The sequence below is a fragment of the Bidens hawaiensis genome, unplaced genomic scaffold (genome assembly GCF_021521415.1).
Source record: "Bidens hawaiensis isolate Kalapana, Puna unplaced genomic scaffold, B.hawaiensis_p1.1 tig00008945_1, whole genome shotgun sequence".
NCBI lineage: Eukaryota > Viridiplantae > Streptophyta > Magnoliopsida > Asterales > Asteraceae > Bidens > Bidens hawaiensis.
Window position 1 is genome coordinate 458,141 of NW_027491649.1, and position 556,676 is coordinate 1,014,816.

The following is a 556,676-nucleotide window of genomic DNA, read 5'->3' on the forward strand; positions in this document are numbered from 1 at the left end:
GCGGGATGCCTTTCTCAACGAACCCTAGACCAAGCAGGAAGCCGGCCTTTTCCCCATCCTCGTGAGAAGCGTTGAGGGCTGCGCTCATAGCATCGTCATACGACGTCTCAGCAAAGACTCGATGCACAACCTACAAAAGAAAATATACAAGTGTTAAAACCTTTTCTATTTACAAAGAAAAGCGTAAAGACAAGAAAAGCTTACCTGAGACAACGCTTCTCGAAGAAGCCATTCCTTGGCAACCAGGGCTTCTTGGAGGGCAGCTTGAGCTTCGTTACGGGCGCGATCGGCTTCACTCTTGTTGAGGTTGGCAAGCAACACTTCTTTAGCCGCAGCCTCTTCGACACCCTTTAGCTTACGCTCAGCATGGTCAAGCACCCCCCTCTGATCCAGGATTTCTTGGAGCTTTTTGGCGTCTTCCATCGCCAAGGCATCATGAGCCTGCTGGAGAGCCTCTAATTTGGCTTTAAGCTCCTCATTCTCCACGCGTAGAGGCTCAGCAACAGCTTCAGCCTTGGTGGCCCTCTCGGTTGCGTTCCTTGCAGTTTCCTTAGCCAGCCGAAGCTGTTCATTAACAGCTTGGGCAGCCTTGGAGCGGGCCTCGAGCCGGGCCTGAACTTCAACCTCGAGGGCCTTGAAGGCCTTCTCTTTCTCCGCAGCCACTGCGGTAAGTTTTTGGTTCTCCTCCCGGACAGCCCGCGCCTGAGCTACTTCTTTAACGCGAGCTGCTTTTAACTTGTCGTTTTCACGACAAAGCAGCTCGACGCGCGGCTGCATCCGGGCCAGGAGAACCCGAAGCTCATTGCTTAGCCTACCCTCCTGGTAGCTAGCCATGGCTTCCCCCAACGCACCACTAGGAGCAGCGTGACGAGCCCACTCCACGCACTCCACAGGGGTGCGAAGGGTTGTTCCTCGGTGAATGTTCCATCGTGGAACATACACTTCATTGGAATCCGACACTGCAAAAAACAAAAAGCAGTTAGGAAAAGATGATAAAAAATATAAAAAAAGGCCAAAAGAACCCTACGCACCTGTAGGGTCAATAACAGGCCGATAGCCGCCGAACCCATCACCTGAACCCAAGGGAAATCCATCCAAGAGGTCAGGCAGATGGGAAGGTGGCAGAGATTGGCGAGAAGCCCCATGCGTACTTGATGGATCGGCCGTCGTTACCGATGGCGGGGGCATGGTAGCAGCAGCCGCGGTCGCAGCCGCAGAATCCGCAGCAATAGTTGTAACACCCCGACCAAAGGCGGATTATACATCGGGGCGCCACATATTGTTTCATTACTCGTGACACTATTGGGTGTCAATATTTAATAAATACATTCATTCGCGTACGCGCAGGGTAAAAGTAGATAACATAAATCATCATAAATCAATATATTATAAATCATAATATTCGAACAGCAATAACTTGTCTTGATACATTTTAATCTAGGTCCAAAATAAAGAAAACTTCCTATGTGTCCACAAGCTCCAAAACAGCTACTGCAACCCTGAACATGTGTTAAAATAAACGTCAAACACTTGCGTGTTGGTGAGAAATCAAGTTTAATACAATACATAGATAACAATAAAATCTGCGCGCAACATGTGTATGTCTGGTTTTCAACAAGGGTGTAATCTGATCGGGACCAACTCTAAGATTCATAAGACTGCCAGTGCTCACAATTGAGCTCACAAACAAGACTAACTGTGCATGTGTAAACAAAAGAGAAAATCATAAACGATAGTTCTCCCGTGTTCATCTAATGGTACCATGAAAACTGCGGAATAGACCGACAAGACGGTTAATGATCCACACATACAAATAAACAGCCAAGTCTACGTCCTCAACACATGGGATACTGCGCGACTAAAGTTCATAAACAAGTTTAAGACTCTAAGTTTGTATGAACACATGAACATCCCAAAACATTAAAAGCAAAAAGGGATTAGGTACGAGATTACTCACATGATAAACGATGCGGTGTAAGATAAAGCAAGAACCAACTTTAAACAAGCACAAGTTAACCTATAAATAAGATTATTGTTTTAATGATTTGTTTTAAGTCTTGATTATAAGTTAGCATAATTAATAAGTAAATTATTATATATAATATATATTACCGGAAAAGCAGGGCAGAACAGGGAGGAAGACGGAGGCAGAGAGGGAGACGGCAGAGAGAGCAAGGAGCAAGAGAACAGGAGAGATTAAGTGTTTTGTGTGTGTAGTGTAATGAAAATATTATTATTATTTATAGGAAAACCCTAGGAGACATAATCCCTAGAAAAGGGGAAAGGATCTTTAACAGGATCAAGCAAAAGATATCAAAAAGCATAAGAATCCAAAAGCAAAAGATATGGAAAGATATGGCAGCTGCAGAGGCAAGATAAAGCTGTCAGGGAACAGTAAAAAAAACATGGGCGGGTAGATAAAGGTACAGGTCAAGCATGGCAAAAGCAGATCTCAAAAGATTATGTCAGTCACTTTATCTGTCAACCAATGGGGTTGGTGCGCATGCTGCGCCGAAAGTAACTTTTCAGACATAAAGCAGATTAGGTCAACAGCTCAAAAGATAAGACAACTCAAAAGCAACGGCTAGCTTAAACAGAAGAAAACTCAAAGGGTTTAACGCGAGAAGGCTGACACAGAAGGTCAAGAGAGCGCGAGCGCGAAGGCAGACAGAACTAACCTTAACGCGTCGCGGAAAGAACTACCATTTCTAAGCGCGCCGCGGGAAGAGTCACATTTCTTAGCGCGCCGCGGGAGGAACTAAAATTCCTAGCGCGCCGCGGGAAGAACTATAATTCTTCGCGCGTCGAGGGATGAACTACGATTCTTAGCGCGCTGCGAGAAGAACTACAAATCCTTAGCGCGTCGCGGGAAGAACTCCCGTCCTTCGCGCACTGCGAGAAGAATTACAATTCTTAACGCGCTGCGAGAAGAGTTCGTCTCGCGTATCGCTGAAACAGGTGGTCTTCACGCAGGATTCCTTGTAAGGGGTCTGGCGCGTGGAGCTGCGCAGACAACCTTAGGCGGGAAGAACCAAAGGACAAGCAAAGAGTTAGAAGAAAAAGAGGGAAACAAGGCGGAAAGAGAGAAGGAGAGGGACGGGACGGCGGAAAGAAAGAGAGAGAGAGGCGGGAAGGAAAAGTATATTATTATTATTAAAAGTAAAATATAAGTATAAATAAATATTAAATCATAAAAGAAAGAGTTCGGGTAAGAGAAACGGGTACCTGGGTCGGGTCGGATCGGGGCAGATGTTACAGTCTCCCCTACTTTAAGAAATTTCGTCCCGAAATTTATCTCGAAGTAGGTTGCGCAGAGAACAGGTGCGGGTACTTGATCTTCATTTGATCTTCCCTTTCCCATGTAAACTCGGCTCCGCGCTTGGACTCCCAACGAACTTTCACGATAGGGATACGACTGCGCTTGGTTTGCTTTACCTCGCGATCCATAATCTCAACAGGCTTCTCAACGAAATGCATAGTTTCATCAACTTGAACTTCATCAAGTGGAATGTGAAGGTTCTCGTCAGCTAAACATTTCTTGAGATTGGATACATGGAACGTTGGATGCACATTACTGAGCGCGGGCGGCAGGTCAAGTCTGTAGGCAACTTTTCCCACACGCGCGAGGATCTTGAATGGACCAACATAACGAGGAGCAAGCTTACCTTTCTTCCCAAAGCGGACAACACCCTTCCAGGGCGACACTTTGAGGAGAACAAGATCACCAACTTGAAATTCGAGAGGCTTTCGTCTGCGATCTGCGTAACTCTTCTGTCGGCTTCTAGCAGTCAGCAGATGATCACGGATCTTGGCGATTTTATCGGTTGTCTCTTGAACAAGTTCGGGTCCTGTGATTTGAGCTTCTCCCACCTCGCTCCAACAAATCGGGGAGCGGCACTTACGACCGTAAAGTGCTTCAAATTGGGCCATACCAATACTGGAATGATAGCTGTTATTATAAGAGAACTCGATCAAAGGCAGGTGCGAATCCCAATTACCTCCAAAATCAAGAACACAAGATCGGAGCATATCCTCAAGAGTTTGAATAGTTCGCTCAGACTGACCGTCAGTCTGAGGATGATATGCCGTACTCATGTCCAAGCGAGTTCCTAGCGCAGATTGGAGAGATTTCCAAAAGCGAGATATAAAACGGCCATCGCGATCGGATATGATGCTCAAAGGAGTACCATGGCGGCAGACAATTTCCTTGACATAAAGCTGCGCGAGTTGCTCAACACGGTAGTTTTCACGAATGGGCAGGAAGTGAGCAGACTTAGTCAAACGATCCACTATTACCCAAATGCTATCATGTTTGCTTGCTGTCAAAGGTAACTTGGTAATAAAGTCCATCGCTACACATTCCCATTTCCACGTAGGAATTTCTGGTTGTTCGAGCAAACCAGATGGGCGTTGGTGTTCAGCTTTTACTTTAGAACAAGTCAGACATTTAGCTACGAACACAGCAATATCCTTTTTCATACCGGGCCACCAATAAATAATGCGCAAATCCTTGTACATCTTATCGGCGCCAGGATGAATAGAATATCGAGATTTGTGTGCTTCACTCAGGATATCAGCGCGAAGATTCTCATCAAAGGGAATCCAGATGCGATTGAGATAGCAGAGAATTCCACTCAGATTAGGGACAAAATGCGCTTCCGCGCCACACGCTAACTCTGCGCGAAGGTTACCATTACTGATGGATGCGCGCTGCGCGTCACGAATACGCGATTCAAGGTTGCTTTGGATCGGCGCAAAGTGAAGATGCGTGCGCGGCAAGATACAGTTAAGTTGGCAGGGTTTTCGGCTGAGCGCATCGGCTACCACATTAGCCTTACCAGGATGATACCGGATCTCACAATCGTAATCGCTGATGAGTTCGTTCCATCGGCGTTGCCTCATGTTAAGTTCCTTTTGATCAAAGATATGCTGAAGGCTTTTATGGTCAGTGTAAAGGATACACTTAGTACCATAAAGGTAGTGTCTCCAGATCTTCAAGGCAAAAACAACTGCACCAAGTTCGAGGTCGTGAGTTGTATAATTCTTTTCATGAACCTTAAGTTGCCTTGATGCGTAAGCGATAACCTTGCCTCGTTGCATAAGAACACAACCGAGACCTTGGTTGGATGCATCGCAATACACGACAAAATCATCATTACCCTCAGGTAGCGCAAGAACAGGAGCTTCACACAACAAACGCTTGAGCGTTAGAAAGGCTTCTTCTTGCTTCGAGCCCCAAATATACGGTTTACCTTTGTGCGTTAGAGCTGTTAAAGGCAAAGCGATCTTTGAGAAGTTCGAAATGAAACGCCGGTAATAACCAGCTAAGCCCAGAAAGGAACGGATCTCAGAAGGAGAGGATGGCGTAATCCAGTTCTTGATTGCTTCAATCTTGGATGGGTCGACATGAATACCCATCTTGTTAACAACATGACCAAGAAACTGTACTTCATCCGACCAAAATTCACACTTGGAGAGCTTGGCAAAGAGCTGCTCAGCTCTAAGCTTTTGCAATACCAATCGGAGATGTTGCTCATGCTCGGCCTTGGTCTTAGAATACACCAGAACATCATCGATAAACACGATCACGAATTTATCCAGGAAGGGCCTACACACCCGATTCATTAGATCCATGAAAACGGCGGGTGCGTTGGTTAAACCGAAGGACATGACCAAGAATTCAAAATGGCCATAACGAGTTCGAAAAGCAGTCTTCGGAACATCTTCATCGCGGATACGCAACTGATGATAACCAGAACGGAGATCGATCTTCGAGAAATAGGAGGCACCTTGGAGTTGATCAAAGAGGTCGTCAATACGCGGTAAGGGATACCGGTTTTTAATGGTGAGTTTGTTCAACTCGCGGTAATCAATACACATGCGAAACGATCCATCTTTCTTTTTAACGAACAACACCGGAGCACCCCAGGGCGAAGAGCTAGGGCGAATGAATCCTTTAGCAGTCAACTCTTGAAGTTGGCTGGCCAATTCTTGCATCTCAGCGGGTGCAAGACGGTAAGGAGATTTAGCTACGGGGGAAGCACCAGGGACAAGATCAACACGAAACTCGACTTCACGAGCGGGAGGGATACCAGGAAGATCATCAGGAAAGACTTCAGGAAAATCACGCACAACAGGGATATCGCGAAGCTTCTTCTCTTCAGCAGGTTTAACCACATGGGCTAGAAATGCAATACACTTCTTCCGCATGAGTCTTTGGGCTTCGGCGCAAGACATAAGTTTAAGACCGCGGGAGGGTTTTTCGCCGTAAATATGAAGATCACCATTTTCTCGAGGTATGCGAATCATCTTCTTGGCGCAAATAACTTCGGCGCGATTATGCGAGAGCCAGTCCATACCAATGATAACATCAAAGCTTCCAAGAGGCATGGGGATGAGGTCAATCAGAAAATCGTTTTCGTTAAGGTTAAGCGTGCAATCTTTAATCACCGAGTTAATTAAAACAGTTTCACCGTTAGCCAATTCAACTGAAAAATCTTCTTTTAAGTTATCGCGCGGTCGCACAAGCTTCTGCTCAAAGGCGCGAGAGATAAAACTTCGATCGGCGCCAGTATCAAAAAGTACAGAAGCATAAAATCCGTTAAGCAAAAATGTACCATTAACTACGTCATTATTCGCTTGCGCTTGGTGCGCGGTTATGTTAAAAGCTCGCCCGCGTGTCACTTGGTTCGAAATCTGGTTCACCGGATTCGCTTGTGTGATTTGCACTTGTAGCCTTGGGCACGCGTTCCGGAAATGACTGGGATCACCGCAGTTAAAGCACGATCTGGGTCGTGGGTTTTAGTAGATTGATTGTGGGTTCTGCGGGTAGACTGGTGGTGTTGGCGCAATTGGATTGGCGGGAAGGACTCTACAGTTTTCAGTAGTGTGACCAGTACGGCCACATCGGTTGCAAAGTCGACACGGGGTTTGGGTTGGGTGGTGAAATCTACAGGTTGGGCAAAAGGGTTGATTTCCTGTGTAAGGTTTCTTAGTTGGCGGGGCAGGGAGTGCGGGATTGGTTAAGGCATAGTTGTGGACTACAGGTGTTGGGTAGGCTGACAGAGGGTTAGGCGCGTAAACTGGGGGTTGGTAAGCGGGTTGCTGGGCAATGGGCGGGTTGGTAAGCGCATAGGCCTTGCGCCTGCGCTTGAGGTTGTTACGGTTTGAGGGTTCTGGTTTGGTTTCTGTTGGTTCAGGGGCAGTCTTGGTGAGTTTGGTCTTCTCAGTTCCCCGCAGGAACAGGGTTCCTGCTCTGACATGGTTGTCGCTGAGCACAGCGGCCAACTCGATGGCGTCAGAGAGGGTAACTGGGTTTCTGGCCCATACAGAATCTTGAATTTCCATGGGGAGACCCCCAAGGAATTTCTCGATTGCTCGGCGTGAAGGGGTAACAAGGTGAGGGACCAGTAAGCTTAGCTCGTGGAAGCGCGTCGCGTACTCGCGCGCTTCGCCACTGTATTGCTTCAAGTTCCAGAATTCTTCCTCCAGGCGCTTAACTTCGTTGGGAGGGCAGAATTCTCGCGTAAGAATTTCCTTGAATTCCTCCCATGTCATGCTAGAAGCAGCCTCTGCGCCACGCGCATGAGCTACTCCATTCCACCATGTAAGCGCTCTGGATTCCAGGACACTGGAAGCATATAGGGTTCGTCTGTCTGAGGGGCATTGGGTGTGGAGGAAAGTGTTTTCTATTTTCTCAAGCCACTGGAGCATCACGGTGGCTCCTTCAAGACCTGTGAACTTTGGAGGGTTACCCGCGTTAAAGGACTTAATGTTATAACCAGAGGTGTTGGTATTGTTTTGGCTCAAAGCTTGGGCTATCGCGGCGGCCATTTCCTGGGAACGTTGCTGTCTACGCATGCGTGAGGCTTCTCTTCTCTGAAATCGGCGAGATAGCGGAGGCATTCTATAAAAGTTTTTAATTTTAGTTAATATCTTGGTTTTTATCGCAAAGTTTTAATCTTATAAAGCTTGGTTTCACGGAGTTAGATGCTATCAAAAGTTAAAGTAAAATAAATGACCCTAATTGCAGACTTAATAAAGGTAACAAATTCGAATCAGAAATCGACAATTCATGTATCACCATGACTTTCCGAATTCCCAATTTAAAATATACGAGTAAACGAGTATTGGAGATTGACGATTCATGTATCACCATGACTTTCCAATCTTCAATATAAAATATACAAGAAAATGAGTATTGGAGGTTGACAATTTATGTATCACCATGACTTTTCAAGTCTCCAACCTCAGAACATAATCGTAAATGGAAATTGAAAATCAACTATTCATGTATCACCATGACTTTTCGGATTTTCAAATCCCACAAACGAATATGTAAGTAAAATCAATAAAAATCGAAATTCAACAAAAATCGAAATATCGCGAAATAAAACATAAAATCATATACTGCGCAAGCGCGAGCATATTCACAAATAACGAGTAATTAACAATAAGCGCGCAAACATGAGATTTCTCTCATGCGCGAGAAGGGACTCTTAGGTATTCTAGGCCGTTACGTCTAACCACCTATCCTAAAGTCAACGAGCTCTGATACCAATCTGTAACACCCCGACCAAAGGCGGATTATACATCGGGGCGCCACATATTGTTTCATTACTCGTGACACTATTGGGTGTCAATATTTAATAAATACATTCATTCGCGTACGCGCAGGGTAAAAGTAGATAACATAAATCATCATAAATCAATATATTATAAATCATAATATTCGAACAGCAATAACTTGTCTTGATACATTTTAATCTAGGTCCAAAATAAAGAAAACTTCCTATGTGTCCACAAGCTCCAAAACAGCTACTGCAACCCTGAACATGTGTTAAAATAAACGTCAAACACTTGCGTGTTGGTGAGAAATCAAGTTTAATACAATACATAGATAACAATAAAATCTGCGCGCAACATGTGTATGTCTGGTTTTCAACAAGGGTGTAATCTGATCGGGACCAACTCTAAGATTCATAAGACTGCCAGTGCTCACAATTGAGCTCACAAACAAGACTAACTGTGCATGTGTAAACAAAAGAGAAAATCATAAACGATAGTTCTCCCGTGTTCATCTAATGGTACCATGAAAACTGCGGAATAGACCGACAAGACGGTTAATGATCCACACATACAAATAAACAGCCAAGTCTACGTCCTCAACACATGGGATACTGCGCGACTAAAGTTCATAAACAAGTTTAAGACTCTAAGTTTGTATGAACACATGAACATCCCAAAACATTAAAAGCAAAAAGGGATTAGGTACGAGATTACTCACATGATAAACGATGCGGTGTAAGATAAAGCAAGAACCAACTTTAAACAAGCACAAGTTAACCTATAAATAAGATTATTGTTTTAATGATTTGTTTTAAGTCTTGATTATAAGTTAGCATAATTAATAAGTAAATTATTATATATAATATATATTACCGGAAAAGCAGGGCAGAACAGGGAGGAAGACGGAGGCAGAGAGGGAGACGGCAGAGAGAGCAAGGAGCAAGAGAACAGGAGAGATTAAGTGTTTTGTGTGTGTAGTGTAATGAAAATATTATTATTATTTATAGGAAAACCCTAGGAGACATAATCCCTAGAAAAGGGGAAAGGATCTTTAACAGGATCAAGCAAAAGATATCAAAAAGCATAAGAATCCAAAAGCAAAAGATATGGAAAGATATGGCAGCTGCAGAGGCAAGATAAAGCTGTCAGGGAACAGTAAAAAAAACATGGGCGGGTAGATAAAGGTACAGGTCAAGCATGGCAAAAGCAGATCTCAAAAGATTATGTCAGTCACTTTATCTGTCAACCAATGGGGTTGGTGCGCATGCTGCGCCGAAAGTAACTTTTCAGACATAAAGCAGATTAGGTCAACAGCTCAAAAGATAAGACAACTCAAAAGCAACGGCTAGCTTAAACAGAAGAAAACTCAAAGGGTTTAACGCGAGAAGGCTGACACAGAAGGTCAAGAGAGCGCGAGCGCGAAGGCAGACAGAACTAACCTTAACGCGTCGCGGAAAGAACTACCATTTCTAAGCGCGCCGCGGGAAGAGTCACATTTCTTAGCGCGCCGCGGGAGGAACTAAAATTCCTAGCGCGCCGCGGGAAGAACTATAATTCTTCGCGCGTCGAGGGATGAACTACGATTCTTAGCGCGCTGCGAGAAGAACTACAAATCCTTAGCGCGTCGCGGGAAGAACTCCCGTCCTTCGCGCACTGCGAGAAGAATTACAATTCTTAACGCGCTGCGAGAAGAGTTCGTCTCGCGTATCGCTGAAACAGGTGGTCTTCACGCAGGATTCCTTGTAAGGGGTCTGGCGCGTGGAGCTGCGCAGACAACCTTAGGCGGGAAGAACCAAAGGACAAGCAAAGAGTTAGAAGAAAAAGAGGGAAACAAGGCGGAAAGAGAGAAGGAGAGGGACGGGACGGCGGAAAGAAAGAGAGAGAGAGGCGGGAAGGAAAAGTATATTATTATTATTAAAAGTAAAATATAAGTATAAATAAATATTAAATCATAAAAGAAAGAGTTCGGGTAAGAGAAACGGGTACCTGGGTCGGGTCGGATCGGGGCAGATGTTACAATAGTAACCGCCGGCTCGGTGAAAGATGCAGTAAAAATAGCACTCACAGCCGGCGGTGACGTCATCTCAGCTAGAACAGTCGGCTCAAAGGAGTGAGCAACTGAACCAGCGGAAGCAGGCGCAGGCGCCTGGGTCGACGCCTCAGGTAGGCTGACCAAGCCTACCGTCATTGGCGGAGAGGTACTCCTCTGCGCTCCACCCTGGAATGCGTCAACATCCACGCCTGCGTAAAGAAGATAAGTGTTAACGATATTAAACTATGAATCTAAAGATAAAGGAAGTTTGTACTTACGGGTTTTCTTGAGCCTAAAGGTACGGAGAGGCGGGGACGAACCCGATGGAGCCGGCCTCTTTGCGCCGGTCACCGTCGTCTTCTTGGGCTCTCCGGAGGTGACAGTCGCAACCTCCGGAGCAGTGGTCTTATCACCACCGGGATTCCCCGCCACCTCTTCGCTCTCGGTCTCCGAATCAGACCGAGGCGTTGGATCAGCAGTGGAGGCCACCTTCTCCTTCCCCTTCCCGCCGGCAGCCTTTTTCTTCCGCACCAACGGAGGACCATCTGCGGATTCCTCATCAGAACATACGATTAGAGGAATTCCAGCAGAGGTTTCAACATTGAGGGGTCGAGGGTCGAATAGCGCCTTACCTGGCCGACGGGCGCTAAGGATCTCATGGCCTAGCGGATAGACCTCCACGAACCGATCCGCCGTTTGTTCTAGGATGGGCAACTCGTTCTCGTCTAGAGCGCGAGTACCCATCCGAGCGGGACCGTCAGCCTCCCGCGGGTTCAGGAGCGACTGCAAGTCGTTCCCCTCTGAAATAAACAGGAAAGAAGTTAGAAGAAATTCAAAATCAACAAAAAGAAACAAAGCATATCGTAAGGAACAGAGTTCGAACCGTATTCGAGGACGATTGGGATCTTATGCGCATCCGCAGCCTTCCACACCCGGCTCATCCCCAGCATCACCATCCGGGACTCCGCAAACCGGTAAACCGGAGATTGGACTCGGGATATCTTCGAAAACCATTCCGCCTCCTCGTAGTTGGAGGCGTGAAGGCTGGGAAGTACTTGCCCGTTCTTAAATTTCATGGCAAGAGGGATGGCGCGAGCGGAGAGGTAGAAGAACTCCCTCTTCCACGAACGAAGACTGCGCTCGGTTGCGCAAATCTTCAAACCCTTGATCCGGGTTATCAACGTGTACCACCCCTGGATGCACCTCCAAGTGTAGAAGGTCATCAGGCGGTCAACATAGGGCTCAATGCCCAAAATCTGGCACACCCACTCGAAGTGGCGAATCTTGGCGATCGCCATGGGGTGCAACTCGGTCAAATGAACACCATGCCTCTCAAGGACACGGTAAACAAACTTTGTCAATGGGAACCTAAGATTCCCATAAACAAAGAATGCAGCATAAACCCCGATCTTGCCTCTGGGGGCATCGTACACCGTCTGATGGGGTTCAGGAAACTCAGGCTCGAGAGACTCGAGCATGAACTTCCTGACGACGTACCGATACAGATCGCCAGGCAGAGCACACTGGCACTCGCCAGCAGTACTCTTGTCGTCAGCTGTAGATTCGAGATCACGAGACATCTTGTAAAAGAAGAAGAAAACGATTTCGGGAGAATGCTTTCCTGAAAAGGTGAGTATTCGCCGGAAATCGCTTAGAAGATGAAGAGAATAGTGAAAGTGTGGATTACAAAGAACCCTCTTCCCCTTTATATACTAATCGCAATTAATGCGATGCATTTAATGCGGAAGAGAGAGAAATCGAAGGTGCAATGAAACTATGACACGTGGCAAAAAGCAAGCTGGCAACAGCTGTTGACAGGACGCGTACCATTAATTTCGCGGCCACGCGCCCGAAAAATCGCGCCCACGCGCCTGAAAAAGCGTCTGGAATGACCATGTACTGTCACGTCACCATAACTTCCTGCACGTCCTGACACAGTCAGAAGAAACCGTCGCACGACGTTTCAGAGGTTTTGACTGTCCTTATCTTTCCACCAACTCTTCGAATTTCAAAATTCAAAATTCAAAAAGATTCAAAAGTAAGCGGGAAAATACCCCTTACCTTGGCAAACAAGTAACCGTAAGACGGATGCGGGTACAGTGTTAAGGCAAAACCCTTCACATACCTAGCACTCGCAGGGAATTGAAGCCAAGAAAACCTTGGCAAACAAGTAACCGTAAGACGGATGCGGGTACAGTGTTAAGGCAAAACCCTTCACATACCTAGCACCCGCAGGGAATTGAAGCCAAGTATACCTCGGCAACCAAGTAACTATAAGACGGGTGCGGGTACAGTGTTAAGGCAAAACCCTTCACATACCTAGCACCCGCAGGGAATTGACGCCAGGAATACCTTGGAAGTAAAGTAACCGTAAGACGAGCGTGGGTACAGTGTTAAGGCAAAACCCTTCACATACCTAGCGCTCCGCTGGGAATTGAAACCAAGAAGGATCTTCTGGGCAATGCTTGCGGAAACGGAAATAACATCCCCGCATAGCGGGAACGTCGAGAACTACGTTGTTTGAAGCTCCAGGATGGAATTGGTGGTTTCAACATAATTGATCACTATGTTCAAAACTACCAAAACCTCATGGAGAATCCACACAAGTGGGACTCAACGCTCCTGACTTGCGAGGAGGTTACAGACCTACCCGCATCATACCCAAAGATGAAGCAGGAAACTCGGGAATTTCTGCAAGTGACAAGGACTTCCGCGGGAAGAATCCCCATGGAAAACCTTAAAAAACCCTTTTCAAAACCCTTTGCTTAAGTCCAAAAGTTCACCTCACTTTATTAAACACTCATGAGAAGAACATTGGACTGGGGGGACTTGAAGAGGTAGGTCCCAGCAGAGCCCAGTTGGACCCGCAAGACTCACCTTGAAGAGGGACGTCTGCGCAGAAACCAACTGGATCCGCAGGACCAACCATGCTCAGAGACGTGACGTCCTTACGCGCAGTACGCAAGCTGTTCCCGCAGGAAATGCCTCCCGATGGTGAAGGACTCCGCCTGTTCCCGCAGCTTCGGATACAAGCCATCAGGGAAGGCCACCCGCGCAGCAAGGCTACACGCACAAGGCACTTAGCTCTCAATCATTCAGTGTCACCTGAAGGAATGAGCAAAGCCGGGAACAATCCCGCACAGTGGCGGGAGGGGGAATACTCCCGCCCAAATAAGCCAGTCCGTACGATACAGGAAGATCTTCTGTACTGTACCTGACGAGGTATGGGCAAAAGATCTGACTAAAGATACGACAGCTTATTGACAACAGTATGGCGAGCAGCATGCTCCTGTACTGTATGTCACTATTAGCCGCTGCCTACTCACTAACTCCTGTCATACCACGTGCATAGCCGGCAGTTGGTGGAAAAGGAATAGTATACAGCAGGCCTGGTCACTATCAGCCGCTGCCTACCCACCAACTACCAGCAGGGCACGTGCGTAGGCCACTGTTGGTTGAACAGGATTACTATTGCAGCCGGCCACACCTCCTTGGAAACCTACCTTCGGCTATAAATACCACAAATGGTATGACCATCTGATCATTATCATATCTTACCATATTATCATCATATTATACCTGATATCTGCTCTAGCAATCTCTTAATATACATTTATATTTAAAGAGCAATCTAGTCTGATTCTCACGCCGGAGGGTGGTCACAAGGAGGAACCCCCCCCCCCTTCTCAGTGACAAGCTCACGGTGTCTGTTTTGCAGGTTATCAGAAGAACCATCTTCTCTGGGTCTAACCCCTCGTGGGAAACATCTATCTAACCCCCAGGTTACTCGTAATCTGCCCGGGGTTCGGTTAGTGTTTCTTCAATTTACTAGGTTAAACGGTGATTTATGTTATAGTTAAAAACTTTTTGTTACTTTAAAGTTGTACCTTATTAATAAACAATTCAAAATGGTTAACGTTGTTAAGGATGTTAACAGGAATTTTTAGTTTTTACATTTTATTATTGTCAAAACACATTTAAATTTATTAAATAATTTTATCAACGATTTGCTTGTGTGAAGAGAGATCCGGTATTTTCTGAATCCTAATCTAAGGATTCACAAAAACAAAGGAGGATTATTTCAACAAAGAAGCGGATATGTAATTATCAAAATAACTGTTGGAGTGGATATTTGAAATTATCCATAAGAAGAATTGTTCGTTTTGTCACACCTTGTATCATTTTGCTTTTATTATGTTGGTGCTTCTTTGGCTTTGCTAACGGTTCTTCGGTTTAACCCTTAGATTCTACCAAAGCAAAATAATATAGAACCAGAACACCATGTTTAATCCGTTAAAAGTAAGTAATTAACTTAAATACTTTCACCAAAAAGTTTCAGAATCAAATTCATTATCCCAAACATTTCAAGCCTAAATGTAAATCCAAAAAACCAAATTAAAGCTACGCATAAAACGAAAACTGAAATTTCGGTTTTGGTTGGAGTCCAAAACATACCCAAGTTGGTATTGCAATTTACATCTTTGTTCATGACACTTAACCCTTAACCTCATAGCAAAGTGACGTCTTTTCGACACACCTTAGTACAATATACCCATGGGCGAAGGTTAGTGAGGGCCGGGGGTGACCCCCCCCCCGGTTTTTTTGCGTAATAGTGTAAATTTACATATTTTCGTCCGAAATTTTTTATGCGTAGTGTAAATTTAGTCGTTTTCGGCCGAAAAATTGAGCCCGGCCCCCTCCTTTTTTGAAATTCTTTATACATTTTGAGTCCTACCCCCCGGTGTCTAAGTCCAAGCTTCGCCAATGAATATACCTATAGTGCAAGCCATTTGGTTCTTATTGATATTTTGGATGGAACTCCGTCATGATATCACCCGTCTCTCCCTCCATCGATTATTCTGGCGTTAAGGGGTTTTAGGCAGTAACCGAACTGTCCGAACATTACTCGAATATGCTCCATGGGTGAGTTTGACTTGACCTGTCTGCCTATACGGGTATAGACCAGAACCGGGTCATATCACCCTACCAAATCCCAATGAGAACAAGTTATTCAAGTGCTTCAAGGTTCATCAAACACATCTTGAAGATATATATATAAAAGAAAGTTTGATCAAACACACCTTAAAAAGAAAAAAAGAAATTTCAGGAAGATTAAGTGAAGACTTTATTATTGAGGATTTTTACATGAAATTGAAGGACTTTTTCTTTAAATGAGCAAATGATATTATAATAAAACAGGGCTTGTGTCTTATACACATGAGCTCTGCCTTTTATTTTCACTTCATGTTAAGGTGACACGTGGTTTCACCACAATTGGGAAATTGACGGTTCCAAATTAGGGTTTCATTGTAATCCTCAACTCCCACGTTTTCACACCCCATCAATCCTTCCAAGCTTCCTTCCTACAGCCTCACTCTAATTTGTCGCTGATCAATCGTCATCTCCCTCGCGTGATTTTGATTTGGAGCCAGAGGTCTCGTGATTGCAGGTAATTAAGGGTTTTTGTGTACAATAATTTGAAATTGATTAGGTTATGGTCGATATAGGTATATATATAGTTACTGTTATTGTGATTTATCTTCGTGATTCAAGTTAGGATCTTAATTTTAGGCATTATCTGTGCAAACAAAAATTAAGGTTCTTAGTGTTCTCCATCAACGCAGTTGGAAGCGCCGGTTGTGGAGATGGAATTACTGGAATAGCAGTAGAGGTGGAAGCGGTTGTGTTTTTTTTTACGAAATTGATAACATCATGAGTGAATCAATTATCGGTTGTGAATTCATAACTGCCACACTACCGGATCGGACGCCAATGATGCCATTAATCGTTAATTTTCTCTTATAGCTTTTTATAATCTCTATCTAAGATTAACAATATCACCACCATCTGAGTTCTGATTATAGCCCACTATGTCATTACTGTTTCACCATTGATTCACCTTCAATTTTTTTATGTATACTTTAGATTAGGGTTCACATCAGAGAAAATAAAAAGGTTGGATTGGGAGTATTGGTACAGAGGAGTTTGTAAAAAAAATTCGATATTCAAGACATGGCTGAAGTTTTGTAAAAAAAAACTGATATTCAAATATGAGTTCTTGCAGCTACTTACTACTTAGAAGCAACAATGGTTTGGCCCTATAGTGGAAACCCTCAAAATCAGGTGTTTGCTATATTATATTTGTTATAATTATGAGTTAAAAATTGTAAATTATTGAGCTATTTTGCAGTTGGCATTGTTGGCAACATATATTGGTGGCGATTTCCTTGCGTTATACCATTTTATAAGAAGTTTAGCTGTCAAAAGAGTTTTTTCCAGATGCCCGAGACAACTATGTTACTCTTTGATAAGGTAAACGGGCTAATATGTTTTAGAGTTGGCAATTTTGACATGTTAACTAATGAACAAGTTGATTTGGGGTATGGTTTGTTTCTAATGGCTCAAAAGTAGCCAAAAGTGTGTTCTATATGCACACAACCTCCTAAATTCGTTTTATTTGAAAGTTAACTATTACAGATTATTTGTTTTCCAATGTTATTTTGCAGAATAAATCTTCCCATTTGAAATCACTTTATGCATATGCCCACGTTGATTTTACAAAGCCATTACAAAGGTGGTCCTCACAAACTATGTCACAAAACATATATTCAATGCCAACAAATTAACTTTGGAAATAGACCAAAGAAGTAAGTTTGGATGCAAATTATAAGAAAACTGTTGGATTTATTTTTTGTTATTTTCATGCAATTATGCATCTACATTTCTGATTAATATTTGTTTTTTAATTAAAATATGTTTATCTAGAGCATTTGTGCCTCAGAGAAGGTGGAGAAGCATTACAAGTCGATATAGTGTTGTATTATCCAGAATGAAGCAATTTAGAGCGATGAATAAGCTCAAGAAACTCGCTTTGAAAGTAAACATTAATATTAATTTATCATGTTGTGATTCTGGTGGTACGAGGTGATTATTATTTAATAGGAATTTTAATAATCTGAATTAATAAAGTTCCTGATGATCTTGAATCAAGGTGTCCCAAGTAGGAAGCAACCACAAAGCTGCACAAATTTTTTGAAAGTTTTCGTACAAGACGAAATCTATTCGACTGTGCAGTTCTAATTGAACAAGCTGGTATTTGTTATAAGTGTTCAGTATTTAATTTTATATTTTTCTCTTCCAATTTGTTTGTTGATTTATTTGTATCTTAATGCATTATTGTAGGTGAAAGTTGTTAGAAAATTTTTCAACATTCAAGTGTTTTAGCTGGCGGTGCCACATTAGCATCTGGATATTGGTTTTAGGGGTGTGCAAACACAAGAAACCGGACCGACCCGGGTTTAACCCGACCCGACCCGAGAACCGAAACCATTTAAAAACTGGAACCGATGATCAGACCGACATATGCACTTCGGGTTTCCTTGATTTCGGTTTCGGTTAGGTCTTCTAACGGGTAAAGACCGAGACCAATAAGTTATTGATGAAGATGAAGGAACTACATGACCAAACTATCAGTACAATAGAGTGACCAAGATCAGATGGTTCAATGCTTGAGTTCCGGCGACTTCATGTTGGGTTCGTAGGCCTTGTTGGCCCGGTTTATTATATGAAGTCAAAAGAGGAGACGGGTGTGGGCGGTCGGGCCCAAGCCCGGCCCGGTTTAGATTTTTTGCATAATAATTTACTAACCCTAGTTCAGTCTTTATATAAACAACATTATGTACTTGTAATATTTGTCACTCAATAAAGATATACCTAGTTGCCACCCGTGGACGTAGGTCAGTTTAGACCGAACCACGTTAAATCCTCGTGTTCGTTTATTGCTTTCGTGTCGTGTTCAGTTTCGTGTGTGCGTTTAATCCTAACAAGTGGTATCTAGAGCTTAGGTTCAGATCACGCGAAGAACACGTTGAACCAGCCGAGTCGCCGCCAAACCATCCAGCCGCCGCCACCCTACTGCGCTAGGGTTCCGCCGCCGCCTACGGTTTTCCGATCGCCGTTAGGGTTTCCGCCGTCGTTTCGCCGCTACTAAACCCAGCCCGCGCGATCTGCGTTTTTTTGTTGGTTCCGTTTGAAAGCTGTAAGCATCGTATTGTTCGATTCCAGGTTGTCTCTTTTGTTTCCGCTAGTGGCGTTTGAACAGAGAAGAAAAGAAGGGTTTGTATTATTATTTTTCTCTTGAGATTCATGCCAGACTAGGAAAAGACAATGAAAAACAATATTATTTTGTTGACAAGTGAGTTCAATGGCCATCAACTTTATCCAGATTGTTTAATTTTTTGAGAGGGCCTAGCACTTTAGACAATAAACAATTATTTGGGTAAAATTCATATATTTTTTGGTTTGCTGTTGGTCCGTGACTTAGGCTGTTGCCCAAGTTCAATATTTTTTGGTTAAGCAAGAACGAGTTAAGACGAGCCAATAACAGTTCAATCAAGATCCTGTTTTAGTTGAAGAACCGTTGTCAATTAGAAGAAGCGTTAAAGAAACCAAAACCAGTGCCAACCGCGTTTGTCAGGTTTATAGTTTCAGTTTAAAGTTTCAGTTTCTGATTTTCAGTTCAATATTCCGCTACGTTAAATAGGTTGATTGTTTAACAGAGTTCAGTAGAACGGTCGTTAAGTTCAGGCTCGTGTTGCTGTGTCTGTCTCTGTTTTTATCCAGTTTTTCGTTTTAGTCATTGTTATGGCAGAAGACGGAAAGTTTTCGATACAGAAGTTTGACGGACAGAAGTTCGGTTGGTGGAAGATGCAGATTGAGGCACTACTTTGTCAGAAAGACTTGGATGTAGTGTTTGAGGATGAAAAACCAGAAAAGATGTCAGAAGCAGATTGGAAGAAGTTAGACAAGAAAGCTAGGGCTTGTATTACATTGTCGTTGTCGGAAGATGTGGCGTTTAACATCATGAAAGAAACCACAGCACGTGGTATGATGGAGGCGCTATCCAATATGTATGAAAAGCCTTCGGCAGCGAATAAAGTCTATCTTATCCGAGAGCTAGTGACAACAAGAATGAAAGAGGGTGGGTCAGTTACAACTCATATCAATAATCTTAATTCGATCTTGTCCCGCTTAGTGTCAGTTGACATTAAGTTTGATGATGAAGTTCAAGGCCTCTTGTTATTATCCTCTTTGCCCGACAGTTGGTCGCAAACAGTGACTGCAGTTTGTAGTTCGTCTACAAATATTACTTTCGATGGGATTCGAGATCTGATTCTGGGAGAAGATTCAAGACGCAGAAGTTCAGGTGAATCATCAGGCAATATGCTAGTCACAGAAGGTAGAGGTAGGGGAAAACAGCGAGGCAGTGGGAGCAGGAAGAGGAGTCAGTCTAAGACTCGTAAGGATATTGAATGTTGGGGTTGTAAAGAGAAAGGACACTTCAGGAATCAGTGTCCGAATGGTAAGAAAGAGGTGAACGTTACAGAAGACGACACAGATGACGGGGTCAGTAGTGATGAGGCTTTGGTTTGTAGTGTTGAGAGTAGCGTTGATGCTTGGGTGATGGATTCTGGTGCATCGTTTCATGCCACTCACTGTAGTGAAACGATGAAGAATCTTAAATTTGGGGATTTTGGAAAGGTTCGACTAGCGAATGATGATATTTTAGAGGTTACGGGTATGGGAGACGTTGATTTGATAACTTCAGCCGGTACTTCTTGGACTTTGAAAGACGTGAGGGTTATTCCAAGTTTGAAGAAACGTTTGATATCAGTTGGGCAGTTGGATGACCAAGGGCACGATGTTAAGTTCGGGAATGGGCAGTGGAAAGTAGTCAAAGGGAATCTCGTGGTTGCTTGTGGCAAGAAAATGGGTTCGTTGTATATGGTCGATATGTCACCGAAAGGAGTGGATCCAGTTTTGGTGAAAGACAAAGTCCGGTTCACAGAATCTCGTGGGCAGAAGAAGGTTCGTTTTGCAAGTAACAAACCCAGAGCCAAAGTGAAGATTCAGGATGAACGAGCTAGGAAGGTTAAATCAGTTGGGGGACATCGTGACAGTGGGAGCACAGGTCGTGTTTCAGTTACAGTTCCAGGTCGACAGTGGATTAAGAAAACCAGTATTCCAGCTGTAAAAGTCTCTCCAATGAATTACTTGCTGAATATGGAGAGTGTTTGTTCTCAGGTTATCTCAGGATCCGGTAGTTCGTTACAGTGGGAGCCGGTAGGGACAGAGAACGGGTCAGGGGCAGTTTCAGCCATGACTGACGTGTTGGAGCTCCGGGGAGCTTCAACGGGCCTTCAGGTTAATTGATGAGAAGGCGGTGGCAACTAGAAGAAGTTTAATGTTCAGATTACAGAAGTACAATCAGGAGTGCAGACGAGAGTACTCAAGGCCTCCGAGTGGGAGATTGTTGGGTTCGTAGGCCTTGTTGGCCCGGTTTATTATATGAAGTCAAAAGAGGAGACGGGTGTGGGCGGTCGGGCCCAAGCCCGGCCCGGTTTAGATTTCTTGCATAATAATTTACTAACCCTAGTTCAGTCTCTATATAAACAACATTATGTACTTGTAATATTTGTCACTCAATAAAGATATACCTAGTTGCCACCCGTGGACGTAGGTCAGTTTAGACCGAACCACGTTAAATCCTCGTGTTCGTTTATTGCTTTCGTGTCGTGTTCAGTTTCGTGTGTGCGTTTAATCCTAACACTTCACGCTTTGCAAATCTTCGTGGAGGTGGTTAAGACGCTTTGTTCTTTTCTCATAAAACACGATGAAAAGACCTTTATTTAGCACATGTCACACATGAATCCACCATGGTCAAACTCGTGTACTCTTTATTGACCACCCTATATCCAGTGTTCATTTTTTTTTATATTTTACTGAGAGTGGGGATGGAAGGATGGTTGATGATGTTCTTCTATGGTGATGGTATAATCCACACTACTAATATATAAAACGTTTTTATTAGACTTATTGGGAGTTAGAGTACAGACATGCACCGATTAGAAGTTTAAACTTTGAAGATACATTAAACTACGTTTCATTCATTTTTCAAGTCCGGCTTCATATTAAACATTAATGATTACATTTTGTCGGTTATCGGGTTTCATTGGCTTTTGAGTAATTGGGACCGATAACCGACCGAAACCGATAATGCAATGAAACTATGGACTGATTTTATATTTGCAATTTAGGATCGGTTCGGTTTCGTGTAAAATCGGTCCGGTTATTCGGGTTTTTTCGGGCCGGCTCTAATCTTGCACACCCCTAATTGGTTTATGATAAAGGAGCTATGAAGGTAATTTTAATCTAATTAACGTAATGGTATATTAAATCTTATATATATATATATATATATATATATATATATAGGATGAGTATCATTACAGAACTGTTAAATTATTTAAGAACTTGAAGAAACCCTTGAAAACTAACGTTTTTTATAAAAAATTTTGTATGTCAATGTTAATTGAGTGTAGTTTTATCATTTTTCTATATCTATATTTACAATTACAATTTTGAAAATTAGTTTTTATACATATCTATGCTTTTTTTTACACCTATGTAAATTTGTTAGTTATAAATTTTACACATATGTAAACTTGTGATTAACATATGTAATCAAAACTTTTTATATAAAATATGATAAAACTACTATTAAATAATGTTAATATATAAAAAAAATTTAAAAATGTTTGGTTGTTAAGGGTTCCTAAGAGTTCTTAACTTTTTTAGAGTTCTTAAATGATACAAACCCTATATATATAAAATATGGTAAAATATGGTAAAATGTTTGATTATTTTACCGGCAATGTGGCCTCATAATGGGCATTATCGTCCCAAACGAGAAAATTTTCAAGATTTTGTTTTGTTTCTTTATACCATGGCCACATGTTCAGTTGTATATATGAGCTTTGCATTATGGACGGAACTATATTTGGCTACTATTTTTAAGTCTCGAATGAAATTAATATGTAATTGCAAATGAAACATTATTATATTTAATTTGTATTTATTTATTTATTATAAATTATGCTTAACTTTAAAATGTTTGATACCTAATCCCGTTTAGTACACGGGTTATAAGCTAATACCAGAATGAAGAAAACCAATTAAAAACTAAAAGGAAAAAATTTGTGTCCGCTGCCAGGACTCAAACCTGGGACTCCTTGGTTAGAGGAGCCGAGTTTATCATGTCAAATGGATTTTGAGATGCTACAGCGGAATTTGTTAATTATGTTCCTTTATAATTCTATTTAACCTCAAAACAACATAATAATTAAGTAGATTAAAGATTATTTATTATCTATATAGATTAAAATCAAGATGTCGATGCTATTGAATCATCAAGTGATACTACTTAAGTATTTAAATGAAATAAATAATAGCAACTAATCAAATCTGATTCATTGGCCGTGGTGAGATGTAGACTGTTGCAAATTTCCTCCCTTTCACCTCAAGTTTGATTCCTACCGTTAGCACTTCTTTTTTGCAGCCATTTGTTTTGAATTTCATTTTTTTAATTTATCACGAACTTGCTCATTAATCATTTGTGATTATGAATTTCCAAAGACGCGTACAAGCATCTTAACAAAAGTTTCACATCGACTCGCCGTCATGTCACTTAACGCACCTTACTATACATGGCATTTCGTGTTTTTGTTTTAGTAATGTAACGAACACAAAGAAAGCCGACTAAATGCCAATTTTGTTTTCTTTTGTTTTAATTCCGGTACCGTTGCAAGAAAGCCAACCAAACTCCAATTTGGTTTTTTTTATTTCAGGTACCATAGCAAAGGTGACGCCGTGACGGAAGCCAACCGAATTCACGTAGACACGGCGCCTCAACACCTGGGATCAACAACGTTCGCGTTTTACCAACGCGCAAGTTTACCGACCGACACCCCCATTCGCCATCTCTATTTTTGTGTGTGTGTGTGTATATATATATATTTCATTTCTTAGCTTTTGTAACATAACGAACGTAATCGAAACTAATGATGAGCAAAATCGGTACTGGTACCGGTGTACCGTCGCTACCGAATCAGTACCAAAGTTTCGAGTTTCGATACCGGTACGGGACCGGTATTTCCCGAATTTTTACTTTCAATACCGGTACCATCCCGGTTCCGTGCCGGTACCACCAAACCGAATATTTTGATACCGGTACCAAGCGTTCGCGATTTTCGGGACCGGAACCGGTCGGTACCGGTACGGTCCCGATCTCATCGCTAATCGAAACCGACCGAAATCATGTCGAGATACAGCCTCAATGCCCAAAACAAACAACGTTTGAGTTTTACCACCGCCCGAGTTTGCCGACCTAATACGTCGTTTTAAATATTTTATTTTTTTAGAGATATTGGTTTTTAATACTCTCAACTTTTACCCATTGGTAGATACCACTCCCAACTTTCGATTTGTTACCAACCACTCCCAACTTTCACTCTATTGGTTTCTGGCACTCCCGAACTTAACGGACCCTAACTCTGTTAATGAAAATGCTGATGTGGACATTTTATGCTTGAGGTGGCATGCCTACAAGGAAATACCCTATTAAAAAAAATTTAAAATTCTTTTGGTAAAAATTAAAAAAAAATTAATATATATAAATGATTAAAAAAATACCTAGCCCCACCTCCCCATCTCTCTTTTGTTACCGCCGTAACCCCTCCCCTACTGCAAGCCGCCACAACATTCTCCGATGAAGGCTGCCGTGAACAACCACCACCATGGCATAAAACCACCACAGATGGAAACCATCACCACCATGGCTGGCCCATCCCATCTTCCCCATCTACCACTGCCGCTGTCTCCACCTCCACCCACCACCATAAGCAAATCGTCGTTCAATAACCCACCCCACCTGAAAACCTTCATAATCTCTCTCTAGATATGTCGTTGAAACCTTGAATAAGGTTACTATCAACGTCGACAGTTCTAACAACAAAGGGTTTTGGTAACAACCCATAATTGCTCTACCATTGTTTGATGGAGCTTGTGGAATTGAAATCAGCCGGTCGTCATGTACACAATAACTCGTGCTCCAGGAATCGAAATCGGCCGGTCAGGTTTTGTTAACTTCTCCGCCGCCATGGATTTCGCCGAAGCTAGGGTTTACTTGGTGGAGAAGGTGCCTACGAGTTTGGTAGCGAGGTGAGGTGGACACGATGAAAAATTGATAGTCTTCTAGCGGCTACCGGAGAGCATGCCCTTCTTGGTGGTATGTGGTGGTAGCTTGCCGCCATTATAGAAGTGGCATGAGGAAGAAGATGGAGACAAAGTGGGGATAGGGTTGGTGATGATGATTATTATTATTTGTTTTTTTTTTTTTTTATTAAAAAGTGTCTGTCAACAAAAACAATGCCACATCAACAAGAACAATGTCACGCCAGCAAAAAAACTAACGGAGTTAGGGTTCGTTAAGTTCGGGAGTGTCCAAAACAAATAGGGTGAAAATTGGGAGTGGTGAGTAACAAATCAAAAGTTGGGAGTGATATCTACCAACGAGTGAAAGTTTGGAGTATTTAAAACCAATATCCCTTTTTTTATATGTGAATCTTTTTATATGTTAATTTGACAAATTATTTTTTTGAATTTTAACGCTCAATTTTACAAACAAGGGCCATACCTTAACGAAGGTAACCAGTACCTAACAAATCCGCATCGACTTACCGTCGTAACGCTTAGGATTTACCAATAACCATATTTTACTAACACTCTGGTTTCAACGCCGGGGTTACCCGCTGTCCCGGCGCAACGCGCCGGGTAAAAAAAACTAGTTTATGTTATAGTTGAAATTTTTTGTTACGCTAAAGTTTTCCCTTATTTATAAACGATTCAAAATAGTTTTAAGTTATAAAGGATATTAACATATGCGTTTAGCTTTTCACACTGATTTATTGTAACGACAAGATTTTATGTTATTCGTATTATTATGAAAACGCATTAAAATTTATAAAAGTGTGGATCTAAAGTACCCATAAGAAAAACTATTCATTTTTTTAACTATGTTGATGCTTATTTGACTATCCTAACGGCTTGCTTGTTTAATCTTAGATCTCAACAAAGTAAAATAACATAAAACTAGATGGCATTTAATGTTTGGAACCAGGATACCACACACATTCAACATAACACACCACATCAATTCATGTAAACTCAATTGTAACTAAGCTTATAAATCATGTTCTATTCTACGGCCGGGTGAGGAAAGAAAATGAAACCGGAAACCAAAATATCTGACAACCTACCCAAACTAATAGCCGACAGTCCGGTTGTGCTTTATTCAGCCAAAAGTTACGGATCGGTTCCAGATATGCATCGTTTCAAAACCGAACCACACCGGAGCAAACTGAAAAGCTGAACCAAAACACACCGGACCCGTTTCTAATAGTTTTTTATTGGGTTTATGATACCCAAAAGAGGGTTGTAAACGAACAAGACATCCAATGAATCGTTCGGCGGGAAGTTCGTTTACGTCCAATAAATGAACGAACATGAACAAGTATTTTTGTTCGTTTAGTTAAATGGACGAACATGAACATAAGTTGTGTTCGTGAACGTTAGGTAACGTGTTCATTTACATTCCTTTAAAAGGCTTGTTTTATATATTTATTATGGTTTATTTGTAATAACCAACTTAACATTTAATATTTTATTATTTTATTATTTATGTTCAGTTCGTTTTATAAATGTTTCTTTTATGTTAATATTTTGGATTATAAACTATTTTCTTTCTTAAATAGTACATGTATGTTTGCATTCGTGAACAAGTTCAATTCTTTAACGAACAAACACAAACAAGATTTTCTGATCAGTTAGCGTTCATGAACAAGTTTAATGCTAAACAAACAAATATGAACAATGCTTCGTTCGATTTGGTTTGGTTCGGTTTTTTACAGCCCTACTCATGATTCATTCCATTCTCTCATTTTTTGAAATGGTAGTGAGTGCAAGAAAAAAAAAGAAACAAAATTTAAAAGAGAAGTAGTATTTAATTGAATAAGAATATGTACGTGGAATGAAATGTTATAGATTTTACAAGACGAATAATTTTTAGTAAAAAATGTGACTTTTAGTCCCCGATAGGACATTCTCATGATAAAGTGGTGTACTCTCTAACTAAGTAGTTGTGAGTTTAATACATCTCAATTATCTTAAAACTATTTACATGTCATGTATAATTTAGCACTAATTTAGCAAGGTTACTCTTAGTGGCGGACTTGGTTTGAATTTGTACAAAACTTAGGGTGTCACTGAGAATAAGTTATTCAAATGTTATAAGTTTCGTCAAACATATCTTGAAGATGTACATAGAAAAGGATAGTTTAGCCAAACACACCTTAAACAGTTAAACATGCTTAAAAAGGGTTTGCCGAACACTAAACCTCAAAATTGTGACATGTGAATAGCAATAAAAACATTTCTAAAAAAATATCCACTGCCAGGACTCGAACCTGGGAATCCTGGTTTACAGGAGCCGGATTATCAAATTTGTGATAGATTGTGCTACAGCGGAATACGTTAAGGCTTAAGCATATGGTGCTCTATATTTATTTAAACTAAAACAAGCCGGCTGTCGTTTACCAACGTTAGTATTATGCAGCAAAAATAACCAAACCATGACAAAGTATACTTCTTTGGTAATGCCATCGGTTCTCTGTTTTAATATTAGATTTTAACAAACTAAAATAACATAAAACCAAAGCACTCCTTCGACACAACAACCCCATTAATTCATGTAAACTTGTAACTAGTCGTCTAGGGGTGATGAAAAAACGATTAGCTGAAATAACCAGCAAACTAATAACCTACTCTACCTAATAACCGAAGTTTCGGTTTTTCTTTTTTTTTATTATTAACCAAAAGCTATGGCTAGGTTCCAGGTATACCTCATATCAAAACTCAATCACACCAAAACGCATTGAATTGGGCACCAAACTTGTTTATAATGTTTGTTACCGGGAATATGGTAGCCAAAAGTAGGTCTGTAAGCGAACCAAACATTCAACAAACCATTCGATGGGAAGTTCGTTCGTTCACGTTCGTCCGTTTAACAAACGGAAATGAACAACAGACTTTGTCCAATTATTTTGTGAGCGAACATGAACAAAAATCTCGTCATTCAATTGCATTCGTGAACACATGTTAATCTGCTCGTTTATGGTCAGTTTATGTTCGCTTGTTTATGTTTGGAAAATTGGTTTTTATTGGTCCCAACTATTTTATTTTTGCCGGCGATGGTCCCAACTTTCATTTTGGCTGGCAACGGTCCCAACTTTCACATACGTTGATTCCACCAGTCCGCGACTAACGGAGTGCGTTAGGTAATTGTTGATGTGTCCGCCCTAGTTGTCAAAATCAGCTGACATGGGCATCCTACGTGGACTGACTGTGTATTATTACTAACATTTTATACTTAAACATTTTACAAACATAAATTCCCAATTATACACCACCCTAAATCCCCAAATTCTCTCAACTCAAGAACCCTAATTGCACCTTCCAGTCGATTGAAAGACGAACAAGCAACAAGCCCTAATCTTTAACAATGGATAATCAAATACGGGTTTCCTTCCACACTAATGGAGCCTTTGATGGTTGGTAAGTTGCTGGAACTAGTCATCGACACGATGCAACAAATCGCTGAATTCGAACCACCACTCACAGGCTTCAAAAGAACCCTGAAGTCGACCGAACCATCATTCGTTGATATTGACAAACTCTCGAATCGTCCTGTTGAAGAGAGGACAATGCTCCGCGGCTTGTTAGACGATGGGATGAAGCTCGTTGAAAAGTGCTCTAGCATTATTCAATTAGGGCTTGGCGATGGGACACTGCTCTGGGCTTTTAGTGTGATTAAGGCTTGAGATTGAAATTGATTCAATTAAGGCTTGACTATAATTTGGGGATTTTGAAGTAATCGAACGTTGGGATAGATTTGGGGATTAAGTATAATACACAGCCGGTCCACGTAGGATGCCCATGTTAGCTGATTTTGACAACTAGGACGGACACATCAGCAATTACCTAACGGAGTTGGTACTCCGTTAGTCGCGGACTGGTAGAATCAACGTATGTGAAAGTTGGGACCGTTGCCAGCCAAAATGATAGTTGGGACCAGCGCCGGCAAAAATAAAATAGTTGTGACCAATAAAAACCAATTTTCCTTTATGTTTTGGTTATATATATTTCTTAGGGACCCCTCTACACTCAAAACACTTACAACCTAAATATAAAACCGAAAACCAACCTGTAACCTCATAAACATATGTAACTATCGCTTTAACAGTTATTCAATCGTTTGTTTTCTGATTCATTGAAGTTGTTTTGTTGTTGGACACCATATTAATTAACATAAACACACTTACTATCGCTCACACAATGAAATGAACTAGTTTTATACCTGTCCAGTGGACAGGTAGTTTAGTGCCATAATGACATAAGTATCTTATCTTGCACTCTAAACGAAAACGATATTTGTTTAATTGAATAAAAAAATGTTTGAATACACACAAAAACAGAAAAGAAGAAAAAACCACAAACCATTGAAAAACAGTAACCATATAACAGTCTGCATTCAGTTACTAAAGTTTTCAATACGCTGCACAAAGTTCCTAAATCAAACATGCCCATTTATTTGAGATGCGCATGAGAAAAATATAGTCTACGCCAAAAAAAAAAAAGCAATCTAAATACTATGCAATGTTAAAATTATCATTCGGAAATATGAAACAGCGTATCCAGCCATAAATGCAATATATACCAGGTGAAGAAAATAAAACAGAGCGAACTGAGATGTGAAAATTTATGATATTATATATGAAATCTGGCATAAACAACATATAAAACAACTCAAAGAGGGCATAAATAATGCCCGTAAATCTCTTTCCCTCAAATTATCATAGTCCAATACAGAATCTTTAAAACTAAATTCCTTGAAAAATCACTAATCAAGAACAGTAATATAACGAGCGGCATACGCGCGCGCGATAAATGAATCAATTGGATTGCTCTACAACAATGCCTCCACCCTGCCCTTTTATATTTATGCCCTGTACACAAAATAAGTGTCAAACAACACATGCTACAAAGTTGAATTCATATTTCCACATTTCTTACAACCTAAAGTTGACTTGACCCGCTTGCCTCTATGAGTATAGACCAAAACCGGGTTGCTCGTATGACCCTACCGAATGCGGAATACCAATGAGAGCAAGTTATTCAAATGCTACAAGTTTCATCAAACACATTTTGAACATGTAAAGAAAGAGTTTGCCAAACACAACAAACACCTTGCAGGATGATTAAGTGAAGAATTATTTGTTGAGGAATTTTACATGAAACTCTAACTCTTTTTTATTTAAATAGTAGTTAAAATAAAGTGTTTCCGCTGCCAGGACTCGAACCTGGGACTCCTGGGTTAGAGGAGCCGAGTTTATCATATGTCATATGGGTTTTGAGATGCTACAGCGGAATTTGTTAATTATGTTGCTTTACAATTCTATTTAACCTCCAAACAACATAATAATTAAGTAGATTAAAGATTATTTAATTATGTTACAGTTGAAACTTTTTGTTACGCTAAAGTTTTCCCTTTAATAAATGATTCAAAACAGTTTTAAGTTACAAAGGATATTAACATATGCGTTTAGCTTTTCACACTGATTTATTGTAACGACAAGATTTTTTGTTATTCGCATTGTTATGAAAAGGCATTAAAATTTATAAAAGTATGGATATAAAGTACCCATAAAAAAACTATTCATTTTTTAACTATGTTGATGCTTATTTGACTATGCTAACGGCTTTTTGTTTAATCTTAGATCTTAACAAAGTAAAATAACATAAAACTAAATGGCATTTAATAATTCATGTAAAATCAATTGTAACTAAGCTTAGATATCATGTACTATTCTACGGCCGGTTGAGGAAAGAAAATGAAACCGGAAACCAAAATAACTAACAACCTACCCAAACTAATAGCTGACACTTCGGTTGTGCTTTATTCAGCCAAAAGTTACGGATCGGTTTCAGACATGCCTCGTTTCAAAACCAAACCACACCAAAGCGAACTGAAAAGCTGAACCAAAACACACGGACCTGTTTATAATAGTTTTTTTATTGGGTTTATGGTACCCAAAACTGGGTTGTAAACGAACAAGACATCCAATGAACCGTTTGGCGGGAAGTTCGTTTACGTCCAATAAATGAACGAACATGAACAAGAATTTTTGTTCGTTTAGTTAAATGGATGAACATGAACATAAGTTGTGTTCGTGAACTTTAGGTAACGTGTTCATTTACATTCCATTAAAAGGCTTGTTTTATTTATTTATTATAGTTTATTTGTAATAACCAACTCAACATTTATTATTTTATTATTTATGTTCAGTTCGTTTCATAAATGTTTCTTTTATGTTAATATTTTGGATTTTAAACTATTTTGTTTCTTAAATAGCACATGTCTGTTTGCATTCGTGAACAAGTTCAATTCTTTAACGAACATACACAAACAAGATTTTCTGACCGGTTAGCGTTCATGAACAAGTTTAATGCTAAACAAACAAATATGAACAATGCTTCGTTCGATTTGGTTTGGTTCGGTTTTTCACAGCCCTACTCATGATTCATTCCATTCTCTCATTTTTTGAAATGGTAGTGAGTGCAAGAAAAAAAAAAGAAACAAAATTTAAAAGATAAGTAGTATTTAATTGAATAAGAATATGTACGTGGAATGAAATGTTATAGATTTTACAAGATGAATAATTTTTAGTAACAAATGTGACTTTTAGTCCCCGATAGGACATTCTGGTGATAAAGTGGTGTACTCTCTAACTAAGTCGTTGTGAGTTTAATACATCTCAATTATCTTAAAACTATTTACATGTCATGTATAATTTAGCAAGGTTACACTTAGTGGCGGACTTGGTTTGAATTTGTACAAAACTTAGGCTGTTACTGAGAACAAGTTATTCAAATGTTATAAGTTTCGTCAAATAGATCTTGAAGATGTATATAAAACAAGCCTTTTAAACGAATTTAAATGAACACGTTACCTAAAGTTCATGAACACAACTCATGTTCATGTTCGTCCATTTAACTAAACGAACAAAAATTCTTGTTCATGTTCGTTCATTTACTGGATGTAAACGAACTTCCCGCCGAACGGTTCATTGGATGTCTGGTTCGCTTATAACCCTGTTTTGGGTACCATAAACCCAATAAAAACTATTATAAACAGGTGCGGTGTGTTTTGGTTCAACTTTTCAATTCACTTTGTTGTAGTTAGGTTTTGAAACGAGGCATATCTGAAACCAATCCGTAACTTTTGGTTGAATAAAGCACAACCAAACTGTCGGCTATTAGTTTGGGTAGGTTGTCAGTTATTTTGGTTTCTGGTTTCATTTTCCATTTTCTCCTCACCCGGCCGTAGAAAAGAACATGACTTATAAGCTTAGTTACAATTGATTTTACATGAATTGATGTGGTGTGTTATGTTGAATGTGTGTGGTATGACTGGTATCCTGGTTCCAAACATTAAATGCCATTTGGTTTTATGTTATTTTACTTTGTTAAAATCAAATATTAAACAAAAAGTCATTAGCATAGTCAAATAAGCAGCAATATAGTTAAAGCGAAATGGTACAAGGTGTGACAACGTGAACAATTTTTCTTATAGACACTTTATATCCACACTTTTATAAATTTTAATGTATTCTCATAACAATGCAAATAAAATAAAATCTAGTCGTTACACAGTGTGAAAAGCTAAACGCATATGTTAATATCTATGATGACTTCTACTTATTAAAATAAAAGATTTTAATTTTTAAATCATCGTTTGAAATCAGTGTGAAAAAGCTAAACTATATCATAAGCCATCGTTTAATCTTCTACTAATTAAAATAAAAGATTTTATTTGAACTATTAGATTAATTATCATGTTTTGAAGTTAAATAGAATTATAACAAAACTTAATTAACAAATTCCGCTGTAGCATCTCAAAGCCCATATGATAAAGATAAACTCGGCACCTCTTACCAAGGTGTCCCAGGTTCGAGCCCTGGCAGCGGATACAAATTTTTTCTTTTTAATTTTTATCTGATTTTCTTCACTCTGGTAAATATCATTTGCTGATTTAAAGAAAAAGTCTGTGAATTTCATGTAAAATTCCTCAATAATTAATTCTTCACTTAAATCCTCCTGCAATTTATATATCTTTAAGGTGTGTTTGGTCAAACTTTCTAAAATACATATTCAAGATGTGTTTGATGAACCTTGAAGCACTTGTTATCAGTGGTATTTTGTAGGGTGATACGAACCCGGTTCTTGTCTATACCCGTATAGGCAGACTGTTCGAGTCAAAGTCACCCATGGAGCATGTTCGAGTTATGTATAACATAAAACCAAAGCACACCTTCGACATAACAACCCCATTAATTCATGTAAACTCGTAATTACTTGTCTAGGGGTGATGAAAAAACGATTAGCTGAAACGTAAACTGAAATAACCAGCAAACTAATAACCTACCCTACCTAATAACTGAAGTTTCGGTTTTTCTTTTTTTCATTTTTTTTATTATTAACCAAAAGCTACGGCTCGGTTTCAGGTATACCTCATTTCAAAACTCAATCGCACCAAAACGCATTGAACCGATGCGCACCAAACTTGTTTATAATGTTTGTTACTGGGAATATGTTAGCCAAAAGTATGTTTGTAAGCGAACCAAACATTCAACAAACCATTCGACGGGAAGTTCGTTCAGCGTTCGTCCGTTTAATAAACGGAAATGAACAACATACTTTGTTCGATTATTTTGTGAACGGACATGAAAAAAAAATCTCGTCATTCAATTGCATTCGTGAACACATGTTAATCTGCTCATTTATGTTCGCTTGTTTATGTTTTGGTTATATATATTTCTTAGGGACCCCACTCAAAACACTTACAACCTAAATATAAAACCGAAAACAAACCTGTAACCAAATTATAGCTACACGAAACCGAATAAACGGAAATCCAACAATTAAAATCAAGAAAACTAAATTTGTACAAAATTATCAATATCCTATGGTAAAAACTGGAAATCAAAAGTAAACAAACGAATCAAATGATAGTGAACCCAATTTGAGAAGGGTGGTTTCTCCAAGTTACGAACTAACAATTTTGATAAATATAGGCATTGACTTGAAATAAAACGAAGAACCTCATCGGTTATCCTGGCTGAAACGTCATCGTGAAACCACCCTGCATCGATTATTCTGGCGCTAAGGAGTTTTAAGCCGGAACCAAAGATAACTTGAATATGCTCCATGAGAGCAAGTTATTCAAATGCTACATAAGAAGGTTTAATCAAACACATCTTGAACATGTAAATAAAGAGTTTGCCAAACACACACAAAAAAAAACCTTGCAGGATGGTTAAGTGAATAATTATTTGTTGAGGAATTTTACATGAAATTCAACTCTTTTTTATTTAAATAGCAGTTAAAAAATAATTAATTATTTGTTGAGGAATTTTCCATGAAATTCAACTCTTTTTTATTTAAATAGCAGTTAAAAAAATTATTCCGCTTGGTTAGAGGAGCCGAGTTTATCATATGTCATATGGGTTTTGAGATGCTACAGCGGAATTTGTTAATTATGTTGCTTTACAATTCTATTTAACCTTAATGCATCTTTTATGTTATAGTTGAAATAAAATCTTTTATTTTCATTTACTAGATTATACGATGCTTTATGTTAACCTTTTGTTGAGTTAAAGTTTTTCCTTATTAATAAACAATTCAAAATGGTTAAAGTTGTCAAGGATGCTAACAAAAATGTTTAGCTTTTTACAAGATTTTATTTTATTTGTATCATTATCAAAACACATTAAAATTTATTAAATATTATTATCAATAATTTGCCTGTGTGGAGGGAGATCCAGTATTTTATAGAATCCTTATCTAAGGATTTACAAAAAAAAATTATTTTAAAAAAGAAGTAGATATGTAATTATCATAATAACTATTAGAGCAGGTATTTGAAATTACTCATAAAAAGAATTGCTTGTTTTGTCACACCTTGTATCGTTTTGCTATAATTATGTTGATGCTTCTTTCGCCTTGTTAACGGTTTTCGGTTTATGTTTAACCCTTAGATTCTAACAAAGTAAAATAACATAGAACCATAACAAACTAAATTCGTTATGAGTAAGTAGTTAACGTAAATGCTTTCACTTAAAAGTTTCAGAATCAAATTCATTATCGTCCAAACATTTCAAGCCTAAATGTAAATCCGAATCAAACTGAAGCTACGCATAAACGAAAACTGAAATTTCGGTTTTGGTTCGGTTTAGGTTGGAGTCCAAAATAGACCCAAGTTTGTACTGCAATTTGCAAAGGAGCAATGGCTGCAAAATGTTGTTTTCTCGTCACTGGCTCCCCTGTAAGTGGTCCACAGTCTCTCTGTTGCTTCTTCTATGAATAAAACTGAAGCTGAATTTGAATATTGTTATTATTATTATTATTATTATTATTATTCAGGGCGTGGGTAAAACCACTTTAATTACAAGGGTTTTGGAGACCCTTAAATCTTCCAACCCCAGTTTAAAGATTCAGGGCTTCTTCACACGTAACTAATTAATAATTGTTTCTCTTTATTCTTTAATAATCATACTATTAATTAGCTTTTTTTTTTTAAATTTTATCTGCTACTATTAAGTTTGGATTATACAGGCGAGATCAGACAAGGAGACGAGCGGGTCGGGTTTGAGGTGGTAACGTTAGATGGTCCTACTGCTCCACTTGCTTCTATTAACAATTCTAGGCAAGAAAGAATTTATATCATTATTATTATTATGTGCATAATTTGTTTAAATTTTGAATATTTCTGCACAGAAATTGGGATTTTTAATGGTTTACACTTTACAGGCATGAAATGATTAAAAAATTGAAGCTTTATAAGGAAACTTTGCTGGAAAGTTGTTAATTGGTTTATCAAGATATATTAGTGGTCTTAAATCTGTTAATAATATTGTTTTTAGTGTTTAAGAACTCGATAGGGCCTAGTCGGGGCGGTGGTGGTATCGACTAGCAATTAATAAGGATTAACCGGATTGGAATTTATTTATAATTTTTCAAATTACGTCTAGTTTTTCAAATTCTTTAAAGATTTTTATCAGTTTTGACCAAAATTTGACAGATCCGGTAGCGCTCCGATCTCTGATAAATCGGGGTTAATTTTGATTTTTATAACACTGATTGATTTGAATTTTGATATATTATTGGTTTTGTTTATGAGTTGCTTTATGAATGGCAGTGCAGAGTCCATTAGATGGCCTACTGTTGGGAGATATAGAGTTGATGTCGCATCGTTTGAGTCTTTGGCGTTGCCTGAGTTACAGGTTCATTCTTCTTGTCAGTCTTATCTAGGTCAAATTTAGTTTCGGAAATGAAAGTAAGATGTTTGACCAGAAAAGTCAAACTGTAATTGTCTTCGGGAACAGGGGAGAATGAGTATGTTTGTATGATTGGCAGGTCAAAGAAGACACTGATCTATTTGTGATTGATGAAGTTGGTAAGATGGAGTTGTTTAGCTCATTGTTCTTCCCTGCGGTGTTACGCGTACTGGAGTCTAACAAACCGTTTCTAGCTACCATCCCCGTTCCAAAGGCTGGTCGGGATATACCTGCAGGTACACTTAACAGTCAGCATTTGAATATTGAAAAGTCAAGCTATGTGTACTTTATTCTTCTATAAGTTTGATATTTTTGCAGTTGCACGGTTGAAGAATCATCCGGGAGCAACTGTTTTTAGTTTAACGAAAAGCAATAGGGATGCCATGAAAGATGAAATATGTTCCCAGTTAGCAGCCAAGCTGGTTTAACCTGTTTACCCCTGACCCGTTCGATTGAGCTTGATTGTTGACATGTAAGAAAATGTATTCGTTTTAGGCTGTTTTTTATTAGTTACATAAGTGTATGCTTGTTTACAACTTTACATAGTTTTTTATTGATATGAAATCAAATTATGGTTGTTTTAAATGTTACTCATTTTACTGGGCAGTTTTTCTTACATGATTATGTATGAAATGCTGTTCTTTAAACTATTATTAAACTTATCAAAATTTACATTTCAAATGAACAATTCGTTTGAATAGTAATATTAAATATACATGTCGATTCAAAATAAATAAATGTGAGAAAAATGCATTTATACAATCACACAACCTGTTGATACAATTAAAATCCATCACCAAAAAGAAAAAAAAAGTATAATATGTGATCTCTGTACACTTTCAACTCCAATACGATTCAACTCGAGTCTGTTAAGATTAAATCTAAAAAAAAACTTTAAAAAGACGACAGAATAATAACATAAAAAACACGAGGATCATGAGGCTCGGCGATCATTTTCAGCAGTTCGCAACATCTCTTTCGCCATTGAAGAGAATGTTTGTGCATTGTCTTGCATTTCTGCTGTTCTTAAGTTGATTCCCTGCCCGAATCACATTAAATTTTTAGTTTTATAAATCATAATTTGACACTTGTTACAGGCAGATGGATATTATCAACTACCTTCAGTTTTCTTATGTTGTCACTTAGCTTGTTTTGTGCCATTTTAGCAGCACTTGTTTCCTGCAATGCCACCAAAAAATATACAGCCAATAAATACATTTCTATACGCATATTCCAAGTGATCTAAATCCATAATTTTTTATGGTTACTTACACCAGTCGAGCTAAATCCATATTTTTTCTTGATTTGATCTACAGAATCACCTTTCTCATCTTGTGGTTCTTCCTTTACTTGCACTTTCTCCTTTTTGACGGCATTCATCTCTTTCAGTTTACCTGTAAATGAAAACATGTATCGTCAAAACGACACTCACTTCTATTACAATCATATATGGTCAACGTCTTAGATAAGCTTAACCTACCTTTAAATGCATTAAATTTACTAGTAAGTTTCTTTTTGTTAAGTGCTGCCATCATGGTTTTTCCTTTATGTTTTTCCTCTGGACCATCTATGTCAATATCATCTATAAAAAAACACGTAAATATGTAAAACTGTTACATTTGAACCGAGAACCAAAATGTTAAAAATTGGTCAAAGGTCAAACCTATATCCAGTTCAACTTCTTCATCTGTTGGGAGGCTTTCTCGGGTTTCACTCTCTAATGGAAAGTTAGCCACTGAAAATAATATTGACAGTTCCTCAAAACTCTCTCTTGCAGACTCTGGTTCTATTTCCGGCTCATGTTTCGGTTTGCTTCCTTTCATCATAGAACCAAATAATCCCTATTGCATACAATATGTACAAACATCAGTACCATATTAATCAGATGGTGGAGTTTTAAAGATAATAAAAATATCACCTTTTTCGTTTCTCTGGGGGTAACATGATCAGATTGTTTCCCTTGAGGAATTATCAGGTCATTGTTATAAACTTGGGTAGCCGAGTCTAAATTCCTAATAGAAATTAAAAAAAAAACATAAGCATGAAAATTAAGATCACCAAATTAAAATTTTTATTATTTGTGCATTACCTGAAGATTTCTCTATGGAGTAAAACTGAAGCAATAAAAACTTCTTGGTCACCATTCACCTGTACCAAAAAAAGTTTTTAAATTCACTAACTTTGACAATTATGATATCTTTGAAGTCAAATTTATACTACCATGATGATGTCACCATTTTGTGAGGCACAAGTTGAACTATCAGGTAAAGAATTCGGTTTTGAAGTTGAAAGCGCAAGGCCTCTGATGGATGTTGCCTTCAAAAGGGATAATTCTGGCAGTGATCTGAAATTCCAGTCGTGAGTTCTAACACAAATACAGAATGTCTTAAAAATATATCTGAACACTAAGAAAACAGGTCACCTTATTTCAATTTTGCCATCAGTGAAAACAAGCACAAGGCCGGTATCAGAACAACATGTTGAAGCATAACAACAAATTGAGGAATTGAACTTCTTTTTGTAACAAACCTTCTTCACACCCTGAACAAAAAGTCGGCCCGTTATATTTAGTGTGTGTGTGTATACACAGTATATATATGAAAAGGTTAATTCTTGTAACCTGAACCACATGTGGAAGTGAATACACGTACACGGCTTTCTCAGAGCATAGCAGCAATAAGTCTTTCGCATTAGATCCTCTGCCAGATGTCCCGTGCTCATCTGCAAAGTGATAATATTTTCATTTCCCGCCAACTAAATAATAATAAAAAGTTAAAATATTATTTTCTACCCAACAATTGGACGAATAAAGCTTTAGATGGCTTTTTAGGATGAACCGCTGCAGTGTTGAGTATATTTCCTGTTTCACTTTCAAGTGCCCAAGCTGATGAATCCTTTGTGGCCACAACTAAAATATTCTTCTCAAATCCATGCAAACTGCACATCCCAAACTGCAGAGAGACGACAGCTGTCGACAGTTCACTTGCTATACGCCTCTCGTATAATAAAGTGGGCCCCGCCATATCGATCACTGAAACCTGAATCAATGATTGCTACTTTAAGTGGAAGTTGGAATGGGTAAAAATAATATGGAAAAATGATATCTTACATATCCTTGATCTGACCCAACAGCAATAAGTTTAGTGTCTTGACTTGTTATTATTGATAGCACTGCTCCATTAACCTTCACAAGTTTAACACTTTGGATAATATTGCTTCCTTTCTTTGAACTTCCTATAATACAAATAATATTATATTATTATGTAATTATCTATAGTTTATGTATGTACTAAACTTAGGTACCAATATAAAAGTAGTTTTACCTTGTAAGGACAAAAAACTGCTCTCTATGGCATATGGCTCGGGCTTAAATTTGAAAATTCTAACCTGTAACACAATATGGTATATACATTAGATCATGCAATTCATATTAAAATGTAACGTGTTATATAAACTTACTGTTCCACTTTGATCTCCAGATATGAGGATCCGTGCTTCCATATCATAGCATAATGCAGTCAGGGGTACACCACTTAAAGAATGGTCATCTTCACTCTGCATTATTAGAAGCAAAAAAAGGATAAGAACAACTGACTGATTAAGATTATTTTAGCGTACAATATGTTAGCATGCAGATGGAATCAGAAGCTACCTGTTGATTAAAGGGTACAATTGGAATCAGAAGTGGCGATGACGCATCCCAAAAGTTTATAGCACCATTACTGTGTCCTGTTATGTATATGTTTTTAAAATTTGAGAAACTACTAAAACTAGCTGGTGAAGATCCATCTTTTTGTTTAGCCTCGAATGCGAAAACCGCAGGAATCTTTTTTGACAGCAATAGGTAATCCTATGAAAACCAAACAATTTGTAAGAATAAAATTTCCTACTTTTATTTCTTTTATAAGAAAAACGTTCATATTATTATTATCATTATTATTATTACCTCGTCAGTAGAAGAAATCATGCATGGATTGTCAGTGATGAACTTTGCTACAGTGATTGCTGAATCAGCATATGGTAGTCTCACCATTACCTCTTTTGGAAGTAAAGGTGGAGACCTAGTTTGTGACTGAATTAAATACTTTTCAATCGACAAATCATCATATAAATAAACATGTCCAGATTTTCCAACCACAAGAAAACAATCATCTTTATGTTTATTCTGTTCGCTATTTGATGAAACAATCTCAAAGTCAACACACGGATCAGATGAAGCGATTCCCAGCTTAGTAGTGCGAGATTCAATCTGGTCATTTATTATAACAACCTGCAAACAGGATCAAACAGTTTCATCATTAAACAAGTTCTTAAAACCAGAATTGACAGAAAAAAGTTTTTCAACTGAATTAACACTAATACCTACCTGTAACGAATTTACAGAAGAGAAGTCAGAAGAACCAAGAACATAAAGTCGACTCGCTTTCCCTTCTGCATAAGCCCATTTTAACTTGGCTATAGGAGTTTTATCTATTTTATACCCAAGATTTAGTTTGAACAAAGGACCACTTTGGGTCCCACTTAACTCCTTGTCAGTTGAAAGTTCAGTTTTTGAGTCTACGGAGTGAGGAACACTCCACATCAGAATTTCTCCATTGTTGTATCCAATAACTACTTTGCTTCCAAAGGGACAAGCCCAACATGCAGCTGTCACTTTTTTGGTGTCATGATTCATTGAGTAAATCAAATTTCCTCCAGTTGTAAACACCGGTTTGTTATCTTGAATTGACCATAACGTAATAAGTCCACTTTTATAAATTATAAGAATCCTGAATTGAGAAGTGACCCGTGAAGTGAGATTCGAGAGGTTTTTAACAGTCATTATTATCGAAAAGGAAAAATAATATTGGGAATTACCTTTTACTTTCAGCTGCTGGTTGAGGCAGAATGTACATAACAGCAGCATCAGTTAGATCTTCTGTTGAATTACCTATATAGGTTGACCACTCAAAAGTGAAAGATAATATAAATGCTCCTATATAGTATACACTAGTATCTTATAATATAAAGTTAAAAGAATGTGACTCACTGTTAGATGCTGCAAAAGGAATTCGGTATTTCATTTGTGTTATATTACATGTCTCTTTGTCAAACTTCAGAACCGAAACATTACCAAACGAGTCTCCAACATACCTATAGATGACATATATCATATAAAAACATTGCAACCATAAAACCTATATATTTACAATCTGTAAAAACATCCTTATGAGTCTGAGAAACACTTACATGTAAAAGGTACGTTGAAGGACTGTAAAAGACGTAATTTCTTCATTATATACATGAACATGAACTAAAGACTTTGTGTCTGTGTCCCAAACCTACATATATACAACATTTTTTAATCCCACATTGAATTATCATGACAATAACTATGATCCAAAGGGTTTACCTCAATATGATTTTTTACATTAATGTTTATAAGAAACTGTTGGTTGTGAATGAACTGCAAAAACTTGCTTGGTACAGCCTCAGGAGATTCCATTACAACTTGAGTGTTATCTTGTCCAAATAACTTAATCCGGCCATCTCTAATGAAAGAAAAATATCATACTAATCAGATATTGGATTAATGAACCACAAAATAGTATTTGACATTAAGGTCAACAGAAGTATACATGGTTGACATGGCAAGAATCTTCTGAATAGGGTCATAAGCAAGCAAATTACATCCTGATGGAGGGCCATAATGGTAAACAAGGCGTGGATTTACTTCATCTGACTTCAAAGCATCTGGATTTCCTCCAGGCTGCAGCGCAAGCATTGATAGTAGTGATTATGAGCCAAAATAAAATAAGTTTTTAGCCATTATTAACACTTAATTTTTTTGTTTTTTTTCTTAGTTTTTTTTTCTTCCTCATAATTGCTTGAACAGTTCTTTTGAGTTATTGGAGATTCAACCGATATCAAACAGCAAATTCAAACATTAATCTAAGGATTTTTCTTCCATTTGATTATCTTTCAAGGTGATGCAAGATTTATGATCTTATTATATATTGATTAATCCAAATTAATCTTATTGTCATATGAAAAGCAGAGGAAAATGAGAATGTAATGAGTCTGTAAGTTTCATGATGCCAGCATGGTGGACTTTTCTTAATCAGCAGCCACGTACTAAGTGGTCCATAAAGTAAACCAACACTAAAATTTACGTTTTGGTCCTGATATTATTATAACTTCACAGGATCTGACACAGTTTACATAAAAGGCTTTTTTTTTTTTCAAACAGTTTAATATTCAATCTACCAAATATTTAACAAATCTGAATTAATACAAAAACCGAAATTTGTATAAATAATATCAAGATTACCATCTGGCAACCAATCAGCCCATCACCATCTACACTTTTTCTATGCTCTGGCTTTTTATAACATTATAATATTATAATAATATAAAGAAAGCCTTGGAGATAACATCAGAGAAAGTTTTTATATTGATTTATCATTAAAAAAAGCAGTGTATGTTTGAAGAAACCCTTTATATGATTGGATAGATTAGTTGAACAAATCAAATTACCATCCTAGAAAAACAAAATTAAAATAATCAACCGATTGTAAGATCCTCCCACGCAACCACAATTATTGTAAAAAAATATTATATAAAATATAAATATAAAATATCCAATGAATAAGTTAAAGTCACTTTCCCCTAACGAACTTTGAGGATCAGGTGATGATTCATACTGGTAACTAATATATATTCCACAAAAAGAAAGAAAAGTAAAAAAAGGAAAAAGACTTTGACTGTTATAGTAATGAAGACACATTTACATAATGATATCATATTACAACCAGATAACAACCTTAAAGGATGGTGAACAAAATTTATTATTTATAACAAATCAAAAAGTCTACCTGTTTATGACTATACTTCATATCATCATAAATTCATAATCATATATAATAATATACCAAATGTGTTAACAATTAATCCTGTTTCAAGTATTTATGCTCCACATTGCGTGTTCTTTCTAAATATTCTGAACTTTAGAACCTAACTGGTAGTCACGAAATTTTGTCGGTATAGGTCCAATTCGTCACAATAAAGAACATAAAAATAAACTTTTATCGAAACATAGATAAAATTAAGCCCGTCACAATGGTATACATTATATTATTAGAATAACGAAAATAGTAAACAGTGTCACTTTATAAACAAAAAAGAAAAGAAAAATTAGGTGGCTTTGATAAAATGATAAAATGTATATTTGTGCTTCGGTTACTTGTATCGAGCAGCACATAAAGATAATAAGAGAGAAACAAAACAAAATATGATTAAAAACTATTTATAATAATAAAATATCAAAAGATGAAGTTAAAAGAAGTAAAAATAATTAAAAAAATATATATATTAAAGCCTGCAATATTAAATGAGCAGGTAAATGAGATTTTAGAATTAATTTAAAATAAATTAAAAAAAAAAGGAATTTGAAATTCCTATGGATGTACTAATGCGAAAATGAAATTAAAATTTAAAAAATTGAATCTGGAGATTGGATATAAGTGAGTTTCAGTTCAGGATCTCTTAACTCACCGGAAATCACTAATCGGCGGTATAATTATTAATTACGAGCTCTGAAAACAATCGCTACAGTTTCGATAATTAATAATTATAGCTTAAATAAAACCTAAAGGAGCAGATATCGAAACGTACCTTCTTCAACGAAGCCTTTTCCACTAGCTTTTTAACAAACATTTTACTCAAATTAAAGCGTAATAATCTTCAATTCAAGTGCTTCAGTACGATCTGGTGATAATTAAGCTCCTTATTTACGATCTGCCGGCGAGAATTGAACGGCGTACGGCGGAGAGAGTGTCTGTGTGCTTAGTGATAACCGCCGTGTAACGGTTGCTTACAGTTTTATTACTACTTTTATTATTTGTTATAAAAAGAGTTTATAATTTGAAAACAAGACAACGCTTGAGATATTCGGTATTTATTTATTAAAATGCTTCACTTTACCCCCATGTAGTAGTAACATAAGCAACAATGACCCTTCAAAGCTGTTAAATTGAGATATGTTGAGATAGTTTTAAAGATATGAGTGATTAAAAGTTGTTTCTATGTATAAAAGATACACACATGCTTAGTTGCGGGTGGTTAATGCCTTAATGGAGCAAAATGGTGTTTCTAGTAACAATTTAATTTGAAATCATAGCTACCATTTATGTTACAGAATGTTAACATCACATTGATTACGAATTTATGATAATAAGTTATAAGGATTGGAATTTAAGTATTTGGTTAAAGTTATCATGAAAAATGGGATAAGTCAAACATTATTTCACATGTGAAGATGAATGGATTATCATGTGAGTTTGAAATGTCGGTCTTTGTTGACTCAATCAGTTGAAGAGTTGAATATTTTGGAACTTAAAATACGTGAACCTTTGTGGTTAATTGAAGAATAAAACATGTGATGTATTAGTTGAATTCAAAGTGTTTTATTGTAATGTAAGAAGTCTAGACACACAAAAACAAATGAAGAAACACACATGCTAATGGTGTATTTATGGTACGATGAGCAAATGGTATGAGACTAGTTAATTGATACTCATCCAACCTGATTACTCGACAATGATATCATATTTGTTTATCTGTGTAACCAAATATTTTAATATGGTATAAAATAGTATAAATTATATTTTTTATGCTGATTTAACTTAAATTATTGAAAATAAAATTGTAACTAACTATTTGATATTTCATGATGTTTTTTTGTTTTGATTTGGATGGGGTGAAGTCAATTCCAAGAGGTTACTTATGTAAGATCATAAACATAAGCCCTAGTTGTGAAGAAACTTGTGAACTTGAAGGGTAAGATAATCGAGTACTAGAATAGTACATGATTTAGTATGAGAAATGATTTTACAATCAGATATCATACTAGGAATCTTGAAACTCATCTCATTTTCGACTTATTGTCATTCGTAATGTATATCTCTACTATTCTCTTTTTTCTATCATCCATTTGCGTAAACTCTACTTGCTATCATTTACTTTCACATGATAAGTGAGCTTCTAGATACTTTCATTTCACTTTATGACAAAGCTTACAATACGCACGTCATTTCATTAGTCATTTTAGTTTACCTGATCCCTCTTCAAATCAGCAAAAACGCAAAGGGAAATAAAACAATTTGCAAACCGAGGTTTGCATGATTATCGTCTAATTAACCTCTCATTAACATAAAGATGTTACTGTGTATGAAATACGACTAAACCAAATGATTGAAGGTTCAAGACTTCAAGACAATGTATGTGTTTGTTGTCTGAAAGAATATTAATCAATTTGTGTTTTAATAAATTTTAAGGTATGTACATTATGTAATATAGTTGTCACATGCTTTTAGACGCACAAAAACACAGCGGGAATAAAGTGTAAATTTGGAAAGATGGGAGTGCCAAGCTTTAAAAAGGTGGTAAGAAACAATTACGTGAATCCACGTGGCAATAATTAAGGATGATCCGGAGATTGTGAGAAAAGGAAATGGATTCGATGGTCTGATATGTTACGACTGTACAAAACGACAAAATACAATCTGAGCAATGATCGCGTGTTTCTCAGGCGTTGGTACTTACCTACACCGTTGGATTTACAAGTGGGGCCTGCTTTTTTTTTAGCCGTAGATCTGGTCTATGTTGCACTTGACTCTCCAAGGGATATTTTCGTCATTTACCAATTTGGTCGGCAAAGATGTTTGTTTCTCCGTTTGAAAATACTTTGGATTCAAATAATAAAATAACCACAATTTTTTTAATAAGGCTGGTTTTAGCAACACTCGAAAATTGTACTTATTATAAAATTGCCATGTTTTAGGTTTAACTGTTTAATTTTTTTTTATTTTTTTAGATAAACGTTGATCCTTTTATATATAACACATCACTTATTATTTTATATAAAGTAAAATAAAGCATCACTTATTATTTTATATATAAAGATATTTCTTGACTTATCTAAAATATACTTTTTATTCACGGATCTAGGATGGAAATGGCAACGCAATACTTAAGTTTTCTATTACAGACATAAAGTTTAGAAAAAAAGAATCACTAATGCATGCATGAGTGAAGCACTATGAAGGATATAGGTGGCTCTGGCCCTCTTGTTTTTTATGTATTTGTGTAAATTTACCTTTTCTTGGTTTAAAATTTATACACGTGATGTAAATTTATTCGTTTTCGTTCAAAAATTCGTGTCTGACCTCCCCTCGTTTATGATGTTTTATATACATTCTGACCCCCCCCCTCCAGCGTTCTCGTCTAAGCTTCACCACAGAATGCATGGTTCATTTAAACACATACAAAGAGAGTTCATCATCAATATGTAGTATTCAATCGATGACTATGATATAAACATAGTATGGGATCGCGAACTGGGATCGTTCACCAAGATCACTCGATATATGTGGTTTGGTTCGTAACACCAATCATGTGAGTGGTGTTATGCAACGTAATAAACTTATTAAAACACCAGGGCATGACTGAAATACTTTGTGAGTTCATTTAGCGTATGCATTGAATTTTGACAATTGAACGTATATCAACATCGTAGCTACATGTATTTACGATACCTACCGAAAACGAGTGAGTGTATTTTAGATCGTTGCATGTTTACAGAGGGTTGCATCTTTCTCACTCATTTTAATGAATTTCAAACCTCAGCAGCTTCGTATTACAACGTTTGTAGATGATTGAATGTGGTTGCCGCCCTCTAAATGCCCTAACAGCTGCATTGTATAAAGAGAGTGCACAAATGGCGGGGAGAAGTGGCAAGACATTGTCTTCAAATTGTGATAACAAATTAAAAACACAATCCAACCACCATACATTCTAATAGAAACTTTTTTTTTCTTTGTTTTTTTTTCCTCTCGTTCAAACCATGTGGTGTTGTAAATGCTCTTCATTTTGTTAAAATTGGTTGCTAAAATGATAAAGTCCTACCAACTTTTAGATCTTAAATGTTTCATCACAATTTAAAACCACGCAATAGCAAGGCAATTGGCGGCACAACTTGTTGTCCACTTACCAACTTTTAGGTTATGATGAAAGAAATATATGACGTAATGTAGTTATTCTATCTTCAACATCAACTAAAATAATAGTTAAAGAGATGATAAAGATCATATGTTAAATAAATATGGCATCTTTATTGGTAATATAGTTATCCCACTTCATCTTTTTTAAAACAACATTTCTTGTTTTATAAAATAACTTTTTATACAAAGTCTGTTGATTAGTCATTAGATGAAAGATAACATGTAAGCGATCAAAATTTGTACCACGTAAAATGACTTTTAATTTAGCATCAAACGATCAAAAGATGATGCACGACTGTTGATTCACATATGGCAGAAAGAATGTGATTCACATAGAAAATCGCATACATTTTAACGAGCATTAAGTAGGATACACAATCAAAAGTAGATACTTAATCGTGGATTCGTCTATCTTATGGTTATAGACTTACATTTTCATTTACATCACTATAAAGGTATAATAGTATGACCCACTCTATAAAATGACTTTGTAAGTAATATTAGTAAGGAGTAAAATGGTTGAGCAAAACATATTTGACCTAAAGACATGTCCATACCTCTAACATTGACTTAACCGATGAGCAGCACGCTCAAGACTTGGTTTGTGTCGACTTAGTCCATGCCAGGACCCAGATGAGCCATGGCTCCAATTTCCAAGCTTAGCAATCTGTTTATGCAAGGCCACAAGGTTCACAAGGGGTGCAGTTGTTGGCCGACCATGAGCACACTAGACAACAACAAACCAAATCACATTTTGGAGAAGGTAAAGCAGTAATATTTTACTTATGGACTTACTTGAAAACACAGTGAAGTCTTCTTAAGCTCTTCAACAATAAGAGAACATTCTGAAGGGAGTAGAGCGTCTCCAAACATGATTGCACCTATTTATGAATTCATTTATTAAAGTAAATAAGAACATGTGGTGTTGCACATACTAATATTCGTAAATTAGAATTATATTTTAAGAACATGTACCCCTGCAAGCTTTGAAATTTAGAACCCGAAGAACAGCTGGTGGTATTACTGAAGATCCATCAGTATCAGCAAGCTGGTAAATTAAGGTAAAATATAAAAACAAAATGCAGAATGAGAAAAATGGACCAAAATATTATACGTCAGAACTCAAAAAATGTCTCAACATAATAAGAACAATATGTGTCAAACCTGTTGAAGAAATTCTAGAAGATCAACATCGGTTAAATTGACACCCAAAATACATGGCACCTGCATGCCAATTAAATTTAAATTATGTGAATAAGGGAGAAATATTAGCAGTAAACTAAGAATTGACTTACAGCAATTAGTGTAGCAGAAGATGGCTGGTTGTTTAAGAAATTCAAATTCCTGTGCAAGAATTTTAGAAATGTGAAAAAGCATTTAAAACTGTCTTACAAAGAAGTAGGTGAAATTTATTACTTTTTAAAGGACACTGAGCTCTGAGCATGAAAGTTGCAGATCCAGCCCCATTTCTGGATCTGTTCAGAGTAGTTGTTCAATAATTGATACCCAATCTCAGGTAAAACCTATGTCAAAGATGTACAAAGTCAACCACACAAAAAAAAGGCGTAACTGAAATAGTTAAGGGAAGTAAACATATATATCATACCAGTTCTTGCTCAGCATCCAGATAGGTGTTTGTCTTTGTTTCTGCAGAAAGCACCTACAGATTTTATGTTCAGTTAGACCATATTACATCATAGCAATCAAAAGCTCAAGAAATACCTTTTACCTTTTCTCTCAAATCTTCAAGCCGTATCCTTTCATCAGCAGCATGCTGCAAACACAACCATACCAGTGGTTAATCAACTCTTTTAAGTCAAATTTATGTTTGACCAAAGAAAGTAAGTGCAAATGAATCTGAAATATGAAAAAGAGTTGATATACTTGGTCAATAACAGCAAGTATTCCACCACCGACAATCGGAATGAATTTCTTGTCAACTTGATAAAGAACTCTACAATCCTCAAGGCATTTCTTACTTGTAGACTTTGGTAACAGAGAATCACCAGACAGATGTAATATCCCAGAAGAAATATCAAGTATTTTCTCCTGATTGCCAACATCATTAGGCATATTCTGTATACTCTGCCAGTAAAACAAATAGAAGCAAATAATAAAACCAAAAAATTTTATGTTAAACCGAGATCATTAGGCTTCTGTATACTCAACTGGAGTCAGCACACAACCATTCCGCCATTTTACTCCAAATTCTAGTCCACCTTGGTTTTCCTTTAAGGTGAAGTCTGATATATGAGAAATTTATTGTGAGATTCGCATCATCATATTTATGCATATAAATTGTGTTTCAATGGGCAATAGAGGTACCTGAATCTGTATTGTATACATCAAGGCAACGGGCCACCTTCACTTTATAATCTGAAATCTCAGCTGTATCAATAACTTTCTTCTTATCATTTGCAGATGAGTTCTGTGTGTTTTTCATGTGGCTAGCTTCTGCACACAAAATAAAGAAAGAGTTAGTTGCTTGAGATCTTGATTCTTGATTCATACCATGTCACATAAAGATAATTTGAGAAATCACCTTGCAAAGTAGGGGCATCATGATATGTCTCATGGTAGGAATTCTTTGATTTGTTATTCATCCAACTATTTAAGGCGATGATTTTTTTCTTCTCTCTGTAAAATGGTGGGGCTGAACAACTTCTTCGCTGCTTATCATGAATTCTACAATGAGCTATTGTTTTCCTTTCCCTTTCATTATAAGATGACGAAGGCTTATGGTGTGATGCAGCTACAGGAGATCTTGCCCAATCTGATTCATACAGGAAATCATACTGCTTTGGGGACAAAATACCATCATTCTGAGAATTGCTAATGTTCTGTTTGCAATCGTCCCAGGAAGAGCTATATCTCATGTAATCAAAGTTAAAGATATCCTTTTCCTCTTCTTCATGTACAAAAAGGTCAAATCCATCATTTCTGCCATGTTCGAAGCATCTTTTATTCAGAATAGTCGTTGAAGGTTCCACATATACTTTTTCACCAAATATAGACCAATCATCTTTAGAAGATTGACGACTTGATTTAGAATATTGAATTGAAGAAACTGGACTGGTCCAATGACTGTTATCCTCTGTTAAGCAGTCTCCACCGGTCAAAAGTGTATCAAATGAGCCTTTTGGTCTGGTGATCCTAGGTGGCGACCAAATAGTTACAGCATCATCCAGCCACGGTTCAGAACTTTGTGTAATATAATCAGTTTCTTCTTCATTATCCACTCTATTATCATCCATGCAAAGCCATTTATTGAACTTATCAGCTTGAAATCTCAAATTATCATCGCCTCTAGTGCTTTTAACAATAGGTAACGTATCATGAGAGGAACTTCTCAAAAAAGGCTTCTTAAGATCACCATCAAGATGAAAAGAAACACGAGATGCTTGTTTCACAAGAAACCCATTGCTTGTACTACAGCCAGTAAGCAGAGAGTTTGGATGCCATTTGGCATCTGAAAGAAGGTCCATGTGTTCCTTGTTCTTCAAGTAAATATCATCTGAAGTAACATAACCATAATCTTCAAACCGTACAGCTTTTTTCCTGGGCATCTCTAATTGTGGTGAAGAAAGAATAATAGAGTCTTGATTGCATTTGGTCAAGCACCTCTTCTTTGGATGAAGGTCCATGTGTTCCTTGTTGTCCAAGTAAAAATCTTCTGAAGTTCCATAACCATTATCTTCGAACTGTACAGTTTTTTTTCTGGGCATCTCTAATTGTGGTGAAGAAAGAATAATAGAGTCTCGATTGCATTTTTTCAAGCACCATTTATTTGGAAGAAGTTCCGTTTGTTTCTTGTTCTCCAGGTAAATATCTTCGGAAGTTGCATAACCATAATCTTCGAACTGTACAGCTTTTATTAGAGATCGTTTAGATGAATATCCACTTAATGGCATATGCTTTGGTTCGTCTCTAGGCATCTCTAATTGTGGTGAAGAAAGAATAACAGAATCTTGATTGCATTTTGTCAAACACCTCTTCTTTGGAAGTCCATCGTTACTCAGGATATCTGATTTACATGATTTTGGCAGCAGAAGAATCCATGTGACTAAGAAAGTATACTCATAACAGTGATATTAAAGAAAGGTAAAGGAAGTGATGTTACCATCTCGGGGTGCAAAAGTATCAGCTCCATTCCATATATCATCTTCTTTAACTGGTACAAACAATGATTATTAATCAAAACTAATGTCTTGAGTCAATGACAACACATACCTTCACTCCAAATGAATGAAACAGCTTTCTTAATGAAATCAAATACAAGATCCCAATCCTGAAACAATGATATAGATGACAAGCCAAAGGTCATAAGCATGTCGTCAAAGCATATGAGCATAAAGTCAAAGATCAGTAGAAATCTGAAGTCAACACCAAAGATTAATAGTTAGCCAAGTCAAAGGTAATAAGCATATCTTACCTTGAATTCAACACAAGTCTTAGCAGGTTCAAAACTTAAATCATAATGAGCTCGTGGGCAAGTTAAATTCAATATGTATGTTGGAGATGTTTGAACCCTGCTTCGCTTTCCACATTGAGACCTGATGTCAGCATTCAACAAATCTGAGCACTCATGCATTGCAGCCAGCTGACTCAACAATTTATGTATCGGGCCTCTTGATATACATCTTGAATTGATATCTTTGTTTAAAGATAAAAAAGAACAAATGTGGTAATATATTATTTATCCATTTATCTACTCATAAGACCATTATATTAAAGCATAGAAGCGATGCAAGAAGTCAAGAACAAGGATACAGAAATATTGGAAGGCCTGCAAGATAGGCAACCTTTAATAGGGAAATAAATGATGACAAAAACATAAGAAAATAATGAATACCTTCAACGAGAAAGTTTCATAAGGGCCAGATATGTATCCAGAAAGCTTTAACTTGCCATCAGATTCATCCAACTTATGTAGAGAATGGGAACTCTCAATTCCAAATCCACTTGTTAGCAGGGGCAAAGGGGAAGATGAAGGATACAAACTAAGAAGCTCATCACCACTGCATGAAGATGATACATAATAACTTATGTGATAAAAAGATTTTAAATAGTTATTGAAGAGCATAAGCTGCAGGTATGAAAGTCAGCACCTCTCAACATTAATCAGTTTGAAGCAGGTTGCCAGGTGGACAAGAGCAATATTCAGTATGCACTCTTTAACAGATTGCAGAACCTTTTTGGGGCTTTCAAAACATTATATCAGCATAAGGAGTAAGCAGTTTCATACAGAAACTAATGATGATTTAAAAGAACTTATGTTTAAGATTAACACAAAGAAAAGAAAAACCTGGATTGTAAATGCCTCCTTTTAACAGGTTGGTTATAGAACAAATCACGAACGACAACTGCAATAACCAACAATATACAAACAAATGGTTAAACCTTCAAAGCAATGAGACATTCTTGTACAAAAACTGAGATTTAACATTACCTGTTGTGCCAACATCTTGTCTATCATCATCAATTCCTAGATACAAGCATTTGCACCCCTTTAAAATAGAAAACAAAACAAAATATATCAGGAAAAGCAAAATGCCATGGAATGTTGATATTGAACATTAAAAGAACTCACACCTTCATGACCTTGCGGTAGCCATTTGGCATTCCATGTGCCTTTGTAAAAACCTCCAACAAAGAAACATCAGAAATTGAGCTTAGCGCTTCCCCACGAAAACCAAAGCTTTCTGGAACAGCATTCATACTAGCCAACTGCTCAAACTTCGAAGTTGCTTCAAGTAACAAAAAAATAACAAAGTCATATGACTTAATAAGCAAACTATAAGAATTATCCGATAACTAACTGTGTGCATTGCCCTATACTCCTATGAAATGATACTATAATAAGAAAAGCGTATTTCAATTACCATATCTTTCTCCCAGCAACACCAGTCCATCCCGTGTAATACCACAACCTGCAAAACCATGTCTTAGAAAAGATAAACGAAAAGAAAACACAGAGATGGAAGTTAGGTCACATATCACTCTTGGGAAATAGGTGAGTTACCGTTGTCTGTAACTTTAACGTAGCTTGTCCCAACGCCCACAGCCACGATCACCTGAGAGACAAATATTAACTTCAAAAATTTGCAACTGTAAAACATAATAACAGTTCATGATTACCTTTGTGGCACCAGCATCAAGACTGTTGAACACCAGTTCTTCTACAACCCTTGTCAAATCAAACAAAATAACACCCGATCGTACTGAACTGCGAACGGATTCCGGCAATACCTTGATGCTCCTCATCAATCAATATCTCCCAATAAAATCATAACAGAACCAAGTCTTCATTACTCTACCATTCTGTCTAAACATAAACCAAAATTCAACATATAATTAAATATTATACCATCAGTAAAAACTTCACTGCATAATTACATTACTACTACTTTTAAATCACAAATTATAAAATCAGTCCTCTTTTGAATCCAATTAACCCTAAAATTAAAACTGAAAAACCTAGATAATTGAAGAATGCAACAAATTCACAACATAATTAATATTTGTTGTTAAAAGATACACTGTATAATTGCATCACCATATACCGGAAAATAAAACCCTAGAATTGATCCTAATTTCAATCACAGTGACGTACGTACGTGCGCATAGATATAGCGAGATGTATAGGCAACTATATATATATATATATAATATATATGTAATGATTGTATAAGTGAAGTGAATAATGAATGAAGTGGAGCAATTAAAAGCTTACCGAATGAATTACAGTGGTGGACGTGAGGTTCAAAGAAGGTGGTTTTAAAACACCTGAAATTTGGCGGTCGCTGATTGTGTATTCCGTTAATACAGTACAGTGCTTCGTAGTGCTAACATGCGCCAGGGTTATACTAGTAAATTTACTCGCACCATAAGGTGGGGTTGTGTTGCATGTAGTTTGAAGCTATACATACTACCCATATGAGTGCCCCGTCCTCTCTTAGGCCATGTGTAACGGAGCGAGAATAAGGGGCGACAAATTGGAGGAACACCGCCCCCAGGCGATATTTGGGCGATTGGGTGGGGAGGGGGGGGGGGGGGGTTGAGAACTTGTTGCATATTTTTGTTGATGTTATATTATTATAGTGTATGTGTGTGATATATACATATATATATATATCTGTGTGTGTGTACGTATATGGATAAATTATCCTTAAGATATGTTCAAGGTTGCAAAGGATTAAGGATCCTTAGTATTATCTGTTTAATAATAATTGTATTTGAGTGGTGTTGTGTTTACTAGATATAACGGCTAAACGACTTAGTCACCCTATTTTAGCGCTACTGGATGACTCCCGCATGTGATCAAAGAGAATGGAACGGCTAGTGGGAAGAGTGGCGTGATTATAGGAAATATTGTTAGTTGTTATTTTTATTTATAACGAGATTATTGTTCAGTTAGGGACACTTATAATCTCGCACACCTTAGCATTTCTGAGAACTCTCTCTAGCACAGAACTCACACTTAGCTTTTATTGTAACACTGATCGTAATCTCCACCTTTGTAACCAGATTTTTACATTAATAAAGTGGTAATAGAAGATTTGTCATCACCCGGGGTTTTTATGCCGGCGATCCGAACCAAATCATGAGCTTTTCCTCGCAACAAATCCTTGTGTTTGTGTTTGCAACTGATTTATCCTTGTTCTTATCAAACTAGCACTAATCCTCAACAAACGAATTTGGTTACATTATCCTTTAAGATTTTTGACCAAAACAATTTGGCGCCCACCGTGGGACAATTGGTGCTATAATCCAGAAAATACCCTATCAATATTCAACCTTTCATACCCATATCACCATCAATGCCTCTCAACAATCTTCTGCTTCATCAATCATGCCTTCCTCAGTTTCACTCCCACCGAGATCCTCACTACCAATGCCCCCCTCCACTTACGGGAGCACCAAGGGCTACTACTGCTGGAAACAAGACGCACCTACCAGTCTTTCAGAGCTCGAGAACCACTGCTGCCACTTCGGTGGTTAATTCTAACAATGATGTTTCTGATATGTTTTCGCAGGTTAAAGCATACATGAAGCAGCAAAATAAGACTAACCAGAGGATCCTTCGGGAGATAGAAGACCTCAAAAGGACTAAGAAGCCATCGGAGGATCAAACTCCACTAATGCCTAGGATGTTGGATTTGACCATTCCGGGATCCTTGGCTCAACTTACTCAAGGATCATCTATCCTTCAACTGGGACCCATGAGTCAGCAGACTCAGGGATCCTCAGTTTTTCGACAAGGATCATCCATGCTTAATCCAGGGTCCGCAGGTCAGCAGGTTCAAGGATCCTCGATCTTTCAGCGAGGATCATCCATCCTTAATCAAGGGTCGATGGGTCAGCATGCTCAAGGATCCTCGATCTTCCAGCAAGGATCATCAATCCTTTAACTAGAATCCTCTGGGTTGTATCATCAAGGATCCTATAACTCCCAGCCTCAAGGATCCTTCTTCCAGAATCAAGGATCCTTATAAGTTCAACATCAACGGTCCTCTGAGTTCCATGAAGGAGATATTATCCCCATGCAGACCATTGCTTCTGGTTGACCAACTCTCGTAGCAAACGCTTCCTACCTCAGCTATTCTTCTGGGATGCCAACATTCACGCAACAAAGACGTAACATCTATAACTCTATACCCTTAGATGCTAATCTTGGTCCTATGCAGGGTGCAGGTATCAACCAGGCTATGGCTAAGGAATTACAGAAGCTTAAGGATATGATATCCAACGTGCCAGGGGTGGTCTGACCAATCCCTGAAATACCAGAAGGGAGCCATAAGTTGTCCAGATTTGCTCCACCTATTTGTGATGCTGAAATCCCAAAACGATTTTAGACCCCCAACATGAAGGTGTATGATGGAACAAATGATCCCGAAGAGCATGTGGCTCAATACAGGGAGATGATGGAGATTAATCCAGTTCCTGAAAAACTCAAGGAGGCTTGTCTATGCAAAGGTTTCGGATCCACATTAATAGGATCTGTACTTAAATGGCTGCTAAGTCTTCCTCCTTATTCTGTTACTTCTTTTTCGCATTTAGAGCATGTTTGGGATTGAGTTTGAAAAGTGCTTATGGCTTTTCAAAAAGCCATTTTGAAAAGCCAGGATTTGGGGCTTTTGGAAAACTACTATTTAACCCTTTCAAAAAGCTAAAGCAGAAGGATTTTTTGTGCATGCTAAACAACATTTAACTTATTGGCTTCTTGAAAAGCCAATAAGGTGTTTTCAAACTCAATTCCAAACATGCCCTTAGTTAACTTATTCAATAGTCAGTTTTATTGTAGTATGAAATTTGAAAAGTTAACTAGTGATTTGTACCGAGTTGTCCAGCCTTATGATGAATCCCTTAGGGATTTCGTTACAAGGTTTGGCAGGGAAGCCCTAGAAATCCCTAATCTTGATATGGCTACGGCTGTTGAAGCATTCAAGATGGGACTTCAAAGGGGCTCCCCTTTTATGACGATCTTGTGATGACTCCGTGCAGGACTTTAGATGAAGTCAGAAACAGGGCGCTCAGATTCATACGACTAGAGGATGACAAGAAGATCCAGGAATGGTTAGGGGCTCAAACGAAACAATAATCTCCCGACAAGAAACAAGGATCCTCGTTTAAAAACAACAACTCGAAACCCTACTCCAAATTCAACAATCAAAATGTCAGAGCTGTCGAAGAAGGAGATGATGACAATGAAGATTACCCGAGCATCTCCGAATATTGCTTCTCAGTGGATACTAATAGTTTAATTTTTTTCCATGAAGGATCTAGGTGAGAAGGCAAGGTAGCCTCGGACAAACGAGAAAACAACATCCTTCAAAGACAAATCCAAATGGTGTGCATTCCATGAGGACTTCAGCCATCAGACTGACGATTGTATTGGTTTAAGGGAGAAAATTGGATACCTCCTAAGTAAGGGTCATTTCAAGGAGCTCTTGGGAAGAAAGAAGTCTAGGATCCTGAAGAGGTCCCACAAAAAGCAACCTCGCCCCCACTAGACGCACAAGTAATCAACTTCATCTCCGGAGGCTCAGATATGTGGTACTTCTTTCTCCTCGGCAAAAAGACACGCCAAAGAGACCAAGTTAGAGAATGGCGAACGACCAGTCATATCCACTACTTTGATGACTGACAAAAGAATCTTCTTTGATGAAGAAGATAAGACAAGCATCCAGGATCCTCACCATGACGGTTTGATTGTAACTTTATTTATTGCTAACCACTATGTGCGCAGGATCCTAGTCGATGGTGGAAGCTCAGTCAACATCATCCAGCATGACGTACTGCGGAAAATGAACATCCCAGACTCGGAAATCTTCCCGAGCGTCGGTGCTAGTGGGTTTCAGCGGTGAAACTAAGAAAACAATGGGGGACATCAAACTCCCAATATACATTGAAGGGTTAAACTCTTACCAAAAATTTTGTGTTATTGATAATCTTTCTTGTTGCAACGTTATTCTTGGCAGGCCTTGGCTACATGGGATGAAGGTTGTAGCCTCTACTTACCATCAGTGCATCAAACTACCGACTCCTTGGGGAGTAGTAAGGATAGATGGTGACCATGTGGAAGCCAAGAATTATTATTCTTCATCTATGAAGCCGACAGCTAAACAGACGATAGCATAGCAACCACAGCAGCATCCTAGGAACGTGCTGGAGGCTCGAGCGTGAGACATAAAAGAAGTATCCTTGGATCTCGAGAATCCAAACGTGAAAGTGTTCCTAGGATAGTATCCCTAATGAGATCGAGGAGGACATAGTATCCTTCCTAAAGCAAAAAAAATCCAAATTTACCTTTAGACATTCAGATATGACAAGTATTTCTAAGGAGGTAATTACTCACAAGTTGGGCCTTGATTATTCTATTAAACCCGTCCATCAAATCGAAGAAAATTCACTTATGAGAGGAACGCGATCATACAAGAAGAAGTTGAAAAACTTCTTAAGACCGGTATGATCAGAGAGGTTAAGCATCCTCGATGGTTGGCTAATGTGGTTGTTTTTTCTAAAAAGAATGGAAAGTGGAGGGTGTGTGTCGATATACTGATTTAAACAAGGCATGCCCCAAGGATCCTTTCCCGTTACCACATATAGACTCCATGGTGGATGCAACGGCAGGACATGAAATGCTTACCTTTATGGATGCTTCCTCTGGATTTCAACAAATTCAGATGGAACCATCTGATCAGGAGGATACAACATTCATGACTCCTAGCGGCATATATTGTTATATTTCTATGCCGTTCGGACTAAGAAATGCAATATAACAATATCCAACCATCGACACATACCCTCCATGGGACATGCCTTGTTTAAATCGGTGAAATCGACACATACCCTCCACTTTTTTTATTTTTTTAAACAACCACAACATTAGCCAACCATCGAGGATACTTAACCTCTCTGATCATACCGGCCTTAAAAAGTTTTTCAACTTCTTCTTGTATGATCGCATTCCTCTCAGGAGCGAATTTTCTTCGCTTCTGATGAATGAGTTTAATAGAAATTATCAAGGCCTAGTTTATGAGTAATTACCTCTTTTGATATACCTGTCATGTCGGAGTGCTTGAAGGCAAATGTGGATTTTCGTTGCTTGAGGAAGGTACTAGATCCTCTTCAATGTTAGTAGGGATACTGGATCCTAAGAAAACTTTTACGTCTGGATCATCGGGGTCCAAGGATACTTCTTTCAGGTCTTGTTCTCGAGCTTCCAGCACGTTCCTAGGATGTTGCTGTACTTGCTATGCTACCGTCTGCTTCGCCGCCGGTTTCATGGATAAGGAGTAGTAGTTATTAGCTTCCACTTGGTCACCATCTATTCTCACTACCCCCCCCCCACGCCAAGGAGGTGATAGTTTTATACACTGGTGATAAGTAGACACTACAACTTTCATTCCGTATATACATGGGCTGCCAAGAATTACATTGCAACAAAACAAGTTATCTATAACACAAATTTTTTTATAAGAGTTCATCCCCTCAATGTATATAGGAAGCCTGATGTCCCCCAGCGTGTTCTTAGTTTCGCCACTGAAACCAACAAGTACTGATGTTCGGGAAACGATTTCTGAGTCTGGGATATTCATCTTCTTCAGTACATCATGTTAATTGATCTTAACCGAGCTTCCTCCATCAACTATAATCATGCACACATAATGATTAGCAATAAATAGAGTTATGATAAACCATCACGATGAGGATCCTGGATGCTTATTCTATCTTCTTCGTCGAAGAAGATTCTCTTGTCATTAGTTAGGGTAGTGGAGATGACAGGTCGCTCTCCGTGTTCCAACTTGGTTTCTTTAGCATGTCTCTTGGCCGAGGAGAAGGAGGTTCCACATATATCAGAACCACCGGAGATGAAGTTGATGACATGTGCATCAGGTGGTCGTGGAGTTGCTTTCTGTGGAACTTCTTCGGGATCTTGGATCATTGATTTCGTTCTCCCTAGAAGTTCTTTGAAGTGACCCTTGCTTAGAAGATACCCAATTTCCCTTCTTAGACCAATGCAGTCATCGGTCAGATGGCCAAAATCTTCATGGAACGCACACCATTTGGACTTATCCTTTCAGGATGTTGCCTTCTTGTTTTTCCAAGGCCATCTTGCTTTCTCTCCAAGATCCTTCATAGCACATATTAAGCCATGAGTATCAACAAAGAAGCAATACTCGGAAATTCTTTGATAATCTTCATCATCATCATCCTCTTCTTCAACCGCACGGACATTTTGGTTGTTGAACTTTAAATACGACTTTGAATTGTTGTTTTTGAATGAGGATCCTTGTTTCTGGTTAGGTGACTCTTGTTTTGTTGGAGCTTCTAATCGTTCTTGGATCCTTTTATCATCCTCCAGTCTTATAAACCTGAGTGCTATGTTCCTTACTTCATCTAATGTAATGCATGGAGTCACAACAAGATCATCATAAAACAGGGAGTCCTTTTGCAACCCCATATTGAATGCCTCAACAGCCGTAGCCATGTCAAGATTCAGGATTTCTAAGGCCTCCCTTCCAAACTTTGTAACAAAATCCTTTAGGGATTCATCACGAAGTTGGACAACTCTATATAAACACTAGTTAATTTCTTGAATTTTCCGCTAGAAGAAAATTGGCTATTGAATAAATTAATTAAGTGTGAAAAGGAAATAACAAAATAGGGAGGAAGACTTAGCAGTCATTTGAGTGCGGATCCTGTTAAATTGGATCCAAAGCCTTTACACAGGCATGCCTCCTTGAGACTTTCAGGAATGGGGTTGATCTCCATCCTCTCCCTGTACTGAGCCACATGCTCTTTTGGATCGGTGGTACCATCGTACACCTTCATATTGGGGGTTTGAAAGCGTTTTGGGATTTTAGCATCACATATTGGTGGAGCGAATCTCGACAGCTTGTGGCTTCCCTCTGGTATTTCAGGATGGGTCGGACCACTCCTGGTACACTGGATATCATATCTTTCAGCTTTTGAAGTTACTTGGCCACGGCATGATTAATACATGTATCCTGCATGGAACCAAAGTTAGTATCTAAGGATATGTGATTATAGGGGTTACCTCGTTGACTAAATGTTGGCATCCCAGAATAGTAGCCAAGATAGGAAGCATCTGCTACGGTCGCTCAAAGGTTAACTGGTTTTTATGGAAAAAAAATAACTTTTTTTTTTTGAAAAATGATTCCCGACCTGTCATTTTTTTGCCACAGTTGTTCGACTGGTTAGGATTAGACCGGTTCGTAACCGGTTACACTGTCGGGTTCAAACCGGTTAACCGGTTTTTGTGTGCACCTCTAGGTATAACTGCAACTTGGGGTACATGAAATAAAGAGAACTTGGATTTTGCTAACACAGATGATATAAGTTGCGATTATTGATAAAGGTTAGTTAAATTTGTGCAATATTATATTATACTTTAGTTAATAATGCACGTTGTATTGGTTTTACTCCTTGGGTTATGTTATATGAACTTATTTTGTAAGAAGAAATCTAATTTTCTTAAATGAATAATGATTCATTACAAAAATTTCATGTAAGGAACACTATTCGTTTTGAGTTGTTATTAGTGATATAAATATTGTTTTCATACCTTTTATTTTGTTAGGAAAATATTGTTCACCCTAAAAACAAGGTGGTGGATAAGTTACTTTTAGAACGATTGACCCGTTATGTAAACCTGTTTTGAGGAATAAAGATCATTAGATTATATTGGTAGTTGAATTGTCTCAACTTTAGCTTCGAGTGAGACTGAAGATCTTCGAAGTCAAGTTGTTGCACTCGATGAGAAACTAAAGCATAACAAGTAAAATCTCAAAGTTCACGGGCACAAAGTTTCCAGATGTTGAGAGCACAATATTCACATGTGTGGGTAAACTCAAAACTTTTTTAATCGATAAACACTTTTGGAATGAAACGAGTTATATTTTAGAGATCGCTAATATCAAAGAATGTGCTCGAGTGAAAAGATAGGTGAAGTTAAAAAAAGCTTATTTCGTCCTATGGGTGAAAAACCGAGCAAAAAGACGAGTAAATAACCTACGTAAATAAGAAAATCCCGTATTCCATATCAATAACTAACTAATCCTTATATTAACTAGCTAGATGCAATCCTCTAAACGGTTCTCTAACATTTGATCAAGCCTTAGAAAATTGTTCTAAAATCTTTTTTTCACCGACGTACGTAAACAATTCTCTTTTTCATCAGTAACTTATTTGAATCAATTGCTTAATCCATCAACAAAACACATTAAGTAATAACTATCTACTTTCTTTTTGGCTGGCAAAACAAGAGGATATATATAACTAAAAAACAGCAATTTATTTTAAATAAAAAAATGAATGTGAGAATAAAGTACGATATTTGAGATTACCTGCATGAACATCGTAGCAGAACTCATTACTGGATCTAGCCCAAACACCATCGGATACATGTACTCCTTTCGTGTTCTGTTAGCAACACGCATGGTTGTGTAATCTGCAACAACCATCGGTTTCTAGCCGACGAGAGACCCATGGAGATGACCAGCTCTCATAGGCTAATAAAAACGATATTTACAATTCAGAATGAAAGATTGTTTAATATATATATAATACTTTTTTGAAACGATAAGAGATCACCATTATAATATGTCTCGTGTCTCATCTCTTTTTAAATTTCAAATTACTAAAAGTTCTGGCTTTACTAGCTATTTATCAGCATGATCTGTTTACTACATTTTTAAAACTCAAATACCAATAATAATAAACTCTCTTGAAAACAAAAAAGGTTTTTTTTACATGTTTCCTAGTCAAATACGTACCATGTTTTTGCTACATGTGTGTATTAAAAGTAAAACATAATAATAATAATAAAGGATGATTACCAAATTAACCATATTGATCAACTGTGAAAGTCATCGTTCGAAAAAAAAACCATATTGATCAAGACAATTAACAAAACAATGTTAACCTTTTGTTTGATTAAATTACGCATGTCGCGCTTTGATTTGTTTGAAATTTTAAAAAGTCATGTCTATTTTGTTAATTATCTTGGTCAAACATGATGAACTTGTTGATTTACCAAAGACCATTGGCAATGTATGCACTTCTTGACACATAGGGTATAACATAGTCTTGTTGCCTCTCCATACTTCTAAATCAAGATTTAAGAACTTATATGTATATTTTCGGATTTGACGATATGATGAAGAAAGAAGTTGACTCTTACAAAATCTCCAATGATGATGGTGTGGACTTTTGTTTTAGCTGTAACTCTAATGATTCTATCTCTAGCATCAATACTCATTTTCTCAATCTCAATATGTTGTGAGAAAGCCTGATTTGATCTAGTCTTAAGATATCTAGTTGATAAGAGACTTGCGGAATCCGCTTTCATATGATTTACACACGTCACATTCAATTGATGCTTGAATTAGCTTGATATGTGTATGGATTATGTGTGAGTGTAGAGATATGTGAACAACATAATGTTGATTAAAATGATCAAATGCCCAAAAGTTAAATTGCATGCGCATAAACAGACCTATTTATAGCCTGGCTATGCGCATACATCCACATGCATGTGCATGACCCGATGCATATGGACTCTTATACGCCCACATTTAGGTATATGGGGTTGTATCATTACAAGCATATCCAAACAACATATGCAGTTGAACTAAAAGCCTAGCGAGCTATACGAGACAAGACACGATGATAAAATGCGTTAACATGCTTTCCTAATCTCAGTGGCGAAGCTTGGACACGAATGTCGGGGGGCGGACTCAAAATGTATTATAAAAATCATAAACGAGGGGGGGGGGCTCAAACTTTTGGCCGAAAACAGGTAAAATTACACTACATATAAGAATTTCCAGGCGGAAAAGAACTAAATTTACACTAACGTGTGAAAAAACAGGGGGCCGGGGCCACCCCTGGCCCTTGATATATATCCTTCGCCCCTGCCTAATCTAAACTTAACAAGTTTCCAGGTTTTGATTTAATATATTTCATTTTGGGTTGACGTGTTTAAAGATATTGATGTGGTTTCAGGTCACTCATTATGTTTTCTTAACCACAATTTTGTCTACTTCTAATACTACACCATCATTCACCGAGACTCGACCCACTGGAGAGGGGCAACATGTTATATACCTGGATAGCGCTAGGTCGAAGGCACTTAGATGGTCATTCTTTATATAATCCTTTTATATTAATGCATCAAACTTTTTAAATATACCGTTTTATATAAAGAATGACCATCCAAGTGTCTTCGACCTAGCGCTATCCAGGTATATAACATGTTGCCCCTCTCCAATAGGCCGAGTCTCCGTGAACGATGGTGTGATATTAGAAATAATTTAACGTAGTTAACCCTTAATTAAAGAAGTACTAAATTATTTATGATTGTTACATGTTAGGGAATTTGCCGGCTCATATTTACCATATAAAAGTTCAAAATCATTGTGTACAGCCCAAATATTGGTTTGGAAGAATACTCTTTTCATTAGAATGTTTTGACATTAGTGTAAAACAACTATTTGTCACCTTCAAAAAGAATATAAAAGCGGTTGCAAAAGTTCTTTTGCGGCCGTCAAAAAGAATGTAACGGGTATTAGGGGCGCGATCCAAATTACCTAAACTACCTAAATGCAACCAACCAATCAATTAAATCAATGGCAAACACCCCATCTTTTTAACCAAAATGCCCAAACCCTTTTTTCATTGTTTTCTTTAATAGAGTATACAGGTAGTACAAGGTGATTTTGGAAACCAATGGGTTGTTGGCGGTTTTGCCAAGAACCTGATGAAGCCGATTCCATTACCCGAGCTACGCCCCGGATACCCTCACAAAGACAGGAATTTGCTTTGTTTTGTTATAATGAAACTATTCATGCAGTACAATATGAAACAAGTCAGCAGCTTTTAGATTATATAGTTTTGTTCAAGATTTAAAAGTTCAATTTTCAGGTCAACAGTGTAAATGTCTGAACCGATCCTGTAATATATGTACTTTTATGCATTAATGAACCACTTTTGGTATTTCAAAATTTTTATTACAAAACATACTATTATGAGAAAATACATTAATAAACCCATTAAGCTGGTAACCCGTAAAAGCGACCGTCAAGTCACTACCCTCTGCCGGTCTTACCGGCCCACCCGTATCAGTTGATCATAAGTTGTTATTTGTTAAGTTTATGGGTATCAATTTATTGTGCAAGATATATTTGCAGCAGGCACTGCTACATTATCATAGCAGTCAAGTGGGCAATGGCAAAGACGGTAAGAAACCCTGATGTAATGAAGGTACAAACCGAAGTTAGAGAAGCCTTCATCGGGATTAAATGGATCACAGAGAGACATTCAAGTTATCTGCATTTGGTAATAAAAGAAACATTACAGTAATAAAAGAAACATTACGGCTTCCTTCTGGTCTCATTAGAAAGAGAATGTAAGATCGATGTTATGATTTACATGTAAACCAAAAAGCTATCAATGGCCATTCTTACGGGTCAATGTGTAACGTGCCAATATAGTCAAAACAAGTAAGAAAATCCCGATAGGGGGTCAACAGAAAACCCCAATAGCTATCAAATATATGTAATATGTAACTATATACGTCTATATTACATCGCAGTTAATTCAAAACACAATCAGATATTATTCAATTTCACAAAAAAAAATGTAAACAAATCACAGGTGGGAAGAAAAGAGATAACAAGCTGCAACAAAAAACAACTTCTAATCACTTCTTTTGCTTACCCGCCTTAAACATCAACCCAAATTCAACCATGTCAGCCATCAAACTAGATTACTTTTGGAGCCAAGGGTGTTGCAAGCACTGCTGTGCGGTAGGTCGTTTCTCTGGATCAAAATCAAGAATTGGATTCAAGAACTCTGCAAATTCACGAGCATCAGTTTCAGCAAACTTGAACTTGTCAATGAGTAAACGACTCAGTGATGAGTGTTTGAGTCTGCGGATCCTTTTAAGGTCACCATGTCTATCAAAGTAATCTTTGGATTGACCCCCACCAATGGCTATCTGTTTAAGTTTGGTAAAAAAGTAAAAGAATAACAAAATAAAAGTATTAATATTTATAGTTTAGATGGGAATTGAAGGAGTTGAATATTTGTCACCTTCTTAGGCATCTTTCCTAGAAGTTCCATCATTAGAGCAAGGTGGTCCTGCATTGATCATGCCACGTAAGCAAATCATTCCAGCCGAAGATATTAAGAGTGGTCCATAAACAACAAACCAGAAGTGTCAGTGTCGATCCATTTACTTATGAACTATGCAGTCGATATCGCCGACATATGAACGATATATCAATTATCAGTCCCTTGGTAAAATATAGGTCCCAATATTATCAGCGGACGATAAATAAATTTTTTTTTGGTAATATTGATATTGACCGGTATTTGACCGACATATCACTGATTTTCCCGATATCAGTTTTATAAGTCTTAATTGTCAATTTCTAGTGTTTAATGTTAGTGGTTACGTCTTAATCAGTTCCTACTTGCTACAATTGTTGGTGTTTTGTAAGTTGCAAAAGGCTAACGTGTTAATGGTAGGAGAGTATACTGAATTGTTAGTGTTAAATTGCTATATATATAAATTCTGTATGATATTAAAATTACCAATACCCCACCGCCATCTCACCGCGATAACTGATATCTCAAATATCGGTCCTTGACCGATATACGATATTTTTCCGCATTAGCTGCATAGCTTCTGAATGGGTCGATTCAGGTTATATTTTTACATAACAGTTCAAACAGATAAAATGGGCCAGGTTATCTTGTCTTTTATCTCTAAGGGTCAAACAGGTCAAATCAAAACAAGTAAGCTAGAAAGAAAACAGGTCAAGTCCAACGGCCGAAAGTCACCCAACATGTGCTTTTATTGCATAAACACTAACTATTTATGAAAAGGTTTACAATTATGAAAAAAATGTAAAAACGCAATACCTCATCTTCGCTGAAACCAGGTCCCGGCTTCGGAGCGAACATCATTTCACCAATAGCGAGTTCAAAAGCAGTGCAAGCAAACGACCACATATCAACCGGGAACGAGTAGCCTGATTGCAGAATAACTTCAGGAGCCCGATACTGTCTCGTTTGAATCTCTTCAGCAATCGGTTTATCAGCCCAACACGCGTTTCCCAAATCCACAATCTTACACCTAAAATCAATACCATCAAGGCATCTTTCAGGCTTCACCTCTTGTGCACAACTGCCCATCACACCCCGTCTTTCAGCTGCAATTTTAGCCACCGCTCTTCTCGCCCGCTGCTTCAGTTTCTTTTCAATCACATTAACCGCCCCTCCACTGCCCAAACTTCCCTCGGGCCGTTCAAGAATGGGGGGTGTTTTCGACCGAATCGGATCTTTCGCTGGATTTATAGTAGACATAAGAAGTATATTCTCAGGTTTTAGATCCGTATGAATTATATGAAGCTCTCTATGTATATAATCAAGTCCGATTAATATGCATCTACACACCTCCTTCACTTTACTCAACTCAAGACCTTTGTAATGGTTATATCTTATGAGATGCAGTATGCTATCACCAAGATACTCAAGAACCATGCACAAATGCTGCCCGTTCGGGCCCCTGTGTTTGAAATGATCCACTAATTGCACAACACATTTCTCATTTTTCGGATCATGCTCCGTTAGAGCCGATAGAATCTCGATCTCGTGGACCGCAGCTTGCACAAACTCAGGTGCACTCTTCTGGATCTTGAGTGCAACATATTTCTACAAATTAACAACCGAAACCTTTATCATATAGGCTCTAAAACTAGAAAGCCATAAAAAGGGTATCAAACGGACTCCGATCGAACTCAAATTTGCGGCATCAGAACCGTCTGGTCGAACTCTACGATATGATATATTAGGTTTTCGGTTTTACATTTTAGAATTTTTGTTCAGATCATTATGTTATATTTTTATTCCTAGATTTAGGAAACCGTGTAAGATAACTTAACCCGATTTGCATTAACAATAATGATAAAACTACAAATCAGAAATAATAATAATAATAATATTATTAAGTTTCCATAGCAGGTAATGATCTACATTTGGTATTATAAATATTAATGACGTAATTAGGTTAGAAACTGCATCGGAATGACAGATCTGGTACAATTAGGTTAAAATAATAACTTACGGATGTTTGTGTATCGTAGGCGAGCCAAACAGTGGAGAATTGGCCCCAGCCGAGCTTCCGTTGAGCGATGAAGCGACCTGCGGCGAAGGAATCACCGACTCTGACGGCGTGGTAGCCTCCTTTGCGGTAGGAATCGAAGTCCTCATCGTCCTCAGATGCAGATGAAGAAGAACAGGACATGATTGATTGAATTTGATCTGTGATTATAATAATTTGAAAATTGGATGTATGAATAATAATATTATTATTGATCGATGAATGAATGAGAAGAAGGAGAAATTTGGGGAAAGTAAAGAGTGGTCTGCCTGGCCTTCAATCCAAATCTTTCTCCACTTTCTCCTCGCTCTTCAAACCCATTCTATTCAAGGTCCTGCCTTTTTCAAGTTTCCTTCTATTTACTTTCTATATTATTCTTACTTACACTAACTCACTATTATTACTACTACTATTATACTACTACCACTTAATTTTATTACCGACAATGGTATTGAATGGAAACTGAAGATTCGGGTCGGATCCCAATTGAGTTTTTGTAATGAATCTTTGCACAATGGGTTTTTCTATAAACAGGACATAGTGGGTTTAGACTACCCAACAAGGTTTGTGATCATGTGCGTATGAGGTCGTCTTTTACTGTTAAGTTATCTATGTAGTCGGGCTTTATTCGTTGATTGTTGTAAATAAGTAGTTAGTTTTATTAATAACATATATGATTTAAAACTTACAACGTGGTTTATTTTATTTTGAGTTGCAATAGTCAATTATTAAGAATTAGGTAACACCTTGCTAGATTGATCAGCAAAATTATTTTAGTTTTTATAAGCAGACTTTATATTTATATTTTCAAGTAGGGTGGAAACTTGTGATTTATTAAAAGAAAAAAATTAGATTGGCTCGATTAAAGAATTAAGGTCAAGCTTCAACTACGCAAGTAGACTACTATGTCTTCCTCTAGAATATTATATTAGATTGACTTGTAAATCATGTGAGATTTTTAGAACTTGTGACATTTCGTATTTTAGTTGTTTGTGTATATGTATTTTACAACATTATATCTATTATAACCTGGTTGAGTTGAGTCAATCCGAACTTAAAAGTTCTGATAAGATAATACTTCTCGAGCTTGATAATAAATGCTCGATCGACATCATGTCAAGTTTAAAGTTTTATAATTGAGTTACCTTAAGCTCGATACCGTGTTAACTAAACTCGTCTCGATCACGTCTCTAAATCTAATATATAAAACTACATATCTCATGTATTATTTATCGTGGGAAATGAGCATACCTTAATGGTTTGATAGTTCACTGTACAGGTAGTTAGAAGTGATCAAACAAGTCTCAACCGTCAGACTTGACTTGGACCCATACCCAATTAATAGTAAATATCGAACCTCATAATTGACCTAATGTTAATAATTGGTTCAAGTTCCAAACGGGCTTCTAGGGTCCTAAAGATTATGTAGCTTGAGATGATATAGTGAAACTATAAATCTTTTTAATTAATTTGATTATTATATATGATAAATATATGTTTATTGTTTTATTAATTAACTAGGTTATTAACCCGTGTACGACACGGGTGGAAATAAAAAAAAAATCATCAATTAAAAACATATATATATAGTTTCAAACGACAACATATTTTTAAATATTCTTTTAGACGGTAACATGATTATAATTGCAAGTCTTATTCAAACATAAACATAATATTGAAAGTCATATACTTAAAAAAAAATTACATTACATAGTAGACTTTTTATAAACAAACTTTAAAACATAATCTTCCTTAACTACTAAATATTTCTTTAATGAAAGAAAAAGACATTCAAACTCGTTTGTCATAATCTATAGCTCCTCGTTCAAGAACCGATTAGTAACCTCTTACCGGCATCTTGCTAAAAGCAATTTTTTATCATCCGATAAGGCGATAACCTTGAACCAAAGGAATTTGCGAATCCAACATTATCTTCAAATAATTACTTATTTCTTTATCTAAACTTGATTTTGAGTCCCTGTATATGAATATTGAAATTGGTTAAATATATATTTTTAAAATTTTTATTTATTAATAATTTATAAAAAAAAAGTAAAGACCAAAAAAAAAATAATAAATGTTGCATACCCAAAACTGCAATATTTTTCCACACATCATACACAGGCCCGATTTCAAGTGAGTAAACCTTCACAAAATTAACACATAAACAATGATAACCAACTAATAAAATCATTAATCTTAAAAAAATGATTAATAACTGAGAGAACCGTGAAACCAAAGTACCAAACTGATTGTCATGGTTCGGTTCGGTTCGGTTCAGTTTTGAGTTTTCAAATTAAAAAAAACGTGACCAACGATTTAACCTAAAAACCGTCAGAACCGGACCATGAAAAACCTTAAGAAGTACGGTCCACTATTAAAGTAAATTACCTTGATGGTTTGATAGTTCACTGTACAAGTAGTTAGGAGTGATCAAACAAGTCTCAACCGTCAAACTTGACTTGGACCCAGACCCAATTAATAGTAAATATCGAACCTCATAATTGACCTAATGTTAATAATTGGTTCAAGTTCCAAACGGGCTTCTAGGGTCCTAAAGATTATGTAGCTTGAGATGATATAGTGAAACTATAAATCTTTTTAATTAATTTGATTATTATATATGATAAATATATGTTTATTGTTTTATTAATTTAATATATGATGATAATAATACATTGATGTGACATCAGCAACAAACATGCTATCATAGGTTATATTCATAATTATTATTTATAACAATATGAAGAAACACCAGTCGATGGATTTCCCATCAGGTACGCGCGGGGCTTCTCGCCAATCTTTGTCACCTTCCCATCTGCCCGACCTTTCGGATGGATTTCCCTTAGGTTCAGGTGATGGGTTCGGTGGCTATCGGCCTGTGATCGACCCTACAGGTGCGTAGGGTTCTTTTGGCCTTTATATTTTTCTTCATCTTTTCCTAACTGCTTTGTTTCTTTTGCAGTGTCGGATTCCAATGAAGTGTATGTTCCGCGATGAAACATCCGCCGAGGAACAACCCTTCGTACCCCTGTGGAGTGCGTGGAATGGGCTCGCCACGCTGCTCCCCATGGTGCGTTGGGGGAAGCCATGGCTAGCTACCAGGAGGGTAGGCTAACCAATGAGCTTCGGGTTCTCCAGGCCCGGATGCAGCCGCGCGTCGAGCTGCTTTGTCGTGAAAACGACAAGTTAAAAGCAGCTCGCGCCAAGGAAGTATCTCAAGCGCGGGCTCTTCGAGAGGAGAACCAACAGTTGGCCGCAGCTGCTGCGGAGAAGGAGAAGGCCTTCAAGGCCCTCGAGGTTGAGGTTCAAGCGCGACTCGAGGCCCGCTCCAAGGCTGCCCAAGCTGTTAACGAACAGCTTCGGCTGGCTAAGGAGATTGCGAGGAACGCAACCGAGAGGGCCACCAAGGCTGAAGCCGTTGCTGAGCCTTTACGCGTGGAGAACGAGGAGCTCAAGGCCAAATTAGAGGCTCTCCAACGTGCTCATGATGCCTTGGCGATGGAAGATGCCAAGAAGCTCCAAGAGATCCTGGACCAGAGGGGCGTGCTTGACCACACCGAGCGGAAGCTTAAGGGCGTTGAAGAGGCTGCTGCAAAGGAAGTGCTACTTGCCAACCTTAACAAAAGCGAAGCCGAACGCGCCCGCACCCAAGCTCAAGCCGCCCTCCAAGAGGCTCTGGTTGCCAAGGAATGGCTTCTTCGAGAAGCGTTGTCTCAGGTATGTTTAGCTTTACGTCTTCACGCTTTCCTTTGTGCATAGAAAAGGTGTTTGATACTTGTATTTTCTTTGTAGGTTGTGCATCGGGTCTTCTCAGAGACTACTTACGATGATGCCATGAGCGCAGCCCTCAACGCTTCTCATGAGGATGGGGAAAAGGCCGGCTTCCTGCTTGGTCTAGGGTTCGTTGAGAAAGGCGTCCCGCCTTCCAACTTCCCTTTGTTCAATGTGGACACCGAAGCTGCATATGACCAAGCGGTGAACCAATATGCCGCCTTCCCGCATCCGGTGGTGGAGAAGGTGAAGGAAGTTGCTGCTGCTGATGATGGACTTGCTATCCTCAAGGCTTTCCTTGAACCGCCACGCTCTACTGATGGGGCGGGTCCAAGTGGAAGTGGTCCTGAAGCTTGATTCTGAAGATCCCTTCCCGCTGCTAGGATAGACTATAGATTTTGTTTTGTAGGCGGGTAGTTACCCGGCCATTCTTGTAATATATCTTTCGTGAAATACAAATCTTTTTGCGGATAAGACTGTTATTTCCTTTGGGTTCATTGCTTTATAAACCTTATATGACTTGCATACTTAGTTTAAATTAGCGATTTCCCAAGTGTTTAGAATAAGTTAACCTTGAATGTGGTTGACAGTAGGTTGAAGTTTTGCTTCCCCCTTTGTGAGTGTGCGGATAGGACCGGCACTTGCACTTGGTAGGATGGCTAAACTTTACCTATGTCTGACCTGCGCGTAGATTTTTCCTTATCCTTTCAGAATGACTTTTAACCGTTCGACGCGCGGTTTGTTAATGAGTTAGTGTTCAGCTTCCGCTACCAGGATTCGTGCGGGTATACCGGCACTTTCACATAGTGGGATGGCTGAACTCTTCCCCTTTAACTGTCCTGCGTGAAGGTCTTGTCATTTTCTGGGTTTATGCGGGTTTTGCCGCCTTCCCCACGCAACGATTCTTCACTTGATGCGGTGAATACCGGCATTAGTGTTCGAATCGACCGTTCAACGCGTGGTTGTTAATAGGTTAGTGTTCAGCTTCCTCTACCAGGATTCATGCGGATATACCGGCACTTTCACATAGTGGGATGGCTGAACCTTTCCCCTTTAACTGACCTGCGTGAAGGTTTGATGCTTTTGGGTTTGTGCGGGTTTTGCCGCCTTCCCTGCGCAACGATTCTTCACTTGATGCGGCGGATACCGGCATCTCCATGTGCAAAGTTCATAAAATAAAAATGTAAAATCATCAGCTTCAATTTGAAGGAGAATCGTTTCCATTAGAAGTGGCTCTAGGCCTTTTCTTTACAAATTTGGAATTGATCTACATAAACTGTGTAATTGAGCTCCCATTAGACGTGGCTTGGATGGGAGCACCATCGAGCCGACATGTATCTTGTTCGGGATCTCGTTGTTTACGCAGTATGTAGTCTCCGTTGAAGCTGCGATTTTATTCGTGCGTTTCCCCAGCTGGGGTTCACGCATCAGCCTGCTCGACGCTCACTTCGCCACAAGGTGCGCGAGTGTCCCATCCTTGACAAATGCTTCGACCAAGTCCTTTACATCTAGGCATTCTTCAGTGTTGTGACCTTTGGTTTTGTGAAAATCACAATACTTTCTCCGGTCAGCATTGTGGCGATGTCGGATAAAAGGAGCCTTTGGCCACGGGAGCTCCTCCGTGGCGAATATCTCGGTCACACTCTTTGTGAGTGGCGTCCACCTGGAGTTCTTCTCAGGTTTCACGTTATCTCTTCCGCCCAACCGATGTTGGAAACCGGACGGGGTGTCAAAGTTTACCCTCGACTGCCTAATGCCCAGCTTCCGCTTTTTGTTTAATCGGGCGGTAAGGACGTTGTTTTCCCTTGTCTTCTGGGTGTAGAGGTTCGTGCTCTGTGGAAGATCTCTACCCAGTTGCCTTTCGGTTTCCGCAAAGCGTTTAGCTGCAGTCATGATGGCATCCCATGTGGATGGCATGCCATCTTTGCCCGTTAGGGTGCGGATGAGTTCCGGGTCGTTTGCGCCCTGGATGAAAGCGGCGCGAACGAGATCTTCGCTAACGTTGCCCAGGCTTAGCTTCTTCGAGTTGAAGCGAGTGATGAAGTCAGGCAAAGATTCTTCCTCCTCTCGGACGCACTTGAGGATTGTCCACTGCTCCTCAGTGTACTTTCTTTGCTGACTAAAGTGTTGGCTGAACTTCTGTTGGAAGTCTGCCCAGTCGTAGATGTGGTGGACCGGCAGACGGTCGAACCACGCTCTAGCTGCCCCGACCAGCGTCATTTGGAACATATAGCACCACGTGGGTTCCGTCCAGTTACTGACGGTCGCCCCCAGCGATGAATCTGTTCAAGTGATCGTCAGGGTCAGAAATACCATCGTACGTGCCTATGTTGGACATTTGTTTGGCACTTCTTGGGGCGATTGCTTCCGCAATGTCCCTTGCGAATTTGGACGTTCCCACCCTTGCCGCAGTTGGCGTGAATGTTTTGGAGAAGTCCCGTGGGCTGTTGCCCACGTTTATTGGACTGAATGCTTCTCCAAAACGCCTTCTCGGTTGGGAATCCGTTTCTTTACGCTTCCCTTTCGCCCTATGGCGAGGGTTCGCGTCTTCCTCGGATTCCTCCGAATCATCGTCGTATTCGAATTCTTCCACTTGTTGGAGTGAACGTAAACGTTCATCCAACTCAGCTTGGAACTCTCTTTGACGTGCTTCGGCCCACGCTTTAACCTCATCGAGTGTTTGGCAGGGGAGCCTCGTCTGTTGATTTTCTAACTGGGTATCGGTGAATCCCAGTGTCTGATTATTTACTTCACTTGCCCCGGCTTGGGTAGCTGGGGTAGTGTTCGTAAAGTTTGTGTACTCGGTATTCCCCCTTATAGCTGGGGTTGTAATTACCGGAATGTCTTGGTTACTCGGTTTCGGGACCGGAGTATCCTTAACCATCTTTCCAGAAATTTTGAAGAAACTGGGGAGAAATAAAGTTCTAGCTTTATGCACGGATGGCGCCAATGAAGAAACACCAGTCGAACCCGGTCAGATTACAATTAACCTGAGGGTTAGATAGACGTTTCCCACGAGGGGTTAATTCCGGCAAGATGGTTCTTCCGATAACCTGCAAAACAGACACCGTGAGCTCGTCACTAAGAAGGGGGGGGGGGGGGTTCCTCCTTGTGACCACCCTCCGGCGTGAGAATCGGTCTATATTACTCTTTGAATATAAAAGTATATTATTAATACTAGAGCAGTTATCAGGTAAATTATACAAGATATTAGATTATGAAATGATAATACCATTTGATGTCTTTTATAGCCGAATGTGGGTTTCCAAGGAGGTTTAGCCGGCCTAGTACTCTGCCAACTGTGGCCTACACACGTGCTCTGCTGGTAATTGGTGGATAGGTAGCGGCTGACAGTGACCAGGCGTGCTGTTCACTTTTCCTTTTCCACCAACTACATGCTAGGCACGTGGTATGGCAGGAGTTGGTGAGCAGGCGGCGGCTATTGGTCACAGTGCTGTGGCGTGTTGTCAGCCATGCTGCTGTCAGTGAGCTGTCGTATCTTTGGTCAGATCTTTTGTCCATACCTCGTCAGGTATCACAAAAGATCCTCCATTATTATACGGACTGGCTCATTTAGGCGGGAGTTTTCCCCCTCCCGCCTTTATGCGGGAATGTTCCCGGCTTTGCTCATTCCTTCTTCAGGTGACTACTGAATTATTACGAGTTTGAGCCTTATGCGTGTAGCCATGCTGCGCGGGTGGCCAGTCCCTAATGGCGGGTACCCGCGCCTGCGGGAACAGGCGGGTTACTTGGAAACCATAGGGAGGCATTTCCTGCGGGACCAGCTTGCGTACCGCATGTGAGGTCGTCACAACTCTGAGCGTGGTGGGTCCTGCGGGTCTGGTAGGTCGCGGCGCAGACGTCCCTATGGTGAAGTCTGCGTGTTCAACTGCGCAGACGTCCGTTTAAGGAGTCTTGCGTGTTCAACTGCGCAGACGTCTCCTTTTAAGGGAGTCTTGCGGGTCCTAACCACCTCTGCTGGGACCTACCTCTTCACAATACCAAATAAAGAGACTTTAGTATTAAAAGAAAAAAGAGAGAATTTTGCAACAAAAAACCATAAATATGTTGCCTTGCCCACAAAGTAGGACATTATTAACCCATTAGTTTGAAAGTCTAAAAAATTAACTCTCTAACTTTAGTTTAAAATTGTAATCCACTTTTAATTTTGTTTGCCCAATTCTAATTTTCGTTAAATAACATAAAACCAAACCAACCTTAAATGCATAACCGATAACTAATCGAATATTTAAGCTATCAGTTTTCAAAACAATCTTAACCAAAAAATTAGGTCAGAGCTTAAAATCAAACCGACCCATGCAGTTATGCGCTTATGTTATCGCCTCAAAAATGAACTGTATAAATACTTTAAACATGGGCTTAAACTGTATAAAGTTTGCCATTGGTTTGTATGATACAACATTTTTAGTTATGGAAATGTCAATCTCAAATCACCTAGTTATCTAAAATTGACACCTATAATATTTCATTTATATTCTATTAATTTGAAGGCGGGTGGGTGAGGGATCGGATGACCCATCATATCTTAAATTTATTTCAAGAAACAACTTTTAGCATCTACATTAAAGTCCATATATAAATAAAGTTTGGATTTATAGGATGAAGAGACTAGGTCGAATGAGGCCCAACAAACAGCCCAAGAAACCTGGCCCAATGGCAGCCCAAGCACTCCAAACAAAGTCCAAGGTCAACCACCGACATGTCCCTATTAACCTGAATATCTCAGAGGTGAAATGGACAGCATCTTGGAGGGAAAAGATTGTCCAGCGGATAATAACCGGCCTCCAACCCCAGTCAAAGGGACCAATGGTCAATAGAGAGAGCCTGAGGTGCAACGGTCATAGAGGAAGATTCCCTTAGAATATTATATATGTGTGCATTCTCTTTGTAACAAACCAGCATGAATATAATAAAATAACTCTCTTTGACTTCACATTGTTCATGGTCATCTCAGTGAGATCTTAAAGAAGAATCTCATGCAACCACACATTTACACTCCCCACTCAAACACTCACTATCAATGATGGTTTCAATTGGGGTTTCTTCATAGGAATTTTGTTCTAACACTTTACCTAGTACCTACACACCACACATTATTATAAGTAGTTAAATAGCGCATCTTCCTAGAGCTCAATATCATATATAATTTTGCTTCAATACGTTTATCAAGTACAACTATTGAGCTTGGCGAAGTGGAGAAAGAGGTTTTTTACGGGATCGTGATTATTGTTTGTTGGAGAATTTGGAAGGCGAGCAACGAGAAAATTTTTGAAGAAAAACCGGTAAAGATAGAAGATATAATCGGAGATATAAAGTACAAAGAGTTTCTTTGGTACAAGTATAAGATAAAAAGTAGACATATAAATTGGATGAAGTGGTATAAATTCTTGTTCATGTAATTCTTTTGTGGTTTTCTTTGATAGCTTCTCTCTGATTATGAAGGTTGCTCTTTAGGTGTTTGGTTTTGTTTATAAAGTTTTGACAAAAAAAAAGTACAACTCTCTCTATTTTATGTCATTTCACTTTATTACCTCTAAAATTATTTGATAACTATAAAATATGTTTATCACGTAGAAGTATCATAAAACTTTACATTTATTTATGTTATATCACATATGTATAATTACTTTTTGAATATTAAACTCGTTTTTTTGGTATGATATAGGTAAGACTCAATCAAACATGCACTCTATTTTGACTCAATTCTTCCATTGTTTTTACCTTTCTTCATCTTAACGTACTCTCTATTTCGAGTTATGTTCTATAAAATGTGAAATTGTATGACATGATTATGGGTATGTTTGGCAAAACTAGCTGGTGGCTGTTAGCTGAAAGCTTATGGCTGAAAGCTGGAAGCTGGTAGCTGTAGTTTTTTAAATATGTTTAGGTGTTTGACAGAGTTGCAAAAGCTTTTAATAAAACTAGTTGGGTGCCCACGTGGTGCGGCGGAAGGGCGCACAACCTAACATCAACCGAATAATCAGTGTCGGTACACGATTCACCTGATGATAGTGCATATATAACCCGAATGTAGACGTGTAATTCATTGAAAGGCAGTAAGCGTGTACTGATGTCGAAAATCAAGAAACAAAGCTGAAATATACAGTAATTTTAAATAGATAATTTTTAAAACCAACCTATTTTTATCTGAATCCCATTCTGAACATGCACTGAAAAAATCTGAAATATGTTCTAACATGGCCCCTTTCGACTCAAAAGCGTACAGACACGAAACGAACTTATTTAACCCTTTTTGTATTAACTTGCTCTGACCCTAATTTGGTCTTACACATGACTATAGCTCACCTGACTCGACTTGTTACCGATCCTAACCGATAATCACGTAATATGTTAGTTTTTTAAAGTTAAAGAAGTATAACAATATCATACTCAAATTAATGAGAATAAAATGCTTTTTTTATGATGTAATTTGTTTAAAAAATTATTAACATGTGAAAAAGTTACGGCCCCTAAAAAAGTCGTTGGGGGTAGTTAGTTATGAATAAGGGTTAAATGTGTAATTATTATATAAATTAACAAAATTTATTAGAAGTTCAAGTACTTTTTCTTAAACGCTAGTAATAGTAGCGTTCAAATATAGAGTTTTTTCTACCAACCTAAAAGCTTGAAGCTACCTAAACAAACAAAGTTTTTTTTATTGAATATGAGTTTTTTCTTATAAGCTTAAAGCTCTTAAAAGCTTCTAAAAGCTATTTGCCAAACATACCCTATATATAGAGATGGACCTAGGGTTTCTATCATTGCGACCAAGAAAACTAAAATGGACCCTTAACTAATTTAATAACACCGGCCCACTATTAATCTTCTAACCAAAAGCCCAACAACCAAGGACTTCAAACCGAACATGTAATACATAGAGTATTCATAGCCCATCAATACACTTGGTGAGTGAATTTTGCAAATTATAGGATGTTATGAGTGAATTAGATATCAAATATTACTGTTCAACTATAAACAACAGGAATACGCGCAAAATGTCCATAACCGTTTTCCTATGCAAGTTCATTTTGGACATACTCACGTGCACCCACGCCATGTATTGCCAATTCAATCATTCTTGTCGAAAAGCAATGGTGGACCCATGGTTGTTTTTCCTACCCGTATCCATCTTCTCGATAGCTAGTGTATAACTTGATATCCAAACTTTTGGGTTGTGTCGTTTCGGGTCATATAAATGTGTTAATTTTTCACTACAACTTGTAAAAATAAGATTACAATGAAATTTTGAGTTAATCATGATCATGAAAAGGTAATATTTACTTTTTAAACTAACTAAAATTTTCCACCTTATTTTTATAATATAACACAAAATAATAACAATAAATGGTGTTGTTTTGTTTCAGGCAGCGGCAGTCTCCAACTCTCCGTCAAAAGACACAGCCAGCGATTAATTACTTTATATGCCCCTAATATGAATGATGTCAACACAATTCATTTAATTCTGTATCGATTTCGAGTCCACGAACCCTAACATGATCCAGTGACACACTCACTATACATCTATACGTTTGCTGTACTGAATGTATATAATTATTTCATTTCCACACGTCTCTTCCTTCGATCTTCCAATTCCTTTGAACAAATTAAATAAATTCGAATTGTACTTCAATAGAGCAGATTTGGATCATGACGGTCGGGTTAGTGGCCCCGAAGCTGTTGCCTTCTTCAAAGCTTCTGGTTTGCCTACGCCCGTTCTCGCTCAGGTTTATTCATATTTTATTTTTGTATCACCTCAATTTAGGCCTTAGTATCTATCTGATGATTGTATTAAAATCATCATCTTATGTAATGAGCTGCAAATTTAACACAACATTTCATATGAAAATTGCACAAGCTTAACAAGTATTATTATTATTATTGTTGTTGTTGTTGTTTAATTTGAAGTGTCATGTTTACATTACAATTGCAAATAAATATTATATATTTGTGATGATGCTGTGTATAGACAGACATTCAGGAATTTGTGGCTCCATATTGCATTCATATAGCTTTGTTTTAATTATTATTAAGTCTATGATGTGATTAGGTTATCCATCAGTTAGCATTAACAAAGACGTTTAGGTTATTATGATTATGAATTTATGATCAGTGATGTAAGTCATTTATCTCATGATGCTTCTCCTTTGACATCAGTTTTATACAGAGCTGCCTTTGTTTAATTTGGAATTCTTAATCAGTCATCATCACTTGCATTCAGGTTTTACACTAAGAACAAGTACCTTTAACAAAAAGCAATAACTACTGTAGATTTTAAACAATTTAGTTGCTCATTAAGTGCCACAGGTGGTGTTCTTGCGCCGTCTGTTTGGCGTTAAACAAGTCATTGCATGGTTCAGCCATTTCTTGATTTAGAGTTTACACATTTTTCACGTTAAACGACTACATCTTAATCATTAACTGCAAGTCGAATGTAACTTATGACAAAAGTTCCATTTTTCTTCTTGAGCACATGTTACTCTTACGTTTAATGTTCTTTGATCTTGTTTAGTTGTTTTTGGCCTTCAGTTTCAGTCACTTAGTTATAATTTTTGTTATGTCGTTCCTTTGTGCATCTCATATAAATATTTCGTTTATATCATTTTAGTTTACAAGATCCAATATCATTCTTAAGTTTCTGTCATGGGGTATCTATCAGCTAGTAAAGTTTGTAATAATTTTCTAATGCTTATGTAACCATTGCAAATAAACACTATTCATCTAATGCTACATATAGTGGGTCCATAGTTTGATACCGCTTTATTTATAACATTAAGATATGAGGTGTTAACGTTAGTCAATACTCAATAGTATCATTCAGTATCCTCAATCTTAACTCTTAAGTGTCAAGGCGGACTTTAAGGAGCTATTTTCGTATTTTATTGATTTCTTTTTATTTGTTTTGATTTATCACCAACCTATATAAAATATTTACCTAATATAAGTGGGATTTACTTAATTTACTCCAATCTCTCTATATAATCATCGACTTTTACGGTTTCTGAAATTCACATAGCCATTGAAGATCAAGGTTAGTACTTTTCAGAAATACATATATTTTTCCATCATCTTTCTTCTAGTTTAATCTGTTGAATACGGTTTGGTTTTTTGGTCAGAAACGTGTTTTTTTTTCAAAGGTTGAAACGGGTTACTGTTTTGACCAGAGAAGTGTCAACACGATTTTCCTAAAGGTTGAAACGGGTTAATGTTTAAACCAGAAACATGTGAAAACGGTTTTTAAGGTTGACCAAGCTGTTGTTATAACCAGAAAGATGCTTTAAACAGCTTGAACAAGCTGCTGCCTTAACCAGAAACATGTTTTAAGGTTGAACAAGCGGCTGTTTTTTAAGTTTGAACAATATGGTTATAAACAGATTAAATTATGTCAATGATCATTTGAGCCTTTTCTATTTGTTACTTTTTGAACTTTTGGTTTTGGATAATTTTGGGGTTTTGAACTTTTGGTATTTGAGCTACGTTATTCAAGTTTTAAGATGCTAATTTATTTTTCTTTTTTTTCATTAAATGTGTTTTTTTTCCGCCTTGCACCCTAGGCCCTCAGCGAGGCTTATTCGTCTTGAGTGCGTCTAGCGCATTTGATTATTCTCGAATGCCTTTTTAATAGTTTTAGTGTGTTAAAATGATAAAAAGATGATTAACAAGCTGTAATTTTTTATTCAGATATGGACATATTCTGATCAAAATCGAACCGGTTACCTTGGTCGGGCTGAGTTTTACAATTCTCTGAAACTTGTTACGGTTGCACAAAGTAAGAGAGATCTGACTCCAGAAATAGTGAAAGCAGCATTATACGGACCCAATTCTGCCCAAATTCCTGCTCCTCAAATCAACCTCACAGCCTTGATGGTTCCTCAGTCAAACTTAAACGCTGGCCCGCCTGCCCTGCAGACACGTGGTGGTGCTCCTGCAGCTTCTCATAGTGTTGGTATGAGTGGACCACATGGTTATCCATCTCAGCAAACTCAAGGCATGAGGCCACCCGTACCTCCACTTCCTAACACCACAATCCAACCTCAGCATGGTGTGAGTCATGGACCGCCAGGTGGACACACAGCGGCAGGCCCTCGCCCTTCAACTTCGAGCCTTTTTAATGAGTGGCTTAATGAGAAGACTGGTGGGCCCGCGCCTAACAACTCTTCTCAAGTTCCTAGTAATGGGCTTTCATCCAAACCAAATGGTCATACTTTTGCTACTACTGAGACCGGAGCTAAAGGTTCTAGCACCCCTGTTTTGACATCTAATGGTAGCCAATCATCCCAAATGAACGTTGGTCAACAACCAACTGATGGTCAAAACCAGAAAATGCAGTCATCTTTGAATTACAATCAGCAAACTCATGTACAGAATATCTCCAGTGCTCCTGTTAGAGCTGAAAATGCTTCTTTTAATCAGTCTTCTGAACCTTGGCCAAAGATGACACAGTCAAATGTCCAAAAGTACACCAAGGTATTTGTGGAAGTAGATACCGACAAAGATGGGAAAATTACTGGTGAACAGGCCCGGACTCTGTTTTTAAGTTGGAAGTTGCCACGAGGTAGGCAATGCTGAATGCATCATTTTCCTCTTTTGCTTTATAGAGTTAAAAGTTTTATTATGCTTATTTTTGGATTTCAGATATCATAATGCGGGTATGGGACTTATCTGATCAAGACAACGACAGCATGCTTTCTTTAAAGGAATTTTGTATTGCTCTCTACCTTATGGAGCGGCACAGGGAAGGTCGTCCTCTTCCTAGGGTGCTGCCAGCTGGCGCTATATTTGAAGGGACACCGTTGCCTCCATCTGGTCAACCACCTGCTGCATATGGTGCTCCAGTTTGGAGACCTGAGCCAGGTAGATTCTTATTCTTGTGACACCCGTCTTGTTTATGCCACGTTAAATGTACTTCTTTCTGCTTAGGTGTTCAACAAGGACATAGGATTATTGCCCAAGGACAGGTCAGCCATGCTGCAGCAAGGCCACCTCGTCCAGTTCCAGTTCCTATAAACGAAGATGTGCAGCCTAAACAAAAACCTAGAGTTCCTGTTTTAGAGAAGCATCTAGTGGACCAACTTAGTACTGAAGAACAGAATTCATTGAATTCAAAGTTCAAGGAGGCAACAGAGGCAGATAAAAAGGTGAAACACATAATTTCAATTTTATTGATTATAAATTACTATGAATTTGCAATGATGTAAAAGTTTAAACAACTGATGTTTGATTTTGGTCTTTGAATCTACACATTTCTGATTGTCTTGACTCCTGATCACTACTTTATCTGGGCCAGGTTGGTGAACTCGAAAAAGATATATTTGAAGCTAAACAGAAGACCGAATTTTACAGGAACAAGATGCAGGAACTTGTAAGTTCTCTATTTCTAAGGTTTCTGGCCTTTTGTGTGAATACATTTGCTTGCTGGGATCAAACAACATGATATTTTCTTTGATGTCAGATTTTGTACAAGAGCCGCTGTGATTCTCGATTGAATGAGTTTATAGAAAGAGTTTCTGCTGATAGAAGAGAGGTATTATATCCCTGAATATAGTAAAAAAGTATCCATTTTTACATGATAGGTGTTTAGAAGAGACTGAGGAGCTTGTTATCCAGGTTGAATCACTGTCAAAGAAATATGAAGATAAATACAAGCAGGCTGGAGATGTAGCTTCTAAATTGACTATTGAGGAGGCCACTTTTCGTGATATTCAGGTTCACTAATCAACTTGTTTAGGGTCAACTTATACTCCATTTTCCCAAAGATAAAGCCTTACTGAGCAATTATACTGTGCTTGAAATATCTAGGAAAAAAAGATGGAACTTTATCGAGCAATTGTCAAGCTAGATCAGGGTGGGAAACCTGATGATATTCAGGTATCTTTTATGCTGACCAATTTTGCTAAGGGTATATAAGTATTATGTTATTCCCTTGGTAACAAATATTTATAATGCCATATAACTTGAATGCTAGGCCCTAGTTGATCGCATTCAAGCGGATCTTGAGGATCAAATAAAAGCCTTAAATGAGCGCTCCAAAATGTATGGATTGCGTGCAAAACCAACATTGCTGGTTGAGCTTCCCTTTGGTATGATCAGTTTTCATCTCCACTGCAACATTGCTGTAAAAGTCTTCCCTTTGTCTGCTTGCATTCATTTGCTCAATTGTTTGTTTTATGTAAAAATGTTTAGGTTGGCAAGTTGGCATTCAAGAAGGAGCAGCTGACTGGGATGAAAATTGGGATAAGTTTGAAGACGAAGGTAAGCAAAACTTTTATATGTTACCCCTTAATATGTGGAAGTTGTATATTTTACATCAAACTTGCAGGATTTACATATGTGAAAGAGCTTACACTTGATGTTCAAAACATTATAGCTCCTCCAAAACAGAAGACCTTACCAGTACAAAACAAGTCTACTTTCCAAGAAACTACAGCTTCATCTCCTTCAAATACCACCCACGAATCCGAGAAACCTCCAGCTGTCGATGAATCAGTAGACCCACATACCAATAACTCTGTAAACACTCCACCTGAAAGCCCATCTAAGATACTCGAAGCCGGTTCACCTGATGCTGTAAAAACCCAAAGGTGAGAGACTTTTACAAATACTTGTAATTTATTAGGGGTAAAAAGGGGTTCAATTATTGAAATTGTATCTAATGGTGCAGTAAATCTGTGTTCTCGGATGAAAAAACTTTTGATGAGCCGGTCAATGCTACATTTGACAATCATTATAATTCAGACTCTGCTTCGGATTTTAGTGCTACAAATCATCAGGTATTTGGTTGATCCTACTTGACATTATTTTATCTTGTCATAATTTAAAACGTGTCTTTTTGCAGGATGTGGGTCAAGAGAGTTCTCACGGAAATATGTTATTTGATTCTTCTGATAGTTGGGGGCTAAACCCGATAAGAACAAAGAACACGATCGTATTTGATTCTGTTCCTAGCACTCCTGCTTATAGTTATGCTGGATCCCCAACTGGAAAGAACAAAGTCGTATTTGATTCTGTTCCAAGCACTCCTGCTTATAGTTATGCTGGATCCCCAACTGGAAACAACTTGTTCAATAACCATGGCCCATTTGCTCCATCTTTTGATTCGGTTCCAAGCACACCTGCTTATAGTAATAGTAATTCTCAACGCCCATTCGTTTCAGTTTTTGCTGATTCGGTTCCCAGCACACCCATGTTTGATGGTCCAGAAGATGTTCATTTAACCACTTATCTACATTTGATTCCTTCGCCAGCAACACTCCCCGTGATTCCTTTTCCAGATTTGATTCATTCCGTAGTACTGCACAAGATTCAGAATCTGAAACCAATCAGGGATTCTTCCCCTCTCGGAATCTTGCAAGATTTGATTCCATGCACAGTAATGCTGAGTCTGATTTTGGACATTCGCTTTTCGAGCCTCGTGAATCCTTTTCAAGGTTTGATTCCATGCGTAACTCAAATGATTCTTCTGATTTCAATCACGGGTTCCTGTCTTTTGATGATGCGGACCCTTTTGGGTCACACGCACCGTTTAAGACTTCATTCGAGAGTGAGACGCCGAGAAAAGATTCAATAGATGGTTGGAAGGCTTTTTAGGTTTGCATATTGGTCATATTTGATGTTAATTGCTTGTGACGACGAGTTTGAGGTCATTATTCTTTCTTTTTATATATAGATTTGCATGTGTATACGTTTGTTTATTCAAGTTTTATGGATTGATATGACTTCGACATGTTGAAAAATATAAGCTCATATTTATGAGCATTAGTTTTTGCAAGTTTTAATCGTATTTCTGCTTTATATCTTGGAAGATTTACATTTGTAGTTTTGTCTTTTGGTGTTTAATACATATTTCTAAATAGTTGGATTTTCTTTTTGTTCATAAACAAACGTTATGACTTTATTAATATGAAATCTTGTTCTCTATGAACTTTAAGATTTTATCTTGCATTCACTTACAAAAGAATTATATCGAGTGAATAGTGAATTGATAAATATACGAAATTGTTATTTAGCCAATATGCATTAACCATATATTCAAATGTTTTTAAAGATATCAAACATTATAAAAAATTTTATAATGAGATGTAAACTTCTAAAGAACTTTTGTATAGATCTCTGATTAACAATTATTCTGAAAATATCATTTTGCCACCCTGGCACACTGCATATAAAGATTTCCAAAAATATCTATTTGGAGTTCTATAAATAATCTAAAAATATCTTAACTTACACATGATGTGATTAATACATTATACACATAATGCTTATAGCAAATTCAACGACTTAAGAAGACCAACGCTAAAAACAAAAGAAAAGGAATCAAAGTTTAGGAAAAGGATATAAGAAATTAAATTTGACAGTATTGACTGGATGTTTGGTATGGGGCATATGTAAGATAAGACCAAGACCAACACTAGAAACAAAAGAAAAAGAAATCAAAATTTAGGAAAATGATATAAGAAACTATATTTGATTGATGGGATTTATTGGATGTTTGGTTCTTAGGGAGAATATGTACGGTATATATAACCACAATGTGAACAAGCCGGTCACACGTAAACCAGTCAGGATTGGATCAGATAGTAAGAAGTTTGAATTCACTCGGAATAAGTGAGCCCGAGTAAGATCGAACACAACCATAGCTCATGTAATAACTAGCTCGAGACCAAACTTCATACATCAAACTTGAGTAGACTTGCGAACCTATTACTTAAATGGATATATTAAATAGTACATGAAATTGTGCAATTATTATAGTTGACAATACAAACAAACAAAACTTAAAATGAAATGAACTTCAAATAACATTTTAATATAGTACAAACTGAATAACATAACAAATACAAACTTTACCTTCATGGCTTCATGCATCATCCATTCCTTTGAAACCAATCATCAATGTAACATGACACAACTTAAGCAATGTCTCAACTGATTCACAATCATGAACCAAAACGGAACCGAAGGTAAAACTACAAGCCATCAATAATCCACAAACACACACCACTTGAATCTGTGCTAGATCATCCATCCATATATCACAAGCAAAACCAACTAAAAAAATCTTGTTTCGGCTGTGAAATGACCACTTTGTCCTTCAAAGTTTCAAGCTTTAGGTGCAAAAATCTCTTGCAAGGAAGTCCATGTGCCGGTCACAGCCAAAATCACACCAAAAACAATATAGGCTCCATCTTTAACCCACCCAAGCACACCCACCTCATATTTATGCACCATCAAGTGAAACAAAGCCGGTAACACAAACCCTAACACAATGCACACACTACTCCCCACCAACGACAAGAAATCCGCAAAATTCGGCACCAAAAGTGCCACCAAACTCACCACCAACACCAGACCCCACCTCACCCACAAACTATACCTCCCTTCACACCACATCCTCTCGAAAACTTCATAAACCGGGTTCATCATCAACGGAAACGTAAAAAACAAATTCAAACAAAGACCCAACTGAACCACGCTGCTCAACCACCCTTGCCCCAAATTAATCGTAATAATATCCTTCGTCTCGTCACCAAATGCAAAGTAACCAAACACACCAAAAGACGCAAACATTAACGCAATAAAAGCAATCGTTATCCCCAACACCTTCCCAAACTTCTCCTTGTCTTCCGTCTCCGACTCCAACGGCAACACCATCCCGATCCCTTCAAACGCGTACACCGCCACACCGACCCCGTAAAAAAACACCGAAAACCCGCCAAACGCTTGCAAGACCGGGCTGGAGTTCAAATAAATCATGGCTTCTTCCACCATAACAATACCCATAGCCCCAATATCCACCACATCAGCAAATATACTCAAAGGAGCTAAATGGGTCAACGTCGGGATCGAATTCAACCCCAATTGAAACGGAAAACACGCCCAAATGTAAAACCCTTTAGCCGAAACCCCCAAAATCTTCGGGTTTGCATTAGGGTTTGAAATTGAAATTGGGTTTAAATTGAATATATTAACCAACGTATTGGACACAAAGATCAAATAGCTTACGCAAAAACCCGCCTGAGAGAGCACAATCATGACGTCAACGGCGGACCGGCCGATCGGGCCGGCGACAGTAAACCCCAGGTCACCAAAAGAGTTGATTTTTGAGAAGCCATTAATGGATTCGAGTTTACGGCGGGTTTTGACAAGCAGCATCATGCAGTGGTTGGTGAAGTAAGCGACGGCGAAGACGGTTAGGGTTCCGGTGAGGTAGCCGGTGCGTTTGAAGGTGTACGGGAGACCCAGAACGCCGGCGCCGACGATGGCGATGAAGACGTTGGCGAAGGTTTTGAATTGGGATGATCGATGAGGGTTTTTGGAATTGAGAAGTGGGGTGGATTCGCGTGGGAGATTGAGTGTGTGTGATGATGAAGTTGCTTCTGAATTGTGGGTGTTGTTGGTTTGATCAAAACCCATGATTGATTGAAGGTTTATGGGGTTTTGATTGAGATCTGCAAAATGAAGAAGATGATGAATAATTGAATGACCTTATAAGCAATAAAAAAGATGTAAGAAATCAAACGAGTCACGCGTTTTATGATATTTTGAAATATTTAAAAGCAGAAATGAGGAAAACAACAAATTGTTATGATTTTTTAATAAGTGGACTGGTTATCGGGAAGTAAGAAGTTACTGAATCTCATTAACTAACAACAGTAAATTATAGAAATCAAAAGCACAACAGAAATAATAGAACGGGCATCAATGTCATTTCTGTTAGCATACATATATATTTACCCTTTTAATCTCCTATTGGTGGATTTTCTGTTTTCATAGTTTGATTGTACTTGTATATTTGTATGTATAAATCGATGTTAGATGATAATGGTTAGTTAGTTCCAAAACTCTACTTTTGCTTTACGTCCTTCTTTATTGTACTACTCATTCTTCACCATAAATAATAAAATTCATTGCATTTACCAAAACAATAACAGAAATTGGGCACATGTTTATGTTTATGTATGAGTTTTGTAGGAACAATACGTGTAGGAAATATGTTACTAATTAAGTGGTTGAGCCATTGAGGGTTCAAGTCTATGTATGAAGAAATGTATAAATTTAAGAGTAGGAATATAGGATGTGCATGTATGAAGATATGTATAAATTTAAGAGTAGGAATATAGAATGTGAGTTAGTTGGCGAAAAAAAAATATAAGCGGTCCTAGGTAATTATAAAGGTACGTTGGACGTACCATTGTATTATGTTAGGTGCACGATTACAATCACATGGTTCATTTATACGCTAAATCTTTCATGTTAAACAATTCATAAGTGGTTTTAATTTTAGATGAATTGTTGATTCAAACATGTTAAAAATGACATATATATACACACATACATACACACCCAAGGAAAATCATACATCGACCGTGGACAAAGAAAAATGTTGAATTCATAAAAAATATCAAACTAAAGTATCACTATCAAGTTTTAGGCGCAATGGGTGTGGGCCACAGGTTTTTGGACGATAATCCAACATGTATTTTTATTAAACTAATGAATATGTCATAAACCCATAAGTATGATTGATACCACAAGTAATTAACTGATAAATACTTAATGGTTTTGGATCTGGTATATGACTAAGTTTTATATACATGTTTGATGTTAGGGATTACCTGAACTCGTCCCGAACTCATCTCATTATCATACCCAGTTCCTTCCTACCATTAAGTTTTATATACATGTTTGATGTTAGTAATACCATGTTGTCGTCCCTAAAAACATATTATAGCTTATGTTATATTATAGTTTATGTTGTCCTTTTAAATTACATATGTTTGTTAGACGATTTCAATATTTTCATTCATGGGATCAATAACCTAGTACACAATGAAACAAGAGTTTCATAACAAATACAATGGTTTTTGAAAACATATGATATGTATACAAATGCACATTTTTCTAACCACCCCAAACATTCAATCCCCATTCATCATTCCTAATAAAATATCATGAACATAAATGCATACAAACATTGTACATATTCATGAATAAACATAATTAACAGCTAAGATTCCCATTATGATATGGTTAAGATACTCACGTGATTAAAGATTTGATTAACTTAAACAAGGACACATATAGTCTTTGATAACTTTCATGCATTGTTAACAACTATTAACATAATCATTACCGAAATCACATTTATGCTGCCAATGTCGGTCAGGATTAGGCTTGTAAACAAACCGAACGTTCGGTGAACTGTTTGACGGAAAGTTCGTTTATTTATTAAACATATGAATATGAACAAGAAAAACTTGTGTTCATTTAATTATACGAGCGAACACAAGTAAGTATTTATTTATTTTTTTGAAAGGACCAACTAAGTAACGTTGGGTACTCCGTACGCGGCCCCTATTGGCTAAAGGTAGCCCGAGCCGGTCACGAATCCGGACAGACGGAGCCCCTAGCGGTCTATCTATTGAGGGATTCCCCGGAAAAAACCTGACCCCCACGCCCGCCAAACGGCACGGCGACGAGGAGCCGGTGAAACCGGGTGAGATCAGAACCCGAACTCAGGCCCCTCATATCTTTCATATAAATTGATTATATTGAGATTTGAACCCCTTATCACTCGCTCACAAAGGAGAGGTAAATTTATTAGTAAGTATTAAAATGAAAAGAAAAAAAGAAAAGGAGCAACAAAAGCCCAGCCCAGTCCAGTCAATCTAACCAAGGTTGCCTCTTCTCTTGGCCGAACAAACCCTTGATCATCCATCCATCCATCCATCCATTAAACACAAGAGTCGAAATGATGTTGAGCACAACAACAACAAGGTGGTTGGCATCATCAATTTACACCAAACCCACTTCAAGTTGGCATTATCCCAGCCACCCAATTCAGGGTAGTATTCGAGGTTTCAGTCTTTTGAGTTTGAATGATCTGAGGGACAACAAGGGTGCGACGAAGCAGAAGACGAGGAAGGGTCGTGGGCCCGGGTCGGGTAAAGGGAAGACTGCGGGTCGTGGGCATAAGGGTCAGAAAGCAAGAGGGACTCATAAGTTCGGCTTTGAAGGCGGCCAGACTCCCTTGAGGCGCAGGATGCCCAAAAGAGGCTTTAAAAACCCCTTTACTCTCCAGTTTCAGGTCAGTTTTAAATTGAAATTGATAGATATTATAGAATTATTACACTATTAAGAATCCCATTTGAACAGTTCATATGTTAACAAAATGAATTTGTTCGTGTTCGTTTATGTTTCTTCGTTAAATGGACAGTTTTAGAACATAAATGAACAAACAGACTTAATAAACACAAACAACAAATATAAACCATTAAGTATCCAGTAATGTCTAACAAACACAGCTAAGTTAGTTGTTGTTTAAAAGTACATGATTCATCTATTAGTTGTTTATAAAACCTGACAGAAGCCCAATTAGGAGCGGGAAATAGATATGGGTTCTTATTTACTTAACATACTTGTTTATTTATAAAAGCTTTAAAACTGCATAGACAAACATAAACGGACGGATGGACATAAATGCACGAACATAACCTAACGGACTTAAATAAATGAACATTCATGAATGTAAATGAGTGAACGGAACATGATGTTCATATCCGTTCGTTTAATAAATAAATGAATCTCCCGCCGAACAGTTCATGAATCATTTACAGGTCTATGCATATGAATGACAATAGTAACTATTTGATAGATGCTGTGAATGAAAACTTGAAAAATATCACTATATGATTTGTTTGAAATAAAATAATTTATTTGATATCACTTTAATACATATAGTCAATGATATAATTTAAACATCATTTATAACATAAAGGTTATATTTTTAAGCAGTTTAGCTGTTTGCATGACTAGTGTCATTGAATCTATAACTTAACTAAAAAGGACAAACTTTTCAAAATAAGAACTTAAAAAGGTCAAAGAAAACTAATATAAGATCAAGAAATACAAAAGGATAAACTTTTCAAAAAAAACTAAAAAGGATAACGAAAACTAATATAAGATCAAGAAATACAAAAGGAAACTATTATAATACCAATCCAGATGCTTCTAGTGGACTAATTTTCAGTATTTATTTGTTTTGCAGCCAGTTGGTTTGGGAAAGATTGCAAGGCTGATCAATGCTGGGAAAATCGACTCTTCCGAGCTAATCACTATGAAAACTTTAAAGGTATTAATCCATTTTTTTTTATCCAATATTACTTTTAAATTAAATTAAGTAGTTATCATTATTTTCTAAATAGGATACAGGGGCAATCGGAAAACAAATAAGAGACGGAGTTAGATTAATGGGCCGCGTTGCTGAACACATACAGTGGCCAATTCATCTCGAGGTATAAATAATAATCCTTTTTCTCATTGTTTTCTAGAAAGGGGGACAAAAATGAGAAGGATGAGAAGGATTTGTAGCCATAAAAAAACCCCTAAAAATAATGAAAAATTAATTAAAAAAATCATAACTCAAATTTTAATAAAAAACGAAAAATGTAAAAACACAAAAATAATTTCACCGTCTTCCTTGTTCTATAAAAAAGAACTCGAAAAAGACGCAATGTTGAGTGAAAAAAGATCGTTGTGTCTTTTTGTTTATCATTGTGTTTTGTGTTAAATTTCGTCATTGATTGTGTCTTTGTTTCTTTACTTTGTGTCTTCTTTTCTTGATATTGTGTTATATTACTCAACATGGTGTTATATTTTGTTCGGCATTCTGTTATATTTTGCGATCTATTGTGTCTTTTTGTTTATCATTGTGTTGTTTGTTCATTTTTGGTATTGTGTCTTTTTTCTTGGCATTGTGTCTTTTTGCCGTTTTTTTAACGGGAATGATGGAGGAAGCATTTTGATTTTTTTCGTTTTTTTAACGGGAATGATGGAGGAAACATTTTGATTTTTTAATTTTTTCGTTTTTTATTTATAGAGTTATGATTTTTTTTATTTTTTTTGAGGCGTTTTTTTTGTGTAGGCACAAATCATTCTCACACTTCTCATTTTTTGTCTCCCTTTGTATTTTAACTTTACCCGTCATTGTTTTATCTCAACTTATAACTTTCATTTAAATTTTAACCGCCATTTTGATAGGTGTCAAGAGTGACGGTTCGTGCAAAAGAAGCGGTTGAAGCCGCCGGTGGGTCCGTGAGAAAAGTATATTACAATGAACTTGGTTTCCGTGCTCTGTTAAAGCCCGAGTGGTTTGAGAAGAAAGGGAGGTTGCTTCCAAAAGCCGCAAGACCGCCACCTAAGCAAATGGACAAAGTGGATAGTATTGGTCGTCTGCCTGCTCCAACTAAGCCTATCCCCTTTTCGCCTGCCACGCCAGCGTCACCGGCTTGAGCTGCACTATTTGGTTTACTTTCGGGTTCTCATGACCCACCCATAAAGTGTCGTTTTCATTGTATTGTTATTCGAATAGCAAAATGTTTTGTTTTTTTTTTTGCTTTTAGATCTCCATGATTGGATAAAGTTGCAGTGAAGGTTGGTTTAACATGTTTTTGTTGGGTTTCAACGGTGGTTCGGAACGAAAACGGATAAACTATTTGACCCGTTTTAGTTAATAATTATTTCGTTTCGATAGATATTAATCAATATTATTATATATGTATTAACAAACTATAAAACGCATCGGATATAATAAATTAAAACGAACCATAAACCGAAACCCGAACCCGGATCCGATTACAAACGATACGAGTACGAACAACGTAAATAAACAACCATAGAAAAGGTAGTCGATATACCTCGGTTACAAGAACCGGGAAGACACCGAAGGATAACGAGAGTAGCTAGAAATGACACACACAATCAAAAGAGATCTCCAATCTAATCCGGCGGCGGCGACTGTCGGCGGCGGTGGCGGATTCCGGCGACCTTAAGATGATGGTTTGATGTAGATCTGGCAGCAAACTAGTCCAACTAAAGCTCAAATACCAACACAGACCCGAACGGCAGCTGCTACTGGAGCAAACAGTGCGTCGGAGACCCGCCGGAAAAACGGGTGTCACCGGAAAAACGTGTATGGGCTTGCGGTGAGGTTCTGGACGTCGCCGGAAGTTGGTATACAGTGGTGGTGGTGTTTCCGGTATAATAAAGGGGCAGTAGGTAATGGTTGGTGGCTAGCGGTGGCCGGAAAATGCTCGCCGGAAAAACCGATGGCCGGAATTGCGGCGCCGGAAAAGCGTGAGCAGCTAGGGTTTTAGGTTTTTAATGTCTTTTAAATATGGAAACATCATTAAGTATATATAGGATATAAATTAGGGTTTAACAATTAAACCCCATTGGGCTTTAAGCCCAATTAATAACCCAAAGCCTTAAACCACTAGATTATCTCCTTAAATGAGTGTGTCGGGCCCAGTTAACGTGAACGCTTAAGTGGGTTAAAATTCGTTACCTCCGGTGTAACTCAGTCCGGGTCTCATTCGGGTCGGTCGCGTTGACTTGACCCGAACCGACCATAAAATCCAACAGTCTCCCACTTGGACGGATTTGGGTCAAGTATCACAACGCTAACGGTTAGAGGCGTTCTAGCTACACATAGCTGCCCCAACCGAATAAGACATTTTAAATCCATAACCAAAGTATCTTGGAATACCTTATTGCAAGATAAGAATTTATAGTAATCGTTGTCATCTATCCTTTTTGTATAAAACATCATTTGAACAATGAGACATGGATCAAATCAATCTCATACAGTGTTCAATTATTTTAGTTCTCGATATAGAGTCAAAGTGGTCCAATCAAACACACAGTTAGTTTGGGTGAGGCCTCACACTTTACCAGTTTGAATCAACGAGGGCGCCAATATGTCTAAATGTTACATTTAAATGTAAGAGTACAGAATCCCATCTTAACTACATACAACTCCCACTGAACTTCAGAATATTCCCAACCAATGCCTTTATGGCTGGCAGTTACGCAACAGCGGTTGACATGATCAAAGAATATTCCTCGGTAAACGAAAGTTCTAATATGTATCTCAGGTCTAAGGATACTAAATGAGCATACCATTATCAAAACATCTTATGATCAAGATCCATGAAGATGATTTGATGCGAGTTACATCCAACGTCATTCATAATGAGGTCTGTGAGTTTGGAAGTCAACTGCTTGAGTCCAAAGTCAGAATAGTCTTAATTCAGAATCGCTCCCACGAGTCTGACCGACTATGGATAATTTAGAATACAATATTCACGGATTAAACGTATTAAAATGAACACAGTTGTATTATTCAACGTTTGCATTTAACCATTAAATCAAAAGTGAACATAAAAGTACAACTGATTAAACGTTCAAAACATCCAAATACTAAATCAAAATAAATCATTAGCAAGTCTAAGCCCGATAGCATCTCTATGCTGATCATGCTTGTCCTGAGTCATCGGCTTAGTGAACGGGTCGGGCTAGATTTTGATCTGTGTCTACTTTGCTTATCACGATGTCACCTCGTTCCAATATTTCCCGAATAAGATGGAACTTCCTTAGAATGTGCTTGGTTCTGTGATGAGACCTTGGCTCTTTGGCTTGAGCAATAGCACCTGTGTTATCACAGAATATCTCGATTGGTTTGTGAATACTCGGAACCACATCGAGATCGGTGATGAACTTCTTCATCCAAGCAGCCTCATTAGCAGCATCAGATGCAGCTATATATTCAGATTCGGTGGTAGAATCCGCTACAACACTCTGCTTGGAGCTCTTCCAATAAATAGCTCCTCCATTGAGAGTGAAAACGAAACCCGACTGTGAGCGAGAATCATCTCGGTCAATCTGGAAGCTAGCATCAGTGTAACACTTTACAGTGAGCTCCCATTTCACTCCCCCAAACACCAAGAACATGTCTTTGGTCCTATTCAAGTACCTTAGAATGTTCTTCACAGCAGTCCAATGGGCAACGCCAGGACTCTGTTGAAAACGGCTGGTCATGCTCAAGGCATACGACACGTCAGGTCTAGTACACAACATAGCATACATGATAGAGCCAACCGCAGAAGCATATGGAATTGCTTGCATACGTTTAGATTCAATGTCCGTTACCGGAGATTGCGATTTGCTCAACACGGTTCCCTTAGTCATTGGAACAACTCCTTTCTTGGAGTTTTCCATTGAGAAGCGTGCCATTACTTTGTCTATGTAAGTACTTTGACTAAACCCTAGAATCCGCTTAGATCTATCTCAATAGATCTTTATTCCCAGAATATAAGCGGCTTCTCCAAGATCTTTCATTGCAAAACAAGATTCCAACCATTGCTTAACTTGTTTAAGCATAGGAATGTCGTTTCCAATTATCAATATATCATCCACATACAATATGAGGAATGATATAGTGCTCCCACTAGCCTTTCTGTAAACACAAGGTTCATCTTCGTTTTTGACAAAACCAAACTCTTTGATTTTCTCGTCAAAGTGAAGATTCCAGCTTCGAGATGCCTGCTTAAGTCCATAAATGGACTTGTTCAATTTGCAAACCTTATTAGGATATTTTGGATCGACAAAACCTTCAGGCTGAACCATATAGACATCTTCAGAAAGATGTCCATTAAGGAAAGCGGTTTTGACATCCATTTGCCATATCTCATAATCATAGTATGCAGCAATGGCAAGCAATATCCTAATTGACTTAGTCATAGCAACGGGCGAAAAGGTTTCATCATAGTCAACACCTTGAGTTTGAGTGAAACCTTTCGCGACTAGCCGTGCTTTGTAGGTTTGCACGTTTCCATGCATGTCGGTTTTCTTCTTGAAAATCCATTTGCTCCCTACTGCCTGACAATCGGGGGGTAGCTCAACCAAGTTCCAAACTTGGTTATCATGCATAGACTGCATCTCAGCATTCATGGCATCTTGCCATTTCTTGGATTCCGGATCCAAGATAGCAGACTTGTAGTTAGTAGGCTCGTCCCCAGACTCGGCTACTAATAAGACTTCGGCACCATCTAGATGACATAAGTATCTAGAATTTGGTACGGGAGTCCTACTACTTATGCGAACGCTTGTGTTCACGTCTGATGTATCAGCAACAACAACCTGTTGATCAGACTCTCCAACTACCTCAGCGGTTGATTGTGGTTCTTGAATTTCTTCAAGATCGACAATATTACTTCTAGTTCCTTGACTAAGAAATTCTTCTTCAAGGAAGTAGCCTTTCCTCCTGACAGAAATCGTATTTGTATCAGGATGAAAGAAGTAATAACCGCTCTTGTAATAATATCCGACGAAAACAACCTTTTCGCCGCGGGGATCAAGTTTGTCATCAGACTCACTTGTGATATAAGCATCACATCCCCATACTCTAAGATAAGACAACTTGGGTTTCTTTCCCTTATGCCATATCTCATATGGAGTCTTGTCTATCTTCTTAGTTGGAGTTAGATTGACAATGCGGGCGGCGGTCATAAGGGCGTAACCCCAAAAGGAGTGAGGCAAGTTGGTTCTACACATCATCGATCGAACCATGTTTAGCAAAGTTCGATTTCTCCTCTCGCTCACGCCATTAAGTTGGGGTGTGCCAGGTGGAGTGAGCTGTGAAACAATTCCATGCTCTTTTAGATAAGTGATGAACTCTGTGCTGAGATACTCTCCACCTCGATCTGATCGAAGTATCTTAATGGTTTTGTCAAGTTGGTTTTCCACTTCGCTTTGAAACTCTTTGAACTTTTCAAAAGTTTCGTGCTTGTGTTTCATAAGATACACATAAGCGTATCGACTATAATCGTCGATAAAAGAAACGAAGTATCTTTCATGGTTTCTAGTCATGGTTCTAAAAGGTCCACATACATCAGTATGTATGAGTCCTAATAGATCACTTGCTCGCTCACTTTTATTAGTGAAGGAGTCTTTGGCGAGTTTGCCAGCCAAGCAAGATTCACAAGTGTTAAAAAGAGTCTGGTCCTGTGTATTCAAGAATACCTTCGGATTGGAGTCTTTTAACTCTTGCCTTGCTTATGTGGCCAAGTCGGAAATGCCATAGAAAAGTATCGTTGACACTAGTCTTGATACGTTTTGAAAGATGATATACGTTATTGTCAGGTTGAACATCAATCTCATAAATACCATTTCGAGGTTTAGCCTCAAAATAAAAGATATCATTTAAGTAAGCAGAAATAGCCATGCCATTAAGAACATACTTAAATCCTTGTTCAAATAACAACGAAACTGAAATGATGTTTCTGGTCAAGCCAGGAGCATACAAACAATTATTTAAAGGAAAAACTAGGCCAGATGGACAAGTAAAATGAAATACTCCAGTTGCCAGAACCGGTACTCTCTTCCCATCTCCAACGATGAGTTCCATGTTGCCTTTATTCAGTTTCCTCCACTTCTCAGGCTCCTGCAAGACATTAACGATGTGGTAACCACATCCGGTATCTAATACCCATGTGTTGCTAGAGACAATGAAAAGTTCAATAACGTATATGGAAATACCTCCAGAAGAGCCTTCACCATTGGCTCTCTTCTTTTTGATCTCAGCAAGATACTTGGGGCAGTTTCTCATCCAGTGCCCCATTTGGTTGCATTTGTAGCACTTGCGCTCCTCAAAGGGCGGCGGCTTTTTCTTTGCAACTAACTTGTTAGTGTTGGTGGCAACATTGGCAGCAACAGTAACTTTCTTCTTGCATTTTCCCTTAAAACCCCGATTCTTTGGTTTTGGCTTCTTGACACCAGCAGATCGAATCATCAAAACTTGATTGGTCCTAGAAGGAATGTTCATCTCAGCCGTCTTGAGTATGTTATGAAGCTCCGGCACTGTCTTCACCCAACCATTCATGTTGAAATTCATTACGAACTAGTCGTATGAGTTGGGGAGAGAGTTGAGAATGAAATCCGATGCCATCTCATCGGGCATGGGATAATCAAGTTTCTTGAGCTGATCGATGTGCCCCTTCATCTTTAGAACATGAGCACTGACGGGAGACCCCTCTGCCATCTTGCAACTGATGAGTTGTTTCATGGTGTCGAAACGTTCTTGACGGGCTTGTTTCTGGAACATGCCCTTGAGTTTTTCAAGCATCTCATAGGCACCAAAGTCTTCCAAGCCTTTAGCAAGCTCAGGAGTCATGGTGGCTAGCATAATACAGGAGACCTCAGCCGAGTCATCCTTATGCTTGTCAAGAACTTTTCGTGCAGCGGCTGTGTTGTTTTCAGGCTCGGTTGGAACAGGTCCATCGAGAACATACAGGCGCTTTGCCATGGTGAGAACAAGTCTTAAGTTGCAGTGCCATTCGATGAAGTTGGTACCATTCAGTTTATCCTTCTCAAGGATAGTCTTAAGGGCGTAGGGTGAAATTTCGTTTGACGACATCTGATTAGTTAAGCAAAAGTAAATTTAATTAGTATTTTCGATGTTGTAGTCCTATTATTAATGACCCAATAACATTAATTAATTAGGAGTATGAGAATCCGGCTTCCAGTTATTAAAGGCAGCTGTAGCACACAACATTAATAAGTGGGTAGGCAGACTGACAACGATTGCCAATTGTGAATAGAGCACAACTCTCGGTTATGAGGCCTATAGAGACAACGATGGTCTGTATAGATACGTTTAGCCTCATCTTTGCCCACTTTAAGTCTCCAGACAGCTTTAGCACGTAACAGGAGAGTAAAGTAATAGTTGTCCTAGTAACGTGACGTGTGAAAGGGCCGGATGTGTCAACGAAGCGCTTTCACCTTGATGGGATAGGCTAGAAAACAAGTGCGGTGCTGTAGCTCCAAACACTCGAAATTTCGCATAAACTAGTAGGATTGGCATAAACTATTGGTTTTAAATTGGGATAAATTTTAAAATTACCAAATAGAGTAAAAGTCAAATTTTACTGTATTTATTACCGCGACGCATAGATGAACCCTTTCATCTCCCAGGACACTTAGTTTTAAATAACCTATTAAAACTAAGTTTGTAGCGATACGACTAACCAATTTTAAGTTATAATAACTTATTAGTTTTGGAAATCAAAACGCTTTTAATTTGCAAAACAAAATCGGTTAATAAAATGTTTATTTTTCAATTTATTTGGTATTAGGTCGGTGATAATATAATCCTATTATAATCAATCCAAGCAACCACAATAGCAAATAACAATAATATGTAAATCCTTATGGCCAAAAGGTGATCGGTCTCGCTAGAGCCAATTAGGGAGACCGATCGGGTCAAGGGGTCACAACACAAACAACCACAAGGATGGACTTCTCCGTGCATCCCGTCGTCTTGTCCGAACTCCCACTAACTCCAAGACGTCCATGAGTAGAGATGATCAAAAAAACCGGTTCCTGGAACCGAACCGGTGGACCCGAACCGGAACCGAACCGGTTCCTACCCGTTGTTTGTAGGAACCGGACCCTATCTGATTCAACCCGATGATCCGTGACCGGTTCTTGCATTTCTGAGTGGGGGCGGGTAGGAACCGGAACCGAACCGGAACCGGTTCCTAACCGGTTCCATCCGGAACCGGTTAGGAACCGGTTCTAGCCGTTGTATCGAGTATAGCCGTTGGAAATCGTTTTTTTGGCCGTTTTTTGACCGTTGGGGTCAAAAATAGCCGTTTTTTGGCTCCCCCAAGCACCCCACTACTAGTATAAATAGGTATTTGGTGTCATGGGTTCATCACAACACTCAAAACGCAAACCCGAACGCAAAAAAATACAAAAAAAAGCTATTACAACGTTTTGAGTTCTCTAATATCTTGTTTTCTCTTTTTTTATATTCATATTTGTTGTTATGGCTGCCTCACAATCATCGGTTGGTCAAGGTTCCAGCGCCGAACCAAGTTTCGTTCGTATTGTACCTCATAATCGTAATCAAGAGATTTGGTGCAATTGGGATTTGGTTGAATTGAGTGACCATTCATTGAAGGCTCGGTGCAAGTTTTGTGGGGTTTATTTAAACCCACTTTCGAATTCAAATTTGAAGAAACACATCGAAAAACCGTATTGCAAGGCGTTGAAAAAGAACGTCGATTCGCAACAAACGCAAATGGATAGTGAAGGCGGAATATTTACATACCAAATTGATCGAGTTCAAGATCGTATGGCGAAGTTTGTGATTCAAGAAGCTTTGCCGTTTAACCACTTCGACAACCCTCGCTTAACCGTCATGATTCGAGATACGCTTCAACCACAATACACTCACGTAAGTCGTCATACTCTTAAACGTTATTGTTTAAAATTGTGGAAAAAGGCCAAAGATGTACTAATTGCATATTTTGAAAATATAAATACGGGAATAAACTTAACTAGTGATGTTTGGTCGGCTCCACATGGTCTACCCGAATCTTATCTTTGTGTCACCGCTCATTGGGTAGACCCGTCATCGTGGGAAATGATGAAACGCACCATTGCTTTCGAACTCTTTGAGTATCCACATACGGGAGATAATTTGTTTGAAATTTTAGATTATGTTATAAAAACTTATAAACTAGAAAATAAAATATTTTCAATGGCATTTGATAACGCGTCGAATAATACATCGGCGGTTGATAAATTAAAATTAAAATATACGCCGATTTGCAATGGTGTATTTTTTCACTCAACGTGTGTTGCACATATCATTAATTTAATCGTGCAAGACGGACTTGCTTCGGATGAGGTTACATCGGTTATAAACGATTTTAGACTAATGATACATGACGTTTTTAAAAGTAAAAAAAGACAAATGGATTATAGAAAATTTTGTAAAGATACGGGAAGAAAAGCTTTGGGAGCTAATTGGGATGTACCTCATCGATGGAATTCCACTTGCATAATGTTTCAAAGTGCTTTGGAACAAAGAGAAACTTTACAAATGTTTCATTCTAGTCTTGCCGAGAATGATTTGGCAATCCCCATTTCAAATGAGAAATGGGAAATTATCAATGACTTATCGACTTTTCTTGAAGTTTTTAAAACATCAACTACGAAACTATCGGGAACGTATTATCCGATAAGTCCATTGGTTCTTTCGGAGTTATTTTTAATGGTTAACAATCTTAAAGAATTTGAATATAGAAGTCCAATGTTTTCAAACATCATATTACCAATGAAGTTTAAATTAAAAAAAATACTTTCTTGAATTGCCACCCGTTTTTACTTGCGCCGCCGCTTTAAACCCAATGTTAAATGTTACGGGGGTTGAATGTGTGATAGACGAAATTTTTTCAGCCTTAGATATGCATGAAGTTGACCCAAACTTTTCAAAAGTGGCAAAAAATTATTTTAACTTGAATTTTAAATTTATGTATGACTTTTATTTAAATAAATATGGGTCAAACATACACATGCCTATGCCGGGGGGTCTTCATCAAGTTCAAGTGCTACTAGAGTACGAGATCACATGATTAGCCTTATGAACACCGTTCGCAACGTAACGGCTAAAAAACAAAGGGGTAACACCCCTTCAAGCGAACTAGGAAGGTATAGTGCAAATGATTACTCTACCGGTTTATCCGAATAGGAATATGGCACTTTTGATGTTTTGGCTTGGTGGAAGGTAAAGGAAACCGAGTTTCCGATTCTTGCCACCATGGCCCGTGATTTACTAACCGTCCAAGCTTCTACAGTAGCTTCGGAATCCGCTTTTTCTCTTAGTGGCAGGGTAATATCGGTGAGAAGAACAAGACTAAATTCGGAGTCGGTGGAGATGTGCATTTGCTTAAAGGATCACTTGGACTCAATCGATCGTATTCAACACGTAACCACTCTCGAAGATGAAACACCACTTGATGTTCGAGTGCACGACGAACAAGAAGGCATTTCTACAAGTAATTCAGAATAAGAAGTCGCCGCTCAATAATTACGACGAACAAGAAGGCTTTTCTAGAAATAATATGTCACAACTTTATATTTATAAGTTTAATGTTTTGTTAGTTTGTTTTTGAAGATTTTAAAACATGTAACCTTTTTTTTTTAACTTCTTAAAGTAAATAAAATGAATTTTATGTTAATTGTTTTTTTTATTTTTCATGTTATACAAATACGAATCGTAGTTTAGAATCCAAATCGCAAACGAAAAACGAAAAAAAAAAAAATTTTACACTGTAACCGGTTGGAACCGGTTACAGTACAGGAACCGGTTTAGGAACCGGTATGAACCGGTTAGATAGGTTAGGGGTCCGAGGGTGGGAGAACCGGTTCGGTTCCCTAACCGGTTCGAGCCTGGAACCGGTTTATAATGGGGTTTTGAATATAGGAACCGGTTAGGAACCGGTTCCGGTTCCTAGTCCCAAACCGTTTTGAACATCTCTATCCATGAGCTCGTCCTCGGTTATCTTCGCGTCTTCTTAATTACAAATTTATAAACTAACAATAATATGTCCTATTACAAATTTGAACCATCTTTATGGCCAAAAGAAAACCGAAACTTAAATAATAACCTTTTTACAACTTTTGAACCAACCATATGGCCAAAACAAGCTCAAACACCAATCACAACCAAACAAACACATAGGTCAGGACCGGATTTACATATTCAAAATAAACGAATTTCGGGTCGTTTTGACTTGGTCAAATAAAATAAATAAAACTTTGACCAACTCAAAATCACCCGAAAATAAATCTAGATCTATAAACTTTAAACGGTTTAAAGTTTAAGATGTAGATCCGGTTTTAAACGAACCGGTATCGACTCGTACGTTGTAACCGCGGCTCTGATACCACTGTTGGGTTTCAACGGTGGTTCGGAACGAAAACGGATAAATTGTTTGACCCGTTTTAGTTAATAATTATTTCGTTTCGATAGATATTAATCAATATTAATATATATGTATTAACGAACTATAAAACGCAGCGGATATAATAAATTAAAACGAACCATAAACCGAAACCCGAACCCGGATCCGATTACAAACGATACGAATACGAACAACGTAAATAAACAACCATAGAAAAGGTAGTCGATATACCTCGGTTACAAGAACCGGGAAGACACCGAAGGATAACGAGAGTAGCTAGAAATGACACACACAATCAAAAGAGATCTCCAATCTAATCCGGCAGCGGCGGCGGCGACTGTCGGCGGCGGTGGCGGATTCCGGCGACCTTAAGATGATGGTTTGATGTAGATCTGGCAGCAAACTAGTCCAACTAAAGCTCAAATACCAACACAGACCCGAACGGCAGCTGCTACTGGAGCAAACAGTGCGTCGGAGACCCGCCGGAAAAACGGGTGTCACTGGAAAAACGTGTATGGGCTTGCGGTGAGGTTCTGGACGTCGCCGGAAGCTGGTATACAGTGGCGGTGGTGTTTCCGGTATAATAAAGGGGCAGTAGGTAATGGTTGGTGGCTAGCTGCGGCCGGAAAATGCTCGCCGGAAAAACCGGTGGCCGGAATTGCAGCGCCGGAAAAACGTGAGCAGCTAGGGTTTTAGGTTTTTAATGTTTTTTAAATATGGAAACATCATTAAGTATTTATAGGATATAAATTAGGGTTTAACAATTAAACCCCATTGGGCTTTAAGCCCAATTAATAACCCAAAGCCTTAAACCACTAGATTATCTCCTTGAATGAGTGTGTCGGGCCCAGTTAACGTGAACGCTTAAGTGGGTTAAAATTCGTTACCTCCGGTGTAACTCAGTCCGGGTCTCATTCGGGTCGGTCGCGTTGACTTGACCCGAACCGACCATAAAATCCAACAGTTTTGTTCATGGGTTAACGTTGATTAGACTTATGCAACATCTTGTTTCTTACAAGTGTTCATAGTTGCGTCGGTTTGGACTTACCACAAATAAAAATGGTAGATACCCATAAATTAATCTGACAGACAAACCTTGGTTAAGTTTTGTAATTTTTTTTTCTTAAATTATATTTTCATATTATTCTTATGTTGTATACATATATAATCAATCTTATTCATCAGTGTAAGTTACACAATACTTTATTCATCAGTGACTGTATCTTGGATTCATGAGATCTTTAATAATACACACGTATAATTTTCTCTTAAGTTCATAAAGTGACAATACCCGAAGAATTTCATTTGGCAGTCGATGAAAGAATTCCGCCTCCAACCGATAATGTTGCTGAATTGTTTGATAAGGTTAATCAAGATTTTTAGTGCCTACCTTAATCTCATCATCATTGAATGTTTATGAAGTTTACTAACTAAATTTTACAGCTTTCTTTGTGCTCTGATTCGCATACCCAAAAGCCAGTTCCTAGGATTGCTGCACCGAATCCATTCCATTTGCACATTGAAGAAAGAGGGGCAGAAAAGGAAAAGAGATTTGTGATGGAGGTTATACATAAGCAGATTGAAGAAGAACGGGAAGGCTAGAATTCCAGAAGCGACCCCATATCCTTATACTACTGATTATCCTGTGGTACGTATCGTTTTACAAGTGCTTGAAATGCTTGAAACGTGCTTGCGACCACTTTTTTGTCAATTTGTTGATGTCGGGTCGACTTGCATACACTTTTTTTTAATTTGTTTTTTATACCAAGTGTTCGAAACCTGCAACATTTTGTTTTTTCAGTTTGTTTAACTTTCTTATAAACAACTTGTGTCTATAGGTTCCTCAGCCAAAACAGATTACAAAGCCCAAACCATTCCAGTTAGAGAGCGTGGCAAGACATGAAGAAGAAGAAGTACAAAGAGAAATGGAAGAAAGGAGGAGGCAAGGATGAGAAAGTTTAAAGCTCAACCAATATTAAAAGAGCAAGTCTAAAAATAATTACATTTATTCTTAAGTCCATTTGCTAACATTTGGTCAAAATTGCAGGGATCCCATTCCAAGAAAGTCCGCATACCTCTAACCGAAGTTCAAGAATTCGATTTGCATGTCCAACACCGAGCGGTGGACAGAGCAGAATTTGACAAAAAGATTAAGGAGAAAGAGAAAATGTATAAAAGATACCGAGATGAGGCAGAATCCGCTAAAATGGTGGAGCATTAAAAATTGAAGCTTTTACTCTTTAAGTTCAAGTAACTGTGCTGTGCTAATTAAATAAAGAAACTGATTCAAATTGGTACTAAATTTATTATGTAGATGGAGGAAGAGAAAGCTTTGAAACAGTTAACAAGGACTTTGGTGCCTAATTTCAACAAACCGTTCTTGCCCCGAGAGTAAGTTTGCTTTGACCATAATTGTTTGGCTTTTGTTTAATGTTTATGTTTGAATAGGTCATCAAAAGGAGTTACAAGACCAAAATCACCAAGATTGAAGATAAATGAAACAAGAAAGATGGTGGTTGCTGCAGCAACTTCAAGTGCAGCATCTAATATGAGGTGATCGTGATGCGGGATTTGCAGAAGTCTTGATTTTTGCTTCATACACATGTACTTAGAGCCGAGGGTCTCTCTGGAAGTCACCTCTTTATTCCTTTGGATAGAGGTACGGTGTGCCTACATCCCACCCTCCCCAGACCCTACTTATAGCTTTGCTGTCGGTGGGATTTTACTGGGCATGATTGATTGATTGATTGATTGATTGATTCTGTAACCTTAGTTCTTTCATGTGGTGTTATGATAAATTGGTTCTAGATTGGTTTTTTTCAACTACTATAAAGTTTGTGTTTTGACTTTGGAAAGTCCAAATTTGCTATATTCTTTGTTATTCTTACAGCCATTTTTTAAAGCTTTTGAAAGTGGTATTGTTCATTCAAAAATGATATTTTTGACTTTTGAAAGTCAAACTATAATTTTAAGGTGGTGATTCAAAATGGTTTTATTCAACTATGTATGCTGACTATGAAAGTCAAACTAGAATAGTTAGAACTTATAAGTTTCCAACATACAACATTATTATTTATTTAAAAGCTACAAGAGTTTTGGAGTACTAGGATAGGAAGTGACAGAAGAGAGAGAGCATAGATCATATAATAATATGCTCCGGTTTAAGTTTGATTTTCTTCTTAAACTCCAATGAGTTGTTCTTCCTTCGCCTTTCATTGTGACCCGCCAAACGCCTCCTGCAAATTCCGATAGCTCGTGAAACCTGAACAACCACAAGGATATAAAAACATGTTCGGTCACAAACAATATAATATAATTATTAGGTGTGTCAATCGCAATGGACAAGACAACGGGCCTCGGGTTGGCTAGTTGAATTGTTGAACATGAACACAACCATATATTTATTCTTGTCAAAAGACATCAATCCTAACCTAAACACAACCCGTTTATTTAAATAAACAGGTTGAGTGGGCTACTGGTCAACCATCAACCTGTTTAGTTAAAGTTTTAAACATGTCGACCCGAAAGTATGACACAACTTTCATATTTTGTAAAATAATCAAGAAGTTATATAATAAAAAATTATACTTTTTCCATGACCACTAGGAACAATCTCATATGTGAAAATTATTAGATACGCCTCTAAGTTAATTAAAAAGTGTACTAATCTTCTTATATAAAAAGAGAGTTCATTACCGGCTATGAACTCTCCCAGTATTATCTATCTATGTTTTTGTCATTATTAGAAAACGTTAAATATAAATCAATTTAAGATACGCTTAAACACAAAATATAATTTCTAGGTGAACACCTATACATTTATTATAAACCACAGGGTATACTTTACCATTTACATCCCATTAGATCTAGTTTTAAAGAATAATAGTTATTAAGGCCATGTGTAGTGGGCGAGAAAAGGGACGAAAAGTGGAGGATTTAGGGCGCGAACACCGCCCCCCCTAGGCGAATTGTGGGGCGAAATGTGGGGGGGGGGGGCGACATTAACTTGTCCGGCAAATTGTTCTTCTTGGTGGGGCTAGCATGTATGGATTGTGTGTGCATATATGTATGTGTGTGTGTGTATATGTATATGTATATGTATATGTGTTGTGTGTGTGTATGTATGTGTATATATGTTGTGTGTGTGTATATATATGTATATGCAAAAGGAATCCTAGAAACAACCCGAATCAACCGAACCACCCATTCCCTCCTTTCGGTCAACACCATGGTTCGCAAAACCAACCGAACGTGAACTTATAATGGAACCCAATTAACCTAAACCAACCGAGCTAACTGTTTCAATTTCCTGACCCGAACCTAAACATGTACGCCAACCGAGCTATATGTTTTTTTATATTTTTAGTTATGTATTTTTTTTAGTTATTTTTTTGGTATTTCTTTTTAATTTTAATGCATTTTTATTTAATTATTTAAATAAATTGGTTTTTATTTGATTAGTTTAATTATAAAAAGAAAATATTAAAAAAAGATACTGTGGGCCCAACTTGTAGCCCTACACCATTACACCCTTAAAACAAATTCGCCCCCTTTGCTGACTGGACGCCACATGTCAAATTCGCCCCCAATTGTAGCTCCTCTACTACACATAGCCTAAACAGTCTGCGAGAAAGATGATATCTTCAAAATATTAATATTATAATCCGATATTAATACTTACATTATTAGTATTAAAGTTTTGCACGTAACAATATAATAAGAAAACAATTTCTTGATTATGCAACTTGTTTAATATAGATGTCTGGTATATGCTCATTTTGTATCCTAAACAAAAAAGTGCATCAATTGTTTATTATTTATTCTTAGGCTGAGGGGTGTGGAGCGTGAGAAAGGGCGCAAGAGGACAGGCGATCGCGCCCCGGGGCGCGAGCACCACACCACCGAGGCGCGAGAGGGGCGCGAGCGCAGAAAAAGAGGCAGGCGCCAGGAGGTTCGCGGGACATGTGTGGCGTTTGGGGCATGGGGAATGGTGAAAAGAGCCGTTGAAAGCTTAAAATTAGCCGTTGGCTGTTAATTTTTTTAAAAAAAAAATTTTTTCTACTCCTATATATTACCCATTTTATACAACACTTTAACACAACTTCAAAAAACACCAAACTTACCCATTTCTTTATACAACACTTCCTATATATTACCCATTTCTTTCAAACTTTTTTAAAAAAACCTTTACAAAATCCTATATAATACCCCTAAATCAACCCATTTTTACCATATCAAACACAACTTCAATCTCCAAACAACCCATCGTCCCATTTTTTTTTTAAAAATAATGTCGTCGTACTCGTCTGATTCCGACTCCTCCGAAGAGGATGATTTGCTTCTTCATGTAGGGGGAGTTTTGACCGCAGCCGTGGTAAATCTCTTGCAAAATCAAGCCCATCAACCCCGACTCCCGAGGGTTAGAGCACCACCTCGTGATCGTGATCGATCGGGTGCTAACGATACTTTGATGAGGCATTATTTTAGCCCTCAACCGGTATACGCGGAGTCGGATTTTCGAACTCGTTTTCGAATGAGCAGGCAATTGTTCACGCGTATAGCGAGTGATTTAGAGGCACGGTATCCCTTTTTCCAACAAAGGGAGGATGCTAGGGGTCTTCCCGGTTTTACCCCTCTTCAAAAATGCACGGCTGCTATCCGTCAACTAGCGTACGGCATCTCGTCGGACGCTTTGGATGAGTATTTACAGATGTCGAAAAGGGTTGCACGTGAATCCCTTCATTTTTTCTGCCAAGGTAAAAAACATTAATTTTACTTTTTATTAAATATTTATTACATTTTTTAATATATATTGTACGTAGGAGTCATATCGACTTACGCTCGGAGATATCTGCGTAAACCTACAACGTATGACATCCAACGCATATATGAGGTGCACGCAGAAAAACATGGTTTTCCTGGGATGCTAGGTAGCATCGATTGTACGCATGTTGGATGGGCTATGTGTCCAACGGCCTGGCGAGGTCAGTTCCACCGTGGTGATCATGAAGGGCCGACCCTCATACTTGAGGCGGCGGTGTCACAGGATCTTTGGTTTTGGCATGCTTTTTTTGGTGTTGCTGGGTCAAATAACGACCTTAATGTTATCGATCAGTCACATTTGATCAACGACCTTATCGACGGGTTTGAACCACCTCAATCTTTTGTTGCAAATGAAGAACTCTTCAAGTACGGGTACTATCTGGTCGATGGTATTTACAACGAATGGGCTGTGTTAGTTCAAGCTTTTACAGATCCAGTCGCCGACAAACGGAAGTATTTTACGAAGAAGCAAGAGTCTGCTAGAAAAGATATTGAAAGAGCTTTTGGAGCTATAAAAAAACAATATTATGTTCTGGCGAACCCGATACGTTATTGGACTCGGGAGAGGATAATGGACGTCGTCTACACGTGTCTTATCCTACACAACATGACGTTAGAAGACGAGGGCAAAGCTATATGCCAAAACTACCAAGGTGACATTCCGCCACAACCGTCCACAATCAGTGATCAACAAAAACTTCATAACATAGCAAATATCAAGAGCCGTGAGATACACGGGGATCTTCGACATGAGTTGGTTGAACATTTGTGGGCGAGACGACCAGAGGATCTTGTATTAGATTAGTTTTATTATTAAATATTATTGTTTGTTTAATTTTTAGTATGTTTTTTTTATTATATGAATTTTCAAAAAAATGTGTATTTTTTTAAATAATTTATGAGCTTTTTTAATAATATGTTTTTTAAATACATTTATAAAACAATAAAAAAAAAACCGCTCGCGCCCCCTCTCGCGCCCCTCCACACCATGCCCCGGGGCGCGAGCACCACTACCTACACCCATCTTATCAAGTTTCTCTCTCTGCCACACGTCACAATATTATTGGCTGGCGCCCCCACTCGCGCCCCCTCTCGCGCCCCCCACACCCCTCAGCCTTATCATAATCATTGTTATTTTCCACCAATATTATTTTTAACATCTACTCAGTCATCTACTTCAATCATTCTTATTCTTTTTTTTATATAAAAAAATATATATTTAGATAAAAAAATTGTTAAGAAATTATACATGCTTAAACTAATTTTATATGTACTTTATGGCAACCTCGAACGCACTTCATAAGTGTGATGTTATTAAAGCACTTAATATTTGTCAGCTATTGAAGAGGTAGGTCCCAGCAGAGCCCAGTTGGACCCGCAAGACTCACCTTGAACAGGGACATCTGCGAAGCGACCAACTGCTTCCGCAGGACCCACCATGCTCAGAGAAGACCTTACGCGCAGTACGCCAGCTGTACCCGCAGGGAAAGCCTCCCAATGGTGAAGTACCCCGCTTGTTCCCGCAGTTGCGGATACAAGCCATCAGGGAAGGCTACCCGCACTGATAGCAAGGCTACACGCACAAGGCACTAACTCTTGCTACTTCAGTAGTCACCTGAAGGAATGAGCAAGGCGGGAATACTCCCGCCCAAATGAGCCAGTCCGTATGCTTCTGGAAGATCTTTTGTACTATACCTACCAAGGTATGGGCAAAACAGACGATCTGACCAGAACAGCCCATGAACCAATCACAGGGTGACAGCTCACCGACAACAGTACGAGGAGGAGCACCCTCTAGTACTGTTTGTCACTATTAGCCGCTGCCTACTCACCAACCCTTACTATGGGACGTGCGCAGCCTACAGTTGGTGGAACAGTGCATAGCCGGCAGTAAAGGAACAGTATACAGCCGACCTTGTCACTGTCGGCCGCAGCCTATCCACCAACCAGCATGGCTTGTGCGTAGCCCACTGTTGGTAGAACAGGAATACTATTCAGCCGGCTGTACCTTCTAGGAAACCTACCTTCGGCTATAAATACTCCAACACCTTGGAATGGTAAGGACATCATCTGATATCTCATTATCTTATCTTCTCTAGCAATCTCTTAATATACACTTATATTCAGAGCAATCTAGTCTGATTCTCACGCCGGAGGGTGGTCACAAGGAGGAACCCCCCCTTCTCAGTGACGAGCTTACGGTGTCTGTTTTGCAGGTCACCTGAAGAACAACTTTCTTTGCTGGACCTCATCCTCGTGGGAAACATTACTTAACTCCCAGATTATCCGTAATCTGCCCAGGGTCACTTAGTGTTTCTTCAGCTATGTAAAGATGCATTAATGGAGTCGGTGGAACACATTTTAATATCGCGTTATATGGCTTCGGCATTATGGCAATTTATGGAATCCCCAGTTTTCGCGTTTGAGATTCGAGATCTTTTAAAGGCACATTCATATACTAAGGCTCAAGACGGGAAAGAAAAAGACAATCCAATCAACCATTCTCAGTCATGTTGGTGTTTATTGAATGTGATGAATGCCACTATATTCAACAAAACAAGGGTCACGATTAATAGATTGAAGGAGGATATAAAACACTTCTTCCATCTGTGGGTGAAAAATAGAGGGGAAATGGAATTGCAGGTTCAACAATGGAAAGCGGGTTGAAGACCGGCTGCTTGTAGGATAAAATCTTGTATTTTGTTGAAGAGGGTAAAACTGGTATTGAAATATAAACGAGATGTTTCTCTCTTCTTTCTCTCCAAATCTTTCCAATTTGGAAAGAAAGATATATTCACTTCCACTTTCCTTTCTTTTCTCATCATTTCTCTTCTTAAAAATAACTCGGGAACACAAAATTTCATCAATTCCTTCTAAACCCTTTCCTTTCCCTACTTAAAACAAACTCTGGAACGCAGCGTTAGTGTGTTGTTTTGGTGTCATTTTGACCTGGTGTTTGTATTTGTTTGGGGCTAGCGGTAGCTTTGTTAGCTCTCAGTGGGTTTATAAAATGGTTGTTCAAAAAGAAAAGTAATAATGGGTTAAATTATAAATAATGATAAAATTTCATTGTAGATGAATGAATGGTAATTTGGTATTATCAGTAATTTAGTATGACGGTAACACCCCCATTCTTTTAAGGGCCATACATCATCCTCCAGCCCAAGCCCAATACTTATGTTCACATAATATGATAAATCCAGTGTTTTAAAAACCGGTTCAAACCGACCGGTTGAACCGGTTAAACCGGAATTTCGCACAGTAGGCCGGTATTTTGAGTCAGGTATATTTGACTGGTTTGCTAGAACATCGTACCAGCGGCTTTTGTCTAAAATACCGGTTTTTACCGGTAAACCGGTTTTAAGCCCGAGAAATTTTTGATATTTGCGGCCCATAATTTATCAAAGTTACTTTTAACCCAACTATTAACATTCAAACGTGTAAACTTTAGAACTATTTTTTAAAATTGAGTGCTTTTACATTATTTTCTTAATATGAGTTAACTTTTGAATTATTTTTTTGTTATAGAAATCATTTAGTTTTGAGTTATTTTTGAATTGAAATTAAATTTATAGAAAATTATAAGATAAACTATTTAACCGGTTGAACCTCCCGGTATAACCCGGTTCAACCGGTTGTACCATTTTTTAATTCAATCCGGTACAAATAAAATACTGGTTTTTAAAACATTGGATAAATCACAAGTCCAATACTTACTACTAGAGGTAAACAAATCGGTTAACCATTAACCGTTTTTTTTTTTTTTTGCGGGAAATAACCGGTTAGACCGGTTTTTCGGGTAGGGTAGTAACCGGTTTTAACCGGTTAGAGAATCGATTTTGACCGGTTAGACCGGACCAGTTAAACGGTTAATAACCGGAAAAAACCGACTTTTTAATAAAATAATAATTAAAAAAATCGGTTAACCGGTTTGGTAAAGCGGTTTATAACCGGTTTTGAAATCAATAATACAAACCGGTTACCAACCGACGGTTAGAACCGGTTAGGATTGGACCGGTTAGTAACCGGTTACAAAATCAGTTAGAAACCCGTTAACCGGTTTCTGTGTGCACCTATAGTTACTACTATTTTAATACTTATGTTTTATAGTATCTTGCTATTTGAAGATAGTTTTACAAGATTATGTGATGATTTTGTGTCTCCACAATTAAAAATTTTCAACCAATTTACTCCTTATAGCTTTTATTGTAAACAATATACTTTTGATCGTTTATAGTTTGAAAAGCAACAGTGTTAAGACAAATAAATTAGTAATATGGTTTATTCGAGGTGGAATAAACTGATGGTTTTGATATCGGACAGTTACTATTAGTAAGATTGAAGTTGAATCGAGTGCGACTCAACGGCTCTAGCTTTAAAGTTCAAACTAGTTTGATGTCTTGACTAACATTCTCATATAGAGCTTAGTTTGAATAAGATTTAAAGCCCAATTAAACAAATACAGGTCTTTGTTTTCGGTTAATTTGTTAAAAGATTGATTCTTAAAGGTAGTTATGTGAAATAGTAGTGTTTTTGGATTTAGTCTAAATGGATATCGTTTTTTTTTAATCATGAAATTCTTTTTCATATTAAAGTAATTTTGCCTCATATGAAATCAATAATCGGATAAGACTGCCAGTTTCTCAAAGAACGACGTGACATTCGATCATTGAATCAGACGAATTGTTTCTTTATATAGGGGGTGAACGGGCGCAATAACCATCACAGCCATTCACGAAATGCCGTGACAGTTATTTGTTATATTAACGACCATAACTTTTGCAGTTATATCAAATTTGAGACTATCGATTCAGTTGGTACTGATCAGTGACTTTGGTTTTGAAGACCAAAGTTTGTTTTGATCAACAACTTTGGTTATGAAGGACAAAAGTTGGTTTTGATCAACAACTTTGGCACTAAAGACTACTTCGATCAACAAATTCAACATTTAATGACAAAGCTAGTTCTGAATACCACTTTTGGTAAATAATGACAAAGTTATTTCTTAAGAACACTTTTGGTGTTGAAGAGAAGAGTTGCTATAGATCTTCATTTAGTATCGAAAACCATTTTATATCAATAATTAGAGACTATGTGTTAATACCAATGATCAAAATCAAGCAGCTTTAAACAACTTTATGATTTCGAAGCAACTTTCAATGCATATATATGCCTAACGTGTGGATTAAATCACTTGTACAAAATTTGCAACACCCGTTTATATATGCCTACATCTTATCAAACCCGGTGTTTAAATTATAACAGGTTTCACTCTAAAATCAATTGATAACATGAGAGAGTAGTAAACGAAACTCGAATGTTAATACTAATACGTGTATTATTCTAACATACCATTTATACCCGAACGTAAATCAATAATAATAATAATAATAATAATAATAATAATAATAATATGTATTATTAATAACCATACATCGTTGATCCATTTGTTCGACTAGCTATCATCTCGTTAAGTTATTATCACAAATTGATATACATCATTCTCAGATAGATATCATGGATAGATGTGCGAAAAAAACCGGTTTCGGAACCGAAACGGTGGAACCGACCCGAAACCGGTTCCAGTTCCTACCCGATGGACCAAATACCCGGTTTGGGTATTTTTGTACCCAAATATCCTACTCGGTTCCCCTATTTGTATTTCCCAAGCGGTTCCTACCCGGTTCCTACCCAGTTCCTAGTTGTACCCGGTCCGGTTCCTACCCGAAAAAACCGGTTCCGGCGTTTTTTTTTAAAAAGGTCAAACACAGGTCAAACTAGCTGTTGGAACCGGTTCCAACGGTAATATAGCCGTTGGAACCGGTTTTTGAGACACAAAATAGCCGTTGTAACCGGTTCCAACGGTAATATAGCCGTTGGAACCCGTTTTTGAGACACAAAAGAGCCGTTGTAACCGGTTCCAACGGTAATATAGCCGTTGGAACCGGTTCTTGTAGCCCAAAACCTGTATATAAGTTGTTTTCCATTACTTGTTTCACCACCAAACTCAAAAACAAACTAAAATACTTCTCCTCTAGCAAACCCGACCATCCAACTAAATATTATTATGGCACCCATCAAAAAAACTAACAAGAAGGCTAAGAAGAGTGTTTTTATTGAACCCGTTCCTCCTATGGAGGACCCAAATGTTCTTGCGGTCGTCACCCATAACCGTAACCAAGACATAAGGAAGAATTGGGATTTGGTTGTGAATGTCGAAGGTTATCAAAAGGCTCGTTGCAAACTATGTGGAACACAACTAAAGCACGATTCCAACTCGACTTTGAGAAAGCACACCGAGAAGCCATATTGCAAGGCGTTGAAAGGGGTTTGTGCGACCGATCAAATTGACTTGGGTAAAGATGGTATACTATTTCGTTACAACACGACTCAAGTTCAAGATAGAATGGCAAAGTTCGTTATTCAACGAGGTTTGCCGTTTAACCACTTTGATGACCCAGATTTGACGTCGTTGATTCGAGAAACTCTACAACTACGATACACACATGTAAGTCGTACTACCTTAAGACGTCATTGTATCAAGTTGTGGGAGTGTGCTAAAAAAGAGTTAATCGAGTCTTTTCATTCTTTACAAGCCATGGTTAGTTTAACTACCGATGTTTGGTCGGCACCACACGGGTTGCCCGAATCATACATATGTATCAACGCTCATTTGGTTGATCCGGTGACATGGCAATTGATGAAACGCACCATCGCTTTTGAAAACTTCCCGTTCCCACATACCGCCGAAAAATTGTTTGAATTACTTGATGAAGTTATAACAACTTACAACTTGAGAAATAAAATATTTTCGATTTCGTTTGACAACGCTTCAAACAATACTAAGGCGGCCGAAAAATTTATCATTAAATATTTACCACCTTGTTTCGGGGATTTTTTTTCATGTTCGATGTGTTGCACATATCATCAACTTGGTTGTTCAAAAAGGTCTCGACAATGAAAACATTTGTGACGATTTAAAATTCTTTAGACTTATGTTACAAGATGTCTTCAAAAGTGGTAAAAGAAGTCTTGAATATAAGAACTATTTCAAGTCGGTTGAAAGAAAGTATTTGGGGCTGAATTGGGACGTTCCAACCCGTTGGAACTCAACTTATCATATGCTAAAGTGTGCTTTTGCCCAACGCCAAACTTTACAATCTTTTCATAACAATCTTGTTGATGAACGCGAGGACGATATGCTTCCGGAAAGTGTTTGGGTGAATGTCGGTTTTTTGTTGGGGTATCTTGACGTGTTCAAAAACTCAAAAAAAAAGTTAGCGGGTGTAACATCACGTAAATTTCGGGCCAAAAATGTCAAGAATCGAAGTCGAGGGACCAAAACTATCAATTTCCAAACTCAAGGGACTAAAATGAAAATTCTGAAATCCTAACCCATCGCGCTACGCGATGGATCAGAAGAGAGCCCCATCGCGTACCGCGATGGGGTATCTGACACGCAGTGACACATGTGCCACGGGGCACACGGTGGCAACGTCTGTCGCCACGTGTCACCACGTGGCAACACGTCCGCCACGTGTCGCCACGTTGCGTGACGCCTGCCACGTGTCACCACATAGCAGGTCTACACATTGACTCAGCAAGCCTACATCGCGGTACGCGATGGGCTTGCCAAGAGACCCATCGCGTACCGCGATGGGGTCCAATTTTTGGCTATAAATAGGAGGCTACGAGATTTCATTTCCCACACACCAAAACACACACATTACTCTCTCTCTAACCTCTCAATAAACCTCGAAAAGCATGCCCTCGATCTACCTCGTTTTACGTGCCCGATTCCTCGTTTTCCATGCCCATTATCTCGATATACGTACCACTACCCGACGACGTTCCAAACAAGAAGAAGGTGCCGCCCCGAAGTCCCGACGATTACCTCGAAGTACGTGCTGTGAAGAGTTGGTGTCTCGATAAGCGTGTCAAAGGGTTAATCAAGAGGGTGTTGATAAAGAAGATAGAGTCGAAGTGCTGCCCGAGTGAGTAGGGAGTATTGAGTCGACAAAGGTAGGCATGATGCCCGAATAAAATAATAATAAAATATTATAAAGGCTTAATACCCCAAGTCGAATTTATTCTCGATAAACAAAGAAATATATAACAAAGAAAATAAAGAAAAGAAAAATGAAATATATATGTGAGTATATGTATATATGAATATTCTTTGTTATAAAATATATTATTTAGGTATAATGAGTATACTTAAATAATAAAGAAAGAAATACGTTTCTTAAAGAAGAAGAAACGTAGGGTTTTTATAAATAAACTAAAGGTATATAAATATTACTTTTCAACTAAAGGTTTTAAAGGAAAAAGAGATATTGAACTAAAGGTTCATCGAGATAAATAAGACTAAAGGTCTTAAGCCGGATCATGTATCCGACTAACAAAAGTTATACTCGTACTATAGGTGCGATATAGCAAGAGAAAGACTCACGGACGGTGTTGGAAGCCGATCCCATTGAAAAGGTGAATACGCCCCACTTTTATAAACTTGTTTTCAAACAAACAACGTGTTATGTGTAAAACTTTACATGAGGCTACGTGTCTCTAAAAACATTATAAATAAGAGTATAAGCCTAGCCCTCAGGCTGTGGTATACGTTTGTCTGGATCCTTACATATGTGGAATGCGGTGGGCACATCGCACCACACTTGGTCACGACCTCGAGCCACGATGGGCCGGACCTAAGTTATGTCCGAGTGAGACTGACCATGTGTATATTTATGGTACCTAAGTTATGTCGAAACGCTGCGGTGTTTTGCTGAGGTGGCCTAGTGTAGAGACTCGAGTTTATGATGATTGTTTAACTTGATTATTCCTAAGCCAAGATGGGCCGAGACTTACGTGGTCTCGAGGGGTGATTAAGTAAAGAAAATATTTTTAGCGTCAGCATGTTCACCAACATTCGTTGCTGACGTATTTTTATAACATTTTGCAGGTAATCAAGATTAGAGCTTGAAAGACGAAGAGCTCAAGAATCCGATGGCTCGGATAATTTTGTGTAAATATTAAAATATGGTGGTTTTGTAAAACTTATAACAAGTAAACTAAACGAGACTTTCGTCTCTTCTTTTGTGATGTAAATATTTATAATATCGATCCTTAAGTTTTTATAAGTCTTCCGCTAATAACTGTAACTCTGATTTATTTACAAATATGGTACCAACTAGTGATCACACTCCTAGGCCTTAGATTGGGGTGTGACAGGTTGGTATCAGAGCCATCGATCTTAGCGAATTGGTATCATAAAACAATACCCAAGCTTCGATCCAAGCATAGGAATATTTATTTGTTTATTTGAATAGGGATAAGATTGGTTGGTAACCCTTTCTTTCCCTCTCCTCAATCTAAACCACCCAATAAAGATGTCTTACAATAAATTAATGGAGTATTATGATAATGAAGCAAGAAGAGCAAGGAAGTATTACAAATTCCCAAAAGATATCATGAGCAAGGATTACTTTGAATCATTTTTCAACTCCAATGAAGAACATAACCAAAACCTTAATCCAAGTCCAATCTACCACCTAGATAACACTCCACATCAAGTGCACCAAGCACCAAGGCACCCCAGCTATCATCCAACAAGCCTTCCAATGTATCAACCATCCGAAATACCCACGTATCATCCTACCGAGATCCCAACTTATCAACCAACCGAAATCCCACCATATTATCCATCCGGAGGTTCCACACACTATCCACCAAATCCACATCCTTCATACGCTTTCCTCTCTAATTTACCGATCAAGGAGGAACCAAAATCTTATTCATCCGACTGGATGCAATGCCACTCCGATCAACGAAGGTGGCATACCGGCATTTCAACTATGGATACTGCTGATTCCCGTGTCAACAAGGAAGGACCCTATCACAAGCATAAGATGAGAGTGACAATGCCATACGAGAAGATTCACATACCGGCGATAACCGAAGAGGAACCAGAAGAGGAACCAGAGGAGGAATATCCTGATAATCCAAACGAAGTGACCACGTCAAACGAAGAACAACACTCGACCCCAAGGTATGGCTTTGTGGATCCATACATAAAATTTCTCCATGAACTCAAGCGAAAAGCATCAACAAGTTTTCCACCATATCAAGGTGAAGTTCAGTCCATTGAAGAACATGCCAAAGAAATTCGTGAACAAAATGAAGCAGCCGATGCATTATTCAATTATTCCTCCGATGTGACAATGAATCCATACCCTGATCCTAAGAACCACTACGATATTGTAATGATGGGTTACCGCGACCCACCTCCAAGATACGGGTATCCTACCGACATGCCTCAGTCCCAGGATGAGCATTTGGATCGAGCCCTATAGGAAACAGATGAGTTGAGGAAGAAGATTGATATTGATGGAAAGAAAAAGAAAAAGATAGGAGAGATTTCTTCGTAAGTGCAACAAGCTTACCAAGGTGGTGAAGAAATACATGAAAGATTGAGTGGATGATGGTGTTGAAGACATGTTCATGTGTTAAGATAGTTTGTGTGCTATATGTAACATATGATGTAATAAGGATAGGAAATTATATATCGTTTAAAACGATATATAAGTATGTTGTAAAAATAATATACATATCATTTTATGATATGTATATATGTGAAATAAATAAAATTTGTGTATTAAGAAATGAAATATGTTAAATTTCAGATAAAAGAAAACGATAGAAAAGAATAAAAGATAAAAGAATGTCTAGACAAAGTGATAATCGAGAGATTTCCCGAAAGAAAGCCGAGAAACGAGAAGAGAAAGGGAAAGGTCCCGAGAAAGAACAAGAAGAACCGATCCTTAATAAATATTTAAATCAAATCCAAAATATGATCAAGAAAGCTGTTAGGGAAGAATCTATGTCTAGATCTCAAACAAAACATTCACAATCCGAAAATCCTTCCCGAAAATCTGTTTCTAAACCTCGTACTCGACCTTCACATATGGAAGAAAGTGAGCATGAATCAAACGCTGATGGAGGGGTTCGTAAAGAATTTAAGAAACTTAAGATTGGTGGATGTTCGTTTAAAGACTTTAAGTATTATGGACCAAAAGAATTCCATGGTGACAAGGGAGCCATCACAACCGTGAGGTTGCTCGAGGAGATGGAGACAATTGTAATTACAAGCAAATGTTCGGACGAAGAAAAGATTCAATACTCTGCCTTGATGTTCAAAGGCAAAGCACTGGAGTGGTGGAACACGTTAATCATGAGTAGAGGAAGGGAGGTGATGTATAGTTTGACTTGGAATGAGTTCAAAGAGTTGTTGATGTCAAAATTATGTCCGACGCACGAGACGGGCCAAATTCAAACAAAATTCTTGGCTCACAAGGTTATTGGAATGAACCTTCGTGAGTACAATACAAAATTCCACAAATACTGTTGTTTGATTCCCCAGCTGGTTACCCCGAATCCAGCAAAGTGACACGTTATATTTGGGGACTGCCACGAGAGATTCGTGACATGGTAAGGTCACACTTGCCACAAACCGCTGACTCTGCGATGGAGTTAGCTGGTTAATTGATGGGCGGAATGATCCGCAATAAGGAGGAAGATAAGAAAGTCGTAACCACACATGACTCAAGGAAAGGAGGAGATGCCCGTTTCAAGGGTAAAGGAGTTGACCAATGATGGTCTAGCTCCAATCTTGGCATCCCTCAATGCAAAATTTGCAAGAAGTATCATAGAGGTAGATGCAACTTTGCTCCTCGAGTCTGTGAATCGTGCAATAGACCCCGCCATGCTACGGCCGACTGTTGGAAGAAGAAGATGACATGCTACAACTGTAAGGAGATGGGACATCTCAGCTTTGAATGCCCCAGGAACAAGCCCGCGACTGGTGGTACGGGTGGTAGCGGTCAAAAGAACGAGCCCAAGAAGGGTAATGCAAGAGTCTTCGTCCTCGATACAAAGAAAGCGGCCAACACACCGGAAACCATCACCGGTACGTTCCTTGTTAACAACGCTTATGCTAGAGTCTTATTTGATTCAGGAGCCAACTTAAGTTTTATAGATTATAACTTTTGTAGTCTATTAAACGAACCTTTAATCAAACTAAATAAAACTCTAAGCGTCGTTACCGCTAGTGGCGAAACTATTAAAATCTCCGAAGCTTTAGAAAACGGAAAAATCTTATTAGCCGGTTATGTTTTGCCTATTCAATTGCTACCCATGACTCTTGTTGGTTTTGATGTTGTATTGGGTATGGATTGGTTATCCGACAACCATGCTCATATCCTCTGCAATAGTAAGACCGTTGAACTTCAAGCCCCGGATAAACGAACTATTCGAATTGAAGGGGATAAAGACGATGGCCGAGTTACCCTAATCTCCATGATAAGGGCTAACAAATGTTTAAATCAAGGATGCTTAGCATTCATGGCTTACTTCACCGAGGAATCAAAACCCAAAGAAATCAAAGACGTTCCTGTTGTTTCTGATTATGCCGATGTCTTTCCTGACGAACTTCCCGGCATTCCTCACAATCGTGATGTAGATTTAGAATTGATCTTATTCCTGGTACTGCTCCGATCGCCAAAGATTCGTATCTCCTTGCGCCAACCGAGATGAAAGAACTAAAGAAACAACTTGACGAGCTTCTTGAGAAAGGCTTTATACGACCGAGTTCATCACCATGGGGAGCGCCGATACTATTCGTCAAGAAGAAGAATGGATCCATGCGAATGTGCATCGACTATCGAGCTCTCAACAAAGTCACAATCAAGAATCGTTATCCACTCCCTCGAATTGACGATCTATTCGATCAACTTCAAGGTGCTAGCTTCTTTTCAAAAATCGATCTTCGTTTCGGCTATCACCAACTTAAAGTTCAATCTGAAGATATTCCGAAAACCGCCTTCCGAACAAGGTATGGCCATTATGAGTTCACCGTTATGCCATTCGGACTTACTAATGTGTCACACCCCGACTTAGGGCCTAGGCGTGTGACCAATAATTGGTACCTGTTTTGTATATACATCAGATTTGCGGGTTTTATTTCAGCGGAAGTCTTTAATAAAATATTTTTACTTTGAAAACTTATTAAACTCTCGGGTTATAATACCCGTTCAATGTTTTAAATACATTTCTTTAGAAAACATAACTCTTTGTAATATTTTGAAATAAAATATCTAAGCCATCAAATAGCATCTAATGACTATAACTCCAATCTTCTATTCCTTCTTGCTTGTATGTTCTAACTTTTCTTGTTTCCCTGTAACATGGGTGGGAAAATACGTCAGCACAAAGCTGGTGAATAACGCTGACTCTAAAATCTCTTGTCAATACCTTTGTGAAACTAACAATAATACCTTTGTGACTACTCATTAGGCACCCAACTAAATTGGGATCAAATTACCCTAAGTACCATGTACAATTAATTATATACACAATATCATTTCTCTGAACAGTCCCGTAGACCTTCAGAGACATGTTGATGATACGCATGGCCTCGGGGAAATGCCGAGTCACCATGTATGTTTGGATCCAGACACATGTATACTCTTAATCAGAGTGTCCGTTTCTTATTATTGTAACACAAAGTTTTATGGATTCGTAAATCCTATGCAAACATTCTGACTCAGTATAAAAGGTTTGGGGGCGTATTCACCTTTTTTGTTTATAATCAGTTTCTGTTACTGATTCCTGTTTTCTGATTCTGTCTCTTGATTGGTTACCTCGGACCTATAGTACGAGAATAACATTTGTATAAATAACTAGATCATCGATCTAGCTTCAGACCTTTAGTCTGTTTTGTATAGCTTTAACCTTGATAAAATCATTTGTTTATTCAAAACATTTGGACCTTTAGTCCCTTTGTTTGTTTATCATTTTCATACTACGTTTCTTCTTCAATAAGAAACATTAACTTTATATTCTTTCTATATGAATATTATATTTCTTAATCATAAGGAAAAACTATTTTAACTATAACCTTTGCTTAACAAAAGTTATATCTAACTCTTAATCATAATCAAGGTTTGGCTATACTTCCGACTATGGTCTAAGCCATTTATAATAATAATAATAATAATAATAATAATAACTTAGGCAGAACCCCTTACCTCGCACGGGTGTTCGGAGTTAGATATTCCTAAGTTTATACGGGCAACACTTCTACTCTATGTATGTCTATCGAGACGTTCTTGATTAACCTTCCTTGGCACGCAAATCGAGGCAAATTTCGGTTGCCAATTCGTGCACGTATTACGAGACGGAATGTTGGGTTATTTGGCACGGATTACAAGGTGATAATTATCGGGTTTGTGGCACGCAAAACGGTGTTCGGCACGCAAACCGAGGTAGGGAGAGTGGTTGTGGGTGTGTGAAATGAATGTGCCATGGCCACCCTATTTATAGCCGATTTTGAGTCCCATCGCGTACTGCGATGGGCTCCTTTCCTGACTCCGGCGCGTATCGCGACCGACATAGATTCTGAGATCTTGCCACGTGGCCTAACACGTGTGCCACGTGTCACCACGTGGTCTGACACGTTCTGCCACGTGTCGTGGCCTGCTGCCACGTGTCACTAGAGTGTGACACGTGTCTCTGAGTCATCATGGTCCATCGCTTACCGCGATGGCCATCTTCTTGGACTCATCGCGTACTGCGATGGGTCCTTAGATATTATTTTTCGTTTACAGTCCTTTATCTTTTGTAGCTTGACACTTCTGGTCTAGTTCTCGTTGTCCAAAAATACTAAGGCGGCTTTTAATGCGGCTCTTGGTGATGCGAGCGTGCGAAGTGCAAAGTGCGCCATCAAAGCGCCACATTGCACCCAACGCCCTTCGCCCTCGCCCGATCCCGAGCCCGAGCGCGTGCGCGTGCGCGTCGGGTGCTACGCACCCTCCGCTAGGACTACTTGGTGCATGATATTCATAAAAGAATATTATTATGGACAATCCCTTCCTTATAAAGAGCTTCCATTCATTTATCATTTTCCATGTGGGATGGATTCCATCTTCTTTATTTATACCTTAGTGGAATGCTTCCACTTTCTTACATCTTCCAATGTGGGATGGAATTTCTTTCATGTAAGTAAACTTTAACTTAGGAAATATTTTTATTTCCTTATTTTTCTCATAATTCCTTATTTAATATTTTCTCATTACTTATCTTGAGATTATTTTTGATTCCTCAACTTTTCTAAGTTGTCAAATTTGGATTGAAATTTTAGTGATGTTACATAATGCGTCAGCTGCGTTCATTGATATGATGAATCGTATCTGCAAGCCTTACTTGGATAAATTTGTTATCGTCTTTATCAACGACATACTTATTTATTCTAAGTCTAAGGACGATCATGAAAATCATCTTCGAACCCTACTTGAAATTCTAAGAACCGAGAAGTTGTACGCCAAGTTCTCGAAATGCGAGTTCTGGTTACCCGAAGTGCAATTTCTTGGTCATATCATCAACGTCAACGTTATTCAAGTCGATCCCGCTAAGATTGAGGCTATCTCTAAGTGGGAGATCCCAAAATCGCCAACCGAGATTCGAAGTTTCTTAGGATTGGCCGGCTATTACCGTAGATTCATTGAAAACTTTTCCCGAATCGTTGTTCCTCTAACTTCTTTGACACGTAAAAACATCAAGTATGAATGGGGAACGAAACAACAAGAGGCGTTCGATATACTTAAACAAAAGCTTACCCAAGCTCCTATACTGTCCTTGCCAGAAGGTAATGAAGATTTCGTTGTTTTTAGCGATGCGTCTCATTCCGGTTTGGGATGTGTGCTAATGCAACGAAAGAAAGTAACCGCTTACGTCTCTCGTCAACTCAAGGTGCACGAAAAGAACTATACGACTCACGATCTAGAGTTAGGCAAAAGAGCTTAATATGCGCCAACGACGCTGGATGGAAACTCTTAACGACTACGACTGTGAGATCGTTTATCACGAAGGTAAAGCCAATGTTGTGGCTGATGCCTTAAGTCGTAAAGAGCACGAAAAGCCAAAAAGAGTCCGAGCGTTAAGGCTAGAACTTCTAATCAATCTTATTGATCAAATCAAATCTGTTCAAACTCAAGCGATCAATGAAAACAAGATCTCCGATGAAAAACGTAATGGCACCATTGACTCATTAGTCAAAGGTGACGATGGTATCCTTATAATGGGAAACCGAATTTGGGTACCAATCATTGGGGACTTACGTGAAAAGATTATGAACGAAGCCCATAAGTCCAAATATATGATGCACCTCGGTAGTGACAAAATGTATCAAAACCTCAAGCCAAACTACTGGTGGAATGGGATGAAAAAGGACATCGCTTCGCATGTTGCGAAATGTCTAACTTGTTTAAAGGTAAAAGCTGAACACCAAAAGCCTTCGGGATTGCTTCAACAACCCGAAATTCCCGTATGGAAGTGGGAGTTAATAACCATGGATTTCATAACCAAACTCCCAAAGACGACTTGACAACACAATGCTATTTGGGTGATCGTCGATAGATTAACCAAATCCGCACATTTCATTCCAATCAATGAGTAGTACTCAATGGATAGATTAGCGCGTATATATGTGAACAACATTGTTGCTTTACATGGAGTTCCTCTATCTATAATCTCTGATCGAGACAGTCGCTTTACGTCTCATTTTTGGACAAGCTTCCAACAAGCACTAGGTACAAAACTAAACCTTAGCACTGCCTAGCATTCACAAACCGATGGGCAAAGCGAAAGGACAATTCAAACGTTGGAAGATATGCTCCGCGCTTGTGTTATAGACTTAGGTGGAAGTTGGGACGACCACTTACCCCTAATGGAATTTTCGTATAATAATAGTTATCACGCGAGCATTCAAGCCGCACCATTCGAGGCGTTATATGGTCGAAAATGTAGAACACCCGTGTGTTGGTCTGAAACCCGAAATAGTCCAGAAACCACCGACAAAGTTCTTCAAATTCAAGAACGACTTAAGACGGCACGTGATCGCCAAGAGAGTTACGCCGATGTCCGTCGTAAGCCGTTAGAATTCAATATTGGTGACAAAGTTCTGTTGAAGGTCTCTCCATGGAAAGGCATAGTTCGCTTCGGCAAGAAGGGAAAGCTAAGTCCTCGATTCGTTGGACCCTTTGAGGTACTCGAACGAATTGGAACAGTTGCATACCGATTGCGACTACCCGAAGAAATGCAAGGGATACACGGCGTATTCCATGTTTCTAATCTGCGTAAGTATCTAGCCGACGAATCTCTTTCAATGCCATTAAAAGATGTAGAAATTAACGAAAAATTAAAATTCATTGAAATACCAATACAAATAGAATATTCGAAAACAAAGAAACTTAAAAGACGAACTTTGAAAATTGTGAAAGTAAGATGGGACTCGCGAAGAGGACCTGAGTATACTTGGGAACTCGAGTCCGAAATGAGAAAGAAATATCCACACTTGTTCTCGTAAGCAATCTCGAGGACGATATTTATCCCAAGGTGGGGAGGATATAACATCACGTAAATTTCGGGCCAAAAATGTCAAGAATCGAAGTCGAGGGACAAATACTATCAATTTTCAAACTCAAGGGACTAAAATGAAAATTCTGAAATCCTGACCCATCGCGCTACGCGATGGATCAGGAGAGAGCCCCATCGCGTACCGCGATGGGGTATCTGACACGCAGTGACACGTGTGCCACGTGGCACACGGTGGCAACGTCTGCCGCCACATGTCACCACGTGGCAACACGTCTGCCACGTGTCGCCACGTGGCAGGTCTACACATTGACTCAGCAAGCCTACATCGCGGTACGCGATGGGCTTGCCAAGAGACCCATCGCGTACCGCGTTGGGGTCCAATTTTTTGCTATAAATAGGAGGCTACGGGATTTCATTTCCCACACACCAAAACACACACATTACTCTCTCTCTTACCTCTCACCAAACCTCGAAAAGCGTGCCATTGATCTACCTCGTTTTGCGTGCCCGATTCCTCGTTTTCCGTGCCCATTATCTCGATATACGTACCACTCCCCGACGACGTTCCAAACAAGAAGAAGGTGCCGCCCCGAAGTCCCGACGATTACCTCGAAGTACGTGCTGTGAAGAGTTGGTGTCTCGATAAGCGTGTCAAAGGGTTAATCAAGAGGGTGTTGATAAAGAAGATAGAGTCGAAGTGCTGCCCGAGTGAGTAGGGAGTATTGAGCCGACAAAGGTAGGCATGATGCCCGAATAAAATAATAATAAAATATTATAAAGGCTTAATACCCCAAGTCGAAGTTATTCTCGATAAACAAAGAAATATATAACAAAGAAAATAAAGAAAAGAAAAATGAAATATATATGTGAGTATATGTATATATGAATATTCTTTGTTATAAAATATATTATTTAGGTATAATGAGTATACTTAAATAATAAAGAAAGAAATACGTTTCTTAAAGAAGAAGAAACGTAGGGTTTCTATAAATAAACTAAAGGTATATAAATATTACTTTTCAACTAAAGGTTTTAAAGGAAAAAGAGATATTGAACTAAAGGTTCATCGAGATAAATAAGACTAAAGGTTTTAAGCCGGATCGTGTATCCGACTAACAAAAGTTATACTCGTACTATAGGTGCGAGATAGCAAGAGAAAGACTCACGGACGGTGTTGGAAGCCGATCCCATTGAAAAGGTGAATACGCCCCACTTTTATAAACTTGTTTTCAAACAAACAACGTGTTATGTGTAAAACTTTACATGAGGCTACGTGTCTCTAAAAACATTATAAATAAGAGTATAAGCCTAGCCCTCAGGTTGTGGTATACGTTTGTCTAGATCCTTACATGTGTGGAATGCGGTGGGCACATCGCACCACACTTGGTCACGACCACCAGCCACGATGGGCCGGACCTAAGTTATGTCCGAGTGAGACTGACCATGTGTATATTTATGGTACCTAAGTTATGTCGAAACGCTGCGGTGTTTTGCTGAGGTGGCCTAGTGTAGAGACTCGAGTTTATGATGATTGTTTAACTTGATTATTCCTAAGCCAAGATGGGCCGAGACTTACGTGGTCTCGAGGGGTGATTAAGTAAAGAAAATATTTTTAGCGTCTGCATATTCACCAGCATTCGTTGCTGACGTATTTTTATAACATTTTGCAGGTAATCAAGATTAGAGCTTGAAAGACGAAGAGCTCAAGAATCCGATGGCTCGGATAATTTTGTGTAAATATTAAAATATGGTGGTTTTGTAAAACTTATAACAAGTAAACTAAACGAGACTTTCGTCTCGTCTTTTGTGATGTAAATATTTATAATATCGATCCTTAAGTTTTTATAAGTCTTCCGCTAATAACCGTAACTCTGATTTATTTACAAATATGGTACCAACTAGTGATCACACTCCTAGGCCTTAGATGGGGGTGTGACATCGGGAGTCTATTATCCTACTAGTTGTTGGGTTTTGCAAGAATTGTACTCCATGTCTTGCACTTTTAAAAACTTTGCGGAGAAGAACATACTCTAGTTTTGATTTATTAAAATTATTTGTAACAAGTTCAACTAATATTTAGTTTTGATTTGTTTTTTGTTAGTCATGATTAATTTTTGTTATTTTTTTAATAACCACGAACATTTTATTTATTTAAACAATAACTATTGCAAACATTATTAAAACATAAACAATATTTGCAACGAGCCATCTCTTGTGAGTCGCTCGTGAGACACAAATCATAATGAACCCAAACATCGGGGCATCTTGTTGTTTCGATCACCATAACGTCGTCATTAGTTGCCATTTGTTGTCGGTTTAAGTTTAATTGTGTTTTGGAGTGTGTTTTATAGTTTTGGAAGTAGTTTAACAAGTACACACCATACCTTGCTATTTATAGAATGAAAATAACCTAATTATAGTAAAAAAAACCGGTTCCAACGGTCAAAAACGGCTATATAGCCGTTGGAACCGGTTTCTAACGGCTAGATTATTTGAATTTCAAAAAAACCAGTGGAACCAGTTTTTACGTAATAACCGGTCCAGGTTCCTAAAAGTTGACATTTAGGGGCATCAGTTCGGGTCGGGAACCGAACCGGTTCCTGATTGGAATCGGTGCCATTTCCTACCCGGTGTGAAAAAACCGGTTCAGGTTTTTCAACTGTACCCGATTTGTGCACGTCTAATCATGGATAATGGAAAGAAATCTTCAACCACAAAATTATGGGGTGTTTATGGAATCGTTATTAGATGATTCGACTTATTTAAATTTATTATTTATGTGTGCGTTAAATAGGAGATAGTTCATCTAATCAAGGGGGACAAGTCACCACTCAGGGACCTACACAGCTGCCTTACAAGCCCTTCCACTGCCCTCACTTCCGGCAGCGGCGCGAGAAGTTAACAACCGAACGCGCTGCAACCTAGGGTAGCAGCTCCGGCCCCTATTAGTTTTGCACCTTCTAACATCTCGAGTTGATCATTATCCTCACACTTTTTCTTTTTCATTCACGATTTGATGTTCTAGATTTACAAAATAATCTCAACATGTGAACGTATGAAATAATACCAACTACAATACGAATTTACATAAACAATGTTTTATGATAACAAAGAAAAAACACACAATAATAACAACAAAAGAATCATAATCAGCAACAAAATAATAACAATAAAAGAAAAAAACATAATAATAACAACAATATAAATCAACAAATAATTATAACAACATACAATTATAAAAACAAACCAAATTATATCTCATTGTTTTAATGATTTATGTATTTGTATTCGATCCTGAAACGTGTTAAATAAGATGTATATGTAGTTAGTTATAAAGCGATATGATTCAAAATCGAAAATTAGAAACGAAAGTTGGGTTGCATATTTAGTGGCGAAGCTTGGACATACACGTCGAGAGGCCCGGACTCAATATATATTAAAAAAATCATAAATGAGGGGGGGGGGGGGGACTCAAAGATTCGGCCAAAAACAAGTAAATTTACACTATGTATAAAAATTTTCGGACAAAAAAATATAAATTTACACTACCCAGCAAAAAAAACGAAGGGGCCGGGCTCAAAATTTCGGTCGGAAACGAGTAAATTTACACTATCTATAAAAATTTTCGGCCGAAAAAGGATCAATGTACACTACCGAGTGAAAAACGGAGGGGGCCGGGCTCAAAATTTCGGTCGGAAACGGGTAAATTTGCACTATGTATAAAAATTTTCGGCCGAAAAAAGATAATTTTACACCACTGAGCGAGAAAACGGAGGGTGTCGTGGCCACCCTGGCCCCAACTAAGCTACACCATTGTGCATATTAATGAAAATTCAAAAACCGAACTCTGATTATTAATTTGAATTTTGGTTAACTATACATTCAGATTTTTCAAATCTGAATAATGAAAGGAATTCGGCAATTTACAACATAAGTTTTTATGTTTCTTGTCGTCCCAAAATTCCATTTGAGTTTGGGCATTTGCACATTAATGGTAAGGACAAAAATGTCAAATCTCAAAAATGGTAGTATTATTGAAGAATATCGTCACCAGGCCCAGGGGCTAATTTTTGTGTGGGGATACGTCAGGTTTGGAACTTAGCGGGTTGGTGTAAATTAGGGGTAAAGACAAACAAATATGTCAAAAATCTTTTATTTTATTTTATATATATCTTTATTTTTTCCAAACAGTGACTTTCATTATAAAACCAACCAAAACTAGTAAAAAAACTAGCGGCCAAAGAAGAAACAACAACAATATTTGTTAAAAAGAAAACTCAACCACTACGTATATAATGATGGGCAGTTTCACGTTTTGTCTCCAACAAAGTGGGCCACACATGGGGCCTACCAGAAACCACATATGGTGCTTCATGTGTGTGTAACCCGAACTCGATTTGATATGAATGGTTTGAGTTTTGGTTAACCCGATTGCTGGTTTAAACTTGCGGTTACTATTTTTTTATAGGATTTTATACTAAGTGTCGTCGTCTGATCTAATAATCTTCTCTATCCGTGATTATCTTCTCATTTGACAGCTCGATAAACTGACTTCTCCTATTTTGTAATCGACAATTCCTGTTGCATAAACTCTAGCTCTCTATAAAAATCAAGTTCTCGATTAACACATTGAAGACTCAAGCCTAAAGCATCTGAATATATTGTAGAATAATAGAATCAAGAAGGAATTGAATTTTTTTTTAATTATCATTTTTCCTTAATCTACTTTTTTGGGCGCCTACGTTATAAGTGAAGACAATAGTATTGCTTTTAAAAAAACTATATATATTTACTTTCTGAAACCCAAATAGTCGTTTAATCCAACCCGAGCATAATAAAACCAATAGAGATTTGGGTCTTGTTTCTATTTAGGACATATGGTTATAAAATTATGAAACCCGAAGAACACCCTTAGTTGAAGGGATCAAGATTCTTTTTCAGTTTTTTTTACTCAAGCATATAATCAAACAATTTTTACAACTATCTTATAACAAAATGTGTAATAAACCCTAAATATAAAGAGTAATTAGTGTAAACAATGAGAATAAATGTTGAAATGTGTAATTTTCAATAAAGGTTAAAAGGACGAAAAAAGTATAAACTGTTAAACTTGGAATCGTTTCACAAGTGATAATTAAACCACAGTTTAAAACACGAACTGCATCAACAGTTTATTGCTGCTGATCAACCAGAACCAAAACAGAAACAAATTTGCTTTGATCTTCAAGCTATTGACTGCAATTGACAAAAACAGAATAAACCAACGAATGATTATGCTTTATTGATAAAAGACAAACTCAAAACTCAACAAAACACCAATACAAGGGTATACATATATACCCCACGGTTCTCCAATCCTATTCTATATCAAATACATAATTTGACTTAAAAACAAATAGGACTAAATAGATAAGACTAACTTATTAAGATAAGACTAACTTATCTATAATAATAAACAAATTATTATATTAAATCTCCTCCAAGCCACCCCATGAGATTTACCGAACCACCCTTTATAATATCGCAATGTTTAATATAAACAACACTCTCTACACTAGTTATTTATTTGATAAGCAAAACATTTTTATTTAGAATAACTAGGGATGAGCAAAAAACGGTTCGGAACCGCTAGAACCGCGGAACCGGAACCAAACCGGTGCCTCAGAACCGCTAACCGGTGTTACATTACGGTTCTCGGTTCTTAGAATTTGCATTAAACGGATCGCGGTTCGGTTCTGGGTAAAACCGGCGGTTCTAGACTTGGAACCGAAGAACCGAAATATTAAAAACGTTTTAACTAAATTTACCAATACCCATTTTTTATAGAGTAACTTATTAACCGCATCTATTTAATCATTATTTAAATCAAATCTTCGTTCTTTTCGTTCAAGACCTATCAACCATGATCAATTTTGATTTTAGCTATCAAGGTAATTTAATATAAAATGATATGATCTTCCTTTAATCTATCATTGCTAATGATTCATTTAACGTAAACATTAGGTTTTAATCAAAAGTATAACGGATGTTCATATTGTAATCTACATTAATTTTACCGTGAAAAAAGGCATACAATTATATAAACTTGTTTTGTAATTTGCAAAGTTTGCACAACATATTTGATAAATATACAGCGGAAACGGTTCTGGCCAGAACCGATTAGCGAGACCGACTTTACCGATTCTGAAACCGAACCGGTTTACTATAATCGGTTCCCGTCCTGGTTCTCACTTTTAGTCATTTTCGGTTCCGGTTCCGGTTCTCGCGGTTCTGAACCGTTGCACAGCCCTAAGAATAACAAACTAGCATATTCTATAATCCTACTTTTAAACGTAAATCATTTTGTTTGTCACGAGACCTGAACTTTCACAATTTAAATATATATATATGTTTAAGTTCAAGAAATAAATCAAATTATTGCAAGAAATGAAAGAAATGAATATGAGCCACTAGTTTTATTTTAGGTTTTAAGTATTTAAAAATAAATAAAAAAGATGTAAATGCAACAATAAATGCACTCTTTCTCTTCAATTAATACAACTAATATAACCATAATAAATCACTTTCTAATTTATATATCTAACTAATGTAACTATAATAATTAAAAATATAAAAACACTACTTTAGGTTTATTTTTTATTTACACATTCTTCATTTTATTCAACATAAATACAATTTATTCATATAATACTATTCTTTATATTAAAAAAATAATTTTCACTCTATTTATTAGCTTGTTTTTTAACACTAAATATCAAATCATAATATAAGTTTTTTTCAGCTGGTATGTCTACAAAAATTATTGTCATAAATAATAATAAAAAATATCATACAAATGTGTCCATTAAATGTAAACACTAAATATACAACCTACACAAAGTTATATAACCTATACTTGTTTTGAGCGATAAAAACATACAACATACAAAAAGCATACAACTTACATATGTAATTCGACATCAACAATTATATAAACTACACAAAGATACACATACCCTACACATGCGTAGGTCATATGTTTTTCGTATGTAAGCTATATGTTTTCTTATTCTTAGAACAAGTGTAGGTTATATGTTTTTGTGTAGGTTGTATATTTTTTATTGACATTTAATGCAAACATGTGTAAGATAGTTTTTTGTATTATTCATCACAATGTAACTACGTGTTGATGGATATTGATATGTTGAGTTTGAAGAAATAGGTTTTGAAAAGAAATTAATGTATGAATAAATTTGTATTTATATAACCTATACTTGTTTTGAGCGATAAAAACATACAACATACAAAAAGCATACAACTTACATATGTAATTCGACATCAACAATTATATAAACTACACAAAGATACACATACCCTACACATGCGTAGGTCATATGTTTTTCGTATGTAAGCTATATGTTTTCTTATTCTTAGAACAAGTGTAGGTTATATGTTTTTGTGTAGGTTGTATATTTTTTATTGACATTTAATGCAAACATGTGTAAGATAGTTTTTTGTATTATTCATCACAATGTAACTACGTGTTGATGGATATTGATATGTTGAGTTTGAAGAAATAGGTTTTGAAAAGAAATTAATGTATGAATAAATTTGTATTTATATAACCTATACTTGTTTTGAGCGATAAAAACATACAACATACAAAAAGCATACAACTTACATATGTAATTCGACATCAACAATTATATAAACTACACAAAGATACACATACCCTACACATGCGTAGGTCATATGTTTTTCGTATGTAAGCTATATGTTTTCTTATTCTTAGAACAAGTGTAGGTTATATGTTTTTGTGTAGGTTGTATATTTTTTATTGACATTTAATGCAAACATGTGTAAGATAGTTTTTTGTATTATTCATCACAATGTAACTACGTGTTGATGGATATTGATATGTTGAGTTTGAAGAAATAGGTTTTGAAAAGAAATTAATGTATGAATAAATTTGTATTTATATAACCTATACTTGTTTTGAGCGATAAAAACATACAACATACAAAAAGCATACAACTTACATATGTAATTCGACATCAACAATTATATAAACTACACAAAGATACACATACCCTACACATGCGTAGGTCATATGTTTTTCGTATGTAAGCTATATGTTTTCTTATTCTTAGAACAAGTGTAGGTTATATGTTTTTGTGTAGGTTGTATATTTTTTATTGACATTTAATGCAAACATGTGTAAGATAGTTTTTTGTATTATTCATCACAATGTAACTACGTGTTGATGGATATTGATATGTTGAGTTTGAAGAAATAGGTTTTGAAAAGAAATTAATGTATGAATAAATTGTATTTGTATAAGATAAAATTTTCGTGTGTAGGTTATATGTTTTTTGTGTGTAGGTTAAATGTTTTCGTTTGCGTGTGTATTTTATTGATGATGAATTTTGTGTGTAGGTTAAATGTTTTTCGTGTGTAGGTTATATGCTGTCTTATTCTTATAACAAGTGTAGATTATACGTTTTTGTGTAGGTTATATGTTTTTTGTTGATATCTAATGCAAATACATGTAAAATAGTTTTTTGGTATTATTCACCATAATGTAAGTATGTGTTGATGGATATTAATATATTGAGTTGAAAGAAATTAGTTTTTGATAGAAAGAAATTTTAATATATGAATAAATTATACTTGTATGGAATAAAAATTCAAGAAACAAAAAGTAAATTATAAAAATAAATGAGTTCTTAATATTTTCTAATTATAATAATTTAATTAGTTATATTAATTAAATAGATAAGTATTATGGTTTATTAGTTATATTAATTGAAGAAAGAGAATAACTAATATTTTCTTTATTTAGCTTTAAGCATTTAAAACTTAAAACAAAACTAATGGTCCATATTTATTTCTCACATTTCTTGCAATAATATCATTTCTCTCTTGAACCATCCCCTATATATATATATATATATATATATATATATATATATATATATATAACCTCTTGATATAATTAGTTAAAAGAAGCTTTGATGTAAATAAAACTAGTTCTTTTAGATTTGTTTTCAAGTTGCACGTGCTAAAAGTTTATAATATCTAGAAGACTAGAAGGATGAGCAATAAAGTAAAGGAAGCATTAATATTGGGTGTGGATTTAAAAGAGAAACATGTGAACAAGATTTGGGTTTTATGGACCCATGCGCAGCAGACAACAGTGCATTTTATGTACCTTCCTATAAATATGACATTACTGTTTCTTTTACTATTAAATGTTATCTATGATCGCAGATGTATGAGCCATGAGGTCATATTTTACCGTTGTGTTGTCCAAATAACCAGACTTCGGTCATTTATAATTAAAAAAATCTTTATAATAAATACTGACCCCACATAATAGAATAGAGGCATATCTGATTTAGTAAGAGACACCAAAACAGCTAGCTTTGGATGAAAAATATCTCATTTCATAACTTGCATCATTACTCTTCTAGAATTATTGAATGATATTTTATATAACTCATCATGATAAATCTTTTAATATTATAAACATTTTATTTATAAGTAAAATTAACATGATACATTATCAACTGCAAATTTCTTTCAAAAACTCGTTGTCCAAAGTTAAACTCAAAAGACTTCTCCCTCTCAAACTCACGGTTAATACACATTACTTTTAAACAGAACACAAAAACTGAATAAATGCTTGTTTTCAAATGGAAAATATATAAATGGGTATAAAATGTAGTATATGACGAGTGAGATAAGTTATTTTGAAAAAGAATATCTATTATATAAGTTTTTTAAAAGAATATTCATTTTACGATAAAACTAATAAAAAAACAACAAATAAGACAAATCACTATCATCTTGATGCGTCATGCCGTCATAACAAAATCAAAAAAACTAAAAGAAAAAGTAAAATGTAATTTTCTAGGAAATAAAATCGTATCTTTGTTAGAACGTGTTTATTTATTATCAAATTATGGTTAAATAGCTACTATAATTTAATACCAAAAGACAACCAATATTATAAACGATATATGAATATCCTACTGACTTTAGTTAATGTAGTGTTTGTCAATGATCTTTCACAAAGTGGTTGATATGAGACATCAAAATATTTAAATTTATAAAAGGAAGGCTGAGTTCAAATCTAACTCGTAAAACGTAGGTGATTTTTAATTTATGCTAGAGGGTATTCTTACATACAGACTACGTTCGGTTTCCATTTAAATATGAGATGAAGATAATCAGGTGAGTTAATGACCAGCTACATATATGAAGAAACACAGATTCAATCCCCGGGTATGGGTCCTGGATCTAATGAGTCCACAAGGTAGGATACGATAATTACAACCAAGATATGAGTACAACCTCCCAAAGTCCAGTGATCGGAACCTGCAAAACAGACACCGTGAGTCTCGTTACGGGAAGGACAAGAGGGGGGGGTCTTCCCGTAACCACCCTCTGGCGTGAGAATAAGTACTGTTCTGTAGAAGATAAGCACTTAAGTAAATTGAGACAATACAGTAGGAGTGAGTGAATACCTCATGGTAACGAAGAGAGTATTTATAGCCGAAGAGTGTGGGAAGAGTGATTGGGCCAGCTGCCCTTACGAAGATGCTCTCGTAACCACCTGGACACGTGTCCTCTTTTGATAGGTTCGGTTTATACGTTGCATGTGGATGTATAACCACCTGGACACGCGTCCTTTTGATATAGGTTGATGGGAAACACTGGCCATGTGCACGGTTATAACGGCCTTGCCAGGTGTCCTTTATTGATTGGTTGAGAGGTCACGTATTGCCCAAGAAAGCATCTTGGTAGATCTTCTGGAAGGTATTTGACTGTTGACAGATGTTCCCAAGGTAATACCTCACAGTCATTAACGCGGAAGAAAGTTCCTTCTTGCGGATGACTCCTGAGGGTGCCAAGGTGCTTCTGCATGTTCTCCGAGGGTGTTTCTTCCTCAAATGCTTATGCGGATGGTTTATATGTCCCGCGGGTGACTTGTGGTAGGTTCATGGTTGACCCGCGGGTGTTACTTAAGGGTATTTGAGTCTTTTCAGTACCCTACCTCTATAAGTCCCCCCAGTCCAGTGTTTCTTCCGCGTGAAGTACTTTATGTGAGTGAAATTTTGGACTTAATGTGTATTTGGGGGGTTTTATTCTTTATAAGTTGGTAGAAAATATATTCTGTTTGTTGTGGATAACCATGAAAAAAGGACAAGTTGACAGCTTGCAGGCGCGTGTGCAGGTGACAGGACGTTTGTGACGGCTGCAACTGTACCCGACTGTACAACTTTTTCACTTTTTTGAATTTTCCCGCGTGACGTGGCGAGTATCTGTTGGTCGAATTTTTCTCTATCCACTGTTCGTATCCTATCGCAGTAACTGCGATGAGTATATATAGGGGGAGTTAACTTCTTTTTGAAGCTTTATCGTCTTTGTATTTTGACTACTCTCTTATTTTCTTTCTTTGAAACTCTCTGTATATTCCTTTGATTTTATCATCATACCAGGCATTTGACGTTTATGACTAGCACGATCGCATAAGTTGATGAGATAGAGGTGCAGTGGGACCAAGATGAGTATCAAAAACTTATTGAAACGTATGGCATTCCACCGGAGTGGGGGTCGGAATTCCCTTCTGCCGGTTCTATTGCCAGTTTCCCCCCTCCCAAGAAGATGGCATTATATGGTGATTATTTTGTGTCTGGAAACCTTCGTCTTCCTGTAACAAAGTTTTTTATGAAGGTGGTGAAAGCGTTTGGGATTCACTTGTCCCAGCTTCACCCAGGTGCCATCATGCGAATTCGTCACTTCGAGTTCGTATGTATGGCTCATGAGATGGTACCTCGGCCGGACCGTTTCGCCGTATTTTACAAGATGACCCGTCAAAATGGGTGGTTTTCTTGTCATTCGTTGTCTGACAGGGCTTTCGGGCGCGAGGTTGGGACGATATCCAAAGACTGGAAGAGGAAGTTCTTCTGGATATCGGAGGATGTGGTGCCGGAAGCCATGGTTCGTTGGTCAGGCAACGAGCCTTTAATTGACCTTACTCCGGCCGCTCATGAGAACCTCGACAGGGTCCGCAAACTGACTGCCCCGCTAACACCAATGCGGGTATTGCCTGAGGAGGCCCTTGTCTGGGCGGGGATGAGCCTCCTATGGCCTGCTCCCGGTATGGAGCCTGTTTTCGTTGAGCCGGACGGTCGTAAGTTTACTACTGTTTTTTTTATTTAATCCTCCGAAGTTCTGTTTTTAAACTTCGTGTTTGTTCTTCAGGTTTCGGATCCATGCTTAACGCCATGTATGATGATAAGGGGTGCGTGGGGAACAATATCCGCGACCTTAAGCAAGTGCCTGTCCTGGAGAGGAATTCCAAATACTTCCTCTTTCCAGTGAGTGTGCGGGCCGAGCCGGTTGTCTCGGATTCTATTTTTGAAACAGGTGCGCATATTTTGAACCCTCCTCCTCTCAATGTGCTAACCTCGGATGGAACAATCGTTATCTTAAGTGACGATTCTACCACTTCCGAGGGGGAAAGCTCGGATGACGCTCCTGAAACTTCGTCTGTTTCGCATTTGTTGGCAGAATTATACCGGAAGAGGTCTCTCCGAACTTCTCAGGTAAGTGACGCGGGTACTAGCGCCGCTGATGCCGGGAAAGGACCTAAGACAAAGAAACAGCGAACCCGGCGCTCGAGGAAGCCGGAGCCTGGTCTTGCGGAACGTCTGGGAACGGTGACTGGAGAGTTTCTATTGCTAAAATTTTTTTTAACTTCTCTTAACGTCCGGATTTGATTGAAAATTTCTTGTGTAGATCCGCTGATTGTGGAGGATGACATGGTTGAGAAGTTATCCACGCCTACTCCGATTGTTGAGAAGCAACCATCTCTTTCCCCAGAAAAGGTGGTTGAGGACAAACCTGGTACTCCTCCCACCGAGGCGCGTGCGGAGGGGACCAATGTGCGCCCAGCATCCAATCAGTCGATAGATTATCTTTTCGATGCTGGGGTTGCTACCGGGAACGAGGAAGATAACCCAGTTGTTGAGGATGCTGGGTTTCTGGTTCATGGGTCTCCGTTTCTTCCTTCTACTGAGAAATTTTCCCCATCACCTTTGACTACTAATGTGATGAGGAGTTAGCTGTTTGGACCATCCGTCCATGAAGCCGGGAAAGGGTCAACGCAAGGTGCGCCACCACAATCCTTCTCGATGCCTATACGGCGTGAAACCTCAAGCTCCCAGTATTACGGGGATGCGCAATTAGGAGGGGATTTTGATTTGTTTGTACCACCATGGGATATTATCAATGGGTCACGTTTTACCAACCCTGGAACGTGTATGAATTTTGTGAAGCACTGTGTGCCTCCTACCGAAATGAAAGATCTTCGGGACCGCTCTCGCGATAATCTTCACACTGGTTTATCCGTGTCTTTGGAAAATACTGTAGCACAGACCCAAGAGATCTTGCGGGAGTGGCGTACAATGGGTGGAAAGCTGAGTGCGGCTTCCGAGGCCGTTAAGGCCGCGGAGGCATATGCGGAGGAGCAGCGTAAGGCGGCGGCTAGGTGGAAGCTGATTGATGCTCAAGCCGCACTTAAAGCTGAGCAGGACCGGAGTGCTGCTGCTGCTCAAAGTTGGAAGGAAGCTTGCGATAGGTCTAACAACACTCTCGAGGCTTCCCGAGCTGAGACCCAAAGAAAGAAATATGAATTGGCGAGGACTCAGGACGAAGTGTCTCGCCAAAATGCCCGAATCCAAGAGCTCGAGGAGGCGTTACGATTGCAAGGGGATCAGTCTGAGCTTAAAGATAAAACTATTGTTGATATGCAGTCTGCATATGACTCCCTCTTGCAATCTCACACTGAAGCAAGTACCCATGCCTCCGCCGAATTACAAGGACTTCGTGATAAAGCGGAGCGTGCCTAGCGAGAGAGACAATACTTCCTCAACCGTGGTCTGAGGTCGGTAGGATTTCTTCATATTTATTCTATCCGTGTACTTCTATCTTTGTGCTGACATGTCTTTTATGTTTTGTTGTTAGGTCATTCATTATGTTAAAAAGAGTAGAGAACTCACTGACTGCTTTGTTAACTTGACGACTGCTGCTAAGGCAGTTGGGCGAGTGGGAGGCTTCAACGAAGGTTTGGTGTTCGCTCAGTCTGGACGACCTACTGAGAACCACCCGCTACATGGCCTTGACGCGAAACAAGAATTATACATGCGGGTTCAAGAGTTTGATGATCTTGTTTTGCCGCTAGAAAATATGCTTCCAGAGTTTGATTTGAATGAAGATGGCGTAAAACAATTACGCGTCTATATCGAAGATGAATCTGAGGATGACGAGTCCGGGGACGAGGCTCCAAATGCTCCGGAAGGCACGTCTGCTCCTAATCCGTAGATAGGTTTTGGGATTTAAGCTTTTGCAATTTCTTTTCCATATTTAAATGGAAAGAACTTTTGGTTTGATAATATCTTTGCAAGATATTTTCCTTTTTGAATTTTGAATTCGTGTATCTTGGGTAACACCAGTGACGTGGCAGGGAGAGAAATTTTAAGCGACGGTTGACGAGACGTGTGACATGCCCTTTTTGACAACCTGTCACGCTTTTTGAATCTCTCGCCTGACGTGTCGATCATCCCATGGTCCGCGTTTTCTCTTTCCTCTGTCAGTCAGAAGGGAGCATTTATTGCGATGGGTATAAATTAACCCTTTGTGAATCCAATTCGGTCTTATCACTTTCAACATCTAGAGTAATCAGAAAAAACCTCCATCTTATCTGAGAGATTTCTGCAAACTTCTATCATACAGCTGGTGAGAAGAAAAATACTTTGTCGATCCATGAGGTTACAGTGCATTTGAAAGAGAAAGAGTACGAGGACTTCATCAATATTTACGGATTGGCTCCAGAATGGGAGCCGGAACGCCCGGCGGACGGATCTATTGCGACTAATCCTCTGACGGGGAAGATGGCCATATATACAGAGTTCTTTACAACGAGCAACTTCCGGTTACCTATAACGAAGTTTGTGAAGGACGTTCTAACTTCCTACGGCCTCCATCTTTCCCAGATTCACCCACTAGGGATGCTCCGAGTACGTCACTTTGAGTTTTGTTGTCAGGCTCGTACTATCGACCCGACGGTAGGTCGATTTGCAGTGTTCTACAAGCTGACGCACCGCGATGGGTGGTTTGGATGGTCCGCTACCAAAAGGGGCTGTAACGAGGGCGCTATTAGTACTGAGTGCTACCGGAGTCTTTACGAATGGAAACCTAAATTCTTTTGGGTTCGGGAGGGTGTAATTCCATTTACGATGAGTCATCGTAAGGCTACAGATACCCTTCCTTCCGTTGCTGCTACCACGGCGACTAATCTCCCGTGGTATACTTCATTAATAAAGACGCCAACGCCCATGCGGGCGATCTCTGAGGCGGCGTTAGTGTACGCCAAGATGAGCCGTTTATGGCCGTTCCCGACCTTAGAGCCTTTCTATGAAAATTCTGGTGGAGGTAAGTTTTTACTTGCAATATTCCAAGGTCTTGTTCTTTTTCTTACCTTTGTGTTAAATTTGCAGGGGAAGGATCCATTCTTTCCTCTTTACTGGATAAGGTAGGAGGCATGATGGCACGCCGTCCTATTGATGCAACCGACGTTCCATTTCTTGAACGCACCGAGCATAACTTCTTATTTTCTCCTCTCCGCGCGGAGCCTGTTATTTCCAAAGCAATGTTTGCGAAAGGTGAGAAGAGGATTGCTGAAGGTGAGGAGGTTCTAAAACCTCAACCTCTTACTGCTGTGACTTCTAGCGGGGTGGTTGTGCTCCTTTCTTCTAGCGAGGAGTCATCACCTTGCGTAGAAAGACCATGTACTGATACTACTGATTCTACCAATGTCTTGCCTATGGCCACAGGTTTGACCCGCAAACTTAGTAAGGTTTCCACCGAGAAGACCTCAGGAGGTGGTGACGATGCTGATGTCGCCGATGATGCTGCTCCTGAGGACGAGGTCCCAATTGTTGGCGAGGGACCATCTAAAGTTGTTAAAAAACGCAGATCTCAACCTGCGGACTTAGGGTCCCGTTTGTAGGAACTCGATGCCCAAGATGTTTCTATGGGTAAGTTTTTTTGTTTTTGGCATAAATAACCATGCTCCGCATGTCTTTTAATTGACTTTGATTAAATCTTTCAGTGGCCCTGAAAGATTTTTCTGAAGGTATTTCAGGTTTGAAGGATTCGGGGGTTCCGAAACTTCCAACTCCGCCTTCCTCACCCAAGAACACTTAAAAAAAAACCGATCAATCTGACGGGTATCTCTCCTTTGAAAGATATGGAGAAAGGAGGTCATGAGTCTGATACTCTCCGCATGTCTCCGAACTATAACGTTCATCATTTTCGAGACCAGGGGGTATTAGTATGTTTCCTTACAAGGGTTAAAGTTCTCGTGCTGCTCATGAGGGAGAAGCTGCTCTGCATTGTCGACGTTGGACATTGCGTGAAGATTCCACATTCAATGACGCGGATCTCTGTTATGAGTTTCTTCAAGAGAGTCTTCCTCCTGCGGAAAAGAAGCGGAAGAGGGAGCGTATTCGCCAAGAGTTGTTGAATTCCAACTCTTATCTCATGGCGAATCTTGTCTCCACCAATCAGGAGATAGCCCGGGATTGGTTGGCTATGAACAAAGAACTTGATGACAAGGATCTTGAGCTGCTTGATGCCAAGAAAGAAACATTTGCGGCTTTGACTGAAGCTAAGGAAAGTTACCAAGCTTTCAAGTCCTCTGAGGAAGCTAAAGCTGCTCTTCAAAAACAATTGGATGAGCAAGCTGAAATGATAAGGTCTTTTCAGGCCGAATCCGCGGCTAAGGAGAAGCGTTTAGTCGACCTTTATGCCAAGAACCGAGATCAGGCTTTAGAGTGTGCTGGTCATAAGATGGAGCTTGTCCGGGCCAATGCGGACAAGAAATGGCTGTTATCAGCAGCAATTCCCAAGGTATTCAATCTTACACTTTGATTATAACGACCATTCTACTCGTGCTTATGCATGTCTTAATTATTTTTTCAGGTTATTACTGATGTCCGGAATAGTGATGGCCTCGGAAATTGTGTCGCGGTGCTTCTGAAGGCGTCCAAACAAGCTGGACAACAGATGGGCTTTGCGGAGGGCTATAAGTTTGGTTCCGAAGGTCGGCGTCCGGAGGAGTATGCCTTGTTTGGTAAGGATACTGCTTCCGTCCTTATCGAGAAGACAAAGAATTTTGATACTCTTAAGTTCGCTCTTTCCGAGCATATATCAGAGCTTGCGGATAAGGAGGACGCTATTGATCAACTAAAAGAGTTATTGGGTCTTGATGAGGAGGAAGAGGAAGCCGAGAAAATGAATGATAAAACGGAAGACGAGGATGTCGCCCGTGAATGTATAAATAACTTTGTTGTAAACGATTCCTTTTGCTTGTAATCTCTTTTGACAGGTATGATAAGAAGTCTTGTTTTCCTCCGGTGCACTTTGTCTTATATACCATAATATAAGTGTCTATCCGGATCTTCGTTCTTGTCAATAAAAGATTACAACATATGTTACAAGTACGAGATTTTCATAGATTGGGCATAAGCCTTCTTACAATAAAGGAAATTATATGGCTTGTTAGTCTATTGAGGCACGCATGCCAATAAGAAAACACTTGTGCTAAATATAACATCTTTTCAACTGAGCCCCATTCCAAGTTCTGGGGATCTCAGTCCCATCTATTTTCTCTAACTTGTAGGCACCTTTAGGTAACACTTGCTTGATTCTATAAGGTCCTTCCCAAGTTAGGGCTAACTTGCCCAGAGGTTCCTGAACGGAAGCCTCGTTGTTGCGGAAGACAAAGTCTCCCGCATCAAATTCGCATTTTTCGATCCACGAGTTATAATATTTCTGAAGCTGTCGCTTGTAATTATGCCCGCGGATCGAGGCTAATTCACTCCTTTCTTCGAGTAAATCAAGATTCAACCTGAGTTCGTGATCATTATCATCGATTAACAGTACTCGTGCGGATGGAATCCCGATTTCAGCGGGAATCATGGCTTTGGTGCCGTAGGTCAGACTAAACGGGGATTCTGCGTTGCTAGAATTCTTCTGGGCGCGAAAAGCCCAAAGTACATGGGGCAGTTCGTCGACCCACCCTGTCCGTTTAGTTCCTAATCTCGCCTTGATTCCCTCCTTGATAGTTCGGTTGGTCCTTTCGACCAGACCATTTGCTTGCGGATGAGCTACAGAGGTGAAAACTTGAGTGACTTGAAGTTCTTTCAGCCACTCCTGCAGTCCGCTGTCAGCAAATTGGGTCCCATTATCACTTACCAATTCCTGCGGGAGGCCAAACCGGCATATGATGAATTCCCAAAGGAATTTTTTTACGCTTGATGCCGTTATTGAGGCAAATGGTTTGGCTTCCACCCACTTGGTGAAGTAATCGATGGCCACTATCAAGAATCTGACTCGTCCCGGGGCTTCTGGGAAGGGTCCCATGATGTCAATAGCCCATTTTTGGAACGGCCAGGCAGATGTTACCGGAACCAGTTCGTTTTTAGGTCGCAGGGTGTTGGGGGCATGGCGCTGGCAAGAATCACACTTTCTGATTTCTTGCACAACGTCTAGGTGCATGCCAGGCCAATAGTACCCCGCGTTCATGATTTTTGCAACTGTCATTCTCGGTCCCGCGTTCAGTCCACAGATACCCTCGTGGATTTCACGGATTAGGTAATTTGCATCTTCTGCGTCTACACATCGTAACAATGGGCCGAGAAATGATCTCCGGTACAAAATGCCATCATTCATCTGGTAATTTAAAGCTTTGTGTTTGATTTTCTGAGCCTAGGCTTTTCCTGCTGGAAGTGATCCGGAAGATAAATAAGCTTTGATGGGTGTCATCCAAGATTCAACACCAGTTTGTATTAGCAGGACTTGGTTTTGTGGAACGGATGGATGGTCTAAGACTTCGACACGAATATCTTTTGCAAAATGCTCGAAATTGTTGAAGCCAGTTTACTAAGAGCGTCCGCTGATTTATTTTCACTCCTCTTAATGTGAATAACATTGAAAGAGGTGAACTGGCGAATCATGGCTTTTGCTTGGGATAAATAAGAAGCCATGACATCGTTCTTAGCTTCATACGTTCCATTTATTTGTCCCGCAATTAGCATGGAATCCACCCGAGTTTCTAAATGTTTCACCCCAAGCTTTTTGGCTATCCGTAAGCCTGCCAAGAAAGCTTCGTATTCTGCCTCGTTGTTGGTACTTTTAAAATCCAACTTTATGGCATATGTAAACTCATGGCCTTCGGGATTGACTAGCATGAGGCCTGCGCCACATCCCTCACTGCTTGAAGCTCCGTCCGTGAATAAAGACCAAATCTGTCTTGATTCCGGAGGTTCTTGGGGTTGTTGCTCGGTCAAACATTCTCTTTCTTTGTGATGCGGGACTTCTATGACGAAGTCCGCCAACACTTGCCCTTTGATTGCTGGCCTTGGTTTGTATTCAATTGCGTGCTCACCTAGTTCGATGGCCCATTTGGTCAAGAGCCCAGACAATTCTGGTTTACTGAGAACGTTTTTGAGCTTGTATACGGTTAAGACATTGATGGGATGTCCTTGAAAGTACCTGCGGAAGCGTCAGGCAGCATAGACCGGTGCCAACACAAGTTTTTCAAGCATGGATTATCTTGTTTCCGGGTCCGATAATGTTCTGCTGACATAGTATATCGGTGTTTGAACGTTCTTTCGATCTGTCAGAAGGACAACCCCGATGGCAATGTTTGAAGCCGATAGATACAACGTTAAAGGTTCTCCCGCGTGAGGTGCTGTAAACGTGGGAAGTTCCATCAAACATTTTTTAACCTCCAAGAAAGCTTGTTCCGCCTCCGCGGTCCATTTAAACTGTGCTTTCTTGAGGCAATTCCTCAGAGTTGAGATGAAAGGATGAGACTTGGCTGCATGATTTGCCAAAAAACGATTTAAAGCAACCAGTCGGCCATTGAGTGTCTGAACTTCCTTGAGGGAAGACGGGGAAGGCATGCGGGCTATAGCTTGAACTATATCTGGATTAGCTTTGAAGCCCGCATCCGTGACAATCACTCCCAGAAACTTTCCCTCTTCCATTTCGAATGAAAACTTGGCTGGGTTCAACTTCATGTTAATACCTTTCAATGTTTCGAAGGTCTCTTCAATATTCTCAACATCTGGTCCTCCTCAACACTTTTGATTACGAGATCATCCATATACACCTCTAAGTTTCGACCAATTTGGTCTTTGAACGCTATATCCATTAATCGTTGATATGTGGCTCCCGCATTCTTTAGTCCAAAAGGCATCATTTTATAACAAAAAGTGCCATGGTCTGTGCGAAATGCTGTCTTATCTTCATCACCTGCTGCCATGCGGATCTGGTGATAACCCTTGTAGGCGTCCAGGAAACACTTGAATTTGAATGGTGCCACAGCATCAACCTTGAGGTCAATATCTGGTAAAGGATAACAATCCTTAGGACATGCTTTGTTTAGATCTTTGAAATCAATGCACATCCGCCACGTTCTGTTGCTCTTGGGAACTATGACTGGGTTAGCAACCCATGTCTAATAGCGGATTGGGCGTATGATCCCGGCTTGTAAGAGGTCCTGGATTTGCTCGTTCATTGCCTTTGTTTGTTCCGGACCCATCTTTCGTTGTTTCTGAACAATTGGAGTAAACAGCGGGTTTACCCTTAATTTGTGTTCCGTGATAGTCCGTGAGACACCAGTCATGTCCGCGGGCTGCCATGCGAACACATCAACATTTTTTGATAATAACAGTTTCAAGAAAGTCCGTACTATCTCGGAAATAGCAGGTCCAATTGTTACAGTTTGATTGGGGAAATATTTGTTCAAGACCCACTTTTCTGGTTCGGTTCTCAAAGTTTGTTTTGGGATCTTGCTGGGTTTTGAGCTCTCGGTTGCAAAGCAATGTCGATTGACGTGAATTATTGCTATACCAGTGCAGGTCGGAACTCCTACTGCACCGTGTGCTGTGGACGAATGGGCATTGAAGTCACCAATTGCTTCTCATCCGAGAATAATGTCATGTTTCGATATTGCTGGCAAAACCAGAAATTCGACCTCCTCAGTCCTCGAATGAATTTCGTCGCTCAAGGTAACTGGGAATGAAATTACCCCTCGCGGATGCATTATTTCCCCTCCAAATCCCGACACTGGAGCGTGGATGGGTTTCAATCTTTCTTTATCTTCTTCGTCAAGCTGTTCAAAGCATTGTTCATACATGATGTCCGACGTACTGCCGGTGTCGAAGAAGACATAATGAGAGCGATAATGCCCGAAAAGGGCAGTGATGATCAGGAGGTTCTTGTTGTTCGGGCCCCCTTTAATTCGAGGGAAAATCACTGGCTCATTCTTCCACTCTTCATCATCATATTCTTTCCTCTTGTTCCCTGTATGGGATTCGCCTTGTATCATATGACCGTTCAAATTTTAATTTGCTTTTTACTTGGACCTTGGTTGTCCCGAATGGGCGCTTTACCGTTATCGGGTTTCCCATTTTTCACTAAATGCTTAAGTTTTCCAGACTTCACAGCTGCCTCAATTTCAGTTTTTAATGTTCTACACTCATTCGTATTATGACCAATGTCATCATGATACGAACAATGCTTCTTGGCATCTAAGAATGACCATCTTGTCAGTGGCTGTGGCTTTCTGAAACTTATATTTTCTATAGTGAGAATCTCAGCGAGAGTTTTTGAAAGAGGAGTCCAACTGTTGGGATGTCACACCCCCATATAAGGCCTAGGAGCACCTATAGCACGAGTGTAAATATTTGTTAGTCGGATACACGATCCGGCTTAAGACCTTTAGTCTTATATCTCAATCCTCGATTGAACCTTTAGTTCAATTCTTATTTACTTAAAAACCTCTTGTTTAAAACTAAATTATAAACCTTTAGTTTATATTCAAAACCCAACGTTTCTTCTTCTTCAAGAAACGTAATCTTTTCTTTTATTATTTAAGAATACTTTTTATTCATTAAATAATATTTAATAACAAAGAATATAATCATATATACTTACACACATATATATGTTATCACCATATTCTTATAATCATTCAATCATTCATTGCTTTGTTATGTTTTCTTTTCTTTTATCGAGGTATCGAGTATAACCTCGACTTAAGGCCAAAGCCTTGAATATAATATTAATTATATTGAATTCGATATTACGCCTAACCTTAGTGGCGTACCGAAATCCTTAGGGACTTGAGCAGCACTCCGACGCCGCTTTACTTCTCGATTGTTAAATGAGTACACCAAACTTCAATACTCGTTGACACGCTTATCGAGACTCATTGCCATTTCAACAACACCTTCTTGGTATGTGGGTGGAGGGTGGCAAGTACTTTTAGGAAACGTTATACACAAACGAAGAATCGAGGCACGCTTATCGAGGTAATCGTGGCACGTTTTACGAGGAAATTTTATAGAGAGAGTGATATATGTAGAGAGAGGTTAGAGAACTGAGTTTGGGATGTGTGGAATGAACACCCCATGGCTGCTATTTATAGACAAATTTTCGGATCCCATCGCGTACCGCACCCGGGTCCCTGGGCACCCGTCGCGTACCGCGACGTAGCCCAGGTGAGTCACTGTGTAGGCTTGCAACGTGGCAGCCGTTGCGATATGGTGCCACCGTGTGCCACGTGGCAGCACATGGTGCCACCGTGTGCCACGTGGAACACGTGTCACAACTTGTCAGACACCCCATCGCGTACCGTGATGGGAGTCTCTTCTGACTCATCGCGTAGCGCGATGGGTCTGGAAAACAGAATTTTCATTTTTAACCCTCCAGTTTGGATTTTGGCAATTTTAGTCCCTAGACTTTGGAAAGTTGATACTTTGAACTCGAAATTTTCACGATGTTACATCCTCCCCACCTTGAAACAAATCTCGTCATCGAGATTGCTTTACAAGAATAGTTGGGGTATTTTCTTTTCATTTCCGATTCGAGTTCCCAAGTATATTCGGGCCCTCTACGCGAGTCCCATTTAACTTTCACAATTTTCAAAGTTTTTCTTTTCAATTTCTTTGTTTTCGAATCTTCAATTTTAATTGGACGTTCTACGAATTTTAAATTTTCGTTTATTTCTACCTCTTTCAATGGCATAGCCAAAGGTTCGTCGGTCAAACATTTACGCAGATTCGAACATGGAATACGTCATGTATTCCTTGCATTTCCTCGGGCAGTCGCAATCGGTATGCAACAGTACCGATTTGTTCAAGTACCTCGAAAGGTCCAACGAATCGAGGACTCAATTTTCCTTTCTTACCAAAGCGAACAACACCTTTCCAAGGTGAGACTTTTAATAACATTTTGTCACCGACTTGAAATTCTAACGGCTTACGACGAACATCTGCGTAGCTCTTTTGGCGATCACGCACCGTCTTAAGTCGTTCTCGGATTTGGAGAACTTTTTCGGTTGTTTCTTGGACAATCTCAAGTCCAGACAATTGGTTGTCTCCGGTTTCAGACCAACACACGGGCGTTCTACACTTCAGACCATATAACGCCTCCAATGGTGCGGCTTGAATACTTGCATGATAACTATTATTATATGAAAATTCCATTAGGGGTAAGTGGTCATCCCAACTTCCGCCTAAATCTATCACACAAGCGCGGAGCATATCTTCCAACATTTGAATCGTCCTTTCGCTTTGCCCATCAGTTTGCGGATGATAGACAGTGCTAAGATTCAACTTCGTACCAAGAGCTTGTTGGAAGCTTTTCCAGAAATGAGACGTAAATCGACTGTCTCGATCAGATATAATAGACAGCGGTACTCCATGCAAAGCGACAATGGTGTTTACATAGATACGCGCTAATCTATCCATAGAGTACGACTCATTGATGGGTATGAAGTGTGCGGACTTTGTCAATCGATCCACAATCACCCAAATAGCATTGTGTTGTCGAGTCGTTTTCGGGAGTTTGGTAATGAAGTCCATTGTTATTAACTCCCACTTCCAAACAGGAAGTTCGGGTTGCTGAAGCAATCCCGAAGGCTTTTGATGTTCAGCCTTAACTTTCAAACAAGTTAATCATTTCGCAACATACGAAGCGACATCCCTTTTCATCCCATTCCACCAATAATTCTCCCTTAGATTGTGGTACATCTTATCACATCCGGGATGCATCATGTATTTCGACTTCTGAGCTTCGTTCAAAATTTTCTCACGTAATTCTCCAACGATTGGTACCCAAATCCTATTACCGAGTCTAAGGATACCATCATCACCTTTGGCTAACGAGTCAATGGTGCCGTTGCGTTTTTCATCAGCGATTTGGTTTTCTCTAATCGCTTGAGCTTGAGCGGATTTGATTTGTTCAAAAAGATCAATTTGAAGTTCTAGACGTAACGCTCGTACTCTTTTGGGTTTCCCATGTTCTTTGCGACTTAAGACATCAGCTACGACGTTAGCCTTGCCTTCATGATAAACAATCTCGCAATCATAGTCGTTGAGCGTTTCCATCCTTCGCCGTTGGTGCATGTTAAGCTCTTTTTGGTCGAAAATATGTTTCAAACTCTTATGATCGGTGTACACGGTAAATCTTACTCCATAGAGATAGTGCCTCCATATCTTAAGTGCAAAGATTATGGCGCCTAACTCTAGATCGTGAGTCGTGTAGTTCTTTTCGTGTACTTTGAGTTGTAGAGAGGCGTAAGCGATTACTTTCTTGCTTTGCATTAGTACGCATCCCAAACCCGAGTGAGACGCGTCACTGAATACCACAAAATCCTCAGTACCTTCCGGCAATGCCAAGATAGGTGCTTGAGTGAACTTTTGTTTAAGTATATCGAACGCCTCTTGTTGCTTTGTTCCCCATTCATAATTGATGTTCTTACGAGTTAAGGAAGTTAAGGGAACGACGATTCGAGAAAAGTTCTCGATAAACCTACGGTAATAACCGGCCAAACCTAAGAAACTTCGGATCTCAGTTGGCGATTTCGGGACCTCCCACTTAGAGATAGCTTCATTCTTAGCGGGGTCCACTTGTATACCGTTGATGTTAATGACATGACCAAGAAATTGCACCTCGTGCAACCAGAACTCGCATTTTGAAAACTTAGCGTACAACTTCTCGGTTCTAAGAATTTCAAGCAATGTTCGGAGATGAATTTCATGATCGGCCTTGGATTTAGAATAAATAAGTATGTCGTCGATGAATACGATAACAAATTTATCTAAGTAAGGCTTATAGATTATGTTCATCATGTCCATGAATGCGGCCGGAGCATTAGTGAATCCAAACGGCATAACCGTGAACTCATAATGTCCAAACCTTGTTCGAAAAGCGGTTTTCGGAATATCTTCAGTTTGAGCTTTGAGTTGGTGATAGCCGGAACGAAGATCGATTTTTGAAAAATAGCTAGCACCTTGAAGTTGGTCGAAAAGATCATCGATACGAGGGAGTGGATAACGATTCTTGATTGTAACTTTATTCAATGCACGATAATCGATACACATTCGCATGGAACCATCCTTCTTCTTGACGAATAGAATTGGTGCTCCCCAAGGCGAAGAACTTGGTTGAATGAAACACTTCTCAAGTAACTCGTCGAGTTGCTTCTTCAACTCTTTCATTTCGGTCGGCGCTAAGCGATATGGAGCTTTGGCGATCGAAGCAGTACCAGGAATAAGATCGATCCTAAACTCTACTTCACGATCGGTGGGATTCCAGGAAGTTCATCAGGAAAGACGTCAGAAAAGTCAGAAACAATAGAAACGTCTTGGATTTGTTTTGGCTTAGACTCTTCACTGACGGAGGCCATGAATGCGAGGCATCCTTGATTCAAACACTTGTTAGCCCTAATCATGGAGATTATGCTAACTTGGCCAGCATCTTTGTCCCCTTCAATTCGAATGGTTCGTTTATCGGGGGTTTGAAGTTCTACGGTTTTGCTATTGCAGATGATACGGGCATGGTTATCGGATAACCAATCCATACCAAGTAAAATATCAAAACCAGCCAGACTCATAGGTAATAAACAAATAGGCAATACATAACCAGCTAGAAGGATTTTTTCGGTTTTCAAGAGCTTCGGAGATCTTAATGATTTCGCCACTAGCAGTCTCGACGCTTAGAGTTTTATCTAATTTTGTTAATGGTTCGTTTAATAGACTACATAAACTATAATCTATAAAACTTAAATTGGCACCCGAATCAAACAAAACTCTAGCATAGGTGTCGTTGACTAGAAACGTACCGGTTATGGTTTCCGGCACATCAGCGGCCCATTTTGTGTCGAGTACGAAGACTCGAGCGTTTCCCTTTTTGTTCTGGCTACTTCCACCCGCACCACCAGCAGCAGGCTTGTTCTTTGGGCACTCAAAACTCAAATGGCCCATCTCCTTGCAATTAAAGCAAGTCATCTTTTTCTTCCAACAATTAGCGGCATCATGTCCTGTACGATTATAGGACTCACAGACTTTAAGAGACGGGGCAAAATTGCATCTACCCTTGTGATATCTCCTACAAGTCTTGCACGACGTAGAGTTGTTTCGGTTTACGCCTTTGCCTCTAAAGTTGGAATTTCCTCCAGTTCTTCCTTGAGCAGTTGTTGGAGTCACCTTCTTGTCCTCTTCCTTGTTGCGGACCATGCTGCCCATCAAGTACCCAGCCAACTCCATCGCAGAGTCGGTGGTTTGAGGAAAATGTGACCTCACCATGTCGCGGATTTCCTGCGGCAATCCCCATATGTATCGTGTGACCTTGCTGGACTCAGGGTTAACCAGCTGGGGAACAAGGCGACAATACTCAAGAAACTTTGTATTGTACTCTCGGAGGTTTGTTCCTACGACCTTATGGTTAAGGAACTTGGTTTGGATTTGATCGGTCTCGTGAATCGGACAAAACTTTGCCATCACCATGGCTTTGAACTCTTCCCAACTCAGACTATATATCTTGTCTCTTCCCTTGCTCATTAACAGAGCATTCCACCATATATGTGCTTCACCCTTGAACATCAGGGCAGAATACTGGATCTTTTCCTCCTCAGAACATTTGCTTGTGATAACAAGGGTTTCCATCTCCTCGAGCTATCTTACGGTTGTGATAGCTCCTTTGTCACCATGGAACTCTTTCGGTCCATAGTACTTAAAATCTTTAAACGTACACCCACTAACTTTCATCCTTTTAAACTTTTGCCTAACACCTTCGTTGGCATTAGACCCATGATCGCTTTCCTCAACATGAGATGGGTTTGGATGAGATTTTTCGGATTTTCGAGAGGGATGAACAGAAGGGTTAACAGTTCGGGAATGCCTAGATTGTCTAGATTGAGATCTAAACGCTGATTCTTCCCTAACAGCATCCTTAATCATCTTTTGGATTTTGTGTCATATACTTTTCGGGAATTTCTTCCTCTTGCTCGTTTTCAAGGCCTTTCCCCTTATCACTCATTTCTTTCTCTCTCTCTCTACGAGCATTTTTATTCTCGTTGTTGTTACTTTGTTCAGAAATTTTCTTTTTCTTTTCAATAAGGTATGAAAATTTAACAACATTTCTTTTATTAAACATACGTTTATTTATTACACAATATATATATATCCCAAGGATATATATTTTACAATACACATATATATATCGTTCCCACGGTATATATAGTTGATCCTATCATTACAAGAGAACGTTTCAAACGTTCTTTATTTATACACATAACATTCGAACTATTTTACACATAATCTCCACATGGCCACCATCTTCAGTTCTTCAAGAACTTCTTCACGACCTTCGATATCTTGTTGCATTTACGAAGGATTGGTTCTCCAACTTTCTTCTTTTTCTTCTCTTCCTCGTGCACCTTCTTCCTCCAATCGTCGGTTTCATGTAGAGCGCGGTCCAAGTGCTCTTCGTACGATTGCGGGATTATATTGGGGTATCCATACTGCGGAGGTGGGTCACGGTAACCCAGCGTCAGAATTTCATAATGGTTCGTCGGTTCTGGATACGGAACATAATCCATGGTGGATGAAAGGTAGAGGTAGGTCTTGGCAGCTTGGTTCTGCTCTTGGATCTCGTCGGCTTGCTCTTGAATTGAGGGAATTTCTCCTTGGTATGGTGGAAAGCTTGACGAAGTCCCAATTCTAAGATTCTCAAGGTACTGGACATAGGGATCCACAGAACCATAGCTTGGTTGGTGGGAAGTGAGTGATCCTTCCATTGAGCTTGTTATCTCGTTGGGGTTTTCGGGATGCTCTTCTTCCTCAATTTCTTCCTCGGGTTCTTCAAGGTTCTCATCCTCCTCTTCTTCAGGATCTTTTTCATCGAGATCCTCCTCTTCCATAGGTTCCTCTTTCTCCGACTCATCTTCCTCCATGTGTTGTGTGGATTCATTGATTGTTGGGATCATCTGAAATGTCTCAGTGGGCATCATTACTCTCATCTTGGGTCTACGGGACGGTCCTTCACCGTTGTTTGGTTGGGAACTAGCTTCATTGAAGGTGGAACTTCCGGCATTCCATTCTTGTTGTTCAGCAAGGTATTTCATCCATTCGGAGGATGTGTAGGTTCCTGAACGCGGATCGTACACGGGAAATCTCTAACAACGCAGGTGCGGAATCCCTGCGTATATAGGTACGAGTGTAGATATTGTAGAGATTGAATACACGAACAATGAACACGAGCTATAAGGTAAACACGTTATATTGAATAACCAAACCCGTGACAGTAGGTCACTGTTACAGAGAACAAAACGAAACAAAACGTAACACCAAAACCCTAACGCACGTTCTCTGCTGAAACGTTCTATTTAAACACGACAACTTCGCCACTGGCGAAGTTGTCAGTAACCTCGCTAGATCAGCAAGTTCGCCATAGCGAACTTGCTGATAACTTCGCTAGTTTACAAAACAAACCATAAACAAACCATTAACTATATTACAGACTCGATAACAAATACTAGACTATGAACTACTGACAAACATGTACCAACAGACTCCCCCTTGGCAGTAGCTTCATATCTTGATCTCTGAGTCTTGTAATCTTGCACTTTCACGCGTGCGCCCCTTCTCTCACACAAACCGACACTACCCGTTGATATTTCCTAGCTTGATCCTTCCAAGCAGGAATGTAGAAGATCTTCTTCTCGTTGAGTACTTTCAGATCAGCTTTCGATAAGTTAACAAGATGCATCGGATCACAAACCCTCAGCACTTTCTTGTTCGTCTTCGTCTTCCAGCACAGCTTCAGCAGTCTGGCAGTCTACATACCACCATTTCAGACTCTTCAATACATCTTGATCAAACACATATCAATCACGTCGAGTTCCTTTCAATAATATCATTTGGCAGCACATCTTAATCAAACAGCACATCGTCTATCTCTTTCAGTGGATCTATCACATCATCAACACTCTCAACATTTTCAAACACATCCACATCATCACCAACAGCAACCACATCATCACCAGCTGCAGACTCCCCCTCAGCTGTGGAAGTCCCAAGAGCTATAGTAGTTCTTGGCAACTCACCACCTGCACCTTCCGGTGCATTGGGATCATTGTCTCGATCATTTCTTCTTTGCGTCCTCAGCTTGTCGCCTCTACACCTCATCTCCCCCTGAGATGCCAAGAACACCTTCAAGACATCTATAACTTTCCCATGCTCAACCAGGAGGGTTGCATGTAGTTGAATTGCTTCCACTAGGCTTGAATATTTTTCAATTAAGTTATAAAACTTCCCTTTAAGAATTTAAATGAAACGATCAAGTCCAAGTAACCAGTTTAGAAAAACATAAAACTATCTAAGTACAAAAACTTAAAACATTTAAAGTATAAGGGATCAAATTTCAGTCTAGTCAGGGACCACTACGTTTTTAGAAAAGATCCTAACAGGAATCATACTAATTATGTGACTGTCACTTGGATCCGTGTTTAGCTGTATTATGACATAAAGAGACAGGTTGTAAGCATGTAAATAACTTAAATGGTTTTCATCGTTTCTGTGATACGGATTAAGGTTCAGTTAAGCTCAAAAATTTAAGATGGCAACATCTCAGAGATAATGATGTCTTCTATCTATTCTCAAAGCGTATTTGGCTATACCCAAGTCACCCCGAATTGACTTCGACCCATAGTGTCTGATTATCTTGTAGATACACGATGTCTGCTTCCCGTTTTCTTCTAACTCCAGACTTGAGAAGTCTTGATTGTTACTATGTCTCGAAAGTACTTAAAAATATACACGTTTTTTTTTTTTTTTTTTTTTTTTTTTTTTTTTTTTTTTTTTTTTTTTTATAAACATTTTTATCGACTTCGGAGTATGAAACCACTGCAAGTCCCGAATCTGGATCACTGCAGTGTCTTGAAATGCTTTCTTCACGGGAATCAGAACACTCACGGGCTCGTGTATGACTGGGTAGTCGCTTTTCTGCCTATCCTTCGAAAAGATATGTATGAAGACATACAAAACTCTTAAGGAGTTTCCACATAAATTCGAGTAAATTTAAGTTAGTATCACATACACTTTTACGCACCATTAAAATTACCATGACATACAATGACTGTTCTAAAGCCTTTTAAGCCTAATAACTTCACTAGTTAAGCACACACAATCAGTATATATATCATTTTCCAAGGTTGGATCAATTTTCTGTTAAACATAGCACATTTACTTCAAAACGAAGTAATAGACTTGAAAAGTAATTTCATTTCCCAAAAAAATTTTGACTTCAATTCGCCCCGATCACGTCAAAGTTTTTCAGGTAAACGGCAATCCTGAAGATCCAATGGATCAACTGGACCGACCACATACAAGTATGTGTCCTTCTAACTAAGTATGAACGACTAATTTTCAGCGATAGAAAGAAAACACATCATAAATCGCCCCGGTCACTTTCAGTCATCAGGTTAATGGCTATCCTCAAAATCTACAAGTAGAAAATGAGGACCAAAACATATCCTAAGACATGTCCTTCCAACTGAGATAACCGACATAATTTTAAGCGATTAGTGACGATTTTTTTTTTTTTTTTTTTTTTTTTTTTTTTTTTTTTTTTTTTTTTTTTACTCAGAAGAAAAACATGGTTACTCGGGATTGATCATCCCGTTTAGCTCAATAAAGTTCACATTTTCTAACGTCATCTTCCCGTTAGTTACCGTATCCTTTCCTGATTTTTTGCCTCCACTCTCACCGGCAAAACTGACTCTCGCTCCTTGAACAGGTTTTAAATCTTGTAACAAATTTTTGTTACCAGTCACGTGCCGGGAACAGCCGCTATCCACAACCCAAAGATTATTGGAAGCCCTGTTCAACTGTTCCTGCACAAATAAAAGAGATGATTAAAATTTGGGGACCCAAGACCTCTTGGTCTTGGGTCGATTAACCTTCTCAACCGAACTCACACACCTTGGCTGACCAAAGTTAGCATTATAAAAATTTCCACGAGTCCTAACAGGATACCTCCTTGGAGACTGATAGTGAGGCCTACCAAACCGACGAACATTAAGAGAATTAAAAGAATTATAGCAGTTGGTTTGGTTATTAGTAGTGTGAAAACGAGATGTGTTTCTTTGAAAACCGGTATTATATCTCAAATTTGAATGGTTTTCTTTTTTAACATGTAAACGATTACTAAAAACCTTGGTCTCAGTTTTCGAGGGCCTCACCTCTCTGAAACGCTGCTTCAGAGGGCAATCAGCAACAAGGTGCCCTGTTTGATTACATCTAAAACAACATCTATAATCAGCTTTCCTGTCAGCAGTTGTTTTAGATGTGGAGGCAGTATTACTAACCATACGTCTCACATAAGGTGGGACATATGGGTTGAGTGGAGTACTCTTATTAGTTGATTTAGCATTTTCTCCACTTGTGGGTAATACTTCCTTCTCTTTTGTCTTACCCGACTCGGATGACTTATCTGAATCAGATGAGACAGGACTTGAAATTTTAATTTTTGAGACAGGCGAACTTGTTTCGCCTTTACTAACTTCCGGTACTTTACCAGTTTCCTTAGCAGTACTTGTCTGATCAGCTACGAAATTAACAGATTCATGAACACTAGGATTGAAAGTGTAGTTGTGATTATACGGTGGTGGCACCTCGTTATAACCAATTCCTCCCCTCTTTGCAGAGGTACCTTGATCACTCACAAGGTGATCAAGGATGGCAGTGGAGTTCCGGAATTGCTCCAGTTTCCTATTTAGTGCCACCACTTTTACCTGGTGATCAGCAATCTGTTTTTCTTTCTCAGCGATTAACTTGGTTTTCTCTTCTAAAACCTCGTAGCTTAGATCGATCACAACAATTTTTTCAGCTAATTTTGTTTTTAAACTTTGAACGTCTTTTTCACAAGCTTTAATTTTTATTCTATAATTATTTTCTCTTGTCTTTGTGAAGTGATGATCTTCTTTCAAGGTTTTAAATTCGGCATCCAACTTAACATACTGATCAGTAATTGTAGCAAGTTGTTCTGACAAGTTCTCACATTTAGTACAGAAAGATTTAGAACTTACCTCGGAGCGATTATCCTTGTCATCTGCCATGAAAGCTGTTTCTTCTTCAGTAGCTTTCTCATTTCTATCAACCTTCTTACATTCTCCAACCTTCTGACCTTCTTCAACCTCAGCCTCAGCCATGTTTGCTTGCTCACCAGATTCATTTGAATGCAGGTTCCAGTTGTACTCACCTGCTTCTCTGGTCAACATGGCGTTAATCTCTCTTTTAATTCCAGAGTGTTGAGTAGGCCGACCTTGTCCTCGTTCAACCCTCTCATTTCTGCATTCCTTGGCAAAGTGCCCGTACTGTTGACAATTATAGCACCTTACCTTGGATTTGTCGAATCCAGGCCTACCACCAACAAACTTTCTCCCAGTTTTCTTCATAAAACGTTTAATTCGCCTCACAATCATTGCCATTTGCCATTGCAAATCCATCTCCTCCAGATCATCAGCATCGATCTGGTCATAATCCTCATCCAGAACAGCAGGGTCCATAATCTTCCCTTGGATGTAGTTTTCATAGGAAGCAATAAATGATGCATAGACTGCAAACTGCTCTTCAGCAGATTTGACACTCATAGGCATCTTGGAATAATTATTGCTTGAGGAATTTTCAGAGAAACCACTCGTGGATGCTTGAGGCTTTGAAGTACTTGATCCTCCAGCAACAAAGCAAACATCACCGTTCATGTTTACTGACACATTTCCTGACTCTCCTTTGGAGTAGTAAGCAGCAGATTCAGACTTCGAACTTGAGCCTGAGTTAACTTTGGCACCATACATACCAGGGTCTTGAACCTGATCCGTTGGTGTCTCTTTTCGAACCATATTAAGCTCATAAGTTCTGAGCTTGTTTACTGCCGTTTCCAAATCATAATTAGGAAAGTCTCTGTCTTCCCTCATAAGAACGGTGTACATTTCCCACTTCGGTGGGAGAGCATCGAGAAGCTTTTCAACGATCTCTTCTTCTCGGTAAGCAATCGAATAATTGTTCAGCTCTGTCATTAGATGATAGTATCGGGTGATAATATCATCGAGCGATTCGTTCTTCAAATGCTTGAAGACAGAGAACTGGGTCTTTAACAGCTTAATCTTCGAGGCACGAATACCCGCGTTCCCTTCGAATCTATTCTCAAGAGCATCCCAAAGCTCTCGTGCAGAAGTGTACTTCCTGAATGTATGGAGAATCTCTTGAGGAAGAGCCATAGTAATCGCAGCATGGGCCTTGCTCTCGGCCTCATACATTTTTTTCTCTTGTTCCTCCATCTGGCTGTACTTCTTTACCACATCCCGACCTTCGTGTTCCATTGACGGTGGAATATATCCATCCTGGATGCACACCCACATCTTTGCATCCTGGTATTTAATATACTGAATGAACCTATCCTTCCACGCCACAAAATCGGTTACTTTCAGCAATCTTGGGGCCTTAGTAGCAGATCCCGCTTCGACTTCCATTTTGACTAAGTCTGAGATGTTGATTGATGACATCCTTCTTGAAGACTATTTTTTTTTTTTTTTTTTTTTTTTTTTTTTTTTTTTTTTTTTTTAAATTTCCGGGAAATTTTGTCGAAAAAAAAATTTATTTTTGCCAAACTTTTTCTGAGGACTTCCCGACTGATAAAAATGGCTTGGGCAAATTTTCGTGTAAGCGGGCGTTCCAGACTTTTTTTTTTTTTTTTTTTTTTTTTTTTTTTTTTTTTTTTTTTTTTTTTTTAACTTCGCCGAGAAGTCAACTTCGCCCAAAGTCAACTTCGCCTGTTCGTAACTTCGCTAAGGCGAACTTATGAGGTAAGCGAAGTTGTGGTTAACTTCGCTAATCCTTATATCTTCGCCGAAACCCTAATCTCCAGTGACGGCAACTTCGCCTGAATTCAGCAACTTCGCCCGATGAACGGTAACTTCGCCCGATGAACACGAAGAACAGTTCAGATCTGAAACTCGGATTTTAACGAGAATTTTGAAGGTTTAAAGGCTTAAACACACTGGTAGGTAGCTTGAATGATTAAACACACCAAAAACTCGTCCCGGTAACACCCGAAATGAGACGAAATCTACACCCGCGTGAAATCCCGAACCTCACAATCGAGCCGATGGCTCTGATACCAATTGTAGGTTCCTGAACGCGGATCGTACACGGGAAATCTCTAACAACGCAGGTGCGGAATCCCTGCGTATATAGGTACGAGTGTAGATATTGTAGAGATTGAATACACGAACAATGAACACGAGCTATAAGGTAAACACGTTATATTGAATAACCAAACCCGTGACAGTAGGTCACTGTTACAGAGAACAAAACGAAACAAAACGTAACACCAAAACCCTAACGCACGTTCTCTGCTGAAACGTTCTATTTAAACACGACAACTTCGCCACTGGCGAAGTTGTCAGTAACCTCGCTAGATCAGCAAGTTCGCCATAGCGAACTTGCTGATAACTTCGCTAGTTTACAAAACAAACCATAAACAAACCATTAACTATATTACAGACTCGATAACAAATACTAGACTATGAACTACTGACAAACATGTACCAACAGGATGGTTGAGAGTTCGGTAAGTATCCGGCTAGATAGCATTGTGGTGTTTCCGAGGGTTGGTAAGGGAAGATCTCTATTGGGTTGTATGTTGGTACTTCGAAAGGATTATACATCGGCATCGTCGATGGATGGTAGCTCGAGTGTCTTGGTGGTTCAACACTTGGTTTTGGTGGACTGTCGGGAACGTCTATCGGATAGTGCCGACTTCCTGGGTAGTACACAGGTTTGGAAAAATCGTGTTCCACATCTTGGTTGAAGTAGGCTTCATAATATCCTTCGCTCATGTTATCCTCATGATAGGGTTCGGCTATTCCGGCTTCCTTTGCCTTGCGTACAAAGTTCTCAATGTGAGCTTTAAATGACATCTACATTTTATGGGTGGTTTAGATTGTGGGGTGGGAAAGAAAGGTTTCCAGCCTATCTTATCTCTAAAACACATAAACAATTAATTCCTATACTTGGATCGAAGCTTGGGTATTGTTTTATGATACCCAATTCGCTAAGATCGATGGCTCTGATACCAACCTGTCACACCCCCATCTAAGGCCTAGGAGCATGACCCATAAGTTGGTATCGTAATTGTAAATAAATCAGAGTTGCGTTAGTTTGCGGAAGACTTATAAACTTTAAGGATCAAAAGTGTAATATATATAAAAGACGGGATTATAAATACCCGTTTAAGGTTACAAAATATTTATGTGTTTAATAATTACAAACCACCATGTTTATATATTAAGTTACAAAAGAAATCCGAGCCATCGGATATATCAATAGCACTTCGATACTCCAAGTGCTAATCTTGTTCACCTGCAAAATGTAATAAAATACGTCAGCAACGAATGCTGGTGAACACGCTGACGCAAAATAATTTCTTTTACTTTATTACCCCTCGAGACTACGCCTGCCTCGGCCCAACGTGGCTTAGGAATAACAAAGTCAAATAACACATTATAAACTAGAGCCTCTACACTAAGTCACCTCACAAACACCGCAGCCTTTGACTTAGTTAAGTACCCGTAAATATACACAACGGTCGTACTTCCTGCAGGAGAGCGTCCTACGACCAAGGGTGGTGCGATCATGCCCATACATCGCATAGTACCACCTATGTAAGGATCCAGACATATGTATACCACAGCCTGATGGCTAGATTCATACCCATAGTTATAACGGTTTTAGGAACACATAGTTCCTTGTAAACAATTTCATATAACAAGTTGACTAATTTTGAAAACAAGTTTAAAATTTTGGGGCGTATTCACCTTGTCTCTTTAGGATCGGCTTCACTCACCGTCCAAGGGTCTTTCCCTTTCTTTATCTCGCACCTATAGCACGAGTGTAAATATTTGTTAGTCGGATACACGATCCGGCTTAAGATTTTTAGTCTTATATCTCAATCCTCGATTGAACCTTTAGTTCAATTCTTATTTACTTAAAAACCTCTTGTTTAAAAGTAAATTATAAACCTTTAGTTTATATTCAAACCCCGACGTTTCTTCTTCTTCTTCAAGAAACGTAATCTTTTCTTTTATTATTTAAGAATACTTTTTATTCATTAAATAATATTTCATAACAAAGAATATAATCATATATACTTACACACATATATATGTTATCACCATATTCTTATAAACATTCAATCATTCATTTCTTTGTTATGTTTTCTTTTCTTTTATCGAGGTATCGAGTATAACCTCGACTTAAGGCCAAATCCTTGAATATAATATTAATTATATTGAATTCGATATTACGCCTAACCTTAGTGGCGTATCGAAATCCTTAGGGACTTGAGCAGCACTCCGACGCCGCTTTACTTCTCGATCGTCAAATGAGCACACCAAACTTCAATACTCGTTGACACGCTTATCGAGACTCATTGTCATTTCAACAACACCTTCTTGGTATGTGGGTGGAGGGTGGCAAGTACTTTGAGGAAACGTTATACACAAACGAAGAATCGAGGCATGCTTATTGAGGTAATCGTGGCACGTTTTACGAGGAAATTTTAGAGAGAGAGAGTGATATATGTAGAGAGAGGTTAGAGAACTGAGTTTGGGATGTGTGGAATGAACACCCCATGGCTGCTATTTATAGACAAATTTTCGGATCCTAACGCGTACCGCGCCCGGGTCCCTGGGCACCCGTCGCGTACCGTGACGTAGCCCAGGTGAGTCACTGTGTAGGCTTGCCACGTGGCGACACGTGGCAGCCGTTGCGACACGTGGCGGCAGTGTTGCCACGTGGCAGCACATGGTGCCACGTGGCACACGTGTCACAACTTGTCAGACACCCCATCGCGGTGGCGTACCGCGATGGTAGTCTCTTCTGACTCATCGCATAGCGCGTTGGGTCAGGAAAATAGAATTTTCATTTTTAACCCTCCAGTTTGGATTTTGGCAATTTTAGTCCCTAGACTTTGGAAAGTTGATACTTTGAACTCGAAATTTTCACGATGTTACATGGGACCTCGGTTCGAGGGTCCCGCTTTGTTCTTGTTGCCTATGAGGGACCTTGCATCAAATGGTTTTGATACGTCCGAGCTTGGTTGAAGTCTCGACCAAATAGGGCCTTTCGCCTGTCTATTAGGTCTCGGAGTTTGAAATCCGACTTAAAATTTTTGCTTCAGATTACCATTCCTCAAAGTTTTTTCTGTGTTGGCATATACTTTCGCCGCAGTCATAAGATCGTCCCACTCTTTTGGCATTCCATCTCTGCCAGTGAGTGTGCGGACTAGATCATCACATTTAACATTTTTGCGGAAGGCACCACGAAGCATGTCCGTACTTATCCCGCCGATGTTCAGACTTTCATCGTTGAATCTGGTGATAAAATCTTCTATGGACTCGTTATCACGATGGACAACATCCAAAATTTCTGACTGGTCTCGCGTATGTTTCTTTTGCTGGCTGAACTGTTGAGAAAACTTTTTTACAAGGTCATCCCAGCTGGAAACTTGACCATCAGGTAACTTTTCAAACCATTCTCTCGCTGCCCCTGTTAATGTCAATGCGAACATATGACACCAATAAGGGAGCGTCCAACCACTAACACCCCCTACTGCCACGAAGTTCTGGAGATGATCACTTGGATCAATCATACCATTGTATTTGCCTACTGATGTATGTATTTTGGCATTAACAGGGAAAGGTGCAGTAGCAATACTTGCTATGAATTTTGATTTTTCGGCAAAGGCTGCCGGACGATATGGTTTGGTGAAGTCCCGTTCAGCATTGCTGTGATACTCAGTGTAGCGGACTATGTCTTGCGGTTGACTACTTCTTGCCCGTGAGCTCATCCTACTATCGCCGGTATACATACTGTATTCTCCTGGCTGATAAGTTGAGTCGTAACTATCAAATTCTTCTAAGTAAGATGGCATCCGCATATTTATGCGAGGACGAGGGCGTAACCTCGGTAATTCGCCAAACTCTGATTCCGTCTGTTGGCTATAACGGATCTGACTTCCTCTTACTGTTGGTGGAGGAGAAGGAGATCTCCTGAGAGATTCCTCATAATTCAAAGTGCGGGCATGAAATTGTTCATCACGTTTTCTGCACTCATATTCAGCCACCAAACTTTGTTGTTGCACATGAAGCCACTCCTCGGGAGTTAGCTTTTCTCTTGATTGATGGGATCTCGCCATGTCAGATTTGCCTGAATCATTTTCCAGATCAAATTCTGACTGGTTTCGGCGAGTCTCATCCGTAATCCGTCTGAGATTACCCAAATTTGAACCTTCCGGTGCCGAGCCACGTCCCCCGTCTGTGGGAGTGGGACCGGTTGGCGTTGTAACATTTTCTAGGGTAAAACGCCCAGGTGTTACATTGGTGATTCGTGACCCCGGAGTTGTGACACGTTCAAGAGTACGGCCACCTGGAGTCGTAATACGGGCAAAAACACTAAGACCAGGAGGTGCTTCCATGTTAGTCACACGTGAATCGGATGCAGGGGTTCCTGTCGGCCCTTCAGGAAGTTTACTCATATCAAACGAACTAAAAAACCAACGAAAACTATTGCTGTTCTAACACAAAACACGGATGGCGCCAATGAAGAAACACAGATCCAATCCCCGGGTATGGGTCCTGGATCTAATGAGTCCACAAGGTAGGATACGATAATTACAACCAAGATATGAGTACAACCTCCCAAAGTCCAGTGACCGGAACCTGCAAAACAGACACCGTGAGTCTCGTTACGGGAATGACAAGAGGGGGGTCTTCCCGTAACCACCCTCCGGCGTCAGAATAAGTACTGTTCTGTAGAAGATAAGCACTTAAGTAAATTGAGACAATACAGTAGGAGTGAGTGAATACCTCATGGTAACGAAGAGAGTATTTATAGCCGAAGAGTGTGGGAAGAGTGATTGGGCCAGCTGCCCTTAAGAAGATGCTCTCGTAACCACCTGGACACGTGTCCTCTTTTGATAGGTTCGGTTTATACGTTGCATGTGGATGTATAACCACCTGGACACGCGTCCTTTTGATATAGGTTGATGGGAAACACTGGCCATGTGCACGGTTATAACGGCCTTGCCAGGTGTCCTTTATTGATTGGTTGAGAGGTCACGTATTGCCCAAGAAAGCATCTTGGTAGATCTTCTGGAAGGTATTTGACTGTTGACAGATGTTACCAAGGTAATACCTCACAGTCATTAACGCGGAAGAAAGTTCCTTCTTGCGGATGACTCCTGAGGGTGCCAAGGTGCTTCCGCATGTTCTCCAAGGGTGTTTCTTCCTCAAATGCTTATGCGGATGGTTTATATGTCCCGCGGGTGACTTGTGGTAGGTTCACGGTTGACCCGCGGATGTTACTTAAGGGTATTTGGGTCTTTTCAGTACCCTACCTCTGTAATATACAAATAACCATTAAAAACAAAAAGAAAAGAAGTAAATGGAGTGGTTGGTCACTTGGTTGTCTAAAATAATTCCTTTCCCAAAAACTTTATTGTTGTAAATAAATAAAAAATTCAAATATAATATGAAGCTAATTAATCTTGATTATGAACACTAATAACGCATGTGATGTAAGAAGAAGCTAACAAACACACTCCCAACTGGATGCGTCAATGTCTAATCGAGGAGTTAACAGTGACAATTATCTATCTGCAGGCACAAAGTTGGAAACTTGTCTACACCATTCAAGAACCCCTGCTGTGACTATTGTTATTATCACTATCCATACATGAATGAAAACCATTTCTTTGGGTCCACTGTAAATGGCTGCTTAATCTGCTCTGCTCTGTAATCTCTCTCTCTCTCTCTCTCTCTCTCTCTCTCTCTCTGTATCTTTGTATATTTGCTAATTTGCACATATGATTTTATAAGATAAAGCTGTCATCTTTTACTCATTTAGGAGATTTTCTTGATGTCTCGTGGATTGAGCATTATTTTGTGATGTGGGTTTATGTTACTTTGATCGGTTACTTGCTCTTAAGGCTGTTTTGAAGTTGCCACAACCTGTTTGATGTTTTGCCTCAATGAGTTTTTAGATTTTTATTTTTATTTTTTCAGTTAAAAGTTTCATGCTAGTTGGTCTCCAGACATCAATTTGTTTAGTTCCCAATATATTGCTCAAACTTAACTGCTATCATCTATCTTGCCCAAAACTTTACTTCAATGTTATTAATATTATCACTGGCGAAGGTTGGGCGCGTTCCCGGGGGGGGGGGGGGGGGTTCTCAAAATGTATTAAAAATTCATAAATGAAGGAGGCCGGGCTCAAATTTTCGGACGGAAACGGGTAAATTTAGACTGTGTATACAATTTTTTTGGGCGAAAACGGGTAAATTTACACTGCCACGCAAAAAAACAGGGGGGGGGGGGGTTCTCACTAAGCTTCGCCAATGAATATTATCAAATCAAACCGTGCCTTTTACATATTATAATAGTGTACTATTTGGTGTTTGTTTAATTAGCAATACAGAAACTGAGATTCTTTTATGTTATTTGCATATCAGGGTGTGTGAGAATGGCCTTTTTTAAGAGAAAAATGGCTAATAGTTTGGTTTGGGCATTGGTTGTTTTGGTCGTTAATTTCAGTGGATGTTACACTGAAGGAGCTAATAATACCACTTCTTCTAAAAGACCGGATGTCGTATCTATCGCGTCTATCTTGACATTCGATTCCATCATTGGGAAGGTAACAAAAATCGCTTTAGAGGCTGCAACTGAAGATGTTAATTCGGATCCAACCGTTCTTAATGGAACCAAGCTGAAAATCGCTCTTCATGACTCAAATTACAGTGCATTTCAGAGCATGATGGCAGGTAAATCTTGTATAACTTTGCTATGAGTTATGAAATCTTGATTAAAATATTGTGGTTTTTGATCTGTTTATAATATTATTAACAGCTTTACAAGTCATGGAAACAGATGCAGTGGCCTTAATTGGCCCTCAAACCTCGGTTTTAGCTCACATGATTTCCCATGTGGCAAATGAACTTAAAACACCCTTATTATCTTTCACAGCCACTGATCCTACATTATCATCACTCCAATATCCATTTTTCGTTCGCACAACTCACAGTGATCTTTACCAAATGGCTGCCATTGCAGACATAGTCAGATTCTATGAATGGAGACAAGTTATTGCAATTTACATAGATGATGATCATGGGAGAAATGGGATAATCTCGTTAGGTGATCAATTAGCAGCTAGAGGATGTAGGATTTCCCATAAAGCACCTATTAAATCATTTGCCACAAAAACTGATATTAGTAATGTTTTGGTTCAAGTTGCTTTAATGGAGTCAAGAGTTATTGTCGTCCACACTTATGCTAATTGGGGATTAGATATACTTCAAGTGGCGAAAAATCTTGAAATGTTGGATAATGGGTATGTTTGGATTGCTACAAATTGGCTCTCTACGGTTATTGACATTAGTTCTCCACTTCCTTTTAACACGATGGATGTTATGCAAGGGTTTATTACATTGAAATCACACACAAAAGATTCAAAACTCAGAAGAAAGTTTGCTTCCGAGTGGCAAAACTTGACCACACTTGGATTAAGTACTTATTGTTTATATGCATATGATACCGTTTATCTGCTTGCTCGTGCACTTGATGCTTATTTTGATAAAGGTGGAAACATTTCATTCTCAAAAGATGCTAAGTTAAAAGGGTTAAAAGGAGAAATCTTGAATCTTGACTCTTTAAGTATCTTTGATGGAGGAAATTTATTGCTTCAAGACATCTTAAATGTGAAAATGAAAGGTTTAACGGGTGCTATTGAGTTCAACTCTGATAAAGATCTCGTCTTTCCTGCATTTGAAGTTCTTAATGTGATTGGTACCGGCGTTAGGAAAATCGGGTATTGGTCAAACGTTTCGGGTTTGTCAACTATGCCTCCAGAAACAGTCAACAAGAAGCCACCTCAGCAATTGCAGCCTGTGATTTGGCCTGGTCAAATAGTCAAAAAACCGCGTGGATGGGTTTTCCCTGAGAATGGAAAGCAGTTGGAAATTGGTGTTCCAAGAAGAGTCAGTTTTCAAGAATTTGTGGGACAATCAAAGAACAATGATGCTTTTAAAGGATACTGTATTGATGTTTTTACAGCTGCTGTAAACTTACTTCCATATGCTGTTCCTTATAAATTTCAATCTTACGGAGATGGTATCAAGAACCCTAGCAACACCAAACTTGTGAGCTCGATAAAGGATGGAGTGAGTTCTTTTTCTTCTTGTTGCTTATATTATTATTGAAACTATGTACCTTTTATTATTATAAATGTCCGTCACCTCTAAACTAAAAAAGATTCATAGTGTTGTAAGCCAACATGATTCTAGATAGACTTTCCTGTTAAGTGTTATTGAAATGTAACAAATTTAATGCAGGTTTATGATGCCGCGGTGGGAGATATTGCTATAACTACTAATCGGACACGATTAGCAGATTTTTCACAACCATTTATTGAATCTGGTCTGGTTGTAGTGGCGCCAGTTAGGCGGTCAAACTCTAGTACTTGGGCTTTTCTTAGACCGTTTTCTCCTTTAATGTGGTGTGTCTCGGGAGTCTTTTTCATAATTGTGGGAGCTGTTGTATGGATTCTAGAACATCGTATCAATGACGAGTTTCGTGGCCCCCCCAGAAAACAGATTGTTACTGTTCTATGGTAAGTGTCTTTTTGGCTTTGTTCTGACGATTGCATAAAAATTGTTGCATGTTGTTCTTGAATCACTTCTTTTTGCAGGTTTAGCTTTTCAACTTTGTTTTCCTCCCACAGTAAGAGTTCTTTCTTTATTTTCAGAAAGAAAAAAAAATTCTTTATTGATTTAATAATCATCATTTCCAAAATAGAACAAATTGTTGTATGATCTTGATCATGGTTTATGCAGGAGAGAACACGTTAAGCACTCTTGGTCGTATGGTTTTAATTTTATGGTTATTTGTGGTTTTGATAATAAACTCAAGCTACACTGCTAGTTTGACTTCAATCTTGACCGTTCAAAAACTATATTCGCCTATTAAAGGAATTGATAGTTTGATGGCAAGCAAGGAGCCCATTGGGTACCAAGAAAATTCATTTGTGCAAAATTATCTTATAGCTGAATATGGTATTCATGAATCTCGGTTAATTCCTCTTTCGTTGCCTCAAGACTTTGAAAAGGCTTTGAGAGATGGTCCCAAAAATGGCGGTGTTGCTGCAGTTGTCGATGAGCGTGCATATGTTGAACTCTTTCTTTCAACCCGTTGTGATTTCAGCATTGTTGGTCAAGAGTTTACTAAAAATGGATGGGGATTTGTAAGTATAATCTTTTCATTCATTAATTAAGTAATTTGCTTTCAGAAGAATTGCTCTTGCAAAAATACATTGGTTTTGTCAACTTTGACTTTTGTAGTCAAATACATTGGTTACACTTTCATTTGATGACACAAAGTTTATATATTTCATGATTAGCTAGTTCATGGTTCGTTATTTTGCTTTCGTGAAATTAACTATTACATACAAATATATTATGGTTGCGTTTATGAAGAGTCAACATTTGACTTCTGAAAAAGTCATCTGATTTTGCTTTCTTATGAGGTCTTCTAACTTTGACTTTCATGGTCAAACATTTTGACTACATTCTAAATCTTTCTTTGTTTGACCATAGGTCTTCTAGTCAAATCAGATTTCTAATCTCTACTTCTAACATTGATTTTTATGGTCAAATATGCGAGTTTAAACATCAATTTTTACACAAACATGTTACTTTTCATGATTAGTAACAGCAAAATGGTACTAAAAAGTATATTATATCTATGCCTACATCACATTAGATTCAAATCTAGGACCTTGGATGTTTTTACCAATCTACCTTCTCTTTCTACTTATAAAGATTTGACTTAAAAGTCAACCTTAATATTCTCCAATCTTATTTTGTGACAGGCCTTCCCACGGGACTCTCCTTTAGCAGCCGATATGTCAACTGCTATTCTAAAACTATCAGAAAGCGGTGAGCTACAAAGGATCCATGACAAATGGTTGATGAGAAGCGCGTGCAGCTCACAAGGAACAAAATTTGAAGTCGACCAGCTTGAATTAACAAGCTTTCGAGGCCTATTCATAATTTGTGGATTAGTTTGTTTTCTTGCGCTTATCATATACACTATACTAATTATACGACAATTTTACAAGCATTATCCAATGCTTTCTGAGACGAGCGGGAGAAGTGTCAGAGCGGGACCTCTTCAAACGTTTATTTCGTTTGTTGATGAAAAAGAAGAGACAATAAGAGCCCGGTCAAAGAGAAAATATTCAGAAGGGGATTCAAGCAGGACTTATGCGGATAATGCTTCAAGTCAGAATTCTAAATGCAGCAGGTTAGATTTGTCATTGAACAGCAAATGATTAAAATGTTGTAATATTTGATTCATACGGTAATGTAACTTTTCTTTTTTAAACCATAGCAAGGTAACCTAAGGTTACTACTGCATTTTGATTAATGCCAAGTTATAGAAATACGAACCCTAGAGAGATTAGTTTATATGTATAGAGGATTCACATTAAGTTGCATTAATAAGATCATATATGTTCAAGTTACTTAAGGTCTTTAATGCACGAGGGATTAACAATCAACTAACTCTCAGTTGTCAAGTCGTTAATCTCATTTCACTTGAACTTGAATTAATCATTACTTTCTTTATGAAGTTCTCTTTCAAAATCGTTCTCTAATGTGTGCTAATTAGATGCAAAAAGTAAAAGGTGTAAGGAAAACTATGGGTCAAGTGCATGAAAAGGCATATAACTTTGCATGTGGTGTTATTGTATTGTATCTATAAGACTTTAAAACTTGTCACATAGCAAACTTTAACTTACTTTTGATCAAAAAGGGAAAAGGAGTTTAAATCAAACACATTCTTATGGCATATTGTATCAAACTTATGGGCAAGTTGAATGTTCGTTGTTCAACTGAGAATAATTAGGAACAAAATGAATCACCCTTAATTTATATCCAATATTTTTTTTCGTATTCTCTCTATGAGTCATGACTTCATTTATCGTTTCATGATCATAACCTATAAAATTAATTTAATTTATAATTATTTAGTAGTTAACAATTGTGATTATGTCACATTATATCATATGTGGATTTTACACATTGTTCAAATTGATTAGTTGTATGTGTGCCTTTTCTATTGAGTCAGGTTATATTCTTTCCAAAGTGGTAGACCGTATCAACAAATGTTAGCCGATGTATAACACTTGAAAGTTAAAACTACGAGACTATGAATGACTGTATAAGTATGTTGAAGTCTATGTTAGCAATAAACACTTTTAAACATTTTATAATCCAAACTTATCATTAACTAAATAGCTCAAAGTACAAATTTATTCGTAACGGATATACCAACAAATGACATAAAAAGCACACTAAGTTATATTTATATACAAAAGACGTAACATATGACAACGTTGCCATCGACATATGATCTTAAAAGGGTCACACACTAATTTATGCGTTTGAAATAGATGTATTAGACCATCCGCACTGGCCTTTATGTTTGCTCACGTGAATGTGGCCCCAAAAAAGGTTCCATTAGGGCGTTTAGCCCGTGAGCGTAATGTCTGTCTCCAAGGACATGGATGGACCGAGCACGAATCTAGAATGTTGGGAGGGGGGAAAGGCCCCAATACGCTCGTCAAAATCAGTTTTCGAATTAAATTTAACCTAAGATGGCCGCATATGAGATTAAGATGTGCACAATTTTGTTACTTGGAGGGCCACAAATTTGCAATAAACATAGACTTTTTAATATGAGTTAATGGCCATTTTCGTCCCTGTGGTTTGCTACTTTCGCCACTTCAGTCCAAAATTTGTATTTTTGTCAATTTAGTCCTCATAGATTTAAATATTAGCCAATTACGTCCTATCCGTCTAACGGCATCCAGCTATGCCGTTAGTTTAAGGGTATTTTTGTCTTTCTCCTTTTTATTTTGAGTTATTGGTCATTTTCGTCCCTGTGGTTTGATACTTTTGCCAATTCAGTCCAAAGTTTGAATTTTTTTCAATTTAAGTCAGTTTTTTTCTATAACCCTAGAGAGCATTATCCAAGCCCAAAACAAGTCTGCATTTACTCTATCTACAACAATAATCACACCCCCTCCTCTCGTATTTAGTTTCTAGACGGTTCCTAAACTCTCCCCCATGGTAGAATTCAATGGTAAAGTGGTCAAAGCAATTCCGTGAAACCGAATTGTACGCAAAAACTAAAAATCGTTTCTTTGATGAATGCATAATATTTAGGGTTTAGAGATTAACATATCATAACGAAAATCTGGGTCGTAATCAACTATTATACATTAATCTACAAAATAATTTTTAGTTTTTTCTGTATAATTCGGTTTCAGGGAATTACCTTGGCCACTTTACCATTGAATTCCACCATGGAGAAGATTTTAGGAAATGTCTAGAAACTAAATATAAGGGGGGGTTATGATTACTGTTGTCAACAGAGTAAATGCATACCAGTATTTGAGGTTGCTCGATGGGTTTGGGCTTGAATTATGCTCTTCAGGGTTATAAACAAAAAACATAAAAAATAAAAAAAACTGAACATTAAATTGACAAATTTTCAAACTTTGGACTGAATTGGCAAAGATATCAAACCACAAGGACTAAAATGACCATTAACTCAAAATTAAAAGGAGAAAGACAAAAATACCCTTAAACTAACGGCATAGCTGGATGCCGTTAGACGGATGGAACGTAATTGGCTAATATTTAAAACTATGAGGACTAAATTGACAAAATTAAAAATTTTGGACTGAAGTGGCGAAAGTAGCAAACCATAGGGATGAAAATGGCCATTAACTCTTTTAATATTTGTAAAGTTTATTTCGCGTTTCAAGTTATAGTTACTGAATACAATATACTTCTATTACTCGAGTTTTAATTTGCCTGTTTAGGTTTTATAATTTTATTTTTGTTAGTTTCAATTTGTGATTTGTTTATTTGTATTAATTTGTTTGTTTACAAACAAAACAAACACTATTTTTATCGATCCATTATGACTCGATCCATTCCCCCACCAAAATTTTTTGTATCCGTAACTGGGACGATGATAGTTTATGACTAGAAATTTGAATATATATTTTTCTCTAAACCTCGTTACACATCGTACAATTTTGATTGTTTTATTATTTCAATTTTGTTAACACCTTAAATTCCCACACAAAGCCCTGATAATAAAAAATCTCACTTATGTCGTTTATCGATACACCCAAAATACAATTTCAACAGCTAATGTATATGCTTTTTTGTTTTGAACGGCAACTAATGTATATGATGATATGGAAAACATTGCTAATGCATAAGACTCGTTGTATCTATGGTTTGCTTAACTATTTAATGGTTATATAATTTGTGAGAAGGTTTGTAGGGTTCAAGAGAATACTAGTATTTCTGTTAAGGTTTACTAAATTCAAACGTGACATGGTTTTCTTTAATAGCGTGTGTATATAGGGGTGTTTAAAATTCCTTATTTTACTACCTTACTATAATATAATAAGTCACAATAATTATGATTTATTAACTAATCATTAACATAAGCTATCTCAAACACCCCCCTCTCCCACTAAATCATAATATACATTAAAGAAAGAGCACTATCAAGTAGTCAGACACTCAAAGTACAAACACCAAAACAAAAATTAATTAAAATTGAAACTATTCCATTGACTCCGATCGATAGAATGTGTAGTTGATCTCATTTTAACCTAAAAAAGGTCTAAAGTCTTTATGCCTTCAATCACTTTTTGTATACTTGCTTCAATGTTGTTAAAAGATCAAATCATTACGTGCTCTAAAAATACACCACACGAAATTCAACATACTACTTGATAAATCCTTTTTTTAACTTGACCACTTGAAATAAACTTGTGAAGAAACAAGAGTTCTTTAACCGAGAAAACGAAAATACGCTAGTACTTTATCATTAACCAATGATCGTTCATACCACATTTGCCAAGCCACATTCACTAAACAAATGCTCGAGAACTTCTTCACAACCCCCCATAAATCAAACAAATAATCAATCAAATCCGCACCTTCCTTTTATGCGACGCTACTCAAGTCAGGATTCTTTCATTTCCAACCCTCTAGATAAATACGTTTAACTTTTAACGAAACCCAATTATTCCTACCCATATACAAACATAAAATAAAAAATTGACTAAATTCATAATATGTTGATTAACCCTAAATTTCAATGTGGTGTAGGGATAGAAAATATAAGTTTTTCAATAAAGACCCAAATTCAATCCCCACTTACCTCACTTTAGTGGGTACGGCTAAGTTGGATCCGCTGTAACCTTTAACCATTACGATGAAGAAAAAGAAGGAAAAACCCTAAATTGGACCTAAAATATTATCGTCGTGTAAAATAACAACACAAATCAACAAAGCCAGAGGATTTGAATTAACCTCAACAAGAAGCTGAAATAAACAATCAAAACCCACCAAAAACCGCCACCAATTGAAGCTGAAACCATCAATTCTTCTTCATCTTGAATACCCAGATCGTAATTATCATCAAAAACCATGTTACAAAGCAAGTCATTCGTCCGGAAAACCAAACAGGGCAAACTTGTTAAAGTAAGTTATAAAAAAACCCTAGTAGTTGTTGTGTGTGCATAAATTAAATAAATGAATATACTTTATGAACACAGGTGGTTAGAGAACATTATCTTAGAGATGATATATACTGTGGAGCTTTGTTTTGTCAAGTCTGTGACAAGAAAGACGCTCGCTTTACTTCACCTGAATCCACTATTCTTGTTCTTGACACTAATGTTGTTCTCAACCAGGTTCAATTCTTCACCTTTTGTTTTATAGCTTGTTTTTCTGGTTGCTCATTGTAAAGTTTTTATCTTTATTGTGTTTTAGATTGATTTATTGGAGAATCCAGCAATTGATGATGTGGTGGTGCTTTCTGTGGTCTTGGATGAGGTTAAGAACAAGAACGTTGCGGTTTATAACCGACTCAGGGCCTTATGCAGCAATACTTTGAGGAGATTCTTTGTTTTTTCTAATGAACATCACAAGTAAGCTGTCTAATTCTTCTTACATTATGTTTCCATGTATTGGAACACATATTATTAAGGGGTCCAGTTTACAACTCGATATATTGTACTCTTTTATTGAATGGATTGCGATTTGATCCTTTATCCTCCTACGTTGAACAATCATATGAAAATGCTGTTTAATTCTCAATGTACCGCATGTTTATGTTAATGAAGGGATACGTATGTGAAGGCTATGGCAGGCGAGAGTCCAAATGATCGCAATGACAGAGGTTAGTAATTACTTATGTATTTATGTTTCTATTATAAGTTAATAAAATCTTGTCAAGTGAGATTCAAAGATCAAATTCAGAAACCAAAATTTTATTTTTCTTTTAGAGTTAACGCTATGATTCCTTTTCAGCTATTAGAGTTGCAGCCCAGTGGTACCAGAACCATCTTGGTGGTGCCACAAGAATCTTAATGGTCACAAATGACAGGGAAAATAAGAGAAAGGCCATTGAAGACGGAATATCTGCAGATACAGTGGAGTCATATGTGAAATCACTTGGTCAACCGGAACTTCTTGACCTGCTTGTTCAACCTAACTCTGCCGAGGATATGGAAATCGAAGATTTGAGACCTTCAAAAAAGAAAGCTATATATACTGAGGTATTATTGTATTAATGTTTAAAGTTACAAGTATGCCATTGGTGGTTGTATTGTATGATTTGTATCTACTTCGACCACATTTTGAAGTATTGTTTTTTGGTTCAGCATAAGCCCATGTCAGAGATTACATCTGGAATGAGATGTGGAATATACCATCAAGGAAAGCTTCGAGTTAACCGTTATAATCCGTTTGAAGCATATGTCGGAAGTGAGAGTATTGGTGATGAAATATGAATAGAGCTTTTGATGGAGATGTAGTTGCTGTTGAACTTTTGCCTCAAGATCAATGGCACAATGAATCATCTCTTCACATAGCCGAGGAAGGTATTTAACTTCAGAATAATAGAGTTAATATCATTATCCATTTGTTAAATTTTTTATATTTTTAAATTGTGTTTCAGATGCTGAAGAAGATGATGGGGTCCACCTAGCACCGAACAGTGCTGACGATGCTCCCAGAGTAGCCAACTTAGCACAAGGATCTTCTGAGAATGTGAACAGTTCACCTTCTCGTCCTGCTGGGCGTGTTGTTGGCATTATAAAGAGGAACTGGCATGCGTAAGTTGTATTAATTAATAAATATAATTCCTGTTACATTTGATTTGGTTTTTACCTGACAACATGTTTTACAGTTATTGTGGATCTTTGGAGCCGATGCCTATGCCAGCTGGCAATGCTGGTATTGCTCATGCTCTATTTGTCTCCAAGGATCGGAGATTCCCTAAGATACGAATCCAAACTCGCCAGCTCGGGAATCTTCTTGACAAAAGAATTATTGTTGCGGTTGATTCTTGGGATTGTCAATCTAGATACCCTTCCGGTCATTACGTTCGCACGATAGGAGTTATCGGAGACAGAGAAACTGAAACAGAGGTAAATTATATTTATTATGTTTCCACTTATTAAATACTCATTTGATTTTATATTTTTGGTGCAGGTTGTGCTAATAGAAAATGATATAGATGCAAGACCGTTTTCTTCACAAGTGTTGGCGTGTCTTCCACCTTTACCATGGTCCGTGTCCTCGGAAGATTTGTCAAATCCTATTAGACAGGACTTGCGTCATTTACGCATATTTAGTGTGGACCCACCAGGTAATAAAAAATATGACATTTTTATTTTAAATTAATCTATGGCTAAATTTTATAGTGTTACATAAGAAATAAGCTTTCTGGTTGGTACAGGGTGCAAGGATATTGATGATGCACTGCACTGTACTTCACTTCCCAACGGGAACTATGAAGTTGGAGTTCGTATCCTTGAATCATTTTTTTATTTATGGAATTTTCAGACAATGATGATTACTAGTGAGTTTATGTGTGTCCCCTTTACTTGGGTTGATAAGATATTGCTGATGTCACAAATTTTGTTCACCCCGGGACACCCCTCGATAGTGAGGCCACACAAAGAGGAACTTCTACCTATCTTGTTGAACGCCGTATCGACATGCTTCCTAAACCTCTTACAGAAGGTATCCAATAAACGCACCGTGAATTTTTAAGATAATATTAGAATCATTAGTTTCTTGGCTTGTTTGCTAAAATATATTTTGCAGATATATGTTCTCTTCGGGCTGATGTGGAGAGGCTTGCCTTTTCTGTTATTTGGGTATGATTAAATTTGTTTTTGTGTGCATGCAACAGAACTACCGGTATGAACCAAGTTGACATTGCTTTTAAATATTTATAGGAAATGACTCCCGAAGCACATGTTATATCCACCAGATATACGAAGAGTGTGATAAAGTCATGTGCTGCTTTGTCTTATGTTGAAGCTCAAGCAAGGATGGATGACAGGTGCATGAAAAGCTGATTAGATAATACTGTTAATACTTTATTTGTTGTATTACATAGTTCATTATTTTTTTATATATTTTTTTCAACTAATGACGTAACTTTTTTTTTTCTTACTTTCAGTCGCCTGATGGATCCAGCAACTGTGGATTTGCGGAATATGAATGCTTTAGCAAAGGTGTGTAACTGATGTTATCTTTTTAATTTTCATCATCAAATATGAGCTTTTGTCTCTCCTGGTCAGGGGTTTATATCAAGTTAAAAATAGCAAGTTAATGTTCTAGTTATCACAGCAAGTTAATGAGATAATAATTAGAATAAATTTTGAACACTACTGTTGGTGCATCTGGCTTGTAGGTAATGAGGCAAAGACGTGTAGACAGAGGGGCCATAACTCTTGCTTCTGCAGAAGTCAAGTTCCAAATTGACACTGAGACTCATGATCCCCTTGATGTTGGTATGTTTCTCTTTTGTTGTAAATCTGTAATGGTTATATTTATACCAAGTTAAAAAAAGGTTGTTATATCCCTTTTTTTATGTATTGGTTTGTGTAGGCATGTATCAAATCAGAGAAGCAAACCAAATGGTTGAAGAGTTTATGCTTGCTGCTAACGTTTCAGTTGCCGAACAAATCCTTAAGAAGTTCCCTCAGTGCTCACTATTGAGGTTAGTTGCTACTTTATGTCGGTTACCACCATAGTTGTCAATAGCGGTGATAGCGGACACTATAGTGCGCCACGTAGCGATGCGATCCTAAATATCGGTCATTTAGCGTGATTATAGCAGTATTTAGGGTTTATTTTTTTTTAATATAAAAAATTGTAGAAACCTATTTTTTAGGCTTGTTTATCGACTAAACAACTGTGCCTTCCACAAGTTCCACCGTAAAAGCTTATTTTGTGAATATAAACTCTAATTTTTGCTCAAAAATTTTCTACTCCTTTATTGCTAAATATGAAATAGCGGTCACTATTTACCGTTATTCGCTACGTAGCATATAGGTGATCCGTCGCTGTTTACCGCCATTCGCTATTGACAACTATGGTTACCACATGATTCATATGCTGGTTCTGTCTTTTTAAGTTTTAAAAATGTATTTACAGGCGGCATCCTAGTCCAACCAAAGAAATGCTTGAACCTTTGTTACGCACTGCTGCTGCTATTGGTCTAGATTTAGATGTGTCATCATCTAAAGCACTTGCTGACTCACTTGACCGTGCTGTGGTTAGTTTTGTCTTCCAAACTTTTAACACCAAATGCATCAAATTCAATTGTCAAATCATTACAAAAGTTGTTTACAGTTTTTTAGTAATTATAATTTCGTGTATGAAATGTTTCAGGGTAATGATCCATACTTCAATAAGTTAATCCGTATTCTAGCAACAAGATGTATGACACAGGTTGGTATACTTAATTGCTTTATCTTTATTTTCTTTATATATCTGGGATTTTCTTTTCATTTGTAAATGTTTATTTCAGGCTGTTTACTTCTGTAGTGGTGATCTTAGCCCTCCAGAGTTTCACCATTATGGTCTTGCTGCACCTCTTTATACTCATTTCACTTCACCAATTAGAAGATATGCAGGTAACTGAAATTTAGGGGCCCACACGCACACAAACTCACACATGGGTGGATTGTGTTATTCTATCTGAGATCTAACTACTTTAAATGGTTGCAGATGTGATAGTACACAGGTTGCTTGCGGCTTCTTTAGACATATACAAGCTTCCACCTATATTCCAGGACAGACCACAACTCACTAGCATTGCCGACAGTAAGACGCCTAAATATGCACAACACACTAGCATTGCTGACGCCTGACGGTTGGTTTTTAGATTTCTATTTTAAATTGTTTCGTTTGATGTTTTTTCCAGATCTAAATTACCGGCATAGGAATGCTCAGATGGCAAGTCGCTCCTCCATCGAGCTCCATACTATTATATTTTTCAGAAAAAGGTATTCAACATAGAACCCTTGTAAAATTTTAATAGACCAGTCTTTGAATAAAAATCTTTGATTATCATTTTCTTTCTTTCTCTAATTGTCTTGCAGGCCTACCGATACTGAAGCCAGAATAGTGAAAATAAGAGCGAATGGATTTATTGTTTTCGTACCAAAGTATGACTTTTGACTTTTAGGATACTTAGCATTATTATTGACATACTTTGACTTTTGAGGTCAACTTAACTTATTCCTTATCCACATATTGTAGGTATGGTATTGAAGGCCCGGTGCACTTGACAATGAGAGGTGCCAAAGGAGGGGGAGAATGGGTGGTGGATGAGCAGAAACAGGTGATTAAAAAGATTGACGGGTCAGTTTCATATGGCATTTTGCAGCCTGTAAAGATTCATATGGAGGTTGTTGAACCCCAACCCAACCGCCCTAAACTACAGCTCACTCTCATTTAAATTGTAAGATTGTCAACTGGTATTTATGTTAGATGAATTTTAAAGACTGGTTTATTCTTTTTATTATATACGATCTTTTTCAGATTGTGTGTTTTTTGTGCTTTTTAAACTTAGTTATTTTCCGTGTGAAATGTATAATTGAGCTGATCCTACATCTCTATCGTGTACCAAAATTATTATTTTAGACATCAGCGTCATTTATATTATGATTTTTGGTTTGTCATGTATGACACTTGATTAGCAGCCCGTGGTTTTTTATATTGCTGTCATCAAGTATAAACCGTAAAGAAACTGTTCTATATGGTTTGAAAATTCTTAAACCGACCACCAAATCAAATCAGTTTGAAACATTGAAACTTCGAATCCACTGTTTCAAACTGAACCATGAACAGTCTGGCTAATAATAATGCACAACTTTGTGATTGTTTTCTCATGTTTTGTTGGTGACTTATTCTACGCTTATTTTTGTCTTGTTAAAGATACTATTTAAGGTAAGTCCAAACTAAGTCTCACTGTCTTTAGAGTCCTAGTCTTTCATCATGCATCCGATGAATCAAATCTAATAAATAATCACATGTGCATGCTTGGCAAAGCTAGTAATTTTGTATTTATTTGTGAGGTGATCTGTGAAGCTGCAAGACAAAAACATGGTTGATGCATGTTACTCCTAATGATACATCATACATTATAGCCGTAACCATGTTACGTTACATCTATCAGAAAGTAACAATATATTGATATAAAATCAATTGAATAAAAACAGACTACTAGTACAAAATTACAAGTAAGATGAATGATGCGTGCCACGCGTTTGTAATAATAAATAAATCATGAGAATGATTATACACATGCTTGTATGACTTATGTTGCCAGCGCGTTTGTAAACTCTTGATTTTCTACCTGAGTTTAAACAAATTACGGATCATGTCAAGATCCACATGAACACTGTTGACCATCCGGTCAGTGCAAATGCTGCAGCTATGTAACTCCACATCGTAAGAACCGAACACTCCTCTTGTCCCACATTGAACAGTTGCGTCATAGTACCTGATCAATCAGCATATATGATATTGTTAACCATTTATATTTGCGTTACCAACTTAATTACACCGAATTTTTGAAGATATGCTTACTGATATTCATGGCAGGGGGCACGGTATATTGAATCAATAGTACAAAACTAAACAGGGGATCGGCTGGAAGTATTCCTAGATTTGTAGCTGTTTTAACCACGAGAATTCCAACCATGGGAAGAACGATGTACCGAACACAAATCATTGTGATTATGATTACCGGTTTGATGCTTGCCCTGCGCAAACCTGTACAAAAATCGATTAAAATACATGATTTCCAACAAGACATGTAACGCCACGTTTTTATCATTATTTACCTTGTACAAGGTTGCCTCCTAGTATAAGAGTAATACATGGTATGGTCCCATCCCTGAATAACAATGTAAATGTTAGTTAAGATTGAACACTTGAATCTTGAAGTTAAACACACATATGTACCCGAGCAATGCGACGGAATCTTGTATAACTCGTAACGGAGCATCATCTCCTATCACAAGGTTTTTCAGCCATGGTGTTGCCCCAAAAATCAATCCTACAATCTGAACACAAATCATAGGACCCAATTATCATGATTATTATCATCATATGTTGCAAGCTTATATCATGACATGACTGCTTTTTAAAACTTACAGATCCAAGGGTTGGTGGGGCCATAATTTCCTCCAACACACTGTGGACTATATCTTTTAGTTTCCTTGAGAAAGATCTATCTTCCTTCTCATCTTTGCTCAACAATCCTTCATGTAAAGTGTTCACGGGTTCGATTTGTGTGTCGTCATCACTAGTCGAGTATGATAAAGGGACAACAACATCGATATATTCTTGACTTTTCCCATTCTCATCCGAGTCTTTGTTAGGCTCTTGTGTTGAATCCTCGATTTCTTTCATCGCGGTGTACCTTAAACTCGAGCTTTTTAATAACTGGAAAGTGTATGTCCAAATGTAGAAACTGCCCAACTGTTGAATCATAATCATGAATAATCAGAATCCAATAAAAGTGAAAATAAATAACCAATTATGAACTTAATTAATAATAACAAATGAGCTTACAGCCATGGAGAAAGATGCATAAGAGAGTCCCTTAGACTTGCAAATACTATGTTCACCAAAAGGACTACCACCTTGGGTGCATACTGCTGGGACAATTATCAAAAGAATATTTCCCAAATTTCCTATCAACATAATAACATTTAACAACTTAATAATTTCCGGTTACTAGAAGTCTAGAACAAAACACGTTTTATTCGACTTTTAAAAATCGTGACATGTCAGTATATAGTACCAGTGGAGCACATAGCTATGAGTAATCCCCCCAAATGTGGTTTTGGTCTAATTATTTTTGTTGCTATCCATCCTAATATCCCTCCACATAGAAATGTTATTCCAATATTTATTGGCATAAACCACCTACAAGATTAGTTAATCATGTTATCAACAATATAGGTTTTTAATATGTAGTGCATAAGTGCATTCAGCATGCATGCAAATTTTCAATATAAAATAAGCTCTTATAACTTACCATGAGATAATGTCTTCAAGTGTAACAGTCTTTGCAAGACTAGCAAAAATCAGCGAAGGAGTAAACGTGACAAACACAATCTTATTAAGCGATTTGCGGGTGTCACTAGTGAGAATATTGAAGTATTGAGTTGCCATAAGAGCTCCGATCGCGGTGAGTAACAACACCTCCAATATGGGCATGGAGGCCACCTCAAACAACGACCAAAATCCCATGATTAACTTTAATTCTTTTAATTAGTTGGTTCTATTAATTTGAACCTTTTTTTCTTTATATATAGCAGATTGAAGAATGATCCTGGAAAGTGTTGGATGGAAGCAAAGTTGAATTCAAACTATTTGAAGGAAACAATATTGAATTGGATTAAATAGATGTGTGATAATATAAGGAACGAGTACACAAGTTGCCTTTGGATTCCAGCCTTTTTATTACTAGAAAATTAAATTAATAGAGATAAGAGGAGTCAGCATGGCATCCCTTTTGGACTAATTTTAAACTCCTGTCATCCATGATACTAGGATTAATATTACTTTCTTTCTTTGGATTATTTGGTTTACTATTTATAAAAATTAAGGGTAACATCCGATGTAAATGAAATTAATCTATTAAATATTAAATATAAATGTTAAATAACTAGAATAATTGTTATCACTCTATACTTTTGAACTACAAGAATTACACTAAAAAAAATAATGTAGAGATATAATAATTAGCTTGGTTCAAAAAATGTATTACCTTAATAATAATAATAATAATAATAATAATAATAATAATAATAATAATAATAATAATAATAATAATTAGTCTAGTATTACCATAAAATCTTTAGTTACTCATTCACTTCTCACTTAGTATCTTTGTCTTTAATCTTAACACTAAAAAATTATGGCCATATTTATGTAAAAAGCCTAAACTTTTAATTAGTTTCTTTTATTTTATTAATAACAAAAGATCACAAGCCTATGATTTTAAAACATCTATACTTATGTAGTTATTTTATAATATAAACTTTTATATTTAATAGTTTTGTAATTGAACGATTCAAAAAAATAGTAACACATGTTTGGCTGGAAACAAGTTGGGCGGTTGAGGATAGATATGATGAGTTTATTATAAGAAAAAAAAAAGGAAGTTTATGATAATTTTGTAAATCAGACTAGCTAGTTTAATATATAAATATATTTAAAAGAACCACCACTCGGTAAATAAACTTTTTATACACCACTAATTAAACACAAGTTTACTCAATTTATAAGTAATTAGTATTTTCCTTAAAAGAAAATAATTAGTGTCAGCGACCAAATCTTTAAACACTCAAGCGTTCTGGGTTCGATTCTCGAAAAGCAAAGAAAATTTGCAATTTTTAATTGACATGCCAACCGTAGAATGAATACCGTGCTTGAAGATAGAGATACACAAACCAGTTTAATACTCAAAACCGGCTTGGGTTGAAATCGGTTATGTTTGATTAACAAAAGTCAAAACCAGTTTATGATCGGTTCAATTCGGGTTTTTGCCCGGTTTTGATTCGGGTAACCGGTATGGAACCAGTTTGATGGAGAAAATTACAAACCGGTTCCAAACCGACGGTTTCAATCGATTCCAAACTGTTTTCTACATAATCGGTTTCAAACCGGTTCGGTTTTGGTTTGATTTTCGGGTTAGTTGGGTTAACCAGTTTATTTGCCAACCTCTAGTTGAAGATACGTGAATGTTTAATTCGGTTACCATTAAAGAAGCAATCAATGCTACAATGCATTACCATATACCTGCCAAATAGACATAATTTTCTAGGTACGTTTGTTGCGTGTGAATTAATGCCAACTACCGTAAAATTAAACATATCAGAATTTATAAATTTTATATTTTTTTTTTGAAAATTGACTTTCATTAAAATTTATAAATTTTATATAAACACCAATTATCACTAAAAGTTATACAATTACCGATATCCAAATATAAAAATAAAACCACCATGACTTAATCCCAAGCTGGTTTAAACCTTTAGGGAGTTAAATTTTAATGTGGTGTTGTTTTGTTAAATCTTTTAATTTTCTTAGATAGAGAGGAATATAAAGGATGGACATCAAAAGCAAGCAATTGACTATATCATAGGGGCGTTTAATATAATTGATGATTGATTTTAATTATTAGGTTTTCAAACCCGACCACAACCAAAATTATTAAAAGCAATTGGTTCCTGTTACTATCTTTAGAATCGACTAATTTGGAAAGACAGAGTAATAATGCATTTATTTTCCGTACCACATGTTTAATAGTAATAATTCTACGAAGAGAGCAAAATGAAATACCATAAAAATAGTTTACTCAAATGAAACACCATAGTTCTACAAAGAGAGAAAAATGAAATACCATAAGTAAAGGGAAGAAGGCGGAGGAGTGTAACGCCCCGATCTTGCTGATTCATGCATTGGTGCATATAGTGGAGAAACCTGGACGAAAATGTCAAGGGGGCGGACGGAAATACGTATAAAAAAATTCATAAACAGAGGAGGCCAGACTATTTATAAACAGAGGAGGCCAGACTATTTTTGGATGAAAACATATAAACTCACACTATTTATAAAATATTTCGGATGAAAACTAGTAAATTACTATTGAACAGAAAAACAAAGGGAGTCGGGAACCCTGACCCTAAAGAAGTTTCGCCTATGGGTGTATAGTTGGCCGTTGGGAGTGTATTTTGTAAATAACGAAACATTGCTTTTATTACTTTGTGATCAAAATACATCGGAAGGAAATCTTGAGGGGTCTTTATAAAAACTTTGGAACTAATTCCTTGCTTAAAATTGTTAAAACCCTACAATCGCACCAATGTTAATGATAGGCAGCACTCATATTGATTGGTTTCATGGCTAACAACCTTAGTTCATGATCTAATTATAAGCGGTTTGGATATTGCGTGTTGAGTCGTCATTCGATAAGTAGTACATGTGTATGGTTATGATCATGTTATATCTGTATGCGATTTTATTATCGGGTATTGATCTTGTGTTGGTGTCCGTGCTCCTTCGGTTTCTAGAATATTGAATACTTGAACACATACGTTTAGGTGAGTTCTAGACGCCCTCTTTTAAATGATTTTAATCCGTTTTAATTCTAATATATATAGATTTGTTTAACGAATGGTCACACGTACATTCTTCTTTTTAAAGCAACTTACAAGTATATGTATATTTTCATGATTCTTACACGTGAGCATGCATGTTTAATAAACCGGATTTTAAGATGATGAACATGTATGATAAGGGTTTATTAACAATTGTATATGTTTCATGGATTTTTATATGATTTTTACGTACGCATAATGTTATGTTTGATGTTAATGATTTTTAACAGCCGTACACAGTTGGATCAACTAGAAGAAGTCCCTTCACAAGGTGTTAAAAGAAGTCATCGATCTAACAACAACTTTTCCCCACATGGTTTTGCAACTTGAAAATTGGTTGGTTAGTAACCAGGTTATACAACGGTTTATGATACTCTCCCTCTATTTTTTAATTTCTAAAGTTTTCTTAATGGATTTGATACCACTGGAAATTAGGTAATTGATTAATGATATTCTAATAGGTTTCTCTGCTTTAGCTGAATACTTTAGGCTTATAATATGGCATTAACTATATATCACAACTGCCTTTTTAAAGGCATTACATAAAAAAGTGAAAAATGCTTCGACACGCCACTTCCACACTTCTATGTAGTTTAAAATCACACCCACTGAAAGGTGGTTCAAACACCTATAAATGTGAATCTAGTAGCTGAAAAACTCTCATAAGTTCAAGACAAACAATTTAGTGACTAGACGATCAATAATTTGTCTTTAACTTGTTTACGTTTGTCTTAATTTTCCTTCTTTGCTTTCAATGTTGAAGTGTTTTTTACATGTCTTGTGGTTTCACAATTTCATGTTTATTTTATGAGTATCACCTTACAATTGAGCGCTATATATAATCTTCTTACTATATATAACGTACCGATACACATGTGACATATTCAATTTGTTATGTTGAGGTTGTTGTAGCGGGCATTGCTTTTTATGTTTAATATTCTGTTGCTACTTTGATTTTTGCTGATCTTGATGTTTTTAACATTATTTCTGGATAATGGGATTTCTTTTATATAACTTACCAATTTTCCTTACCTTAACTTTGGTTTACTTTATTTGATTTTGAATTTAAATGAACAAAATATATTCTCAATGTGTTCTATGTTGTAAAACAACGACCTATTAGCAAGATCCATACACATATAGAGATGATAAAGATAAAGAAGATTGATTCTTATTGATGTCTATAACCAAATACAAGATGCCTTTATATAAGAACTTATACATTAATAAAGGATAATAAATAGTTGGTGGTTATGCATGTGGAGAGTCACTCTAATAATAATGGTTCATAACACTCCCCCCTGACTATCCACATAATGGAATACGCTTGGTAATGTTGTCTCATTAAAAACCTTGCTAGGAAAACCCGTTGGGACAAAACCATAGCTAAGGGAAAAAGAGTGCAACGCGTATAATACTCCCCCTCATTTATACATCCTTTAAATGATGGGTTTTAACCTTCACGAAAGTTTGACTAAATCTTTTGTAGTTAATGATTCACCGCTTGATCTTGTCGTGCAAAGTTTCTAATTTCGAGCAACGTTGTACTATCTTCATGGATGACTTGTAGTTCCTCTTCTTGTAAATAAGTGACATGAAATCTACGAATTTGTTATATTATATTCCCTGCATCGATACAACTAACCAAACCTTTTTTACGGGTTAGTAAAATATAAACTTATATATTTCATACCCTGCATTTATCAAAATATTATGTTTAACTCATTTCGATGTTCATCACTAAAACAAATTATATCTTGTCAATAAATATAAATATAATATACATAGTTGTGTATAACTAGCAAGAATTATTGTATCAATTATGATAAAATATGGTGTACTTCTTGACTAAGAATTTTTATTGATAATAAGGATTATTTGTTCTATTTAAGATGAACATTATCCGTATTAAAATGTTTCAACATCTTCTAGATGAAATTTGATTGATATAAAAATATCATTACTCAAGTGCTCAACCCGTATACCATCTCTTTACGAGATACAATGCAATCATCACATGATATTGTTGATTTAATATTAAAATATTCAACACATGAATCCATTACATCATATTGATACCTCTTTTCAACAAGATATCACCGAGTTGATATTATCATTTCTTACTCGGTTTTTGTAGTTCACATATAGAACTTTTCATTTCATATAATAAATTTCTAGAAATTTTAGTTTAAATGCTTCATGCACGTCTAATATGTCATGGACTTCCTTTCTTGTTGACTAATCATGTATACAACATACTAGTTAAGAGATTTTACAATCTGTCATGGACTTCTTTCCATTTTGACCAATCATGTATACAAATTTACTCTTTAAGAGTTTGGCACATAAACTGTATCTGTTAGCACATTCATTTCTATGTCATATTTAAATATGTCATCAAGAATTATTTTAATTTCATTCCATATTGTACAATTCTTGTACATAGTTTATTCGATATCATCATATGCTTATTAATGCATAGGAATTACATTCTTAAGATGCTTATTTTTAACCAATAAATCGTGTTAGGAAACTCACCAGGAGTTCCATATATATTCCATTCATCAATGTATACAAAAATAATATGTACTCGGAGCAATCATATCGTTCTTAAGAACTTATTTTATATGATTTGATAATTCAAATCCTTCATAGATTTTCTTGTAAATCTCAGTATCAACTGAATAACAATATTTATTGAACGCATATCAATTCTCTTTTTGTATTACCAGACTGTTTAGTTATCGGAAAGTCATTGCTTCCAACACTGGAGAATGTGTCTCCTCATAATTAATCATGGGTCTTTGCAAAAATTCTTATGCCATCAATTTTGCAAATCACTTGATAAATATTCATAACTAATATACAATACCCGTTTGTTTCTAACACATTTTACAACTTTAATTGTACGGACTGTTGGTCCAACATACTTTCCGTTATTTATAGAATTCAATTCTGCCATGTTTGCGTCTTTCCACTTTAGCCAATTATTTTTATATCTCATTTATCGGCAGAACGTAGTTCTTGATCCTCAACGTTTTCATTATTTCAAGCGCTATACAAAATTATCAACGACGTCGATTTTTTTCGATTCAATACCTATCTAGACATGGTATAGTTTTATTGAAATCTCTTTTATTTTCAGGTACCTGGGGTTCTTCTGGAACCATCATGTCTATCGTCTCTTAAAGAGAATCTTTCATTATACCTCGACTTGACCATTTTCATTACTTGCTCCATTTTCGAGGAATTTTATTCTTTGAACCGAATAATCTATCACGCTTCAGGCGTTTCATAGAATCATCACCAATGTATGGTTGTACTTTCAATAACATTAATGGGAGCACTAGCGGTTGTTATATGTGACTTAGCTAGTCACTATATTTAGGTCAGTGAATGCATCTGGTAGTTAATTCGCTAATTCTTGTAAATGAATTATCTTTTTAACTTCTTGTTTGCACTTTTTAACTTGAGGATCAATATAATGATAATTCATTACAACTTTTTAATTTTCCAACTGCTTCTTATTTCCCCCTCATGTAGGAAATATTATTTTGTTTAAGTAAAATCAATATTGAGTCGTAAACGAATCCCACGTTGATGACTCTAAATACATAATTATCAATAATTTTCCATATCCAACATATATTCCCAACCTTCCTTGATGTCTCATATATGTGCAATGTGGTGGAGTAATTGCAATGTGTTATGCACTTTTAAAAACTATAAATAGGAAATATTTGGTTCCTGAACGAAAACCAATTGTAATGGGGATGAAGTATTATAACTTATTGGCCTTATGTGAATTAATATTACCTTGTGTAAAAACACATGTTCTAACAAACAAATATGAACTTTTGCTCTCATGATTATTGGTTTTGCAATCAATCATATACGTTTGATCATCGTCATCGACAAAAATAAAACACTTATTCCAATAATCATTAGTAATATGGGAATTAAGATCACCTCTAGAATAGTGTGCTTGCTATTAGCTAAGTCACAAGTCACGCAAACTTCAGGTTGCGAAATTGATAACCATTTAGACGATGCATCGATTTAAAAACACTAAATGATATCATGTCAGGAGATACATATCCTTTTATCATTTTCATAGTATATTAGAGATTTAAACCCAACTTAGTTGGTTAACAATTAACTTCCCCTTGAGAGCAAACATAGTATGTTTAATTACCATGAAGAATCTTCTAGTTCTCCAATAAATTCGCATTATCAATGACTCGGAATGGTCAAACCGGTCAAGCCAATATATTAAACAATCATGATCCATAAATTTATGTATTATGATCATGTATGCTTTAGTTTAACTCGTGTTTGTTCAATACACCACATAAAAAATACGAGAGAATAATATATCATCATTTTAAACATTCATGTTAAAACACATTTCCTGTGTTTTATTCTCGTATAATCACTATCGTGCCACTTCTTGTGGTCAATAGTAACATGGTTGATCTCGTTATCAACGCGAGGGTTATTATAATGTCCTCAATTACCAATATCATGACCTTTATCACCGATCATTTTATACTCATCACATTATGAACATAGTTGATCTCATTATTAACATGGCATCATAACAATTTATTCAATTACCATGATCACAAAGTTTACCGGATCATTATATCTTCACATTCACTTCAAAGAATGGATTATTAACTAGATAACTTTCAAGGTGTTATCATTACAATTTCCATAGTTATGATGAAAATCTTTACTCTGATCAGTCTATCATCACATTCATTTCAGGGAATGGATTAGCACCACACAACTTTCATGGTGGGCGTTTTCTTGGTGCTCATTTCAAACCTCATATATATTTTTTAACAATCTTACTACTTCAAGAGTATATTTGAGGTTAGTCAATGGAAATTGTATTATTCACAACTTGTATAAATAATCTTCTTCTTATTATATAACATCAATTGAGAAGAAGTTATATGCCATAATCATTGAGATTTAGCGATCCAAAATCTTACAACTTCTATAAATTTATAATAAGTTTTATTGAGTTTGGTACATCGGTGTAATATTATAACTCTTGATCACAATTCAAGCATGTTTATATCATGTGATCATATACCACGACTTTGGTCATTTATTTGATTTACCCATTAATGTATAACAACTAGAATTCATATACATTTCCAACAACAAATAATATACGCATTTTCATTATTATAATACACTACCATATAAAACACGCTTTTAATAATAATGTACTTTAAATAAATAACATGAGTTATTGGACATCATTTGTTATCCACATGCAATTAATCTATTTTCACTAAATTAAAACATGATATAAACTGAGAAGTAGTTATACAACCGAATCCTGTAAGGTATATAAGAATAAAATCTTACGACTATCTATAAACTAATAATGAATTTTATGAAATTTTGACACTTTGGGTGCCATATTATAAATGAATATTCACCACAATTCAATATTCACCAAAGTTGTGATCATCTACTACAACTTTGGTCATTTTGTTATTCATATAAAAAGTAATAACAAATGGAACACAATGTATAACTAAAGTTAGATTATGCAATGCATGATGTTATAGAATGTCATCAAATAAAATGAGTTACGGAACAATCTTATGACATAAGATATATTCATTACTTGTAACGATTCGACGTGATACCAATGTCATCATACAAAGTAGGTTTATTTATCATCATAATAACCTTAGATAATTTGCGACACTGGTCATAGAATGTAAAGAAGAATGCAAAAAAAACCTTTAGTTATATCCTGATTAATTTTTTAACTACAAATAACATTAACAATGATATAACTATGATAATTAATTATTAAAAAGATCATAGAATGAGATAACTTAATAACAACACCGTTGCTTGTTGCTTAACTTCAATAACAATAATAATAAGAATAATTAATGCTTAAACTTTGAAATTTAAGAACCCCCTTTCATTAATATGAGGTAATGCAAAATGATTAAAAGATAAATGAAACATATATTCGAATTGCATTTGATGGTATTTGATTGAAAACTAAGTGAAGATTAGGAGCTACTTAATCACAATTAATTTCATAAATAATGATATTCAATTCACATATTCAATTCACTCTAGTAGGTTACGTGTTATCAACTTTAAATGAATTTTAAATATATTAATTAAAAATAAATAATCATAAAAGAAAATAATAAAAAGGCAGACTAGTGTGATAACATGTTCATACCATATAGACATATACTACAATATTCATGTGCAAGTGGTTCCGATAATTATAGATTATATATTTAGGATGGAAAACATTGACTTTAGCCACAATATCCTCATAATTATCGAAAAGTTTAAAACAATACAAGTTTCATGTTATCTTTCTCAGTCTATTATATAGATTGTTTTTTTATATTTGTTCAAAAAATGTATATCATGTAATCGCTCGACTTGTTAAAGACAACTCATCCATTATTCTTAAGAGTAACTTTTATAATGAATAATGAAACAGGTATAATAAATTAACTGAAATACTCTATATGAATTATACATTTGGAAATTACTAAGCATGCGTGACTAAGAAAAAAAAACTGCAGAAAAGTAGTTAGACAAGTAGTTCGCTTGAATAAATTCTCATTTGGCATATGACCTCCATTAAGTATATGTGTTTTGAAAATAAAAATATGCATATATTTTGTTTTCAATATCATAGCCAATAGTTGCTAAACTAACATCATTAGTTGTAAACAATCAAATGAAAAATAATAGAGTTAATGGATTAGAAATTAAATCTATAAAAATTATCGAGTCATGTCATGTATTATACGCTTCAACTTTATTTTCAATTCTTAAAATATTATTGGATGATACCAATAAAAGAAAATTTAACTAGCCATCTCAAATAACAATACCCATAACAAATACAAGATTAACAAATAAGGAATCGATGAATTAAGACTTACTTGTAGGATACGATCCACCTTATTTGTAATATAATCCAAATCAAAAACAATTCGTGCTGATAACGTGTTGTAAAACAACGACCTATTAGCAAGATCCATACACATATAAAGATGATAAAGATAAAGAAGATTGATTCTTATTGATATCTATAACCAAATACAAGATGCCTTTATATAAGAACTTATACATTAATAAAGTATAATGAATAGTTGGTGGTTATGCATGTGGAGAGTCAATCTAATAATAATGGTTCATAACATTCTATTGTTTTTTATGACCAATTAAACTTGATTCTGTATACTTCAGTACACTTGATTGTGTTTTTGGTGTTACACTTAATCGTGTCATTTAACATTTCCGTACTAATAGAGATGTTGTCATTTTATCCCTTTCAGTCACTTTTATTGGCTCACTTTATTTATACATCCAGCGTTCCACTTTCATGCTTACTTTTCACTTATGTTATTAGTTTCTTAACATTAAAATCATCAAGTTCCATAATCTTCCGTGCAAATAAGGACTCTCATTCCTATAAAAATACTATTATATGAACAATCATATGATCTTTTACCGTAACGTAACATAAAATGTCATATTTCTGTCATTAGATTGAGATGTATCTTTGCATTCTTTGGTTTAAACTCCGTAGGGACATGTGGAGGAGTATTTTCAGTGTAACCTAGCCTCGATCAACTGCTCTATCACGTTGTTAGTCTCTGAAGAGGTATGTACCCGCCTCAACAACGAGCGAGGCGGGTCAACCCACAAGATATGGACAAGAGGCTTGAAATCAAGACATTATGAAGGCACAAAGCCAAAACCTACACGCATGGCGCATATCACATATGCTCACGCATATCACATATGCTCATGCATCACATGCTCAGGCATCATATGCTCAGGCACCACAGATGCTCAGGCATCACATATGCTCAGGCATCATATGCTCACGCATCATATGCTCAGGCATCACATATGCTCATGCATATCACATATGCGCGTGGCGCATCCGCGCGTGGCGCATATCACATGCTCATGCATATCACATCTGCGCATGAAACATCTGCGCGTGAGAATAAAGAGAAGACCTCGCGCATCCTCAGGATAGGCGCGTATCACACATGCACATAATCAACCTCATCCTTATCCAAATCAGGATTAGGGCAACCTTGATTGTGCACGTCAGACAACCTTCCAGAAGGTATCTTTTTAAGGAATAAGAATATGCTGATGTTGACAGCTGCCAATGAAAGGTGGACAACTCAGCAAAACCCATGTGCTACCACGTGATTATAACCAATGAAAAAGCACCAGGTGTCCCAAAGGACACGTGGCGCAAAGCAACTGGAAGAGGCCAACAAAGCCCTAACTGGGTCTAAGCCCAATCAGTGGAAACCCTAGCACTATAAATACCACATCAACTCCACAAGGAGGGGACATCGAATTACATCCAATTACAGAGTATTCAGCTATTAAGCAATACACTCCAAATTCCTTACTCTCATATTATTATCTTCTCCTACAAACACTTATTCTCACACCGGAGGGTTACCCCAAAGAGGACCCCTCTGTCCCTTTCTGAGGGGTAAGTTCACGGTGCTGTTCATTTTGTAGGTGGAAGAACCCAGATCCATCAGATCCAAGAGAACCATCGGTGAAATAGCATAATCACACCCGAGGAAAGTAGATCGTCTACCAGTGAGTCGATCCACGTTTCTTCATTGGCGCCATCCGTGGGACAAGACACACATTAGACTGGGGGGGCTTGAAGAGGTATGTACCCGCCTCAACAACGAGCGAGGCGGGTCAACCCACAATATATGGACAAGAGGCTTGAAATCAAGACATTATGAAGGCACAAAGCCAAAACCTACGCGCATGGCGCATATCACATATGCTCACGCATATCACATATGCTCATGCATCATATGCTCAGGCACCACAAATGCTCAGGCATCACATATGCTCATGCATCATATGCTCAGGCATCATATGCTCAGGCATCACATATGCTCACGCATCACATATGCTCACGCATATCACATATGCGCGTGGCGCATCCGCGCGTGACGCATATCACATGCTCGTGCATATCACATCTGCGCATGAAACATCTGCGCGTGAGAATAAAGAGAAGACCTCGCGCATCCTCAGGATAGGCGCGTATCACACATGCACATAATCAACCTCATCCTTATCCAAATCAGGATTAGGGCAACCTTGATTGTGCACGTCAGACAACCTTCCAGAAGGTATATTTTTAAGGAATAAGAATATGCTGATGTTGACAGCTGCCAATGAAAGGTGGACAACTCAGCAAAACCCATGTGCTACCACGTGTTTATAACCAATGAAAAAGCACCAGGTGTCCCAAAGGACACGTGGCGCAAAGCAACTGGAAGAGGCCAACAAAGCCCTAACTGGGTCTAAGCCCAATCAGTGGAAACCCTAGCACTATAAATACCACATCAACTCCACAAGGAGGGGACATCGAATTACATCAAATTACAGAGTATTCAGCTATTAAGCAATACACTCCAAATTCCTTACTCTCATATTATTATCTTCTCCTACAAACACTTATTCTCACACCGGAGGGTTACCCCAAAGAGGACCCCTCTGTCCCTTTCTGAGGGGTAAGTTCACGGTGCTGTTCATTTTGTAGGTGGAAGAACCCAGATCCATCAGATCCAAGAGAACCATCGGTGAAATAGCATAATCACACCCGAGGAAAGTAGATCGTCTACCAGTGAGTCGATCCACGTTTCTTCAGTCTCTTATGTTGGTATGATTTCCTCCTCAGTTGTGCTCATTGGAACACATCCATCATTAAGGTCACGGGCACATATATCAATGTTATCTTCATCTTTGATTTTTTAACCTTTAGTTGGTGTTCGGTTTGGGTTTGTCAACCAACGCCTAAAATGTTTTCATCATTTTCCACGTTAGGTTCCCGTTTATAGAAAGCCACACTGTCAAAGTGTTGGAGAACCGACAAGTTTGAAAGCACGCACCTTCCCTTATCTACAAGACTACAGATCCCACAAAATCAGTTATATATGTTTTATTATAAACGAAATCAACATAGTGACTTTACCACCAAGTTACCAACAATGTCAATGGTCATGTTAATGCTCTCTACTATTCCATACTTTTCTCGTTCTACTTAAACATGCTATTTGATAGCCACACCAATCCAAACTTTTCATATCCATGTTTCATGAAACGTAGGTTCACCTATAACTCTTTTGCGCATGATACTATTACAGTGTTGGATGCTATAAAAATTTAGCTTGAACAATCTCCCACTATTGGTTGATGACTTAACATTTAAGGTTAAGAGCAGTTTCCAACTCAATAGCACAGTTAACTGTGACGTCCATTCTCTAATAATCGAATCCTTTAAATGAGGTTTGTTTGTCTCCATCACAGTAATCTTCTTCATTGATGTCTCAAGTATATCGTTGACCAACTGCCTTGTTATTCGTATTACACGTGTCTCAACATTTACACGATACACATTAATTATCGTGGATGAAATAGGTTTTGAGTCTATAAGGTAGTTGAAGATATCATGTGTTCCACCAAAATTGGGGCACTATATAATTATGACCCTGAAACCAACTATGTAAATGTTGAGAAACATGTAATACAAATAACAAGGCATGTGGTCAACAATGCACTTGGGATTCCAATGGGAAATATTAGCGTGATGGGGAAATAAATCTCATTAAAAGGATCCGGTTATTAGAGAATGGATGCCACAGTTAGTTAACTTTTATTGACCTTAAACGTATGATGAGGTTGTCAACTAATAGTGGGCGGTTCTTCAAGCTAATATATTTTGATAACATTCAACACCATGAATGATTCATGTATAAAAGAGTTAAAGGTGAACTTGTGTTTCTTGAAATGGATGCACCGAAATGTGGATATAAAAAGTTTGGATTGGTGTTGAAATCTAATAACATGTTTTAGTTGAATGAGAAAAGCCTTGAGAGCATTACCACAGTTTGTTGGCATTACTGACGCTAAGTTATGTCACTATATTGATTTGGTTAATACATATCTAACTGATTTTGTGGGTATTGAAGTTGGTGTATGCACTTGATAATGGTAAGCGCGTACTTTCAAGCTTGTCGACTCTTTAACAATATGACAGGGTGGCTTTTCATAAAGTAGAAAACACCAACGCAAAAAGTTAAGGAATATGAGGATGTGTAAGATGATGAAAGATTGGATGATATTTCTTTTGAAGACAAAGAAGTAAATAACATCGATATATGTGCTTGTGGCCTCAATCGGATTTGTTTCCATGAGTATGACTGAGGAGAAAGACATACTAACACAAGATATTGAGAACGTGATAGAGCAGTACGTTGATCGGGTTTGGTTACTAATAGACATCTATATTTAGTAAATATTGTAATAGATATCTTGTATGATTTAGATGATCTTGTATGATTTTAGATGATCCTCTTTGATTTGGTTTTGTACCTATATATGGTTGGAATGAGAATGAAGAAGGCAACGATTCTATCACAATACTCTTTCATGGTATCATACCTAGTTCCTCTCCTCTTTCACGGCTGTCAATTCTAGCCGTCACCTCCGATCCTGGTTCATCTTCTCCCCACCTCCAGCCATGGATAACAAATTACATCCCGCTGTCACTGTAACAAACATCAAAACCTTCATCCCCATAACTTTAGAGATGGAATCTGCCCAATACACAACATGGTCAGAACTATTCATCATTCACTGCAAAGCCTACCTTGTTTATCAACATCTTACCTCCCCCCACCGCTCGTTTGCTCCGTGGGGTAACACTCAGGGACATGGGACGTCATGGAATAATCAACCCACTTGGAATGGTCCACAATTCCCTTACCCTAACCAGTGGCCCAATCCACCGTGCCCATATCCTACTACAAACCCAAGGCCCAACAATTTTAATAATGCATCTCCTGGAGCCGGTTTACTTGGACCACGACCGAATCAAGCTCATGTTGCTGCCTACACCCCAACAAACATCGAGCAAGCACTCTACAAAATGTCACTCAACCCGCCTGAACAATGGCTTATGGATACCGGGGCAACGTCACATATGACCAATAATCCAGGTAACTTCCGGTCTATTTTTAATAATGGCACTTTTAACAATATCACCATTGGTAATGGCACAACCATCCCGGTAACTGGACAAGGCAACCAATACCTACCACCGCCCTACCCACCCCTCAAATTAAACAATGTCCTTCTCGCCCCAAAACTTATTCAGAATATAATTTCAGTTCGTCGCCTAACCGTTGATAATTGTATTTCAATTGAATTTGACCCTTTTGATTTTCTTGTGAAGGATTTCAGGACCCAGATCCCTATCCTTCGATGCAACAGCAGCGGTGACCTTTATCCCCTGCTTCTACCAGAGTCTACTCACTACACATCACCTTCTACTTTTGCAGCTCTCTCTCATCAGCTATGGCATCAACGGCTCGGTCACCCTGGACCGTCTATTTTGCAGTCATTAAAACAATCTAATGTTATTTCTTTTAATAAAATAAATAAGACTCTTTGTCAATCTTGTGTACTTGGGAAAAGCATTAAATTACCGTTTATGCCTTCTAACACTTGCATCAATTTACCATTTGACATTATTCATAGCGACCTCTGGACATCCCCCGTGGTTAGTTCCAGTGGTCATCGCTACTACATATTATTTCTTGATGATTTCACAGATTTTTTATGGACTTTTCCTTTAGCGAAAAAGTCTACCGTATTCTCCACCTTTAATACTTTCTTTAAACAAATTGAAACCCAATTCGAAAGAAAGATTAAAGCGTTCCAATGCGACAATGGAACCGAATACATTAACTCATCGTTTAAACAATTCTGTGATCAAAACGGCATGATTTTTCGCTTATCGTGCCCACACACCTCTTCCCATAATGGGAAAGCCGAACGTAAAACAAGATCATCTAAATCATACAAAATATCTATTACAATATTTACTAAATATAGATGTCTATTAGTTACACTGAAGATACTCCTCCACATGTTTCTACAGGGATTAAACCACATAATAGAAAGATACATTTCATTTTAATTATAGAACCATGATATAAAATGTCATGGTAAAAGATTATCTAATTGATGATTTTGTTGGTGATGTTGAAGAACTAATAACAAAAGTGAAAATAAGTTTGAAAATGATGATGGTAAGGTTGACAAAACAGCACGACAATGTGGACAACACCAGTACTAATGAGGGAAACGCTGAAGGCATGATGTCTAAAGAAAGCAAGCCAATAAAATTGAATGAACTGGATCAAATTGTGGATTGAGCAGAAGATAATGCAGAGGTGGAGGCTGCACACTTTAGCTGTAAAATGCTTGAGAAATCTAAGAAACTTTGGTTGGAAGCGGAAAGACAGGCTTGACTTTTCAAACCAATATCACCAAATGACCAGCTTTCATTTAACAAACTTGAATGAAATAGGCAAAAACAACAACAATTTCTAATTGTTTGATTCCTTTCAATATACATGTTGATTTATCTGAACCTCATGTCAAACCTATGGTTGGACACTATATGTTATTTTGTGTGGTGTTTGTTATTGTTTCAAGGTGATAACAAATGTAAAAGGATCATTTAAAAAATGAAAAAAACTTCTAATTGTTTGATTCCTTTCAATGTACATGGTAATTTACTTGATCCCAAACACAATCAACACGTCTTAACTTTCTTTTGCTTTTGATACATTTGGGTCCCTTGCCCACGAAACTATTACGTTTCTTAAAAGAGTTCAATGGGCCGTGTCAAGTCCCGTATCGATAATCACACACGAATATTAAACGAATAACTCTCGTTTATATTAATTAGAAAATATCACTCTAAAAACTGATTACAAACCCTCAAACCCTAACTCGGTTTGACTCTTGATGAACCCTAACTCGGTTACACCAAACTCACAATATCTAATGTCTAACCATAACTCGGTTTATATAGACTAACCTAACTTGCTAGTCAAGACATTACCAAATATAATAAACCCTACTTCTTGGGTTGGGCCTTACACTTGGGCCAGACAACAATTGACCCAACAATCACCCCCGCAATTGTTGTACCCGAGTCACCCGACTCACCCCCTAATTTCCTACTCGAAATTGGCGGGTCTTCAACTTCACGCTTGTCATCATTCTTGTGACATCTGCCCCGATCCGACCCGACCCAGGTACCCGTTTCTCTGACCCGATCTCTTTCTTTTATGATTTGATATTTATTTATACTTATATTTTACTTTTACTAATATATATATATTTTCCTTCCCGCCTCTTTCTCTCTCTTTCTTTCCGCCGTCCCGTCCCTCTCCTTCTCTCTTTCCGCCTTCTTTTCCCTCTTGTCGCCGTCCCGCCCTTAAGCCTTGTTTCCCTCTTTTTCTTCTAACTCTTTTGTTCCTTCCCGCCTAAGGTTGTCTGCGCAGACCCCTTGCAAGGAAGCCTGCGTGAAGACCCCCCTGTTTCAGCGATACGCGAGACGAACTCTTCTCGCAGCGCGCTAAGAATTTTAATTCTTCTCGCAGCGCGCTAAGAACAGTAGTTCTTCCCGCGGCGCGCTAGGAATTCTAGTTCCTCCCTCGGCGCGCTAAGAAATGTAGTTCTTTCCGCGACGCGTTAAGGTTGGTTCTGTCTGCCTTCGCGCTCGCGCTCTCTTGACCTTCTGTGTCTGCCTTCGCGCCTTAGCCTTCTCGCGCTGAACCCTTTGAGTTTTCTTCTGTTGAATCTAGCCGTTGCTTTTGTGTTGACTTATCTTTTGAGCTGTTGACCTAATCTGCTTTATGTCTGAAAAGCCACTTTTGGCGCAGCATGCGCACCAACCCCATTGGTTGACAGAAAAAGTGACTGACATTATCTTTTGAGATCTGCTTTTGCCATGCTTGACCAGTACCTTTATCTGACCCGCCCATGCTTTTTACTGTTCCCTGACAGCTTTATCTTGCCCCCTACAGCTGCCATATCTTTTGATATCTTTTACTTGCTTTTGATATCTTTTGTTATCTTTTGTTTTGTCTTGTTCTGTTTGTCTTGAGATCTTTTCCCCTTTTTCTGGATTCATGTCTCCTAGGGTTTCCCTATAAATAATAATCTTATTTTTCTTAACACTACACACACAAACACTTATTATCTCTCTTCCTTTGCTCTCTGCCGATTGTCCTCCTGCCGCCTCCTCTCTTGCCTCCGTTTTCTCCTCTCTTCTGCCCAGATTTTCGGTAATATATATATTATATATAATAATTTACTTACTTATTAATTATGCAAACTTATAATCAAGACTTAAAACAGATCATTAAAACAATAATCTTATTTATAGGTTAACTTGTGCTTGTTTAAAAGTTGGTTCTTGCTTTATCTTACACCGCATCGTTTATCAAGTGAGTAATCTCGTACCTAATCCCTTTTTGCTTTTAATGTTTTGGGATGTTCATGTGTTCATACAAACTTAGAGTCTTAAACTTGTTTATGAACTTTAGTCGCGCAGTATCCCATGTGTTGAGGACGTAGACTTGGCTGTTTATTTGTATGTGTGGATCATTAACCGTCTTGTCGGTCTATTCCGCAGTTTTCATGGTACCATTAGATGAACACGGGAGAACTATCGTTTATGATTTTCTCTTTTGTATACACATGCACAGTTTGTCTTGTTTGTGAGCTCAATTGTGAGCACTGGCAGTCTTATGAATCTTAGAGTTGGTCCCGATCAGATTACACCCTTGTTGAAAACCAGACATACACATGTTGCGCGCAGATTTATTGTTATCTATGTATTGTATTAAACTTGATTTCTCACCAACACGCAAGTGTTTGACGTTTATTTTAACACATGTTCAGGTTTGTTGTAGCTACTTTTGGAGCTTGTGGACACGTAGGACGTTTTTACTTTTGGACCTAGATTAAAATGTATCAAGACAAGTTATTGCTGTTCGAATATTATGATTTATAATATATTGATTTATGATGATTTATGTTATCTTGTGTTTACCCTGCGCGTGCGCGAATGAATGTATTTATTAAATATTGACACCCAATAGTGTCACGAGTAATGAAACAATATGTGGCGCCCCGATGTATAATCCGCCTTTGGTCGGGGTGTTACAGATTGGTATCAGAGCTCGTTGACTTTAGGATAGGTGGTTAGACGTAACGGCCTAGAATACCTAAGAGTCCCTTCTCGCGCATGAGAGAAATCTCATGTTTGCGCGCTTATTGTTAATTACTCGTTATTTATGAATATGCTCGCACTTGCGCAGTATATGATTTTATGTTTTATTTCGCGATATTTCGATTTTTGTTGAATTTCGATTTTTATTGATTTTTCTTACATATTCGTTTGTTGGGTTTGAAAATCCGAAAAGTCATGGTGATACATGAATAGTTGATTTTCAATTTCCCTTTACGATTATGTTCTGAGGTTGGAGACTTGAAAAGTCATGGTGATACATGAATTGTCAACCTCCAATACTCATTTTCTTGTATGTTTTATATTGAAGATTGAAAAGTCATGGTGATACATGAATCATCAATCTCCAATACTCGTTTGCTCGTATATTTTAAATTGGGAATTCGGAAAGTCATGGTGATACATGAATTGTCGATTCTTGATTCGAATTTGTTACCTTTATTAAGTCTGCATTTAGGGTCATTTATTTTACTTTAACTTTTGACAGTAACTGACTCCGTGAAACCAAGCTTTATAAGATTAAAACTTTGCGCTAAAACCAAGATATTAACTAAAATTAAAATTTTTATAGAATGCCTCCGCTATCTCGCCGATTTCAGAGAAGAGAAGCCTCGCGCATGCGTAGACAGCAACGTTCCCAGGAAATGGCCGCCGCAATAGCCCAAGCCTTGAGCCAAAATAATACCTCCAGTTACAACATTAAGTCCTTTAACGCGGGTAACCCTCCAAAGTTCACAGGTCTTGAAGGAGCCACCGTGATGCTCCAGTGGCTTGAGAAAATAGAAAACACTTTCCTCCACACCCAATGCCCCTCAGACAGACGAACCCTATATGCTTCCAGTGTCCTGGAATCCAGAGCGCTTACATGGTGGAATGGAGTAGCTCATGCGCGTGGCGCAGAAGCTGCTTCTAGCATGACATGGGAGGAATTCAAGGAAATTCTTACGAGAGAATTCTGCCCTCCCAACGAAGTTAAGCGCCTGGAGGAGGAATTCTGGAACTTGAAGCAATACAGCGGTGAAGCGCGCGAGTACGCGACGCGCTTCCATGAACTAAGTTTGCTTGTCCCTCACCTTGTTACCCCTTCCCGCCGAGCCATAGAGAAATTCCTTGGAGGTCTCCCCATGGAAATTCAAGATTCTGTATGGGCCAGAAACCCAGTTACCCTCTCTGACGCCATCGAGTTGGCCGCTGTGCTCAGCGACAACCATGTCAGAGCAGGAACCCTGTTCCTGCGGGGAACTGAGAAGACCAAACCCACCAAAACTGCCCCTGAACCCGCAGAAACCAAACCTGAACCCTCAAACCGTAACAACCTCAAGCGCAGGCGCAAGGCCTATGCGCTTACCAACCCGCCCATTGTCCAGCAACCCATCTACCAACCTCCAGTTTACGCGCCTAACCCACTGTCAGCCTACCCAACACCTCCTGTAGTCCACAACTATGCCTTAACCAATCCAGCACTCCCTGCCCCGCCAACTAAGAAACCTTACACAGGAAACCACCCCTTTTGCCCAACCTGTAGACTCCACCACCCACCTCAAGTCCCATGTCGACTTTGTACCCGATGTGGCCGCGCTGGTCACCTTGCAGAAAACTGTAGAGTCCCTCTCGCCAATCCAATTGCGCCAACACCACCAGTCTACCCGCAAAACCCTCAACCAACCTACCAAAACCCACGACCCAGATCGTGCTTTAACTGCGGTGATCCCAGTCATTTCCGGAACGCGTGCCCGAGACTACAAGTTCAGATCACACAAGCGAATCCGGTGAACCAGATTTCGAACCAAGTGACGCGTGGACGAGCTTTTAACATAACCGCGCACCAAGCGCAAGCGAATAATGACGTAGTTAATGGTACATTTTTACTTAACGGATTTTATGCTTCTGTACTTTTTGATACTGGCGCCGATCGAAGTTTTATCTCTCGCGCCTTCGAGCAGAAGCTTGCGCTACCGCGCAACGATTTAAAAGAAGATTTTTCAGTTGAATTGGCTAATGGTGAAACTGTTTTAATAAACTCTGTGATTAAAGATTGCACGCTTAACCTTAACGAAAACGATTTTCTGATTGACCTCATCCCCATGCCTCTTGGAAGCTTTGATGTTATCATTGGTATGGACTGGCTCTCGAAGAATCGCGCCGAAGTTATTTGCGCCAAGAAGTTGATTCGCATTCCTCGAGAAAATGGTGATCTTCATATTTACGGCGAAAAACCCTCCAGTGGTCTTAAGCTTATGTCTTGCGCCGAAGCCCAAAGACTCATGCGGAAGAAGTGTATTGCATTTCTAGCCCATGTGGTTAAACCTGCTGAAGAAAAGAAGCTTCGCGATATCCCTGTTGTGCGTGATTTCCCTGAAGTTTTTCCTGATGATCTTCCTGGTATCCCTCCCGCTCGTGAAGTCGAGTTCCGTATTGATCTTGTCCCTGGTGCTTCCCCCGTAGCTAAGTCTCCTTATCGTCTTGCACCCGCTGAGATGCAAGAATTGGCCAGCCAACTTCAAGAGTTGACTGCTAAAGGATTCATTCGCCCTAGCTCTTCGCCCTGGGGTGCTCCGGTGTTGTTCGTTAAAAAGAAAGATGGATCGTTTCGCATGTGTATTGATTACCGCGAGTTGAACAAACTCACCATTAAAAACCGGTATCCCTTACCACGTATTGACGACCTCTTTGATCAACTCCAAGGTGCCTCTTGTTTCTCGAAGATTGATCTCCGCTCTGGCTATCACCAGTTGCGCATCCGCGATGAAGATGTTCCGAAGACTGCTTTTCGAACTCGTTATGGCCATTTTGAATTCTTGGTCATGTCCTTCGGTTTAACCAACGCACCTGCCGTTTTCATGGATCTAATGAACCGGGTGTGTAGGCCTTTCTTGGATAAATTCGTGATTGTGTTTATCGATGATGTTCTGGTGTATTCTAAGACCAAGGCCGAGCATGAGCAACATCTCCGATTGGTATTGCAAAAGCTTAGAGCTGAGCAACTCTATGCTAAGCTTTCCAAGTGTGAATTTTGGTCTGATGAAGTACAGTTTCTTGGTCATGTTGTAAACAAGATGGGTATTCATGTCGACCCATCCAAAATTGAAGCAATCAAGAACTGGATTACGCCATCCTCTCCTTCCGAGATCCGTTCCTTTCTGGGCTTAGCTGGTTACTACCGGCGATTCATTTCGAACTTCTCGAAGATCGCTTTGCCTTTAACAGCTCTAACGCACAAAGGTAAACCGTATATTTGGGGCTCGAAGCAAGAAGAAGCCTTTCTAACGCTCAAGCGTTTGTTGTGTGAAGCTCCTGTTCTTGCGCTACCTGAGGGTAATGATGATTTTGTCGTGTACTGCGATGCCTCCAACAAAGGTCTCGGTTGTGTTCTTATGCAACGAGGCAAGGTTATCGCTTACGCATCAAGGCAACTCAAGGTTCATGAAAAGAATTATACAACTCACGACCTCGAGCTTGGTGCAGTTGTATTTGCCTTGAAGATCTGGAGACACTACCTTTATGGTACTAAGTGTATCCTTTACACTGACCATAAAAGCCTTCAGCATATCTTTGATCAGAAGGAACTTAACATGAGACAACGCCGATGGAACGAACTCATCAGCGATTACGATTGTGAGATCCGGTATCATCCTGGTAAGGCTAATGTGGTAGCCGATGCGCTCAGCCGAAAACCCTGCCAGCTTAACTGTATCTTGCCGCGCACCCAGCTTCACTTCGCGCCGATTCAAAGCAACCTTGAATCGCGTATTAGTGACGCGCAGCGCGCATCCATCAGTAATGGTAACCTTCGCGCCGAGTTAGCGTGTGGCGCGGAAGCGCATTTTGTGCCTAATCTGAGTGGAATTCTCTGCTATCTCAATCGCATCTGGATTCCCTTTGATGTGAATCTTCGCGCTGATATCCTGAGTGAAGCGCACAAATCTCGGTATTCTATTCATCCTGGCGCTGATAAGATGTACAAGGATTTGCGCATTACTTATTGGTGGCCCGGTATGAAGAAGGATATTGCTGTGTTCGTAGCTAGATGCCTGACTTGTTCTAAAGTAAAAGCTGAACACCAACGCCCATCTGGTTTGCTCGAACAACCAGAAATTCCTACGTGGAAATGGGAATGTGTAGCGATGGACTTTATTACCAAGTTACCTTTGACAGCAAGCAAACATGATAGCATTTGGGTAATAGTGGATCGTTTGACTAAGTCTGCTCACTTTCTGCCCATTCGTGAAAACTACCGTGTTGAGCAACTCGCGCAGCTTTATGTCAAAGAGATTGTCTGCCGCCATGGTACTCCTTTGAGCATCATATCAGATCGCGATGGCCGTTTTATATCCCGCTTTTGGAAATCCCTCCAATCTGCGCTAGGAACTCGCTTGGACATGAGTACGGCATATCATCCCCAGACTGACGGTCAGTCTGAGCGAACTATTCAGACTCTTGAGGATATGCTCCGATCTTGTGTTCTTGATTTTGGAGGTAATTGGGATTCACACCTGCCTTTGATTGAGTTCTCTTATAATAACAGCTATCATTCCAGTATCGGTATGGCCCCATTTGAAGCACTTTACGGTCGTAAGTGCCGCTCCCCGATTTGTTGGAGCGAAGTGGGAGAAACTCAAATCACAGGACCCGAACTTGTTCAAGAGACAACCGATAAAATCGCCAAGATCCGTGATCATCTGCTGACTGCCAGAAGCCGACAGAAGAGTTACGCAGATCGTAGGCGAAAGCCTCTCGAATTTCAAGTTGGTGATCTTGTTCTCCTAAAGGTGTCGCCTTGGAAAGGTGTTGTCCGCTTTGGGAAGAAGGGTAAGCTTGCTCCTCGATATGTTGGACCATTCAAGATCATCGCGCGTGTGGGAAAAGTTGCCTACAGACTTGACCTGCCGCCCGCGCTCAGTAATGTACATCCAACGTTCCATGTATCCAATCTCAAGAAGTGTTTAGCTGACGAGAACCTTCACATTCCACTTGATGAAGTTCAAGTTGATGAAACTATGCATTTCGTTGAGAAGCCTGTTGAGATTATGGATCGCGAGGTTAAGCAAACCAAGCGCAGTCGTATCCCTATCGTGAAAGTTCGCTGGGAGTCCAAGCGCGGAGCCGAGTTTACATGGGAAAGGGAAGATCAAATGAAGATCAAGTACCCGCACCTGTTCTCTGCGCAACCTACTTCGAGATAAATTTCGGGACGAAATTTCTTAAAGTAGGGGAGACTGTGACATCTGCCCCGATCCGACCCGACCCAGGTACCCGTTTCTCTGACCCGATCTCTTTCTTTTATGATTTGATATTTATTTATACTTATATTTTACTTTTACTAATATATATATATTTTCCTTCCCGCCTCTTTCTCTCTCTTTCTTTCCGCCGTCCCGTCCCTCTCCTTCTCTCTTTCCGCCTTCTTTTCCCTCTTGTCGCCGTCCCGCCCTTAAGCCTTGTTTCCCTCTTTTACTTCTAACTCTTTTGTTCCTTCCCGCCTAAGGTTGTCTGCGCAGACCCCTTGCAAGGAAGCCTGCGTGAAGACCCCCCTGTTTCAGCGATACGCGAGACGAACTCTTCTCGCAGCGCGCTAAGAATTTTAATTCTTCTCGCAGCGCGCTAAGAACGGTAGTTCTTCCCGCGGCGCGCTAGGAATTCTAGTTCCTCCCGCGGCGCGCTAAGAAATGTAGCTCTTTCCGCGACGCGTTAAGGTTGGTTCTGTCTGCCTTCGCGCTCGCGCTCTCTTGACCTTCTGTGTCTGCCTTCGCGCCTTAGCCTTCTCGCGCTGAACCCTTTGAGTTTTCTTCTGTTGAATCTAGCCGTTGCTTTTGTGTTGACTTATCTTTTGAGCTGTTGACCTAATCTGCTTTATGTCTGAAAAGCCACTTTTGGCGCAGCATGCGCACCAACCCCATTGGTTGACAGAAAAAGTGACTGACATTATCTTTTGAGATCTGCTTTTGCCATGCTTGACCAGTACCTTTATCTGACCCGCCCATGCTTTTTACTGTTCCCTGACAGCTTTATCTTGCCCCCTACAGCTGCCATATCTTTTGATATCTTTTACTTGCTTTTGATATCTTTTGTTATCTTTTGTTTTGTCTTGTTCTGTTTGTCTTGAGATCTTTTCCCCTTTTTCTGGATTCATGTCTCCTAGGGTTTCCCTATAAATAATAATCTTATTTTTCTTAACACTACACACACAAACACTTATTATCTCTCTTCCTTTGCTCTCTGCCGATTGTCCTCCTGCCGCCTCCTCTCTTGCCTCCGTTTTCTCCTCTCTTCTGCCCAGATTTTCGGTAATATATATATTATATATAATAATTTACTTACTTATTAATTATGCAAACTTATAATCAAGACTTAAAACAGATCATTAAAACAATAATCTTATTTATAGGTTAACTTGTGCTTGTTTAAAAGTTGGTTCTTGCTTTATCTTACACCGCATCGTTTATCAAGTGAGTAATCTCGTACCTAATCCCTTTTTGCTTTTAATGTTTTGGGATGTTCATGTGTTCATACAAACTTAGAGTCTTAAACTTGTTTATGAACTTTAGTCGCGCAGTATCCCATGTGTTGAGGACGTAGACTTGGCTGTTTATTTGTATGTGTGGATCATTAACCGTCTTGTCGGTCTATTCCGCAGTTTTCATGGTACCATTAGATGAACACGGGAGAACTATCGTTTATGATTTTCTCTTTTGTATACACATGCACAGTTTGTCTTGTTTGTGAGCTCAATTGTGAGCACTGGCAGTCTTATGAATCTTAGAGTTGGTCCCGATCAGATTACACCCTTGTTGAAAACCAGACATACACATGTTGCGCGCAGATTTATTGTTATCTATGTATTGTATTAAACTTGATTTCTCACCAACACGCAAGTGTTTGACGTTTATTTTAACACATGTTCAGGTTTGCTGTAGCTACTTTTGGAGCTTGTGGACACGTAGGACGTTTTTACTTTTGGACCTAGATTAAAATGTATCAAGACAAGTTATTGCTGTTCGAATATTATGATTTATAATATATTGATTTATGATGATTTATGTTATCTTGTGTTTACCCTGCGCGTGCGCGAATGAATGTATTTATTAAATATTGACACCCAATAGTGTCACGAGTAATGAAACAATATGTGGCGCCCCGATGTATAATCCGCCTTTGGTCGGGGTGTTACAATTCTCTTGATTCTCCCGAGGCTTTTCATGATCTCTTGCAATGTTCTTTCGGCTCCACTTGGCTAGAAGACACACTTGTTTCGTTTGATCATTAGACGCCTTCCCTTGGGCTTGAATCACTTCCTTGACCACGTGTTTAGTTTCTTGAACTCTCTTCTTTGGACTTTGAACTTTGGAACTTGGATCAATACTTTGAAGATCCCTACCTGCAAAATTCTTCATTCCAATGATAGCTCGTTCACCGGGACTTGTTATCTTGAGACTGATCTTGTACAATCGATTCTTGGTCCTTGTCACCTTCATCAAAAGCTTACCTGTATCATCTTTCATGGTTAGCAAATCATGTTTCATGTGAATCTCGCATCCACCTTCCGTTGCTTGACAAAGACTTATGATATTGCACTGTAGGCTCGGGATGTAGTAGACATCGGTCAACAAACGTTGCTCCCCCGTTTTTCCTTCAATTAAAACCGACCCTTTTCCCCGAATATCAATACAAGATTCATCTCCGAACTTCACCGTTCCCGTGACACATTCATTCAATTCATAAAAATATGATTTATTACCCGTCATGTGATTCGATGCTCCGTTGTCGAGATACCAAACATCTTTCTCCATCGGCTCGGTTTCGAAACGCTTTGGAATCACACCATCTTCATTCAGAAAAACCGTTTTTTGATCACCTTTTATCATAAATAAACTTGGATCAAAGTCATCAATTTTGTTCAAGTTAGATTCTTCCTTTTTCTTCAAACGTTCCGGACACGTAGACGCAAAGTGACCGAACTCATCACAACGGAAACACTGAACCTGTGACATATCTTTTCTTCTCCATTGACGATCCTTCGTTCTTCTTTGACCCGTATACCTTGACCCATGATGTTGACCATCTCGGTTGTCACAACCATCTTGATCTTCATCATCTCGATCCTGACCTCCGGTTTCACGGCCTTTTCCACGTCCCCGTGAACTCGGCCAACCCTTACCTCGGCTACCGGACTGATCATACGACTTCCCTTTATAATTACTTTATGTCCGATTGAAAAGTAACTGACCTTTTGAATTTGAAGCGCGTTCTCTCCCTCTTAGACGTTCCTCAAAAGCCTTAAGTCTTCCAACAGCATCTTCAAACCTCATACTATCGAGATCGACCGTTTGCTCGATTGAGGCTACTAAGTTGAAGTATTTGTCTGGAACCGCGTCAAGTAACTTTTTCACCAATACATCTTGCTCGAATATGTGACCAAGACCCGTTGCCTTTGAAACCATACCGGTTATTTTCCCGCAAACTGATCAACAGTCTCGTCTTCCGCCATCTTGAGTTTCTCAAATTCACTTTTCAACGTCAGTAGTCGAGCCTTTTGAACTCGCTCGGCCCCAACAAACTGTGCCTTCAAAGACGCCCATATTTCTCGAGCATTCTTGTATTGAGAAACCTAAAGAAGAATATTACCTTCCATAGCTTGGAACAAAAACGACCTTGCCGTTTTATTCTTCTTCGCATCAATAACCGCACCGTCATTCGGTTGAACAACTTGCCATAACTCTTGATCATCTAAGATCGCTTCCACCACAATCGACCATGTGATGTAATTAGTTCCGTTCAACTTTGGAACCTGCAACGATATCCCCCCACTCGCTTTGGGTTGGATTATAGGATCTTCTTTGTCACCTGCCATTGACGGTGTTAAACTCTCTTGCTCCACTTCGTTGGAACAACTACAAACAACTCAGTCTAAACAACTTTTCAGAACCGAACCACGTTTGCTCACAAAACAAACTTTGAATTTAAGCATTTTATTCTACCCAAATAAAAACCCAACAATAACAATCAACTAAGACTTGTTGAAACTTTTTTTTTCTTTTGTTCTTTACTGTTGCGATGAAAAAAAAAAAATTCGAGAAAACCCCCGAATCCTCCTAACCTCGTACTTCAAATATTTTCCCTTTTGTTGTTGACTTTTGTGATACTAATATAATTCTTTAATCACACAAGATATAAATCACGTAAATCGATCCCTGGTTTCGAACAATAAAGAAGGCCGATCAACAGAATATTCTTGTTCTTCTTATCGTTGCCTCCGTACAATAAAAACGCTACCTCAGGTTCGCCTAATCTGCTGTCGTTTGTAGACACCGCAACCGCCGGAAGAACCGCAATTCCGCTGCCGGAGCAAACAAGTCCGACTGACCTGTTTTAGCAAATAGACCCCGATTCGGAAACCCAACTTGGTTCCGATATGCGTCGATGATAGCTCCTCCCAAGCCACCGCTCGCCGCCGACCGATTATCGATTTCTTGAACTTGGCTCTGATACCAATTCAAGTCCCGTATCGATAATCACACACGAATATTAAACGAATAACTCTCGTTTATATTAATCAGAAAATATCACTCTAAAAACTGATTACAAACCCTTAAACCCTAACTCGGTTTGACTCTTGATGAACCCTAACTCGGTTACACCAAACTCACAATATCTAATGTCTAACCATAACTCATTTTATATAGACTAACCTAACTTGTTAGTCAAGAAATTACCAAATATAATAAACCCTACTTCTTGGGTTGGGCCTTATACTTGGGCCAGACAACAATTGACCCAACACCGTGCAGAGTAACTTATCGACGCCAAAGAGCTATAACTTTGTTTTCAGTAGGATCAGGTTTGTCATTCAAAAGGGGGTGTCGGCGCAGCTTGTTGCCCGCTTATCCAGCTCTCTGTTGTAATTGGATCTGTTTATTTAATATATGAAGATTTGTGAAAAAAAAAAAAAGAAATAATAAACAACCATCAAGTCAAATTAATCTAACGGACAACATGAGATCACCGTATATGCTATGACAAGAGGGTCCTGTTGATGGAGAACAAGACAAGGTTGGAGAGAATGTTGCCAACTCCCTGTATGTGACAAACAAGGATGAGTGGTAAAGCTAACTGAATACATAGTTAGTAGTCTATTTTTAATATGATAACATCTTGTGCATTATTGAGGAACTTTGTGTTCCGAATAAAAGAAGGGTCGACTGTCTCAAGATTAAAATTGTCAATGGAGAGCTAGTAATCTATTTTTAATATGATAGCATATTGTGTATTATGCAGGAACTTTGTATCCCAAACAAAAGAAGGGTCGTTCCAAGATTGTCAATGGAGAGCTTGTACCCATGATATTTGCAATATTTTTTGTTTTTCTCAGGGTCCAAGCACGCCCATCAGAAGCACGAGGCGTGTTTTGGTCAATTTCCTTGTAAAAGCTTGATTTTCAACACGAGAACGTTTGTTTTGTCTTTTAGTGGTCCGTTTGTCTGTGAAAACTAAAAGTTAAACAGATAAATAACTTACTAACTTTTTGCATGAAAATGAGTAAAGCACAAGCCTGATCAAATATGAAATATATGTACGTATTTACGCACATCAAACATCTTCACACGTGAATTTTTGCATGTCCTCGAGAAAAACTCAAGCAATGCTTTAAACACACCCAAAACAAATAGGTAGAAGAGAATGGTAATCAGCAAGTGTGTTAAGATCTCAAACCTACAATTGGTTCTCATACGCACAGCTCTACGCCACCATGATCTGTTTTAAATTTTTAGTAGAAATATATAGAAGCGTAACAAGTCTATTAAATCTTTATTCATATATATTTTCGCACACCAAACAAATATTCACTCAGCACTCGTGTGATTTATATATGTGTTCTAGTGTAACACTCATGCCAAAACGAAACATACAAATAACATATGCTTGACGAGATATCAAACCTACACTGATTAATATAAACATGCATAAACATAACATCAGGATGACTTTTCACTTTTATAAGGGTTGTAATGTAGGCTTGGGTAGTTGGGTTAAGGTGTGAAAAATTTGGTAAAAAGTGACTAAAATGCAAAAATACCGGCTTAAGGTAAACATTTATTTTTGTCACTGAAGATAGAAACTATACAATAGTGCTATTGAGCTATGAGGATTGTAGCTCAAAATGCTCAGACAGGTAAATTTTTATCTTTACTCTTCTTTTTTTTTCCCTATCTTTCTTATTGATATTATTATTTTTATGTTATTTTTATAAGATTCTCAAATTGGGATTACAACATTTAAAAAGAAGTAACATGATGGTGTTTTCCAAAAAGGGTGTATTTTGCATAAACGGGTGAAATTGCGAAAAGACTTTTTGCCTAAGTGGCTAAACTTTCAATAAATTGCCGTTTGTTTGGAACGACAGGGCAACGGCTCAAATTTGGCAATCTAAAGGATATTGTCGTCGGTGGTAGAAAACAAATAGAAAAAGGATAACACAAGGGGTTTAAATCATATTATTGCCTCGGTCATTTGCGTATACGTATTTAGTTTTCTGTCTCGGAATGTATTACCTTGTCAAGTTCTAAATTTGCAGGAAACGTTCGACTATCACACATGGTTCAAAAGAATGAGCATGATTAGAAGATATGATTACTGTAGGTATCAAACTACCAATTGCCAAATTAGTTATAGAGGGATATAAGTTGGAACGGATACTACCAATTCTCTGGGTTTTTAAGTAGGTATTTGGGATTTTATGTAGTCCAGTAGCCTCATGACCTTGAGTTTCTGTCTTCACTAATTTTATCAAGAAAACTTTTTAACTTTGTAGTATTTTCTACCATTCTTCTCACATGAGAAATTGCGACTCAAAAATCCTAACTTACCATTTAAATAGGCACGAGCATTTGTGCGGCCTGAACTGTTACTTGATGTATTCTTTAATTTTTAAATTGTGACATCATGATATGAACCAGAACCCATCAGACCGAGGTCATTCTTTTACAGTCAAATGGAAAGAATAACATAGATTACAGGTTAATCAATAACAAGTATTTCGTTGGTTAGGATACTCGGCTCTCACAATCACGGTTACCGGTCCATCAGACACACTGGATTCGGTTCTAAATTTAACAACATCGTTTTCATCGCTCCTGACCGTTTTATAATTTCTATGTAAATTTAAGTAGATAAAGTTTTGGTAGGCGGGTTGCTACAAAACTACTTGCCGCCGCCGCCGGTACTATAACAGAAACTCCATTTTTATATTAAAAAAATATCCAAAAGGGCTACATCTACCGTACACGTGGCTAATTATGTAACAGTAGCACCACTGCGTGTACATATTCTGTTGAAAAAGATAATATATCCACTACAAAAGATTTTATAATTTTAAATCATTGTAACGAACAATGACTCGCCCGTACCGAACTCTCTCGAACTTTGATGACGTGGAAACGTCGGCTCAACCGCCTGAGCCAGCGGCTTTGGAGTCAGACTACGCCATCATCCTCGCGGCTCTCCTCTGCGGCTTGTTCTGTCTAGCCGGCTTAATCTCGGTGGCTCGGTGCGCGTGGCTCCGTAGCCGAAACCTAAGCCGAACTCAAAACCAGCAGTTTGCGAATAAAGGAGTCAAGAAGAAGATGATTGAGGCTCTTCCGAAGTTCACTTATGATGCTAATGTAAAGGACTCTCGGTCTGAATGCGTGATTTGTTTAGGTGAGTATGTTAATGGAGATGAGGTCCGTGTGCTGCCGCAGTGTGGCCATCGGTTTCATGTTGGTTGCATTGACACGTGGCTGGGCGGACACTCGTCGTGTCCGTCGTGTAGGCAGGTGTTGGTGGCCAGGAGGTGTAACAAGTGTGGGGAGTTTCCGGTGGTTACCGGTGGGAATGTTGTGGTTGTGGAAGTGGGAGATAAATGTAGACAGCATAACGGTGGCTCTTGTAGTTCGAGTGATTATTTACCGTGACAAATTGTGTAATTAGTTATTGGTTATTTTGTATTGATTTATGTTTAGTGAAATATTTTTTGGGAAATTGCGGAAATAGGCGTGTTTGACACATCTTTCTTTAAATAGCAATAACCGGTATTTTACTTGTACCGGATTGAATTAAAAAATGATACAATTGGTTGAACATGGTTATACCGAAAGGTTTAACCGGTTATATAGTTACCATATAATTTTCTATAAATGTAACTTCAATTCAAAAGTAACTCAAAAGTAAATGATTTCATAATTAAAAAATAAACAAAAAGTTAATCCATATTAAAAAAAATAATGCAAAATCACTCAATTTTTTAAAATATAGTCATAGATTTAACACGTTTGAATGTTAGTTGTTGGGTTAAAAGTAATTTTGAAAAAATATGGGCCGCAAATATCAAAAATTTATCGGACACAAAACCGGTATGTTAGACAAAACTCTCCAATACGATGTTCTAGCAAACCGCTAAAAAATACCGGTTTGCTGTGTGAAATCCGGTTTGAACCGGTTTTAAAAACACTTCTAAATAGGATCAAATAAATCAAAGTATACAAAGGTGTGACAACCGGTAATTTCCCAAACCCATAAGCTAAGTAATCAACCTAATAATTAGGTGATTGTAAATATTAAGCGCGTGCATTTGTTATGTGCGCCCTGCGCGAGCGCGCCATGTTAGTCAGCGCGTGCAGTTGTTATGTGCAACCTGCGCGAGCGCACCATGTTAAGAACCAGCGTGAGCATATGTTATATGCGCCATGCGTGAATGATTTGGCTTTATGTTTTCATGTAACTTAAACGTTATGTTGTCTATGGGTTGACCATCCCGCATGATGCTAAGGCGGGTGCATCCTACATCGTTTATGCGCGTGCGGAAGGGAACTAACCTACCCGCATGGCGGGAACGTTGAGAGCTAGTTTGTCTGAAGCTCCAAGATGGAATTGACTTCAACATGACTGATCACTATGTTGAAATACCAAGACCTCCTGGAGAATCTACAAACGAAACTCAATGTCCCTAACTGCGAGAAGGTTACGCACCTACCCGCAGCAAAGACATGTCCTATACGCAGAAAGCTATGCGCACCAAGTTATACGCGCAGAACACTTGGTCTATTCTCCAGTTAAGGAGATTACTCCCGCCCGAAAGGAAACAGTAGCGTGTTTCAGAGATTTTCCACTTTTTACTGTACACTGACAAAAGTACCTGAAAAAGCACACTGTAACATGAAAAGTCAACTGTCAGCCACCCTATTCTCACCAACCCCAGACCTGCATGTTCTGTCCAAATCAAATCAAAATCTTTTATCCACCACTCCACTCTTAAGTAAATAATAATAACTTCCATACTTTATCATCATTACATTTAGATATGAAAAGATTTCAATCCCCTAAAGCAAGGGATTGTGTTCCCTTGAGTTTGCCTATAAATTTGTAGCCTAAATTATCACCCAAAACACACTTCAAAGAACTACAAACTTGCACTAATCCTTTTCCAAGCATCCGTTGTTTCCAGCTCCGATCCTGTTACTAGGTAAGCCGAGAATATAACCTTGAGACCTACTATCCAACCCTTATATTCTCCTATTTCTTGATCTTAATATATATACTTGTTATTTAATCGTATTCTAGACCTTCGATTCCGAGGCCAACACCAAGAAAACCCGAATCTAGATTAATCCCTTAACAAGAACCTCAGGTGAGTCTCACATCCCCTATTTTCACTGTTTTCACTGTTTTTAAACTGCTTTCGGGGCGAGGGACACGTACTTAAATAATGTTTTATCATGGTATACTTACAAGCTATGCAAGCGATTATGTGTTTAAGTTATGTTTCATGATGAGCAATGCAAACGGTTATCTAAGGTTTTCAATGTATGTGCGCTAGAACTCGAGTAAGTGATCACTTTACCATTGGAACTCTAAGGGTAGGGACTGCTGGTTTGATCCGCCCACTCGTAGGGGTCGCACCTCTTTGCATGGACGAGTGCCTGGCATGGGGCAGTACTATGGGGTTGAGCCCGCTCGTAGGGGTCGCGCCTCTTTGCATGGACGAGCGCCTTGTTTTCCGGCACAACGTCTGCGCGTAACCCGCGGGACGGTATCCTTAGCTCGTAGGGGCAATGCCTCTTTGCATGGACGAGCACAGTTTCTCAGAATTGTTCGCGTGTAACCCGCGGGACAGTATCCTTAGCTCGTAGGGGCAATGCCTCTTTGCATAGACGAGCATAGTTTTCCAGAAACGTCTGCGCGTAACTCGCGGGACGGTTTTACGTTATTTTAGCTCGTAGTGGCTGCGCCACTTACATAGACGAGCACCGTATCCAGAATTTGTTCACGCGTAACCCGCGGAACGATTTTTATCAGAATATTGTCAGAATTATGTGTTAATACGATTTTACCAAGCAGATGTTAATGAGGTTGCCAGAAATGTTTCAGAATGATTTTATCAAGTTACTAAAACTTGTGAACTCACTCAGTTTATACTGATTCAAATGTTTTTACGTGTCTTTCAGGAGATAACTAGGTAGCGCATGGAGTCACACTTAGAGCACCACACGCTGAACATCTAAAACAAGCTTTTTGGAAGATTTTGGTTTTATCCCCTCGATGCGCACGGTTACCCGCCGCGCAAGGGGATATGGCGAGGAAATCTTCAGTTTTATACTTGGATGTTTTTTTTTTGTAATCTTTGAACAATGTAATGTGTTTGTACTAAACTTCTCATGCGCAATAAAAATCTTTGAATGTTTTGCAATGGCCCGTGCTTAATTATCAATCCCCACTCGTGCGCGCCCGGCTGTTTCCGCCGCTCAGGGCCGGGTGTGACAGATTGGTATCAGAGCACTGGTTATAGAGAACTAGGAAAAGAAGTTTTTAACCTAGACTATAACCTTTGGGGAATCGCATGAAATATTTTTCAAAGAATATTTTCAAAAGAATATTTTCAAAAGAAAAATCACACACGCACTTAGGAACACGGGTCACAGTGTCTAGAGATAAGAACATTATGTGCTCTGAGTACATGCGCTAAGTTTGTTATATTTTCTTTTTATGAAAAGAATGCCTCCAACCAGAGCCAAGGGAATTACCATGACACCCGAGGGGCTCGCAGAAATAATCGCGCAGGCGATTGCAACGCATGAGGCCAGCAAGGCCGAATCTAGTCAGGGTCGCCAAGAGAACGAGACCCCAGAACCCGAATCAGGAGCCTTGAACAAAGGATGCTCCTATAAAACATTCATGGCCTGTAGGCCTTGGCCGTTCAAAGGCACCGAAGGAGCCATTGGGCTCTACAATTGGATTGACAAGATGGAGACCGTTCTCTCCATCAGCGGATGTAGTGAAAACCAGAAGGTCCTTTACGCGACCTGCATGTTCCAAGAAGCAGCTTCGTCTTGGTGGAAGCTCCAAGTAAAGACTTTGGGGCGAGAAGTTGCTCTTCACAAGACCTGGGAAGAATTGAAAGAAATGATGATGAGAAAGTTCTGCTCTCGCGCAGAAATTCAGAGCTTGCAACAAGAATTCTGGAACCACACCATGGTAGGAACGGATATCGATGCCTACACCAATCGTTTCAACGAGCTTTGCCAGCTGGTGCCAGACATGGCAAACACAGAAGAAAAGAAAATCGAGAGGTACATCTTTGGGTTACCTCCTGTCGTTAGAGTCCCGCTCAACGCCGCCGCACCTCCGACCTTTGACGAGGCGGTTGCGCGAGCCATCACCCTTACAAGGGATACGGTTCGTGCGGGTATGTTGACCGCTCGCTTGAACGAGCAGCGAACCTCTGACTCCAAGAGGAAATGGAACTCCCACCGAGGGTCAGACTTCAAGCAGCCACCGCCCAAGAAGCAGGAAAGCACAAGGGTTTACGCGATTCAAGCCGCGGAACCATCAAGGAAAGGATACAGCGGGCCTCGCCCATGGTGCAGCAAATGCAAGTATCACCACGAGGGTGAATGCGCAAAAATCGAATGCGCCAAATGTGGCAGACCAGGACACAAGGCGATGAATTGTCGCATCAGAGAAGCTGGATCGAGCGACAGCTGCTACGCATGCGGGAAGCCTGGACACTTCAGTCGGGATTGCCCACAGAAAGGAAACCAAGCTCGCGGGAGAGCTTTTGTGATCGGCGCGGGTGAAGCAAAGGAAGAGCCGAATGTGGTAACCGGTACGTTTTTGCTTAACGGTCATTATGCATCTGTCTTATTTGATACTGGCGCTGACCTAAGTTTTATATCCCATGAGTTTAAAAACTCCCTGGGCTTAGCGACCAGTAGGCTAGACAAACCTTATACTATAGAACTAGCCAATGGTAGGCAGTTATGCGCGAATGAAAGGACTGAGCAATGTGTATTAGTCATGGGAGGTCATGAGTTCAATATAAACTTGTTGCCAATAGATTTGGGAAGTTTCGATATTGTGGTAGGTATGGATTGGTTGGTCGAGAATCTCGCGGAGATTGTTTGTCATGAGAAGCAGGTTCGGATTCCACTGTTGAACGGAGAAACTTTGATGATTCAAGGGGAAAGAAAGGGAGTTGCGACGAAACTGATTTCGTGCCTAAAGGCGCGCAAGTGCCTAAGGAAAGGGTACTACGCCTTCCTGGCGCATGTAATAGAGAAGGGAGATGAGCGAAGAATTGAAGACTTACCTGTAGTGCGCGAATTTCCAGAAGTTTTTCCTAAAGATCTGCCCGGATTGCCGCCACCGCGACAAATCGAGTTTCGAATTGATTTGGTCCCAGGAGCTGCGCCAGTAGCCCGAGCGCCTTATCGATTAGCTCCATCTGAGATGCAAGAGCTATCCAATCAGTTACAGGAACTTTTGGATAAGGGTTTCATACGCCCAAGCTTTTCACCTTGGGGAGCTCCAGTACTGTTTGTTAAGAAGAAGGATGGTTCGTTCCGGATGTGTATTGACTACAGGGAGCTGAATAAGCTGACAGTCAAAAATCGGTACCCCTTACCGAGGATTGACGACTTATTTGACCAGTTGCAGGGATCCAGTTATTATTCGAAGATAGATCTACGGTCAGGATACCACCAACTTAGGGTCCATGAGGAAGACGCGCCAAAGACAGCCTTCCGAACCAGATATGGCCATTATGAGTTCTTAGTGATGCCTTTCGGGCTAACTAATGCGCCGGCTATATTCATGGATCTGATGAACCGTGTGTGCAAACCATACTTGGACAAGTTTGTGATTGTGTTTATAGATGATATTCTAATTTACTCTCGAACCAAGGCCGAGCATGAGCAACACTTGAGGTTGATTTTGGAATTGTTAAGGAAAGAAAGGTTGTATGCAAAGTTTTCTAAATGTGAGTTTTGGCTTAGAGAGGTTCACTTTCTCGGTCACGTTGTAAACGAGAAAGGAATACACGTCGATCCTTCTAAGGTTAAAGCCATCGAAAACTGGGAAGCGCCAAAAACCCCAACTGAGGTGAGGCAATTCCTTGGACTAGCTGGCTACTATCGACGCTTCATTGAGAACTTCTCCAAGTTAGCTCTACCTCTGACCGCGCTAACTCAGAAAGACAAGGCGTTTATTTGGGGCGAGAATCAGGAAGCGGCATTTCAAATGTTGAAACAGAAGTTATGTAGTGCGCCAATTTTATCTTTACCCGAGGGGACGGATGACATCGTCGTTTACTGCGACGCTTCACACCAGGGACTCGGATGTGTCCTTATGCAGCGAGACAAAGTTATAGCGTATGCCTCGCGCCAACTCAAGACCAATGAAAAGAACTACACAACGCATGATTTAGAACTTGGAGCGGTTGTCTTCGCGCTAAAGATTTGGCGCCATTACCTCTACGGTACGAAATGTGTAATCTTTACGGATCATAAGAGCCTCCAACATATATTCAATCAGAAGGATTTAAACATGAGGCAACGAAGATGGGTTGAATTGTTGAACGATTATGATTGCGAGATCAAGTATCATCCGGGGAAAGCGAATGTGGTAGCAGACGCGCTAAGCAGAAAGGAGCGAATAAAAACACTACGGGTCAAGGCCCTAAAGCTAACAATTCACGCAGAGCTCTCTACGCGCATCCGAGACGCTCAGCAAGAAGCCTTGAAACCAGAGTTTGTTAAAACTGAATCCCTTGGGGGTATGATTAAGAATTTGGAACTTAAAGGGAACACTCGATATTTTGCCAACCGCATATGGGTCCCTCTCAAGGGAGGACTGCGCGAGCAGGTATTCGAAGCTCACAAGACGCGGTATTCCGTACATCCTGGCGCAGACAAGATGTACCAAGATGTTAAAATGTTGTATTGGTGGCCCAATCTTAAAGGCGCCATCGCGACACATGTCAGTAAGTGCCTGACGTGTTCAAAGGTAAAGGCTGAATACCAGAAGCCGTCGGGGTTACTTCAACAGCCAGAAATTCCCATATGGAAGTGGGAACAAATCTCCATGGATTTCATCACCAAACTACCAAGGACACCTGGGGGTTACGACACGATATGGGTTATTGTAGATCGGCTAACTAAGTCAGCGCACTTCCTGCCGATTAAAGAAACTGATAAAATGGAAAAGTTAGCCCGACTATATATTCGAGAAGTAGTTTCAAAACATGGAGTCCCGATGTCCATCATTTCTGATAGAGATAGTCGGTTCACCTCAAGGTTTTGGAGATCATTACAAGAGGGGTTAGGTACTCGACTGGACATGAGTACGGCTTATCACCCCCAAACGGATGGACAAAGCGAACGAACGATCCAGACATTGGAAGATATGCTGCGCGCGTGCGCGATCGATTTTGGAGGTAGTTGGGATACCCACCTTCCGTTGGTTGAATTTTCTTACAATGTTATCACACAAGCCTCAAGGCAGCGCCGTTTGAAGCGTTATATGGGCGCAAGTGTAGATCCCCACTGTGTTGGGCTGAAGTGGGCGACAAGCAAATGACTGGTCCAGAAGTGATCCAAGAAACAACAGACAAGATTTTTCAGATAAGGGATCGCCTTAAGGCAGCACGCGACAGACAGAAAAGTTATGCTGATATGAGAAGGAAACCGTTGGAGTTTCAAGTAGGGGATAAAGTACTTTTGAAAGTCTCTCCATGGAAGGGAGTCCCCCGTTTCGGTAAGCGAGGAAAGCTAAATCCGCGCTACATTGGACCATTTGAGATCCTGGAGAGGATCGGTCCAGTTGCTTATAAACTCCGTCTACCCGCCAAACTCAGTGGAGTTCATGATACGTTTCATGTATCCAACCTCAAGAAGTGTTTATCTGACGAAACGTTGATTTTACCGTTGGGAGAAATTCATATTGACAAACAGCTGCACTTCGTAGAAGAACCCATAGCAGTAACCGATTGGAAAGAACAAAAGTTACGCAGAAGCAAAATCAAGTTAGTAAAGGTTCAATGGAACTCGAGGCGTGGGCCTGAATTCACTTGGGAAAGAGAAGACCAGATGCGCACAAAATACCCACACCTCTTTCAGAACATGGCTTCTGCCAGCAACGTCTCCTAAATTTCGGGACGAAATTCGTTTTAACGAGGGGAGAATGTGACAACCGGTAATTTCCCAAACCCATAAGCTAAGTAATCAACCTAATAATTAGGTGATTGTAAATATTAAGCGCGTGCATTTGTTATGTGCGCCCTGCGCGAGCGCGCCATGTTAGTCAGCGCGTGCAGTTGTTATGTGCAACCTGCGCGAGCGCACCATGTTAAGAACCAGCGTGAGCATATGTTATATGCGCCATGCGTGAATGATTTGGCTTTATGTTTTCATGTAACTTAAACGTTATGTTGTCTATGGGTTGACCATCCCGCATGATGCTAAGGCGGGTGCATCCTACATCGTTTATGCGCGTGCGGAAGGGAACTAACCTACCCGCATGGCGGGAACGTTGAGAGCTAGTTTGTCTGAAGCTCCAAGATGGAATTGACTTCAACATGACTGATCACTATGTTGAAATACCAAGACCTCCTGGAGAATCTACAAACGAAACTCAATGTCCCTAACTGCGAGAAGGTTACGCACCTACCCGCAGCAAAGACATGTCCTATACGCAGAAAGCTATGCGCACCAAGTTATACGCGCAGAACACTTGGTCTATTCTCCAGTTAAGGAGATTACTCCCGCCCGAAAGGAAACAGTAGCGTGTTTCAGAGATTTTCCACTTTTTACTGTACACTGACAAAAGTACCTGAAAAAGCACACTGTAACATGAAAAGTCAACTGTCAGCCACCCTATTCTCACCAACCCCAGACCTGCATGTTCTGTCCAAATCAAATCAAAATCTTTTATCCACCACTCCACTCTTAAGTAAATAATAATAACTTCCATACTTTATCATCATTACATTTAGATATGAAAAGATTTCAATCCCCTAAAGCAAGGGATTGTGTTCCCTTGAGTTTGCCTATAAATTTGTAGCCTAAATTATCACCCAAAACACACTTCAAAGAACTACAAACTTGCACTAATCCTTTTCCAAGCATCCGTTGTTTCCAGCTCCGATCCTGTTACTAGGTAAGCCGAGAATATAACCTTGAGACCTACTATCCAACCCTTATATTCTCCTATTTCTTGATCTTAATATATATACTTGTTATTTAATCGTATTCTAGACCTTCGATTCCGAGGCCAACACCAAGAAAACCCGAATCTAGATTAATCCCTTAACAAGAACCTCAGGTGAGTCTCACATCCCCTATTTTCACTGTTTTCACTGTTTTTAAACTGCTTTCGGGGCGAGGGACACGTACTTAAATAATGTTTTATCATGGTATACTTACAAGCTATGCAAGCGATTATGTGTTTAAGTTATGTTTCATGATGAGCAATGCAAACGGTTATCTAAGGTTTTCAATGTATGTGCGCTAGAACTCGAGTAAGTGATCACTTTACCATTGGAACTCTAAGGGTAGGGACTGCTGGTTTGATCCGCCCACTCGTAGGGGTCGCACCTCTTTGCATGGACGAGTGCCTGGCATGGGGCAGTACTATGGGGTTGAGCCCGCTCGTAGGGGTCGCGCCTCTTTGCATGGACGAGCGCCTTGTTTTCCGGCACAACGTCTGCGCGTAACCCGCGGGACGGTATCCTTAGCTCGTAGGGGCAATGCCTCTTTGCATGGACGAGCACAGTTTCTCAGAATTGTTCGCGCGTAACCCGCGGGACAGTATCCTTAGCTCGTAGGGGCAATGCCTCTTTGCATAGACGAGCATAGTTTTCCAGAAACGTCTGCGCGTAACTCGCGGGACGGTTTTACGTTATTTTAGCTCGTAGTGGCTGCGCCACTTACATAGACGAGCACCGTATCCAGAATTTGTTCACGCGTAACCCGCGGAACGATTTTTATCAGAATATTGTCAGAATTATGTGTTAATACGATTTTACCAAGCAGATGTTAATGAGGTTGCCAGAAATGTTTCAGAATGATTTTATCAAGTTACTAAAACTTGTGAACTCACTCAGTTTATACTGATTCAAATGTTTTTACGTGTCTTTCAGGAGATAACTAGGTAGCGCATGGAGTCACACTTAGAGCACCACACGCTGAACATCTAAAACAAGCTTTTTGGAAGATTTTGGTTTTATCCCCTCGATGCGCACGGTTACCCGCCGCGCAAGGGGATATGGCGAGGAAATCTTCAGTTTTATACTTGGATGTTTTTTTTTTGTAATCTTTGAACAATGTAATGTGTTTGTACTAAACTTCTCATGCGCAATAAAAATCTTTGAATGTTTTGCAATGGCCCGTGCTTAATTATCAATCCCCACTCGTGCGCGCCCGGCTGTTTCCGCCGCTCAGGGCCGGGTGTGACAAAAGGCGAGATGTCATGGCTAGTGATGAAGCCTAGACGAAAACACAGGACCTCAGGCTATAACAGTATTTCGTCTGTGTCAAGGAAGAAGAGCCCTTCAGACACCTCTAGAGCCTAGGCAAACAGTGGTGTAACTCTTTTAGACTATCTGTAATGGAGCGAATTTGGGAGGGGGGGGGGGACACCGTCCCCCCGGGCGATTTTAGGGCTATTTTGGGTTGGGGCGGGAGGGTTTTGTCGTCTAAAGGATATAAGAATTATTATTATTATTATTATATTACTTGTGTGAGTGTTATATATATATATATGATATTACTATTTACAGCCCGTACACCATTACACCCTAAAAACAAATTCTCACCCTTTGCTAATTGGGTGCCACATGACGCAAAACGTCCCATTTTATAGCATCTCCACTACATATAGCCTTATACACATTTAGGCATGACCATAGCCTAGTTGTTAGACATGCATGATATACTATGTATTGTGATTTGATTATTTAAAGTGACACGTCATTCACATAGGCAGTGAGGTTTAAGTAATCCGTCTTTTAATAAGAATATGGTTTAACCAGATATAAAAATTAACAAAATACATAATTTGCTAAAATGAGATGGACCCCACTGTTTTTGGGCGTTTGGCGCGGGGTTGTGTTGTGGTTTGGCTATGGAAATAAAGCGGTTGGTGAAATAATAATAATGTAGATAAGTGTGTATGAAGTTTTTTGAATAGAGATAATTGAGCATGATTAATAGTGATAAATGACAATAATAAATGGTGACAGGGAAAGTAGACGTGAGAGTGTTTGTAGTTTTGTACGACAAGAGAGTTGGATGGTGGGGACTTGAAGTCTTGTCTCCTGGGCATCTGAAAAACTGCGTGGGATTAGAACACACAAGGTAAGGTAGTAGCACACTAGCACATTGTATTGTTTTTCGAATTATCTTATCTCCTTTTTTTTTATCTTTTTCGATACAGGAAATCAAAATTAAAGGAGTGAACTGCGGTTTTCGTCCTCGTGGTTTGTCCAAATTTGCGGTTTTAGTCAAATAGTTTCAAATTTGCGATGTTCGTCCCTTTGGTTTCATTTCACTTGCAAATAAACCCAAATTCATTAACCCCATTAAGTCTGGTTGTTAAGCCCATCAGCGTGCCCCTCACACGAGGGGCATTTTTGTCCTTTTTCTCCTCAAATATGTGAGGGGCATTTTTGTCCTTTTTCTCCTCAAATAAACCCCAATCGTAATTCGCAAGCCCCCTCACGTGACCACGGGGACGAAAACCGCAAATTTGAAATTATTGGACTAAAACCATAGATTTGGACAAACCACAGGAACGAAAACCGCATTTTACTCAAATTAAAGTATTAAACAGAGCTTCTCCTCTTGTTCTTTTATCATTTTCATCTTCAATTAATTTCTTTTAGAGCGCATCCGGAATATCTGGTAGGTCCGGTACGTTGATTTATGATAAGACTTCAACTTTGTAAATCTAGACAACTAAGTTTGTGCCGTACAACAAATATATATAATTAAATGAAAGAAGATAACACACATGAGTTTAATGTGTTCAAGAAGATAAGAAGTTAAGAACCATTAAAAGTAAAGTTAAGAACCATGTTGGAGGTAAACCTCACAATTGTGGCTAGTATTTGGAAAGTGACGAGAATGTGCTGTTGTCATGGTTACATTACAGAGAAAAAAAATTAAGAAAAAGTAAAAGTCTTTTTAATATAGTGTAATGGAATTGACGAGAAAATAATAGACAAAAGGATATACTAAATCACTATCATTTTATTGTCTTGTTTGGTTAATCTATGGATTATAAGAAATTATAGAATCATTACTTTATGTTGTATAGTAGACAATAAAAGATAATGAAAAAAACTCAAAAAAAAAAATTGTAATGGCAACGGATGGGGTGACGACAACGATAGTGGTCATGCGGTGGTAGCGACTATGGTGGTGGTGGTGGTCAAGCAATGGTGGTGTTGACTGTCACACCCCGACTAAAGGCGGCGGAACATGCCGAGGTGTAACGATTGCCCATAAGCGCATTACACTATTTTAAGCGACAATATTTAACAACTCATTTCATTTCACAGCATCGAAAATGTCACATAACAATAATCATAAGTCAAATACAACAAAATATAACAAATCAAATATTGTTCATTTTTGCTAATATCCTAACGGTATTTGTGACGTTTTCTTCACCGAACTTCAAAATCAACCTAGATGCAAACCTGTAACATTTCATAAAATAAAGTTTGTCAACACAAAAGTTGGTGAGCAATTCATAGTTTTTGAGCATATATGTATATAATAGAAAAGCCACAATCTTGTATACGAAACAACAAATAAATAGCAATAATTTGGATAATATGATGTCGCTAATAAGAATACATTAGCGGCACCATCTATAAGAGAATACCAAATAGATTCGGATTTCATGAGGTCGTTAATAAGAATACATTAACGGCACCGTGCTATAAGAGAATACCAGATAGTTCACGGATTTATGAATCAACATTCCAAAAGCGGTAAACACATAAGCATATAATCATGTGGGTAAAGTTAAAATACAAAGGGCAACAAAAATGAGAATGGTGAGAAGGAATCTAATCCATTAATCTTATATTTGAATGATGGAGATTAATTCAAGAATAAAAATTAAATAAAAATATATGAGAAGTGCATGAAGGTAATAACTCACTTATGAAAACTTTCTCTCTCCACATGCAAGGCATATGTCAATTCCCCCATCATTTTAAAACGTGTATAACTTTTTCATACGAAGTTTTTTTAGAAAATGTTTTTTACCAAAATAACGAGCGTTTTTTTATCTGTAATATGAATATCATATTGTTATATAAAAATAAAAATGATGGGTTTTTTTGTATTGTGTTATTTGGTTGTCCATTGTGTTTTTTAATTAGGTTTTTCTATGCATTGTGTTATATATTTTGGTCATTGTGTTTTTCAACTGATACTCATATTAAAGATAAAAATTAAAATAAAGATTACGTCATTGTGTCTTTCGTTTCTCACTGTGTCTTTGTGCTCAGCATTTGCTTTATGTTGATTGTGTATTACGTTCAAGTCATTGTGTAATATGTAGATTCCATTGTGTTTTTTTACGTTTATGGTCATTGTGTTATATGTATTTACATTATGTCTTACGTTTAAGGTCATTGTGTTATATATATTTACCATTGTGTCTTACGTTTAAGGTCATTGTGTTATATGTATTTACCATTGTGTCTTACGTTTAAGGTCATTGTGTTATATGTATTTTACCATTGTGTCTTACGTTTCAAGTCATTGTGTTATATGTATTTTACCATTGTGTCTTACGTTTTAGGTCATTATGTTATATGTATCCATTATTGTGTTTTGCGTTTCAGGTTAATGTGTAATATGTATTCATCATTGTGTTTAGTATTAGATAATTTGTTGGTATTTTTCATTACATTTACATATTATTATTACCAAGGTTGCAAAAGTCGCTAGGCGGACCCTAGGCGGCCAACTGGAGAGTTGGGTGTACTCGGAGAGTACTCGGACATGGTAAATATAAAGAAAATTAATTTTTAGATATTATATATATGTCAAATATCATAAGTTTACTAATATTTATAACAAAATTGATGAATATCAATATAACTGAAAGAAATATATTTTTAAATAATAAATTATTCTATAAATTGTTAATAATTCATTTTAAAAAATGATATTTCTTCCTTAATATTATAAAAATAAGAATTATGTTTTATTTTTTAAGCCAAAATCGGCCCAGGTGCATCAAATAGATGTGATTTTAGCTGATGTTGACAACATTTCATCGACTCTAAGTAGCTAGACGGAACTAAAGAAACTCCCATCGGCGACATACTTTGTAGCGAGTACTCGGGGAGTACTCGGCCTTAGAAACCTACTTTTACAACATTGATTATTACACATCGGTGTTATTAGAATTTAAAAAAAACACAATGATCTGTTGAAAGACACAATGGCGAAAAAACACAGTAATAAACAGAAATACACAATGACGAAAAAACACACAATGGTAAGCAAAAAGACACAATGATGTAAATATTTTTTATTCTTATATACCAAAATTATACTCATATTAAAGGTAAAAAAACGTTTGTTATTATGGTGAATTTTATTTTTTAAAAAAATATCATATGAAAAAGTTATAAAAGTTATAAAATGATGGGGTATTAACATGTGCCTTGCATGTGGAGAGAGAAAATATGTACAATTACCTCTATACCCTTTTTCCTTTAATCCTACTTGACACATGTCAATTAATTATGGCTTCTCATCCTTCTCATTTTTATTCCTCTTTGTAGAATAACTTGACCCATAATCATGTAAGTATAGAACACCAAATCGAGCATTTATTTAAGTAAAGTATACAATAACAATTGTGGTTTAAGACTCAAGTATAAAGCATTTGATTTGAATAAGTATGAAATGTCACCTCAAAACAAAAGATAGAAAACTGGGTATGAAGTTACTCACGTTCAAGTAATAAACTTGAAAAGTTGGTAATTTGAAGATTTTCCGGAACGACGGGTTTAACGTATGAAGTCTAAACAAAAGAAAGTCTTGAATTTAGAAAGGTTGTCTTGAAGATCTTTAAATAAAATAATTGTTGCAAAAAGTAAACAATTAAAGTTCAAAGTTTAAAATGTAACTATTTAAGATTTTATAATAATAACTCTTTAAAAATGTAAGTTTGCTCGAAACCGGGTTAAAGTACCTAACCTTACTGTTTACTTAACCAATGTTAAGTAATAAGGTGGGAAAAATGCTAAAGCAAGTTCCTTTGGGATAAAGATACTAAAACGGGTCTTTAGCGAGTGTTCGGGTTGTTGGTTCGGGTCTTGATAATTGGTCAAACCCAAAGTCAACTTTCCAAAATAATGAATGTTATAAGATAACTCAATAAAACTTTATAAGGCTTAACCAAGTATGTAGATCTATTGTTTTAGAACTAACAACGTACGTTAAGCGAGTATTTGGTTTTGTCGGTCCAAACTATGTTATGAGATCAAGTTGGATCCAACATTTCCAAGTACTTAAGAAAATAAATAAAATCAATTTATAAACTATTTTTAGAGAAATATACAAGTCTTGATAGCTAAAAACACACTTGTGTGTCTTAAGCGACTCGGATTGGTTCGGTTTCCATCTCTAATATGTTCCTTGATGGTCTCCACATGCCCAAATATCATAGATCTTGTATGATAATTTATAAATGAGAATATTTAAGTTTTACAACTAAAAAGTTAACAACAAGTCTTTTAAGCAAAAGTTTCGGTTGGGTTCGGTTTCCATCTCCCAACGAGTTCATAGATGGATTACACATGCTTAATATCAAAGAACTTGTAAAAATGTATTTAGAAACTCAAATCTAACATTAAACATGTTTAAACAACTATTTTTAACAAAACTAGTAAGCAAAAGTTCGGTTTACAGTTTAGAGCTATTTGCGGTTAAACCGAAGCATAGACCCTCAAACTCATAACCATGGAACTTGTAAATAAACTAAAATGAGCAGAAGTTAAGCATAAATAATATGTACAAACAAGTTATATAAGTTTTTATATATCAAGAACACAAAGTCCTCCATGAAGCCTTGCCTTACAAGGTCCGAAACCTCACCGATCGGAACCGGAGAAGTAACTACCAAAGGTAACAAGGGGCGTGATATTATATATATGTTGTGCCACCATAAACAAGTATTAATAAGACTACATAAGCTAATTAGAAAGAAAGAAATAACTCAGTTTGACTTTTGGAAGTCAAACTTTCAAGAACACAATGAAAATAACCTTAAGATTTTTATATTTGGGAGAGAAAATGAAGATGTAGCAGGTGTAAATAAGGGGGAAATAGTGTGTATATATAAGGTAATGTTGGTGGTCAAATATGAGTGTTAAACACAAGAAATTGCATGCAAAAAGGAGTCAAAACAAGCACAAACCAACAAATAAATGGGCTGCTGATCTACAGCCCGTCGCGCTACGTGACCAGAATGTAGTCCCCCGTCGCGAGGCGCGACGGGGTTATTTCCTGATTTTTCAAACTTTTCAAAAATGGCAGTTTTGGTCCCGAAGTTCGTTTTAAGTTATTTTTTTAAAGACCGAATTGAATGTTTTCAAGACCCAACAAGTGTAAAACAATATTGTAACATAAAATCCATCATTTTTATTATATTCAAAGTTTCGGTTTACAAAAGGGTCGGTTTACATAAATAAAGTTTACAAAACGAATACGAATCGAGACCCGAAATTGACGAATGTCACAATGACGACAGTGGTGGCGATCAGGCGACAACGACATGGTGGTGGCGCTGGTGATGACCACCACCTTCCCCATTGTAATATTTTTAATGTTGAATTTTTTATTTTGATATTGAAATATTTTAATCAATTCTATTTCATTATTGTGTTTTTTATAACTCTAAATAACATAAAGTAATAGCTTATTTCATTCTCATAAATAAATCAAACACGACAAAGGATTAATAATGTTTCATTTTATTCTGTTATTTATTCAATTCCTTCTTGTATTTCATTACCTCTTCATTACGTTATCCATAACCATATAGAGGATGGGAGTGATCAACCCCCCTTCCCATCCATCTTTTTTTTTTTTTTATTTTGACAACAAATTATTTTTCACCTAAAACCTCTCTACCGTTGAATTTGCAAGAATTTAAACCCAGCACCTCCATTTGATTTTGAAATGGTGGTCATCATAACACTAAACCATTATTAAGGGGGTGTTTGGGATTGCTTATTTTCACCAATTTATAACTTATAAAGTTTTTGAGAAGTAACAAGGTGTTTGGATTTGTTTATGATGTGATAGGAAAAGTTCCATAAGTTACACTTTTATAACTTATTAACTTGATGAAAAGTTATAAGGAAGTAACATAAGGAATCCCAAACACCTCCTAAATGAAATTTATCAAATTGTTTTTAAATTAAAATAACATAACCTAAAATATAAATAATATTTTATTAATTAAAAAAATATACAAGATTTGAAAAAAAAAAGATAAATTCAGAATTAAAACTATAAAAACATAAATTCAGGTATTTTCTTTTAAATGTATTAACTTTTTTATATAATAAACAAATAAATAGTATAAAAGAATTCAGAGTCCCAAAATCAAAATCCAATTTAACAATTAAATAATCCGTTACGCTTTTAGCATCCTTGGTTTCATAGCCTCGGGAATTGTGGAATTTTTAACCACAGTTTAGCGTGTTGTGTTTTTTCGATCCCTAAGACACAAAACTTTGTTTCTAGTATAATCGGATTTGTTATTTATAAATGGGTTGTCGTTCAACTTGTTGCCCGTTTACCTAATACTTTATTGTAATCACTTTGTTATATGATTATAGGGAATCTTGACGGATAAAAAAATAGAGACCCGCCATTGGCTATTTTCATCATTAATTGCCCACAATCATCTTCCTTTTCATCCTCACCACCTTCGGCAACCTTAATCAGCACTGCCACAAGTGATTATAAATTCAAGACGTTGGAGATAAGTTAAAACGTACGGTTTATTGTTTAAAAAAAAAGGAAAGAGAATTAAACATTCTAGATAACTGGCTTGGCTACCCCGCCCCGCTTAGGTTTGTTTTACGCACCCAGGGTGATGTTCTCGATGGTCTCGAACCCACCCCGAAGCCCTCTCGTTACCACCCCGTTCACCCTTATACATATTGTGACATCTGCCCAAATCCGACCCGACCCAGGTACCCGTTTTCGGATCCGATTTTAAGATTTAAAATTTGATTATAATCTTTATAAATTTTATTATATATTTATATATATATATTACTAATAATAATAATAATAATTCCTTTCCGCTGTCCCGCCCCTTTTTCTCTCTTGTCGCCGTCCCGCCCCTCTGCTTAAACCTTGAGCCTTGAACCCTTTTTTTTTCTCTCTTAACTCTTTGCTTGTCCTTTGGTTCTTCCCGCCTAAGGATGTCTGCGCAGCTCCACGCGCCAGACTCCTTACAAGGAAACCTGCGTGAAGACCAGCTGTTCCTGCGTTACGCGAGGCGAACTGTTCCCGCGACGCGCAAAGAATTGTAGTTCTTCCCGCGGCGCGCTAAGGATTGTTCTGTCTGCCTTCGCCCTCGCGCACTCAAGCCTTCTCGCGCTAGACAGTTAAGTCTTTTCTCCAGTTTAATCCAGCCTGTATGCTTTTGAAATATCTTATCTTCTGTGCTATACCTGCCAAGGTATGGGCACAGTAGGCCAGATCTGACATCTGTCCGAAAAGTCACTTTCGGCGCAGCTTGCTTACCAACCCTCTTGGTTGTCAGAAAAAGTAACTGGCATAATCTTTTAAAATCTTCTTTTCCATGTCTTGAACAGTACTTTGACTGACCCCTCCCATGCTTTGAACAGTAACCTGTCAGCCTTCCCCCATCCCCTGCAGCTGCCACCATATCTTTTGCTTCTGATATCTTTTGCTTTGATTTGATAAGATCTTTTTCCTCAATTCGAGGGATGTGTTCCCTAGGGTTTTCCTATAAATAAAACTAATTTCCTGGATAATTAAACACTTAAAACACTCCCCAAAAATCTTTCTCCCTTACTCTCAGCCGAAGATCCTCAGCGACGCCTCCAACTCCCCTCTTTGCAATCCGTCTTCTCTTCTTTTCTGCCCAGAAATCTCGGTAAATATATAATATATAATTTTTTTTATAATTTGTTTAAGTGACTTACATATATTCTAGACATTAAAACCAATCGTTAAAACCAATAAATAGGTTAACTTTCGCTTGTTAAAAAGTTGGTTCTTACATTATCTTTCAACGCACCTTTTACAAGTGAGTAATCTCGTACCTAATCCCCTTTTATTTTTAACGTTTTGGGATGTTCATGTGTTCGTACAACTTGAGTCTTAAACTTGTTTATAAAATTTTGTGCGCAAAACCCATGTGTTATGGACGTTTACTAGTGTTGTATATTTGTATGTGTTGATCATTAACCGCTTTGATCGGCCTATTCCGAAGTTTTCATGGATCCATTAGATGAACACGGGAGACCTATCGTTACGATTTTCTTGGTTTGTTTGCACATACACGATTGATTATTTGTTTTTGCTCGATTTGGAGCACGCTATGAACTATGAGCTATGATCTATTTAGGCTTGATCACAATCTGTTTACACACTATGTTGAACACCAGTTATACACATGTTGCGCGCAGTGCTTTGTTATTATCTATTTATATCTATTAAACTTGATTTCTCACCGACACGCAAGTGTTGACGTTTTATTTTAACACATGTTCAGGTTTGCTGTAGCTGCTTTTGGAAACTCGAGGACACGTAGGATGTTTTCTTTTACTTTGGACCTAGTTTAAAATATAACAAGACAATTTATGTATTTGAATATTATGAGTTATGATATGTGATTTATGTTACTTTCTGGTGTGTTATGCGCATGCGCAATGAAATGTATTTATTAAATATTGACACCCAAATAGTGTCGCGAGTAATGAAACAATTCGTAGCGCCCCGGTGTATAATCCGCCATCGGTCGGGGTGTTACACATATTTTTTGTGGGACGTTTTTCACCTACATGACAGTTACATGATGAGTCACTTTTTTCATGCAAACACTACATATTCCCTTAAGCATTTAAGCGTAACTAGCTCCATCTCATGCCAGCTTATCTGGTTTTCGTAGTAACATAGGCTTTAAGTTTTAACTATTAACTTGTACTATGAAAACCATTTTTCAAATGTTCACACGATGATTATGATTAGACATAGACTTGACTCTGCTAATCTTTCGAGATTATTGTGACATGTGTGACTCATTTGAAACAGAAATCTTTGGTCACTTAACTTTAGTATCCTAAGGAAGTTTCATGGCATAAGATAATATATAATAATATCATACATTTCTTAATCTTAAAGAATAAATTAAGACAAACAATGCAAGTCGTGTTAAAAAGAAAATTAAAGGTATATAAAGGGCCAGCCTGCAACACCCACCACCCACTGAAAAGTTGGATCTTCTACTACTTCATGTACGTCTAGACGTCTAGTGGGACCCATGCACGTGAAAAACACTAGAGGGAAGATGTGTCATGTGTGTGCTTATGATTAGTCTCCATTCACTTTGATTGATATTATTAAAGCAGACGCCTATTCCATGTTCAAGAGGTTATTGTGGTCAAATCCAGTTGGTTTGTATGAATCACGTGTGTATGACGTCTAAAAAACATCATATGACACGGAATGGTACCTGGTCCAAGTGCGCGTTGGAAGTCTTTACTGGTGTTGAATACTACGTACTATTGTAGAGATAAAGGTCGTATGTAGTTTGACGTACGAGGAGACAATTAGAGGATGAAAATTGAGGGTTATATTTCCTAATGGATGCATGTCAAGTACAAACTGATATAACTCATCAAATCGTAAAACAAACACTAAACGAATTTTAAATAACTCTCAATATATTATAGAGAATATATAACTTAAAAACCCGATTACACATAACTCGTGTTTCTTTTGATAAACTCTAACTCGGGTGCAACTCATGTGTTCTATAATGTCTAATCATACATCGGTTTATATAGACTCACATAACTTGCTAGATAAATTATAATTACAAAACAATTAGGAAATATGATGTAATTAAGAAATATATCCAAATATGACCGAATTGTCAATATTGGTACGTCAAGTTCACCGACTTGTGACTTGGAGTCCTAATTACCAACATAGTGTGTTTTAAGACCGGACTAGTTAGACAAAATAGTTTTACAAACAAATTGATTTGGTTAAAAAAAATGTAAGCATTAGTAAGTAGTATTGTTAGACGAGTCCGTGTCAATTTTTGGTTGAATCTCAAACACGTTTAAGCACTTAGGGCTGTTTGGTTCATTCAGATATGAATGAGTCAGGTCAGAATGAACCTCTGTCCCATTCAGCAGCAACAACATGTCTGAATGATTCAGACCTAATTTTAGCCATTCAGATATTTTTTCTGTTTGGAACCAAACAGTCTGAAGTCTGAATGAATCAGATGTTTACATCTGAATGGTTCCATTCAAATGTAAACAAACAGCCCCTTAGACCATCTTTATTCACAACTCAACCCAGCATTTAATAATAAATTTTTTTTTCTCTCTTTTCAACCAACACAACCCAATTCAATCCAAATTTTTTACTCCCATTTACAACCCAACCTAAACCAATTTTTTTTATTAATTAAATATGATTTGTGATTTTTAAAAATATAAAAAAATAAATACATTTTAGAAATAATTTTTACAACCCAATAGTTTTGTATCGGAACAATATTAAAAAAACACTTACATATTTTGAAATAAGTCAATTTAAAAAAATATATATTGAGATGTTCAAAAAAATTGTTAAGATATACTGTGTATTTATATATTATTTTGAAGTTAAATTTTACGAGTTATTTAAGTAATTAAATTATGGGAAAATTTCCAAAGTAATCCAAAATAGGAGAGACATAAAAAATGATCCTATAAGAAACCAGTTTCCCAAAATAACTCATCAAATTTGTACTGAGCCGACACTTTGGTATTATAACCAACGAGATTTACAACCAATTAAAACTTGACACTTGGAAAGTTTTTGACATTCGACATTTTTAAAAATCTTGGGGTTTTCGTCTATATTTCTAGTTTAAATCATTTTGTAAAAAGCAGTCTCTCCAGACTGTTTTTTTATGTTTCTTATCTGGTTCGTTCAAATTATATTTTATTGAGAAAAGAGCTTTATGAATTTCGTCTTCTAAGACGCATTTTGAATGAATTTGTTCCAATGATTTCATATTCTCATGTTTTGTTCTTATAAGTTCAAATCCCATATAATATTATTCCTATATCTTCTAATAGTTTATCTTCCTATATCTTTTTATATCCGGTCCATCAATAACAATAACAGTTTATCCAAATGAAGTATAAGAGAAGAGATCGAGCGAGGTTGCGGATTTGAAACTTGGAACCTAATTAAAAATGGAAGAAGATGAATATAATTAATATACTTGGAATTTGGAAGTTGAAGATGAAAATGGAAGTTGAAACTTGGAACCTAATAGAAATATACTTAAAACTTGGAAGTTGAAGCTGAAAATGGAAGAAGATGAAGATAACTAAAATTATATTTAATTGATAGCTTAATTTAAGAATGTGGGGTCCACCTGAAACCTAATTAAAAATATAGTCGGAGTAGACGGAATATTCAAAGACTTACGGAATACCAAAAATTCTATCGGTCGAAACGATATTAAACTTTTAAAACTTATAAGAACAAAACATGAGAATATGAACTCCTTGGAACAAGTTCATTAAAAATGCGTTTTGGAAGACGAAATTCATAAAGCTATTTTCTCAAGAAAAGTATAATTTGAACGGACCAAATAAGAAACATAAAAAAACCGTCTGGAGAGACTGCTTTTTACAAAATGATTTAAATTAGAAATATGGACGAAAACCCCAAGATTTTTAAAAATGTAGTCGGAAATGTCAGAAACTTTCCAGGTGTCAAGTTTTAATTGGTTGTAAAATCCCGTCGGTTATAACACCAAAGTGTCGGCTCAATACAAATTTGATGGGTTATTTTGGGAATCTAGTTTATTTTAGGATTATTTTTTTTCTGTCTCTCATCTTTTGGATCATTTTATGAATTTTCTCTTAAATTATTGAGAAAATTAGTAGTTAAGTTTTGGGTTACAACCAATTACTTTATGACATGTGGATGAGAACCACTCAAGTTTGGGTTACAACCTAGGTTGCTCCACTATTTCAGGTTGCCGGCTTAGATTGATGCGAATTTTTTTTTTTTGATTTTTTAAATTACTTTAACTTTTGTCTTATCGGCAACCAAACCAACACTAGGTCATCATTAAAAGTGGTCTTAGATTGGGTTAATTAGGGTTGACATGGTGGGTGGCCCCTTTAATTTGCCGTGTATATATATATATATTTATTTATTTATTGTGATTTATGTCATTACTTAAGCTAATTGATTAAAAGAGTTTCGTAGTTTAAATACAGCTATTTTATATACTCTTGTATTTTAGTGTTATTTTTAAATATAGAGAATTAATATGCATGTTCAGGTTAATCAAGTTTACATATTTGATGTGATTGACAAGGTCGTATTAAATTTTGAAATCGCATTAGTTTCAACCCTTCAACTGAACTCATTTTACATCTGATTTAAAATTGATTTAATTTTAAATCAATCACTTTTGTAAAAAACCACTTTATTATTTTTATGGGGATTCAAATACCTTATGAGAGCCTTGAGGGGGAATATGAATATCTTTTGAAAGGGTGAATATTTGTTTCAAACTTTTTGAAAATGTGAATAGTTTATATGAGAGGAAAATGTTCCACAAAACAGAAAATTATCAAGTTATGTTATTTCACTACTCTCTAAATTACTTTTTTACTTTTAGGTTAAATGTAGTTTGACTCTCTAATCAACTTTTAGAGAATCTCACTTTAGTATTTACTATTTAGAGATAATTTATACATCCAATTAATAGTCATTTTCTATATTTCTATATTTGAATATTATGTTCACTACACGTTAATATTTCTTAGATTTTGAATGAATAGAAGAATTTATTGGCAGCTCATGAAGGCGACAAATGAATACAAATTCATGTCACTATCATTTGAAGAGATAAACATTGAAACATTATTGGGGTCGAGGTGTTTGAAGTCATGTTCTATAACCGTGAGTTAAGAGTTAGTGTAGTGTTTTAAGTTGTAGTGGGGCGGCATCTCATGTCATGTTACTCAATTCAACGTTATACACCGTTAAAGTGGGCACTAAGGAATGGTAGAGGGTAATGGTGGTAGAAGCATGGCGGGCGTGAGGGGCAAATAAAACAATGGGGGGTCGGTTTCAAAGGCCATATATTTGTCGACCATTTTTTTTTAAATAAAATTTTAATTTTAAATGTACATAAACAATACCATTTTATCATTTTTCTATAACACCTGTCATTTTATTTTTCTCGAGATCTTTTCCGTTCATCTTTTATAACATTTTCAACTTCTAGTGCTACTTTTCAATTATGAATCCATGGAATCCAAACAATTCGTTTTTTTCCTAAACCTTCCCTAAAACGACCCAAATAATTTGTTCTACAAAACACAAAATTGTCAAAACGACCCAAATAACCTCTTTAATCCTAACTTCTTTTGCCATGACAACACTTATAGCCTTGTTATGGACATCCAACTGACACCTAATATGGTTTCGCAAACACGACATACATAGCAAATGTTTCCCCAAATACAATTGACACTTCAACCAATTCAACAAACACAACCAAGCAAACCCAAACCCGTAAAAATAAATGAATTCCAAAGTTGAAATTCTTACAAAAGACATCTCCCATTTAACTGGGCATGCTCATGAAAAATATAGTCCTCTTCTTTTAGTATTTAATTAAAATGTTATTTCCAATGTGGTGTAACGGTAGGAAAAATTGAGTTTCTCAGTGAAGACTCAAGCTCAATCCTCACAGACAACACGTTAGGGAGGACATATGTGGCTCGATGAAGGAAGATTGAGATCTTTGTGATCTCTAGTTTGATCCTGAGAACGTTCGGGTTTTACCACTAGTGGGGACACTGTGACTTCAGATGGGTGGGCTTTCCCCAATACGGGAAATTACTAGGAGGTGCTTATGGGCTCCGTATGGCTAAGTTGGACCAACTGACGGTGGGTTTTTGTCATTGGGTCATATAATACAGAGTACCTAGTCAATTCTCTGTTTGTTGGTCATTTAAAAAAAAGTATTTAATTAAAACCATAAATATAAATAGAAAAACAATGATTAACAGATGAAAATAAAATTAGATAAGCCATCATACTACGCGACAGTAACTTTTACATGTTTTAGTGAATCCATTACACTTAGTTTTATAATTAAACTTTTAACTTTTTTACATTTCAATCTTTTAAAAAAAATATTTTTGTAGGATGCAAATGTTTTAACACGCAAAATTCTACATTACATCATACTTGCAAAGATTTGAACTCACTATCATATTTAAAACACACACACCATATATATATACCACTAGACGACTAGGTGATTACTAAAAGAAATTAGGTGTACAGAAGTTATATGTTTAACTTATTTCCAAAACACTATACCGCTAGCGCAAGTACAACGATGTGGAAAGTTTGTCTGTATGTAAACTCTACGACAAAACATATAGTTGACAAGTCCATGATTAATAGGTTTATCGACAAATGATTTTGTATTTAAATACACGAAACCGTTGGTTGCAATGTTTTGTTTTATCATTTATGTATAAATGATTTTGACAATTATTGATATTTATATTACAACTGTATAATACAATCACGAAAACAATAAGAAAAAAAGAGTACTTATCTTATATTTGTAAACATGACAATAAAATGATATCGAATCGCTAAATAGTTAAAAATATCTCGAGGCTGAAACAGAGCTTCCCTGATAAAAGAGTTTGGGCTTAATCCCCACATGTGGAGGTTAACTATGTTGAGATTAACTTAGACTCATCATCATCATCATCATCATCGTACTCAGTATATCCCACCAATAGCAAAGCTATAGTAGGGTCTGAGGAGGGTAAGATGTAGACAGCCTTACCTCTACCCCATAAGGATAGAGAGGCTGCTTCCGGTGAGACCCCCGGCTCGATAGTAGTTTTGCATCAAGCCTTGGACATAAGGCACATAGCACTCAATCATCGGGACACCGGCTGATCGGTGCATGTACCCTTGTCTTTCGGCTATCAACGCCACTACATGATGCCTGATTAACCGTCCGTCACTTTTAACGTTATTTTCACGAGATTAGTAAAATAACGTCAAAATTAGTGCAATTTCACTTTTGCCCACCCGAGGGTTCACACATATATACATCATATGGGCGCACCGCAAGCAGGGCTATGAGATTAACTTAGACTATGGTTTATATAAATATACTATTGTTTTATTCTATGTTAGAAACATTATCATTTAATTGGGTCAAATTATTAGAGACACAAATTAAAAGAATGAAATGGTTTATGAAATAAAAAACTTAAAAATGTTAATAATAAATTAATAAAAAGATCACAATTCAAAATATAAATCAAAAATAAAAAAAAAAGTAAATAAACTAAAATGTTTATGCTATCTTTCTCTTTCTCAAAAAATAAAAAATAAAAAAAAGACATGGGAAATAAAAGATTATTGTGTCTTTTAATTTATTATTGTTTTTTTTCCGTCATTAATTGTGTATTTTTTATTTGACATAGTTTATTTATTTTTAATATTATGTTGTATCTTGCTCAACATTGTGTTATATTTTTTGATTTTTGACCTTTGCTAAGTTTTTACAATTCTTGGCCCTTCTATTATGATAATGAAACTTTTGCTGCAAAACTTTTATCGTAACGAATCAAAACAATACCTACCGACTTCTTTTCGCAATTCATGATACCTTTTAAACATCTAACTCATTATAATACCCCGTTGTAACATGTTGGCTCAATTACTCGTTATAATTCTATAAAGAAAAGAGTTATTAAGTAACATTCAAAAGAAATAATAAATTAAGAGTTGTGTAAGTTGAAAAAACTTCAAGGGTAGCCATTGTGCCAAGACGCCATAGGCGTTATATGGCCACTTCACTAACTTTTTGCTCATTAAATCACGCCGACCAAATCCAAGAAGCGCCAATGTGTGGGGCCTTTCCTATTAATGTGATAGTGTTAAATGGCTCAAAGAATTAAATTCATCATCAGTAACAATCAATTATTTGTATGCTACTAAAAAATCCACCTCACCCTACTAATATGGTAGTGGCTAGTTATTCAACAACGCTTAAATTAATAAAAAAACTAGTTTTCCTACATGACAATCACATAAAACAATAACTAGCTTTTACAAGTTATCACATAACAAATAGCTTAATAGAACTTAAAAATACATAAATAAACAGAAAAAATATTGTAAACATAAGGATGTGTGTTGAATTGTGATTGAGTGAAGCTTTTAACCAAACTTGGTGAGTTGACTGGTGCACTTTTGCTTATACTACCATAAAAAAATATAAAAAACTGAACAGCTAGAAAATATTTTTGCTCTAACATAACTTTATTTCCCTATATAAATACACACACACTCCTCACAAAATCTATCCACACTCTCTCTCTCTCTCTCTCTCTCTCTCTCTTTATTAATTCCCAAAACAAATAAAAATCATGACTCGACCCCACCGATTCCTTTCCTCCAACACCAACACATCTTCTTCCTTCGACCAGACGGCAGCCGAGCCACCGGAAGCCGTCGCCGTGGAATCCGACTTCGTCGTCATCCTCGCCGCACTCCTCTGCGCTCTCATCTGCGTCTTGGGCCTCATCGCCGTCGCCCGCTGCGCCTGGCTCCGCCGCGGCACCTCCTCTGACACTCGCCGGAACCCTAGTCAACCACCGTCAGCAGCCAACAAAGGAATGAAGAAGAAGGTGGTTGAGTCCATACCCAAGTTTGTTTATGACTCCGGTAAGGGTTTGGAAGTGGAGTTGACTTCCGGCGAGTGTGTTATTTGCTTGGCGGAGTATTCCGACGGTGATGAGATTAGGGTTTTGCCGCAGTGTGGACATGGGTTTCATGTGGGGTGTATTGATGTGTGGTTGGGATCGCATTCTTCGTGTCCGTCGTGTCGGCAGATACTGGTGATGACCAGGTGCCGGAAGTGCGGTGAGTTTGCCGGTGGTCCCGCTGGAAAAGGATCGTCGGAGAGTGAACGTAAACATGATAATATTAATAATAATAGTTCGTGTGATTATTTACCGTGATGGAAGGTAATAAAATTGGGAATATATTATAGAGTACGTGACGCTTATCAATTGGATAAGTTGTGAAGTGATCCGTGATACGTGTTACCGCTCAAAATATGTGGTGGTATAGAATCTCGAGGTAGATAGATAGATAGGCTAGTATTTTTCTGTTCTTTTTCTATGGGATATATTCTCTGATTTCTTTATAATAATCAATTTGTCAATTTATGGTTCCGTTGTCCTTTTTCTTTTTAAGTTTATTAATTAACGCAAAACTCTATCTTTATCCTGCATTTGTGACGATTTGAACATACAACCATACATTTGCGAGGAAAGTGCCACGCCACTAGACCAATATTTAATGGCTTATGATTCTCTTATCTAGCTTCCTGGTAACTCAAACAGTAACTAATTGTTGAATTGCGATGGACAAAAGATTTTTTTATGGTGCAGTTAACTAAAATTGTAAAATGAAAACGAAGTTAAACTCCTAGTAATGGTTTTGTTTTGGGTTTCAAAAATATGATATTTTTTAACAGCAATTTTTTTCATCTTTTATCTTATATCTCAAATAAGACTATAATTGACAGTCATTTAACTATAAATCATACACCTTTACCGTTAAATCAAATTGGTGTTTTCTAATATATGCTGCTAATGGGCCATTCAAGGTCTTAAATGATAATTATCTAAAACATCGTATATTATACTATTTTTTTTTCTTTCATATTTTTGACAAAAATTCTTTTTCAGAATTTAGATTATGAGTGTTTAAAGTGTGAGAAAAAGAAAAGCTTATAATATGTAGTCGTACATAATAAAATTAGAATATGTACAAATAAATGTAAACGTAGAAGTAGCTCAACTGATAGAGATTTGTGTCTCTTAGTGCGAGACACCTATATTGGGTCACTTGATTGAGATTGTTCGTTCTTAGACCATGTGTAGCGGGAGAGTTATGGCTAAAGTTATGACCCCAAACTCTTCCCTACACCCCCCCCCCCCCCTCTCAAAGTTATGTACATAACTTGATGCAAATAGCGTTTTAGGTTGTTTGTGAGAGGGAGAGAAAGAGAGAGAGAAAAGGAGGGGGAGGGGGGGGGGGGTTCAAACATGATACGTGGTGTAAATTAATAGGGGATTTGAGCTATTAGAAAAATGTATACATGGACTTTTAAATGTTTTGATTAAGTACCTTGTTGACTTTTCTTGACCGGTTAAACGTAGCATTAAACAAGTTTTGATGACAACGAGAAAACCATTTTGTTTATGTTATTTTTGTAACTTCATCTCATAACTTTCCGATATTTTTTAAGTCAATCTGTCGATTGCCTCGACCTCTAGCTTTCTTTTCAATCCAAATTGATTGAATTGACTTCAACATATTCAAAAATCATGAAGCACATGACTTCGTCACATGACATCAAACAATAGTTCAATCAACAAATAACACGACTTCAAAATTGTTATAATAAATTCTTCTTCAATATGATGAAAATGAAGAACATGATGGACACGAAAAACATAATCAATAAAAGTTTAAAGTCATTATATACGGTGATTATTTTTTCTGTACGTTAAAAAAGAAAAATACGATCGACAAGAACACAGTCAACACGGGAGACATCTTGAAAACGAAAACCATCATACTAGTTCAGTAATTTGTTCATATATAAATATATCAAAATGAAAATATTATTTTTTATGAGAGAAAATAGAAAATAGTGGTATAATATACGGAGTATATACAAAACATTGTCGGTAACCCTATAGCAGCTTTTATCGTTTCATTTGCAATTTTACATTGACTCGTGAAGATTAGCCCATTGGATTTGGATGTGACACAAATTAAATGGTTGTTGGTAATGAATGTTCAATTAATATCGTATTGGCTATTTGGTGTTGCTGTCCATGAGAGAAAATAAAACAATGGAATTGAAAGAAAAGTAGCTACAAGGCTACAACAGTTCAAAGAATATTAGTTACGTCCTTGTATGTTTATAAACAATATTAGACCCCGTGTTTTGTGACAACATTGTAACTTTAAAAACATTTAAATAATTTAACCGAAAACGAAAAAAAAGCACGAACCGGTTTTGAGTGGAAAAACCGTGAACCGCTTGTTAATGTTTAGCTCGAAGTTTGAGACTTTAGTTAAGTCTTAAGCTTATTAGGGTACTAGTTAAGTCATTAAACTTATTAGGGTACTAGATTGTTGGCTTCTGAATCTCACCTACATATTCTTAAAACATTTAGGAAAAAACAGAATAAAAGGTTGTCTCGTGCTAAAACAAAATTTAAGACGGATAGAAAAGAGAAGGTTTTTGTGCGTGTGTTTGGGGTTGTGGGTGAAGGGGGTGGGGGGGGGGGGGTGGATAGACATACAAATGTGGGGAAAAAGGAAAAAAAAGTATCAAAAAATTGCAGTGAACAAAATATTTAGCAAACAAATAAAAAAAAACTTGCATAAGAAAAAGTAATAAAAGAAAAGAAGCAAAAATCGTGGATGGAGTGGTGTTCAAACCCGGGTAAATAAGATGTCATTACAAGCATGTTTCAAGCTAGACTATGCCTATTTGAGTCTTAACACTCTCCCACGTAAACTCTTTAACAAAAAAAATAGAAAAAGAAAAAAAAACAATTTGATACAATTAAAAAATACTAACAAACCAATAACAATGTAAGAGGGGACGGGGTGGAGCGTGATGGCGCGTGATGGCCTCACAAACACCGCCGCCGATGCACCCATCACGCGTGATAGGGGTTTGTGCGTGATGAACATCACGCGGGGGAAACCAAGAAATGGTTCCCGTTGTTATATAACGATATAAATAAACATAAACAACCATTTCAATCCAACTCAAAACCAAATCCAACTCAAAACACTCTCAATATTCCATTTCATTCAAAACAAAAAAATATGGAATTTCCGAACAACTTGGTTCCCTTATACACCGATAGCTCTTCGTCTTCGGACGATGACATTCTCGAATGGTTCCCGTTGTTATATAACGAACTTAAGGCCCGAACCGTCCAAAGAAAAAAATGGTGGATCGTGATCGTATACATGCCCACGAAGTGCTAATGAACGACTATTTTGTGGAGGAGCCAAAATACAATGACGAGACGTTTAGGAAACACTTTCGTTTGCCGAAATCTTTATTTTTAAAGATTGTAGCTGTGACAACTGCCCAAATCCGACCCGACCCAGGTACCCGTTTTTGGATCCGTTTTTAAGATTTAAAATTTGATTATAATCTTTATAAATTTATCATATATATTTATATAGTACTAATAATAATAATTTTCTTTCCGCCGTCCCACCCCTTTTTCTCTCTTGTCGCCGTCCCGCCTCTTTTTCTCTCTTGTCGCCGTCCCGCCCCCCTGCTTAACCCTTAAGCCTTGAACCCCCCTTTTTTCTCTTAACTCTTTGCTTGTCCTTTGGTTCTTCCCGCCTAAGGATGTCTGCGCAGCTCCACGCGCCAGACTCCTTACAAGGAAGCCTGCGTGAAGACCAGCTGTTCCTGCGATACGCGAGACGAACTCTTCCCGCGGCGCGCAAAGGATTGTAGTTCTTCCCGCGGCGCGCTAAGGATTGTAGTTCTTCCCGGCGCGCAAAGGATTGTAGTTCTTCCCGCGGCGCGCTAAGGATTGTAGTTCTTCCCGCGGCGCGCTAAGGCTTGTTCTGTCTGCCTTCGCCCTCGCGCACTCAAGCCTTCTCGCGCTAGACACTTAAGTCTTTTCTCCAGTTTAAGCCAGCCTGTATGCTTTTGAAATATCTTATCTTCTGTGCTATACCTGCCAAGGTATGGGCACAGTAGGCCAGATCTGACATCTGTCCGAAAGGTCACTTTCGGCGCAGCTTGCTTACCAACCCTCTTGGTTGTCAGAAAAAGTAACTGGCTTAATCTTTTAAAATCTTCTTTTCCAGGTCTTGAACAGTACTTTGACTGACCCCTCCCATGCTATGAACAGTAACCTGTCAGCCTTCCCCATCCCCTGCAGCTGCCACCATATCTTTTGCTTGTGATATCTTTTGCTTTTAATATCTTTTGCTTTGATTTGATAAGATCTTTTTCCCCATTTCAAGGGATGTGTTCCCTAGGGTTTTCCTATAAATAAAACTAATTCTTGGATAATTAAACACTACACTTAAACACTCCCCAAAATCTTTCTCCCTTACTCTCTGCCGAAGATCCTCAGCGACGCCTCTTTGCAATCCGTCTTCTCTTCTTTTCTGCCCAGAAATCTCGGTAAATATATAATATATAATTATTCTTTAAATAATTTGTTTAAGTAACTTGCATATATTCAAGACATAAAAACCAATCGTTAAACCAATAACCTCTTATTTATAGGTTAACCTTCGCTTGTTCTTACGTTATCTTTCAACGCACCTTTTACAAGTGAGTAATCTCGTACCTAATCCCCTTTTATTTTTAACGTTTTGGGATGTTCATGTGTTCGTACAACTTGAGTCTTAAACTTGTTTATGAAATTATGTGCGCAAAACCCATGTGTTATGGACGTTTACTAGTGTTGTATATTTGTATGTGTTGATCATTAACCGCTTTGATCGGCCTATTCCGAAGTTTTCATGGATCCATTAGATGAACACGGGAGACCTATTGTTACGATTTTTCTTGGTTTGTTTGCACATACACGAATGATTATTTGTTTTTGCTCGATTTGGAGCACGTTATGAACTATGAGCTATGATCTATTTAGGCTTGATCACAATCTGTTTACACACTATGTTGAACACCAGTTATACACATGTTGCGCGCAGTGCTTTGTTATTATCTATTTATATCTATTAATCTTGATTTCTCACCGACACGCAAGTGTTGACGTTTTATTTTAACACATGTTCAGGTTTGCTGTAGCTGCTTTTGGAAACTCGAGGACACGTAGGATGTTTTCTTTTACTTTGGACCTAGTTTAAAATATAACAAGACAAGTTTATGTATTTGAATATTATGAGTTATGTTATGTGATTTATGTTACTTTATGTCGTGTTATGCGCATGCGCAATGAAATGTATTTATTAAATATTGACACCCAAATAGTGTCACGAGTAATGAAACAATACGTAGCGCCCCGATGTATAATCCGCCATCGGTCGGGGTGTTACAGTAGCCGACGTCGAAGCAAACGAAGAATGGTTTCAAGAATCTTACGACGCGACGGGCAAACGAAGTTTTACGGCGATTTAAAAATGCACATCCGCTATTCGTCAATTAGCGACAGGTAACCCACTCGACCAATTCGATGAATACTTACAAATGTCTGAGAGAACTTCACGTGAATGTCTACAATTCTTTTGTAACGCGATTATTAAATTGTATGGCAAAGAGTTTCTACGAAAACCAACAAGACACGACATTACACGTCTTTACGTCGCGCGTGAGGCTAGATGGCATTTTCCAGGGATGCTCGGTAACATCGATCGTACACATATCGAATGGAGGAATTGTCCACGGGAGTTTCGAGGGGCGTATGTTAGGGGTGATATCAAACGACCGCCCATCTCACTTGAAGCGGTTGCGTCAAACGATTTATGGTTTTTGCATTCTTATTTTGGTGTTCCCGGCTCAAACAACGACATCACTGTTCTGTTCACATCACCGTTGTTTCAGGAGCGTAACAGATGGTACCGCACATTTCTGTCCGTATTTTGTCAACAGGAGATATTACAGACGTGACTACTATCTTGTCGATGGTATCTACCAGCAATGGTCTGTTTTTGTGAAACCTTTTCGTTTCCTGTCGAGGACAATGAAAAAGCGTTAAAGAAGTTGCAAGAATCGGCAAGAAAAGATGTCGAGAGAGCTTTCGGTGTTTTAAAGGGTAGATGGTGCATACTTAGTCGACCGGTTCGTGCAATGAAAAAACCCGCGATCTCTAGCTACGTGTATGCATGCATCATATTACACAATATGTTAATAAAAGAAGATGGACATGCAATTTCTCCAGATTGGGTACCAGATCCTCCTACTCAAGTTCTCGTTCCCGATGATGTGCAATTAGACTTGCAGGATGAAAATATTCACCATCGGTTGAGATGGGATCTAGTTGAACTTATAGGCTCTTAAGGTTTGGAATTTCCGGATTCAGACGAGGACTAGACGTTTATTGTAACTTTTATTTTTTAATTTTAATTTTTAAGTTGTATTATATATAGTAAAATATTGTTTTATTTTTTAAATTGCAAAAAAAAAAAAATCCTATCACACCACACCACTAGGGGTGTTCTTCGGGTTATTTATACGGGTTTCGGTTTGTTCGGGTCGGGTTGTTCGGGTTTGAGCTCAAAACAAATTGACCTAAGAACCGACCCAAATAAGTTCGGTTTGTTCGGGTTTCGGGTTAAATGGTTCGGGTTAATTTGGGTCGGGTTTCGGGTTTAATAATTTAAAAAATTTATCCACCTTTAACAATATAAAAAAAAACCATATTCTAAGTCGTTATAAAACCGCAATATACAACCATATTCAATAATGAATTATAATATTTAGCAAAACCTGAAATTTATCATATAAGTATGCATTAGACGGGATGGAGTGTCGTAGCATGTGTATCAATACTTGTGTAGATTGAAAAACATGCTCAATACATATTAGTTTAAATACTATACTATTTAAGTTTTTGAATTGAAGATACAATCTCAACATGTTTTATGGTTATTAATACATTGGGATCCAATGTGATAGATCCAAATATTAATTGGAGTATTGAAAACAGCCGAACAAGAATACACATGGTCACTATGTTACTTCACCGCTAAACTACCCTATAAAAATTAGTATACTACATCGATGTATCATACTTCGGGTTATTCGGGTCAACCCGAATAAGGGTATTTCAACCCAAATACCGACCCGAATATTTTATCTCGGGTTCGGGATAGGAGTTTAATCAGTTCGGGTTATTCGGGTCTCCAGCCGCTTCGGTTCGGGTTACTTATTCGGGTACTGATAAAAAACACACCCCTACACACCACCACCTCTACTAAATTCCATCACATGTGATGAATTTGGTTGAAGTGAGGTGTCACCATTCCATTAAATGTAATGAGTGATGGAAATAAAACCACCCCCTCCCCCTAACATGTGGCACCACGGTCCTAACCCGCGGATGCTAATTTAACTGTAGAACTCTTCCTAAAATGCATATGGTTAGAAACTTAGAATATTGTTAATAAATTCCTACGTATTTTAAAATTTTCTTTTTTTTAACCATTGTTTTTATCCCTTAAAACTAATTTTTAATTAAAAAAAACCCTTTTAGTAGTTGACAAGAGGTTGTGGAATCATAATTCATATACCACGTTTTGTAATCGTACCTCACACAAGATAAATGGTTGCTAAAAGTGCATTTTTTTTTGTCTATTTCGTATATGATGTATGAAAAATCAGATCACAAGAAGTCTTTATGTATACTTTGACAACTCACTATCATAAGGTAATCAGTCGTTTTTTTGTTTATCAAGAACTATTTTTGTCGTTGACCCCGCATCACCTTTCATCTCACCCTCTCAATCTACCATATTTGATTAATGTGACTAATTTATGATGATTTTGAAAACTAAAGAATATAAAACGATACACAATCCATATGCGTAATGAACATCTCATATAATAATATAATATTATTCTTAAATTTCAAAAGAATCGAGTGAAACTTAGGCTAAAAGTTATCATAATTCAAAAAGGCCACGATCCATGTAACGTCTTTACCTACATGTGCACAATCTCATAATTCATTTTCATAGGGATTTTATTTCCATATAGATGACAAGGCTATGGACCCACTCGTAAAAAGTTAATATTCTCAAATATAATGCATAATACTGCAAGCTTTATAAAATTGGCTGGCACTCTCTTTTAAACTTGAACCTAAAAGATTAGATTCTCATTTTTCCTTAAATTTGTCCATTTCCACTTCAATTATTTTGTTTGTGTTAGTCACGTTTTGAACATACTATATTCCATCTTTTTAATTAAAAACACATTATTACTTTTTGTAAAATTATAAAAATGTATTATATATAGTAAAAAGGGTTATTGTATTTAGCTGCTTTTTTATTCCTAAATTTGTTTTCATATGCCACGTTTGCACAATTGGTATTACCCGAGAAAAAAGTCAAATTCATGAGTTAGAGGCAAAAAGTCAAGTAGTTATAACAAGTTGGTTGTGGACTTAGGGGGTGCTTAGTAGGTCTAGAATACAGGTGGGCAAACATATTTTTTTAATTATGGTTTCGGTTCTTACCGATAGGAACTAGTTTTGCGTATGATCATGTTTTTGATCGAGTTTTGACCAGTTTTGCCGAGTTTTTATTATTGGGTTTTCTTAGGGCCGGGTACAAAACTGGGCTTTATGCCCGCCTCTAGTATAGAAATGACCAAGTTATGGTTATTTAGATTTTCTGTTAGCTATGCTAAGTTAATATTAAAAATACATAATCAAATCTAGAGTTACGTAGAAGAGTTGTAATAGAATTTTCGAGTTATATTTCATATGAGTAAAATAATATTAAGAGTTATTCGTTTTGTTTTATTTTATTTTATTTTTTGTTATCGTTAAGTTATAACTGAGTCTTGGTATATTAATCATTAAATATGGTTTCTTGTAATGGCTTTGACCCCTTTTGACCGCTAATCGGTTTGGCAGGTCGATATATTGAGCTAAGGTGTCACTTTTCTTTTACTATTATTTTTTATTCTTATTGATAGTGTTATAGTTAATAGTTATTGTCATTACCAGAAAGTCAATTTATCACACGGTCTCCAGTCATATCCCATTATCATTTTTCCTATTTGTTCACTCCTACATAGTAACCGCCACTATCAACTCCGATCAATCACCACTACGTCTTGCTCTACTCCATCAATATGGTTTTATGGTTTATTGTATAATCTATGATGTTGAGAGACGAAATATAAAAATAACATGGTTCACAATGTTGGTTTAACGACAATATTAGTGGAGAGAGATTATGTGGCAACTCGGTGTGATGGGGAGAGAAGAGACAAAGATAGGTAGGCGAATAAGACAACGATGAAGCGACGGATGGGTATGAGAAAATGAAGAGGTTGCGTAGAAAGAGATGGTTTATTTATTTGTTTGTTATAAGTATAGTAGTTATACAATGATTCAAGGATATGTATATATTTTAGACTTGATTATAAATTTAGAAAAATTACATACATAAGTTACTACATATAATTTGTATAACATGTGCTAGCAAATAAAGTCCGGCCTACTTGCAACAAGTTAATAGTTTTACAATCAACCTACAGATAATAATAAAAACACTATCAGAAAAGAATTAAAATGTTAAAGCGAAAAAAGTGATGAAAGCTTTGGGGTTGAAATATTATTAACCTTCGTGGATAGTTTTATATAAAGAGAGAAGTATTTTTTACATGCATGATTTATACTTTATTTGTATTTGTAATTATTGTATATATTCACGGTTATATTTTACTTACAAAAAGTTATTTCTTAGTCGTGTATCATTTAAAGTTCTTTTAATATTTGGAAGATTTGATAGCAACCTAACATGAGATGTACCAATTAGTGGGCATGGGTTTCACCCTTTTACGCTAGGAGCTTATCAAACAATTTGTTTACCAAAACAATGAATAATGCATGCCATAAATGATAAACTTAGGTATAACGAAAGTTAGTGACTAATTAACCTCAATTATTGTTAAAAAAGATAAGGTGTCATGCGATGTGTTGTTATGGAACTGTTTTGTGTTAACACTCATTAAATTACCACATCATAAAATAACAACGCTATGATGTTTTCTATAATGATTACTATGGATCGGGTCATATTAATTATCATAAGTTTCTTTCATTAAAGATATAAATAACTAATGCATTTAGTTATGACAAAAGTAACACTACTAAGATAACAAAATAGTTTTTATCTTTTTTTTTTAATATAAAAGGTATAAAGGCTTGCAAATATAAAAATACTTTCTAGAGTTTTAACTTTTAACTTACTGGATTTAACCATTGTGACTTGTTCCACAGTTGGTTAAATATTTACGTTTTGACACAATGGCGATAAAGTATAATTTAAGTAAACAAGTTAAATATTGCATACTAGCATTCAAGTTTTTATACATGATCAACTATTTGTGAAACATATTACTAACTCAGTTAAAACCAAAATAATAATAATAATAATAAATTTCGAATCCCACAAGTCAAACTCAACCTTGATAGTATTTCATCTATAACAATGTGCTTTTAGTCCTCGTATTAGTAAAGTAAAGTATCAATGAACCTTCTAATGTTTTATCGTTCATTCATTTTACCTTTTCAAGATTCGTTATTTTCTTTTCATACGTCTTTAGTTTCTTAACAATCATCTTTAAAACCTCCCCTCATAAGTCATAACGAATAGACAAAGAATCAGGTTCAATTAACATAGACATTAAATGTTATGGTCCAATACTTGATCTTAACACTAGGAAGCAAGTGGGATGGATGATAGTTACAAGAAAATGACTGCCATTAAATTGTTTTTAAGGAACTTTGGGTGATCACTAGAATATTTGATAAGGTCACAAACACATGGCACATGCTTTCACTTTAATGTTAACAATGTCTTTTAACATGCAGCATGCCCAAAGAAAAGGAGCTATTTTTATTATCAAACTTTTAACCAACTTTGCTTGGGGAAAAGCCAAGAAAAATATCATTACCCGAATCCAAGGATTATGATATACTTTTTTACTTTTAAAAGCATTATTTTTGCACTTTATATCAAAATTGATAACGATGGTTTTGGTTATTGGTTCATATATATGATTAATCTATATATAAAATAAAACAATTCAATCCAAACAAGTGTTTTATTGCTTATACATGCTCACAAAGTAACTAAAAAGGATTATAATATTAAGTGTAAGAGGTCATGAGGACACACTACTACGCTAGACCTAAATACGTCCTTAAATTGTGGCATCGTAAACACAGGGCCAACACACCAATGTATATGTTACTGACACGAGTTAAATGTACCTTGTATAAATTGTACAACCAACACTTTTTAAAAGAAGGATTCATAACAAAAATTATAACAATATTACACTCAAATTAAAATGAAGTATTTTATAAAAAAAAATGTTATACATTAAAAATATTAAAATATATAAAAATTCCACAATTATGGCTAATATTAGGGGTGTTCAAGAAATCCGAAATCCGATCCGAAATCGAAACCCAAATAAACCGATCCAAATTCTTATTCGGATATTCGGATCGGATTCGGATATGGAAATTTAAAAAATTCGGATTGTTCGGATTATTCGGATATCCGTTTAATCCGAATAAAAAACATGTTTTTAGTGGCATTTTCCGATTTGGTATATTTATTAGACTATTATTTAAAGTTTAAACTTAAAATTTGTGTTAAGAGTAGTTCGTATTTTCCGGTTTATATGTTTATTATGATTCTAAACTATTAAATGTTATGAACAAAAAAATAGGAAAATTTTTTAGGTATTTTTCGGATTATTCAGATAATTTCAGATTATTCGGATATATCCGAATCCGATCCGAATTGAATTCGGATAGATTCGGATCGGATAGGAATATTTCTAATTCGGATCGGATCGGATTTCGGATAGGGTCCAAAAATTTTCAAATCCGAATAACCCGAACCGAATAACCCGAATAATCCGTTATCCGATCCGATGAACACCCCTAGCTAATATCATTTCTTTCTTTCTTTTTTCTCCTCTTTAGCATAACAAAACTGAGTTAATTATGAAGTTGTCACCTCTTCATCTTAACCCTGTTTAACATGAATTATGGCTGTAATGAGCGAAGCTGCAATTTTTTGTTACCTTTCTTATCAATTATGGCTGTAATGAGCAAAGCTGCAAAGCCAATCATGAGCTAATCAAGATAAGTTCACTAAAAGTTCGAATCGAATCAATCTTTAAACAAGCTTGAGCCATAAAAACTACGCACGAACAGAACTCCAGCTTATTTAAGTTAAACGAGCAAGCTCGAGCTTAGCCTAGCTTAGACTCAGCTTTGCTCTTTTACAGCCCTAATCATGACAATTTTATTTGAACCATCCTTATATGTATATTGAATAAAACCCTTAAAAACTAATTAGAACTCCATGATTCCGGTCTCTAGTAACGGTGGCGGCGGCGGCAGTGACATTACACAATATGTAGGGAGTTTAATTTAGTTTACAACTTTCTTAGTTTCTCTAATGAGTAATAGCCATCTGACATAACAAAAAATGAACAAAAAGTACATTCAATCTCTTGCAACAGTTACTGTTCTGTTTCTTCCTCATCGTCACCACTAGCATCTCCAAACATCGCAGCCATTTTCATGGCCAGATTTGCAGCCATTTCCCTTCTTTGAAAATCAGGCATCAATCTCAAACTGTCACGCATACTTCCAATCTCAGATATCAACTGTTCCATATCCTCCAGTTCAAAATGCACACCACCCTCATCCTCATCCTCATCATCCTTACCTTCATCACGTTCCTCGTGTGCTTCAGGCACCGATCTTTCTCTTTCAACTTCAATCACTTCTTGTGATTGTGATGTTGACGGTTGCATATCTGGTTCTGTTTTATCGTTGGTTGCAGAAACCCAAGTTACATCTGTATCATCCCATGGTTCTACAGATCCACCTGATAATATTTCATACTCAAATTCATAGTTAGGTTCTTCTTCATCTGATGATTCTTGTTCAGGTAATGAAGGTTGATTTACAGCTTCACCAGATTTCAACACCATCCCAGGCCACATATGAGCAGATAGAGCCCCGAGAACACGTTCAACACCCTGTGAATCACCATCAACTGACAAACCTGCAACGAAATTTAACAAATTTGTCAAACCAAAATGATTAATACTTGAAAGAAAGAGTAATTTGAAGAAATTTTACATTTGTCAAACCGAGGATTTGATGCACAGGCTTCGACATACTCTATGTTATGCTCCAAACACCATTCCATACAAGACCTCTTAATCTCATCAGATGACGAGTCTTCATCTCCAAGTAAATGACTGCCATCAGTTTCAGAAATACCAATTTCTGCTGACTCGTCAAGGTTTAATAGACGCCTTCTGTACTCAACATGGGCTGAATGACCTGGCACAAGATCTGCTTTGTTCCCGATGCATAACAAGATGTCAAAGTTTTCAATATTATTGCATGAGACCCATTTCTTTAGTTCAGAAAACGATGATAGCTGCATACAATAATAAGTTTATATTATTATTAAGATTATGATTAAAGATTCAATATTAAATTATGTGTAGAGAAGGAGACAATGCTAACATTATTTAAGTCAAAAACCATCACTAAAGCAGCTACTTTATCAAACATTGGCGTCCTTGTGATTGAAAATTCATCAGATAAGTGAGCCATCCACATGGAGATATCAGCTGTGTAATACTTTGTGTTAATTGTCCACCTGAAAGTTAACATAAAACCAACATTAGTAACAAAAAAAACTCAATATGAACAAACTTTTGCGCCTGAGATTAATCATGTTACCCATAAGAAAGAACATCTGTAGACAAGTCAGCTTCATCTTCAAAATCTACAGATAGCAATCCTTCAACATGCAAATGGCTAAATTAGTTAGAAAAAACTAAAAACAAGAGTAACTCACACACATTTATTAAAAAAAAAACATTTAAAAATGAAACGATAAAAACTAACTCTTACAGCAAGAAAGTAGCACTATCAGATAGAAACCGCAATGAAACAGAGCAAACCATGCATATTTATTCAAAACAAAAATATGAACTTGTAACTTGTAAGCATAAAGCTGGAGCACACTCCTATAGGCCATGACATGCAAGTAGCAATATTGATACGAACCGGCACTAGAGACAGCAAATCAAACAATTTTTTTCAAAGAAAAATATAAACTTTTAAGCTATGCAGTTAACATGGTAAAAAATAGGATATCGCGGTGGGATATAGGTAATTTTGATAACATGCAGAATTTATATACATATAGCAATTTAACACTAACAATTCAGTATACTCTCCTACCATTAATAAATTAACCTTTTGTAAAACAATTGTAGCAAGTAGAAACTGATTAAGACTTAAAACACTAACAATTGACAATTAAGGGGGTGTATGGGATTGCTTATTTTAGCCAACTTATGACTTATAACTTATTGAAATGTTAGAAAAGGTGTTTGGGATTGTTTGATATGTGAGGGAATAAGTTGTTAAGTTACAATATTGTAACTATAACTCATAACTTAAATAAGGTAAAAATAAGGAATCCCAAACAACCCCCTTAAGACTTAAAACACTAATAGAAGCAATACGAAGAAACACGAATGGAAGAGCTAAGAAGAAAGGTACCGATATCAAGAAAATTGGGGATATATTGGTCAAACATCGGTCAATATCGCCGATAATATCGGTAGTGGGTGATATTCTGAACGATATTTCACATGGGTACTGATAACCAATACCCACCAGTAGGGGTGTTCAGTATTCGAATCGTAATCGAAATAACTTGAAATTCGATTCGACTCGTATTCGAATTTTAAGGTTTGAATTCGATTTTAGATATCGATTTTCGAATCGAATACGAATTTATGATTTTAAATTTGTTTCGAAATTTGAATTCAAATTATATATTTTATTTTGTTATATATATACATACTTATAAAAAGAAAAACAGCATAAATCTTTTGAGTTATAGAAATTAAATATTGAAAGTTCATCACTTTGGTCGGTAATTAATGTAATTGGACATTACCATTTTGAATATTTAGGATGTGATAACTTTAAATAATTTATTTAGTTTATATGCTTAGTTTGTTGCAAAAAAACTCAAATTTGTATTGGTTTTGAAATTAACTAGATTTTTTTAACCGAATTCAAATCGATTCGAATTTGTCAAAACTATTTCGAATTCGAATCTAGCCTCAAAATTCGAATAATTCGATTTGAATATATTCGAATATTCGAAATTCGATTCGTTGAACACCCCTACCCACCAGTATTGAGTGCATAGCCCTAAGGATATATAATTCACTCCCGCAACATGCAAGTAACTAACTATATTGGTTAGATAAGCCACTAAAACAGAGTAGATCATACAAGTTTATACAAATAAGATTTTAAGAATATAAACCCTTATGGGTATAACTCAATCCCTGCATTTTTTATATAAGAACTTGTCTAACGATATGAAAAGAAGAGCAAATACAACCTTAACAATGACGCTCATTTTGGCGGTCATCTTCTATATTATTTATCATTTCCTATAGGCATCTTGGAGAAAAAGGAGCTTGTTAGCCTATGAAAGCAGTCTGTATAATACTGAAATTCCTAAATAATACTGTTTGATATATATACATATACTGGATCTCCAAATATGCAGGCATCACTAATTAATTAATTCCTTATCATGTAGATTGAAATGAAATAATCAGCAATTAAGCAAGCAATCAAATTGAAGTCTTAACCTAATTGCTTATGAAATAATCAGTGTAATTAAAGAAGGAATAAGATGGATTGGTTACGAGAGAGGAGTGTCCGTTTGCCGACGCCGGAGGAACCGAGGAGGAGTACACCAGGTCTCTTGGCCAATGAATCTCTATCATCCATCTAATCTCCGACTGAGATGAGATCCGAAACTAGGGTTTTGAGTTTTCAATTGGCGATTCTAGTTATGGACTGCTAGATCAAACCCCAAGTAAGTAGTGAATTTATCAAAGTAAATTCATTTGTAATTACAGAATAATAATAATAATAATAATTGGGTAAGGATTTGATAATTTTATTATGACAACAGGATTTTAATAACTCATACTATTAAGTTGATAATAATTCACACGGCCACTCGTATCATAATTATTATTAAAGATGCACACTTGATTTTCACTCAGTTTCGCTCACATGAGGAACTAACATCCGTAATCAAGTAGTTAAGTGTAAAACGTATGCAAAACTACATTTGTTAGTATACTGCGATTGGTTTTAGCAATTTAAGTAAAATTAATGAGCTAGCATGGATTATTGCCGGTTAAAGAGTCATATTTTGAATACTCAAATCTAGTTGCCTTCATTTTATATGACGAGAGTATTTGTAAAAAATATATATAATTTGAAATTTATAAACTTTTGAGGCCGCCCCTTTTATTAAAACATATTAGAATTTATAATTTTCTATATAATTAAGTTATCTCAAATAAACACATTAATTAAGCCCAATGCGATTTTTATCATATGTTTTAACTTTTAACTCCTAAGCCCATATTCAATATTTTAACCTTTAAGGACTTGGGTCTAATGACCAGTGTATATTAAAAAAAAGACCACATTTATTTTTAAACTGTGATAAAGAAAGAAAGAAAGAAAGAAAGAAAGAAGCTGGAAACATAGACAATCAGAGGTATTCTGATGGGTGGTATGCATAATTGGTAATCGTAACATCTCCCCTACAAGCATAATTTTATCGTCACTCTTGCATGTCGCCCGGTAAATAACAACTTTACTTATATTGTTTTTTAAACAGGGGACCCTCTCATGCATCTCCTTTTTGCCTTAGTTTTGCACCTACTTGTTCACCAAATCAAAGATCGGTGCAAGCTTCTCTTTCATGCTTGGTAATTGGATGATGGTACGATTATCGGGACACTAGAGAAGTGGCCAAAGCATTAGATATTATCATGTCCGAGGGGCCTCGTTTGGGTCTTGAATTAAACGTTAAGAAAACAGAGTTAATTTGGCCAACATGCAGTGGGGTGAAGGTGCAGGAGGGTTGTTCCCTTGTGGGATTTGAAGGACGGGGCTGGTTGTGAAACTCCTTTGTGGTGCTGTAAGCCGGGATGCAGGGTTTATCAGCAGTTTGGCTATGAAAAGGGCACCTAGCGCTGTGGAACTGATGAGCTGTCTCCCAAGACTTCGGGGTCCTCAATGCGAGCTTCTTTTGCTTCGCTCATGTATGGGAGTTGCAAAGCTATTGTTCGGTTTGAGAACATGCCAATCTATGTATATGGGGGAAACTGTTTCTATATTTGACAATGGCCTTCGAATGACGATTAAGGACATCATGGTTTGTGGGGGTCCGTTCTTCGGGGATCTCTAATGGAGGTTGGCATCACTACCTACCCATTTTGGGGGGTTGGGTCTATGTTCGGCCGAGGATGTATCTACATATGCTTTTGTGGCTTCGAGAGCACAATCGTGGTGTTTGCAAGACCATATTCTTCGGGGTTGTGATATTTATGGGTTGGACTCTGATTATGGGTGTGCTATGGATCGTTTACGTACTTCACTTCCAGATTTTGATCTTAGCGGGTTCTCTAATAAGGACACCCCCCCTAAAGCCCAACATGTTGTGACGAGTGCCTTATTTAGTGGAATCGTCCAGAGTTTAGAAGTGAAGTTTGATATATCCCCTCTTCAAAAAGCGGTGTTTGAATGCCTTCGGGCTCCTCGGGCTCAGGACTTTTTAACGGCCATCCCCGTTGAAGGATTGGGCCAATATATGTCGGGTTTGGAGTATCGGGCTATCCTTAAGTACTGGTTAATGATGCCTATGTTCTCGACTGATGAGCCTTGCCCAATTTTTCGCAAGGTCTGTTTGAATTCTTTTGGAGACCATGCGGTGCATTGCAAAGAATTGCCTGACTTTAAATACAGACATGATTTGATTATAGATGTTCTGTGTGATGTTCTTAAACGGGCAGGGATTTCTGCTAAAAAGGAAGCCCCTGTTAACTTTCTCATGGATCTTCTTGAATGGAGGTCTACTTTACGAACAGCTGATATTCTTGTGTTCGGGTGGGCAGGGGGAAAACACGCGTGTGTGAATCTTACAAGAGTGTCTCCTCTTGCTGGGCTCAGGGACCATGGGTTTGTTGTAGGTCAGGCTGCGTTGAAGGCTGAATCGAACAAAGTTGTTAAACACGAGAAAGCTTGTTTAGAGAATCAACATGTCTTTCTCCCAATTGCTTTTGATACATTTTGTTTTCTGGCCCCAGAGGCTGTGGATTTTTTTAGTAGGGTTCATCGTGTCGTACACGGAACCACTTCAGCTCCTAGGTCCCAATTCTTCGTGTTTAGTAGGATTGACTTTGTTATTTAAAAGGGGGTTGTGACGCAGCTTGTTGCCCGTTTGCCTGCCACTCTATTGTAATCGCTTTGTAGTAGCTGAATGTTAATTACCTGGTTAATTAGTATTGTTTTTTAAATATTTATTTGTAATAACTTTTAGCGTACCTTTTTGATTATATGAGATTTAGCTTGATTTCTTTTTCTTATATGACCTGACCTAATTCAAACTGACCGTAAAAAGTTGTTATATAACAATAGTCAACCGATCAAAAAATTTCCAACCCTCATAAAAAAAATTTGGAACCACTGTTAGACCAAATTATGTTCAATATTTATACATGTTTGTATAAAGACAATCATTTAATTTACACATGTTTTATTCGTTTTAGATAAAGTATTATTATACTATATATAAAACATAAACTAAAGTCTACAGTAGACTTTGTGCCTTTGCAATTTGTATCCATTGAAGTTATGCCTTGACAATTTGTATCCATATTGTTTATCATGTGCTAATTATAGCCTTCTTGCTTATTAACAAGTGGTTATATTAATTTGTGAAGCCTTTTTCATTTGACTTTAATATAATTGAAAATGCTATATATAAAAGATAAAGTCTTCAGTAGAGTTTGTGCCTTTGCAATTTGTATCCGTTAAATTTTTGCCTTGGCAATTTGTATCCATATTGTTTATCCTATGGCAATTATAGCCTTCTGGCTTCTAGCCTATTAAGAAGGGTTATATCAATTTGTGAAGGGTTTTCATCTGACTTTAATATAATTGAAAATTTTGTGCAATTATATTAGAAGTTTTTACTATTTAGTATTATTAGATTGTATTAGCTGACACTCAAAACCACGAAGTCAAACATGTAACTAAATGAAGTCTTTTTTTTTCTCTTACGGCCCCCTAATTTACTCATATTAAACTATACATGTATTTTTGTAAGATTTGAACCTTTAACCTTTAAAATTGAGGGGAGACATTAATTTAACCATTACTTCATAATTTATCTTTCGCGTCTACGCTTTTGATTCAAGAGCTGTTCGGTAGCAGCTAAAAAAGAAGTGTTTTTATTGTAAAAGAGTTGTACAACCTTAACTACAAATTAACAAGCAAACTTACTTCCAAGTCTAAAGATACTCCTTCAAAAATCTTTTAAGCTTGAATAGCAAATAATAAGACTGTAGTTGGTTTCTTAATTACATTATTTTTTATCTTAAAAGTGATTTCCTAGTCCTTGAATTAGTGTTTCTTTTAGTATAAATAATCAAATAGGGTCTTCATAATGTTTAGAAAAAGGTTTTGAGAAATAGAAAATTCACAAATTCGAACTTGTTCTTCGTCTATAAGCTTGTGTAGCTAGTGACACCCTTAAAATCTTTCTCAAAGATTGTGGCGCACCATCTTGCATAATGGATACAAGATTAACAAAAACTTCACCTTGATTACGCATCAACATGACTCAAGACTATTGCTAAATAAGATCATCTCGCTTTCACTATTTAGCATTACATATTTACTTTCAAAACGCACATTCAAACACCCATCTAACTTTAACCATTGATGCTCAAACCATAATGGTTCTTTCGGCTCATTCAACTTTGGATAGCAACTTGCCATGTACCACGAATATTGGATGCTATCATATTAATAATATATTATCATAGTGACAAAGATGATCTTTTACAATGAAGTCTTGAATCTAGATGTCATTTTATTATTCCTTTGGACATATTCATTAAACACAACACTGTTTTGATGCTTACAGCAACCCGATAATGTTGACATGGCAACATCTATAACCTCCCGTTCGATAGTTATCCGGAGAACACACTTTTAGAGACATGGGCCAACCCATCATGATCAACACATGGCTATGCAACTCAATACCCAACAAAAGTTGAAACTAATTTCATATGTCCCCTAACAGATTTTCATTTTAAACGTGTAAATCACACATAATTTTCATCTTATTGATTGTAACTATCGTCTACTTTCGGTATTTACCAAACATACACTTTCAGTTCCGGTTACACGAAATACAAAATAAATAAATAAATAAAGATGATCATAGTTATTATTATTATAATAACAACAACAATAGGGTATTAAAGTATGACTATAAGGGGAATGAGAAGAAGCATACTTGAAGAAAGAGTTGGTGTCTGTTCCAGCCCATGACAGCTCAGCATCTCCTGAATTTAGGTAAAAGCAATAGCATGTGATGACAGTATCCTTGTGCAGTAGTTCCAAAGTAGTTATTTAAGATACAGCCTAAAATTGTTCACAATCCCACATGTTCATCATTCATCACCTTCCATCCCTTTTCCTGTCTATATCTTTTATAACTGTCACAGCATTATTAATATAACTCATTATTATTTAATACAAGGGTAGATCCAAGATTCATTTTTTACGCGATAAAGACTGACAACGAACCTTGTTCAATTAGTCATGGTGATCCGCTTGCGTTTATTCGACATGGAAAAGAAAATATGAGTCCAAGATTTCTTCTTTTTGACTGGTTGAACCTTCTCATCCTTCTTTTGGTGAAGTTCATTCATAAACAATACAACCGCCTGAAAAAAGAAAACCATAAATCAGTTAAATTAGTTATAACTTGAATACCGAAAAACAAAGTTATTAATCGTATCATACAAAATAATGATAATGAAAATGAAAACTCACCCGAGCGCCTTGATCAAGAACATCTCTAGGGGGTATTTCCAAAGGGTTCCCTTCGGTTTTTAAAACTTGTAACTTTGACAACATTCTGAATGAATCCGGAAGAACTCGTATTTGATTGTTACTCATATCAAGTTCTTCAAGATTCTCAAGATTCCCGATGGATCTAGGTAGGGATCTAAGGTCGGCAAAGTTGTTGCTGATGTTGATTTTGACAAGGGTGGTGGTAAAACATAAGCTTTCAGGCACTGATTCAAGCTCATTGAAACTTAAATCAAGTTCCTTTATGTTTGTCAATGATGACATGGTGGTTGGAAGCCTGCTAATGTTATTGTACCGAACCGATAACGTTTCTAGCAACTCAAGTTTTCCAATAGCTTCTGGCAAAGCTTTAAGTTTGTTGTAGTCTGCAAGAAGCTCTTTGAGTGATACACAATGACCAATAATATGCGGGATTTCTTCAATATTATTGGTTTCAATGTTGAGCTTTTGTAGATTCACAAGTGAACCGATTGACTCTGGAAGAACCGAGAGGTTGTTTGAGCTCAAATCAAGCTCCTGAAGACGGACCAACCTGCTTAAACTAGCTGGAAGAGTTGACAACTGGTTCGCGCGAAGATCAAGATAGATTAAACTGAGAAGATCACCTATAGACTCTGGGAGTTCAACGATTTTGTTGGAATGTAAATCGAGTTTTGTCAATGATGAAAGGCCTGAAATGGAAGACGGTAATGTGACAAGACGGTTTTCTGATAGATCTAGTGTGATTAAAGTTGATAACTTCCCGATTGAGTCCGGAAGCCATTCAATCTGGTCCATCAATTTGGACCGAAGATTCAGATCTTTAGTTCCTTTCTTCGACGACACTTCAATCAGACTCGCAAGCTTCATAAAATTCAATTTTGAACCATCTTGACCTACAAATTATAACCATCAATTCAGCCAAACTTCAAGATAGTAGTCATTATAATTACAACAAGATAATAAGCGAATCCATTTCGAAACTCACCGGAAGTTATTACAGGTTTCAATGTGGAATCAACAATTTTGGGCTTTAAAACATCACCATTGAACACCGATTTCGACTTGCTCACATAGCTATAATCTCTGGTAACCAACTCAGACGCTTTCACCGCTTCTTTCTCAAAATACAAGCTCGAAACCGGCTTTGAAACCACACTGGCCGTGCTCGGTGAAGCATAGCTAGCAACACTGGTTGAAGCTGAACCTAAACTTGAACCACCCGACTGGCCATTCCGGTCCCCGCAACAACTGGAAGCTCTCAGAATCATTTCATCAAACACTTGGTGGGTGTGTTCAAGATCCAACAACTTAACAGCTTCCCTCTTCTGCTCTTCACTCTGAAACCTCACAAAACACTTCTGCATCTCCACCAACACATTAAACAGCTCATCGGGGACATCTTTCCGCTTCTTTTGTCGAACAATCGCTTCGATTTTCGCTTGTTCTTCGGCCTCCAAGTTCCGGATTAATATCCTGGCACCTTCCACGTCATCAATTGCAGGGCGTGGAGGAAGTGACCTGTGAATCCTCATTATCTCCTCCAACACTTCATCCACTGATTTACCACCTAATTCCATTTCTTAATTACTCACAAAACCCTAAAATCAAAAATATATTAAAATTAACCAAAATTCAACGAATTAATTAAAAACCAAAAAATAAAAAATACCCAATTTAAATAAAATGGAGAAGGGCTTACACAATAAAAATAAACAATAACGTTGTCAAAGTAGAAATCTCCGGCGGCGGGTGGTGGGTTCTAGAAGCATCGGCGGTGACAAATTCACAATTTTGCGTCTACAAAACACACACATTACACAATAATAATATTAATTGAATTCTAATGTAAGAAGGTAGAACAAGTAGTAAGAAGACAAGAGAATGATTTACGGGAAAAGGTGGATTAATAATAATAATAATCTACCGGCGCAGCACACAGATCCTGAATATCTATTTTATAGCTTTATTAAAAAAGAAAAGAAAATGGATTAAGGAAATGATATTAAGAAGGGGTGGGTTTGAATAAATAGGATGAGTGAGTGGATGGATAAAGAATGAAAACGAATTTATTTTATTCGTGGATTTGAAGGCGGCGGCTGGGTGAGTGAGAAAGAGAAACAGAGATCGGTATCCAGGTTGTTTCGGATTAGTTAATGTAGTAGTAAACTAAACAAACAAACACCTATTAACTTAACATCGGAGAGAGAGATGACCGACAATCCAGGTTGTTTCGGATTGGATTGGATTGGATTGGATTGGATTGGATTGGATTGGTTTTAAAATCTTAGGTGGTAAAAATTAAAATAATAATATTATATTATTATTATTATTATTCAAGTGTAAAGCTCGCGAACAGCTCGGATCCACAAAAAGCTTGAAATAAGCTCGTTTAGTTATCAAGTTTGAACTCGAAACTTTTATAGGAAGATAGTTTATTTTTATTTAGACTGAACGAGCCTAGTATATTTTTAAAGTATTGCACACAATGTATAAAAATAATAAAAAATGTATATGAGTTATTTAATAAATAAAAAACAAGTCAAGCTTAAGGTTTAGAAAAGAACTCGAAACAAGCCGAGTTGACACTCTCGCTCTCGTAAGTCAAAACAAATTGAGCTCGAGCTTAGCTTAGTCAAGCTCGGGCGTCTTAACTAGTAGACTTTTTACAAAAATCATGTTTTTATTTATTAAAATTCACACTTTTCTGAAAACATAAATCATATTAAACTTAACTTTTTCTATATAATAAGTTAATAACCAACTTTTATACGTAACAAAGGAAGTTGGAAATTTGACTCCCCCCCCCCCCCCCCCCTTCCCTCTTTCGGTTCTCCTCAGACTCTAGGATTTAATACTTATTGTTTAGTTATTTGATAGTAAAGAACATAATGTGTTTGTTATAATTGTAAGGTTAACATGTTAAAATATCTGTTACCATCAACTATTAAGTATAAAAAATTCTGTCATTGTAGCGGTAAAATAAAATTCCATATTATATTTTTATTTTTTTGTACTCACTAACTTTCTTATTTCTTTTCTCAATATTTTTTGTCATTTTATGACATTGTAATATTTATAAAAATAAATATTTGAATAATTGATTGTCTGATAATTACGTTGTGGACTTGTGGGGCACATAAAACCATCCATTGCATTATCTCTGTTTTTTTTGTTTTTATTATATCTTGTTATTATATTTTTATGCTATTCAATATCAGATAACCCTTAGAATTGCCCATTAAAATTTGAAAGACCTTAGCCTCTTTGGGTGTGTATATTTTTTTTATTCACATATGTAGAATTAACAATACCCACAAATTGTAATCTTAATTTTTTTCCTACCCTTTTACCAATAGAAAAGAGAAGAGTCGTTACATTTGTGTTATGAGAATTCTTGCCGTCCGTCTATAAGTATATTTGTTATGTTAATAAACTTTAAGAAGTAGTGATAGCTAATAACATAAAATAATTTTGAGAAAGTAGTGTGAGCTAATAAGAGCATTCTCATTTAACCCCTTATTTTATATGAGTGGTGTTTTTATAATTTAGAGAGCGATTTAGAGTGTTGTGAGTGAAGAGTTTTTATATTTTAGAAAACGTTGTTATTTTTCTGTATATTTGAAAAACTATCGCTCACCCTTTATAATTTTTTAATATATTATGAAAGTGGTTTTAAAAATGGTAGTGATAAATGTATGAAAAAGGTATTATCTAATTGAAAAAGAAAAAGAAAATGTATATGTTTTAGTGGTTGTGATTCACATCATATCATTTATCCTTAAATTCAAAATTACACTAAAACACATATAATTTATCTCTTCTTTTCAATTAAATAAATTTAAGAAAGTAGTTGTCCGTAAGGCCTGGTCTCTATGGCCATATTACACTAATCACGTCTATAATTAATGTGATACATGAACTTATGATATTACGTGTAAAAATCTAATCTCGTAAAATGCATGTGCATGTTATAGGTGAGTACATTCTTTGTATCATATGTGACTAACATTCTCCATGTAGTACGTGAATCTCTTGTAATTTATTAGTCTCACTCGCATAGTATACTTTTTTTGGACAAAAATGCATATATCAGAGATGTATGCAGCTACGACGCAACACGTCCTGCTCAAGTGCTTAGATAAGTTAAGAATAGTGTACAACACCACTTGTGTGTTTGATGCTACAAAACATCTCTAAATACACCCGTTATTTTTGGATCACTGTAACCAAATTTATTAAAAAAATTTGATGCATGTCTCTCTTTTTATTTGTTTGAAGAATTTATGAATCATGGATACTTGTCTAACCTTCAATTCTTAAATAGCGAACCCAAGTATCACACATGTTACATACTTACATGTTTCCACATTATATATATATGCAAAGAAAACACATATACTGTGTGAATTTACTTCATGTGTGTAAGAGTTTTGTAACAAAGATACGGTTGTTAATGATGTGTAAGTGTTAAAGTTTGTATATAATATGTCAACAATTTTAGCTTGTATGGATGGGTTAAAGGAAGATACGTGAGTAAACATGTATACACGACCAAGGATTAATTAACGTATTTTATAACTATAGGTGTGATTGTTTTCTAATATGAGATATATAACAAGATAGATGATTCATTTTCTAGTAATGCGTATTATTTAAATAATAATATAGGTAAATATTCTTTGTTTTTATGTGTTAATAGCCACAACTTAAACTTGTATTTACTTTAGATGACGTTCTTTTTTAGAATGACTAAGTTACACAATCTCTAATTTCAACTTTTAAATTTATACTTTTCGTCCACCACAATTCCACAATATGTAACGACCCTGAACCACGAACCTAATAGTATTCATAAAAACCAAAAGTAAAACCGATTAATCCTACATAAAGACACTACTGAAACACACGAAAAAGATAAAAGCACAAGAGATCAAACATAACAAGAAAGCAAAAATCGAACAAATACATTATCCACGGAACGACCCAAATTCTGGTAAAATGTGATGATTGTTGCACTTGTTGCGATTCTTATAACTATAGTTATGTTGTCATTTTTAAAAGTAATGTAAGGTGGGGAGTGTATATATGCGTTTTATCGTGGACATTAGTTTTATTAAATGAACACTAGCATGGTGACATGTGCGAACAAGTGACAACAAGGACTATAATTATAGATGTGTTGATATTTTAAAACTATTAAAAGTGTACCCATAGTTGCATCACTAAAGTCATGTGATGAGAGCATGTATGTATGAGATGACAAACTGAAATAGGCAAATCCGTGGTTTAGTGCAACGGGTTTTTGGAAAGGTTCATGGGAGCTCAATTTTGGCCTTCTTTTTTGTTTTGTTTCGCGTCGTTAGTTTTTGTGGGGTTCTCTTTTCTAATCTTGTTCTTGCATTTGAGGCTTGATTTTCTGTGTTGTTTTGTAATTTTGTCTCACTTTGTCTAGTTGCTTACTAATTGTAATAAAATATATGACGTTCAAAAAAGAGAAAAAGCTTTAACCTTACGCACTCATTAGAGGTGTTATGGGAGGGATGACGAAAGAGAAAATAATCGTGTTGGTTAGCCATAACCATAACCGAGTGATCATTTAACCATAAATCGGTTAACTGTCGATTTCGATTAACTGTCCAATGTATTTTTCTCCTTTGTTCCAGTTGAAAATGGTTTGGTTGTGGTGTTCCAAGTTTTTTATGAAGTTTCAAAGCTGAAATATATCGATTTCAAGTTCAGTTTTGGTGTTCCAAGCTATGTTATAAGCAGTTGCAACATAAATTTAAATGTTCGAAGCTATAAATGGAGGTATAGAACATGGAAATAAATGTATAAAGTTTGGAAAAACACAAACATAAAGGTTCAGTTCGGTTTTGGTTTAAGTTAGCTAACATAAACACATTAACAGTAACCATAATCGGATGGTCGGTTAATCAGATTCACTTAACCATAACTGTTGGTTTTGTTCATCTAAATTAGTTTCGGTTAACAATTTAATTCAATTATGATTCGGTTTTTACTCAACCCACGCGTGTCCCTAATTTTTATATGTTGTTTCGCTAAAATCCATTAATATCTACAAAGTAGATGTTCTTAATTTTTTTATGTCATATATTAAAATTATAAATAAAAAAAGAAAAAGGAAAAAGAAACGAGAAGATGGGAAATCTGATCCATTGGCATAACTTAAGAAACACATGTCCCACGTTGCGCTGTATAACACGTGCTCACCATTACATCTGTCAGTTCTACTTCTACACCCAGACGTTTCTCATTCTGGCGCCAATCTGTTCAAACTTATGACAAGCCTGCCATTTTAAATAATTATTTAAAATGTTTCATTAAGATCTATTAGTTTGTATTTTTTAATGTAAAATATAAACAATTTTTATACTAATTAGGTGAATGCATAATGCATTAAGATCTATTAGCTTGTTTTCGTTGTAATCTTTCTTTTGTCTAACTTCTTGTTGGCATTGCTTTTAAAATTACGTGTTAGACTTGTATATTTATGTTTAAAGTTATGTGTTGACTATGTTTAATTTGTGCATTTAGGATTACTGGCGATCTTTTTTTAAAGAAAACCAACCTATCGCGATTCGAAAACTTTGATCTCGGATGGTAATAAATCCAAGCGTAAAAAAAATACAAAACAACTCAGTCATTGGCTTATAGGGGCTCGGTTTCACTGGCTTAATGAACCAAACTTAAGTCGTGTTGTTATACTCTTCGAGAAGCATTGAAGCATGGAGAAGAGTCTGATATTGATGTCGAGGAACTTATTTGGAGTTGACGTTGTTTGAGACATTTTTATCTAGTGATATTATCACCCCTCTGGATGCTTTAAACAATGTGATGCAACATGGATTTTCCCTAATGCGGTAAATGTGTATCGAGTGTTGTTGACTATTTCGGTAACAGTGGCTTCGGGTTAAAGAACGTATTCAAAATTGAAATCGTGGAAGATGTACTTACGATCCACAATGTCCCAGGAAAGATTTAACGACTTGGCATTGACAGGTATTGAAAACTACGTGTTGGAAAGCATAAATTATCAAGAATTGATAGAGAGGTTTGTTTCATAAAAATGCGAGAAGAGCATCACGTTTCGTTTGGTATTTAAATAAGATTATTTTGGTACGAAATTTATGTTTTGTGTATTGAAATTACAGTTATCATTGTACCATTTACTTTTTATTTATAACTTATCGAATTTATATTTTACTAAATGCCGGCACTTAAATTCACATCCGCCCCAAATTTATTTAGCGATTCTCAAAGACTGCCCGACCGTATGAGACCTTGTTTATGTTTGTTCATTAACCATTTATCCAACTAACGGACGGTTTATCACACATAACCGGAAACTTCTTGTTAGTGTCCGTTCATTAAGAAAAATAAATATGTTTGTGTCCGTTCGCTAATTTTGTAACTGAACACAAATGAGTGGATCAACACAATCAAACATATTACAATATGAAAAAAATCAACATTTGTAAGTTTAATCATTAGACATAATCAATCATCATAAACATAAAAATAAGTATCTGCCGAGATTATTCGAAAAAAACTTGACACAATATACTAAGAGTTTAAAAATACAAAATAAATGACCAAACATAAAAAACAAACGCGATGAGAGTAAACGAACAAACATTAACATAGGTGAACATGCATATATAAACACATTTTGAAACTTTATGTCCACTATTAAATAAACACGATCTTTGTCCATGTTCGCTCATTTAATTAAACGCTTGAAATTTCTTGTTTGCGTCAATTCATTAATTAACAAACAAATGTAAACAAACTTTCCGTCAAACAGTTCACGAATGCTTCACTAAATGTTCCGCCCGTTTACAATCCTAGAACTAACATAAATTAAACACTATATGCTACAGAGATGTGAAAACACGTAGTATCATACACTATATATCTATGAACTAAAACACCACATGTACATATATAAAATTAAAAACCATGAGTATATCTCTAAAGAACTAAAATACCACATGTACATATATAAATAACTAAAACACAATACACTAAAAATGCCAAATGTATCTTTTAGAAATAAACATCACGTGTATATCCATAAAGAGATAAAACACCGTATGTATATCTGTGAAGTATAAAATATTTGAACTCACTGATTACGAAAACTTAAGTTAAAATGTTGTTTGTAAATAGTTGTTTTTTATATATATAAAGCCTTTAAAGAAGCTATAAAAATAAGTAAAATATTAAAACCCGATTGAATTGGTAATTGGCCCAAACAATATAATAAAAAAAAGCCCTGAATATCAATTAAAATGTGGTAAATGTAACATTGGTCAATTTACACATAAAGCGATTTGTCTTGTGACGACGTGGTGTATTTGGAAGTACAAAATATTTACACCATATTTATATCCATAAAGAGATAAAACACCGTATGTATATCTGTGAAGTACAAAATATTTGAACTCACTGATTACGAAAACTTAAGTTAAAATGTTTTTAGTAAATAGTTGTTTTTTTATATATAAAGCCTTTAAAGAAGCTATAAAAATAAGTAAAATACTAAAACCCAATTGAATTGGTAATTGGCCCAAACAATATAATAAAGAAAAGCTCTGAATATCAATTAAAAATGTGGTAAATATAACATTGGACAATTTACACATAAAGCGATTTGTCTTGTGGTAACGTGGTGTATTTGGAAGTACAAAATATTTGAAGTACAAAATATTTATACCACGTGTATATCCATAAAGAGATAAAACACCGTATGTATTAGGGGTGTGCAGATTAACCGTCATAACCATTAACCGAACCATAACCGACATAACCGAACCGATTTTAACCGATAATCAACATAACCAGTGGGTCGGTTTAATGAATTTTTAAAAACCGCCAAATACGGGTTGGTTATGGTTAAAGATAATTTTAAACCCGCCAAAACCGAACCGCCCCATTTACAAGATTCTCATCTTTATGGAGCATGATTAGACACACCGTTGATAATTTGTTGAAAATTAAAGAAGGTAATAAACTAATAACGCTCTCATTTTTATACTAGATGATTTAATTTTACTAAAGAGTTAATCCACTAGTTGTTTGTTTGAATATATATTATTAATATTAAGAATTATATAATTTGTTGGACTATGTCATGTCATTTTTATTTTTTTAGTACTAAAGTTTTAGGCTCAATTATACATTGGTTTGGTCACGATTAACCGACCCATAACTGACTCGCTATAACCTTCAAAACCGATTAACCGAAACCGCCATAACAGATCGGTTATGGTTATGATTATCTATTAACTGATATATTGGTTATGGTTATGGGTTTTGTCTAAAACTGCCCAAAACTGCCCCATGCACACCCCTATTATGTATATATGTGAAGTACAAATTATTGGAACTCGCTGATTACGAAATTTTAAGTTAAAATGTTTTTAGTAAATAGTTGTTTTTTTATATATAAAGTCTTTAAAGAAGCTTTAAAAATAAGTAAACTACTAAAACCCGATTGAATTGGTAAGTAAACAATATAATAAAGAAAAGCCCTGAATATAAATTAAAATGTGGTAAATGAAATATTGGTCAATTTACACACAAAGCGATTTGTCTTGTGGCGACGTGATGTATTTGGAAAAAGAGGAATGATATGGTTCATAACGGAGTCTGGTAAATATCTCGAGCTTGGTTAAGGAAATCAAGGTGCTAGGCTACCTTTGGATAAAAAGCAAAGGGAAGAAGCGTGACCTAACTTGAAAGGATTGGTATCGGTTCAAGGTGTAACATTTCTTTTGTTTGTTTTCGTGTTCTTTCTCTTGTGTTGGCGTTGAACTCTTTCTCTAGCTTCTTGCTAGTTTTTTAATATATTTTGTTGATCGTTCAAAAAAAAAACATATAAAACCTTAATGGAGTAATAATTAAAGAAAATCTAAAATTTAAGGAATTACTCTATAGAATAGTAACCAAGTTTTAAAATTGTTTCAATCAGGTCACTCAGAAATTTTTTTGTTCCAATTAAGTAACTAAAGTTTATTTTTTGTTCTAATTTTATATATTTTACCTTGATAGCAGGTTTTGTAGGTTTTTTTTTATTTTTAAATAGTTTAACTTGCAACATATTTTTTTAAGTGACAAAATTAGTAAAAATTGAGAAAAAAAAATTAATTGTGACAAAATGCAAAAATATAAATCAAATAATTTGTTTTTAAAAAAAAAATTCTAATTTTTTTTAGCAATTTTCCAGATTATTATTATTTCTTGCATATTTTCGCACAAAAATTGGAAAATAGCAAAAAAAAAAAAAAAAAAAAAAGAGAGAGAGAAAGAAAAAAAAGAGGAAAATTGCAAAAAAAAAGATTTTTTTTTTAATTTTCCAGATTTTTTTATTTTGCAATTTTCAGGATTTTGTTTTTTTTTTTTTGCAATTTTCCAAGATTATTATTATTATTTGCATTTTTTCACAATTAATTTTTTTCTCAATTTTTAAAAAAATGTTTTGCAATGTCAAAGTATTTAAAAATAAAAAAAACCTTCATAACCTGCTATCAAGGTAAAATATCTAGGATTATAACAAAAAGAAAACTTTAGTGACCTGATTTGAACAAAACATCTTACGAGTAACCTAATTGTAACAATTTCAAAATTTTATTACTATTCTATATAGTTGCCCCAAAATTTAAATAACAAAATAAAACCTCACATCCGATCACATGCGCCTTTTGAGTTATGCCCTTCGACATTCACTCCTTTCACAACTGTGTCGACTCCAACACCATCGGACGAGACGACCGGGCAGCTCTAGATGACGACGACAGTTTCTTCGATTTTCAGATTTTTCTCCTCCCGACGACCCTCCTAATTCCTAAATCTTCAATAGTTATCCATCTTTGATTTCAATTTCCAAATCAAATACGAGTAAAAAAATCAAGATATTATTTTATTGTTGTATGCTTATAATTTATGATTTATGTGTATGTTTGATTAGAATTATATGTTTATGATTAAAATTGTGTTTTGATTAGACTTATATATTTATGTTTAAAATTATGTGTTGACTAGGTTGAATTTGTGCATTTAGGGGTTACTGGTGATATTTTTTAAAGAAAACCAATCTATCCCAATCCGAAACTTTGATCTCAGATAGTAATAAATTCAAGCGTAAAAAATATCAAGCAACTCTGTCACTGACTTATATAGGCTCGGTTTCATTGGTTTCTTTTTTTCCTGAATTCGTCGTGTTGTCCGTTGGCTAAGCAACTCCTAGTTAAAAAAATATATAAAATCCTTACAAAAAGTGTGAAGGCGTATTTTAAAAGACTTTCTCTATTCAAACACCCATTTTGCTTTTTGGACATCCTGGTCCATCAATACGAGTCGTATAGCTCATACTACTCGTATAGGTGTAAGCTTTTTGTCACTATTCGTTGACCAGTTAATATGAGAAGGCCTATACGAGTGGAGGCCTATACGAGTTGTATGAGCTATACGAGACAATTAAATAAAAAATTAAAAACCAATAGTATATATTTTTCATTATGGTTTCATAAAAAAAAACCTAATTATACACATATGTATATTTTATTTAATCACGATATACGTAATGTACACATATGTACATTATCATTTATCTTAATTGTACATATCTGTATAAAGAGTAACATATATAAAATTAAAAAATAAGTATTATACATATATGTATAATTTTGTCAAACTGATATTTTTTAAACTTTTTTATGAAACAGTGAGAAAAATAACTTTTTTTTGTTTTTTTTTTACTTTTTTTTATTTTTGCGTTTCTTTTGTTGTATATATTTTTTTTATTTTTCTTAAAAAGAGTTTTTTTGTGTTTTATAAGTTTTTTTGAAATATATATATATATATATGTGTGTGTGTGTGTGTATGAAAAACACAGTGTATATTTGACGTTTAAACTTAATTACACAACAACTTTTTTGGTTTAGTGACAAATGAGAATGACTTCCAACCAAAAGTTTGTGAGTTATATAGACTCACTTGAAACATTTTAACTTCATTTTTAGACAACAAGTTTTTTACACAACGCAAATAATAACCAAGTAAGCCCATTTAAAAAGTAATTGTTTAAACCGGACAAAAATACCATTTTACTTAAGGTCCAAAAAAATTTTCGCCCAACGCCCAATATTTTTTTTAACAATTCTTGGAGACAGCCCTAGGTGTATAAAGATCCAAAACAACTCGTATAGGTTATACTATTCGTCTAGAGGGTGTATTGACAGTATACGAGTAGTATATGCTATACTACTCGTTTAAATATTAGCATCGTCTCGTATAAGTCATACGACTCGTTTAAGAATTTGGTCAAACACCTTTTCCAAAAAGCTGGTGGATGTCAGAGTATGGAAGTCTATATGACTCGTATAAGCTATACGAGTCGTATGAAGGGTGTCTGAATTTTGAAGGTGGGTGTCTTATTAGCAAGACCCTTTAAAAGTAGGAGTTTGGTTCCTAATAAACACTCATTATCTTCAAATTTATCCATCTGCGTTCTACTATATCCAATGCATACATGGCCCCGAGGACCCCACCTGAAAACTTAGTCAGACTTCATGATAAGGGTTGGTCTAATGGTCCAGGTGGTAATAGAAGAAGACTAACATTAACCGGTGATACATTAATTAGTTATATGTGCAGCCCAATCCAGCTAAGCCCAGTTCAGTCGGGTCAATTCCCTTGCAGTTAAAATTGGACTTGCAACCTTTGTTCATTTAAGACTAGCACACAAGATCCCTGCTCTTTTATTATTCAACGAATTGACCTAGCCTCATACGGGATACAAATAATGCGAAAATAATCTTTGTATGATTAAACTTTTTCCTAAACTGAATGAACCTATTAAGATGCAAAAAACATGGTATTTTAAATGTTGAAGAGATACAAAAAATTTAGCGTGGAAAATCTCTCAAGACCGAGAGTAAAAACCTTGAGACTCTAGAGCTGCTTCAAATCCAATATCATCAATAACAACAATAAAAAGTTTTCTCTAAATAAACTAGAGCCATACATAAATCATCATATACTTAGAACAAACAATCTTCAAATATATGAAATCAAACTACAAAAAAGTAACGAGTAAGAGGTATCACTAACGGGTTATCGGCCTCTGAAATTTCTCTTATTTTTGGAAAACAAAAAAAGAATAAGGAACCTACTTTCTTCAATTTTTGTCTTCATCTTTGTTCCCTTTTTACGGCAGAAGAGGAAATCAACAAAAAAAAAAAGTGTCAATATTTTCTGTGTGTATGTCTGATGTGCAACCCTTTAAGGCTAAGGGTAATGGGGTTTGGTTGAGCCCCAGGTGAGCCAAGCAAAATCTGACACGTAGGCGATAACATGGCCATGGATCAAGCTCCTCAACCAAGCCCCAGAGGGTGTAGTGGTCTAGGTGATCAGGGGCTTGATCCAGGTTTTTATTTATTTAACTATTTTAAAGAATACATTAAATAATAATATAAAACATTACATTAATAATAATATAAAACATTACGTTGATACTAGTCTAATACAAGATCATCGGGTCTTCAATCCCACAAATGCTCGACCAACTCATGCCGAACGTTGCCGTGTAACTCACCGCTCTTGATGATATTTATGTTGGCGAGTCGTTGTTCATTGGTGATCGTCGATTCTTGTCTTGGAATATCACCTTGGTAGTTTTGACAAATAGCTTTACCCTCGTCTTCTAGTATCATGTTATGTAGGATTATACACGTGATGACGACTTCCGTTATCTTCTCCCCTGTCCAAAATCTTATTGGATTCGCCAACATTACCCATCTTTTCTTTAGGACTCCAAACGCCCTTTCAATATCTTTTCTTGCCGATTCTTGTTTCTTCGTGGAGTACTTTCGTTTGTCAGAATCTGGAGACGCGTAAGCTTGAACAAGTATCCCCCATTCGTTGTAAATACCATCAACGAGGTAGTACCCGTACTTGAAATGTTCTCCATTTGCAAAAAAGTTTGAGGGGGTTCAACCCCGTCGATAAGGTCATCGATTATCGGTGACTGATCGATAACATTGAGGTCATTATTAGACCCGGCAACCCCAAAGAACGCATGCCAAATCCAAAGATCCTGTGACGCCACCGCCTCAAGTATAATAGTAGGGCCGGGGTGATCACCTCGATGGAATTGACCTCGCCAAGCAGTGGGACACATAGCCCAACCAACATGCATACAATCAAGGCTACCGAGCATCCCGGGGAAACCATGCTTTTCACCGTGCACCTCGTATATGCGTTGGATATCATACACTGTTGGTCTACGTAAGTATCTCCGTTTGTATAGCGATATGACCCCTAAATATAATTATTAAAGTTATATAAGTTATGTAAATATTTGAAAAATATATAAACAAATGTAAAAAAAAATATATACCTCTACAAAAGTGGTTAAGCGCATCGCGTCCGGTCTTTTTAGCCATTTGTAGATACTCGTCCAACATGTCAGATCAAACACCATACGCTAGTTGCCGAAGAGCGGCGGTAATTTTTGAGTGGCCGTGAATCCGAGCTTACCTCTAGCGTCATCCCTTTGTTGAAAATACTCAAAGTGCTCAGGCAAGCCATTTGCTAGACGCATGAATAATCGTCTAGTCATTCGAAAACGCGTTCTAAAACTATCCTCACCATATGTGGGACTGGGACTAAAATAGTGACGTATCAAAGTTTCGTTAGTGGTCTTTCGATCACGAATACGCGGTTGGCGGAACAATGGGGCTCGGGGGCGATTTTGATCTCTCAAAAAGCTTACCGTCGTTTGAACCGCTTGACAAATGAGTTCGTCTTCTTCGGTAGAATAGGAAGACGATGACGGCGATGCCATTTATAAATATATATAAATAGAAGTTTTGATAGAGAGAATGTATGGTTTGAGTTTTTATAGAAAATGTGGATTTGTATTTATAGGTAAAAAAAAATTAAATATTTATGACTGGCCAACGGTAAGGTTGACCAGTCAACTCTCCTCCAACGGCTACTTTGCCCCGCGGTCACAGCCACGCCGGCCCACCGTGCCCACCTTCACCTGAGGGGTGTAGCGGTGTTCGTGAGCCATGTAGGCGGCCGCGCCCACCGCTCACCCCCCACTACCCTCAGTCTAATTACTTTTCCAGTTTTCCTTGTATGTTTCTTGACCAAGAAGTCACGAAGCCGAAATAAGAGAATCACCACTTTAGATTAAGGTCATGTGGGCCCAAAACCATAACACCAATTTTGGTTCGGAAAGAACTGCATGCAAGTAAAACTGTTCTGGATGATTGAAGTAGCTGCAGCCTGCATTCGCCATTTAGCCCCAAAACGACCACGCATTAGCCAGGTTATAGTTGTTTCATTGAACACATAATTATTAATTTTTGACTGAAACGGCCCAAAAAAATAATATGATTCATGCAGGTGGTGAGAACTCTAGACTCGATAGTTGAGTTCACAACAGATTTGTCAAACGGGATGAAACCAGGACAGAGTGAGATATTTGACTCGAGAGAACACTCTGCACGGAAAAACTTCAATATGACATGGAAAACGTTGTATAAATCAACATGCTCAATCGTTGAACACGTTTGTGAGATAACAATGGTTATGTGGTTATCAACATAAAGTAAAAAAGAAATTATTAGTCTCATATTTGGCGAGCGGGTATGGTAAGGTCGGTAACGGGTCATAATGGGTTGGGGTCAGTTGTTTGACGTGATGAGGTGCATGCTCCTATAGTAACATCTGGTGGTTTATGTCCAGGCTAAATACAATGATTAGGGAAATTGTATGCCCACTTTATGACATTTGGAGTACCATTAGAGTTTTTGTGATTGATGTAAGTCTTATAATTAATATTATTTGTAGAGAAATGTAAGCCAATGAATACCAAGGTCACAAAAAAAGGTCAAAAACAAAGTAACATACCTCATTATTCATATTAGCATGGCTTCTCATCACAGGTACATTTCAATTGACCTATACATCAGCAGTTGAGCTACCAAAGTCTATTGTAGTTAGATTTATTTGGTTGGACAATAATTGCAAACTGTAAACTGTTAAATCTTTTCCCCCTAATAATCATTTGTTATGTGAGTTTTGTGTTGATAGACAATGTTAGTTTTCTTAATGGTTTGACCCCCCCCCCCCCGGCAACGCGGGGGGTACGGATACTAGTTACATACAAATATGAGTTGTGATAATCATTTAGTATGAAGAGTTACAAGTTAACTGTTGATGGGTAGATATGAGTTGTTATGATGAAATTGACAAATAACAATGTACGTTTCATAGGTAATGGTCAAGTTTTGGCTACAAATTTGTTAATTATCCTTTCCATGATTAGTTACCTCATTTCTTTTACACGGTTATACTAATGATTATATCGTGTAATGGTGTGATGGAAAAAGTTTGTAATGGAGATGGTCGTGATTAAGGTCTTGGATCATGTGACAACAATAATGGAAATTTGTACATGACTAGTAAAATATATATTTAAACTAAAAGCCAAGCGCTTCTAGTATTTTAATTGTTCTTTTGTGTAGGTTGGTGTAAAGTGTAAACAGACGAAAAAAAACATGTATATAGCTAGCTAGTCATTATGGCACGTTTTAATGCTTTGATAGTTAGTCTAAATCACAAACTTTTATGAAAATTTAAAAGTATTATAACTAGAGATGTTCAAAACGGTTTGGGACTAGGAACCGGAACCGGTTCCTATATTCAAAACCCCATTATAAACCGGTTCCAGTCTCGAACCGGTTAGGGAACCGAACCGGTTCTCCCATCCTCGGACCCCTAACCTATCTAACCGGTTCTTACCGGTTCCTAAACCGGTTCCTGTACTGTAACCGGTTCCAACCGGTTAGAGTGTAAATTTTTTTTTTCGTTTTTCGTTTGCGATTTGGATTCTAAACTACGATTCGTATTTGTATAACATGAAAAATAAAAAAAACAATTAACATAAAATTCATTTTATTTACTTTAAGAAGTTCAAAAAAAAAAGGTTACATGTTTTAAAATCTTCAAAAACAAACTAACAAAACATTAAACTTATAAATATAAAGTTGTGACATATTATTTCTAGAAAAGCCTTCTTGTTCGTCGTAATTATTGAGCGGCGACTTCTTCCTCGGAATTACTTGTAGAAATGCCTTCTTGTTCGTCGTGCACTCAAACATCAAGTGGTGTTTCATCTTCGAGAGTGGTTACGTGTTGAATACGATCGATTGAGTCCAAGTGATCCTTTAAGCAAATGCACATCTCCACCGACTCCGAATTTAGTCTTGTTCTTCTCACCGATATTACCCTGCCACTAAGAGAAAAAGCGGATTCCGAAGCTACTGTAGAAGCTTGGACGGTTAGTAAATCACGGGCCTTGGTGGCAAGAATCGGAAACTCGGTTTCCTTTACCTTCCACCAAGCCAAAACATCAAAAGTGCCATATTCCTCTTCGGATAAACCGGTAGAGTAATCATTTGCACTATACCTTCCTAGTTCGCTTGAAGGGGTGTTACCCCTTTGTTTTTTAGCCGTTACGTTGCGAACGGTGTTCATAAGGCTAATCATGTGATCTCGTACTCTAGTAGCACTTGAACTTGATGAAGACCCCCCGGCATAGGCATGTGTATGTTTGACCCATATTTATTTAAATAAAAGTCATACATAAATTTAAAATTCAAGTTAAAATAATTTTTTGCCTCTGTTGAAAAGTTTAGGTCAACTTCATGCATATCTAAGGCTGAAAAAATTTCGTCTATCACACATTCAACCCCCGTAACATTTAACATTGGGTTTAAAGCGGCGGCGCAAGTAAAAACGGGTGGCAATTCAAGAAAGTATTTTTTTAATTTAAACTTCATTGGTAATATGATGTTTGAAAACATTGGACTTTTATATTCAAATTCTTTAAGATTGTTAACCATTAAAAATAACTCCGAAAGAACCAATGGACTTGTCGGATAATACGTTCCCGATAGTTTCGTAGTTGATGTTTTAAAAACTTCAAGAAAAGTCGATAAGTCATTGATAATTTCCCATTTCTCATTTGAAAAGGGGATTGCCAAATCATTCTCGGCAAGACTAGAATGAAACATTTGTAAAGTTTCTCTTTGTTCCAAAGCACTTTGAAACATTATGCAAGTGGAATTCCATCGATGAGGTACATCCCAATTAGCTCCCAAAGCTTTTCTTCCCGTATCTTTACAAAATTTTCTATAATCCATTTGTCTTTTTTTACTTTTCTTAAAAACTTCATGTATCATTAGTCTAAAATCGTTTATAACCGATGTAACCTCATCCGAAGCAAGTCCGTCTTTGACGATTAAATTAATGATATGTGCAACACACCTTGAGTGAAAAAATACACCATTGCAAATCGGCGTATATTTTAATTTTAATTTATCAACCGCCGATGTATTATTCGACGCGTTATCAAATGCTATTGAAAATATTTTATTTTCTAGTTTATAAGTTTTTATAACATAATCTAAAATTTCAAACAAATTATCTCCCGTATGTGGATACTCAAAGAGTTCGAAAGCAATGGTGCGTTTCATCATTTCCCACGATGACGGGTCTACCCAATGAGCGGTGACACAAAGATAAGATTCGGGTAGACCATGTGGAGCCGACCAAACATCACTAGTTAAGTTTATTCCCGTATTTATATTTTCAAAATATGCAATTAGTACCTCTTTGGCCTTCTTCCACAATTTTAAACAATAACGTTTAAGAGTATGACGACTTACGTGAGTGTATTGTGGTTGAAGCGTATCTCGAATCATGGCGGTTAAGCGAGGGTTGTCGAAGTGGCTAAACGGCAAAGCTTCTTGAATCACAAACTTCGCCATACGATCTTGAACTCGATCAATTTGGTATGTAAATATTCCGCCTTCACTATCCATTTGCGTTTGTTGCGAATCGACGTTCTTTTTCAACGCCTTGCAATACGGTTTTTCGATGTGTTTCTTCAAATTTGAATTCGAAAGTGGGTTTAAATAAACCCCACAAAACTTGCACCGAGCCTTCAATGAATGGTCACTCAATTCAACCAAATCCCAATTGCACCAAATCTCTTGATTACGATTATGAGGTACAATACGAACGAAACTTGTTCGGCGTTGGAACCTTGACCAATCGATGATTGTGAGGCAGCCATAACAACAAATATGAATATAGAAGAAGAGAAAACAAGAGATTAGAGAACTCAAAACGTTGTAATAGCGTTTTTTTGTATTTTTTTGCGTTCGGGTTTGCGTTTTGAGTGTTGTGATGAACCCATGACACCAAATACCTATTTATACTAGTAGTGGGGTGCTTGGGGGAGCCAAAAAACGGCTATTTTTGACCCCAACGGTCAAAAAACGGCCAAAAAAAACGATTTCCAACGGCTATACTCGATCCAACGGCTAGAACCGGTTAGGAACCGGTTCCGGATGGAACCGGTTAGGAACCGGTTCCGGTTCGGTTCCGGTTCCTACCCGCCCCCACTCAGAAACGCAAGAACCGGTCACGGATCATCGGGTTGAATCAGATAGGGTCCGGTTCCTACAAAAAACGGGTAGTAACCGGTTCGGTTCCGGTTCGGGTCTACCGGTTCGGTTACAGGAACCGGTTTGAACCGGTTTGAATGATCATCTCTAATTATAACGAGGAATCATTTTCTGCCGGCGCATATAATTAAAGTAACCCTTAAAAGTAGGACGTTATAAATTCATGTTCTAAAAAAAGTCACTTCTTTTAGTACACTATACTCAAACCAAAGGGAATAAAGTGTTCAATTTTATAGTCTAATTATTTTAAGTTAATGTCGTATAAAAAGGTGTTTGCGTTAAATAATTGGATGAACTTGAAGAAAAACCAACATTTGTAGTTACTCAAATTTTACATTTTCAGACTTCTCTATATGTGATACTTGTTAGCGTGACAACCTTATTAATCTCAGTCTTTGATTTCCTAGATTAACAAGGCATAATTCTTAGTGCTTTTCATACCATAAAATCCCTAGTTATTTTAAGTTACTTATATGGGTACGGCTAGATGTGCCTCCTCCTTTCATTAAAAGTAATTATTCCTCTCACTAAGATTTAATAGATAGTAGAGAGAGATGTATGTTTTGACATAACTAATATTTCATCCTTTTGTTATGAACCATACTGAGCCCAATGTTATGAACTGGACCAAGCCAGAACCATACTGAGCCCAATGTTATGAACCGGACCAAGCCAGCACAGTCAAAGGGTCCAACTTTGTGACCTCGATATTTGGTATATGCCGACTATAAGGGAATAGGAGGGGCGTGTGAATTATGAGACGTCTGAATGTCCTTCTCTCCCATCTCTCTCCTATCTGATTTCTCATCATGTTCTTATGGTGATGCAGTTTTGAAAGCGATCAATGGCTCAAAAAACTTATAAGTATCGACCATAAAACTGAACCAAAGGTTCAAGAACAAATGTTATTTAATATAATATTCAACTAAAACTAACTTAATCAAAAACTCTATTTGCACTATACATTAAATGATAAACATGAAAGCTAGTTTTTTTTTGAACGGCAAAGCAGATAAAATTAGAAAGCAAAGAGCCTCCGGCTAGGAGTTGGAGGGAATAAACAGACTACAAGCCAAAAAAGGAAAAGAAAAAAGCAAGCAAACACCAAAACAACACAAACTACTCAAGCTAAGATACAGTGCAAAGTAGAGACAATCCAATGTTGCCAAATAATCTCCTTATGAGGAGATATATGCTTAATCGAACCATAAAGATTGGTCTTGATTTCCTCTAGAACGAACTCTCTGTTGAAAGCTCTACCGCTTAAAGTTTCCGCGTTCCTTTGTTTCCAAATGCTCCAAATAGAAGAGTAGATAATAGCCTTGAGAATCCTTTTCCTCGAATGAGAAGACGAGTGAGAGGCTTCCTCAAGTAGCTGTTCTATCGACCAAAGAGCAGTCAAGTCCCAACCACACCGTAAAGAAACAGTTCTCCAAACCTGTTTAGTCCCAACACAGTCAAGAAAGACATGATCCGAAAATTCATCTGACAATGAGCAAAAACTACAACTCCGTGATATTGAAATCAAACCCCTAGCCAACAGATTAACCGTCACCGGGATTCTATTTAGAAGTAGTCTCCATACAAAACAGTGTAGTTTAATAGGAATCCAACCTTCCCAGATGCAAGGAGTAGTATAAATCTCATCATAAATCTTTGAATGCATAACCCGTCTCAAGTCCTGAACCGAGAAGATGCCCGAAGCACCACCACGCCAACTCCAACTGTCATCTTTACTGGAATGGAACGAATATAATACCACCATTTCTTGTAGATACTCAATATCCAAATGAGCTTTAGCCAAAAGTGAGCAGACCAAGCCCATATCCATTTAATCTCCACCTAGACCATTAACCACTACTCTATCACACACTTGACAGTCTTTGAACAACTCCAAACTATATAAATTCAGGAACAAATATTTATGAGCAAACCAACCCAACCAAACGTCTAGCTATAATCTAGTTTTATTTTCCAACCCAACTTTCCTAACAAACAAACCCAACAAGTCAATGCCCAGAGAAGAGAAACAAGTACCAATTTAGGAATCTTTTGCCAAGCCCCAACAATAGAAGATCTTGCCATCTTACATCCACATGCAAGCGAGTCGAATGAACAACTTTTATACATCTCACCCACAATAAACCCTTTTCTAAACGCCACCTCCACCACCATTTAGCAAGTAACGCTAAGTTCATCTGTTTGAGACAACCTACACCCAAGCTGCCAAATTTCTTAGGCTGTTTTCAATTTCGTCCACCACTTTTAACGGAGCATGAAACATAGATAAATAGTAAAGAGGCAAACTACCTAAAACTGTCTTAACTAATGTCAATCTACCTCCAAAAGATAAGGAGCTTGCCTTCCAACCATTTAGTCTACTCTTAACTCGTTCAATGACCGGATCCCAATGTTTCGATAACCCCATATTTGCACCCAACGGCAGACCAAGAAGTTTTCCGGGAGAGAACCAGCCTCACAGTGAATAATAGAAGCCATAGAAATTATCTCCGGTTCGGAGACCTGGACTCCAAACATCTTACTTTTGTGATTTCTCAGTTGAACTCCTTTCTCTACATCAATAGAGTCAAATAAGAAGATATCACTTCATATTATTCAAATAAGAAGATATCACATCATCTTATTTATGATTTCTCAGTTGAACTCCTTTCTCTACATCAATAGAGTCAAATGCTTATTTTTGAATTTTCATTATTTTTTGGTTGTGTTAAAGATCACATCACTTCAGTTAGGAATTCGGTAAGGGTGTAATCAAAACTAATTAGGAGCCCACGATCTTAGTACTATTAACGGGTACACTAACTTTTTTTTGTCTATTGTTTAAAGTTTGAGGGCCTAGCATATATAATATATATAATATGTCCCAACAATAGTACGTAGTAGTGTATATATCTACAATATGGCTCCATAAACTATCACTAACTTACATGAGTAGTCTATGAACTATTAGTATGTTCATGTGAGTGATCTTTTTCAAAGTTTACTTTTTCAATCTAGTCATTTTAGTCAAAGTTACATAGTTCTGAGGTGCGTTTCATACATGTTCAGTGACGAATCTCGGACCATGTTTTGGAAGGGCCAAAAGGGGTCAATGCGCATATAAAAACATTCAAACAAAAAGACTTAAATTTACACTAGTAAACAAAATAAGAAGGACCCCTAAGGGCTAGGTCCACATATATATATATATAGACATAGGGGATGAATCATGCGAGAAGTCACTTTATAGCGAGAAGTAGATCTGGACCACCGATTATGTGAATCAACGGTAGACAATAACAATGGCATTTTTGTAATAAACTCTAAAAACTATATGCACTAACTAAAAGAAAAAGGTATATTAGTCATGTGATTATTGTTTACAGCAAGTAACGTATATACATTTAATAATCTTCTTCAAGTTTTCCTAAGAATCCCTTTGCAGAAACTTCAATTTCTTATTCAATCACCTACATCCATTCATAAAAATTAATTACCAGAAGCTTCAAACACTCTAGAGGAACTTCGATCGCACATCCAATCACATTTTGAATCTAAGGTCTGTGTTGTTTGTTTTACTTTTTGTTTGGAATTACATAAACACCATGATTTATGGATTCACCTGCATTCATAATTTGAATCTGATCATACATTTATTGATTTGAAAAAAAAAACCTAGGGCTTTTTTGTATAATACAAATTGGGGAAAAATTATATGGTGTTCATCTAAACCTACATTAGTTAAGGTTTGTCATTTATAAATCTTTTTTACATCTCGTTCTGTGTAGGTACAAATTTTATTGTGTAGTTACATCTCGTTCTGTGTAGGTACAGATTGTATTGTGTAGTTGCAGGTACAGATTGTATTGTGTAGTTGCAGCTTTATCATTTACATATCTTTTTCTGTAGTTACATCTCGTTGTGTGTAGGTACAGATTTTATTGTGTGTAGTTAAAGTCCATTTTGTGTAGGCGCATTTTATTTTGCTCTTCATACTTGATCAATTAAGAGTTTTATATTATAATGTGTTTTGCTTTAAAGAATATTCTCCACTACTAACAATTTGATAAGTAATGCGGATATTTTGTAAAATATTTGTTAGTTTAATGCATTGTTGCTAAAATAAATTATTATGTATATTACGGTTGATTGCACATTATAGTTGCATGTTTAGATGTTGTATATGTAGATTACAGCTGGCTGTGAAGTTGTTGTCTGGTATAACCATTTTTTTGGTTGTGTATGATGCTCTGTGTAGGTGTGTATGAATGAATAGTAGATTTCTAATATTTCTGAATTGTCTATTAAAATATGATCTTTGGTAGTGTACAATAAACATATGACAATTTAATTCTTCTTTAATATAGGTCATTATTATCTATGTAAGGAACATTACGAATTATGTTATATGTATGTGATTTTCTATATATGTAGCTTATTTTGGAGTATAGTTCAAAGTGGTAGTTTTTTTCGTTGTGTAAATGGTATGGCGATATAGTTCATATGTTATTTTTAAAGATATAAAGTAAAAGGATAAATACAATTGTGTATCATTAGTGCCATTTGTGTTGAGTATTTTATCAGTTGTTACATTGACGTATTTATGTGTAAGTTATTTTATAAAAGTAGTATACCGAAATAATTCGTTTTGTTTTTCCTTGAAAACAGTTTTGAAGACATTTGGTGTTTGCAAGTATGCCAAACAACATAGGGGAGACTTTAGTTAGAAAAACGATTTCAAGCGTGCTGAAAGGCGATAAAAATAGAATGAGACTAGGAACACTTGTATTATTTTTCTTCCCATTATATTTAAGTTACGTTTTTATGTAAGCTGAACTACGTGGACAAGTGTTTATGACCCGTTTATGGAACATGGATAAAGTTTGCACGCTATTTTTGTTTGAAAATTGTTCCTACACTACAAAAAAAAAATTGTGCCGAGAAAACAACAATTTATTCCAACACAACAGCAGATTATTCATACACTAGAACAAATTGTTCCTACAACAATAGTTTGTCCCAACAATGCAACAAATTGTCTTCATGCAACAACAAATTGTTTCTACACTGTCACCAAATTAATATGAAATAGCAACAAAGATATTACATGTAGAGTTGTTTGTAGCATATGATGCAAGAAAATATTAAACCTGATAGTTTATGAAGTCCACGTATTAATCACACCACCAATTTTTTTTTAATTAAAATAAAATTTTGATTGTGAAATCATTTCAGTTGATTGGAAACAAAATGAAACCAAATCTATAAACACAATTTGCGCTCACAAAAGTACTAATAGTATAATAATCAGTTTTAATATCATTTAAAAGACACAAATATAAACCCATTTCTTTAACTAAAAGTTGAATTTATCTCTAGACAATATGAGATATGGTATTTCTAAATATGGATATAGAACAAATATGTTGAATCATATTATTTTGGATCAGGCTAAACTTACCCCCTGGTTGCTTGTCATACCCCCCTTGGAAAAACCAACTTTCATATTACCCCTTAAAATCATATAATTACCAAATTAGCACAAAAATAAGAATTTCATATTTTTTTTACAAGTTGCGCTTTTTTTATGATTTCGAGTTTAGGGTTTAAGGTTTAGGGTTTGGGTTTCGGGTTTAGGTTTTCGGGTTTAGGGTTTTAGGTTTTCGAGTTTCAGGTTTAGAGATTAGGGTTTCGGGTTTAAGGTTTTAGGTTTTCAAGTTTCGGGTTTATTTTGTAAAAGATAAAGAGGTAAAATAAGGATATTATAAATATATATACTATAAAAATTTAAAAAAAAAGATATTATAAATATTTACAATAGTAATACTAAAAATATAAATTAATAGTAATACTTGATAGTTTTTAATTTGATATATATAGTGGAGATTATTAAGTGAAATAAATGTTGTAGAGACTAATATGTATATAAATAATTTTAAGTGGTAATAATAATTTATCAAATAAGTTAAGGGGGTGTATATTTAGTAAAAATGATGTAAGGGGGGGTACGTTTAACATCACCCATTATTTTTTATACTTTGACATCGTTAAGCTTCTAGATGTTGGAGAAATTGACTTAGATGATGAACAAAATTAATGACAATAAAAAAAACAAACCAAATAATGAAACAGTTAATTGAAACTCTTAAATTAATTATTAGTTACCATAACTATAAGCTTGAAGATTTTACCAAGATATCCTTTTATTTAAATAAACAGAAAATGAAAAGAAAAATTGTGATTGGTTAGAATATTTTCTCGCATTTCTCACACTAAGAATGACTTCTGAAATGAACCACATCCTACAAACACACACACACACAAAACCATCTTAGTGGGGATCAAACCCTTGACCACCATTTTGAAAGTAAACCATCTTTGCCACTAAGGCTGTCAATTTATAACATAGACCTGTTAACTCGACACATGTTTTAACATGTTTGGATTGAGTTTAACAGAGTTTCGTGTCTTAAACATGTCGACCTATTTAAGACATGTTTAAATTCATGTCATAAAATGTTATAAACATGTTAACATATTAGTAACCTGTGTAGATTTTTATTTTTAAAAAAATAAATATATATTCTCGTAAAGTCTTAAACCTAAAGTCATACTTACAAAAGACATATCATTTATGCCAGTCAGAACCCGATATTATATTTTTTATGTATGTTATTTTTTGCTTCTATGGTTTTTTGTTTCAAGTATGTTATGTATTTGTCGTCTTTTGTTTCTAGTATGTTACGGATTTTTGGTTTTTTGTTTCAAATATTTTATGATTATCTATTAATTAAGACTTTTATACTCGTTTTGAAATTTTGGGTTTCGTTATACATGTATTATTCATTGTGTCTTTAAACAGGTCCCTTAACAGGTCGTAACATGTTAACTTGTTATTAAACATGTTCGAGTTTGGAAACAACGAAACAGTTAGTTATCATGCAGTGTTTGTATTTAGCACAAAATGTCATCGTGTCTTATCGTATCGTGTGCGAAATTTTATGACAACCCTATTTACCACCACACCAAATGAGACACATGTGCATATTTATATACACAAACTTAATACATACAAATTCTAAGATTTCATAAAAGAAATGAAACGTAACTTCGAATTTATTCATATAATTAATAAAAGCGTTGTATAACTTTAATTAAATTATATAGTTATAAATAGTAAAATGCTTACAGTGTGATTGTTTAGTGAAATTATTATTAAATTACGTTGTAGAAAAAAAAGAAAAACCACATTATTATTATTATTATTATTATTATTTAACAATGAAAACTTTTGTGTAACAAGGACTCTATTAAATCACTTGGCAGAATCTTGCCAAATCTTATAGGCTTAAGCCAATTCGTCTTTTTTAGTTTCGGTCAGTTAAGAATGTAAAAAAACCGACCGAAAATGCCAATTTCTTTTAGTTCTGGTAAACGTGAGGGAAACCGATCAAATTTGTGTTGACTCACCGCCTTTTATCTTAGTTCTAATATCGTAACAAACGTAACAAAAACTGACCAAACGCCGAATTTTTTTTAGTTCTGGTACTATGAACGTGACGAAAACCAACCGAATTTGCATAGACTTACCGACTGAGATCGACAATGGTCGGGTTTTGCCAACGCTCGAGTTTAACGACCGACATCACCCCATTGATCCACCTCAATTGTTATATATTTTTTTTGTTTTAGTTATGGTACAATAAAGCACGTAATCAAAGTCAACCGAATTTGCGTAGACTTACCGGCTCAACACTTGGGACCGACAACGCTTGAGTTTACCACCGCTCGGGTTTTACCAACCTGTCATTACGTAACGCACCGGGTAAAACTCTAGTTTTCGATTAAAAATTTTGAACTATAAGGACTACATCAGTAAATAAACCCTAATTTAGGGATATTATCGTAATTTACTGTCCATTGACTCTAGAAAGAAAGAGAAGGGATTCTGTTGAACTTACTACCCCAACTGAAGTGACATAGTCAAAATTGGTGGTGTGGTTGGTGTTGTGTGTTTACCTTTTCTTTTAATTATTATTTATAAGATAAACTAGTTTTTATCCCCCGTATTATAGGGTTGTTTTATATTATTTGTTTTAATATTTATTTATTTTTGAATTTATATCTTTTTTATTGTATGAAAGTTAATATTATTTATGGTTTGATGATAAATTGTTTCACAAATAAATGAGATGTTATAACCCAGTTTAAAAGCTATATGGTTTTGATGAGACCCAAGACCCGTTTATTTTTTTTACTATAAAATTGGTTTTTTTTAATTATAAATAATATTTATGAAAGAGTATAATATACTTATGGTTTGATGAGATCCAAGACCCATTTATTTTTTTTACAATAAAATTGGTTTTTTAATTTAAATAATATATATATATATATATATATATATATTTAAAATAAATAAGATATTAATTTTTAGTATATCCTATATTATAGGATTTTACATTAATAATTTGGTGAGAATAATTTATTATTTAATGAGATGTTATAACCCGTTTAAGAAATATATGGGTTTGGTAAGACCCATACCCATGAATTCGGGTCAAATGCATGAGAAGCTTTCATTTAAAAATCAAGCAAATATGGTGACTCCAAAAAAAGTGGGAGCGACCACATCGTGACACGTAGGATTTTTATGTTTTCGTCAATACCCGTTTATTTTTTTAAATATCAAATTGGTTTTTTAATTTAAATAATATATATATCTTTTTTAAAATAAATAAGATATTAATTTTTATTATATCCTATTTTATAGGATTTTTACATCAATAATTTAATGAGAATAATATTTAATTTAATGAGATGTTATTACCCGTTTAAGGAATATATGGGTTTGGTAAGACCCATACCCATGAATTCGGGTCAAATGCATGGGAAACCTCAATTTAAAAATCAAGCAAATCTGGTGACTCCAAAAAAAGACGAAGCGACCACATTACGACACCTAGGATTTTTATATCTTCATTTATACATATTATAGATATACCATTTAATATACATTTGCGGCATGATGAAATTTAGTTAAGCATGTGGATGAGTAGTAGGTTTAGTTCACCCACTTGTATTACTATGTTTCCATGACTTTCTTTTAATGTCATAATAACAACATAATTAAAAATAGATGATCAATTTTAGTGTTAGATTAATCTAAACAACGTAATCGACCTAAGATACATACTTATATATCATATTTATACGCATGCATACATGCACTCACATAGTTGTGTGTATATACTAGCTGTATGCATGCCCTTATGTTTTATACAAAAAGAGATATATATCTGTCGTCACAATGTGTATATTTTAATTAGTACTAAAAATCTGATAGACAAATTACATATACCGAAAAGCTTTGAATTCGTCTCTAAATTAACCCAAATAGTTATCGTCTCTCCATCAAAGACGTCCTCTTTTTCATCCATATTATGTTATTTCTGATCATAGAAAGATCCAGATATCCTATGAATTAGTAACTAACAAGTAATTTTACTATAATTAAAAATCTTGTAAGTTTCTTTTATTATAAAAATTGATAAATCTGAATTCGATGTTGTTGAAAATACGTTTATTATATTGAAAACTAAAATGAGTAGTTAACCATCATAGATATAAAAATAGTGTATGTTAAGATGGCATGAAAGAAGAAAGGTTTTACTTTTAGTATTAAAATCAAATTCAGACAAGAATATAAAAGACTCAAGCATTTTATATTCATTCATGTGAATCCTAATATTAATATAGATAAAAGAAGAAAGGTTTTACTTTTATTCGTTAACTTGTTATACATACTTCTACATAATATTAGAGATGTCAATATTGCCCTTCTAATCAAATGGTGGTGGATGTTTAAAACTTCTCTTTGGAGAAAGGTTATTATGTCCATGCATTCATCTTCCCGGTCTTGGCCGGTTTTACCGTATTTGAGCAACAGCCCGGGACATGGAATACCATCGCTAAACTGGAAAACCAAATGGCGAGTTCATCTCTGTGTTTAAGCAATCTGATAAAGGGAGAAATTGGTTGGGGTGATAAAATTAGGTTCTGGTTGGATTCTTGGATTTTGCAAGTCCGTTAAAGTTGATTTTTCCTAATATTTTTTTAAATGTCAAACATAAAGGGAACCTCATTAGAGCCTGTGTTGACATGCGAGATGGTTCTCAGGTTTGGAACTGGAGTTGGATCAGACCTCAGTTTACTCAGAGTGAAGCTACCGAGTATACTTCATGTTTGAATTTGGTGCAGAACGTTGTGTTCGGTTGGGAACCGGATAGGTGGACTTGGCCCAGTGACCCAACCGGGTTTTTTACAGTCCACTCAATGAAGAAGCTCCTCTCCAAATCTCAAGTCGCTCATTCTTTATTTATTTTGGAGTGGAACAATTGGGTGCCTCTTAAAACCAACATATTTGCATGGAAAGCGGAAATGGATAGAGCTTCGACTCTTGTGGGCTTAACTAAAAGGAATGTGAATGCGGGTTCGGTTGTTTGTAGATTATGTGATGAAGGGGAAGAAACTAGTGATCACCTTCTCATCTCGTGTTTTTATGCTACGATGGTTTGGCAGTTTATCAGTAACTGGTGCCAAATCCCCCCTATATATGCCTTCTCGGTGAGTGACCTTCTTAAGGTGCATAAAGCTAGTATCTTAGACCGTCGGAAGGCGAAGGTTCTTCACGCGATAATTCTTACGACATGTTGGTGCATATGGAAGTTGAGAAACGAATTGATTTTTGATAACAAATCGGTAAACTTATCTAAAATTATGGAAGATATTAAGGCTTTGAGTTATCTTTGGATCAAATACCGATCTCCGTTTAGTAGCATTTCTTGGAAAGATTGGTGTAATTTTTCGTTGTAAGGTCCGTTTTTGGCTTGTTGGTGTGTTTGTTGGTTCTAGCGTCTTGCTAGTTTGTTGAATGAAAGTTAACGTTCTAAAAAAAAACTTATCATGTTAAAAAGGATAAAAATAGACGAATAATCAATATGTGAGTATATCTGGTTTCATGGTTTGGAATCTAATAAGACTATCTACAACACGAAGCGAATATACCCCACACGTCCGATCCATATTCTCCATAAACACAAATTTCCCTCATTGAGATACGGCCACAAGTACAACATATGTTCACTTTTACATTTTTAAATCAAGCTAAAATATACAATCTGTATTAATTGCATTAATAACTTGTACAAGTGATAATGGTGTGTAAATATAACGTTAGAGGCAATCAGCTAAATGAGTTTGTGAAAGGATGAGTAAAACTTGATATAATAGCCGACTAGATATGTTTGTGAAAAGAATAAGGTGTTAGGGTTGTGAATAGTAGGAGAGAGTGGAGTCATACTTATAACTAACGATTCATAACAAAATTTAATACCATTAGACAAGAAAATAATAATTCACTTATAATGAATACTACTAAAAATAAAATAAATTAATGAAAAATATACTTGTATTATAGTTTTTTCTTATTGTATCCTTTTGACATTTTCATTTCACAAGATGTCCCGTAAACATGGCGACCGACCACAAAATACCGGCTTTTGGCACTGAACTCAATTTTATTGGCAAGCAAACTCAAAACATGGATGTTGATGCCCATATTTAGTTTCGATTCACACGAGGCATGAGTAATCATAATATAATGTGAGATGTTTAGCAAAGTAGAGAAGAAGAGAGAACGTTATGCTTGTTTAAATGAATGTTTTCTTATTCATTAGCAACTAGCAATTGACCCGCGCGTTGCTCGGCAATTTCGGTCGCTAAAACCTGGGCGTTGAAACACGAGCGTTAATTAAGACGACGAGGCGACACAATTTCGGTCATTATTGGTAACGTTATTTACGGTATAAACCACGTTTGTAAAACCCGAGCGTTAAAAATCGCAAAAATAAAATATTTAAAACGTCATTTATTCTATCGGTAAAACCCAAGCGTTCCTGCCGTTGAGGTGATGAGAAGATGCGAGTTCGGTCGGTTTTGTTTACGTTTGTTAAGGTACCGAAACTAAAAAAAGATACAAAAAAGTTGAAGTGGACCAACAGGGTGGCGTCCGTCGGTAAAACTTGAGTCTCGGAAAAACCCGAGCGTTGTTGTTCGTGGCAGTTAAGGCGGCGAGTCTATTCGAATTTGGTCGATTTATAGCATTCGTTACAAATTAAAGTCAAAATTAAAGAACAAATGACAAGGACCAATGTTGGTCCGCCACTTGGCCCAATAGGAGGCCTGCGACACCAACATTGGTTTTACTATATACTAGGATTTTACCCCCCGCGTTGCGTCGAGGCAGGTCGGTAAAATGCGGGAGGTGGTATAACTCAAACGTTGTCGGTCTCGGGCGTTGAGACGGTAAGTCGACACGAATTCAAATGGTTTCGTTATGGTACTGGAACTAAAACAAAATTGGCAGTCGGTTGGTTTTCGTTAGGTTGGTACTAGAACTAAAACAAAGCGTAGTGGCTAGGCGCGATTTTGGTCGGTTTCCTTCACGTTCGTTACGGTACCATACTAAAACAAAAACAAAATTGGTATCCGGTCGGTTTTCATTACGTTCGTTATGGTACCGGAACTAAAACAAAAAAAAAACAGATGGCGTCAAACCCCGAGCCTTGTCAGTCCCGAACGCTGACGAGGTGAGTTTACGCGAATTCAGTCGATTTCTGTTATGTAAAAAAAATTGACGTTCGATCGGTTTTCGTTACGTTCGTTATGCTACCAATACTAATAAACGAAAATCGAAATGGTGTTGACAAGTTTGGTGCCGCCACTTGGCCCCAATAAGGGCTTAGCGACACCAAACTTCTCTTTTACTATATATAACGTGTTATACACGAGTTAATAACATAGTTATTAAGAAATTAAAAAAATAATAATTGCGTGACCCAATGGTTTGGTGCCATGTGGACCAATGAATGGTTTGCGGCACCAAATTTCTTATTTACTATAGATAGATAATTGTCTATGGTATCTCAATCATTAAATTAGTGTTTCTTCTGACCAGGGAGTTAATTTTCCTACAATATAATTATATATTCGGTTGTTGTACCCTAAGAGACATACATATGTAACATAAATAGTCGTGACGCATGAGATATATTTTAGAATAATTGTGTTTATAACATGTAGACTCAATTCACATCCAACTAGTATATTATACACTAGGTTAGAACCCGTGTGACACACGGGTTAGTCAAAAAATTTAAATTCTTGAAAATGCACAAACTACAAATATAATGCTAAAAACAAATATAGTGTTTAAAACATTAGTAAAACTGAGACACAAAATCTTCTTACTACCATAGGACCAAAAATTTGCAACTTTTAACTCAAACGAACCAAACTTTAATTCACAAATCCGTAAACTGTCCTTGGACCAAAAACTGAAGAATTTTGACTCGTACTCAAAATCTTAACTCGAAACTAAATCTTTGATATGCTTACCCTACACATGTATAACCTTTAGTTTGCAAATTTTATGTTACAAAAATAATGAATAAAAAATTATATAATTATCCTTCAGATGCGAATTTGATTTACAATATATTGCTGGTAATTTGTGGCTGACACTTGTGGTTAAAGAAAATGCATATCCAGAATGACCATCTTTAAACTTTATCATTATCTTAAATTTATTTTTTTATTTTCTAAGTCACGAAAGTCCTGTTCAACTGCTTCAAACATCAAACCTCCAAAAATAATAAATAAATAAAATAAAAAACCCATTTCTACATAAAAAAATATGGCGCAAGAAAAACCAACTTTACTAATTTCCAATTCACAAAAGTCATCTTTTTACCTTCTTCAAACCAATTTTTTAAGGTAATTGGTAATTATTAAATCTGTAAATAGTTTTTATAACATAAGAAATCATAATGCCTATATAAGAAATACTTGGTAGTGTTAATATAAGAATGTTTTACAAAAAATTATAAATATGCTGGCATATTAAAAGTTAAAAACCAAAAAGAAAAAAAACATTTTACTTATAAAAGTGATTGTCTTTTTTTTTCCTTTTGTTTTATTTGACAAGGAATTCACTTAAAAAGATATCTACAGTCAAATATAAAAATAATATTAGACGCAAAAAAATGCAAGTAATTGTTCAGATGATGCTCTTTTAAGCCAAACTCATTTTTACTTAAAAAATACATTGACCAAATTTATTTTAAACTAAACATGAACTTAATCCGTTCATTTAAAATTACTTACAATTAACTGTATGATAAGGGTGATATAAAGTTGCATTATGATGTGCAGACTGATAAGATATTTGGTAGGGGTTATTCTTTTCGTTATCACAAATCATTTTTCTTATCCTTCGGTTTTCTGTAAAGATAGCTAAACTTAAAGAAAAAAAATATAATTGTGATAGTAACATGGCCACTTACAACTTGTGGTCAATCTTTGTTGTGTAGAGACTAAATTCTCATTGGTGATACCTATATTATATAAAAAATAAAAAAATTAAATATGATAATTTTACTAAATAAATAAATTACTATGATGTAATCAATAATAAGAATAAGAGTTTAGAGAAATATAGCATCAGTAATATTAAATAGAGGTATTCGTAACGTAGTACTGCTAAATATAGAACACATCATCTCCTTAAAAACAATAAAAGTTCATAATTCTTCGAAAACAAACCATTAAGAATAAAAGTAATTCAAACATTGCATATTCGAGGACATTTACTCGTTAATTTATTAAACATTGAATCTTGTATTATATTAACTTGCTTTTTTTTGGACAATTTAATGTGTTTTTTTTAAAGATAATATGTCTTTATTTAAATAATACTTATCGATAACTGATGACATACTTTAATTTATTTGTAATATATCTCTAAGTAAATAATTTGTGTTATATAATGATTAGAGAATTAGAGTTTCAATTGAAAGATAAAGTATTACATATAAATCAACTATGTGAATCATATTACATGATTCGGATTAAATGAATCGCATTAAGAAGATTGATTGATTGAATCCGATTGAATATGTGTATGTGAATCGATTGACTCCGATTGAAGCTGTGAATCCGATTGAATATGTGAAGGAGAGACAATTGATTATGTGAATCCGATTACAAAGGTTTGATAGTTACCTTGAATACTGATGAATTTCAATGTAATATGTATATGGTGATTGCAAGGGTTAGAACATGTGAATTGGGATGATAAAATTCAATAGGAATCACAAGTTTAATTTTGAAATTGAATTAAAATAATTAGGAAATGCCATGTGGCAATTTAAAGAAATTTGGTGAAAAATAAAAGGAGAATTTGATAGAAACCAACTTGTTATTATATAGAGAGTTAAAATAATAAAATAAATAATTAGAAAATGCCATGTGTCAATTTGAAGAAATTTAGTGAAAAATAAAAGGAGAATTTGATGGAAATCAACTTGTTTATTATATAGATAGATTTATACGTTTTATTATAATCTGCTTTGTTTTTAGTTTTACCGATTCCACCTCAACTGCCATCACCTAATCTGCAAAGGCTGATATATGTTAAAAGTAAATATTTTTAGTTCAAAATTGGGATTACCAATATTAATAGATGAAAAAGTTGGTTTGATGTTGTTTGGTGGTGAATGGACATTTATGATGGTTGAACAATTGAACACCGAGAAGAAACTGAATAAGGGGGTGGCGGTGGTTCGTGACGGGTGCTCCATCACTTGTGATGGAGGGTGGAACACCGCCGCCGCCCACCCCATCACTCGTGATGGAGATTTCAACGCGATGGTGATCACGGAATCTTTCATTCTCGTGATGAAGATTTCAACCTATTTCTATACATATATATATATCCATCACACTATCACCATCCCCACTAAATTCTATCACTATTGATGGAATGTGGTGAGGTGAGATGGCACATCACCATTGGGTGTGGTGAGTGATGGAAATGGAATCACCCCCTCCCCCCTTAAGGGTGGGGAGGTCCAAAAAGGGTGGTTCCATTTCCATCACTCACCACACCCAATGGGATGGTGACAACTCATCCCAACCAAATCCATCACTAGTGATGGAATTTAGCGGGGGTGGTGGTGTGGTGTGATGAGTTTTTTTTGTTTGCAACTTAAAAAATAAAAACAATATTTTACTAGAACATATTACAACTTAAAAATTAAAATTAAAAAATAAAAGTTCAAATAAACAGTCTACTCCGCGTCTGAATCCGGAAATTCCAAACTTAAAGAACCTATAACTTCAACTAGATCACATCTCAACCGATGGTGAATATTCTCATCCCGCAAGTCTAATTGCACATCCTCAAGAACGAGAACTTGAGTAGGAGGATCCGGTACCCAATCTGGAGAAATTGCACGTCCATATTCTTTTATTAGCATATTGTGTAATATGATGCATGCATATACGTAGCTAGAGATCGTGGGTTTTTCATTGCACGAACCGGCCGACTAAGTATGCACCATCTACCCTTAAGACATCAAAAGCTCTCTCGACATCCTTTCTTGCCGATTCTTGCAACTTATTGAACGCTTTTTCATTGTCCTGACAGGAAACGAAAAGGCTTTCACAAAAACAGACCATTGCGGGTAGATACCATCGACAAGATAGTAGGCACGTCTGTAATATCTCCCGTTGACAAAATACAGACAGAAAGGTGCGGTACCATCTGTTACGCTCTGAAACAACGGTGATGTGTACAGAACAATGATGTCGTTGTTTGAGTCGGGAACACCAAAATAAAAATGCCAAATCCATAAATCATTTGACGCAACTACTTCAAGTGAGATGGTCGGTCGTTTGATATCACCACTAACATACGCCCCTCGAAACTCCCTTGGACAATTCCTCCATTCGAAATGTGTACAATCGATGCTACCGAGCACCCCTGGAAAATGCCTTCTAGCCTCATGTGCGGCGTAAAGACGTGTAATGTCGTGTCTTATCGGTTTTGGTAGAAACTCTTTGCCATACAATTTAATAATCGCGTTACAAAAGAATTGCAGACATTCACGTGAAGTTCTCTAAGACATTTGTAAGTATTCATCGAATTGGTCTGGTGGGTTACCTCTCGCAAATTGAAGAATAGCGGATGTGCATTTTTGAAGCGCCGTAAAACTTCCTTTGCCCCTCGCGTCGCAAGATTCTTGAAACCATTATTCGCTTGCTTCGACGTCGGCTACAATCTTTAAAAATAAAGATTTCGGCAAACGAAACCGTTCTCTAAACGTCTCGTCATTGTATTTCGGCTCCTCCACAAAATAGTCGTTCATTAGTACATCATGGGCATGTATACGATCACGATCCATCATTTTTTTCTTTGGACGGCTCGGGCCTTCAAGTGTTAGGCTTCAACGGTGGTTCGAGAAACGGTTAAAACAATTAGAACCCGTTTTAATATATATTCGTTTAAGTAAATATTAATCAAATTAATATATGTAAACGAACCAAATAAACGCAGCGGATAAAACGAAAGACCTTGAACTGAAACCCGAACTTGGATCCGGTTACAACTAATACGAGTACGAAATAATAAATGACAACCATAGATAAAGTATTAAAGTATTTATACCTCGGTTATACACAACCGGGTGAGACACCGAGATCTAACGAACAAAGCTAGAAAGCGACACACAAGGTGTAACACTGCGTCTTTTACCCTCTTTAATTTAAGCCTAAATATACTAACTTAGAAAGTACAGGGACCAAAAATGAAAATTCTGAAAATCTTCTCCCGTCGCGGTATGCGACGGGATAACACTCAACCCATCGCGTAGCCCGATGGGCTTGCTGAGTCAGTGGACACGTGTCCAACGACGTGTCAACACGCGGCACGTTGTGACAGGCCACGTGTCACCACCGCATAAGGCGGCGTAAAATTGCGGCGCCGCGGTACGCGACGGGTCCCAAGGAACCCATCGCGTACCGCGATGGGGACCAAATTCAGCTATAAAAGGGGGGTGACAGGCATGAGATCCATTCATCCCAAAACACATCTCTCTTCACACACATATAGCATCGGAAAGCGTGCCCCATTGCTGTAACAAGCCGACGTGCTGTTTTCTCGTATTTCGTGCAAGAAACGAAGTTATAATCAAGTAGCAAACACTTAAGCAAGTAGATCAAGATCCTGCCTTTTTATTATCAATCAATCTAAGCATCCAATCTGAGGTAGGAGTTACGTTTAAGTTATTTGACTTATTGCTTAGATTATCAATCGAGGCTATGGCCTTTAACCTTGATCTTATTTTACAAATCATTCACAATCATGTTTCAAAAGCATTACTTCATAATGAAATAATGATTAAATAAAATATATTTTGATGGGCATGTAGTAACTGGAAGGGGGATATCACTAGTAGTAAGTTTCTTGCCTAAGGAAAAGTAATTCGTATAAATCCCAATCAACCGAGGGACCTGTTTATTTACCTGGAAAAACTTACCAACTCGTTGAACCTATTAGGCCAAAGCATGCTATATCAAACGTCACATAAAACCAAGGGTTTTCATTCACAATCAAAGATAAACGATTTCAAGGTTAAGCTTATAATCATAGCTTAATCCTCATTCAAATCATTCATACAAACCTATTTATGTATAGGTTAAAATCATTCACAATCAATCAATCAATCAGTCAAGGGTTTTCAATACCGACGGTACAGCTGAATACGTTAACCTTTTTAATCAGTCAAAACATAATTATACTCAATGAGATAAACGGGTGTTTGTCTTAATGAGTCAATCAATGTCTACATGAGATCTTTTGATCTCTAGAAACATTATAATACAAGATAGAAAATAAAAGCAACTCAGACCGAGTACACATGTGTCTGGATCCAAACATAACTGTTCAGCCTAATCAGTCAAAGGCCAGGTGGCCGTGGGCTAACGGTCATCGCTAGTTCTCCTTGCAGGGGCGCCATAGCTCGGGAGAACATTTGTGTGTGTGTAGGGTAGTGGTACAAATCCCAGATGTGGCCGTGCATCTGCTGAGTGTACAGAAAACTATAACTATATTATAATTGTCATTTAAAATGTTTTATTGAGTCATACGTGTTCACCAGCATATAGCTAACGTATTTTTCCAACCCATTGCAGGTAATTAAGCATAAGTAACAATAGCAAGGATTGGAGTCTTATGATGATAGAAGCGCGTAAAAGATGGCTCCGTTTTTTATAAACAAATCCTTGTAATATGAAACACATATTTTGTAAACTAATACTCGGGTATTTAATTCCCGAGTAAATTTTCAATGTAAATTAATATTATATTCAATCTAAAGTCTTCCGCTAAAATCAACCCATAAACTTTGATATATTTACAAAACAGGTACCAACTTGTAGTCACACGCCTAGGCCCTAAGTCGGGGTGTGACACAAGGAAGCCAAGAAATCCAGTGACTCAGCGACGGCGGCCGGCCCAGCGGCTGACGGTGGCGGCGAATGGCGGCTGTAGGTGGCGGAAAGCAGCACTGTTGTGCGGCTACGGCTTGAAACAGCAATCGCGGCTTCGGACAACTGCAACTAGTCGGAAAAAATGAAGACGGCGGAGCTCCGGTGATTGCGGCTGTCAGCGACGGTGGTCCGGCGGCTGAGGGTGGCGGCGCCGGCAAGGGGTAGCAACCGCGGCTGTAGGTAAGTGATGGTGGCTAGGTTTTGTTTATAATCACTTAGGTTATAAACAATAATATGTTTATATACTAAAAGATTAGGGTTAAACCCAATCTTAAACCCATTGGGCTTTGAGCCTAATCACCAACTTAAAGCCTTGTCCACTAAAGGTCCTTGATTAATCATGTCTAGACCAGTTAACGATTAAGTGGGCTCGGTGTTCGTTATTCTCGGTGTAACTCTTACTGGGTTATAATCGGGTCGATCCGCGTTGACTTGACCCGAACATACCATATTTTCCAACAGTCTCCCACTTGGACTGTCACACTCCGACTTAGGGCCTAGGCGTGTAACCAATAGTTGGTACATGTTTTGTAAATATATCAGAGTTGCGGGTTTGTTTTAGCGAAAGTCTTGAATAAAATATTATTATATTGGAAAACTCGGGTTTGAATACCCATTTGATATTTCAAATACTTTTCTTTTAGAAAACATAACTCTTTATAATATTTTAATATAAAATATATGAGCCACCAGATAGCATCTAATAATTATATCTCCAATCTTCTATGCCGTCTTGCTTGTCTGTTCTAACCTTTCTGTTCTCCTGTAAAATGGTTAAAAAATACATCAGCACACAGCTGGTGAATGACGCAGACTCTTTGTAAAATCTTTTCAATACCTTTGTGAAACCAACAATAATATCTTTGTGATTACTCATTAGGCACCCAACTAAATTGGGATAAAATTACCCTAAGTACATGTACAATTAATTATATACACAATATCATTTCTCTGAACAGTCCCGTAGACTTCCAGAGGCATGTTGATGATATTCACGGCCTCGGGGAAATGCCGAGTCACCATGTATGAATGGATCCAGACACATGTATACTCTTAATCAGAGTGTTCGTTTCTTTTATTGAAACACAAAGTTTTAAGGATTCGTAAATCCTATGCAAACATTTTGACTCTAAAAGAGTTTGTAACGGTTTAGGGCGTATTCACCTTTTCTGTTTATAATTAGTTTCTGATACCGATTCCTGTTTTCTGTTCTCTTCTTCTTGTTTTGTTACCTCGAACCTATAGTACGAGAATAACCTTTGTATAAATAACTAGATCATCGATCTAATTTTAGACCTTTAGTCTGTTTTGTATAGCTTTAAACTTGATAAAAATCATTTGTTTATATAAAACATTTGGACCTTTAGTCCCTTTCTTTATTTAGTAATTATATATTAGTTTCTTTTTTAGGAAGAAACATCTATACTGAGTTTCTTATTCAAGAAGAAACATTAATTTCTTAACTATAATCTCTTGTATATATATTATATTTCTTAAGCATAGAGAAATACTATTTTGACTATACCCTTTGTATGTACATGCCTATGTTTCTTAATTAAGAAGAAACAACATTTTAACTATAAACTTTTCTTAAGAAAAGTTATTTTATGCTTAATTGTAATCAAGGTTCGGGCTATACCCCAGACAATGGTCTAAGCCATTTATAATAATAAAATAATAATTTAGACAGAACCCCTACCTCTCACGGGTATTCTGAGTTAAATATTATCACCTATCGGGCAGCATTTCTACTCTATATGCACGTTTATCGAGGCGTTCTTAATCCACCTTTCTAGGCACGCAAATCGAGGTGATAATCAGGTGTCACTGGGTTGTGCACGTACTACGAGGCGGAATGTCGGTTTACTTTTGGGTGGCACGCACTTCGAGGAAGCGTCGAGTATTGACACGGTTTACGAGGTGATGTTTGTCGGGTCGGTGACACACAAAACGATGTAGAGAGATAAAATATTATAGAGAGAGAGTGGAAAGGTTTGAGGGAGAAATGGGTCGTGGCCCTCCCTTTTATAGGCGAAGCTGAGTCCCATCGCGATACGCGATCGGCTCTTCTTTAATTGCGTCGCGTATCGTGAAGCCCCCTTTTCTGGGGTTACGCCACGTGTTGCCACGTGGCCTGACACATCTGCCACGTGTCGCCACATGGCCTGACACGTCTGCCACGTGTCACCTGGATGTGACACGTGTTGATACGTTATCAAGGACCATCGCGCTACGCGAAAATGCCGAAGTGCAAAGTGCGCCATCAAAGCGCCACATTCCCCCCATCGCCCTTCGCCTTCGGCGTCACCTTCGTCCTCGTCCTCGCCCGAGCCTGTGCGCGTCGGGTGCTCCGCACCCTCTGCTTGGACCACTAGGTGCATGCTTGGCATAAAATAATATTACTATGAAAACTTTATCTCTATAAAGAGCTTCTATTTCTTTACCACTTTCCATGTGAGATGAATTCCATCTTCCTTATTTATACCTGAGTGGAATGCTTCCACTTTCTTGCATCCTTCTATGTGGGATGAAGTTTCTTTTTCTTATTTCCTTCATGTGGGATGAATTACCTTATATATATTTTTTTTCTTTATTTTTTTTATATTTCCTTATTTAAACTTTTCCCATTACTTGTCTTTGAGTTTATTATTGATCCTTTAACTTTATTATTTTGTCAAATTTGGATCAAAATTTTGAGGATGTTACATGGATGGATTTGGATCAAGTAGCACAATGCTGACAGCTATAGGCGTTCTAGCTACACATAGCTGTCCCCAATTAATTATGACATTTTTAAATTCATAACCAAAATTTCTTGGAATACATTATTGCAAGATAATGAACTTATAGTAATCGTTGTCATATATCCTTTCTGTATAAGACATCAATTGAACAATCAGACATGGATCAAATCAATCTCATATAGCGTTCAATTATTGTAATTCTCGATATAGAGTCAAAGTGGTCCAATCAAACACACAGTAAGTTTGGGTGAGGCCTCACACTTAACCAGTTTGAATCAACAAGGGCGCCAAGATGTCTAACTGTTACATATTAATGTAAGAGTACCGAATCCCATCTTGACTACATACAACTCCCACTGAACTCCAGAATATTCCCAATCAATGCCTTTATGACTGGCAGTTACGCAACATCGATTAACATGATCAAAGAATATTCCTCGATAAACGGAAGTTCTAATATGTATCTCATGTCTAAGGATACTAAATGAGCATACTATTATCAAAACATCTTATGATCAAGATCCATGAAGATGATTTGATGCGAGTTACATCCAACGTCATTCAAAATGAGGTTTGTGAGTTTGGAAGTCAACTGCTTGAGTCCAAAGTCAGAATAGTCTTAATTCAGAATCGTTCCAACGAATCTGATCGGCTACAGATAATTTAGAATACAATATTCACGGATTAAACGTATTAAAAAGAACACGGTTGTATCATTCAGCGTTTGCATTTAACCATTAAATCAAAAGTGAACTTAAAAGTACAACTGCTTAAATGTTCATACATCCAAATACTAAATCAAAATAAATCACTAGCAAGTCTAAGCCCGATAGCATCTCTATGCTGATCATGCTTGTCCTGAGTCGTTGGCTTAGTGAACGGGTCAACTAGATTTTGATATGTGTCTACTTTTCTTATTATGATGTCTTTATGTTCCAGTAATTCTCGTACATAGTGGAACTAAAATGTACTTGGCTATGTGATGATAATTGGGCTCTTTGGCTCGAGAAATAGCACCTGTGTTATCACATATTACGTCGATCTATTTCCTAAACTTGGAACCAGAATACCATATCGAGGTTGGCTATGAATTTCTTCATCCAAGCAGATTATGAGCAAGAAACATCTCGGTCACTCTGGAAGTTAGCGTCAGTGTAATACCTTACAGTGAGCTCCTCTTCCACTCCTCCAAACACTAAGAACATATATTTGGTTCTTCTCAAGTACCTTAAAATGTTCTTAACTACAGTCCAATGGGCAATTCCAGAACTTTGCTGAAAACGGTTAGTCATGCTTAAAGGATACGAGACGTCAGGTCTAGTGCATAATATAGCGTACATGATAGAGCTAATCGCTGAAGCATATGGAATTTCTTTCATGTGCTTTGTCTCAATATCCGTTGCCGGAGATGGAGATTTGCTAAAAAAACGGTTCCTTTAGCAATGGGCACAACTCTTATCTTATAGTTGTCCATTGAGAAGCGTGCCATGACTTTGCTTATGAATGTACTTTGACTTAGCCCTATAAGCCGCTTAGATCTATCTCGGTAGATCTTGATTCCTAGAATATTAGCAGCTTCACCAAGATCTTTCATTGCGAAACTAGATCCCAACCAGTGCTTAACTTCCTTAAGCATAGGAATGTTGTTTCCAACGATCAGTATATCATCCACTTATAGGATGATGAATGATATAGTGCTCCCACTAGTCTTTCTGTAAACACAAGGCTCATTTTCATTTTTGATAAAACCAAACTCTTTAATTTTCTCATCAAAATGTAGATTCCATCTGTGAGATGCTTGTTTGAAAATCCACTTGCTCCCTACCGCCCGACCTTCGGGGGGTAGCTCAACCAAGTTCCAGACTTGATTGTCATGAATAGATTGCATCTCGGCGTTCATGGCATCTTGCCATTTCTCAGATTCCGGATCTAAGATTGCAGATTTGTAGTTAGTAGGCTCGTCATTTGACTCTGCTACTAATAAGACTTCGGGACCATCTAAATGCCATAAGTATCTAGAATTTGGTACGGGAGTCCTACTACTTAAGCGAACGCTCTTGTTCATGTCTGATGTATCAACAACAACAACTTGTTGATCAGGCTCCAACTTCCTCATTGATTGTTCGTGGTTCTCGAATTTATTCAAGATCGACAATGTTATCTCCAGTTCCTCGATCGAGAAATTCCTTCTCGAGGAAGTGGCCTTTCCTCTTGATAGAAATCGTATTTGTATCAAGATGAAAGAAGTAATAACCACTTTGGTTATAGTATCCGACGAAAACAACTTTTACGCCGCGGGGATCGAGTTTGTCATCAGACTCACTCTTGACATATGCGTCACATCCCTATACTCTGAGGAAAGACAAATTGGGCTTTCGCCCATGCCATATCTCATATGGGGTTTTGTCTACCTTTTTAGTTGGAGCTAGATTGGCAATGCGGTCGGCGGTCATAAGGGCGTAACCCCAAAAAGAGTGAGGCAAGTTAGTTCTACACATCATCGATCGAACCATGTTTAGCAAAGTTCGATTTCTCCTCTCGCTCACGCCATTATGTTGGGGTGTGCCAGGTGGAGTGAGCTGTGAAACAATTCCACGCTCTTTTAGATGAGTGACGAACCCTGAGCTAAGATACTCTCCACCTCGATCTGATCGAAGTATCTTAATGGTTTTATCAAGTTGGTTTTCCACTTCATTTTGATACTCTTTGAACTTTTCAAAAGTTTCATGCTTGTGTCATAAGATAAACATAAGCGTATCGACTATAATCATCGATAAAGAAACAAAGTATCTTTCATGGTTTCAAGACATGGTTCTGAAAGGTCCACACACATAAGTATGTATGAGTCCTAACAGATCTCTTGCTCGTTCACTTTTATGAGTGAAGGAATCCTTGGCGAGTTTGCCAGCTAAGCAAGATTCACACTTGTCAAAAGAGTCCAGTACTGTGAATACAACAATCCCTTTGGATTGGAGTCTTTTTATAACTAACCAAAAATTAAATAAAAAGAAGTAAGGAAATGGAAGAAGGAAATTCCATCCCACATTGGTGGAGGAAAGAAAAGGAGAGGCTTCCACCTTAGTATAAATAGGAGTGTAAGTATCTTGTCCCACATCGCTAGATTATATAACTAGTGAGCTCTTTATAAGAAAGGAAATTTCTATGTTAATGTTCTTATAAGACATATCACACCCAGTGGTCCTAGCGGAGGGTGCGAAGCACCCGAACGCCCACGCGCACGGGCTCGGGCGAAGTGCGATGGGCGCAATGTGGCCACCACCAACCTGAACAACCAACTCAACCACAACCTGAACAACCAACTCAACCACAACCCGAACAACCAATTCAACCACAACATGAACAACCAATAGAGCCACCACCAACTTTACCACCACTCATGTCAACAATACCAATGGAGGAGAGACTAGGCAGATGCCTAGATGAATGTGAAATCTTTCAACCCATAATCAATTATATAGGTGCAGGAAGCTCCAGCAACCCGAATATGCCATCCCAAGACCCAAATAATACATTTCCCCATGATGATATTATCAGTCAAGCTCAAATGGAGAATGGTGGACCAATGATTGGCAATATCAAACAATGATGAATAACCCATTTGCACCGTTCCAGGCAGAAACCGCAAACTACCCCACCATGACACCGGAGATGACAACAGAGCTCCGTCACTATGGGGAAGAATTGGTGGATCACGCCAATAGACTGAGGGATGTTGGGGAGACCCTACTCTGGAAGTTCTACGACCGAGATCCTTATATATAAAGTTATATATATATATATAATATTTATATGTTCATTATCGTAATTTTTTTTGATAAAAAAAGAGTGTATGTATGTAACAAAGGTGTGTAGATGTAAAATATAGTGATGCATATATATAAAAAGAGTAAATGTCGCAAAGATCGACGATTTTGACATATTTTGTGCCTATGTGTTTATGTGTTATTAATATCTTGCTTACTTTATTATTCAATTACGATATTAATAAATCCTTTCTTGTATGTAATTCAGATGTCAAATGAAGCTAGTTCTAATCACGAAAACAACCATAATCATGAAAATTCCAATGAAGAAACTCATCTGAATATGAATGCTATTGAAAATATGATAGCTCAGAAAATCGCGGAAGCAATTCCTTTAATTGCTGATGCTATTAAGCAACCCATTTCTGTAACTAGGCATAAGACCGAGAGTAATAAGCGAAAGTCTAACACTGTGGCTAGTAACAGTGTGAATGGAGGAGGTAGAAACCCACTACCCAAAAAGCAAAAAGTTCGCGATTGTACTTACAAGGATTTCTTGGCTTGTAAGCCAACCGAATTCTCTGGAAACGAAGAATCAATTGCAGCATTACGCTGGTTAGAAAAGACGGAAGTCATTATAAGAATCAGCAAGTGTGCTGAAGAAGATAAAATATTATATGCTTCTAATCTCTTCGTTAATGAAGCAATAGAATGGTGGAACACAATCCTCCGGTCAAAGGGAAACAACGTTGTTTATACTATGACCTGGGAAGAGTTTAAAGAAATAGTAGAAAGGAAATTTTGTCCTCCTCATGAACGAGAAAATATTGCTACTATGTTCTTAAACCATAAGATGGAAGGTGTGAAGTGTCGTGAGTATACGACAAAATTCTTCGAATATGCGAGAATGGTGCCGGCTTTGGCTTCGCCAGAATCAGTACTAATTTCTCGTTATATTTGGGGATTAGTCAGCTAGACCTTAGACTATTGAAGAAACAGTTCAGCTAGCAAATACCCTGGCAGACGGATTAGTCCGAACTCAGGAAGAAAACAAAAAAGAAAGATCTAGCCCAGAAGATTACCCAAGAATTCCGGAAGAAAGGAACAGGGCAATCTTATGCTCATCCTTTCTGTAGAACTTACAGAAAAAGGCATTCAGGGAGATGCCCTTTCAAGAAAACTAAGTATTGCAATTATTGCAAAATGGCTGGACATACGGATGAAGAATGTAGAAGAAAGGAAAGTCGTGTTTGCTATAACTGCGGAGAACCTGGCCACATCCGTCCAGAATGTCCAAAGCTGACAAAGGTTCCTGACAACAAAGCAAAGAACACAGATGGACCTAAGGAGAATGCACGAGCTTTTCAGCTTACTGCACAAGAAACAGCAATGATTCCGGACGTCATTGCGGGTACGTTTCTTATCGATAACGTTTACGCTAAAGTATTGTTTGATTCCGGAGAAAACCAAAGTTTTATAAACACGAAGTTTTGCCAAGCCTTAAATCAACCATTAACCAAACTCCATCAAGTCTGCACGGTAGAGACGGCAGATGGAAATTCCATTCATATTCATGAAGTACTCCAAGAAGAAAACATAAACTTACTAGGCCACCAGTTTAAAGCAAATTTACTCCCAATGAAACTGGCTGGATTCGATGTTATATTAGGAATGGACTGGCTAGCAGCCAATCATGCTCGAATCCTATGTAATACAAATTCTGTTGAAATTCGCTCGCCAACAGGAGACATTATTACAATTCAAGGAGATAAGATGCTCAAGCCTAGAAAGTTCATATCAATAATGAAAGCGGCTAGCTATCTAAGGAAACAAGGCGTAGTATATATGATTTCTGTAATCATTAACGCCAAAGGAAAAGAGCTAAAAGAAATTCCGGTAGTATCGGAATATTCTGATGTCTTTCCAGAAGATTTACCTGGACAACCGCCTGATCGAGAAGTTGAATTTAGAATCCATATAATACCAGGAGTAGCGCCAGTTACTAAAGCACCATACCGATTAGCGCCAACAGAGATGTTAGAATTAAAGAAGCAATTAGATGAATTGCTAGAAAAAGGTTTCATACGACCTAGCTCATCACCCTGGGGAGCACCAGTACTGTTTGTCAAAAAGAAAGATGGGTCGATGCGTATGTGTATCGATTATAGAGAATTGAATAAAGTCACAATTAAGAATCGGTATCCTTTACCAAGAATTGATGATTTATTTCATCAACTCAAGGAGCTCGATATTTTTCTAAAATCGATTTACGCTCAGGATACCATCAATTAAAAGTGCAAGAAGAAGATGTTCCTAAAACAGCTTTTAGGACAATATATGGTCATTATGAGTTTACAGTCATGCCATTTGGTTTAACCAATGGATCAGCTGCATTCATGGATATGATGAACCGAATATGTAAACCATATTTGGATAAATTTGAAATCGTTTTTATAGACGATATACTTATTTATTCCAAAACCAGTGAGATCATGTTAAACATCTTCATACACTTTTGACATTATTGAGAAAAGAAAAGCTTTATGCTAAATTCTCAAAATGTGAATTCTGGTTACAAGAAGTACAGTTTCTAGGACACTTGATTAACCATGAAGGTATTCACGTGGACCCTTCCAAAATAGAAGCTATTACTAATTGGGAAATTCCTAAAACTCCTACAGAAATTCGAAGTTTCTTAGGATTAGCAGGATATTATAAACGCTTCATTCAAAATTTTTCCCGAATAGCAGTTCCGTTAACCAAGTTAACGTGTAAGAATGTTAAGTTTGAATGGGGACCTAAGCAAGAAGAAGCTTTTGTAACTTTGAAGCAAAATTTAACAAATGCCCCGATACTTGCGCTACCAGAAGGAAGTGAAGATTTCACAGTCTGTTGTGATGCTTCTAAATCAGGATTGGGATGTGTACTAATGCAACATGAGAAAGTCATTGCTTACGCATCTAGACAATTAAAGAAACATGAAGAGAATTACACAACACATGATTTAGAATTGAGAGCAATAATTTTTGCCCTAAAGATCTGGAGACACTATCTATATGGTAGTAAGTTTACTGTATTTACAGATCATAAAAGTTTAAAATATATCTTTGGGCAAAAAGAGCTTAACATGAGGCAAAGACGCTGGATGGAAATTCTTAGCGACTATGATTGTGAGATCCTATACCGTGAAGGTAAGACAAATATAGTAGCTGATGCATTAAGCAGAAAAGAGCATGAGAAACCTAAAAGAGTGCGAGCTCTAAGGTTAGAACTTCAAATCAATTTAATTGATGAAATAAAGAATGCTCAGAAACAAGCAATAGAAGAAAATAATATTGCTGATGAGAAAAGAAATGGTACCATTGATCTACTTGTCAAAGGGAATGATGAAATTCTCCGAATGGGGAACAAGATCTGGATACCAATCATAGGAGGATTACGAGAAAAGATTCTTGAAGAATCTCATAAATCCAAATACAAAATGCATCCTGGAAGAGATAAAATGTATCAAGATTTGAAGAAAATCTATTGGTGGATAGGAATGAAAAAGGACATAACCAGTTATGTTTCAAAATGCTTAACTTGTTCACAAGTTAAAGCAGAACATCAAAAGCCATCAGGATTACTTCAACAATTAGAAATGCCAGAATGGAAATGGGAATTAATAATGGATTTTGTTACTAAATTACCTACTACAAGAAGAGGTAATGAAACAATCTGGGTGATTGTGGATAGATTAACAAAATCAGCTCATTTCATACCAATGAAGGAAGCTTTCAAAATGGAATAATTAGCTAAGCTGTATGTAGACAAAGTTTTCTCCTTACATGGAGTTCCATTATCCATTGTATCGGATCGGGATAGCCGTTTTACGTCTCATTTTTGGAAAAGTTTCCAAGTAGCTATGGGAACAAAATTAAACTTGAGCACGGCATACCATCCACAGACTGATGGTCAAAGTGAAAGGACCATACAAACATTGGAAGACATGCTGAGAGCATGTGTAATAGATTTTGGTGGAAATTGTGATGACCATTTACCACTAATAGAATTCTCCTATAATAACAGTTATCATACAAGTATTAATGCTGCCCCATTTGAATCCCTTTATGGACGAAGGTGTAGAACACCGGTATGTTGGGCAGAAATAGGAGGAAAACAATTATCAGGTCCTGAAATCATACAAGAAAGTACTAATAAGATAAATCAGGTTAAGGAAAGATTAAAGACCGCACGAGATCGTCAGAAAAGTTATGCAGATCATCGACGAAAACCATTGGAATTTCAAGTTGGAGACAAAGTGCTACTGAAAGTATCTCCATGGAAAGGAGTAATCTGATTCGGTAAGAGAGGAAAGTTAAGTCCAAGATTTGTTGGACCATTTCAAATTATCAAACGAATTGGACCAGTAGCCTATCAGCTAGAATTACCAGAGGAAATGTCAGGTATACATGATGTATTTCATATAAGTAACTTAAGAAAATGTTTAGCTGATAAAACACTAGAAGTACCCCTTTAAGATATAAAGGTAAATGAAAAGTTGAAATTCGTTGAGAAACCTTTGCAAATTGAAGATAGAAAGATCAAGAATCTCAAGCATAAAAGAATAGTCCTGGTCAAAGTGAAGTGGGATTCAAAGCGTGGACCAGAATATACTTGGGAATTGGAATCCGAAATGAAACGGAAGTACCCACACCTATTCCAACCAAATCTCGAGGACGAGATTCAAAATAAGGAGGGGAGACTATAACAAACCAAAAATTAAATAAAAAGAAGTAAGGAAATGGAAGAAGGAAATTCCATCCCACATTGGTGGAGGAAAGAAAATGAGAGGCTTCCACCTTAGTATAAATAGGAGTGTAAGTATCTTGTCCCACATCGCTAGATTATAAAACTAGTGAGCTCTTTACAAGAAATGAAATTTCTATGTTAATGTTCTTATAAGACATATCACACCCAATGGTCCTAGCGAAGGGTGCGAAGCACCCGAACGCGCACGCGCACGGGCACGGGCTCAGGCAATGGGCGCAATGTGGCGCTTTGATGGTGCACTTTTCACTTCGCTCGCATCGCCGCGAGCCGCATTAAGGGCCGCCTTAGTATTTTTGTTGGGAATTAAGAAAAAAAATCCTTCCATCACGTTACGCGACGGGTTCAGATTACCCATCACGTACCGCGACGTGGAGGTTACGCAGACGAGACACGTAGCCTGCCACGTAGCAGGCCTAGGGCTGACTCAGCGAAGCTATAGATGCTTCGCGGTACGTGACAGCTTTCTATTTATAGCCATCGCGTACCGCGATGGGGTCCAAAACCTGCTATAAATAGAAAGGCATCGGGACTTCATTTCTTCGCTCAAAATTCTCCTCTCTGAAAACACACACACACATAAGTATTTTATAAAGTATAATACCCAAGTTATCGTTGCGATATCCTATCCGATCGAAAGAAACATACACGAATCCAAAAGCTCTGCCTGTTAAGGTATAACATTGTGCCATCGTGTAAAGTTTCTACTCTCGTGATTATCGTTATGATTATTGGTTTTATACTAATCTAGTTATACTACATTATGTTTATCCTAGGTGCTTAATACCAGGAGGTGTTCTTTAATATATAAACTTGCAAGGTGAGACATTCAAGTTTTTATACCACTCACATTTGCGTGAGACAACTATTTTCCGACACTGTCATGGTGATTTCAAAACCTACAAAACCCATGATAGATTGTCTAAATATTTTCAAATGTTTTTATAAAGTATTTTAAATACATTACAGTGATTAAGTCTCTGTAGACTTACGGGATGGTTACTACTGGTATTGTGGGGTTTTGTATACAAGGCTTGCCTACTGGTCTATTACATGTTACTTATTGGATAAGTATTAGCCAATAAGTAATATGACCACAATCATAGATACGGTCGAGTGACAAGTACCTTTCGGTAATTTGTAAGCAGGCAGATGTAAAAACATCTTAATGATGTAACTGTAAAATGTGTCACTTATAAATGAATGTACTCACCAGTATTTCTTGTTGATCAAATATTTTAAACATGTTTCAGGTGACTTGTTAGAGACAAAGAAATGATGCATGCGGGCTTCCAGCTTAAATAAGTGGCTTGTCACCAGAATAAAGAAACGTGTTTTGTAAATTAGGGTTTAACCCTATAAAACTTATGTTTGTATCAAAAGGGATTAAATTCCCGGTTTATCAGTATAATAATCATGGTGTTTTTATAACTCTGATCATTTTTCCTAACTACGGTTCTGATTAAATTTTCCGCTGCAAAATAATTTAATAAACACCGATACCACCAATCAATGTTCACGGCTCCCCATCCCGGGGTATAGGGGTCGGGGGCTGTGACACTTTTAACTCTTGCCTTGCTTATGTGACCAAGTCGGCAATGTCATAGAAATGTATCATTGATGCCAGATCTGATACGTTTTCAAAGATTATATACGTTATTACTAGTTTGAACATCAATCTCATAAATACCATTTCGAGGTTTAGCCTCAAAATAAAAGATATCATTTAAGTAAGCAGAACTAGCCAATCCATTAAAAACATACTTAAAACCTTGTCCAAACAACAACGAAACTGAAATGATGTTTCTGGTCAAACCAGGAGCATACAAATAATTATATAAAGGAAAAACTAGGCCAGATGGACAAGTAAAATGAAATACTCCAGTTGCCAGAACTGGTACTCTCTTCCCATCTCTAACGGTGAGTTCCATGCTGCCTTTATTCAGTTTCCTCCACTTCTCAGGCTCATGCAAGACATTAACGATATGGAAACCACATCCGGTATCAAATACCCATGTGTTGCTAGAGACAGTGAAAAGTTCAATAACGTATATGGAAATACCTCGAGAAGAGCCTTCATCATTGGCTCTCTTCATCTGAATCTCAGCGAGGTAATCGGGACAGTTTAGCATCCAGTGCCCCATCTTGTTGCATTTGTAGCACTGGCGCTCCTCAAAGGACGGCGGTGGTGGCTTTGCAACTATCTTGTTAGTGTTGGTGGCAAACTTGGCAGCAACAGTCACTTTCTTCTTGCCTTTTCCCTTATAACCCTGATTCTTTAATTTAGGCTTTTTGACACCAGCATATCGAATCATCAGAACTTGATTGGTCCTTGAAGGAATGTTCATCTCAGCCTTTTTAAGCATGTTGTGAAGCTCCGGCACTGTCTTCACCCAGGCATTCATGTTGAAATTCATTACGAACTGGTCGTAAGAGCTGTGGAGAGAGTTGAGGATGAAATCCGCTGCCATCTCATCAGGCAGGGGATAATCAAATTTCTTAAGTTGATCGATGTGCCCCTTCATCTTAAGAACATGCGCACTAACGGGAGACCCTTCTGCCATCTTGCAACTAATGAGTTGTTTCATGGTGTCGAAACGTTCCTGTAGGGCTTGTTTCTAGAACATGCTCTTGAGTTGCTCAAGCATCTCATAGGCACCAAAGTCTTCCAAGCCTTTAGCAAGCTCAGAAGTCATGGTGGCTAGCATAATGGAGGATACATCAGCCGAGTCATCCTTATGCTTCTCAAGAGCTTTTCGAGCAGCAGTTGTATTGTTTTCAGGCTCGGTTGGAACAGGTCCATCGAAAACATACAGGCACTTTGCCAAGGTGAGAACAAGTCTCAAGTTGCGGTGCCATTCGATGAAGTTGGTACCGTTCAGTTTATCCTTCTCAAGAATAGACTTGAGGGCGTAGGGTGAGATTTCGTTTGACAACATCTGATTAAATAAGCAAAATTAAATTTAATTAGTATTTTCGACGTTGTAATCCTATTATTAATGACCCATAACATTAATATAATAGGAATTTGAGAATCTGGTTTCCAGTTTAAAGGCAGTTGTAGCACACAACATTAATAAGTGGTTAGGTAGACTGACAACGATTGCCAATTGTGAATAGAGCACAACTCTCGGTTATGAGGCCTATTGAGACAACGATTGTCTGAATAGATACGTTTAGCCTAATCTATGCCCACTTTAAGTCTCCAGACAGTTGTAGCACGTAACATCAGAGTAAAGTAATAGTCGTCCTAGTACAGTGACATGTGAAAGGGTCGGATGTGTCAACGAAACGCTTTCACCTTAATGGGATAGGCTAGAAAATAAGTGCGGTGCTGTAGCTCTAAACACTTGAAATTTCGCAATATGCCTCAGGTGTGACTTGTAGTAGGATTGACAAAAACTATTGGTTTTAAATTGGGATTAATTTTAAAAATTACCGAATAGAGTAAAATTCGAATTTTACTGTATTTATTATCGGGATAAATTGATGAACCCTTTCATCTCTCAAGACACTTAGTTTTAAATAACCTATTAAAAACTAAGTTTGTCGCGATACGGCTAACCAATTTTAAGTTAATAGAAAATCTATTAAGTTATAAGTTTTTGGAAATCAAAATGCTTTTAATTTGCAAAACATAATTGATCAATTAAAATTGTTTATTTTAAATTTATTTGGTATTAGGTCGGTGATATTATAATCCTATTATAAACAATCCAAGCAACCACAATAGCAAATAATATATGTAAATCCATAATGGCCAAAAAGGTGATCGGTCTCGCTAGAGCCAATTAGTAAGACCGATCGGGTCAAGGGGTTCACAACACAAAACAACCACAATGATGGACTCTTCGTGCATCCCGTCATCTTGTCCGAACTCCCACCAACTCCAAGAAATCCTTGAGCTCGTCCTTGGTTATCTTCGGTCTTCTTTATTACAAATTTATAATGAAAACATAATATCCCTATTATAAATTTGAATCATCCACATGGCCCAAAAAAAACCAAAAAATTAAATATATAACTGTTTACAACTTTGAACCATCCATATGACCAAATAACAAGCTCAACAACCAAACACACATAGGTCGGGGCCGGATTTACATATTCAAATATAAATAATATTCGGGTCGTTTTGACTTGATCAAATAAAATAAACAAAACTATTTAAAGTTTGTGACCAAATCTAAAATTACCCGAAAACAAATCTAGATCAAGAAACTTTAAACGATTTAAAGTTTGTGACGTAGATCCGGTTTCAACGGTGTAACCGCGGCTTTGATACCACTGTTAGGTTTCAACGGTGGTTCGAGAAACGGTTAAAACAATTAGAACCCATTTTAATATATATTCGTTTAAGTAAATATTAATCAAATTAATATATGTAAACGAACCAAATAAATGCATCGGATAAAACGGAAGACCATTGAACCGAAACCCGAACTTGTATCCGGTTACAACTAATACAAGTACGAAATAATAAACGACAACCATAGATAAAGCATTAAAGTATGTATACCTCGGTTATACACAACCGGGTGAGACACCGAGATCTAACAAACAAAGCTAGAAAGCGACACACAAGGAAGCCAAGAAATCCGGCGACTCAGCGGCGGGCGGCGCGGCGGCTGACGGTGGCGGACAGCAGCAGTGATGTGTGACAGCGTTGGAAACAGCAACCGCTGCTTCGGACAGCTGCAACTAGTCGGAAAAATTGAAGACGGCGAAGCTCCGCGATTGTGGTCCAGCGGCTGAGGGTTGTGACGCCGGCAAGCGGTGGCGGCAGCGGGAGCTGTAGGTAGGTGATGGTGGCTAGGGTTTGTTTATAATCACTTAGGTTTTAAACAATATTATGTTTATATACTAAAAGATTAGGGTTAAACCCAATCTTAAACCCATTGGGCTTTGAGCCCAATCACCAACTTAAAGCCTTGTCCACTAAAGGTCCTTGATTAATCATGTCTAGCCCAATTAACGATTAAGTGCGCTCGGTGTTCGTTATTCTTGGTGTAACTCTTACCGGGTCATAATCGGGTCGACCCTCGTTGACTTGACCCGAACCGACCATATGTTCAACATCAAGTTCGTTATATAACAACGGGAACCATTCGACAATGTCATCGTCCGTAGACGAAGAACTATCAGTGTCTAACGGAACCAAGTTGCTCGGAAATTCCATATTGTTTTGTTTTGAATGAAGTAGAAGATTGAGAGTGTTTTGAGTTGTATTGAAATGGTTGTTTATTTATATTGTTTATTTTTTTATTAAATCCCCCCCCTTCCCCCAACGGTCAAAAAATCCCAACATTCAATTTTCTTGGTTCAATACACGTGATGGCCATCACGCCGGATCACCATCACACGTGGCCACCACCGGCGTCGGTGTTTGTGAGCATATAACGCGTGGTGGGGGCCATCACGGACCACCCCCACCCCTCTAAGGCTGGACATGATGGAGAAAATCCAAGGTTAAAGTCATGAAGTACAAGAAAAGTTATTACTCATTATCATATAGACACGTGGTAAGCATGTAATAGCCCATGTTGATTAATGGAATCCACATGAAGGACCAAATCTCTAACGATACAGTATCATTATGGCATTATATATACATAATAATGTTGATTTGAAATTTTGTATAATTGCGACTCGTTGGGGCCAAAGGACTAATATTTTATAGATTATTTTTTATATATATAATTTATTACAGTGAAAGTTAAGTGATGTTGTAGATTTGGGTGAACACGTCACTCATCCTCATTCTGGTACTACTCCTAATCAAATACATAATTAATTATGGAGTTTACTCTCATTCACATTCACCATGTATGATTCGTTTAAAACACGTTGGTTATATTTGAGACAAAATATTTTTATGTCTTATAATCTCTTATGTAGACAGAACAAAACATGATTATGTTAGATTTATCTTAAAGTATTACAATAATAGGTGGTCCGTTGATGAGTAATTCTCGACAAGTGGTATATAGGCTTGACATGCAACCAACTAATTAACATGTAATTATGTTAAACTTATAATCAAATAATTAGTTAAATGTGTATGGATAATGCGTCATTTTCAAATAAAGTTTTGCAAAAAACGTAATAGCATATAGCAAGACTTAAGATATGATAAAAATCAACTTCAACATAAATGAGAATACTACAAGTGGAGGCTGCCATGGGTGTAGTTAAGTGTTGATAGTTATAATGGTCGTCGAGGAAAGTTGTAGATTATGAGTACCCATAACTACTTGGTTTTGTGGTATGATGTCCCGTCTCACAAATATGAGGTTGTGTGTTTAAATTTTTACAAATACAAGATAAAGATGGAATTTTATTGTTAAAACAGATGATAGGTGATTGTGAGAACATGCAAGGATGATAATTAGTATTGGACTTTTGGATATATTAATGATGATTGATGAAGGTAAGCCGTAGTAACTCAGGTTAAGAATTATAGTACGAGCAATTTTCCACATTTAAATAAACTACGTACATAAACAAGCATCTCATTCTTATGGATTCGTCTATGTTCATTTATTAATTTCATTTATATATGTAAGTTTTTGTTTGCATACATGTTCCATTAAATTTGTAAATCTTAATGTAAAATTAATGAAACTTCGTGGGTTATTATGTATTGTTAATCAACTATATAGATGTGTACAATGTGTCATTGTGGATAATTACAACGGAAACTTAATTTAATCATACACGATAATCATGATAGAGATAACTACACCCTAACTAATATCTCCACACAATCAATACACCCTAGTCAAATAATTCAACATTAACGCATTAATAATTCCTACATCGCTTTTGACTATTAAATAATTTGATTAGGCCAATGGGAGCGGAATTAAGGATTGTAAAATCCCTCCTAGCTTTATCACTTCTGGATTTGGTAAGGATACCATATACGAAAACAAGTATAGGTAAGTATGATCAACATATTAGAAGTGTTGATTTGGTTGAAAGTGTGAAGTCAAAACCAGTTTATGTACTTTTATACCCGTTTATATTGGTTAGTCTTTATGTTTGTGCTTGTTTGTTTTAGGTTGTGTTTGCTTATAGTAACAAAGAACATAAATGAAATGTCCCATTTCTTAACCGACGAACAAAAACAAACCAAAAATCATTTGTTTAAATGTTTATTTGTTCGATTAACAAAATGAATGAATAAAACTATTATAGACTATAGTTACTAGTTACATGTTAACATTATTATATAATAAAAAGTTACACCAATGTACTAATGTAAAGTGTAGACAAAAGAAAAGCAAACTGAAGTCCGTAGCCGCAACTTGAACGGGATGCCGAATCTTTTGGTCCACATCAATAAATTAGGGAAAGCAAATAATACAAACAAAAAACATGAAGATGAAATACCCTAAATACCCTCCATTTATGGTTTTGTTAGTTAGATATCGTTGTAGCCTCGACACAAGTAAACCGGGAGTCACGCCATCAATCACGCACGTGTAACAAGATCTTCTATTCATATAGATAAATATCGTATGGTTTTTTGGACAATAGTACCATAGATAATATCTGTTTGATCAAAATTTCAAATGAGAATTTCGTATCAAAACTAGAGCTTGTTAATGTCATGTAGCCGTTGACAATTTCTTTTTTAAATTACTTTATATCTCAAGCCTTTCATATTTCTCAAAGTTGTACATCTATATCTATATAAATATATAATTGTCTTTCGTAAGAACATTAAATGCCTTCAAAAATATTAGATAAAAGTATTATGTAAGGAAAAAAGTAAAAAAGGTTTAAATGTTACGAAAAATAAAATTTCAGTTTTTTTTTTTAATGATCAACAAACCCCGGCCATCGGGGTACACACATTGGCCAAAGGACGCTCATGCCCGTGATCGATATAGCGCTGACAACCAAAATCATCACCAATTATAGGTGAAATCCACCATCTAAAGACCCATTGTGATAAAACCTCTAGCTCGCACATGATATTTTTTTACATACAATACAAAACCTGAAACTACGACCTCCGAGGGGAAAAACCATGGGGCTAACCAATTGCCAATTCGCCTTATAATGCAAAACCACAAGATTTTTTTCCTACTTATATCAAAAGTTAAAAATTAATCAGATAGAAACTTAGAATGTTATCAGGGATCCTCCAACTGGTTTACTATGAGGTGCAGAGCTGAGCTAAGCACGTGTTAGTCAGTGACGGATTCAAAAATTTTAGCCAGTAAATGCAAAAAATGTTAACCTAGAATGAATTTGGTCAAACTAAAACGCGTCAACCCAAGATGTCGGGTAAAAAGGCTACATTAAATAAATTATGTATAGAAATTTAAGCAACAAAGTTCATTAAACATAATAAACAAAATACATATTCAGTTGACCTTTACGTGATTTTATCTTTTAAAAACGGTCAATTATAGTCTCATTTATAACACATGTGCTTTTTTTCATCATTAAATAGTGTACAATTATTAGTCATTAAAAAATGATACCCTGAATAAATTCAGATTTCGGTCTAATAACTATAATAGTCATATTAGACTCTAAATTAGCTAGAATGTTTTAGAAACCTAGAACCTAAGTCATCGTGCTTCAAATGACAACAAAAATCCCATGCCTTTTGAATTTCAAGAAACACGTAAACAATCAAATCAAAATGAAACCAATAGAAATTAAAACAAAAATGTAAACAATTGATGAACGTATCTCGTAATTCAAAATAAAAACAAGAAACCGAAATCACAAAAAAAAATCTAAACAACATATACATGATGAGATGTAAAAACCTTTTCATCTCTCACTCCCGTATAACTTGCAGATTCCAAATTTTCAATTTATAATGTGGTTAGACAATTAAGCAATTTGGGTATAATTGTTATTTTTCAAAACAAAATAAAATTTATGCGTGGAAAGTTGAGCTCAAAAGGTTGGGTCGAGGCACTGAAAATAATAAGGAAGTGGCACATGGGTCGTTGTGCTTAATATATTCGAAGTTTACGACATAAATTAGAGATTTAAGTGGATGCATTCGCCCCCTAACCCAACATTCGATCCGCCCCTGGACTGTTACTCGTAATTGAATTAATAAAAACCTTAAAACGAGCTAGGCTTCTTTGAGCTCAAGCCATTCCGCTTCTTCAAATAAAGCCAATTTAGTTATCAAGGCCTACCTCAAACCGTGTATGGAAAGTTAATTTTTTTTATGCTCGTCAAGCCTTAACGAGGCTTGCGTATTTTATGTTTTAATTATCAGTTTTGGATTTCTACATGTATAGTCGAGCTCAAGGCCCGCATTGGCTCGACTAAGGTAGTTCATGAGCTTGATCCTAGCTTAGGCTCGTGATTAAGGTACCACACGAGCTTGAACCGAGCACATGCTCGTTTAAGGATTTTCTTAAATATGTAAAAAAATAATTAAAAACGTATATTAGTTAATTAATAAACAAGCCAAACTAGAGGTTAAAAAAATGACATTCGAGCCGAACTCGAGCTCTCGTAAATTAAAACGATTCCGGCTCAAGCATAACAGAGCTTGGGCCCGACATGATTTATTCATATCCCTAGAGATGTGGTTGAGATGATGTGGAATCATCTGTTGAAGACGGGCGCCCGTGAAGAGGAAATCAAGGACGGGCCGAACAACCATGGACTAAAGTTAATGTTCAAAAGACCATTTATGAATAATATCTACCTGTTCTAATAAAAAAATACTTGTGACACATATCTGTTTGTGGTTAAATCTCAAAACATTTTTCCCTTTAAAACCAAGATCTTAATTGATCTTAATATATGTCATATTTACTTTCCTTTTACATTATATTTATATTATATCTATACATTTTATAAAAATAAATATAAACATATTACTTGGTGAAATCCAAAATAGATTTATAATTTAATGATGATGATAAATCTATTTGTATTTTTAAACTTTTAAAATTTCCCAGATATATCTTTTTTTGACCCGCAACACTTTAACGCAAATGCATTTAACTTGTACCAAACAATCTATTTACCAACTTGAAGATTATAAGTAAAAACAAAACTCGAATATGCTTTCATTTTTACAAAGCAATTTTTAAATCATTAAATTATAAATCTATTCTTGAAAGCATATTCGAGTTTTGTTTTTCATTATAATCTTCAACAGTATACATAGTACAATATGTTAATAATAACATTTGAAATTATATTTTTTTCAATCTTTTAATGATAATTTAAAATAATAACAATAATATATAAATGGATTGATTTAAAAAAATGGATATTCGGGTTTTAAATTTATTTTCATGGACATTTTTGGAAATAATCAAAAGGTTCAGGATTTGACAAATTGACTATTTTTTCCCCGACTATTAAAATTAAGAAAAGATAGTGAGCACTTCCGACATGCCACCCCATGTATATAAATTCTTCTAACTTTTAAAAAATTTGGAACATTTGCGTCAGCATTAAATTTTTTTTCAATGATGAATAGAACGTTGTATGAGAAGCATGTCATGTAAAACCATGCTCAAATGAAGAAAAATATTAACAATATTAAAGGAGTTAACATGTTATTTTTTATATTGTCATTATGGCAAAGTCGAGAAGCCCCCTAAGAATTATCGAGAATTTTAAAAATTGCTTTGTAAAAAAATCTTTTTAATGGGGTAGCTCAGAAAAACATAGTTCTTGAAAAACATCCGTTATTATAATTTAATATTCTTCTTTCCTTCTGTGGGTTGTAAATTGATAAATATATCTATAAAGGTAAAGTCCATTCGGTATTTAAGCCGGGTGGTCAGAACTACTATTGTATGACAAGTCTTCTTCCTGAATTCTTTTAATTATGCATATATGATACTGACAATAAAAATTTCAATAAAAGGAGCGTTCTCAAGTACGTGCACATGCATTTTTTTATTATGTTCTTTTTAAAAAATCATTTTGTGATATAAATAAAATCAGTCATGTACATATAGTATAGATACAAGCATAAATATAATGCATTTTTTTATATACGTTATGCAATTCTTTGTTTACTTGTAATTTTCTAATTTGAATAATTTTGTGTGTTATACGTACTCTAAATTTAGTAAAATAATATAAAGATACGGAATCCATATAACATTGAATTAGGTGACATTGGCGCCGAGAAAAAGCACAATATAACCTTATTAATTTTTATTGGAGAAGTTGTATAAATATAAATATAGACACTATAACATTCCATTCCATTCCATTCCACATTTCCACCCTCCATCCCCATAATTCTCTCTTCTCCGTTGAAAGTATATTTCCATCTCAAGATATCCCATTCCATTTCCTAACCTTCCTTTCTTCACCCTAATATTTTCCGGCCACCGTCTCCTCCGCCGGAGACTGTCCGGCCACTATGCCCACCCTCCTAATTTAATTTAAACCAAATTCCGTTCTCTAATATCATTTCACAATTCAGTCCTAATGAACGGTAATTCATGCACCACCTTTTAATCTCAATAATAATAATAATAATTTCATAATTCATTTAACAGATGCGGACCCAGTGAATTTTACCTTTTTTTTAAATATTTATACGTTAAAATTCTGACAACAACAACAAATTTTTTTGGGTCCGCCTCTGATTTACAAATCTAATTTAGTTCCGTGTTTTAAATATTTGATTGTAGAACAAGCCTTAAATAATCTCAAGCTAATCGAAATCGAAGATGACGAACACGAACATGAACACCAGCAATCATCTCCAAGAGGCGTTCTCGAAATCCCAGTTTTTGGGTCGGATTCGGATAACCACAGCAGTGTAAGCCGGAGTTTAAGCAGCCGTGGGTCGTCTTTCAATGAAAAATCGCCGGAGATGGCTGGAGATGATGAGGAAGGTAGAAGACCGGAGGCAGGGCTTATTAGCACGTCGTCGGTGGCGCAGGATACGCGGTGGAGGAATTTGGTGTGTAATTTGAAGTGGAAGTCGTTTAAGCGGTTTTCGACAATGCCGTTGGTCGCAGGATACGAGATGTCGAGGAAGAGTTTGATGCGGAGGTTAGGGAGGCATCCAATTATCAATGAGGAGATTATTGACGGCGTTCGGTGGACCGTTCCGAAACCGTCATGGCGGAATTTTACGTTTGAGGAGCTCACCGTGGCTACCGGCGGTTTTAGTCTCGGTAAGTTATTCTATTTGTTTCTTCTGTATCGATGTGAACACTAGTTTTAAAATAATAAAAGTTTAAACTTTCATTTCACACCAAAAGAATTTTTCGTGTTTTTGTAATTAAATAATTGATAAATAGGAATAGGAATATCTTACGTGAAGCCATCATGTAATACAAAAGATTTTGTTTTACGTCTACTCAAATGTTAATAATATTATATAGGGATGATAGTTTTTGAAATGAGGTGAAACACGTGACCAAAATAAGTTGGGTTCAACGAGTCAAGTTTGGTATTATATGGATCCCGTTCTATCAAGTTGTTTAATTAAACGAGGGCGACCTGCTAACCACTTTTGATACATTTAACCCATATTTTACAATCCGTCGACATCCTAAATGCTACTAGTTATCATGTTTAAACTAAAAAATTAGTTTGATTTACATTATAAAAGGTGGACTCATAAAATTAAATATCAAAGTAAGTAAAATAGTATATGATCTTTCGTTTTTTTGGTTGTTTTGGTCATAGTATGGTATGACACGAAATTTGGCTTTTTTCTTTCTAAAATATAAGTAGGACTCAACATCATTGAAGTTTGATTACATTTGAATTCCTATAAAGAAAGATAATATATTCTTTTAATAACGCAAATTAATAAATCTTGTTTATGGGTATTGTGAAACGAACCTATATGGCACAACTTTTTGGACATTTTCTCATACCTTTTGCTTGTCACGAGGGATGCATGCTTACCATATTTTCAACAACTACACATTTTAGGAAATAAATAACACAGTTAAATACTCCAATGTTTATACTCTTTTTGATCAACTAAAGTTTAAACATGATTCTTTCCGGAAAAATGTTGATATTGTAAAAAATAAACTATGTTTTGGTCAACTTTTCTAATAATCAAGCATTTAATTTTTATACTTTTATAGATAATTTGGTGGGCCGAGGCGGGCATGCTGAGGTGTACAAAGGACGCTTACCCGACGGTCAACTTGTCGCGGTGAAAAGAATAACGAAGAAGGAGAAAAAAGACGAGGACCGAGTCCAAGATTTCTTATCTGAGCTCGGGATCATAGCTCATATTAACCATCCAAATGCAGCTCATTTGATCGGTTTCAGTTCGGATACTGATTTACATCTTGTTCTCCAATTCGCGCCACATGGCAGCCTTGCAACTTTACTTCATAGTACATATCTATTTTTATGTCTTTTTGTTCCTACGTGGGGCGTACTCGTTGATCCGACTGTTTTTGTGTAGATAGTGAAGAAAGATTAGATTGGGGATCAAGGTTTAAGATAGCCATTGGCATTGCGGAAGGGTTGAAGTATCTTCATTGTGAATGTCAAAGGAGAATAATTCATAGAGATATCACCGCTTCAAATATCCTGTTAATGGAAGACTATCAACCTCAGGTTAATTTTGTTTCGTGCTTAATCATATGTTAATTGTTATTGACGTTTACTCGTTTAGTCCATCATAAAAAAATTATTTTGGTTATCTTTTGTGTGTGTAGATATCTGATTTTGGACTAGCAAAATGGCTCCCAGAAAAATGGCTTCACCATATTGTTTCCCCAATTGAAGGGACTTTTGGGTACATGGCACCCGAGTATTTTATGCATGGAATCGTTCATGAGAAGATTGACGTGTTCTCGTTTGGAGTTCTTTTGCTTGAGTTTATTACTGGTCGTCGCGCAGTTGATTCAAGCAGGCAGAGTCTTGTAATTTGGGTATGTTCATGTCTTATAATGATTTAATATTTATAACCCATGATATCCGGGTATGCTAATTTATTTATACAGTATGGGTATGTTAATTTCTTTAATCAATCTTAATAACCTGTATATATATGTGTATTAATTTCTTTCTAAAGAATCAATCTTTATAATATGTGATGTTTACTCAATGATAGTTTCTTTATAAACAATCAATTCGATAACCTGTGATATCTTGGTTTGTTAATTTCTTTACCAAGAATCAATCCACCTGGATTTGTTTATTTCTTCGCAAAGAATTAATCTTTATAACATTTGATATATGGGTATATTAATTTCTTTATAAAGAATCAATCTTTTGATACGGAAATATACATAACCTGGTTTGTTTTGTCTAGGCAAAACCGTTTCTTGAGAAATGTAATGTTAAAGAGCTCGTGGACCCTCGTCTAGAAGGTAAGTACGATATGGTTGAAGTAAAGCGTGTCATGTCAGCAGCTTCATCTTGCATTCATCATTTGCCAAATGTCCGCCCAAACATGAAACGGGTAAGTTCAAAGAGACTTGAATACCTAACCATTACACATTGTCACATTTGATTGAGGTATTAGGTATTCTAATTGTGGGTTGTTTGGTTAATAATATAATGTGGTACAGGTTATGCAAATGTTGAAGGGTGAGAAGTCGGAACCAAAGGCGAAAACAAGTGCGGGCCGAGCATTGCTTTTAGACGCGTGTGACTTAGACGATTACTCGTCGACGACCTACCTAAAAGACCTAAATCGACACATGGAACTTGTGATGGAGTGATGAGTAATCTAATCAGCACTTAATTTTTGTGGTTTGTAACGTGATGTTTTGGGCTGAGGGGAGTGTGTATATTGTTGGGACGGTGGTGGGCCTCCTTTTAGAAGTTTTAAGGCCATATCTTCTTGTTTTAGTTATGGGTTTAGATGGGCCGAGAAGTTGTAATTATTATAGGATATATAATTATCCCCATGAATGCTTCCAAACTTCTAAAAGAAACACATTATTGATACACAACCATGTGCAACATAGTTGATATTGGGTCCAGTAACCATTGGGATTTGCAAGCCCATTATTAATCATACATTCAATCATTCATACTGGCATTTTTAACTTTTAGGTACTGAAATCAAATTTTAAGCCATCATCTACCTATTTTTATTTTTATTTTTATTTCTTATTTGTTATTAGCTATAACCAAAATCGTCAAGTACTTGGTCCAGATCGGTTAGAGTACAACATGAACATGTAGTGCATTATTTTGTTACTTTACCAAATGAGTTGCAAGTATTAGGCCTAGTCGTGTCGGGGATTTATGATATACAACATAATCAAATAAATCAGACAAAAAAAACCATGATTGATAAAATTCTTCTCGAATATATCACACTAAGTGTTCATTTTGTGTCTGTAATAAAGATATCTTATATAATGTGTCGTCTATGTATCTTTTTCTCACTATTTTTTCCTCTTCACTTTTGTTACATGCATCCTTACTATTTATTAATATTTTATTTAGCGAGCCCCTTATAATTAAATTTGTTTATGGTTTTGGGCCATAGCACGATACAAATAAATAAATTTTTATAACGCATTAAATTTGCTATGATTATGAACAAAATAGCCTTTTGCATTCCATTGTTGCCTTAACCTCAAACTTTGTAACAAAACCAGTTATAAGTGCACCTGAAACACGGTTCATGATTTGGCTGGCTTGGCTGCAAGAGCTACACATACCTCTCACTAGAGGTGTGCAAAATCGGGTATTTTTAAAACCCGAAACCGGTTCGGAACCGGTTTTTTCACATCGGGTACAGAATGGGACCGGTTCCAGTCAGGAACCGGGTAGGAACCGGACCCGACCCGTTGGAATGATTATGGAAACCCAGTAGAACCAGGTAGGGTAGGAACCGGGCCCGGTTAATACATAAAAACCGGGTACACCGGTTTTCTTTTTTGAAATTTAAGCAATATGGCCGTTAGGAACCGGTTCCAACAGCTATATAGCTGTTTTTGGACCGTTGGAACGGGTTTTTAACCATATACACCTTATACACATACTATAAATAGCTAGGTGGTGTGTAGAACTTGTTAAACCACTTTCAAAACTATAAAACACATTTTAAATCACAGTTAAGCTTAAACCGGCAATCAATGGCAAGTAACGACAATGTTGTTATGGTCATCGAAACAAAACGATGCCTCGAGGTCTGGGTTCATTATTTTTTGTGTGTCATGACCGACTCACAAGAGATGGTCTGGTGCAAGTATTGTTTCAAGTTTCTAAAAGCGGGGTCGAACTCCACCCTACGCAAGCATACCAATAAGTATTGTCGTGAGAAAAAAAAAGTTTGGATGCCAAGAAAGCGAAAGCGGGATAGTCGTCCGACTCTACAACTCAAGCACCTACCGTCGCCGGTAACAATGCTTAATCGTTGTAGAGCGCGGGATTAAAACGACAGACCTTGTTTTTTATTTTAACTTGTTATGTTTAATATTGTCATGTTTAATAATGTTTGTAATATGTTGTGTTTATTATAATAAAAGGTCCGTCGTTATTGTAATCAATTGAAATAGTAACAAAAAAATAAAACATGACTTATAAGAAATTAAACATTACTAGTAATAAACAACGCAAAACTAGTTAATAAACAAAGCAAAACTAAAAATTACTTGAAATTTGATCGTGTTACAAATTAAAATACTAAAACAAATAAAAAATACAAGTCTTTAAGCCCTTCTTCTTAGTCTTCATCCTCGTCTTCTTCACCACCCGAATTCCCGAAAAGCCCTTCCTCCACCTCCTCATCATGAATTGGACGCTCTAGTGGTATTTCGTCTTCAAAGTTTGCCTTGTGTTGTATACTGTAACACCCCGACCAAAGGCGGATTATACATCGGGGCGCCACATATTGTTTCATTACTCGTGACACTATTGGGTGTCAATATTTAATAAATACATTCATTCGCGCACGCGCAGAGTAAACACAAGATAACATAAATCATCATAAATCAATATATTATAAATCATAACATTCGAACAGCAAAAACTTGTCTTGATACATTTTAATCTAGGTCCAAAATAAAGAAAACTTCCTATGTGTCCACAAGCTTCAAAACAGCTACTGCAAACCTGAACATGTGTTAAAATAAACGTCAAACACTTGCGTGTTGGTGAGAAATCAAGTTTAATACAATACATAGATGACAATAAATCTGCGCGCAACACGTGTATGTCTGGTGTTTAACAAGGGTGCAATCAGATTGTGATCAAGCCTAGACAGATCATAGCTCATAGTTCATAGTTCAATCCGTGCTCCCAATTGAGCACAAAAACGAGAAAACATCTGTGCAAGTGTAAACAAAGAAAACCGTAAACGATAGGTCTCCCGTGTTCATCTAATGGATCCATGAAAACTTCGGAATAGGCCGAACAAAGCGGTTAATGATACACACATACAAATAAACAGCCAAGTAAACGTCCTCAACACATGGGATACTGCGCGACTAAAGTTCATAAACAAGTTTAAGACTCTAAGTTTGTATGAACACATGAACATCCCAAAACATTAAAAAATAAAAAGGGATTAGGTACGAGATTACTCACTTGATAAACGATGCGGTGTAAGATAAAGCAAGAACCGACTTTAAACAAGCACAAGTTAACCTATAAATAAGATTATTGTTTTAATGATTTGTTTTAAGTCTTGAGCATAATTAATAAGTAAATTATTATATATTATGTATTACCGGAAATCAGGGCAGAACAGGAGAGAAAGACGGAGGCAGAGAGGAAGACGGCAGAGAGAGCAAGGAGGAGAAAGATAATAAGTGTTTGTGTGTGATGTGTTAGGAAAATATCATTATTATTTATAGAGAAACCCTAGGGAACACAATCCCTAGAAAAGGGGAAAAGATCTCCAAAAAGCAAAAGATTCCAAAAGCAAAAGATATCAAAAGATATGGCAGCTGCAGGGGGCAAGATAAAGCTGTCAGGGAACAGTAAAAAGCATGGGCGGATCAGATAAAGGTACAGGTCAAGCATGGCAAAAGCAGATCTCAAAAGATTATGTCAGTCACTTTATCTGCCAACCAATGGGGTTGGTGCGCATGCTGCGCCGAAAGTAACTTTTCAGACATAAAGCAGATTAGGTCAACAGCTCAAAAGATTAGACAACACAAAAGCAAACGGCTAGATTAAACAGAAGAAAACTCAAAGGGTTTAGCGCGAGAAGGCTCGAGCGCGAAGGCAGACACAGAAGGTCAAGAGAGCGCGAGCGCGAAGGCAGACAGAACTAACCTTAACGCGTCGCGGAAAGAACTACATTTCTAAGCGTGCCGCGGGAAGAATCACATTTCTTAGCGCGCCGCGGGAGGAACTAAAATTCCTAGCGCGCCGCGGGAAGAACTATAATTCTTCGCGCGTCGAGGGATGAACTACGATTCTTAGCGCGCTGCGAGAAGAATTACAAATCCTTAGCGCGTCGCGGGAAGAACTACCGTCCTTCGCGCGCTGCGAGAAGAATTACAATTCTTAGCGCGCTGCGAGAAGAGTTCGTCTCGCGTATCGCTGAAACAGGTGGTCTTCACGCAGGATTCCTTGTAAGGGGTCTGGCGCGTGGAGCTGCGCAGACAACCTTAGGCGGGAAGGAACAAACGACAAGCAAAGAGTTAGAAGAAAAAGAGGGAAACAAGGCGTAAGGGCGGGACGGCGACAAGAGGGAAAAGAAGGCGGAAAGAGAGAAGGAGAGGGACGGAACGGCGGAAAGAAAGAGAGAGAAAGAGGCGGGAAGGAAAATATATATATTATTATTAAAAGTAAAATATAAGTATAAATAAATATTAAATCAAAAAAAAAGAAAGAGATCGGGTCAGAGAAACGGGTACCTGGGTCGGGTCGGATCGGGTCAGATGTCACATATACAATCCACCGCATCCAAATGATCCTTTTGGCAAATGCAAACCTCTACAGACTCGGGAGTTAGTTTTGTTCTTCACATCGATAATACCCTCCCCACTAAGAGAAAAAACCGATTCGGAAGCAACCGTTGAAGCTTGGATGCTAAGCAAGTCACGAGCTATGGCGGATAGAATAGGAAATTCGTTTTGTTCCCCCTTCCACCAAGCCAAAATATCAATGTTGCGAACTGCATCGACCGTTGCACCCTCACCATAGTTTGCTCCACTATATCGACCAAGTTCACTTGTTGTTGTGTTTCCTCTTTGCCTCTTAGCCGCCGATTCACAAACAACATTCATCAAATTTGTAAGCTTGTCCTTGTACGGCTTACTTTTTGTTGTTTGCCTCTCAAAAGAAGACCTTGTGCTTGGACCATAAAGTTGAAAATAATGATCATAAAGTTCTTGAATGTGTTTTTAAACTTATCCTTAGCTTTCGTTGACAACTTCGGGTTGATCTCCTGCTTACCCATGTCGTCAAATATTTCCTCGATCAATGTCTCAACCATGTTAACATTCCAATATGGATTAAAGCGGCGGCTAAAGTAAACACCGGCGGTATGTCTTCATAATATTTTAAAAACTTTTCCTTCATTACCTTAACAATGTCATTGAAAAGTTTGTTCTTCTCCTCAAAACTCTTTAAAATTCAAGGACATGTTGTACAATTCTTGCAAAACCCAACAACTATTAAGATAATAAACCCCCGATAACTTAGTTGTTGCGGTTTTGAAAACATCAAGATACTCCAACAAATAACCGACATTGACCCAAACACTTTCGGGAAGCATATCAGCCTCGCATCCATTAACAAGATTGTTATGAAAACTTTGTAAAGTTTGGCGTTGGGCAAAAGCGCACTTGAGCATATGACAACTTGAGTTCAAACGGGTTGGAACGTCCCAATTCGGCCCCAAATATTTTCTTTCAACCGATTTGCAATAGTTCTTATATTCAAGATGTCTTCTTTTACCACTTTTGAAAACATCTTGTAACATAAGTCTAAAGCAAGTCAAACCTTGACCCATGTTTTATGATAATTTTTCGGCCGCCTTTGAATTTTTTGATGCGTTGTCAAACGACATCGAAAATATTTTATTTTTCAAGTTATAAGTCGTCATTACCTCATCCACCAAATCAAACAATTTTTCAGCGGTATGTGGGTACGAGAAGTTTTCAAAAGAGATGGTGTGTTTCATCAATTGCCAAGACACCGGATCAACTCAATGAGCGGTGACACGAATGTATGATTCGGGTAACCCGTGTGGTGCCGACCAAACATCACTACTTAAATTCATCATCGATTCTAAAGTTTGTAAAAAGTCGATTAACTCTTTTTTTGCACACTCCCACAATTTGATACAATTACGTCTAAGGATAGTATGACTTACATGTGTGTATCGCGGTTGTAGAGTTTCTCGAATCAAGGCCGTTAACTCCGGGTTGTTAAAGTGGTTAAACGGCAAACCACGTTGAATAACGAACTTTGCAATTCTATCTTGAACCCGGTTCGTGTTGTAACGAAAGAGTGTACCATCTTGACCCAATTCGACTTGGTCGCTTGCGTGAACTTTTTCAAGGCCTTGCAAAATTGTTGTCGATGTGCCTTTTTAAAGTCGAGTTAGAATTTTTATTTAAGAAAGTGCCACAAAATTTTCAACGAGCCTTAGTATCACCATCGATCACTATAACCAAATCCCAATTCTTCCACACGTCGTTGTTGCGGTTATGCTCGAGGACCGCAATAAGTTGTGGGTCATCTTCCACACTAACCGGGTCAATAAAAACGGATGGAGTAGCCTTATTGGTTTGCCTTGTTGTTAGAATTGTTAAACCTATTTAATATAAATGGTCAAATTCAGTCAAATGGTTAATTTATTCAAATTCGGTTTTTAACAAATGGTCAAAGTCAAACTGTATAACATATTTTTGTAAATTTCATATAAATGGTGAGAATCGGATTTTGATATTCAGTTAGATATATATATATATATATATATATATAAATTATTTTTGTCATTTAGTAATAAATATATTAATAAATTTAGTTGAAATTGACATTAAAATCATAATAACTTTAAATATTTAGAAATGGTTATTAAAAATAAAATATTTTTTGTTTAAGGCAAGAATATTGAAAAATTATGAAATGTGTTTATAATTATGAATATTAATAAAAAATTAAAAAGTTTATCAGCCTCAATTATGAAATTATCAAATTCATTAAATTTTGGTTTTTGAAAAATTGTTAAAAGTCAAACTATATAACAAATTTTTGTAAACTTCATACAAATTGTTAGAATCCGAATTTGAATGGTGAAAATCGGTTTCTAAAATGCCATATTAAATATGTATTTTTTTTAAAATGTAAAGTAAGATAATATTGAAAAGTATTATAATGTTTTAATTGGACCTTGACCAACAACAATATAAGATTGATTATCTTACTATAGCTAATTTAATGTCTTATAGAATAATCAATTTAATTTAATTTCTGGATTATATAATATTCAATTGAATTACATGAATTGTGTAAAATACATATATACATGAATAATAATAAAAATATATATCAATATTAAACAAAAAATAAGACATCTTATCAACAAATCTTCAATCCATGAAATTAGCTATATCAAGTTAGGGACAATAACATGAAATGATAAAATTAAATATTAATAATAATATCACATAATAAATAAATTACCAATTATGAAAGATTTGAATTATGTGAACAAATGTAAAATTGATGTTATAATTCACAGGAAAATTTGAACCGTGTTACCAGAAAACCGAAATAGTGAAAATCTACATTGTATCTTCGATATTGATATAGAACCTAAAGAGATTATAAGAAAATCATATAATAATTAATATAAATACAAACAAAAACAAAAAGAATTGTAAATGCAATAAGGAATAATATGATAGAGTATCAAATAAAACCTTACTGAAAAACCGTAATAACTTCAACATATCAATTCAATCTTAGATTTTGATATACAACCTAGAGAGATATAACAAAATCATATAACAATTAAAATAAATTTACAACCTTACCTGAAAACCATAATAACTTCAACATATTCATTCAATCTTGGATTTTGATGCACAATATTAAGAGATTATAACAAATTAATATAACAATTAAAATAAATATAAAACCTTATTGAAAAACCATAATAACTTCAACATATATATCGATTCAATCTTGGATTTTGATATACAACCTAAAGAGATTATAACAACATCATATAACAATTAAAATAAATATAAAACCTTACCGGAAAACGATATAACCTTACGGAAAAACATATAACAAAATCGGCCATTAGAGTATAAAGTATAACCTTACCGGAAAACGATTAATTCTCATCTACATTATTACCGGAATATAGGAGACGCTTGAGGTAATAAGCCGAAAGAGAGAGAGAGAGAGAGAGAGAGAGAGAGATTAAAATGATTTGGGTTGAAAAATCTTAAAGTTTAAATAAGATGTATGAGATGATTTGACAATAATAGAAAAGGAAATTAATAGAAAAGGAAATAAGTGACTTTGCAATGATGTGACATTGATGTGGACATCTTAGAATGATGTCATGTGAAAATTTTACTTTAATAGCATAGTAAGATTAGTTATTGCTACTAGTTTTGTTATGATTGTGTTTTGTAACATTAATCATTATAAAGATTACTATTATACAACTTTTATTAATTTTTATACTATAAATTAGTTACTGCCATATCATTTTTGGGCATGCTACCGTTTTATCTTTTGGTTACATAAGACGCCACTTCCCGTTGCTTGAACGTATAGAATTACACTAGAAGGAGAGGAGAAGAAAAACCATATGTTAATATGAAAAGCTAATTTCTTTTATAAAACTACTACAACCTTTTTTTAACGGCGTTAGTTTTACTATTAATTTAACTTTTTTTTATGATATTATTCTCACCGTCTAGAAATACGTGTGCTAGATAGTAGACACAGACAGACAAGCTAGTAGTTTAGTATATGAGACAAGTTTGTTTACATTTTCGTGTAGTAAGTAAAACTTTAGTTCCATGACCAAATTTTATTATAGTTTTTCTACACATGCGATGTTAATGTTTATTTGAATAAAGAATGACTAAATACTTTATGTATTTTGTGTAGTATTATACCAGTCCACAGGAGAACCGTCAAAAATATAGGAAAAGAGCTTCAAACCCATGCTAAAAGTGTTTTGTCATCAACAAAAAATTCTTTGCTGCAAGACAACGTTAGAAAATGCTTAATTGGCTTAGCAATATATGCTAGAAAATTTGGATTAAATATATATTTTTTTGTTAATTAGTTTATGCATATAGAAATATATTTGTTTAGATGTTTAATTAGTATTTTTTTTTCCGTATAGAAAGTTTCACGATGAGGTAAGACTGGTCGTCAGACGTAGGAGAAATCGAGTAAAAAACTGAATAACCGAAACTAAGATAATATACAAACTGAATCGAAATAACCAACGATTCTAGCATATTTCCAAAACCGAACCACACCAAACGAGCCAAATATATTTATAACAGAAGTGAGCCTCACAAAATCTGTTTGGGTGTTCGTTATTAAATTTACAAGCCGAAGACATTGTTTGGCCCATAAGTTTATTGTCACAGAATTTTATAAGTTAAAACGATTAAGGGCGCCCCAAGTTCACTTCTTATTCTTAAGCAATTTTTGTAAGGCACAATTGCACACACACTTTAGACCTAAATATAAAATCCAAACCAACTCATAAAAACGAAGTCTATGTAAAAGCAGGAATTTAAAATTCCAAATTTGAGTTTTGTAACTTGTGTTTAATATGGTTTTGTTAACATAGGGCAGTCAAAATCGTTTTGACTGATTTTTTTAAATTGGTTTTTTTAAACAGCAACTTTATATAAAAAGATTGTTAGAAAAAACTAGCCAAACATCATATATAAGAACAAAATCATATGATAAAAAACTAACCAAACAGTCAACTTTTTTTAAATTGGCTTTTTTAACTCATTTTTTAAGAAATAAAAAGATTATTCAAGGTATACATGACTCAGATAATGGTTTCGAAACTAAACACGATTCATTTACTAGAAAAGGTACGGTTGGTTCTATCCGTGTTCTACATGTCACCACAAATTAATAATATGCCAAGATTTTAACTAAAGGCCGGCCTACCAATTTTAACTAAATCCAGTCTTTGCGTTCAACCGGTTATTACTTCAACCACGGCAGTCTACTAGCACACATAATTATTCACATATTATTTATGATTACTGTATCTCCATAGTGTATTTTATGCGTACATGTACATAAATGTGTCATTGTTTACTGTATGTATATCCATGGTGTACTCTATGCGTACATTTACATAAATGTGTATCATATATGTTGTTATAAACTGTTTCCTCTAAGCAGTTCTATATAATTTCCCACAAGGTACATCCATAAGTTTTATAACAAAAGATGGATTTTTAACATGATTGGTGTTCAAGGTCCAAAACAAACACAAAATTATAGAGAAACCAAATGGACTGGTTGACCAAAACCATTAACCCCCCTACTATTCCACTTTTGTAATTAACTTATCATCCAAAATCAAAACAAAGAAACATAACACTAATACTAAAACCACTAAGCTAGCTAGATCATCGTCAGCAGATTAAGGTCAGCAATCAAAGATCGAAATATTGCCCCAACACATTACTAAGATCCTGTTTATGATACTAAGCTATTTAGAAGACTGCTTTTAATCCCCCTATTAATATGTCTGGTTGGGCCAGATGAAGAACCCAGCCGGAGGCGGCATTAACGCCATTGGACCAGAGGTTTGAGGCGCTCCCGCATGGCCAGACTGAAGATGATGAAACAGACTTTGATGATGATACAATGGCACTGACATGGAGCTTGAGTTCTGATCATACGGCAACGCGTAAACAGGCTGCGCAGAAGCAAAGCTGATGTTGCTTCCGCCAGTGTTGCCGCCTGCTACACCGTTGTACTGTGGCGACGGGGTTCCCATCAAAGCTTTTGGCTCCGCCTCGGAGGCGGCAACTTTCAGCCGCTTTGCTGATCCGCCAACGGGAAGTGAGCTGCTGGAAATTGCCTCCACGTCATGCCGATTCATCTCGAAGTTCGTCACCGCGTTCACCCCTCTAAACTTGATTGCTGCTATGTCGTAAGCCTCAGCTGCTTCCTCTTCGGTGGCTGAAATAATAGCATAACACGTTAGTAATCATATGCGACAAAGTTGTTAACATGTTAAATGAATCAACAAAATATTACTGAAAGTCCCGAGGTAAAGATCTTTGTTTCCAGCAACACGCCCGATCCTCGCTTGCCAGCGTCCTTGTTGGTGATGCCTCGTTACCCCTCGGTAGATCGAGGCTCCCCTAGAAAACCCACTGCTTTTCCTGTGTAAAACAAGGAAAAACATATTAGATTTTCTTACATAAACATATATATGATTTAACTCATGTTCTAATATCTAATGTTATATGGAACTAAACTACCTTCTCAATGATGCAATGAATTCTTGTTTAGTTGCGCTTTTCATGTCTTCCAATTCTTGTGCATAGTTTGCAACCTTGAAACAGATTAAACGTTAATATGATTAAACGAACAAATAATCAATAAAACCAATAACAAAAGGTATTTGCATGTTTACAGGAAAGTTTGTAGTGGCTGTGGGACCCCAGTACTTCATCGCCGCCAAATCATACGACCTTGCCGCCTTATCCTCCTTGTCATAACCACCTAATTATTGTTCACCCCAAAAACCATTAGAACCATGCGAGAAAAAAAAAACAAAAAAAAAATAAAACCTTGCCAACTTATGACCGCATAATTAATTTTCTCACCTAAATACACTGCGGATCCAAGAATCAAAATAGCAATCAGCAGAAGCCATGCAAAAAAAAAAGAACATGAACATTAGCTTACATTAGGGGTCCAATACCAAAGCACAAAACTACTTTCATATAAAGCAAAAGCTAAAGACTGCAAGCACTTTTAATGCATGCATATGTGCACGGGTGTGTGCATGTTTTTAAAACCAAAATGTACATATCAAGATTCGGCCTGACCCATAAAATTATGACACATAAAATTATGACAATACACCTCTCAAAAGGTTTAGCTGATTAAAGAAAGTGTTACAACTATTCAAAAAGACACGTGTTTAAAACAAAATTTTTATTGTACTTTAAAAAGAAGTTTGACCGGTCAACGCAATGAGAAATGGGGGGGGTAAAAGTGGAAAAAGAAAAAGGAAAAGTAAAAAGCAAAGGCGTATGTGTACGAAAGGACAGAGAACAACAGGCACACTACGTAGGAAACAGGCTAGTGTGTATAGATAATATATATGTGATAGATTTGGAGAGAGAAAGGAAGTAGAGGGGGTAATGTGAAAAATCCAATGGACAAAAATGTACCATTTAGGAGAAGCCTATCAGGAATGAAAACCTAGTGGGGAAGCATGAATACAGAAAGAAAAGAAACTAGAGGAAAGTACTGAAAATGGTACAATTGCCATATTACAACATCAATCAATCATCAATCAAGAGCCATCTCCACTTTGGTGGGATGGTAAAGGCTTAGGCATTTGGGTGAGAGGTCCAGGGTTCGATCCCTGGCAATGGCAGTTTATTGTAAATAGTAGGAGGCAAGCTTAAACATTCAAAAAAAAATCATCAATCAAGAACTAAGTTCTGATACATTTCAAATCTATGATCATATATTATCTTCAAAGTCAAATAAACTTAGGTACTACTCTACTACCTCCATTTTTTTTAATTCTTGTTTAAATGGTCAATTTTATCAATTCAAAGTTTCAAACCTTGTGCACTTTTGTGGCTTTGAGAAACAATAAACCAAAACTGACAACACTAAGGGTGTATCAATCCAAATGGTTTGGTTTTACGGTTCGAGTTTCTTTTTGAAACATTTTTTACTAAAACATTATTCTTGTATTACGGCTTCAAAAATTATAAAATTTTATCATTATGATACGTATTAGCAGCAAATATGTTGTATCTGAAAGTAATAGTAACTATATAGTCTGATTCCAACTTTCATACCTAATCGAACTGTTAAACCATCAACACGTCAAAACCAAACCAAACCAAACGACTCGGTTCTCAAACCAACCGATTAGGGGGGTAGGTCAATTTCAACATTTCTAAGCCACCCTAGCTATGCACAAAGTACAAAAATCTTGATAGTTTTATCATGGCAGAAAGCCTCAAGCATATCCTTGTACAAAGAATCTAAATAACACTGAAAAACCTAAGATACTCCACAACCTCTCAGAAACACATTTTTTTTTTTTTGAAATAATCTCAAGAACATATAAATTAATCCACACACACGCACACACACATCAACATTTAATTTTGTGACATAATCTCAAGAACATATAAATCCACACACACGTATGTCATATGTAACTTTGAAGAACACACACACAAATATATATATAAATAAAAATAATTAGATTTAGATACTTAGGTTATAAAAAATGTTAATTAGGAGTGCGTGAGCTAGTATAGTACCTTGACGTCCTTTCCTTGCTTGACCCTCCCTCCTACAGCTATTATCCCAAAGATGCGCTTCGTATCTCCCAGTCCACCTATGTCTGTCACACATCATATCAAATCTTCATTAATATATAATCCATTTTCATTATTTACCAACACAAAATCAATAAAATTAAAAACAACTTAATAATATTAATATAATTTGCATACCTAGTAACACCTCTATAGATCGATGTCCGTTGTCCAAAAGTATCCGCAATCTTCTTACAACTATTATTATTCTGCTCATGACCGGACTCCACCGCCACAATAGCCTTCTGATTATTCACCTCTTGCCCTCCGGTCCCACCATTATTATTATTAGTAATCCCTAATGACAAAGCATTCATCGGACACTGTACATAAGCCAACTCGTTACCCGACTCAATCGACTGCCCAGCAAACTCAGTCAGATGCGTACCAGAGTCATCCACCTCCGACCCCGAGTTCGCAGAGAACCCACCGGTAGTAATACCATTCAGATCTTGCTGCTCGGTAAAATAAACGGACCCACTTCCATCATACATATGGGTCAACGAAGATGAGTCTTGTGTCTCCGTTTGTGACACGTCAGCATACCGGAACGACTGAGCCGTCATGTCGCCGCCGAGAAAGTCCTCCAGCTTTGGTGCTTGTGGCTGGTTGATGTGTGACTCCATGAAGCTTCTGAACAACGGCGAGTCGTCGGTTTCTTTCACTTCGGTGACGTTGGTGTTGTTGTACATCGCCGGTGGCTTTTCTCCGGTACTCCAACCTGCACCGCCGGAAAATGATATTAAAATTTATTTATTATTAACCGACTGTAACCAAAGTACCACACACATGCAAATCCATAGCATATATATACCACATATATATTACATCATGAAATATTAATTTCAACATAACTGATGACATAAAATCTTATTTTCCTCAACAACTTTTGTTCTTTATCCGACAAAAAACTGATATTTAGGATGATATTTATTTACAAAACTTACAAAATTAAATAATAAAAAAACAATAGAAGATTAATAATATTATATCATTAGCATAGAAATTAAACCGAAATATCGGATGATATTTATTTATAAAATTTATAAACTTATTAAAAAAAAATAAAAAAAAATTAATAAAAGATTAATAATATTATACCGTTAGCATAGAAATGATTATCATTGAAGTAAAACTGTTGAGGCTGAGAGGTGGCAGAAGTGAGCATATCCATGGGAGAAAGAGAAAAGGAGAGCCAGTTATTATCTGGAGCCATATTCCGGTGGAGTTAAAACTGTTAATTATATAATAATAATAATAATAATAGGTGAAGTAATATTATGCATGTCTGTTGGTTATATTGTTTGGGATGAATGAAGGGTTAAAGTAAAGATTGATGGATTAGTAACTAAGGGAGGTGTGTGTGCACATGCAGAGGCTAGGTTTCCTGCACCGGCACAGGTAGGGGTACTTGTTGATCTTGAATGCTAGAAGAGAGAGAAAGGTTAATATTGAGAGAGGATGTGGAGGTTTATAATGGGGTGAGTCGGTTTCATCTGCCACACCGGCGGAAAACCAGAGGGAAAAAAACAAAACATTGTCTCTTCGGTTTCATTTAATATTCTGGTTACCTCTTCATTTTATCTTTGACTACATTTTATCTTTTTTCCTATTTTACTTTTTTTATTTTATTTATAAACATGATGTTAATCCTCTATCTACTTGTTTTTTATTGTATTAACTAAAAAGGAATTTTATTTATGGAAAACATTTATTTTATGTGTCAAGGAAATAAAATAATCATCATTTGTTGTTTGTTCTTCCTCTGCCGAGAGAGAAATGGTGTGCTGGTTAAATTTATTTTCGTGTTTGTTTATTAAGAAATTAAGTATTTTAATGAATATAATAAACGGATACTAATGAACATTATCGGATGTAACTAGGCGCTATCAAACGGTAATGGGCATGAACGGACAATAGTGGACACACAAACATAGACGATCGACAAACAAACATAAACGACACTAACACAAACAGACGAACATAAACGATTACGTAATAAATTGGATGAGTATTTAGGAGTATAGTTTGTTTTTTAAAGTTCTTAATTCCTAAAACTTTACATGATTAAGCATCTTGTCTAATAAAGATGTTATTTTATTACTGCTAATAATTAATCACATATAATATCGTTTACATTTAAAATTATTTACATAGCATAACCGCGTATATTATTAGGGAAAGGTTCTTGAAAAAAAAAACATAAAATTACGGGGAAAAAATAGAAAACTACTATCAACTAATAAGTTTTTTTCTATTATTTTGTAAAAACAAATAAAAGATAGAAAAATATATATGTATCTCATTTAAGATTTAAGGTAATATACAAACTCGTTAACTACATTTGGCTTTTTATTTAATATTTGACGAATGTTAATAAGATATAAAAGGAATGAAAAAAAATGTTGAAAAATGTTTCTCGAAGCTTTCTCACATTTTTTAAGTTTATCTCTTTTTGTATGTTATTATTTATCTAGAGGTTTTTTGTTATATCACGTGAGCAAAATTATCATTTTCTGTTAGGCTATGTGTTATCGTTTAACGCCCCTCATCTGACTCAGCCTTAGATGCATCACTTTTGTAGGTTATTGGACGTGAGCAAAACTAGTAAACTAATTTCTCTTCTTATCTCAAATGAAAAGTTAATTTTTGTATATATGATTTTATTTTTTCTTTTATTTATCATTTTATATGTTAATTCCTATTTAAGATGTATGTGCCTTTTTTGGATTAATCACATAAAAAGATACATTATTTCACATCACCAAGAAGAAAAAGAAGACAATGTATAAGTTTTGAAGGTGGGGTTGGATTTTAGATGATGTAAGTTGTTATTAATAGCTATTTAACATAAAATATTTGATCAAGCGGTACTAAAGTATTGGATAATCTGTCATCTATTCAAAAATCGTAATGATATAAGTTTCGTGGTTGTCAAAAAAACTTGTGTGATTTAGGAGCAAGTTCGAGAGTGTGCGAGTAGATATTCAGAAAAAAAACAAACAAAAAAGAGGTTTATCGAGAGTGTGCCAAGTCACTTAAGTGCGTGAATATCTTATTAATATTATGTATTTGATGCTACATATAATTATACTTTTGTAGTTTAATGATTTTAAAATACTAGATGAATAAAGAATAATCATTGTTTGATATTCAAATTATCAAATTGATATATGTGAAGAGGAAAACCATCTTGAATAAGGAAATTAATTGATCTGTGAGGATCTTGATGTTGGATTTATTGGGAGTAGAGAGGTGCCTAAACTTATGTTAATGAATAAAAACCTCATGTTTGATTTTTTGGGAATTAAAGAAGAATCACTTACTTGTGAAGTTGATATTGGATATGAATATACAATAAGCATCATTGCTACTTAGATTGAAAAAAAAATGTAAAATAAGAAGCTAGTGAAGATTGAACTAAAAATGAAGATTTTCTAATAAGAAAGTCAAATTGTTACCAACAAAAAAAATTTGTGTATTAATAAAGAGATGACGATTTCTAGAAAGGAATTGCCACCAATGATGATGTAAGAACCTACAAGGGGATATTGTATGAGTCTGTAGAATTAGGAACCAATTCATAGTGGTAGGGGTGTTCAACGAATTGAATTTTGAATATCCGAATCTATTTGAATTGAATTATTCGAATTTTGAAGCTGGATTCGAATTTGATTCGAATTCGAAATAGATTCGACAAATTCGATACGAATTCAGAAAAGCTAATTCGAAATTCGATTCGATTCAATAATGAAGTTCGAATTCGAATCGATTCGATTCGAATTCAGTTAAAAAATCTATTTCAGTTTCAAAACAATTACAAATTTGAGTTTTTTAACAACAAAAAGTACAAACACATAAATCATTTAAAGTTATCACATCCTAAATATTCAAAATGGTTTTGTCCAATTATATTAATTATTGATCAAAGTGATTAACTTTCAATTTTTAATCTATATAACTCAAAAGATTTATGTGGTATATCTTTTCATAAGTATGTATATATATAACAAAAATAAAATGTATAGTTTGAATTTGACTTTCGAATCGAATTTAAAATCATAAATTCGTATTCGATTTGAAATCGATTTCTAAAATCGAATTCGAACCGAATCGAATTCGAATGATTGAAAATCGAATTCGAACCTTCAAATTCGAATACGAGTCGAATCGAATTTCGAGTTATTCAAGTTCGATTCGAATACTAAACACCACTACATATTTGTAAACAATGTAGAAAAAGAAATGTATTCTTACACAAATGCAATGATCTACAGTGGCTTGGTTGGATTTTGGTAAATTCATATTGGTCTATTCCTGGTCTTCATTTTTAAGAAATTTGATTTATCATCAATATTGTATTTCTTAAAAGCATGTAAATATCACCTTGTGCATATTTGTTTTGATGTTTGTTGATCTAAATCTTGATTATTTAACTTCCATCTAAATTTAAGTACAATTTATTATAATATTATCTAAATACTTATTTTCATCATTATATTCTTTCCCGTAATCTTCTGATCAAAAGTGTAAAATAAGTTTTAGGGTATGTTTGGGATTGCTTATTTAAATGAAAAAGGATTTTTTGTTAAAAGAAATTATAAACTTATGAATTTTTGAAAAGAAGTTTTCAAAAAAATGTTTGGATTATCTTATGTGGTGGGGAATACCAAAATGACCAAAATAGAGACTCTTTTTTAAAAGGAGTGTAAGGGTTTTGAGGGTTATAGGGTGTAATAGATAATTCAAATCCATTAAGTTAGTAAGTTAGAGATTCCTAACTTTTCAAAACCCATTTATTTTGCCTTCACCATAAGTTAAAATCCAAAAGGCCTTATGATTTGTCAAACACCTTATACACCTTATTAACTTTTCAAAAAGTTTATAAGTTATAAGTTGATGAAAATAAGGAATCTCAAACACCCCCTTTAGACAAATTTCTATGTATTTATTTATTTATGACTATAAACATATATTAAAGTATTAAACCCAAAAGTATATACCTTACCACACTCATCATGCTTGAAGACAAACGAAACATTGAGTTTAGCAAGCATTTCTTCGCGTAATCATTGTTTTTTACTCATGCTGGATTTGGTTAAAAAATGGTATAACTTATTGAACCGGGATGTATCGAAAGGTTCAACCGTGTTTAATAGTTTACCCTATAATTTCATATAAATACAACTTCAACTTAAAAAATAACCCAAAAATACATTAATAAATATCATACATGTATAATGATCGAGTCAAATAAGAAGTTTGTAATTTGCATACGAACTTAATCAATTACAAAAGATTTAAAAAAACAAACATTGGATTTGCATAATACAAAATTGAATGATTAGAGAATCGTCGATTGTGTTTACCCATTTAAGTTTTATCTGCTAAATTAAAAATTATTTATAAAAAAACTTGGCAGCAAAAAAATATCAAAAATCTCCTGTGTTTAAAATCGTTTTAACCGCTATTTTTAAAAAACCGGCAAAAAAAATATCAAAAATCTCTTGTGTTTAAAATCGGTTTAACCACTATTTTTAAAAAACCAGCAGCACGATGTACTAGCGCCCAAAAATACCGGACACTAAATACCGGTTGCTTTACCAAAATCCGGTATAATCGGTTCATTCGGCCGGTACGACATTGCGAAGTGAGGTGTGTGAAAGCTAGAAAATGAGTCCTCAATTTGTATGCAAAATTTGGATAGAGCACGATCATGCCAACATACACAAGCGTGGGATTTCGGGAGCATGGTCCCCGTTGCTAATTCTTAGACACGATCACGACATCCGTAAATCGTGTTGGCCCAAACGTGCAATTGCAAAGGTGTGGTCGTGTAATGGTTAAATCATGTCTACCAAATCATGCTTATTCGTTGGCACAACTATCTTGTCTTAAATTCTTATCATGCCAGCAGTGTTATGGTAATCACGCTTGTGTCATAAGGCGTTATCCGTGTTTGACGTAGCACAATTGTGTTTGGCCATACTTGATGGATTTATTCGTTTTTTGTCTTGTTTTTTGCTTTATTAATGACCCATGAAAAATTAGATATAATGATTAAATCACTAATTCACTACTTCAATATTTTGAATGTAGTATATGATAAGTCTTAAAGCGAGCTATTGAATCTTATTTTGCCAATTTAATCCTATTTGTATAGTTACGTTTCGTGTACGTTTTTATATATGTATTGCTAGTTTGAGAGAAAGAGAGTACAATCAAAAAAGAACAACGCTAAACATGTATTTATTTTTTCCAAACTATAAAATGCAATCACTTATTAACATGTTTCTGAATTTCAACACTTTTTTTATATTAAAAAAAAACTCTTAAAACAGTTTAAAAAAGTAGATAGTAAAGATAGAATTATAAAGGCTAGATACACTTAAGATTTAAAGAGATAACACCAAATAGCGAACTCTTGATTCTTGAATTGTTGAATGATACTTTAATATATAAATTATAGAATATGGAAAAAATTATTGTTTTAGCTGCTACTAAAGAGGTGAAAGCAGTAAAAAGTAAAAGTGATTAGAGAGGAAAATCCATTTATTCATTAACAATTTATTTATATTTTTAAAGATTTAGTTAATCAACGTTATATATAATTATTATAATTTATTGACGACAAAAGTATAATTTGCAGGAGAGGAAAAGTGACTAGAGACTAGAGAGATGGTTTATGTTATAAGGTAATGCCAATAAAATAATAATATGAAATCTTAGTGGTATTTGTCTTTTAATGGTTAATTAATTAATAATTATACAAGATGTAGAAATTTTGTCTGGAACAAGGTTGCAAAATATCCGGGCTCGGCTTCATGTTGGCTTGGCTCACCCGGTAACATGGTGATGTTTTTGCTCAAACGGAATTATCTCGAGAATTTTTTAATATTTTTTATTATAAGTTTTTATATATTTTTTATTTAATGCCGTTAAAGAGAAACTAGATGATTTCTTAAATTTTATACTTTTGGTATATTTAATACGTTCTTCAAAACCAAATAACATTTCATTGTGATTTATATATAAGAGAAAAGATCAAATAAGAAGTTTGATTTTCTTAAGAAGGCTGTGAAGAAGGGTAGTTTAGTCTACTATTTTAATATTGAAAACCCACTTAATTTAATTTTAAAAACCCACTTAAATTTTCACTCATCTCCTACAACAACCACCGCCCACCGCCACCCACCGCCACCAACTTGCCGGAAAAGTCTTCAGAAATTTCGCCGGAAAATAAAATACAATGTAAAAAACACTATGAAAAATAAAAACACAATGAAAAAAACACCATGAAAAAAAATAAAACACAATTAAATAACACAATACAAAAAACACTATGAAAAAATAAAACACAATTGTATAACACAATTTTGTAAAACACAATTTGTAAAAAACCCACGAAATTTTGTTTTATTTTTATATGGTAATATGGTACTCATATAAAAGATAAAAAACACTCGTTATTAAGGTGAAATTGTTTTTGAAAAAAAATGTCGTATAAAAAAGTTATGGACGTTTTAAAATGATAGGGGAATTTGACATGTGCTTTGCATGTTGAGAGATAAAGTCAACAAATGTGTTATCCATATTATGCCCTTACCCTTGTTTATCACTTGATTTTCTCTTTAATCTAGTCTCAACTAGATATGTTCAACGAAACCGGTTCCTGGAACCGAACCGGTGGACCCGAACCGGACCCGAACCGGTTCCTACCCGTTTTTTGTAGGAACAAGACCCTATCTGATTCAACCCGATGATCCGTGACCGGTTCTTGCATTTCTGAGTGGGGCGGGTAGGAACCGGAACCGGTTCTGGAACCGAACCATCCGGAACCGGTTCCTAACCGGTTCTAGCCGTTGGATCGAATATAGCCGTTGGAAATCGTTTTTTTGCCCGTTTTTTGACCGTTGGGGTCAAAAATAGCCGTTTTTTGGCTCCCCCAAGCACCCCACTACTAGTATAAATAGGTATTTGGTGTCATGGGTTCATCACAACACTCAAAACGCAAACCCAAACGTAAAAAAATACAAAAAAAACGCTATTACAACGTTTTGAGTTCTCTAATATCTTGTTTTCTCTTCTTCTATATTCATATTTGTTGTTATGGCTGCCTCACAATCATCGGTTGGTCAAGGTTCCAACGTCGAACCAAGTTTCGTTCGTATTGTACCTCATAATCGTAATCAAGAGATTTGGTGCAATTGGGATTTGGTTGAATTGAGTGATGACCATTCATTGAAGGCTCGGTGCAAGTTTTGTGGGATTTATTTAAACCCACTTTCGAATTCAAATTTGAAGAAACACATCGAAAAACCGTATTGCAAGGCGTTGAAAAAGAACGTCGATTCGCAACAAACGCAAATGGATAGTGAAGGCGGAATATTTACATACCAAATTGATCGAGTTCAATATCGTATGGCGAAGTTTGTGATTCAAGAAGCTTTGCCGTTTAGCCACTTCGACAACCCTCGCTTAACCGCCATGATTCGAGATACGCTTCAACCACAATACACTCACGTAAGTCGAAGTTTGTGATTCATCAGTTAATTGTTTATTTTTATGTTAATTGTTTTTTTTATTTTTCATGTTATACAAATACGAATCGTAGTTTAGAATCAAAATCGCAAACGAAAAACGAAAAAAAAAAAAAATTAACACTGTAACCGGTTGGAACCGGTTACGGTACAGGGACCGGGTTAGGAACCGGTTAGATAGGTTACGGGTCCGAGGGTGGGAGAACCGGTTCGGTTCCCTAACCGGTTCGAGCCTGGAACCGGTTTAAAAGGGGGTTTTGAATATAGGAACCGGTTCCGGTTCCGGTTCCTAGTCCCAAGCTGTTTTGAACATGCCTAGTCTCAACCATTCAAATCTAAAATAAATGAACAAGATTATTTCTTATCCTTCCTATAAAAACTAATCTTCTTATTATATAATACTAAACTTTGATTTTGTAACTATTAAGGCTGCAATTAAGTTTTTTTACCTTTTTTCTGTATTATCTATATATATATATATAATAATTACACATGGTTATGTGCATACCACATTAACGTTTAACAAGCATTTTTTCTTTACTACATAATAATACAACGGCATTGGATCAAATACAAAGCGATTGTAACTTGCAAAACAAGCGAAGCTAAAGGTGAAAAAACTAGTGTAATAAATTGCATTACAACATTAATGTCTAGCAAAATTTTATTACGCTACAATTTTACATGTATTAATATATTATAAAGAAATTACACTAGCTGTAGTTTATTTTAAACGACAAAAAATTCAATTACTCAAATGAAGAAAGTGTCATATTTAACCTAGTAAGAAGCTGAGAACTGAGAAGTAAGAGTAGGGCTAGCATAGTACAAATCAACGACGTAAAACAATAATACGACTTTAGTACATACGTTTTAGATGTTGCTACTATGTTTTAAAAAATGATTATTGTTATACGCTTTAGAATGTTCACTTTTTAGTGTTTACTTCATCCTACCTCACTAATATTAAAGTAAACTTAGGCCCCGTTTGTTTTTTTAGAGATTTAAGTCTGAATCTGAATACTACATCTGAATGTTAAGAGGTGGTTCAAATGTCTGAAATCTGAATCATTAAGAGGTGGAGGCTAGAGACGAACCTCTAGTCGTCGAAGATGGAGCCTAGTCTCCGGGTTAGAAGTTAATGGAGGCCGGAGACAAACGTATGCTTTTTTTGGGTTAAGAGGTTTCAGACCCACTAAAAGCTCTTATTGGTTCAGATGCTATTAAAACGCTGAACCTCTTAATGCCAGAAAAAAAACAAACAGCCCCACGTCTGACCGAATCAGACGTTTTCCTCTATTCAGAGAAAAAAGGCAAAATAAAAAAGGGCCTTATAAAATACCAAATCTCCGTAACTTTGTGATGAGATCAACCGATTTGTTGCGTATTTTGTTGACTAACATAATCTTGCCACTTTAGCCAGATTCACACACTTGTCCTTCATGCGTACATCTTGTTCATATGTCTTTTCTTTTTCTTTTTCCTTTAAATTATAAATAGAGCACTTTTAAATTATTTTTTTTAACATCGTCTTGAATTATCCTTCTTAATATTTGAGGGAATTTTTCTGAGATGACATGTCAATCGAGTTACAGAGTTAGCCCATAGGAAGGTCGGAGAGGTTAACGGACCCATGCACATTCTCTCGAAAGGCTCTTAATTTAGTTCAGTTAATTGTTAAAAGAAAATACATATATTTTATATATGATTTTGTTTAAAAACATAATTTTACAAAATGTCTCGTTGGTGCAATGAAAAAAGTAGTGGTATAAGAATCAAAGGTAATGGGTTTAATTCTAACTTGTAGTGTTTTTATTTTTATAGAAAAAAACTTTCCTTTTTGTTTTATATGACTTATTTTAACTGCTTGTGTTTTTATTTTTATAAAAAAAACTTTTCTTTTTATTTTATATAAGCTATTATAGTAAATTATTATTGTGCTTTGGTCCGTATTGGCCCAGTTATCGCTTGTTCAAGCAATGAAAGAAAGAAAGACAGAAATCATATTCACAAAAAACAATGTTAGTTACACTCTTTATAGTACCCATAAAATCCTTGCAGTAGTCTACGTCTTAACAGTTTAGAACACAAGGACATTTACTTCTTTATATTCCAACTCGTTTCTTTAACTATATATTATAACTTATTAAATGCACATCTTCAGAATGGGTCGGTCATACTAGGGAAACCCCCCCCCCCCCCCATACGCCCCGTATAGACCTGTACTGGGCATATAAGTCCTTCATATAGCCTTATATAGGCTGTAAAGTAGAGTGTTTCTATAAAACCCATTCAGTATTCATCATAAAGAGACTCGTACTTCTAATAAGTATTTCTAGTCAATTCACTAGTACTAGTAGCCTCGGACTCGAAATCACAATCTAACAGATTTTTTATTAATGTTTGGAAGTTGGAGCTACCCCTGTATCCAAGTAAGTTATCGTAAGACGGGATGTTAATCGTACACACCGATAAGATTTAAATGTATAATAATATGATAAGATTTAAATAAAAATATGATTAGCATTGATCCGGGATCCGGAAGCCACGTTGCTGTACATGCCCCAAAACCACTTTCTTGGATTCGGGGCTAATTCGATCCAACCCGACCAAATCGCATTTTACCAAGTTTGCCTTTTCGCGACCTTCTAAACCAGCGTGTGATATCACACGTGCAATGTGATCATCCTTGGCCTTGGGTCCTCTTCACCTACTTGGATATATATATTTTGTCCCTTGTTTTCATTCCATTTCTTCATTTGGTCCCCTTATTTCTTCTAACTTTGTTCTCATCAATATATTTTTGCCTTGTATTGACACAATTATACCGTATATTATGCAAACCCAATTGCTACAGTATCATGACATCTTTGTAATTTCTTTTGTTTTGACAGACATTCCTTTTAACTAGGCTGTTCAAAATTGGATATCCGAAATTTCGGATATCCGAAACCGGATGTAACATCACGTAAAATCTGGGCCAAAAATGTCAAGTTTCCAAAGTCAAATGACCAAATTTGCCAAAATTTAAACCCTAGGGACTAAATTGCAAATTCTGAAATTCCTGACCCATCGCGCTACGCGATGGATCAGAGGAGCACCCCATCGTGTACCGCGATGGGGTATCTGACACACAGTGACACGTGTGTAACACCCCGACCAAAGGCGGATTATACATCGGGGCGCCAAATATTGTTTCATTACTCGTGACACTATTGGGTGTCAATATTTAATAATTACATTCATTCGCGCACGCGCAAAGTAAACACAAGATAACATAAAGCAACATAATTCAATATATTATAAGGCAAAATATTCGAACAACAATAACTTGTCTTGATACATTTTAATCTAGGTCCAAAAGTAAAAACGTCCTACGTGTCCACAAGCTCCAAATGTAGCTACAGCAAACCTGAACATGTGTTAAAATAAACGTCAAACACTTGCGTGTTGGTGAGAAATCAAGTTTAATACAATACATAGATAACAATAAATCTGCGCGCAACATGTGTATGTCTGGTTTTCAACAAGGGTGTAATCTGATCGGGACCAACTCTAAGATTCATAGACTGCCAGTGCTCACAATTGAGCTCACAAACAAGAAAGACTGTGCAAGTGTAAACAAAAGAGAAAATCATAAACGATTGTTCTCCCGTGTTCATCTAATGGTACCATGAGAACTGCGGAATAGACCGACAAGACGGTTAATGATCCACACATACAAATAAACAGCCAAGTCTACGTCCTCAACACATGGGATACTGCGCGACTAAAGTTCATAAACAAGTTTAAGACTCTAAGTTTGTATGAACACATGAACATCCCAAAACATTAAAAATAAAAAGGGATTAGGTACGAGATTACTCACCTGATAAACGATGCGGTGTAAGATAAAGCAAGAACCAACTTTAAACAAGCACAAGTTAACCTATAATTAAAGATTATTGTTTTAACGATTTGCTTTAAGTCTTGATTATAAGTTAGCATAATTAATAAGTAAATTATTATATATAATATATATATATTACCGGAAAAGCAGGGCAGAACAGGGAGGAAGACGGAGGCAGAGAGGGAGGCGGCAGAGAGAGCAAGGAGGAGGTTAAATTAAGTGTTTGTGTGTGATGTGTTAAGAAAATAACATTATTATTTATAAGGAAACCCTAGGGAACACAATCCCTAGAAAAGGGGAAAAGATCTCCAAAAAGTAAAAGATTCCAAAAGCAAAAGATATCAAAAAGCATAAGAAAACAAAAGCAAAAGATATGAAAAGATATGGCAGCTGCAGGGGACAAGGGAAAAGCTGACAGGTAACAGTAAAAGCATGGGCGGTTCAGATAAAGGTACTGGTCAAGCATGGAAAAAGCAGATCTCAAAAGATAATGTCAGTCACTTTTTCTGTCAACCAGAGGGGTTGGTGCGCATGCTGCGCCAAAAGTGGCTTTTCAGACATAAGACAGGTTAGGTCAACAACACAGAAGATAAGACAACACAAAAGCAAATGGCTAGATTAAACAGAAGAAAACTCAAAGGGTTTAGCGCGAGAAGGCTCGAGCGCACGCGCGAGGGCGGAGGCTGACAGAACAAACCTTAGCGCGCCGCGGGAAGAACTATTATCCTTAGCGCGCCGCGGGAAGAACTATTATCCTTAGCGCGCCGCGGGAAGAACTTCCGTTCTTAGCGCGCTGCGAGAAGAACTACAATTCTTAGCGCGTCGCGGGAAGAACTTCCGTTCTTATCTTAGCGCGCTGCGAGAAGAACTACAATTCTTAGCGCGCTGCGAGAACAGTTCGCCTCGCGTATCGCAGGAACAACTGGTCTTCGCGCAGGCTTCCTTGTAAGGAGTCTGGCGCGTGGAGCTGCGCAGACAACCTTAGGCGGGAAGAAACAAAGGACACAAAAAAATAAGAGAAGGGGGTTCAAGGCTTAAGGGCGGGACGGCGACAAGAGAAAAGGAAGGCGGAAAGAAAAGAGGAAGAAGGAAGAGGGACGGGTCGGCGGGAAGGAAAAGGGAGGAAGAGGCGGGAAGGAAAATATTATCATTAAAAATAAAGTATAAGTATAAATAAATATTAAATCATAAAAGAAAGAGATCGGATAAGGGAAACGGGTACCTGGGTCGGGTCGGATCGGGGCAGATGTCACAGTTTCCCCTACTTTAAGAAATTTCGTCCCGAAATTTATCTCGAAGTAGGTTGCGCAGAGAACAGGTGCGGGTACTTGATCTTCATTTGATCTTCCCTTTCCCATGTAAACTCGGCTCCGATCTTGGACTCCCAGCGAATTTTCACGATAGGGATGCGACTGCGCTTGGTTTGCTTAACCTCGCGATCCAAAATCTCAACAGGCTTCTCAACAAAATGCATAGATTCATCAACTTGAACTTCACCAAGTGGAATATGAAGGTTCTCGTCAGCTAAACACTTCTTGAGATTGGATACATGGAATGTTGGATGCACATTACTGAGCGCGGGCGGCAGGTCAAGTCTGTAGGCAACTTTTCCTACACGCGCGAGAATCTTAAATGGTCCAACATATCGAGGAGCAAGCTTACCTTTCTTCCCAAAGCGGACAACACCCTTCCAGGGCGACACTTTGAGGAGAACAAGATCACCAACTTGAAATTCGAGAGGCTTTCGCCTGCGATCTGCGTAACTCTTCTGTCGGCTTCTGGCAGTCAGCAGATGATCACGGATCTTGGCGATTTTATCGGTTGTCTCTTGAACTAGTTCGGGTCCTGTGATTTGAACTTCACCCACTTCGCTCCAACAAATCGGGGAGCGGCACTTACGACCGTAAAGTGCTTCAAATGGGGCCATACCGATACTGGAATGATAGCTGTTATTATAGGAGAACTCAATCAAAGGCAGGTGTGAATCCCAATTACCTCCAAAATCAAGAACACAAGATCGAAGCATATCCTCAAGAGTTTGAATAGTTCGCTCAGACTGTCCGTCAGTCTGAGGATGATATGCCGTACTCATGTCCAAGCGAGTTCCTAGCGCAGATTGGAGAGATTTCCAAAAGCGAGATATAAAACGGCCATCGCGATCGGATATGATGCTCAAAGGAGTACCATGGCGGCAGACAATCTCCTTGACATAAAGCTGCGCGAGTTGCTCAACACGGTAGTTTTCACGAATGGGCAGAAAGTGAGCAGACTTAGTCAATCGATCCACTATTACCCAAATGCTATCATGTTTGCTTGCTGTCAAAGGTAACTTGGTAATAAAGTCCATCGCTATACCTTCCCATTTCCACGTAGGAATTTCTGGTTGTTCGAGCAAACCAGATGGGCGTTGGTGTTCAGCTTTTACCTTAGAACAATTCAGGCATTTAGCTACGAACACAGCAATATCCTTTTTCATACCGGGCCACCAATAAGTAATGCGCAAATCCTTGTACATCTTATCAGCGCCGGGATGAATAGAATACCGAGATTTGTGCGCTTCACTCAGGATATCAGCGCGAAGATTCTCATCAAAGGGAATCCAGATGCGATTAAGATAGCAAAGAATTTCACTCAGATTGGGCACAAAATGCGCTTCCGCGCCACACGCTAACTCGGCGCGAAGGTTACCATTACTGATGGATGCGCGTTGCGCGTCACGAATGCGCGATTCAAGGTTGCTTTGGATCGGCGCGAAGTGAAGCTGCATGCGCGGCAAGATACAGTTAAGCTGGCAGGGTTTTCGGCTGAGCGCATCGGCTGCCACATTAGCCTTACCAGGATGATACCGGATCTCACAATCGTAATCGCTGATGAGTTCGTTCCATCGGCGTTGTCTCATGTTAAGTTCCTTCTGATCAAAGATATGTTGAAGGCTTTTATGGTCAGTGTAGAGGATACACTTAGTACCATAAAGGTAGTGTCTCCAGATCTTCAAGGCAAAAACAACTGCGCCTAGTTCGAGGTCGTGAGTTGTATAATTCATTTCATGAACCTTGAGTTGCCTCGATGCGTAAGCGATAACCTTGCCTCGTTGCATAAGAACACAACCGAGACCTTGGTTGGAGGCATCGCAGTACACGACAAAATCATCATTACCCTCAGGGAGCGCAAGAACAGGAGCTTCACACAACAAACGCTTGAGCGTTAGAAAGGCTTCTTCTTGCTTCGAGCCCCAAATATACGGTTTACCTTTGTGCGTTAGAGCTGTTAAAGGCAAAGCGATCTTCAAGAAGTTCGAAATGAAGCGCCGGTAATAACCAGCTAAGCCCAGAAAGGAACGGATCTCGGTAGGAGTGGATGGCGTAATCCAGTTCTTGATTGCTTCAATCTTGGATGGGTCGACATGGATACCCATCTTGTTAACAACATGGCCAAGAAACTGTACTTCATCCGACCAGAATTCACACTTGGAGAGCTTAGCATAGAGCTGCTCGGTTCGAAGCTTTTGCAACACCAACCAAAGATGTTGCTCATGCTCGGCCTTGGTCTTAGAATAAATCAGAACGTCATCGATAAACACAATCACGAATTTATCCAAGAAAGGCCTACACACCCGATTCATTAGATCCATGAAAACGGCGGGTGCGTTGGTTAAACCGAAGGACATGACCAAGAATTCAAAATGGCCATAACGAGTTCGAAAAGCAGTCTTCGGAACATCTTCATCGCGGATGCGCAACTGGTGATAGCCAGAGCGGAGATCAATCTTGGAGAAACAAGAGGCACCTTGGAGTTGATCAAAGAGGTCGTCAATACGTGGTAAGGGATACCGGTTCTTAATGGTGAGTTTGTTCAACTCGCGGTAATCGATACACATGCGAAACGAACCATCTTTCTTTTTAACGAACAACACCGGAGCACCCCAGGGCGAAGAGCTAGGGCGAATGAATCCTTTAGCGGTCAACTCTTGAAGTTGACTTGCCAATTCTTGCATCTCAGCGGGCGCAAGACGGTAAGGAGATTTAGCTACGGGGGAAGCACCAGGGACAAGATCAATACGGAACTCGACTTCACGAGCGGGAGGGATACCAGTAAGATCATCAGGAAAAACTTCAGGGAAATCACGCACAACAGGGATATCGCGAAGCTTCTTCTTTTCTTCAGCAGGTTTGACCACATGGGCTAAGAATGCAATACACCTTTTCCGCATGAGCCGTCGGGCTTCGGCGCAAGACATAAGTTTAAGACCACTGGAGGGTTTTTCGCCGTAGATATGAAGATCACCATTTTCTCGAGGTATGCGAATCATCTTCTTGGCGCAAATAACTTCGACGCGATTATTCGAGAGCCAGTCCATACCAATAATAACATCGAAACTTCCAAGAGGCATGGGGATGAGGTCGATTAGAAAATCGTTTTCGTTAAGGTTAAGCGTGCAATCTTTAATCACTGAGTTAATCAAAACAGTTTCACCATTAGCCAATTCAACTGAAAAATTTTCTTTTAAGTTATCGCGCGGTCGCGCAAGCTTCTGCTCAAACGCGCGAGAAATAAAACTTCGATCGGCGCCAGTATCAAAAAGTACAGAAGCATAAAATCCGTTAAGCAAAAATGTACCATTAACTACGTCATTATTCGCTTGCGCTTGGTGCGTGGTTATGTTAAAAGCTCGTCCGCGCGCCACTTGGTTCGAAATTTGGTTCACCGGATTCGCTTGCGTAATCTGAACTTGTAGTCTCGGGCACGCGTTCCGGAAATGACTGGGATCACCGCAGTTGAAGCACGATCTGGGTCGTGGGTTTTGGTAGGTTGGTTGTGGGTTCTGCGGGTAGACTGGTGGTGTTGGCGCAATTGGATTGGCGGGAAGAACTCTACAGTTTTCCGCCATGTGACCAGCGCGGCCACATCGGTGACAAAGTCGACACGGGGTTTGGGTTGGGTGGTGAAATCTACAGGTTGGGCAAAAGGGGTGGTTTCCTGTGTAAGGTTTCTTAGTTGGCGGGGCAGGGAGTGCCGGATTGGTTAAGGCATAGTTATGGACTACAGGAGGTGTTGGGTAGGTCGACAGTGGGTTAGGCGCGTAAACTGGAGGTTGGTAGGCGGGTTGCTGGACAATGGGAGGGTTGGTAAGCGCATAGGCTTTGCGCCTGCGCTTGAGGTTGTTACGGTTTGAGGGTTCTGGCTTGGTTTCTGTTGGTTCAGGGGCAGTCTTGGTGGGTTTGGTCTTCTCAGTTCCCCGCAGGAACAGGGTTCCTGCTCTGACATGGTTGTCGCTGAGCACAGCGGCCAACTCGATGGCGTCAGAGAGGGTTGCTGGGTTTCTGGCCCAAACGGAATCTTGAATTTCCATGGGGAGACCCCCAAGGAATTTCTCTATGGCTCGGCGGAAAGGGGTAACAAGGTGAGAGACAAGCAGGCTTAGTTCATGGAAGCGCGTCGCGTACTCGCGCGCTTCACCGCTGTATTGCTTAAGATTCCAAAATTCCTCCTCCAGGCGCTTAACTTCGTTGGGAGGGCAGAATTCTCGCGTCAAGAGATCCTTAAATTCCTCCCAGAGCATGCTGGTAGCAGCCTCTGCGCCACGCGCATGAGCTACTCCATTCCACCATGTAAGCGCTCTGGATTCCAGGACACTGGAAGCATATAGGGTTCGTCTGTCTGAGGGGCATTGGGTGTGGAGGAAAGTGTTTTCTATTTTCTCAAGCCACTGGAGCATCACGGTGGCTCCTTCAAGACCTGTGAACTTTGGAGGGTTACCCGCGTTAAAGGACTTAATGTTATAACTGGAGGTATTGTTTTGGCTCAAAGCTTGGGCTATTGCGGCGGCCATTTCCTGGGAACGTTGCTGTCTACGCCTGCGCGAGGCTTCTCTCCTCTGATGACGGCGAGATAGCGGAGGCATTCTATAAAAGTTTTAATTTTTGTTAATATCTTGGTTTTAGCGCAAAGTTTAATCTTATAAAGCTTGGTTTCGCGGAGTCAGTTACTGTCAAAAGTTAAAGTAAAATAAATGACCCTAAATGCAGACTTAATAAAGGTAACAAATTCGAATCAAGAATCGACAATTCATGTATCACCATGACTTTCCGAATTCTCAATTTAAAATGACGAGTAAACGAGTATTGGAGATTGACGATTCATGTATCACCATGACTTTTCAATCTTCAATATAAAATATACAAGAAAATGAGTATTGGAGGTTGACAATTCATGTATCACCATGACTTTTCAAGTCTCCAATCTCAGAACATAATCGTAAATGGAAATTGAAAATCAACTATTCATGTATCACCATGACTTTTCGGATTTTCAAATCCAACAAACGAATATGTAAGTAAAATCAATAAAAATCGAAATTCAGCAAAAATCGAAATATCGCGAAATAAATCATAAAATCAAATACTGCGTCTGCGCAAGCATATTTATAAATAACGAGTAATTAACAATAAGCGCGCAAACATGAGATTTCTCTCATGCGCGAAAAGGGACTCTTAGGTATTCTAGGCAGTTACGTCTAACCACCTATCCTAAAGTCACGGAGCTCTGATACCAATCTGTAACACCCCGACCAAAGGCGGATTATACATCGGGTCGCCACATATTGTTTCATTACTCGTGACACTATTGGGTGTCAATATTTAATAATTACATTCATTCGCGCACGCGCAAAGTAAACACAAGATAACATAAAGCAACATAATTCAATATATTATAAGGCAAAATATTCGAACAACAATAACTTGTCTTGATACATTTTAATCTAGGTCCAAAAGTAAAAACGTCCTACGTGTCCACAAGCTCCAAATGTAGCTACAGCAAACCTGAACATGTGTTAAAATAAACGTCAAACACTTGCGTGTTGGTGAGAAATCAAGTTTAATACAATACATAGATAACAATAAATCTGCGCGCAACATGTGTATGTCTGGTTTTCAACAAGGGTGTAATCTGATCGGGACCAACTCTAAGATTCATAGACTGCCAGTGCTCACAATTGAGCTCACAAACAAGAAAGACTGTGCAAGTGTAAACAAAAGAGAAAATCATAAACGATTGTTCTCCCGTGTTCATCTAATGGTACCATGAGAACTGCGGAATAGACCGACAAGACGGTTAATGATCCACACATACAAATAAACAGCCAAGTCTACGTCCTCAACACATGGGATACTGCGCGACTAAAGTTCATAAACAAGTTTAAGACTCTAAGTTTGTATGAACACATGAACATCCCAAAACATTAAAAATAAAAAGGGATTAGGTACGAGATTACTCACCTGATAAACGATGCGGTGTAAGATAAAGCAAGAACCAACTTTAAACAAGCACAAGTTAACCTATAATTAAAGATTATTGTTTTAACGATTTGCTTTAAGTCTTGATTATAAGTTAGCATAATTAATAAGTAAATTATTATATATAATATATATATATTACCGGAAAAGCAGGGCAGAACAGGGAGAAAGACGGAGGCAGAGAGGGAGGCGGCAGAGAGAGCAAGGAGGAGGTTAAATTAAGTGTTTGTGTGTGATGTGTTAAGAAAATAACATTATTATTTATAAGGAAACCCTAGGGAACACAATCCCTAGAAAAGGGGAAAAGATCTCCAAAAAGTAAAAGATTCCAAAAGCAAAAGATGTCAAAAATCATAAGAAAACAAAAGCAAAAGATATGGAAAGATATGGCAGCTGCAGGGGACAAGGGAAAAGCTGACAGGTAACAGTAAAAGCATGGGCGGTTCAGATAAAGGTACTGGTCAAGCATGGAAAAAGCAGATCTCAAAAGATAATGTCAGTCACTTTTTCTGTCAACCAGAGGGGTTGGTGCGCATGCTGCGCCAAAAGTGGCTTTTCAGACACAAGACAGGTTAGGTCAACAGCACAGAAGATAAGACAACACAAAAGCAAATGGCTAGATTAAACAGAAGAAAACTCAAAGGGTTTAGCGCGAGAAGGCTCGAGCGCACGCGCGAGGGCGGAGGCTGACAGAACAAACCTTAGCGCGCCGCGGGAAGAACTATTATCCTTAGCGCGCCGCGGGAAGAACTATTATCCTTAGCGCGCCGCGGGAAGAACTTCCGTTCTTAGCGCGCTGCGAGAAGAACTACAATTCTTAGCGCGTCGCGGGAAGAACTTCCGTTCTTAGCGCGCTGCGAGAAGAACTACAATTCTTAGCGCGCTGCGAGAATAGTTCGCCTCGCGTATCGCAGGAACAACTGGTCTTCGCGCAGGCTTCCTTGTAAGGAGTCTGGCGCGTGGAGCTGCGCAGACAACCTTAGGCGGGAAGAAACAAAGGACACAAAAAAATAAGAGAAGGGGGTTCAAGGCTTAAGGGCGGGACGGCGACAAGAGAAAAGGAAGGCGGAAAGAAAAGAGGAAGAAGGAAGAGGGACGGGTCGGCGGGAAGGAAAAGGGAGGAAGAGGCGGGAAGGAAAATATTATCATTAAAAATAAAGTATAAGTATAAATAAATATTAAATCATAAAAGAAAGAGATCGGATAAGGGAAACGGGTACCTGGGTCGGGTCGGATCGGGGCAGATGTCACAACGTGTGCCACGTGGCACACGGTGGCAGCGTCTGCCGCCACGTGGCAACACGTCCGCCACGTGGCTCGGCGCCTGCCACGTGTCACACGTGGCAAGCCTACTGTCTGACTCAGCAGACCTATATCGCGGTACGCGATAGATCTGCCAAGTGACCCATCGCGTACCGCGATGGGGTCCAAAAATGGGTACAAATAGGGGGTCACGACATTGATCCTCTCACACCTCAAAAAATCACATACATACTCTCTCACTACTCTCTCTACACCTCGAAGTTCGTGCCATCAATCCACCTTGTTAAACGTGCCCCGTTACCTCATTTTTCGTGCCCGTTATCTCGATATACGTACCACCTAACGACGACGTTCCAAGTAAGGAGGAAGTGTTGTCCCGACATCCCTAAGTTTACCTCGAAGTACGTGCTGAGAAGTGTTGGCGCCTCGCGTGCCAAGTGAGGAACAAGAGTTTTCAAGGAAGGAGTGTTGATTGAGCGGCGTCGAAGTGCTGCCCAAGTATTTTGGGTATTTCTAAGCCGACAAAGGTAGGCATAATGCCTGACCAAAATAATTATAAAATATTGAAAGGGCTTAATACCCCAAGTCGATATTATTCTCGATAAACAAAGAAAGATATAACAAAGAAAAGAAAGAAAAAAAATAAAACATGAAAATATATATGTGAGTATATATATGTGTATGATTATTCTTTATTATAAAATATATTATTTAAGTATAATGAGTATACTTAAATAATAAATAAAAGAATACGTTTCTTAAAGAAGAAGACACGTCGGGTTTTATAAATAAACTAAAGGTTTATAAATATTACTTTTCAACTAAAGGTTTTAAAGTAAAAAGAGATTATGAACTAAAGGTTCATCGAGATAAATAAGACTAAAGGTCTTAAGCCGGATCGTGTATCCGACTAACAAAAGTTATACTTGTACTATAGGTACGAGATAGCAAGAAAGACTCGACGGACGGTGTTGGAAGCCGATCCCATTGAAAAGGTGAATACGCCCCACTTTTACAAACTTGTTTTCAAACAAACAAATGTGTTATGTGTAAAACTTTACATGAGGCTACGTGTCTCTAAAAACATTATAAATAAGAGTATAAGCCAGCCCTCAGGCTATGGTATACGTTTGTCTGGATCCTTACATATGTGGAATGCGGTGGGCATATCGCACCACGCTTGGTCAAGACCTCCAGCCACGATGGGCAGGACCTAAGTTACGTCCGAGTGGGGAATGGCCATGTGTATATTTATGGTACCTAAGTTATGTCATAAACGCTGCGGTGTTTCGCTGAAGTGACCTAGTGCAGAGACTCGAGTTTATGATGATTGTTTTAACTTGATTATTCCTAAGCCAAGATGGGCCGAGACTTACGTGGTCTCGAGGGGTAATTAAGTAAATAAAATATTTTAGCGTCAGCATATTCACCAGCATTCGTTGCTGACGTATTTTAATAATATTTTGCAGGTAATCAAGATTAGAGCTTGCAAGACGAAGAAGCTCAATAATCCGATGGCTCGGATAATTTTGTGTAAATATTAAAATATGATGGTTTTTGTAAAATATATAAACAAGTAAATACTAAACGAGACTTTTGTCTCGTCTTTTGTAATGTAAATATTTATAATATCGATCCTTATGTTTTTATAAAGACTTCCGCTAAAACCCGCTACTCTGATTTATTGACAAATACGGTACCAATTATGGTTCACACTCCTAGGCCTAGAATGGGGGTGTGACACCGGATATCCGAACCTTTCGGATAGTGAAAACCACTCATCCGAATCTGAAACTTCGGATATCCGAATATCCGAAAAAGAAATAAAAAAAAACTTGTTTTAATAATAAAAACCATACATCATCTTAAGAATCCAAGTTTCCAAATCCAACAAGTCAAACATACAACAACCAAATAACAAGTTTCTAAATCCAACAAACTAAACATACAACCACCAAACATATAAAATAAAATTGAAAAATATTAAAATTAAAATATCGGATAATTCGGATATCCGAAAAATTTGAAAGCTACTATCCGAATCCGAATCCGAATTTTTGGATATCCGGAATTCGGATATCCGAATTTTTGAATAGTTCGGATACGAATAGTCGGATAATTCGGATACAGATTTGAATTCAGATAGGTTTGAACACCCATACTTTGAACACCCATTAATTAATTGATATAGTATATTTTAATGTTTCCAACTTTAGCCCATTATTATATAAAAATTTCATGTTTGGCCTTTGATGATTGGTATGTATATTTTGATGCTTTACAACTTTAGCCCATTATTACATAAAAATTTTATGTTTGGCCCCTGATGTGTGGATTTATGGGCATGATACAACGATGTAAACTTTATGTGATTTTTGAATATACCCCGTAAAGTGTTTTTATCTCCGTTTCGAATCGAGCTTATACCAAACAAATGACCGTCGTGAAGCGCAGGGGAATCCACTAGTTATGTTTATGTCAAACTCTTTACAACTTACTAAACACACAATTTGAGTATAGTTGTATATGAGAAACGAATAAATAAAGAGGTTTATACATTTCTATAGATTTTTGATCATCAGTATAGATAAGAGAGTGATACTTCTTTTATGTCTAAACAAGTGAAACTGGTAATCAAATCCAATACCCAAGACAAGAATGAGTAATATTAGCTCAAACACGTGAGCGTTTTTTTATTAATCAAAAACGAAAAAAGAGAGATACATAAAACAATGAATCCTAACATGCCTTACATAGGCAAACCAAAAACCGAAGGAACAACGAAACTTAGCCACCAAGAATTAGGATTACTTAAATCAATTCTAATGCTAATAAAACAAATACTAAAAACAAGAAAAATTTAGCTACTAAGTTTGGCTTGATCTTTCCCGCAAGTCACTTTTATGCACCATGTTACAACTCCTTACATGCTCAAAAACACATGCCAGGTTGTTGACCTACGGCTTGTCAAGTCTCGAGCTAATCAACATCGGAATACCTAGCCAATTCGATTCTTGACTTCCTTTTATATGTGACTCTTTCTTATACATGACTCTGAAGCCAGTGTTCCTTTGGCATACCGTGACACCCTTCGAATAGCTTTAAGATGGGATTTCTTTGAACTATGCTTGAATTGACTTAACATTCCTACCGCATAAGCGATATCCGGTTTAGTAAGCGTTAAGTAAGTACATAAGGCTTCCCATCAATTTCTGATACATAGTTGTATCCCTCAACAACTTTCCTACATCTACTAGAAGTTGTAAATTGGTTTCCGATAAAGTAATCATCAGTTTGCAACTCGCCATTCTGAACCTACTTAACAATTCAACTGCATATTGTGTTGGCGTATCACAATCTCGCTCGGTTCGCACTTTAACTTCAATCCGAGAAAAATACTTAATCTTCCAAAGTCTTTTCATATGAAACAATGTACTTTTAATTGATAATTCACGATAATTAAGTTACTTACGATAATCAAGTCGTCAACATACACTATGAAGATCGCAATTTTGTCTTCTTCGACTCAAACAAATTGGAAAGTATCGGCTATGGTAGACACGAAACCAATGTGTTATAGGAACTGATCTCTTATCTTCCTGAACCATGCCTGTGGTGATAGTTTTGGCTCATATAGGGCCTTCATCAGTTCGTAAAAATAACCTGGGCGGTCTTTGTTCTCAAAATCTTTCACTTGATCCGCATAAATCACATGATCAATGTTTCAGTAGAAAAAAAACGTTGATCACATCCATTAGCCACAAGTCCCATTCCCGACTTGTTGCGATTGCAAGTAATACCCAAACCATGGTTAATTTTGAAACAAGGCTAAATGTGTCGTCATAAATAATAATCAAGCCCATGTTGATGTAATAATCTACGAGCTGCAATACGTGTCCTTTACCGGTTGATCGACTTGTCCGCATTTCTTTTACTTTGAACTCCCATTTGCGTGATACGGTGTTCATGTTGGCTACACGGGGAACTAATTCCCAAGTTTGGTTCTTCACTATGGTTTTGATTTCTTCTTTCATCGCCACTATCCACTTTAGATTTTCTTTTGTCTCTTTGAAAGATTCTGGTTCGGTTTCTTCATTCTCCATAGTTGCCACAATAGCATACTAGGGGCTCAATTTGCTTTGACGACGCGATTGCCTTAATCCATGCTCTTCTAAACTCGATGGATTGGGTTGCTAGGCTGAGTGCCTTTGGCCAATTTACCATGAACCCCGAGTCGGGCCTCCGCTCATTCTAAACTTAAACTGAATCGTATGTTTCAGTTGACTAGGTGTTCTCGGCACATGGTGAGATTGGGCAAACCTTTTTTTTTTACCAAGATTGAAAGTTACTTAGGTCTCAAGTTTCTCATTCAAAATTTCAGAATCCCTTAACACTTCTCAGTTTGGAGACCGCCATGATGGCGTGTCATCAAAGACAACATTCTATGAGCATGTTATAATATGTAACATCATAATTTTGATAATAATAAATAAAAGAATTTTATTTATTTAATGGTGCGTTATTATTTAGTTAAGTTAAATAATAATAAAAGAGTGTGAGATTGGGCAATAAAAGAGGGGTATTTAAACATCCTTAAACCTCCCTAAAATCAAAAAACCCTCATTTCCACCATCTTGCCTCCATACACATTCAAAAACACACACAGACATTCCCTTCCATCCGGATCTAGATCCGAGCTGAAGGGGAGTAGTTTCTTGTCCTCCCATCATCAACAACAAGGAACCTAACACAATTCACGTGATTGATTTAGATCCGAACCAAACCATATCCAAGAAAGGTACGTTTTTAGTTTAAAGGTTAAGTATTTGAGGTCGAATCGCTATGAAACTTGGTAGGATAGTGAATCGGATCTTAGTGTGTAAGAAAAACATAAACTTGATTTTAAACAAGTTGTTTGGAATGAATCAGAACGAACGAGTGGCGTTCGGATCGTGTAAAATGAGTAGATGAAGTTTTTATGACCTAGAACCCGTTTTATCTGCAAAACGGGCATAAGGGGATGGAAGAAAATGATTAAAATAGAAAGATATGGAAAAACCAGTTTTGAATCGAATTCTTGAGAATTCGATTCGTTTGAAGAAAATTCGACTCGATTCGTTTCAGAATTCGATTCGATTCATTTGTAAAACTTGACTCGTTTCGTTTGTAAAACTCGATTCGATTCGTTTAAAGATGCATTTTTCTGATGAATTTTTAATGAAGGCTTATTAAAGAAAATAATGTTTTTCCAAGCTTAACCTCAGCCAGGGGCTGCCGCTCATAGAGCCCCGCTGCCTGGGGTGCTGCCCCTGGGCCCTCGTTTGTTAGGTGTTTCACTTACTTAGAATATGATCTGGTAAGAACTAGTTAATAGATACTTATAAATGTTACGCGATTAACCGTGCACAAATAATGAGGGGTGTTACAGTTAACTCTTAGAGAAACAAGATTCATGTGAGTTTCTAGCCCCATTTATTTGTTATGCTTTTGTGGTTGTGTGCATACTCAATGTGATTAATTAATACACTTATCTTAAGTGGTAAGTGTATGCTATATAGATGATGCTTGAATGATATAGAAAAGGTTAAAGTATGAATCCAATTATATGAATGATAATAAGAAGAAATGTATGTATGAACGCATGGTTGTATGGTCGTATGGAATGAAGGGACCATACCCTTACAATATTTGTGAGATAGGAACTAGACCCTCATAATATATGTGATGTTAGGGATCAGACCCTCATAGTATTTGTGATGTTAGGGACAGGACCCTTACAATATCTGTGATGATAGGAACCAAACCCTTATAATATATGTGAGGTTGTAGAGCGAAAAACTCTTTAAAACGTAGAAATAACTCTGCATGCACAATGTATGTTAATAAAAGAAAGAATGAAAATTTAATAGAAATAATGAATGAATGTGTGTATGAAATAAAGATTAAAAGGTCAAGTAGGCAATATGTGTCTTCAGAGATGTATGTTTGAGAATGTATTGTATGTTGTTTGATTAACTAGAACTCATTCAGCGTAACTGACTTTTAGTATGAACATATATAAATAGGCTAAGACAACTAGCTTGAGGGAGACACATGCCATTGGACTGAATAGGCTGGCATCTTGAGAAGTATGTTATGATGTTTTAATATGATGTTTTAATTATATTATGTTTTAAGACAAGTGTTTGATTGTGCTAATGAGATTTGAATGATTATGTAATATATGGTTGAAGCTTAATGTTTCCGTGAAAGTTTTAATTCACTATGATATTTAAAACTGTGTTTTTGAGTAGATATAATGACAATGTAGGGCACCAGGACCGGGGCATTACATAGGCTTATGCATCCCAAGCCACTTATTCTAGATTCGTTGTTGCATCCCCTTCCTCGACCAACTTTGACGAAAATTCTTTGGACACCTGTCTTAATTTACCATAATTTTAACACTTATACATAAGTCGATTACCAGGTTTTCCCGACTTCTTAACGTCCGATTGTTCTCGCTGATCCGAGTGTTGTCAGTTTCGTAGCCATCCAACTTCTTGTTTTGATAGTTCCACTTTCGTTCTTGATACTGACTGAATTCGTATTGTTTTGATCATAAGATGCATGTGTACGTATTCTAATTTTAGGTGTCTGAAGATTGTTTTTTTAGTATCACCGACTTAACAAATACCAATCAAATTCGTGTGACTGCCGCGTTGCATGTTACATGTTTTGTTACCTAGTTTCATCTATTATATGGATTGAACTTTTGTCTTTACACGATGATCATTAGTTCTCATAAGATCCCTTATTTAAGTATAATATTTGTAACAATAATTGGTTGATGCATTTAAGGGGGTGTTTGTTTTTTCTTCAAACATCTTCAAGGGAGCTAATGTCTGCACGCGCGCAGACGTTACCCTTGAAGACTGTTTGTTTTTTTTCTTAAAACAGATCTTAAGTTATCTTCTTTCATCTTAAAAGAAAAGCAAAGAAATCTTGCTTAAAACATCTTCGCAAAAAAATCATACTCTTATCCCTTTGAAGCCACCCTCTCATCCACTCCTCCCACCACCGTCCGCAACCACCACCCACCGTACGCCACCACCACCATCCCCCACTGCCACCGTCCACCACCATCCACCGCCACTACCCACCGTCCGCCGCCACTACCAGCATCCACCACCACTACCCATCGTCCGCCACCACCACCACCACCACCATCCATCACAGCCACCACCAATCACCACCGTCCACCACCCACCACAACCGTTCATCACCACCACCACCCACTGTCGGACGCCATCACCGTCAACTACCACCGTCCACCACCCACCAAAACCGTCCATTACCACCACCCACTGTCCACCACCACCATCCATCGCCACTACCCACCGTCCGCCGCCACAATTTTATTATTATATTTTCTATGTAACTTGAATAAATGACTTCTATCTTGTGAGATAAGTTTGACAGTTATGCAGACAGTATCAGCTTATAAAAACAAACAGTCTTATATTTTCAGCTTGCAGATCTTCAGACCACATCTTCAGTTGCAGACATGAAAACAGATGAAATCAGCTTGCAGACAGTTTATGTCTGCAAAAACAAACAGCACCTAAGCAAATATTCAAATGGAAGGAAAGAATTATAGATTTTGTCAGGTGCATGCATCCCCATTTCGTCGTCATTCTTCTTATCTACGGCGTATTATATGCTGTAATTTCTTATTCTTTTATGTGTATTTAAATTGATTTTATTTGAAAAGGTTTAGTGTTCAACAGTTGAGGCTTTTGACCTTTGACCAGTGAGCCACGTGCATGGCATCTTTTTACTCGATGATCTTTGGCTGGCCGCACGTGCGCCCCCTTCACCCAGTGGCTTATAGTATATCATTTTCTTCACTCCTATATCATATATTGATCACCTACTATCCCTACATTTTACACATTGCTCTTACCCGTTTTCACATGCTATAATATTTTATACACTTGTGTCTAAAATCGAAATTATAATATAACTAGAAGCTAAGAAAGTAACTAGTTTAGTCTTTATATTTCAACAAATAATCAAGACTATATATGGACTGCTTCTTAAACAAAATCAAACGAGTATGGACGTGTCTTATTCATGTATGTTTGCTTAAAGTTAACACAAGAACGGAAATGAAAACTTAAATGGACATGCATTTTTTGTTCATGTCCGCCCGAAAAAAATGAACGTGTGTTATGATTGCTTGTTAATATTCTAAACGAACATAATATAACATAACTTAAAGAAATTAACATGTTTATATTTATTTTGTTGTTAGTTGATCATTGCATGGTTCTAAAGTTTGATTGGGTTGATGGTTAACACGTGAGTGCATGACATGTTAATTAATATCAATGTTGTAAAAGTAGGTTTCCAAGACCGAGTACTCCTCGAGTACTCGCTACAAGGTATGTCGCCGATGCGAGTTTCTTTAATTCCGCCTAATTACTAAGAATTGACTAAAGGTGGTCAACCTTAGTCAGAATCGCAACTAGTCGGTGAACTTGAGCTGATTTTGGCTTAAAAAAAATAAAACATGACTCGTATTTCTTTAATATTAAAGAACAAATATCATTTTTTTTACTTAATGACTAACAAGTTTTAGAATAATTTATTATTTAGAAGTGTATTTCTTTTATTTATATTGATCTTTATCTATTTTGTTATAAATATTGGTAAATTGATGATATTGATGATGATGATATGTCAAATATCATCAATTTACCAATATTTATAACAAAATAGGTAAAGATCAATATAAATAAAAGAAATACACTTCTAAATATATTTGACATATATATATATATATATATATATATATATAATATCCAAAAACTAATTTTCTTTATATTTACGTTGTCCGAGTACTCTTCGAGTACTCCCCGAGTATCCGAGTACACCAACTCCCCAGTCGGCCGCCTAGGGTCCGCCTAGCGACTTTTACAACCTTGATTAATATTACTAATAATAATAACCAGTAAGTAATTTGATACGAATATGCAAACAAACATAATGAATGAGCGTACATGAATATACATAAACTATAGGTTATGCAATATGTAATTTACTAGATGATCTCTAACCGTGTAAGTTGTAACACGTTTCAACATGAAAATGACAAAGCCACTAACATAAAATGAACAAGCACTCACAAATGTAATAAGCAAGCGGAGCATTTATTCGTTTTCTTTCTTTTAATTAAATGAACACACATACATTTGGGTTCCTCGTCGTTCAGTTATTAAATAAAACAAATTAATGTCAAACCGTTAGCAAACTATATATTCCAGGTTGTTTGGCTGGCTCCATTACATGCCTAATATGCAAGTATGTAGCAAACTATATATATGAATCAGATCATTCATTTCTTATCATACGTTTCTGATATGATTAAAAAAACTATAAAAGTAGTTTATTTAAATTTTCATTAGTTTATTTAAAAGTTTTTAGATGATAAACCTTTTAGGATTTTACAGTTTAATAGTTTAATAGTTCCTTTAATAGTTTAATGAACCATCTTTTTCATTCTTTTACTTAAATTTTATCAAGTTTAATAGTTCCTTTACGTGTTTATGTGTAATACCGTATACCTTGCTATGTTATGGTAAACTTGTAGTTATAAATTTCGTATGATAGCGTGACAATATATATTACTTTTGGAGCTAAAAGTTAATAATAAATTGTAAAAGCCCATCAACTTGGAAGTGTATTATGGGCTCGAACTGGACCTTCTGATTTGTGGGCTATGTATCATGTCCGAGGCCTTAAACAGACTTTGACAAAACAAGACCCATCCAATCTACTTATCTAATTCTAAATGACTGAAATGGTAATCTAGTTGTAAATGAGGCATAACGAGGTGGTAAGCTGTAATACATGGATTATAATGGTTGTTAGGTTCAACAAATATATATATATATATATAATTTTAATTAAAACTGGTTGGAGGGTAAGGACTAAGCCATCAACCCAAGCACAATCCATTTATTCATTCAATCGAATGGCCGTTTATTCCAGCACATGCTTATGTTGATGAATCCTGGTCATTCTCAAATGCAACAAGCATTTCGTGTTCTTAACGAATGAAGTAGATTAATCCAATGTTCATGCTTTGAAGAACCTAGATATGCGATATGAACCATCTTTTCTTTTATCACGACTTCAATAATGCTTGATTTGTGAGGAGATACGGCAATCTAAGAAAATGACGGCGATAATTTTTTTTGTTTACCATAATCTTGTATGTTGTTTGGTATGATTAGTGTGACATTGATGGTGGGGAACAACATAAATACAGAAGTTGTATTTTAGGTTTTTTATTTTTTATAGTGATTACAATAAGCGAACCTTATAGATATACATAGAAATATGAATAATTTACGGATTAAAATGTAACTTTTACAAGATCTGAGTTAACTAGTCATTCACCCTTAATATGCATGTCACGTCATTTAATGCCCAACACTATTCTCGTTCTTTTGGGGAGTTTTTTACCAAAATGGGTGGAGGGGAAAAAGTATTTACGAATATAGGTTATTTTAAAACTATTTACCAAAATGGGGATTTTTCTATTCTCTCTCCTTTTTATTTAATTCTTTATCAATAGGGTTAAAAAATAAAAAATAAAAAACCATAAACCCACGTACGAAGAAACTGAACAGACTGATGGAGTTCTTCAATTGATAATCGATTTCGCTGCTCTCAATCGCGATTCTTCAATCGTGATTCTTCAATCGCCAATTCCAGGTTCGATATCATTCATCTGTTGCCTTTTCAATTAATTTTCTACAGCGTCACAATCATCAATATTGTTGAGGTTGTCTATTTAATCAACTTGAAAGAAAGTGAGTGAGACACATGTGGTGTGGGTTTGATTCTACAATCAACAAACAGTGGGTTTGATTATAATAGGTCAAATAGCATGTGTTGGTTGATTCTAATAGATTATATATTATTCTATGTTTTGTTGTCCTTGGTTTTTGTTATTATAATATTTGTTTAGTTTTTTATTCTAATAGGTAAAATAGCTATGTGTTGGTTGATTCTAATAGTTGTTGTCAAATGTTGGTTCGATATTATAATGTTTGATTCTAGTATTAAACAAATAATTGTATTGTTTGATGCTTACCATGTAGTTTTCTTCTTTAACAGAATAGATCAAATAACTGCAATATTAAAATTGATTCAGAACGAAGATTTTAACACAATGTCTCACTTTGCGGTTGTGAATAATGATGATGTGGATGATGTTTTAGAAGAAGATGGAATTGAAGATGATGATGATGATGATGATGATATCGATGATGTGTTAGAAGATGACAAAACTGGGGATAGGCTCACAGAATTGCAGATGAAACATCACATGGTAATGTTCAAGTACCTTCAACTTATACCAATTTAGAGGAAACTAACTTGAATGTTGATAGTAATCGGATGATTTCACATACTGTGAGTAAAAATGATTTAACTAGTGAGTTGGGAAAAGACTCTTTTGATGATAAGGAAGAATTTATTAGAGCTGTCAAACTCTATCATATCAAGTCACATAAACATTTTAAGGTTATAGAATCGAAACCAACCACTTGGTGTATAATACGTAAGTTACATGAACAAGGTTGCAAATGGCACGTTTGTGCAAGTAAACGTAAGCGTAGTGGATCTTTTGAAATCACACGGTATATAGGTCCACATACTTTTTTGCATTATAAGATTACCCAGGATCATCCAAACCTCGATGCAACTTTAATTGCTCAAGAAATCGAACACCTTATAAAAGAGCAACCCTTTATTAGTAATACCGCTTTGAGAGCCGAAATTATTGATAAGTTAGGCTATACTCCTTCTATAAGAAGGTTTGGGTAGGAAATCAAAAGGCAATTGAACATGTTTTTGGGAATTGGGAACAATCTTATATTATGTTACCTAAGTTTTTAAATGCATTATGAAAGTTTAATTCGGGGACTATCGTTGAATGGTGTGTTATGAGACCGACGAATGATCAGGTGGAATTTAGACGTGTGTTTTGGGCATTTGATCCATGTATAAAGGGATTTAAACATTGCTGACCTGTGATTAGTATTGATGCCACACATTTGTATGGTAAGTATAAAGGCAAGATGATGATCGCAATGGGAGTTGACGGTAACAACAAGATATTGCCACTTGCATTTGCTATTGTTGAGAATGAATCTTACCCTAGTTGGAATTGGTTTCTTTCTCATGTCAAGAAACATGTTGTAAAAGATATTGAAGGGGTATGCTTAATATCTGATCGTCATGCTGGAATCTTAAAGGCAGTTAATGAAGAGGATCTCCTTGGTTAAAGGTGTAACACCCCGACCAAAGGCGGATTATACATCGGGGCGCCACATATTGTTTCATTACTTGTGACACTATTTGGGTGTCAATATTTAATAAATACATTCATTTGCGCACGCGCAAGGTATACACAAGATAACATAAAGCAACACAATTCATTATATTATAAGGCAAAATATTCGAACAACAATAACTTGTCTTGATACATTTTAATCTAGGTCCAAAAGTAAAAACGTCCTACGTGTCCACAAGCTCCAAAACAGCTACTGCAAACCTGAACATGTGTTAAAATAAACGTCAAACACTTGCGTGTTGGTGAGAAATCAAGTTTAATTACAATACATAGATAACAATAAATCTGCGCGCAACATGTGTATGTCTGGTTTTCAACAAGGGTGTAATCAGATCGGGATCAAGTCTAAGATTCATAGCTCATAGTCAATCTGTGCTCCCAATTGAGCATAAAACAAGAAAACTGTGCAAGTGTAAACAAAAGAGAAATCATAAACGATTGTTCTCCCGTGTTCATCTAATGGTACCATGAAAACTGCGGAATAGACCGACAAGACGGTTAATGATCCACACATACAAATAAACAGCCAAGTCTACGTCCTCAACACATGGGATACTGCGCGACTAAAGTTCATAAACAAGTTTAAGACTCTAAGTTTGTATGAACACATGAACATCCCAAAACATTAAAAATAAAAAGGGATTAGGTACGAGATTACTCACTTGATAAACGATGCGGTGTAAGATAAAGCAAGAACCAACTTTAAACAAGCACAAGTTAACCTATAATTAAAGATTATTGTTTTAACGATTTGCTTTAAGTCTTGAATATAAGTTAGCATAATTAATAAGTAAATTATTATATAATATATATTACCAGAAAAGCAGGGCAGAACAGGGAGGAAGACGAAGGCAGAGAGAGAGGAGACGGCAGAGGAAGAACAACGGCAAGGAGGAGGTTAAATTAAGTGTTTGTGTGTGATGTGTTAGGAAAAATAAGTTTATTATTTATAGGGAAACCCTAGGGAACACAATCCCTAGAAAAGGGGAAAAGATCTCAAAAAGCAAAAGATTCCAAAAGCAAAAGATATCAAAAGATATGGCAGCTGCAGGGGACAAGGAAAAGCTGACAGGTAAAAGTAAACAGGCATGGGAGGGTCAGATAAAGGTACTGGTCAAGCATGGGAAAAACAGATCTCAAAAGACAATGTCGGTCACTTTTTCTGCCAACCAATGGGGTTGGTGCGCATGCTGCGCCGAAAGTAACTTTTCAGACATAAGGCAGGTTAGGTCAACAGCACAGAAGATAAGACAACACAAAAGCAAACGGCTAGATAAAACAGAAGAAAAGATACAAGTCTAGCGCGAGAAAGCTAAGGCGCGCCGCGGGAAGAATCACATTTCTTAGCGCGCCGCGGGAGGAACTACAATTCCTAGCGCGTCGCGGGAAGAACTATAATTCTTCGCGCGTCGTGGGATGAACTACGATTCTTAGCGCGCTGCGAGAAGAACTACAAATCCTTAGCGCGTCGCGGGAAGAACTACCGTTCTTAGCGCGCTGCGAGAAGAATTACAATTCTTAGCGCGCGGCGAGAAGAGTTCGTCTCGCGTATCGCTGGAACAGCTGGTCATCACGCAGGCTTCCTTGTAAGGAGTCTGGCGCGTGGAGCTGCGCAAACAACGTTAGGCGGGAAGAAACAAAGGACAAGCAAAGAGTTAAGAGAAAAAGGGGTTCAAGGCGTAAGGGCGGAACGACGACAAGAGAGAGAAAGAGGCGGGACGGCAACAAGAGGGAAAAGAAGGCGGAAAGAGAGAAGAAGAGGGACGGGACGGAGGAAAGGAAAAGAGAGGAAGAGGCGGGAAGGAAAATATATTATTATTATTAAAAATAAAGTATAAGTATAAATAAATATTAAATCATAAAAGAAAGAGATCGGATCGGAGAAACGGGTACCTGGGTCGGGTCGGATCAGATCAGATGTCACAGTCTCCCCTACTTTAAGAAATTTCGTCCCGAAATTTATCTCGAAGCAGGTTGCGCAGAGAACAGGTGCGGGTACTTGATCTTCATTTGATCTTCCCTTTCCCATGTAAACTCGGCTCCGCGCTTGGACTCCCAGCGAACTTTCACGATAGGGATGCGACTGCGCTTGGTTTGCTTAACCTCGCGATCCATAATCTCAACAGGCTTCTCAACGAAATGCATGGATTCGTCAACTTGAACTTCATCAAGTGGAATGTGAAGGTTCTCGTCAGCTAAACACTTCTTGAGATTGGATACATGGAACGTTGGATGCACATTACTGAGAGTGGGCGGCAGGTCAAGTCTGTAGGCAACTTTTCCTACACGCGCGAGAATCTTAAATGGTCCAACATAACGAGGAGCAAGCTTACCTTTCTTCCCAAAGCGGACAACACCTTTCCAAGGCGACACTTTGAGGAGAACAAGATCACCAACTTGAAATTCGAGAGGCTTTCGCCTGCGATCTGCGTAACTCTTCTGTCGGCTTCTGGCAGTCAGCAGATGATCACGGATCTTGGCGATTTTATCGGTTGTCTCTTGAACAAGTTCGGGTCCTGTGATTTGAGTTTCACCCACTTCGCTCCAACAAATCGGGGAGCGGCACTTACGACCGTAAAGTGCTTCAAATGGGGCCATACCGATACTGGAATGATAGCTGTTATTATAAGAGAACTCGATCAAAGGCAGGTGTGAATCCCAATTACCTCCAAAATCAAGAACACAAGATCGGAGCATATCCTCAAGAGTTTGAATAGTTCGCTCAGACTGACCGTCAGTCTGAGGGTGATATGCCGTACTCATGTCCAAGCGAGTTCCTAGCGCAGATTGGAGAGATTTCCAAAAGCGAGATATAAAACGGCCATCGCGATCGGATATGATGCTCAAAGGAGTACCATGGCGGCAGACAATTTCCTTGACATAAAGCTGCGCGAGTTGCTCAACACGGTAGTTTTCACGAATGGGCAGGAAGTGAGCAGACTTAGTCAAACGATCCACTATTACCCAAATGCTATCATGTTTGCTTGCTGTCAAAGGTAACTTGGTAATAAAGTCCATTGCTATACCTTCCCATTTCCACGTAGGAATTTCTGGTTGTTCGAGCAAACCAGATGGGCGTTGGTGTTCAGCTTTTACTTTAGAACAAGTCAGGCATTTAGCTACGAACACAGCAATATCCTTCTTCATACCGTGCCACCAATAAGTAATGCGCAAATCCTTGTACATCTTATCAGCGCCAGGATGAACGGAATATCGAGATTTGTGCGCTTCACTCAGGATATCAGCGCGAAGATTCTCATCAAAGGGAATCCAGATGCGATTAAGATAGCAAAGAATTCCACTCAGATTGGGCACAAAATGCGCTTCCGCGCCACACGCTAACTCGGCGCGAAGGTTACCATTACTGATGGATGCGCGCTGCGCGTCACGAATGCGCGATTCAAGGTTGCTTTGGATCGGCGCGAAGTGAAGCTGCGTGCGCGGCAAGATACAGTTAAGCTGGCAGGGTTTTCGGCTGAGCGCATCGGCTACCACATTAGCCTTACCAGGATGATACCGGATCTCACAATCGTAATCGCTGATGAGTTCGCTCCATCGGCGTTGCCTCATGTTGAGTTCCTTTTGATCAAAGATATGCTGAAGGCTTTTATGGTCAGTGTAGAGGATACACTTAGTACCATAAAGGTAGTGTCTCCAGATCTTCAAGGCAAAAACAACTGCGCCTAGTTCGAGGTCGTGAGTTGTATAATTCTTTTCATGAACCTTAAGTTGCCTTGATGCGTAAGCGATAACCTTGCCTTGTTGCATAAGAACACAACCGAGACCTTGGTTGGATGCATCGCAATACACGACAAAATCTTCATTACCCTCGGGTAGCGCAAGGACAGGAGCTTCACACAACAAACGCTTGAGCGTTAGAAAGGCTTCTTCTTGCTTCGAGCCCCAAATGTACGGTTTACCTTTGTGCGTTGAAGCTGTTAAAGGCAAAGCGATCTTTGAGAAGTTCGAAATAAATCGCCGGTAGTAACCAGCTAAGCCCAGAAAGGAACGGATCTCAGAAGGAGTGGATGGCGTAATCCAGTTCTTGATTGCTTCAATTTTGGATGGGTCGACATGGATACCCATCTTGTTCACAACATGGCCAAGAAACTGTACTTCATCAGACCAGAATTCACACTTAGAGAGCTTGGCAAAGAGCTGCTCGGTTCTAAGCTTTTGCAACACCAACCGAAGATGTTGCTCATGCTCGGCCTTGGTCTTAGAATAAATCAGAACGTCATCGATAAACACAATCACGAATTTATCCAAGAAAGGCCTACACACCCGATTCATTAGATCCATGAAAACGGCGGGTGCGTTGGTTAAACCGAAGGACATGACCAAGAATTTAAAATGGCCATAACGAGTTCGAAAAGCAGTCTTCGGAACATCTTCATCGCGGATGCGCAACTGGTGATAGCCAGAGCGGAGATCGATCTTGGAGAAACAAGAGGCACCTTGGAGTTGATCAAAGAGGTCGTCAATACGCGGTAAGGGATACCGGTTCTTAATGGTGAGTTTGTTCAACTCGCGGTAATCAATACACATGCGAAACGAACCATCTTTCTTTTTAACGAACAACACCGGAGCACCCCAGGGCGAAGAGCTAGGGCGAATGAATCCTTTAGCAGTCAACTCTTGAAGTTGGCTTGCCAATTCTTGCATCTCAGCGGGTGCAAGACGATAAGGAGATTTAGCTACGGGGGAAGCACCAGGGACAAGATCAATACGGAACTCGACTTCACGAGCGGGAGGGATACCAGGAAGATCATCAGGAAAAACTTCAGGGAAATCACGCACAACAGGGATATCGCGAAGCTTCTTCTTTTCTTCAGCAGGTTTGACCACATGGGCTAAGAATGCAATACACCTTTTCCGCATGAGCCGTCGGGCTTCGGCGCAAGACATAAGTTTAAGACCGCGGGAGGGTTTCTCGCCGTAGATATGAAGATCACCATTTTCTCGAGGAATGCGAATCATCTTCTTGGCGCAAATAACTTCGGCGCGATTATGCGTAAGCCATTCCATACCAATGATAACATCAAAGCTTCCAAGAGGCATGGGGATGAGGTCGATTAGAAAATCGTTTTCGTTAAGGTTAAGCGTGCAATCCTTAATCACTGAGTTAATTAAAACAGTTTCACCATTAGCCAATTCAACTGGAAAATTTTCTTTTAAATCGCTGCGCGGATCGCGCAAGCTTCTGCTCAAACGCGCGAGAAATAAAACTTCGATCGGCGCCAGTATCAAAAAGTACAGAAGCATAAAATCCGTTAAGCAAAAATGTACCATTAACTACGTCATTATTCGCTTGCGCTTGGTGCGCGGTTATGTTAAAAGCTCGGCCACGCGTCACTTGGTTCGAAATCTGGTTCACCGGATTCGCTTGCGTAATCTGAACTTGTAGTCTCGGGCACGCGTTCCGGAAATGACTGGGATCACCGCAGTTAAAGCACGATCTGGGTCGTGGGTTTTGGTAGGTTGGTTGTGGGTTCTGCGGGTAGACTGGTGGTGTTGGCACAATTGGATTGGCGGGAAGAACTCTACAGTTTTCCGCCATGTGACCAGCGCGGCCACATCGGTGACAAAGTCGACACGGGGTTTGGGTTGGGTGGTGAAATCTACAGGTTGGGCAAAAGGGGTGGTTTCCTGTGTAAGGTTTCTTAGTTGGCGGGGCAGGGAGTGCGGGATTGGTTAGGGCATAGTTGTGGACTACAGGAGGAGTTGGGTAAGTCGACAGTGGGTTAGGCGCGTAAACTGGAGGTTGGTAGGTGGGTTGCTGGACAATGGGCGGGTTGATAAGCGCATAGGCTTTGCGCCTGCGCTTGAGGTTGTTACGGTTTGAGGGTTCTGGCTTGGTTTCTGTTGGTTCAGGGGCAGTCTTGGTGAGTTTGGTTTTCTCAGCTCCCCGCAGGAACAGGGTTCCTGCTCTGACATGGTTGTCGCTGAGCACAGCGGCCAACTCGATGGCGTCAGAGAGGGTTGCTGGGTTTCTGGCCCATACAGAATCTTGAATTTCCATGGGGAGACCCCCAAGGAATTTCTCTATGGCTCGGCGGAAAGGGGTAACAAGGTGAGGGACAAGCAGGCTTAGTTCATGGAAGCGCGTCGCGTACTCGCGCGCTTCACCGCTGTATTGCTTAAGATTCCAAAATTCCTCCTCCAGGCGCTTAACTTCGTTGGGAGGGCAGAATTCTCGCGTCAAGAGATCCTTAAATTCCTCCCAGAGCATGCTGGTAGCAGCCTCTGCGCCACGCGCATGAGCTACTCCATTCCACCATGTAAGCGCTCTGGATTCCAGGACACTGGAAGCATATAGGGTTCGTCTGTCTGAGGGGCATTGGGTGTGGAGGAAAGTGTTTTCTATTTTCTCAAGCCACTGGAGCATCACGGTGGCTCCTTCAAGACCTGTGAACTTTGGAGGGTTACCCGCGTTAAAGGACTTAATGTTATAACTGGAGGTATTGTTTTGGCTCAAAGCTTGGGCTATTGCGGCGGCCATTTCCTGGGAACGTTGCTGTTTACGCATGCGCGAGGCTTCTCTTCTCTGAAATCGGCGAGATAGTGGAGGCATTCTATAAAAGTTTTAATTTTAGTTAATATCTTGGTTTTAGCGCAAAGTTTAATCTTATAAAGCTTGGTTTCGCGGAGTCAGTTACTGTCAAAAGTTAAAGTAAAATAAATGACCCTAAATGCAGACTTAATAAAGGTAACAAATTCGAATCAAGAATCGACAATTCATGTATCACCATGACTTTCCGAATTCCCAATTTAAAATATACGAGCAAACGAGTATTGGAAATTGACGATTCATGTATCACCATGACTTTTCAATCCTCAATATAAAATATACAAGAAAATGAGTATTGGTGGTTGACAATTCATGTATCACAATGACTTTTCAAGTCTCCAACCTCAGAACATAATCGTAAATGGAAATTGAAAATCAACTATTCATGTATCACCAATACTTTTCGGATTTTCAAATCCCAACAAACGAATATGTAAGAAAAATCAATAAAAATCGAAATTCAACAAAAATCGAAATATCGCGAAGTAAAATCATATACTGCGTCTGCGCAAGCATATTTATAAATAACGAGTAATTAACAATAAGCGTGCAATCATGAGATTTCTCTCATGCGCGAGAAGGGACTCTTAGGTAATCTAGGCCGTTACGTCTAACCACCTATCCTAAAGTCAACGAGCTCTGATACCAATCTGTAACACCCCGACCAAAGGCGGATTATACATCGGGGCGCCACATATTGTTTCATTACTCGTGACACTATTTGGGTGTCAATATTTAATAAATACATTCATTTGCGCACGCGCAAGGTATACACAAGATAACATAAAGCAACACAATTCATTATATTATAAGGCAAAATATTCGAACAACAATAACTTGTCTTGATACATTTTAATCTAGGTCCAAAAGTAAAAACGTCCTACGTGTCCACAAGCTCCAAAACAGCTACTGCAAACCTGAACATGTGTTAAAATAAACGTCAAACACTTGCGTGTTGGTGAGAAATCAAGTTTAATTACAATACATAGATAACAATAAATCTGCGCGCAACATGTGTATGTCTGGTTTTCAACAAGGGTGTAATCAGATCGGGATCAAGTCTAAGATTCATAGCTCATAGTCAATCTGTGCTCCCAATTGAGCATAAAACAAGAAAACTGTGCAAGTGTAAACAAAAGAGAAATCATAAACGATTGTTCTCTCGTGTTCATCTAATGGTACCATGAAAACTGCGGAATAGACCGACAAGACGGTTAATGATCCACACATACAAATAAACAGCCAAGTCTACGTCCTCAACACATGGGATACTGCGCGACTAAAGTTCATAAACAAGTTTAAGACTCTAAGTTTGTATGAACACATGAACATCCCAAAACATTAAAAATAAAAAGGGATTAGGTACGAGATTACTCACTTGATAAACGATGCGGTGTAAGATAAAGCAAGAACCAACTTTAAACAAGCACAAGTTAACCTATAATTAAAGATTATTGTTTTAACGATTTGCTTTAAGTCTTGAATATAAGTTAGCATAATTAATAAGTAAATTATTATATAATATATATTACCAGAAAAGCAGGGCAGAACAGGGAGGAAGACGAAGGCAGAGAGAGAGAGGAGACGGCAGAGGAAGAACAACGGCAAGGAGGAGGTTAAATTAAGTGTTTGTGTGTGATGTGTTAGGAAAAATAAGTTTATTATTTATAGGGAAACCCTAGGGAACACAATCCCTAGAAAAGGGGAAAAGATCTCAAAAAGCAAAAGATTCCAAAAGCAAAAGATATCAAAAGATATGGCAGCTACAGGGGACAAGGAAAAGCTGACAGGTAACAGTAAACAGGCATGGGAGGGTCAGATAAAGGTACTGGTCAAGCATGGGAAAAACAGATCTCAAAAGACAATGTCGGTCACTTTTTCTGCCAACCAATGGGGTTGGTGCGCATGCTGCGCCGAAAGTAACTTTTCAGACATAAGGCAGGTTAGGTCAACAGCACAGAAGATAAGACAGCACAAAAGCAAACGGCTAGATAAAACAGAAGAAAAGATACAAGTCTAGCGCGAGAAAGCTAAGGCGCGCCGCGGGAAGAATCACATTTCTTAGCGCGCCGCGGGAGGAACTACAATTCCTAGCGCGTCGCGGGAAGAACTATAATTCTTCGCGCGTTGTGGGATGAACTACGATTCTTAGCGCGCTGCGAGAAGAACTACAAATCCTTAGCGCGTCGCGGGAAGAACTACCGTTCTTAGCGCGCTGCGAGAAGAATTACAATTCTTAGCGCGCGGCGAGAAGAGTTCGTCTCGCGTATCGCTGGAACAGCTGGTCATCACGCAGGCTTCCTTGTAAGGAGTCTGGCGCGTGGAGCTGCGCAAACAACGTTAGGCGGGAAGAAACAAAGGACAAGCAAAGAGTTAAGAGAAAAAGGGGTTCAAGGCGTAAGGGCGGAACGACGACAAGAGAGAGAAAGAGGCGGGACGGCAACAAGAGGGAAAAGAAGGCGGAAAGAGAGAAGAAGAGGGACGGGACGGAGGAAAGGAAAAGAGAGGAAGAGGCGGGAAGGAAAATATATTATTATTATTAAAAATAAAGTATAAGTATAAATAAATATTAAATCATAAAAGAAAGAGATCGGATCGGAGAAACGGGTACCTGGGTCGGGTCGGATCAGATCAGATGTCACAAAAGGTGCTCGTTTCTTACCAATCACATCATGTGTTCAACTTACATTTTATAGATTGGTTAACTATTTTGAGGTGAGACGTCCTATGGGATCTAGTGCTCAAGCAAATGGAAATGTGTATACTCCTCATGTCGCGGCAAAACAAGCTGCTCTGATGTCAAAAGCAGGTGCGCATTCTTTGAAATCTTTTAATCGACAGAAGGGAATTGTTGAGGTCATAACTCAAAAGGGAAAAAATGTCCAAGTAGTTAATTTGGAACAAAGAACTTGCTCGTGTGGTAAATGGGAGATATTTAAGTATCTGTGTTCTCATGTTTTGAGTGTATGCGCCAAACTTTCTTTGAACAATTGGCAATACATTAACAAGTGTTACTCAATTGTGGATTATTGTGCTACTTGGTCATCCGAGTTTTTCCCGATTTCTCATAAAGCTTATTGGCCGCAATCACCATCTATTAGATTACTTCCAAATTCGGATCTAAAGCGAGACAAAAAGGGTCGCCCTCGCTCAACAAGGCTACGGAATGGAATGGACATTAAAGAAGGAAAAAGTGGTAACCGTTGTGGAATTTGTGGTGAACGTGGTCATAATCGGTCAACATGTCCCTCCAAGCCTAGAAGAATTGACATCTAAGTGGATGAAGTTGTTTTGACATTTTTATTTTAATCTCTACTTAATATTATCAAGTTGACTTTATTTGACGTTCTTATTTTGTTTGTCTTTGATATTGAGACCGTTTAGTTTGACACTCTTGTTTAGTATGTTTTTTTTTTTTATCTTATTTTGAAGTTTATTTAGATGATTGCTAAGTTGTAGCTAACATGGCTTGATTAAAGAAAAAATAAAAAGAAAATAATTCTAATTAGTTAATTAAAAAACAGAAATTAAAACTCCATTTGGTTCCTAAAAAACTTGCTATAGATGTAAGTGGATGAACTTCCTAAAAAACTTGATGTAGAAATTAAAACTCCATCAGTTTATGGTTTTTTATTTTTTATTTTTTAACCCTATTGATAAAGAATTAAATAAAAGGAGAGAGAATAGAAAAATCCTCATTTTGGTAAATAGTTTTAAAATAACCTATATTGGTAAATACTTTTTCCCACTAACTCATTTTGGTAAAAAAAACTCTTCTTTTGGGACTATGAATCAAAGCAAACATAGTGGTTGAGGACTTTCGAAAAATTTAATGCTTAAGAGACCAAAATCCATTATTTAGCCCAAACATTTTAGTGTTTTACCCAAATCCCAAGAGCTATCCGTATATTTTTGTATATGAACTCAAGTGTTGCACTTTAGATGTTTGATTAAATTTTTAAAAAGTTAAGTTTCTCCAACCTCATCATTGATCTCAAATTTGTGTTTGATTTGATTAGTTTATGATTAGGATTTAAAGTTTCAACTAATTGCGTTAACATTCAATTCATCAAAAAATGTGAGTGAAGTTGTTATAATGTAGGGAGTGACTTAGGGTGAGAGAAATGCAGTGATTTTTCTGTATATTTGAAAAGTTATTGTTCACACAATATATTTTTTTAATATATTTTAGAGCGACTGTGAGTGAAAGAAAGATAAAAGTAATAATAAATGTATAAAAAATATTATTTAATTGAAAATAAAGAGAAAATGTAATGATTATTAATGTAATTTTAGATTTAAATATAGGAGATTGGATGTGAATGCTCATATGTAGGGATGCTAATTAATTGTTTGTATTAAATACTTAGTCGGCCGGCTTCTATCTTTTATCTCTTAGACTGTGTAAATTTAGCCTCCAAAATTAAATTACTTTACCTACTCAATTAAATATATAGCCGGTTTCTATTTTTTTTCTCTTAGCCGTCAATTTTTTTCTCTTAGCCGGCTAAGAGAGAAAATCAATACGACTAAGAGAGAAACAAAATGTAAGCCGGCTAAATATTTAATTTGTTAGTTAAAATATATAATATGACGGCTAAATGAAGATGGCTAAGAGAGAAAAATAAGAAAACCGGCTAATTTTCTAATTGGTTTATTAAATATTTTATATTTTGGCGGCAAAAGTTAGACGGCTAGAAAAAAAAAGACGGCTAAGTGAAGCTTTAGCCTAGAATCCGAGTTGGAGCCGACTAAGAAAGAATATATGGAGCCGACTAAGTGAATAGACACATATCCCAAAGACGGCTAAGAGTCAAGGATACCGTCTAAATAACAAAGATGTAGGCTAAGTTTAGTCGCCTTTAACACGTGTCGAAATTTTATAAGCTAAATGTGTGCCCGCTTACTTTTCACAAAATTCAGTGTCCATAAAGTGGTGGCTAAGCTTAGCCGGCTTTGCTGACGTGTCACTTGTTTATTGGTCAAAAACTCAATAATTGAAGAGATGTAGACTAAATTAGGCATGTCTATTTTGAAAAAAAATGGGTTAAACTTGTCTATCCTTAAGTTTCTCTTCTTTTATGTTTTATTTGTGTATTTGTATGCCACTAAGGTTGTACTGTTGTAGCCTACTAGCAAGAAGTGGAGAAAGAGCGGAAAGAAAAGAAATTATCCGATATTCCGGCTGTGCGCGATTTTCCCGATAATGTCACTGGTCTTCCTCCGGTTCGTAAAGTCGAATTTCGAATTAATCTTATACCCGGAGCTAACCCCCGTAGCTAAAGCCCCTTACCGTCTTGCACCCTCTGAACTTCAAGAACTCTCGAGCCAACTCCAAGAACTTTCGGACAAGGGTTTTATTCGCCCGAGCTCTTCTCCTTGGGGCGCACCTATGTTATTCCTCAAGAAGAAAGATGGTTCTTTCCTCATGTGCATCGATTACCGTGAGCTCAACAAGCTTACTGTTAAGAATCGTTATCCGCTCCCTCGAATCAACGATCTTTTCGATCAACTTCATAAGGCCGCATGCTTCTCGAATATGATCTCCGTTCAGGTTATCATCAACTCCGTGTTAGTGAAGAAGACATCCCCAAGATCGCTTTTCGTACTCGCTACGGGCATTACGAGTACTGTGTTATGCCTTTTGGGTTAAGTAACGCGCCCGCGGTTTTTATGGATCTCATGAACCGTGTGTGTAAACCTTATTTGAAATAGTTCGTTATTGTTTTCATTGATGACATCTTGATCTATTCGAAATCCGAGAGCGACCACAAGAATCATCTCCATGCCATCCTTGATCTGCTACGAAAGGAGCAATTATATGCCAAGTTTTCTAAGTGCGAGTTGTAACAACTCGGTTTTTCCATTTTAGGTTGCCCGACCCATTTCAGTGTTTGAGAAATTTTATCGAGCTTATCGAGTTAATTTATTGTTATAATAGTATTCTTAATTATTTATATATTATATATTTAAAACTTACAATAGATGGCAAATTTAACCCAAACAAGAACTATCATCCCATTATGTTTCCACATTCATTCTTCAAGGGCTAAACTGCAAATATTATATATAAACTCCATTATCCGGATTCAACTCATACCCGACCCATGGATATATCCAAACCCGCAACCAAATCTTGTATCCGAGACCCGTGTGATGTAGCTTGGGCCTTAATTCTCGTCGGTATCATGGAAAGTGAATAAAAAGATCTGCTAATCTTGCCTTATATGATCTGCCGACACTCGTTAATATGCTAATTGATCAATTTGCGATTCATATTCTTATTATAACAACCGACAGCAACTCGTTAACCATTATACAAGAAAACGAATTTCATAAATCAACTAAACCTCCAGATATGCCCTCCTAACCCTCGCCGTCATATCCCACAAACTTGATTACATTATTTTCTTGGTTTGAGCATGTTATTGATCTGCGATGGCCGGCTATTTTGGTGTCTCGTTTAACCCGTCGTGTACCAGTATATAAGGTAATTGTTATACGTATTAGAGCCGCTTCTAACCTATAATCATTAACCATAAAATCAATTGATTGAACATCATGTATAATGGCGGATTGCAGAATTAGGGTTCTTGAGTTTGGGGGTTTTCTGTTTGTGTTTGTATGTAAAGTATTGTTTTCATTCTTTAAACATCTAACACCCCAGCTCAGCTGGTGGGGTGAGCGTGTAAGGTTAGGGCCGGCTGGGGTCATGGGTTCGAACCCCCAGCCCAGCCTTTGTTGTTTTACTATTTTTTTAAGGTTTAATAATTTATAAATCAAATATCATTAACATTAATATTAAATATAAACACTATTTTATTTAACCGACACTTTTAATTCGCGTTTCCTCGTCGCGGAATGTTTTGCAAACTGGCCATATATGTGTGTGTGTATATATATATTGACTTCGTTAACGATTTAAAATGCAAATTTGTTGTAATATTCTTATTAAAATTACTTATTTAAAAACGTTTATTTTATAATTATTTATTTAAAGTATTATGTATATATATCATATTTACTTTAATAGTATATCTCAATTTATAGTAATCGGATCAATTTATTTAATTTGTATATTTAGTTATTTATCCAAATATTAATATAATAAGTATTTTTATATCAAATCTATTTATTTTAATTTATTTCATTTATATATCTATCAAGTGTTAGCAATGAAATTTCATAAATAATGACAACATTCTGTATAAATAACAACAATAATAATCGTTTTACAATAATAATAATAATAATAATAATAATAATAATAGAGATCTATCATTCAAATCCAATAAACATTCTAATCATACTACTTAACTTAAATCACATTGAAATCTTAATTCATTAAATCGTGTATAACTTTTATAATTAATTTATATAATTATATCTAACTAGGAATCATTGATGGTATATCCCGAAGGGTTTACTTTCCTCATCATTCCTTAATCTGTTCATCCGATCAAGGTGAGTAATCACTCCCCTATTTTACTCGTTTTCTTCTCACGTTTTGGGGACACTTACGTACCATTTATCAAATTATTTATCTTATTATTTCTCAAACGCAAACTGTGATCTTTGTGTTGTGTATCAATTGAATGACTGTTTGTTACTTGCTATTTGCTTACTTGCTTACTTGAATCGCATTCGGAGAGGTCCAACATAATCTCATTATAGTATGATCATACGACCGTCGTAGTGGCCGGAGCCCGATCGCATTGGCAATGGTTTTACCGACACTCATTACTTGCTTAACACTTTCATTGTTTATACTCACAGATAACAGTTTTTCTTAGTTTTACTCTATTATTTATATCATTATATATTATCATTTTGTTCGTGTCAAAACTGGTGAATCTACTCACTCAACATGTGTTGTTGACAAATATATATATTTTGTACGCATTTGCAGGTTATAGATTGGATTGCTTATCGAACTGAAGCTCACGTAGAGATGACCTTAGGATGTTAAACATAAACAAGAATAGTTGGTTTTGTATTGTAATTTTCTCTATTTTTGTTGTACTTAAATGTTCGTTGACAATTAATAAATTAATTAGATATTGTCGCTTTACCATTGCATGATAGTAACCTTGTGAGCTGTGACAATCAGATCACGCCCCGACATTTCCTCCGTAGGTTGGGGTGTGATAGATTGGTATCAGAGCCGAAGGTTTAAGATAGGTCGTTAGAAAAGTCCTAGAAATATGCTTAGGACCCCATACGTGTCTATTTGTTTACCTTATGTGTTATATTTAGTAGTTTACAGCTTACGTAATTATCTGCTAGACTAAGTATTTATTTAACTGCTTAGTTTAGTACTTATTTTACTGTCATGCACACACAACTCCGAGACTATTTCTCACCCTCAAAATATTTTTATAGCTCCGAGGCAATTCCTCATTCCCATGATATATATTTACATTTAAATTTTTGTTGATTGTTTTCGTTGACGAGAATTTCTTTTAGGATTTCCTAAGTTTTGCATTTACATTTTAAGTGTTTAACGTAATCAGTTAACGGTTACATTTTTCCATTGCGTTTTATTATTTTTTTACTTTTTAAATGTCTAGTCGGGTGAAAAATCCATGGGACGCCATGGACACGCCAACTATTCATTTTCACAATTATTATATTTACGATATTTGGTTGAAGCATTATCACGCGTGGTGATATACGAGATACTTCAACTACTCGTACTTACATTTGTCATTCGTTATTTAGTTTGGTCGGTTAAAACGACACGTAACACTCATGGGCCAACAAAATACCATGGGACACCCAATATATCAAGAAACTTACGTTATTTTTTTTATTTGTTTATGATGTTATTTTATTTGGAAACAAGTTACGATTTGACTCAATTACTTAATTATTCAATTGCATCGAACCAAGACTTACTGATTCAATTCATTCACATACTCATAAATATTTTTATTTCCATAATGGAGCACAGATCATTCACTCACTAGGACTCTGTTATCACAAGTCCATCTAAACAACTTACTATTTAATTATCTAAACGGTTATCTCGCACTCATATTATCACATTCACAAATTATCAAGAGCAATTAATAGCTATTTTCTCATACGGATATTACAACATCATCAAACTATCAAATATAATAAAAGTATTATTAAATACATTAATATTTGAACAATATCCCTCATGTTCACGATTATCACGTTATCAATTAACAAACTTATCACAAGTAACTCAATATCCCCAATAACTATCAATTACATCTCAGTTATCACCCTCAAATTTTAAGTATTAACATTTTAATTTGTTATGCTTCGACAAAAATCTCATATCAAATCACCTCAATGATTATATCATCTACTCAACAAATTGTCGTATAGATTATCTCATTTAAATTCTGACTTATCCTTAAAGTCATGATTAACGCTAGCACAACTTATGTCGAATATCACTATTTCCTTAATAACTTAATAAGGAATTTACACAACTTATTATTTATACTCATTTAATCTTAATTTACATAATTATAGAAGGATTTCTACATCAAACAATATAGATCATATATTATCTACACTCGCTTTATGACCACAAGTACAGCCAATGAGATAGCTCCTACAATCTCTAGGGTATAAATTCTAAACACTAATACAATCAATTTAATCTTGTTCACTAACTTCTTTCAGAGAAATTTCGATTCATTTACCCTTACTCACCCTCATAACAACGATAATAGCAAGCGCAAGCTTAATAATCGAGTTTGGGTTATTAAGTAAACCCATTTATCAATCTCAACGAAATCATAGTGTCCCAAACAAGAAACCTTTACATCGGAATACGCTCGTTACGTCTTATTCGTGACTTTCATCATCCAACTCAATTCTTGTGTCATTCTTACACTCACTATAACAGTTATGGTTATCCCGTTAACACTTGTCGTTACGCTGCCTACGACACAAAGACATCCCACAACGGTCTATGCCGTCGACTTAGCTTTATACACCTGCTACACGTGCCTTCTACAATTATGGAGACCCTAATCACCTACGCAACGCATTGTTCTTTACTCATTCACGCCGAGTTCAGATTATACCGGCACCGTACCATACTACCCATGCTCATTTAGCTTAAACCAACCAACTCTATGCGTTTCAGGCTTTCTTCATGTAACAAGGTCGTTCTCGCCTATTCGATTCGAGACCCGCAAGACTTAATTTCATCAAGCTTACCTTAGTCAAACCTTGTTTTCACAAACCTATTCGAGGTGCCCCAAATCATTCGATCTCAATTATTTAAGATTTCATAAGCTCAATTAACAAAGGTGTCTAGAATCAAACCAATCGTAGTTATGTTTTCACAAAGAAAATTTTTATCGTCTTCATCATTTTTTTCATCTAAACGTATTTTGGATTCAATTATACCTTAAATGATTATTTGTTTAAATTAGTTATTTTGGAACAAACCCAACTTGGAAAAATCCATCATTTTAAGTATCTTTTTCGCATACAATAATTTTTATTTTTTTTATCTTTCCAAAGATCAATATCGTTGGTTGTCGTACTTATCTATACGTTTGGTTTTACTTAATCAAAAATTATAGGAACTGGTTCATTAACATTTCGTCAACTAATCAAAATATTTAGATTCTCATAAATCGAAACAATTTTTTTCCTTTCTCAATTATAAAAGACACAATTTCGACAGTCGGTTATTAGTTGACCATATTATTCAATTTGTCTTTTCTCATCTACCATTTGCTTATTGAATTATTGACAATGTGTCAATTTCTACTCTCAACTTTGATTTTTAACATTTGTGTACATCGTATGTTTATTGATCTCATGAATTACAATTTACCTTTCATCTTATAATTTTTTATCGTTGAAATTGAATTGTTACAGTTCTATTATTAATTGAACTTGTCATTTTTTTTAACAAAATTAATTCTGCTATGGAATTTTATTTTCCATTATTTAAGTTAATTTTCACTATTAGAAAAAATGAATTTTATTGAATTCCCATGGTGATTTAATTGGAATAGGACTATCTCGGTGATCAGTGAATATCCGCTTCCCAATTCCATCTATTTACAGTTTGTTTGTATACATAAATATTTGCATTAATATTTTTACATTCTCAATTACTACAACCAGTACTTTAATATTATAATTTAGCTCACCTTAAATACACAATTGCGATATTTCAATGTTGTATAAAGTTCTTTTTAAATTTCATGAGTTTCTCATCTAACTAAACTAAATCCCTCAAAGTCTTCGTTTGATCTTGTTCAAATTTGTAATCACGGTCTTATAATTCTACCTCGAATGTTGCAATATCTAAAAATTTCACAGGTTATTATTCGTCTACAATTATCAATTAAGTCCTTCATAAACTTTTGTTGATGTTATCCTTGCGATCATAGAATTTTTGGTAAGTTCACGTAAATTTGTTATTTGGCTCGTATCCCCACTCTCTTTCTTCACAATCGATCTTGTAGACGCATCATATATCCCAACTTCAATGTTTCCATTTCTCTTAACTTTTTAGTTACTTTAAAATTTTCACTAATTTCATTAATAAAATTTGAAAGTTAACCTAAATTGCGTTATTTGAAATATTTTATAAAATCTTGAGATTTTACACTTATAATAAATCAACTCCCAATGGTCTTATAATTTGTTAACACATTCCTTATATTTATAATAAATTAATAACTCTTCTCACAAAATTAAGCCTTTCAAATATTTTGTAAACCACACGATGAGACGAGTTATGTGGACCATCCGACGATCTAAGTAATTATGGAGGCCTACATAATTATCGAAGTCCTCGCATGAAAATCATAATACGTGCAATTGTGTGTCATGATATAGAACAGAAAGCAGTTTGGATAACGGTACAAATGTAGAGATGATAAGGACATGGTGGATACGCCGCTAATACATCCTATATATAAGTGGCTTTATCGGATTTTCATTTGGAGCGTTATTTTAACTATTCAAAGTTCTGTGTTATGATAAATTTTTGAAGTTATATTAAAAAAAAATATTTTACTCAAAATTTAATGGTTTTGTTATAGTAACCTTAATTTCGGGACGAAATTCCCTAAAGTAGGGGAGACTGTAACAACTCGGTTTTTCCATTATAGGTTGCCCGACCCATTTCAATGTTTGAGAAATTTTATCGAGCTTATCGAGTTAACTTATTGTTATAATAGTATTCTTAATTATTTATATATTATATATTTAAAACTTACAATAGATGGCAAATTTAACCCAAACAAGAACTATCATCCCATTATGTTTCCACCTTCATTCTTCAAGGGCTAAACTGCAAATATTATATATAAACTCCATTATCCGGATTCAACTCATACCCGACCCGTGGATATATCCAAACCCGCAGCCAAATCTTGTAACCGAGACCCGTGTGATGTAGCTTGGGCCTTAATTCTCGTCGGTATCATGGAAAGTGAATCAAAAGTACTGCTAATCTTGCCTTATATGATTTGCCGACACTCGTTAATATGCTAATTGATCAATTTGCGATTCATATTTCTTATTATAACTAGGAATCATTGACGGCATATCCTGAAGGGTTTACTTTCCTCATCATTCCTTAATCCGTTCATCCGATCAAGGTGAGTAATCACTCCCCTATTTTACTCGTTTTCTCACGTTTTGGGGACACTTACGTACCATTTATCAAATTATTTATCTTATTATTTCTCAAACGCAAAGTGTGATCTTTGTGCTGTGTATCAATTGAATGACTGTTTGTTACTTGCTATTTGCTTACTTGCTTACTTGAATCGCATTTGGAGAGGTCCAACATAATCTCATTATAGTATGATCATACGACCGTCGTAGTGGCCGGAGCCCGATCGCATTGGCAATGGTTTCACCGACACTCATTACTTGCTTAACACTTTCATTGTTTATACTCACAGATAACAGTTTTGCTTAGTTTTACTCTATTATTTATATCATTATATATTATCATTTTGTTCGTGTCAAAACTGGTGAATCTACTCACTTAACATGTGTTGTTGACAAATATATATATTTTGCACGCATTTGCAGGTTATAGATTGGATTGCTTATCGAACTGAAGCTCACGTAGAGATGACCTTAGGATGTTAAACATAAACAAGAATAGTTGGTTTTGTATTGTAATTTTCTCTATTTTTGTTGTACATAAATGTTCGTTGACAATTAATAAATTAATTAGATATTTTCGCTTTACCATTGCATGATAGTAACCTTGTGAGCTGTGACAATCAGATCACGCCCCGGCACTTCCGCCGTAGGTTGGGGTGTGACACGAGTTTTGGTTGAAAGAAGTTTAGTTTTTGGGCCATATTATCAACGACAAGGGCATTCACGTTGATCCCGAAAAGATTGAAGTTGTTAAGAATTGGAAGCCGCCTACTTCTCCCACCGAAGTTCGATCATTTCTCGGTTTGGCGGGTTATTACCCTCGTTTTATTCAAAACTTCTTGAAGATCGCATAGCCCCTCACTGCTTTAACACACAAAGGTATTTTGGTGGGGGTCAAAGCCAGATGAAGCCTTTCAAACCCTTAAGGACATGCTTTGCAATGCTCCTATCCTTGCTCTTCCCGAAGGAAATGAAGATTTTATCGTTTTCTGTGACGCTTTTAACCAAGGTCTTGGTTGCGTTCTAATGCAATGAAACAAGGTTATCGCTTACGCTTCGAGACAACTCAAGGTTCACGAGAAAATTATACGATGCATGATCTCGAATTTGGTGCTGCTGTATTTGCCTTGAAAATTTGGAGACGCTATCTCTATGGTACGAAGTGTGTGGTGTTTACTAATCATAAGAGTCTCCAACACATTTTTGACCAAAAAAACTCAATATGAGACAACGTCGATGGGCCGAGTTGCTTAGCGACCACGAATGTGAAATTCGCTATCATCCTGGAAAGGCGAATTTCGTGGCCGACGCTCTCAGTCGTAAGAAGCCACTCAAATCTATACTTCTTACTTGTATTCTTGTTCAAAATGATCTCGAAAGCGTGTTCTCGATGCTCAACACGAATCCGTCACCGAAGGCAATATGTATGACGAGATGTCGTGTGGCACCGAACCCAACTCGAAACTAAACTCAATGGTCTGCTTTACTCTTTGAACCGCTTATGGATCCCCGATCGTGATGATATTCGCACATAATTTTATGGAAGAAGCTCACAAGTCACGATACTCCATACATACCGGTGCGGATAAGATGCACGCTGACCTTCGTTATATCTATTGGTGGCCTGGAATGAAGAAAGATATCGCTTTGTATATTTCTAAATGCCTCACGTGTTACAAAGTGAAAGACGAACATCATCGACCTTTTGGTTTGCTCGAGCAACCTCCCGTCCCCGAGTGGAAATGAGAAGGTATTGCTATGGATGTTTTCACTAAGCCTATTGGGCTTTGAAAATTGCTAATCTTGATCTTGCATGTGCGGACAAAAACAGGTTTAGTCAGATTCATGAGCTTGAGGAATTGAGAGGCCAAGCTTATGAAAACTCGAGAATTTACAAGGATAGGACCAAAAAGCTCCATGATGCTCGCTTGAAGGACCACAAACAATTCCAAGTGGGAGATCGTGTTTTGCTTTACAATTCTCTCCTTCGTTTATTCCCTGGGAAATTGAAATCCTGATGATCCGACCGCTTTAGTGTGAGGTAAGTATTCGACTACGGTACCATTGAGATCAACGGTCACCGTTTGAAACACTATTTGGGGGAGCTGGTCGAGGTTGCATTGGAGGTTCTCGCCCTCCACCCCATGATAAAAGTGTAACACCCCGACCAAAGGCGGATTATACATCGGGGCGCCACATATTGCTTCATTACTCGCGACACTATTAGTGTCAATATTTATTAATACACATTTTATCGCGCACGCGCAGCGGGGAAAATAAAGAACATAAATCAAACATAAATCAATATATTATAAATTATAACATTCAAACAACATTAACTTGTCTTGATACATTTTAATTCTAGGTCCAAAAGTAAAAACGTCCTACGTGTCCATAAGCTCCAGAACAGCTACTGCCAACCTGAACATGTGTTAAAATAAACGTCAAACACTTGCGTGTTGGTGAGAAATCAAGTTTAATACAATACATAGATAACAATAAATCTGCGCGCAACATGTGTATGTCTGGTTTTCAACAAGGGTGTAATCTGATCGGGACCAACTCTAAGAGACAAGACTGCCAGTGCTCACAATTGAGCTCACAAACAAGACTAACTGTGCAAGTGTAACAAAAGAGAAAATCATAAACGAATGTTCTCCCGTGTTCATCTAATGGTACCATGAAAACTGCGGAATAGACCGTCAATACGGTTAATGATCCACACATACAAATAAACAGCCAAGTCTACGTCCTCAACACATGGGATACTGCGCGACTAAAGTTCATAAACAGTTTAAGACTCAAGTTTTGTATGAACACATGAACATCCCAAAGCATTTAAAATAAAAAGGGATTAGATACGAGATAACTCACTTGATAACGATGCGGTGATAGATAAAGCAAGAACCAACTTTTAAACAAGCAAGGTTAACCTATAATTAAAGATTATTGTTTTAATGATCTGTTTTAAGTCTTGATTATAAGTTAGCATAATTAATAAGTAAATTATTATATATAATATATATATATTACCGGAAAAGCAGGGAAGAACAGGGAGGAAGACGGAGGCAGGAGAGGAAGACGGCAGAGAGAGCAAGGAGCAAGAGAACAGGAGAGATTAAGTGTTTGTGTGTGATGTGTTAAGAAAATAGTACTATATATAGGCAAACCCTAGGGGACACAAACCCTAGAAAAAGGGGAAAAGATCTCAAAAAGTAAAAGAAAAGATATCAACGGTAAAAAGTTCTGAAAAGTAAAGATATCAAAAGATATGGCAGCTGCAGGGGGCAAGATAAAGCTGACAGGGAACAGTAAAAAGCATGGGCGGATCAGATAAAGGTACTGGTCAAGCATGGCAAAAGCAGATCTCAAAAGATAATGTCAGTCACTTTATCTGTCAACCAATGGGGTTGGTGCGCATGCTGCGCCGAAAGTAACTATTCAGACATTAGATGGGTTAGGTCAACGGCTCAAAAGATAAGACAACACAAAAGCAAACGGCTAGATTTAAACAGAAGATACAAGGGTTAAGCGCGGGAAGGCTGAGTGCGCGAGCGCGAAGGCTGGCACAACAACCCTTAGCGCACTGCGGGAAGAATCACATCCTTAGCGTGCTGCGTGAAGAACAAGAATTCTAAGCGCATCGCGGGAAGAACATACATTCTTAGCGCATTGCGGGAAGAACATGCATTCTTAGCGCGCTGCGAGAAGAGTTCTCTTCACGCATCGCAGGAACAAGATGTCTTCACGCAGGCTTCCATGTAAGGAGTCTGGCGCGTGGAGCTGCAGACATCCTTAGGCGGGAAGAACCAAAGGACAAGCAAAGAGTTGAGGGAAACAAGGCTTAAGGGCGGGACGGCGACAAGAGGGAAAAGAAGGCGGAATGAGAGAAGGAAGAGGGAGGGGACGGCGGAAAGAAAGAGAGAGAAAGAGGCGGGAAGGAAATATATATTTTTATTATTAAAAGTAAAATATAAGTATAAATAAATATTAAATCATAAAAGAAAGAGATCGGGTCAGAGAAACGGGTACCTGGGTCGGGTCGGATCAGGGCAGATGTCACAGTCTCCCCTACTTTAAGAAATTTCGTCCCGAAATTTATCTCGAAGTAGGTTGCGCAGAGAACAGGTGCGGGTACTTGATCTTCATTTGATCTTCCCTTTCCCATGTAAACTCGGCTCTGCGCTTGGACTCCCAGCGAACTTTCACGATAGGGATACGACTGCGCTTGGTTTGCTTAACCTCGCGATCCATAATCTCAACAGGCTTCTCAACGAAATGCATAGATTCATCAACTTGGACTTCATCAAGTGGAATGTGAAGGTTCTCGTCAGCTAAACACTTCTTGAGATTGGAAACATGGAACGTTGGATGCACATTACTGAGCGCGAGCGGCAGGTCAAGTCTGTAGGCAACTTTTCCCACACGCGCGAGAATCTTGAATGGACCAACATAACGAGGAGCAAGCTTACCCTTCTTCCCAAAGCGGACAACACCTTTCCAAGGCGACACTTTGAGGAGAACAAGATCACCAACTTGAAATTCGAGAGGCTTTCGCCTACGATCTGCGTAACTCTTCTGTCGGCTTCTGGCAGTCAGCAGATGATCACGGATCTTGGCGATTTTATCGGTTGTCTCTTGAACAAGTTCGGGTCCTGTGATTTGAGTTTCACCCACTTCGCTCCAACAGATCGGGGAGCGGCATTTACGACCGTAAAGTGCTTCAAATGGGGCCATACCGATACTGGAATGATAGCTGTTATTATAAGAGAACTCAATCAAAGGCAGGTGCGAATCCCAATTACCTCCAAAATCAAGAACACAAGATCGGAGCATATCCTCAAGAGTTTGAATAGTTCGCTCAGACTGACCGTCAGTCTGAGGATGATATGCCGTACTCATGTCCAAGCGAGTTCCTAGAGCAGATTGGAGAGATTTCCAAAAGCGAGATATAAAACGGCCATCGCGATCGGATATGATGCTCAAAGGAGTACCATGGCGGCAGACAATTTCCTTGACATAAAGCTGCGCGAGATGCTCAACACGGTAGTTTTCACGAATGGGCAGAAAGTGAGCAGATTTAGTCAATCGATCCACTATTACCCAGATGCTATCATGTTTGCTTGCTGTCAAAGGTAACTTGGTAATAAAGTCCATCGCTACACATTCCCATTTCCACGTAGGAATTTCTGGTTGTTCGAGCAAACCAGATGGGCGTTGGTGTTCAGCTTTAACTTTAGAACAAGTCAGGCACTTAGCTACGAACACAGCAATATCCTTTTTCATACCGGGCCACCAATAAGTTATGCGCAAATCCTTGTACATCTTATCAGCGCCAGGATGAATAGAATACCGAGATTTGTGCGCTTCACTCAGGATATCAGCGCGAAGATTCTCATCAAAGGGGATCCAGATGCGATTAAGATAGCAGAGAATTCCACTCAGATTAGGGACAAAATGTGCTTCCGCGCCACACGCTAACTCGGCGCGAAGGTTACCATTACTGATGGATGCGCGCTGCGCGTCACGAATACGCGATTCAAGGTTGCTTTAAATCGGCGCGAAGTGAAGCTGGGTGCGCGGCAAGATACAGTTAAGTTGGCAGGGTTTTCGGCTGAGCGCATCGGCTACCACATTAGCCTTACCAGGATGATACCGGATCTCACAATCGTAATCGCTGATGAGTTCGTTCCATCGGCGTTGCCTCATGTTAAGTTCCTTTTGATCAAAGATATGCTGAAGGCTTTTATGGTCAGTGTAGAGGATGCATTTAGTACCATAAAGGTAGTGTCTCCAGATCTTCAAGGCAAAAACAACTGCACCAAGTTCGAGGTCGTGAGTTGTATAATTCTTTTCGTGAATCTTAAGTTGCCTCGATGCATAAGCGATAACCTTGCCTCGTTGCATAAGAACACAACCGAGACCTTGGTTGGAGGCATCGCAATACACTACAAAATCATCATTACCCTCAGGTAGCGCAAGAACAGGAGCTTTACACAACAAACGCTTGAGCGTCAGAAAGGCTTCTTCTTGCTTCGAGCCCCAAATATACGGTTTACCTTTGTGCGTCAGAGCTGTTAAAGGCAAAGCGATCTTCGAGAAGTTCGAAATAAAGCGCCGGTAATAACCAGCTAAGCCTAGAAAGGAACGGATCTCAGAAGGAGAGGATGGCGTAATCCAGTTCTTGATTGCTTCAATTTTGGATGGGTCGACATGAATACCCATCTTGTTCACAACATGGCCAAGAAACTGTACTTCATCCGACCAAAATTCACACTTGGAGAGCTTGGCAAAGAGCTGCTCAGCTCTAAGCTTTTGCAATACCAATCGGAGATGTTGCTCGTGCTCGGCCTTGGTCTTAGAATACACCAGAACATCATCGATAAACACAATCACGAATTTATCCAAGAAAGGCCTACACACCCGGTTCATTAGATCCATGAAAACGGCGGGTGCGTTGGTTAGACCGAAGGACATGACCAAGAATTCAAAATGGCCATAACGAGTTCGAAAAGCAGTCTTCGGAACATCTTCATCGCGGATACGCAACTGATGATAACCAGAGCGGAGATCAATCTTCGAGAAACAAGAGGCACCTTGGAGTTGATCAAAGAGGTCGTCAATACGCGGTAAGGGATACCGGTTTTTAATGGTGAGTTTGTTCAACTCGCGGTAATCTATACACATGCGAAACGATCCATCTTTCTTTTTAACGAACAACACCGGAGCACCCCAGGGCGAAGAGCTAGGGCGGATGAATCCTTTAGCAGTCAACTCTTGAAGTTGGCTGGCCAATTCTTGCATCTCAGCGGGTGCAAGACGGTAAGGAGATTTAGCCACGGGGGAAGCACCAGGGACAAGATCAATACGGAACTCGACTTCACGAGCGGGAGGGATACCAGGAAGATCATCAGGAAAAACTTCAGGGAAATCACGCACAACAGGGATATCGCGAAGCTTCTTTCCTTCATCGGGTTTAACCACATGGGCTAGAAATGCAATACACTTCTTCCGCATGAGTCTTTGGGCTTCGGCGCAAGACATAAGTTTAAGACCACTGGAGGGTTTTTCGCCGTAGATGTGAAGATCACCATTTTCTCGAGGTATGCGAATCAATTTCTTGGCGCAAATAACTTCGGCGCGATTATGCGAGAGCCAGTCCATACCAATAATAACATCAAAGCTTCCAAGAGGCATAGGGATGAGGTCGATCAGAAAATCGTTTTCGTTAAGGTTAAGCGTACAATCTTTAATCACCGAGTTAATTAAAACAGTTTCACCGTTAGCCAATTCAACTGAAAAATCTTCTTTTAAATCGTTGCGCGGTCGCGCAAGCTTCTGCTCGAAGGCGCGAGAAATAAAACTTCGATCAGCGCCAGTATCAAAAAGTACAGAAGCATAAAATCCGTTAAGTAAAAATGTACCATTAACTACGTCATTATTCGCTTGCGCTTGGTGCGCGGTTATGTTAAAAGCTCGTCCACGCGTCACTTGGTTCGAAATCTGGTTCACCGGATTCGCTTGCGTAATCTGAACTTGTAGTCTTGGGCACGCGTTCCGGAAATGACTGGGATCACCGCAGTTAAAGCACGATCTGGGTCGTGGGTTTTGGTAGGTTAGTTGTGGGTTCTGCGGGTAGACTGGTGGTGTTGGCGCAATTGGATTGGCGGGAAGGACTCTACAGTTTTCAGCAGTGTGACCAGTACGGCCACATCGGGTACAAAGTCGACACGGGGTTTGGGTTGGGTGGTGAAATCTACAGGTTGGGCAAAAGGGATGGTTTCCTGTGTAAGGTTTCTTAGGAGGCGGGGCAGGGAGTGCGGGATTGGTTAAGGCATAGTTATGGACTGCAGGAGGTGCTGGGTAGGTTGACAGTGGGTTAGGCGCGTAAACTGGGGGTTGGTAAACGGGTTGCTGGACAATGGGCGGGTTGGTAAGCGCATAGGCCTTGCGCCTGCGCTTGAGGTTGTTACGGTTTGAGGGTTCTGGTTTGGTTTCTGCGGGTTCAGGGACAGTTTTGGTGGTTTTGGTCTTCTCAGTTCCCCGCAGGAACAGAGTTCCTGCTCTGACATGGTTGTCGCTGAGCACAGCGGCCAACTCAATGGCGTCAGAGAGGGTAACTGGGTTTCTGGCCCATACAGAATCTTGAATTTCCATGGGGAGACCCCCAAGGAATTTCTCTATGGCTCGGCGGGAAGGGGTAACAAGGTGAGGGACCAGTAAGCTTAGCTCGTGGAAGCGCGTCGCGTACTCGCGCGCTTCACCGCTGTATTGCTTCAAGTTCCAGAATTCTTCCTCCAGGTGCTTAATTTCGTTGGGAGGGCAGAATTCTCGCGTAAGAATTTCCTTGAATTCCTCCCATGTCATGCTAGAAGCAGCCTCTGCGCCACGCGCATGAGCTACTCCATTCCACCATGTAAGCGCTCTGGATTCCAGGACACTGGAAGCATATAGGGTTCGTCTTTCTGAGGGGCATTGGGTATGGAGGAAAGTGTTTTCTATTTTCTCAAGCCACTGGAGCATCACGGTGGCTCCTTCAAGACCTGTGAACTTTGGAGGGTTACCCGCATTAAATGTCTTAATGTTATAACTCGAGGTGTTGGTATTGTTTTGGCTCAAAGCTTGGGCTATTGCGGCGGCCATTTCCTGGGAACGTTGCTGTCTACGCATGCGCGAGGCTTCTCTTCTCTGAAATCGGCGAGATAGCGGAGGCATTCTATAAAAATTTTAATTTTAGTTAATATCTAGGTTTTTATCGCAAAGTTTTAATCTTATAAAGCTTGGTTTCACGGAGTTAGATGCTATCAAAAGTTAAAGTAGATTAAATGACCCTAAATGCAGACTTAATAAAGGTAACAAATTCGAATCAGAAATCGACAATTCATGTATCACCATGACTTTCCGAATTCCCAATTTAAAATATACGAGTAAACGAGTATTGGAGATTGACGATTCATGTATCACCATGACTTTCCAATCTTCAATATAAAATATACAAGAAAATGAGTATTGGAGGTTGACAATTCATGTATCACCATGACTTTTCAAGTCTCCAACCTCAGAACATAATCGTAAATGGAAATTGAAAATCAACTATTCATGTATCACCATGACTTTTCGGATTTTCAATCCCAACAAACGAATATGTAAGTAAAATCAATAAAAATCGAAATTCACAAAAATCGAAATATCGCGGAATAAAACATAAAACCATATACTGCGCAAGTGCGAGCATATTCATAAATAACGAGTAATTAACAATAAGCGCGCAAACATGAGATTTCTCTCATGCGCGAGAAGGGACTCTTAGGTATTCTAGGCCGTTACGTCTAACCACCTATCCTAAAGTCAACGAGCTCTGATACCAATCTGTAACACCCCGACCAAAGGCGGATTATACATCGGGGCGCCACATATTGCTTCATTACTCGCGACACTATTAGTGTCAATATTTATTAATACACATTTTATCGCGCACGCGCAGTGGGGAAAATAAAGAACATAAATCAAACATAAATCAATATATTATAAATTATAACATTCAAACAACATTAACTTGTCTTGATACATTTTAATTCTAGGTCCAAAAGTAAAAACGTCCTACGTGTCCATAAGCTCCAGAACAGCTACTGCCAACCTGAACATGTGTTAAAATAAACGTCAAACACTTGCGTGTTGGTGAGAAATCAAGTTTAATACAATACATAGATAACAATAAATCTGCGCGCAACATGTGTATGTCTGGTTTTCAACAAGGGTGTAATCTGATCGGGACCAACTCTAAGAGACAAGACTGCCAGTGCTCACAATTGAGCTCACAAACAAGACTAACTGTGCAAGTGTAACAAAAGAGAAAATCATAAACGAATGTTCTCCCGTGTTCATCTAATGGTACCATGAAAACTGCGGAATAGACCGTCAATACGGTTAATGATCCACACATACAAATAAACAGCCAAGTCTACGTCCTCAACACATGGGATACTGCGCGACTAAAGTTCATAAACAGTTTAAGACTCAAGTTTTGTATGAACACATGAACATCCCAAAGCATTTAAAATAAAAAGGGATTAGATACGAGATAACTCACTTGATAACGATGCGGTGATAGATAAAGCAAGAACCAACTTTTAAACAAGCAAGGTTAACCTATAATTAAAGATTATTGTTTTAATGATCTGTTTTAAGTCTTGATTATAAGTTAGCATAATTAATAAGTAAATTATTATATATAATATATATATATTACCGGAAAAGCAGGGAAGAACAGGGAGGAAGACGGAGGCAGGAGAGGAAGACGGCAGAGAGAGCAAGGAGCAAGAGAACAGGAGAGATTAAGTGTTTGTGTGTGATGTGTTAAGAAAATAGTACTATATATAGGCAAACCCTAGGGGACACAAACCCTAGAAAAAGGGGAAAAGATCTCAAAAAGTAAAAGAAAAGATATCAACGGTAAAAAGTTCTGAAAAGTAAAGATATCAAAAGATATGGCAGCTGCAGGGGGCAAGATAAAGCTGACAGGGAACAGTAAAAAGCATGGGCGGATCAGATAAAGGTACTGGTCAAGCATGGCAAAAGCAGATCTCAAAAGATAATGTCAGTCACTTTATCTGTCAACCAATGGGGTTGGTGCGCATGCTGCGCCGAAAGTAACTATTCAGACATTAGATGGGTTAGGTCAACGGCTCAAAAGATAAGACAACACAAAAGCAAACGGCTAGATTTAAACAGAAGATACAAGGGTTAAGCGCGGGAAGGCTGAGTGCGCGAGCGCGAAGGCTGGCACAACAACCCTTAGCGCACTGCGGGAAGAATCACATCCTTAGCGTGCTGCGTGAAGAACAAGAATTCTAAGCGCATCGCGGGAAGAACATACATTCTTAGCGCATTGCGGGAAGAACATGCATTCTTAGCGCGCTGCGAGAAGAGTTCTCTTCACGCATCGCAGGAACAAGATGTCTTCACGCAGGCTTCCATGTAAGGAGTCTGGCGCGTGGAGCTGCAGACATCCTTAGGCGGGAAGAACCAAAGGACAAGCAAAGAGTTGAGGGAAACAAGGCTTAAGGGCGGGACGGCGACAAGAGGGAAAAGAAGGCGGAATGAGAGAAGGAAGAGGGAGGGGACGGCGGAAAGAAAGAGAGAGAAAGAGGCGGGAAGGAAATATATATTTTTATTATTAAAAGTAAAATATAAGTATAAATAAATATTAAATCATAAAAGAAAGAGATCGGGTCAGAGAAACGGGTACCTGGGTCGGGTCGGATCAGGGCAGATGTCACAAAAAGTGTGGGGAGCGTGAGTCTAGCTATCGACTCCTTCAAAATTTAGCATGTTTTGGAATTTAATAGTTTTTTTTATGTGTTTAGTGTTACTTTGTGTTTATGTTTATATGTGTAATACTTTGTTGGTGTGTAGACTATCTCATGGATTGTATTGTGGATTTGGTTCTTTTGTTATGGTATGGATTTAAGATTGTTGCGCTTATTAAGCATGTTAGGGGCATGTTTTGGTTTATTTTGCTTTGCTTTGGTTGCTTTGCCAGGTTGGTTGTTGGATGCTCACGGTCGCATGGTCAGGTCTTTGTATTGTCACATTGTCGAGTCTTGGGAGTCACCTTCTGGCAGCTTTCAGGATTTCAGGGGAGTTTTCTGTTCTCTCTTTTGCACTATACTTTTATAGTTTTTTTTGTTGTACATCGAGGGCGTTGTAAAATTCAAGTGTTGGGAGGGAATTTGAGCTTTGTTTGTCTAAAATTAAATTTTTTTTGCAAAACTCGTAAATAAATTTTTGTAACAAATAATAACCGTTAAGCAATTTTTAATTCAAACTTTAATAGCATTGTCCTGAAGCACAAATCTTTAAGACATTCAAGCCGAAAATCTTTAAAAAGACATACCTTTAAACATGACAAACAAAAAGATTCACATTCTTACTTTGCAAAAAAATTACTCATTCCGCCCGTTTCCGTGAGTTAGCCTCGTCAGTTGTTTTTGCTCATGTTTTTGCGGGCAATTGAGTGAACCGGGTGATTATTGCAAAGTAGAACTTGTTTTTGGCATGCATTTCAAACCATATACACATACATAGTATAAACCATTTGAGGAATCTAGGATAAACCCATGTCTTGCCATTTTTCACTTATATTTCCCTTACCCACATTATTCCCCTAGTAGCCCATGTTTTAGCCTTTTCCCGTGTTTTTCTTTTTCACCATATATTTATTGCCCACTTAGCCATAAAACCTTTTATTTTTCACCCATTTTTGGCTAGAAATCCGCTTCGGCTAAGTTATTTTGTTTTTCATTTCATTTTTATGTATTGTGTCACTTGGGAATATTAGAGGCACAATGCTATCTCCCAAAATGTTTTATTAGTTTGTATTCATTGTATAGTCTTTATGCAAAAAAAAAAAGAAAAAAAATGTTACAAGAAAAGAAGAGAAGAATAAGAAATTTGATTCATCCCATATTGATGAAGTTTGATTTCAAAGAGCAATTTTGGGTTCGTTAGCTCTCGGTTCGTTTAGACCACTTAGTTTAGTTGGTTAGTTTTTATTTATAGCTAGCTTAGTTCCAGATTTTCTAGCCTTTTAGCCGGTTTTCCCAAAAATTCCTCACCCTAACCCTAAGCCAAGTTACAACCCTCAAGTACTTGTGTTTTATGCTATGTATGTGTCGGTCGGATTTGAGCCTTAAACAAGCCTATGCTTTGCTTGGTCATTGTCTTCGCATCGAGTGTTCTCAACATACGCTATTACATGTATGATCACTAAATATAGCCGAGTGTGTGTGAACATTGTGAGGTTTGCGAGGTGGGAATGTGATGGCAACTAATGTAATGTTCTTTAGACTATGTCTTCATATTTATTAGGCTTGTTTGAAAACATTAATAGTGCTTGCTTGTAAATCCTTTAAAACTTTGAATGATTATTGCTTGCGGTTTATTCTTGCGATTATGGAGTTTGTTTCAAACAAAGTTTAAGTGTGGGGATGTTTGATGTGTCCAAATTTATACATATTTATTGCACATCTTTTACCTCATTTTCCACACTCTTGGTGGAAATTTAATGAAAAATTGTAAGAATATATACTTATATATTGAATTGTGAAATTCCGAGGGTTGGCGCTGAATAATGAGAATTCTGGAGGAGTCTAGAGGAGTAATGTGAAAAAAGGTGGAGTTACAATGTAAACATGATCATGCTAACAAACAAATATGACCATGTCATAATCCTTAACTACACAACAACAAACATGACCATGTCTTTGTAATGACATGATCATGTCCCTCCTTTCAAGTTCTGTCTTTTTCAAGAGAAGTCGCACCCTGCCTTTTTCTTCAGGAATTCATGTATACCAAATCTAGCTTATTTCCAGTTGTATTCCATGCCTAGTAACTTCAATCAACAGGGGAATAGTTTCTTGGATACCAAAGAACCAATCAGAGGCTTAGATCTACATTTTTCTTAAACATGACCATGTCTCTCTACAAACATGACCATGTCTCCCTTTTAGAATAAAAAGAGCCGTTCACATAAGAGAAGGAGGACCAGAAGAGTTTTAACCCACTTTTTCTAACTCTCTCAAATAATTGGTGACTTCAACTCATTTTGCAAGCATCTTGTTAGGCTTCCACCATCCTCAAGATCCTCTTTCCAATCTTCAATCTTTGTTTGATCTTAGTTTGCATTTCCTTGTTCTTGAACATGTTTTGTAAGCTTATTTCTAGTTTGATTGTAGTTGTATTAAGCCTTATGGGCTAATCACTTTTGCCATCTAGACAATGTTGAAGCTTTTGCTAATGTGATATATTATCTATGCATGATTTTAGTAAATTGGTGTTATTTCAAGAATATGGTTGAATTTATAAGTTAATATTGATGGTGTTCATACTTGTTAGAGTTGCATAATCTTGTTAGTTTTACAAATATTTAGGCATTCATGTTGGAAAACTATGTTCTAGATGTTTGTTTGTAAACTTTGAATGTTCATGTTTTCTTTGTTTACATTACTAAGTTAGAAATGACTAGTAAAGATTAACTTGATTATAATATTATTGATGAGTATGGAACCCTATACTTAATATTGGAAAGTTGATGAGTGTTGTTATGATTCTTGACTTGGTGATGACTTGCTAGTTAAAGTTTCATAAGTTGATATTAATTTCATGAGTTTGGCTACTTTAGTGTAATCTTAGGTGGTTAGAATGTTGTTCATACTAGCTTTCCTTTGATTATGAGACTTTGTTGTTTTGACAAACAAGTTAGTCTATGTTTATCTCTTGATTGAAAACCCTTCATGATGATTATTTTCTAGTATTAGGTTGCTTGATTGTAATCTAGTATTTATATTTGGATTCATGATGTTTTACCATATCATTGCTATTTTATCATATTAGTGGAGTGGATTCATGTCTAGGTAGTTTGTTGGATTGATTGTGTTCTTGTGTTTTTACTTGCTTATTTTCATTGTATGCTAGTTTAGTTAATTAAAATTCAAAGTGAGATTCACTTGTTCGGTTGACCATCTACAAAGATTTAGTACTAGAAAGTTGTCGTGTCCATGGATTGATACTCGGTTCTTGCCAACACTTTATTACAAACGATAGGTACACTTGCCTTTCGTGTATGGTTTAGTTGTAGGTGAAAACCTATTTTAAAACCCGATTTGTGTGGAACTTTTATTAACATTTATATATATATATATATATATATTCACACACGTCAGCTTCCTTCTACCGTAAGCAACAGTATAGTATTTGGGTAATCGTTGATCGTCTAACCAAGTCTGCTCATTTTATTCCCATCAAAGAGACGTATTCTGTTGGTCAATTGGCACGCATTTACGTTGAGAAGATTGTTTGTCATCATGGAACTCCATTATCTATTAAATCTGATCGTGATGGTCGTTTTACTTCTCGTTTTTGGAAGTCTCTTCAATCTGCCTTAGGTACTCGTCTGGATCTTAGTACTGCCTATCATCCTCAATTTGATGGTTAATCCGAGCGAAAGATTCAAACTTCAGAAGATATGCTTCGTTCTTGTGTCCTCGATTTTGGAGGCAATGGGGATGTTCATCTACCGCTTATTGAGTTCTCTTATAATAATAGCTTTCACTCTAGCATTGGTATGGCACCTTTTTAAGCGCTCTATGGTCGTAAATGTCGCTCCTCGATTTGTTGGAACAAAGTTGATGAATCTCAAATAACTGGTCCTGAATGAGTTCAAGAAACTACTGATCGTATTGCTCAAATCCGTCAAAACCTCCTTGCTGCTCGTAGTCGTCAAAAGAGTTATAATGATAAGAGACGTAAACCTCTAGAGTTCAGTGTTGGTGATTTTGTCTTACTCAAAGCTTCCCCTTGGAATGGAGTTGCTCGTTTTGGAAAGAAAGGGAAACTAGCTCCTCGTTTCGTTGGTCCTTTTGAGATTATTGATAGAGTTGGTCCTGTTGCGTATCGACTCAAACTTCCTGTTGAACTCTCAAATTTTCACCCGGTGTTTCATGTTTCTAACCTCAAGAAGTGTCTTGCCGAGGGTAATCTCCACATCCCTCTCGATGAAGTTCGTATTGACGAGGCTATGCATTTTGTTGAGCAACCCATTGAGATTATGGATCATAAGGATAAAATTACTAAGCGAAGCCGCATCCCTCTAGTTAAAGTTCGTTGGAATTCCAAGCAAGGCGTCGAGTTTACGTTGGAGCGTGAGGACCAGATGAAACTCAAATACACTCATCTTTTCAGAGTTACTGAGACAAAATTCCCAAAAGTATGGGATACTGTAACTATTCGGGTTTTACCACATTTTATTTGTAACCGTTACCCGACCAATTACGGGTCCGGGTTTGCTCATTAATAATATTTTCGCAATTATCGAGTTAGTTGGATTATTTTTATTTAATTGTTTATAATTAAATCTTTAATGTTTTTACACTTTTAACCCAAATAATTATATAGTTTTATCTCATTTGTGTCTATACTCAAACCCCAGGGTCCAAAATGTGAATATTTTTATAACCCATTTTCTTTATTTGGATATCCATGAACCAAACCCGTATCCATTTCAGTTTTCTTGAACCCGAATCCATAGATTGATTACTTGGACCTTAATTATCGTATAATTGATGAAATTGATCTGGTGTATCTCGTAATTATGTTAAATTCGGCCTTAACCGACAACCAAATGTGTTAATTATATCAAATTCCTATTTGTTTTCCTCACTAACCTAGCCGACATTTTATTCACCTTGTTGATCACGAAATAGTTTATAATATTGCAATTAATTTATAAGATACGTTCCTTATTAAGTGGCCGAAATTAACCCCTTATATAATTAGATTTATTTGGCCGTTTTACATGTTCGTTCTTAACCCATTATCGCCGGCCACTGTCGAGATCAATTAACCCACCTCCAATCACTGTTTGAGGTAATTAAATACATGGATAGGATCGAGATATCATGCTTATCATTAACCTCATGGTTGATTTGATCAAACATATCGATTTTGATTAAATCAATTGTTAGGGTTTATGATTAAAACTGAGTTGAACTGCTTGTGTTTCTAAATATTAGGAAAGGGTTTTGTTTTCACGTCACCGGTAGCCCAGTTGGTTAAACACATAAGTTACGGGGTGGATGTCGCGGGTTCGACCCCCTGCACCCTAGATTTTTAGGTTTTTTTATTGTTATTTTCTTTTTAAAACATTTAATAACTATATTATTAATAATAATAATTAATTAAAACCATTTTAATGAAAACCGACTATATAATAATTGTTTTTCTCGTGTTTTGTTCGAGTATATACGTTTATGCAAGTATATATGCATACATATATATATATATATATATAATAACTTAAAATTTAATATTTTGATATATATAAAAATCAAGTAAATTATATATATAGATGTGTTTATGAAACTAAAAATAATATTTTTTCAAGATATGTTTTATTAATTTAACTAATTATTTTATATAATAAATCCTTATATATAATATTATATTTAATATTAACTTAATAATGGTTATCGAGTTTGTAATCAATATTGTATTTTACTTAGTGTATCGGTATTTCTCTTTGTTTGTCATTAGGCTTTAACGTCCACGTGTGATTTCCCGCTTTCTCAATATTCTCATTTACCTTTGTTCGTATATTGAGGTGAGTACCACATTCCTCGTATTTTACTCGTTTTTCACATTTTGGGGACATATGCGTAAACATATTTTTCCTATATACTTATACACAAAAGTGCAACTATTGTCTTATGTGCTAACAATTTTTATACCATACTTGTTATATGCTTATCATGTGCTCATTGTGAATCGCATTTGAAGAGGTCTAGCATAATCTCATGAATTGTATGATCATACGTCAGTCGTTAAAGCCATCGTGCTTCTCGACATCTCATTTATATTTGCTCATTGGTTAATTTGTTATTCTCATATGACTTGTTGCACTACTTATTTTTATATATTTTGTGTACACTAAATTGGTGTGTTGCTCACTCAACCTTGTGTTGACAAAACTACTTTATTTTCAACGCATATGTAGGTCATCATGTGATGTGAAGTTAGTTCAAGTTTGAAGATCACTTAAGGAATAAAGTTAGAGAAATTTAACGAGACTTATGATTTTATGATTTTTGTTTGTTTGATGCACTATTGTTTTTGTTTGGATATTGTATTGAATATTTATTTTATTTGAATTTATTAAATAGATATTGAAATTTATAATATTGCATGATAGTAACCTTGAGAGCTGTAAGTAAACAGTTCACGCCCCGACATTTCCGCCGTAGGTTGGGGTGTGACATTTGAATAGGAAATTGAAACCTGCATGTATTTATAATAAACTAACTATTATCCTCATATTACAAGATTGTTTTATATTATTCGTTTATAATATTTATATATTTTTTTGGATTTTAATTTTATTTATTGTAAGGAAGTTAATAACATACTTAGGATTTGACGATAAAAGGATTTAACAAATAAATGAGATGTTATAACCAGGTTTAAAAGTTATCTGGCTTGGTGAGACCCATGACCGACTTATTTTTTTTAACTATAAAATTGTTTCCGAATTATAAACAATATGTCTTTTTAAAAAAATCGGATATTTAGTATACCCCTTTTTTATAGGATTTTCTCATCAAGTATTTGGAATGAGATGTTACACACGTTTAAGGGCTATCTGGGTGTGGTGAGACTCATACCCGTGACTTTGGGTCAAATTCATGAGAAGCCTACATTTACAAATAAAACGATCTGGTGGTTTGAGAAAACGTAGAGAGCAACCAGATAGCTTTTAAATGTTTCGTTTATATATATATATATATATATATATATATATATATATATATATATATATATATATTAGTTTTACCCCCATATTATGGGGGTTGTTTTACATTATTCGTTTATAATATTTATATATTTTTTTGGATTTTGATTTTATTTATTATACACAAGTTAATAATATATTTAGTATTTGATTATAAAAGGGTTTCACAAATAAATGTGATGTTATAACCTGGTTTAAAAGTTATTTGGGGACCCATGACCCGCTTATTTTTTACTCTAAATTTTTTTTAATTATAAATAATATATATATATATATATATATATATATATATATCTTTAGAAATCATATATTAATTTCAAATATATTGATATTTTATAGGATTTTCATATTAAATATTTGATGAGATTAATTTTTAATTTAATGAAATGTATAATCCGTTTAAGGATTAATGGGTTTGGTGAGACCCATACCCGTGAATTCGGGTCAAATGCATGAGAAGTCTCCATTTACGAATAATGCAATCTGGTGACTTGAGAGAATGTAAAGAACAACCAGAGAGCTTTTAAAGATTTCGTTTATATATTATAGATATTTAAGATTTACAATTTAAGATAAGATTAAATATTATAAATTATTGATCTATAAAGTATAAGAGTCAAGTTATTCTACAAATGAGAGGACAAAAAAAAAGAATAAGAAAAATTTCTAGCCACAAAAAGAAAAAACTACTAAAAAAGTTGAAAAATTAAAAAAAAATCATATCTCAAAATTTAATTAAAAAAATGAAAAATAGAAACGCGAAAATGTTTCCACCGTCTTTCTCGTTCTAAAAATAAATAAATAAATAAATAACTCGAAAAAAGACACAATGTTGAGGATAAACATCATTGTGTCTTTTTATATATCATTATGTTTTGTGTTTATTTTCGTTATTGAATGTGTTTTTTCTCGTAGACATCGTGTCTTTTATTTTTATGATATTTTGTTATTATTATTCAACATTGTGTTATATTTTGTTCGACATTGTGTTATATTTTGCGCCCTATTGTGCATTTTTTTATTTATGATTGTGTTGTTTGTTCATTTTAGGCATTGTGTCTTTTTTCTCGACATTGCGTGTAACATCCCAAAAATTTCCATACCAATTTTGACAATTTAAGAAGTTGAGGGACCAGTTAGTCATTTAGCTCATATATATATATATACATATATATATATATATATATATATATATATATATATATATAACTCTCATGAAGTGAAACATGTCCGATGACTAATTGGATGGAATTGACATGTGTCCAATGACTAATCAGGTGAAACTGACACGTGGGAGCGACTAATCAAATGGATTGACATGTGTCGCCACATGTCAATATGAAATGACATATGTCATCACAAGAATGAATAGTGGTGAGAGACGGTCCGACTGGCGGTGTAAGAAACGACTATAAATAGGGGCCATGGGCTACTTATTTATGGCATTCCGAACACCAAACCACTCTCACTTTCACAAAGTCTGTGCCACTAGGTTGGAGTCTCGACGCCACTCTAGAGTTTCGACGTTTCATACCCTACGTATAGTCAAAGTACTCCTCGTTCGTCCCTAAGAGTTATACCCATTTTAAGGCAAGAGTTATGTTTCAAATATTTTAATTCATATCTTAGATCTTAGTCGAAGGTATAACATAAACCTCGAAAAGTTTATAGATGTATTAAAGCTTTTTATTAGTTTACAAAAGAAAACATTTCTTTATTATTAAGAAACATAAAGTTTTGCATACAAATGTTATTGTCAATTGACTTTCTTTTAAAGAAAGAAACATTAAATTTTTTTATATAAAAGGATATTTATAAATAATGACGGCCATGTAGTAACTGGAATGGTGCAATTACCGGTACTCGAGTCATTGTTCTAAGGAAAATAATTCGTATAAATCTCAGTCAACAGTGAGACCCGTTTACTTTCCCGAAGAGCTTGATGAGAGTGTTTGAACCTATTTGGCCAAAGCATACCACACCAAACGTCATACGAAATAAAGTAATCATTTTGAATAAAAATGACTTTTATATCAAAAGAAATGTTTTATTAAGGTTTAAAGCTATAAATTGGACTAAATGTCTGAAACTAGATCCTACGATCAAGATAAATTATTAAACTGTTATTCTCGAACTATAGGTCCGAGGTAATCATTCATCAAACACAAAGAAATTGTTAGTTGAGCAACTTATCAAAAGGTGAATACACCAAACTTTTTTTAATAGCGTGAATACGCATAACATTTTTAATATCATGAATATGTACAATTTTTTTAAAAGTATTTACTCTTTTAGATTATAGAGGGTTATCCTTATATAAAGAGTTGGAAAAGTATTTACATGAGGGTTGGTTCAAATCCTATAAAACGTATTGATACAAGGTAGTATTAGACACTCAGGCTAAAATACACATGTGTCTGGATCCGTGCATATATAATCTGTAGTGGGCACACTACAGACATACTGACCATGAGGCAAGTAACTGCCTCTAGGGCGCGTAACCGTCCATTAAAGTGGTATGTGCGTATGTTTAGTTTCGATGAGATGAGATTGAGACCCATTGAGTCGTTGAACATTATTGATAATTGTGTCATAACGAATTATGAAAACCTTTTATCGAGTCAGTGTTATTCACCAGTATGTAGCTGACGTATTTTTAAAAGTATTTTTCAAGTAACCAGGATTAAGATATAGAAGTGAATACAGCTGATGACTCAGCTAAATTTTGTAAACGAGGTATATGTAAAACTTGCTTTAAAGCAAGTAATTTTGCAAAATGAAAAAGGGAATTTAATTCCCTCTACTATGAAAGTAAATATTTTATTAAACATTTTCCGCTGCGTAATCAAACTTTACAAATTAACAGAAATGGTACCAACTATGGGTCACACGGCTAAGCCCTTGAGGCCGGGTGTGACATTGTGTCTTTTCGTCGCTTTTTTTGGAACAGGGATGACGGGGTAACCATTTTGGTTTTTTAAATTTTTTTCGCTTTTTATTTATATTTTGATTTGTGCTTTTTTTATTTTTTGGAAAATTAGATTTTAATAATCCCAACTTAATGCAGTTGGCCAATAATAATCTTAACTTTGAAAATAACTGTCACTGATCCCAACTTTCACACTATTTGTTTTCATTGGACATCCGTTAAAAAAAAAAACTTAACGACGTTAAGTTTTTTCCAAATTTCAAAATAGTATTTTAGGGCTTTTGATCGGAATGAGGATACGAGTTGATTGATGTAAAACTTGCCATCAAACGGTGGTCCAAACAACTAAAGGATGCTTCAGTTCCGATGTTTAAACTTTTAATTAACAAAAATCAAACTGTTTAAAGCGCCATTTCGTGTTAAGTTTACATTTGTCGATTCATATTCTCATTCCGATCAAAAGTCCTAAAATATTAATCTGAAATTTGAAAAAAACTTAACGTCGTTAATTTATTTTTAACGAAGGTTCAACAAAAACAAATAGTGTGAAAGTTGGGACTAGTGACAGCTACTTTTAAAGTTGGGATTATTATCGGCCAACTGGACTAAATTGGGATTATTAAAATCCAATTTTCCTTATTTTTTTTGAATTTTTTGTTGAGTGGTTTTTATATGATAACAAATCCTTCTCACACTTCTATTTTTATCTCTCTTTATATTTTAACTTAACCTAAAGTATAAAACTTGTTATAGATATAAAATTTGAATTTACTTAGTTGGCTATTTTAATAATATAAAATAAACAATGTGATTAAATATAGTAAAAAATAAAATAAAAGTGGATGATAAACAAACTCGTAAAGCTGCAAAAGAATATTTCTATATACTTTTTGAATATTCGTCCAAAAACATCCGGCAAATTCAAAGACCAAAAGAGCGTCCAAATGTCTTTATGCAAAGATGCATGTAGGAAATTCAAATGACAATACATTTAAAACCTTCAACCAAATTTTCAGAATTAATATTAAAACCTGTAAGAAATAAAATTACATAAATCTTTCTAGTTGATTGAATATTTTTTTTACATGTAGGCTGTAGCTTTTCATAACATCTTCAACCAAATTTTCAAACATAGTTTATGTTTACCTGCCGTCTAAACATGTCACGTAAATGGTATATCCTGAACGCGCTCATGTCATTGTTCTATAAATTGGTAAATTATTATATCGGTAACATCAATGTTTGCAACATGTACATAACGCGGTAAAAAATGTTTTAAAACCCCTTCAAATCAATTGATTAAACATAATATTATACACCAATTAGGAAAAGGCGAGGCACGCTTTGTAATCAACGTACGTTTGAAAAATGTGACTATCATCCCCACAAAATTTGAAATTACTTTAAAGTCATTAACACTTTTTGACAAAACAAGGTGATTAAACAAAAATGGGCTCCATTTGTCACGCCGATAATGACTTTGTATTAGCCAAATATATCGTATAAAATTTGTAAATGTAGTCGATATATATATATATATATATACACACAATTCAAGTATATCGTATAAAATTAAGATAGTAGTGATCAACCTTATATATGTTTCATTAAAATGATAATGATAATCCATAAACATGGAAGTGTATATAATGAAAGAACAATTTGAGAGTGTATGTTAATTTTTGTTAACTTGATACAGCGTGGGTACTATATGTTTGATTTCATAGATAAAAGGTGAATCTAAGACGAAAAGTTCCGGCCATCCAAATGCTCTGCCATGCATCGACCATGAAAATATGATCAATCTTATCCCAACCTTGAGAGCCCAATAACGCAACTTTCGAACTTTTTATATTGTTTGTTGTTTTGCTATAAAATCACACACAAAACTGCTTTTCATGTAAAATACTTAAATACGGAGCAATATATAATTCTTTGACTTATACTATTTGCGGTGTCTTTGAATTGTGTAAAAATTTGGTTAACCAAAAAGAAAAGTAACAAGATACAAAACTACAAACCACGCCTATGTTTTCGCTTATACCATACCAAGGTCATCCTTAGTGTGCTCGTGCCCACTCGCAACGTAACCAAGGTGGGTGTGGAACACCATTATGCACCAACATTTTGAAGGCGTGATGGACGGAGATGTGAAGCAAACCAAGAGTATGGGGCTCGAATACTTGTATATTAAACAAAATCAAACACATTACATTTTTGCATAATTTTTTTCTTTATTTAATTTTCATGTGAAGCTACTACACACTTTTTGTAGGACGTTTTCACTACGTGTCAGTGACGTGGCGAGACACGACGAGACGTGTGTGTTAATTATTTTCATTCTCAAGAAAACCTTAGAGAGAAACTGGTTTTTTAGAGAGAAAGTGCGGGTTCAAGAGAAAGAAGTCGGTTTTTGGCATACACCAAGCTTAATTCAGCTTCATGTAAGGATTGAAGGAAGGTATTGTTTCGGTCAAAAATTAACAAAGTAACTTTTGATCAAATTAGTACGTGAGGTAGAGTGCTTGAACGAAAACAGAGTGAACACAACGATTTTGTATCGAGGGAAAAAGCCTTTGATCGTAAGGATCTTCGGCACAAAAAACCCACGGACGGTGAAAACTATCACCGTCTATTTTATTAATAACAAAAAGGTGGTTACAAGTGGTGGAGCTGATAATGAATCGAATACTAAGTGTTACAATGAGTGATGATAGCTAGACTAGTGAAGTGTGTGTTCTAATCGATCTTATCAGCTCGTTTAAATAAGCAAAGAGTACAACTGAAATTCCGAGAAATCCGGAATAAACCCTAGACTAAGTCTCCCATGATCCGTTGCTGCCCACGTTTGAGTTGACGAAGCCTCAATAGTAGCCGTTGCAAACCCACGTTCTTATAATTACATTAAACACGCGATCTTATCCGCAAAGCAAAGAAAAATAATAAAGGACAATTGAATTAGTCAAACATCATCCTCAGCTTATTTGCAACGGCAGGATAGGTCGAAATCCTTGAATCATATTCAATCCGGAGGATAAAAAATCTGCTCCCAACAGGCATATAGCTTGTGATTCCGTCAAGATTCATCGATGGAATACGTTGGAATTGATAATTATCGCACTTGGTATGAGATTTAAAGCTTTGGGTTTGGTTGAGGTATGAAATCAAACAAAGTTTGTGCTTGTACATATAGGATTGCATAGAACCTTGATATATTGGTTATCGAATCGTATATATTCATAAAGTTAGGATCTTGAGTCGTTTTCAAGAATAACTTATGATTCGGCGCAAGAAGTTTAGATCTAGGGTTTCTCGACGAGCTGGGTAAGTTGTCGCCTAACTCGTAGTTATCGCCTTCAAGTCATCGCTTTGCTTAGTTACCACATTTTAGTTACCACTTAGCTTAGTTATCGCTAATCATAGTTATTGCCTAATGCAGTTATCGCATATATACAAGCAATCACATTGGGCATGCGATTACCCGGAATGCAATAACTTAGTAAAAATAGCTATAATATGCAAAAACTTGAAGTGTGCGATAATTAATGGCATACGAGATCTTGAGGGTGCGATATTCATGCAGGCAACAACTTAGTAAGGCGAGAACTTTGATGACTGATGATCAACTACCTTATGTTATAGCATAGCGTGTAAGTTGATAGTTACATACGTGAACCTTGTACAGTTGTTTATGAGCTGGATAGTAAGAAGACACTAAAATATGTCTTTAAAAGTAAAGTAACGTGTTATAGTAAAGTAAATTGAGCGGAAGCCTCCTAGTGTCGGCACATCCAATGCCGTTAAATGTCTTTTCTATGACGGTTTCTTACATTGACAACCATAGTTATTCCAACTCCAAGTTGGTATTTAAAACTTTGTTTCACTCGTAACAAAACATATTTAATATTTAAACTATGTTTCACTTGCATGTAATATTAAACTAGAACAATATACAAGTTGATATGTTTGTCACCTTGTCCCATTGTCCTACAAGTATTCGTTCCAAATGTACGGACATGCTTCCATACAAACATTACCAACAAACATATCCACAAGTACTTCGTACATACTACGTTTGACTTTTCCTCATTAGTCCAGGATAAACTGTTTCCAAACACGATATGGATATATATTATACAACCGTTTTCCACCTTTCATCCATGAAAGCAACAAGTAATCATCAATTAATACATTGATCACACCGGCACCCATTTTCTTGGACTTATTATTATTACAAGTTAACTCATATCTTCATATCATTTGAATTCATTAGTTTCTGATCCAACGATGGAGAAGGTTTATGTAGCAATTGGTAATGATGTGCAAGAGGGTTTTGCAACTCTTGAATGGACATTAAGAAAATGGTCTTCTTCTCAAATATCCATTGTTATCCTCCATGAGGATATTAATAAAGATTATTTATACACTTACTGTAAGTTTGTTTGTTTTTTTTTTAATTTGACTTTTGGTTTTGAGTTTGACTAACATGGTTTCTTGATTGAAGATGGAAAGCTTCCTGCAAGTTATGTTAATGATGAGAGTGTTGACTATCTCAACAGATTTGAGCAAGGGAAAGCCAACAAGATTTTGAATCAGTATATAGATTTTTGTGGCCAGGTTTTGTGTTCTTCATGACGATATTATTATTGTTAGAAACTTTGAATAATTCAGTTAAATATTTATTTTGTTTATAGGTGCAAACGGAAACTTTGAATATAGAGAAATACAATAAACCATTACCGAAGCGAATTATACAACTTATATCGGGACTTCAGATACACAAACTGGTGATGGGAATTACATTCTTGAAATCATCTTCACAGTATGTTGACTTTGACTCCTTTGACTTTGTTATATTATAAAGAATTGTTTACTTATCTATGCTCTTGATTATTTGTGAAGGAAAAATAATAATCTATTCAACGTGTTGAAGTATATTCAGAGAAAGAAGTCTGATTTCTGTGAATTATATTTGATAAGCGGAGGGAAATTGTTTCACTTGAAAGAGAGAAACAATGAGGAGGTTATTGAAGATGATCAAGGAGAAATGGTGGCTAAATTGGACAAAAAGAGGGGTAGTTTTAATGGTTGGATCGGCAAGTTATTTCCGGAAAATGGGAAAAGTAATCAAAGTTCGTGTTCTTTAACGAGCACGAATTCGGTTCCAACTTGGGAGGAATGTGTAGAAAAGGTTGAAGAGTATTTCGGTCAGTTGGATTTGTGTGTAGATGAAGAGCCAGAAACTGTGCAGGCTTCAAGTGATATTTTGATAGAACCGAATATACCTAAACATTTGGTAACTCGTCATTTATTTGAGCAATAATTATGTTTTCTTGATTAAAAGTTTAAAAATTAAAACACTTCTTTTTTGGATTTAACCAGAATTCCATTCAGAGAATTGAATTCTTGAGAATCAAATTAGGCGAAGCAAGAGACGTGCTTCATGTTAAGAGAAGAGAAGCTAGAGAAAGCGCGATAAGATATTCAAAAGCCGAATGGGCGATTAATATGTGTGAATCAAGGGTAATTCATCAATCTCGTCTTTGAATATGTATGAATGTATGATTCAAAAAATATAAAAAATTTTTGGTACATAGGCATTGGATCTTGAAGCTCGAAAGAATGAGGAAGCCGCGAAGCAAAGAGATTTCGAGAAGGATTTAGACACTCTAAAACAAGAAATTACTGAAAACCAAATTTGGCTTCAGCAAAACAGAAGTAAGCTCAACTCGACACTCGAAATCCAGAAAGAGTTGTCAAAGAAACTTAAATCAGTCACATTGGCGAAATCACATTCTGAAGAACAACTAAAGAAAATGATTGCTGAAAGGGGTTCCATGATTCTAGAGATTGAGAATTTGAGGAAACAAAAGGATGTTATGCGTAGAAGAATAGAGTTTTGCAGGGATAAAGATGCCATTGAAATGGTTACAAGATTGAATGATTTGCAGTTCTCTTACAAAGAGTTTACAGCCGACGAGATCAGAGCCGGCACGGAAAACTTCTCAGATCACCGGAGAATAAAATGCTCCGGTGATTTCACAAATGTGTATAGAGCTCAGATCAACCACACCACAGTAGTTGTAAAGTTGTATGATTCCAGGACTAAACAAGTTTCTGATGAAGAGTTCGATAATAAGGTAAATACTTTTAGCGTTTCAAGCATAAACGAGTCAATTGCTCGTGAGTAACTTGAGATTGACTCACTAAAAGCTCGATCCGACCTGGGCTTATAGAGCTCGAACCTAACAATAATAATGTTTAACAAAAGGGCCCGAGCCCAAGCTTCACTTGTCAAGCTTGAGCTGGCTTGCGAGCCTAAATGCACCTATTATTATAATTTTTATATAGTATATTAAATATATAGTTATACAATAACTACTATTATAAATAGATTTATGGTAAAAGTAACTAAGTAATATAAATAATGTTATATATAGAATTTTTAATTATAAATATATATAACAAATAACTATAAATATATATATAATTAAATACTAAATATCTAACGGGCCGAGTTCGTGCTTGAAAATTGTTAGTAGCCCAAAATCAACACGAATGTCACTCGAGATTGAGCAAACTGCTCGACTCTTTTATTTATTATGATAAAACCGAATACAAAACCACACAAAATACAATAAAACCTACCCACGAGTCGAGCTTTAAAAATAGAGCTCAAAACAAGCTGAGCATGGGCTCTCGTAAGCTAAATGAGCTGAGCTTGAGCTTAGCCGCTTGGCTCAGTTCGTTTACACCCGGAGTTACAAATGATCATAGCATGTTAAAGTCCAATGTTCTTCATTGCAGGTGAAGATATTAAGCCGTGTACAACACCCGCATTTAGTGGCCATGCACGGGTTCTGTAGAGAGCTAAAATGCGTCGTCTTCGAGTATATGCATCAAACCTGCCTACAAAATGTGTTTTTCTCTGGCACTAGGAAAAAACAAGCTCTAAACTGGCACGCTCGAGTCTGCATTGCAGCCGATGTCTGTTCGGGCCTAACCTATCTCCATCTAGCCAGGCCCACACTCAAGGTTCACGGGAACCTGAACCTATCCAACATCCTTCTGGACCATAACAATGTTGCAAAACTACACGGGTTCAGGCTAGATTCCTCATACAGTGAATCTGATATCCGGTCTGATATTCGGGATTTTGGGAGTTTGGTGCTGCAGCTTTTGACTGGAAGAAATTGGAGCGGGTCGGTTAATGAGGTGTTAGATCAGTTGGTTGCAGACTGGCCATTGGAAGTGGCAATGGAAATGGCGAGAATAGGAATAAGGTGTGGGCCCACATATGGCGAAGATGATATGTATACGGGTATGGCGACAGTGATAAAAGATATCGAAAATGTAAAGAAGATGGCAGATGATCGGTTAGCGGATGGTGGATGTTTGGAGATGCCATCTTTCTTCGCGTGTCCAATATTACGGGTTAGCATTTCATTCTGTTATGTTAGTGTAAAAGAGACTGAAATAATAATATATATCCCAAAGCTGTGATACTGATAACCAAACCGTATAACAGGCTATAGGCTAAAGAAAACTAAACCTTAATAGAAACTAATGACTAGTAATAATCTATATTATATAATTTGCATGTTGTGTTTGTCTAATGGGACTTTGGGTTGATTGCAGGATGTAATGAAGGATCCATACATTGCTTCAGATGGGTTTTCGTACGAGCTTAGTGCCATAAAGCAATGGCTTGTAATGGGAAACAATGCATCGCCAATGACAAAATTAGAGTTAGAACATAAGCGCCTTACGCCTAACCACAGCCTTCGTTCGTTAATTCAAGATTGGCACAAGAAAAGATCCATCCCATTCTAACACAAACCATATTTATAATGCATGTAACTATACAAATTACAATGTGTTCATTGTTTTATTTTTAATTTTTATTCATAAAATAGATAAACAAAGCTTCTTGATGTTCTATGTTTAAACTAACATGATGCAAAGTAGATTGGCGCCCACTTTACCGGAAGTAATATTGCGTTAATGAATCGATTTAGTTCATGAAACTATAAAAAATGATAAAAATGTTACTGAAAGATTAGACAAATGTGTATACCTACTAAAGAAAAGACGATTAAGATAACCACTCCCACTTTAACTACATTGAACTGAACTGTGTAAATGATACCCTGTTAACAAAAAATCATTTCAGTTATTGATAAAAGTATGAGTATTATGTTGACTCAAAAGATCAGTTTGTTTTATAACATCATGTTAACTACATCTGCAATAGCTAATGACTCTAAAGCAGAATAATTAAGTTTTGTGATTAATTGTTAAGTATTGTTGATAAAAAACCAAACTTGAGAGAACACCTGAACTGTAAAAGTCAAGGTGCAACAAAAATAATTAACTGTGACTAGCATATTTGGTCCTTTGGCTTGTTTAAATCGGTAAAGCTAGTGGTTTTTTGTTGGATCGAGCCAAACCTAGCTTACTCGCTTTTTAATCGAGCCAACCTCCAGCTCAAAGTTTAATCTCTCTCTAGAATTCGAGTCAAACCGAACCAACTCTAAACCGTGTAATTGATGAATTTCGGTTAGCAGTTTACAAATTGCTGAATTCGGTTTAACAGAATAGCTCGTTTACAACCTAATACTCGTATGCAGGAAACCCGAAAATACTTATCTATAACCAAAAAAGCAAACCGAAACAAGACCGATGGTTTGGTTTTGTGTTTTTGTAAGAACCGAACCTACGTTTCGGTTTCGGTTTTGCATGAAACAGAAATCGAAAAAACCCAACTGAACTGAATTTATAGATTTTCATTTAAAGTAAAATTTAAAAATATAATAAATATGTAACTCCACTATTTTAGTCCAAATGTACAATAATCAATTAGTTATCAATCAATAAAATGATTCATACCCAAATTCATTAGTCAATTTTCTTTTACCTAAAATTTTCAAGCTTAAATGGCAAAGCAGAAAAACCGAAACCGCATGGTTTTCAAAAATTAAAAAATCGAAGTTTCGGTTTTAGCCCAAACCACCTATTAATCCGTTTTAGATCAGGCTCATCTACTGTGGCCCACCACTCCAAGCCCAATATATAAATATAAAACAAATAGATACAAGACCAGAACCATCTGGCGCCTTCACCTTCTTGAACGCTGAAGTGGAATCCTTCTGCCCCGATAACCGCACATAGACCCGACCCGCTCAAATCACCTTAGTCTTCATATGATAAGCACCCAATATTGCCTCCAATTCTTGCGAAAAAGGTGATTAATTTCTTAATCTTTCGTGTTTATTATGCACCAATCAATAATATATCAACAAGTTTGTAAATTTAGCTTTTAAATGGGCTGCTAGTTTACATAGTTGTATATTGTATCTGTTTATGTGGACGCTATTGACTTACTAGTACTGATTATTGTTTTCTTCGTGTTTGTTAGTTGTTTCTGTTTGCAAGAAGATATTAATCTCTTAAAATATATTAAAAAAAAGAAGTTATTTTTAGGGTTTGGTTTGGATGGTTTCTTTGTGTTTATTGGTTATATTAGTCCTGTTTCCGAATTGATATCGAAATCATGCATGCCTTAATACAGATATTTTGAGTGTACTGCAAGTTCTTTATACTTGTTGCAAATGCTGAATCTTTATTGTGTGTGCTTGCAAGCTTATGTTTGCTTATTTTTTTCTAATCTGGTATATATGTATTGTTGCATAATGATTCAGTATTAGCATAGCTCCAAAATCTACTGGACGTTTTAACCATTTGTGAAATTAGGCTTTTGTATCTGGTTTCTGAATAAAGTTTTCTTCTTTACATATTCTTTGCTTAGAGTATTGCTTCTTTTCAAGAACGGGAACTTAAACTGATTCGAGTGCTGGTTACTGCGATCATAACGGTTAATAATAATGTCCCAAGCTAATTTTTCATCAATCTTCAACCACAAGAACTCAAGACTCCCTGAAGACACGGTCTTCTTCTCTGTATTCCCCGATTTCTCCCTTTCACCAGACCATAAACCCCAAAACCCTGAAACATTTTCACAACTTCAATCTCTTCATCTTCAAATCCTAAACGCACTCTCCTCTTACACCGCCAACTACATATGGCAACACGAACCCTTCACTCTCTCCGCTTCCACCCAATCAGCGTGCGCTACTTGTCCAACTTCTTCACATCACATCCCCCATCTTCATGGCAAACTCAGATACGGAGACAATCTTGAAGATGAATGGTTTGTTGTATTCCTTCTCTTTGAAACCTCACTCAAATTCCCAAATCTCTCAATCCGTGTATGGGATACAGATGGAGAGTTTTTATTAATTGAAGCGGCTTTTCATCTTCCAAAGTGGCTCAACCCTGAAACGAGTACCAACCGTATCTTCATCCGTGGTGGAAGTTTACATATAATCCCCAAAAATCACTTCCCTTCGGATCCCACTTTATTCGATTCGCTTTCGTATCTATCAACACACGAGGATAAAACCAAAGCTTCAAGCTCGGTTCAATCCGCCATCAAGAACCGAATCCAAGATTATCCTGATCGGGCGGTTAAGAATATGCATCGCGTTACGGTTAGGGTACCCATATCCGTGGCACAGATCTTGAAACACGAGCCGTGTTTAATTTCACTAGCGGTGGAAGGGTTTTACGACCGAGACATCGATTCGATGAAATATGCAGCGAGTATGGAACGGTTTTTGCCTAATAAAAGTAATGACGAGATAGTTGAAGTGTCGGTTTTGATGTCACGTGCGATGTATGCTCAGTTAATGCAACAAACGTTTCAAGCCCCGAAGGGGTACCCGATGCCGCCAAGGAGTGATGGGGGTTATGCTGCAGCCGAGTTGGGAATGAAGATTGCATGTGGGTTTGAAATGATTTATCAGATGAAGAAACGGAACGGGTTGGAAGGGAAAGGTGGGACATGGGAGGTTTATAAGGAGAGCTTGGAGAAAAACGGGTACTTTGACGGGTTGCTTCCCGGATCAAAGGAGTATAAAAGATTAATGGAGAATGCGGAAGATTATTATCGAAAAAGCTCGTTACATCATAGAGAAAGGTATGATTAAAAGTATATTAATTTTGTTTTAATATCATTATTTTTGTTGATGAGACTTGTTTTTTATTTGTTTTATGCAGTGAAATACTGAGTGCTCCCGTTAGGCGTATAGATGATATACTTTCTCAACCTTTTTCTGTTGATGAATTTAATGGTCGAGATTTACCGCCCTCGGATGATGATTCGTGGCTTTATAATGGCGAGGATGAATTAAACGCTGCTCTTTCCGAGAGACAACACGAGATGGAATATTATGACATGAATCATAAAAAGAATAAGTCAAAAGAGGAGGGTGTGGGGCCATCTTCTTCAAATTTTGACGATTATGACCTTGGCGATATAGCAAAATCGATGAAAGAATTTGTTGATAAGATGTCAAGCTTTGAGGGAGCAGAAGTTCCTGCAGACGGGTAAGTTTATTATTTGGCTTGTTAAATTTTTACAAAAGTTTTAATCTTTACTTTTGGTTTTTTTATCAGGAGTTCAAAAAATGTGGACTTTGATGTGGACCACTTTATGAAAGAGATTGAGTCGGTTATGAAGCCTTCAAATGCAGCTAGTGGCGATGGTGATTATGATGTTGATGAAGAACTTTCATCTGACATGGATTTGGGTAAGGTTTTCATGGGTCAGCATTAATCTTAATGTTAACCTTAGTTGCTCAACATTCAAAATGCATAAAACATGTTTAGATTGAATCATTGAAACCTGCCATCGATGTCAAATGTTAATAAATCGGTTTATTAAAAAAAATTGGATTAGTATATTTGTAATTTTGCTTTTATAATCATAATTGACACATTAATTAGCATAAATATGTAGGCCTCTAAACGGACTGAATGTTCTTCATGAACTGTTTGTCAGGAAGCTCGTTTATGTTTGTTTGTTTACATTTGTTAATATATTCTAATTTAAATATTTTGGCTCTTTACAACTTAGGCTACTTTTATCAAATTTTTAGGCCCACCACATTTTAACTAGTTTTAGCTCAATTGTATTCCTTAATTTATTATGTTTGTGAACCGTTTCTTTATACTGTTATCAAACGAACATGGACCTGTTTATTTTCTTAACGAACGAACTCGGACATGAAAACCTTGTTCGTTTAATTGTCAATCTCTAATCGTTTGTTCGGTTAAAGTTAAACGAGCGAACACAAACGTGCTTTGTTCGTGTTCGTTCGGTTCATTTACAGGCCTATATATACGGGTTAGGATAAAATGCCTTAAATGCTCAGATATGATTAAGATATATTGATGATAGGAAAAACAGTTGACTTGAATCAGTAAAACCTTAATTTCTTTGTTTCTATAATTTCATTTGATGGCAGATGATCCAGAAGATAGTGATATTGAAGAGGATGAAGATGAACAAAAAGAATTCATGAGCTCTTATTCTGATGCTCTGAGTCATGAACTCAAGAGCACGACACTTGACAAAAGTTTTGTTCGGGCAGATGAAACACAAGTTAAGAAGGACGAGGTTAGTTTAATTTCCAGCAACGTTTTAAGGATTTCATAACTTTTGTATAATTTCTTACATTAAATTCTATTTATGTAAACTCAGGGAACATCTAGAGAGTTGGATGATGATGAATTTACTCCGGTAGATGTTGATTTGAACCTCGTGAAGAGTTTTCTTGGCTCCTTTTCTTCTCAAGAGGGACTGCCGGGACCTGCGTCTAATATGCTTGGTGTCATGGGCCTTCAACTCCCACAAGATGATAACAAGGATAAATGATTAGATATCTGTTTGTTTAAATTATTTGATCTTGTGAGAGGTTAGCCTTTTGATCTAACCTCCTGCAGCCTTTGATCATATAACTTTATAACAGACATTACAATCGAAATGTAAGGATAAATAATTATGCGTTTGTCTGTATACCGAATAACAAGACCATAATCTGCTCCACTAAACTCTTTTGGGATTGCTAATCTCATTGAATTTAATGAAAGAAGCAAAACAATCCAACAAGCGAAGAATTAATGAGGGACAGAGATGTATTACTTGCATTAATGAAACAAGCAAAAAGTTGTGATTTATAGTTCTGGACAGAATTAATGAGCACTAAAAGGTCCAAAACCATTATTTTACTTTCATTTCTAATTCAAAGTTGAAACCATCATGTCCGTGAAAACAAAAGAGAAAGCAAGTTCATGACAAGTACAACATGCGCAGCTGTGCTTGCCATCTGTCATACACAGTGGTGAAAGTTTAGCAAGCGGATGTAGGAGCTAGAATGATTTTGAAAACAACATATGACCCTGAAAGTTTAGCAAGTGAATTAGCAGCTGGAATTATTTAGAAAACAACATATCACCCTGAAAGTTTAGCAAGCGAATCAGCAACTAGAAGCCTAGAATGATTAAGAAAACAGCGTATCACCCTGAAAGTTTAGCAAGCGGATTAGCAGCTAGAATGATTTAGAAATTTGTGCTACTTGTTCGTATGCTTATTGTTTACTAAACAAATCCTTCAGTAACTCAATGATATATACGTTGAAAATATAAACAATAGGCTTTAGTATAATTATCGAGATTAAAGTATCTAGCAGAAAATTTGATGGTGCCTGCTACTAATATCAAGCATTTTACACTAATTAGTAGTTAGACTGAGTGAGGGCTTGCCCTCTAGCTCCTACATCCATCCATACCCATAATCATGTAATTAAACAAAATAAGTGCAAGGCATGGTGCATCGAGAAAAACTTGACAACAAATACTTCAAATACATACATAAATGATGATACTTATTTATATGTTATTTAATTTAAATAACAATAGAAATATTTTTAGTATATCATTTTAAGTAAATACCAATAACAATATTTGTAAGTTAAAATCAATAACTGATGTTATAATATTTTTGTAAAGAGGTACTTTGCATATTAAGAATATCTTAACTAGCGAAAGTTAGCATTTCTTGCTAAGTGAACACCTTGAACTTTTACAATGTGCAACCCTTCTCCCAGTCACGCCTTAATTGTATGCGGGTGTATAACCATTAGCGTTCCCTCGCATACGAGGTTCCTTGTATACGAACGTGTAGCCCTAGGAGATTCATCGTATAGGAGCAATGCAATACTTAATGATACACCGATGGTATAACTCCAAAATTAATCAGTAAATATAGGTTATTTAGCCCACCCCAAATTATACTATGTATTACTTTTGTAGTTTTTTTAAAAACTGTGCCTGCTAAAGTTGTTTTGGTTTAAGAGGCATGAAGATTGAATCCTTTCCATATTTTGTTACAACTCATCTAGCAAACTAAAAGAATTGTTTTACAAATATGTATTTTGAGTGAAACTAATCATTGAACTACCTACTTTTTTTCACGTTAAAACGTCAGTTTAGGAATAGAATCTTATCTTATCTTCACCAAAAAGAGGCTTTACTCTCTCCATGCAGTAAGTGCGCACATATTTTTTTCACTCAAAATATCAACCCTTGAAGGGTTATTCAATCATTTCTTAAAAGTTTGTTTACAATCAGATAATACAAATTTCTCCAGTGATCCTTAAAGAATACACTTAATTAATGGCTTCTACTTCATCTTCATCCGTTCAAAAGAACTTCAAGTATGATGTTTTCTTGAGCTTTCGAGGTGAAGACACCCGAAAGAATTTTGTTGATCATCTCTACCATGCTCTTCAGCATAAAGGCATTAACACATATAAAGATGATGAAAGAATCGAGAAAGGGGAAATGATCTGTGACCAACTCATTAGATCCATTGAGGACTCCAGATTTTACATCATTGTTTTCTCTAAGAACTATGCATCTTCGTCATGGTGCTTAGCGAGCTCGTAAAGATCATGGAGTGCCAGAAGATGGCCGAGCATACTGCTTACCCCGTCTTCTATGATGTGGAACCCACTGAAGTCCGCCACCAAAGTGGGGCGGTTGGAGAAGCCTTTGCAAAACTTGTTGCTGGAAATGGAAAGAGGACATTGGAAGATGTAGATCTGGTAACCGCACGCATTTGTATTTCTTCACTAAAAAGATTTGTATTTTTGAGTAGAAGAAGTTTCTCCATTTGTTGATACTAAGAAAGTTTTGCACTTTGACAAGCAGGAAAACGAAAGATGGAGAAATGCTTTGAAAGATGCAGCGGGCCTGGCTGGGATGGAGTTAAAGACCACTTTTAATGGGTATTCTTCACTTGTTTCTTTCTAGTATGTGTTTAATATGGGCATTCATATAATATAATTGAATCTTCTTTAATACATAGGCATGAATCTAAATTTATCCAACAAATTGTTCAAGACATTTCACTAAAGCTACGTTTCATTAATTTGAACGTTGATCGAAAGTTAGTAGGCATGGAGGCCCGGGTAAAGAATGTAGTTTCGTCTTTAGAAAATGGTTCCGATGATGTTCGCATGATAGGGATCAAGGGTATAGGAGGTGGTGGAAAGACCACTTTAGCAAGAGCAGTTTTTGATCATTTATCCATTTGGTTTGAAGGTAAAAGCATTGTTGAGAATGTTCGAGAAGTTTCAAAAGGCTCTTCAGCTGGTTTGATAAAATTGCAAAAACAGATCCTTAAAGGTGTGTTAAATGATCAAACCATTGATGTAGAAAGTGTTTCTGATGGGAAAATTTTGATGGAAAAATTAATGTGTGGTCAAAAGGTTCTTGTTGTTCTAGATGACGTGGATGATACAGAGCAACTTGAGGCGTTAGCTGGTGAGCTTACATGGTTTTAAGCCAGGAAGCAGAATCATCATAACAACTAGAGATCAGCAAGTGTTGGTAGCACATGGGGTGAACTTTATTCATGATGTTAATTTGTTATCATATGAGGAAGCAATATGCCTATTCAGGAAGTATGCATTTAAGAGGGAGATTCCAAATCGTGGGTATGAGGAGCTATCAAGAGACGTTGTACATTATGCTGCCGGTCTTCCCTTAACAATCAAAGTTTTGGGTTCACATGTTTGTGGTAGAAGTGAGCGTGAATGGGTAGATTCCATAGAAAGACTAAAAACAATTTCGTTAGATAAAACTTTAAAAAGATTGGAAATAAGCTATAATGCTCTAGAGAATGACCAGAAAGAAATATTCCTAGATGCTGTATGCATACTGAAAGATGAAAAGAAAGATGACGCAATCAGAATACTTGAAAGTTGTGGATTTAATGCTGAAATTGGTTTAAGAGTTCTTGAGCAGAAATCTTTGATAACCTTTTCTTATCAACGTTTGGGTTTCCATGACCATATAGAAGAAATGGGCAAGGATATTATTCGGCGTTTGCACCCTAACGAGCCCAACAAACATAGTCGATTATGGATTAATGAGGAAATTAAAGATATATTCGTTAATGAATCAGTAAATTTCAAGTAGGCTTGTAAAATGAATTGAACGACCATGAACAAAGGCATTTTCGTGTTCGTTCATTTAACTTTAAACGGACACGAACACGTACACTTACACTTAATTGAATAAGTATGCATGTTCATGTTCGTTCTTTTAAAAAATGAACATGCTCGTATTCGTTTATTTAAAATCTAAACGAACAATTCAGAAACATCAATGAACATAATGGGACATAGATATACGAACATATATGAACATCTGTGAACAAATGTAAATGAACACAAACATAATGAACATAAGTGAACACAAACGAACACATATAAAACTTTAAATAGATGATTCATCCAAAGCTTTATACAAAGATGAACATTAACTAACATAAATGAATGCACATAAACGAACGTTCACGAACATAAATAAACAAACGAAAAATGTGTTAATGTTCGTACATTTATTAAATAAATGAGCATAAAAGAACTTCCTGTTGAACGTCACAAACATTTCACTAAATGTTTAGTTCTAGTTTCAAGTTTAAAAGAATGGTGGAAAACGAGAACATTTTAATTTGCTTCGACAAATTTTGATATTAGTGTTTTCTATTTACAGGGTACAGAAGCAACAAAATGTATAAATTTGAAAAATACATATCTCCATCCAGCAATTATTATGAAAGGTCTTAAAAAGATGAGGGACTTAGATTACTTTATATGCTTTACCTTATGCTGAAGTTAGCCAATACGTACCTTATGCTTTACGAACTTTGTGTTTGCCTAAATACACATCTATGTCTTTACCTGAAACATTTAGAGCAAATAAGCTTGGATTTTGGGAATGGAGAGAAAGAAAGGTATAACAAGATTAATGGTTTTTCTTATTGTTTTGCATGATGCTTTATTATGCTATATATATTATATATATATATATATGTCATTACACTGATATTCATCTTTCTTGTGATAGGTTTTTGATAAGCTCAGATACTGTAGGTGCAAGGTACGTCAGACCCAGTATGACATTTTATTTATTACATAATATATTATGTTTATTACATTATTATTATTGTCAACTAATTAGGCCCGTTGGGCTGGGGGTTTGTGGAGATAATCCCTAACCGGGCCTGGCCCAATAAAGGTTAGGGTTCATGATGGTAGCCATGGAGTCCTATATAAGGAGCCTATTCATTGAAAGCACCTTCTTTTGGACCCTTGGCTCCCACATATTTTTGTGTCTGTAAACAAGAGTTCATTCTCTTAGCAGTCACCCCCACTCCCCCACTTTTCTATGACAGATCTGAGCAACCGGAGAAGAAGATCAAGGCGTATCATATCAGAAGTTAACCGTATCCTACCCTGTTGACTCATCGGATCCAGGAACCATACCCGGGGAGAGGATCCGTGTTTCTTCATTGGCGTCATCCGTATTTTTGTTAGAACAGCAAGGAATTACTCTTTGTTTTTCGTCTCGGTTCCCAGATCTGTTCATCAATATCTCAGATCTACGATTTCTTCTTTCAGATCTGTTCTATGGGAGTCCAAAAAATTCGTAGGTCTAAATATGTTTCCAGATCTATTTGATTGAAACCCAGAAATTTCATAGATCTGAAAATTACTTTCAGATCTGTTTGATTTGGCTTTAAAAATTCATAAATATAAAAAAGGTCATTCTAGATCTAGAGCTATCTGCTCGATTTATTTCCTGATTTCTTCATGATTGGGTGTCATCATAACAAACTTATGATTGGGGGTCCACCATCACTTTGGATCTCGGAGAAAATGTCTCTAAAATTATTATAAAAGAAAGAGGTACAAGTCAAGTAACGTATGGTACAACTCCATAAGGCTGAGGGGTGTGGGGCGCTAACCTAGGCGCGTGAGCCCCTCCGCTCGCGCCCCCAGGCGCTAACCCCACACCACCGGGGCGCGAACCTGGGCGCGAACGGGGCGCGAGCGCGAGCCCCCAGGCAGGCGTGAGTGTGGTCGCGGGAGAAGAGAGAGGAAAAGCTGGTGGGCCCGCCCAAAAGAGCCGTTGAGCTCCGTTTTTTTTTTAAAAAAAACCTTTAAAAACTCCTATATAATACCCCAAAATCAACCCATTTCAACCATATCAAAACACAACTTCAATCTCCAAACTCATATATAATATCCCAAACTCCTATATAATACCCAAAAATGTCTGGAAATTGGTACCCAAACCTAGATTCAGTACTTTAATTTTTATTTTATTTTGATCGAAGAAGACCAAGCCGAAGAATAAGAATAATGTTTTTTTTAGTACTTTAATTTTTATTTTATTTTTAGATATTAATGTGTTTTTTTTTAATGTGTGTTTTTTTTAATAATTTATGAGTTTTTTTAATAATACGTTTTTTGAATATATTTATAAAAAAATAAAAAAAAAATCCGCTGGAGCCCCTGCTGGAGCCCCTCCACACCAGGGCCAGGGGCTCCAGCGGGGGCTCCAACACCCACCTTATCCAGTTTCTCTCTCTGCCACACGTCACAATATTATTGGCTGGAGCCCCCACTCGCGCCCCCATTAAAGCCCCCCACACCCCTCAGCCTAATACCTTGTACTCATTGGTGAGACACTCTAAAAAGATGTCGTAACCGGTTGTCAGCTTCTGCCATTTTCAAACTACAAAAATCATCCAATGAGGGTTGGAAATAATAATAAGGGAAAACTAGTTTACAACGTCATACGCATGATAACACCCTGGCGTCCGCCGCGACCCGCGAGTCATCCGCATGCAACACTCCGGCGTCCGCACCGCGACCCGCGAGTCATCTGCATGTCAACACTCCAGCGTCCGCAGCGCGACCCGCGAGTCATCTGCAAGTCAACACTCCGGCGTCCGCACTGCGACCCGCGAGTCAGAACTGCGATCCGCATGCACACCAAACTTTGGAGAAAACCCTTAGATCTGTGTTTTTTCGGGAGTGACGGAGGCCAGATCCGGTTTCAATTACATCAGATCTGATTTAGTTGAAGCAATAGTCATTTAAGTTGGATTTGCATTTTAAATCTCAGATCTGATCCTTGAAGGTACAGATCTGATCCCTTGGGGCTCAAAAAGATCAACAAATTCCCAGATCTGATTCTATTTCTAAACGTCTCGGCTGATTTCGAAGGTTAAGAATCCAAGATATGAAACATTTACCAACTTTTGGAGTCCTACACCTCGAGATCTACGGGTAGTTGTAAATAGAATAATGTTTTAATTCCAAAGGGATGGTAATTACTTTTCTCAATAGAAAACATTCCGACAAAAGCACGTGATGGGGTCACATCCACACCCAGTTTTAAAAATGACAACTAGTGGGCCTTATGATGAAAGCTTCAAGTAGTCATCTACCATACAAATCCACTGTAGACTGTATAAAAGCTTCAAGCATCAATGGCAGATCAATACTCCTTCACTTCGAGCCATTAAGCGCTACAGCGGATAAACCCTGCCATTGCACGGGTTTCTTGCGAGTCATGGCTGTATGATCTTTTACATCATCCACGACCGCAACCGCAAACATGCTTCCGCAAAGTTCCCGCAATGCGTTATCAAAGCCTTGAGAGTCAACTTCAGCTTCCGCAGATCACGAAAAAGTCATTAGCAAAACAATGGCGGGTCGATTCGAGCTTTCCTTAGACAGCGAGAAAAGCTGTGACTAGTCAGCCGCGGCTTTTGCGAAACTCCGTGCGGGTCACGTACAAATCATAACCGCGCGCCATATGTGAACCATGCGGGCCCCATCCGCGTCTAAGCAAAGTAATATCTACCACTGCATGTCGTTTGATTATATTCGATGCGGCCAACAGCGATTATCGCGAGCTATATGAGAACTCCTGCGCATGCCGGTGGACTAAACGCCCGTCATCGCGGGTCGTTACTGTACTCCGCGCTCTGACGAAATTATATTTCTTCAATTAAAGCGACGACCATGGATGCTCTGTTTCAAGTTAACAAAATGAAAATGGCAGTATAGATACATGAAGATAACAAGTGAAAGGGGTGCAGATCTTGGTTGTTGGGAATGAATTAATTTCCAAAATTTTAAAATAACCCCCTCAACTTTGAGATTATATTTATTATGATCTTAAATAAGGGTTTAAATTGTTGACAATTTATCCCCTCGAGTTACTGCAAGTATAACAAAGTTGAGGTCAATTATTGAGGAAGTCTTGCGTCAGAGATGCGAAATGTTCACGTCAAAGGCTTGGAATCCTCTCAGCAAGGTAAGTGAATTTCTTCACAGATTTTAAAACACGCGGATACTCAAGTCATGTCTTGACACAATTTCCATTTTTATTAATAAACTAATATTACATATTTGTTTATGAAATGAAATGGACGATGTCTTAGACTTTACTAATAAACGTAAGTATTACCAAATCTTTGGAACGATTATTAGTAAAATGACTATGAGTAATTATTTTATTTCGTATGACATCTTAAAACAACAAATATCATTTTTTGTCAATGATATAAAAAGTTGTTTATACTCGTCTGCGCATGTGATTAAAACTTTATTAACAAGTTTATTATTACAAGTTCAATGCTACTAACATTATATAGCAGCAATGAACTGGGGGACTATCATGGTATATCACCACTACATTAGTGCAATGAAAGACATTCGAGTATAAGGTTGGGCACACCTCATAATTCGCCCGAGGATGGAAGACATCCTATTATACCCGGTGTATGCGCAGAAAGTGACATGCGTGTCATCTTTGGATGGAGGACGTCCAAAGTACAGGCTAATGCCAACGCCAGAGCCAGAGGATCATTCCTATGCCACGGCTACAGGCTAATGACAACGCCAGAGCCACAGGATCATTCCTATGCCACGGCTACAGGCTAATGCCAACGCCAGAGCCACAGGATCATTCCTATGCCACGGCTACAGGCTAATGCCAACGCCAGAGCCACAGGATAATTCCTATGCCACGGCTACAGGCTAATGCCAACGCCAATGCTAAATTAAAGGTTGGGATTCCTTATAAACCCATATGGCCACGCGCCGAATCAATGACTTGCGGGTCATCTTATGATTAAAAGGCCAGCGCGCCAAAATCGCCATCATGATTTAAAACCTCTTACCACCCGAAACAAAGTAGACGCACGTGCAAAAAGGTCCACAAAGAAATCATTGGGTCAAAAAAGCACTACTCCTCGCCCCTGAGCATTCCTTATAAGTCCAGCACTTCACCAAACCGCTTGCACGCCCAGGAGAAGCACTGGACTGGGGGACTTGTAGGTGCAGGGTACGTCAAACCCGGTATGACCTTTTATTTATTACATAATATATTATGTTTATTACATTATTATTATTGTCTACTAATTAGGCCCGTTGGGCTGGGGGTTTGTGAAGGTAACCCCTAACCGGGCCTGGCCCAATAAAGGTTAGGGTTCATGATGGTAGCCATGGAGTCCTATATAAGGAGCCTTTATCATTCATTGAAAGCACCTTCTCTTGGACCCTTGGCTCCCACATATTTTTGTGTCTGTAAACAAGAGTTCATTCTCTTAGCAGTCACCTCCACCCCCCCCCCCACTTTTCTATGACAGATCTGAGCAACCAGAGATGAAGATCAAGGCGTATCATATCAGCAGTTAACCGTATCCTACCCTGTTGACTCATCGAATCCAGGACCCATACCCGGGAAGAGGATCCGTGTTTCTTCAGATACCTTGACTTCAGTGGGTCAAGGCTGAAGACCTTTGACCTCAGTATGACCCCACATCTAGAAACATTAGATTTTGCAGGATGTTTTGACTTCGTAGAACTTTACATGCCTTTTGAGTGTCCAAAGCTCAAATTCCTCAACCTTAGTCATTCTAAAGTGAGTAACTTTAATCTCGGGATGACTCCACATCTCGAGGAGTTAAATCTTCAAGAATGTTGTTATCTTCAAGAAATTCATGCTCTAGTGGGATGTCTAAAAAAGCTTGTCTATTTAAACTTTAACAGTCGTGACAACTTACGGTTTAGCGGTTGCTCAAGGTTTGATAACTTTTTGATTGATACACGGGAAGTTTTACATGGTCTTGATTCTTTAGCCAAGTTAGAGTTGAATGCATTGCCTTTAGATATATGCCCATTGCACCCCAAAAGTAATCTACCAAAGTTTAATTTTAAATGTGATTATGATGAACCTCTACCCTCATCGAGTGGAAATTTTGAGAAGCTTCTTTCGTTTGGTATATGTGCTTGCACAAACCTTAAGTCATTTTCAACAAGCATATATGGATTACAAAATTTAAGAGAGCTTACACTTAAAGGCAGCATTCCGGAGGTGCCAAAGGATTTGGGCCAAATACAAAGCCTAGAGAAGCTATGTTTTTTGTGGATGGAAAAGATTAAACATCTTCTGGGTAGCATTTGTATGTTAAAGCATTTGAAATATCTTGAACTTAAATCTTGTTGGCTAATGGAGCAATTACCCCGTGATCTTCATAGATTAGAGTGTTTGGAAGAGTTTCACCTAACAAATTGTCGATCCTTACGAGATATCCCGAATAGTATCTATAAGGTGAAAAGTTTAACATATTTAAATCTTAGTCAGTGTGATCAAATTGCCAGAGGAAATTGGATATTTAGAATGTTTAGAGAAGTTAGACTTAAGGCATTGCAGATCCTTATGAGAAATCCCAAACAACATCTGTAAGATGAAAAGTTTAGCATATTTAAATCTCTTTGGTTGTCACAAGATCGAGAAATTACCAGAGGAACTTGGATGTTTAGAACGTATAGAGGAGTTACATCTAACAGGGTGTGAAGCATTACGAGATATCCCAGATAATATCTGTAAGATGAAAAGTTTAACAAATTTAGAACTCTATGGTTGTTATCAAGTTGAGAAATTGCCAGAGGAACTTGGATGTTTAGAGAAGTTAAACCTAACAAGTTGTGAATCCTTACGAGGCATCCCGAATAGTATTTGTATGATTAAAAGTTTAACATATTTAAATGTTTCTTGTTGTCATCGAGTTGAGAAATTGCCAACGGAACTTGGGCGTTTAGAATGTTTAGAGGAGTTAGACCTAAAGGAATGTAAATCCTTACAAGATTTACCAAATAGTATATGTAAGATGAAAAGTTTAACATCTTTATGTCTCTCCTATTGTCATAAAGTTGAGAAGTTGCCAGAGGAAATTGGGAGTTTAGAATGTTTAGAGAGTTGTTCATAACAGATTGTATATCCTTGCGAGATATCCCAAACAGTATATGCAAGATGAAACGTTTAACACATTTAGATCTCTCTGGTTGTAATCAAGTTGAGAAATTGCCAGATGAACTTGGGCGTTTAGAATGTTTAGAGAAGTTGCATCTTATGGGTTGTAGATCCTTACAAGATATCCCGAACGATATATGTAAGTTGAAAAAATTAACATATTTAAATCTCCGCTATTGTCATAAAGTTAAGAAGTTACCAGAGGAACTTGGGTGCTTAAAACGTTTGAAAGAGTTGGATCTAACTGGTACGAGCATAAGTCATCTCCCGCAGAGCCTTTATCATTTGAAAAGTCTTATTTATTGGGTACTAGGAATCCTAAGGGATGATTTGTGAATATTGATTAGATTTATAAAAAAGTATTAAAAAGTCTAGCTTTTAATATAAGATTTGTGATTTATACGATGTAACAGGGACTTTCTATGTAATCTTTTACATCAATTTGAAATTTTTAGTTGTCTTTTAGCAAAATATTTGGTAATTGGTATAACCATGGTTTATATGGAGCCTCGTTTGCCATGACTTTGATGTTGTATTCTGATCTATTGATAGTAGTGCATATTAAAAAGTACAGTTTAATAAACCATGTCTTTTTTTTCTAGCATTAACAAATAACTAATTGTAGGACTTGATTTCCTTGTCAACTCAAGCACTCTTTATTTATTCCGATGGCGGTCTTATTTTCGGGTTTACTTTGACTCTCGATTCCTCTCTTGATAGCTTATTTGAAAATTTCAGCCCCCTAAATTTAGTAGTTTGATTAAAGCACTCACAGAGTTGAATGTGTATTTAATTACAATAATAATTAACTTTGACCCTTAAATGAATTAACAACTTATTTCAATAAGAATAAGAATAAGAATGATTGTAATGAACCGACACTGATCGAATTCTCACACTACCTCATCCGCAATCAGGGCTGACATATCATGTATATCCGTACACGGTAAGACACGAACACGAAATATGTAAACCTGTACACGACACAAAAACTTATCGTGTACTATTTCCCAAACATGAACACGAACCCGTTAATACCATGTATACACGATAAGTCATGATAAGAGCAATTAAACACTAACAAATGTGAGCAATTAATCAAAACTAATTGATAAACTAAAGTAGTACACACGTGAGCAATCTTATATCTCATAACAAACAAATTATTAATTAAAGTTAACAAGATGCGTATAACTATACTCTAATTAGAAGACATTTCGATTTAGATATCTTAAGAGACAACTGGTTGTAGGCGACGACATCTAATGGGTCTAATGGGGAAACTGATTGATGGAAAGGCAATGGTGTTGCTGCAGAGTGTGCGAGGAGGGAGGCCGGAGACGTGGCAGTGGGTGAGCCGCTATAGCTGTCGATAGATGGACAATGGTATTGTAAGGGTGTAAAAGAATTAGGGTTAAGTAGTTATGGTACAATACTTATTATATGATTATAAATTTAATTATAAAAAAATTTAATCAAGTACTTAGTAGGTAAATGGGTATTTTACTTGTTTGGACACGAAAATTAACATGCCGATTCGTGTCTACTTATTTAGTACACGAACCTGTTAAGGCCATACACTAGAAGTGTGCAAGAAACCAAAAAAACTGACCCGAAACCAAAAAACCCGAAAATCCAAACGAAAAACCGAACCGAAACAAAAAACCGATGGTTTGGTTTTATGCTTTTGTAAAAACCGAACTAGCGGTTCGTTTTTGGTTTTGCATGTAATAAAAACCGAAAAAACCGAACCGAATTTCTAGATTTTTATTTTTTGTTTTAAGTAATTTATGAGAGTTTAATAAATATGTAACTCACATACTTTTAGCCAAATGTATAATAGTCTATTAGTTAACACTTAACAATTAACAAAACTATATATACCTAGATTCATTATTTTCAGCCTAAAATTTTAAGTTCAAATAGCAAAAACCAAACCTGAACCAAAACCAAAACCAAAACCAAAACCAAAACCAATAGAAAACCGACAAATCGGAACTAAACGATTTCAAAAGTTCAAAACCACGCCGAAGTGTCTCACACACACCCCTATCATACACAATACCTATTAAAAGGTCGTGTATGTTTGTGTGTAGCATAAATTATTAGTCCAGTCTGCTATACACGAGTTCAAATTACTAGTTATATGATATTTTAAAAAATGGTCACATCATAAACCCAAACTAATGATTTATTTTAGGCTAGCAAATAAAAGTTGGAGTGGGACCAAATCATAAAAAAGAAAGATCATCTTCTTCTTCTTCTTCTTCGTCAAAAACAACCAACCATCGTTCCTCTAGTTTTCCTCCAAATCTTACAGGTCATCAATTTCTTCTTTCATTTTATAATAGTCTTCCAGATTTTAGTTAGCGTTTGTAAGAAGCAAGTAATCGCCCAAAATCTAATAATAAGTTATTTCTAGGGTTTGCTTTGTGTTTATTGGTGATTTAATATCGAAGCATACCTTTTATAATATAGATAATTAGTTATTCTGTGTGTACTGCAAGCTGTTAATACCTAATTGTTGCAAATGATGATTCTATATTGCTTCTGCTGCAAGTTTATGCTTTTAGATTATGTTTACAAATAACTTGATATTTGTTTTTCGTCTGTAGCGTAGGCGAGGCGGTCGAACACAAACTACTGCTGCTGCTGATTTGGATGCGGATTCTATTCTGAATGTTGTAACTGCATTTTCATCATTTGATGGCGATGACTGGTTCTTTGAATTTCTCTCACAAAGGGGGAATTTACAAGAACCAGGGGTATTATAACAACCTTACGATGTATATGCGACATGGTTTGATTGGAAGCAACAGGTTGCATATGTTACCTGCCAGTCTGTCATCGCTGGCTTCGGTATGGTTCTTTTAAGGTTGAACATTCATATTGGGATATGACGTTGATACCCACCCCTTATATGTGTTGTCTCTTGCAGCGACAAGATTCTTTTGGTATCATGCTTTCGGTTCAGTTACACCAACCGTTAAGTACAGATCCTAATAGACTAAATCTAGTTAAGTGCAAGTGCGCGCTTAATTCAGTACAAGCCTTTTCAGCTTCTGCTGTCAAGAATGCTGCTCTTGCTTTATCAAGGTGATCTTTCACGTTTCAAAAACATTATTTAGTTAATCTGACTGAAAGTATATTAAGCGTGATGATTGTGTTAAAACTTTGTGCAGTGGTTTGCAAGGTAAACCAATAATATTGAAGCTACTTCCAGCAGTTGGTCTTGTTGTATTCGCTGTATGGGGCCTCGGGCCACTAATGCGTCAAATCAGAAAAACTTTTCTTAATGTTTGTACCTTTTTTCTCATCTTCACTCAAATTTTCTGGTTTTTCAGTTATTTTTTTGTTATTCTGTTTGAATTTAATTTCAAAATTTGCAGAAGAGTTATGGGAGTTGGGGAAAGAGTAATTCACATTATGTTATGACTTCATACCTTCAGCCATTGTTATTATGGACCGGAGCAATACTTATATGCAGGTTGTATCTAATTTATGCATGTTAACTAACTTTAATATGATATTAATTGTATTTAGTTTTTATGCAGAGCATTAGATCCAATTGTCCTGCCATCAGAGGCTAGCCAGGTTGTTAAAAGTCGGTTATTAACGTTTGTGAAATCATTATCAACTGTTCTTGCACTTGCTTACTGTTTATCCAGGTATATTGTCTATTTGTCTGTTTTGATTTGCTAATGATTTGGTTTCTTTGTTGTAATTAATCCTTTCCTTAAATCTTTAACACAGTGCAATCCAACAAACACAGAACTTTTTCATGCAGACAAGTGATGCTACTGATGCAAGAAATGTTTGTTCCTTGTCAATGCTCTTAATGAGATTAATAGCCTTTTGTTTAATAGTGTTGTAATTTTCTTTTGTTCTGTTGGCAGATGGGATTCCAGTTTGCTGGCAAAGCTGTATATACTGCAGTATGGGTTGCAGCTGTATCACTTTTCATGGAGCTGTTAGGTTTTTCTACACAGAAATGGTTAACTGCAGGTGGTCTCGGGACTGTTTTGCTCACACTTGCTGGTCGCGAGGTATACATATTATGAATTTGTTAGTTGATATATAAATATATTCATGAAAAGATATTCATTAAGTTACCTGTAAATGTAGATATTCACAAATTTTCTGTCAAGTGTTATGATTCATGCAACACGTCCGTTTGTTGCCAACGAGTGGATTAAAGCTAAGATTGAAGGCTATGAAGTATCTGGAACTGTAGAGGTTTGTTTTTTTACAAGACATTACAAGATGCAACTTGCGTATGTTCTTTTAATGTTCTTTTATTTTAATGTGTAGCATGTTGGGTGGTGGTCACCTACAATTATAAGAGGTGAAGATCGTGAAGCTATTCATATTCCAAATCACAAGTTTACCATGAATGTAGTGAGAAATATGACCCAGAAGACTCACTGGCGTATTAAAACTCATTTAGCTATAAGTCATTTAGATGTCAATAAGATCAATGTAAGTACATGATTTATCTTCTTTATTTACTTATTTCTTTCTTTAATTATCAAGATTATTTAGCTTCTTATTTTTGCAGATTATCGTAGCTGATATGCGAAAAGTATTAGCAAAGAACCCTCAAGTGGAACAACAAAGATTGCATCGGAGGGTTTTTCTTGAAAATGTTGATCCTGAAAATCAATCCCTTATGGTTGGTCTTATTATTCCGTGTGCTTTCTGATTAATTATCTTGATTATATAAATCTCCCTTGCTATAAACTTGTTATAATATCTGTTATGCAGATTCTGATCTCATGCTTTGTGAAAACTCCTCATCATGAAGAGTACTTGTGTGTGAAGGAAGCTATCTTGTTGGATCTTCTGAGGGTGATTAGTCATCATCGGGCCCGACTCGCAACTCCGATCCGTACGGTTCAGAAGGTGTATAACGACTCTGATTTGGACAGCTATCCGTTTGCAGCTTCAACTTTTACTCGTGGTCGAGCACCTCCACATCGCCCCTTGCTGTTAATAGAACCTAATTACAAAGTCAACTCAGAAGAAAAGTCAAAAGGTCAAAACAACAAATCTTCCACAAAGTCAAATAGCAAGCCAGAAGTGAAAGCTGCAAGTGCTTCATCAACTTCTGATGTAAAAACTCCTGATAAGAAAACAAGTTCTGATGCAAAAGACAAGAAGCCAAATCCAGATAAAAGTGTGGATGATGGAAAACCGAGCAATGAAGCGGTTGAAAGCGATAGTGTAACCGAACAAAAGGCGACACGACCGGCTGCAATGGAAGAAAACATAGTCCTAGGTGTTGCATTGGATGGTTCTAGGAGAACTCTTCCTATTGAAGAGGGAATGGATACTGCTTCACCTGAAGTCAAGGAGTTGACTAAAAGCGGTAGTGCCAAAGGATCCACGTCATCAGATAAGGATAAGAAAGACGGAAATAGCCTTAGCTCAAAAGGCGCCGATTAGTAAAGCAGTCTTAGGTATGCTGTTTGATTTTGCATAGTAGTGAACACATTGGATGATTCATTTTAAGCAATGATCCAGAGTTCAAAGCATTGGACCCGTGAGTTTATTTTAGTAACAAATTATGTCATGTGTGTTAACTACTGCAACAACGTAGGAGAGATCAGATATAATTCACATAACTTATTATAATCATAACTACCACAACCACCATATGATGTGTTGTTTAATTTGACAAACTAGTGTTCTCCAACTTAATCTTGTTGGCACACGCAATCGGGAACCGGATATGTGTATATCGATTGTTTATCTTCTCGCATCTTGATCTTGCCTGCGCGGTTTTTCTGCCCTTTAACCGCTGCTGCTTGAAAATCTGACCAATTTATGCTTCGGTTCATAAAAAGCTGCCCCAATAATGCCATGTTTGGTCTTATCGTCTTCAAATTCAGATATGTTCTGTGTCCCACCTGACATAATTCAAGATTTTCTGTTACTAGATAATTCAAACACCCATTAATGCGACACTAACCTGTTTTGACCCATTACACAATTTGGCCTGCCTGTTTTCAAGGCTTAAATGTATGCGTACGTACCATTGCGTTGTGCATATTGCCGGGTGAAGCAGAGATGAAGATGTCACTATGCATGCTGACATAATAATCAACAGCAGCAGATAAAGAAGCTTTCCCGTTTATTTGAGCCCGTTCAACTGCAGAAGCGAGACTCTTTTTATCTTCAATATTTGGAAAAAGTTTTCTTAAAGCTGAGATCCTAGCTTCACCACCGTACACCTGTATGCTCAAAGTCAAATCATTGACTTTTTTCAGGATGGAATTTGGTTAAAATATAGATTTACCTTGTGTGAAGCGAGGTACAAGCGAGTATTATTTTCAAATCCCAAAGCAGTCAACAGTAAACCAATCTCTTCGGGTGTCAATGGGCAACGACCCTGGTTTCTTAATTCTTCATTGGTGAACCGTGAGTTCAAGACCCGCCCTTGCCATATTGCTTTACGGTATCTAGCCAGAGCCTTCTTCTCTGCTTTACCTCCACCAAAGTCACATGCTGAATGTGCAGCCATATCCTGAAAGTTCGTATTTGACTTTTATGGTCAAAGGTATTGTTTCCAATCCATAGTTGATATTGATATTTACTGATCCAGATTATTAGTCCATTTGACCTTGAAAGTCAAGTATGGTGTACCTTGTCGAACCGTAGGTGCAGGGCAACAAACTTTCCTCGACCCTTTATGCCTTTTGTGTCAACGACTTGTTTAAGATACTCGGTGCCAGTTACATCATCACTTTGAACAACAGGAAACCTGAGACGATTGACCAGCAAATCTCCAAGATTTCTAATATGGGGAACGAAAGTCAAAGCTTCAAAGTTGACTTTGCATCGTAACCGTTGGATGTCCACCGACATGTTGTTAAAAGCTAGCCGATGAGAAAATGGGGAAATTGCAGCTATCCCGTAACTAACCAAGTGCGATTAAAGTTTAGATGATATATAATTAAATGCTTTATAAGACGGTGTAGTTAAAAGTCAAACATATATTCTGACCTCTCGAGAACCGGAGAAACATGTTCAAGATACCAATTTTCTGAAGCATGAAGAGGAGCGTTTTTAACTCGAGTGGATCTAATAGCAGAGGCGTAATATTCTCTCGTGCTCCACGCGTATTCATCGGGTAATTCCCTCACTATAGATATGTCATCCTTCAAAACATTCATAAAGTGATCCGCATCAAAAATATCCTCGAAATAGCTGCAAATGCAAGATAAAGTTGTGTTAGTATTCGTATGATTAATATACTTTTCGTAAGTACAAGTTTGACATTCAAAAGTCAAAGGGACAACCTTGTGTCTTTCCAAACGGGATTCACTTCAAGATAAGGGATGACAAAAGTCGCATTGAGTATTTTAGCCACAGCAACTGCATCACATATCTAATCAAAGAAAAAAGAACATTAGAAAACTGAAATATTAAGACTAAATTAGCATGTGTAAACATAATCTTTGTATAGTTTCTAATTTAAAATGTATATGACGTACCCCCATCCTTTGTTGGTTCAATCCTCCATCGAGGAACACTTGAATGTATCCCGAAGAATCCGGCAACGGTACTTTAGAGTAGTGATAACCGTTAGAATACTTAAAAAAATCAAACCGAAAAAACCACGAAAACAAAGCTATGCTGGAATTTGTAAAAAAAAAGAAAAAAACTTATTGCTCTATGAGAGTAGAGGTAAACATGCACTTACAAGAAGTTGAAGTAGAGTCAATGCAGGGTTTCCATCCTTGGTTGACCAAAGGTGTCCAAAGATCTGACTGCTGTTTATTTAACTGAACATAAAGATTAAAGTTAGTCAGCATAGAACAATAACTAACACCCAAATGAAACCATATGTCACTATACTAGGTGGATGTTAGTGATCAAGGTCAACTGCAACTCACATTTTCTTGCTCTAACGCGCTTTTAAATAGACGCGAGTGCCTTGGCTTTGTAACAATTGGTTCCTGCCAAACAAACCGCACGTTTCAGCCATGAGATGATTGTAAACATCAACACCGACATGTTTTAAACTACTATAAAGGGATGTGAATTTTACCATACAACATTCTACTAGACGCCTCAAAAGGATTATTCATTTGCTCTCGCGTTTATTTATCGATGATATTTTACAGAGCAAATGAATCTACGAGTATAAAGTTGCATGATAATATTAGAAAAAAAATTGTTACAATGTCCCATGTGGTTAGAATTGGAAATTTACTTCCTTTGCCACAAAAGACTCCTTTGTTTTAAGAGATTCAAACTTCCCTTCACCCATGCATCCCTTAGATTTTCGTCTACAAAATCTTATGCTACTAATATTTGTCAAACTTGAAGGTAAACGTAACTCTTTTGACTTTCAAAAGTCAAATCCGGACTTCTTTTATGATGGCAATAAATGCAATTCACTTACACATCCGCCACCAGAAATTTGTCCAAAATTAAAATGTTTTTATCAACATATATAACAAAAAAAAACTTTGGTTATATGAATCACCAATGCATATACATATAGTCACAAATGGGGCCTATTTGTTAAATTACGACAAAAAAAAATATACAAGATTATTACTTAGGACCACATTAATCTAGGATCATTTTAATATGCACCAAGATCATCCCAACATTCTTTACTTGAGAACATGACACAATTATGTTATTTCAAGAAAGGAAGAACACTTGAAGTTAAAGCAATACCACAAAAGATATCATTCTTTTTATTCTACAATCCATGAAAATTCTCCACCAACACCAGCTAAACTTTAATCCCAGAAAAGGGTGTAACATAAATAACTAACATAACTTCAAATTTCATATAAAAAACTTAATTCATAGCAAGATTTTGATTTTTTATTATATTATGAAAAAAGAATCTCACCGACAAAAATGAAGGAGAAGCATAACTCAATGGTACCAAAAGAGTAGTAATGATCATTAACATGTCACAAAGTGACACTCCGCCGTGTTTGCAGTGGCGAAGCTTCATCATACCACCGTAAAAAGCCGAGAAAGAGACGATGGTGGTGCACTGGTGCTTTGTATCAAGCTATATATCAAGAATGTTGAAGAAGAAGAAGAAGATGAAGATAGTAAATGAAGTATATATCATAAATGAAATGTTATTGGGGCTATATATGATGTTAAATCATGTCACATGGCTAAAACATATGGCATTCACATGGCACAAATCACAAACGAGCAGGTGGAATTGCAATGAATTGATTTGGTAGGAAGGTAAGGTATATAGATAAGTAGAGAGTGTGCATGTCGTTTTCTAAAGAGGGACAAGATGAGTTAAAGGCAATAAAAAGGCACCGTTTGGTATAATTACGTGTCATTAATAAAAAACTATTTATATATATAGGTATTTACTATGGAATTTATTACCATGCTTCTATTTTAATTTAGTCCCGCATTTATAAGATTGATGATATTCTTTATGTCAGCTTTTAATGAATTCTGTGGTTAGATGGTTTAATACGTTACTAGTTTTAGTCTCTATGCATGATTTATGGTGTCTCTCCTTAAATGGTAGAATTCAAGTTTTATAATAAACAAAGATGTAAATTTAAAAAATTGGTTTTTTTTTAATAATCAACTAAAAGTTTTATTTTACATACATATGTATAAACACAGGCAAGACCAATTCCACCATCGCTTACAACCATCAAACACGAGAAGTAACAGACCCAAAACACCCAATTACAACAAGAGATCACCTCTCATTCCTCCCACGTTAAAACAACTCTATTTGGATCGATTTTCCACCCATAAGAAGCTAAGCGACTTAATTTCCCCACCATGTTAGACGAAACAACTGGTTTGCTGTTAAAAACCAAATCATTCGGCGTATTCCATGGTTACCAAAATGTGATAAGGCAGATAGCATGAAACGCCTTGACTTTTTTCTTTGAAAATTTGATAAACTTGTGCAGTTCCAACAAATTCATAGAAAGAGGATTGGTGGTTAAGTGCATTTATCTATATAAAATAAAGATAACAATATAAAAAAATGCCTCAGAATTAAAGATTTATTTTAAGTTACCGTACCATGTAATTAAAGGACAAGATTGATTATATTCTATAGAACAAAATTCCAAAAGATTATTCTTTACAACAATTTTCAAAGTTTGGGTTCTAAAGTCTTGTGATTAAAAAAAAAGTTAAACACGTATGCAAACGAATCAATGGGTTTAATCTTGAATCACACATAATACAACCTTATTAATTCATTTATTAAAGGAAAAATATATAATTAAAAAGATTAGATAGGTTCCCTCTATAATTATTTTTTTTCTATCATATCATTTTCTTATAAAGGCATGTGTACTGGAGGCACACACTATTTCACGTAAGTGAAAAATGATTGGAACACCAAAACGTCGGGACGTTTTTGGAGAGTCGAGGGCATGGGCTTGAGCAGAGGCACAATGTGGGCAAGATGTTTTTCACTTTCTGGGAACCATTACGGGTACACTAACAAGTTTCCTACGAGTGGGTACATCGGAAGACTATAATAATCTATATGTGTATAGATGTTTATAATACATATTAAAATAAACCTTTTTTTTGTACGTATATCAAAATACACAAACAATATGTTCTTGTAAAAATATAAAAACTCAATAAAAGATAATTCATTACCAAAGAGCAACAAGTTAAAAATCATATTGTTGTACTTGTGTATGTTGATGTTCATTTTTGGATAGGTATAATTTGGTTGGTGTTGGCATTTATGTGCAATAAATGAAGTGGGTGCGCAGTAGTACGAGGAGTGGTACCAAAATAATAGAGGAACCGAGTCACCGGGTCAAGGTGGTAACTTTTTAAACGATGGGAAGCCACTGGGTGTTGTCGGCCATCAGGTCTATGCATGCCTTTTAACGTTAGAGTGGCCGAATAGTGGCTTAATCATTGATTACCGACTCGGTGACCCGTCGCCATCACCGCCTATCATGTCTTGTCGTCCTACCTTGTACTCTCCTTATCCCATACAAAACAAAACGAAACAAATTATTAACTCATCTTATTATTCTATCAAGATTTTTGCTTCAAATAATACATTTAGAAACATATTAGTATATAGACTTCAAAAGTAGAGGAATATTCAAATACCATTTTAGAAGTTTAAGCACCATTTAGAAATATTAGTTTTGCAATTCATTTTTATTCGTTGTTTGTTTGAATCATTTGATTCAATTCAATAAATATGTTAATCTTTAAGCGGATTATGCATGATGTGTTAGATTTACACCAAGAGCATGGTCCAGTATAGGAGGAGTTCGTGAAGACGTATAATTAGGGTTAGTGATCTATAGGGGAGGGTACGCGTTAGGTCGACTTTGCTTGTTCTGTTTTCCTGTGATTGTGTCTATATGTTGTTTTATGCTATGACACGTAACAGTTATTATATCTACGCTTACTTGACACTCTATGTTGGTGGTAGCTTTCTAGTTATGTAGTGATGAATCTATAGCACGTTATTACTATATATTATTGGTTTTATGCTTTACATGCATGCAGATTTTTCCTAGAGCCGAGAGTCTCACTGGAAGCAACATCTTTATTTTTTTAGGATAGAGGTATGGTTTGTCTATATCTCATCCTCTCCAGACCCTATCAATAGTTACTGAGAATGGATGATGATGATGATGATGATGATGATGCTTAATCTATGTTCAAATCAAGTTTTAATTCTTTCATTTAGTTGTTAGAAATGATACAATTATGTTACTCACTTCCAGCAAAATATCATATAGTTTTTAATTGTCTTTGTTTTCTCTCTAACACACCACACGCGACTATTTTTCATACACTATGTACAAATGTTTACGAGTTTTTCACAATTATCTATTTAGATTAAACATTATTTTTCGAACGACTGAATCAATATCACTAAAAAACATATATAGCAAGAAGCTCGAAAGTGACAAACCACCAACATTTAATACAAGTGTAGATCAACAATTTGAATTCAAATATCAACTATTTTATGACAGTAAATTTTCCATAGTCATGTATTGAACAAATCATTAACTTGATTGTGAAAGATAGACTCTCCATTGTCACACCCCAACCTACAGCGAAATGTCGGGCGTGATTTGATTGTCACAGCTCACAAGGTTACTATCATGCAATTGTAAAGACAATATCTAATTAATTTATTAATTGTCAACGAACATTTAAGTACAACAAAAATAGAGAAAATTACAATACAAAACCAACTATTCTTGTTTATGTTAACATCCTAAGGTCATCTCCACGTGAGCTTCAGTTCGATAAGCAATCCAATCTATAACCTGCAAATGCGTACAAAATATATATATTTGTCAACAACACATGTTGAGTGAGTAGATTCACCAGTTTTGACGCGAACAAAATGATAATATATAATGATATAAATAATAGAGTAAAATAAGCAAAACTGTTATCTGTGAGTATAAACAATGAAAATGTTAAGCAAGTAATGAGTGTCGGTGAAACCATTGCCAATGCGATCGGGCTCCGGCCACTACGACGGTTGTATGATCATACTATAATGAGATTATGTTGGACCTCTCTGAATGCGATTCAAGTAAGCAAGTCAGCAAATAGCAAGTAACAAACAGTCATTCAATTGATACACAACACAAAGATCAAAGTTTGCGTTTGAGAAATAATAAGATAAATAATTTGATAAATGGTACGCAAGTGTCCCCAAAACGTGAGAAAATGAGTAAAATAGGGAAGTGATTACTCACATTGATAAAATGAACGAATTAAGGAATGATTAGGAAAGTAAACCCTTCGGGATATACCGTCAATGATTCCTAGTTAGATATAATAATATAAATTAATTATAAAAGTTATACACGATTTAATGAATTAAGATTTCAATGTGATTGAAGTTAAGTAGTGTGATTAGAATGTTTATTCGATTTGAATGATAGATCTCTATTATTATTATTATTATTATTATTATTGTAAAACGATTATTATTGTTGTTATTTATACGGAATGTTGTCATTATTAATGAAATTTCATTGCTCACACTTGATAGATATATAAATGAAATAAATTAAAATAAATAGATTTGATATAAAAATACTTATTATATTAATATTTGGATAAATAACTAAATATACAAACTAAATAAAATGATCCGATTACTATAAATTGAGATATAATATTAAAGTAAATATGATATAAATACATAATACTTTAAATAAATAATTATAAAATAAACGTTTTTAAATAAGTAATTTTAATAAGAATATTTCAACAAATTTGAATTTTAAATCGTTAACGAAGTCAATATATATATACACACGCACACATACATGGCGAGTTTGCAAAACATTCCGCGACGAGGAAACGCGAATTAAAAGTGTCGGTTAAATAAAATAGTGTTTATATTTAATATTAATGTTAATGATATTTGATTTATAAATTATTAAACCTAAAGAAAATAGTAAAACATAAAAGGCTGGGCTGGGGGTTAGAACTAGAGGTGCACAAATCGGTTTTTTTAAATAAACCGGTTCGGTTAATAACCGGACCGGTTTTTCTTGGCCTGGAAAAAAACCGGTTTTTAAATAACCGGACCGGTTTATTAACCGGTTTTTTTGGTGCAAAACTCGGACCGGTCTAACCGGTTAGGACCGGTTTAGAAACCGGTTAGAACCGGTTAATAACCGGTTTTTTTAATTAACCGGTTTTTTTTTTTTAAAATAACCGGTTAATAACCGGTTTTTTTTCATAATAACCGGTTTTGAAATTAACCGGTTTTTTCCATAACCGGTTCAGTAACCGGTTTTTTCTCTAGAACTTGTAACCGATATACGAACCGGCGGTTACTAAACCAGTCAAACCGGTTTTTAAATAACCGGTTTTTGTAAAAACCGGTTTTCGGTTTAAACCATTGAACCGGTTCACCAACCGGTTTTTTTGCCCATCTCTAGTTAGAACCCATGACACCAGCCGGCCCTAACCTTAGAACACACTCACACCACCAGCTGAGCTGGGGTGTTAGATGTTTAAAGAACGAAAACAATACTTTACATACAAACACAAACAGAAAACCCCCAAACTCAAGAACCCTAATTCTGCAATCCGCCATTATACATGATGTTCAAGCAATTGATGTTAGGGTTAATGATTATAGGTTAGAAGCGACTCTAATACGTATAACAATTACCTTATATACTGGTACACGACGGGTTAAACGAGACACCAAATAGCCGGCCATCGCAGATCACTAACACGCTCAAACCAAGAAAATAATGTAATTAAGTTTGTGGGATATGACAGCGAGGGTTAGGAGGGTATATCCGGAGGTTTAATTGATTTATGAAATTCGTTTTCTTGTATAATGGTTAACGAGTTGCTGTCGGTTGTTATAATAAGAAATATGAATCGCAAATTGATCAATTAGCATATTAACGAGTGTTGGCAGATCATATAAGGCAAGATTAGCAGATCTTTTTATTCACTTTCCATGATACCGACGAGAATTAAGGCCCAAGCTACATCACACGGGTCTCGGATACAAGATTTGGTTGCGGGTTTGGATATATTCACGGGTCGGGTATGAGTTGAATCCGGATAATGAAGTTTATATATAATATTTGCAGTTTAGCCCTTAAAGAATGAAGGTGGAAACATAATGGGATTATAGTTCTTGTTTGGGTTAAATTTGCCATCTATTCTAAGTTTTAAATATATAATATATAAATAATTAAGAATCCTATTAAAATTAACTTGATAAGCTCGATAAAATTTCTCAAACATTGAAATGGGTCGGGTAACCTAAAATGGAAAAACCGAGTTGTTACATCCGTTTCTCAAATAAATAAATTAATCAAAGATTTTAGAAAGTTGCAATAGGAGAAAGCGAGCTCCTCGTGAAAGAAATCTTACATGAAGATGAAATTGCAATAGGAGAAGCGTTTTCATATCATATGAGATTATATGTTTGGTTAATTAGAAAATATCAATATAAAATAAAATTATGCGTGCATGTCTTTTTTCTTTCTTTTTTTGTAATGAGATTATGTTTGGTTGATTCGAAAATATCAAAAGCAAATAAATAGAGAATACTATTGACTTTATATTTTAGTATTTAAGTTATTTATGATTTACAATAAACCGGTTTTCTGTTGACCGATTTGGTTGTTGGAATTAATTGAATCTAGCAACACAAATAATGGTAACTCATCACGACCCTTTCAATATTATTATAAACAAAAACCACATTTTACAATTACCTTAGAATTTTTTTTATACTAGAAAATATGTAGTCCTAGTCAAATTCTGCTCTCAATTACTCAACTATAAGGGGGGTAACTTTATAGTAACTAAGTTTTAAACGTGTTCTGGTTATATCACTCAAACTTAAAAGTGTTCTGATTAACCCACTCAACTTTCATATTCTATTAAATTAAATGTTTTAACATGTTTTATAGCATGTTTTGTTTTGGTTTCTATGAATACTTTTTTTTCCTTTTTTTAGTATTGATGTGGAGTGTGACATGGATTTTATTTTATAATATAATTAACGTTTATTTATGTTTTTAAATATAAGTACATATATTGCAAATCCCGACCCTCACATCTTCTCCTTCATTCTTGACACAAAAAAAATCCGGTGAGACTCGATTTAAAGGTTAGTGACCCGATTTAGGAAAAAAAATGCATAAGTGACTTAACTACACTTTTGAATCAATTAAAACTAAACTTGCACTTAACCCCTTCAATTTTCTTTTAACTCGTTTCAAGAGTAACTTTCAACATTCTCCCTTAATCTTGAAATTGACTCGTATTCTCTAACCGATTCATTTTTGGTTTAACCATAGCCATTTCATTTGGGAACTATTAGGATAAATGGTTATTAACCAAATCAGTTCATAAGTTAGGTTATTGCACATGTTAAAACTGGTTATTGGATTAACCGGTTTTGACGATGTTGGTTAATTACCAGTTCAGTTATTAATTGATAACTTACAAAATTATTAACGGGTTTACACCACTATTTGGTATTTGGTAATATGATAGCCCAACCGCATGGGCTGTAAAAGCCTGAGTTACCAAAGCCCAATACCTAGTATCAAACAATCAACCATCTAACAAAGATAAAATTGAAACTTTTAGCGTACCCAATGGCCAAGACTAATTAAGTTTCCAGACTCCAGTGTTACACTGTAAATCCATTCAAGATTTTTGTTTTTATAAAGTTACTCGATCTTTATTAGGTCTTTCAATCTTATATATTTTGTTTAGAATTTAGGCTTTTTTTAATATTTAAAGAGACAATTGAAACATATATTAAATATAAATGTCGATTACTAATAAATAAATAAATGATCATTTTTTTCTTTTTTTTTTTACAATTAACTTGCAGTAGCAGATATTTGAATGATAAAATTCATTGGATATTGGCTAAGTTTCATAATTGTAAATTCACTAGTACAAAAACAAGCTTTAGATGCGGTGAAAATGAGCTTTAGATGCGGTTTTTAACCGCGTCAAAATATAGGGCCTCAAAAGCTATACTTACTTTTAGATGCGGTTTTGGAAACCGCGTCAAATGCTTCAAAACCGCATCAAATGCTCCACTCTAGTTTTCAAAGAATCATTTTTAGCCACCCTTTTCAACCGCGTCAAATATCATCTAACCGCGGCAAATAAACAACTCAACTTTCTAAAAAAACATTTTTAGCCACTCGCAAACCGCGTCAAATGAACATTTATAAATTGCTATTATGGCGCCAAATCCAGAATTTAACCTCCCAAATCTATTTAAACCGCTCAATTTTAACAATCAAGTTAATCCACCGAAATAACAAAATTAACCAAGATGCATTAAATCCAGAATTTTACAATATAAACTTCAACATATAGCTAGACCAAAATGCATAAATCCATAAGTTTACAACACAGACTGTTAATCTATTAAACAAAATACAATTAAATCTAAACGAAAAATACTTCTAATCAAGTATACCAAACTTCGTAAAAAAGCCCGGCATCAAGTTCTCAAGTAAGTTGTCGATCTCTGTTTCGATAATAAACGTCATGTCGTGCACCATCTTAAAAAGAGATAAAATAGAATAAGTTAGCATTTAATAATATCAAACAATTATAAGATATAAAATACTTACAAGGTCCAAAAATTTGTTTTGATAAGTATACACAAAATCAAACATATATTTGAGCACCATGAAACCACATTCCCAATTGGATGATTGTTGTTGACACTACAATAAATTATTTAAAACTTAAATAAATAAATCAACTAAGAAATATAAATCATACCAAAACCATTGTCATGTAATATTGACTTCACTCTAGGGTCTCGTCCACCCTTTCCAACAATCTTTAAAATACCCTCCTTGAACTTGTGATTTCCCTATAAACTTAACAAAAAAAAGTACAAATATTAATAAATACAGTTACTTATAAAAAAACTTATTTTCATATAATGTCATTACCTATACAATATGAAACCGCCCGTGCTCGGCCCCATGCTCAGGTCCAAGATTTTCAATTAATGGATCAGATTGCATGTTACCATAAGTTTCATCACGTTTCATATTATTCCTCAGAAGCAATCTATATATATAAGTAAGCATATATGTAAAATATAAATGTTTAAGCATTCGACAGATTTAATATATAGAAATAAATATATATTTTTACTTACCTTCTAGCCACGACCCACAGTTGACAACAGATGTCACTTATTTCAGCAAGTTTTGGACAACTTTTCACGAGTGAAGGCCATATTGTGTCCATTTTTTTCCCCAAACCCTTATATCTCATGCGTCCTAAACTTGTAAGTGTTTGTTTGCTTGTGCATTTGAACTTGCCTTTTCATTTTTTGCCTACAAATTAATCAACAAATTATATATTGCATTAATATTTTTGACACTATTACAATAATAATATATATAATATACAATATCAACATATACCTTAGCTTCTTCGGCTAACCTTAACTTAAGAAAGTCTTCCCACTTTGTTTCGTCAAGATAATTATACTTTAGAATATGATTTTTCTTTTCTGGATCTTTTTTCCATTCTGTAAATCTCTTACTAAAAAAACCGGTACGCATATTTCTGGCTCTTCTAATTGTAACTTTCTGTGCATCATCGTTTGGAATATGCCAAGCAACCTAATTATTTAACACACAACATGTAAACATGTATATTTATTAACGCATATTTCGTATCTTTAAAAAGTTACAAAAAATAAAACACAATACCTTAATTTCCAACTAAAACTTTCTCCATTCTTCGTTTGGAATCCAATACTAAAAATGTTTTCTAGATGACACTCCAAGCTCAGAATCAAAGTAATTTGTGGTTGGTCCGATCGTTATCTGATTTTTATCGAATTCAACAACCATTTCATCCTCACTCAATTTCTTTAGACCCTTAGCAACACTATGTTGTCCTGGTTTTCATTTTCGTTTTTGTTTACGCGTAAACGTAGTTTCCTCCTCAAACATGCTACCAATTAGCTAGATAATTAGAAAACACATGGTTAACTAGGGAAATCATCCATCAAAATTAAGTCAAACATAAAATAATATAATGGAAGCTAAAAAAACAGGATACAAAGGGACCACATGTCCATATGAGATAACAGGGACTAGAAATATACGAAAGCAAAGTTTAATGACTTCATATCTATTTAAACAAAATATTAATTGAATATAAAAGCTAAAAGTGTACTTGCACGCTTGATAAAAAAAACTGGTTTATAAATCAATAACTCAGAAATCGTTTCTGAATCGATAAAAAGAAGAACCCCGTCAACAATTTTGAACAAAAATTGGAAACGAATTAAAAATCAGAATAAAATTGATATGAAGCAGAATATAATACCAGATGATTGATCTTCAAAATTGCTGCAAAATTTAGCTCCAAATATGGTGATTTGGTGTGGGTTTTTTATGGCTTGAACAGATGTAATCAAACTTGTAAAATTAACTGCATGAAATTAACTTTTGTTAGTGAAGAGGTAGGTCCCAGCAGAGCCCAGTTGGACCCGCAAGACTCACCTTGAAGAGGGACGTCTGCGCAGAAACCAACTGGATCCGCAGGACCCACCATGCTCAGAGACGTGACGTCCTTACGCGCAGTACGCAAGCTGTTCCCGCAGGAAATGCCTCCCAATGGTGAAGTACTCTGCCTGTTCCCGCAGCTGCGGATACAAGCCATCAGGGAAGGCCACCCGCGCAGCAAGGCTACACGCACAAGGCACTTAGCTCTCAATCACTCAGTTGTCACCTGAAGGAATGAGCAAAGCCGGGAACAATCCCGCACAAAGGCGGGAGGGGGAATACTCCCGCCCAAATAAGCCAGTCCGTACGATACGGGAAGATCTTCTGTACTGTACCTGACGAGGTATGGGCAAAAGATCTGACTAAAGATACGACAGCTTATTGCAACAGTATGACGAGCAGCATGCTCTTGTACTGTATGTCACTATTAGCCGCTGCCTACTCACCAACTCCTGTCATACCACGTGCATAGCCGGCAGTTGGTGGAAAAGGAATAGTACACAGCAGGCCTGGTCACTATCAGCCGCTGCCTACCCACCAACTACCAGCAGGGCACGTGCGTAGGCCACAGTTGGTAGAACAGGAATACTATTCAGCCGGCCACACCTCCTTGGAAACCTACCTACGGCTATAAATACCCCAAATGGTATGATCATCTTATCTTATCACATTATCATCATATTATACCTGATAACTGCTCTAGCAATCTCTTAATATACATTTATATTCAAGAGCAATCTAGTCTGATTCTCACGCCGGAGGGTGGTCACAAGGAGGAACCCCCCCTTCTCAGTGACGAGCTCACGGTGTCTGTTTTGCAGGTTATCAGAAGAACCATCTTTGCCGGGTCTAACCCCTCGTGGGAAGCATCTATCTAACCCCCAGATTATCCGTAATCTGCCCGGGGTCCGGTTAGTGTTTCTTCATTGGCGCCATCCGTGGGTAAAAGCTAGAACTTCATTTCTTTTCAGTTTTTTCAAACTTCTGGAAAGATGGTTAAAGAAATCCGGTAACCACAACCCCAGCTACTGGGGGGAATACCGGCTACACAGTCTTTACAAACACTACCCCGGTTACCCAAGCCGAGGCAAGTGAAGTAAATTTTACGAACACTACCCCAGTTACCCAAGCTGGGGCAAGTGCAGTAAATAATCGCTCACTGGGATTCACCGATACCCAGTTAGAGGAACGAACAAGGCTCCCCCGCCAAGCACTCGATGAAGTTAAGGCATGGGCGGAGGCACGTCAGAAGGAATTTCAAGCTGAGTTGGACGAACGCTTGCGTTCCGTCCAACAGGCTGACGAATTCGAAGAATACTTGGACGATGATTCGGAGGAATCCGATAGAGACGCAAACCCTCGTCATAAGGCGAAAGGGAAGCGTAAAGAAACGGACTCCCAACCGAGAAAGCGTTTTGGGGAAGCCTTCAAACCAAAAAACCCAGGTGGAAGCCCACGTGACTTCTCCAAAACATTTAGACCAACTGTGGCAAATACGGGAACGTCCAAATTTGCAAGGGACATTGCGGAAGCAATCGCCCCGAAAAGTGCCAAACAGATGTCCAACATCGGCACTTACGATGGTATATCTGATCCAGACGATCATTTGAACAGGTTCATAGCGGGGGCAACCGTCAGTAGTTGGACGGAACCTACGTGGTGTTACGTGTTCCAAATGACGCTTGTTGGGGCTGCTAGAGCGTGGTTCGATCGTCTACCGATCAACCACATCTACGACTGGGCAGACTTCCAACAGAAGTTTAGCCAACACTTCAGCCAACAAAGAAAGTATACCGAAGAGCAATGGACAATCCTCAAATGCATTCGAGAGGAAGATGAATCTTTGCTAGACTTCATCACTCGCTTCAACTCAAAGAAGCTAAGTCTGGGTAATATCAGCGAAGATCTTGTTCGCGATGCTTTCATCCAGGGCGCGAACGACCCAGAGCTCATCCGCACCTTAACGGGTAAAGATGGCATGCCATCCACATGGGATGCCATCATGACAGCAGCAAAACGCTTTGCGGAAACGGAGAAGCAACTGGGTAGAGATCTCCCCCAGAGCACAAACCTCTACACCCAGAAAACAAGAGAAGACAACATCCTTACCGCCCGACTAAACAAAAAGCGGAAGCCAGGAATTTGGCAGTCAAGGGTAAACTTTGACACCTCATCCGGCTTGCAACATCGGTTAGGCGGAAGGGATAACGTACGGTCAAACCAGAACTCCAGATGGACGCCACTCACCAAAAGCGTCACCGAGATATTCGCCACTGAGGAGCTCCCATGGCCAAAGGCTCCAATAATCCGACATCGTCACAATGCTGATCGGAGCAAATACTGTGACTTTCACAGGACAAAAGGCCACAGCACTGAAGAATGCACAGACGTTAAGGACATGGTCGAAGCATTTGTCGGAGATGGGACGCTCGCGCACCTCGTGGCGCAATGAACGCTGAGCAGGCTGATGCGTGTAGAACCCCAGCTGGGGAAAACACGAATAAAATTGCAGCTTCAATGTGGAGACTACATGCTGCGTAAAGAACGAGATCCCGAACCAGGTGCATATCGGCTCGATGGCACTCCCATCCCAACAACAGGGAAGGGAGCTCAATTACACAGTTTGCATGTAGATCAATTCCAAATTTGTAAAGAAAAGGCCCAGAGCCACTTCTAATGGAAATGATTCTCCTTAGAACATCGACGCTGATGATTTTACATTTATACTTTATGAACTTTCAACACGGATATGCCGGTTTTCACCGCATAATTACGTGGAAAGTCGTTGCGTGGGGAAGGCGGCAAAACCCGCATAAACCCAAAAAAACGGCAAACCTTCACGCAGGTCAGTTGAAGGGTAAAGTTCAGTCATCCCACTAAATAAAAGTGCCGGTCTATCCGCATGAATCATGATAGAGGAAACTGAACACTAACCTATTAACAATCGCGCGTCGAACGGTTAATTTATTCAACACGGATATGCCGGTTTTCATCGCATAATTACGTGGAAAGTCGTTGCGTGGGGAAGGCGGCAAAACCCGCATAAACCCAAAAAACGGCAAACCTTCACGCAGGTCAGTTGAAGGGTAAAGTTCAGTCATCCCACTAAATGAAAGTGCCGGTCTATCCGCATGAATCATGATAGAGGAAACTGAACACTAACCTATTAACAACCGCGCGTCGAACGGTTAATTTATTCAACACTAATATGCCGGTTTTCACCGCATAATTACGTGGAAAGTCGTTGCGTGGGGAAGGCGGCAAAACCCGCATAAACCCAAAAAACGGCAAACCTTCACGCAGGTCAGTCATAGGTAAACTTTGGTCAACTAAATGAAAGTGCCGGTCCTAACCGCACAAATCATGAGAGGAAACCGAACCTATTGACAACCGCGCGACGAACGGAAAACTTATTCAAAACAGAGAATTTCTAACAAAAGGATGAGGAAAACCTACACGCAGGTTAGATGTAGGTAAAGTTTAGCCATCCTAAGTGCAACTGACGGTCCTACCCGCACAATCACGAAAGAGGAAGCAGAACTTCAACCTATTATCTGCCACGTTCAAAGGTTAACTTATCCTAAACACTTAGAAATTTCAAAAAAGATGAGGAAAACCTCCACGCAGGTCAGATGTAGGTAAAGTTTAGCCATCCTACTAAGTGCAAGTGACGGTCCTACCCGCACAATCACGAAAGAGGAAGCAAAACTTCAACCTATTATCTACCACGTTCAAAGGTTAACTTATTCTAAACACTTGGAAAATTGCTAATTTAAACTAAAGTATGCAAGTCATATAACGTTTATAAAGCAAGGAATCCAGTGAAAGTAGCGGTCTTACCCGCACAAAGATTTATATTTCATAATATTCATTACAAGAATGACCGGGTAACTACCCGCCTACAAGAATATAAATCTATACAAGCTAAATCTATCCTAGCAGTGGGAAGGGATCTTCAGGATCAAGCTTCAGGGGCAATTCCCCTTGGACCAGCACCATCAGTAGAGCGTGGCAGTTCAAGGAAAGCTTTAAGGATAGCTAGCCCATCATCAGCAGCAGCAACTTCGTTTACCTTCTCCACCACCGGATGCGGGAAGGCGGCATACTGATTCACTGCTTGGTTGTATACAGCTTCAGTATCTACATCAAATAAAGGGAAGTTGGAAGGCGGGATGCCTTTCTCAACGAACCCTAGACCAAGCAGGAAACCGGCCTTTTCCCCATCCTCATGAGAAGCGTTGAGGGCTGCGCTCATAGCATCGTCATAAGACGTCTCCGTGAAGACTCGATGCACAACCTACAAAAAAGAAAATATACAAGTATCAGAACCTTTTCTATTTACAAAGAAAAGCGTAAAGACATGAAAAGCATACCAGAGACAACGCTTCTCGAAGAAGCCATTCCTTGGCAACCAGAGCCTCCTGGAGGTCAGCTTGAGCTTCGTTACGGGCGCGTTCGGCTTCACTCTTGTTGAGGTTGGCAAGCAACACTTCTTTAGCCGCAGCCTCTTCGACGCCCTTTAGCTTCCGCTCAGTGTGGTCAAGCACCCCCCTCTGGTCCAAGATCTCTTGGAGCTTTTTGGCGTCTTCCATCGCCAAGGCATCATGAGCCTGCTGGAGAGCCTCTAATTTGGCTTTAAGCTCCTCATTCTCCACGCGTAGAGGCTCAGCAACAGCTTCAGCCTTGGTGGCCCTCTCGGTTGCGTTCCTTGCAGTTTCATTAGCCAGCCGAAGCTGTTCGTTAACAGCTTGGGCAGCCTAGGAACGGGCCTCGAGCCGGGCCTGAACTTCAACCTCGAGGGCCTTGAATGTAACACCCCGACCAAAGGCGGATTATACATCGGGGCGCCACATATTGTTTCATTACTCGTGACACTATTGGGTGTCAATATTTAATAAATACATTCATTCGCGCACGCGCAAAGTAAACAAGGTAACATAAATCATCATAAATCAATATATTATAAATCATAATATTCGAACAGCAAAAACTTGTCTTGATACATTTTAATCTAGGTCCAAAATAAAGAAAACTTCCTACGTGTCCACAAGCTCCAAAACAGCTACTGCAAACCTGAACATGTGTTAAAATAAAACGTCAAACACTTGCGCGTTGGTGAGAAATCAAGTTTAATACAATACATAGATAACAATAAATCTGCGCGCAACATGTGTATGTCTGGTTTTCAACAAGGGTGTAATCTGATCGGGACCAACTCTAAGATTCATAGACTGCCAGTGCTCACAAACAAGAAAGACTGTGCAAGTGTAAACAAAAGAGAAAATCAAAAACGATAGTTCTCCCGTGTTCATCTAATGGTACCATGAGAACTGCGGAATAGACCGACAAGACGGTTAATGATCCACACATACAAATAAACAGCCAAGTCTACGTCCTCAACACATGGGATACTGCACGACTAAAGTTCATAAACAGATTAAGACTCTAAGTTTGTACGAACACATGAACATCCCAAAACATTAAAATAAAAAGGGATTAGGTACGAGATTACTCACTTGATAAACGATGCGGTGTAAGATAAAGCAAGAACCAACTTTAAACAAGCACAAGTTAACCTATAAATAAGATTATTGTTTTAATGATTTGTTTTAAGTCTTGATTATAAGTTAGCATAATTAATAAGTAAATTATTATATATAATATATATTACCGGAAAAGCAGTGCAGAACAGGGAGGAAGACGGAGGCAGAGAGGAAGACGGCAGAGAGAGCAAGGAGGAGGTTAAATTAAGTGTTTGTGTGTGATGTGTTAGGAAAATAATATTATTATTTATAGAGAAACCCTAGGGAACACAATCCCTAGAAAAGAGGAAAAGATCTCCAAAAAGTAAAAGATTCCAAAAGCAAAAGATATCAAAAGATATGGCAGCTGCAGGGGACAAGAGAAAGCTGACAGGGAACAGTAAACAGGCATGGGCGGGTCAGATAAAGGTACTGGTCAAGCATGGAAAAGCAGATCTCAAAAGATACCGTTAGTCACTTTTTCTGTCAACCAATGGGGTTGGTGCGCATGCTGCGCCAAAAGTGGCTTTTCAGACATAAGATAGGTCAGGTCAACAGCACAGAAGATAAGACAACACAAAAGTAAACGGCTAGATTAAACAGAAGAAAACTCAAAGGGTTTAGCGCGAGAAGGCTTGAGCGCACGCGCGAGGGCGAAGGCAGACAGAACGATCCTTAGCGCGCCGCGGGAAGGACTATTATCCTTAGCGCGCCGCGGGAAGAACTACCATTCTTAGCGCGCTGCGAGAAGAACTACAATTCTTAGCGCGTCGCGGGAAGAACTACCATTCTTAGCGCGCTGCGAGAAGAACTACAATTCTTAGCGCGTCGCGGGAAGAACTACCGTTCTTAGCGCGCTGCGAGAAGAACTACAATTCTTAGCGCGCTGCGAGAAGAACTACAATTCTTAGCGCGTCGCGGGAAGAACTACCGTTCTTAGCGCGCTGCGAGAAGAACTACAATTCTTAGCGCGCTGCGAGAACAGTTCGCCTCGCGTATCGCAGGAACAACTGGTCTTCACGCAGGCTTCCTTGTAAGGAGTCTGGCGCGTGGAGCTGCGCAGACAACCTTAGGCGGGAAGAACCAAAGGACAAGCAACGAGTTAAGAAAAAAAGAGGGAAACAAGGCTTAAGGGCGGGACGGCGACAAGAGGGAAAAGAAGGCGGAAAGAGAGAAGAAGAGGGACGGGACGGCGGAAAGAAAGAGAGAGAAAGAGGCGGGAAGGAAAAATATATTATTATTATTAAAAGTAAAATATAAGTATAAATAAATGTTAAATCATAAAAGAAAGAGATCGGATCAGAGAAACGGGTACCTGGGTCTGGTCGGATCGGGGCAGATGTCACAGTCTCCCCTACTTTAGGAAATTTCGTCCCGAAATTTATCTCGAAGTAGGTTGCGCAGAGAACAGGTGCGGGTACTTGATCTTCATTTGATCTTCCCTTTCCCATGTAGACTCGGCTCCGCGCTTGGACTCCCAGCGAACTTTCACGATGGGGATGCGACTGCGCTTGGTTTGCTTAACCTCGCGATCCATAATCTCAACAGGCTTCTCAACGAAATGCATAGATTCATCAACTTGAACTTCATCAAGTGGAATGTGAAGGCTCTCGTCAGCTAAACACTTCTTGAGATTGGATACATGGAACGTTGGATGCACATTACTGAGCGCGGGCGGCAGGTCAAGTCTGTAGGCAACTTTTCCTACACGCGCGAGAATCTTAAATGGTCCAACATATCGAGGAGCAAGCTTACCTTTCTTCCCAAAGCGGACAACACCCTTCCAGGGCGACACTTTGAGGAGAAATAGATCACCAACTTGAAATTCGAGAGGCTTCCGCCTACGATCTGCGTAACTATTCTGTCGGCTTCTGGCAGTCAGCAGATGATCACGGATCTTGGCGATTTTATCGGTTGTCTCTTGAACAAGTTCGGGTCCTGTTATTTGAGTTTCACCCACTTCGCTCCAACAAATCGGGGAGCGGCACTTACGACCGTAAAGTGCTTCAAATGGGGCCATACCGATACTGGAATGATAGCTGTTATTATAAGAGAACTCAATCAAAGGCAGGTGTGAATCCCAATTACCTCCAAAATCAAGAACACAAGATCGGAGCATATCCTCAAGAGTTTGAATAGTTCGCTCAGACTGACCGTCAGTCTGAGGATGATATGCCGTACTCATGTCCAAGCGAGTTCCTAGCGCAGATTGGAGAGATTTCCAAAAGCGAGATATAAAACGGCCATCGCGATCGGATATGATGCTCAAAGGAGTACCATGGCGGCAGACAATTTCCTTGACATAAAGCTGCGCGAGTTGCTCAACACGGTAGTTTTCACGAATGGGCAGGAAGTGAGCAGACTTAGTCAAACGATCCACTATTACCCAAATGCTATCATGTTTGCTTGTTGTCAAAGGTAACTTGGTAATGAAGTCCATCGCTATACCTTCCCATTTCCACGTAGGAATTTCTGGTTGTTCGAGCAAACCAGATGGGCGTTGGTGTTCAGCTTTTACCTTAGAACAAGTCAGGCATTTAGCTACGAACATAGCAATATCCTTTTTCATACCGGGCCACCAATAAGTAATGCGCAAATCCTTGTACATCTTATCAGCGCCAGGATGAATAGAATACCGAGATTTGTGCGCTTCACTCAGGATATCAGCGCGAAGATTCTCATCAAAGGGAATCCAGATGCGATTGAGATAGCAGAGAATCCCACTCAGATTGGGCACAAAATGTGCTTCCGCGCCACACGCTAACTCGGCGCGAAGGTTACCATTACTGATGAATGCGCGCTGGGCGTCACGAATGCGCGATTCAAGGTTGCTTTGGATCGGCGCGAAGTGAAGCTGCGTGCGCGGCAAGATACAGTTAAGCTGGCAGGGTTTGCGGCTGAGCGCATCGGCTACCACATTAGCCTTACCAGGATGATACCGGATCTCACAATCGTAATCGCTGATGAGTTCGTTCCATCGGCGTTGCCTCATGTTAAGTTCCTTCTGATCAAAGATATGCTGAAGGCTTTTATGGTCAGTGTAGAGGATACACTTAGTACCATAAAGGTAGTGTCTCCAGATCTTCAAGGCAAAAACAACTGCGCCTAGTTCGAGGTCGTGAGTTGTATAATTCTTCTCGTGAACCTTGAGTTGCCTCGATGCGTAAGCGATAACCTTGCCTCGTTGCATAAGAACACAACCGAGACCTTGGTTGGAGGCATCGCAGTACACGACAAAATCATCATTACCCTCAGGTAGCGCAAGGACAGGAGCTTCACACAACAAACGCTTGAGCGTTAGAAAGGCTTCTTCTTGCTTCGAGCCCCAAATATACGGTTTACCTTTGTGCGTTAGAGCTGTTAAAGGCAAAGCGATCTTTGAGAAGTTCGAAATAAAGCGCCGGTAGTAACCAGCTAAGCCCAGAAAGGAACGGATCTCAGAAGGAGTGGTCGGCGTAATCCAGTTCTTGATTGCTTCAATTTTGGATGGGTCGACATGAATACCCATCTTGTTCACAACATGGCCAAGAAACTGTACTTCATCAGACCAGAATTCACACTTGGAGAGCTTGGCAAAGAGCTGCTCGGCTCTAAGCTTTTGCAATACCAATCGGAGATGTTGCTCATGCTCGGCCTTGGTCTTAGAATAAATCAGAACGTCATCGATAAACACAATCACGAATTTATCCAAGAAAGGCCTACACACCCGATTCATTAGATCCATGAAAACGGCGGGTGCGTTGGTTAAACCGAAGGACATGACCAAGAATTCAAAATGGCCATAACGAGTTCGAAAAGCAGTCTTCGGAACATCTTCATCGCGGATGCGCAACTGGTGATAGCCAGAGCGGAGATCAATCTTGGAAAAACAAGAGGCACCTTGGAGTTGATCAAAGAGGTCGTCAATGCGCGGTAAGGGATACCGGTTCTTAATGGTGAGTTTGTTCAACTCGCGGTAATCAATACACATGCGAAACGATCCATCTTTCTTTTTAACGAACAACACCGGGGCACCCCAGGGCGAAGAGCTAGGGCGGATGAATCCTTTAGCAGTCAACTCTTGAAGTTGGCTTGCCAATTCTTGCATCTCGGCGGGCGCAAGACGGTAAGGAGATTTAGCTACGGGGGAAGCACCAGGGACAAGATCAATACGGAACTCGACTTCACGAGCGGGAGGGATACCAGGAAGATCATCAGGAAAAACTTCAGGGAAATCACGCACAACAGGGATATCGCGAAGCTTCTTTTCTTCAGCAGGTTTAACCACATGGGCTAAGAATGCAATACACCTTTTCCGCATGAGCCTTCGGGCTTCGGCGCAAGACATAAGTTTAAGACCGCGGGAGGGTTTCTCGCCGTAGATATGAAGATCACCATTTTCTCGAGGTATGCGAATCATCTTCTTGGCGCAAATAACTTCGGCGCGATTATGCGTAAGCCAGTCCATACCAATGATAACATCAAAGCTTCCAAGAGGCATGGGGATGAGGTCGATCAGAAAATCGTTTTCGTTAAGGTTAAGCGTGCAATCTTTAATCACTGAGTTAATTAAAACAGTTTCGCCATTAGCCAATTCAACTGAAAAATTTTCTTTTAAATCGTTGCGCGGTCGCGCAAGCTTCTGCTCAAACGCGTGAGAAATAAAACTTCGATCGGCGCCAGTATCAAAAAGTACAGAAGCATAAAATCCGTTGAGCAAAAATGTACCATTAACTACGTCATTATTCGCTTGCGCTTGGTGCGCGGTTATGTTAAAAGCTCGTCCGCGTGTCACTTGGTTCGAAATCTGGTTCACCGGATTCGCTTGCGTAATCTGAACTTGTAGTCTCGGGCATGCGTTCCGGAAATGACTGGGATCACCGCAGTTGAAGCACGATCTGGGTCGTGGGTTTTGGTAGGTTGGTTGTGGGTTCTGCGGGTAGACTGGTGGTGTTGGCGCAATTGGATTGGCGGGAAGGACTCTACAGTTTTCTGCAAGGTGACCAGCGCGGCCACATCGGTTACAAAGTCGACATGGGACTTGAGGTGGGTGGTGGAGTCTACAGGTTGGGCAAAAGGGGTGGTTTCCTGTGTAAGGTTTCTTAGTTGGCGGGGCAGGGAGTGCTGGATTGGTTAGGGTATAGTTGTGGACTACAGGAGGTGTTGGGTAGGCTGACAGGGGTTGAGGGGCGTATGCTAGAGGTTGGTAAGCGGGTTGCTGGACTATGGGCGGGCTGGTAAGCGCGTAAGCTTGTCTGCGCCTACGTTTCGGGTTGTGGTTTGAGGGTTCTGGTTTGGTTTCTGCGGGTTCAGAGACAGTTTTGGTGGGTTTGGTCTTCTCAGTTCCCCGCAGGAACAGGGTTCCTGCTCTGACATGGTTGTCGCTGAGCACAGCGGCCAACTCGATGGCGTCAGAGAGGGTTAGTGGGTTCCTGGCCCATACAGAATCTTGAATTTCCATTGGGAGACCCCCAAGGAATTTCTCTATGGCTCGGCGGGAAGGGGTAACAAGGTGAGGGACAAGCAGGCTTAGTTCATGGAAGCGCGTCGCGTACTCGCGCGCTTCACCGCTGTATTGCTTAAGATTCCAAAATTCCTCCTCGAGGCGCTTAACTTCGTTGGGAGGGCAGAATTCTCGCGTCAAGAGATCCTTAAATTCCTCCCAGAGCATGCTGGAAGCAGCTTCTGCGCCACGCGCATGAGCTACTCCATTCCACCATGTAAGCGCTCTAGATTCCAGGACACTGGAAGCATATAGGGTTCGTCTGTCTGAGGGGCATTGGGTGTGGAGGAAAGTGTTTTCTATTTTCTCAAGCCACTGGAGCATCACGGTGGCTCCTTCAAGGCCTGTGAACTTTGGAGGGTTACCCGCGTTAAAGGACTTAATGTTGTAACCATAGGTGTTAGCATTGTTTTGGTTTAAGGCTTGGGCTATTGCGGCGGCCATTTCCTGGGAACGTTGCTGCGAACGTCTGCGCGCGGCTTCCTTCTTCCTAAGATGGCGAGCTGATAGCGGAGGCATTCTATAAAAGTTTTAATTTTAGTTAATATCTTGGTTTTAGCGCAAAGTATAACCTCGAAAAGCTTGGTTTCACGGAGTCAGTTACTGTCAAAAGTTAAAGTAAAATAAATGACCCTAAATGCAGACTTAATAAAGGTAACGAATTCGAATCAAGAATCGACAATTCATGTATCACCATGACTTTCCGAATTCCCAATTTAAAATATACGAGCAACGAGTATTGGAGATTGACGATTCATGTATCACCATGACTTTTCAATCCTCAATATAAAATATACAAGAAAATGAGTATTGGAGGTTGACAATTCATGTATCACCATGACTTTTCAAGTCTCCAACCTCAGAACATAATCGTAAATGGAAATTGAAAATCAACTATTCATGTATCACCATGACTTTTCGGATTTTCAAATCCAACAAACGAATATGTAAGTAAAATCAATAAAAGTCGAAATTCAACAAAAATCGAAATATCGCGGAGTAAAACATAAAATCATACACTGCGCAGGCGCGAGCATATTCATAAATAACGAGTAATTAACAATAAGCGCGCAAACATGAGATTTCTCTCATGCGCGAGAAGGGACTCTTAGGTATTCTAGGCCGTTACGTCTAACCACCTATCCTAATGTCAACGAGCTCTGATACCAATCTGTAACACCCCGACCAAAGGCGGATTATACATCGGGGCGCCACATATTGTTTCATTACTCGTGACACTATTGGGTGTCAATATTTAATAAATACATTCATTCGCGCACGTGCAAAGTAAACAAGGTAACATAAATCATCATAAATCAATATATTATAAATCATAATATTCGAACAGCAAAAACTTGTCTTGATACATTTTAATCTAGGTCCAAAATAAAGAAAACTTCCTACGTGTCCACAAGCTCCAAAACAGCTACTGCAAACCTGAACATGTGTTAAAATAAAACGTCAAACACTTGCGCGTTGGTGAGAAATCAAGTTTAATACAATACATAGATAACAATAAATCTGCGCGCAACATGTGTATGTCTGGTTTTCAACAAGGGTGTAATCTGATCGGGACCAACTCTAAGATTCATAGACTGCCAGTGCTCACAATTGAGCTCACAAACAAGAAAGACTGTGCAAGTGTAAACAAAAGAGAAAATCATAAACGATAGTTCTCCCGTGTTCATCTAATGGTACCATGAGAACTGCGGAATAGACTGACAAGACGGTTAATGATCCACACATACAAATAAACAGCCAAGTCTACGTCCTCAACACATGGGATACTGCGCGACTAAAGTTCATAAACAGATTAAGACTCTAAGTTTGTACGAACACATGAACATCCCAAAACATTAAAATAAAAAGGGATTAGGTACGAGATTACTCACTTGATAAACGATGCGGTGTAAGATAAAGCAAGAACCAACTTTAAACAAGCACAAGTTAACCTATAAATAAGATTATTGTTTTAATGATTTGTTTTAAGTCTTGATTATAAGTTAGCATAATTAATAAGTAAATTATTATATATAATATATATTACCGGAAAAGCAGGGCAGAACAGGGAGGAAGACGGAGGCAGAGAGGAAGACGGCAGAGAGAGCAAGGAGGAGGTTAAATTAAGTGTTTGTGTGTGATGTGTTAGGAAAATAATATTATTATTTATAGAGAAACCCTAGGGAACACAATCCCTAGAAAAGAGGAAAAGATCTCCAAAAAGTAAAAGATTCCAAAAGCAAAAGATATCAAAAGATATGGCAGCTGCAGGGGACAAGAGAAAGCTGACAGGGAACAGTAAACAGGCATGGGCGGGTCAGATAAAGGTACTGGTCAAGCATGGAAAAGCAGATCTCAAAAGATACTGTCAGTCACTTTTTCTGTCAACCAATGGGGTTGGTGCGCATGCTGCGCCAAAAGTGGCTTTTCAGACATAAGATAGGTCAGGTCAACAGCACAGAAGATAAGACAACACAAAAGTAAACGGCTAGATTAAACAGAAGAAAACTCAAAGGGTTTAGCGCGAGAAGGCTTGAGCGCACGCGCGAGGGCGAAGGCAGACAGAACGATCCTTAGCGCGCCGCGGGAAGGACTATTATCCTTAGCGCGCCGCGGGAAGAACTACCATTCTTAGCGCGCTGCGAGAAGAACTACAATTCTTAGCGCGTCGCGGGAAGAACTACCATTCTTAGCGCGCTGCGAGAAGAACTACAATTCTTAGCGCGTCGCGGGAAGAACTACCGTTCTTAGCGCGCTGCGAGAAGAACTACAATTCTTAGCGCGCTGCGAGAAGAACTACAAATCTTAGCGCGTCGCGGGAAGAACTACCGTTCTTAGCGCGCTGCGAGAAGAACTACAATTCTTAGCGCGCTGCGAGAACAGTTCGCCTCGCGTATCGCAGGAACAACTGGTCTTCACGCAGGCTTCCTTGTAAGGAGTCTGGCGCGTGGAGCTGCGCAGACAACCTTAGGCGGGAAGAACCAAAGGACAAGCAACGAGTTAATAAAAAAAGAGGGAAACAAGGCTTAAGGGCGGGACGGCGACAAGAGGGAAAAGAAGGCGGAAAGAGAGAAGAAGAGGGACGGGACGGCGGAAAGAAAGAGAGAGAAAGATGCGGGAAGGAAAAATATATTATTATTATTAAAAGTAAAATATAAGTATAAATAAATGTTAAATCATAAAAGAAAGAGATCGGATCAGAGAAACGGGTACCTGGGTCGGGTCGGATCGGGGCAGATGTCACATTGAAGGCCTTCTCCTTTTCCGCAGCCACTGCGGTAAGCTTTACGTTCTCCTCCCGGACAGCCCGCACCCGAGCTACTTCTTGAAGGCGAGCTGCTTTTAACTTGTCGTTTTCACGACAAAGCAGCTCGACGCGCGGCTGCATCCGGGCCAGGAGAACCCGAAGCTCATTGGTTAGCCTACCCTCCTGGTAGCTAGCCATGGCTTCCCCCAACGCACCACTGGGAGCTGCGTGACGAGCCCACTCCACGCACTCCACAGGTGTGCGAAGGGTTGTTCCTCGGCGGATGTTCCATCGTGGAACATACACTTCATTGGAATCCGACACTGCAAAAAACATAAAGCAGTTAGGAAAAGATGATAAAAATATGAAAAGGGCCAAAAGAACCCTACGCACCTGTAGGGTCAACAACAGGCCGATAGCCGCCGAACCCATCACCTGAATCCAAGGGAAATCCATCCAAGAGGTCAGGCAGATGGGAAGGAGGCAGAGGTTGGCGATAAGCCCCATGCATACCTGAAGGATCGGCCGTCGTTGCCGATGACGGAGGCATGGTAAAAGCCGCCGCGGTCGCCGCTGCGGAATCCGCAGCAAAAGTAACCGCCGGCTCAGTGAAAGATGCGGTAAAAATGGCACTGACAGCCGGCGGTGATGTCATCACAGCTGGAACAGTCGGCTCAACGGAGTGAGCAACTGAACCAGCAGAAGCAGGCGCAGGCGCAGCCGCCTGGGTCGTCGCCTCAGGTAGGCTGACCAAGCCTACCGTCATGGGCGGAGGGGTACTCCTCTGCGCTCCACCCTGGAATGCGTCAACATCCACGCCTGCACAAAGAAGAAGTATTAATGATGGAAAGCTATGAAGTTAAAAATAAAGTTTGTACTTACGGGTTTTCTTGAGCCTAAAAGTGCGGACAGGCGGGGATGAACCCGATGGAGCCAGCCTCTTCACGCCACTCACCATTGTCATCCTGGGCTCTCCGGAGGTGACAGTCGTCGCAGCCTCCGGAGCGGTGGTCTTATCACCACCGGGGTTCCCCGCCACCTCCTCGCTCTCGGCCTCTGAGTCAGACCGAGGCACCGGATCGGCAGTGGAGGCCACCTTCTCCTTCCCCTTCCCGCCGGCAGCCTTCTTCTTCCGCACCAACGGAGGACCATCTGCGGATTCCTCATCAGAACATAAGATTAGAGGAATTCCAGCAGAGGTTTCAACATTGAGGGGTCGATGGTTGAATAGCGCCTTACCTGGCCGCCTGGCGCTCAGGATCTCGTGGCCTAGCGGGTAGACCTCCACGAACCGATCCGCCGTCTGTTCAAGGATGGGCAACTCGTTCTCGTCTAGAGCGCGAGTACCCATCCGAGCGGGACTGTCAGCCTCCCGCGGATACAGGAGCGACTGTAAGTCGTTCCCCTCTGAAATAAACAGGAAAGAAGTTAGAAGAGATTCTAAATCAACAAAAAGAAACAGAGCATACCGTAAGGAACAGAGTTCGAATCGTATTCAAGGACGATTGGGATCTTTTGCGCATCCGCATCCTTCCACACCCGGCTCATCCCGAGCATCACCATCCCGGACTCCGCAAACCGGTAAACCGGAGATTGGACTCGGGATATCTTCGAGAACCATTCCGCCTCCTGGTAGTTGGAGGCGTGAAGGCTGGGAAGTGCTTGCCCATTCTTGAATTTCATGGCAAGGGGGATGGCGCGAGCGGAGATGTAGAAGAACTCCCGCTTCCACGAGCGAAGACTGCGCTCGGTTGCGCAAATCTTCAAACCCTTAATCCGGGTTATCAGCGTATACCACCCCTGGATGCACCACCAAGAGTAGGAGGTCATCAGGCGGTCGACATAGGGCTCAATGCCCAGAATCCGGCACACCCACTCGAAGTGGCGAATCTTGGCGATCGCCATCGGGTGCACCTCGGTCAGGTGTACACCGTGCCTCTCCAGGACACGGTACACAAACTTTGTCAACGGAAACCTAAGATTCCCATAGACAAAGAATGCAGCATATACCCCGATCTTGCCTCTAGGGGCATCATACACCGTCTGATGGGGTTCAGGAAACTCAGGCTCGAGAGACTCGAGCATGAACTTCCTGACGATGTACTGATACAGATCGACAGGCAGAGCACACTGGCACTCGCCAGCAGTACTCTTGTCATCGGCGAACACTCCAGCCTCCTGGGCTGTAGCTTCGAGATCGTGAGAAGACATCTTGCAGATGAAAGAAGAAAACGATTTCAAGAGAATGCTCGACTGAAAAGGTGAGTATTCGCCGGAAATCGTTTTGAAGATGAAGAGAAAAGTGAAAGTGTGGATTACAAAGAACCCCCTCCCCCTTTATATACTAATCGCAATTAATGCGATGAATTTAATGCGGAAGAGAGAGAAATCGAAGGTGCAATGAAACTATGACACGTGGCAAAAAGCAAGCTGGCAACAGCTGTTGAAAGGACGCGTACCATTAATTTCGCGGCCACGCGCCCGAAAAATCGCGCCCACGCGCCTGAAAAGGCGTCTGGAATGACCATGTACTGTCACGTCACCATAACTTCCTGCACGTCCTGACACAGTCAGAAGAAACCGTCGCACGACGTTTCAGAGGTTTGGACTGTTCTTATCCTTTCACCAACTCTTCGAATTTCAAAAAAAATTCAAAAAGATTCAAAAGTAAGCGGGAAAATACCCCTTACCTTGGCAACCAAGTAACCATAAGACGGGTGCGGGTACAGTGTTAAGGCAAAACCCTTCACATACTTAGCACCTGCAGGGAATTGAAGCCAAGAATACCTCGGCAACCAAGTAACTATAAGACGGGTGCGGGTACAGTGTTAAGGCAAAACCCTTCACATACCTAGCACCCGCAGGGAATTGACGCCAGGAATACCTTGGCAACCAAGTAACCATAAGACGGGTGCGGGTACAGTGTTAAGGCAAAACCCTTCACATACCTAGCACCCGCAGGGAATTGACGCCAGGAATACCTTGGAAGTAAAGTAACCGTAAGACGAGCGCGGGTACAGTGTCAAGGCAAAACCCTTAACATACCTAGCGCTCCGCAGGGAATTGAAACCAAGAAGGATCTTCTGGGCAATGCTTGCGGAAACGGAAATAACATCCCCACATAGCGGGAACGTCGAGAACTACATTGTTTGAAGCTCCAGGATGGAATTGGTGGTTTTAACATAATTGATCACTATGTTCAAAACTACCAAAACCTCATGGAGAATCCACACAAGTGGGACTCAACGCTCCTGACTTGCGAGGAGGTTACAGACCTACCCGCATCATACCCAAAGATCAAGCAGGAAAGTCGGGAATTTCTGCAAGTGACAAGGACTTCCGCGGGAAGAATCCCCATGGAAAACCTTAAAACTAAACCCTTTTCAAAACCCTTTGCTTAAGTCCAAAAGTTCACCTCACTTTATTAAACATTCATGAGAAGAACATTGGACTGGGGGGACTTGAAGAGGTAGGTCCCAGCAGAGCCCAGTTGGACCCGCAAGACTCACCTTGAAGAGGGACGTCTGCGCAGAAACCAACTGGATCCGCAGGACCCACCATGCTCAGAGACGTGACGTCCTTACGCGCAGTACGCAAGCTGTTCCCGCAGGAAATGCCTCCCAATGGTGAAGTACACTGCCTGTTCCCGCAGCTTCGGATACAAGCCATCACCCGCGCAGCAAGGCTACACGCACAAGGCACTTAGCTCTCAATCACTCAGTTGTCACCTGAAGGAATGAGCAAAGCCGGGAACAATCCCGCACAAAGGCGGGAGGGGGAATACTCCCGCCCAAATAAGCCAGTCCGTACGATACGGGAAGATCTTCTGTACTGTACCTGACGAGGTATGGGCAAAAGATCTGACTAAAGATACGACAGCTTATTGACAACAGTATGACGAGCAGCATGCTCTTGTACTGTATGTCACTATTAGCCGCTGCCTACTCACCAACTCCTGTCATACCACGTGCATAGCCGGCAGTTGGTGGAAAAAGGAATAGTACACAGCAGGCCTGGTCACTATCAGCCGCTGCCTACCCACCAACTACCAGCAGGGCACGTGCGTAGGCCACAGTTGGTAGAACAGGAATACTATTCAGCCGGCCACACCTCCTTGGAAACCTACCTTCGGCTATAAATACCCCAAATGGTATGATCATCTTATCTTATCACATTATCATCATATTATACCTGATATCTGCTCTAGCAATCTCTTAATATACATTTATATTCAAGAGTAATCTAGTCTGATTCTCACGCCGGAGGGTGGTCACAAGGAGGAACCCCCCCTTCTCAGTGACGAGCTCACGGTGTCTGTTTTGCAGGTTATCAGAAGAACCATCTTTGCCGGGACTAACCCCTCGTAGGAAACATCTATCTAACCCCCAGATTATCCGTAATCTGCCCGGGGTCCGGTTAGTGTTTCTTCAGTTAGGGTTTTGGAATTTGGTAGGATAATGTTAGCGCCACTTTAATTTTTAATTTTTTTGGGAACTAGCCACCCTTTATTTCACACAGTACTTATATTTTATTTTTTCTTTTATAAATACAATGCAAATCAAGAATGAATACATGGTTTATTATTTTGAAATCAAGCAGGGCTTATCTTTTTATTTTTTTAAATATCTTGCTACATATAGCACCAAACTTTAAGATTTTTGGAATGTATAATCCAAATTTGTACGTTTAAAATCATATTAATATGTATAAATCATATTTCTTTTTAAAATATCTTGCTTATTTATTACTAATATCATATCTAATATAACATAAATAAAATTTTCAATTTTTAAAATCATTAAAACTCTATCCATAATTATGAATTTTAAACACGAATATCTCAAGAAAGTTTAAATTAAAAAATACGTTACTAGAAACTCGGGTAATTAGGGATGAGCATAAATCGGGTAAAACTCGCGAGACCAGAACCGATTAAATCCAATTATTTACAATAAGGCCGGTTTTTGGATCCTGAGAATAACACTAAACGAGTTCGGCTCGGGCGTCTAACATGTTTGCTCACCCCAAGTCATAGAGTTTATATAGTTAGATAATGTGGGTCAAATCCAAAAACGGGTGTCCGTGTCTTGCACCATTTTTTTTAGAATTCTCAATTTATTTATTTTTTAAAAGAAAATGTATATTATTATTATGGTTGTTGTTGCTATAATACCAACAATATAAATATCATGTATATTGTCAGAAAGGTAGTGATTACATCGAAACAGAAGGTAATCGAGCAGCAAGTTGCTTCGCTACCCATTTTGAATTGCCAAACCCCCCCCCCCCTATCGCTTGTGGGGCGGTGTTATAGCCCAATATCGTCCAAAAAACCCCAATGTCACCCACTACACACAACCTTATGTAGTTTGTTATTTTGTAGTAGTAAATCCAATTCGGGCCCATTTCGTGCATTCTCATGATTCGATAATCAGTCCTATTGTAAATAATTAACCAGGTCTAATTGGTTTAGGTCACGCCCGACCCTATAATGGCATTCGTATTGCAAGTAACCAGGTCTGATATCTTTAATCTATTTACGTCTTAGATTGTTTACGGCATCTTTACATATTTTCTAATTGTCCACCGCCTCTTTTTTTCACATAGTATTTCTATTATCTATTTTTTTATAAAACATATCTTTCTACATGATAAAGCATCAAATGTTAAGATTTCATTTTTATTAAATTTGGAATGTATAATCCAAACTTTATGTATTTAAAAGCATTAAAAGCCTATCCATAATTTTGAATTTTGAACATGGAAATATAAGTATATGAATTTTTAAACCCTTTAAAATTTTTTAAATTCCCTTAATTTTATAGTTTTATTTGTTTCTTCAAGTTTACAGAATACCAGATGTTTGTTACATGTTTATTATATATCAGTTCAAATTTATTTATTAGAAAAAATTACTACAAATTACAAGTGTATTATGGTTAACTAAAACCTAGAGCTTTAGACGCGGTTTATACCAAAAACGCGGCTAAAAAATGAGCCCCATATCATTTGACTCGGTTTTGTAGCTTTAGACGCGGTTTTTTTACAAAGTAGATTTTTGTGATATCATGAAACCTTTTTTTGATGCGGTTTTGGGTGTCAACCACGTCAAAAAAGAAAACACAGCCGTGTCTAAAGCTCGTTTTTCTACTAGTGATTGTAAGTCAAACTAAAAAAACAATCACTAAATATTAACAAACTTTCATATATTTGTAAAACTTTAATCAAACTAAAATAATTATCAACAAATAGTAATTAATATTCAAATATGTTTTATTTGCATCACTTAATTTTAAAAACATTTAAAAATTAATAAAAGAAAAGTCATATAAGATTGTAAGATATAATGATTGGGGAAAAACTTTAGACAAAAAAATAAGTGACTTTAGTAATGTACTCGGAAAACTTGGTTACAGTTATATAAATTGCCTTATAAACATATTCAGTTTTGTTTAATAAAGTTTGATCTTCATTGTTTCTAATTATCTCAATGATTGACAATCAAACATACTAGTTTCATTGGGTTATATACTTCAAGTTATATATACATGGTCATGATCATGTACAAAGTGAATTTAACATGTAAATTTACGAAGCAAAGGAGAAAACAAGCAATGCTATCGATTGTGTTCCTCTTTCGATACGCACAATAATTCTCATAAGTATTTGATCTCTCACCGGCACACAATAATTCTCATCGGTATCGACTATACTAAAACCATTTAGTAATAAATAAAAACTTTTAATGTACAAGAAAATTAATTATACTTTGTTATAACTTTAATTGTGTAGCTAACAATGAGTTAACATGATTTATATTATGTACGACTGTATGCATGTAAATTGTTGTTTGTTTTATGTTAAGATTTTAATAACCCAGTCAACCAATAAAAAGAATATGAATGATAATTCGGTAGAGCAAGAAGACAGGCTGAAAATGAGAATTTTGATTTATTGTGTTTTTATTAATTTTATTTAGCTCATAACTAAATTTTACAAGTGTTGGTTGGAATTGAAGATGTTGCTACAAACTAGAAATTTAGAAGCAAGATGGCCAATGAAACATTTTGGACTTTTGGTTGCAACTAGCCAACTACTTTTCAACGAAAAAATCATATGTCGGCAATAACAACTATAGTAGATACTTTGGGCCACCTCAATTTCCCTTTTCATAATAATATGACAATTTGATGTTGAAAGTTCGACACCTATATCACCTTTGTTTAAAATCAGAAAAATGTTAGCGTCACCTATTTCGCTGCCACTATTAATTAATATCTCATAAAGTAACTCTTTGCATTTCTATATTTCGAGGCTACTAAGTAGGATGCAAACCTTGACCCTTACATTCTATTAATCAAAATTATAATTTAGATTATTGGAATATTAACATTCAACTTTTGTTAACAAAATAATATTTCAATCCGTTAACTATTATGCTATATATTTCTCGTTCAAAAACAATTAATATAACCTAATTATGAAGAAAAGTTACTATAACATAAAACTAATTATCATTTTCATGCTTGGAGTTGTGATGGGGATCCTTCGGGTCAATCCTCAATACGGTTTGTTATAAGAAATTTTGAAAAAGATATGTTGTTTTGGATGCATACCTTCATGATTGGATAAAGTGGTTTCTGATAAAAGTTAATTCTTTTGTTGGAGCAACTCTTAACAAAATTCCTACAAAAGTTGCACTAATCAAAAGAAACGTTTTGATAGGAAATTTGAATCGTTTTATATGCGACGTTGGGAGGGAGTCTTTGGAACGAATTCTTATATCGGGTAGCACTGCAAATGCAGTTTGAAGTGTTATAAATTCGTGGTGCATAAGAGATAACTTATTGACTTGTTGGCGTGTTTAATAAAAGATCTATTGTAATGAATAAAGCTCGGTCACCCGGGCTAACTCAATAACAAAATAAATGTTATATTCCTTTTTCTATTATCAGGAATGGAGCATAGAGAGAACCGTTAATCAGGGCATCATCTCGGCTACGTTTTAGGTCTTATAAAAGGCTAGAGAAAAAAATTTCAACAAACTTTTCAGCAACATGATATCGAGTATGGATAAAAGGCTAGAGAAAAACAATTTCTTATGTTTACGCAATGGTTGTACTAGGTTGATTGATGTAACTTCTTAAATTCATTTTCATCATGAGTTTGTAATTTGTATCTTTTGCCATTATATCTATGTAGGTCTTGAAGAGTGAACCTAATATCTACCGGGGATAGGCCTTAAAAGTCGGGTTTTTTTTTTCTTTTTTTTGTTTTTTATTTTAATTCTTTTTGTTGTCGTTTTATTTTATTTTATATATATTTAGTTTTTGTTTTGCTTTTGTATTCGGAATTTAAAAATAATAATTTTTTTTTATTTTTTTTATTTTAAACCTAGTTTCGGGTAAAAACCGTGTAAAATTCGAACTTCTCTTTTTAACGAGCTAGTCACTGTTCAAATCACTAAAAATATTTTCTAACCTTTTTAACTTATGTTTTATTTTATATTATTTAAATTTATAAGTTTATGGTGCGTTGGAACCAAACTTGGTTTAATACCAAGATCGGGCCGATTTACACTCGCTTAAACCGGAGTTTGGGACTTTAATTAATAAAAATTATCAAACTTGTTTAAGCTACTGATTTTATTAAAGTAATTCATATATTAAAATATTAAGGTAAGTTAGGTTTGGATTTGGTACTTTATCAAGTCCCAAACCACCTAAACCGAACAAATATTTAAAAGTCAGATCTTGATGCTTACATTAGCGGGATCGTGCACACTTTTTGAAGACCTATCCCAGCGAGTCAAAGGACTTTGAAGCACCAAAGTCAAACCGGAAGTTGAAGATCTTGAAAGAAATCACTAATAGAACACTAATTCACGAAATTTTGGGATGAAGACTGAGTTTGCAGTAGGGTTTATGTTTTTTTTTTGATAATTTAGTTTAAATAATATAGTCCAGAAATTCGTTTATTGGTTGCAACAATCATTATAATAAAAATAAGTTATTATAGTACAAAATTAGATTGATTTCTTGTTCCAATAAACGAATACAAAAACGGTAGAACGAATACAAATCTAAATTAAAATCCCGAGTCGGGTAAACATAAACGAATACAAATACGAAAAATCTGAGATGTTACAACGACGGTAGAACGACGACGAAGATGATGCTGGGGATAGGCCGACCACACGCAGACGAGACGACGACACAAGTGGTGCTACAATTTAGATTGATTTTTACAATTGTGGGTTTTTTTCTACCAATTGGGGCTCTCCCTTCACCACCCCCATGTAGATGGTCTACATGGTTCATAACTACTCCTCTTACTACAGGGCGCTTACCTAGCCAACGCTTAGATCCGGCTCTACCCAAACTTTTCTGGTTCATCCCGACATTCCCCACTTGTTTGTTTTTGTACGAACTCGTTTCAATGGGTTTAATATGTATATATACATATACTTTTATTTATGTTGTTTCGTTGCAATTTTAAAATCAAGCCAATTAAGTATAACCGATTATTGAAAACAAAAATATTAAAAAAATTTATTTTTTTAAATTACTAATACAAAAGCAAATACAAACAAAATAAAACAAAAAGCAACAAAAAGACAAAAAAAAAAACAACAAAAGAAAAACAAGAAACAGACAAAAAAATAACAACTCTTGAGGCATATCCCCAGTGAATAGACCTATCCCTGACGGTCGACGAACAGGTTGTTGAACGTTTTTAATTTTCTTGGTGTCCCAGGACCCCATATAAAAGACTCATTTTTCTAAAAGATTTGGTAATTGTGTCCTAACGCACAAAACATGAAAATAACAACTATTTTGATTGTCATTTTTAACTTGACTAATATTGGGCTCTCATGTTGATCCGAATTCCGAACGACTTCCGTACCTTTTTATTTTGGCGGATCACATCCGGGATAAAGAAAGAGTAAAAGTTAAAATGAAAAATGTCAAATCTCATCAAGTTTCTTCTAAATTATAATAAAAAAAATAAATAATTTTTGATCAAAACTAGAATAAAAAGAAATGAATATCTTTTTAAAGTCGACCCACAACCCACCTACAACCCATTTAACCCATTAATGCAACTTTCCAGCCCATTTATGACCCGTTTACAACTTAATTGCAAACTATTTACAAACCGTCCATTTGACTTGTTTAGTTAAATGGGTTATAGTGTTATACGTAGGGATTGCAAATGAACTTGAACCCGGTTGGCAAACCCAAAACTCGAAACCTTTGGGACTGAAAATGGTAACGGGTCAAAAGTCATCCATGGAACAATCATAACTTTATACACATGAACTATAAGTATATGAAATAAACTCAAGTAACGAGATATATATTTGTGTATGAGACTAAGTATGAGATTTGTTTTAAAAATGTTAATGGTATGAGATTAGACAATATAGTTGTTAAACATAAAATTATATAAAAACTAGAAAGGTAAGAAAATGGGTATTAAAAATCCTAACAAATATTTTTTAACAAACAAATAGGCATACCCGATATAACCCGGAACCGGTATTTTTTAACCCGAGTTTTTAATACCCAAACCCGTACCTATCCGTAGGGTACAAATAAGGTATGCATTTCGGCACTAAAACATTAACCGAACCCGAACCGGCTCCATACCCGGAACCGGGTTTCGAATACCCGAAATCGGGTATTTCAAATACCCGATCTGTGCTCGAAAAATACCTTAAAAATACTCCAAAAAAATGCAGCATGTTAAAAAAATCCAATCTATACCCGACCCTTTTTTCAGGGATAGATTGAATTTTTTAAAACGTTGCACATTTTTAGGGTATTCTAAAATTGGGTATGTTGAGAATAGGATATTCAAAATACATGATTTTAAAATCGGGTATTTGCTTAACTTTGCATTGAAAATAGAGTATTCAAATACCCGATTTTAGAATACCCGGTTTTATATTCGATCCGAACCCAATACATAGGGTATGGTTTTTAGAGGCAATACCTGGACCCGACCCGAATATTACCAATACCCAATTTTCTGATATCCGGTCATACCTGAAACCGGGTATTTGAATAACCCGATTTGTGCACCTCTAGATACCCAATCCTGATGTGATGAGTAACTTACCCTACATTTATGTATTAAACCGGTATGATATACTTTTTACAACCATCCCCACCCAATCTATATTAATAGAAAATCATAATCATAATCATAATCATAATCATAATCATAATCATAATCATAATCATAATAAATAAAATATATGTAGGACTACTGGACTTAAAACCCAATGTTGGGTGCATCTACTCACCTAAATCAATTTAATGACATTTCATTTCGTTTCAATTTCCACATACATCTTCTCACCATTTAATACCCATTTGCTTCATTGTGCATCTGGATCTCACTTCCGGCTAAACAATGGCAGGGTTTTTATCTCTTCTCCGGCGAGTCTATCTCACCACTTACAACTGGGTTGTCTTCGCCGGATGGTAACTTCAAATTCCCATTAATAACCCTTCTTTCACTTCATATCTAATCTTAATCTTTCACTCTGTTTTCTGTTGTTTCAGGTTTCAAGTATTGTTCTTGACCTTCAAAACGCTAAAGGAATCTGGGTATGAACATGTTTACAGTAACGTTGAGAAACCCCTTTTATTTGCTCAATCTGCTGCCTTTTTAGAGGTACTGCAATACCCTTGTTTGATTCAAGATTTATCTTTTTTTAAATTGTTTCTATTGTGGGAAATCTTGAAATTTGAAAGATGGGAAAGTATGTGTTTTTGCTTTCCAGTTACAGAACAGTTATAAAAAAGTATTGGTTAATTGTTATTTGATTTGATTTAGGGTTAGAGTTTATTTCATATACTTGCTAGGCGCTAGTCGGGCGGTGGGGTAGGGACTAACAATTAATCGGATTGGAATCTATATGTAGTTTTTGAAATATGCCAAATTTTGTATATAGTTTTTTCAATTTGGACCAAATAGCGATTAGTCGGCAACTAATCGGTGGGTAGGACTAGCGATTAATTGGAGCCTAGGTGGGATTTACAACCATGCATATGCTTATGGTTCATGTGTGCATAAAGTTATAATTTTTCCAAGGATGAATTTGACCCGTTATCGTTTTCGTTCTGTGTCTTTTGCTTACCCTTGGAACAGATTCTACATGGTATCATAGGTGAGTTTCTATACCGTTGATAACCGTATTTTTTATTTGTTTTTCATGAACGCGTGTTTCTTATTTGATATTGTTTTTGTCATCAAAAGGTTTGGTTAGATCGCCCGTTTCAGCAACACTACCGCAAATAAGTTCAAGATTGTATCTGGTGTGGGGAATTCTGTATAGTTTTCCTGAGGTTGGTATTCTTACATTGTTATTTTTTATTTATTGTTTCGGTTCTAAATACGGTTATTGACGATAAAGATGGACGGTTACAGGTTCAAAAACATCCTCTTATCAGCTCTTTGGTCATCAGCTGGGGTATCACTGAGGTAAGTCTTGGATAGTTGTTAATTATTTAATTTATTAATGCGAATTAAACGTTTTTTAAAGATATGTTTTTGGGTTTGATGATTAGACTATCCGGTACTCTTTCTTTGGAACAAAGGAGGCATTCGGTTATACTCCATACTGGCTGTTATGGCTCAGGTTTGACCTTGATGCATTGACCGTTCGAGATATATTATATATTTATGATGGTCATATTATTTTTAATCTGTTTCTGTTACATATGCAGGTATAGCACTTTCTTGGTGTTGTATCCAACTGGTATTTCTAGTGAAATTGGTATGATTTATAGCGCGTTACCTTATATGAAGGTAACAAGTCTACATCCCTACTTTTATGAACCTATATATGCATATATATTTGGTGTTTCCTCTTAAATAAAGATTTTTGTTTGTTCAGGAATCCGGATTGTATTCTGTAAGGATGCCAAACAAATGGAACTTTTCATTTGATTATTTTTATTGCGCGATCGTTGTGCTTGCAATTTATTTACCAGGTAAGGTTATTAGTTATGACATGTATGATCAATGTATAAGTTTGTTAACGGACTAACGGTATCTTTTATAAATTAAATGAACAATTTTTTTACAGGGATTCCGCACTTGTATGGATACATGCTTGGACAAAGAAAGAAGGCTCTGAAGAAACCGAAAAAGGGGTAATGTTTGAAGTTTGTCGCCGATAAATTAAAATTTTGTATGGCTACATGTTGTTTGTTGGTGTATCTTTGTGTTTTAGTATGTTTTTGTGTTTTAAAGTTTGAAGCCTAAATTATTTTGTTACACACAGCCCATAGATGGAATGCTATCAATGCTTGGGAAAAGAAATATTGGTTTGGTGATAAAGTGTACCTTTATGGCTTTACCAATAAAATCATTTACTTCATCATCTTCTTGTTCGTGTTTGGATGAGATTCATATAAAGCAAATATGTAATTGATATATCTGTTTACCAAAGATAAAGAAGAGTGTAAATGTGATAAATAAACGGGTTAGGACTCAGGGTTGATAAATTGGTTCTGTTCAGTGTTAAGTTGTGAATAAATAAATCAAGTCTTCAATTAGAAAATAAAAGCTTTGTAAGTGCCTACCTTATTAACATCAAATCAGTAAAACGTTGTGTACAATTGTTAAATGAACAAAACATTGTGTAAAGCAAACATGTCACTTTCGACCTGAGAAAACGTGAACTCGAACTATAGTAATCCGGGTCTGTTCATGGTTCTGTATTTTGGGTTTCGGACCATCCGAATATTATTAACGCTTTAAAACATAAAAACATGTTCATTGTATATGTAACATTAAATAAATTTTTTTAATATAGCATTAGAAATGAAGGAACAAACAAAGGACTGATGAAGACGTATATCGGTATATGTTGGAATAATTTATTTTTCTTTTTAATTTTATTTATGTTGATTTATTATTTGGTTGAAGATAATTTATTTGTTGTTTTACCTAGTAACATTTTACATTTTTTTTAATCAAATAATCGAACCTAGTGACAGATGATGTAAAGTAAGTTTCTTCCGTCACTCTGCTTTACCAACAAAAAGTTGAGTCCGTTACCTTATTTTGTTATTTCTATGGCGAATCCTAGTCAGCAACAAAAAGCCATGGATCCTTGAACTCGTTCCCTTTGTTGTAGTTGTTCTCATAGCCGCTCATGTACTCGCTTTGGTACGTATCTTCTCTTTCACTTATAAGTATAACCATCACGCCTTACTAATCGTTTTGTGTTGATAGGATATACAGATTAGCCACAGAGAAGCTTCCAGGACGAAGAAAGAAGCACTAGAGTAATACAATCTTTATGTTGGATGCACAGTAGGTGTTCGTCAAAGAACTCTTGTCCATTTCACAGTTGCTATTTTTGCTGGTCAAATGAATGGTGTTAAATATATATTTATTGTTTGACAATGATGGTTATTAGCTTACTTATCATGTATAGAGATGTTTAATAGCATATAATAGTCTTGATTATGGTTTTATTTAATATTTATAAGTATATCTGGTAAATAGATCTAAGTAGGCCGATCCTGGGGTAACGGGTTTAGACTAAAATTAGTCTCATTTATAAGTCGTTGTTAAATCAACTGATTAACTGATATCTAAGAGAGCCTGTTCAACTTACATGTGAAGCATTTAAACACTATGCCTAATTGTAATAGTTTGAAGTAGCTTTGTGTATAGCTTTAATTCGGGTACCATCTGGATCTGGGTGAGTTTATCAGCTCTATTTAATTCAGCATCAAAATGCATACAGACTTGGGAGCCATAATGATTTGGATACAGACTCAAGTCAAATGAGTTGACTTAAAGGCAAAGGGGACATTTATATGGTTTTGAGAAGCTCTTCATAATATGAAAAGACTGCTTAATTTGCTAACTAAATCTCCAGATTTGAAAGGTTTATTACTCTTTACTTAGATAGTTGGATGGTCTTTGTTCCAGAGTGGATAAGTTTGTTGGGGGCATTTTTACTTTGGTGTGCGTGTTGTGGGGTTGTACCATTCTCCGCATTGGGTGGGGATTCAAACCGTGTGTGTTTGGTGTGCGTTGGGGTAGTGGATGGGTGTATGGGAGGTAGAAAGCGATTATAATATTATATGGTGATTTGGGACTGACTTGATCAAACAAATTAAAACACTAGCGGATTTGGAGGGTGGTTTTATATTGATGCGGTCGAATCATCACATATTTTTTACTAAAAACAAGGGAGAATGGTTGGTGCATGATACAAAGTCAGTCTGGTTGTCCAAGGGTGACTACAAAAGAACATGGTTTTATATCTATTTGTGAGATGGCTCTAGTGGTTGAAGGTCTTTACGATTTGAAAGTTGCAGAAGGTTTTTTGAGCTCCATTTATTTGTGCTTGACAGGGGTTGTTTCTTTGGTTCTATTGTTGGGTGTATGTGCGTGCACTGGTTTCTTCATTAGATGTTGTCTTGTTTGTACTCTGTTGTCTGACTAGACTCCTTAGTTTTATGGTATTTCCTTTGACCTTTCAAAGGGAAAAGGTTAATGATTTTGATAAACAGACACCTGAAAATTGAAGACGGTAAAATCTTTTAAATCGCAAACACATACACGACTGATACTGTTCAAAAGCTGGCAAATGAGACAGAGACGCATGGGCTAGAAAATGACCCAACTTAAAAATGACATAACTTGGGTATAAGCAACGAACTAATGCTTCTCAACAGGCCGAATCATGTGACAAGCAGACATAGTCGGGTTTCCCAACTGTAGAGACAAAATCCCATCATCTGATCATCTTGATCCCTTTTTTAGACTCTTAAAATTGAGAAAAATTGGATAAGAGTCTAAGAAAGGAATCAATATGATCAAATACAAGGCACTAAATCAGGAACACCAACGATGCAAAGCATCTCGATTGACCTTTTGAGTTTTGATACATGATCCACCTTTTTGGAGGTAAGGAAGAGTCAAGGAGTATGATCAACGTCGGGCACCAATTATTGAGTCGGGTCAGATGAAGATCAGCTGATCAGACCACCTACCCGTTCACATCAGAGCTAAATCTTAGCAAGTTGCATTACCGTTCCCAATCACAACCATACTGCTCACATGGTTCCACCACTGTGGACCATACACATTCAGTTATCAACAACTACAAGCATGGGAGTGCAATTTAATCACCCATCAAAGAAAGATTCTAGCCGAAACCTAAATGAAGGGTTACTAGCCAATTATACAATAACATTTAATAAAATTTGTAAGTTGTAACCATTTATTAAACATTCATGGGGACCAAAGAATTCATTTTGTAAACATTCATGGCTTACGTTTACATACTTGATGATGGTTGTAGAAATCCTATAAAGTGCTCACCAGCCTGAGTATGGTAACCTGGGCAACAACCCCATATGATGTAACTAATAATCTCATAAACACCTTCTATCAAGCATGAAGCTCAATAACATATGATAAACTTAGTAACCTCACATGCATACTCAAGTATTACTTTTTCCCTTAAATTTTAACAAACATAAGTTAGTTTCCGACAAAACTATTAAGTCTAATGTCAAAAAAAGTCCCTTAACTTGATATCAAAAGCAGATTCTTTTATTGGAGACAAGTTTGCATTATTGCATACAAATCAAATAAACATATTTTCAATTAACTTATACAATGGTTAAAAAATTGTTCAAACAGGAGATGTACTCAGCCAATTTTAAGGATGTACCGGAGCTTTCATAATCTTCTGGAAAACCAGCAGAGTTGCAGATATTAGTAGATTCCGAAGAGGCGAAGAATCACCATCGTCACACGAATCATCAATTGTTCATTTCTGAGCATTAGACATCTGCATAAGCTTCATTCCAAAATGCAAGTTAGCAACACATTCATGCGGCCTAAAAAGTGAAAAATAGTTTGTTTAACCTGCCTAGAACAAGTACAATAACTGACAAGGTCATATCACTCTTTAATGTGAACGGAAAATTTAGCAAATGGTTGTTAAGAAATTATTCTTTGTTTTCTTAATAAGAGAGAGTTGAAACAGGAGAAAGAACACTAGCTATACCTTAGAGCACACGACTTGCACTTCTTGTCTAAATTTGTCATTCTCCTCTATGACTGTCTGCGTATGTGTTATCAATCTTACGCGAGTAGTTAAATAGCTACAAAATGATCATTTGCAACAATAAAAGGTGGCAAGAATGCCGCTTTTGCATCATAAAATTGCAAACACATTTCATCATCATCATCGTACTCAGTATATCCCACCAATAGCAAAGCTATGGTAGGGTCTGAGGAGGGTAAGATGTAGACAGCCTTACCTCTATCCCATAGAGATAGAGAGGCTGCTTCCGGTGAGACCCCCCGGCTCGATAGTAGTTTTGCATCAAGCCTTGGACATAAGGCACATAGCACTCAATCATCGGAACACCGGCTGATTGGTGTATGTACCCTTGTATTTCGGCTATCAACGCCACCACATGATGCCTGATTAACCTTCAGTCACTTTTAACGTTATTTTCACGAGATTAGTAAAATAACGTAAAAATTAGTGCAATTTCACTTTTGCCCACCCAAGGGTTTACACATATATACATTATATGTGTGCACCGCAAGCAGGGTGTAAAATTTGCAAACATTTCATGATTTAAATATCTTTTAAAAAGGTATAAGCCTGTGGTATGTTTTATAAGTAGCATATAAGCAGAATCATATCGTTAAGTTCAAGCTCTAACCTGCTCTTAAACATAATAAATCTCGTTCATAATCACCTCACGCTGAAACAGTTGAAGGATAAATAAGTTTTAAATTTTATGTATTTACAAATCCAAAAATGCGCTTCAGATGGTATTGTTGTAACTCCGTTAAAAAGTTAACATATACCTATGAAATTGCAATAATTGAAAAGATACAATCTCTTACAAAACTATTAGACAATTAGTGGGATGTAAAACATATATATACCCTTCCATAAACAACAACAACAACAATCGTAACCAGTAAATCCCACAAATAGCAATAAATAAATAACTTTAGTTAACTTGAAAGCTTTTGGAAAACCAGAAAATTTACACCTTTTGGGCCCCCACACGGCTCAATCCAGCTTCAAGCGACTTCTCCAGCTGGTGCAACTCTTCAATACTTAAAACACTGCAGCTCTTCATGAAGAATGACGCTCAACATACAGTAAAACATACATGCATATACACAGAGTATAGATAAAGACACACATATAAAGTATAGACAGATATTTACACATATGCATTCTCTATAATATATTGGTGACATTCGTCAAGTAGCTCAACACATAAACAACCTATATAGCTAGATAGTTAGGGTATGTAGAGTATTGTATCCATAAGAAAAAGGTTGTATGGTTCATGAGATGCTTTGTTTGATCAAAAAAGAAAGTGGAAAATATTTGATTGATAATTGAATTACATGCAGACTGAACTAACTTGTAGTGAAGTTAAGAATTATGAAAGATACGATGAACAAAAAGTGCTGAGTTCGGCTTTGTGGATGAGAAACACAACTATTTATGGTTTTAGGCTTTATAATGAAGCATCTTATCATCTTTTGTTAGAATTCGCTATTCCGTTAAAAAATATAATTACAACTTGTAAAATCATTATGCGTATTTTTTTGTGATTATGTGATCCCGAGAAATAACAAAGCTCCTCGAACTGCTGCTACAGTGCTACACTCGTTCTTTTTTTTTTTTCAAATCAAGATCCAGTGGGCTTTTGTTAGTGGGCTGCTCAGCCATAAGCCCAACCACCTATGTTAGATTAAAACCAAAAGTGATTTAAAGTTTAAAAGTAACCCATTTATATTTTAGCTCAAGTGAATTTTATTAATTTTTACTTTTGATCATCCATTTGTTTTGTTTTCTCTAAATGTATCAAAATAGCTAACAAATACAAAAACAATGGGAGGTTATTGTATAAAGTGTTTTAAATCTGCTAGCTCTAAGAAGCCATAAACTCCACACATGTCTTTGTAGGTATGTGGCGAAGGTATACGTGTCAATATGAACTTGCACCATAATCACGTACAATATCGTGTCCATGTGTAACTGATTACATATAAAATATCAAGTTATATAAATATTTGCGAATCATATAAACATAATGCGTAATTGTGAATTAATTACGCAACACGCAACATAAACTACATAAGTACAAACGTTATCGAACAATAAATCAACGCGTTAAAAAAAGTGTTATTATATTTTTACAACGGTATTATGCTCAAATAAAAAGTAGTAAAATTATCAAATTTGTGGTATTTAAATAATAATAGTAATAATAATAGTAATAACAATAATAATAAAAGTATATGAAAGTAATGAGTAAAAAAAATTGTTAATAACACATATGATTGTGGCATGGCTGATGTAACACCTTCGGGGTTTAACACTAAGTTACATTAATTTTTGCGTTATCTTGGGTTAAAATAATCAAAAATACTCATAAAAAAAAAGAATCAAACATTAAAAAAGAAAGAAAAAAAAAGAACCCATAAATCACCTATGTTGTTCATCTTCCCGATAGGTTATGCTTGATTGTTGGGTCAGATCGATTCTAGCTTTTCCTGCTTGGAATGAGGACACAACAAGTGCACAACCCTTTAAAGGTGATCCGAGATTAAAGCCTCCTGGATGTAATATAATCTGAAAAAGCAAGTCAATTTAATGTATAGAAAACTATGATTTGCCTCCCTGTGTAATATAATCTATAACCCTATTGTGTTCACCTGCATCAACAAAACTAACTAAATTTGCTTTGACGGGTTAGTAAAATGTAATCACATATCTTTCATAACCGAAATATATGTTTTAACTAATTCTTAAGTCCTCTAGATGAACACTTGTCGATAAATATAAATAAAAGAAATAATAATAATTTCTAATTAGCAACATGCATTAATACACCTCTGGTTAGGGAAATCCTTTCATTTCTTTCTACATGTCTATCTCTTATTATTTTGTTATTAGGCTAGTTCCACGACACTCGTAGTTTCGAATCCAACTACCACTAGTTCTTAACCTATAAATCTCTTTAAGGTCACACACAAATAATTAAAATATTTATATGTTGTTTCCTTGTGTACTTTTTTTCTTGGCCAAAAAAGCATAATATATATTGAAAGGAATCAATCTTTAACGAATTAAGTTGAAAATTATTAATGATTACATCATAATAGCATAATAGAACCAATTAGTCAAAAACCAGCTTTCAAAATTTAATTAAAGAGTCCTGGAACAGATCATCGTGTCGAGAGACTGAAGATGTGAAAACCCAGCAGAAACCTAGTTTGAACCAACGACCCATTTGATTGTAAGTTTGTATATGAAATGAAAGGAGAAAGTATTTTGGTTGGTTGGTCAATGACAAAAGGTTACATCAATGGGGAACATATAATGAACCTTTATTCCTTTTTACATGTTTCCTTTCTGCCATTTTGGATTTGTCTAGGCCTCTTGATGTTGACAATAAATGGTGAACAAGGAACACTTAAATCCCTTTTGTCATGCTTTTCTTTTGTACTTTAGACATAATATTCAACTTTGTCTTTGTTTTGAATTTCTTATTACTACATACTTGAAATCTTTTACCCAAAAACATAGTAGTGTGTGATTTCATAGTAATGTCACCCTTATGAAACTCGTTGCTTATTAACAAAATAAATAAATATATTATGAACAAGTTAAGATGGTTGAGTTTAGAATCAATAATACATAGATAGACATACAACAGTTTACTTCACGATCAAGAAGTAATTTTATGCTTGTTTGTTAGCTCAATTGTTGTTTGGCACGAAAAAAAGGTCCAAGCGACGGTGAGTTAAGGGGTTGTAAGTCCAAGTAGCCTGCTTCAATAGGTTGACTTGGGCCTAAGTGGTGTTTAACTAGTTTTATGGGTTTTCTAAATGACCAAGTTAAGGTTATTAGTTTCTTTTGTTAACAAATTTGTGTTAGCATTATATATGAATGTCACCGAGTTTGGATTTCATAAGAGATATGGTAATCAACATTTTTAACTTGATAATAGTGTCAGAAGTTATCTAGTATAATCTTAGTTTCTTATCGTGTGTTTTTTGACTTGAATGTTTTCGTTATAGTTCTTAATAATTATTTTACTTATATATATACACGATTCTCATATTTATTGTATATTTTGTTTAGAAGGATAAGTTGAAATAGAGTGATGGTGTTTGACAACAAAAGAATTTGGATATCGAAAAAGGCAGCTTTATTCACATGAAAATGAGAATTATGTATGTAGAAAAAAGAAGACACAAATAATTATTGTCAGCCTAATCAAATGCGCCGGAAAATGATTGTGTTTGAGGTCGGTCACTCTTTGCCTCTCATTCATTTCTACTGTCCCTTATTTTTCTCTTAAATGGCCGAATTTTATAAAGAAAACGAAAGGAAAATTACAACAGGAAGATAAAAAAAACAAGCTACAAACTGGCAATGAACAACACTTATAAAGAAAATTGACAAAATTAACTTTACACCACGATTCCCGGTCAGTAGTCGCCCTTTTGCTTATATTCTTCACTCAAGGGAAGGCATAAGCTTTAACGTCACTCATCGTCTTTGTAATCAAACACCTTCTTTATTTAAAAATGTATCTATTCTTATTCCTTGTCTTCCACATTGACGAAAGTGTATAAGAATACTCGCCCTTTTCATTTGTGTATATTTACACACAAGCTTTTGAACCCGTGTATTACATTGGATTTGTCAAATAATAAAAATAAATTAGATCCTTTATTTCAATTGTGATTCTTAAAATACTCATAAATTATTTTAATATAGATTTAATGGAAAAACAAACAAACGGGTGGTTAACAAAAAGTACTAAAATAGCATGGCTTTAATGGAAACGTCAAGAAATTTTTAAACAAGTACTAAAATTGCGTAATTGGTCAAACCTTATGTATGAAAATGAAACTTAATTCAATAATGAATAAAATCCACACTATCTTATAACCCACTTGACAAAATGATTTTGCCACATGACCCATGAATAGCTAGAATAAATTAAATGAAAGATTATAAATTAAGAGAAATATAGGTTTAACACCTAAGCTTCAACATTTTTTCTATTAGTATTTTAAGATTTTAAGATTTTTAATAGTGATAGGCATGCCAGTGTAACACCCCGACCAAAGGCGGATTATACATCGGGGCGCCACATATTGCTTCATTACTCGCGACACTATTGGTGTCAATATTTATTAATACACATTTTATCGCGCACGCGCAGCGGGGAAAATAAAGAACATAAATCAAACATAAATCAATATATTATATATTATAACATTCAAACAACATTAACTTGTCTTGATACATTTTAATTCTAGGTCCAAAAGTAAAAACGTCCTACGTGTCCACAAGCTCCAAAACAGCTACTGCAAACCTGAACATGTGTTAAAATAAACGTCAAACACTTGCGTGTTGGTGAGAAATCAAGTTTAATAGATAATCATAGATAATCACAGTAAATCTGCGCGCAACACGTGTATGTCTAGAGTTTAACAAGGGTGTAATCAGATTGTGATCAAGCCTAAGATAGTTCATAGATCATAGTTCAATCCATGCTCCCAATTGAGCATAAAAACGAGAAAACATCTGTGCAAGTGTAAACAAAGAAAACCGTAAACGATAGGTCTCCCGTGTTCAACTAATGGTACCAACGGAACTGCGGAATAGGCCGAACAAAGCGGTTAATGATACACACATACAAATAAACAGCCAAGTAAACGTCCTCAACACATGGGATACTGCGCGACTAAAGTTCATAAACAAGTTTAAGACTCAAGTTTTGTATGAACACATGAACATCCCAAAGCATTTAAAATAAAAAGGGATTAGATACGAGATAACTCACTTGATAAACGATGCGGTGATAGATAAAGCAAGAACCAACTTTAAACAAGCACAAGTTAACCTATAAATAAGATTATTGTTTTAACGATTGGTTTTAAGTCTTGATTATAAGTTAGCATAATTAATAAGTAAACTATTATATATAATATATATTACCGGAAAAGCAGGAAGAACAAGGAGGAAGACGGAGGCAGAGAGGAAGACGGCAGAGAGAGCAAGGAGCAAGAGAACAGGAGAGATTAAGTGTTTTGTGTGTGATGTGTTAGGAAAAATAATGTTATTATTTATAGAGAAACCCTAGGGAACACAATCCCTAGAAAAAGGGGAAAAGATCTCAAAAAGTAAAAGATTCCAAAAGCAAAAGATATCAAAAGATATGGCAGCTGCAGGGGGCAAGATAAAGCTGTCAGGGAACAGTAAAAAAAAAGCATGGGCGGATCAGATAAAGGTACTGGTCAAGCATGGCAAAAGCAGATCTCAAAAGATAATGTCAGTCACTTTTTCTACCAACCAATGGGGGTTGGTACGCATGCTGCGCCGAAAGTAACTATTCAGACATTAGATAGGTTAGGTCAACAGCACAGAAGATAAGACAACACAAAAGCAAACGGCTAGATTTAAACAGAAGTTACAAGGGTTAAGCGCGGGAAGGCTGAGTGCGCGAGCGCGAAGGCTGGCACAACATTCCTTAGCGCACTGCGGGAAGAATCACAAATCCTTAGCGTGCTGCGTGAAGAACAAGCATTCTAAGCGCATCGCGGGAAGAACATACATTCTTAGCGCATTGCGGGAAGAACATGCATTCTTAGCGCGCTGCGAGAAGAGTTCTCTTCACGCATCGCAGGAACAAGATGTCTTCACGCAGGCTTCCATGTAAGGAGTCTGGCGCGTGGAGCTGCAGACATCCTTAGGCGGGAAGAACCAAAGGACAAGCAAAGAGAAGAGGGAAACAAAGCGGAAAGAGAGAAGGAAGAGGGACGGGACGGCGGAAAGAAAGAGAGAGAAAGAGGCGGGAAGGAAAATATATATTATTATTAAAAGTAAAATATAAGTATAAATATTAAATAATAAAAGAGAGATCGGGTCAGAGAAACGGGTACCTGGGTCGGGTCGGATCGGGGCAGATGTCACAGTCTCCCCTACTTTAAGAAATTTCGTCCCGAAATTTATCTCGAAGTAGGTTGCGCAGAGAACAGGTGCGGGTACTTGATCTTTATTTGATCTTCCCTTTCCCATGTAAACTCGGCTCCGCGCTTGGACTCCCAGCGAACTTTCACGATAGGGATACGACTGCGCTTGGTTTGCTTAACCTCGCGATCCATAATCTCAACAGGCTTCTCAACGAAATGCATAGTTTCATCAACTTGAACTTCATCAAGTGGAATGTGAAGGTTCTCGTCAGCTAAACACTTCTTGAGATTGGATACATGGAACGTTGGATGCACATTACTGAGCGCGGGCGGCAGGTCAAGTCTGTAGGCAACTTTTCCCACACGCGCGAGAATCTTGAATGGACCAACATAACGAGGAGCAAGCTTACCCTTCTTCCCAAAGCGGACAACACCTTTCCAAGGCGACACTTTGAGGAGAACAAGATCACCAACTTGAAATTCGAGGGGCTTTCGCCTACGATCTGCGTAACTCTTCTGTCGGCTTCTGGCAGTCAGCAAATGATCACGGATCTTGGCGATTTTATCGGTTGTCTCTTGAACAAGTTCGGGTCCTGTGATTTGAGTTTCACCCACTTCGCTCCAACAAATCGGGGAGCGGCATTTACGACCGTAAAGTGCTTCAAATGGGGCCATACCGATACTGGAATGATAGCTGTTGTTATAAGAAAACTCGATCAAAGGCAGGTGTGAATCCCAATTACCTCCAAAATCAAGAACACAAGATCGGAGCATATCCTCAAGAGTTTGAATAGTTCGCTCAGACTGACCGTCAGTCTGAGGATGATATGCCGTACTCATGTCCAAGCGAGTTCCTAGCGCAGATTGGAGAGATTTCCAAAAGCGAGATATAAAACGGCCATCGCGATCGGATATGATGCTCAAAGGAGTACCATGGCGGCAGACGATTTCCTTGACATAAAGCTGCGCGAGATGCTCAACACGGTAGTTTTCACGAATGGGCAGAAAGTGAGCAGACTTAGTCAATCGATCCACTATTACCCAAATGCTATCATGTTTGCTTGCTGTCAAAGGTAACTTGGTAATAAAGTCCATCGCTATACCTTCCCATTTCCACGTAGGAATTTCTGGTTGTTCGAGCAAACCAGATGGGCGTTGGTGTTCAGCTTTAACTTTAGAACAAGTCAGGCACTTAGCTACGAACACAGCAATATCCTTTTTCATGCCAGGCCACCAATAAGTAACGCGCAAATCCTTGTACATCTTATCAGCGCCAGGATGAATAGAATATCGAGATTTGTGCGCTTCACTCAGGATATCAGCGCGAAGATTCTCATCACAAGGGATCCAGATGCGATTGAGATAGCAGAGAATTCCACTCAGATTAGGGACAAAGAGTGCTTCCGCGCCACACGCTAACTCGGCGCGAAGGTTACCATTACTGATGGATGCGCGCTGCGCGTCACGAATACGCGATTCAAGGTTGCTTTGAATCGGCGCGAAGTGAAGCTGGGTGCGCGGCAAGATACAGTTAAGTTGGCAGGGTTTTCGGCTGAGCGCATCGGCTACCACATTAGCCTTACCAGGGTGATACCGGATCTCACAATCGTAATCGCTGATGAGTTCGTTCCATCGGCGTTGCCTCATGTTAAGTTCCTTTTGATCAAAGATATGCTGAAGGCTTTTATGGTCAGTGTAAAGGATACACTTAGTACCATAAAGGTAGTGTCTCCAGATCTTCAAGGCAAAAACAACTGCACCAAGCTCGAGGTCGTGAGTTGTATAATTCTTTTCATGAACCTTGAGTTGCCTTGATGCGTAAGCGATAACCTTGCCTCGTTGCATAAGAACACAACCGAGACCTTGGTTGGATGCATCGCAATACACGACAAAATCATCATTACCCTCAGGTAGCGCAAGAACAGGAGCTTCACACAACAAACGCTTGAGCGTTAGAAAGGCTTCTTCTTGCTTCGAGCCCCAAATATACGGTTTACCTTTGTGCGTCAGAGCTGTTAAAGGCAAAGCGATCTTCGAGAAGTTCGAAATGAAGCGCCGGTAATAACCAGCTAAGCCCAGAAAGGAACGGATCTCAGAAGGAGAGGATGGCGTAATCCAGTTCTTGATTGCTTCAATCTTGGATGGGTCGACATGAATACCCATCTTGTTTACAACATGACCAAGAAACTGTACTTCATCAGACCAGAATTCACACTTGGAAAGCTTAGCATAGAGTTGCTCGGCTCTAAGCTTTTGCAATACCAATCGGAGATGTTGCTCATGCTCGGCCTTGGTCTTAGAATACACCAGAACATCATCGATAAACACGATCACGAATTTATCCAAGAAAGGCCTACATACCCGATTCATAAGATCCATGAAAACGGCGGGTGCGTTGGTTAAACCGAAGGACATGACCAAGAATTCAAAATGGCCATAACGAGTACGAAAAGCAGTCTTCGGAACATCTTCATCGCGGATGCGCAACTGGTGATAGCCAGAGCGGAGATCAATCTTCGAGAAACAAGAGGCACCTTGGAGTTGATCAAAGAGGTCGTCAATACGCGGTAAGGGATACCGGTTTTTAATGGTGAGTTTGTTCAACTCGCGGTAATCAATACACATGCGAAACGATCCATCTTTCTTTTTAACGAACAACACCGGAGCACCCCAGGGCGAAGAGCTAGGGCGAATGAATCCTTTAGCAGTCAACTCTTGAAGTTGGCTGGCCAATTCTTGCATCTCAGCGGGTGCAAGACGGTAAGGAGATTTAGCAACGGGGGAAGCACCAGGGACAAGATCAACACGAAACTCGACTTCACGAGCGGGAGGGATACCAGGAAGATCATCAGGAAAAACTTCAGGAAAATCACGCACAACAGGGATATCGCGAAGCTTCTTTCCTTCATCGGGTTTAACCACATGGGCTAGAAATGCAATACACTTCTTCCGCATGAGTCTTTGGGCTTCGGCGCAAGACATAAGTTTAAGACCACTGGAGGGTTTTTCGCCGTAAATATGAAGATCACCATTTTCTCGAGGTATGCGAATCAATTTCTTGGCGCAAATAACTTCGGCGCGATTCTTCGAGAGCCAGTCCATACCAATGATAACATCAAACCTTCCAAGAGGCATAGGGATGAGGTCGATCAGAAAATCGTTTTCGTTAAGGTTAAGCGTGCAATCTTTAATTACCGAGTTTATTAAAACAGTTTCGCCATTAGCCAATTCAACTGAAAAATCTTCTTTTAAGTTATCGCGCGGTCGCGCAAGCTTCCGCTCAAAGGCGCGAGAGATAAAACTTCTATCGGCGCCAGTATCAAAAAGCATAGATGCATAAAATCCGTTAAGCAAAAATGTACCATTAACTACGTCGTTATTCGCTTGCGCTTGGTGCGCGGTTATGTTAAAAGCTCGGCCACGCGTCACTTGGTTCGAAATTTGGTTCACCGGATTCGCTTGAGTAATCTGAACTTGTAGCCTTGGGCACGCGTTCCGGAAATGACTTGGATCACCGCAGTTAAAGCACGATCTGGGTCGTGGGTTTTGGTAAGTTGGCTGTGGGTTCTGCGGGTAGGCTGGTGGTGTTGGCGCAATCGGATTGGAGGGAGGGGTTCTACAGTACTCAACGGAGTGACCTACGCGGCCACATCGGTTACATTGTCGACACGGGACTTGAGGTGGGTGATGAAGTCTACAGGTTGGGCAAAAGGGTTGGTTTCCTGTGTAAGGTTTCTTAGTTGGCGGGGCAGGAAGTGCTGGATTGGTTAAGGCATAGTTGTGGACTACAGGAGGTGCTGGGTAGGTTGACAGAGGGTTAGGCGCGTAAACTGGAGGTTGATAAATGGGTTGTTGGACAATGGGCGGGTTGGTAAGCGCATAGGCTTGTCTGCGCCTACGTTTCTGGTTATGGTTTGAGGGTTCTGGTTTGGTTTCTGTTGGTTCAGGGACAGTCTTGGGTTTGGTCTTCTCAGTTCCCCGCAGGAACAGGGTTCCTGCTCTGACATGGTTGTCGCTGAGCACAGCGGCCAACTCAATGGCGTCAGAGAGGGTAACTGGGTTTCTGGCCCATACAGAATCTTGAATTTCCATGGGGAGACCCCCAAGGAATTTCTCTATGGCTCGGCGGGAAGGGGTAACAAGGTGAGGGACCAGTAAGCTTAGCTCGTGGAAGCGCGTCGCGTACTCGCGCGCTTCACCGCTGTATTGCTTCAAGTTCCAGAATTCTTCCTCCAGGCGCTTAACTTCGTTGGGAGGGCAGAATTCTCTCGTAAGAATTTCCTTGAATTCCTCCCATGTCATGCTAGAAGCAGCCTCTGCGCCACGCGCATGAGCTACTCCATTCCACCATGTAAGCGCTCTGGATTCCAGGACACTGGAAGCATATAGGGTTCGTCTTTCCGAGGGGCATTGGGTATGGAGGAAAGCGTTTTCAATCTTCTCAAGCCATTGAAGCATCACGGTGGCTCCTTCAAGACCTGTGAACTTCGGAGGGTTACCCGCATTAAAGGACTTAATGTTATAACTGGAGGTATTAGCATTATTTTGGCTCAAAGCTTGGGCTATTGCGGCGGCTATTTCCTGGGAACGTTGCTGTCTACGCATGCACGAGGCTTCTCTTCTCTGAAATCGGCGAGATAGCGGAGGCATTTTATAAAAGTTTTAATTTTAGTTAATATCTTGGTTTTAGCGCAAAGTTTTAATCTTATAAAGCTTGGTTTCACGGAGTTAGATACTATCAAAAGTTAAAGTAAAATAAATGATCCTAAATGCAGACTTAATAGAGGTAACAAATTCGAATCAAGAATCGACAATTCATGTATCACCATGACTTTCCGAATTCCCAATTTAAAATATACGAGTAAACGAGTATTGGAGATTGACGATTCATGTATCACCATGACTTTTCAATCCTCAATATAAAACATACAAGAAAATGAGTATTGGAGGTTGACAATTCATGTATCACCATGACTTTTCAAGTCTCCAACCTCAGAACATAATCGTAAATGGAAATTGAAAATCAACTATTCATGTATCACCATGACTTTTCGGATTTTCAATCCCAACAAACGAATATGTAAGTAAAATCAATAAAAATCGAAATTCAGCAAAAAATCGAAATATCGCGAAATAAAACATAAAATCATATACTGCGCAAGCGCGAGCATATTCATAAATAACGAGTAATTAACAATAAGCGCGCAAACATGAGATTTCTCTCATGCGCGAGAGGGGACTCTTAGGTATTCTAGGCCGTTACGTCTAACCACCTATCCTAAAGTCAACGAGCTCTGATACCAATCTGTAACACCCCGACCAAAGGCGGATTATACATCGGGGCGCCACATATTGCTTCATTACTCGCGACACTATTGGTGTCAATATTTATTAATACACATTTTATCGCGCACGCGCAGCGGGGAAAATAAAGAACATAAATCAAACATAAATCAATATATTATATATTATAACATTCAAACAACATTAACTTGTCTTGATACATTTTAATTCTAGGTCCAAAAGTAAAAACGTCCTACGTGTCCACAAGCTCCAAAACAGCTACTGCAAACCTGAACATGTGTTAAAATAAACGTCAAACACTTGCGTGTTGGTGAGAAATCAAGTTTAATAGATAATCATAGATAATCACAGTAAATCTGCGCGCAACACGTGTATGTCTAGAGTTTAACAAGGGTGTAATCAGATTGTGATCAAGCCTAAGATAGTTCATAGATCATAGTTCAATCCATGCTCCCAATTGAGCATAAAAACGAGAAAACATCTGTGCAAGTGTAAACAAAGAAAACCGTAAACGATAGGTCTCCCGTGTTCAACTAATGGTACCAACGGAACTGCGGAATAGGCCGAACAAAGCGGTTAATGATACACACATACAAATAAACAGCCAAGTAAACGTCCTCAACACATGGGATACTGCGCGACTAAAGTTCATAAACAAGTTTAAGACTCAAGTTTTGTATGAACACATGAACATCCCAAAGCATTTAAAATAAAAAGGGATTAGATACGAGATAACTCACTTGATAAACGATGCGGTGATAGATAAAGCAAGAACCAACTTTAAACAAGCACAAGTTAACCTATAAATAAGATTATTGTTTTAACGATTGGTTTTAAGTCTTGATTATAAGTTAGCATAATTAATAAGTAAACTATTATATATAATATATATTACCGGAAAAGCAGGAAGAACAAGGAGGAAGACGGAGGCAGAGAGGAAGACGGCAGAGAGAGCAAGGAGCAAGAGAACAGGAGAGATTAAGTGTTTTGTGTGTGATGTGTTAGGAAAAATAATGTTATTATTTATAGAGAAACCCTAGGGAACACAATCCCTAGAAAAAGGGGAAAAGATCTCAAAAAGTAAAAGATTCCAAAAGCAAAAGATATCAAAAGATATGGCAGCTGCAGGGGGCAAGATAAAGCTGTCAGGGAACAGTAAAAAAAAGCATGGGCGGATCAGATAAAGGTACTGGTCAAGCATGGCAAAAGCAGATCTCAAAAGATAATGTCAGTCACTTTTTCTACCAACCAATGGGGGTTGGTACGCATGCTGCGCCGAAAGTAACTATTCAGACATTAGATAGGTTAGGTCAACAGCACAGAAGATAAGACAACACAAAAGCAAACGGCTAGATTTAAACAGAAGATACAAGGGTTAAGCGCGGGAAGGCTGAGTGCGCGAGCGCGAAGGCTGGCACAACATTCCTTAGCGCACTGCGGGAAGAATCACAAATCCTTAGCGTGCTGCGTGAAGAACAAGCATTCTAAGCGCATCGCGGGAAGAACATACATTCTTAGCGCATTGCGGGAAGAACATGCATTCTTAGCGCGCTGCGAGAAGAGTTCTCTTCACGCATCGCAGGAACAAGATGTCTTCACGCAGGCTTCCATGTAAGGAGTCTGGCGCGTGGAGCTGCAGACATCCTTAGGCGGGAAGAACCAAAGGACAAGCAAAAAGAAGAGGGAAACAAAGCGGAAAGAGAGAAGGAAGAGGGACGGGACGGCGGAAAGAAAGAGAGAGAAAGAGGCGGGAAGGAAAATATATATTATTATTAAAAGTAAAATATAAGTATAAATATTAAATAATAAAAGAGAGATCGGGTCAGAGAAACGGGTACCTGGGTCGGGTCGGATCGGGGCAGATGTCACAGCCAGCCCGGCCATAACACAAGTTGGTTCAAGATTAACTACATTTATGACACTAGACACTACAAGTGGGCCAAGTGGTAGAGTTATTCCGAATGTATGGTAAATTATACCCTTTTTAACTTAGATTACCTTTGAGCTCATTTACGTAAAAGCCAGTTGACGTGCTTATGGAAGCATTTTGTGGCGGAGGCTAGGTTGGGTGTCAACCGTCAAGACAATATCGTTTACACATCATCTTGCAAGAATTTAAACTCATCACCTCATCTTTAGAGAAGCAAATGTCATACTAGTAAACCACTAGATTATAAATTATGGTACAAATCTTAACACATGGACCTCTCACAGCAGAATTTTCATTTCTCCTACATAAAATACCAAATATATATATAAGCTCATGTGAATGTCGAATAAAAGCATACTTGGTTGTAGTCTTGGTGAGTTAATAGTCCCACAACCTCAAGCTCCCACATTAATAAATCCGATCTCCATGGTAAGATCAACATCCATTTTGTCAAAAAGAGCTGAAATTTAGTTTATCTAACGATATGTCAACGCGCTGATATATTCAACAAACCGGCCTCTTCCTACACATTTACACATTTAAAATTTTGATGTCTTTGCATTTTGGGATACGGTATTAGTATTACGTATAGTAATATGCAGTCCGTTGTAAATACCTAATGTGGCAATAGATTTGGCTTAGGTACGTCCAATTCAGTATGGTGGATTTTAATTAAGGTTTGATTAAGATTAGGTTTGATAGTTTATATAAATATATTTTACTATTGAACACCTTTTATTATCAACACACATAAAAATCATATTTGATATTACCCTTCAAGCTTTAGTTACCAAGGCGATTGGTTTTATCCGTGAGAATTGATCTTTCGCCACTTAGATATACGAAGTTTTATCTAAAACCTGATTCCACTAGATCAAAGACTGTTTAGTAGATACATATTTAGTACTCGTCATTAACTATCATTGAAACTCATTTTTTTTACCAATTGATAATACAACACCAATCAATATTCAAGAAACCTTAACGTTACAACATTACACATACCATCACAAATAAAAGAACATACAAATTGTGGACTGTAATTTCATTTTCGTCAAAGAAGAAATAGTTAGAAACATGATAATTTCCACCTGTCACGGGTGTACCCCTGTGGCCCGACATATGACGTGTCCATATTGACCCTAAATAGAACTCACACTCACACTATCATTCTCGCCTACATATATATAAATCCATCAACTCATGAACTTAATTCAACTCATTCGTTTCCTCTAATTAATTTAACGTTAATTACAATTATCATATAGGAAATAATGATGCAATATTTACCAAGTCATGGGTATGATCAGTTTAGTGATTGTTCAAGTATGATCAGAAACTTGGTATACAACAATCATTGGGTAGAAGATTTTTCAGCAAACACGGAGGCAAAGGCGGCGGAGGCGAGAGCGGCAGCCGCTTTACCGACACAGCGAAGCGGAACGGAGACGGCGGAAGAGGATCAATGGCCACCTTGCCACCCTCCGTAGCATCCTACCCAACACCGTCAAAGTACGTACTACCCACCTTCCACATTTCATTTTATTCATAAAACCCTCTCTTTATTAATTAAAGTACATGTTTGAAAAGTTGTCATTTTTAATTATTAGTATAAACCTAAAACTTTATCTGTCGAAACACGAAATGAATCTAACCTTATCCATGACGATGTTTCCACGGATTTTGAGATGAACGAACCACGTCTTGATCTTCTTCTTCAGCTGCGCCTGAGACCTGCGATGGCTTTATGGAGGTGTGGAGGTGACTGCTAAGATATCCTGAGGATTTCTTGTTTACAGACACAAAAAAGTGATGGTGGCTCTTATTGAGCATGACCCCTGAATAAGGAGGTGGAGACCTCCTTATATAGAGAGTCTCATGGCCACCATCATGGTACCCTAATGGGCCTAGCCCAGTTAGGGTTACCTCCACAAAACCCCCTCAGCCCAATAACATTGTATTAGTCCATGTAATAAAATAAGCCAAACATAATAGATTTAGGGTCGTAGAACCGGGTTTTAGTACCATACCCCTACAAGCCCCCCAAGTCCAGCGTTGCTCCTGGGCGCGCAAGCGTCTAGGTGGAGCGCTGGACTTTATAAGGTGTGAGGCGGTTTTTTCCCTTTTCTTTGGCCTTGTCTTTATTGTCTTTTGAGTTTTGGGAGGTTTTCTTCATGATGGTGACATGTTGTAATAAAAGCCTGCGCGCGAGGCGACTTACAAGCTATAAGGATAATGAAGCCTGCGCGCATGGCGACTTATGAGTTGTAATAATAATGAAGCTGGCGCGAGTTGCGGCTTACGAGCTATAATAATAATGAAGCTGGCGCGAGAGGCGACTTACGAGCTAAAATAATAATGGAGCCTGCGCGCAAGGCAACTTATGAGCTGTAATAATAATGAAGCTGGCGCGTGAGGCGACTTACGAGCTATAATAATAATGAAGCTGGCGCGTGAGGCGACTTACGAGCTATAATAATAATGGAGCCTGCGCGCAAGGCGACTTATGAGCTGTAATAATAATGAAGCTGGCGCGTGAGGCGACTTACGAGTTATAAGAATAATGGAGCCTGCGCGCAAGGCGACTTATGAGCTGTAATAAAAATAAAGCTGGCGCGTGAGGCGACTTACGAGCTATAAGAATAATGGAGCCTGCGCGCAAGGCGACTTATGAGCTGTAATAATAATGAAGCTGGCGCGTGAGGCGACTTACGAGCTATAAGAATAATAACAGCTTGCGCGCGAGGCGTCTTATGAGCTGTGTGAATAATAAAGCTTGCGCGTGAGGCGTCTTACGAGCTATAAGAATAATAACAGCTTGCGCGCGAGGCGTCTTATGAGCTGTAATAATAGAGCTTGCGCGTGAGGCGTCTTACGAGCTATAAGAATAATAACAGCTTGCGCGCGAGGTGTCTTATGAGCTGTGTGAATAATAAAGCTTGCGCGCGAGGCGTCTTACGGATGTCGAAACACGAAATGAATCTAACCTGATCCATGACGATGTTTCCACGGATTTTGAGATGAACGAACCACGTCTTGATCTTCTTCTTCAGCTGCGCCTGAGACCTGCGATGGCTTTATGGAGGTGTGGAGGTGACTGCTAAGATATCCTGAGGATTTCTTGTTTACAGACACAAAAAAGTGATGGTGGCTCTTATTGAGCATGACCCCTGAATAAGGAGGTGGAGACCTCCTTATATAGAGAGTCTCATGGCCACCATCATGGTACTCTAATGGGCCTAGCCCAGTTAGGGTTACCTCCACAAAACCCCCTCAGCCCAATAACATTGTATTAGTTCATGTAATAAAATAAGCCAAACATAATAGATTTAGGGTCGTAGAACCGGGTTTTAGTACCATACCCCTACATTATCCATATAGTACTTTTGTCTTTTCGTGTTTTTATATATTGTTTTCTTTTCTTTTCTATTAGCGTGTGATAAAATAATAGGTACATTTTTTCCTTTGAATGGTCAAATAATAACACGAGCCAATCATACATCAAACACCCGAGTACAAGATTATAATTAAAAAGAAAAGGAACACCAAGATTTATTAATCTATTTCCACTAATTTCTCCCGTTCTTCACTAAAGAAAACTAAGTCTTTTAATATTTTTCTTGAGTCTACTCACAGAAACCCTTTTGCTATTGAATAGGGTCTCATTTTGAGCCTTTCAAACACACCAACAAAATAGTCGGCACATGATTTCTAATTAAAATGTGAAAGGTATTAATTACTTAAAATAAAAAGGAAAAAAACATTTTTACCTTTTAATTTATTATCAATTTTTCACAAAACTATTAAGCACTTAGATTATATATATATATATTAGAACGACAACTTTCTTCTTATCTTTAGGCCATCGCACTTTTTAATTTGGAAATCCCGAATGCCTCACTTTAGATTTAGATTATGTTCATAAACAACTACCAAACTAACTTTGTATATGTTTTTTATAATCTTACAGATCACCCACACATGTATAGATCGTATACATAAATGTAAAATCGAAATAATTAATTCATATCTATTGTATTTGATTAATAGAAACCATAATCGTGACATGTATATTATTATTTTTTGAGTTTTTGATATTAAAAAATGAATGGCTTATTTGTTGTGTTTTACCCTTCCCATTTGATTCAAAAGGCTATATATTTTTATCACAATTTAATGTCATGTTGGTTGCAACGTACATTTTCATTTTTGGCAGACAGATAAAGCTTCATTACTGTTGAAGCATGAAATGAATCTGACCTGATCCATGACGATGTTTCCACGGATTGCGAGATGAACGAACCGCGTCTTGATCTTCTTCTCCGGTTGCTTGAGATCTGCAATGGCTTTTTGGGGGTGTGGAGGTGACTGCTAAGAAATCTCAAGGATCTCTTGTTTACAGACACAAAAATATGGTGGTGGCTCTTATTGAGCCTCTCTTAATAAGGAGGTGGAGACCTCCTTATATAGAGAGCCTCATGGCCACCATCATGGTACCCTAATGGGCCTAGGCCAGTTAGGGTTACCTCCACAAAACCCTCTCAGCCCAATAACATTGTATTAGTCCATATAATAAAATAAGCCAAACATAATAAATTTAGGGTCGTAAAACCGGGTTTAGTACCATACCCCTACAAGCCCCCCAAGTCCAGCGTTGCTCCTAGGCGCGCAAGCGTTTAGGTGGAGCGCTGGACTTTATGAGGTGTGTTAAGACATGAGGCGGTTTTTTCCCTTTTCTTCTGTAAGGCCCCGAACCCGGTGACCCTACTTTAGCGTCGGATTTACTCATAAACACAGTTCTTCAAATCAGAGTTTAATAAAACTTTTCGCGGAATATAAAACGTCAATCATTTGTTACAAAACATTAAATCTTTTCCTTGATACCATAACACCAAAACTTTATATTTAAAACATCTTTACTTCTTTCTTCAGATGCCAGCCGTTCAATCCATGCCATGTGCCATCCTCATGCTAACTCTATAATCAGCTCACCTGCGTGCATACTAAAAGTCAGCTACGCTGAGTGAGTTCTAGTTAATCACATAATCATACAATACATTCTTGCATTTCATACATTCTTACCTTCATACTTTTATACATTCATATATTCATACTTTTATTCATTCATACTTCTATACATTCATGTATTCATGCTTTTATTCTTTCATACTTCTATACATTCATGTATTCATACTTTTATTCTTTCATACTTCTATACATTCATATATTCATACGTTTTAAAGAGCCTTTCGCCCTATAACCTCACAGATATTATAAGGGTCTGGTCCCTAACATCACAGATATTATAAGGGTCTGGTCCCTAACATCACAGATATTATAAGGGTCTGGTCCCTAACATCACAGATATTATAAGGGTCTGGTCCCTAACATCACAGATATTATAAGGGTCTGGTCCCTAACATCACAGATATTATAAGGGTCTGGTCCCTAACATCACAGATATTATAAGGGTCTGGTCCCTAACATCACAGATATTATAAGGGTCTGGTCCCTAACATCACAGATATTATAAGGGTCTGGTCCCTAACATCACAGATATTATAAGGGTCTGGTCCCTAACATCAACCTGACAGTACGTGCAATATCCGAAGATCGTTCACGTACCATCAAGCAATCATTCCTATATATCATATCATTCACATAAGGCATACACTTATCTCTTAGGATAAGCGTATTAACAAACATATCGAGTATGCACACAGCCCCGAAAACATAACACATAAATGGGGCTAGAAACTCACCTGAACTCTGCTTCTGTTTCTGATAGCTGTAAATCCCTTCTCTTAACTGGGCTCGGCTGACTGAACAAGTTACACGTATCAATTAACTATCACCTCTCATAACGTATTTCTATCTTTATATGACCCACAACGAACGGGGGTCCGGGGGGCAGCGCCCCTGGCAGCGGGGTCTAGGGGCGGCAGCCCCTAGCAGGGTCCAAGGGGCAGAGCCCCTGGCTGGGGTCGAGCTGCCAGGTCAGCTTGGAAAAATTTTATTTCCATTAACTGTCTTAACACATTTCCCATTGGGTTTTTAATTTATTTTCTAAACGAACTTCACTTCAGGCGAAGTTAAACCTTAGGCGAACTTGGCTTCAGGCGAAGTTAACCCTCGGGCGAACTTGGCTTCAGGCGAAGTTAAACCTTAGGCGAACTTGGCTTCAGGCGAAGTTAAACCTTAGGCGAACTTGGCTTCAGGCGAAGTTAAACCTTAGGCGAACTTGGCTTCAGGCGAAGTTATCCTTGGGCGAACTTGGCTTCAGGCGAAGTTAAACCTTAGGCGAACTTGGCTTCAGGCGAAGTTAAACCTTAGGCGAACTTGGCTTCAGGCGAAGTTATCCTTGGGCGAACTTGGCTTCAGGCGAAGTTAAACCTTAGGCGAACTTGGCTTCAGGCGAAGTTATCCTTGGGCGAACTTACGCTTGAAGGCGAAGTTACGCTTGAAGGCGAAGTTCATCAGGCGAACTTAATCTTGCAGGCGAAGTTATCGCGCTGCAGATCTGTTTGCCCATAACTCCTTCGTTTCTTAGCCAAATAACTCGATTTTGGTACCCACGGAATCGTATGATCAGCGCCTACAAACCCCAACCATCAAATCGGCCTAAAATCGACGTTTTAGGGGTCCGATTTGGGCAGTAAGGTTTCGGGTCCGGTTAACCCGTCAAATCCTAACCATTTTCAGTAATATTAGCTTTGCGGGATTAGTTCTTACCTTACCAACTCAGATCTATCAACAAATCTCGGGTCTCGGCTTCGAATCTTGATCGGTTAGAATGTGTGTGTTTTGAGTGTGTATGGAGTGTGTGTTGGGGAGTTGGTGAGAAATGAGATATTTTGGGATTTTGGGGGTATTTATATCCCTAAAATCCCATTCTCATTTAACCCATCTCAATTAACCCAGGTCCACAACCCACATCCATTACCCAACACTAGCCCGACCCATACCAACTCCTATTATATTATTTATTTCCTGATAACCCGAGTAAACTTTCCATCTATTAATAAGTAATATAACTAATATTACCTTAGAAATTTCGGGATGTTACAAGTCTTTCCTCCTTAAAGAGGTTTCGTCCCCGAAACCTAACTTATTCCCTATAAAAGGAAAACTTCTTACATTTATACGTTTTAAAGAATTGCTTTCGCTTTCTGAGTTACCCTTCCTACTTCCGACTTTACAGCCATCGAATGGTGGTCATGTGTTTTAGCTATTTAAGGTAGCTTGTCCATGAAGCCCTCGATGTGCCAAGTCTCATTTCAATCTTCAAGAGGCTTTGTCTTATATCATATTAATGCTAAAGCCTAAGTCGACACTCTATCACAACACAACAATTTATCATGACTAATTTGCATTCAAACAATTCGTATCATAATTAATAAACACCAGTCTAAACTTCAGCATAAAATAACACGCATAGTCATTAATAAGTCAAACATAACATAAAATAAAGTCATGGCTAGTAGCTAGCCTTCTTGAATGATCTTTTCCAAGCATGCGGAGGAATCTGTTAAACCTCAGGCACTCTTTCCTCCTTCCTGTTCTCCCTTTGGCGTCTTGCAATCCCTTGCTAGGTGCCCACGTCCTCCACAGTTGTGACACCTATGGTAATCATTACATTCCCAAGAGGAATGTCCTGCTCTTCCACACCTGTAACAAACACCTAATCCCTTTCTGCACTCTCCCGCCCCTGATTCCTTGCAATCCCTAGCCATGTGGTCAGCTTCCCCGCATTTGAAGCACTTTGGACGATCAGGGCATTCTCGAGAATAATGCCCACTCTTTCCACACCGATAGCACCTGTCTGTCCCAGTCTTGCATTCTCCCTGGTGCACTCGCCCACATGTCTCACATGTATCCTTGTTCCCACCCTTGGCCTTCCTCTCATCAGTTGTTGTCACCATCACGCCAGACCGCTTAGTAGAGGTAGCCCATTTCTTTTCCTTCTCTCCCCCCACCGTTCTTGTTTCCCCACAATCCCTAGCAAAGTGACCCGACTTACCACACTTATAACATTTCTGGTCCTCGGTGCAATCACGAGTTATGTGTCCCTTCTTCCCACATCGGTAGCACTGATTTGGACCAGCCTTGCATTCACCTAGGTGCATCTTCCCGCACACTTTGCACGTTTCCCTTCCCGCGACCCTTGGTATCTTTTTCCCAGCATACTCCACGACATCTACAGATCTTTTGGTTCCTTTCGCTCCTCCCTTTTCATCATCACCACTCTCACTGTCCTTTCCTGCCTTCAAAGTGGCCCTTGCATGGTTTTCAGCAGACCTGTCAGTACGAAATTTCTTCTCTGTAGCAGCTACAGCGTAGGAAATGGCAAATCGAACAGCAGGATCCAGCTGATATCCTTCATCGCTGCTTGGTCCTTGCAAAGTTTCACTTTTCTCCTTTCTCGAGGTAGTAACTAGTTCTTCAGAAGGTTTTCGGACAACGCGTAATCCAAGAGGACGTCCAGTGTGACCTCCCTTTCCAACAAACCTTCTTGCTCCAGCCATTAGTATTCTTAAATGGAAAACACAAACATCATCACTCAAGGAACTATTTAGTACAAGGATAGCAAGGCTAACAGGTAATAACAGTGGCCAGTTGTGACTAGCTGATCACGTTGCTTTCCGTGTCCTATACACTTCCCTTTATGAGTCTATTTGTGCTGGTTCTACTTAAGCAATTAGTCAAATCAAACAAGCAATTATTCCTATCCCTATCGTTCACATATCTTTTCATTCTCATTAACATATATCATTTAATCGTACACTTTACCTTTACTGATCTTGCTTGAGCGACACATGGCATTCTTGAACTGGCATCTTCTTTCCTTTCTTACTTAAATCCCATTTTCTGTTCGAGTCTAAGCATGTAGGATGCTTAAATCTCTCGAACTTATGCTCTGATACCAACTTGTAAGGCCCCGAACCCGGTGACCCTACTTTAGCGTCGGATTTACTCATAAACACAGTTCTTCAAATCAGAGTTTAATAAAACTTTTCGCGGAATATAAAACGTCAATCATTTGTTACAAAACATTAAATCTTTTCCTTGATACCATAACACCAAAACTTTATATTTAAAACATCTTTACTTCTTTCTTCAGATGCCAGCCGTTCAATCCATGCCATGTGCCATCCTCATGCTAACTCTATAATCAGCTCACCTGCGTGCATACTAAAAGTCAGCTACGCTGAGTGAGTTCTAGTTAATCACATAATCATACAATACATTCTTGCATTTCATACATTCTTACCTTCATACTTTTATACATTCATACATTCATACTTTTATTCATTCATACTTCTATACATTCATGTATTCATGCTTTTATTCTTTCATACTTCTATACATTCATGTATTCATACTTTTATTCTTTCATACTTCTATACATTCATATATTCATACGTTTTAAAGAGCCTTTCGCCCTATAACCTCACAGATATTATAAGGGTCTGGTCCCTAACATCACAGATATTATAAGGGTCTGGTCCCTAACATCACAGATATTATAAGGGTCTGGTCCCTAACATCACAGATATTATAAGGGTCTGGTCCCTAACATCACAGATATTATAAGGGTCTGGTCCCTAACATCACAGATATTATAAGGGTCTGGTCCCTAACATCACAGATATTATAAGGGTCTGGTCCCTAACATCACAGATATTATAAGGGTCTGGTCCCTAACATCACAGATATTATAAGGGTCTGGTCCCTAACATCACAGATATTATAAGGGTCTGGTCCCTAACATCAACCTGACAGTACGTGCAATATCCGAAGATCGTTCACGTACCATCAAGCAATCATTCCTATATATCATATCATTCACATAAGGCATACACTTATCTCTTAGGATAAGCGTATTAACAAACATATCGAGTATGCACACAGCCCCGAAAACATAACACATAAATGGGGCTAGAAACTCACCTGAACTCTGCTTCTGTTTCTGATAGCTGTAAATCCCTTCTCTTAACTGGGCTCGGCTGACTGAACAAGTTACACGTATCAATTAACTATCACCTCTCATAACGTATTTCTATCTTTATATGACCCACAACGAACGGGGGTCCGGGGGCAGCGCCCCTGGCAGCGGGGTCTAGGGGCGGCAGCCCCTAGCAGGGTCCAAGGGGCAGAGCCCCTGGCTGGGGTCGAGCTGCCAGGTCAGCTTGGAAAAATTTTATTTCCATTAACTGTCTTAACACATTTCCCATTGGGTTTTTAATTTATTTTCTAAACGAACTTCACTTCAGGCGAAGTTAAACCTTAGGCGAACTTGGCTTCAGGCGAAGTTAACCCTCGGGCGAACTTGGCTTCAGGCGAAGTTAAACCTTAGGCGAACTTGGCTTCAGGCGAAGTTAAACCTTAGGCGAACTTGGCTTCAGGCGAAGTTAAACCTTAGGCGAACTTGGCTTCAGGCGAAGTTATCCTTGGGCGAACTTGGCTTCAGGCGAAGTTAAACCTTAGGCGAACTTGGCTTCAGGCGAAGTTAAACCTTAGGCGAACTTGGCTTCAGGCGAAGTTATCCTTGGGCGAACTTGGCTTCAGGCGAAGTTAAACCTTAGGCGAACTTGGCTTCAGGCGAAGTTATCCTTGGGCGAACTTACGCTTGAAGGCGAAGTTACGCTTGAAGGCGAAGTTCATCAGGCGAACTTAATCTTGCAGGCGAAGTTATCGCGCTGCAGATCTGTTTGCCCATAACTCCTTCGTTTCTTAGCCAAATAACTCGATTTTGGTACCCACGGAATCGTATGATCAGCGCCTACAAACCCCAACCATCAAATCGGCCTAAAATCGACGTTTTAGGGGTCCGATTTGGGCAGTAAGGTTTCGGGTCCGGTTAACCCGTCAAATCCTAACCATTTTCAGTAATATTAGCTTTGCGGGATTAGTTCTTACCTTACCAACTCAGATCTATCAACAAATCTCGGGTCTCGGCTTCGAATCTTGATCGGTTAGAATGTGTGTGTTTTGAGTGTGTATGGAGTGTGTGTTGGGGAGTTGGTGAGAAATGAGATATTTTGGGATTTTGGGGGTATTTATATCCCTAAAATCCCATTCTCATTTAACCCATCTCAATTAACCCAGGTCCACAACCCACATCCATTACCCAACACTAGCCCGACCCATACCAACTCCTATTATATTATTTATTTCCTGATAACCCGAGTAAACTTTCCATCTATTAATAAGTAATATAACTAATATTACCTTAGAAATTTCGGGATGTTACATCTTCGGCCTTGTCTTTATTGTCTTTGAGTTTTGGGAGGTTTTCTTCATGATGGTGACATGTTGTGGTCCTTATGATAATGATGGTGCACTAGCATGAATAAGATATAGCACGCATCATAACAATAGTGGCGCGGGGCCTGATAAAAGATAAGAGTGCGCGTTTCGATAATAATGTAACATAACTTGCGCGCGAGGCGGCTTACGAGCTATGAGAATAATAAAGCCTGCGCGCGAGGCGGCTTACGAGCTATGAGAATAATAAAGCCTGCGCGCGAGGCGGCTTACGAGCTATGAGAATAATAAAGCCTGCGCGCGAGGCGACTTACGAGCTATAAAATAATTAAGCTGGCGCGTGGCCATGTGGGATATTATTAGGCTCCCGACCTTTAAGTTTGGCGCGTAGCCATATGGGTTTATAAGGATTCCCAACCTTTGGATATGGCGTGTAGCCGTTTGGGATATTGTTAGGCTCCCGCCCTAAGATTCGGATGTCTTCCATCGCGATAATGTTGTGGTGGTATACCACGATAGTCCCTTAGTTCATTGCTGCTAAATAAGGTTGTCCTTATCCTGATTTGGGATTAGACTATTCTCATTTGTTGTGTCGCTTACGCATAGGTTTTGGCTTTGTGTCATGCGCAGATGTTTCATGCGCTTGCGCATAGGCTTTGGCTTTGTGTCATGCGCCACGCGCAGATGTTGCATGCGCGTGCGCGTAGACTGTGTGTCATGCGCCACGCGCAGATGTTGCATGTGCGTGCGCGTAGGCTGTGTCATGCGCCATGCGCAGATGTTGCGTGCGCTGATGTGATATGCGTGAGCATGTGATGCGTAAGCATATGTAATATGCGTGAGCATATGTGATGCGTGAGCATATGTGGTGCATGAGCATGTGATATGCGACTGCGCTCAAGCATCATGGCGGTGCGCATGTAGAATGGCGGAATGGTTGATCCGCGGTGGCGCGCATGTGACGTGGCTTGTGTTAATAGGTTTAATTATGACGGCGTGTTGAGCGGAGCGGAGCTGCGTTCGGTCTTGTATTCGGCGCGAAGCCGTATGGGTTTATGAGGATTTGCAACCTTTAAGTTTTGCCGCGGCCGATGGCCGTATGGGTTTATGAGGATTCCCAACCTTTAAGTTTGGCGCGTGGCCTTATGGGTTTATGAGGATTCCCAACCTTTAAGTTTGGCGCGTGGCCTTATGGGTTTATGAGTATTCCCAACCTTTAAGTTTGGCGCGTGGCCTTATGGGTTTACGAGGATTCCCAACCTTTAAGTTTGGCGCGTGGCCTTATGGGTTTACGAGGATTCCCAACCTTTAAGTTTGGCGCTTGGCCTTATGGGTTTATGAGGATTCCCAACCTTTAAGTTTGGCGCTTGGCCTTATGGGTTTATGAGGATTCCCAACCTTTAAGTTTGGCGCTTGGCCTTATGGGTTTGAGGATTCCCAACCTTTACGTTTGGCGCTTGGCCTTATAGGTTTATGAGGATTCCCAACCTTTAAGTTTGGCGCTTGGCCTTATGGGTTTATGAGGATTCCCAACCTTTACGTTTGGCGCTTGGCCTTATGGGTTTATGAGGATTCCCAACCTTTACGTTTGGCGCTTGGCCTTGTGGGTTTATGAGGATTCCCAACCTTTAAGTTTGGCGCTTGGCTTTCTGGGTTTATGAGGATTCCCAACCTTTAAGTTTGGCGTTTGGCCTTATGGGTTTATGAGGATTCCCAACCTTTAAGTTTGGCGCTTGGCCTTATGGGTTTGAGGATTCCCAACCTTTACGTTTGGCGCTTGGCCTTATGGGTTTATGAGGATTCCCAACCTTTAAGTTTGACGCTTGGCCTTATGGGTTTATGAGGATTCCCAACCTTTAAGTTTGGCGCTTGGCCTTATGGGTTTATGAGGATTCCCAACCTTTAAGTTTGGCGCGTGGCCTTATGTGCGCATGCACGTCGACGGAGTGGTGACTCGCGGGGGCGCGTGCATGGCGGAGAGTTGCGCACACGCATGGTAGAGGGTTACGCGCACCTGCATGGCGTTGGAGACTTTTACGTAAAACCAAAAGCATTGAGTCGTCTTTCGAACTCACATGGTGGTTCCCGCGGTGGTTTCCAAGGGCGCTCACGCATGTCGGCGGAATGGTGACCCGCTGGCGAGCATGCGTGGTGGCAGTCTTCTGCGCAGAACCCACATGGTGGAGGTCTTTTGTGCGAAACCCACATGGTGGTTCCCGCGGTGGCACATGCATGGCTGCGGAGTGAGAATCCGCGGGCGCGCGTGCATGGCGACAGAAGTCTGGTAATTTTTGGATCTACAATTTGAGAGTTACATCTGTAATTTTAAACCTAAAATCCAAGTCTGTAATCTAGATCTAGATCTGTAAATCAGATCTAGATAGATCTGAAGCTCGTAGCGGAGAGAATTTAAAACCATCACAGATCCGGAGGCTTGATCATCCGAATCAGGTAGTTTCCTTTTTGCACAGATCTGGAAGCCTCTTTTAGATCTATGGATCTTTTTGAGCTTTAATAGAACAAGCCTTGAAGCCTTTTTCTGTAAACTTCCAGATCTGGGTTTTTCCTGGGAGAGATCTGACAGCCGAGATGAAAATCGAAGGGTAGTTCGTTGCCGTCCCACGGATGGCGCCAATGTCGAAGCATGAAATGAATCTGACCTGATCCATGACGATGTTTCCACGGATTGCGAGATGAACGAACCACGTCTTGATCTTCTTCTCCGGTTGCTTGAGATCTGCAATGGCTTTTTGGGGGTGTGGAGGTGACTGCTAAGAAATCTCAAGGATCTCTTGTTTACAGACACAAAAATATGGTGGTGGCTCTTATTGAGCCTCTCTTAATAAGGAGGTGGAGACCTCCTTATATAGAGAGCCTCATGGCCACCATCATGGTACCCTAATGGGCCTAGGCCAGTTAGGGTTACCTCCACAAAACCCCCTCAGCCCAATAACATTGTATTAGTCCATATAATAAAATAAGTCAAACATAATAAATTTAGGGTCGTAAAACCGGGTTTAGTACCATACCCCTACAATTACTAGCTGAGGTAGTACGGCGAATGAAGGAGTTAAAGATGATAACCTCGGAATTGGAATCAACGGGTTTGGATCAAAGCGACACAATACGAAACTATGAATATATGTGATTCCAAGTGAGAATGATGAACTTAAGTTGACATACGTTGGAGAAGATTCTAGTACCCAAAAGATAATGATAAAGGTGAGTATATGTTGTGAAGATAGGCCCGACTTGATAGTGGAGTTAACGAAGGCATTGGACATGGTACAAGGTAAATTAGTACGGACAGAATTAGGGACATTGGGTGGAAGAGTAAAATATGTGTTGTGGGTTCAAGTCTCGGCAGTAACAAGAGACCAAGGGTTACACGAGCTACGAAGAGCGTTAAAGACGGTTACTAACCGTGCATCGTTTGTGGATCCTCCTAGAAACAAAAGACCACGTTCTTCAAATTGTGTCTAATGTTAGTTTTTGAATGTTTTGAGGCATTTATAATGTGCAACAGGCCGGCACACTATTTTTACCCTTTTCAAAGGGTTTTTTACGCAAGTCTCTCATAGTATGATCTGATGAATAATGTCGATGGTTAGAGTTTGTTTGGTTAAATATAATTCGTCACATGCAATGCTCTCTCACATATATAGTCACATTGTCGGGTTGTACAAGCACACCGCCTACTATGGTGTGTGTATCTAATGCTTTAATATTCGGACTGTCCTGTTCTCCAATCTTCGGTCGTTGATTATCTTGCATGTACGTAGTTCATTACATATCGAGGTTCATTAGACATATTCTTAAGTAACAACTATGTTGGGCCAATAAAACCATTTATCATCTCATATGTATGATATAAATATGATCTATTGTGTCTTACAGTATTTCAAAATGGGACTTGAGGTCAAGTTTATGAAATTTCAAGTAGTTTTCTACAAAAAGAATGTTGTATACAAACTATACATGGGCATATTTTATCTTTATTTGTCCAAAAGACAACTAAAACTCATAATATATACGGAGTATATGATTATGTGTATTCACCAAGTACGACCCATGTGCTTGTAATTTTGTATGCCTACAAAGACTACAACCACATCCAATTTGGGTACTTTGCAACAACCAGATGCATGCATGGGTTCACGAGCCTATAGTAATTACCTTTCACTATACTGTCTACTTGGTTCGCTGTCTTGTAAACTCCTCACAGAATCTTGGTGTCAGAAAAACAAACAAAAAAAACAGACACACTTTGTCGAGTTTGATATGGATGGATGTATTCACCTTCTTTGAACCGACAACTCCTTGTTTGGGTAAATATGGATGGTTAAGTCTCTTTATAGTTTCATAGAAAAATATTAATATTATTAATGGAACATCAAAATAGAAGCTACCCATTTTTCGTATTTCAAACGTGTCTCCGATAGCGTCCTCAATCATGTTCATATCATAGTATTTTGAGCGTATTAAATCCATAAGACATAGAACTTTGTAAAATAACGAGAATATATCTTCTAGGAAAACGAAGATGTAGTTTTTGTCAATTAAACATACCAAAATATTTTCTTTATACATTGAGCAAATCAATACAAAGTTTAATTGACGGTTAAGAGTAGATAGTAATAATTATCAACTATTGGGCAATTATATGCGTGAAAATTCTATATGCAATAACTAAGTTACTATTGAGTAAATAACCACGGATAACCAAGCTGCTATTGATGATCAGCTTAGTTACTACGTATGCCATTTCCATTGTGATGGCCATTTCTATGCAACTTTTCATCATTGGAAACGGGCACTGGCGTTTGTAACCCCCAAATCAAATAGTCTTGAACAAATGCACTACGCAACACCTAGCCCATGTTAATGTTGTATGAATGGAAAATCAAAATCAAAGTTACCTCTTTTATAAATAGAGAATCACGTGAATTACAATTTTGATTAAATATGTATTACTTGAATCCTCATTTAACTTGTTAAATTTTTTCACCATTTGACATTTATATATATTTAAAATCAACAAGGGCCATGTGGATGATTTTCTTGGTTGACAGTGTCAATGTCTGGGATTAAACAGTGTCATATTTGCCAGAGATGTGTCTATATGTTACCTGTTGCATAAAAAATGAATTCCCTTCTACTAATTGAAAATTTTCTATACAAATTTGCTGTAGGGTTTTTATGTTTGGGCAACGACTAATTTATGGTGTTGTAGTTGTCTGGAATCTGGATATCGGCTACCGATATCATTCTCTTTCTATTGCACTGTGTCCAACATCGAAAAGAAGTCATCGTATGTCCTCAACATGGGTTTTTTCTAAGTTCATTTAGAAGGATTTCAGTTAATTGATGTACAACTGAACTTACAAAGTATAAAAAGGAGTAAATGACTAGTAAAATTGTAGCCAAATATAAAATGTCTCATGTATATACAGAAAACCCAAAACAATATAATACTAATTCTATATAGGCATATGGCTATTTTCAAACTCACTGTATTCATCAATGCTTGTAAAATACAAGATCTCTACTGCAATTGGTTTTCAAAGCTTCCTCTAATGCTTCAGCTTGGTCAAAACTAATTTTAAAAGTCACAATTGTTATGCCATCTTTCCCAGTCTCATAATCTTGCTTAATATCCTCAGCTTTGAATGACTGCAACTGTATATTTACCAAGAGATTAAAACATAAATATATAAAACCATAAACAAGTTTAAGTTTTTACTGCTAGAACATGATTTAACCTAACCTGATGGTAAACGACCCCCAAAAGATCGAAAGTAACCTCGACACCCATAGGGACCTGCAACATAAGGTTTTATATGTCAGCTACACTTATTATTGACAACTGTCAGGATGAATAAATTACCATTTAGCCAAAGTTGTTTTAAGAAACAACCATTGAAACTCATATCCCAATAAATCATTGTACTTGAAAACTCTTTCAAAATTTTTGGCATTTTGCCTGAAGATTTGCCCCTGAAATGTTTAGTTTATCCATGAAGATTATGCTCTACTGCCCAAATATTTGCTCCAAATTGTATTTTTAACTCTTGTGCATAATATTTTTGGCAAATCTTGAACACTTCCCAAAATCATATTTTGAATTCCTAGGCAAATCGCATTTGATAATTTTTGGACATCTTTACTATTTTTCGAGATGAATTTCAAAATGCTGTTTTTATTTGACCAATGGGGCCAAAAGATTTGCTTAAAAAGTGCTCAAAGTTTAGCAAAAATGTATGCAGCTTATCAACAAGCATTTGTCATATTTAACTAGGAGAAAAGAAAATTAGGAATAAGTTTCACAATTTGCAAGATGTATTCAAGATTCGTTAAACACAATTTGGGAAAAAGTGTTCTTAGTATGATACGTTAGAACTTTACAATTTGTCGAATACAATTTGGGGCAAAACATTAGACAGAAGTCATAAATATTCACATGCAGTGAAATATGGTGTGTTTTAATATTCTTATAAGATCAATTATTTTAAATATAAATGTGAGTATGGCAGCTTAAACATGAAGCATAATCAAATTGGGTTAACTAAACTTACTAGTGCTTAATCTAAGGTTAAAAGATACAACTAATGTTTTCCTAGTAGAATTTCACCAGGATTTTACCAAATGTTGTTTGGACTTTTGAAACAACTTTCAGGGTACAGTAATTAGAATGGAAATCAATCTTCTCAAGATAATAAACTCCAATAAGATTAAAAAGATTGAAATTTACCAACTTATGCCAAGAAAAGAAACAAAAGAATGATGAAAGCTCACAAGCGGATTTATACAATCAAGGCAATTGGTAAGGAATATTACCTGAGATTTAATTAGTTGTGTAGGGGCATTTTTCAAGCATTCGGTTGCTACTCCACCATATGCCCTGACTAATCCTCCAGTACCTAGTTTGATCCCTCCAAAGTGCCTAAGAATTAACAAACAAATTATTAATTTATGCTATTCAAAATGAAATATAACCAAATGTTGCAGAAGAATAAGTCCCGTGTTATTTTTCTATGTTGAAGTAGCAAAAATATTAACTTTTTATGAAGTAGATGATGTGAGTGAACTGTGAACATGAGATAATATATACCTAATGACAACAACCATCACTCTATCTAATCCTGAATTTTCGATAGCAGAATGAATCGGTTTTCCAGCTGTGCCAGATGGCTCACCGTCGTCATTACTTCGATACTGATTACCAACCTAAAATTCAAGCAAACAAATAATGAGCACTTTGAAGTTTGAACATGAATGCAGTATAATAAACACACACGTATATGATATACCTTATAAGCCCAGCAATTATGAGTTGCGCGTAGATCTTGAACCTGCACATTAATATAAGATGAAATCAAACGCTTTAACAACAAAAAAGCAAATCATATTACAAGCTAAAGAAGTTATTGCAGCTAAAAATGAGTAATAATTGCACTTAATGTTATGCTACAGAACTTCTTTAGTGGTGTCCTCTCACTTTAATCCAAAACAAAAATATAGGTCATGAAGGTACCAGTATACCTATCCTATAAGCTTATGGAAAAAGAATTTCAGATATATATTGAAGGTAATAAGAAATTACAGCCAGCAATCTCATAATTTCAAGGTTATCAATGAATAAATGCAACTGTGCAACCAATAACCATGGTTGTAAAAATCCCGACTAGGCTCTGATTAATCCCCGATTAATCGCTAGCCCCGCCCCCAACTGACTAATTTTGGGCTAGTCAGCCAATTTATCAGTCAACGGTCGAATCCGACAAAAATCAGGATTAATCTGACTTGGTCTGGCAAGGTTCTGGCCAAATTTAATGGTTTCCGGCATGATTCCAGCCAATTTCCGGACAAAATGTGTTTGTGTATATAAAACTGAAAATTACATATAAAAATGTGTGTATATATACAAAACTGAAATTTATATATTAAAGTACGATCCGATTAATCCTGATTAATCGCTAGTCCCCACCCTACCGCCCGACTAGCGACTACTACAACCTTGCCAAAAACCATGTCGTGCATGCATACAGGAGCAAACAGTGTTTTGAGTATATAACATATATATTCCGGGAGATTAATTCATTGTATTTACACAACCTTAATTTGTGTATTTAACTCAAATTCCATTATTTTCAAAATACTTAACCTCAAAGCATCTGTAGATACAGAAGTTACTAATTACTTTGCTTATTACTTACAAACATATACGATTAATATGGAACAACTAAGAGAGTAAATGAAATGGCTTAATTAGCATCGGTACTCGGTAATAATTTGGTATTCAACTATTATAAAGCCCTAATTTTAAAACTGAAAACAAAACGCAAAATTGGGCAATTTGCATTATATCGCAGCAACGGAATATGAATTTGTATACCTCGGAGAGAAAAGACTGGGCAGACCGCTCATCAGGAATATGACCGGCAATAGCGATGAATTTGCTCGCCGGTGTTACGGCTGGTGGTTGCGGTGACCATGGATCTAAGGAGGATTAGAGATGAAGAGATGCGGTAATGGTGGTGGTTGTGGAGGTAGCAATGGTAGTATGGTGATATCACGTGCATTTGGATACCACCTGTCTGTTCAAGTTTAGGAAAACTGGAAACCTTTTGCTTTCATACGGGTGTTGGTCGGGTTTGGTATTCGGGTTTAATTGTTTATGTTTATGATGTTTGAAGGTCTAATCAGAACCTGAAGTTAATAACATTCGGTTATGTTGGTTTTCGGGTATTATGTTTGACTGAGGCTTGTTGCGGGTATGAGTAGGATGACATGAATCATTGGTGGAGTTACATGCGTCGTGAGAAAACGTTGACCTTCAACTCCATTACCTCCCGTTATTACCACCACCTCCATTACCGCACATTGGCCAACGAAATAAGACGGAGCTCGATGGCTGAGTGTGGGTGATAATGGAGGTGGTAATAATGGATTAATGAGTGTTAAATGTTTTTAGAAGAAAGAAGGAAGGAGGCGTGGATTCATAATTTTGGTGTGGTGACACATTGTTCGGTCGTTAGTTGTAGTGTTTGCATATCCAGCTCAAACCCAACCTAGCAACCCTAAGTCATAAGTGTTTTTAATTAAATTGGCTTCATCTAATTAGGTCTTGATATGTGTCGATAGCCTTCATTTGTAGTTTGGTGACATTAACTTTATTCGGTCATAATCCATCTTAGCATTTCACACGTTGTTGAGTGTTGATGGATTAGATTCCAAGACGGTTCCATAAGTGTATGTATACCCCTTCACATTCGTTAGTCTTCGATTAACTTTATTCGGTCTTATCTAGTTTAGTATTCTTAGGTCACTAATCTTTATTTATCTAGTTTAGTATTCTTAGGTTACTAATCTTTTAAAACTAGTATGTTCGTTTGCTTAATTTATTTATTACTATTCAAGCACACCAAATATACATATGGGAAATTGGATGTGACGTATTTTTAAAAGTAAATAATTTTAGCGATAAATGCGTTTGTAGTTAAACAATGTAGATGTTGATGAGGATGATATTGTGAATGCTCTAACATGCACCCAATAAATATAGATTTTCATTTATTTTTAAGGATTAATTTCATATATACCCTTACAAACATTACAAATATCATATATACCCAAGCAAAACTTAAAATATCATATATACCCTTACAAAGTAATTAAAATATCATGTATGCCCTTATAAACACAATTAAAGTATCATATATACCCCTGTTAATTAATAATAATTTAATAAATGACCATTTTACCGTTATTTTTCAAAAAATTTAACTTTCATATACGCCAATTTTAACAAATAGATCATTCTACCCATTTCTATTACATAATGTGTTTATACCCTATGTTATTTTTATAGTTTAATTGACGTTTTTCACCTCTAACGACAACCAAATCGTCTCCCGTAACTTCTTCAAAATTGCAAACCATTCGAAGATTTATCGCATCGAATGGTCTACACTGTTAAACCTTATATCACATCTAATCAAACTAGAGTAATATGATCATTTTTTTTAATGAACTGGGTATATATGATATATTAATAACTTTATAAGGGCATATATGATATTTTTAATTTTACATGGGTATATATGATATTTTCAATATTTGTAATGAAATTGCCCCTATTTTTAATACTTGAATGTATTTTTAATTATTTTATAACATTTAGTAGAAAATTTGAACTTTCATTCATGTTTAGCAATATTTGTGTTAAGTTTATTCATAAGACTGAAGCAGTAATATGATTTCTTAAAGTTAGAGATCAAAAGTGAGATGTTGAAATATCACATGAGTTGTACATGACCGTCATTTATATTGTGTCAATCTATTTTACATTTGACTACAAAATAACTTTGTTTCTTACTATTAAATAAATAAACTACAAACAAGTGAGCATATCATAGTTTAACCATGACCATAGTCCCCATTTTGTTCATGACATACTACAATAACAAATATATTTTATTATAGGATTAGGGTGCCGTATGAGATGAATTATTTAATTAATGTGACTTAAAACATAACAGCCAGCTTTTATTCTTTGAAAATGACTATGATTTTTATTTTATATACATATTAAATGATAAATTTAATCAGCGAATATCTTATTACTACAAGTTTAAACCACTAGACCATATTTATAATTTATATATTATCTTATCCAACACGTTTGCAAGTGGTTATTTTATTTTAGTTAATTATTACATAATCATTTTCAAGATGCCATTAATTAATAGATCTTCATTTTCATTGGTGCACCCGTGATTTGTGAATAAATATAAAAATAAAATAATAATGACTATAGAGAAAAAAAAGATAAATATGGATGAAGTGTTGATAATCATGGCTGGTTGGACCGTCAATGCCATACACAACCGTTTAGTTTATTTATCTAAACAAGTTAAACTAGATGACAAGTTTTTCGTTTCGGATTGAACCCCAACTCAAATATTATTTGCTTGTCAAAAACATTAACCTAAACTTGAACACACTTAAATTGTGTAACAAGAACTTAATCATCTATCTTAACGAGTCAAACTGATAGGTAAGTTATAATCAAGTTGTAAATGTGTTAATGGGTTGTAATAGTTAAATTTGTTTACATTTAAACCAAACCGATTAATTCAAACACAACATGTTTATTCTATTAACCGGAATCCAAAACCTTTTTATTTTTGTGTTCTCCAAGAGTGAACACAATACCACCCACTCTACTTGAACGTTAGGAAAAAGAAGGTTAAAAATTTTAAAACTTATTCTAAAAGTAAGATAGTTATGATTTCTAACCTTCGAATGTTAGAAATGGGTCCTCTACTCAAAATGTTAAATTTCTATCCTTGAAAATTAACTTAACGTGTCTTACTACTTTAGAGGTCTTGAAAAATACTTGACGTATCCTTGAATGATACTGCACATGCTCATGACAGAGACATGATGAATCATTCATAATCATATTAAATTTTTATATTGTTTGTTTACATAATTCATATAATTTCAATTTTTTGTCACACTAAAAATGGGATTGAAAGGATTTGTTGAAGGTGGTATAGCATCAATAGTGGCCGGATGTTCAACCCACCCGCTTGATCTCATCAAGGTCCGGATGCAACTACAAGGCGAAAACGCCTCAGTACGCGCTGTTGCACCCGCACAACTGGGTGCCACCATCCCTGTCCCGGCCCCCCAACGTGTGGGGCCCGTTACGGTTGGGATGCGGATCATCCAGCAAGACGGGGCAGCAGCGCTGTTCTCGGGCGTATCCGCCACAGTTCTCCGTCAGACACTTTATTCGACTACCCGGATGGGCCTTTATGATATAATGAAGAAGAAATGGACCGATCCGGAAACCGGAAACATGCGGTTGTGGAAGAAGATTGGTGCCGGGTTGATCGCGGGTGGGATCGGGGCGGCTGTGGGGAACCCGGCCGACGTGGCGATGGTTCGCATGCAAGCGGATGGAAGGCTACCCGCTTTGCAGCGTAGGAATTATAAAAGCGTGGTGGACGCTATATCGCAAATGGCGAAAAACGAGGGGGTTGGTAGTTTATGGCGTGGTTCATCTCTTACGGTGAACCGCGCCATGTTGGTAACTGCGTCGCAGTTGGCGTCGTACGATCAGATCAAGGAGACGATATTGGACAAGGGTGTGATGGAGGATGGGCTTGGGACCCATGTGACCGCGAGTTTTGCTGCAGGGTTCGTGGCTTCGGTGGTCACGAACCCGATTGATGTGATTAAGACTCGGGTTATGAATATGAAGGTGGAGCCCGGAATGGCCCCGCCTTATGCAGGCGCAACTGATTGTGCGTTGCGAACCGTGAGGACCGAAGGTCTTATGGCACTTTACAAAGGGTTCATTCCTACAATATCAAGACAGGGACCGTTTACAATCGTGTTGTTTGTCACACTGGAACAGGTTCGGAAATTGCTTAAGGATTTCTGAAATTATTGGATGATTTGGTACTTGCACTATGAAAGTGGCATGGTTTATTGTTTACTTTTTCACTTTTCATTTAGGAAAATAAATTGTGTTGTCATGTGTTTTATGTATCATATGAAAGCCAATAATTTATTTGGAATATACTTTGATAATGATACATCTTAAATTAGCGTACTCTTAACTTAATTAGATGACGAGAAAATGGAAGCAAAAGACCAAATATAAAAAGATACATAACTTGTGCTATCACCGGTAGGTCTGTAAACGAATCGAATGTTCGGTTAACTGTTCGTGAAATGTTCAGCGAGAAGTTCGTTTATGTTCGTTTATTTAATAAACGAACGAACATGAACAAAAAGTTTGTGTTCGTTTAGTTAAACGAACGAACATGAACACATGTTCCGTTCGTTCATTTATGTTCGTTTATTTATGTTCGTTTGTGTCTATTTATTTATGTTTGTTTATGTATTAATAAAAAATAATTAAATATTATTTGGATGAGTCATTTACTTAAACTTTTATATTTGTTAATCTGTGTTCATTTTAAGTGTTTTCATTTATGTTCGTTTATGTTTGCTTTTGTTCATATATGTTCTTTATCTTTGTTTAGTTATATTCGTTTATGTTTATTTGTGTTCATATATGTTCTCTATCTTTGTTCAGTTATATATATTGTAGATTTTAAACAAACAAACCTAAATGAACACAAATGTTCATTTTTTAAATAAACGAACATGAACATAAATATTTGTTCGATTAAGTGTTCGTGTTTGTTTAAAGTTAGATGAACGAACATGAACATGCCCTTGTTCGTGTTCGTTCAATTCGTTTACATTCTTTCATTATTCACATTGATGAACACATCGGTCTTAATCTCTGAGCTTTGCCGATTTTATTTGTGTTCGTTTGTGTTCGTGAACCGTTCGTGAACACGTTATTTTCCTTAATGAACGAACACGAACATAAAATCTCGTTCGGTAAGTGTTCGTGAACCGTTCATGAACACACTATTTCCTTAATGAACGAACACGAACAAGGCCTTGTTTGTGTTCGTTCGGTTCGTTTACAGCCCTAATGACCGGTGACAGGCCCATAAGTAGCGGATGGAAAAATCTAAACAACCATATCATGTGACAAACTACCATAGATGGTTTGACCCAGTTATCATACCACAGTCGTATCAATTGATGTTCCGTCACCATAGATTTCTTTAATTGTAGTGATTCATACTTTTCCCTTTTTTAGTGAACAGAAATTTGAATTTCAAAATATTCGACACCGAATAAAAGAAAAGGTGTTGGAATTCAAGACCCAACATGGCATTAGATTGTTAATAAGTGAGTAACTCATTTGATAGAGAGATATGTTTTTTATATAGGTTCAAACCTATGAAAAAATAATTAAATTTATCAATGTAAAGTAGAATATGAGAATCATTTGCTATTAAAAAAAATATTAGACCAAACACCACCACACGGTTGTTAACAGAGGTGCTAAGGGCTTCTTTGCCATTCGCCAAGCCCTTAATGGGCATGAATGTTAAAGGTGAGATGATGTCCACCTTTAACCAATCATCAACTTTCTTTATTTGTTTCGTTATTTTATCTAAAATTTTTAATTAACCACCACAACCTTGTTAAAGTGTGGGTTAGTTAAACCCCATTGCCTTTGTTGCATAGTGCGACATAACTCATTTAGTTAAGCTACTACATTTTATCTTAGCCATAGTATGTGGAGATCTACGCATAGCATGGGGTGATGTGACCCGAGCCACTACGTAAAACATAAAGTCTGTCTTGCGTGATTCAATGGCATGGGTAAAGGTGGTTTAACTGTCATTTTTCAAGAAAAAGAAAAGTATTATTTTTTTAAATGTTTTTCTTTTTACTGCTATAAATAAAACTTAATTTTTTTTTATATTTAATACGGCTTGATTACAAACTTCTCAAAAAAAATTCGCCATCCAATTGATACCCTAAATTAACCATCTTCGTGATACATGCTATACATACAATGTGATCAGTCTGTGACGCTCGAGATGATAAGATCATAATATCTATGGTTTTGGCATGTTTTCTTCGAAGAAGCGGGTACAAACAATGACATAAACCTACTTGACCAGTCTCCGGTATTTAACAACATGATACGCAAAATAGCACCCGATTCTTCATTTCATTTTAGAGGGTCACAATACAAGTACGATTACTACATCATTGATGATTACCTACATCTCAAGTAGGATATCTTTGTCAATCCTTTTCATGCCTTCAAGATGCAAAACAAAAACACTTTAAAACAACATAAGAAGTTGCTAGAAAGCACAGTGAACGAGCATTCAGTGTTCTCAAACAACGTTAGCATATATTAAAATACCCGACACGTCTATGGAAACTTCGTAGAATACGACATGTTATGTATATAAAATACATGTGCTTAATTCTGCATAACATGATATTAAAGGATCAAGGCCAAACCTTTTGTGAGTATAATGAAATAGTTTTGAGGCGAGAACTATATTAGAAGAAGTTAGCAAGCAAAAAAAAAGCGTTAAATCAATGAATATAAACAACCAAAAAGTGAACAATCTCCGAGCAAATTTAGTGTCACATTGCCACACTTCACAACGAGTAAATGTAGTTTTTATTGTATTATTAATTAATAATGACGTGACACTCTTCACAAAGTAGAACCATGACTCACATTTTTTGACTTCATGTGGAAATGCCATTGAGCCCCAGCATGAAAGGTTCAACACTTTATAGCCTTAGTTTTAAACTTTTTACGGGCACAATATTTGCATTCCTCGTTGATTGTTGGTACTTAGAACTAGTTTACTATTAATATATATCATTTTAAAAGATATTATATTATAACTGTAGTAATTTATATAGGGTAAAGTTAAAATATAAAAGAAGACAAAAGTGAGAAGTGTGAGAAAGATTTTTGACCACACAAAAAAAACCTCTAAACATAAATTATAAAAAAATAAAAAAAAATCATAACTCAAAATATAAATAAAAAACAAAAAAAAATTAAAAAACAAAATGTTTCCACCATTATTACCGTTCAATTTTAAAAAAAAAATGACGAAAAGACACAATGGTGTGATTAAAGAGACAATGACGAAAATGAACAAAAGACACAATTATAACTAAAAAAAAGACACAATAGATCGCAAAATATAACACAATGTCGAACAAAATATAGCACAATGTTGAGTAATATAAACACAATATAAAGAAAAAAAGACACAATGTTAAACAAAAAAGACACAATCAATGACGAAAATACACACAATGATAAACAAAAAGACACAACGACTTTTTTCACTTACAATTGTGTTTTTTTTATAAGAACAAGAAAGACGGTGGAAACATTTTTGTGTTTTTACTTTTTTCGTTTTTTTATTATATTTTGAGTTGTGATTTTTTAATTTATTTTTTTAAAATTTTTTTGAGTGTTTTTTTGTATGACTACAAATCTTTCTTATCATTCTCATTTTTGTTACACTTTATAGAATAATTTGACTCATTTATATAATCGAAACAACAAATATATATATATCATTATATCTATAAGGTAAAGTTAAAATACAAAATGAGACAAAAATGAGAAATGTGAGAAGGATTTGTGACCACACAAAAACCCGTCAAAAATAAATTCAAAAAAAAATCATAATTCAAAATATAAATAAAAAAATGAAAAAAAAAACTAAAATGTTTCCACATCATTCCCGTTAAAAAAAATACAAAAAAGAATGATGTAAAGACACAATAACTCAAAGACACAATGACAAAAATGAACAAAATACACAATTATAACTAAAAAAACACAATAGATCGCAAAATATAACACAATGTTAAGTAATATAACACAATATAAATAAAAAAAGACAAAATGTCAAGGAAAAAAGACACAATCACTGACATAAATAAACTCAAAACATGATAACAAACAAAAAGACACAGCGACTTTTTTTTACTTATCACTGTTTTTTATGAGAACGAGATAAGTGGTGGAAAATTTTTGTGTTTTTACATCTTTCTTTTTTTTTATTAAATTTTGAGTATGATTTATTTGTTTATTTTTAAAAAAATTTTGAGTGCTTTTTTGTGTGGCTAGAAATTATTCTCATCATTCTTATTTCTGTTTTCTTTTGTAGAATAACTTGACCCTATATATATATATATATATATATATATAGGGTATATATATATATATATTATACACATATATATATCCACTTAACTAAACATATTTTATTTAATTACTTCATCAAGTTTTATTTTATATTTGACACTAAAGTAAGTTGATTGTGATATGGCAATGTTTTCTCGACAGCTGGATAGTAAAAGTTGACAAATGAAAGTCGTTTTATATAAGATAAACTGAATTGGTAAGAGACCTTTTAACTTGTATGAGAAGGCCATATCCTTAGGATGAAGCAAATGTTATTATACTAAAATAAAAACTGGCATTACACGAGCAAATGTTATAATACTAAACTAAAAAAACTAGCATTACACGTGATTTGATAAATAATTAAAATAAATAAGACCCGCTTTCTAAAATAAAGAAACAAAATTAAAGGTTGAAAAATAAATGACATATATAGTATAGATTTGGATCAAATACAAATGAAATTAACGTGCTAAATATGAGAATCAAGTAGAGTAATTATATATACAAGTGGTGTAATAATGTAATTACATCATAAAGTAATTATATAATTACTCCATGATAATTACTCTACTTGTATATATAATTACTCTACTTAATTATCACGTTTAGTGTGACATCTGCCCCGATCCGACCCGACCCAGGTACCCGTTTCTCTTATCCGATCTCTTTCTGTTATGATCTAATATTTATTTATACTTATATTTTACTTTTAATAATAATAATAATATATTTTCCTTCCCGCCTCTTTCTCTCTCTTTCTTTCCGCCGTCCCGTCCCTCTTCCTTCTTCTCTCTTTCCGCCTTCTTTTCCCTCTTGTCGCCGTCCCGCCCTTAAGCCTTGTTTCCCTCTTTTTCTTCTAACTCTTTGCTTGTCCTTTGTTCCTTCCCGCCTAGGGTTGTCTGCGCAGCTCCACGCGCTAGACTCCTTACAAGGAAGCCTGCGTGAAGACCACCTTTTACTGCGATACGCGAGACGAACTGTCCCCGCAGCGCGCTAAGGATTTTAGTTCTTCCCGCGGCGCGCTATGGATACCGTTCTTCCCGCGACGCGCTAAGGAATATAGTTCTTCTCGCGACGCGCTTAGAATTGAAGTTCTTCCCGCGGCGCGCTTAGAATTGTAGTTCTTTCCGCGGCGCGCAAAGGTTGGTTCTGTCTGCCTTCGCGCTCGCGCACTCTTGACCTTCTGTGTCTGCCTTCGCGCTCAAGCTTTCTCGCGCTATGTCTTGAGTCTTTTCTTCTGTTTAATCCAGCCGTTTACTTTTGTGTTGTCTTATCTTCTGTGCTGTTGACCTGACCTATCTTATGTCTGAAAAGCCACTTTCGGCGCAGCATGCGCACCAACCCCATTGGTTGACAGAAAAAGTGACTGACATTATCTTTTGAGATCTGCTTTTCCATGCTTGACCAGTACCTTTATCTGACCCGCCCATGCCTGTTTACTGTTCCCTGTCAGCTTTCTCTTATCCCCTGCAGCTGCCATATCTTTTGATATCTTTTGCTTTTGGAATCTTTTACTTTTTGGAGATCTTTTCCTCTTTTCTAGGGATTGTGTTCCCTAGGGTTTCCCTATAAATAATGATCTTATTTTTCCTAACACATCACACACAAACACTTAATTTAACCTCCTCCTTGCTCTCTCTGCCGTCTTCCTCTCTGCCTCCGTCTTTCTCCCTGTTCTGCCCTGCTTTTCCGGTAATATATATTATATATAATAATTTACTTATTAATTATGCTAACTTATAATCAAGACTTAAAACAGATCATTAAAACAATAATCTTATTTATAGGTTAACTTGTGCTTGTTTAAAGTTGGTTCTTGCTTTATCTTACACCGCATCGTTTATCAAGTGAGTAGTTTCGTATCTAATCCCTTTTTGCTTTTAATGTTTTGGGATGTTCATGTGTTCATACAAACTTAGAGTCTTAAACTGTTTACGAACTTTAGTCGCGCAGTATCCCATGTGTTGAGGACGTAGACTTGGCTGTTTATTTGTATGTGTGGATCATTAACCGTCTTGTCGGTCTATTCCGCAGTTCTCATGGTACCATTAGATGAACACGGGAGAACTATCGTTTATGATTTTCTCTTTTGTTTACACTTGCACAGTCTTTCTTGTTTGTGAGCTCAATTGTGAGCACTGGCAGTCTATGAATCTTAGAGTTGGTCCCGATCAGATTACACCCTTGTTGAAAACCAAACATACACATGTTGCGCGCAGATTTATTGTTATCTATGTATTGTATTAAACTTGATTTCTCACCAACACGCAAGTGTTTGACGTTTTATTTTAACACATGTTCAGGTTTGCAGTAGCTGTTTTGGAGCTTGTGGACACGTAGGAAGTTCTCTTTATTTTGGACCTAGATTAAAATGTATCAAGACAAGTTTTTGCTGTTCGAATATTATGATTTATAATATATTGATTTATGATGATTTATGTTATCTTGTTTACTTTGCGCGTGCGCGAATGAATGTATTTATTAAATATTGACACCCAATAGTGTCACGAGTAATGAAACAATATGTGGCGCCCCGATGTATAATCCGCCTTTGGTCGGGGTGTTACATTTAGCACGTTAATTTCATGTGTACGTTAACTATCCCCATATAGTATAAACAATAAGAAGCTAGAATTTCAAATTTATAAATTTGAGAAAATATCTTTATATACAACATTTGATTTTGACGAGGATTCACAACGTCATCTCATAATCATCATCGTACTTAATATATCACAACAATAGCAAAGCTATGGTAGGGTCTGAGGAGGGTAAGATGTAGACAGCCTTACGTGAATAGAAGAGAGGCTGCTTCCGGTGAGACCCCCGACTCGATAGTAGTTTTGCATCAAGCCTTGGACATAAGATACATAACACTCAACCATCGGGACAACGACCGATTAGTGCATGTATCATTGTCTTTCGGCTATCAACGCCACCACATTATGCCTGATTAACCTTCCGCCACTTTTTAACGTTATTTTCACGAGATTAGTAAAATAACGTCAAAATTAGTGCTATTTCACTTTTGCCCACCCGAGGGTTCACACTAAGGGTGTTCAAAACAATCTGAATCCAAATCCGTATCCGACTTATCCGGAAATCCGTAGCCGAATTATCCAAAAATTTGGATATCCGAAATTTCGGATATCCGAATCCCGAATATCCGAAAATTCGGATTCAGATTCGGATAGCAAATATGAGATTTTTCGGACAGTTCAGATATCCGAACTATCCGATATATAAAATTTATTATTTTTTATATTATTTTATATGATGAAACCCTCCTCCTTGTTTCAAAACATAGCCGCATAGAGTTTATTTCTCCATTTCAGCCTCTAGAGCTATCCACAACCAATTCACGCCTCCACTGCATCACCTTCGGCACTCGTCTTACCGTTAGCGTCAGTGTGTCACCACATCCAGGCTGCTCCAACCAACGTCTCACCATCAAACACCGCAACCCCAACCCTCGTCAATCATCACCATAGCCCTCATCGAGTCGTCTATCCTATTTCAGAATTTTAGTTGATGTAAGTTTGTTAGTTACATATTGTTAGATATGTAATTACAAGTTTGTCCCAAGGATTTGTTAAGTTACATTTACAGATTTGTCAAAGCTTTTATCACAGATTCTTAAATTGTTAGTTATGCTATACAGTGTTTTTTTCTTCTTCCTTCAGATTTTCGGATATCCGATTTACTATCCGAAGTTCGGATATCCGAAACTTCGGATATCCGGTTTTGAACACCCCTAGTTCACACATATATACATTATATGAGCGCACCACAAGCAAGGCGTGTCACATCGTCATCTAATATTAACAATTTAGACCACTTATGTTATTTACCTAGGATATTTCAACATACAGTCTCCATGGGAAACCAACTGGACATCGCAGAAACAAAACAGCCTTTTGGCTATTTTCGCTTGTTTATGCATGTTTGATCTTTAATCAATATTTCCCCGACTATTATATAACCTAATTGCTAAAATGATTTGACTAGGGGTGTCCAAAATACCCGAACCCGAGTAAGCTAATTAGGGTTGGGTTAAATAAAGTCTAAAAGTATCAATCAGGTTTTTCGGGTTGGACCGAATAAACCGAATTGTTAATAGGGTTCGTGTTTCAGGTTCAATTTTGGAAAAAAGACGGGTTTTGGATTAACCTGAATAACTCGATTAGTGGCGATACTTAACTTTAAATACAATGATGAAAAGATGAAATAAGCACTATAAAGGCAATATTGTAAGCTTTATAGAGGAGTTGATTATTCTAATTGTTCATGAAACGTTCGGTGAAAAGTTTATTTATATTGTGTTCATTTAATTAAATGAACGAACATGAACACATGTGTCACACCCCCGTCTAGAGCCTAGGAGCGTGACTCAATAGTTGGTATCGTGATTGTAAATAAATCAGAGTTATGTTTAATTGCGGAAGACTTATAAAACTTTAAGGATCGAAAGTGTAAAATATATTCAAAAGACGGGATTATAACACCCGCTAAAGTTACAAAATATTTATGTGTTTAATAATTACAAACCACCATGTTTATATATTAAGTTACAAAAGAAATCCGAGCCATCGGATATATCAGTAGCACTTCGATATTCCAAGTGCTAATCTTGTTCACCTGCAAAATGTAATAAAATACGTCAGCAACGAATGCTGGTGAACACGCTGAAGCAAAAATAACTCTTTTACTTTATTATCCCTCGAGACTACGCCTGCCTCGGCCCAACGTGGCTTAGGAATAACAAAGTCAAATAACACATTATAAAATAGAGCCTCTACAATAGGTCACCTCACAAACAACGCAGCGTTCGACTTCATTAAGTACCCGTAAATATACACATACGGTCGTACTCTTTGCAGGAGAGCGTCCTACGACCAAGGATGGTGCGATCATGCCCATACATCGCATAGTACCACCTATGTAAGGATCCAGACATATGTATACCACAGCTTGAGGGCTAGGTTTATACCCATAGTTATAATGGTTTTAGGAACACATAGTCCCTTGTAAACAATTTCATATAACAAGTTGACTCTTTTGAAAACAAGTTTAAAAGTTTGGGGGCGTATTCACCTTATCTCTTTAGGATCGGCTTCACTCACCGTCCAAGGGTCTTTCCCTTTCTTTTATCTCGAACCTTTAGCTACGAGTATAAATATTTGTTAGTCGGATACACGATCCGGTTTAAGACCTTTAGTCTTATATCTCAATCCTCGATTGAACCTCTAGTTCAATTCTTATTTACTTGAAAACCTATTGTTTAAAAGTAAATTATAAACCTTTAGTTTATATTAAAAACCTGACGTTTCTTCTTCTCCAAGAAAAGTAATCTTTTATTATTTAAGAATACTCTTTATTCATTAAATAATATTTTCATAACAAAGAATATATACATATATACTTACACACATATATATGTTATCACATATTCAACATTCAATCTTTCATTCATTTCTTTGTTATGTTTTCTTTTCTTTTCTTTTATCGAGGTATCGAGTATAACCTCGACTTTAAGGCTTAAGCCTTGAATATAATATTCAATTATATTGAATTCATTATTAAGCCTAACCTCGTTGGCGTTTAGAAATGCTAGGGACTCGAGCTGCACTCCGATGCCTCCTTACTTTGCTCGACATGCTAATCGAGGAATGTCAAATCTTCAACACTCGAGGACACGACTCTCGAGATTCCTCGTCATTATAACAACACCTTCTTGATTGAGTCAGGGTAGAGGGTTGGCAAGTACTTCTAGGAAACGTTATACACAAACGAAGGATCGTGGCACGCTTATCGAGGCAAATCGTTTATCGGTTCTAGAGAGAGGTTAGAGAGAGAGTGGAAAGCTGAGTTTTGGATGTGTGAAATGAACATCCCATGGCAGCTATTTATAGGCAAATTTTCGGATCCCATCGCGGTACGCGATGGGTGCTTCAGCAGACCTATCGCGTACAGCGATATAGGTCTGCTGACGCAGATCGTAGATCTGCCACGTGTTGACACGTGGCAGGCGCCGCTCCACATGGCGACACGTGGCGGCAGTGTTGTTACATGGTGACACGTGGCAGCACATGGTGCCACCGTGTGCCACGGGGCACACATGTCACACGTTGTCAGACACCCCATCGCGATACGCGGTGGGAGTCTCTTCTGACTCATCGCGTAGCGCGATGGGTCATGAAAACAGAATTTTCATTTTTAACCCTCAAGTTTGGAATTTGGCAATTTTAGTCCCTAGACTTCGGAAAGTTTATACTTTGAACTCGAAATTTTCACGTTGTTACATCCTCCCCACCTTGAAACAAATCTCATCCTCGAGATTGCTTTACTCGAACAAGTGTGGGTATTTTCTTTTTATTTCCGATTCAGGTTCCCAAGTATATTCGGGCCCTCTACGCGAGTTCCATTTAACTTTCACTATTTTCAATGTTTTTCTTTTCAATTTCTTTGTTTTCGAATCTTCAATTTGTATTGGACGTTCTACAAATTTTAAGTTCTCATTAATTTCAACGTCTTTTAATGGCATAGCCAAAGATTCGTCAGTTAAACACTTACGCAGGTTCGAAACATGGAATACATCGTGTATCCCTTGCATTTCCTCGGGCAGCCGCAAACGGTATGCAACAGTGCCGATTCGTTCGAGTACCTCAAAAGGTCCAACGAATCGAGGACTCAATTTTCCTTTCTTACCGAAGCGAACAACGCCTCTCAAAGGCGAGCTTTCAAAAGAACTTTGTCACCAACTTTAAATTCTAACGGCTTACGACGGACATCGGCGTAACTCTTTTGGCGATCACATGCCGTCTTAAGTCATTCTCGGATTTGGAGAACCTTTTCGGTTGTTTCTTGGACTATCTCGGGTCCAGACAATTGATTATCTCCGGTTTCAGACCAACACACGGGCGTTCTACACTTACGACCATGCAAAGCGACAATGGTGTTTACATAGATACGCGCTAGTCTATCCATAGAGTACGACTCATTGATGGTATAAAGTGTGCGGATTTCGTCAATCGATCCACAATCACCCAAATAGCATTGTGTTGTCGGGTCGTATTCAGGAGTTTGGTAATGAAGTCCATAGTAATTAACTCCCACTTCCAAACGGGAAGTTAGGGTTGCTGAAGCAATCCCGAAGGCTTTTGGTGTTTAGCCTTAACTTTTAAACAAGTTAAACATTTCGCAATATGCGAAGCGACATCCCTTTTCATTCCATTCCACCAATAGTTCGCCTTTAGATTGTGGTACATCTTATCACTTCCGGGATGCATCATGTATTTTGACTTATGAGCTTCGTTCAAAATTTTCTCACGCAATCCTCCAACGATTGGTACCCAAATCCGGTTTCCCATTCTAAGGATACCATCTTTACCTTTGACTAACGAGTCAATGGTGCCATTACGTTTTTCGTCGGAGATTTGGTTTTCATTGATTGCTTGAGTTTGAGCCTATTTGATTTGCTCAATGAGATCTATTTGTAGTTCTAGACGCAACGCTCGGACTCTTTTGGGTTTCCCGTGTTCTTTACGACTTAAGGCATCAGCCACGACGTTGGCTTTGCCTTCATGGTAAACAATCTCACAATCGTAGTCGTTGAGCGTTTCCATCCATCGCCGTTGGCGCATATTAAGCTCTTTTTGATCAAAAATGTGTTTCAAGCTCTTATGATTAGTGTACACGGTAAATCTTACTCCATAGATATAGTGCCTCCATATCTTAAGTGCAAAGATTATGGCACCTATCTCTAGATCGTGAGTCGTGTAATTCTTTTCGTGTATCTTGAGTTGACGAGAGGCGTAAGCTATTACTTTCTTACGTTGCATTAGTACGCATCCCAAACCTAAGTGAGACGCGTCACTAAAGACTACAAAATCCTCAGTACCTTCTGGCAAAGCCAAGTGTAACATCCTAAAATTTATAATGTTGAATAAAGAAAGTTACTTTTAGTGATTTCGCGTTATTAATTAATTAACATCGAGTAAAAAACGGATCATGGACTTAGACTAATTGAGATGGGTTAAATGAGAATGGGCCTTAGGTCCATGGGCTTTAAGGGATATAAATATCCCCTAAACCAACCTTAAACCCAAAACCATCATTCATTTCCATCTTATTCTCTAACACACTCCAAAACACACACACACACCACACACCGCCATATACGGCCGGCGGCCGAGGGAGAGAAACGAGCAAGATCCGAGAGAGAGTAAACAATTAGTTGTGATTAAACAAGTTAAACGAGATCCAAACGAGCACAAAAGGTATGTTCTTGACCTTTAAAGTTTATGTTTTATTGAATGTCCTTAAGCTTAAAGATTCAAGCTTTATAGTTTATACGGGATATATATACGAACGAAATGGTTAGGGAACGTTAGTGGGTGATGTCGAACCATAACAAGGTATTAAAATCGCCAAAATGCGTGATAAAAACCAAACCCGTAGCGAACTGGGCAACTTCGCCTTCAAAACGGTAACTTCGCCTTCAAGGCTTAACTTCGCCTATGGCCAAGTTCGCCTAACTGGTAACTTCGCCTAAGGCCAAGTTCGCCTAACTGATAACTTCGCCTAAGGCCAAGTTCGCCTAACTGATAACTTCGCCTAAAGCTAAATTCGCTTAAGGTTTAACTTCGCCTAAAGCTAAGTTCGCTTAAGGTTTAACTTCGCCTAAAGTTAAGTTCGCTTAGAAAATAAATTAAAAACCTAATGGAAAATGTGTTAAGACAGTTAATGTAAATAAATTTTTTCCAAGCTGACCTGGCAGCTCGACCCCAGCCAGGGGCTCTGCCCCTTGGACCCTGCTAGGGGCTGCCGCCCCTAGACCCCGCTGCCAGGGGCGTTGCCCCCGGACCCCCGTTCGTTGTGGGTACTAGTTAAGACTAGAAAGATGATATGAGAAGTGATAGTTAATTGATACGTATACTTGTTATACAGTCAGCCGTGCACAACTGAAGAAAGGGATTACGATTAACGGTGAACGTAACCGTGTTCAGGTGAGTTTCTAGCCCCAATTATGTGTCATGTTTTTGGGGCTATGTGCATACTCAATATGTTTGTTAATACGCTTATCCTAAGAGATAAGTGTATGCCTTATGTGAATAATGTGAAATGTATGAATGATGGCTTGACGGTACGTGAACGATCTTCGGATATTGCACGTACTGTCAGGTTGTAACGCTAAGTATAAGGTAAGTATGATATGTATGCTTATGTGTATGAATGTGATAAAGTTAATAAAAGCAGGAAAGGATGGATGTACGGTAACGAAGAGGGAATCGAACCCTACTAATATTCGAGAACTAGGGAACCGAACCCTACTAATATTCGAGGAAAGAGGGAACCGAGCCCTAATAATACTCGAGGAAAGAGGGTACCGAGCCCTAATAATACTCGAGGAAGGAGGGTACCGAGCCCTAATAATACTCGAGGAAGGAGGGTACCGAGCCCTAATAATACTCGAGGAATGTAGGGCGTAATGCTCTTTATAACGTAAGATATGAAAGTAAGTTAATACAAAAGAAAGTATGAAAGTATGAAAGTATGAAAGTATGAAAGTATGAATGAAAGAATATAAGTTTATGTGTATTGCATAGTGTATGATTAACTAGAACTCACTTAGCGTAGCTGACTTTTAGTATGCACGCAGGTGAGTAGGATGAGGCAGCTCGCTTGAGGAGACACGTGGCACTGAATAAGAGGCTGGCATCGGAAGACTCAAGACGTTTAAGTTTAATGTTTCGTTTATTTTGAAAGACAAAATGATGTTTTAAGACAAGACGTGTTTTATTATAAAATGTTTTATGAAAGCTTTTATATTCCGCGAATGTTTTAATTTACTCTGATATTTAGAACTGCGTTTATGAGTAAATCCAACACGAAAGTAGGGCTACCGGTAACGGGGCCTTACACCAAGATAGGTTCTTGGGTGAGTTTTTATTTAAGTATATCGAACGCCTCTTGTTGCTTCGTTCCCCATTCATATTTGATATTTTTACGAGTTAAGGAAGTTAAGGGAACGGCGATTCGAGAAAAATTCTCGATGAATCTACGGTAATAGCCGGCCAAACCTAAGAAACTTTGGATCTCAGTTGGCGACTTAGGAACCTCCCACTTAGAGATAGCTTCAATCTTAGCGGGGTCCACTTGAATACCGTTGACGTTAATGGCGTGACCGAGAAATTGCACCTCGTGCAACCAGAACTCGCATTTCGAGAACTTAGCGTACAACTTCTCGGTTCTAAGAATTTCAAGCAATGTTCGAAGATGAATTTCATGATCAGCCTTAGACTTAGAGTAAATAAGTATGTCGTCGATGAATACGATAACAAATTTATCCAAGTACGTCTTGCAAATACGGTTCATCATGTCCATGAACGCAGCTGGGGCATTAGTGAGTCCAAACGGCATGACCGTGAACTCATAATGTCCATACCTTGTTCGAAACGTGGTCTTTGGAATGTCTTCGGATTGAACTTTGAGTTGGTGATAGCCAGAACGAAGATCGATTTTAGAAAAGAAGCTATCACCTTGAAGTTGATCGAAAAGGTCATCAATACGAGGGAGTGGATATCGGTTCTTGATCGTGACTTTGTTCAACACACGATAATCAATATACATCCTCATGGAACCATCTTCTTGACAAACAGAATTGGCGCTCCCCAAGGCGACGAACTCGGTCGAATGAAACCTTTTTTTAAAAGCTCGCCGAGCTGTTTCTTCAACTCTTTCATTTCAGTCGGCGCTAAACGATACGGAGATTTGGCGATTGGAGCAGTACCAGGAATAAGATCAATCCTAAATTCTACTTCACGATCGGGAGGAATACCAGGAAGTTCATCAGGAAAGACGTCAGAAAAGTCAGAAACGATAGGGACATCTTTGATTTCTTTTGGCTTTGATTCTTCAGTGACGTAGGCCATGAATGCGAGGCATCCTTGATTCAAACATTTGTTAGCCCTAATCATAGAAATTATGCTAACTTGGCCAACGTCTTTGTCCCCTTCAATTTGAATCGTTCGTTTATCGGGGGCTTGAAGTTCAATGGTTTTGCTATTGAAAATGATACGCGCATGGTTATCAGATAAGCAGTCCATACCAAGTACAGTATCAAAACCAGCCAGACTCATGGGTAACAAACATATAGGCAGAATATAACCGGCTAGAAGGATTTTTCCGTTTTCAAGGGCTTCAGAAATTTTAACGATTTCGCCACTAGCAGTCTCGACGCTTAGAGTTTTATCTAATTTAGTTAATGGTTCGTTTAATAGACTACAGAAACTATAATCTATAAAACTCAAATTGGCACCTGAATCAAACAAAACTCTAGCATAGGTGTCGTTGACTAGAAACATACCGGTGATGGTTTCCGGCACATCAACGGCTCTTTTTGTGTCGAGTACAAAGACTCGAGCGTTTCCTTTCTTGTTTTGGCCACTTTCACCCGCACCACCAGCAGCAGTCTTGTTCTTTGGGCACTCAAAACTCAAATGGCCCATTTCCTTGCAATTAAAGCAAGTCATATTCTTCTTCCAACAATTAGTAGCATCATGTCCCGTACGATTACAGGATTCACAGACTTTAGGAGATGGGGCGAAGTTGCATCGGCCCTTGTGGTATCTTCTACAAGTCTTGCATGGCGTAGAGTTGTTTCGGTTTATGCCTTAGCCTCTAAAGTTGGAATTTCCACCAGTCTTTCCTTGAGCAGCCGTTGGTGTCACCTTTTTATCCTCCTCTTTATTGCGGACCATGCCACCCATCAAATAACCGGCCAACTCCATAGCAGAGTCAGCGGTTTGAGGTAGGTGAGACCTCACCATGTCGCGGATTTCCCGCGCAGTCCCCATATATATCTTGTGACCTTGCTGGACTCAGGGTTAACCAGCTGGGGAACTAGGCGACAGTATTCAAGGAACTTGGTATTGTACTCTCGGAGGTTTGTCCCTACGACCTTATGGTTAAGGAACTTGGTTTGGATTTGATCGGTCTCGTGCATGGGACAAAACTTCCCCATCACCATGGCCTTAAACTCTTCCCACGTTAGGCCGTACATCACATTTCTTCCTTTACTCATCAATAGCGCATTCCACCACTCGTGCGCTTCACCCTTGAACATTAGGGCAGAGTACTGAATTTTCTCTTCCTCGGAACACTTGCTTGTGATAACAAGAGTTTCCATCTCCTCGAGCCACCTCACGGTTGCGATGGCTCCCTTGTCACCATGGAACTCCTTCGGTCCATAGTATTTGAAATCTTTGAAAGTACACCCACTAACTTTCAATTTCTACTTTTGCCTAATGCCTTCGTCGGAATTGGACCCATGATCGCTTTTTTCATCATGAGATGGATTTGGACGGGATCTCTCGATTTTTCGAGAGGGATGAACGGAAGGATTAACAGATCGGGAATGTCTAGATTGTCGAGATTGAGATCTAAACGCGGATTCTTCCCTAACCGCATCTTTAATCATCTTTTGGATTCTATTCATGTATTTCTCAGGAATTTCTTCCTCTTGCTCGTTCTCAGGACCTTTCCGTTTATCTCTCATTTCTCTCTCATTACGAGCATTCTCGTTATTATTGCTTTGTTAAGACATTTTCTCTTAATATGTCTTTTAACTGAAATTTAGCAATTTCTCATATTAAACACACATTTTATTTCATATATACATATCACAAAAGGATATGTATATTTCATATTACACATAAGTATATATATCGTTCCAACGATATATATAACTGGTCCTATCATTACAAGAGAACGTTTCAAACGTTCTTTATTTATTCGTACTTATATTACACATAACAGACAGGACTATTTTATACACAGTCTTCACATGGCCACCATCTTCAATTCTTCAAGAATTTCTTCACAACCTTCGATATCTTGTTGCACTTTCGAAGGATTGTTTCTCTGACTTTCTTTCTTTTCTTCTCCTCTTCGTCTGCTTTCTTCCTTCAGTCATCGGTCTCGTGCAATGCGCGATCCAGGTGTTCTTCATATGACTGTGGGATTATGTTGGGGTATCCATACTGCGGAGGTGGGTCACGGTAACCCAACGTCACCATCTCGTAATGGTTCCTCGGCTCTGGATACGGAACATAATCCATGGTGGATGAAAGGTAGAGGTAGGTTTTGGCAGCTTGATTATGCTCTCGGATCTCGTCGGCTTGTTCTTGGATTGAAGGAATTTCTCCTTGAAATGGTGGGAAGCTTGATTCCTAAGTTTCTCAAGATGCTGGACATATGGATCCACATAGCTATAGCTTGCGTTTTGGGAAGTGAGTGATCCTTCCATTGGGCTTGTCATTTCGTTGGAATTCTCAGGATGCTCTTCTTCCAGTTCCTCTTCAGTCTATTCCTCGGGATCCTCTTCTTCTTCAGGATCCTCCTCTTTTTCCGGTTCTTCTTCTTCTTCCGGTTCATCTTCCTCCATGGATTGTGCGGGTTCATCGTTTATTGAGATCATCTGGAAAGTCTCAATGGGCATCATAACCCTCATTTTGGGTCTACAGGACGGTCCTTCACCGTTGTTTGGTTGGAAATTAACTTCATTGAAGGTGGAACTTCCGGCATGCCACTCTTGTTGTTCAGAGAGACACTTCATCCACTCGGAGGATGGTTGAGAGTTGGGTAGGTATCCAGTTGGATAGTATTGTGGTATCTCCGAGGGTTGGTAAGTCGGTATTTCAGAAGGTTGATACATCGGTAGAGTTGGTGGATGATAGCTTGAATGTCTTGGTGGCTCAATTCCTTGGTTTGGTGGACTATTGGGAACATCGATTGGGTAGTGTCTACTTTCAGGGTAGTACACAGGTTTGGACAAGTCGTGTTCCACATCTTGGTTGAAGTACGCCTCATAATAACCATCGCTCATGTTGTCTTCGGGGTAGGGTTCGGCTATTCCGTCCTCCTTTGCCTTGCGCACAAAGTCTTCGATGTGAGCTTTGAATGACATCTAATATTATGGGTGGTTTAGATTGTAGAGTGGGAAAGAAAGGTTACCAGCCTATCTTATCCCTAAACACATAAACAATTATTTCCTATACTTGAATCGAAGCTTGGGTATTGTTTTATGATACCCAATTCGCTAAGAACGATGAATCTGATACCAACCTGTCACACCCTCGTCTAGGGCCTAGGAGCGTGACTCAGTAGTTGGTATCGTTATTGTAAATAAATCAGAGTTACGTTTAATTGCGGAAGACTTATAAAACTTTAAGGATCGAAAGTGTAAAATATATTCAAAAGACGGGATTATAACACCCGCTTAAGTTACAAAATATTTATGTGTTTAATAATTACAAACCACCATGTTTATATATTAAGTTACAAAAGAAATCTGAGCCATCGGATATATCAGTAGCACTTCGATATTCCAAGTGCTAATCTTGTTCACCTGCAAAATGTAATAAAATACGCCAGCAACGAATGCTAGTGAACACGCTGACGCAAAAGTAACTCTTTTACTTTATTATCCATCGAGACTACGCCTGCCTCGGCCCAACGTGGCTTAGGAATAACAAAGTCAAATAACGCATTATAAAATAGAGCCTCTACACTAGGTCACCTCACAAACACCGCAGCGATCGACTTCATTAAGTACCCGTAAATATACACATACGGTCGTACTCCCTGCAGGAGAGCGTCCTACGACCAAGAGTGGTGCGATCATGCCCATACATCGCATAGTACCACCTACGTAAGGATCCAGACATATGTATACCACAACCCGAGGGCTAGGTTTATACCCATAGTTATAACGGTTTTAGGAACACATAGTCCCTTGTAAACAATTTCATATAAGAAGTTGACTCTTTTGAAAACAAGTTTAAAAGTTTGGGGGCGTATTCACCATATCTCTTTAGGATCGGCTTCACTCACCGTCCAAGGGTCTTTCCCTTTCTTTTATCTCGAACCTATAGTTACGAGTATAAATATTTGTTAGTCGGATACACGATCCGGCTTAAGACCTTTAGTCTTATATCTCAATCCTCGATTGAACCTCTAGTTCAATTCTTATTTACTTGAAAACCTCTTGTTTAAAAGTAAATTATAAACCTTTAGTTTATATTAAAAACCTGACGTTTCTTCTTCTCCAAGAAACGTAATCTTTTATTATTTAAGAATACTCTTTATTCATTAAATAATATTTTCATAACAAAGAATATATACATATATACTTACACACATATATATGTTATCACATATTCAACATTCAATCTTTCATTCATTTCTTTGTTATGTTTTCTTTTCTTTTCTTTTATCGAGGTATCGAGTATAACCTCGACTTTAAGGCTTAAGCCTTGAATATAATATTCAATTATATTGAATTCATTATTACGCCTAACCTCGTTGGCGTTTAGAAATGCTAGGGACTCGAGCAGCACTCCGATGCCTCCTTACTTTGCTCGACACGCTAATCGAGGAATGCCAAATCTTCAACACTCGAGGACACGACTCTCGAGATTCCTCGTCATTATAACAACACCTTCTTGATTGAGTCAGGGTAGAGGGTTGGCAAGTACTTCTAGGAAACGTTATACACAAACGAAGGATCGTGGCACGCTTATCGAGGCAAATCGTTTATCGGTTCTAGAGAGAGGTTAGAGAGAGAGTGGAAAGCTGAGTTTTGGATGTGTGAAATGAACATCCCATGGCTGCTATTTATAGGCAAATTTTCGGATCCCATCGCGGTACGCGATGGGTGCTTCAGCAGACCTATCGCGTACCGCGATATAGGTCTGCTGACGCAGATCGTAGACCTGCCACGTGGCAGGCGCCGCTCCACGTGGCGGCAGTGTTGCCACGTGGTGACACATGGTGCCACGTGGCACACGTGTCACACGTTGTCAGACACCGAATCGCGGTACGCGATGGGAGTCTCTTCTGACTGCGTAGCGCGATGGGTCAGGAAAACAGAATTTTCATTTTTAACCCTCAAGTTTGGAATTTGGCAATTTTAGTCCCTAGACTTCAGAAAGTTTATACCTTGAACTCGAAATTTTCACGTTGTTACAACATGTTTCACTCGTTCATCTATGTTCGTGAACGTTCATTTATGATCATTCATTTAAGTTTGTTTACGTTCATTCATGTTTGTTTACATATTAATAGAAAATTATAAAATATCATTTGCATTTAGAAATTATATCACCCTAACATGTTTTATATTTGTTTGTTCGTGTCTATTTAAATGCGTTCATTTATGTTCGCTCATGTATGTTTGTGTTCGTTAATGTATGTATATATGTGTCATTCATGTTTGTTTATCTTGGTTTAATTATGTTCATTTATGTTTGTGAATTGTCTGTTTAAATTTTAAATTAACAATCATAAACGAACATGAACATGTTTAGTTTTTAACTAACGAACATGAACACAAATATTTGTTCGATTAAGTGTTTATGTTCATGTCCGTTTGGTTCGTTTTCAGGCCTATATATGCAATTATAATATAATTACTTGTAAAACAAATTGAAAAAAATGAGTAGAATAAGAAATTTTGCAGCATAAAAGTTACAAACACAAAAAACAACTTAAAATTATAAAATAACATGGTTAACTTGATTAACTCGAGCCGACTAACCCGAAATCCAAATAACCCCAACCCGACTAACCCGGACCTTAATAGGGTTGGGTTGCGGGTTAGATATTTTATAAGGAAAACCCGACTAACCCGACCTGATTAACCCGAAACCCAATCAGGTTGACCCAATGAACACACCTAGTTTTGACCTATGAATAGCTAGGATAAATGAGATGAGAGATTAGAATATTACGATTTAGAAAGGGAAATTAATATTTTATAACTCAATTGCTAAAAAGGTTTTAGCACATCACCCATGATAAACTAGAATGAAAGAGATGAAATATTAAAAAACTAAAAGAGAAAACAGAAATAAAAGTTTGACACATAAGACTCGTTATTTTACTTTATTAGAAAAGTAAAATCAATCAATCAATCATACCCAGTGAATTTCCACCACCAACAAAGCTATAGGTAGGGTCTGGGGTGGGTGGGATGTAGGCACACAGTACCTCTATCCAAAGGGATAAAGAGGTGGCTTTCAGAGAGACCCTAAGCTCTTAAGTACATTTGTATGAAGCAATACAAAGGAAATCAAAGTTCAACATTAATATAATAATAATAATAATATGGAAAGAATATACTATTATAGTGTGTGCCTAAAATAAGATAAATAGAAGCCCTAAGGTATTCTTTCTCCCTAAAAATCCTTAACTTTAATTCTACTTCTCCACGAATTCCTATCCCCAACCATGTCCTCGGAGAGGTTTAGGTATATCAAATCATGCTTAATTCTCTCATCCCACGTTAAATTAGGCCGTTCTCTACCCCTTCCCTTCTACAGTAATGTTTTCTACGGATCTAACAGTATTCATCGTCTGTCTACTCTTCACATGTCCAAACCATCCCAATCTCAACTCTTTTATCTTGTCTGCTATGTTCGCTTCCCCTAATCTCTCCCGAATCACCACGTTTCTTATCCGGTCTAACCTTGTGTGCCCACACATCCAACGTAGCATTCTCATTTCTGCTACATCCATCTTCCGCACTTGTGCCTTCTTGATGGCCCAGCAATCCGTTCCATATAGCATTGCAGGTCTAACTGCAACTCTATAAAATATTCCCTTTAGTTTAGTTGGAAAACTCTTGTCGCACAATATACCTGTGACTGCTTTCCATCTACACCATTCTACCTAAACTCGATGGGTCACGTCACTATAGCGGTTTGTTGTACACCACTAGCATCAAATAATTGTTTTGAGCCGCAAAAATTCAGCATCAAATAATTGTTTTGAGTAACAAAAATTCACTCTTGAACTCATTTTCAGCAATAGCAATATGTATGGGATGGCGTACACCACTAGCACCACTAGCCACATCATTAATATATTGGCTTTCATTCCCAATAGTCATAAGTTTTAATAAGTTGAAAGTGTTCTTCATCATGGAAATAAAGAAAGCTTAAAGAATATAATACCTTACTCTCGGATGCAATTTGAATTTTGGGTAAAATTAGGAACATCTCCAACTAGTAAAGGAAAACAATATGAAAAGAACTTTCAATACATGTTACAACTGAAATAAATAAAATCAGAATATGTTCAGGTCGAGTTGCTGAGGGCCTGAGGCCACATGTTGGACAACACGATAGCGGTTTGTTGTACTAATAGAGGCGACTATCAATTAGAGCATCTCTAATATGATGTTTAGTTCTAACGTGACACTGTTCAGAATTATGAACCGGATAAATATACATTATAGATGATGTTCAGTTTTGAACATATTCACAAAACTATATAGAAGTAAACATAATAAGTGGGTTCAATATAATTAATTTTTCATTTAAATTTTAAAACCAATCCCCCACCCCCCACCCTCACCCACTTTAATTATCTTTCTTTTAAAATTAGAAAATATTTTTTTTGTTTGTTTTTTATTTTCAACAGTAAATTTTTTTTAATAATATATATTATTTTTTTTATGTAATTTTAAAAAACTTTAATAATTTTTTGTGAGTGTTTTGCGTGTGGTTGATTTATTTGTTGTTTATGTAATTTTAAATTTTTATTTATATGACTTTTATTATTTTGATTTTAAATCTATTTACTCTAATTATTTTATTATTAAATAATATGAAATAAAAAAATAAGATACCTATAATAGTATTATAATTTTTAAAAGTATTTGAGTTTATAAAAATATAACATATAAAAGTAGATGATTATGTGAAATATAAGGGTGTTTAAAAGTAAATGTAGTGTCGAAGAAAAAAATGAGCATTTTTGATTTTTGAAAATGGATGAGTGGAAACTGATGTGATAGCTGGTGTGACGCGTTTAGTTTTTTACTCATCCACCATTGTGGATGTTCTTAACTAAAAAGAATATGTCATTTGTTGCTAACAACGATTGATGTGTATATGATGTGTTCGAGTTTTTTTTCCAGAGCCTACAAAGTCTCTCAAGGTTTTGGCGTGTCATTAAAACTGAAGGAGTAACTTAGTTTTTGCTGGGATTTAATTGCTCTTAATACATTGATTTGACGTGAGTATACGAAGTGCAAAATACGTCATTAAGCTCACGGTCTCAATCACAACGTGCACAGAACCCATTTATTCATTACCATGAAGAAAACAGTATAGTTCAGATTTTAGACTTAGCAACGGGCTTGGCCTTAATAGAGAGGTGGGAGTGTGAACAATTGGATTACCCATAAGCTTATTTTAGGATCCTGAGCCCTGTATTATACTACCTCCGTCCCATTAAAAGTGTCATATTTTGAATTTTCAAAGTCTTTATTTATAAACTTTGACTTTAATTATTTACTTTTTGTGTTATATAAAACTTGATAAAAATTATACCGATAAAAACATTTTTTAAAACATACTCAAATCATATAACTTTCATCAAGTGTTATCAAACGCAAACAAAATTATTTAAGGTCAAAGTTTATAAATAAAGACTTTGAAAATTCAAAACGTGCCATTTTTAATGGGACGGTGGAAATATTAGTCATATCAAGTGGGAGTTTGGAACCTATTACTACTTCAAATGGTGAAAGTGAATTCCAATCAAGTGTAACATATTCAGATGGAGAGGGAGAGTGGATCGAGATGGATATTGGATAAGCTGCCAACTTTAAAGATTCTATAAAAAAACGTCTAGTTTAATTCCAATTTGTGCATTCTTTGTGGTACCACACTCGAGATGGCGGACCACATATTTACCTCTTGCTACATTTTCTCGATTGTATGACAAAGAATTAGTAGCTGATACAAAATAAAGCAAATATTTGCCTTTAAAGAATTACGGTTAGAGAGTTATTGGAATCTCATAATTCACAGTGGATAGGCATTGATCAAAAGGACATTCTACATAGCATTATCATTGTTAGTGCATATGAAAGACAAGAAATAAAGTTCAATTCTCAAAAGAAGAAGTTAAAGTGATAAACACTTTTGAGGATATAAAATCGTTCGAGTATCTTTGGATAAAGAATAGGTCGAATCACAATTCTATCTTATCGGAAGATGGATGTAATTTCTCTTTTTTTTATTTATTTTTTATTTTGTAAACCATGTTGTAATTGGTTATGTTGTTTGCCTTTGCTTCGGCGGGTGCTTTTCTAATAAAATTTGCCTTTCGAAAAATAAAAGAAGAAAAAAATTGGAGAGGCCTTGTCCAACCATATATTTAGTTTGTCATTTAGTCTAGATGGCAAATGAGTTGGATGAGAGAGAGTGTATGATGTTTAGAAAAGTGCATGAGTTTGGATAAATTTATGAGTGAAGAGTTTATAAAAAGGTAGAGAGAGGAAAATGAAAAATAGAGAGAGGATAGAGAAATGGTGACTAGGTCGTTAAGTAATGACCAAATATTCCTTCCACACCTATTAAATTCATTTATCTTAACTCTTCTTCTTTGAAATGCCTATTACTAATGTATTCACGTCACATTCTCTATTTCTATAATTACACTAAAAAAACACTACATTTTCTCTCTCATATACAATTAAATAATACTTTTTTACATCTTTATCATTATATTTTCTTTCTCCTTCACTCACAATCACTTTCAAATATATTAAAAAATAAATGCATGATGAATAGTGGTGCTCCAAATTTACTCATTTTTTTAAATTTTCTCTTTTCTCTACTCACAACCACTTATCATTCTTTAAAATTTTTTAAAGAATTCTCTCACAAAATTTTTAGAGAACCTGATGTGGATCTCCCATATAATAATCTTTAATAACTTTTGTTGGTTACATAATCTTAAAACTCTCATATCATTGTTAATAGTTTCCCTGACGTCAACTCCATGCTCCTTTAAAGATTTGGTACTAGGTATCCATCAAGGATTTCAAATCATTTTTATTTCCAGTTTTGGTTAGCCTCAATGAAAACCAACCTTTAGATACTCTAAATACATTAACACTAAATAGATAACATTAATAAACATAACAGTTAAAACTTAATAGAGCGCCTTTGATCTAGTGATACCAAAGTGTTGGAAAAAGGTGTCAGTTGTCAAAGTAATAAGAAGTCAAGCCGTGCTGTGAGTCAAAATGTGTAAGTTTAAAAAGCTTCTTCTTAAAACTAAACACGACAGTTGTGAATAGTCAGAATTATGATCATATTTTAAGTATTTAATGGAAGATGGTAAGTAATTTCTCTCATTATTGAAGAAAATTTTGATTAAAGATTATTAAACTTAACCTTGTACATTATATCGTATTTTACCCATGTAACAACTGTTATTTAATTATTACTGTTTCAGTTAATACGGTTGTAGTTGGTAGCTATTAATGGTCGCTTAACGGTTGGTGATTAACCACAAAAAAACCATATGTATTTATGGTGCTTGAACATCGTCATATGAGGCACCAAATTTATTCGAAATCACTTGTTTGAACCTTTTATTCGTATTCGTTCAATTATCATCAAGAGTGCGAGTGTTCTTTGATATCATACATAGTGACATTAGAGCAAAAATCCAGGGAAAGATTCAAAACGCTGGTAAAAGAAAGTATCGTTCAATTCTCAACCGATGCATCCAATTGGAAATATGATCAAAGAGAAAAAATGTAATCAGACTGTGTAATTGTTAATACTGCATGGTCCAAGGACATCTCATATCTCATATCCAGCTGCAACCTCAAGGAGCGTGATGAATTAGCTTATTTGATTCTAGGAGCAATGGATGTTGGCACACAAGATCAGAATTTTTCAGATTAATAACTCATTCGTCTGTATTGTTATTGGTACATATGCGAAAAAGTGGAACGATATTTGGATGTGTGTGTGCTCTCATTCCTATCTCATTTATTGGTGCATTAGTCTGCAGCTGCAGCTGCAGCTGATGTACATATTGTGTGGACTATTGTTATATGATCATTGGATTATTAATGTTATTGGCTCCCATGGGCATTTCCATAATAGAATGCTATTGCATTGATTCATCATTGATCGTTTAGCATATGACATCGTTCTTATTGTTACATTGTTATCATGGGTATTTCCACAACAGAATGCTATTGTATTGATCTATTCATCACTGATTGTTTAATGCATGGCATCGTTTTTATTGTTATATTGTTGTTGCCATTATTCTTCCATTACTGAGCAATTTTTAGTACACCCGTATTTCTTTTTAGTGTTCCCTCTTATTTTAAAACATGTACTCATGGGAATCTGGGGAACATGTGATACGGGATAATAAAAGTTTAGATTGCAAAGACAAGAAGTAAAATTATTTGAATATTGAATATAATAAGGGCGTTGTAAGACTTAATATAATTTAGGGTTTTTAGACTTATTAAATTGTTATTAATGACGGGCTACTGCATTGTTGATGCATGACCCTAATCGGGACGGGATGTTACAATTTAATACCCTTATTCTTCTTAATAGTCTTAGGGCCTGTTCGTTTTAAGGATTTGTAAGGAATTCTAAGGAATGAGATTTTAAATCCCATGAATTGATATGTTCGTTTCATTAAATGAAAGAATGAGAATGGAAACTAAATCCCATCAAATCCCACATTTCATAGGATTTTAAAATCCCATCTATTTGAAAGGATTGTTAAGGATTTTCTTATTAACAATAAAAACCCCTCCAAAATAAATTCAAAAAAATTATTAAAAAAATCATAACTCAAAATATAAATCAAAAACGAAAAATATAAAAAAACTAAAACGTTTCCGCCTTTGCTCTCGTTCTTTTAAAAAAAAAAAACCCCCAAGAATGAAGAAGATTCCAATTCCAATACATTAACCAACCAAACACATGATAGGGATTCTCAAACATTCTATTCCAATTCCAATTTCTATTCCAATTCCAAATTCTTTAAAAAAAGTCATTGAAGCGAACGAGCCCTTAGAGAACCATAGTGTGTGCATTTGGAGAAAGCATAAAAGAAGTAGCAAATTCAGCCCGTTGGGGGAGGGGGGGGGGGGTTGTCTAATTGATGAAGCCCTTAAAACCTTACGAGTAACAAACGATAAAATCGGGCCCTCCCTTTTATATATATATATATAGAAAGCACGCACTCTTATTCAACAACAAACCACAGTAAAAATAAATCTAAATTTATATAATTATATATGTTATATATATTTAATAATTTTTAATAGGTTTGTTGTTGTATAATAAAATTAGCGTCTTTTATAGAATTTTTGGTGGAGTGATATAATGGTTTGTATAGGTTTATAAATTTTTATTATAGCATATGCTCTTTGGGCTGAATAGGTTCTCACATTCTCTTTGTTTTTTTATTAGGCTTCAACACATATTAGCTGTGTACAGAAAGAAAAAATATATAGGAATGATCAAACGAAAGGCCAAAGAATTTGCATTTGTGCAGGAAAATAATCACCATGAACTTAACAACTCCTCCAACAAATCAGATCCTAGATCTTCCAAAATCAGCAAGTCTTTCTGTTGTTTGTTTTCTTCACTTGAATTCAATGACAAAGACATTCTCGGAAGCTTGTGCATCGCCTTTATAGCGAGTACAGGAGATTCCCCATCCGTATTACTGCACCGCATTCCATTCAGAGAGTCCTTAACGGTTTCAGCTGAAAAGTTTACGACAGATGAAGAGCCCCTCATTGAGTATGATGCTTGATCATATGCCAAAGCTGCCGCTTCGGCAGTATCAAATGTCCCCAGCCAGACCCTCTTCCCATTTCGTGTCGAATCCCTTATTTCTGCTGCAAACTTTCCCATGGTCTCTTTCTAACACCAACATATTGTTTCTTCTGATCACCTTCTTCTCTCCTTTCTGAATTTATGACTTCTTCATTCGGGGAACAATCGATATTCCCTTCTTGGGATGACTGAGATACATCCATCATCAACTGATGATGGAGTTCAGAAAGGATGTAATATTGGAAGCACCTATATATAGATAGTTCTATACAATAAATTTAGAACTTACAAAATTTAGGATTTTGCTAAAAATATACAGTTGACTTAAAAGTATTTTAATACAACATGTTTTAAGTCAGAGAATTATAAAATACAATTGAACCAAACTCCTATCTAATTGCTTTTTGTCCTTTATTACAGATCCACATATTCATGATAGATAAAGATTAACCAATTAAGATAACTTTGCAGATAAATTGAAAGGTGAAGCAAGTTAAAGTTTCAATATCTGCTAGTCTACAACTTATCTCCACTAATTTCTAGGATAATAACGAAAATGATCATGTGTTTTTTTCTTGGCGAGAAATGAAAAATATTTATAATAGTTCGTCGACGTAGTCTAATCATATATAAAAGATTCACCAACAGGATTTTGTATGACTTGTATGGCGTTCTTAATCGTGTATATTTCACTTTCAGATTAAGGTGTTTTGTAGGTACACGAAATGAAGAAGCAACTTGTAACTTACTACTAGTTTCTAGTCAGTTTAGTGCAACCCCAACTAGGGGCGCTGCCTCTTGAACCTCAGAGAGTCAGCCCCCACACCGGCCTGGTCGGTGGAGCCCCTAATGGATATTAACTAGTCTTGTATAAAAACTTGGTAGCACACACAGTAGCCTTCTTTAAAAGTGAGAAAGAAAAACTTGTTTTGACTTTTGTAGCTTTGTTTGTAGAATGAGTAAACCAAAGAAACACAACTTTTAATTAATTAAAAACTAGATACAAATGACCCTTTAAATACTAAAACCTTTACATTATCCTAAATAAACTCAAATACTAGAACTTATAGATAAACATAACATGTGTTTATCCATCCTTATTCAAAAACAATCAAACTAAGACTCAAACTATTATTACGTAACTTAATAATAACTCTAATAAACTTTCAAATCAACCCCTA

The 556,676-nt window shown here is 37.4% G+C and overlaps 22 protein-coding genes and 6 pseudogenes across 28 annotated transcripts; 16 read left to right on the plus strand and 12 right to left on the minus strand.

Moving 5' to 3' along the window:
- Positions 1-34,873: 34,873 nt before the first annotated feature.
- Positions 34,874-36,486, plus strand: LOC143530387 (uncharacterized). The gene is made up of 6 exons (XM_077025935.1): positions 34,874-34,937; positions 35,036-35,123; positions 35,228-35,318; positions 35,811-35,895; positions 36,029-36,185; positions 36,268-36,486. The coding sequence occupies exons 1-6, from the start codon at positions 34,899-34,901 to the stop codon at positions 36,375-36,377; spliced, it is 570 nt and encodes a 189-aa protein (XP_076882050.1). The 5' UTR covers positions 34,874-34,898; the 3' UTR covers positions 36,378-36,486.
- A 191-nt stretch (positions 36,487-36,677) lies between these two features.
- On the minus strand, positions 36,678-43,834 carry LOC143530409 (uncharacterized). Of its 2 annotated transcripts, XM_077025954.1 has the most exons (23): positions 43,603-43,834; positions 41,568-41,698; positions 41,342-41,480; positions 41,179-41,270; positions 40,979-41,082; positions 40,807-40,879; positions 40,316-40,718; positions 39,896-40,219; positions 39,602-39,799; positions 39,409-39,504; positions 39,273-39,336; positions 39,059-39,183; positions 38,741-38,987; positions 38,570-38,670; positions 38,372-38,490; positions 38,170-38,293; positions 38,039-38,097; positions 37,868-37,961; positions 37,613-37,790; positions 37,430-37,531; positions 37,222-37,343; positions 37,069-37,128; positions 36,678-36,988 (listed from the first exon to the last, which is right to left on the minus strand). In XM_077025954.1, exons 1-23 carry the CDS (start codon positions 43,642-43,644, stop codon positions 36,884-36,886), a joined length of 3,102 nt encoding a protein of 1,033 aa, XP_076882069.1. In that variant the 5' UTR covers positions 43,645-43,834; the 3' UTR covers positions 36,678-36,883. The 2 variants fall into 2 exon arrangements, with proteins under 2 accessions (XP_076882069.1, XP_076882068.1); XM_077025953.1 differs by lacking the exon at positions 36,678-36,988 and having other exon boundaries at positions 37,081-37,343; positions 40,807-40,867.
- Positions 43,835-47,305: 3,471 nt separating this feature from the next.
- LOC143530410 (DNA mismatch repair protein MLH3-like) lies at positions 47,306-53,754 on the minus strand. Its single transcript, XM_077025955.1, has 25 exons — positions 53,722-53,754; positions 53,127-53,309; positions 53,011-53,062; positions 52,871-52,918; positions 52,581-52,735; positions 52,438-52,495; positions 52,294-52,351; positions 52,097-52,189; positions 51,841-52,006; positions 51,759-51,774; positions 51,421-51,641; positions 51,219-51,276; positions 51,109-51,159; positions 49,531-51,012; positions 49,314-49,442; positions 49,158-49,231; positions 48,873-49,073; positions 48,718-48,762; positions 48,595-48,648; positions 48,405-48,511; positions 48,284-48,332; positions 48,153-48,212; positions 47,964-48,036; positions 47,784-47,869; positions 47,306-47,715 (listed from the first exon to the last, which is right to left on the minus strand). Exons 2-25 carry the CDS (start codon positions 53,250-53,252, stop codon positions 47,548-47,550), a joined length of 3,630 nt encoding a protein of 1,209 aa, XP_076882070.1. The 5' UTR covers positions 53,253-53,309; positions 53,722-53,754; the 3' UTR covers positions 47,306-47,547.
- An 11,268-nt stretch (positions 53,755-65,022) lies between these two features.
- Positions 65,023-67,867, minus strand: LOC143530411 (uncharacterized). Its single transcript, XM_077025956.1, has 4 exons — positions 67,648-67,867; positions 66,444-67,235; positions 65,610-65,657; positions 65,023-65,514 (listed from the first exon to the last, which is right to left on the minus strand). The coding sequence occupies exons 1-4, from the start codon at positions 67,825-67,827 to the stop codon at positions 65,284-65,286; spliced, it is 1,251 nt and encodes a 416-aa protein (XP_076882071.1). The 5' UTR covers positions 67,828-67,867; the 3' UTR covers positions 65,023-65,283.
- Positions 67,868-79,019: 11,152 nt separating this feature from the next.
- On the plus strand, positions 79,020-85,113 carry LOC143530428 (uncharacterized; annotated as a pseudogene). The gene is made up of 13 exons (XR_013134849.1): positions 79,020-79,202; positions 81,157-82,030; positions 82,111-82,329; positions 82,396-82,613; positions 82,763-82,837; positions 82,928-82,999; positions 83,083-83,181; positions 83,275-83,343; positions 83,441-83,555; positions 83,659-83,727; positions 83,795-84,056; positions 84,137-84,245; positions 84,311-85,113. The product of XR_013134849.1 is annotated as an uncharacterized LOC143530428 (transcript).
- A 1,031-nt stretch (positions 85,114-86,144) lies between these two features.
- On the minus strand, positions 86,145-87,941 carry LOC143530412 (amino acid transporter AVT3C-like). The gene has a single exon (XM_077025958.1). It carries the CDS (start codon positions 87,886-87,888, stop codon positions 86,575-86,577), a length of 1,314 nt encoding a protein of 437 aa, XP_076882073.1. The 5' UTR covers positions 87,889-87,941; the 3' UTR covers positions 86,145-86,574.
- A 2,285-nt stretch (positions 87,942-90,226) lies between these two features.
- LOC143530429 (uncharacterized) lies at positions 90,227-92,897 on the plus strand. Its single transcript, XM_077025972.1, has 4 exons — positions 90,227-90,562; positions 91,523-91,606; positions 91,680-91,769; positions 92,515-92,897. Exons 1-4 carry the CDS (start codon positions 90,227-90,229, stop codon positions 92,764-92,766), a joined length of 762 nt encoding a protein of 253 aa, XP_076882087.1. The 3' UTR covers positions 92,767-92,897.
- A 73,556-nt stretch (positions 92,898-166,453) lies between these two features.
- LOC143530413 (glutamate receptor 3.6-like) lies at positions 166,454-171,215 on the plus strand. The gene is made up of 7 exons (XM_077025959.1): positions 166,454-166,575; positions 167,292-167,600; positions 167,686-168,998; positions 169,170-169,447; positions 169,526-169,557; positions 169,671-170,077; positions 170,705-171,215. The coding sequence occupies exons 2-7, from the start codon at positions 167,303-167,305 to the stop codon at positions 171,164-171,166; spliced, it is 2,790 nt and encodes a 929-aa protein (XP_076882074.1). The 5' UTR covers positions 166,454-166,575; positions 167,292-167,302; the 3' UTR covers positions 171,167-171,215.
- A 3,981-nt stretch (positions 171,216-175,196) lies between these two features.
- LOC143530414 (exosome complex exonuclease RRP44 homolog A-like) lies at positions 175,197-180,778 on the plus strand (annotated as a pseudogene). The gene is made up of 23 exons (XR_013134847.1): positions 175,197-175,412; positions 175,487-175,624; positions 175,704-175,861; positions 176,057-176,112; positions 176,244-176,491; positions 176,597-176,815; positions 176,893-177,049; positions 177,124-177,364; positions 177,429-177,585; positions 177,676-177,744; positions 177,837-177,962; positions 178,047-178,099; positions 178,181-178,287; positions 178,408-178,462; positions 178,642-178,741; positions 178,839-178,950; positions 179,388-179,508; positions 179,625-179,684; positions 179,764-179,869; positions 179,964-180,059; positions 180,160-180,241; positions 180,338-180,403; positions 180,498-180,778. The product of XR_013134847.1 is annotated as an exosome complex exonuclease RRP44 homolog A-like (transcript).
- Positions 180,779-181,412: 634 nt separating this feature from the next.
- Positions 181,413-183,720, minus strand: LOC143530415 (protein PIN-LIKES 7-like). The gene is made up of 8 exons (XM_077025960.1): positions 183,289-183,720; positions 183,052-183,176; positions 182,820-182,941; positions 182,400-182,726; positions 182,208-182,308; positions 182,087-182,139; positions 181,830-182,015; positions 181,413-181,743 (listed from the first exon to the last, which is right to left on the minus strand). Exons 1-8 carry the CDS (start codon positions 183,501-183,503, stop codon positions 181,619-181,621), a joined length of 1,254 nt encoding a protein of 417 aa, XP_076882075.1. The 5' UTR covers positions 183,504-183,720; the 3' UTR covers positions 181,413-181,618.
- A 31,228-nt stretch (positions 183,721-214,948) lies between these two features.
- Positions 214,949-215,672, plus strand: LOC143530388 (RING-H2 finger protein ATL80 pseudogene; annotated as a pseudogene).
- Positions 215,673-220,801: 5,129 nt separating this feature from the next.
- LOC143530391 (very-long-chain (3R)-3-hydroxyacyl-CoA dehydratase PASTICCINO 2-like) lies at positions 220,802-486,036 on the plus strand. The gene is made up of 10 exons (XM_077025938.1): positions 220,802-220,815; positions 484,038-484,129; positions 484,211-484,322; positions 484,800-484,818; positions 484,908-484,996; positions 485,079-485,132; positions 485,219-485,289; positions 485,378-485,459; positions 485,548-485,644; positions 485,740-486,036. Exons 2-10 carry the CDS (start codon positions 484,059-484,061, stop codon positions 485,808-485,810), a joined length of 666 nt encoding a protein of 221 aa, XP_076882053.1. The 5' UTR covers positions 220,802-220,815; positions 484,038-484,058; the 3' UTR covers positions 485,811-486,036.
- LOC143530416 (RING-H2 finger protein ATL80 pseudogene) lies at positions 242,621-243,478 on the plus strand (annotated as a pseudogene).
- Positions 255,386-258,981, minus strand: LOC143530389 (uncharacterized). The gene is made up of 5 exons (XM_077025936.1): positions 258,813-258,981; positions 256,810-256,870; positions 256,591-256,726; positions 256,195-256,501; positions 255,386-256,117 (listed from the first exon to the last, which is right to left on the minus strand). Exons 1-5 carry the CDS (start codon positions 258,895-258,897, stop codon positions 255,567-255,569), a joined length of 1,140 nt encoding a protein of 379 aa, XP_076882051.1. The 5' UTR covers positions 258,898-258,981; the 3' UTR covers positions 255,386-255,566.
- Positions 262,868-266,138, minus strand: LOC143530417 (plant intracellular Ras-group-related LRR protein 4-like). 2 transcript variants are annotated; one of them, XM_077025962.1, is made up of 6 exons: positions 265,954-266,138; positions 265,765-265,860; positions 265,049-265,650; positions 264,043-264,956; positions 263,794-263,933; positions 262,868-263,693 (listed from the first exon to the last, which is right to left on the minus strand). In XM_077025962.1, exons 3-5 carry the CDS (start codon positions 265,638-265,640, stop codon positions 263,799-263,801), a joined length of 1,641 nt encoding a protein of 546 aa, XP_076882077.1. In that variant the 5' UTR covers positions 265,641-265,650; positions 265,765-265,860; positions 265,954-266,138; the 3' UTR covers positions 262,868-263,693; positions 263,794-263,798. The 2 variants fall into 2 exon arrangements, with proteins under 2 accessions (XP_076882077.1, XP_076882076.1); XM_077025961.1 differs by having other exon boundaries at positions 262,870-263,702.
- LOC143530430 (uncharacterized) lies at positions 284,758-285,465 on the minus strand. Its single transcript, XM_077025974.1, has one exon. The coding sequence runs from the start codon at positions 285,463-285,465 to the stop codon at positions 284,758-284,760; it is 708 nt and encodes a 235-aa protein (XP_076882089.1).
- On the plus strand, positions 293,796-294,509 carry LOC143530431 (uncharacterized). The gene has a single exon (XM_077025975.1). The coding sequence runs from the start codon at positions 293,796-293,798 to the stop codon at positions 294,507-294,509; it is 714 nt and encodes a 237-aa protein (XP_076882090.1).
- Positions 325,663-329,349, plus strand: LOC143530390 (receptor-like cytosolic serine/threonine-protein kinase RBK1). The gene is made up of 7 exons (XM_077025937.1): positions 325,663-325,861; positions 326,061-326,552; positions 327,483-327,740; positions 327,812-327,966; positions 328,068-328,283; positions 328,667-328,816; positions 328,926-329,349. The coding sequence occupies exons 1-7, from the start codon at positions 325,855-325,857 to the stop codon at positions 329,076-329,078; spliced, it is 1,431 nt and encodes a 476-aa protein (XP_076882052.1). The 5' UTR covers positions 325,663-325,854; the 3' UTR covers positions 329,079-329,349.
- LOC143530418 (AP2-like ethylene-responsive transcription factor AIL6) lies at positions 338,636-343,309 on the minus strand. The gene is made up of 8 exons (XM_077025963.1): positions 342,978-343,309; positions 342,015-342,597; positions 341,820-341,902; positions 340,128-340,136; positions 339,935-340,023; positions 339,780-339,853; positions 339,553-339,680; positions 338,636-339,474 (listed from the first exon to the last, which is right to left on the minus strand). Exons 1-8 carry the CDS (start codon positions 343,090-343,092, stop codon positions 339,029-339,031), a joined length of 1,527 nt encoding a protein of 508 aa, XP_076882078.1. The 5' UTR covers positions 343,093-343,309; the 3' UTR covers positions 338,636-339,028.
- LOC143530432 (uncharacterized) lies at positions 384,571-385,119 on the plus strand. Its single transcript, XM_077025976.1, has one exon. It carries the CDS (start codon positions 384,571-384,573, stop codon positions 385,117-385,119), a length of 549 nt encoding a protein of 182 aa, XP_076882091.1.
- On the plus strand, positions 419,751-423,660 carry LOC143530419 (putative U-box domain-containing protein 50). The gene is made up of 8 exons (XM_077025964.1): positions 419,751-420,186; positions 420,259-420,371; positions 420,449-420,576; positions 420,657-421,050; positions 421,137-421,277; positions 421,352-421,894; positions 422,562-423,188; positions 423,393-423,660. The coding sequence occupies exons 1-8, from the start codon at positions 420,042-420,044 to the stop codon at positions 423,585-423,587; spliced, it is 2,286 nt and encodes a 761-aa protein (XP_076882079.1). The 5' UTR covers positions 419,751-420,041; the 3' UTR covers positions 423,588-423,660.
- On the plus strand, positions 424,855-428,750 carry LOC143530420 (protein ecdysoneless homolog). The gene is made up of 6 exons (XM_077025965.1): positions 424,855-424,998; positions 425,563-426,792; positions 426,873-427,202; positions 427,272-427,405; positions 428,123-428,274; positions 428,359-428,750. Exons 2-6 carry the CDS (start codon positions 425,639-425,641, stop codon positions 428,530-428,532), a joined length of 1,944 nt encoding a protein of 647 aa, XP_076882080.1. The 5' UTR covers positions 424,855-424,998; positions 425,563-425,638; the 3' UTR covers positions 428,533-428,750.
- LOC143530433 (TMV resistance protein N-like) lies at positions 429,992-439,725 on the plus strand (annotated as a pseudogene). Its single transcript, XR_013134850.1, has 6 exons — positions 429,992-430,753; positions 430,845-430,945; positions 431,026-432,125; positions 432,720-432,822; positions 433,091-433,106; positions 437,795-439,725. The product of XR_013134850.1 is annotated as a TMV resistance protein N-like (transcript).
- Positions 441,763-444,909, plus strand: LOC143530421 (mechanosensitive ion channel protein 2, chloroplastic-like). The gene is made up of 11 exons (XM_077025966.1): positions 441,763-442,202; positions 442,282-442,439; positions 442,526-442,640; positions 442,733-442,830; positions 442,898-443,011; positions 443,097-443,157; positions 443,240-443,389; positions 443,469-443,579; positions 443,655-443,822; positions 443,902-444,015; positions 444,108-444,909. The coding sequence occupies exons 1-11, from the start codon at positions 442,050-442,052 to the stop codon at positions 444,786-444,788; spliced, it is 1,923 nt and encodes a 640-aa protein (XP_076882081.1). The 5' UTR covers positions 441,763-442,049; the 3' UTR covers positions 444,789-444,909.
- LOC143530422 (O-fucosyltransferase 39-like) lies at positions 444,926-448,772 on the minus strand. 2 transcript variants are annotated; one of them, XM_077025967.1, is made up of 10 exons: positions 448,219-448,772; positions 447,242-447,304; positions 447,049-447,130; positions 446,840-446,910; positions 446,645-446,733; positions 446,349-446,552; positions 445,989-446,262; positions 445,642-445,869; positions 445,379-445,576; positions 444,926-445,252 (listed from the first exon to the last, which is right to left on the minus strand). In XM_077025967.1, exons 1-10 carry the CDS (start codon positions 448,327-448,329, stop codon positions 445,040-445,042), a joined length of 1,533 nt encoding a protein of 510 aa, XP_076882082.1. In that variant the 5' UTR covers positions 448,330-448,772; the 3' UTR covers positions 444,926-445,039. The 2 variants fall into 2 exon arrangements, with proteins under 2 accessions (XP_076882082.1, XP_076882083.1); XM_077025968.1 differs by lacking the exon at positions 448,219-448,772 and adding an exon at positions 447,397-447,815.
- Positions 486,037-520,574: 34,538 nt separating the features above from the next.
- LOC143530434 (uncharacterized) lies at positions 520,575-524,043 on the minus strand. The gene is made up of 7 exons (XM_077025977.1): positions 524,019-524,043; positions 523,565-523,668; positions 522,480-522,521; positions 522,281-522,396; positions 522,007-522,112; positions 520,937-520,990; positions 520,575-520,848 (listed from the first exon to the last, which is right to left on the minus strand). The coding sequence occupies exons 1-7, from the start codon at positions 524,041-524,043 to the stop codon at positions 520,690-520,692; spliced, it is 606 nt and encodes a 201-aa protein (XP_076882092.1). The 3' UTR covers positions 520,575-520,689.
- Positions 524,044-526,699: 2,656 nt separating this feature from the next.
- LOC143530392 (mitochondrial uncoupling protein 5-like) lies at positions 526,700-527,639 on the plus strand. The gene has a single exon (XM_077025939.1). It carries the CDS (start codon positions 526,700-526,702, stop codon positions 527,624-527,626), a length of 927 nt encoding a protein of 308 aa, XP_076882054.1. The 3' UTR covers positions 527,627-527,639.
- A 27,421-nt stretch (positions 527,640-555,060) lies between these two features.
- On the minus strand, positions 555,061-555,736 carry LOC143530393 (ethylene-response factor C3 pseudogene; annotated as a pseudogene).
- Positions 555,737-556,676: the final 940 nt, after the last annotated feature.

Excerpts from the sequence above, each read along its gene's own strand:
- LOC143530387 (XM_077025935.1), top strand. The coding sequence starts at position 34,899 with ATGGCTGCAAAATGTTGTTTTCTCGTCACTGGCTCCCCT. Across the intron at positions 34,938-35,035 it reads TTCTCGTCACTGGCTCCCCT|GGCGTGGGTAAAACCACTTT; the intron begins GTAAGTGGTCCA and ends ATTATTATTCAG. Across the intron at positions 35,124-35,227 it reads GATTCAGGGCTTCTTCACAC|GCGAGATCAGACAAGGAGAC; the intron begins GTAACTAATTAA and ends TGGATTATACAG.
- LOC143530409 (XM_077025954.1), bottom strand. The coding sequence starts at position 43,644 with ATGTTTGTTAAAAAGCTAGTGGAAAAGGCTTCGTTGAAGAAG. Across the intron at positions 41,481-41,567 it reads ATTCTTGCCATGTCAACCAT|AGATGGCCGGATTAAGTTAT; the intron begins GTATACTTCTGT and ends TTCTTTCATTAG. Across the intron at positions 40,220-40,315 it reads CTTCTGTAAATTCGTTACAG|GTTGTTATAATAAATGACCA; the intron begins GTAGGTATTAGT and ends TCCTGTTTGCAG.
- LOC143530410 (XM_077025955.1), bottom strand. The coding sequence starts at position 53,252 with ATGAGGAGCATCAAGGTATTGCCGGAATCCGTTCGCAGTTCAGTACGA. Across the intron at positions 49,074-49,157 it reads ATGGTTGTGTGCTGACTCCA|AGTATACAGAATATGCCTAA; the intron begins GTTGAGTATACA and ends TTTTACTGGCAG. Across the intron at positions 48,649-48,717 it reads TTGAAGATTTGAGAGAAAAG|GTGCTTTCTGCAGAAACAAA; the intron begins GTAAAAGGTATT and ends TAAAATCTGTAG.
- LOC143530411 (XM_077025956.1), bottom strand. The coding sequence starts at position 67,827 with ATGTCCTGTTCTTCTTCATCTGCATCTGAGGACGATGAGGACTTCGAT. Across the intron at positions 67,236-67,647 it reads CCTACGATACACAAACATCC|AAATATGTTGCACTCAAGAT; the intron begins GTAAGTTATTAT and ends GTTAATTTGTAG. Across the intron at positions 65,515-65,609 it reads TAGGAAAGATGCCTAAGAAG|ATAGCCATTGGTGGGGGTCA; the intron begins GTGACAAATATT and ends AAACTTAAACAG.
- LOC143530412 (XM_077025958.1), bottom strand. The coding sequence starts at position 87,888 with ATGGGTTTTGATCAAACCAACAACACCCACAATTCAGAAGCAACTTCA.
- LOC143530429 (XM_077025972.1), top strand. The coding sequence starts at position 90,227 with ATGATGTTGAGCACAACAACAACAAGGTGGTTGGCATCATCAATTTAC. Across the intron at positions 90,563-91,522 it reads CCTTTACTCTCCAGTTTCAG|CCAGTTGGTTTGGGAAAGAT; the intron begins GTCAGTTTTAAA and ends TTTGTTTTGCAG. Across the intron at positions 91,607-91,679 it reads TCACTATGAAAACTTTAAAG|GATACAGGGGCAATCGGAAA; the intron begins GTATTAATCCAT and ends TTTTCTAAATAG.
- LOC143530413 (XM_077025959.1), top strand. The coding sequence starts at position 167,303 with ATGGCCTTTTTTAAGAGAAAAATGGCTAATAGTTTGGTTTGGGCATTG. Across the intron at positions 167,601-167,685 it reads ATTTCAGAGCATGATGGCAG|CTTTACAAGTCATGGAAACA; the intron begins GTAAATCTTGTA and ends TATTATTAACAG. Across the intron at positions 170,078-170,704 it reads CTAAAAATGGATGGGGATTT|GCCTTCCCACGGGACTCTCC; the intron begins GTAAGTATAATC and ends ATTTTGTGACAG.
- LOC143530415 (XM_077025960.1), bottom strand. The coding sequence starts at position 183,503 with ATGGGATTTTGGTCGTTGTTTGAGGTGGCCTCCATGCCCATATTGGAG. Across the intron at positions 183,177-183,288 it reads CTTGAAGACATTATCTCATG|GTGGTTTATGCCAATAAATA; the intron begins GTAAGTTATAAG and ends CTAATCTTGTAG. Across the intron at positions 182,016-182,086 it reads AGGAGGCAACCTTGTACAAG|GTTTGCGCAGGGCAAGCATC; the intron begins GTAAATAATGAT and ends ATTTTTGTACAG.
- LOC143530389 (XM_077025936.1), bottom strand. The coding sequence starts at position 258,897 with ATGGATGATAGAGATTCATTGGCCAAGAGACCTGGTGTACTCCTCCTC. Across the intron at positions 256,502-256,590 it reads TGGTTTTTGACTTAAATAAT|CTATCATCGTTTTCTGAACT; the intron begins GTTAGCATTGTC and ends TATTGTATGCAG. Across the intron at positions 256,118-256,194 it reads AAATCCTCGGTTTGACAAAT|GTTTGTCAGTTGATGGTGAT; the intron begins GTAAAATTTCTT and ends ATTTCGTTGCAG.
- LOC143530417 (XM_077025962.1), bottom strand. The coding sequence starts at position 265,640 with ATGGAATTAGGTGGTAAATCAGTGGATGAAGTGTTGGAGGAGATAATG. Across the intron at positions 264,957-265,048 it reads GAAACCTGTAATAACTTCCG|GTCAAGATGGTTCAAAATTG; the intron begins GTGAGTTTCGAA and ends TATAATTTGTAG. Across the intron at positions 263,934-264,042 it reads TTCTTGATCAAGGCGCTCGG|GCGGTTGTATTGTTTATGAA; the intron begins GTGAGTTTTCAT and ends TTCTTTTTTCAG.
- LOC143530430 (XM_077025974.1), bottom strand. The coding sequence starts at position 285,465 with ATGGATATGGGCTTGGTCTGCTCACTTTTGGCTAAAGCTCATTTGGAT.
- LOC143530431 (XM_077025975.1), top strand. The coding sequence starts at position 293,796 with ATGCGAGATGGTTCTCAGGTTTGGAACTGGAGTTGGATCAGACCTCAG.
- LOC143530390 (XM_077025937.1), top strand. Across the intron at positions 326,553-327,482 it reads TACCGGCGGTTTTAGTCTCG|ATAATTTGGTGGGCCGAGGC; the intron begins GTAAGTTATTCT and ends ATACTTTTATAG. Across the intron at positions 328,284-328,666 it reads GGCAGAGTCTTGTAATTTGG|GCAAAACCGTTTCTTGAGAA; the intron begins GTATGTTCATGT and ends TGTTTTGTCTAG.
- LOC143530418 (XM_077025963.1), bottom strand. The coding sequence starts at position 343,092 with ATGGCTCCAGATAATAACTGGCTCTCCTTTTCTCTTTCTCCCATGGAT. Across the intron at positions 342,598-342,977 it reads TAATCATTTCTATGCTAACG|GTTGGAGTACCGGAGAAAAG; the intron begins GTATAATATTAT and ends CCGGCGGTGCAG. Across the intron at positions 339,681-339,779 it reads TTCATTGCATCATTGAGAAG|GAAAAGCAGTGGGTTTTCTA; the intron begins GTAGTTTAGTTC and ends TGTTTTACACAG.
- LOC143530432 (XM_077025976.1), top strand. The coding sequence starts at position 384,571 with ATGGGATCTAGTGCTCAAGCAAATGGAAATGTGTATACTCCTCATGTC.
- LOC143530419 (XM_077025964.1), top strand. The coding sequence starts at position 420,042 with ATGGAGAAGGTTTATGTAGCAATTGGTAATGATGTGCAAGAGGGTTTT. Across the intron at positions 420,577-420,656 it reads TTCTTGAAATCATCTTCACA|GAAAAATAATAATCTATTCA; the intron begins GTATGTTGACTT and ends TTATTTGTGAAG. Across the intron at positions 423,189-423,392 it reads TCGCGTGTCCAATATTACGG|GATGTAATGAAGGATCCATA; the intron begins GTTAGCATTTCA and ends GGTTGATTGCAG.
- LOC143530420 (XM_077025965.1), top strand. The coding sequence starts at position 425,639 with ATGTCCCAAGCTAATTTTTCATCAATCTTCAACCACAAGAACTCAAGA. Across the intron at positions 426,793-426,872 it reads TCGTTACATCATAGAGAAAG|TGAAATACTGAGTGCTCCCG; the intron begins GTATGATTAAAA and ends TGTTTTATGCAG. Across the intron at positions 427,203-427,271 it reads GCAGAAGTTCCTGCAGACGG|GAGTTCAAAAAATGTGGACT; the intron begins GTAAGTTTATTA and ends TTTTTTTATCAG.
- LOC143530421 (XM_077025966.1), top strand. The coding sequence starts at position 442,050 with ATGGCGATGACTGGTTCTTTGAATTTCTCTCACAAAGGGGGAATTTAC. Across the intron at positions 442,440-442,525 it reads GCTGCTCTTGCTTTATCAAG|TGGTTTGCAAGGTAAACCAA; the intron begins GTGATCTTTCAC and ends AACTTTGTGCAG. Across the intron at positions 442,831-442,897 it reads GGAGCAATACTTATATGCAG|AGCATTAGATCCAATTGTCC; the intron begins GTTGTATCTAAT and ends GTTTTTATGCAG.
- LOC143530422 (XM_077025967.1), bottom strand. The coding sequence starts at position 448,329 with ATGATGAAGCTTCGCCACTGCAAACACGGCGGAGTGTCACTTTGTGAC. Across the intron at positions 446,734-446,839 it reads TGAACCAACAAAGGATGGGG|ATATGTGATGCAGTTGCTGT; the intron begins GTACGTCATATA and ends TTCTTTGATTAG. Across the intron at positions 446,263-446,348 it reads GTTTCTCCGGTTCTCGAGAG|TTACGGGATAGCTGCAATTT; the intron begins GTCAGAATATAT and ends GCACTTGGTTAG.
- LOC143530391 (XM_077025938.1), top strand. The coding sequence starts at position 484,059 with ATGGCAGGGTTTTTATCTCTTCTCCGGCGAGTCTATCTCACCACTTAC. Across the intron at positions 484,997-485,078 it reads TTCTGTATAGTTTTCCTGAG|GTTCAAAAACATCCTCTTAT; the intron begins GTTGGTATTCTT and ends GGACGGTTACAG. Across the intron at positions 485,133-485,218 it reads TCAGCTGGGGTATCACTGAG|ACTATCCGGTACTCTTTCTT; the intron begins GTAAGTCTTGGA and ends TTTGATGATTAG.
- LOC143530434 (XM_077025977.1), bottom strand. The coding sequence starts at position 524,043 with ATGGAGGTGGTGGTAATAACGGGAG. Across the intron at positions 523,669-524,018 it reads GGTGGTGGTAATAACGGGAG|ATCCATGGTCACCGCAACCA; the intron begins GTAATGGAGTTG and ends AATCCTCCTTAG. Across the intron at positions 522,522-523,564 it reads CCCAGTCTTTTCTCTCCGAG|GTTCAAGATCTACGCGCAAC; the intron begins GTATACAAATTC and ends ATTAATGTGCAG.
- LOC143530392 (XM_077025939.1), top strand. The coding sequence starts at position 526,700 with ATGGGATTGAAAGGATTTGTTGAAGGTGGTATAGCATCAATAGTGGCC.